The sequence below is a fragment of the Nomascus leucogenys genome, chromosome 14, assembly GCF_006542625.1.
Source record: "Nomascus leucogenys isolate Asia chromosome 14, Asia_NLE_v1, whole genome shotgun sequence".
NCBI classification, from domain to species: domain Eukaryota; kingdom Metazoa; phylum Chordata; class Mammalia; order Primates; family Hylobatidae; genus Nomascus; species Nomascus leucogenys.
This window is the reverse complement of record NC_044394.1, coordinates 56194042-56727603: the sequence shown is the minus strand read 5'-3', so window position 1 is coordinate 56727603 and position 533562 is coordinate 56194042. Positions and strand designations below refer to the sequence as shown.

The 533562-nt window shown below is 44.7% G+C and overlaps 6 protein-coding genes, 1 long non-coding RNA gene and 3 other non-coding genes across 13 annotated transcripts; 8 read left to right on the top strand and 2 right to left on the bottom strand.

Annotated features, from left to right (window-relative positions):
* The first annotated feature begins 5876 nt into the window (after window positions 1–5876).
* On the top strand, window positions 5877–6016 carry LOC115838459. The gene has a single exon (XR_004033485.1). It is a non-coding gene; the product is annotated as a small nucleolar RNA SNORA8 (small nucleolar RNA).
* A 61815-nt stretch (window positions 6017–67831) lies between these two features.
* Window positions 67832–72475, top strand: LOC115838255 (golgin subfamily A member 6-like protein 9). Its single transcript, XM_030827100.1, has 6 exons — window positions 67832–68204; window positions 69848–69965; window positions 70574–70620; window positions 70800–70883; window positions 71539–71617; window positions 72009–72475. Exons 1-6 carry the CDS (start codon window positions 68121–68123, stop codon window positions 72473–72475), a joined length of 879 nt encoding a protein of 292 aa, XP_030682960.1. The 5' UTR covers window positions 67832–68120.
* A 1228-nt stretch (window positions 72476–73703) lies between these two features.
* Window positions 73704–77432, top strand: LOC105738571. The gene is made up of 2 exons (XR_001114399.2): window positions 73704–75796; window positions 76260–77432. It is a non-coding gene; the product is annotated as an uncharacterized LOC105738571 (long non-coding RNA).
* Window positions 77433–83582: 6150 nt separating this feature from the next.
* Window positions 83583–114345, bottom strand: PSMD12 (proteasome 26S subunit, non-ATPase 12). 2 transcript variants are annotated; one of them, XM_004090421.3, is made up of 11 exons: window positions 114169–114345; window positions 105101–105160; window positions 104883–105011; window positions 97440–97547; window positions 95103–95207; window positions 93902–94051; window positions 93682–93816; window positions 92316–92428; window positions 90546–90720; window positions 88128–88205; window positions 83583–86708 (listed from the first exon to the last, which is right to left on the bottom strand). In XM_004090421.3, exons 1-11 carry the CDS (start codon window positions 114274–114276, stop codon window positions 86499–86501), a joined length of 1371 nt encoding a protein of 456 aa, XP_004090469.1. In that variant the 5' UTR covers window positions 114277–114345; the 3' UTR covers window positions 83583–86498. The 2 variants fall into 2 exon arrangements, with proteins under 2 accessions (XP_004090469.1, XP_030683495.1); XM_030827635.1 differs by lacking the exon at window positions 97440–97547 and having other exon boundaries at window positions 85337–86708.
* Window positions 114346–130095: 15750 nt separating this feature from the next.
* LOC115838395 (atherin-like) lies at window positions 130096–131037 on the top strand. The gene has a single exon (XM_030828302.1). The coding sequence runs from the start codon at window positions 130132–130134 to the stop codon at window positions 130726–130728; it is 597 nt and encodes a 198-aa protein (XP_030684162.1). The 5' UTR covers window positions 130096–130131; the 3' UTR covers window positions 130729–131037.
* PITPNC1 (phosphatidylinositol transfer protein cytoplasmic 1) lies at window positions 130197–449545 on the top strand. Of its 2 annotated transcripts, XM_030828301.1 has the most exons (11): window positions 130197–131109; window positions 282170–282318; window positions 302053–302141; window positions 303403–303410; window positions 327721–327792; window positions 382604–382699; window positions 420756–420911; window positions 427502–427565; window positions 439027–439145; window positions 444861–447517; window positions 447568–449542. In XM_030828301.1, the coding sequence occupies exons 1-10, from the start codon at window positions 131062–131064 to the stop codon at window positions 444864–444866; spliced, it is 807 nt and encodes a 268-aa protein (XP_030684161.1). In that variant the 5' UTR covers window positions 130197–131061; the 3' UTR covers window positions 444867–447517; window positions 447568–449542. The 2 variants fall into 2 exon arrangements, with proteins under 2 accessions (XP_030684161.1, XP_030684160.1); XM_030828300.1 differs by lacking the exon at window positions 439027–439145 and having other exon boundaries at window positions 447568–449545.
* LOC115838475 lies at window positions 159776–159879 on the bottom strand. The gene has a single exon (XR_004033500.1). It is a non-coding gene; the product is annotated as a small nucleolar RNA U13 (small nucleolar RNA).
* Window positions 449546–462276: 12731 nt separating the features above from the next.
* On the top strand, window positions 462277–462750 carry LOC100585672 (40S ribosomal protein S17). The gene has a single exon (XM_003276069.4). The coding sequence runs from the start codon at window positions 462296–462298 to the stop codon at window positions 462701–462703; it is 408 nt and encodes a 135-aa protein (XP_003276117.1). The 5' UTR covers window positions 462277–462295; the 3' UTR covers window positions 462704–462750.
* Window positions 462751–474222: 11472 nt separating this feature from the next.
* NOL11 (nucleolar protein 11) lies at window positions 474223–501215 on the top strand. Of its 2 annotated transcripts, XM_003276070.4 has the most exons (18): window positions 474223–474383; window positions 475969–476082; window positions 476200–476256; window positions 477663–477811; window positions 479158–479215; window positions 481213–481357; window positions 483634–483822; window positions 491414–491490; window positions 492940–493063; window positions 493709–493797; window positions 494114–494188; window positions 494543–494727; window positions 494882–495007; window positions 495157–495387; window positions 495958–496036; window positions 496525–496617; window positions 500483–500590; window positions 500753–501215. In XM_003276070.4, exons 1-18 carry the CDS (start codon window positions 474243–474245, stop codon window positions 500867–500869), a joined length of 2157 nt encoding a protein of 718 aa, XP_003276118.1. In that variant the 5' UTR covers window positions 474223–474242; the 3' UTR covers window positions 500870–501215. The 2 variants fall into 2 exon arrangements, with proteins under 2 accessions (XP_003276118.1, XP_030683688.1); XM_030827828.1 differs by lacking the exon at window positions 494114–494188.
* Window positions 497677–497807, top strand: LOC115838464. The gene has a single exon (XR_004033490.1). It is a non-coding gene; the product is annotated as a small nucleolar RNA SNORA38 (small nucleolar RNA).
* Window positions 501216–533562: the final 32347 nt, after the last annotated feature.

Here is a 533562-nt window from a genome sequence, read left to right as displayed (position 1 = left end):
GATGGGGTTTCACCATGTTGCCCAGGCTGTTCTCAAACTCCTTACCTCGTGATCCACCCACCTTGGCCTCCCAAAGCACTAGGATTACAGTCATGAGTCACTGCACCTAGCCTCCCCACTATTATTTTTTTAAATATATGTAGCCAGATGGACATTCTAACATATGGAATTTATAAAGTCATATTGCATATAAATCTAATTTACCTAGACCCATGCAAAAGTCATTAGGCCCAGGGTGGGCCTTGCAGAGTGAACAGATAAAGGGTAGGGAATTCTACTGACTGAAAACCCTTCTGACCGGCTTTCACGGGCTTACCAGATTCCCTTAGTGCCACAGAAAACATCTCATAACAGCTTTAGTGTCCAGAGGCAGCAGATAAATATAATATTTTGTAACTTTTTGCATAATTGTACTTGCAAGAATAGTAGAGGGAGTTCCCATACAACCTTCACCCACATTCCCCAAATGTTAACATTTTATCACATTTGCTTTATCATTCTCACTATATCTATATTTTTTTCTGAAACACTTGAGAGTAAGCTGCAGAAACACTGCCCGTTTACCTCCAAACACGTTTTTTTTCTTGAGATAGGGTCTTGCTCTGTTGCCCAGGCTTGAGTACAATGGTATGATCACGGCTCACTGCAGCCTCAACCTCGTGGGCTCCAACAATTTTCCCACCTCAGCCTCCCAAGAAGCTGGGAGTACAGGTGTGTGCAACCACACCCAGGTAAGTTTTGTTTTTTGTGTGTTTCTTTGCATAGAAGAAGTCTCACTATATTGACCTGGCTGGTCTCGAACTCCTGAGCTCTCAAACTCCTGCCTTGACCTCCCAAAGCACTGGGATTATAGGCATGAGCCACCACACCCAGCCTCTAAACACTTTGCATGTATCTCCTAAAAACAAGGAATTACATGGGAACATAACCACCGTAAGATGATTAAAATAAGAAAATTCACCTTCATACAATACTGTTAGCTAACCTAGCCCGGCCTAGCCTTGACATTTTTGAGGAGTCGGTTCTGCAGAATGTCCCTCAGTTTGGGAACATCTGTTGCTTTTCTCAGGACTAGATTCAGTTTGTGCATTTGTGGCAGGAATACCCCGAAGTAATGCTGTGCTATTCTTAGTGCATCATAGCAGGAGACCTATGATGCCAGTGTGTTATTGGGGATGTTAATTTTGATCATTGGTTGAGATGGAGTCCACCAGCTGTCTTCACGGCAAAGTTAATATTTTCTCTTTGTAAAATAAGTATTATGTAGCCAGGCACAGTGGCTCACGCCTGTAATTCCAGCACTTTGGGAGGCCAAGGCGGGCAGATCACCTGAGGTCGGGAGTTGGAGACCAGCTTGGCCAACATAGTGAAACCCCATCTCTACTAAAAAATACAAAAATTAGCCTGGTGTGGTGGCTGGTGCCTGTAATCCCAGTGACTCAGGAGGCCGAGGTGGGAAAATCACTTGAACCCAGGAGTCAGAGGTTGCAGTGAGCAGAGATCGTGCCATTGCACTCCAGCCGGGTGGCAAGAGCAAAACTCCTTCTCAAAAAATAAAATATAACAAGTATTATGTGTAAAGCACTTTGAGACTGTGTAAATAACTGTAATCCTCCAACTTTCATTCAAACCTTTTAGCATTTATTGATGATTCTCCTTTTTTTTTTTTTTGGTGGGGGTTACTGAGTCTTGCTCTGTCCCCCAGGCTGGAGTGCAATGGTGGGATCTCCGCTCACCGCAAGCTCCGCCTCCCGAGTTCACGCCATTCTCCTGCCTCAGCCTCCCGAGTAGCTGGGACCACAGGCGCCTGCCACCACGCCCAGCTAATTTTTTTGTATTTTTAGTAGAGACAGGGTTTCACCGTGTTAGCCAGGATGGTCTCTATCTCCTGACCTCATGATCCACCCACCTCAGCCTCTCAAAGTGCTGGGATTATAGGCGTGAGCCACCGTGCCCAGCCTAATTATTCTTGCATAAATCAATTATTACTACAATGATTGGCCAATAGTGATATTGTAACACTTTTCTTTTCCAAGGAGGATTGAAATTTAGAATGACATGAAAACAAAAACCCAAGGACATGGTGCTTATCTCCATGAATAGTATATAAATAAAAATAATTTACCAATTAAGAAATCTCTTTTTGGCCTTGTGCTGTGGCTCACGCCTGTAATCCCAGCACTTTGGGAGGCCAAGGCGGGCGGATCACGAGGTCAGGAGTTCGAGACCAGCCTGGCCAATATGGTGAAACCTCATCTCTACTAAAAATACAAAAAATTAGCTGGGAGTGGTGGCAGGCGCCTGTATTCCCAGTTACTCGGGAGGCTGAGGCAGGAGAATCGCTTGAACCCAGGAGGCGGAGCTTGCAGTGAGCTGAGATCACACCACTGCACTCCAGCCTGGGCAACAGAGCAAGACTCTGTCTCAAAAAAAAAAAAAAATTAATTAAAAAAAGGAAATCTCTTTTTGAACACAGAGCATGTGTCTGGAGTTGTGCCAGACCTTAGGATTCAAAAGCAAATGAGTCCATGGGCCTACCACTGTGAACACGCCTGATCTCATCTGATCTCAGAAGTTAACCTGGGTCAGGCCTGGTTAGTACTTGGATGAGAGGCCAACAGGGAATACCACATGCCGTAACCTTAAAAAAAAAAAAAAAAAAGATAGTAAATGAGATATCCCAGTTCTCAGGGAGCACAGTTGTTTAATAGGGGACACGTGAATAAATACAACACAGTAAGTGCTATTTCTAGAACCAGGCTCCTTGTATGGTAGGGTCTAGGGCTCCTCTATGGAGTGGTGTAAGATGACACACTTTCTTTGTCACCCAGCTATTTGCATACACTGAGAAAGATGTTGCTTTCTGGGAGGCAAAAACTTCAACACTATCTATTATTGATGTATCTGAGGAACTTGGGTGCCCAGGCAAGAGCAAGATTGCCAGAAAGGACTATAGAAGCCTTAAGAAAGATCTCACTTTAAAGAAAGGAAGAATTGGCTGGGTGAGGCAGCTATCCTGGCCTAAGACCTTCATAGTCCTGGCTTGTGGAAGTCTCACCTGATATCCTGTCAAACATGAAATATGCCCACATCTCATACTATATTAATCTATGTGTATATATATTAGTTTTATATGAGATGAGTTTGCTTGTTTTTTTGAGATGGAGTCTCACTCTGTTGCCCAGGCCTGGAGCAGTGGCTTGATCTTGGCTCACTGCAACCTCTGCCTCCTGGGTTCAAGCAATTCTCCTGCCTCAGCCTCCTAAGTAGCTGGGATTACAGTCGCCCGCCACCACGCCCAGCTAATTTTTGTATTTTTATTAGAGACAGGGTTTCACCATGTTGGCCAGGCTGGTCTCAAACTCCTGACCTCAGGTAATCCACCTGCCTTGGCCTCCCAAAGTACTGGGATTACAGGCATGAGCCACCACACCCAGCCAAATTTTATATGAGATGAGTTTTATCAGTTGGTTGACATACCGTTGTAATTTGTCAGCATTTTATTAATTTTAATTGTTAAGTTTTTATAGTTTGAAACAAATACATATTGGCCAGGTGCAGTGGCTCACGCCTATAAAACCAGCACTTTGGGAGGCCGAGGCAGGAGATCACCTGAGGTCAGGAGTTCAAGACCAGCCTGGCCAAAATGGTGAAACCTCATCTCTACTAAAAATACAAAAATTAGCCGGGCGTGGTGGCAGGTGCCTGTAATCCCAGCTACTCGGGAGGCTGAGGCAAGAGAATTGCTTGAACCCACGAGGCGGAGGTTGCAGTCAGCTGAGATCACCCCCTTGCACTCCAGCCTGGGTGACAAGAACGAGACTTCTTCTCAAAAACACAAACAAACAACAAAAAAATATATTTTCTTAGGTCTCCAACCAGAAACCTTTTTGTAGGCTTTTACGTAGCTCATAGGCATTAGCAAGCACTCCTGACATGGCTAATAAGTTTTGTTAAGTTGAAAGAAGTTTCATTTACTTTATCAAATGTCCTTGGGCTAGTAAAATTTTATTATTATTATTTTTTTTTTTTTTTTGAGACGGAGTCTCACTCTGTAGCCCAGGCTGGAGTGCAGTGGTGCGATCTCAGCTCACTGCAACCTTCTCCCTCCGGGTTCCAGAGATTCTCCTGCCTCAGCATCCTGAGTAGCTGGGACTACAGGCATACACCACCACACTCGGCTAATTTTTTTTGTATTTTTAGTAGAGACGGGGTTTCACCATGTTGGCCAGGATGGTCTCAATCTCCTGACCTCATGATCCACCCACCTCGGCCTCCCAAAGTGCCGGGATTACAGGTGAGCCACCCTGCCCGGCCAGATGTAGTTCTTTTTTTTTTTTTTAAATAAATAAATAAATAAATCCATCTTGTGTTTGTTTTTGTTTTTGAGACAGAGTCTCACTCTGTTGCCCAGGCTGGAGTAAAGTGGCATAATCATAGCTCACTGCAGCCTGAAGCTCCTGGGCTCAGAGGATCCTCCTACCTCAGCCTCCCTAGTAGCTAGGTCTACAGGTGTGTGCCACCATGCGCAGCTAATTTTTTGTATTTTTTGTAGAGAGGAGGTTTCACCATGTTACCTAGGCTGGAAGCCTTTTTTTTTTTTTTTTTTTTTTTTTTTTTTTGAGACGTAGTCTTGCTCTGTCGCCCAGACTGGAGTGCAGTAGCATGATCCTGGCTCACTGCAACTTCCACCTGCTGAGTTTAAGCAATTCTTCTGCCTCAGCCTCCCGAGTAGCTGGGACTACAGGCTTGTGCTACCACACCCGGCTAATTTTTGTATTTTTAGTAGAGACGGAGGTTTCGTCATTTTGGCCAGGCTGGTCTCGAACTCCTGACCTCGTGATCCGCCCACCTCAGCCTCCCAAAGTGATGGAATTACAGGCGTGAGGCACCGTGCCCAGCCAGAACTCACCTTTTTATTGAGATATAATTTATATACCATAAGATTCACCCATTTAAAGTGCACAACTGAATGGTCTTCAGTACAAAGAGTTGTGCAACCATCACCACTATCTAATTTTAGAACATTTCATCACTTCAGGAAGAAATTTTATGCCCATTTAAAGTCACTCCCCATCCTTCCTCCAGCCCCTGACACCCACTAGTCTACTTTTTGTCTCTATGGATTAGCCTTTTATCGACATTTTATCTAAATGGAATCATACAATATGTGGTCTTTTGAGATTTCTTTCAACTTAGCCTAATGTTTTAATGTTTTGAGGCTCATCCATGTTGTAGCATGTATCAATACTCCATTCTTTTTTTTTTTTTTTTTTTTTGAGTCAGAGTTCCAGTCTGTTATCCAGGCTTGAGTGCAGTGGCAAGATCAACTCACTGCAACCTCCACCTCCTGGGCTCAGACGATTCTCCTGCCTCAACCTCCGGAGTAGGCATGTGCCACCACACCCAGCTAATGTTGTATTTTTAGTAGAGATGGGGTTTTACCACGTTGGCCAGGCTGGTGTTGAACTCCTGGCCTCAAGTGATCCACCTGCCTCAGCCTCCCAAAGTGCTAGGATTACATGTGTGAGCCACTGCACCTGGCCAGAAGCTGAAATTTTAGATCAAAGATCATAGATAGGCCAGGTGCAGTGGCTCATGCCTATAATTCCAACACTTTGGGAGGCCGTGGCAGGAGGATCACTTGAGGCCAGGAGTTCAAGACCAGCCTGGGCAACACAGGGAGACCCTGTCTCTACAAATTAGCCAAACATGGTGGCATATGGCTGTGGTTCCAGCTGCTTGGGAGGCTGAGGGTGGGAGGATCGCTTGAGCCTGGGAGGTCAAGACTGCAGTGAGCCATTATCATGCCACTGCAGTCCAGCCTGGGCAACAGAGCAAGACCCTGTTTCAAAAAAAAAAAAAAAAAAAGATCTTGCACTGCATGGCATTTGCACCCAGCAGTTTACTCATTGCTAAGGTGTTCAAAGGTCAGTGCTATAGAAATTCAGTATCTGGCATCGTTGGTTTTCTTGACTTTGTGCTTGTTAAACCTGGTATTTCTATTGATACAGTATTTGTATAGGTTTCACAGAGTGCTTAGTTTGATATACTCTATAACAGTAAGCAATGCCTTTCTTCTTCCAGGGTGTTGAATGGAGAACCAGGCAGATCCACCACCTACAGTAAAGATGACCCTAAAGTAAACTGGTTGAAGAAATTAGATCCCAAAGATTCTTGGTGAATTTTCAAGTCTTCATCAGTATATCTATATTAAAAGGAGATGACAGAAGCCAAAATAAAAGAATTATGGGCTGACGGGACAACTGGATTAAAATAAGCATCAGTTTCATTAAAAAGGGCTAACTTGAAGATGAATCTTTAGACTCCAGCTCTTTAGAGGATCTAAAGTGACCCTGATGGACAGTGGAATAAATCACAACATGGAATCCCTTGGATAAAAATCTATTGACTTTGAATAATTTTGCCTAATGTTACATAATACACAATTTAAAAAAAAAAAAAAACCTCAACCAGGCATGGTGGCTCACGCCTGTAATCCCAGCACTATGGGAGGCCGTGGTGGATGAATCACCTGAGGTCTGGAGTTCAAGACCAGCCTGGCCGACATGGCAAAACCCTGTCTCTACTAAAAATAACTTACCTGGGCATGGTGGCACACGCCTGTAGTCCCAGCTACTCGGGAGGCTCAGGCAGGAGAATGGCGTGAACCCAGGAGGCAGAGGTTGCAGTGAGCTGAGATTGCGCCACTGCACTCCAGCCTGGGTGAAAAGAGTGAGACTCCGTCTAAAAAAAAAAAAGATTATAGACAGGCCAAAGCCAAAACCAGGGGTGCAAAAGGGAAATAAAAATAAATCAGGAGCCAAGTAGCCAAGTGTCAAGATCAGGATCCAGAAAGGCAGGATACAGCAGAGACACTAAAACCAGGACCATGGTAAAAGTGAGACACTGGAGAAAGAAACCAAAGAGAACACTGTAACCTGGTGGCTGGCTAATCTTGCAGTTGGATTTAAAGGCAAATTGGGTGATTTTTCCACTGGCTGACCTTTTAGAAGTTCCAGACATGTTCTCCCAAAGGCACTAAGTTCTGCGTCCCAGAGAGGTGGGCTCATGGCACGGCTGATCTCAGAGTTGGTGCTTGTGCAGCTCCTGACACAAGGCACTCCTCTAAATGAAGAGCCAAGGAGCACATGTTTATTGAAGGTCTACTTTGCGCCTCTTGTGGCAACACTCATACCTGGAGGCAGAGGCTACCATCAGAATATAAATTTTACCCTCAGGAAGATGAGAAGACAACTGGCTTAGAAACTAGCTTAGAACATTTCCAAGTTTGAGACAGGACCAGGGGCTGTCAAGCCCTGCCTGGCAAGGTGGAGGGTGGGAGGATGCTGAGTGGGGAGGAGGGGGTGCAGGGGGGCAGGGGGGTCTCTGAATGCAAATAGACATTGCCAGGCTAGGCGCAGTGGCTCATGCCTATAATCCCAACACTTTGGGAGGCTGAGGTGGGTGGATCATTTGAGGTCAGGAGTTCAAGACCAGCCTGGCCAATATGGTGAAACCCCATCTCTACTAAAAAATACAAAAATTAGCCAGGCGTGGTGGTGGGTGCCTGTAATCCCAGCTACTCAGGAGGCTAAGGCAGAAGAATCGCTTAAACCCGGGAGGCAGAGGTTGCAGTGAGCTGAGATCGTGCCATTGCACTCCAGCCTGGGTGACAGAGCAAGACTCCGTCTCAAAAAAAAAACAAAAACAAAAACAAAACAAAACAACAACATCAACTATATATATGTAGTAAATAGACATTGCCCTCCCCCTTTTCCCTGGAAAGTATCTCCAAAGACTCACCTATTCTGTTGGGCATTCATTACGGTTTTCCAAGGCCCACAGCAGGTCCTCCCTTCCGCAGTCCTATGATGATGAGGACTTCTCAACAGTCCTATCCATTCCACTCCATAAAAGTTCTTGCCTATGTAAATTTCCCTATGGGGATCATCAGGCCTCCCTCTTCTTGCCAATTCAGGACTGCCAACCCACCCTTTCAAATCCTGGCTTTGGACTTGATGTTTCAAAGCTTTCCTTCCTTCCTTGTTTGCCCTTTCCCGAGACTCAACACCAGTTAGCCTTTGCACCATGACCCAGAGCACAGGCCTAACCTACCCTCACTGGAGAATCAATTTCACTCTGTTCCATTGCCTTGTAACTGCTGACCAATCATGCCCTCTTTCAAGCCCAGACCTGACGCCCAAGCTCCTGGCCTGGGCTAGAATCCAAGGCCCTATTTGCCAAGAAGAAGAGGTTGGACAGTTTTTCCAGCTGCTGCCTTGCTGAAACCAGAGCCACATACCCGGTACCCTGACCTCATCAGTCCCACAGTTTGCATTACTCGTCTCTCAGAGGTGAGGAAGGGCTTTCACTACCAATATAACATTTTTTTTTCACATTTGGAAAAGAAATTAAGAGCATCCAGTGTCCAGTGTCTACCTCCAAGAGGAATAGCCCTGTTGGAAAACCTAAATTAGCCATTTGGGCAGTTCACCTATTTATTCTGCAAAGTCCTGTTCTTTAGGGCATTTCTTGGGTTTGTACTGACCCACTGAATTTAAATGCTAGCAATAGGATCCAAGGTTATATTCGAGATATCACTCCTTCCTTACACCTCAAACACAAACCAACAAAAACCCAGACATATGCTAGGTGTAAAATCTACTAAGTCCATTAGAATTCTGAATACAATTCGATTTTTTTTCTTTTGATAATTTAGAAAGTATCTAGAGTATTGTGTCATGCAGTGGATTTTCTGTCAAATAATAAGTCCATTCTGACTTGCCTTTAAGCCGCCTTCTACTTTGGATTCCTTTCCTCCTCTTTCTTCCCCATTGGTCACGTTTCCCTACAAAAATGATCAAGCTCCAATTCCCATCCTTCTCCCTCTCTGTGTCTTGCAAATTTCACAAGCCTCTGTGTCAAAAGCATGTTGATGGCCCAGTCACTGCTGCTCCTGCAAAGGGGCCAACTAGGTTCCTGGAGCTCCAGCCTGCCTGGCTTCCCCAGGGAGATGAGAGTAAGCTCTGGTTTCAGCGATGTGGAAGATGTGTTAGAGTAGGGAGAGGCTCAACTTCAAGTTGCAGCTGGTTCGTCCTAGTGTATTTAAAATCAAACATATGTGGCCAGGCAAGGTGGCTCACGCCTGTTATCCCAGTACTTTAGGAGGCCGAAGCAGGTGGATTACCTGAGGTTGGGAGTTCGAGACCAGCCTGACCAACACGGAGAAACCCCGTCTCTACTAAAAATACAAAATTAGCCGGGCGTGGTGGCACATGCCTGTAATCCCAGCTACTCGGGAAGCTGAGGCAAGAGAATCGCCTGAACCCGGGAGGCAGAGGTTGCGGTGAGCTGAGATCGCACCATTGCACTCCTGCCTGGGCAACAAGAGGGAAACTCCATCTCAAAAAAAAAAAAAAAATCAAACATACGTTGCCTTGATTAATTTTCTTCCAAAACCTTCACCTGTCTGGACTGCATAGGAGATTCGTATTCCTTCTATTAACACAGCTTTGACCCTGTTCCTTATAAACAAATCTGTTTTGCCCCGTGCTTAGCACGTGAGCCTGCCCCCGTTCCTTGCTCACGGTTGCATGACAAAGCATCCTGCCTCAACTGACAACCATTGCTGGCAGGCTCAAATTGCTGGGAGGTTTCTTGGCGCCTCGGGGGGCGGGAACAGGATGAAAATTCAGCTCACCCAGCCTCATTACAATTAGGATTATTACTCGTGTCTCCATGCCCAGCCTGTCAGGCTGGGAGTGCCCGAGGAAGTGAGATTTGCTAATTCTTTAAATATTGAGTCAGCAAGGTATGACCTAAATAGTAACTCTCTATTAAATAGAACTTTAATTACAAAACAACAGCAATAACAATAAGAGCAAATCTGTTTTTCCAGTCTAGATATTATTAGCTAGGTCAGGCCGGATAACCAAATTTACTGTACAGATTTCTTGGGGTCGCTTTTGGAATATGTACAGCACCATAACCACCCTGATGTTCCTGTTTCCAGGCCATCAAGTTCAAATCGAAATCTGAGAATTCCTGTCAGGAAAGCTCATGACCGCCCTTTGAGAGATTTTGTAAAATTGAGCAAAGCACATCCTGACAGATATTTAGATGTAGTGCTACAGGCCATTTTGACAAAAGGAAATCATGAAACTATATTTTAAAAATCAATTTTTTTTGAGATGGAGTCTCATTCTGTCATTCAGGCTGGAGTGCAGTGCCACAATCTCAGCTCACCGCAACATCGCCTCCCGGGTTCAGGCGATTCTGCCTCAGCCTCCCGAGTAGCTGGGACTATAGGCCTCTGCCACTACGCCTGGCTAATTTTGTATTTTCAGTAGAGATGGGGGTTTCACCATGTTGGCCAAGCTGGTCTGGAACTCCTGACCTCAAGTGATCTGCCTGCCTCAAAGTCAGGAGTTCAAGACCAGCCTGGCCAACATGATGAAACCCCATCTCTACTTAAAATACAAAAAATTAGCCGGGCATGGTGGCCTGCACCTGTAGTCCCAGTTAATTGGGAGGCTGAGGCAGGAATTGCCTGAACTCGGGAGGCAGAGGTTGCAATGAGCTGAGATTGCGCCACTGCGCTCCAGCCTGGGCGACAGAGCAAAACTCCATCTCAAACCCAAACAAACAAACAAACCAAAAGACCTCTGAAGGGAAAATGATAATATGATAATACGAAGGGTAAGATTGCGATCCATCTGGCTTGGTTTAATTATGTTTTTTTCCCCAGAATCCAGTCCCAATCAAAGTGTGTAAACAGCACATAGGACTGTGTTACGGCCGGGCACGGTGGCTCAAGCCTGTAATCCCAGCACTTTGGGAGGCCGAGGCGGGCGGATCACGAGGTCAGGAGATCGAGACCATCCTGGCTAACATGGTGAAACCCCGTCTCTACTAAAAATACAAAAAATTAGCCGGGCGAGGTGGCGGGCGCCTGTAGTCCCAGCTACGCGGGAGGCTGAGGCAGGAGAATGGCGTGAACCCCAGGGGGTGGAGCCTGCAGTGAGCCAAGATCACGCCACTGCACTCCAGCCTGGGTGAAAGAGCGAGACTCCTTCTCAAAAAAAAAAAAAAAAGACTGTTACTTGGGCCAGGCGCAGTGGCTCATGCCTGTAATCCTAGCACTTTGGGAGGCCGAGGTGGGCGGATCACCTGAGGTCAGGAGTTCGAGACCAGCCTGGCTAATATGGTGAAACCCTGTATCTACTAAAAATACAAAAATTAGCTGGTCGTGGTGGCAGGTGCCTGTAATCCCAGCTACTTGGGAAGCTGAGGCAGGAGAATCACTTGAACTCAGGAGGCGGAGGTTGCAGTGAGCTGAGATTGTACCACTGCACTCCAGCCTGGGCAACAGAGCAAGACTCCCTCTAAAAAAATAAATAAATAAAGACTGTGTTACCTGCACTTCTGCCATTCACCATTCCAAGGAACTGCCTGTTGGGCCCAGGCGTTTCTAGAAAAAAAGTGAAGCGCAGATGAATAGGTGAAGCTCAGGATTTTGGGGAGGGTGAAACTACTCTGTATGATATTACAATGCAGATACATGCACGTCATTTTACATTTGTCCAAGCCCATGACGTACGACACCAAGGGTGAACCTTAATGTAAACTATGGGCTTTGAGTGATGATGTTGTACAGGTCCATTGATGGTAATGTTACTGGAAAGGGGTCCCAATTCAGACCCCGACAGAGGGTTCTTGGATCTCACGCAAGAAAGAATTCAAAGCCAATCCATAGAGGAAAGTGAAAGCAAGTTTATTAGGAAAGTAAAGGAATAAAGAATGGCTATTCCATAGGCAGAACAGCCCCGAGGGCTGCTGGCTGGCAACTTTTATGGTCATTTCCTGATTATATGCTAAACCAGGGATGGATTATTCATGAGTTTTCCAGAAAGGGGTGGGCAATTCTTGGAACTGAGGGTTCCTTCCCTTTTTAGACCATATAGGGTAACTTCTGGACATTGCCATGGCATTTGTAAGCTGTCATGGTATTGGTGGGAGTGTCTTTTAGCAAGCTAATACATTATAATGAGCATGTAATGAGCAGTGGGGATAACCAGAGAACACTTTCATCCCCATCTCGGTTTTGGTGGGATTTGGCCGGCTTCTTTACCACATCATCTTATCAGCAAGGTCTTTGTGACCTGTATCTTGTGCCGACCTCCTATGTCATCCTGTGATTAAGAATGCCTTAACCTCCTGAAAATATAGCCAGTAGGTATCAGCCAGCAGGTCTCAGCCTTATTTTACCCAGCTCCTGTTCAAGATGGAGTAGCTCTGGTTCAAATGCCTCTGACAGTAACAAAGGTACCACTCTGGCGGGGGATATTGATAATGGGGGAGGCTGTCCTATATGGGGGCAACAGGTATATGAGAAGTCTCTGTATCTTCCTCAGTTTTGGTGCAAACTTAAAACCGTTCTAAATTATTAAAGTCTATTGGAATAAAGAAAAATGCAAAGTGCTGGTACTAGTGCCTTAATTATAAAATGCCTTACCTACACTTCTCATAGCCCCATAGTATTATCTCTCCATTGAGGACGATCACATAACCTTCTAATTAAAAGGATGGGCTGGGCACAGTGGCTCACGCCTGTTATCCCAGCACTTTAGGAGGCTGAGGCGGGAGGATCACCTTAGGTCAGGAGTTCAAGATCAGCCTGGCCAACACGGAGAAACCCCGTCTCTACTAAAATACAAAAATTAGCTGGGCATGGTGGTGGGTGCGTGTAATCCCAGCTACTCAGGAGGCAGAAGCTGAAGAATTGCCTGAACCCAGGAGGTGGAGCTTGCAGTGAGCCGAGATCATGCCACTGCACTGCACTCCAGCCTGGACAACAGAGTGGGACTCTGTTCAAAAAACAAACAAACAAAAAAAGTTACTGAAGAAACTAAAATACATCACAAAAAGCCCCCCCCCACTCCCCCTTTTTTTTTTTGAGATGAGGCCTTGCTGTGTCACCCAGGCTGGAGTGCAGTGGCATGACCTCAGCTCACCGTAGCCTCCACCTCCTGGGTTCAAACAATTCTCCTGCCTCAGCCTCCCAAGTAGCTGGGATTACAGGCATCTGCCACCATGCCCAGCTAGTTTTTGTATTTTTAGTAGAGACAGTGTTTCACCATGTTGGCCAGGCTGGTCCTGAACTCCTGACCTCAGGTGATCTGCCTGCCTTGGCCTTCCAAAGTGCTAGGATTATAGGCGTGAGCCACTGCGCCTGGCCTGCCCTGCTAATTTTGTATTTTTAGTAGAGACAAGATTTTGCCATGTTGGTCTGGGGCCAGGCTGGTCTTGAACTCCTGGCCTCAAGTGATTCCCACAAAGTGCCAGGAAAACAGGCATGAGCTACCGTGCCTGGCCCGTATCACTTATTTTTCATATAAATTAGAGTGTATTCTAGATTATCTTTATATCATCACTCACATTCATTGACTCATTCAACAAACATTTATGGAGTGCCCACACCCATGAACAAAGCAAAGCACCTGCCCTTGGAAAGCTTATGCTCTTAAACAACAGACTGGTAAACAAATATATAACCTAGTGCAGGGTAGCAGTAAGTGCAAGGTAAGGAGACAGTTACCCAGATGACCCAAGATAGTTTTACTAAGGAATGTAAATAGTACATTTTGGGTGGAGACTTTATGGAGTAAGAGGGAGTCATGCAAAAATCAGAAGGAAGGCCAGGTGTTGTGGCTCAAGCCTGTAATCCCAGAACTTTGGGAGGCCAAGGCAAGTGGACCACTTGAGGCCAGGAGCTCGAGACCAGCCTGGCCAACATGGTGAAACCCCGTCTGTACTAAAAATACAAAATTTAGCTGGGGACGGTGGTGGGCACCTCTAACCCCAACTACTTGGGAGGCTGAGGCATGAGAATTACTTGAACCCAGGAGGTGGAGGTTGCTGTGAGCTGAGATCACGCCACTGCACTCCAGCCATGGCGACAGAGTGAGATCATTTCTTAAAACAAAACAAACAAACAAAAAAATCTAAGGGAAGGGAACCATCACACCAACCCTGAGGTGGTGTATGAGTTAAGAGGATTTTTGCCCTTGGCAGTACAATATCCACTCAAGGATGGCTTAGGCCATACATCCACCTACTAGGTACCACAAAAATAATAAATAAAATAAAATAAAGAATGGTTAGGCCAGCAGTTCTCAAAGTGTCATCTGGGGACCCCCTGGGAATCTCCATGACCTCTTCTCAAAGCATCCACCAGGTTAAAGTTTTTTTTTTTTTTTTTTCGAGACGGAGTCTCGCTCTGTCGCCCAGGCTGGAGTGCAGTGGTGCAATCTCGGCTCACTGCAAGCTCCGCCTCCCGGGTTCACGCCATTCTCCTGCTTCAGCCTCTCCGAGTAGCTGGGACTACAGGCGCCCGCCACCACACCTGGCTAATTTTTTTGTATTTTTTAGTAGAGATGGGGTTTCACCGTGGTCTCGATCTCCTGACCTCGTGATCCACCTGCCTCAGCCTCCCAAAATGCTAGGATTACAAGCGTGAGCCACCGCGCCCAGCCAAGTTTTGTTTTTTTTTTTTTTTTTTTTTTTTGAGATGGAGTTTCGCTCTTTCACCCAGGCAGGAGTGAGGTGGCACAATCTTGGCTCACTGCAACCTCCACCCCCCCGGGTTCAAGTAATTTTCCTGCCTCAACCTCCCAAGTAGGTGGGATTATAGGCATGCACCACCACGCCTAGCTAATTTTTGTATTTTTAGTAGAGACAAGCCTTTACCATGTTGACCAGGCTGGTCTCGAACTCCTGACCTCAGGTGATCCACCAGCCTCGGCCACCCAAAGTGCTAGGATTACAGGTGTGAGCCACTGCATCCAGCCAGTTAAAGTATTTTTGTAATAATCCCAAGATCACAGTCATTCTTTTTTTTTTTTTTTTAGATGGAGTCTTGCTCTGTTGCCCAGGCTACAGTGCAGTGGCATGATCTTGGCTAACTGCAACCTCCGCCTCCTGGGTTCAAGCAACAACTCTCTGCCTCAACCTCCCAAGCAGCTGGGATTACAGGGGCCTCCCACCACTCCTGGCTAATTTTTTTGTATTTTTAGCAGAGATGGGGTTTCACCGTCTTGGCCAGGCTGGTCTTGAACAACTGACCTCGTGATCCACCCGCCTTGGCCTCCCAAAGTGCTAGGATTACAGGCATGAGCCACTGCACCAGACCCACACTCATTCTTTTATACATGCAAACTGGAGTAGCTGTATCATGTGTGATACACAATAGATTGAATACAGAAATACTATGAGGCCCTAGCTACCTAGAGTTATTTCAGACATTAAAGACATTTGCAGGCCCGGTGTGGTGACTCACTCCTGTAATACCAACACTGGGAGGCCAAGGTGGGCGGATCACGAGGTCAGGAGTTTGAGACCAGCCTGGCTATCATAGTGAAACCCCATCTCCACTAAAAATAGAAAAATTAGCCAGGCATGGTGGCACATGCCTGTAATCCCAACTACTCAGGTGGCTGAGGCAAGAGAATCACTTGAACCCGGGAGGCGGAGGTTGCAGTGAGCTGAGATTCACCACTGCACTCCAGCCTGGGCGACAAAGCGAAACTCCATCACGGAAAAAAAAAAAGAGATTTGCAAAAATGTAAAACGACTGCTCTTCTTACTAACCTCTTTTTCTTTTGGAAAATACGACAATTTTTTATAAAAACATGTTGTTTATATTAACAAAAAGCACTCATAAACAAAAGCTTCTTGGGGTCTTCAATAATTTTTAAGTGCTTAAAGAGGTCCTGAGACCGGAAGTTTGAGAGCCACTGGCTTAACCAGTAAGGATATGTATGACTTCACATAATCAGAGGTTCAAAGGCAGAGGCATGGGTTCTGGGTTAAACTCAGGGGCTCAACCATGACATTGAAGACCGAGGTACTTTCCAGCTTTCCAACTGTCCATTTGGCCACGCTCAGCATGTCAGTAGCATCCCTCGCTGTGGTCAAAAGATGGCTGAGCAGTTCCAGGCATCACAGATAAGCACGCAGCTAGCCAAGAAAGGCATTTCCTCCCATGAGTGTCCTTGCACTAGGGGAGCTAAAAATACAAAAATACAGGCTGGGCGCAGTGGCTCACGCCTGTAATCCCAGCACTTTGGGAGGCCCAGGTGGGTGGATCTCCTGACGTGAGGAGTTCGAGACCGGCCTGGCCAACATGGCGAAACCCTGTCTCTACTAAAAATACACACACACACACACACACACACACACACACAAATTAGTTGGGCATGGTGGCGTGTGCCTGTAATCCCAGCTACCCAGGAGGCTGAGGCAAGAGAATCACTGGAACCTGGGAGGCAAAGGCTGCAGTGAGCCGAGATCACGCCACTGCACTCTATCCCGGGTGACAGAGCAAGACTCCATCTCAAAAAAGACAAAAAAAACAAACAAACAAACAAAAAAACCCAAAAATGTCATCTCTACTAAAAATACAAAAACTTAGCCAGGCACGGTGACATGCGCCTGTAATCCCAGCTACTTGGGAGGCTGAGGCAGGAGAATCGCTTGAACCTGGCAGGCAGAAGTTGCAGTGAGCCGAGACCGTGCCACTGCACTCCGGCCTGGGCAACAGAGTGAGACTCCGTCTCAAAAAAGATAAAAATAAAAAAAAGATTTGCCAGAGAATAGAATGGAGGTTGACAGGAGCTGAAAGGTGGGAGGAATGGGGAATTGCTTGATGGGTACAGAGTTTCTGCTGGGGACGATAAAAAATGTTCTGGGGATGGATGGAGATGATGGTCGCACGGCAGTGTGAATGTATTTTGTGCTACAGACTGTACACTTGGTACACCAGATTGTACACTGTACAAGTGGTTGAAACAGTACATTTTCTGTTACGTATGTTTTATCACAATAAAAAATAAGTCATTTGCAAATGTGGATACTTGAATCATTACAAGTAACGGATTACCTCTGATATAGCTCAAACGAGAGAGGCTTTACATCTACTAAGACACTAAGTATTTTCGGGCCGGGCACAGTGGCTCACGCCTGTAATCCCAGCACTTTGGGAGGCTGCAGTGGGAAGATCACTTGAGCCCAGGAGTTTGAAGCCAGATGGGCAACGTAGTGAGGACTTATCTCTACAAAAAAATGTACAAAAGAATTAGCTGGGGGTCGTGGTCTGTGCGCAGAGGTGGGAGGATCCTGGGTAGAGCCTGGGTGGCAGAGGCTGCAGTGAGACAAGATCATGCCACTGCACTCCAAGGCAAGACCTTATCCAAAAAAAAAAAAAAAAAAAAAGGGTGGGAGCGGGCCTGTAATCCCAGCACTTTGGGAGGCCGAGGCAGGTGGATCACTTGAGGTTAGGAGTTCCAGACCAGCCTGGCCAACATGACAAAACCCCGTCTCTATTAAAAACACAAAAATTAGCTGGGCATGGTAGTGGGCGCCTATAATCCCAGCTACTCAGGAAGCTGAGACGGGAGAATCGCTTGAACCTGGGAGATGGAGGTTGCAGTGAGCCAAGACCACACCATTGCACTCCAGCCTGAGTGACAGAATGAAACTTTGTCTCAAACAACAACAAAAAAGACACTATTATTTTCATCATCAACAAAGCTCTGGTCCAGCCAATGGTCGAATTCATTTGCAAAAATTTTCATTCACAGTCACTTATTCTTTACAACTAAGTCAGCTAGGGAGGGACAGATCATCTATTTGCATGAAAGCAAGGGGGAAACCAGGGCAGTGCTATGTACTGAACCGTTTCACACTATCACAAATAAAATTGCAGGTTGAGCCTCACACACACACACGCATGCACACACACAGAGTATCAGGAAACAGCCAGTTTTGGCTGCAGACGCAGGGATTTTGGTTTCCTTGGCTTCTGAGCTGTTCTTGGAGCGGGGCCATCTAGGGAAACTGAGCAAGTACACGGGGCCATCAAACTTGGGCTGGATCCATCAGGGACACAAAAAACAGACTCTCCAGCTCTCTCCCCGAAGTGGAGCAGACAAAAGTGCTGTTGATGCTGAAGCTGCAAAAAGCTTCAGAAGGCCCCGTGGGAGGAAGCTTGGCATGCGAGGCGAGCAGCTCCAACTGACCCTGGAAGGGAGCAGCAGGCTGGGGTGAGATCCAGGCTCCGCTCAGATCGGAGTGCCTGCACCCTTTGCCTTCTCACTGTGAAGGAGAGAAGCGGTCTGCCTGATAGGTGTGCCCTCGTGTCTGAGAAATTTTCTCAAAAAAATACCTCCAACCACCTATGGAAAAAATGCTCATGATACAGTGTTGAATGAAAAAGTCAAGATTATATATATATACATCTATCTATCTATCTTTTTTTTGGAGACAGTCTTACTCTGTCACCCAGGCTGGAGTACAGGGACACCATCTCGGCTCACTGCAACCTCTGCCTCTCTGGGTTCAAGCGATTCTCTTGCCTCAGTCTCCTGAGTAGCTGGGATTACAGGTGCACATCACCACATCCAGCTAATTTTTGTATTTTTTGTAGGGATGGGGTTTCACCATGTTGCCCAGGCTGGTCTCGAACTCCTGAGCCCGGGTGATCCGCCCACCTTGGCCTCCCAAAGTGGTGGGATTGCAGGCGTGAGCCATCACGCCTGGCTCTATCTATCTAATGTCACCTATGTTAAAAAAAAAAAAATTAATTTTGCCAGGCATGATGGTATGTGCCTGTAGTCCCAGCTACTCTAGAGGCTAAGGATGGGGGATCCCTTGAGCCCAGGAGTTTGAGGCCAGCCTGGGCAACATAGCAAGACCCCGTTCCATTAAAAAAAATTTTTTTTAAGCATGCATTGAAAAACAAGGCCAGAAGGAAATACAATACAATATTATCAGTGACGTTCTCTGGGTGGTTGGATAACAGGTCATTTTGTATTTCTTCTTGACATTTTTCTACAGCTTTTAAATTTTCCTCCAGCTAGGATGTGTTTTTTGATTATCATAAATAGACCTTATAATAATGGACACCACCCCAAACTCCACCAACCCAGTGCCCCCTCAGCCTGGGGGAAGGTGTGGGCTATGGAAAAATGGGTGGGGAATGCTCTTCAGAAATATTTGGCAGTTGCAATATGCTTGCTGCTGAGGGAAAACGCCTGGAAGGCCAGAGCTAGAGTACACCCCCTGCCTCTTTGCCTTTGAGTTTCCCTCTGTGTTACTCTGGTTTCCCAGACTATTGGCTTATTTAGCAAGAAACACAGTAGCAGATATTTTTCCCAGGCAAATGCAGTCCAAACTTCTAGAGCAAAACCAGCTTCTTGCCCCTGCTCCCTGCCCCGTATTCCTCACCTGATCTTCTGAAAGACTTTTCTGTTTACTTTCCACAACTTTCTCAGCTGCCTCAACCTGTCTGGCACCTCTGAGAGTGTGGCCCACACTCCTGGGGTCTCGGCTGCTTTCTGGCTCATGGCTCATGGCTCCTGACACCCATAAGCCCTCCCTCCTGCCTCCCCTGCCATGCTGGGACCACGTGGCTAACACCAGCTGCACTGTGGATAATGACATAGCCAGAGTTTGTCCCTTGGAAACATTTAGCGTGTTCCATGGAGGAAAAACTTAGCTCATCTCAAGAAAGGGAAGAGAGTTAGGGACAGTGCAGTCATCTCTGGGTTCCACAGGACTCTATTTCTTGGCCTGTTTTTTTTTTTTTTTTGAGACCGAGTTTCACTCTTGTTGCCCAGGCGGGAGTGCAATGGCACCATCTTGGCTCACCGCAACCTCCGCCTCCTGGGTTCAAGCAATTCTCCTGCCTCAGCCTCCCAAGTAGCTGGGGCTACAGGTGCCCGCCACCACGCCCAGCTAATTTTTGTATTTTTTAGCAGAGATGGGGTTTCAATATGTTGGCCAGGCTGGTCTCAAGCTCCTGACCTCGGATGATCCACACACCTTGGCCTCCCAAAGTGCTAGGATTACAGATGTGAGCCACCATGTCCAGTCCTTTGTTATTTTAAATATCATTAGATTTTTGCAGCCCTTAATTTCCCAAAGAATGAATTTTCTTCACATGAATGGCGAGGCTGTCTCACAGCCATCTCACAGAAGCAGCATCATGCCTCTTCATAGCTTGGTATTAGTCACTTTCTCTGAATTCTCACTTTGTGGTTGGGGTGGGCTGGATGGAGCCTTAGAATGTGCCTAAGAGGGTGCCCCGGAGCTTTGGGAGAGGGACTCATATTTAAGAACACAGTGAGGGCCCGGTGCAGCAGCTCACGCCTGTAATCCCAGCACTCTGGGAGGCCAAGGCAGGCAGATCACCTGAGGTCAAGAGTTTGAGAAGAGCCCGACTAACATAGTGAAACCCCGACTCTACTAAAATTACAAAAATTTGCTAGGCATGGTGGCACGTGCCTGCAATCCCAGCTACTCGGGAGGCTGAGGCAGGAGGATCACTTGAACCTGGGAGGTGGAGGTTGCAGTGAGCAGAGATCGTGCCACTGCACTCCAACCTGGGCGACAGAGAGAGACTCTGTCTCAAAAACAAAAATGAGGCCAGGCCTGCTGGCTCACATCTGTAATCCCAGCACTTTGGGAGGCTGAGGCAGGTGGATCACCTGACGTCGGGAGTTCGAGACCAGCCTGGCCAACATGGTGGACCCTGTTTCTACTAAAAATACAAAAGTTAGCTGGGTGTGGTGGCAGGCGCCTGTAATCCCAGCTACTTAGGAGGCTGAGGCAGGAGAATCACTTGAACCTGGGAGGCGGAGGTTGCAGTGAGCCAAGATTGCGCCATTGTACTCCAGCCTGGGTGACAAGAGCAAGACTCTGCCTTAAAAAAAAAAAAAAAAAAAAGTTTAAAAAAAAGCACGAAAGAAAAGAATAGAGTGATGACATCTGGGAAGGCTAAGGCTGAGGGGCTGGAAACCTGGCTTGAGAGAAGGATGAGGTGATGAGAGCTAGAAAGTTTGCAGCTGTGGCTACCCCCCAGGCACCTCTCCCACTCACACAGAGCAGCCTGCGTCAATGTCTGCCTCCCTTTCAGGTGAGTGGGCTGGGGGCTGTCTGTGGCGGTGGAGGCAGAGCACTCTGCTGTCCATGAGAAGTTCAAGGCAATGAGGCTTGCCCACTCTGAGTCCCTGGCTGGGAGGACGGTCAGGAGAGGGCCACCCCCCAAGCCCTGTTCTTTGTCTTTTTTTTTTTAATTTTTTTTGTCACTCAGGCTGGAGTGCAGTGGCACCATCACAGCTCACTGCAGCCTCAACCTCCTGGGCTGAAGCAATCCTCCCACCTCAGCCTCCCGAGTAGCTGGTACCACAGGTGCACACCACCACACCTGGATAATTTTTGTATTTATTGCAGAGCCAGGGTTTTGCCATGTTGACCATGGCTGGTCTCGAACTCCTGGGCTCCAGCGATGTGCCCGCCTGGGCCTCCCACAGTGCTGGGATTACAGGCGTGAGCCATGTGTCCAGCCTCCGCTGCTCTTGTCTTGGAGATGACGTCAACCTTAGGGGAGGAACGTCTATCCTTGTACTTCTTCCCCTTCTCCAACTGGGCTCCTTCCATTGCCCTATCCTCCCGGGTCAGAAAGGAAAATTCCCTAGGGCTCGCCCCCTCCCTCTCCTGCAGGCCTGTGTCCCTTCCCGGGGCTGAAGCTTCTGGGTCTGCCCCAGGGTCCTGAACGGCTGGCAACACATGGATCAACTGGACCACTGGTGACCACACAAAGGAGGCTGCAGCTGTTTCCTGCTACCCTTTGAGAGATCAAAGCGCGTGCCGAGCACTGGCCCGCTTCGGAGAACAAGACCCAGGAGAGGAAGGGCCTCGCAAACCTCCTGACTCAAGGCGACCTCCTCCTGACTTAGGGCACCCTCCTGACTTAGGGCACCCTCCTGACTTATGGCACCCTCCTGACTTAGGGCACATTTAGGCTCCTGCAAAGGGAGCGCAGCCTGAGGCCGTGAACAGCGCCGCCCCCTAGTGGCTTAGAAGGGCCATGCTAGTCTCTCCAGGAAGCCAGGTATCATTCGTTTCTTTAGAAATAAAACCAACAGGCCGGGCGCGGTGGCTCACGCCTGTAATCCCAGCACCTTGGGAGGTCGAGGTGGGCGGATCACCTGGGGTCAGGAGTTCAAGACCAGCCTGGCCAACACGGTGAAACCCTGTCTCTACTAAAAGTACAAAAATTAGTCAGGCGTGGTGGCACGCACCTGTAATCCCAGGCTGAGGCAGGAGTAATCGCTTGAACCCAGGAGGTGGAGGTTGCAGTGAGCCAAAATCGCACCATTGCACTCCAGCCTGGGCGACAAGAGTGAAGCTCTGTCTCAACAACAACAACAAAAAATAAAGTATATATATAAAAAGTATATTTTAAAAATATATAAATATATATTTTAAATACATATAAATATATTTTATTTGAACTCCTGACCTCAAATGATCCACCCAGCTCAGCCTCCCAAAGTGCTAGGATTACAGGCGTGAGCCACAGCGCCTGGCCTTTTTGTTTGTTTGTTTTTTAAAACTTTTTTTTTTTTTTTTGAGACAGAGTCTTGCTCTGTTCCCCAGGCTGGGGTGCAGTGGCGCCACCCTTGACTCACTGCATCCTCGACTCCCTGGGCTCAAGTGATCCTCCTGAGAGGTGACAGCGTGCTGGCAGCCCTCGCAGCCCTCGCTCACTCTCGGCGCCTCCTCTGCCTGGGCTCCCACTTTGGCGGCACTTGAGGAGCCCTTCAACCCAGCCCCTGCACTGTGGGAGCCCCTTTCTGAGCTGGCCAAGGCCGGAGCTGGCTCCCTCAGCTTGCGGGGAGGTGTGGAGGGAGAGGCGTGGGCAGGAACCCGGGCTGCGCTTGCAGGCCAGTGCGAGTCCCGGGTGGGCGTGGGCTCGGCGGGCCCACACTCGGAGCCTGCCGGACCGCAAGCCCCTGGCAGTGAAGGGCTTAGCACCTGGGCCAGCATCTGTTGTGCTCGACTTCTCGCCCGGCCTTAGCTGGCTCCCCGTGGGGCAGGGCTCAGGACCTGCAGCCCGCCATGCCTGAGCCTCCCCCTCCCACCTCCGTGGGCTCCTACGTGGCCCGAGCCTCCCCGACGAGCGCCGCCCCTTGCTCCACAGCACCCAGTCCCATCAACCACCCAAGAAATGAGGAGTGCAGGTGCACGGCGCGGGACTGGCAGGCAGCTCCACCTGCAGCCCTAGCGTAGGTTCCACTGGGTGAAGCCAGCTGGGCTCCTGAGTCTGGTGGGGACTTGGAGAACCTTTATATTTAGCTAAGGGATTGTAAATACACCAATCGGCACTCTATCTAGCTCAAGGTTTGTAAACACACCAATTAGCACCCTGCGTCTAGCTCAGGGTTTGTGAATGCACCAATGGACACTCTGTATCTTGCTAGTCTGGTGGGGACTTGGAGAACCTTTATGTCTAGCTAAGGGATTGTAAATACACCAATCGGCACTCTGTATCTAGCTCAAGGTTTGTAAACACACCAATCAACACCCTATGTCTAGCTCAGGTTTTGTGAATGCACCAATTGACACTCTATCTAGCTATTGTGGTGGGGACTTGGAGAACTTTTGTGTCCACACTCTGTATCTAGCTAATCTAGTGGGGATGTGGAGAACTTTTGTGTCTAGCTTAGCGATTATAAACGCACCAATCAGCACCCTGTCAAAACGGACCAATCAGCTCTCTGTAAAACAGACCAATCAGCTCTCTGTAAAATGGACCAATCAGCAGGATGTGGGTGGGGCCAGATAACGGAATAAAAGCAGGCTGCCGGAAGCAACAGTGGCAACCCGCTCGGGATCCCTTCTGCGCTGTGGGTGTTTTGTTCTTTTACTCTTTGCACTAAGTCTTACTGTTGCTCACTCTTTGGGTCCACACTGCCTATGAGCTATAATACTCACTGCGAAGAGCTGCAGCTTCACTCCTGAAGCCAGCGGGACCACGAACCCACTGGGAGGAACGAACAACTCCAGACGCTCTGCCTTAAGAGCTGTAACACTCACAGTGAAGGTCTGCAGCTTCACTCCTGAGCCAGCGAGACCACGAACCCACCAGAGGGAAGAAACTCCAAACACATCCGAATATCAGCAGGAACAAACTCCGGACACGCTGCTTTTAAGAACGGTAACACTCACCACGAGGGTCCCCATCTTCATTGTTGAAGTCAGTGAGACCGAGAACACACCAATTCCGGACACACTCCCACCTCAGTTTCCTGAGTAGCTGCAACCACAGGTGTGTACCACCACGTCTGGATAATTGTTATATTTGTTTTGTAGAGACAAGGTTTCACCACATTGCCCAGGCTGGCTTCAAACTCCTGTGCTCAAGGACTCCACCCACCTCAGCCTCCCGAAGTTCTGAGATTACAGTTGTAATCCAGTGCCTGGCCCTAGAAAAGTTTTTTGTAGCTGGGCAACATTGCAAAACCTTGTCTCTATGAAATAAACATTTTAAAACTAGCCACCATGGTGGGACATACCTGTAATCACAGCTACTAAAGGGGCTTCAGGATCACTTGAGCGTAAGTGTTCGATGCTGCTGCAGCCTGGGTGACAGAGTGAGACCCTGTCTCCAAACCAAATATGTATTTATATACATGTATATGTTATATAAAATTACATGTTTCTATATGTTTTATATATGTATTTTTTGAGATGGAGTCTCACCCTGTCGTCTAGGTTGGAGTTAGATGGTGCAATCTCAGCTCACTGCAGCCTCTGCCTCCCAGGTTCAAGCAATTCTTTCGCCTCAGCCTCCCAAGTAACTGGGATTACATGCACCTGCCATCATGTCTGGCTAATTTTTTTTGTATTTTTGGTAGAGACGGGGTTTCACTTTATTGGCCAGGCTGGTCTCAAACTCCTGACCTCATGATCTGCCCGCCTCAGCCTTCCGAAGTGCTGGGATTACAGGTGTGAGCCACCGCACACGGCCACCCATTCCAATGAACTTACCACACATTTCAGTCCATGTCTCAGATCCCTCCTGAGACATCGCCGTGACCACCTCTAGTGGCTTTGTAGTGGTTTATCCGTGGGCCTTGGACAAATCGCTATACTTCTGGACCGTACGTCTATCTCATTTGTAAAAGGAGGAGATAGGACAAGGTGAGTTGTTCCTGAGGGCTCTGACACTCTCCAAGCCCATGAGAGGCAGAGGGGAGACACAGATGATTTTTGTTTCTCACTATCAATAAGCTCTGTAGTGGCCCTCACTCTCTGGGCAAAAGAATAAAAATTGTATTTGTAATTTAAAAAGGCCAGAGAAACATTGCCCTATCCTCCTGGGGTCACAAAGGAAAACTCCCCTAGGGCTCGCCCCCTCCCTCTCCTGCAGGCCTGCGTCCCTTCATGGGGCTGAAGCCTCTGGGCCTGCCCCAAGGTCCTGAACGGCTGACAACATATGGGTCAACTGGACCACTGGTGACCACAGAAAGGAGGCTGCAGCTGTTTCTTGCTACCCTTTGAGAGATCAAAGAGCTTGCCCAGCACTGGCCTGCTTCGGAGAACAAGACCCAGGAGAGGAAGGGCCTCGCAGACCTCCTGACTCAGGGCGCTTAATGAGCAGAAAAGCTGGTTATCTCCAGAGACTGAAAACCATCCTCTGCCCCAAGTCATTTAATACAGCCCACCCAAGGGAAATAACTTACCCAGAATTCCACCACACACCATTCATCAACTCAACAGACGTGTGCAGTCGCACACCCAGTACCGATGCTGCTGTTAATGACAGACCGCATGTATTATATGGTAGTCCCCTAAGATTATAACGGGGCTGAAAAATTCCTATCGCCTAGTGACAGCATAGACATGTCATAGCACAGACATTATTCACATGTTTGTGGTGATGCTGGTGTCATGTAAAAATCTGGCACATAGGCAGGGCGCAGTGGCTCACACTTGTAATCCCAGCACTTTGAGACGCCGAGGCGGGAGATCACCTGAGGTCAGGAGTTCAAGACCAGCCTGGCCAACATGGTGAAACCCTGTCTCTACTCAAAATACAAAAATGAGCCTGGCATGATGGCAGGTGCATGTAATCCCAGCTACTTGGGATGCTGAGGCGGGTGAATCGCCTGAAACCAGGAGGTGGAGGTTGCAGTGAGCTGAGATCGAGCCACTGCACTCCAGCCTGGCACATACAATTATGTACAATATATAATACTTGATAATAAATGACTGTGTTACTGGTTTATGACTATAGTATATTTTTTATTGTTATTTTAGAGTGTATTCTTTCTACTTTTTTTTTTTTTATTTGAGATGGAGTCTTGCTCTGTCGCCCAGGCTGAAGTGCAGTGGTGCTATCTCAGCTCACTGCAAGCTCTGCCTCCCGGGTTCATGTCATTCTCCTGTCTCAGCCTCCCAAGTAGCTGGGACTACAGGTGCCTGCCACTACACCTGGCTAATTTTTTTTTTGTATTTTTAGTAGAGACAGGGTTTCACTGTGTTAGCCAAGATGTTCTTGATCTCTTGACCTCATGATTCGCCCACCTCGGCCTCCCAAATTGCTGGGATTACAGGCTTGAGCCACTGCGCCCGGCCTATTCTTTCTACTTATTAAAAAAAAGTTGGCCGGGCGTGGTGGCTCACACCCATAATTCCAGCACTTTGGGAGGCCGAGGTAGGTGGATCACATTGAGGCCAGGAATTCGACACCAGCCTGGCCAACATGTTGAAACCCTCTCTCTACTAAAAATACAAAATCAGCCCGGCGTGGTGGCATGCGTCTGTAATCCCAGCTACTTGGTAGGCTGAAGCCGGAGGATGACTGGAACTCAGGAGTTCGAGGCTGCAGTGATCTATGATTACCACCGCACTCCAGCCTGGGTGACAGATTAAGACTCCATCTCAAAAAAAAAAAAAAAGTTAACTGTAAAACAGCCTCAGGCAGGTACTCAGGAGGCATTACAGAAGCAGTAACGGTTATCATAGGAGATGACAGCTCCATGCATGTTATTGCCTCTGAAGACGTTCCAGTGGGACAAGATATGGAGGTGGAAGAGAGTGATAATGATGATCCTGACCCTACGTAGGCTGAGGCTATTTATGTACAGGTTTTTTGTTTGTCTGTTTTGACACAGGGTTTTACCTCTGTTGCCAGGACTAAGTGCAGTGGTGTGATCTCTGCTCACTGTAGCCCCCACCTCCTAGGTTCAAGCGATTCTTCTGCCTCCGCCTCCGAAGCAGCTGAGACTACAGGCATGCGTCACCATACCTGGCTAATTTTTGTGTTTTTTGGAGACAGGGTTTTGCCATGTTGCCCAGGCTGGTCTCGAAATCCTGGCCTCAAGCGATCCTCTGGCCTTGGCCTCCCAAAGTTCTAGGTGTGAGCTGCTGTACCCGACCCGAATTATGTATGTTTTTAACAAAAAGTTTAAAAACTAAAAATAAAAAATTGTAAAAATAGAAAAAAGTGTATGGAATATGGATATAAAGGAAGATAACATTTTTGTAAGGTGTACAATGTGTTTATTTTATTTTATTTTATGTTTTTTGAGACAGAGTCTTGCTCTGTCGCCCAGGCTGGAGTGCAGTGGCACGATCTCGGCTCACTGCAAGCTCCGCCTCCTGGGTTCACGCCATTCTCCTACCTCAGCCTCCCGAGTAGCTGGGACTACAGGCGCACACTGCCACGCCCAGCTAATTTTTTTTGTATTTTTAGTAGAGTCGGGGTTTCACCATGTTAGCCAGGATGGTCTCGATCTCTTGACCTTGTGATCTGCCCTCCTCAGCCCTCCCAAAGTGCTGGGATTACAGACGTGAGCCACCGTGCCCGGTGGTGTTTATGTTTTAAATGTTATTACTAGGGTCTAAAGGTTTAAAAATTAAATCTTATTAAATGAAAAAAAGGTTATAGTAAGCTAAGTTTAATTTATTATTGAAGAAATAAAAACATTTAAAAATAAATTTAGTGTACTAGGCCGGGCGTGGTGTCTCATGCCTGTAATCCCAGCACTTTGGGAGGCCAAGGTGGGTGGATCGTGAGGTCAGGAGTTCAAGACCAGCCTGGCCAACATGGTGAAACCCTGTCTCTATTAAAAATACAAAAATTAGACAGGCATGGTGGCATGGGCCTGTAATCCCAGCTACTCAGGAGGCTGAGGCAGGAGAATCACTTGAATCCAGGAGACAGAGGTTACAGTGAGCCGAGATTGAGCCACTGCACTCCAGCCTGGGTAACAGAGTGAGACTCTGTCTCAAATAAATAAATAAATAAATAAATAAATGTAGTGTAGCCTAAGTGTCCAGTGTTGATAAAGTCTGCAGTAGAGTACAGTGATGCCCTAGGCCTTCACATTTATTCACCACCCACTCACTGGTTAACCCAGAGCAACTTCCAGTCCTGCAAGCTTTATTATTGTAAATGCTGTATATACCTATATCATTTTTAATCTTTTATTTTTACTGTACCTCTTCTCATCTCTTCTTTTCTTTTCTTTTTTGAGACAGAGTCTCACCCTGTCACCCAGGTTGGAGTACAGTGGTGCGAACCTGGCTCACTGCAACCTCTGCTTCCCAGGCTCAAGTGATCCCCTCACCTCGGCCTCCAGAGTAGCTGGTACTACAGGCGTACGCCACCATGCCTGGCTAATTTTTATATTTTTTTGGTAGAGACGGGGTTTCGCCATGTTGCCCGGGCTGGAAAGGGGGTGAGGGATAAAAGACTACAAATAGGGTGCAATGTATACTGCTTGGGTGATGGGTGCACCAAAATTTCACAAATCACCGCTAAAGAACTTACTCATGTAACCAAACACCACCTGCACCCCAATAACCTATGGGAAAAAAAAAAAAGACTGGGCAACCCAGTGAGAGCCGATCTCCACAAAAATAAAAATAAAAATAAATTAGCCAAGCATGGTGGCATGTGCCCATAGTTGCAGCTACTTGGGAGGCTAAGGTGAGAGGATTGCTTGAGCCAGGGAGGTTGAGGTTGCAGTGAGCCACGATTGTCCCGCTGTACTCCAGCCTGAGCAACAGAGCAAGATGCTGTCTCAAAATAAATAAATTAATTAAATAAAGCCAGGGGCCTGAATGAGAAGATCTGGGGAGAGGCTGTGGACAGGAAAGAGAAGAGGCCGAGGAGAGTCCCTGGCACCCTGCAACAGCTACAGGTCGGGCAGTGTTGGTGGTGGAGCAGCCATTGCATAGGGTGTGGTGGCAACTGTGGCACAGAAGCCTAGAGAGGAAAGTGTTTCAGGCGGGGTGCAGTGGCTCCTGTAATCCCAGCACTTTGGGAGGCCAAGGTGGGTGGATCAGCTGAAGTCAGGAGTTTGAGACCAGCCTGGACAACACAGCAAAACCCCCACCTCTACTGAAAATACAAAAATTAGCCGGGCATGGTAGCACGTGCCTGTAGTCCCAGCTACTCGGAAGGCTGAGGCAGGAGAATCCCTTGATCCCAGGAGGCAGAGGTTGCAGTGAGCTGAGATTGATCGTGCTATTGCACTGCAGCCTGGGCAACAAGAGCGGAACTCCGTCTCAAAAAAGAAAGAAAGAAAGTATTTCAGTAAGGCAGTAGTTAACCAAGACTAGTGCTGCTGAGAGATGGGAATAGGACACCCTGCCACTGGATGTGATCAGATGGAGGGTATCAGTCCCCTTGAAAGAGTCATTTCAGGCCGGGCTCAGTGGCTCACGCCTCTAATCCCAACACTTTGGGAGGCCGAGGCAGGCAGATCACGAGGTCAGGAGATTGAGACCACCCTGGCCAACGTGGTGAAATCCCGTCTCTACTAACAATACAAAAATTAGCTGGGGGTGGTGGTACACAACTGTCATCTCAGCTACTCGGGAGGTTAAGGCAGGAGAATCTCTTGAACCCAGGAGTCGGAGGTTGCGGCGAGCCAAGATCGAGCCACTGCACTCCAGCCTGGTGACAGAGCAAGACTCCATCTCGGGGAAAAAAAAAAAGAGTCATTTCTTATGAATGGTAGAGACCAAAGCTAGTTTGCTTTATGCAATCTGAAGAGAGAAGGGAGCAGCAGATGTAGACCCAGTGAATCCACCTGTAGAAAATGTTTGTAGCAAAGCCCCTGCTACTTTTTGGACTCCTTTATACTCTTATTTTATTTATTTATTTACTTATTTATTTATTTATTTATTTATTTTTGAGACAAAGTCTGGCTCTGTCGCCTAGGCTGGAGTGCAGTGGCATGATCTTGGCTCACTGCAACCTCCACCTCCCAGATTCAAGCGATTCTTGTGCCTCAGCCTCCCAAGTAGGCGGGACTACAGGCGCCTGCCACCACGCCCAGCTGATTTTTGTATTTTTAATGGAGATGCAGTTTTACCATGTTGGCTAGGCTGGTCTGGAACTCCTGGCCTCAAGTCACCTGCCCTCCTCAGTCTCCCAAAGTGCTGAGATTAGAGGCATGAGTCACTGTGCCTGACCCACCTTTATACTCTTGATACATCTCTCATCCAGAGGAGTGGGGAGCTGGTCTGCATTTGCTACAATCAGTGTTTGACAATCCCAAGATCTCAGTATTCTATCGATCCCTAGGAAGATGTACAGATGGTTTAATTTAAAGACAGTATAATCATGTGGAAAATAGCAACTGTCTTAGCCTGGATTCTCCAGGAAGCCCAGCCTGAGGCAAAAGCTTATGTGCTACTAATAGGGAGTGCAATTTCAGGGAGCAGGAGCAGGGGCCCAAGGGAGAGAGGCCACAAAGGAGGGAGAGTCGACACTAGAAGGAAGGCACATTATTATTATCATTATTATTATTATTATTTGAGATGGAGTCTCACTCTGTCACACAGGCTGGAGTGCAGTGGTACCATCTCCACTCACTGCAACCTCCACCTCCCGGGTTCAGGCAATTCTCCTGCCTCAGCCTCCTGAGTAGCTGGGACTACAGGTGCATGCCACCATGCCTGGCTAATTTTTGTGTTTTTAGTAGAGATGGGGTTTCACCAGGTTGGCCAGGCTGGACTCAAACTCTTGACCTCAAGTGATCCACCCACTTCACCCTCCCAAAGTTCTGGGATTACAGACATGAGCCACTGCAGCTGGAAGGTACGTTATTAAACTGGCTGCTGCTAAATGTGGCTGACTGCTCAATCCTGGGGGACTGTCCTCCAACAAATCACCTAATCTGCATCTTAGGATAGTCATTCTAGAGTGAGAAACAGGAAAGAAGCCATCCCCAGCTCCCTTCCCCGAATGGCCAAGGCTTTGCCTCATGGTATGCTAACTCACCCCCCTGCAGTAGCACAGGCTTACCCAAGTGCCAGGCTGGGGTCCTGCTCTGTCCTATGTCAGTGGGGAAGCCCTAGAGTGGGACGGAAGTGATAATGCAGACCCACGGCAAGACACAGTGTGGCCGTGCAAGCTTTAAGTTGTTTGAAGTCTACGCAGAAGAGGCAGTTGTAACAGATGGGGCTGAAAAGGCCTGAGGTGGTGCATGAAAGGTATTGATGTATCATCTGAACAATAATCGGAACTGTCATTCTAAAGAATACAACAGCCAGAAATGTCAGTAAGACCTCATGTCTTTCAGAGAACAACTGAACCATGATGTGTGTTCAAGGGTGTTTACAGCAGCACTGCTTGTAATAGGAAAAAAAAAAACATCACAATCAACAACAATGGGAAAAAGCATTCAAACAATGGGGACTGGTTAATAAGTGATGGTATTTAATACACTAAAGAATCTAGGCCTTCAGTGAAAAGAAGGATGATGGGGGGTGTGGAGCAATAAGGAGGGACGGAAAGGAGAGATTACAAAGGGACACCAGGAAAGTTCTGGGGGGTCACAGACATGTTCACTGTTGACATTGGTGAGAGTTTTATGGGTGTATACAGATGTAAAAACTCAACAAAGTGTACACTTTAAATAGTGAACTTTATTATATGTTTATCATTCCCCAAATAAAGCTATTAAAATAATAAAAATAAAAATTTGAAAACGATAAAACCTGGAAACCACCATTCAATCAATAGGGGACTGGTGAATAAATGGTGGTATTTAATACATGAAAAATGTAGGCCAGGCACAGTGGCTCATGCCTATAATCCCAGCACTTTGGGAGGCCGAGGTGGGCAGATCACTTGAGGTCAGGAGTTGGAGACCAGCCTGGCCAACAGGCAAAACCCTGTCTCTACTAAAAATGCAAAAATCAGCTGGGTGTGGTGGTGCACACCTGTAGTCCCAGCTACTCGGGAGGCTGAGGGAGGAGAATCATCTGAGGTTGCAGTGAGCAAAGACCATGCCACTGCACTCCAGCCTTAGCAACAGAGCAAGACTTTGTCTCAAAAAAAAAAAAAAAAAGTAAGCATCTATTAAGAAGGAGGAAGACCTGTACAAGGAGATTTGGAAACATCCCCCAAGACATATTAAATGAAAAAAGCAAAGTACAGAACGATGCATCTAAGATAGTCTCTTTTATGTTCAGTTTTGGAGATTTACACATGTGGGCATGCTAGAACATTTGGGGCCAGAAAACGGGCCAGGCATAGTGGCTCATGCCTGTAATCCCAGCACTTTGGGAGGCCGAGGAGGGCAGATCATGAGGTTGGGAGATCAAGACCAGCCCGGCTAACATGGTGAAACCCCATCTCTACTAAAAATACAAAACATTAGCTGGGTGTGGTGGCACGTGCCTGTAATCCCAGCTACTCGGGAGGCTGAGGCAGGAGAATCGCTTGAACCCAGGAGGTGGAGTTTGCAGTGAGCCGAGATCACTCCATTGCACTCCAGCCTGGGTGACAGAGAGAGACTCCATCTCAAAAACAAACAAAAACAGAAAACTAAGACTGCAAATGGCTTAAACAATAAAATTTTCTGATCTCTTAGATCTTAAAGGATCAAAAGTGAGGTGGGTTCCAGGCAAGGGGTTATCAGCGGCTCCAGAAAGCCATCAAGAGCCAAGGTCTTGGCTTTCTTTGCTTCACTGTTCTTGGCATGACTGCTCCTAAGACAGAGCTCCTCTGGTCATGGGATGGCTTCCAGCAGTGCCTGGAGTACATGCTTCCATATTTTTATGCAGCGAGAAGGAGAGAAAAGCTAGCTCCCCAATCATAGAACAGAAACCTTTCCTCTGGGTTTGATTGGACCAACATAGAGTCTAATCTAACTGAAGTCAAACCTGTAATTGAAGGTAGTGTAGCTGGACAAGCCGCAGACAAAACTCCTCAGACACTGGATTAAAGAAGGAAGAGGTTTATTCAGCCGGGAGCATTGGCAGACTTGCGTCTTAAGAGCTGAGCTCCCAGCTGGGCATGGTGGCTCACGCCTGTAATCCCAGCACTTTGGGAGGCTGAGGCGGGTGGATCACGAGGTTAGAAGATTGAGACCATCCTGGCTAACACAGTGAAACCCCGTCTCTACTAAGAATACAATAAATTAGCCGGGCATGGTGGCGGGTGCCTGTAGTCCCAGCCACTCCAGAGGCTGAGGCAGAAGAATGGTGTGAACCTGGGAGGCGGAGCTTGCAATGACCTGAGATCACACCACTGCACTCCAGCCTGGGCAACAGAGTGAGACTCTGTCTCAAAAAAAAAAAAAAAAGCTGAGCCTCTGAAAAAGAAATTCTTGGCCTTTTTAAAGGCTTATAACTCTAAGGAGTCCACATGAAAGGGTGGTGATAAATTGAGCAAGCGAGGGGAACGTGACTGAGGGCTACATGCATCAGCTAGCAGAGCAGAAAGTTTTGCAATGCTTTTTCATACAATGTCTGGAATTTACAGATAACACAAGTAGTTTAGGTTGGAGTTGATATTATCATTATTACTTATTTTAACTCCTAGGGCCGGGTGGTGGTGACAAGGTTGTCTGGCTATTTATCTTACTTCTGTTTCTTCCTAACTTTTTGCTTTCTGTCTTTCCTCCTGTCTTGTGAACTAGGCAAGGTCGGGGGAGGAGGGCAGCAGGAGTAGTAGTGGTCTCCTTCCTTAGTAGGATCCCACTACTTGTGAGAGGAAAAAGAATACCAGGTAGGCAATGAGCAGAATCTACTACTGGTACATTCCTAAAATTTTTTTGTAAAAGATATTTAAGAACTTGGCCAGGTGCAGTGGCTCATGTCTATAATCCCAGCACTTTGGGAGGCTGAGCCGGGTGGATCACTTGAGCTCAGGAGTTCAAGATCAGCCTGGGCAACATGGTGAAACCTCATCTCTACAAAACATACAAAAGTTAGTCAGGCACAGTGGTGCATGTCTGTGGTCCCAGCTACTTGGGAGGCTGAGGTGGGAGGATCACTTGAGCCTGGGAGGCAGACGTTGCAGTGAGTACAGATGGTGCCACTACACTCCAGCCTGGGTGACAGTGCCAGATCCTGTCTCAAAAAAAAAAAAAGATATTTAAGAATTTGGCGCTGTGTGCAGTGCCTCACACCTGTAATCCCAGCACTTTGGGAGGCTGAGGCGGATGGATCACTTGAGGTCAGGAGTTCAAGACCAGCCTGGCCAATATGGTGAAACCCCATCTCTACTAAAAATACAAAAATTAGCCAGGCGTGGTAATGGGCGCCTGTAGTCCCAGCTACTCAGGAGGCTGAGGCAAGAGAATTGCTTGAACCCGGGAGGCAGAGGTTGCAGTGAGCTGAGATCACACCACTGCACTTCAGCCTGGGCAACAGAGCAAGACTCCATCTCAAAAAAAAAAGAGAACTTGTTAAAGGTGTTTTCCTTTGGGGAGAGGGTTTCAGGTTGAGGATAATGGATGGAGACTTTATTTCATACACTCCTGTATAATTTGATTTGTTTTGCAGTGTTTTTTTAAATTCAGACTTAACCGTGTGGTAGAATTATAGGCTGTTTTAGTTTTCATTCTTTTATACCATCTGCATTAGAAAAAGAGAGAGAAAAAATTCCTACAAAAAGAAGAATTGTGAATGGGATTAAAGAAAACGTTTGCAGGTAAGAATTGATGTGCAGTTTTATGAAGATTAGAATTAGAGCTATGTAATAAATGAGTTTATTCAGTAAGTTTAATATTTTAGTTAGTCTCTGCTGATTAACAAACTATCCCAACAACTTATTGTTTCAACAACAATTTCTTATTTCCCATTTGACGTGTTGACTGAGAAGTTCTTTTGCTTGTCTGGCCTGGGCTCACTCATGGTTACATTCAACTGCAGGTCAGTTTGGGACCGAGGTCAGGTGGGATGGCTAGACAGTGGGCCTCTCTCTCTGGGTGGCCTTTCCAGCAGGATGGCCTGGACAGCGTTCCAGGAGGACCAGCCCCACACAGAGGCTCTTGTGAAGCCTCTGCTGGCATTCCACTTGCTGTTGTACCATGGGCCAAGCAAATCACATGGTCAAACCCAGAGTCACCATGAGAGGGGATTATACCAGGGCATGGGTATTAAGAGGCATGATGCACTGGGGACGTTATTATTATTATTACTATTACTATTATTACTATTTCTACAACTACAAACTACTTAAAGAACAATGTCTTTAAATAAAGGAGAAACTCAGTTTTGAAAGACATTTTCAAAACCCCAAATTATGCACGCTGTGTTATGGATAGACAAACGCTCTGTTCAGACAACATAATTAAACCTGTGTGATAAGCAAATCTGTGGCATAATGAGGAACTGAAAGCAAATTTGCACAATAAACATCAAAAGAAAAAAAATTAATGTAAATATTAAAACAGGCTAGGCCTAAGCGACAGAGCGAGACTCCGTCTCAAAACAAAACAAAACAAAACAAAACAAAAAGGCTGGGCATGGTGGCTCATGCCTGTAATCCCAGCACTTTGAGAGGCCGTGGTGGGAGGATCATTTGAGTTCAGGAGTTCAAGACCAGCCTGGCCAACATGGTGAAACCTCATTTCTACTAAAAATACAAAAATTAGCTGGGCGTGCTGGCATGTGCCTGTAATCCCAGCTATGCAAGAGGCTGAGGTTGGAGAATTGCTTGAACCTGGGAGGCGGAGGTTGCAGTGAGACAAGATCGTACCACTGCACTCGAGCTGGGCGACAAGAGCGTCTCAAATAAGTAAATAAATAAATAGTAAAACGACAGTAAATCCAGTGTCTCACAGATGAACAGCTATGACTTCATGATATTCTAGCCCCAAGTCCTACTTTCTCTTCTTTGTTGCTGCCAAGTTGATAGTTTCCTAGATGAACAGTGTGGGGAGTTGGGCTGAACAGCTCATCAGAATTCACTCGATGTGAAGAGCCAATCTGAATTAATCAGATCTAAACTCGTCACTCCCTGTGTTTGATTCCTCTCCAAGAGCAAAGTGAAGGAGAAAAAGTGAGAACTAAGTTATTCAGCTAATTCATTTTAAGAAGTGTGGGCAAACATATACATGATATATGTTGTCAGGAAACAAACGAGGCATATGACTGTCCTTTCCCTCAACAAGCAAACAGTCCAATGAGAGGAATTAGACTTAATGCTGGCCGGGCGTGGTGGCTCATGCCTGTAATCGCAACACTTTGGGAGGCCGAGGCAGGTGGATCACCTGAGGTCAGGAGTTCGAGAGCAGCCTGGCCAACGTAGTGAAATTCTGTCTCTACTAAAATACAAAAATTAGCCAGGCATGGTGGCACATGGCTGTAATCTCAGCTACTCGGGAGGCTGAGGCAAGAGACTTACTTGAGCCTGGGAGGCAGAGATTGCAGTGAGCTGAGATCACACCACTCCACTCCAGCCTTCCAGCCTGAGCAACAGAACTAGACTTAATGCCAACAGGCCAGGCACTGGTAGATGCTGACATGGGAGAAAAGGGAGGGAAGCAAGGAGGTGCTGTGGTTCACACCTGTAATCTTAGCACTTTGGGAGACCAAAGCAGGAAGATCACTTGAGGCTAGGAGTTCAAGACCAGACTGGACCCCATAGGGAGACCCCCATCTCTACAAAAAATTAAAAATAAAAAAATTAGCCAGGTGTGATGGCGTGCACCTGTAGTCCCAGCTACTTACAAAGCTGAGGCAGAAGGGTTGCTTGAGCCAAGGAGTTTGAAGTTGCAGTGAGCCATGATGGCACCACTGCACTCCAGCCTGGGCAAGAGTGAGACCCTATCTCTAAAAAAGAAGAGGTGAGGACGGACAGAGACTCCGAAGAGGCACAGGTAGGAAGGCCATGAGAAGACAGGCAGAGACTAGAGCAATGCAGCCACAAGCCAAGGAGTGTTGGGGCCACCAGAAACTGGAAGAGACAAGGAAGGATCCTCCTCTGGAGGCTTCAGAGAGAGCATGGCACTGCCGACACCTTGATTTTGGACTTTGACCTACAGAACTGTAAGAGGATAAATTTCTGTTGTTTTTATTTATTTTTTTTTTAATTTTTTTTGAGAAGGAGGCTAGCTCTGCCACCCAGGCTGGAGTGCAGTGGCACGGTCTCAGCTCACTGCAACTCCTGCCTCCCAGGTTCAAGCTATTCTCCTGCCTCGCCCTCCTGAGCAGCTGGGATTACAGGCACCCACCACCACACCTGGCTAGTTTTTTGTATATATATATATATATATATTTTTTTTTTTTTTTTTTTTTTTTTTTTTTTTGAGACAGAGTCTCGCTCTTTCACCCAGGCTGGAGTGCAGTGGCGGGATCTCGGCTCACTGCAGGCTTCGCCCCCTGGGGTTCATGCCATTCTCCTGCCTCAGCCTCCCGCGTAGCTGGGACTACAGGCACCCACCACTTCGCTCGGCTAATTTTTTGTATTTTTAGTAGAGACAGGGTTTCACCGTGTTAGCCAGGATGGTCTCGATCTCCTGACCTCGTGATCCGCCCACCTCGGCCTCCCAAAGTGCTGGGATTACAGGCGTGAGCCACCGCGCCTGGCCAGTTTTTTGTATTTTTAGTGGAGACGGGGTTTCACCGTGTTAGCCAGGATGGTCTTGAACTCCTGACCTCAAATGATCCACCCGCCACAGCCTCCCAAAGTGCTTAGGATTACAGGTGTGAGCCACTATGCCCAGCCTAATTTTTGTTGTTTTTAAGTCACCAAGTTTGTGGTAATTTTTTATGGCAGCCCTGGGAAATTAATTCAGTCTGCCTGTGCTGAAACCAGGATGCAGCCGTCTTTTCAGTTGAGCTCTCTGACCACAAGAACACAGTTTACTGGGGTTCGAAGGCCTGGTCAAAAGAGTCTAAATGTGAATTAAGGGGTCATATAGCAGGTTTTTAAGTTTGAAAAAAGCACTGCCCTGATGACCCAAAAACTCCAGTTTAAAAAAAAAAAATCAAAGCCAGGCGCGATGGCTCACTCCTGTAATCCCAGCACTTTGGGAGGCTGAGGCAGGCAGATCACCTGAGGTCAGGAGTTTGAGACCAGCCTGACCAACATGCAGAAACCCCGTCTCTACAAAATTAGCCAGGTGTGGTGCACATGCCTGTAATCCCAGCTACTCGGGAGGCTGAGGCAGGAGAATCGCTTGAAACCAGGAGTCAGAGGTTGTGGTGAGCCGAAATCTTGCCATTGCACTCCAGCCTGGGCAACAAGAGTGAAACTCCATCTCAAAAGAGAAAAAAAAAAAAAAAATCAAGGGTCCCCAGTAATTTGGTAAGCTATTCAGAGAATTCTGAGTCTCAGAGCTAGGAAGGCAGAGATGACCTAGCACAGCCCTTGCCTAATACAGTAAATATAAATTCATTCTCCCATGCTTAGGTCAGAAATCACCCTACAATTTGATTTTTGTTCCAAATCAAATGACATCCCATTAGGCCTCCACTACTTTACAAAGTAAATGAGAAATTCCAAAACTGATTACTCCTGGAGATGCTTTCCCTCTTGTCTGGTTACTGTAAGAATTTAAGCTTGCTCAATTCAAAAACCAGGAAGGGTCATGCCTGTAATTCCAGCACTTTGGGAAGCCGAGGCAGGTGGATCACCTGAAGTCTGGAGCTTGAGACCAGCCTGACCCATGTGGCGAAACTCCCGTCGCTGCTAAAAATGGGAAAATTAGCCTGGCATGGTGGCGCGTGCCTGTAATCCCAGTTACTTGGGAGGCTGAGGCAGGCGAATCGCCTGAACTCTGGCAGACAGAGGCTACAGTGAGCCGAGATCGCACCACTGCACTCCAGCCTGGGCAACAGAGCAAGACTCAAAAAAACAAAAACCAGGAAGGGGCCTGGCTTCAGGCTGCATGGGCACAGGCCAGCCCTTAGGGGTCTGTTAGAAGTGGGTGGCCCCAGCCCCTCGATGCCAAACCTAGTCTGCTGCTTTGGAGGAACACGTTCATCCCACCGTATCTGAAGCTCTCTCACCCCCTTTCTGAACCTAGGGGCTGTGTGGGAGGGCAGCACACATCCCTGATGATACAGAGTGTGCCGGCACTAACTCCTTCCCCAGGCTTGAGAGTAAGCAATTCCCTCCTTTGTAATGGAGCTCAGCCTCTTCCCTTTCCAGCCTCCCACAACATCTGCCTCCTTTAAAAAACTGCTGATTTCACACAAATTCAGGGGTAGAAGACAGAACATCCCTATAACTTCACCTCTCTGCCCATATCACGTACATAACTTCACCTCTCTGCCCATATCACGTACATAACTTCACCTCTCTGCCCATATCACGTACATAACTTCACCTGTCTGCCCATATCACGTACATAACTTCACCTGTCTGCCCATATCACGTACATAACTTCATCTCTCTGCCTATATCATGTAGCTCTTTAAGAAACGGCGATGGGGCACAGAAACAAAGACTTCTTGGAATGAAAGAGGGAAAAATATGTTTATTTTATTTATTTATTTTTTTTGAGATGGAGTCTCGTTCTGTTGCCCAGGCTAGACTGCAGTGGTGCAATCTTGGCTCACTGCAAGCTCCGCCTCCCGGGTTCAAGTGATTCTCCTGCCTCAGACTTTTGAGTAGCTGGGATTACAGGTGCGCACACCCGGCTAATTTTTGTATGTTTAGTAGAGACCGGGTTTCACTATGTTAGCCAGGCTGGTCTCAAACTCCTGATCTCGGGTGATCCGCCTGCCTCGGCCTCCCAAAGTGCTGGGATTACAGGCATGAGCCACCGCGCCGGCCTAAAAAAGTACCTGTTTTGTTCATTTGTTTTTGAGCCATGCATAATAGTAGGAACACCAAACAGCTCAATAAATCATGTTCCATGTTATTCAGTGGAAGAGTCCTGAGGTCCTGGTTCTCTCTAGAGGTTCTTTCTTGGAGGCATTGATACACAATGGCCTCATCTCGGTTCCGTTTGCCTGCGAGGGCTTTAGATATTTTCCTTCTCAAAATAACTGGAAATACTCTAGGACTTAACTTTTGAAAACGACAGAATGGCTGAGTGTTTTCAGGTGCATCTGGAAAAAGGAAGTGAAGACGGCTCCCAGCAGTTGTCTTCATTTAAATTCACTTTGAGTAGCAGAGCTGAATGATTCTGCTACAAACCCCAGGATTCCAAGGACAGCTTTGACAGTCAGTTCATCCGTTTACAGGCAAAACAGGTAGTTCATAAACATACACATTTCAGCATGATACCATCTCAGTATATGCAGCATCTAATGCACCTCCACCAAATGCTGGTGTAACTACTGTAACCGATAGAGGTTTTTGTGTTTTTATTTTGAGACAGCGTCTCACTCTGTCGCCCAGGTTGGAGTGCAGTGGCGCAATCTCGGCTCACTGAAACCTCTCTGCTTCCTGAGTTCAAGCAATTCTCGTGCCTCAGCCTCCCGAGTAACTGGGATTATAGGTGCATGCCACCACATCCAGCTAATTTTTGTATTTTTAGTAGAGACGGGGTTTCACCATTTTGGCCGGGCTGGTCTGGAACTCCTGAGCTCAGGTGATCCGTCCACCTCAGCCTCCCAAGGTGCGGAGATTACAGGAGTGAGCCACCACGCCCTGCCCCGTTACAGCGTTTTAATCCAGATTGGAAATGCTTTCACAGAAGGACCATTTGACTGTAATACTGGCCAGTGTTTTCCTCCATATGAAACACTTGCCATAAACATTCACAAATAGCAGGGGAATTTAAAAACCAGGAAGGAAATGAGTGATAATTATCTCATGGGAAGGAACAGAACTTCCCTACAAAGACATAAATGTTCAATATTCATTTGTATCCCATCCACCCTCTGCCTGGCAACTGAGTTTGCTTAGAATGGTGGCAAGTAATGAACAATTTGCCTGAATAGATCATCAAAGTTTCAATAGTAACTGGAGTTTAGCAAACTTCTTTCAACAATACAGCGTATCTCAAAAACCAGAGACGTACATACACAATTAAACATTTCAGGTTTAAATTCTGAAAAAAAAAAAAAAAAAAAAAAAAAAAATGGTCCAGGCCAAAAATGAAGTTAAATTTATTTATTTATTTTTTTTGAGATGGAGTCTTGCCCTGTTGCCCAGGCTGGAGTGCAATGGCGTGGTCTTGGCTCACTGCAACCTCCGCCTCCTGGGTTCAAGCGATTCTCCTGCCTCAGTAGGAGTATCTGGGTATCTCCTGAGTAGCTGGGATTATAGGCGCACGCCACCATGCTTGGCTAATTTTTTGTATTTTTGGTAGAGACAGGGTTTCACCGTGTTAGCCAGGATGGTCTTGATCTCCTGACCTCATGATCCGCCCCCCTCGGCCTCCCAAAGTGCTGGGATTACAGGCGTGAGCCACCGCGCCCGGCCATGAAGTTAAATTTAAAATAAGAAAAGGGGCCGGGTATGGTGGCTCACGCCTGTAATTCCAAGCTTTGGGAGGCCAAGGTGGGCAGATTACTTGAGACCAGGAGTTCAAAAACCAGCCTGGGTAACATGGTGAAACCCTGTCTCTACAAAAAGTACAAAAATTAGCCAAGTGTGGTGGCATGCACCTGTGGTCCAGCTACCTGAGAAGTTGAGGTGGGAGGATCACCTGAGCCCAGGAGGTCAAGGGTGCAGTGAGCCATGATCATGCCACTGCGATCCATCCTAGGTAACAGAGAGAGACGCTGTCTCAAAAAATGGCTGGGCACGATGGCTCATGCGTGTAATCCCAGAACTTGGGGAGATCCCTGTTGTGTCTTAAGGCTATCTGTTTTGCCACACAGGAATTATTTGCATCTCTAGTGGACAAATATCTACAAATGAATCTCTGATTCTACAGAATTTAAAAACAGCCCAGAGGCGGACAGATCACTTAAGGTCAGGAGTTCAAGACCAGCCTGGCCGACATGGCTGAAACCCCATCTCTACTAAAAATACAAAAATTAGCCGGGCGCAGTGGCATGTGCCTGTAGTCCCAGCTACTTGGAAGACTGAGGCAGGAGAATTGCTTGAACCCGGGAGGCAGAGGTTGCAGTGAGCCAAGATCGCACCACTGCACTCCAGCCTGGGTGACAAAGCGAGACTCTGTCTCAAAAAAAAAAAAAAAGAAAAAAGAAAAGGGCTCAAGGGCTCTCTTCTCTCTTGAAAACATTTATAATGCAGAGGTTACAATGCAGAAGGAAAGTCTTTGATTCAGGGGAGGCAAAATAGCTGTCCATCAGGAAAGATTTTACCAGATCACGCTTGTTACCTTGCTGAATTTTCTAGAGAACAAGTCCCACCTCTGGCCTTATAGGCACAGAAACCCAGTGTTTCCAACTCATTAAGAGCAGACCATCTTTCACAAATGGATATACGTTATCCATCCATTGCAAAACTGATGTATAAAACTGTAATGATGGCTGGGCGCGGTGGCTCGCCCCAGTAATCCCAGCACTTGGGGAGGCCGAAGCAGGTGAATCACCTGAGGTCAGGAGTTCGAGACCAGCCTGGCCAACACGTTGAAACCCCGTCTCTACTGAAAATGCAAAAAAAGTTAGCTGGGCGTGGTGGCATGCCCATGTAATCCCAGCTACTCGGGAGGCTGAGGTGGATGAACTGCTTGAACCCAGGAGGCAGAGGTTACAGTAAGCCAAGCCACTGCACTCCAGCATGGGCAACAGAGTGAGACCCAATCTCAAAAAAAAAAGAAAAAGAAACCAAAAAAAAAAAACACCTGTAATCCCAACATTTAGTGAGGCTGAGGCAGACAGATCACCTGAGGTCAGGAGTTCAAGACCAGCCTGGCCAACATGGAGAAACCCCATCTCTACTAAAAATACAAAAATTAGCCAGGCGTGGTGGTGGGCATTTGTAATCCCAGCTACTCCAGAGGCTGAGGCTAGAGAATTGCTTGAACCCAGGAGGCTCAGGTTGTGGTGAGCCGAGATTGTGCCACTGCAGTCCAGCCTTGGTGACAGAGCGAGACTCCATCTCAATAAATAAGTAAGTAGATAAATAAAACCAGAATGACCATTTACTGATCACTAATGAGAAATTTAACGGTCATCCAGGAAAACATATGACCAACCTATCCTCTCCTGACAGACATATAAGATGGCGAAAAAGTATCCAAAACTTGAAAATAGATAAAAGAGATTACTGGGCAGGGCACGGTGGCTCATACCGGTAATCCCAGCACTTTGGGAGGCCGAGGTGGGTGGATCACCAGAGGTCAGGAGTTCAAGACCAGCCTGACCAACATGGAGAAGCCCCATCTCTACTAAAAATACAAAATTAGCCAGGCGTGGTGGCGTGCGCCTGTACTCCCAGCTACATGGGAGGCTGAGGCAGGAGAATCACTTGAACCCAGGAGGCGGAGGTTGCCCTGAGCTGAGATGGCGCCATTGCATTCCAGCCTGGGCAACAAGAGTGAAACTCAGACTCAAAAAAAAAAAAAAAAAAAAAAAGGAGGTTACTGGAGTTATTTTCAGTGTAGTGCTGAGCTTGACTTTCTACTGTCTGGGCTATTTTAAAATTCTGTAGGATCGGCCAGGCGCCGTGGCTCACGCCTGTAATCCCAGCACTTTGGGAGGCCGAGGCAGGCAGATCACGAGGTCAGGAGATAGAGACCATCCCGGCTAACACGGTGAAACCCCATCTCTACTAAAAATACAAAAAAATTAGCTGGGTGTGGTGGCGGGCACCTGTAGTCCCAGCTACTCAGGAGGCTGAGGAAGGAGACTGGCGTGCACCCAGGAGGCAGAGCTTGCAGTGAGCTGAGATCACGCCACTACACTCCAGCCTGGGCGACAGAGCGAGACTCTGTCACAAAAAAAGAAAAAAAAATTCTGTAGGATCAGAGATTCTTTTATGGATTTTTGTCCTCTAGAGATGCAAATAATTCTTACGTGGCAAAACAGATAACCTTAAGACGTAACAGCATATGGCCCTGTTGGACTTTGATGTTTTTATCTAACTAGCAATCTATCCTCATAAATATCCTAGCTTCTCAAATATTCTTTTTTTTTGAGACGGAGCCTCGCTCTGTTGCCCAGGCTGGAGTGCAGTGGCGCAATCTCGGCTCACTGCAAGCTCCGCCTTCCAGGTTCACGCCATTCTCCTGCCTCAGCCTCTCCGAGTAGCTGGGACTACAGGCGCCGGCCACCACGCCCGGCTAATTTTTTTTTTTTTTTTTGTATTTTTAGTAGAGACGGGGTTTCACCGTGGTCTCGATCTCCTGACCTCGTGATCCGCCCGCCTCGGCCTCCCAAAGTGCTGGGATTACAAGCGTGAGCCACCGCGCCTGGCCTCAGATATTCTTTGAACTAATTTTAACATCTTACTGGTTAATTCATTAATTAATAAGTTGAATAAAATGTTTGATATGTATGTATTTTATGTTTGCATCAGTCATGACATTATCTTTTTAAAAAATGAAGGTGAAATTCATGTTACAGAAAATTAACCATTTTAAAGTGAACAACTCAGCAGAATTTAGCACATCTACAGCATTGTGCAACCACCATTTCTATCTAGTTCCAAAACACTTTCATTACCTCAAAAAAAAAATCCTTTATCCATTAAGCAGAAGGAATTTCATTCCCTCCTCCCCCTAGCCCCTGGCAACTCCCAATCTGCTTTTTGACTCAGTGAATTTATCTATTCTGGATATTTTATACAAATGGAATCATACCATATGAGACCTCTTGTGTCTAACTTCTTTCACTTGCCATAATGTAGAAACTTACTTTCCCCTTCCCCTTCCCCTTCCCCTTCCCCTTTCCCTTCCCTTCCTTTCCTTTCGTTTCCTTTCCTTTCCTTTTCTTTCCTTTTTCTTACAGGGTCTTGTCTGTTGTCCAGGCTGGAGTTCAGTGGCATGATCTTGGCTCATTGCAGCTTCCACCTCCCAGGCTTCAGTGGTGATCCTCTGGCCTCAGCCTCCTGAGTAACTGGGATTACACAGATGCATGCCACCATGCTCAGCTAGTTATTTCATATTTTTTGTAGAGACGGGGTTTCGTCATGTTGCCCAGGCTAGTTTTGAGCTCCTGGGCTCAAGCGATCCACCCACCTCAGCCTCCCAAAGTGTTGAGATTATGAGCATGAGCTACCGCGCCTGGCCCGGCATAATGTTTCAAGTTTCACCCTCCTTATAACATATATCAGTATTGCTGAGTAATATTCTATGACATGGATACACCAAATCTTTTTTTTTTTTTTGAGACAGAGTCTCCTCTGTCGCCGAGGTTGGAGTGCAGTGGCGCAATCTTGGCTCACTGCAACCTCCGCCTCCTGGGTTCAAGCGATTCTCCTGCCTCAGCCTCCCGAGTAGCTGGGACTACAGCCACGAGCCACCATGCCCAGCTAATTTTTGTATTTTTAGTAGAGATGGGGTTTCACCACGCTGGCCAGGCTGGTCTCAAACTCCTGACCTCAAGTGATCTGCTCACCTCCATCCCGCAAAGTGCTGGGATTGCAGGCGTGAGCCACCGCACCTAGCCCCATAATCTAAATTTTAGAGGAAGAATTTATTTCCATACTCTTACTGTAATCCCTAGGTACTGACAGCAGAAGAAAATCACATTATTCTTGTCTTTCAAGATTTGCATTCCAAAAGGTGAAGGAGATGTGGTCTTCTGTAGCAGGTCCATTAAACAGGAATATTGAATGAAGCAGCTGCACTGCACTCTATATACAATGGAAAGCAATGGGGCAGCACCAGGAAACCAGCTGTTTAGTATTCTGTAGTGAGGAGCTGTATTGTGCGTTCAGTAGTAGCCGACATGATGTGCATTTTAAGAAGAATTTTATTCCTTGCCCGCCTCGGCCTCCCAAAGCGCTGGGATTACAGGCGTGAGCCACCGTGCCCGGCGATAATAGATTTCTTTTTTTTTTTTTTTTTTTTTTTTTTTTTTTTGAGACGGAGTCTCACTCTGTCACCCAGGCTGGAGTGCAGTGGCGCAATCTCGGCTCACTGCAAGCCCCGCCTCCCGGGTTCACGCCATTCTCCTGCCTCAGCCTCTCCGAGTAGCTGGGACTACAGGCGGCGCCACCCCGCCCGGCTAATTTTTTTGTATTTTTAGTAGAGACGGGGTTTCACCGTGGTCTCGATCTCCTGACCTCGTGATCCACCCGCCTCGGCCTCCCAAAGTGCTGGGATTACAAGCGTGAGCCACCGTGCCCGGCGATAATAGATTTCTTAAAGACAAAGATGATTTTTACTATAGAGTTGGTACTTGCCACACATTAAATAAGGCTGTATATACGGCAATACAAACAAATTAAGAAAAGGTGCTTCTGTGACAACTTTCTTCCTCCTAGTAAATACAGCTGTCCTTATTGAGAACATTGTTTCTTTTTTGAAATGGAGTCTCACTCCGTCACCCAGGCTGGAGTGCAGTGGCACAATCTCGGCTCACCTCAACCTCTGCCTTCCGGGTTCAAGTGATTCTCCAGCCTCAGCCTCCTGAGTAGCTGGGATTACAGGTGCATGCCACCACGCCTGCTAATTCTTTGTATTTTTTAGCAGAGATGGGGTTTCACCATGTTGGTCAGGCTGGTCTCAAACTCCTGATCTCAGGTGATCCACCTGTGTCGGTCTCCCAAAGTGCTGGGATTACAGCGTGAGCCACCGTGCTGGGCCGAGAACATTATTTCTACACCCTAGTTGCCGAAGAAAACTTGGCCCAGATGTGCATTTCTGGATACATAAATAATGTATGTTTATTTAGCTATTTTTATTATTCATACCGAATAATCCCTTTTTATTTGTACCCAGTGATGCCAAATGAGCTTTCAATTTTTTGGTTTTAAAATCCTAAAACGTCCTTAATGGGTTTTGGACCGAAGACCATCTATTGAGAAAATAGGAGCGCCAACTTTAATCATAATTGCTCAACTGGGACTCATGCACACGATACATACCCAATGAGGCTGAAATGACCCAACAGCGTTGGTCACCAGTAATGCCTCCTCTTGGCTCTTGCTCTCCTTGGCAATCGGTACAAAAAGATAGGAGTTTTTGAGGAATTGTCTTTACGTTTAGTGGGGTAAGATTTAAAACAGTAAGGCTGGGCACAGTGGCTCATGCTTGTAACCCCAGCTCTTTGGGAAGCCAAAACGGGAGGATTGCTTAAACCCAGGAGTTCGAGATCAGCCTGGGCAACATGACGAGACCTTGTCTCTACAAAAAGTTAAACAAACAAACAAAAAACACAGCCAGGCATGATGGCACATGGCTGTAGTCATAGCTACTCAGGAGGCTGAGGCAGGAGCATCACGTGAGCCCAGGAGTTCGAGGCTTCAATGAGCAATGAGCTCTCCAGCCTGAGTGACAGAGCAAGAACCTGTCTCTAAAATAATAATAATTGGCTGGGCACGTTGGCTCACGCCTGTAATCCCAGCACTTTAGGAGGCCCAGAAGGGCAGGTTACTTGAGGTCAGGAGTTCGAGACCAGCCTGGCCAACATGGTGAAACCCAGTCTCTACTAAAAATACAAAAATTAGCCGGGCATGGTGGCGTGTGCCTGTAGTCCCAGCTACTCGGGAAGCTAAGGCAAGAGAATCGCTTGAACCCAGGAGGTGGAGGTTGCAGTGAGCCGAGATTGTGCCGCTGCACTCCAGCCTAGGCGACAAAGCAAGACTCCATCTCAAATAAAATAAAATAAAATAATAATTGTTATCATCATAATAAAATAGTGACAGCTTTACCAGGAATTGTCCCTGTCTGGTCTACCACATCACTTCTTTGCACATATATATCCTTTTGGTTTTAAAATATGCAAGCTGAATAAAAGGTACATGAAAGATCTCTGCACTATCTGTGCAATTTCCTCTAACTATAATTATTTCCAAAAAAAGAAGCCAAAATGCAGATATACCCAAAATAATTGAAAACAGGACCTTAAGCAGATACCTATATGCCCATATTCATAGCGTCACTAGTCACAATAGCCCAAAGAAAATGGCTGGGCATGGTGGCTCATGCCTGTAATCCCAGCACTTTGGGAGGCTGAGGTGGGCGGATCACCTGAGGTCAGGAGTTCGAGACCGGACTGGTCAACATGGTGAGACCCTGTCTCTACTAAAAATACAAAAATTACCCAGGTGTGGTGGCATGCATCTTAGTCCCAGCTACTCAGGAGGTTGAGGCAAGAGAATTGCTTGAACCCAGGAGGTGAAGGTTGCAGTGAGTCAACATTGCACCATTGCACTCCAGCCTGGGTGACAGAGCGAGACTCCCTCTCAAAAAACAAACAAACAAAAAACAAAAACCCAAAAAAGAAAACAACCCAAGTGACCATCAACAGATGAATGAACAGAAGTAGTATGTGAATATAATCGAATGCTCTTCAGCCTTTAGGAGGAAAGATGTCTGACACAGTTTACAAGGGATGAACCTTGAAAACACGATGCTAAGTGAAAGAAGCCAGACACAAATAGGCACCTATTGTCTGATCCCAATTACACAAAATATCTAGAACAGGCAAATCCATAGAGACTGAAAGTAGAATAAAGATTGCCAGAGGCTGGGGAAAGGGGGAAATGGGCACTTACTGCTTAATGGTTACAGAGTTCCTGTTTGGGGTGTTGAAAAAAGTTGAGAAAATAGGGCCAGCCGCGGTGGCTCACGCCTGTAATCCCAGCACTCTGGGAGGCCGAGGCGGGTGGATCACCTGAGTTCAGGAGTTCCAGACCAGCCTCAACATGGAGAAACCTCGTCTCTACTAAAAATACAAAATTAGCCGGGCGTGGTGGTGCATGCCTGTAATCCCAGCTACTCGGGAGGCTGAGGAAGAAATTGCTTGAACCTGGGAGGTGGAGGTTGCGGTGAGCCGAGATCGCGCCATTGCACTCCAGCCTGGGCAACAAGAGCAAAACTCCGTCTAAAAAAAAGAAAAAAGAAAAAGTTTAGAAAATAGATAGTGGTGATGGTTGCACAACATTGAATGCCATTAATGCCACTGAGTTGTGCACTTAGAAAGGGTTAAAGAAGGGTCTGGATGTGGCGACTCACACCAGTAATCCCAGCACTTTTGGAGGCCAAAGTGGGCAGATCACCTGAGGTTGGGAGTTTGAGAACAGCCTGACCAACATGGAGAAACCCCGTCTCTACTAAAAATACAAAAATTAGCTGAGCATGGTGGCAGGTGCCTGTAACCCCAGCTACTCGGGAGGCTGAGGCAGGAGAATCACTCGAACCTGGGAGGCAGAGGTTGCCGTGAGTTGAGATCACACCATTGCACTCCAGCCTGGGCAACAAGAGTGAAACTCCATCTCAAAAAAAAAGAAAAAAGAAAAGAAAAAAAGAGTTAAATTGGCAAATTTTATATTTATTTCACCGCAAGTTTGTATTTTGAGACAGGGTCTTGCTCTGTCCCCCAGGCTGGAGTGCAGTGGCGTGATCACAGCTCACCACAGCCTCAACTTCCTGACGATATAGGAGTTAAGAAGCCTGGTGCGGTGGCTCATGCCTGCAATCCTAGCACTTTGGGAGGCAGGCAGATCACTTGAGGTCAGGAGTTTGAGACCAGTCTGGCCAATGTGATGAAACCCCGTCTCTACTACAAATTCAAAAATCAGCCGGGCATGCTGGTGCACATCTATAATTCCGGCTACTTGGAAGGCTGAGGCAGGATAATCTCTTGAACCCAGGAGATGGAGGTTGCAGTGAGCCCAGATCGTGTCACTGCACTCCAGCCTGGCAGACAGAGCGAGACTCTGTCTCAAAAAAAAAAAGAAAAGAAAAGAAAAGAAATTACTTAGGCAGATAGTTAGGGTACAGGAGTCCTCAGAAGGTTTTCCTTTTAATAAAAAGCACCCCCCAAATCATTTTCTTTTCTAACAAAGAGCAGCCTGTAAAATCAAGCTGCAGACATAGACAAGCAAGCTGGAAGCTTGCACAGGTGAATGCTGGCAGTTGTGCCAATAGGAAAAGGCTACCTGGGACCAAGCAGGTTCAAAATGGTGGCTTCATCTTCCCTTCTCGTTGCCAAACCATGTGTACAGTAAGGAGAGGACAAAAGGGCTCTGGCCAGGCAAAGATCCTATTTGCATAATAAGATTAGGGTGGGGAAACCAGCCTTCCCGGCACACTATGTAAATGTCACACCTGATGGAACCAATCTGTGGGTCCTATGTAAATGAGACACCACCTCCTCAAGCCTGCCTATAAAATCTACTGCAGTCCCTGGAGGGCATGGTTTTCCTTTTGGAAGCCCCTTTCTCTGGCAAGGGAGAGAGCTGTTCTCTTTTCTCTTTTTTTTTTTTTTTTAAAGCTTCCCTCCTAAACTCATTTCTTATGTGTGTCCATGTCCTTAATCTTCTTGGTGTGGGATGACAACCCTGGGTATTTACCCCAGAAAATGACTCTGCTTCACTGGGCTCAGGTGATCCTCCCCTCCCTAGTAGCTGAGATTACAGGTACATACCACCATGCCTGGCTAATTTTAAATTTTTCTGTAGAGATGTAGTCTCACCATGTTGCCCAGGCTAGTCCCAAACTCCTGGGCTCAAGCCATCTGCCAGCCTCAGCCTCCCAGGATCCTAAGGTTATAGGCACGTGCCACTGCAACCCAGCCCGTGTTTAATTTTCAAAAGGTGAGCAGCTCATAGGTGAGTTTAAAACCTTAACTTAGTTGTTAACACAGGATGATGCTATCATCAAAGAAATGATGATGTGTCTTAAAAACATTTTATTGTAAAGTTTATTCATACATAATTAAAACAAAATTATCCACATAACTATCTTAACCCTTCTTTTACTATATTAATGCTGGACTGACCAAAATTATTTTTTCCATATAATGAAGACAACTTCTATTTCCAATTTAATGGGTGGGTGTATGAGGAAAAGAAGCAATTTGCTATAGCTCAGATTACAGTGCTTTTTAGTTCTTTATTATTATTATTGTTATTTGAAACAGAGTCTTGCTCTGTCACCCAGGCAGGAGTACAGTGGTGCAGTCTCAGCTCACTGCAACCTCAATCTCCTGGGCTCAAGCGACTCTCATGCCTCAGCCTCCGGAGTTGCTGGGATTATAGGCATGTGTCACCATACCCAGCTAATTTTTTCTATTTTTAGTAGAGATGGGGTTTTGCCATGCTGCCCAGGTTGGTCTCAAACTCCTGGCCTCAAGTGATCTGCCTACCTCAGCCTCCCAAAGTGCTGGGATTACAGGTGTTGGCCACCGCGTCCAGCCTAAATTCTTTAATTCCAACTTCTTAGTATCTCTGGTGTGTATCCTTGTTTCTCCAAACAGCCACTGCCTTTGTCCAGCCTAATACAGCTAATTTTGTAAAATCAAGTTTATTGACATATAAATCACATAGAATAACATTATTTTTAAGTGTACAGTTTCATGAGTTTTGACAAATGTAAAGAGTTGTAAAATCAAGGTTTAAAAAATCTGTATTTGGTATCAGGGTGACGTCACAGAGCCCTTTACTGGGGCAGCCTTCCATGGCTCTTGGTACATAGGTCAACACAGCATTCCCAGGTGTGAGATGTGCTATCACCAGAACTGAAGGGGCATTGTGTTTCCTTTCTCGTGGGGAAGTTGTGAGAAATAATATTTTGGGCCAGGTGCAGTGGCTCACACCTGTAACCCCAGCACTTTGGGAGACTGAGGAGGTCAGGAGTTCAAGACTAGCCTGGCCAATGTGGTGAAAGCCCGTCTCTACTAAAAATACAAAAATTAGCTGGACGTGGTCGTGGGCACCTGTAGTCCCAGCTACTCAGGGGGCTGAGGCAGGAGAATTGCTCGAACCTGGGAGGTGGAGGTTGCAGTCAGCTGAGATCGCACCATTACACTCCAGCTTGGGCCACAGAGTGAGACTCCATCTCAAAAAAAAAAAAAAAGAAAAAAAAGAAAGAAAGAAAAAGAAAATAAACAGTATTTTGATCTTTACTTTGTAAAGAATGTCCCAGCATGCTTCAGGCCAGGCCCTCTAAAACCTTCACTGATCTGCCAGGCCCTAGATCTTCACAGAGTTTCTCTCTGGCTCTTTGGAGCATGAGTCTTACCAAGTCCTTCTATATACTTGTCACCTCTTGTTCATTTTGTCTGATTCACATCCTGTCATCAATATTGTGGCCGAGTGGGATGCTCTGCAGGATGTCCAGATGGTCCAGCTGCTTTTGGGATGTCTTCTGACAGAAGAGGAAGAGTTAACAGAGTCTTGAGAAAAGCTGTAATACTATTGTCCATCCCAAGTGGATGTCAACTGATTCTGATAAGGAGAGTAAAGAATCCATTTGTTAGGCCAGTAGCACCTATCACAGGCGTGGGACCATGTCAGTCTCTTTTAGCAGGGACACCTTAAGTGGCATCAGAGCTGCAATTGAGGCTGCCACTTGGTGTGTGTTCAGCAGTTCACTGTCACTCTCTAGACCTTGTCTGGTTTTGGCAGGGGTTAGACTGGAAAACTGAAAGGACACAGAATGGGGATTGCCACCTGTGCATTCATTCGGCCTTTAAGGGTGCCACTTATCTCTGCCTTTCCTCGCAGGATGTGATATTGTTTTCAATTTCCTGTTTGGCTAGTAAAGAGTAAGAAGAGGGTTAAAGTCTTCTCGATAGGCTTTCCCACTATGATATGTCACAGGTTAAGAGACTAATGTGGGGGTTTGCCAACTCCAAGTAAGTCCATCGAATGATATATTTGGGGGTTGAGAAATGACCACGGACCCCTGACACGCTGTGAGCTGGTTGTGACTCAAGACTTCATTTTGTTCTTTCTTTTTTTTTGAGACCGTGTCTCACTCTGTCACCAGGCTGGAGTGCAGTGGCGCAATCTCAGCTCACTGCAAACTCCGTCTCCCAGGTTCAAGTGATTCTCCTGACTCAGCCTCCCGAGTAGCTGGGACTACAGGCACGCACCACCATGCCCAGCTAATTTTTGTATTTTTAGTAGAGACAGGGTTTCACCATGTTGGCCAGGATGGTCTCGATCTCTTGACCTTGTGATTCGCCCACCTCAGCCTCCCAAAGTTCTGGGATTACAGGCGTGAGCCACAGCACCCAGCCAACTTCATTTATTTCTTGGTCTCCATATATTAACATCCTGTAATGGGGAGTTGGGGGAGGGGTAGTGATGACAATTTGGGTCCTAGGATATATCAATGTCGACTGAGATGCTGTGTCCAACAGTCCTTGGAATGCTGGGGTGTAACCTTTTGCCTGGCGGATGCTCACCCAAGTGAATGGTCATAGTCCTTTAAGGAGAAGGAATGGAGGAATCGTTACTATGTACACTTGCTGAGGGCTGCAGTTTCCTTCCTCCTAGGACCCAGTTTCTCCTCCAGTCTGGGTATAAAAACTGGCTCCAGTTCAGAAACTGGCCAAGGCATCATGACAATCTATTGGGGTGCTTTAATTTTTTCTGACTGTATTGATTAACACCTTACTGATTGTCCATTTATCTTGGCTCTAGAGAAGCCATGTTTTGTTAACCATCTCCATAGTTCTGTGCACATCAGGCCCCCTTTGCCACCATTCTCACCTTGTCACTCATGATTTTTGTGCCCATCTTGTTTTTCTTTACTTTTTTTTTTTTTTTTTTAGATGGAGTCTCACTCTGTCACCCAGGCTGGAATGCAGTGGCACGATCTTGGCTCACTGCAACCTCGGCCTCCCAGGTTCAAGCAATTCTACTGCCTCAGCCTCCTGAGTAGCTGGGATTATAGTCACCTGCCACTACGCCTAGCTAATTTTTGTATTTTTAGTAGAGACCAGGTTTCACCATGTTGGTTAAGCTGGTCTTGAACTCCTGACCTCAGGCGATCAGCCCATCTCAGCCTCCCAAAGTGCTGGGATTACAAGCATGAGCCACCATGCCCGGCCTCATCTTGTTTCTGATGATTAAGTGTCCTGGCCTCTATTATACTAGAATCCTATCATTTCCATTGCTACCAGGGAGCTGAGTTCTGTGATTGCATCTCCTGCTGGAAGCCCTGACCTTTAGAGCAGCCATCAGTGACCGCTGAATGATACAAGTGTATTTGTCACCAGAGCTTTCCTCATTGCTTTGATCAATGGCATGTCTTCTGGGCCCTCTTGCAGAACAGTCATCTGATGGGTTTTCTGGCCTTATGTGGCACATCCACCTGAGTCTTTTAATCTTTCTTCCACCCTTTGCCATGGCAGCTGTAGCATTTCTTACTGAAGGGGTGGGTTGCCCCTCCACACTTGTGGGTGTTTCTCATTAGGTGGAATGAGAGACTTGGAAAAGAAAGAGATACAAAGTATAGAGAAAGAAAAAAGGGGGCCCAGGGGACCGGTGTTCAGCATACGGAGGATCCACATCAGCCTCTGAGTTCCCTTAGTATTTATTGATCATTATTGGGTGTTTCTTGGAGAGGGGGATGTGGCAGGATCATAAGATAATAGTGGAGAGAAGGTCAGCAGGTAAACACGTGAACAAAGATCTCTGCATCATAAACAAGGTAAAGAATTAGGTGCTGTGCTTTAGATATGTATACGCATAAACGTCTCAATGCCTTAAACAGCAGTTTTGCTGCCCACATGTCCCACCTCCAGCCCTAAGGCAGTTTTCCCCTATCTCGGTAGATGGAATATACAATAGGGTTTTACACGGAGACATTCCATTGCCCAGGGACGGGCAGGAGACAGATGCTGTCTGTCAGGCCCCTGAGCCCAAGCCAAGCAATCGCATCCCCTGTGACTTGCACGTATACATCCAGATGGCCTGAAGTAACTGAAGATCCACAAAAGAAGTCAAAATAGCCTTAAGTGATGACATTCCACCATTGTGATTTGTTCCTGCCCCACCCTAACTAATCAGTGTACTTTGTAATCTCCCCCACCCTTAAGAAGGTACTTTGTAATCTCCCCCACCCTTAAGAAGGTTCTTTGTAATTCTCCCTACCCTTGAGAATGTACTTTGAGAGATCCACCCCCTGCCCCCCAAGCATTGCTCCTAACTCCACTGCCTATCCCAAAACCTATAGGAACTAATGATAATCCACCACCCTTTGCTGACTCTCTTTTCGGACTCAGCCCACCTGCACCCAGGTGAAATAAACAGCCATGTCGCTCACACAAAGCCTGTTTGGTGGTCTCTTCACACAGACGCGCATGAAATTTGGTGCTGTGACTCGGATCAGGGGACCTCCCTTGGGAGATCAATCCCCTGTCCTCCTGCTCTTTGCTCCGTGAGAAAGATCCACCTATGACCTCAGGTCCTCAGACCAACCAGCCCAAGAAACATCTCACTAATTTCAAATCCGGGAAGTGGCCTCTTCTTACTCTCTTGTCCAACCTCTCTCGCTATCCCTCAACCACTTCCTCCTTTCCACTCTTCAATCTCTCCCTTCTCTTAATTTCAGTTCCTTTCATTTTCTGGTAGAGACAAAGGAGACACGTTTTATCCGTGGACCCAAAACTCCGGCGCTGGTCACAGACTAGGGAAAGCAGCCTTCCCTTGGTGTTTAATCATTGCAGGGACACCTCCCTGATTATTCATCCAGGTTTCAGAGGTGTCAGACCACGCAGGGACGCCTGCCTTGGTCCTTCACCCTTAGCGGCAAGTCCCACTTTCCTGGGGCAGGGGCAAGTACCCCTCAACCCCTTCTCCTTCACCCTTAGTGGCAAGTCCTGCTTTCCTGGGGCAGGGGCAAGTACCCCTCAACCCCTTCTCCTTCACCCTTAGCGGCAAGTCCCGCTTTCCTGGGGCAGGGGCAAGTACCCCTCAACCCCTTCTTCTTCGCCCTTAGCAGCAACCCCCGCTTTTCGGAGGGGCAAGTACCCCTCAACTCCTTCTCCTTCACCATTAGCAGCAACTCCTGCTTTTCTAGGGGAGGGGCAAGTACCCCTCAATCCCTTCTCTCCATGTCTCTACCCCTTCTCTGGGGAAGGGGCAAGTACCCCAACCTCGTATCTCTGCGCTCTCTTCTCTCTGGGTTTGCCTTCTTCACTAAGGGCAACGTTCCACCCTCCATTCCTTCTTCTTCTCCCTTAGCCTGTGTTCTCAAGAACTTAAAACCTCTTCAACTCACACCTGACCTAAAACCTAAATGCCTTATTTCTTCTGCAATGCTGCTTGACCCCAATATAAACTCGACAGTAGTTCCAAATAGCCGGAAAATGGCACTTTGAATTTTTCCATCCTACAAGATCTAAATAATTCTTGTCGTAAAATGGGGAAATGGTCTGAGGTGCCTGATGTCCAGTCATTCTTTTACACATCAGTCCCTTCCTAGTCTCTGTGTCCAATGCAACTCACCCCAAATCTTCCTTCTTTCCCTCCCACCTGTCCCCTCAGTCCCAACCCCAAGCATCACTGAGTCTTTCTAATCTTCCTTTTCTACAGACCCATCTGACCTCTCCCCTCCTCGCCAGGCCGAGCTAGGTCCCAATTCTTCCTCAGCCTCGCTCCTCCACCCTATAATCCTTTTATCACCTCCCCTCCTCACACCTGGTCCGGCTTACAGTTTCATTCCATGACTAGCCCTCCCCACCTGCCCAGCAATTTATTCTTTAAAAATGTCTGGAAATTTTTTTTTCTTTTTTTGTAGAGGCAGGATCTCACTATGTTGCCCAGGCTGGTCTTGAACTCCTGGGCTCAAGTAATCCTTCTGCCTCATCCTCCCAAAGTGCTCAGATCACAGATATGAGCCTCAGTGCCTGGGCCAATTATCTCTCCTCTTAATGATTCAGAAAACAATCATGTATTGCTATATGGAGACAGAATGCGCAAATGATAAAGCAAATGGGGTAAAATGAACACCAACAAAACTCCTCAGACACCGGACTAAAGAAGGAAGAGGTTTTTTATTCAGCTGAGAGCATCAGCAGACTCGCATCTTAAGAGCCGAGCTCCCCGAAGACAGAGCTCCTGGCCCTTTTAAGGGCTTGCAACTCTAAGGGGTTCCACGTGAAAGGGTCGTGATGGATTGGGAGCACATGTGGTTAGATTGGGGGGGTGTTAATCTTTTAATCTCAGGCCGGGTCATCAGTGGCACCAGCTGGTCTTGCCACTGACTTCATTCTTGTTGTTTTTCAACTTTTACTTCCTCCTCCTCTTCAGAGACAGGAGACAGTAAGAGAAATGGCTTCTCTCCTCATTGGCCATATAAAAATTCATTGTTGTAAGAAGTCCTGTTGAATTTACCAAGCATTTCCCAAATTTATTTATTAATTTGTTACCTCTATTACATATGTTTATTACATTTTTAACCTAGTAACTATTAATGACCCCAAACTTACAGAAACAATGCCCCAAGGATGTTCTGTGATGTTACTATTATTCTGTTGGAAATGTACGCAACAGTCATAACATATACTCCATTTATTTATTTATTTATCTAATTTTATTTATTTTTTTGAGATAGAGTCTTGTTCTGTCCCCCAGGCTGGAATGCAGTGGCACAATCTCGGCTCACTGCAACCTCTCCCTCCCAGGTTCAGGTGATTCTCCTGCCTCAGCCTCCTGAGTAGCTGGGACTACAGGTATGTGCCACCACGCCTGGCTAATTTTTTGTATTTTTAGTACAGACAAAGTTTTACCATGTAGGCTGGTCTCGAACTCATGACCTCAAATGATCCAGCCACCTCGGCCTCCCAAAGTGCTGGGATTACGGCCATGAGCCATCGCGCCTGGCCTTCCATAAGGCATTTAAAGTCACTTCCAAAGGCACAATCAACAGACTTGCCAAAAGTCAGTGGCAAGATCTCTAGACTCAGACCTGCCTTCAAATTCCAACTCCCCACAACCCAAAGCCAATCAACTGTCCTAACAGAATAACATCAAATAGCAATTAGCATGTGGTCCTCAACTTCTCCAGATCAGCTCCAAAAAGATATATACTATTAACAGTGGAAATATTGTGAACTGAAGTCTTTAAGAGATAACATTAATCAAAAGCATTCCCACGGGTAAATGATTATATATAAAATATGTTTCTCACCAACAAAAGCCTCTATAAATTTCAGACTGATCTGATGACAATTTAACTTATTTTTTAAATGCATAATTATGTCAAATAAATGCCACTACAAAGGCCTGAATACAGTCTCTGAGTCTAAGGTCCTCCCCATCTTCTCCTCCATTTCACACTTGATTATACATATATTTGAGAGAACATCACTCATTATTTGTGTTGGGAGTATTATCGGATATTATCTGATATTTCAGATATCATCAAAAGTAGTTGATTGGAAGTCAATGGCGTTACTTATACTAAAAGAGTAGGATCCGCATCAGTAGATAGAGGCATATAAGTATAGTCATATTACATCTACGAAGTGTCAATATCAGACGGCGGCTTCAAAGCCAAAGTCGTGGTGGGATGTAAAGTGGAATTTTAATTGGTGAAGGAGGCAGATAGAGAGATGTTGATTCCATAATAACGTGAAGTCCATGAAAGCCTGTGGTATAAAGAATGTTGAACCATAAAGTCCATTGGAGATAGTAAAGGAGGCCTGGCAACATTCAGAGACTTGTAGAAGGGTAAAGTGAATACCTAAGGTAGTTGTGATGGATAGTGCTTGAAGTATTTGCTTTTGACTACCTTCTATCAGGCTGTCTACAACCTTGAAAGTTTCTTGCGGGCAAGAATCAAGTCTTTTACATCTTCTAGAATGTTTCTGTGTACCCAACAGGTCCTCAGTAAATAATTTATTACCCTACTTTTTTAGAAAATATAGGACATACTTAGCTGTACAGCACGATGTGATTTGATCAAACCCAACCTATGAGTGGAGAGTAACAGCATTGACTCTGTTTAAAAACAACACTCCCTGTTCCCTTTTCACCTTCATAGTATATTCACTTGGTTTCTAGTAATGTTGGTTCTATCCATATGTTTTTAGATAATAGTACAAACTGTGTTGTGCCTAAGTAAAATTATACCAAGAATTTTATGGGGGAAAAGCTAATGCACTGCTCTTAGTTTTGATTAAGATTTTAGACGTTTGAAATATAAATTCAGATATTGGACAGTGAGGGTTTTGTTTTGGAGGTTGGAGGAGATTGAAGTGTTGGGGTAAGACTGATAGGCTCTTTTGGCTACTTGTGTGTGGGGGTGGGGAGAATATACAAGTTCACCAAATCTTGTAAATTCTCACAGTGCTTAGTTTTGTGAATGTACAAAAACTGGAATTGTTTTTCCTAGGTCTCAGTGGAGAAATGTAAGCTGTGAGTTTAGCATCCTGTTTATTGGTTTTGGCCAGGGTTTTGCAAGCTTTTGTGGAGAAAATTATATTGCTTTCCTCGTCCCCTTTGTAACACATATGTATATCAATATGCTTCCTTGTGTTTTACTATGGTAAAATTCTATCTTGCATATAGAGAAATAAGTCTATTAGAGTGAATTAAAAGAAATCTTTATTCTGAGGTGGCAGCCTTGTCTAATGGACGGTATGTTTAAGCCTTGTTAATACATCACACTAGAGCCCAGCACAGTGGCGTGCACCTGTAATTCCAGCCACTTGGGAGGCCGAGGCAGGAGGATTGCTTGAACCTAGGAGTTTCAGACCAGCCTGGGCTACATAATGAGACCCCAACTCAGTCAATCAACCAATCAATCATTTACACTAAAAAGACGAAGATCTTTCTTGCTGTTTCAGAATGTTTTTCCCAGACATTCTAACAAATGCCTGGGTGTCTAAAACAATAAAAAGGGTTTAAGACAGAGTTACAGCAGTCATCAGAGAAAAATCCTGGACAAGTTGCAAATCTATACCAGTTGTGAATTGCTATGACTGCAGTTGAAATCCGACGTTATTTTTGTACAGTCTTTTTGGGTGTATCTGTGTTTAATAATAACTTCTTTGCAAATTTAGAGGACTGTAGCTATGGTTTCTTCTTAGAGACCTTGACCTTGAGGGACTTACAGTTTAATGGAAGAGAGAACTAGAAACCAAGAATTCAATGCAGAGAGTGAGGTTCTGCAGTACAGGGTGTATACTGGGTGCAGAGAAGCGCTGTGGCACCGTGTTCTGGCCTCATCTTCTACGGCTCTAGACTTCCTAAGTGCCATTTCCTGAACCTACCTGTTTTCTTCCACCATCTGGACCTCTCTCTGTAGGCGCCGTTCTCTCTCCTTGCAAGCCTTTTCCACACCTTATGTGTCTGGTGAAATTCTGTTTCTTCAAAAGCTCTAGCTCATCCAAATAATTGTTTTGTCTACATCTCTGTTCCTTCTTTATAAATAATTACAGTCAATTCTTATTATTTGCAGTAGTAATATTCTATAAAGTTTCCTGGAACACTGAATTAATCAAATACTGAGCCCTTGTTTCCAGGGTAAATATGTACATATATACATATGTCACATAGGTTATAATCTTAATTCCTAAAAACAACTCACCCTGGTAGATTGAATTTTTTCTCTCCAAAAGAATAAGGGAAGTACAGAAGTGTCAAGTGATTTGCCTGAGGCCACTCCACTAACAGGTGCCAGAGTTAAGATTCAGACCCCGTCCAATTGGCCCCAGAGCCACAGCTTCTTGCACCACACTGCACTGCTCTCTACTGTCTCTGCCCTCGGGTCATCTTTGTATGAGAGCTGAAACAAGAAGACCGAGGGTCACCTTATTTGACCTTAGCTTGGGACGTGTTGCAAGGAGTGACAGAGTTTTCACTACTATGTGTATATCCATGAATCACCTTGAAAGCTCCACAAGTAGTAACTTGGGGATTACAGAGACATTTTAGCAAGTAAGCAAATTTGCAAATGTGGGATCCACAAATAATGAGGGTCAACTGTATTTGTAAGTGACTGCTACGGTCTGTTTCAAGGTAATTCCTTCCCCCAAGAGTGTGGAATGTTTCTTTAGCTTCTCTGATAGTTTATTTATTTATTAAGTACTTACTGTAAAGCAGACTCTGCATTAATTTGTGGTGAACAAGCTAGAGATTAAGTCCTGCCCTGTGGATTTTATATTAGAGAAAGACAGATAGCTAAGTCTGGAGCTCAGGGGCGAGGCCCAGGTTGGAATTATAGATTCACTTGACCAAGGTGAAATCTGGTGTGCCCCCTCCTACTTCACATCCCCAGACATACTTCCAGAACATTTCTGTTCTATTCTTGTGTATAAACTCTTCCTTTTGAGCCTCTCTCCATTGATGCATGTCAACCTCTACTTGTCTTTTGTTGATCTTGAGGCCACTTGCCCTTGTAACTGGCAGGATATTGAAGAAGAATCATACCAACCTGGTTCTGCTACCTAACAGCTGAGTTACTTTGGTCAAGCTCTTGGACTTCTGAGGCTGTTTCCTAATTTCAAAAGTGGGGATATGATGTGTTAGGCCCTGGTGGGTTGCAAGGAAGAGGTACACACATATCACCTTTGATGATGAGGGCCGAATGTTAACTTGGATGGAAAGTCATCCAAACAGCGATATTGTCTCTGGCCCTAGTACATTTAAAACCTCACAGAATATTAATTTAGCAGTTATTTAGGATAGGGTTTGAGCTCTGAAGACCTATAGTGTGGGTATTTGTTCATATGGCTGTTTTCCATACTAGACCATGAGCTCCATGGGGGCAGGGTCTACAGTTTCATCTTTCTATCCTAGGCACTCAGTTCAGTGCCTGATATATAGTAATAGAGGCACAAATGTTTCAAGAGTTGAGGAATTTTCAACTCTTACTGAAAGAATAGGAAGATATAAAGGCTTCTCAGAGAAGGTATTATTTAAGCTTTTTTTTTTTTTTTGAGGTGAAGTCTCACTCTGTCGCCCAAGATGGAGTGCAATGGCATGATCTCAGCTCACTGCAAACTCTGCCTCCCAGGTTCAAGCAATTCTTCTGCCTCAGTCTCCCAAGTAGCTGGGATTACAGGCATCCACCACCATGCTCAGGTATTTTTTGTATTTTTAGTAAAGACGAGGTTTCACCATGTTGGCCAGGCTAGTCTCAAACTACTGACCTCAGGTGATCCGCCCGCCTTGGTCTCCCAAAGTGCTGGGATTACAGGCATGAGCCACCATGCCCGGCCTATTTAAGCTGATTCTTTAAGGGTGAGTAGAAATTTTTTCCAGGTGAATAAAACCTTGAGATATTATTCCAAGCAGAGACCAGTAGGTGCAAAGACACAGGGATATGGAGATGTTGCAGTTTACCAAACACTGCTGGATTAAAAAAACAAAAAGGAAACCATCAAAATCAAAAATTAAAATTAAAAATCACCTAAAATAAAACCTATGAATGGGCTTGGCCAGAGGTCACATCGCAATTGAGTTAACTATGACCGTAGACACTCAGTAATGGATGGAAGTTTTAGGGAAAAAACATAACATTCTCAGGTTGTTGGCAGAGTATCTGGAACAATTTACAAATATGGGCATTGAATTCTGGGAATAATTACACTGTAGTGATATCATTTCCTTCTCTGCGTATGAAGCATGCATGTATTGCACACTTTTCAAGGTGCTGAAAATCAGACTCCTTGAGGAGCTCATGAGCAATCAACGGAGATAGATGGGTGAGCAACTGATTATCATGTGGCAAATGAGGTAATAGAGACATGACTAAGATGCTATCTAAACAAGAAGAGAGGAATTATTCATAATATATGGAGTGCTGGGGAAAGATTTCTCAAATGAAGCCGGCTGGGCGTGATGGCTCCCACTTGTAATACCGGCACTTTGGGAGGCGGACGTGGGACAGGAGGATGTAGGAGTTCAAGACCAGCCTGGTCAACAGAGCAAGACCCTGCCTGTCTCTGTATTTGAAAAAAAATAGATAAATTTTTTAAATGAAGTGATATTTGAGCACTCTGGAGCACCATACAAATATAGGACAGACTGAAGGAATGTGTCCAGCTTAATTTGAGTTAACATTTATTGAAATTTTATATTCCAAAAATAGTATATATTCACTGTTTTGAAACTAGAAAGAATTGATAGGCAAGGAGGGCTGTCTACAAAGCACTCCAGAGATCCACCATACTGAGACAATGCTTAATGCTTTGATGGATTTATTGTATACTTCCTATGCATATGCATGTATTATATACATACATGTGCATGGTTAAATAGAAATGGTTCTCTTTGGTGTTCTGTTTATCCATTTATTGTTATGAAGTAAATCCCCAAAGAGCACATTTGCTTTGCCCAAGGGAGTCTTTTGCTACATACTGCTGTACGTAATGAAAACTAAAAAAGGGGCTAACTATTCAGCCTAGTGACCTTGTGGTGATTCAAACAGAGGCTTCATCAAAGGCAGATTCGGAAATGAACTTGGTGTGTGTGGGTGGTTATGCTTGGCATTATTGTTTGTAATAGGATGACAGGGATGACTTCAGAGTCCACCAACAGGGAACTGGTTAAGGGAACGGTGGTACATCCAAACAATGAATACTGTGCAGTTGTAAAGAAGAATGAGAAAGACCTCTGTACTCATGTAGAAGAACTCACATATATTGTGTGTGTGTGTTTTAAAAGGAACAAGGAATGGTATCGTATGCATGGTATGCTACTTTTTGTGTTGAGAGAGAAGAGTAGAATAAGAATATACATGTGTATTTGCAAAGATAAATTCTGAAATGATATATAAGGAACCAATTAAAAGTGTTTGGCTGTGGAAGGAGAATAAGACTGTGAATGGGATTTGGCCACATAATTTTATAGGTAGTTATATTTAAAATTTTTCTGAACTATGTATTTGTACACATGACCCTTTTAAAAATAAGTGAATGAAGGAATGAAGTAGGATTATGAGAAAAAGATAAGAACAAATGATCTAAGGGGCTGCCCATCTTTTTAGTACCCAGTGAATATTAATACATAACAATAGCAGCAAAAATTGGAAGAGTAGCCCCAGAAGGGTAGGGAGTCAGCCTTTCCTTTGTCTTTTCCTCAATTTCATATATTAAACAAAATAATCTGAGAACAATAAAACAATTTGAAACAAAAATGTCTCCAGATCTCTTAAAAGGAAGCTGGGGCAGCTTTCTGTAGCGCACTTCCCAAAAATGGGCTGATTTACCTCAAGAGGCAGGGATTCTAGCCTACATGGGATACATACAGGAGAAAAAAAATCAGAAAAAGAAAAGAGATTTAAATATAAATAAATGAAAATAACAATTCTTCCTGATTATAAAGGAAATCATTCTTTTTGTAATAATTTCGATGACAAATATTAAGAAAAATCTTTAATTTGCCACTCAGAACATTCTGGTTTGTTGCTTTTTATATGTTTTTATGCATATAAACCTTTTAAAAAGTAGAATTGTAATATATAGTCTTTTGTCACTTACTATATTTTGGGCATATTTCTGTGGCAGTAAATATATCCTGGCATCATCATTTTTAATAGCTGGATGTATATTAAGTTAATCACTGCCACCCCAGAGGTGAATTTTCTTATACATACATTTTAATGGGCTCAAGCAAACATTTTTGGACTGAATTCATAGAAGTAGAATTTCTGGAGGAAAATAATTTTTAGGGTTTTTAATAGAAATTTTCAAATTATTCTCCAGGAAAAGTGACTCAGGTTATACTCCCACCAACAAGGAGAGAGCTCCAGGTTCCCTTTTCCATTTGTCATCTTTGCTGCCTTTATACAGAAAATCTCATTTTTTTCATGACCTTGCTGTGATTTCTTGTGCTTTTGAATCTTTTTTATGCCATTGGCCATTTTTATTCTTGTGAGAAGTGCCAGTTTCTCCATTGCCCATTTTCGGTTGAAAATCACTTGTTTCTTTTCTCAGTAATTTTAAAAATTTCTTTATAGACTAAGGATACAAACCTTTTATCTGTCATTGAGGTTAAAAAAACTTTCTCCCAGTAAGTAATTTGTCATTTCGTTTTTTCTTCCTTCTTTTCTTTCTTTTGCCTTTCCTTTCCCTTTCTTTCTTTCTCTTTTTTTTCCTTGTTTCTTTCTTTCTTCTTCTTCCTTCCTTGCTTTCCTTTTCTTTCTTGCTTTCTGTTCTTACTTTCTTTTCTTTTCCCTCCCTCCCTTTCTTTCTTTCCTCTTTCTTTTTCTCTTTTTCTTTCTTTCTCTCTCTTTTTCTTTCCCTCTCTTTCTTCCTTTCCTTTCTTTTTTTTTTTTTTTTTTGAGATGGAGTCTCTCTCTGTCGCCCAGGCTGGAGTGCAGTGGCGCAATCTCGGCTCACTGCAAGCTCCGCCTCCCGGGTTCACGCCATTCTCCTGCCTCAGCCTCTCTGAGTAGCTGGGAATACAGGCACCCGCCACCACCCGGCTAATTTTTTTGTATTTTTTTTTTTTAGTAGAGAAGGGGTTTCACTGTGTTAGCCAGGATGGCCTCGATCTCCTGACCTCGTGATCGCCGCCTCGGCCTCCCAAAGGGCTGGGATTACAAGCGTGAGCCACGGCGCCTGGCCTCCCTTTCCTTTCTTTCTCTTTCTTTGTTCCCTCCCTCCCTCCCTCCTTCCTTCCTTTTTTTTCTTTCTTTCCTTCACTAGCCAAGCTCCAAAGTCACATTTCACTTAATTTTTATTCTGCCGAATTTGAAAGACTTTTAACTTAGTGATTTTAGTGTAAACAGGAGCAGGAGAAAATGTAATTATCTAAGTCTCGTTCTGTCACCCAGGCTGGAGTGCAGTGCCATAATCATAGCTACTGCAGCCTTGAACTCCCGGCCTCAAGCAATTTTCCCACCTCAGCCCGCCAAGTAGCTAGGACTACAGCTGTGTGCCACCACACCCAGCTAATTTTTAAAAAATTTTGTGAAGATATGAATTCGCTATGCTGCCCAGGCTAGTCTTGAACTCTTGACTTCAAGTAATCCTCCCACCTTGGCTTGCCAAAGTGCTGGGATTACAGGCGTGAGCTACTGCTCCTGGCTGAGAGTTTAGTTTTGTTTGCTAGTGGTGTTCTTGGTATCTTTTCATATTTGAGGCTTTGGGCTAGTGCTGAAGTATTACACTCACCATCCGAGGTCTTACAGCACTTTTGGTTTAATATTGAACAGATGGAACTGTTTAGTTCTGCATCTTTGCAGGTATACAGAATGTGCCTACCAGGAATCTGCTTTATATCCATTGAAAGCAAGAAATAATACAGTAAAACTTTGCCTGGCTAGAGGCTTTGAAAGAATGGCATATTCTGGTTTAATTCTATTAACTTGGAAGTATGAAGGTGAAAAAAAAACTCAAAACTTAAATTTCCTGTTGAATGCAATTGAACATATAGCCAATAATTCCACTTTTCTTCTCTAGTAAGTTGGACATTCTGATTTACTTGGTGTTTTATTATAGAACTGCTAGTGTGCCTGAGTCTTACATTGTGAAGATACTTTTTTAAAACTTGAGATGTAAGAGGATGTAAATGGTTTTGTAGGAGATCACCTGGATGAGAATGGACACTTGTAAACATACTTTCTAGACTAAATCTCTGATGGCCACTTGTTTTCTTATTGAAATCATAAAAATAAAACCCATTGGATGGAGGGTGGGAGTAGAAAGGAGATTGATGTCTTTTAATTGCGTGTCATTGTTTCATAACAAGGCAGAACGTATGGTAACCCTGGCTTTGGACCTACAGAAGGAAACACATTTTACTACCTGCTGTATGCCAGAGGTTCTTGAACACCTGGAGGGATTACTGCAGCACAGATTGCTGAACCCTAATCCAGAGTTTCTGATTCACCAGGTCCAGGGCGGGGCCTGAGAATTTGCACTTATAAAAAGGCCTCGGGTGCTGCTGGTGCTGTTAGTCCATAGACTACATTTTGAGAACCACTCTTGTCTATTAACAGTAAATTGTAGAACTCTAGAAAAAAGCTTAGTTTGGTCTGGGATAAGAACCACACAGGTTGTGGAGAACATCATGAAGGATTCAACCCTTGATCCCAACCTAGTGTGGATTTCAGGTAACAAGCAATACACGGTGACATAACATAATTCTTGGTTTTCATGATTGCAAGTCATAGCCAGGTATCAAGTGAGAAATTCAGTTTCATTTGCAAGGCTTAGAGAGGCCAGGTGATTCTAGAAAAATGGGCCTTGTGTTTGTTTTAAACCAGTAAAGAGCTTTAAGTGCTTATTAAATTGAAAGCTTTGTGTTCTTACTGATTTTGTATTTTATTTTATTTTATTTCTTTTGAGATGGAGTCTTGCTCTGTCGCCCAGGCTGGAGTGCAGTGGCGTGAGCTTGGCTCACTGCAACCTCCGTCTCCTGGGTTCAAGTGATTCTCCTGCCTCAGCCTCCCAAATAGTTGGGATTACAGGCACCCACCACCACGCCTGGCTAGTTTTTTGTATTTTTAGTAGAGACAGGGTTTCTTCATGTTGGCCAGGCTGGTCTCGAACTCCTGACTTCAGGTGATCCACCCACCTCGGCCTCCCAAAGTGATGGCATTACAGGCATAAGCCACCGCACCCGGCCCATAAGCTTTGTGTTTTTAAAGATATTAGACGTATTTCTTGTTTTTTAAAAAAATCTTAACAATAATGGAGGGGAATAAGACAAACATTTTTCCAAAAAAGAGAAATCATTGTGATTATTTTGTCTTATTGGAATGTTGGATACTATAGTTGGCTTCATTAATCATCAAGCATGCTATGGATTTTCCATTTTTATAGGATCTATATCTCAGTTAAGGTAATACTGGTAATTCTTGTGCTCCATTTGAAGATGAAAAATATAGGCCAAATTCCTAGACTTTGCATAGAAGCTGGATAATGAAGACAGCTCTGGAGGAACACATAGATACACACACAGAGACACACATATATATAAAGTATACACACATATGTTTTTTAAAGTGTATTTTTTACAGTTTCAAAGCTTTTAAAGCAAAAGCCAGCCCCTCCCCTCTCCCAGAGTGGGCGGCCCCTCCCCTTTCTCTGAGTGGGCGGGGACAGCGGTTGCATGGGCCGCTTTCTTTATGATGTCACAGGTCCCTCTGGACATGCTGCTGCCTGGCCACACCTCCTTTCCCTTTCATCTTTCGCACTGACCAATGGGCTTGGAGTATTAAGGCCACGCCCCTATTCTGCGTTCTAGTGGGGCCCTGGTTACGCCTCCTGTGGCTCAGTCGCACAGCTGCCTGGTAGGTGACTGGAGGCATTCAGCAGTGCTCACTGGGATTTTGCTGATGTGGCCCAAACCCTGCCTCCTTCCGCACCCCACGATGTCAGAAAAAACACAACAGGGGAAATTGGCTGCAGCCAAGAAAAAGGTAAAAACGCACCAGGTTATGGCCCCCAACCCAGCCACAGATCCCCTCTGATGACAAGACCAGTGCCAGAGTCCATACCACTCCTGAGGCATACCAGACTGGGCCCCCCAAACCCAGCGCCTCTGGGCTCCCCCGACCAAAGTCTTGTCAGTCAGCCCCACCCCTTCAGCAAGGAGCCCAGTCCCTGCCCTTGCCAGTCACCCCAGGGTGACTTTGGGCAGGTGACTCCTGGGGCTCCCTGCTCCATACTCGGACCTCACCTCCTGCCACCCCAAGCCCAACCTCCCTGGGCTCTTTGGGCTTGTGTCTCCCAGGACCTGGGTCCCCCAGCCCCAGGCCCCGCCCTCACCAGTCATCCCTGGGTGACTTTGGGCTGGTGACTCCTGGGGCTCCCTACTGCAGACTCTGCCCTCCCCTCTTGCTGCCCCAAGCTCGACCTCCCTGGGCTTCTTTGGCTGGCGTCTCCGAGGACCTGGGTCAAAACCGTGTGTTTCCCTCCCCCATCGTGGAGCGGCTACTTGGGCATCGCGCTGATGTGGTCCCCTCCCCTGGGAGGAGTGGAATGTAGTGATGTCTCAGTCCCCCTAGGAACTGTCATTACTGCTGCAAGACCGGCCTTTGATCTTACAACCCAGTCCCCTAAGTTTTCTCACCCCATTTCTGGTTCCTCTGGTTGCAGCACAAATTTCCAGCTGGAAGGGGAGTGGAGACTATGGGACCTAGGAGCAGGAGGTTTCAGGCTGCCTTACTCCCTTAACAATGTCTAATTGACAGTGGGAAAAGCCTACACTTCGCCCGTGAGCTCAAAACTTTGACAGTATCTCTGGGTGGCAATGGGAGAATGGGTTTGGTTTGGTTTTCTCCCAGGCTTCTACTTTCCAGAGAGACTTTAACATTTTTTTCTGAGTTCTCCACGCTTCTGGGACCAGACTGCCCTTCAGTCCGTGGTCTCTGAAGTGAGATTTGCCCATCTTCTGTGGAATAGATCTTGGGAAACTGAACTTGACAGCTTGAATCTTCCTCATATCATCTCAACCTGGGGTACTTTGAGTGCCACAGGATAAATGTGGGACATCTTTCTGAAGCATCATTTTCCCTTGATTCTCTTGAGAAAAAACACTAATGTACTTAGAGATGACAGACACATAGGTTTCCAAGCATATACCAGACTTCTCTCTGAAATGAGGCTTGGGTTGTCATCTTCCTGATAAATTCCCAGATTTAACAGAAAAGCTGCCTTCTGCCATGAGGACACATTGATATGAAAGTATGAGAGGTACTGGTGCACTTCTTCACACCAATAGACGTGTGAGGATGTATGACTCTAAACCACATGGCCTACAGTTCCTGCCTGCTTCATGCTTACTTTTCTACCTCTGCCCCTGGTTTTGGTCCCTGGCAGCTGCTGATTCAAGGCAAAACCCCAGAGCTTGGAGTCAGAGGACTGAGTTTAAGTTCCAGTATTGTTTTTTCTTTCTTTATCAATCCCTGTCATTCACTAAATGATTGTGACGACACCTTGTACAGTGGTTGGTGGCATTAAATCAGATGGTGTATAAGAGTATTTTGTCAAAACTGTAAAGGAGGATGTGGCTATAGGGGCTGATAGTTCTCACAAGTGTTACTGCTCTTTTTTCCCACAGCTAAAAAAATTATGGCAGAGGAAGAGCCCTGGCATTCCAGGAGGAAAGCAAATCAATAGCAGTAGCCCTGAAGCATCCACTTCTCGTGGTTACCACTCACCTGGGGATGTGAGTCTTGGCTGGCCAGGCTCCTGGGGACAGGGGGCCCAAGGGGCAGTAGAGGGTAATTGTTAAGATTGTGGACGGACTGTTGGGTACTGGTTAAGAATCCTGGGTTTGAATCCTGCCTCTCCGTCTGCTAAGGATTGATTAGGATATGATTTAGGGCAAGTTGCTTGAGGTCTTTGGGCCTCTCTTTTCACATCTGTATAATAGAGATGGTATTTTTTGACTTCCATTTGTGAAGTTTAAATGAGATTCGTTATTGTTGCTTTTATGTGCATCCTTAGTACATGGCCTGCTGCAAACACCCAGGACATCCAGGAAATGGTCATTGCTGTTTGATTTTCCTCATCCCCAGTCTCAAGGGGAAGCCAGGCCAATGAGAAGAGCCACTTGCCATCAGGCCGTCCCTTTAGGAGTCACTGAAAGGGCCCCACGGTGGGAGGGTGGGGAGATAAGAACCATGAGAGAAGTTGGCACAAAGGAGTTATGGGACAAAGGGCCCAAGATAGGCAGAAAAGAAGCTTTTGCCAGTCAATGGGGAAGAAAGGAAGTCAGAGGGCTTAGACAGTGAGGGGGGACAGAACATCTCCATGTGCACTCTCATCTCTGGCAGTACAACAGGTGTGTACAGGGAGGGCCCTGCATCATCTACCCTGAAGGATCTAGAGGTAAGAGGCCCTGGGCCAAGGTGCAGTGACCCTGCAGGCCAGCCCTCCACCTCCTCCCACAGCAGGGGCTTGTTGCCCCTCTGCCAGCTGAGAGCCCACACCCCCCCAGCCCTAATGATTGTTCTCTCTACCCCTCCCCACAATCTTCCTCCAACTCCTCCTCTCTGCATGCACCTCAGAGCCAGTACCAACTAGAGGCAGCCCTGGATTCAAGCTCCACAATAATCGGCCAACTCAGCGAAAACATCAATTCACTGGGAAGAGTCCAGTGGGGTCCCCTGATTCCAGCCTGTCAATCCTGGACTCCAGTTTCCCTTTGGGGCCCTGAAGAAAGGGGCTAGGGGCCCCTGATGCCAAGGGCAAATGGGGAGCTGGGGTACCCTGGTCTCACCTGGAGGGACCCCAGAGCACAGAACATGCAGCATGGCTCTTCTGCACTGCCCTCTTTGCTGACTCTCTCTTCTCCAGACACCCCTGCTCTAGTCCTTGCCACACATGCCCTGGAATTGTCACTTCTTAGGGAAGCACTAGCCTGAATGGTTGTCAGGGGCCGGAATTTCTGCCCAGCCTCAGTCCCTAATTTGCTTTTGAGTCTGGACAAGCCATCTCTCCTCCTTAGGCTTATGTTTCTGGAGGAGGTAGAGAGTATCAAAGGTCTCGGTTAGCTCTGAAAGTCTGAGATTTAAAGGCCCCTAGAATGGAAACCTCAGGGCCAAGGGCTCCTGTCTGTCCTTTGCTGTCTTGTATCTCTGCTATGAAGAATGGTACCTGGCCTGTACGTGCTCGTAAATGTTTGTTGAATGAATGCACCTTTTTAATCACAAGCTGGCAGAAGGGGGGTGGGCCTTTCTCAAAGTCTGTCTCTAGAGGTTCACCAGCCCCTCTCTCCAGGGCCCTTTCCCCCCGTGCTTTGGGCAGGCTCCTCGCACGTCGAAGAAGGGGAAGCATCCATTACAGAAGCTCTCCAGGAGCTTGTTCAAGTTAAAACACCAGACGGGTAAGATGGGGCTGGCATGACCTGGGAGCAGGACTGGCATCAGAGGTCTGTGGGGGTGACTTAGAATGCCTCAGGGACGTGGGTGGATGGAAGGGCTTTGAGGCAGAGGGAAAGAGGTCTGTGCCAGGAGACGGCAAGTCTTGTCATCTCCATGAGCCTCAGTGTCCCCATCAGTAAAGAGGGAGGAGTGCCCGTTGTCAGCCACCCACAGTGCTCTCTATCTGAAAGTGACTTGGAAGATTGGCTACCATCCGGGTGTGAGGAATCATTAGCAGTGAGGCCAAGTTTCGGAAGCCTGAGAGGAGGAGCTGTGTATCAAAGGGAGGATTTTTTTTGGGGGGGGGAATCCAGAGGCCCTTATTTTCTGCTTCCTTTCTCGGCTGAACCCCAGCAGGGCCCTCTGAGGTGGAGCAGCTACAGGAGGAGGCCAGCCTCCTAAGGAAGGAGCTGGAGAGCATGGGAAGACAGCTACAGGCCGAGGTGGAAAACAAGATATTGACTCTCCTGAACACCAGACTGGAGAAGTGTCTCCGTAATCAGGAGAATAGGATACGTCAAACAGAGGAGGAGATATGTGAATTGGACAACAACTTATGTGAATGGGAGGAGAGGATATGGGAAAAGGAGGAGAGGATATGTGACTGGGAAGCGAGGCTACGTGAAAAGGAAGAGAGGCTACGTCAGTGGGAAGAGAGGCTGCGTCAGCAGGAGGAGCCGCCAGGGCAGGAGAGGCCGCGGGAGTTGGAGAGGATGCTGGAGCCGGAGTGGGAAGCCCTCGATGAGGAGTGCAACGAGCCATCCAGCGCCTCGGAGGACCTGGTGCGTTGCCCCACCTGGGGAGGCTGCCCTCTTCCCTAGCCCCCCTCAAGGCCTTTGTTTCCCCACCTGTAAAATGGGGCATTGTAGCCTTCACATGATATGGTACTTCTAAAGGCCAGAGCCCTGCTCTGATGGCTGTGGGAGAGAGGGGATGATTTTTCTAACCTGGCTCCACCCTTCCCGGTGCCATGGGAGGCAGGCACCAAGTTCTGGGGTCTCCAGTTTTAGTGGGTGGCCACTGATTGGTTCTCTCTGTCCAGAACAAGACCCTACAGCTGGTGGAGCAGAAAGTAAAGGAGAAGAAGCTGGGTGAGCTGAAAGAGATGTTAACCTCTGACCCATCCAAGAAGGGCTGGGAGGCGGGCACCAGCCTCTGGGGAGGGGAGGTGCCAGGCCAGAGGCAGCTGCAGCCTGGGGGCAGGTGACCCCAGCACACTCCATGGTGGTCCTATGACTGTTTCTTGCTTCCTGCCCTCTGACTTTTAGAGGCGGGTAGCCCTGGGCTCCTCCCAGGTCTGGACATCATCATCCCAGCTAGAGGCATGGAGCCCCCAATCACAAAGGAAGAGACAGTGGTATAAGAGGCTCCTTATGTTGGGTGTGGTGGCTCACACCTGTAATCCCAGCACTTTGGGAGGCTGAGGCAGGACAATCACTTGAGGTCAGGAGTTTGAGACCAGCATGGCCAACATGGCGAAAGCTCATCTCTACTAAAATTAACAAATAATAATAATTAGCTGGGCCCGGTGGTGCATTCCTGTAATCCCAGCTACTCTGGAGGCTGAGACACGAGAATCACTTGAGCCCGGGAGGTGAAGGTTGCAGTGAGCTGAGATCACACCACTGCACTCCAGCCTGGGACACAGAGTGACACTGTCTCAAAACAAAACAAAACACAAAAACAAAAAAGACTCCTTAGATTCAAACTGGATTCTGACCTCAGTTCCACTGGTCATAATTCAACTACTTTGCATCTAAGTCTCTGTTTCTTTAACTTCAAAAGGAAGGTAGCCTTTTCCTTGCAGAGGTGCTGATGATTAAATGAGATAATATGTGGAAACATTAGGCATGTAGCACATTCAGCAGATGGTGGTTGGCTCCCCCTGCTTTTCCACCAGTGCTGGGAAAAAGGACGTGAGATTTGAGGCTGGGGAAGGAGGCATGGGGTTCTAGGCAAGGGAGGCAGTCTCTTAGGCCTGGAGCAAGGGGCCAGGGGCCTGGGCAGGCCACAGAGCCCCACAGGCCTCGCTCCCTATTAATGGGCCAGGAATCTGGAAGCCAGCCACCACATGCCCTCATGCCCAGGGTCTTCCTGCAGGTGGAGCTGAAGAGCCAAGAGGCTCAGAGTCTGCAGCAGCAGCCAGACCACTACCTGTGTACCGCTCTGGGAGCCCCAATCCCACATGAGCTGGGGTGTTGCTGACAAGCAGGGTGGTGAGTAGAGCCCTCAGGTGGGGTGGGCAGTCAGGAGCAGGGGAGGCTTGCACTGTGCTCAGATTCCCACCCCCCTCCCTCTCCCTGAAGATCTTTGTGAGGTGAGCCTCACTGATAGCGTGGAGCCTGCACCAGGAGAGGAGAGGGAGGGTTCTCCCCATGACAACCCCACTGCACAGCAGATCCAGCAGCTGCTTTCTGTAATGCAGGACTCCCCAGGCTTGGGTGGAGAAGCTGTTGGTACAGGAGAGGCGGCAGGAGGAGCAGGAGAGGCTGCATGCCATTGTTTTCGGGCTGCCAAGAACGGGAAGAGACGTCTTCTTCAAGAGCTGGTCAAGAAATTTAAAAAAAACAAAAAACAAAAAAAAAACGGTTAAGGGGTTAATCTCCTATACAATTCATTTACTTCATTTGAAAGTTAGAGCCACTTATGTTTATTTGTGTTTCTAATTGATAGTTTAAATTTATTTGTGTTTCTAATTTATAGTTTAAATTTATTTGTGTTTCTAATTTATAGTTTAAATTTATTTGTGTTTCTAATTTATAATTTAAATTTATTTGTAAAAATTAAAGGAGAGTGGGTCTTTCCCTCCTGTTCACTCTGGCATCCTTTAGCATTTTTTTAATTTGATAATTATAGGATGTTAGCATGCATATCGAGTTTGCCCTTATGTGGTGGGAGTTCAAACACACAAAGACCCACTATATGCACACAACTGTTCTTGCTGGTTTGGGATAGGCTGCCATGCTTTTTTAATGTTAGTGCAGCATGTATATTCATTACGGAATTCAGATAAAATTTGCTTATGTTCTGCTGTTATGTTTGATCGAATCCTAATCACAGTGAGCTCTTCATTAGCTCAATATGTGGTTTGCCCTCAAGTGCACAGTTTATTACTTTGTAATATGCCACTGTGAGTACTGACATTTACAGCTGTTTAAAGGCAGAGCACTGGAAACAGCCTTTCCCCCTTTTTCTGTGTATTGGGGATGGGAGTAATAACATTTTGGGGAGCTTTTTAAATCTCCCAGAAGAGGAAAGTGGCCTGCTCTGGCAGGTGTGTGCAGGATAGAATGTTTCATTTGTTCCGGTGCCAAGAATGAGCACTGTACTATGGTAGTTCCCTTAGGATTTGTATGTGCTCTGGGCTCATGAAGATATTGCATCATGAGCTGTGGCAGTTGTACTCTTTTTTGACGACCTAAAAAGGGATTATTTCTGAGGAGTGAAAGGCTCCCATCATGACTGTGGATGTGGAAAACCTTTTCTAGCTGAGAGCATTTATATCTACATACATTTTAAAGTCAGAGTTCATGTTCCCTGTTTTAATCACATGACTACATGTCCCAGTACATAAAAGGGCACTGGCTGGCATTCTTCTTAATGTATTTAGTAAAGATCAGAAGAAATCCTTTAAGAGTTTAAATGTCCCTGGAACAGGCATACAGGCTCTAGTCAAGAATGAATTCGAGTGAAGGAAAGGTGTGTGACACCTGGCATTCCTCTATGTTCATGGAGCTTATTTGAGGCTGGAAGATGGATTTTACCATCTAGACCTCTCTGGCTAATACCTAGTCTTCAACCATCTGACATAGGAATTTACTTCTTTTCCTTGAATGGAAAACACTTTAAAAATAATAAGAAACATTATTATAAACTAATATATGTGAGAGTACTTAGTTGAAACAAAAAGGAGTTTTAGTAGACAGTAGTATACTACATTTGAAAATCAAGGAGACGTTTATGCAACTTAAAATGGTTACAAACTGCAGCGCAATCTACTGTTTGTGAATGTCAAAGTGTTATGAGGAAAAGTGTCTATACAATCACAGAGTTATAATTCCGCACAAAGTTCTTTACGAAGATTGAAATATGTTTTTATACCTCTCGGTTTCAGTTAGAGGCGTATTTTGTGTAACATTTATGTTAATGTGCATGATCAATGAATTATTTCAGTCATATGTTGCCTAAATCATTAACTGGATGATGCTTGGGAAAGAATCAACAGCTAAAGCTTCATGAAGTTCTAATGTCTGTATTCCAAAATACATCATATCATTAGGATGTAGGGAGAGATGTATCTGCGCTCCCTGGGGTGGGCATTTCTAGTTACTAGACCATCTCCATTTTTAGCATTTGGCATCCTCATGATACTTTTATAAATATGACATTAATAGGAGATCAGTAATATGATTTTACAGATTGAATAAGAAAATTGCCTGCATTCACTGAAAGAGTGCAAATATTGAGCCCTTGTGACTTCAACTGACTCTTCCAAATTGTATGAATTTATCAATGTATTAGATAAACTCAGTTTCAGAATGATAAAGAAAAACCGTTAGACCAAATAATGTGGCTAATTAATAGTGGTAGGATTTCCAGCCCAAGGGTTTAAAATGGACTTAAGGTCCTGTTCTTGCCTTTTATTTTCTGAACTTGCCACTTTTGCATTATTTGAGTTCAGTTTAAAGACAGTTAATTTAAGTCCATTTTAAACCCTCAGGCTAGAAATCCTATCACTGTTAATTAGCCACATTATTTGGTCTAACAGTTTTTCTTTATCATTCTGAAACTGGGTTTACCTAATACATTGATAAATTATTTCAAAGGTATTTTTATTGTTCAAATCACTTCGCTTTTACCCTGACACATATAAGTGACCAGGAATGACCTTCAGATAGCGTTTAGCATCTGTAACCAATCTGACAATAATGTATTCATTGGGTACCTATGGATTAAATCACATACGGGCATATTTAAGCTCAATGTCAGTCTGAAAAATAAATGTACTATATTAATTCAAATACCACTCTTTGTGTAGGTATTTTGTCATATGTTTAAGAAAAAGCTAAAAAGAATGGAAACCGTGTGACAATAACTTAAGTCTTTCTTCAAAGTGCATGCAGTCTTTTGCAATACCTCATTCAGCCAAGTATTTGTTTTCTTCCTCATTCAGTATAAGGCAGCTTTCAATTTGCTTAGAAGGCAACATTAGAAGGTTAGAGTTCATCAGAAACAGATTTTTAAAATGTGAGTTCAACTGAATAAATGTGAATTTCTGCAGGAAGTAAAGAATCAAAATACCTATCTAAAGACTGCAATATATGATGATTATTTTCAAAGTATTTGGTTAAACCTATAGGTTTTCTTGAAATGAAAAAAATCGGTTCTAAAACCAAAGCTAATTTTTTGAAAATGTGGAAATGTAAATCAGCCCTATCCATAATATAATTTCTCTAAAACTTTATCTTAGTCATCTTAAAATAACTATTCAAAAATGTAACTGCTATCTTAATGTTTTGAAATAAGTCAAAACATTTTAAATATGAATACTGTAGTTTAAAAGAAAGAAACCAAGGGAAGGAAAAGTAGAGAAAGAAATGCCAATTCCAGTCCAAAGCTTTTTTTGCCAAGTTTTCTTAGAATGACTTTTACCTATTTATGAATTCTTACAAACAGAATGTATAATGGAAATACTGACTTTTGCCTAAAGTGGCATTGTTGACTGCTGTGATGTTACTGTAATGTAATGTAATAAATTATTAAATTGTTGCAAAGTGCTGTTTTTGCCTTAAAATTTTGTGTGTCTTGAAAACTATAGTATTAAATACTATAGCCTGCAAATAATGGGCACGCTTGGCATGAGATAATCTGTTTTTATTTTTACAAAATTGCAACTATATAAGTCTGTTTATTAAAAGAACAAACAAAGTTATGGGATGAAAGAGTTATGGGATAAAAAATGTGGAAAAGTGTGTCAAAAAAAGTAGAAAAAACTTGTATGAAAAGTTATTTAAAAAGTCGTGTAAAAGAAGTTATGGGATTAAAAATAAAGTCACGGGATATAAATAAAAATAAATAAAAGCAGGCCCCTGTCAACATAAGCCTGGAGAAGTGGGTCTGGAGTCTCCGCCCCCACCATGTCCCTACCACCCCTTCCCAGTCACCCCTTTACCATTAGGGTAGCAAGACAAGACCCCTGTCTAATGGGGGGAGGCAGACCCTTTCCCACCTTGACCAGGGCTGAGTCCTTAACTTTCTGCATGATGATGTTTGTTATTTAAGAGCCAGAGGTTGGTGGAGTTGGTTTGTTTGGAGGAGGTCTGATGGCCTCCTTACTCTCACCAAAGCAACTTTTCCCTCAGGGGTCTCCCATCTTCTTATTCAGAGAGGCAGCTGAGGCAGGACAGTGGGGCTAACAGTAGACCAGGCAAGGGCACGGGCTGCTGGGGTGACCCCCCCTTCCCCAGTGTATATATTGTATCTGTGTAACATTTTGTATATTCTGGGGGGTGGGGCCACCCCTGTATTGTACCTAGTGGAGGTTAGAGCTGGCATATGGTGAGGAGGTTCTAATAATTATTTGCATCTGGGAAACGTATTTATTGCTAGCATAGGACAGAGGAAGGAGGCAGGGATGGGGTCGTGGCTCCCTTGGTGATGCGACTCCTGTTTATTTTGCTTTTCATTTTGGAATAAATGGATTTAGCCATACTGCTCAGCCTGGTGTGTTCCTGTTTCCTTCGCTGGGTCCTGGAGTTTGTCCCACTGAATGAGGAGCCCCAGAGTGTCTCAGCATGTCCAGCTGGGCTGTTGGGGATCTTCCAGGCCTGTTACTTGTATGCTGCCTGGTGACACCTGGTGGATTTCACGGGGACTGCCATGGCACCTATGGGGCACAGTCCGGCCCTGACAGCCAACAGGCTCAGAAGCCTGATCCAGCAGTGGCCGGGAAGACAGATACCAGCACCCAAGGGCACTGACTTCCATCCACCCCAGGCGTCTTCCCTTCCGTCCCCTCGCCTCCCTCTGCTGTCTGCACAGGGTGGCCTTTTCAACTTTTTTGTTTTTTTGGGAGACTCAGCCTCCCAAAGTGCTGGGATTACAAGTGTGAGCCACTGCACCCGGCCTCACCAGCAGTTTTAACAACTGCACCCCTACTGTATGCTGGGGGCTGTACATGCTCCACCTATTACCAGTGATGGGGTTCTCACTGCCAACTGGCCAACTGGTAAGCTGGCTATGAAATCCAATTTTTTGAGTCAGCTTTCTCAGATCACTTCCAGCACCAAATATCATAGGTCCTGTTCCCCCAGAAGCTGACTCTGAAATGGATATTTGCACAGAGAGCTTATTGAGGCTTGCTTGGGAGATCAACTCCCATAAGCAAGTGAAGGAAGGAGGATTGGGAAGAGGGAGGAGTTGAATCACAATATGGTTGTAACAAAGGCCTCAGTCAATCTTGGGGGAATTCTCCAAAGCTAAAATGGCCCTTCAGGGTTGTCCCAAATTGTAGCAAGAGGACCAGGACTTCATATTCTTGTATCAATTCGTCATTGGAAGGGAGGTAGCTCTCTTCAGCTGAAGGTGATCACGGGGAGTGGAGGAAGCGGGTGAGGACACACTCAGCTATGGGTCATTAACAGTCTCAGGACTAAGTTTTTCAGTCTTGAAGGAGACTAGCTGCGTGGTAGACCACAGTGTTCACTAAATAAAATGAAAGAAATATGGGAAAGTGGTAGAATATTTCCTTCCAGTGAAGTTAGAAGTATCTGAGGGGCGGAGAGTGGAAGAACTACAAAGGGAAGCTGAGTCCTATTTCTTAAATGGGCATTTCAGACTTGTTAAACTGTTCTTCATGTTGGAAAACTTGAAGAAACCAATGTAATCTTGGAAGCTACAATTTGGGACATGTTTTAGAGACTTTGAGTGTTTACTTTTATTTAATTAAATTAATTTATTTTAAGAGACAGTCTTGCCCTGTTCTCCAGGCTGGAGTGCAGTGGTGCGATTGTGGCAGGCCAGGTCTCACTAACGCAGGCGTCTGTAACAACTGTTTCAGCACTGACTGAGTGGTGAAGTTAAATATTAAAAGCTGAGAGAGCCAACGCCCCTCTACAAAGGCTGGAACGTAACAAAAGCCCATCAAGAGTTTTGCCCAGGCCCTTCCTAGGCCTTAAAGCATGACAAGATAACGCAGGAATTCTTAACAGTACCCGTTTAGGATTAAACAAGCTTTATTGGCGGGGGGCGGAGTGGGGGCTGAAGAAACTCCCCAGACCTCCACAAACAAGTTTACTGGGGGATCTGAAGAAATTCCCCAAACCTCCATGATTTAGCAGGAGACAAGATAAGGGTAATCACCCCAGCACGTGGACCCATTTAGATTAAGTAAATTTACTGAGGCTCCAGAAGATCTTCAGGACTCAGATCTTAGTTAATGATTAGAAGTTAATCACTTATGGCCAGGAGCAGTGGCTCACGCCTGTAATCCCAGCACTTTGGGAGGCCGAGGTGGGCGGATCATGAGGTCAGGAAATCAAGATCATCCTGGCTAACACCGTGAAACCCTGTCTGTAGCAAAAAAAAACAAAAAAAACAAAAAAAAAACAAGAAATTAGCAGGGCATGGTGGCAGGTGCCTGTAGTCCCAGGTACTCAGGAGGCTGAGGCAGGAGAATAGGAGAATGGCGTGAACCCGGAAGGTGGAGTTTGCAGTGAGCCAAGATCGCGCCACTGCACTCCAGCCTAGAGTGAGACTCCGTCTCAAAAAAAAAAAAAAAAAAAAAGTTAATCACTTATGTCTTTAGATGAATGCACACTTACACGTAGACATAGCTTAGAAGGTATATATAAGCTCTGGAAAACTGTAATTTTGAGTTGGTCTGGCGATATTTTCCAGGCCTTTACCCTGTACCCGGTCACAGAAATAAACTCCCTTCTTTCCCAATTCATTTACATCTCATTACTGGGCCGTGAGAATAAGCAGCCCCACCTGTGGTTTGGTCTGGGCACACAATCACAGCTCACTCTAGCCTCCATCTTCCGGGCTCAAGGGATTCCGCCACCTCGGCCTTTTGTGTAGCTAGGATCACAGGTACGTACCATTATGCTAGGCTAATCTGAGCTATAGCAAATCGTTTTTTCCCTCCCAGCCATTTTAAATTTTTTTGTAGAGATGGGGATTTCACTGTCTTGGCAAGGCTCGTCTTGAACTCGGCCTCAAGGGATCCTCCTGCTTTGGCCTCCCAAAGTGTTGAAATTACAGGTGTGAGCCACCATACCCAGTCTATTTTTTACGGTGGATATACTCTTGGGAAAAAACTTTTCAGAATAATGTAAGGTTGGACATGAAGATAGAAACAAAATTCCAGCAGGGTGTGATAATGAAGGGTTAAAAAAGATTAAGAAGCAATTCAACAAGCACTTAAGTTTCTACTATGTAGCAAATAATGGATTACAAAGATAAACATGGTCCCTAATTTAGTAAAAAGAAATAGCAAGATAATGAAACTTGGAACCTTCAAAGAAATGTCATTCAGTTCTTTCCATATACTAAATATTAAGCTCCAGGCTGTGTGCAGTGGTTCATGCCTGTAATCCCAGCGCTTTGGGAGCCTGAGGTGGGAGGATCCCTTGAGGCCAGGAGTTCGAGACCAGCCTAGGTAATATAGTGAGACCCTGTCTCTACACTCGCTCTGTCTCCCAGGCTGGAGTGCAGCGGCACAATCATGGCTCACTGCAGCCTCAACCTCCCAGGTTCAAGCAATCCTCCTGCCTCAGCTTCCCAAGTAGCTGGGATTACAGGTATGAACCACCACACTCAGCCTCTACAAAAAATTTAAAAAATTAGCCAGACATGGTGGCACACGCCTATACTCCCAGCTACTGGGGAGGCTGAGATGGGAGGATTACTTGAGCCCAGAAGTTCAAGGCTGCAGTAAGCACTCCAGCCTGGGTGAGAATGAGACCCTGTCTCAAAAAAAAAAAAAAAAAAAAGAAAAAAGAAAAAAAGCCAGGCGTGGTGGCTCACACCTGTAATCCCAGTACTTTGTGAGGCCGAGGTGGGTAAATCACTTGACGTCAGGAGTTCGAGACCGGCTTGACCAACCTGGTGAAACCCCGTCTCTACTAAAAATACAAAATTAGCCGAGCATGGTGGCTCACGCCTGTAATCCCAGCTACGCAGGAGGCTGAGGCAGGAGAATCATTTGAACCCAGGAGGCAGAGGTTGCAGTGACCTGAGATCATGCCATTGCACCCCAGCCTGGGTGACAAGAGGGGAACTCTGTCTCAAAAAAAAAAAACAGGGCCGGGTGCTGTGGCTCACGCCTGTAATCCCAGCACTTTGGGAGGCCGAGACAGGTGGATCACGAGGTCAGGAGATGGAGACCATTGTGACTAACACATGGTTAAACCCCGTCTCTACTAAAAATACAAAAAAATTAGTTGGGCATGGTGGTGGGCACCTGTGGTCCCAACTACTCGGAAGGCTGAGGCAGGAAAATGGCGTGAACCCGGGGAGGCAGAGCTTGCAGTGAGCCGAGATTGTGCCACTGCACTCCAGCCTGGGCAACAGAGCAAGACTCTGTCTCAAAAAATAATAAAAATAAAAATAAAGCTCTAAGGAAAATTGCTTAATATCCTCTCAAAAATGCCAACACCATTTCTCTGCATCACAGAAGGCAGTATGGAAGCAGACTTTCAAATCACTAAACTCCCAAAACAACGGGCTCCGGAGGAGCATCACACGCTGTAGCTTTACCGTCACATGTACCTTTACTGTCACATGTACCTTAACTGATATCCATGTTTTTTTCCCCTAAAAATCTAAAACACCAACACATTTCAGTTCTTTTCTAGTCCTTACTACCCATGTTGTCAAGAAGAGTGGTTCTCAAAGTGTGGTCCATGGACCAGTAGTTCTGGTACTGAGAACTTGTTAGAAATTAAAATTCGTGGGCCCCACTCCATCCCAACTGAGTGTGAATCTGGGGGTGGAGCCCAGCATCTGTGTGTAACAAGCCCCGCACATATTCTGATGGGCCTTGAGATGAAGAACCACTTGTCAAGCGCCCAATAAAGCATGGCCTAAGCCACCAACCCCAAATCAGGAGTTTAGGAGGGGCAAAGTCGGTCAGTTGACTGTTGAAACAAATGTGCAAGGTGTTTTGTCACTGCTTAAAAGACAGGTTCAGATTCATCCAAAGGATTTGAAAACTTAGTCTATACAAAAACCTGCACACAGATGTTTACAGTTTTATTTGTAATTGCCAAAATGTATAAGCAAGGTGTCCCTCAGGAGCTGAATGGATAAACTGTGCTACATCCAGACAACGGAATATCACTCAGCACTAAAGAGAAATAAGCTATCAAGCCATGAAAAGATGTGGAGGAAATGGAAATGCGTATTACTAAGTGAAAGAAGCCGATCTAAAAAAAAGGCTACCTACTGTGATTCCAACTATATGACATTCTGAAAAGGGGAAAAACTATGGAAACCGTAGACTCAATTGTCAGGGGATTTGCAGGAAGGTATGAACTGGCAGAGAACTGTGGGGCGGTGAAGTGTTATGGTGGTATAATGGTGGATACATGCCATTATACATTTGTCCAAACTCACAGAATGTACAAGAATGAACTGTAAACTACGGACTTTGGGTGATAATGATGTCAATACAGATTCATTAACTGTAAAAAATGTACTACTCTGGTGGGGGATGTTGACAATGAGGGAGGTGTGAGAGCAAGGAGAATATGGGAAATTTCTGTACCTTCCACTTAATTTTGCTGTGAATCTGAAATTGCTCTAAAAATATAATAAAGTCTTAAAAGACAAAACAAAAAAGTAGGTTTAGAGAGAGATGATTTGGGGTAAAAATGAAAATTATGGCCTTTTGTTTCAGACAATGAGAACTGAAAAGAGAAGTGATCTTTTAAAGTAAGAGTTTATTCTCCAGGTTTTCTTAAATACCCACAAATTAGTGTTTTTATTGCTGCTATATCCAAGAGCTGAAAACAATTTAAAATATGTACTTTTATCACATTTAACACTTACAAGAGAGAGAATGGAACTGTTTGAATTTTAAAGATGAGTTTTTCAGATTCAGTAACATATGGAAATTGAGGATAATTATAGAAACAGCTATTGAACTCTAAAATAAAAAAATTATATGGAAATAAAAGGTATTTCATTTGAAAAATGGCTCATCACCTCTCCTGCTGGTTAATACACTAATGACAATGAAATGGAATCAAGTGTTATCTTCTCCACATTTAAAACAAAGTGCTTCTTTGCCTGATTGCCAGCTTTAGCTCTGAAATGTAAAACAGGATGAATTGAGGTTCTGAACAACTCAAATATTTTACTATTGTACTTTATGCTAATGAATTATTTTGTAATAAGAAGTTGGTAAATACCTCATAAATTTGCTGGATTAATGTTTGACGGAAAAAACCAGAAATGGATCAACAGCTGATCGAGTCGAGTGCAATTTGGTCACTGGGACACAGTTACAAATAGCACTGAATCATAACACACAAAGAGCCTAGCGTGTGTTAAAGAAACACCGAAGAGGGGTTGGGCACAGTGGCTCATGCCTGTAATCCCAGCACTTTGGGCAGCCAAGGCGGGTGGATCACCTGAGGTCAGGAGTTTGAAACCAGCCCAGCCAACATGATGAAACCCTGTCTCTACTAAAAACACAAAAATTAGCTAGGTGTGGTGGCAGGCGCCTGTAATCCCAGCTACTTGGGAGGTTGAGGCAGGAGAACTGCTTGAATATGGGATGCAGAGGTTGCAGTGAGCCAAGATCGTGCCACTGCAATCCAGCCTGGGCAACAAGAGTGAAACTCCGTCTCAAAAAATAAAAAAAAAATAAAGAGGAGGAACACTTGCAATCTCTATAGCAACATATTTGGCCAAATAGTCCAGGTTTGACAAGCCCACAGGTAATGAGTCTCTAGAAAGATGAAGTTATTGAGAAGCTAGTTTCGAATTAGCTCCAATTTTATTTACAAGTTAACAATACACAATTTTATCTTCTATCTTCTTCATTCAAAGGAAAATTAAAACCATACTCTGCTAGTGTGAACTTCTGTTCCTGAACTTGCCAATTTTTTTTTTTTGAGACGGAGTCTCACTCTGTCACCCAGGCTGGAGTGCAATGGCGTGATCTCGGCTCACTGCAACCTCCGCCTCCCAGCTTCAAGGAATTCTCCCACCTCAGCCTCCCAAGTAACTGTGACTACAGGGACACGCTACCACGCCCGGCTAATTTTTGTATTTTTTTAGTAGAGACAGGGTTTTGCCATGTTGGCCAGGCTAGTCTCGAAATCCTGACCTTAGGTGATCCACCCGCCTTGGCCTCCCAAAATGCTGGAATTATAGGTGTCAACCACTGCGCCCAGCCTTTTTTGGTTAGTTTTAAAAGATAAGTGATAGCAGATGTTGATGTTATTAATGTGACCAATGCATTGAATTTCCAAAGAATAAAATTAGATTACTTCAGTACTGTATGTCATTATTCACAATGACTCACAGGATAAATATGACAGATATCCCACAACTGTCTTCAGTCCTGGGATTATAAAATAGGACAATTGATAATTTTCCATTTAGTGGAAAATTAATTAGGAGAAAATGCCATTTCTAGAATGCTGTTTTTCTTTTTCTCTTCATTTGAATTTTTTTAAAGTAGACCTCACACTTTCATTTAAACATCATTTTAAATAACCTTCTAACATTGTTTTTTCTATTTTCTCTGAAATAAATCAAATTAAAAAAACTTGCAAAATTCGTTCATACCAATTCACCTCAGATGTTTCTTTGACAGCAAGCTACTTTTAATTCCGTGAAAATATTTTAATACTACACCACTTACTAAGAGGGTGGCCTGACGTCTTTTTGCCATTTTTTTAAAGCATTAAAAAAAATTACATTATCCAGTGTTCATATAATGGAACTAAAAGTTCCTACAGAGATAATGAATTTGGAACAATAATGATGTAATTAGACTTACAAGTAAAAGCCACAAATAAGCCTTATAAAAACAACTTTATGTTAAATTTAAACCCATATAAAGAAAGGGGAGAGGAAGAAGAGCCAAAAAAAAAAAGAGGAGTCACTATCCCTACAGGGCAGACTTAACACCTGTGTCAATTATGTCAGCTGATTCTGTTGAACAACTGATCAAGTCAGAGGATGAGGGCTGAAAGCAATCAAGCTACTGTGACTGGAACCAGCCTGACTCAAAAAAAAAAAAAAAGTCTACAGTTTACCAGATTGTTGCATACACACTCAGTCTAGACTTTCTGCCACAATATCAAAGTACAAATTCTTCACAAATCACAACTCTATCCCAAATGTTCTTGTATGCTCTATGTTGCTTTTCTATTCTACTAAATGACTGATAGCTTTATAATGAAATTTGCTTTATTTAAAAAACACTTGGCAAATCACTACCCCACAAAATGTTTAGAATCAGAGGTAACTGTAGAAAGGAAATATGTATATACTGCTTTTATTATTGGAATATGTGTTAGTTGAATGAAAACAAACAGTAGCTAAAAAGGTTTCAAATGATAGAAAAACATATCTGGGCAAGTTATGACACAACTTTTTGTGTATTCAGATGACAGAAATGTGTGTTTTTGCACCAATTGCAAATGTAAAGTTAACAATGAACTTGGGGAACTGAAAGGTCAAAGGGAGTCTCAAACATATTCACTATTTTAAAATTTAAGACAAAGAAGCTTAGAAAAAAAACCCCAACATATACACCATTATAACAGTCTTTTTTTTTTAATGACTTCCAATTTTAACTTTTTTCTAAAAGCATTAAGACCCTTATTGTAGATTATGTATCATCTCCTCTTTGGCTATGAGATGTGTAGTTTTGTTAACCAGAGACATTAATGAGTTCAGTTTCTGAGACCAGTCATTTAATAAATTATTTGGATCCTTGGGTCTCTGGAAGTTGATAATTCCTGCTAATCTGTCTACTTTAGCAAAGATGGTCTTGTTAACTACTAGATTTGAGAGAAAGGCTTCAGACTCCTGCAAGAGAGAAAGATGAATTGGATTAAGACAGGATAAATTACAGACGATAAACAAAACTTCAGAAAAGCATTTTCTAAACTCTTCATCCAACAATATGCAGGGAAATTCTTTTTTTTTTTTTTTTGAGACGGAGTCTCGCTGTGTCGCCCAGGCTGGAGTGCAGTGGCGCAATCTCGGCTCACTGCAAGCTCCACCTCCCAGGTTCACGCCATTCTCCTGCCTCAGCCTCTCCGAGTAGCTGGGACTACAGGCGCCCGCCACCACGTCCGGCTATTTTTTTTTTTTTTTGTATTTTTTAGTAGAGACGGGGTTTCACCGTGGTCTCGATCTCCTGACCTCGTGATCCGCCCGCCTCGGCCTCCCAAAGTGCTGGGATTACAGGCGTGAGCCACCGTGCCCGGAAATTCATTTTTAAGAGTTAGTAACACTCAGCTGGGTGTGGTGGCTCACACCTGTAATCCCAGCCCTTTGGGAGGCCGAGGTGGGTGAATCACTTGAGGTCAGGAGTTCGAGACCAGCCTGAGAAACATGGTGAAACCCCATCTCTACTAAAAATACCAAAATTAGCTGGGCATGGTGGCACACGCCTGTAGTCCCAGCTACTCGGGAGGCTGAGGCAGGAGAATCGCCTGAACCCTGGGAGGTAGAGGTTGCAGTGAGTTGAGATCACACCAATGCATTCCCGCCTGGGCAAAATGGTGAGACTCTGCCTCAAAAGAAAAAAAAAAGTTAGCAACTGCTGACTTCCTATAATAAGTACTTATTTTACTGATAGTCTAGGGAATGAATAGAATCTGAGTAGATTCAGTCAGGGGTGAGTTTGAATCCGCCTTCTTGCAAGCTCAATACTGCTGGTATCCATGCCAAAGGCAAGCTGGTCTACTCCCTTTTCTACAAAGTTTCCCCTTAAAAGGCAGTATGGTACAGTTAATTTGTTTCCAGAAATGCTGGGTTAGAATATATGCTCTGCTACTTGGCAACTATGAACCACGGACAAGACACTTGACTTCTAAGGACTCTGGTACTCTCATTCATAAGTGACAAGAGCTGACAAGTTGATCAAGGAACAAACCTTCCAACTCTAATGTTCCATGAATCTTATCACCTAAACCGTCACAAGTCCTTCTGGGGACAGAAATGGCTTTCAGGCCATTACTACACACTTGGGTTAACTCCTCTTTGTGTGCTATGCCTTCTGTCAACACGAAACATGGACCTAAAGACAACACTGTTCCAACAAGACCTAGGATCACTTGATACTTAAGTTAGTTTTCAGTACTCAAGATTGCTTGGGAAACTATTACTCTATTACCCAAACGTAAAATTAAATCATAAAATTGATTTTCTTACTCAATTTTTACAAGTCAATATTCAAAAGGAATGCCTACAAATAACTCAAAGGTGATTACTACTTACATCAACAGATAGATCCAGAAGCTGTGCCATCCTTTTCATTGTTATCCGAGTATAATACTTGGCCATTATTCTAATATTCTGGGGAGAGGATAGAGAGCAGGGAGAATACATAACATTTGTCAGTAAGTCTAAAAGTCCATTTATTTTCATTTCCAAGTAAGTTGATTTAAAATGTTAGACTCAGAGCTTTTATTTTTCTACAGTCCATCACTGGAGCAAAGCTAGTTCTATTTTTCAATAACAAAACTAAATACTTAAGATATTTTGGTTTTTGTAGTTATTCTGAATTACTATGAATATTCTACACAGCTCTTTAAATATATAGTCAAAATATATGCCTGTCTTAACTAGTGGTTAAAAATTAAATTGTACTGAAATATTTTTGCTGAGTGCAAGAATCTAAAGTTAAGATTTTCTAATTATAACACAAATGTTTTAAAGGCTAAAATCTAAAAAATGATTGGAGATCGATCGGGTGCAGGGACTCACACCTGTAATCCCAGCACTTTGGGAGGCTGAGGCAGGAAGACTGCTTGAGGCTAGGAGACCAAGACCAGCCTGGGAACACAGCAAGACCCCATCCCCACAAAAAATTTAAAAATTAGCTGAATATGGTCCTATATAGCATGCCTAGCTACCTAGGAATTAGCTGAGGTGGGAGGATTCTTTGAACCCAAGAATTCAAGGTTACAGTGTGCTATGACTGTGCCACTGTACTCCAGTCCGGATGACAGAGCTACACTGAGTCTCTCTCAAAAAAAAAAAAAAAAAAAAAAAAAAAAAAGATTAGACATCATTTCAAATACTCATCACTTTACCATTATTCCAATGACTTAAAGATAGCTTCAAATTAAATTTCCTAATTTTCACTGGCGATGGTGCTGAAGACACAGAGACTCCCCTTTACTGTTCTTATTGGTAGTATTATTAACAATAGCACTCAAAAAAAGGTGGGGGAACAGTGGGGAGAAAAATGAACTCAATCTTTTAAGAAGCTACATCTTCTCCCGTCTCTATCAGGGCTGATGGCAACACCAACACACCAGAAAGCATGAGAAGCATTCTTCTCTGTGCTTTTATCCTTTAAACCTAACCTTTTCCTTCATGCTTTAAGTCTAATCAATGGCTTCATTCTATTGATTTCCTTCCTTAAAACAATCCCATTCCATGCAGTCTTTAATCCCTTGGCTACTTCCTTATTTCAAGTCCATGTATCTCTCACCTTACTAGTCTCCTATCTCTCCAAATGCATTCTCCACACTCACTCTCAGAGGGACTTGGTGTGCAGGCTGCCCTCCCTTGTTCCTGTCTGCCCGGTAACCTCACACTCCTCTTACAAACCTCACCTCAATCATCGATTCATCCAACCCGATCATTCTTCCATGCAGAACTACCAAGTTTCCCATAAGCCTCACTCTGCTCTCTAGATACTTGTACTACAATATCTCTGATACTCTTTTTATTTATAAGTACGTCTTTCCCTGTGATTTTTAATCTTCTTATTAAAGGTAGGGTAATGGGTAATGTCTTTTTTTTTGAGACGGAGTCTTGCTCTGTCGCCCAGGCTGGAGTGCATTGGTGTGATCTCCGCTCACTGAAACCTCTGCCTCCCGGGTTCAAACAATTCTCCTGCCTCAGCTTCCCGAGTAGCTGGGATTACAGGTGTGCACCACCATGCCCGGCTAATTTTTGTATTTTTAGTGGAGATGGGGTTTCACCATGTTGGCCAGGCTTGTCTCGAACTCCTGACCTCAGGTGATCTGCCCACCTCAGCCTCCCAAAGTGCTGGGATTACAGGCGTGAGCCACCACGCCCGGCCTAGGTAGGGTACTGTCTTATTCTCCTGTGTGCCCTGGTGCTTTGTAAAGTGTCTGGCACACAGAAGGCTCACAACAGTTTGTTATGTGAAGGAGTGAACGGCAACATAATACAACATAACGGCAGTGATACTAAAAAGATCAAAGTTCAGGTTTAAGACATGTTACCTGCTTCCAAGGCTAGTGAATATTAAGAGAGAAACACCCTCCTGCCCCCAATCTTAGGAAATTCTGTCTGGTTTATATGCTATCAGTTTTGGATTCTTGAGAGGTTCTCTCACAATGAAGCATGCTAAAATATAGCTATCTTTTCTGAAAAGCCAAAAATAGGGAAAAAACCCAAGATGAGTGAGATACATTCCAATATGCTTTGGGAAATGCAGAGTAAACATGTGAACACCAAATGTGCATCACTACTACAGTGGGCATAGAAAAAAAAATTCTAAGTGAAGAATTAAACACATAACATCCTAAATGAACATTTGGTTATCAAATGTGAAAAATAAAATAGTTTATGCTCAGAATTGCCAAAATTTAATTCTAAAAAGTAAATTCACTAAAGGTTAAAATAAAAATTGTCATCTCTATGACAGATTCTTACATGTTCAACAACTCTGTTCTTCAAGTCTTTCCACCTTTTTTCACCTTCCTCTGTAGAACCAAAAACATCCGTTGCAGGACTCTCAAGGGAACCTTTTCTTAATTCCATTCCATAGTCCTCAACAAGTGTGGACCAACGCATCAACTCCATTGTGGTAAAAAGCTTTAAAAGATCCCTGAAAATTGTATACATCTTAATATTCCAAATCTGTAAAAATTAAGTATTAACTAATATAATAGCAAAGTTCAAAAAATTCAACAAAGACTGTTCTCGTTAAATTTTATTTAGAATGATACACCATATGATTATTGTGTATTTTACCAACTTTATTACCATTTTTCCCACAGTAGTTCAGAATACAGCATTCTCCCACTTAACACTCTGCTCTCTTCTGCACTGTCAATTTCTGAAATAACTGACTGTAAATGTACTCATGAAACAAACAGAAATAAGAGCCTGTTGTGTTTATGATGAAGCAAGTCTATTTTATATAATAGATTTTCACAAGTATGTATTTCTGAAAATCACAAAGCTCTAAACTACTAAAGATGAAACTCTATCAAATAGTTAATCAAAAGCTACAAATGTAGACCTGATATGAAACTTCCACTTGATAAGTAATTTAGAATAAAGTATGTTATAATCTCATTTATTGCTAATACAATGCTAAAAAAAAATTCTACCACTTTATCATCTCTAGTTTTATTCTCTAGTGTAATCTGTCAGTAACCAATTAAGAAGTACACACTTAGGCCAGGCACAGTGGCTCAAGCCTATAATCCCAGCACTTTGGGTGGCCGAGGCGGGCGGATCACCTGAGGTCAGGAATTCGAGACCAGCCTGGCCAACATGGTGAAACCCCATCTCTACTAAAAATACAAAAATTAGCTCAGTAGGCCGGGCGCGGTGGCTCACGCTTGTAATCCCAGCACTTTGGGAGGCCGAGGCGGGCGGATCACGAGGTCAGGAGATCGAGACCATGGTGAAACCCCGTCTCCACTAAAAATACAAAAAAATTAGCCGGGCGTGGTGGCGGGCGCCTGTAGTCCCAGCTACTTGGAGAGAGGCTGAGGCAGGAGAATGGCGTGAACCCGGGAGGCGGAGCTTGCAGTGAGCCGAGATTGCGCCACTGCACTCCAGCCTGGGCGACAGCGTGAGACTCCGTCTCAAAAAAAAAAAAAAAAAAAAAAAAAAAAAAATTAGCTCAGCATGGTAGCGGGTGCCTGTAATCCCAGCTACTCGGCAGGTTGAGGCAGGAGAATCACTTGAACCCAGGAGGCAGAAGTTGCAATGAGCTGAGATTACACCATTACACTCTAGCGTGGGCAACAACAGTAAAACTCCATCTCAGAAAAAGAAGTATACAGCCAGGTGCAGTGGCTCACGCCTGTAATCCCAGCACTTTGGGAGGCCAAGGCAGGCGGATCACGAGGTCAGGAGATCAAGACCCTCCTGGCTAACACGGTGAAACCCCGTCTCTACTAAAAATACAAAAAATTAGCCGGGCGTGGCAGCGTGCGCCTGTAGTCCCAGCTACTCGGGAGGCTGAGGCAGCAGAATAGCGTGAACCCGGGAGGTGGAGCTTGCAGTGAGCCGAGATCGCACCACTGCACTCCAGCCTGGGCGACAGAGCGAGACTCTGTCTAAAAAAAATAAATAAATAAAATTAAAAAAAAAAGTATACACAGAAGTATACACTTAGGTTAGCCAATTTTCTTTCAAAATGGTGTTTCGACTGAGACATATCATGCTAATTTCAAAAGTACTTACTTGTATTTGGGAATTTCTTCTAACTTCTTGTCACCACTTATTCGGTGAACCAAATCTGACTGTTCGTTGTCAAAAGGAGCCAGGATAACATAGAGTACAACACTCTTCAGAGCCTAAAAGAGTTGTACAACAAAAGTTATATACATGACTGGACATAATGGAAACTTTGACAAAAACTGAACAATCATGGAATAACTATATATCCATTTTAAATTTTAAAGTCTTGGCCAGGCGTAGTGGCTCACATCTGTAAACCCAGCACTTTGGGAGGCCGAGGCAGGCGGATCACCTGAGGTCAGATCAAGACTATCCTGGCTAACACGGTGAAACCCCATCTCTACTAAAAATACAAAAATAAAAAAAATTAGGCTGGGCGCGGTGGCTCACGCCTATAATCCCAGCACTTTGGGAGGCCAAGGCGGGGGGATCACCTGGGGTCAGGAGATCGAGACCATCCTGGCTAATACAGTGAAACCCTGTCTCTACTAAAAAATACAAAAAATTAGCCGGGCATGGTGGGGGGTGCCTGTAGTCCCAGATCCTCGGGAGGCTGAGATAGGAGAATGGTGTGAACCTGGGAGGAGGAGCTTGCAGTGAGCCGAGATTGTGCCACTGCACTCCAGCATGGGCGAGAGTGAGACTCTGTCTTAAAAAAAAAAAAAAAAAAAAAATTAGCTGGGCATGGTGGCACATGCCTGTAGTCCCAGCTACTCAGGAGACTGAGGCAGGAGAGTCACTTGAATCCGGGAGGTGGAGGTTGCAGTGGGCCAAGACTGCGCCACTGCACTCCAGCCTGGGCGACAGAGCGAGACTCTGTCTCAAAAACAAACAAAAAACAAATAAACAAACAAAAAAAAGTCTTAAGGGGAAAAATATTGCCAGGCTGCCTTTTCATAGTGTCTTTCTATAGTATTTAGTTTTCACAAAACTATTATAATAAATCATTGCTAATCTGACTTACTCCCCTCAGCTGACATTTTTCTTGACATTCATTTTTGACAAATGTATAAAGAAAAAGTTCTTATAACAAGTTAGCAGTATAAATGTGGAATATATATATAAGCCCTTTAAACAGCTTTTGTAAAATAATTTTCCAAAGTAATGCCGGGTCTTTATCTGCAACCTTTATTAGGATATGACCCACTGTACATATTTTAAACAGGAAGTCTGTATTTCTCCAAAAGTGAGACATAATCTAAACTATGGCCGCAATTGGACTGAATCAGTAACATACTGAACAACACTGAATAGAAAGCAGCACCATACAATTGCATCTAATTATTGCAGTTAAAAAGATTTGAAAATAAAAAATGCAAATTACTCTTCTGAATAAGAAGCCATGTCAATTACACGAATATATTCTTACCTGCTGCCATTTTTCACTTTCTGCCTGTATACAGGGAGTATCATATATTGCTCTGTAGTGCTTACAAATAGACAAATAGGATCCCTCATGTTGATCCAGCTGAATCATTAAATTATAGTACTTCAACTTTAATTTCTGCAAAAAAGTTGACAAAACAAATTGGGGTTTATGGAGTTTATTCATACTTTTAAAGTAAACATGTGGTCAGAGATATGCTCACCTCTGTATTTTCTTCCTGGAAAAATTTGGTGTTAATTTTCTTGCTGATGATTTGTGTTCGAATGTAATCCTTCACAGCTAGGCAGAGCCTCATTTGCTCCAAAATAAATTCCACTCTCTCTTTCTTTTCCATTGACCCGTAGGTTTCCACCTAGCACAATAATTCCCCAAATAAGTTTATAATACTTTGCAATTTTGTGAACTGCAATAAAATGAAATGGGTATTAAAATATTCATCCTTGTTAAATAATAAGAACCTTCATGTATATAGGGAGAGTGTTGACAATTATATTAAAAGCTAGTTACCGCTAGAAAATTACAATTGATAATGGATTTTCCCTCTTTTGGTATAAAATTCTATGAATTTTAACTCACGTAGTGATTTGCGTAACCACCATCACAATGAAGACACAGAACCCCAAAAATCTTCCTCATATTGCCCCCTTATAATAACACACTTCCCCCACTCATAAGCTCTCCTAAGACATCCAATGATCTGTACTTCATCACTACAAATTTGTCTTTTCAAGAATGTCAAATATAGTGTGTAATTCTTTGAGGCTGTCTTTAATGGCCTAAATTGTAAGATTCACTCAAGTTATACATCCATAGTTCATTTATTTTTATTACTTAGTAGTATTCCATTGTACGGACATATCACAGTTTATTCACCTGTTGAAGGATATCTGAGCTGATTTTATCTTTTTACTATCACAAATAAAGCTATTCTGAACAAGTTTTGTAGACTGGGTTTATGTAAACGTAAGTTTTCATTTCCCGTGGGTAAATACTCAAGAGTGGGATTGCTGGGTCATATGGTAAGCACACGTGTAACTTTATAAGAAACTGCCAAACTGTTTTCCAGACTGGCTGCACCACCTTGCATTCTCACCAGTAAGGTACAGGAGTTCCAGCTGCTTTACATCCCCACCGGCAGTGAGTGTTTTATTGTTTAAACTGTAGGCATTTTAATAGGTATGTAGTGGTACCCCATTGTGGTTTTAATTTGCATCTTCTTAATGGCTAATGAGGAAATGACAATTTTCAGTATGAAAAAAGATGCCATTCACAGGCTTTCAATCAAAATCCAAAACAATTATTGGTCCCAAACATTTTGGATAAGGGATACTCAACCTATATTTCCATTAGAAAATGCTGCTGACTAAACAAAGTTTTACCAACTCTAAAATGCAGTACCTTACCTGTAACTCCTGTAAAATGGAGGCTGCCTCTTTCACATCACCATTTTGTTCTTTTATAGTTGCTAATGTTTTAGTCAGTCGTGCACGCTCAATTTCAACATAAATCTACAAATGAGAAATTTACACAATCAAAATTCCGTGGAAACGTTAAAATTTAAAAACTAGGCTGGGTGTGGTGGCTCACACCTGTAATCCCGACATTTTGGAAGGCTGAGGCAGGAGGATCGCTTGAGTCCAGGAGTTTGAGACCAGCCTGGGAAACATGTTGAGCCTGTCTCTACTAAAAATCAAAACATTAGCTGAGTGTGGTGGCATGCACCTTTAGTCTCAGCTACTTGGGAGGGTGCCACAGGAGGATCATTTGAGCCCCAGAGTTTAAGGCTGCAGTGAGCCATGATCAGGCCACTGCACTCTAGCCTCAGCAAGACTGAGACTGTCTCAAAAAAATAAAATAAAGGGTAGAACTGAACTACTTTTTTTTTTGTTTTTTGAGATGGAGTTTCGCTCTTGTTGCCCAGGCCAGAGTGCAGTGGCGTGATCTCGGCTCACCACAACCTCTACCTCCCGGGTTCAAGCGATTTTCCCGTCTCAGCCTCCAGAGTAGCTGGGATTACAGGCATGCGCCACCACGCCCAGCTAATTTTGTATTTTTAGTAGAGACGGTGTTTCTCCATGTTGGTCAGGCTGGTCTTGAACTCCCGACCTCAGGTGATCCGCCCACCTCGGCCTCCCAAAGTGCTGGGATTACAGGCGTGAGCCACTGTGCCTGGCCAGAACTGAACTATTCTTTAACCCAGCTATAAGAATATTTTACAGCTATTGTGCACTTTATCCACCATGTACAAATACAGCTGTGAGACATTTTATATTTCACAAATATAGCCATAATTCTTAAGAAAATGTCTCTATAAAACCTTATCCATATTTTGTAACTCTGCTTTAAGAACCTAAATATGAAATTACTATGTTTAACAAATAATAGGACCACAAGTTACATAAACGGCACAGAAGATGCAAAATGCCTTGTGATTATTTGAAAAGTGTGTTATATGTAGGCCAATGTCTACAATTAATACTCTAATTCTGATTTATCTTTAAATACAAGACTACCTTCTTTAAGAATATCTAATTTTGCTAGGTATTAAAGTTGTTAACATTTTTGTAGCTATAAGTAATGTTAGTAGATTTATAATTTCCAACAAATTAAACACCAAAAATATGACTACAGTATAACCTAAAGCACCTAGGGAATGAATTTTCATGCTTAGGCTTGCTTACCCTATTTTCAATAATATCAAACTAATTACAGCTTCCTACATCTATCATACATTTCTTTTTTTTTTTTTTTTTTTTTTTTTTTTGAGACCGAGTCTCACTCTGTCACCCAGGCTGGAAGTGCAGTGGCGCGATCTCGGCTCACTGCTAGCTCCGCCTCCCAGATTCACACCATTCTCCTGCCTCAGCCTCTCCAAGTAGCTGGGACTACAGGCGCCCGCCACCACGCCCGGCTTTTTTTTTTTTTTTTTTTTTTTTTTTGTATTTTTAGTAGAGACAGGGTTTCACCGTGGTCTCGATCTCCTGACCTCATGATCTGCCCGCCTCAGCCTCCCAAAGTGCTGGGATTACAAGCGTGAGCCACCGCGCCCGGCCTCTATCATACATTTCTTTTTTTTTTTTTTTTTTTTTTTTTGAGATGGGAGTCTAGCTCTGTCACCCAGGCTGGAGTACAGTGGCGCAATCTCGGCTCACTGCAAGCTCCGCCTCCTGGGGGTCACGCCATTTCCTGCCTCAGCCTCCCCAGTAGCTGGGACTACAGGCGCCCGCCACCACGCCTGGCTAATTTTTTGTATTTTTTTTTAGTAGAGACGGGGTTTCACCTTGTTAGCCACGATGGTCTCGATCTCCTGACCTCATGATCCGCCCACCTCGGCCTCCCAAAGTGCTGGGATTACAGGCGTGAGCCACCACACCCGGCCTCTATCATACATTTCTTACTTTGTTATCTTTGAATATTATTTCCTCTATGTCTAAAATGCTCTTCTCCCACACCCTGACCCTGCAGAATTTTTATTCATTTTTTTTAAAGTCACATATAAATCTGTGATAAGATACCCAATTCCCAGAAAAATCTAGATATACCATGGCTGTCAGTATTTAAATAGATTCATTTGCAGAAAGGGATGTACAAAGACATTGGTTGAATTACAGTGATGACATTTTGTTTATTTCTTTAAAAAATAAACATAAAAATATACAAAATATCTACATACGTTAAGTATCTCTGAATACAGAAAAAACAGTTCATATCATTGTGAGTTATGTCAATAGAAAATTTACCTTTCCTTCGGTAACCATTCGTAGAGTATCAATTAATCGAAGTTTGATAGGAAGGTCTGTGATTTCCTCAACATAAGTACAGCACTGTTGAACCATTTTGGCAACAGCCTAAAATATTAAAAACCATTTCATAAGTAAAATACATTCCTCACAGATGGAAAAAAACGTATTTTATTGATCAAAGAGCAATGATCGAACTTGGTCTTCCCAAGTAACTCTAGACACTGAAATGTCATAAAGAACATCACATCGAAATCTCACTGATACCTAAAAAGTACCGAGTACCTCGTAACAAGTTGGTAAAAGTCAGGAAAACCTCAGATGCAGAAATGCAGCCAAGCAGGAAAGCATGGAAGAAATGGCATCTGACTAGGGGAAGAGAAAGCAGAGGTCCACAGCAGCTTGAAGCCATGACCTGCAGAAACTGTGACTGAGGAGGAAAAAGGCAGTGGCAGAGGCAAAAGGTGAAACGGTTCTACCACCTGGGTGGGAGGAAGAGCCACAGTCACCCAAATTCACCTCAATACCATGTGACACTGAGAGCCAGAGACCCTCATGCCTTCAGTTTCCTCACAGGTTATATCAAGGGGCTAGAATACATTCCCTTCAGCACTAACATTCTATGATCCAGGTCACAAATCAGCAAACATTTTCTGTAAATTTTTGCAAATGTTCATAAAGTAGTTATTTTGGACTTTGTGGGCCACACAATCTCTGTAGCAACTATTCAACTCTGCCTCCTTAAAAACAAATGAGCGTGGCTGTGTTCCAATGACTTTATTTATAAAAATAGGAGGCGGGTGGGATTTGGTTTGTGTCCCATCATTTGCCAATGCTTGATCTAGATTTTAAGCAATATATGATAATCATTAACAATTAGGACCATGGGTCAGGCGCGGTGACTCACACCTGTAATCCCAGCACTCTGGGAGGCTGAGGCAGGCGGATCACGAGGTCAGGAGATCGAGACCAACCTGGCTAACATGGTGAAACCCTGTCTCTACTAAAAATACAAAAAAATTAACCAGGTGTGGTGGCGGGTGCCTATAGTCCCAGCTACTTGGCAGGCTGAGGCAGCAGAATGGTGTGAACCCAGGAGGCGGAGCTTGCAGTAAGCCAAGATCACGCCACTGCACTTGAGCCTGGGCGATAGAGACTTATCTCAAAATAATAATAATAATAATAATTAGGACCATAAGTCATCAAGAAAATGTTAAATTACATTAAGTATATTTTGGTTAAGGCAGCAGAAAAGTGAATAGAATATCTTAGAAAGATTTCCATGAAAAACATTTTATGTTTAAGCAGCTCAGGCTAAATGTTTTTGTTGTGGAGGTGGTTTTATTTTATTTTAGATTCAGGGGGTACATGTGGAGGCTTGTTTCATGAATATATTGTACAGTGGTGAGGTATGGGCCTCTAGAGAACCTATCATCCAAACAGTGAACATTGCATCCAATAGGTAATTCTGGATACACAGGTAACCCTCACCTCTTTTTTTTTTTTTTTTTTTTGAGACAGTCTTGCTCTGTCCCCCAGGCTGGAGTGCAGTGGCGCGATCTCGGCTCACTGCAAGCTCCGCCTCCCGGGGTTCACGCCATTCTCCTGCCTCAGCCTCCCGAGTAGCTGGGACTATAGGCGCCCGCCAACACGCCCGGCTAATTTTTTGTATTTTTAGTAGAGACGGGGTTTCACCGTGTTAACCAGGATGGTCTCGATCTCCTGACCTCGTGATCCGCCCGCCTCGGCCTCCCAAAGTGCTGGGATTACAGGCTTGAGCCACCGCGCCCGGCCCCCTCACCTCCTTTCATCCTCCCTGCTTTTGGAGTCCTCAGTGTCTGTTATTTCCACCTTTTTTTTTTTTTTAATTGAAAACATTTTTTTGGCTGGGTGCGGTGGCTCACGCCTGTAATCCCAGACTTTGGGAGGCTGAGGCCGGCAGATCACGAGGTCAAGTGATCGAGACCATTCTGGCCAACATGGCAAAACGCAGTCTCTACTAAAAATACAAAAATTAGCCAGGTCTGGTGGTGCATGCCTGTAGTCCCAGCTACTCAGGAGTCTGAGACAGGAGAATTGCTTGAACCCAGTGAGCCAAGATCGCGCCACTGCACTCCAGCCTGGCGACAGAGCGAGACTCTGTCTCAAAAAAAAAAAAAAAAAAAAAAAAAAAAAAAAAAAAAAAAAAAAAAAATTTTTTTTTTTAAAGAGATGGGGCCTCACTTTGTCACCCAGGCTGGAGTGCAGTGGCATGACCACAGCTCACTGCTACCTCAAATTCCTGGGCTCATGTGATCTTCCCACCTCAGCCTCTTGGGTAGCTGGGACTACAGGTATGTGCCACCACACTCAGCTAATTTTTTGAAAGTTTTTTTGTAAAGACAGGGGTCTTACCATCTTCATGCCCATGTGCACCTACTGTTTAACTTCCATTTATCGATGAGAACAAGCAGTATTAAACTTTTAACTATCTGAAACACTGGCTATTTAGAGACCTAGGCATTCTAGAAAGCTATGGTTTTATTGTAAACTATAACTCTTTCAATAAGTTCAAGGCCCTAGGACATGTAGTGTCTCACAAAACATAGGATGCCTGTAAAGTTAATTATAATAATAATTTCTAGAAGAGCACACAACTTGATAATTCTAAAAGCTGTGCAAAAAATACATTAACAGAAATCAGATGGGGTTAAAAACAACAACTACAGTAGTCCCTACTTACGAAGATTTTGCTTTCCAGTTTCAGTTAGCCATGGTCAACTGGTGTGAAAACATTAAATGGAAAACTCCATGTATAAACAATCTATAAGCTTTAAGCTGTACACCATTCTGAGTAGTGATGAAATCAAATGCAGTCCCTCAAATCACCCTTTGGTCCAGGTCTCCACACCACCCACCCTAGTCACTCAGTAGCCATCTCAGTCTCATGTGATCCACTGGACACCAGATCCACTGTATCCCGTGCAGCGCTTGTGCTCAAGCAACCCTTATTATACTTCATAATGGCTTCAAAGCCCAAGAGTGGTGATGCTGGCCATTTGTATACGCCAAAGCGAAGCCATAAAGTGCCTCCTTTAAATGAAAAGGTGAAAGTTCTCAACAAGGAAAAACCATAGTGGATATATGGTTTCATACTATCTGTGGTTTCTGGTCTCCAGAGAGGGTTTTTGGACATATTCCTTACGGACAAAGGGGGACTACTGTACATCAATATGCTAACAATGCAATGGGGAAGCTATTAAAAAAATTCTAATAATAAGTGAACGTCCTGCTCCTCTCTGCAAAAAATGCAAGACATTCAGGAAGTCAGAGTTGGAGTGACCCCTTGGGCTCAAGTGACAGACAATGAATAGAAACCACTCATATTAAGCAATCTAGAAAAGGTTATTTCCTTCCTTCCTTTCCTTCCCTTCCTCCTTTCCCCCCTCTCCCTCTCTCTCTTTTGAGACAGTCTCGCTCTGTCGCCCAGGCTAGAGTGCAGTGGGGCGATCTTGGCTTACTGCAACCTCCGCCTCCCGGGGCTCAAGCGATTCTCCTGCCTCACACTTCTGAGTAGCTGGGACTATGTGCGCCACCACGCCTGGCTAATTGTTTTTGTATTTTTAGCAGGGACAGGGTTTCGCCATGTTGCCCAGGTTGGTCTTAAACTCCTGAGCTCAGGAAATCCGCCTGCCTTGACCTCCCAAAGTGCTAGGATTACAGGTGTGAGCCACCATGCCCAGCCAAAAAGTTTATTTTCTTAAAGTTACTTTCTAAGTCTGCTTAAGCAAAAAATAAATTTTGTAAGTAAAAAATAATTATGAGAAAAGTGGACTTCGTGGGCCAAAGAGACATTTATGTTTCCTAAGAACTTTCCATAGCTACGAAGACATAATGTTATATGGAAAGGAGCATGCCTGGCTCCAGTTCTGGTTGTCACTAGCCAGCTGTGAGAGAGACTCAAATTCCTCTCTCTCCAAGAAGCCTTCCCCAATAAATCTAACTCAACATATTTTCTTCCTTCTTTCACATTTCTTTGTACATCCTATTACTCTTGTGTCACTTATACATTGCCTAATGTATGTGTAGCAATTTAAAAAAAATCGTAAGACTACTTGTTAAAGATGTGCTATGATTACTTGTGACTTACATACGTTACTAACCAATAGGGTGCCAAGGGCAAGAGCTATAGGCTGCATGTCTCTTCACATTCCAAGCACTTTATATAAAAATATGTTTCTCCATTTGGAAATTAACAGGGCCAGGGGCCAGGCACGGTGGCTCATGCCTGTAATCCCAGAACTTTGGCAGACAAGGCAAAGGCAGGAGGACTGCCTAAGCCCACGAATTAGAGGCCTGGTCAACATAGCAAGACTCCATCTCTACAAAAAGCACAAAAATTAGCTGGGTGTGATGGCTTGTGCCTGTAGCCCCAGCTACTCGGGAGGCTGAGGGGGAGGACGGCTTGAGCCCATGAGATTGAGGCTGTAGTGAGCTACGATTGCACCACTGTACTCTAGCCTGGGCGACAGAGTGAGACTGTTTCAAAAAAAAAAAAAAAAAAAAAGGGAAGAAAAAAGTAAGCGTTGGCCGGGCGCGGTGGCTCATGCTTGTAATCCCACCACTTTGGGAGGCCGAGGCGGGCGGATCACGAGGTCAGGAGATCGAGACCACGGTGAAACCCCGTCTCTACTAAAAATACAAAAAATTAGCCTGGCGTGGTGGCAGGCGCCTGTAGTCCCAGCTACTCGGAGAGGCTGAGGCAGGAGAATGGCATGAACCCGGGAGGCGGAGCTTGCAGTGGGCCGAGATTGCGCCACTGCACTCCAGCCTGGGCGACAGAGCAAGACTCCGTCTCAAAAAAAAAAAAAAAAAAAAAAGAAAAAAGTAAGCGTTAAGGAACACCCCCTACTAGCTCTGAGTTTTTATGGCATGAGAAATTAAAGTTTAAGATGTGTGCTTTGAATTGTCCTAATACTACATAAAACATAAATTTTTTATTTCAGCCTAGGTTGCCCCAAGACTTCTAATTAAGGAGCCCTTTCAAAATTGTCCCATAGAGAGTAAGTTTCTTAGAAAATAGAGTAAGATGATGGTTTGTCTAATAATTGTCTCTCAAACCAGTGAACTGGGCACCAAAAGGCACATTTAAATAAATTTCATGGCCGGGTGCGGTGGCTCATGCCTGTAATCCCAGCACTTTGAGAAGCTGAGGTGGGTGGATCACTTGAGGTCAGGAGTTCAAGACCAACCTGGGCAACATGGTGAAACCCTGGCTCTACCGAAAATACAAAAATTAGCTGGGTGTGGTGGCACATGCCTGTAATCTCAGCTACTTGGGAGGCTCAGGCAGAAGCAGTACATAAACCCGGGGGGCGGAGGTTGCAGTGAGCAGAGATGGTGCCACTGCACTCCAGCCTGGGCGACAGAGCAAGACTCTGTCTCAAATAAATAAATCCATAAATTTCACATTCACATATTTTAGGTTGTCTCAATTAAATCTATACTAATTCTTAACATTGGCTTGTATATTTTTGGTTTTTTTTTTTTTTTTTTTTTTTTGAGACAAGAGTCTCATCCTGTTGCCCAGGCTGCAATGCAATGGCACAATCTTGGCTCACTGCAACCTCTGCCTCCCCAGTCAAGTGATTCTCCTGCCACAGCCTCCCAAGTAGCTGGGATTACAGGCGCCTGCCACCACACTCAGCTAATTTTTGTATTTTTTGTAGAGACAGGGTTTCACAGGATTGCCCAGACTGGTCTCGAACTCCTGGGCTCAAGCAATCCGCCAACCTTGGCCTCCCAAAGTGCTGGTATTACAGGTTTGATTCACCGCACTGAGCCAACACTGTATTTTATATGCATGTAAACTTACCTAAAGAAAAATAAACCAAAATCAATTACAGTAACTCTGGCTTTTGCAAAAAAACTTTAACCCACTTTAATACTATCCTTACCCCAGAAGCAGTCTAATTAATAAAATCAGGAATTTGGCCAGTAACACTATATATATATCTATTTTTGGTTCCATTACATCCTCTTTCACAATGTCATTGTCTTTATTATTTAAAGCAAGAAATTAAAACCCAGAAACTACTCAGGAAACAGTATTTAAAAGATGAGATAAAAATGTAAAAAATGAGATCTACTTGTACAGGGGAACATTTAAATATATCTCAAGAAGAATAAGGAAACAGTAAAGAAAATCCAACTTCACCAAAACACTAAAAGAGAACTTACATAATCTCTAAACAAAATGAGCAAAATAGTCTCTCTAAAAACGGCCTCAAAAATAAGTTGGAAGCCGGGAGCAGTGGCTCATGCCTATAATCCCAGCAATTTGGGAGGCCGAGGTGGGAAAATCACTTAAGCCCAGGAGTTCAAGACCAGCCTGGGCAATGTAGCGAGACCCAAGACCCCATTTCTACACACACACACACACACACCACACACACACACACACACAAGATTAAATGTTTAACAGTACATTCTTTTGGCAGACTTCAGTTTTCTCAGGCAGGCACTCTAAGTGGGGGTTGGGTCATCCTGGAAATGCAGCCTTGAGCTGTTAGAAACAATCTTAGTATTTGTTTAAGTCTACACAGGACAAGGTTAAGGACTTGTCAAGAAGAGGGCTCAGAGAGTTTAGTCAAGGAGAGAAATCGTTGTTAACATGCATAGTTTTTGAATGTCAGTAATACCTCAAAAAGCTGTTTTGCAAAAAAATCATGTATTGGGATAATATAAGAAAATTTGAAATATTTAGTTACTACTAAAAAATATTTTAAAACAGCATAAAAAGATGTGTTTAATAAAAGAGATATGACTAAATAAAATCAGAATATCAGCTTGATAAATTATAACACGACCATTTAAAATAATAAAAGTGGGGCCAGGCACAGTGACTCATGCCTGTAATTCCAGCATTTTGGGAGGCCAAGACAGAGGGATCACTTGAGCCCAGGAGTTTGAGACCAGCCTGGGTAATATAGTGAGATCTCATCTCTACAAAAAATAAAAAAATTGGCCAGGTGTGGTGGCATGTGCTTACAGTCCCAGCTGCTTGGGGGTTGAGGTGGGAAGACTGCTTGAGCCCGGGAGGTTGAGGCTGCAGTCAGTTGTAATCACACCACTGCACTCCAGCCTGGATGACAGAGTGAGACCCTGTCTCAAAATAAGTAAATAAATAAGGAAAAAATAAAAGTAGCAATACCAAAATAGAACAAAGCTGTATGAACACTCTAAGTATAACACAATTTTTAAAAATATGCAAACATATAAAGACTAGAAGAAAAAACAGAAAACAGTCATATCACTGTGAGAACGTGGACCGAATTTTAAAACACCCTCTAGGATGTTACAATGTTGACTTAACACATTTTAAACAGACTTATAGAAGAGCTTGTGAAAAGTTCTGAAATACAAATGCTTTTGTGTTTGGAGCAGACATGATCATGAACTCACTTGTTTTAACTGACTCCGCCTTTTGGACAAAAGCATAATATTTTCATTAAGTAAATCCCATTCTTTAGCCTCATAGCACATCTTCACTACTGCAACTAAGATACGGGATGTAGATACCATATCGGAAGCCTGTAAGGGTAAAAATATATTGAAAGTTAATGGAACAATGTTCAATGAAATTAATGGTAACTGAGCTTTTTTCTCTGTAAACTACTCACAGTACGAGTCTGCTTTTCCAGAGAGAGAAGGGTTTCAATGACTTCTTGAAGTCTTCCTTCCTAAAACAAAAGATGAAAATGAACAATAAAAACACACACAAAATGCAAATAACTAGTCTAAAATGAAATGGTTTTGACACAGAAAAGGAAAAATCAACAGCCTCTTCTAGAGGAAAAGGACCACCCATAACTAGTTTTGTTTCTCTCCTTTTCATGATAGTGCTTCCTTCTCTAGTGGGTTCCATCAGTCAGTGGTTCCCTACTTGAAGCCCATAAGCTATTTTTAATATTTTTAAATGCCTAAGAGAAACGGAACATATAACAATCATGTAACCTGAGAAAACATCAAGTCTTTGTTCTGGATTCTAATTTATCAACTCAGGTAACACCTGTTTATCTTGTTCTTTTTTTTTTTTTTTTTTCTGAGACAGAGTCTCACTCTTTCACCCAGGCTGAAGTGCAGTGGCACCATCTCGGCTCACTGCAACCTCCACCTCCCAGGTTCTAGCGATTCTAGTACCTCAGCCTCTGGAGCAGGTGGGACTACAGGAGTGCACCACCACGTCCGGCTAATTTTTGTATTTTTTTGTAGAGACAGGGTTTCACCATGTTGGCCAGGCTGGTCTTGAACTCCTGACCTCAAGTGATCATCCCACCTCAGCCTCCCAAAGTGCTGGGATTACAGGCCTGAGCCACTGCATCTGGTGGATCCTGTTCTGATCACAGACTCTAAGTGGTAGTCACATGTGTCTTTAAAGAATAAAAACAGAGGCCAGGTGCAGTGGCTCATGCCTGTAATGACAGCATTTTAGGAGGCCGAAGGGGGCAGATATCTTGAGCTCAGGAGTTCGAGACCAGGCTGGGCTACATGGCGAAACCTGTCTCTACAAAAAAATACAAAAATTAGCTGGGCACTGTGGTGCACACCTGTAGTCCCAGCTACTCTGGAGGCTGAAGTGGGAGGCTGGCTTGAGCCATGGAGGTGAAGGCTGCAGTAAGCCAAACTCGCACCACCGCATTCTAGCATGGGTGACAGAGTGAGAACCTGTCTCAAAAAAAAAAAAAAAAAAGTAGGAAAATAAATGATTCCTTTATGAAGTTACCGTCACCCTAACAGATATTTTAAAATACAGAGTTCCAAGGAGAAATAAAAAGAGTGCTTGGTACTAAAAGATAGGAAACTATGGCTTAAATTTTCAATGACTTTAAAAATAAATTAGTAATCATGCTTACAGGAAATGAAGGCATCTGAGAACACCCACACATGCTATCCTTAAAGTCATGCTCTTGAGCAGATACTGACCCAACTGAAATAGTTTCTGACAACTTACACTAACCTCTCCACACCTCTATCTCAGATGTAAAAATAAAACATTCTCCCTGGGCTATATATTTAGAGATTGGAACAATAAAACTCAAATAATATAAACATAAATGATAATACACCAGGACTAAAACAAATTATCCTATTAGGAACCACACATTTTGGTAAAACCAAAACCAACATACAGCACAAAAACTGCACTCACTGGCCAGGCACGGTGTCTCACATACTGTAATCCCAGCACTTTGGGAGGCTGAGGTGGGAGGACACTTGAGCCCAGGAATTCGAGACCAGCACAGAAAACGGGGAGATCCTGTCTCTACAAAAACTTTAAAAATTAGCTGGGCACAGTAGCCTGTGCCTGTGGTCCTAGCTAACTGGGAGGCTGAGGCAGGAGAATCACCTGAGCGCAAGAGTTTGAGGCTGCAGTGAGCTAGGAACGTACCACTGCACTCCAGCCTGGGTGACAGAGTGAGACCTGGTCTCTAGATAAAAAATTTTAAAAATGCATTTATTTAACATGCTAATATCAATAACTATCATGCAAACACCTCTGACAATAAATTGAAATGAGAAGAGTGTTGTTTAAAAATTGTTTTTCTAACCAAAAGTGAATTTTTTTATCTTAATAACATTCATGGATGATACATGAGTACTATCCTTTTCTACTGATGAAAGAAACTTATTAAGTAGCTTCTGAATTATGGACATAAATAACGTTTCGACTTTTTAAAAATACTGCTGCCATATTTTTCCAAGATAACTTTTAAACATGCATGAATCTTCCATGCAGCACAGCATATATACTGCATGGCCCCTGTCTGAACTTATTTTAATTAAATCTGAAATATGTGATTTTTAACATATTTTAACAACGTTTCCTGTTTGGAGAGCCCTAGTTCTCCTTTCTCGGAAAGTTCTATAGATTTATGTATATAATAAATACTGGCTAAATGTTCATCAGAGGAAAAAAACAATGAACAAATCTATAAATTCTCCAAAGTTGAAGGCTAATAAATCCTAAAAGATGAAAGAATCTTAGAACTAGAAAGACTGCTAGGGATTATGTAATTCAATCACTTCATTTTAGAGATTAAAAAGACTGAGGACTAAACAGCTTAAAATGACTTGCTTAGCCACAAAAGGAATGAGCAGCACTAGATCCGGGGCTCCTGCCTCAAGCTCCAAAGCTCTCTCCACTGGAGTGCAGTGCTTCCCCTACCGTACTAGTTTAAATCTCACCTTTTGCTTTGATCAAAGTCATCTCTATGGTTACTATCTGGCAACAAAATGAAGGGCAAAAATAGTTAAAATGCAAAATACTGTTTAATGACAGTCACCCGTCACATTTGCAATTACTATTAGTCACGTGACTGTGATCAATAGAGTGTGGTTTAATATATGGTATTCTAATTCAGAAGCATGGGTATTAAATTGCATCATACACGTGAGAGAATCACATACTGGCCTAAAGCCACAGTCTGGAGTATCAACAAGACATTAAACGTCATTTTCTCACAAAGGCATTTTTGGATAACGCTCTCTAAAAATCAGTAGTCACTTAGTACCTCTTCCTTTCATACTCAACCATACTGACTCTACTCTGCAATCACCCCAAACCATATTCTATTTTGGTGTTTACTGTCTTTCCAATCTCAGTAGAATGCGAACTCTGCAAGAGCAGGGAGGCCATGTCTATACTGTTCATCACTGCAGTTCAGTGAGCTGCATCACACCAAGCACATGCCACTTCTTCTGCAGACACTATGGTCCATCCTTCCATCTTTGTATCAGTTACTGATGCACATAGCTTACCTCCTAAGTGTTCTACAAGTTCCTTTAGGGCTGAATCCTCGTTTACTTGTCACTTCTCTTTGCACCAACCTCCATCTAATACGTGTTGAATGGATTGGCACTCCCCTGATCTGTATTCAGTTGATCTTAATGGCTTATAATTCCTGATTCTTACTGTCACAATAAGCAGGATGTGACAAACTATATGGTTGACAATTTAGTGCTATTTGAAGGACACTACCATCATTTCACTTAATACAATTTCCAATTTTCAAATCATCCCCCTTTTTTCTCCCAATCTTCCACATTCTACCCTATGGCTAAACATCCTCCTCCTTTTCCTGTCTATTCACTCAGGTGCCGAAATTCCAACTCCTTGATGCTGCCTTTCAACTCAGAGGAACAAACGGTTAGAAAGCTATCCAAAACCAACCTGTTAGAACATGTGACTTCTGTGACTCATTTTTCTCATTAAAATAATCCTTGTAAATGATGTAAGCAACTAATGAGTTTGTTCAACATCAATGTTGAGTGTAAGTTCTGTTTGCACCTCCTTTAATTCCTGAATGAATCCAACCTTTTAATGATTTGTTACACAACCTAAATAAGAAAGAAAAAGGCTAATAAAAAGTCACCACAGCCAGGCATGGTGGCTCACGCCTGTAATCCCAACACTTTGGGAGGCCAAGATGGGTGGATCACTTGAGGTCAGGAGTTCGAGACCAGCCTGGTCAATATGGTGAAACCCCATCTCTACTAAAAATACAAAATTTAGCCGGGTGTGGTGGTGAGCACCTATAATCCCAACTACTTGGGAGGCTGAGGCACAAGAATCGCTTGAACCCAGGAGCGGGAGGTTGCAGTGAGCTGAGATCATGCCACTGCACTCCAGCCTGGGTGAAAGAGCGAAACTCAGTCTAAAAAAAAGGTCACCACAAATAGTTGAAATTTAAAGCCAGTCCAATACTCCCCCTACATAGTCCAACTTTTAAAGTGACCTATTCCTTAAAGGTGTCTCTCTTGTTTAAGCTGCTAACAATGTAAACTGTTTTACATTTCACTTGCTCTTTATTTTTGACATTAACCATAAGAGGCTGCAGGTGACCAAAAGAAATGAAAAGACGTTAAGCCAGGTACAGTGGTGGGCACTACTAGCTACTCAGGAAGCTGAAGCAGGAGGATCTCTTAAGCCCAATAGTTTGAGATCCCCGTATCAAAAAAAAAAAAAAGGGAGGGAGGGAGGGAGGAAAAGACATTAACATTTAGGCCTAGTGTTCCATTACCGGAACGCTAAGCTGTGGGAGTTATTTATATCCTGCTGCTCAAGGTCATGGCCAAGATCTGATTTTTCACAAAAAAGATTTTGCAACCTCCGGCACAAATGGGTTAAGAGGAAGGAGAATCAAAGGATACATTCAATTTAAGAATGTAAGTAGTCCCCAAATAACCATGTGCCAAATACAACATAATCAAAAAGAGAGGATGAGAAACCCTCAGTATATTAAGAACTGCTAAATACCCATATCTTTACAGTTCAGAAAAGGCCCTCCATTATTTTTAACTCCTGAATACAAGGCGAAGAGATAACCATCATCAAGAACTAGTAACACTTTTACTAACACCCCATCAACCCGACACAGGGTGCTTATACACCAATCACAGAGGCGGCAGAATGGTTAAAAATACAGGCTCTGGCTGGGTGCGGCGGCTCACGCCTGTAATCTCAGCACTCTGGGAGGCTGAGGCGGGTGGATCACAATGTCAGGAGTTTGAGACCGCCTAGCTAGTATGGTGAAACCCTGTCTGTACTAAAAATATAGGCATGGTGGTGCACGCCTGTAGTCCCAGCTACTGGGGACGCTGAGGCAGGAGAATTCCTTGAACCCGGGAGACGGAGGTTGCAGTGAGCCGAGATCACGCCACTGCACTCCAGCCTGGGTGACAGAGCAAGAGTCTGTCTCAAAAAAAACAAAAACAAAAACAAAAAAAAACCCACTACAGGCTCTGCAGCCAGACTGCTCAGGTCTAAATCCCAGCTGTACTACCATATCACCTTGGGTAAAACACAAGCTGTCTGACTCTCAATTTTCTCTTCAGTGAAGTGGGCACAAAAATTGTACCAATCCACAGGGTTGGTGTAAGAATTAAATCAATACCTCTAAAGGCATGCCTGGAACATAGTATGTGTACATATCATTATCATCATAGCAGCTGACACTTTAATAAAATGTATACAGCAATAAATATTAGCTATTATCATTTGCAACATTGGGTGTTAGGACAGACATAAAACTGTACTAGGTGACAACTACAAGTGATTTAAATGATCTACATTTGGCAATTTTACAACCCAACTCTAGAATTTGTCTGCCTTTCTAAGGCTTCTGCTACATACGGTTTCCCATCTAATACATTATTAAGTCTCTATACACAACTTTTTTAAGAGATAAGGTCTCACTCTGTCGCCCAGGGATCAGTGCAGTGATGCAATCATAGCTCACTGCAACCTCGAACTACTGGGCTCAAGTGATCCTCCTGCCTCAGCCTCCAGAGTAGCTGGGACAACAGGTGCGTACCACCACACCTGGCTAATTTTTAAAATTTTTTTGTAGAGACAGCATCTTGTTAGGCTGGCCTCAAACTCCTGGCCTCAAGTGATCTTTCCACCTTGGCCTCCCAAAGTGCTATATACACAATTTTCATCTTCAAATGTCTTTCACATTTAAAATAAAAAATTTCTTAAGGAAATTAAGGACAGAATTGATAATCTCTTAAAGAGGTAGTAGCAAAAAGAACACTATTCTTTTTACCAGGAGATGTGAGTTTGATCTGCCTTGAATAAACCACTTAAGCTGCCTGAAGCTTAAATTTTCTCACAAGTGAAAATAACAAGACATTCTTCGTAGTTTTATTGATGGGCTCAAAATAAAATCAAAAGAATGTACACTAAGTGTTCCATACATTCCAATGTAGAAATGCAACGTTAATTTTTTTTATGTTTGGCAGAATGGTTAGAAAATACTATGAAATGGAAAATAAAAAGCAGCCGGGCACGATGGCTCAAGCCTGTAATCCTAGCACTTTGGGAGGCAGAGGTAGGTGGATCACCTGAGGCCAGGAGTTTGAGACCATCCTGACCAACATGGTGAAACCCCGCCTCTACTAAAAATACAAAATAAGCCGGACATAGTGGTGCATGCCGGTAATCCCAGATACTCGGGAGGCTGAGGCACGAGAATCGCTTGAAACTGGGAGGCGGAGGTTGCAGTGAGCCAAGATCGCACCACTGCACTCTAGCCTGGGCAACAAGAGCGAGACTCTGTCTCGAAACAAAAAATTAAAAAAATAAAAATAAAAAGGAAAACAGAAAAATATGTTAAAATTAACCAGGAGTGTAGGGTAACCATCTAATTTAAAGTTGAAACTGGCTCGGTATCAAAAAACAACAACAACAAAAGTATACCCTCCCACAACATATACCTTGTTTTATTCAGCTGTCACACTAGCTTAAAAAAAAAATCAAAATTCAAATGTATCTATCCTAACAGGCCCCAACATTCTTTTTTTTTTTAAAACACTTCAGTTACCCACTGGACACCTAAAAAAGCATATGGTATTGGAGTTTGCAAGTTTTCCAACAGCCTGGAACATAACAACAATTATTTAGGAATAAATGCTACGTAAGATCACCAGAACAACTGTAGCAGCGAAGTCTTTTTTCTTACTGATCTGTAAGCTGTTTGAGGGCAAGAGCTTTGTCTAATAATCTCTGTACTTCTCATAGTGTCTAACACTGACTAGGTCTTGCACACAGTAGACTAGTATTAACAGAAATTCATAAAAGGAAGATGTGGTTGTGCTTCTCTAGAGCAAATTACTTGTTTCTTCCTTATGGACACTAGCATTCTATCGATTCCAAAGTGGAGGTTCAGGGGCTGACTTTCGCCTCTATGTTTTGTTCTAGCTACATTGTATTGGCTCAAATAGTATTTTAATATGACAGATTAGTATCCAACTTCTAAATATTAAGGTATTTCATGGAGAAATTCATCTTCCTGGTTTCTCCCTCAAATTAGCAGCATCGACAAGGCTAGGCCTTCATCCCCAATTGGCAAAGATTATCTGAAGGTGAAGATCTGTTGCCTCCTTTTCCTGGGCAGGTGCTCGGAAGTTCAGGTTTTTGGCCAGCCGCGGTGGCTCATGCCTGTAATCCCAGCACTTTGGAAGGCAGAGGTGGGTGGATCACTTTAGGTCAGGAGGTCGCAACCAGCCTGGCCAACATAGTGAAACCCTGTCTCTACTAAAAGTACAAAAATTGCTGGGCGCGGTGGCTCACGCTTGTAATCCCACCACTTTGGGAGGCCGAAGCGGGCGGATCACGAGGTCAGGAGATCGAGACCACGGTGAAACCCCGTCTCTACTAAAAAATACAAAAAAATTAGCCAGGCATGGTGGCGGGCGCCTGTAGTCCCAGCTACTCGGAGAGGCTGAGGCAGGAGAACGGCGTGAACCCGGGAGGCGGAGCTTGCAGTGAGCCAAGATCGCGCCACTACACTCCAGCCTGGGCAACAGAGCAAGACTCCGTCTCAAAAAAAAAAAAAAAAAAAGTAAAAAAATTAGCCAGGCGTGGTGGCACCTGTAGTCCTAGCTACTCGGGAGGCTGAGGCAGGAGAATCACTTGAACCCGGGAGGCGGGGGTTGCAGTCAGCTGAGATTGCGCCACTGCACTCCATCCTGGGCGTTCAGGTTTTCACTACAATAGGCTTCCAGGCAGGACAGCATGGTGTGTGAGGGCACCAGCTCCAGAATCTAGAATCGGTCTGCCTGGGTTTGCTTCTTGGCTTCACCACTTTACTAGCTCTATGATCTTGGGGCATGTGATTCAACTTTTTCTAGCCCAAGTTTTCTTACCTGTAAAATAAGGATAATAGTAATAGCCATCACATAGGGCTGAGGTAAGGATCAAATGGCTTAGTGCATGTAAGCACGGTGCCTGACACTGCAGAAACTACTCAACAAATATCAGTTACTGTCATCTGTCTGGCATTGGAGGCAGTTGAGTTTTCCCACCCTTATGTAACTGATGTCTGTTGATGCTAGCTCCTAGAAAGCTCTTAATGAATTTATGGCTCCCCCTCAGCAAGCATACTGAACCTAAGATATACATACGTACCAACTTTATCACCTTTCTCCATCCTTATTTTTTGGAAAGCCTGTTAAACTCCTATAGTGTCTACTTGTCTTCACTTTTGTAGTTCCGTCTCCAGGAATGACTCCACCCCATCCCAATCTTACTAATTCTTCAAGACCCAATACAAACGTCAGCCTTCCTGTAAAACCTTCCCTTATGGCACCATTAAGAATGCATAGCTTCCTTCTCCGTGTTCCAGTAACACTTTCCCCTTGTATGGCCCTCACCACCATGCATGACTTGACTAATTCATTACGTACATCAACTCCTAAAGGACAGGGTCCTGGTGTTAGTCATCTTCGTACTATCACTTTCCTGCCCCTTCTCCTGGCCAAAGACCAGGCACATAGCCATGATCCATAAACGATTTAACGACATAAATTTATTGAGCAACAGCAACAGAACGAAACTCTCTGATCTAGCCTGAATACTGAAGAGGCCTTAACCCCTGGGAAACTACTAAGGTAAACATCACTTAAACAGCATCCAAGAAACGGCAAAAAGTAAAACGGAGCCCTAAGTCCCATGGAGGGAAGTGACCATCTGTTCTGGGGAGGGTCTGGGAAGCTATAGGCGCTGGCTTACTCCGCAGCCCTGGCAGGGCCGACCTGGGGTCTCCCACTCGTGCAGGCCCAACTAGGGCCGGGCAGGCAATGGGGGGATGCACGCTACAGCCCGCAGGCCCCCTGAGGCCTAAGCAGGCTCCGCGCCGTGACTCAGCCCCTGGCGCCCGCCAACAGCCAGCCAGCCTCTCCTCACCTTGGCTAGCTTCGCACACTCGGGTAGGCGCTGATCCACCGTAGCGCTGTAGTCCACCTCCATCTTGACTATGCGCCCGTCAGCCCGCTCCGAGCCGCCGTCCGCCATGGTCCCCGCCTGAGCGTCCCTTGCTGTCCCCCTGCTTCGGCCACCACTCGTCACCCACACCGGAAGCCGCCCGCGCACCCGCTCAGGCAGTCCGTCGGGAGCCCACGCGAAGGACCCCTCGAGGTCCCCGACGCTGGTTGCCACTCAGGCACTGCCGCGGACAGCCCTGGGGGGGTGGGCCTTGAGGCACGCGGGGCGGGACTGGTCACTCCAGCCTGCAGCGTTAGGTTTTGTCTCTGGGAACATGAGACTTTTTATCTAAAATTTGCGATGAGAAAAGCGAGTGTAATAGAACAGACCATCTCATATATCCCTGCACCCCTGCTTCGAAATATAATTTCTCAGGACCGTGGCCAGTCGCTTAACTTTTCTTGGATCTCGGTTTTCTCATCTCTACATTAGGAGGCTAAAATAAACCTTAAAGTAGAAAATTCTAAGGTTTTATCTAGTTGAGAATCTTGGTGGCTTACTCTGTGGGATCTCTGAAAGCTCCTAAGAGAAGGTATGGCAGCAGCGCGGTCATTTAATAAGCAAAGTGGTTTTTTTCTTTGTTTGTTTTCGTTTTCACTAGAATCCACTAAGTTGGTGAAAAGAAAAGTTAGAAAGACTTGTTATCCCTATAGGACTTTCGTGAGCATCAAACTAGATGACATGTGAGACAATTTCAATTCTTAAGGGCCTTACACGTTTTATGTGTTATCATTCATGCCATACTGGTCCCTAGAAAATAGCTTAAGATCTTAAAAAAGCTTAGGATCCTTGAAAATGGGAATGAGGCCGGGCGCGGTGGCTCACGCCTGTAATACCAGCACTTTGGGAGGCTGAGGCGGGCGGATCACGAGGTCAGGAGATCGAGACCATCATGGCTAACACGGTGAAACCCCGTTTCTACTAAAAATACAAAAAATTAGCCGGGTGTGGTGGCGGGCGCCTGTAGTCCCAGCTACTTGGGAGGCTGAGGCAGGAGACTGGCTTGAACCCGGGAGGCGGAGCTTGCAGTGAGCCGAGATCGCGCCACTGCACTCCAGCCTGGGCGACAGAGCGAGACTCTGTCTCAAAAAAAAAAAAAAAAAAAAAAAGAAAATGGGAATGAGGTTGTGTTTGGTGTGGGCATATGGTCAACAACAGCCTGAGGCCGGGCGCGGTGGCTCACACTTGTAATCCCAGCACTTTGGGAGGCCGAGGCGGGCGGATCACGAGGTCAGGAGATCGAGACCACGGTGAAACCCCGTCTCTACTAAAAATACAAAAAAATTAGCCGGGCGTGGTGGCGGGCGCCTGTAGTCCCAGCTACTCGGAGAGGCTGAGGCAGGAGAATGGCTTGAACCCGAGAGGCGGAGCTTGCAGTGAGCCGAGATCGGGCCACTGCACTCCAGCCTGGGTGACAGAGCAAGACTCCGTCTCAAAAAAAAAAAAAAAAAAAAAAAAAACAGCCTGGAAAGCAAACAGGAAAACGGGAAATCTTGGAGTGGTTTATCTATTATGTTAGTGGTTCTCAATTTAATTAGTGCCAACATCGCTTTATAGATGCTGAATAGATCTCTTTGTTTGTTTTAACTGCAATGAAAATCAGGGAAAATATAAACCATCTACAGGCTAAATAAGACAACATCTCAGCTATAATCGGTAATGTAGAGGAGAAACAAATTTTACCTTTTTTTTTTTTTTTTTTTTGAGATGGAGTCTCGCTCTGTCACCCAGGCTGGAGTGCAGTGGTGCGATCTCGGCTCACTGCAAGCTCCGCCTCCTGGGTTCACGCCATTCTCCTGCCTCAGCCTCTCCGAGTAGCTGGGACTACAGGCGCCCGCCACCACGCCCGGCTAATTTTTTGTATTTTTTTTAGTAGAGCCGGGGTTTCACCGTGGTCTCGATCTCCTGACCTCGGGATCCGCCCGCCTCGGCCTCCCAAAGTGCTGGGATTACAAGCGTGAGCCACCGCGCCCGGCCTACCTTTTTTTGTTTTTGTAGAGATAGCGGCTATACTACGTAGCCCAGGCTAGTCTCAAACACCTGGCTTCAAGCAGTCCTCTCACCTTGGCCTCCTAAAGTGCTGAGATTACAGGTGTGAGCCACTGTGCCCAACCAAGAAACAAATTTTAAAATAGCAAAATAATATATATTTCAAAAGATAAAGGCTAAAACATGTCTACAGTGGAAAATACAAGGAAGTAGTTATTTGCTTGCACCCATACACAATAACTATAAATGTAAAAGCTGCAACTGCAACAGGTGTGTTCTCTTGGTTCCTGAAGCATGGTAAGGGCCTATTGTTGGTGACATTTTCCAAAATGGTGAGCAACAAGCCACTTCTTGGTAAAACTTTTTTTTTTTTTATTTTATGGTCCATCAGCTGGGTGTTATGGCTCATGCCTATAATCCCAGCACTTCGGGATGCTGAGGTGAGTGGATTACTTGAGGCCAGTAGTTCAAGACCAGCCTGACCAACATGGTGAAACCACGTCTGTAATAAAAATGCAAAAATTAGGCAGTCATCGTGGCACGCACCTGTAATCCCAGCTACTCAGGAGGCTGAGGCAAGAGAATCACTTGAACCTAGGAGGTGGAGGTTGCAATAAGCCAAGATTGCACCACTGCACTCCAGCCTGGGCGACAGACGAGACCCTGTCTCAAAATAAATAAATAAATAAATAAACAAACAAACTTTATAATCCATGACATGCTGAAATAAAGTTCTGACTATATCAACATATAATCTTCCATTGTTTTTCTCATGAAAGAATTCTTAGAAATTTTAGTTGATGTTAAAAGTGAAAGAAAAGTAGCTCGTCATATGTAAAACTGACTTAGAGTCTAGGCCTCAGATACAGAAGAAAGTGTCTGGTAGGACATTCAAAAGTCTGATGGAATGTGGCACAATATTTTATTATGTGGGCTTGTTGCCTGGCAGGCTGTTCAGCATCGCAATTACATGCTGGCATCTCCCTCTTCCCTCTGTGATTGTCACAACCCAAATTCCCCTACAGACTTCTGAAACACACTCTAGAGTCTGGTACTGTTGAGACACACTAGGCTAAGATGCCTTTTCACTACATATTCTGTGTGACATTGGTTTGATGAGAGTAGACAATAGGATCTGGAAGTGTAAATTTATTTTTTGTTAACAAAATCTTTTTTGAGACATAGTTTTGTTCTGTTGCCCAAGCTGGAGTGCAGTGGTGAGACCAGGGCTCACTGCAGCCCTGACCACCTAAGCTCAAGTGATTCTTCTGCCTCAGCCTCCCAAGTAGCTAAGACTACTCAGCTATTGGTTTTTGTTTGTTTGTTTTTTTGTTTGTTTTTTTCTGTTGTTGTTGTTGTTGTTTGAGATGGAGTCTTGCTCTGTCACCCAGGCTGGAGTGCAGTGGCGCGATCTCGGCTCACTGCAAGCTCCGCCTCCCGGGTTCACGCCATTCTCCTGCCTCAGCCTCTCCAAGTAGCTGGGACTACAGGCGCCCGCCACCACGCCCGGCTAATTTTTTTGTATTTTTAGTAGAGACGGGGTTTCACCGTGGTCTCGATCTCCTGACCTCGTGATCCAGCCGCCTCAGCCTCCCAAAGTGCTGGGATTACAAGAGTGAGCCACCGCGCCCGGCCTGTTTGTTTGTTTTTTGAGACGGAGTCACGCTCTGTCACCCAGGCTGGAGTACAGTGGTGCGATCTCGGCTCACTGCAACCTCTGCCTCCTGGTTTCAAGTGATTCCCCTGCCTCAGCCTCCTAAGTAGCTGGGACTACAGGCGTGCACCACCACACCTGATCAATTTTTGTATTTTTAGTAGAGACGGGTTTTCACCATGTTGGCCAGGCTGGTCTCAAATTCCTGACCTCAAGTGATCTGTCTGCCTTGGCCTTCCAAAGTGCTGGGATTACAGGCATGAGCCACTGCGCCCAGCCCTCACCTATTGTTTTATTATTTATTTATTTATTTATTTATTTTTGGCAGAGATGGGAGAGGTCTTACTGTGTTGCCCAGGCGAGTCTTGAACTCCTGGCCTCAAGCGAGCCTCCTGCCTCTTCGAAAGTGCTGGGATTACAGGCATGAACCACAGCGCCCAGCTGAAGGTCTAAATTTAGAGTGAAGAGTTTGAGAAGACAAAAAGTAACAAAGGTAGCCAGGCGTGGTGGCGCACGCCTGTAGTCCCAGCTACTCGGGAGGCTGAGGTAGGAAGATTGCTTAAGCCTGGGTAGAGGCTGCTGTGAGCTGAAATGGCGCCACTGCACTCCAGCCTGGGTAACAGAGCAAGACCCTGACTCAATAAATAAGTATGGATAAATTAAAAAAAAAAAAGGAACAAAGGTGTGATGGAGTAGACAGATTTATGATTTCCTGAACTCAAAAATTAAGGAAAGGGTCTAAGAAGGGGCAAATAGGAGGAGGAGAAAAGTAGTTGACTCCCACACCAAACTGAAGCCCTTCTTTGCTGAACTTAGAGGTAAAAGAAAATGAAAGCAAGTTGAGATCCTAAGAAAACAAGACATTAAAGTTAAATAAATAAAGAAGGAACTCAGAAGTCTGAGCAATAGTCGGAAAAAAATGGGTGAGAGTACTGTATTACAGACAGATACTTTATATGAATTCTTTATTTGGGTGAGTCTGAGATTAAATCTGTGGCTTTGCAAGAAAGAACTTGGTTTCAGAAGATAAAAATTGGCAGTGTAGGAATATCTAAAAGGCAAGGGAGAAAGGTTGATTGCGAAGAGGAGTTTATTCAGAAAGAACAGTAATATTATGATACTCATTATTAGAAATAATGTGCCCCTATATTAATTACTATGTTGGGTACTTTTTAAAATTTTTTTATTTTTTTGAGACGGAGTCTCGCTCTGTCGCCCAGGCTGGAGTTTAGTGGCTTACTCGGCTCACTGCAAGCTCCGCCTCCTGGGTTCACACCATTCTCCTGCCTCAGCCTCCCGAGTAGCTTGGACTACAGGTGCCTGCCACCACGCCCGGCTAATTTTTTTTTGTATTTTTAGTAAAGACGGGGTTTCACCGTGTTAGCCAGGATGGTCTCGATCTCCTGACCTCATGATCTGCCCGCCTCGGCCTCCCAAAGTGCTGGGATTACAGGCGTGAGCCACCGCGCCCTGCCTGGTTTTTTTTATAGTTGGCATTCCTGGTATATCCATCTTATTGGCTGTGCACATAACTGTCCCAAAGATCCTGCCTTTCAGAAGTGAACATTCTTTTTCTTTTTTGAAAGAGTCTTGCTCTGTCGCCCAGACTGGAGTGCAGTGGCATGACCTTGGCTCACCGCAGCCCCCGCCTCCCAGGTTCAAATGATTCTCCAGCCTCAGCCTCCCAAGTAGCTGGGACTATAGGTGTGCACCATCATGCTGGCTAATTTTTGTATTTTTTCAGTAGAGATGGGTTTCACCATATTGGCCAGGCTGGTCTCAAACTCTTGACCTTAGGTGATCTGCCCACCTCGGCCTCCCAAAGTGCTGGGATTACAGGCCTGTGCCACCACGCCCAGCTATGGAAAGTGAATGTTCTATAATGGGGAGAAGACAGAAAATAAATATGTAAATATGCGTGTGGGTGGGGCAGGGGATGTGATAAGCATTTGGGAAGTAGTCAAAGAAGGCATCACTAGTGAGCCAAGAACAGAAGTAAGGGAGCCAGGCTTGCAGGTATCTGGGGGATGAAGATTCAGGCGGAGGCTGCCGCAGGTGAGAGAACCCTGAGATAAGAGCAATCAGATCACGTCTGGCCTGTTTGAAGAACAAGGAGGTCAGAGTGACAAGAGCAAAATGAGTGAGGGCGAAAGTCCTAGGAGATGAGGTTTAGGGCAACTTGGCCATTACAGGGGTTGGTGTTTTCAGTTTCTACTTTTTTAGAGAAGGAGGCCTCGCTATGTTGCCCAGGCTGGTGTTGAACTCCTGGGCTCAAGCGATCCTTCTGCCTTCATCTCCCAAGTAGCTGGCCTCCTAAGTAGCTGAGATTACAGGCACGAGCTATAGGACTTGGGTTTTTGTTTTTCTTTTTTTTTTTTTTTTTTTTTTGAGACGGAGTCTTGCTCTGTCACCCAGGCTGGAGTGCAGTGGCGCAATCTCGGCTCACTGCAAGCTCCACCTCCGAGGTTCACGCCATTCTCCTGCCTCAGCTTCCCGAGTAGCTGGGACTACAGGCGTCTGCCACCACGCCTGGCTGATTTTTTGTATTTTTAGTAGAGACGGGGTTTCACCGTGTTAACCAGGATGGTCTTGATCTCCTGACCTCGTGATCTGCCCACCTTGGCCTCCCAAAGTGCTGGGATTACAGGTGTGAGCCACCGCGCCCAGCCAGGGTTTTTGTTTTTCTGTTTTTGTTTTGAGATGGGGTCTCGCTCTGTCACACAGGCTGGAGTGCAGTGGCATAATCACAGCTCATTGCAGCCTCGACCTCCCAGGCTCAAGCGATCCTCCCACCTCAGCCTCCAGAGTAGCTGGGACTATAGGCGCATCCACGACACCCGGCTATTTTTTTTGTTTTTTGTAGAGACAGGGTCTCGCTGTGTTGCCCAGGCTGGTCTTGAACTTCTGGACTCGTGATCCTCCCACCTAAGCCTCCCAAAGTGTTGGGATTACAAGCGTGAGCCACCTCACCTGGCCAGGACTTGGTTTTTAATCCTAGTGAGATGAGAAGCTATTGGGGGTATTGGGCAAGGGAGTGGCATGAGCCGACTTACATATTAAAAGAATCATTCTTGCTGCTGTGTGGTGACTAGATTGGGCAGAAGTTAGGAGACTAGTTGAGAGGTTTTTGCAATAATCCAGAAGGAAAATGATGGTGATTTGAACTAAGATCAAGGTGGTAGGCTGGGCGCGGTGGCTCACACCTGTAATCCTAGCACTTTGGGAGGCTAAGGCGGGTGGATCACCAGAGGCCAGGAGTTCGAGACCAGCCTGACCAACATGGTGAAACCTCATCTCTGCTAAAAATACAAAATTAGCCAACTGTGTTGGCACATGCCTCTAATCCCAGCTACTCAGGAGGCTGAGGCAGGAGAATCACTTGAACCTGGGAGGCAGAGTTTCAGGTGGTGGAAGTGGTAAGAAGTGACTGGATTCTGGATATCTACTGAAGATAGAGCCAAGATAGGATTTGCTGATGCATGTGAGAGGAGAGGGGTCAGACATGTCTGCAAGTTTTGTGGCCTGAGCATCTGGAAGGATGGAGTTGCCATTTGCCAAAATGGAACACATTAGGGAGAAGCAAGTCAAGGGGAAAAGAGGAGGAGCTCAGCTAGGTATGGTGGCTCACACCTGTAATCCCAGCACTGTGGGAGACTGAGATGGGTGGATCACTTCAGGTTAGGAGTTCGAGACCAGCCTGGCAACCATGGCAAAACCCCATCTCTATTAAAAATACAAAAATTAGCCGGGCGCAGTTGTGCGTGCTTGTAGTCCCAGCTACTCAGGAGGCTGAGGCAGGAGAATTGCTTGAATCTGAGAGGTGGAGGTTGCAGTGAGCCGAGACTGCGCCACTGCACTCCATCCTGGGCAACAGAGCGAGACTCCGTCTCAAAAATAAATAAATAAATAAATACATTAATTAATTTAGAAAGAGAGAGAGAGAAGGAGCTCAGTTTTGGATAAATTTGAGGTGACTGTTGGATATCCAAGTGACAAGAAGGCAAGTTGGTGTTCAAGTTTCAAGTTAAGAGATGTCATTTGGGCCTAAGATTTGAATTTGGGCCAGGTGCAGTGGCTCACGCCTGTAATCCCAGCTAAGGCAGGAGGATCTCTTGAGGCCAGGAGTTCAAGACCAGCCTGGACAACATGTCAAGACCCTGTTTCTACAAAATATGTTAAAAATTAGCTGGGTGTGGTATGTCTGTTATGCTAGCTACTCAGGAGGCTGAGGTGGGAGGCTCCTTTGAGCCCAGGAGTTTGAGGCTGCAGTGAGCTATGATCATGCCTGTCAGGCCTCTGAGCCCAAGCCAAGCCATCGCATCCCCTGTGACTTGCACGTATACATCCAGATGGCCTGAAGTAACTGAAGATCCACAAAAGAAGTAAAAATAGCCTCAACTGATGACATTCCACCATTGTGATTTGTTTCTGGCCCACCCTGACTGATCAATGTACTTTGTAATCTCTCCCACCCTTAAGAAGGTTCTTTGTAATTCTCCCCACCCTTGAGAATGTACTTTGTGAGATCCACCCCTGCCCGCAAAACATTGCTCTTAACTTCACCGCCTATCCCAAAACCTATAAGAACTAATGATAATCCACCACCCTTTGCTGACTCTCTTTTCGGACTCAGCCTGCCTGCACCCAGGTGATTAAAAGCTTTTATTGCTCACACAAAGCCTGTTTGGTGGTCTCTTCACACAGAGGCGCATGAAATTTGGTGCCGTGACTCAGATCAGGGGACCTCCCTTGGGAGATCAATCCCCTGTCCTCCTGCTCTTTGTTCCGTGAGAAAGATCCACCTACGACCTCAGGTCCTCAGACCAACCAGCCCAAGAAACATCTCACCAATTTCTTTTTTCTTTTTTTTTTTTTTTTGAGACAGCGTCTCACTCTGTTGCCCCGGCTAGAGTACAGTGGGGCGATCTCGGCTCACTGCAACCTCCGCCTCCCAGGTTCAAGCGATTCTCCTGCTTCAGCATCCTTAGTAGCTGGGACTACAGGCACGCGCCACCACGCCCAGCTAATTTTTGTATTTATAGTAGAGATGAGGTTTCACCATATTGGCCAGGCTGGTCTCGAACTCCTGACCTCATGATCCGCCCACCTCAGCCTCCCAAAGTGCTGGGATTACAAGCGTGAGCCACGGTGCCCGGCTCATCTCACCAATTTCAAATTGGTAAGCGGCCTCTTTTTACTCTCTTCTCCAACCTTGTTCCCGCCTTACAGACAGCCTGGGCAACATCTCCTGTCTCCTTACACCTCTGAACTTCCTTTAACAGCCCTCACATTTACTCTCCTGAAGAACTCATTTACTTTCTAGACAGGTCCAGCAAGACTTCCCCAGACATTTCACATCAGCAAGCTGCCGCCCTCCTCCGCACTTATTTAAAAAACCTTTCTCCTTATATTAACTCTACTCCCCCCATATTTGGACCTCTCACAGCACAAACTACCATTCCTGTGGCCGCTCCTTTATGTATCTCTCGGCAAAGACCCACTGGAATTCCCCTAGGTAATTTTTTTTTTTTTTTTGAGATGGAGTCTCGCTCTGTCGCCCAGGCTGGAGTGCAGTGGCGCAATCTCGGCTCACTGCAAGCTCCACCTCCCGGGTTCATGCCATTCTCCTGCCTCAGCCTCCCGAGTAGCTGGGACTACAGGCGCCCGCCACGACGCCCGGCTAATTTTTTGTATTTTTAGTAGAGACGGGGTTTCACCGTGTTAGGATGGTCTCGATCTCCTGACCTCGTGATCCACCCACCTCGGCCTCCCAAAGTGCTGGGATTACAAGCGTGAGCCACCGCGCCCGGCCTCCCCTAGGTAATCTTTCACCTTCTCGATGTTCCTTTACTCTTCATCTCCGAAACCCAACTACACACATCACTGAAACAATTGGAGCCTTCCAGCTCCATATTACAGACAAGCCCTCTATCAATACTGACAAACTTAAAAACGTTAGCAGTAATTATTGCTTAGGAAGACACTTCCCCTGTATTTCACTCCATCCTTGGCTACCCTCCCTTTGCTCATCAGACTCTCCTCCCAGGCCCTCTTCTTGTTTACTTATACCCAGCCCCGAAAATAACAGTGAAAGGTTGCTCGTAGATACTCAACGTTTTCTCATACACCATGAAAATCGAACCTCCACCTCTACCCAGTTACCCCATCAGTCCCCGTTACAACCTCTGACAGCTGCCGCCCTAGCTGGATCCCTAGGAGTCTGGGTACAAGACACCCCTTTCAGCACTCCTTCTCATCTTTTTACTTTGTATCTACAGTTTTGCCTCGCACAAGGTCTCTTCTTCCTCTGTGGATCCTCTATCTACATGTGCCTACCTGCTAACTGGACAGGCACATGCACACTAGTTTTCCTACCCCAAAAATTCAGTTTGCAAATGGGACCGAAGAGCTCGCTGTTCCCCTCAGACACCGACACGACAAAAAAGAGTTATTCCACTAATTCTCTTGACGGTCGGTTTAGGACTTTCTGCCTCCACTATTGCTCTTGGAATACTGGAATAGCAGGCATTTCAACCTCTGTCACGACCTTCCATAGCCTGTCTAATGACTTCTCTGCTAGCATCACAGACATATCACAAACTTTATCAGTCCTCCAGGCCCAAGTTGACTCTTTAGCTGCAGTTGTCCTCCAAAACCGCCGAGGCCTTGACTTACTCACTGCTGAAAAAGGAGGACTCTGTATATTCTTAAATGAAGAGTGTTGTTTTTACCTAAATCAATCTGGCCTGGTGTATGACAACATAAAACTCAAGGATAGAGCCCAAAAACTTGCCAACCAAGCAAGTAATTACGCTGAACCCCCTTGGGCACTCTCTAATTGCATGTCCTGGGTCCTCCCAATTCTTAGTCCTTTAATACCCATTTTTCTCCTTTTATTCGGACCTTGTATCTTCCATTGAGTTTCTCAATTCATCCAAAACCGTATCCAGGCCATCATCAATAATTCTATACGACAAATGTTTCCTCTAACATCCCCACAATATCACCCCTTACCACAAGATCTTCCTTCAGCTTAATCTCTCCCACTCTAGGTTCCCACGCCACCCCAATCCCTCTTGAAGCAGCCCTGAGAAACATCGCCCATTCTCTCTCCATACCACCCCCCAAAAATTTACGCCGCCCCAACACTTCAACACTATTTTATTTTTCTTATTGATATAAGAAGGCAGGAATGTCAGGCCTCTGAGCCCAAGCCAAGCCATCGCATCCCCTGTGACTTGCACGTATACATCCAGATGGCCTGAAGTAACTGAAGATCCACAAAAGAAGTAAAAATAGCCTTAACTGATGACATTCCACCATTGTGATTTGTTTCTGCCCCACCCTAACTGATCAATGTACTTTGTAATCTCCCCCACCCCTAAGAAGGTTCTTTGTAATTCTCCCCACCCTTGAGAATGTACTTTGTGAGATCCACCCCTGGCCGCAAAACATTGCTCTTAACTTCACCGCCTATCCCAAAACCTATAAGAACTAATGATAATCCACCACCCTTTGCTGACTCTCTTTTCGGACTCAGCCCGCCTGCACCCAGGTGATTAAAAGCTTTGCTCACACAAAGCCTGTTTGGTGGTCTCTTCACATGGACGCGCATGAAAATGCCACTATCCCGTGTGGCTAATTTTTGTATTTTTTTTAGTAGAGACAGGGTTTCACCGTGTTGACTAGGCTGGTCTCGAACTCCTGACCTCAAGTGATCTGCCTGCCTTGGCCTCCCAAAGTGCTGCGATTACAGGTGTGAGCCACCGCACCGGCTAATTTATTGCTATTTTACTTATTTAAAAAAGAAACTATACCTTTGGCCACAGAACTTCCAGTTTTTTTCCTATGTGAAGCAATTTGTAACACATCATTGTCAATTCACTTTTATTTTATGAGGATTTACTGCACAGCTACAAGCAATTCCACATCAAAGACATTCTCTGTATTTAACAGAGGCCTGATAGGTGGGTGGGTCTATAGGTAAGAATTGCCTTGGGACTTCCTATGTGTCATTAAGAAAGAATTTAACATTAGCTTAGTAACCAAACAAGATCAAATATACAGGTATTTAAACACAAACACACACACAAATACTTAGACTTTGTTGGAATTACGCAAGTAATATTTAATAAAACAAAAATTAATTGTAGGCTGGGCACAGTGGTTCACACCTATAAATCCAGCACTTTGGGAGGCCAAGGCGGTTGGATCGCTTGAGCTCAAAAGTTTCAGACCAGCCTGGATAACATGGCAGAACGCCATCTCTACAAAAGAAATACAAAAATCAGCCTGGCATGGTGGTGTGTGCCTGTGGTCCCGGCTACTTGGGAGGCTGAGGCCAGAAGATCACTTGAACCTGGGAGGTGGAGGTTGCAGTGAGCTGATATTGTGCTGCTCCACGGAAGCCTGGGTGACAGTGAGACCCTGTCTCAAAAAAGAAAAAGAAAAATGCAAGAATAACATTTGATTTTTAAAATGTTATAAAAAAGAGGCCATGTTTGCCAGGCACCGTGGCTCAGGCCTGTAATCCCAGCACTCTGGGAGGCCGAGGCGGGTGGATCACCTGACGTCAGGAGTTCGCGACCAGCCTGGCCAACACGGTGAAACCCCGTCTCTACTAAAAATACAAAAAATTAGCCGGGCGTCGTGGAGGACGCCTGTAATCCCAACTACTCGGGAGGCTGAGGCAGGAGAATCGCATGAACCTGGGAGGCGTAGGTTGCAGTGAGCTGAGATCAAGCCATTGCACTCCAGCCTGGGTGACAGAGTAAGACTCCGGCTCAAAAAAACCAAAAACAAAAAACAAAAAGAGGCCATGTCAAAAGCACATAGGAGCCAACCAGAAAGAGCTCCCAATGGCCAATGCCGGAACTGTCTGAGCAACAAAATAAATAACATAATGTTGATTATAACTTGAAGTATAGAATAAATAAGCACAAATCCACGCAGATATATATATATATTTATATTTGAATAAATAAATATATAGAGAAGCGACAAATCTTTTTTTTTTTTGAGACGGAGTCTTGTTCTGTCACCCAGGCTGGAGTGCAGTGGCATGATCTCGGCTCATTGCAACCTCCACCTCCCAGATTCAAGCAATTCTCCTGCCTCAGCCTCCCAAGTAGCTGGGACTACAGGCGTGAGCCACCACGCCTAGCTACTTTTTGTATTTTTAGTAGAGACGGGGTTTCACCATATTGGTGAGGGTGGTCTCGAACTTCTGATCTCAAGTGATTCGCCCACTTCGGCCTCCCAAAGTGTTGGGATTACAGGCGTGAGCCACCATGCCTGGCCTTCATTTTTTAATCGTCAGAAATTCCTGCTAGTACACTTCTCTTTCAGAGGCTGTTTTACAGAGGTGGGTCAAGACCTTATTAGTTTTTTCACACAAACAGGGAGGATTAAAGAGATCATCAGAATGCCTCGAAGAGAATAGGTTGAAAGTCTTAGATTATCTTAGTGTGCCATACCCCCTCCCTCGTTTTGAGAACCCCTGCTTTCAGAGACTGTCACTTATCTGAGAACAGATGCTGTCACAGACATGCACAGCCTCATATTCTTTTCCTCTTTATCTTATCATTCCTCTCTGGTAACTTTACTGTTTTGTTTCTTTTTGCCTTTTGTGTCCCACCCCCATTTAAAAAAATGTGATGATCAGCCATGGCAGATTGTACATTGTTAATAGAACATCAAGACTGTCCATAATGATGACTTCAAGGCTCTTTGTAAGTAGATATTGCGACTTCATTGGTTGAGAAGAAACAAAGATACAATTCTTGCCAGACACTTGCTGAGGACAGGACTTAAAACCACCGCGCTTGGCCAGTAGATGGCGCGCCCCGCCCTCAGTGTGCATGACTTATGAATGAATATGCCCTCCCTATGCCCTGTACCCCACCCCTCCCGCCTCTGCTAGCCTCTCCAGCTCACTGCTATCAGAACCACTGTCTGAAGCACAGATTGCCAAGGCCTAGCTTTAAAATGGTGTCATGGGGATTGAGCTGGGGAGAGGGATTTTCTGTGAAGGCAATGGGTTGAACAGCAGAAGGGTTGAGATAGAAAGGTGGTGGAGAGAAGGGGCTTTTGCAGCCAACAGACTGGTCACATTTGGCTGGAGTTAGGCTGGGAAGGGTAATGGACTAATGTGGGAAAGGTAGATCCAGAGCCTTGAACCTCCTACCAAGGCATTTTGACTTGCTCAGTAGGCCATAGGGAAGCCCTAAAAGGTTTTTATATATTTTTTAATTTTAGAGACAAGGTTTCAGCATGTTGCCCAGGCTGGTCTTGAACTCCTGGACTCATGCGATCGGCCCGCCTTGGCCTCCCACAGTGCTGGGATTACAGGGGTGAGCCACCGAGCCCAGCTAGGAATCACTAAAAGGTTTTGAAGGTGGCAGGATGAGAGCTGTACTTGCACAAGATTAATATGACCAGGTTTGCAGATGCAATGAATGAAAAGAAAACGAGAATCCAATGGAGAAGTCACCTTACAACAGGAGGGGTGGGTTGGGCACGGTGGCTCACACCTGTAATCCCAGCACTTTGGGAGGCCGAGGCCATCACCTAAGCTCAGAAGTTTGAGGCCAGCCCAACCAACATGGTGAAACTCCATCTCTACTAAAAATACAAAATTAGCCAGGGTTGGTGCCGGGTGCCTGTAATCCCAGCTACTCTGGAGGCTGAGGCAGGAGACTTGCTTGCACCCGGGAGGAGGAGGTTGCAGTGAGCTGAGATCATGCCATTGCACTCCAGCCTGGGCAACAAGAGCGAAACTGTCACAAACCAACAACAACAAGATGGGTGATGGAGGAATCATATACGTGACAATTTACAGTTCGGGAAATTCAGAGAAGTAGCTCCTCAACCATGTCACCCGTCAGTAGAATACTTCCTTCCAGAATCAGTGTTGGGAAATGTCCAGGAAACCAGGAATCGAGCCTACACATCCCCATGTCCTATGTGCATGCGCATGTGTGGCTAGCCAATCCCTTGCCTTCCTGCCTCTGGGAAGATTATTAGGTCTTCCATTTGTTTTCAAGTAAGAAGCAAAAAAAAAAAAAAAAAAAAAAAAAAAGGAAAAACAGCTTGAGTTTCTTTCCGTATCACAGCCTTCCAATGTGTTATTATTCAACACTGCAGTGTCAGATTTAGATTTTCCACCTCGAGGAATTTGGTTTAGCTTTAATTAGTTGCTGTGAATATTTCTGAGCCAACTCTGGAAAGCATTTATCTGGAAAATAGTTTCCACTAAAATATAAGCTGGATATAGGGTATCATTTTCCTAGGAGGGTTTGTATCAGTTAACACGGTTATAAATTCTCTCCAGCCCTCTGGATGACTTTTGCCACAAGCCCATCATCGTCATATTGGTTAATTACTTATTAATCACAATTCAAAATACCATATTGAGGCATCTGCATAGCCATCCAAGCTCTAGCCTCAGGACTTCAGAGCGTGAAGATTTTTCGGAGAAAAGATAACGCTTACAGGTTATTCTCATACAAGCAACTGATGCATTTATCATCCGGCAACTTTTCATAAAAAGAAGCTGAAAAATACCAGACAAATGAAAAACAGACTTCAGCAGTTCCATGCTGCTTCCTAACTGAAGAATGTGCTTCTTGTGGTTAAAATGAGAGATCTGTTTAATATGGATCAAATAGCAATACTCCAGGCATTTTCATTGACATTTCACTGTGACTTTTTGAACTTAGGAGTGCGGATACGAAAACCTACTCTTTCTTTCTGCTGTGCGGAGCCTGCATAATCTGCAGAAAGATTGAAGAGCCGGGCCAGGCGAGGTAACAGGCTACGTGGGGTTCATGTTCTCTCTGGTTGTTCCCTCCCCCTGTTTGTACTTCATTTCCATTCACACTGCTGCACTTCCCAGTTTTCCAGGATCTCTCCTCTGAAACCAGGCAAGGGTTTGTTCCCAAATCCCACCCATTGCCTCTCCAGCCCTGGACACGCTTACTGGACCACACATAGGTGGTGGGCATTGGTGACTTGTCCCTAGGGTCAGGGCACCAGAAACTGCCCAGAGGGACTGGATGGAGCACGGCGGCACTCGGCACAATGGAGAGCGGATTCAAAGGGCAAAGGAGCCGAGGGAAGCCCCTCCGCCCGAGCCTCCCCAGCGGCGGCCGGGCTCCGCTCCGGAGCAGCCCCGTCGTCTGGCAGAGACATGCTGTTTTGTTTAAATCCTCCACATTCTTTGCTATTTCCCCATTGGCCGGATGGGGCTACCCTCCCCGCCGCGGCCGCTGCTGATGTCAGCCTCGCTCGCGCTCGCTCCTCCCGCACCCACCTCCCGGCCCCAGGCACACTGCATCGGCGCGGACGCTCCGGCCCCGGCGAGGTGGCTGCAAACTCGCGGGCACGCACGGCGCCCGGGGAGCCGAGGGACTCGGGGGAGGGGACGCGCACGGAAGGCGCCAGCTTCCTCCCGCCCGCCCCTGGCAGCCGCGAGCCGAGGTTGGAGGCGCCCAGGGCCCCAGCCGGGCAGAGCCGAGCGGCGGCGTCGGCTTCCCTTTTCTAACCCCGAGCCGAGCCCCGGAGCGGCGCGGGGACCGGCCCTAAAAAGAGCAGGAAACCTTGTTTACCGCCCGCGGAGAGAAGCCGATCGAGCCTTTGTCTGGAAAGTCAGCATCTCCGGCTCCGGCTGCAATGTGTTCCTGGTGACATTAGCATCGGGCAGACCCGCCGGAGGAGGGGGGTCGCCAGGTTCCCGTCTGCTTTCGGAGGCGGATCGAGCGGGTGACTTTTGTGCATTCGTTTTAATTTTTGGAAATATCTCTTTTTTCCTTTCTCGCTCGCTGCCGGGCATGTCCTGATCTGGCGGCCGCTCCTACCACCCTGGGCTGCCGAGCAGAGCCGTCCCCAGCGGGTCTCCCTCCCTGCCTCCCTGACTTTGCAACACCGCGTTCCAGGAGGACCGGCCTCGGCGAGGTAGGAGGCGGGGGAGCTGCGAACACCCGGACCCAAACCCTGACATGCTCTGGGGCGGAGAAGAGGAAGCCAGGAGCTGAGCGCGCCGCGGGGGCTGCTTCGCCCGCCGGCTCCGAGCGCCGAGCTCCGGGCGCCCTGCCCTGCGCCTGGGCGGCAGCCTTGCTGGTCTGGGGGGCGCCCCCCGCTTCCCGCCCCGGGGGTCCGCGGCCGGCAGGACCATGCTGCTGAAAGAGTACCGGATCTGCATGCCGCTCACCGTAGACGAGGTAAGCGCCGCGCCCGGCCCGGCCTCGCCCGCTCCGGGACCCCAGCCGCCGCCGCCGCCTCCTGGCCGGCGAGCCCGGGGCGAGCGGCAGGAAACCAGGTGGACGTTACCCCGCAAGCCCGAAGGCTGGAGGAGAGGAGGGAGGGGATTTGCGGCTTCTACTTGTCACCCCTGCGGGAGAGGGCGGCTCTGGGTGGGGCGGCGGACTCCGGATGGGCTCTTCGGGGGCGCCCAGAATCCAGACTGTTGGGGATCACAATGAGCTAAAGGGAGTGGGTGCGCCCCCTCCCTCCAAATAAGAAAATGAATAAAGCAAACCCAAGAGCCCCCGGCGCGCGCTGTAGCTGGGGTTTGGGGGCATCCCGTCCTGGCCGTGGGCCTAGCCTCCCCTCCACGCCCTCTGCGGTCAGGTCGGGGTGCGAGGAGGAGCCCTGCACCCTCGGGATCTGCACGCCCCGAGCCCCGCAGAGGGAACCTCGGAGCCCTTGGGGGAGGTCCCTGCGGGGCCCGACTTCTCGCCGTCGCCGCGGACTTGGGCGCCGCTCGCGGCACGTCCGCCCTTCGAGGCTCGGGACCCGGCTGTGTCCTTTCGCAAACCGCCTGGCTCGGAAACTTTCTGCGTCTCTTATTTCTTCCGCCGCGGGGAGCGTGGTCGGCCCGCGAGCCGTGAGCGGCAGGGGCTGCGACGCGGCCACAGGAGGGCGCTCCAGCACGTGGTGCCTGGGCCGCGGCTGCCGGCGGGGGGCGCCGGGCGCGGGGCGGGGGCTAGTCCTCCAAGCGCGGCTCTGCTCCCCTTCTCCCGATCCTGCGAAGCCGCGAACTCCAGCATTCAGGAAGTGGTGACTCAGACAGGATTATTCTGGCCCCGGCTTCCCTTTCTTCCCCTTCTTCCTCCCCACCTTTGTGGTGATTTCACGACTGCTGAGCGTCTCTGTCCAGGGACAGCGAGGGAGCCCAAAGCCAAGCAAGGCAACGTGAAACTCACTAGTGTGGTTTGGTGTGGCAACACACATGAAATCAGCCACCTAGACCGTCTTTATATTTAAATCTAGTGCCTTGAAACTATCAGATATGTTATGGAGCCACTACTTGGTGAGAGGGGCGATGTGCTTTGGGAGAGAAAAAGATGCATAACTGAGAACGTGGCTGTGCCCACAGGGGCTGTCCGTATTTGCCATCTGGACCAAGGGTTAAGGTAAGACCCAAGTACAATCCAAGACAAGATCAAAGTAGCTGCAAGTTTACAAAACGCATCACGGGGACATAGGCTGCCAAGGAGGGAGAGATCAGCTTCTACCAGAATGAACAACCAAGTTTTGGAGTTCGTTGGCATTTGAGGAGGTAGCATTTAAGCAGGGTCTGGAAGGGTGGATGCCAGGTGGGTAGACAGAGATTCGAGTTGCATATGACCTTGTAAGTGGAGAAGCAGGACATAGCTTTGTGGAGAAAGAGAAAGGCAAATGAATGGGACTGGTTAATAGGAGTCTTTCCAGAAAAGGTGGAGACTGTCCCACTTTGTGGGCAGTTGAGCTAGAGTAATTCAGCTGGGAGGCATGGATCCCCCTACTCCATCTCCTAATGACCTTGTATTTTGATAAGAGTTTGGATTCTAGGAACAATGTTGGGACTGCATGAAAAACACAGAAAATTGCAGGTGATAATCAAGAAAAGAACCAGTTCTAGAACCTTCTCTACTAACTACAAAATCTCTTTATCCTAGTTGGTTCCCTTTTCAGGCTTTCTGAAACACTCAGGCAGATGCTTTTCCCACTTTTGTTTTTGTATCAAAATATCCACAGGTATACCATGGGGTAATTACATTTGAATGATATAGGTGGAGGCCCTTCCTTCCTTCCTTCCTTTCTTTCTTTTTTTTTTTTTTTTTTTTTTGAGATGGAGCCTTGCTATGTTGCCCAGGGTGGGGCGCAATGGTGAGATCTCGGCTCACTGCAACCTCCGCCACCCGGATTCAAGCAATTCTCCTGCCTCAGCCTCCTGAGTAGCTGAGATTACAGGTGCCTGCCACCATGCCTGGCTAATTTTTGTATTTTTAGTAGAGACGGGGTTTCACCATGTTGGCCAGGCTGGTCTTGAATGCCTGACCTCAGGCAATCCGCCTGCCTCAGCCTCCCAAAGTGCTGGGATTACAGGGATGAGCCACTGCGCCCGGCCAGCCCTTCCTTTCTTAATTGGCCAACAAAATCAGACTCATCAGACTCCACCTGTAATATAATTTTAAATTCTTTAATGTATAATTCATTTTGGCCAAAGTATGATTCAGTTTCTGTGAGGTTCATACTCTGAAGTCATTTTCGGCTTTGTCAGAGAAGCAGGAGGGCAGTTTAGATTAATAGATGTTTCCAATTAGAAGGATTCAGATTAGCTAAATCTGATGATGGATGAAGAAATGAGACCTAGTTTGCCAGACGTTAAACCCCTAGAGTCAGAACCGATAGTAAATTACACAGTCTCCACCATCCCCTTTTCCACTGACCCTTTTTCCACATTGAAAACGAGGAAGCAACTTGAGTTTCTTTAAATAAGATGTTTAGGTAAACTTTGGAAGCCTAACTTTTTTTTTTTTCTTTTTGAGACAGGGTCTTGCTCTGTCATCCAGGCTGGAGTGCAGTGGTGTGATCCTGGTTCACTGCAGCCTCCATCTCCTGGGCTCAAGTGATCCTCCCATCTCAGCCTCCTGAGTAGCTGGGACAATAGGTGTGTGCTGCCAACCCGGCTAATTTTTTTAGTTTTTTTAGAGACAGGGACTCGCTGTGTTGCCCAGGCTGGTCTTGAACTCCTGGGCTTGAGTGATCCTCCTGCCTCAGCCTTTTAAAGTGCTGGGATTGCCAGGCGCGGTGGCTCACGCCTGTAATCCCAGCACTTTGGGAGGCTGAGGTGGGCAGATCACGAGGTCAGGAGATCGAGACCATCCTGGCTAACATGGTGAAACCCCGTCTCTACTAAAAATACAAAAAAATTAAGCAGGCGGGCACCTGTAGTCCTAGCTACTTGGGAGGCTGAGGCAGGAGAATGGCATGAACCTGGGAGGCGGAGCTTGCAGTCAGCCGAGATCACGCCACTGCACTCCAGCCTGGGCCACACAGCAAGACTCCATCTCAAAAAAAAAAAAAAAAAAAAAAAGTGCTGGGATTACAGGCATGAGCCACTGCGCCCAGCCTGGGAGCCTAACTTTTGCTTCCACTCTTGGTTGGCTCTGGACCTGATTCAACCTACATGGAACTTCTGGAACTTGTTTCTCTTTAACCACCAGAGTTCATTGGTAGCAGTGTCCATACTTTTGAAAATGAAGCAAATGCTCATGCTTTGAAGAGTCAGTGAGAGAACCCACACTTTGCCTGCTTCTTGTGCCTGGCCTTATCCCTTCTCCCTCATTTAACCCTCTGGTGGTGGCGGGTGGTGGAGCATTAGTGGCACTGGTGTGTTATTATCTATATTTTGCAGATGAATACACTGAGATTCAGAAGGGTTAGGTAATGTGCTCCAGGCCACACAACTAGTTAATAGCCAAGCCAGAAGGAGAGCATGGTGAAACGCATTATTTGTTTTTCCTTACTCTGCTTTTTGCCTGTCACTAGTGTTTAATCCAGCAAAAGGAAAAACATTTCTTGAAAATAGATAAAGTCAGCACTATCAAGTAAATGAAAAATCAGAGGCCTTTAAACTTGCTATAGATGGTACTGGCCTCTACTATTTCTCTAGCTTTATTTTAACACGTAAAATGTTCTCTAGTTCCAGCAAAAAAAACAGCTCTAGGAGATCAAGAAAATAAAGCTGAACTACTGTCTGGATTAGAGTGTTGGTGGGGTTTTTTGGGGTGTGTGTGTGTGTGTGTGTGTGTTTTAGACATTAATTTCAGAGTAAAGAATTAATTAATAAAAGTAACATTCCATAGATTAATTTTAATTAAAACATTTCATTGGAATAGTCCCTCGTTTGTGTTAAATGTGGTGGTCTCTGAACTCAATATAAGCCTGTTGGAAAGGTATGAACAGGAAAAGTTCCTGAGAGCTGAGAGTTGCTATAGAGAGAAAGTTGTCATTATTTTCATTTGAAACATTTGTCAGAGGTAGATGTAGATTCTAGAGTTTTTGTTTGTTTGTTTCTTTTTTTGTGCCGGAATCTCTAGCTCTGTTGCCCAGGCTGGAGTGCAGTGGGATGATTTCGGCTCACTGCAACCTCCGCCTCCCGGTTTCAAGCAATTCTCCTGCCTCAGCCTCCCGAGTAGCTGGGATTACAGGCGCCCACCATCACGCCTGGCTAATTTTTTGTATTTTTAGTAGAGAAGGGGTTTCACCATATTGGTCAGGCTTGTCTTGAACTCCTGACCTTAGGCGGTCCGCCCACCTTGGGCTCCCAAAGTGCTGGGATTACAGGCATGAGCCACTGCCCCTGGCCGATTCTAGAGTTTTAGACTTGGAGTATTGGAGATGATTTATAATTGAGCCATTTATTTATTTATTTATTTATTTATTTATTTATTTTTGAGATGGAGTCTCGCTCTGTCACCCAGGCTGGAGTGCAGTGGCGCAATCTTGGCTCACTGAAACCTCTGCCTCCCGAGTTCAAGAGATTCTCCTGCCTCAGCCTCCAGAATAGCTGAGATTTACAGGCTTGTACCACCCCGGCTGGCTAATTTTTATGTTTTTAGTAGACACAGGGTTTCACCATGTTGGTCAGGCTGGTCTCGAACTCCTGAGAGTTCATGCCCGGTGAGCCATTTCATTTTATAATGAAGTCTAGACCTGTAGTAGGTGCAGATAAGTTGTCTACCTCATTGACAAACTCTAGGCTAGAACCAAGTCTGATTTAAGGCTCAAGGCTGTTCTACTGTATGGAATTCTCCCTCCTCTGAGATTCCTTGCTGGAAGAAAATATTGTCCTGAGGACCCATGTGTAAAGCAGGTACACTGGCTCTACTCTCTGGTTGAAGGTGGCTGGGGACTCCGACCTTGTGTCCGCTTAGCGGGACACATAGGGTAGCCCCACCGGAACCTATTGGAAGGGTGGCCCACCTCCTCCCGCAGCCACTCGTTGGTCCCAGTGAGCGACCTGCTCACCAAGGAGGCTCCTTGGAGCACAGTCTGAAGATCATCCTGCACCTGCCACCCTCGCCCCAGAGGTACTTGTTAGTAAAATGAGCGTCTCTCAAGAGACGCTAAGCACATCCTAATATTATCTAAGGCAGGAATCCTTTTGTTTTCATTGCTTTCTTGACTGTTTAACCGTTCTGGCCAGGCGCGGTGGCTCATGCCTGTAATCCCAGCACTTTGGGAGGCTGAGGCGGGTGGATCACCTGAGGTCGGGAGTTTGAGACCAGCCTGACTAACATGAGAAACCCCGTCTCTACCAAAAATACAAAATTAGCCAGGCGTGGTGGCGCATGCCTGTAATCCCAGCTGCTTGGAGGCTGAGGCAGGAGAATTACTTGAACCCGGGAGGTGGAGGTTGCAGTGAGCTGAGATCACACCATTGCACTCTAGCCTGGGCAACAAGAGCAAAACTCTGTCTCAAAAAAACCAAAACCAAACAAACAAACCAAAAACCAGTTCTTGTTTAATAGTTCCTGTTCTGACTGCATTCACATTAATGTGTATACTTTTAGGGATTGATTTCCAAAGCAAAGCGAGTAATATTCATTTCAGTAAGGCTGTCGTTTCAGGTGAATGGAGAATATTATTTACTGTAGGCATTAAAGGAAATTAATATACTTTATTTTGAGACGGAGTTTTGCTCTTGTCGCCCAGGCTGGAGTGCAGTGGCGCTATCTCGGCTCACTGCAACCTCCGCCTTCCAGGTTTCAAGCAATTCTCCTGCCTCAGCCTCCCGACTAGCTGGGATTACAGGCGCCTGCCAGCATGCCCAGCTAATTTTTGTGTTTTTAGTAGAGTCGGGGTTTCGCCATGTTGTCCAGGCTGGTCTCGAACTCCTGACCTCAGGTGATCCACCCGCCTTGGCCTCCCAGAGTGCTGGGATTACAGGTATGGGCCACTGGGCCCAGCCTAAAATAATTAATAGAGTTTAAACATTCAACCTCTTTTAAGAGCTTCCCCTCTCCTAGGGATGTGTAGGTATGGGATGGGGAGTGGGGAATCACAACGTTTTGGGTTTTCAAAAATGTGAAAGTGTATGCACAATGACAGGCAGTAAATGTGTTTTTCAGGAGCAGTAATTACTGGAAAAGTACATCTAGGTTCATTGCTTTAGCAGCCTGAGTGAGATCGCAGCACCCTGGCTGGCTTGTGTGGGCTTTGGCCTGTTTTCTGTGGCCTGGAGGTCTGTAGTGTTAGGCAAGTCTGAAAACTTTTTTTGAAAACTAGGTAACACTTTTGCCCCGGTTCAGAGAAACAGACTGAGTTCTAGAAATCAGCTAACTTGTACTGAGAAGGTTTTATGTATCTTTAACAAATTCAGCCCACCGCGAGAGGAAAAGGAGAATTTCAGACTAGAAATCAGGAATTTTGTATATTCCCAAGTGAAGATTTTTCTTGTAGGTTACAAGGAGGATGAGGCAAAAATATATTACAAATATTAAAACGGACAAACCAATCGCATCTGGAAAATGTAGAGTTGTCTGGAAAAATAATCTTGGAAGCTTTACTTTTTGTACTATGCAACCTCTAATTTACAAATAACATCCAAATCATTCAAATGAACAGCGTTGCAGGGCTGCGCACCGCCAGGGGGCGCCATTTACATGGGACCCAATGGGAGTAGAGCAGTGTGATGGCCTGTAACTGACCGACCTGCCTTTTACTGCCCTTTCATGCTCCCAGCCCCTGCTGCTCTCCTGGGTTAGAACTTGAAAGTTTATACCAAACTCATGGGTTTACAAGTGTTTATACCAAACCCATGGGTTTACATCACACCCTTAGCATCGTCTTTCCTGAACACCCCATCTACGATAGCTTTTTCCCCATGTAAATCTCTGGCCAGGCACAGTGGCTCACGCCTGTAATCCCAGCACTTTGGGGTGCTGAGGCAGACTGGTCACTTGAGGTTGGGAGTTCAAGATCAGCCTGGCCAACATGGTGAAATCCCATCTCTACTAAAAATACAAAAATTAGCTGGGCATGGTGGTGTATGCCTGTAATCCCAGCTACTCGGGAGGCTGAGGCAGGAGAATTGCTTGAACCCAGGAGGTGGAAGTTGCAGTGAGCTGAGATCAAGGCTGCACTCCAGCCTGGCTGACAGAGCGAGACTCTGTCTCAAAATAAAATATAAAATAAAATAATCTTTTCCTTAATATTTTCCCTAATTATATCCACTATTATCTGCCTCTCCACACCTGTTTATTCCTTCAGAGCATTTATCGCAATTTGTACTTATTTTGTTTACTTGTTTGTTATCTATCGCCATCATTATCTTTCCAACGTAATCCACATGAAAAAATACTGATACAATCTTTTCACTTATTTTTTTTTCACACTAAGTCTTTGAAATGGGGTGTGTGTTTTCCGTGGACACGCATCCCAGTTTGCACTGGCCACTCTGCAGTGCTCAAGGATCACGTGTGACTTGTGGCTGCCATACTGGACAGTGCAGCTCTGGTGCTTAAACTTAGGGTCCACACATAGTAAATACTTGCTGAATGAATGGATGGAAGAAGCTGAGGAAAACAGAAACCTTTTAAGGAACCCTGATCCTCTATGTCCTCCTGTAAAAGGTTTAAAATTTTTTCACTTGTATACTGCCTGAAATTTTACCAATTAGAGATTCTTTTGTATTTAATACATCCTCATTAAAAAATTTCTTAGTGATACCCCTGAGAAGTTTGAAATCAGTCACATATATTTAGGAGTTACTGCCATCAGACTGCTTTCCTCCCAACTCCCGGAGGAGTATGTGTATTAGTTTTCTTTTCTTTTTTTCGTTTTGTTTTTTTTTCCTTGGAGTCTTGCTCTTGTTGCCCAGGCTGGAGTGCAGTGGCATGATCTCGGCTGACTGCAACCTCTGCCTCCTGGTTTCAAGCAATTCTTCTGCCTTAGCCTCCCGAGTAGCTGGGATTACAGGTGCCCACCACCACGCCCGGCTAATTTTTGTATTTTTAGTAGAGACGGGGTTTCTCCATGTTGGCCAGGCTGGCCTCGAACTCCTGACCTAGTGATCCACCTGTCTTGGCCTCTCATCCCAAAGTGTTGGGATTACAGGCATGAGCCACTGCACCCGGCCTCTTTTCTTTTTTACTTTGAGACATAGTCTTGCTCTGTCACCCAGGCTGGAGTGTAGCGTGCGTTATCTCAACTCACTGCAACCTCCACCTCTCGGGTTCAAGCAATCCTCCCGCCTCAGCTTTCTTAGTAGCTGGGACTACAGACTAGCACCACCACACCTGGCTAGTCTTGTATTTTTAGTAGAGACAGGGTTTCACCATGTAGGCCAGGCTGGTCTCGAACTCCTGACCTCAGGTGATCCACCCGCCTCGGCCTCCCAAAGTGAGCCGCCGCGCCTAGCAGTATATTAGTTTTCTATTGCTGTGTTACAAATGATCACAAACTCAGTGGCTTACAACAACACCCATTTATTAGCGCACAAATTCCGTGGGTCAGAAGTCTGGGTGCAGCATGGCTGGATTCTCTGCTCAGGGTCTCATAAAGCTGGGCATCAAGGTGTCAGCCAGGCTACCTTTATTTCTGGAGCTTGGAGTTGTCTTCAGGGCTCACATGGTTGTTGGCAGAATGCAGTTCCTCACAGTCCATCAGTTAGAGGCTCACTCCTAGAGGCCACCTGCTGTGTCCTGCCATGTGGCCCTCTCCACAACATGGCAGTTTGCTCTTGCAAAGCCAGCAGGAGCTTCTACTGCAACTTCAGATCTCTCCGACTTGCTGTCTCTGACTTCTCGATTCTTTTCCAAAAGGGCTCACCAATCAGTGGGAATCTTGGGGGCCATTCTGCCTCTTCTAGGGAGCTTAGCTGAATTAGAGAAATAGTTATTTCTTGAATCTGGAAAACAGGCTATGGAAGTTCCAGGTTGGCATCATGAAAACATCCATTCACAGATACTTTATTGAACTCCTGCTCTGTGCTGGGTGCTAGGCCTGCAGCGGCTGAGAAGGCAGATAGATCCCTGCCCTCCTGAAGCTCCTAGGCCAGAGGACACTGAAGAGGTTTTATTGCCATTTAAAAATAGATGATGGGCCGGGCATGGTGGCTCACGCTTGTAATCCCAGCACTTTGGGAGGCCGAGGCAGGCGGATCACGAGGTCAGGAGATCGAGACCACGGTGAAACCCCGTCTCTACTAAAAATACAAAAAAAACTAGCCGGGCGTGGTGGCGGGCGCCTGTAGTCCCAGCTACTCGGAGAGGCTGAGGCAGGAGAATGGCGTGAACCCGGGAGGCGGAGCTTGCAGTGAGCCGAGATCGCGCCACTGCACTCCAGCCTGGGTGACAGAGCGAGACTCCGTCTCAAAAAAAAAAAAAAAAAAAAATAGATGATGGCCATGGTTGCACAAGTCTGTAAGTATATTAAGAACCATTGAATTGGTATGTAAAATACATCTCAGTAAAGCTAATTTTTTTTTTTTTGAGACAGAGTCTCACTGTGTTGCCCAGGCTGGAGTGCAATAGCACAACCTCGGCTCACTGCACCCTCTGCTTCCTGGGTTCAAGCAATTCTCCTGCCTCAGCCTCCCAAGTAGCTGGGACTACAGGTGCGTGCCACCACGCTCGACTAATTGTTTGTATTTTTAGTAGAGATGGGGTTTCACCGTGGTAGCCAGGATGGTCTCGAACTCCTGACCTTAGGTGATCCACCTGCCTCGGCCTCCCAAAGTGCTGGGATTACAGACGTGAGCCATCGTGCCCGGCCAAAGCTGTTTTTTTAGAAATAGAAGTGCTTACAGATTTGTTTGAGCAGAATAGATTCCCATGTTCAGAGAGAGACAGAGAGCGAGCCATTGAGAGGCAGAGAGTGCCGAATGTGAATTCTGCATAAATTGAAAAGTTACGGTCCCCGTCTTTAAGGAGATGGCTCTGGTTGTCTTGAATTTAGACAGCTTTCCAGAGGGGGAGGTTCTCTTCCACAGCAGTGTGGGAAAAAAATCTACCAGAATTGGACCAGAATGACTGCAATTTAGGTCAGAACATGATACTTAGAGGGAAAAAAGTAATCATGGCTTGAATAGCTGCCCTAAGGCCAGCTATAGGGCTGCAGGGGTCTGTGGAACCTTTCTTGTCAGAGCTCAGGATCCTTAGGAGACCCCACAAGGGCATGGAGGCTGTGGCCATCATGAGTGGAAGAACCAGCTTCCGAAGGAACCCAGGATTGTTCTGGCTCTGGCTCCAGGTGCATATCTCTGCTTTCCTTGAGCATTGAATGGGAAATCACGTGTTAGCAGAATAAATCCCAGAGTACACATTCAGGAGGAGATGGTTCCACATGGCACGTAAGTCCTTTGCCTTATTGATGTTTGTCTGGCAGATGTCCTTAAGCCTTCCCATCAAGGGCTTTATTCTAAGGGTGGCTAACTGGCCATTTAAACCTCATCTCAATAGTGTCTGTCTAGGATGGCAAAATCACAGCAGGTTCTGCTGGGCAAATCTCCCAGGTGGCATATTGCTAGAGGAGAGCCCCACTGCAGAGGACACACTGTCTTGGCCACCGGCTTTGCAAACCATAGTGGAGGAGGGAGGTTGGGGTCACCAACCACTTCCTGGCTGACTGCCTGAGCCACATTATACAAGACTGTTTGTTGACTTAGTAATACTGAAGCCAGAGCTCACCAAGATTTTGACATCAAGCATGAAAGTGACTAATTCTTTCGTTTCCCAGCACTTTGACAAAGGGGCCTCTCTTAAAACTCCTCATCAGACGTTAGTGGAAGTCGACTCATGTATCTAAACATGTAGCCAGCGTAAGTTCTTGGTCAGATTGATCTAATGACTTTTTTAGCGTGTGTGCTTTTTTTTTTTTAATCTTTTTAAGTTTGGGTGAAGTTTGACCTTCTAGAATTCCTGTTTATTCCTGAGCAAAGAAAAAAAAACATCATTCTTTAATTCCTTTAGCATCATATCTGACCATCTTTAGGGTGTTGTTTCTTTCCCAGACTGAATCACTCAGAGAAATAAGATTGGCCAACAAATGTAATTTGATGATACCCTATAATAATGTTGTTTAAGTACCTAATCTAAGCCGCTAATCTCCAAAGACTGTTCCCCCGCCCCCATGTCATCTTACACACACACACACACACAAACACATACACATTCAGTTCTGATTATATTTGTTGTATTAAGGCCAAATCCAGGTGTTTCTGAGCACTAGTTTGTGTGTTTTTATGTTGAAAATAACTAGTTTATGTATTTATTTATTTATTTTTGAGACGGAGTCTCACTTTGTCATCCAGGCTGGAGTGCAGTGGTGTGATCTTGGCTCACTGCAACCTCCGCCTCCTGCGTCCAAGCGATTCTCCTGCCTCAGCATCCCAAGTAGCTGGGATTGCAGGTACCCACCGCCATGGCCGGCTAATTTTTATATTTTTAGTAGAGATGGGGTTTCACCATGTTGGCCAGGCTGGTCTCGAACTCCTGACCTCAGGTGATCTGCTCACCTCGACCTCTCAAAGTGTTGGGATTACAGGAGTGAGCCACCACGCTGGGCCAAAAAATCTAATTTCTTAGAGATTAAATAACTCTTCAGGATTATCAAAGGAAATAATTAGGGAAAGGTAGATGTTCTGTCCCAGTAAGAGAAGAAAGTGGTTCAGAAATTTTATCTCCCATCGAATGATCAATTTTACCTAAGTATTAAACCAAGTGACATTCTTCAGTTTAACTCTGATAAATGAATCATATTCCTCTTTGAAAATAACTTTTGTAGTTCGTGCTCTAAAAAGAGAACCACCCCTACACTCTTGGAAATTATTCCTTTTAATGGCAGTAAAAACCTTTGGCTTTCATAGGCATCATCAGCAGAGATGTTAGTTCGTGAGCACCTGTGAGTTTCTCAAAATTAGTACCTGAAAATGATGGGAACACACAAGTGGCACCATGTCTTTGGCACATTTAGGTGAAAACTTAAAATTCTTCGGGTGGAGGTAAGCAAATTGGAAGGTATTAAAAATGATCAGAGTGTACTATTCAGAGTTATATATTTACCCTTCCATCCCAGATGCCTGCGCCTTGGAAACCCCCGGCTCACTTTTACTAGTGGTGCCTCCAGATCCAGTTTCTAAATCACACAGGGAGATTAACATTATTCTTTTATAGTCACACTGCATGTGGACTAAAATAATTTTTTTTTTTAAGAGACCAGGTTCTTGCCATGTTGCCCAGGCTGGTCTCAAACTCCCAAGCTCAAGTGATCTACCGGCCTTGGCCTCCCAAAGTGCTGGGATTATAGGTGTCAGCCACTGCACCCAGCTAAAATAAATATTTTTAAATTTAACCCTATTATTATTTTGAAATTGGAACTCTAAAAGACTTTTCAAAATTCAAAATGATCAAGAATGTTAAAAACAATGAAAAAAAGCACCCCTAAACCTGCTCTAGATTCCCCAGGGGAGATTCAAAGATGTTTTGCTTTGTATCAGCACTATTGAAATAAACATGTTGTCACCTAAAAGGAACTATCTGAAGGGGACTGCACTTCACTGGATGTGTATATCCTGGTGAGTTTTTTATTAATGTTTATTGTTTTTTAAAAAATGTGTTAAAATGGCTGGGCGTGGTGGCTTACACCTGTAATCCTAGCACTTTGGGAGGCCAAGGCAGGCGGATTACTTGAGGTCAGGAATTGTAAACTATGGTCAGGAGCTGGCCAACATGGTGAAACCCCGTCTCTACTAAAAATACAAAAAAGTTAGCCGGGCATGGTGGTGCACACCTGTGACCCCAGCTACTTGGGAGGCTGAGTTCGGAGAATCACTTGAACCCAGGAGGCGGAGGTTGCAGTGAGCCAAGATCGCACCACTGCACTCCAGCCTGGGCTACAGAGCAAGACTCCACCTCAAAAAAAAAAAAAAAAAAAAAAGAAGAAAAATGTGTTAAAATACACATAACGTGCCATCTTAAAACTTTCTGAGTGTATAGTTTTAGTAGCATTGGGTACATTTGCACTGTTGTCCAACCATCACCACCACCCATCTTCAGAACAGTTTTCATCTTGCAAAATTGAAACTTTGTATCCATTTAACCCTAAATCCCTATTTCTCCTCACCCCAAAGCCCCTGGGAACCACCATCCTACTTTCTGTCTCTGTGAATTTGACTACTCTAGGTATCTGATCAGGTTTTTTTTTAATTGGTTATATTACTTATCATTAAACTCATTCATCATTTCTTGAAATAAACCCAATAAACTTTGATGGAAGCTAATAAGAATTTTTTTCTGAATTCTGCCCTCTGTCAAAGGAAGAAAATGACAACATGGACCCATATCTGTATTTGGGCGGCATTAATGACTCAGTTAGTGACCTTCACTTTTGCAGCCAGCGAAATACTTGGCAATTTTAATTTAGAAATATTACTGTATCATCATTTAACAGAAATACTAAAGCAGAAAAATACTGATTTTAGAAGCATTTCAAACAAGCAGGGTTGGCACTGACCAGTGTTCTCTTAAGGTAGAAGACAGAATATTTGACTAAAGACAGTGCTGTAGCAGGTAGAAATAGACATAATTGAGACCCCTTTTCTGAGTAAGGAAGACCAGTTAAAATGTTGGCTTATTTTTTGGGATTTTAGAAATTTTTTTTTCTTTTTTTTTTTTGAGGAGTCTCGCTCTTTCGCCCAGGCTGGAGTGCAGTGGCGCGATCTCGGCTCACTGCAGGCTCCGCCCCCCGGGGTTCACGCCATTCTCCTGCCTCAGCCTCCCGCGTAGGTGGGACTACAGGCGCCTGCCAACTCGCCCGGCTAATTTTTTGTATTTTTAGTAGAGACGGGGTTTCACCGTGGTCTCGATCTCCTGACCTCGTGATCCGCCCGCCTCGGCCTCCCAAAGTGCTGGGATTACAGGCGTGAGCCACCGCGCCCGGCTTTAGAAATGTTTAACTCAAGAGAAAAATATAACTTACGTCAGTGTAATGGTGTATGAATAAGTTAACCGTGTTAACATTTTCTTTTTTTGAGATGGAGTCTCGCTGTGTTGCCCAGACTGGAGTGCAGTGGCACGATCTCGGCTCACTGCAAGCTCTGCCTCCCAGGTTAACGCCATTCTGCCTCAGCCTCCCGAGTAGCTGGGACTACAGGCGCCCGCCACCACGCCCAGCTAATTTTTTGTATTTTTAGTTGAGACGGAGTTTCACCGTGTTAGCCAAGATGGTCTCGATCTCCTGACCTCGTGATCTGCCCACCTCTACCTCCCAAAGTGCTGGGATTACAGGCGTGAGCCACCGCGCCCGGCCTTAACTGTGTAACATTTTCATTCTTGTCAGTTCTCTTAGTGATGTCTACAAATAGAGCTTTCAACTCCCTATAGCCAATGACCTGGGCTTTATTAGATTTTATAGTACAGTGGTCCTGCCACTTTCAAGTAGCAGTTTGTCATGAACACTATCCAAAAAAGTATCTAGAAAAATGTTGGTCTTCAGAGTTTCAATCCAGTCTGAGAAGCATTTTCCTACTAGAGACAAAAGGCGTTTATTTAACCCTTACTGTTACCAAAACATTACACATCTACAACACAAAGGTTAAAGGAGGCCAGGCTTGGTGGCTCATGCCTGTAACCCCAGCACTTTAGGAGGTCAAGGCGGGAGGATCACTTGAGCCTAGGAGTCTGAGACCAGTCTGGGCCACATAACGAGACCCCCATCTCTTCGTTGATACCAGGGATTTGGCTGCATTTGATCTAAGAAATCAGTACTAAACTCTCTCTTTAAAAAATAAGATGGGCCGGGCGCAGTGGCTCACGCCTATAATCCCAGCACTTTGGGAAGCTGAGATAGGCGGATCACGAGGTCAGGAGTTCGAGACCAGCCTGGTCAATATGGTGAAGCCCCATCTCTACGAAAAATACAAAAATTAGCCGGGCATGGTGTCGGGTGCCTGTAGTCTCAGCTACTCAGGAGGCTGAGGCAAGAGAATCGCTTGAACCCAGGAGGCAGAGGTTGCAGTGAGCTGAGATCGTGCCACTGCACTGTAGCCTGGGCCACAGAGTGAGACCCCATCTCAAGAAAAAAAAATGGTTGCCAGGAGCAGTGGCAATCTCAACAATCTCAACACTTTGGGAGGATGAGGTAGGAGGATCGCTTGAGCCTAGGAGTTCAAGAACAGCCTGGCCAACACAGTGAGACCCCATATCTATTTAAGTATATATTTTAAAAGTTATAGAAAACAACACTCTTATTAAACTGGTGATTAGAAATTAAAGTAGAAGAACTTCATTGGATAGATGGCTGAGAAAAGGGATCTGTAATCACCTACTTATCTGGACAGGTTTTTTTCTTTTTTTTTTTTAGAGATAGGGTCCCACTCTGTTGCCCAGGCACCATCATGACTCATTGTAGCCTCACACTCCTGGGCTCACGCTATCCTCCTGAGTAGCTAGGACAACAGACCTGCACCACCATGTCTGGCTAATTTTTTTCTTTTTGTAGAGATGGGCAGGGAGGTGTCTTGTTACATTGCCCAGGCTGGTCTCGAACTCCTAACCTCAAGCAATCCTCCTGCCTTGGCGTCCCAAAGTGCTGGGATTACAGGTGAGAGCCACTACACCTGGCCTGGACAGGTAGTTTTGAAAACAGGGGTTATCACTAGAGAAATTTGTGCTTGAGCCGAGGAGCATGTCTTCTGAAATGTGTAAATTTCCTATAGTTAGTGCCCTGGTGGCATGGCCCTCCATCAAGAACATTTTGCTGAGTTTTCCCTGACTTAAAATAATAACAGTGATGCTGGTGCTGATGAAAAGACTGATGTGGCCCTTACATCCCACATGAATCATCATTCTGGATTTTTTTTTTTTTTTTTTTTGAGACGGAGTCTCGCTCTGTCGCCCAGGCTGGAGTGCAGTGGCGCGATCTCGGCTCACTGCAAGCTCCGCCTCCTGGGTTCACGCCATTCTCCTGCCTCAGCCTCTCCGAGTAGCTGGGACTACAGGCGCCCGCCACCACGCCCGGCTAATTTTTTGTATTTTTAGTAAAGACGGGGTTTCACTGTGGTCTCGATCTCCTGACCTCGTGATCCGCCCGCCTCGGCCTCCCAAAGTGCTGGGATTACAAGCGTGAGCCACCGCGCCCGGCCCCATTCTGGATTATTGTAGCCTCCATAAAAGTGACGCAGTGGATGAAAGTGGTTTTTCTCAATACTTAAAAACACTGTGAAAATGAGATAGGTTTAAAGATATAAATGTGATTTTTAAAATCCTGCCCCCCCCCCCCCCAAGTGCCAGGAGTTTGGTAACTAGAATTGCATTTAGTCATCGGGGTACAGATTGTACCATGCGGGCTGGAGACTCAAACCCTGGGCTATTGAAGGCCATGACAAATGCTCATTTTTTAATATTATGTTTTTGCCGCTCATGAAGAAGCATCATGTTCAAAATGAAAAATCTTTACATTCAGGACTTAATAGTTCACCTCTTTTGGATTGCGTTTGACGGAAACTTGGACTCAGCTGAGTGTAATTATGTTTTTCAGCAGTATGACTTATAGTACTGCAGATATGGGCATACTTTGAGATTTTTCTTTTTGCCAAAATTTGTCTGAAAAGGAGCTTGGTGGTGGTTGTGTGTGCTTGTGTGTTTTTAAGGTAATTAGGCTATTAGGGGTCCAGATGGAATAATCCCCTTAAGCCTTTTCAAGAAAAACACTTTTGAAAGGTTAAGTATATTTAAAATTAGCCATTATTTACGTAGGTACTCAGCCTTTTGACCATGTTCTCTAGGAGTTGTTTCTTTTACATTTTGGTTATGTTTGTCAGAAACCATCTTATTTTTTATTTTATTTTTCTTTCTTTCTTTATTTTTGAGATGGAGTCTCACTCTGTTGCCCAGGCTGGAGTGCAGTGGTGTGATCTCAGCTCACTGCACCCTCTGCCCTCAGGTTCAAGCAGTTCTCCTGCCTTAGCCTCCCAAGTAGCTGGGATTACAGGCACCCGCCGCCATATCTGGCTAATTTTTGTATTTTAGTAGGGTCGGGGTTTCATCATGTTGGCCAGGCTGGTCTTGAACTCCTGACCTCAGGTGATCCACCAGCCTTGGCCTCCCAAAGTGCTGGGGTTACAGTGTGAGCCACCACACCTGGCCTTATTTTTATTTTTTGAGATGGGGTCTCTCTTTGTTGCCTAGACTGGAGTGCAGTGGTGCAATCACTGCTCACTGCAGGCTTCACCTCCCTGAGCTCAAGCCTCAGCCTCCTGAATAGCTGGGACCACAGGTGTGTGCCACCACACTGGGCTAATTTAAAAAAAAAAGTTTAGAGACAGGGTCTTGCTATGTTGCCCAGGCTGTTTTTCAACTCCTGGGCTCAGGCAATCCTCCTGCCTCATCCTCCCAAAGTGCAGGGATTACAGGTATAAGCCATTTCACCTGGCAACCTTATTTATTTATTTATTTTTTTGAGACGAAGTCTCACTCTTATTCCCTAGGCTGGAGTGCGATGGTGCGATCTCAGCTCACTGCAACCTCTGCCTCCCAGGTTCAAGCGATTCTCCTACCTCAGCCTCCCAAGTAGCTGGGATTACAGGCGCCTGCCATCACGCCTGGCTAATTTTTGTATGTTTAGTATAGACAGGGTTTCTCCATGTTGGCCAGGCTGGTCTCGAACTCCTGACCTCAGGTAATCCACCCACCTCAGCCTCCCAAAGTGCGGGGATTACAGGCGTCAGCCACCACGCCTGGCCGCGACCATCTTATTTTTTAAAGAGGGAGTTCAGTACTGGTTCTTAGATCAAAAGCAGCCAGATCCCTGGTATCACAGAAGCTTCATCACGGATTCATCTATTTTTCATCTCCAGAATGGCCACCTCAGTGCTGCCCTGGCCAAAAATCTGTTCTCTAGAACTGGAGAAGGAACTGCCCCAAGGGTCTTCCACGCCTCTCTTTTTGAGAAAAGAACAAAGTAAAAAGATGCAGTGGAAAAATGACGTCGGGGTTAATGGATTGGGATTTTAGGGCTGGAGTCCAGGCTTATGTTGCTCTCTGCTGAGCTCAGGATCTGCCCTGAACATCTCTCAAAATCATGGGCTGGGGTAAAACCTGCTCACCCTGGCTCAGACCAGAGGACTTTGCAGCCACCTCCGGACACACGTTTGGGTGTGTCTCATCTCCAACCAGGATGTTCAGTTTGCTTTCTACTTTTCTTGGATCTTTTTGAATTGCAAATTTGGCCACAGCTGACCACTTGCGTTTGCATCAATACTTGGAAGTGTTCAAGGCCGGGCGCAGTGGCTCACACCTGTAATCCCAGCATTTTGGGAGGCCGAGGTGGGCAGATCACGAGGTCAGGAGATCAAGACCATCCTGGCTAACACAGTGAAACCCTGTCTCGACTAAAAATACAAAAAATTGGCCGGGCGTGGTGGCGGGTGCCTGTAGTCCCAGCTACTCGAGAGGCTGAGGCTGGAGAATGGTGTGAACCCGGGAGGCGGAGCTTGCAGTGAGCCAAGATCGCGCCACTGCACTCCAGCCTGGGCCACAGAGCGAGACTCTGTCTCAAAAAAAAAAAAAAAAAAGTGTTCAAGTTTTACTGGTAATTGACCCCCTCCCACAGCAAGTATTGGTGCAAAAGTAATTGTGGTTTCAGACCATGAATTTTAAATCATTGTAACTAGGCCCAAATACATCTTTATTAATCAAAATAATCAACACATTTTTGCCAATGAGAAATAAGTTTGTTTTTTCCTGTAACGTAAAAATCCGTGCTTCGGGATTCAGCGAACTCTTGGAAAGCATTTTTTTCTTCATCCTGCTGGTTGTGGAAGCGTTTTTCTGTAAAAAAAGTTGTCGAGATGCTTGAAGAAGTGGTAATCGGTTGGCAAGAGGTCAGGTGAATATGGCGGAGGAGGCAAAACTCTGTAGCCCAATTGGTTCAACTTTCTAGGCATTGGTTGTGCGACGTGCAGTTGGGTGTTGTTGGGGCGAAGAATTGGGCCCTTCCTGTTGACCAGTGCCGGCTGCAGGAGTTGCAGTTTTCGGTGCATCTCATCGATTTGCTGAGCATGTTCCTCAGCTGTAATGGTTTCGCCGGGATTCGGAAAGCCTGTAGTGGATCAGACCAGCAGCAGAGACCACCAGTGACGGGGATCTTTTTTTGGTGCAAGTTTGGCTTTTGGGAAGTGCTTTGGATTTTCTTCTCAATCCAACCACTGAGCTGATCACCACCAGTTGTCCTATGAAATTTACTTTTCATTGCACGTCACAATCCGAGAAATGGTTCATTGTTGTGGCATAGAGTAAGGGAAGACAACACTTCAAAACGACAATTTTTTTTATTTTCGCTCAGCTTATGAGGCACGCACTTACCAAGCTTTCTCACTTTTCCAATTTGCTTCAAAGGCCGAGTAACCATAGAGTGGTTGGCGCTGAGTTCTTCGGCAACTTCTCATGTAGTTTTAAGAGGATCAGCTCTTTTTTTTTTTTTTTTTTTTTTTTTTTTTTTTTTGAGGCGGAGTCACGCTCTGTTGCCCAGGCTGGAGTGCAATGGTGTGATCTCGGCTCACTGCAACTTCAGCCTCCTGGGTTCAAGCGATTCTCCTGCCGCAGTCTCCCGAGTAGCTGGGATTACAGGCACATGCCACCACGCCCGGCTAATTTTTGTATTTTTAGTCGAGACGGGGTTTCACCGTGTTAGCCAGGCTGGTCTCGAACTCCTGACCTTGTGATCTGCTCACCTCGGCCTCCCAAAGTGCTGGGATTACAGGCGTGAGCCACTGCGCCCGTCAGAGGGTAAACTTTGATGCTTGTTCTCAGTTGGTCGTTGTCAACTTTCAATGGCTGGCCACTACGCCCCTCATCTTCAAGGCTCTCGTCTCCTTTGAAAAACTTCTTGAACCACCACTGCACTGTGCATTCTTTAGCCATTCCTGGGGGCAGATGCGTTGTTGATGTTGACAGTTGTCTCCGCTGCTTTACCACACATTTTGAACTTGAATAAGAAAATCGCGGCCGGGCGCGGTGGCTCACGCTTGTAATCCCAGCACTTTGGGAGGCGGAGGCGGGCGGATCACGAGGTCAGGAGATCGAGACCACGGTGAAACCCCGTCTCTACTAAAAATACAAAAAAATTAGCCGGGCGTGGTGGCGGGCGCCTGTAGTCCCAGCTACTCGGAGAGGCTGAGGCAGGAGAATGGCGTGAACCCGGGAGGCGGAGCTTACAGTGAGCCGAGATCGCGCCACTGCACTCCAGCCTGGGTGACAGAGCGAGACTCCGTCTCAAAAAAAAAAAAGAAAGAAAATTGCTCGAATTTGCTTTTTGTGTAACATCATTTCCATAGTTTAAAATAAATATAAAATAAACAGCAAGTAATAAGTCATTAGCAAAAAAAGTGAAAAAATGTGCATTAAAATGATGTATAACATAACCACATTTATTTAAGAATGTATTCCAATATCAAACAGAAAATTCCAACAATGCAAAAACTTACCCCTGAAAAGAGGTGTAGTCACTTTCAAACTTGATTTTTCTTTCATTTTACTCTACCTTTTCATTTGATGAAACACCTTTGCATTTTATCTCCCTGAGCCAAAGTACCTATAAGTTGCTCGGAGTTGGGGTTGGTGCAATACTGTGGAAGAGTGTGGACACGAAAGACCTAGTCAGTCCTTGCTGTGTGATATCAATGATTTGATTGAGAAAGACTCATTTTCCTGGGCCTCACCTGTCAATTTTCTCAACTGTCAAATGCCCTCTTTTGGCCTGTATTAGGGGCTAATCTCATGCAATACGGAGCCTACTCTGCAAATACAAGGGGCGATGGTATTGTCCATTTGTGGGGAGTGTGAAAACACCTGGTGATCATGATGGGCTAGATACTGTCTCACACTTTAAAATGCCTTTATTTTAGGGGGACCCTCTAGTGCAATAGGTATTTTGGAGTCTGCTTTCCAAATGGCCTATGGGAAATCCTGAGATGTCCGTGGGATCTAAGTTTGCCCAGTGGGAATGTTGTGTCATAGTCATAAAGGCTTAAGGATTAGTTTATTTCCAGCCCTGCAGGGGCTATAAATTGCTACTTTAAATTTCATTCCAGTACCCCGATGTTTATGTTGCTATGGTGGTGTGTCTCTTGCTCGGGTGACAAGATTGCCATTGGAAATAGGCCAAAATAACAGCCTAACAGGTGGCTGTGCTTTGGGAAGTCATTTGCAAAACTATTTTGCGAAGAAGTCTGGTGCAAGTAAGTCACACGACTGTGCCCTTAACTGTAGTTTATAGTTTAGCATTTTTTTAAACTCATTCCTCCCCCTTTCCGTTTTATATATAGACTTTTTTCCTCTTTCAAGTAGTGCCATGCTGATTTCCTGTAGTAACACAAGGAAAGATTTCAGCTCTTTTTATTTAGCAGTGGATGTCCTTTCCTTATTTTGTGTAACCGGAGCCCTCTTTCTAAAAATAACCCTTCTTTTCCTAATGTGATTCTTCTTATAGCTGATGTACTCTATTTAAATGAAAGTCCTCTTTTTAACATGCCCATTTTAATTGATATATATTTATTACACATAACTATATATAATAAAATACATATATAAATATATAATAAAAGTAGATTTCCCTGTAGGGTCTAATCCTTAGTGAATGTGGTAGCAGAAATTGTTCGTTACGCTTTCACCCGCCAATTATGATTGTTTTCTTTCTTCTTCTGTTTTTTTTTGGAGATGGTGTCTCACTCTGTCATATCACCCAGGCTGGGGTGCAGTGGCGCCAACTCGGCTCACTGCATCACTGCAACCTCCGCCTCCCGGGTTCAGGCAATTCTCCTGCCTCAGCCTCCCGAGTAGCTGGGATTACAAGCATGCGCCATCACACCCAGCTAATTTTTGTGTTGTTAGTAGAGATGGGGTTTCACCATGTTGACCAGGCTGGTCTCAAACTCCTGACCTCAAGTGATCTGCCTGCCTTGGTCTCCCAAAGTGCTGGGATTACAGGCGTGAGCCACTGTGTCTGGCCAATTTTCTTTCTTTTGAGATAAAATCATAGAAAGAACCTGAGTATTAAGCCAGTTCAACTTCCTACCCACTTAAGAGTCCTTTCTACGATAATCTTGGATGGCAATCATCTTGCCTTTGGGCTTAATACCAGCCAGTGCTTGGGTGTGGGCTCTTTTTGGTAATATAACCTCTACGATTTTCCACTTTGATTTGTTGGAAGATGCTTTCTCATGTTTAGTTGGTATCTGATTCCTTAGAGCTTTAAGGATCGTTTCTACCACTATAGTGACACAAACACAAGCCCTTTCCACATGTTGACTCTTTAAACATTTAAGGAAATCTATAATGTTGGCTGGGTGCGGTGGCTCATGCCTGTAATCCCAGCACTTTGGGAGGCTGAGGCAGGTGGATCACGAGATCAGGAGTTCAAGACCACCCTGGCCAAGATGGTGAAACCTCATCTCCACTAAAAATACAAAAATTAGCTGGGCGTGGTGGTGGGCGCCTGTAATCCCAGATACTCGGGAGGCTGAGGCAGAGAATTGCTTGAACCCGGGAGGCGGAGGTTGCAGTGAGCCGAGATCGCGCCACTGCACTCAAGCTTAGAGGGCAGAGTGAGACTCCATTTCAAAAAAAAAAAGAGAGAGAAATCTAGAATGTTGTCCTTTGATCTTCTCTTCCACTGGCTTACTACTCTCAATTCCTTCAGATTGAATTTATGAAATGCTTTTGTCTCCCTCACCCTTCCTGTGGTTCCTCTTTCTTATTGCCCTTTAGAAAATATCAAACGCAATGCGTTAGAGCAGAGGTCAACCAACTTTTTCTGCAAACCGCCAGATAGCAATATTTTAGACTTGCAAGCCGTAAAGGTCTCTGTTGCAACTACTCAACTCTGACCTCGTAACATGAAAGCAGGCATAGGGCAACACGTAAATGAATAGGCGTGTGGCTGCGTTCCAGTAACATTTTATTTATGGACACTAAAATTTGAATTTCGTAAAATTTTCACATGCCATGAAATATTATGTGCCTTTTGCTTTTTCTTTTCCAACCATTTAAAAATGCAAAACCCATTTGTAGTTGGAGAGGCGTACAAAGACAGGCTGTGGGCTGCATTTTGCCCATAGGCCATTATTTACTGATCTTATTAGATATTGGAGGACCAGTGCTGAAATCACTGGAACTTCAGCTTTAAGACTAGCACCGTCATTTTCAGAAGCCGCATCAAACTGCTGGTTGCTTCTGACAAGGTGGTCAGTTACACTTGGTCTTCTCCACCTCTCACCCCCCGCCCCTCCGCCATTTCCTGACAAAGCTGTCTCTCTAACCTGTGGGTATGTGTTCTGCCAAAAACAAGCAGCCATACCACAGCAACTGTAACCATAGGACTTTGAAACAAATGCAATGAATGGCATCCACTAGTTTCAAGTTTGACCACATGTTTTTATTGTTTGTTTTTTGGGATGGAGTCTTGCTTTGTCACCCAGGCTGGAGTGCAGTGACGCAATCGCTGTTCACTGCAACCTTCACCTCCCAGGCTCAAGTGATTCTCCTGCCTCAGCCTCCCAAGTAGCTGGGATTACAGGTGCCCACCACCATGCCTGGCTAATTTTTGTGTTTTTAGTAGAGACAGAGTTTCACCATGTGGAACGCCTGACCTCAAGTGATCTGCCCACCTTGGCCTCCCAAAGTGCTGGGATTACAGGCGTGAGCCACTGCACCTGGCCTGACCACGTTTTTGATTCTTGCTTCTGTTATATGTATATTAACCATTCCTCTTAGCTTCGTGGCAGATGTGGTAAGCATGCCTTTGTGTCTTTCTTTAAGTCACTGCCTTTTCAGTAACATCTAAATCATAAAACATAGGTCTGGCTGGGTGAAGTGCTTGTGCTTGTAATCCCAAGAGGCCGAGGCAGGAGGATTGCTTGAGTCCAGGAGTTGGAGACTAGCCTGGGCAACACAGCGGACCTCGTCTCTACAAAAAAAAAAAAAAAAAAAAAAAAAGTCATGACTGCTTTCCTTTGTTGCAGAAACCAGTAAGTATTTGGGTGTAGAAATGAAACCCTCAATTATATTCATAAGGCTAAAAATGAACTATTCCCTACTTCCTCATTTGTTTTAATTTTAAAAATAAGGTTCTCATTAGAGATTTTGAGAAACAGTTTAAGATTATAATTTTGTATGCAGAGGAGAAAATTTAGAAAATGGTGAAGCCAACTTTATTAGTGTATAAACATTTAATCATAATTATATATGTGTCCGTGTGGACATTTATTTAGCAAGGCTTTGCTTTAAGGGGAAGGGAAAACACAGAGGGCCAACATTTATGGAACATTCTAGTGGGCCAGGCCCAATGTGTTAATCATCTCATTTCAATTTTGCAGTTATCCTCCAAGGTGGATCCTATTATCTTCATTTAACAGACGTGGAAATTGAGGCTTAGAGGATTTGACAAAATTATCCTGATCATTAATGGCAGAGCTGGGTGTAAACCCTGGGCTTGGTTGGGTGCGATGGCTTATGGCTGTAATCCTGGCATTTTGGGAGGCTGACGTGGGTGGATCACCTGAGGTCAGGAGTTCAAGACCAGCCTGGCCAACATCCTGAAACCCTGTCTCCACTAAAAATACGAAAATTAGCCGCGTGTGGTGGTGGGTGTCTGTAATCCCAGCTACTTGGGAGGCTGAGGCATGACAATCCCTTGAACCTGGGAGGCGGAGGTTGTAGTGAGCGGAGATCGTGCCACTGCACTCCAGTCTAGGCGACAGAGCCAGGCTCCATCTCAAAACAAATAAACAAACAAAATCCCTGGGCTTTTTGGCTATAAATTCCATTCCAACAACACCTTTGTTTTGCATAACCAAAGAGAAGTTGATGTTAATTCATTGTCAAGTTATTTGTACTGATATACTAAATATCCTAAAATGGGGATATGTTCCTCAATTATTTACTGGAATGATAACATTTCTGGAGCATATATCTTCAACACTGTAATGTAAATTAAGAATATGAAAATTCTCAGTGGAAAATGACTGTTCAAGTTAACATTATTTGCATTTGCCATTCTTTGGTAAAACCAGAAACGTAGATACAATTTTAGATTACCTTCAAGCTATTATAAATCTTGAGGGAAACCTTGATTGTTTTTTAGAAAACTGTGTCTATCTAGACTGTGTCTTGCAAACAGGCACTTTATGATGTCATTGTATGAATATACAGAAACTAAGATGTAATAGAGCCTAGATGAGAATGTGTGATAATCTAAAGATATCATTTAAGTCAGGGCTTTAAAAATACATGACTTCAAGTGAAAAACTAAGGCTTGTAAACAAGTTCTTTACAATTCACCAAGCATGCTCTAAACCTGCATCCATCCTGAGTCCTTTAAAAGCAGACTTATAAAAGGGAGATGAAAGAGATTTTCAAAATATATTTTTAAAGCGCAAAGTAAAACATATTTAGTATTTTAATTGTATGAAATTAGTTGCGTAAACTAGTGGCTGCTGCTGGGAATGACAAAAGCTTGGCTAAGATTATTCTATGGGGAAGCTGGTTTATGGCTTTCTGGAGCTGGTGGCCAGGCATGGTGTAGATTATGGGTTCCTTGTAGGATTATGATTGATTGTTATTGCCTCTTTTTTAACTCCCTATAGGAGCTTTTATAGTGCTTTGCACATGGTGGTTGCTTAGTTGAGGTTGACTACTAGTTTATGGTCATTTAAATTCAGATTTAGGGCCAGGCACCATGACTCACGCCTATAATCCCAGCACTTTGGGAGGCCGAGGCAGTCAGATCACCTGAGGTCAGGAGTTCGAGACTAGCCTGGCCAACATGGTGAAACCCTGTCACTACTAAAAATACAAAAATTAGCCAGGCATGATGGCGCACACCTATAATCCCAGCTACTTGGGAGGCTGAGGCATGAGAATCACTTGAACCCAGGAGGTGGAGGTTGTAGTGAGCCAAGATTGTGCCACTGCATTCCAGCCTGGGCAACAGAGTGAGACTCCGTTTCAGAAAAAAAAAAAAAAAAATTCAGATTTAGGGACAGGCGCAGTGGCTCATGACTGTAATCTCAGCTACTGGGGAGGCTGAGGTGGGAGGATCACTTGAGCCTGGGAGTTCAGGGCTGCAGTGAGCTGTGATTGCGCCACTGTACTCCAGCCTGGGCGACGGAGCAAGACCCTGTCTCAAAAAAAAAAAAATCAGATTTAATTTTGTGTTGATCGTGGCTTAAAAAACAAGAAAATATATTTCTGTTTTAAAATTTCTATTTTTTATTGGATATTGCACAGGTATGAATCAATTTACCCATAAATCTATTGTCTGTTTAATAAGTAGAATGTTATGAGTTTATTTAACATTTTCTTTCTCTCTTTTTTTTTTTTTTTTTGAGACAGGGTCTCACTCTGTCGCCCAGGCTGGAGTGCAGTGTCGTGATCTCAGCTTACTGCAACCTCTGCCTCCTGGGTTCAAGCGATTTTCCTGCCTCAGCCTCCCGAGTAGCTGGGATTACGGGCATGCACCACCACGCTCAGCTAATTTTTTGTATTTTTGGTACAGACGGGGTTTCGCCATGTTGCCCAGGCTGGTCTTGAACTCCTGAGCTCAGGTGATCCTCCCGCCTCGGCCTCCCAAAGTGCTGGGATTACAAGTGTGAGCCGCCATGCCTGGACCCTATTCAACATTTTCTGTATGCCTCTTCCTGATCCTAGACCTTCTATACATATGGCATTATAGAGCATACAGTCTTCAATAACTTGCTATTTTTTCCTAGTACATTTTCAAAGAGATATCATACACATGGCACAAAATTCATTCTTTTAAACAAATATAGAAATCCCTGGTTTTTGGTGTATTCTTAAGGTTATGCATCCATCACCACTATTCAATTCTAGAATATTTTCTTTTCCCTTTTTGGAGATTGGGTCTTGCTATGTTGCTGGGCTGGAGTACAATGGCTTTTCACAGGTGCAATCATCATGCACTACAGCCTTGAACTCCTGGGCTCAAACAATTCTCCTGCCTCAGCCTCCTGAGTAGCTGGATTTCAGGTGTGTGTCACCTTGCTTGGCCAATTCTAGAATATTTTCACTACTCCCAAAAGAAACCTCATATCCATCGGCAGTCACTCCCCATTTCCCTGTTTCTCCAACCACTGGCAGCTACTAATCTATACTTTCTATCCGTATGGATTTGCCTATTCTGGACATTTCATGTAAATAGAATCACAGAATGTGTGGCCTTCATGTTTGGCTTCTTTTGCTTAGCATAATGTTTAATAAAAGGTGTGTGCTGCAGCATGAAGCAGTAAGTACTTCATTCCTTTTCCTGGCTTAATTATATATATATTATATGTAGTTTTGTTTTTTTTTTTGAGATAAAGTCTCGCTCTGTCTAGCAGGCTGGAGTGCATTGGTGTGATCTCAGCCCACTGCAACATCCACCTCCCAGGTTCAAGTGATCCTCCCACCTCAGCCTCCCGAGTAGCTGGGATTACAGATGTGTGCCACCATGCCTGGCTGATTTTTGTATTTTTAGTAGAGGCAGGGTTTCACCATGTTGGCAAGGTTGGTCTTGAACTCCTGGCCTCAAGTGATCCGTCCACCTCGTCCTCCTAAAGTGCTGGGGTTACAAGTGTGGGCCACCACGCCTGGCCTCATGGCTTAATATTTGATTGTATGGATATACATTTATATTATCGGACATTTGGGTTGTTTTCAGTTTTTAGCTATTATGAACAATGCTGCTATGAACATTCACTTACAAGCTTTTATTTAACCACTTGTTTTCAGTTCTTTGGGATATATACCTAGGGGTGGAATTGCTGGGTCATATATAATTCTATGTTTAGGTTTTTGAGGAACTGCCAAACTGGTTTCCACGGTGCCTGCACCGTTTTACGTTCCCACCTACAGTGTACAATGGTTCCAATTTCTCTACATCTTGGCCAGCACTGTACTTTCTATCTTTTTGGTCCTAGCCATTCTAGTAGGTGTGAAGTGATATCTCATTGTGATTTTGACTTGCATTTCCCTAATGACTAATCATGTTGGAAATCTTTTCATCTACTGGCAATTTGTATATCTTCTTTGAAGAAATTTCTGTTCAAATCCTTTGTCTAGTTTTCAGTTGGGTTACATGTCTTCTTTTGTTGAGTTGTAAAACTTCCTTATATGTTCTTGATGCTAGACCCTCATCAAATATTTGATTTACAAACATTTTCTTCCATTCTGTGGTTTGTCTTTTCACTTTTTCATAGTGACCTTTAAAACACAAAAGTTTTAAATTTAAAAAGGCCAACGTGGTGGCTCATGCCTGTAATCCCAGCACTTTGGGAGGCTGAGGTGGGCAGATCACCTGCGGTCAGGAGTTTGAGACCAGCCTGACCAACATGGAGAAACCCTATCTCTACTAAAAATACAAAATTAGCTGGGTGCGTGTAATCCCAGTTACTCGGGAGGCTGAGGCATCAGCCTGAATCACTTGAACCAGGGAGGCGGAGGTTGCGGTGAGCCAAGATCACGCCATTGCACTCCAGCCTGGGCAACAAGAGTGAAACTCCATCTCAAAAGAAAAGAAAAAAAAAAGAAAAACAACAAAAAAACTAAAATAAATTATTTTTTGCATCAGATAGGCAATGTGCTGATGTCATAATAAGGTTTGAGAGAGGCACATCTCACACATGAGTGTGAAAACCCAATCTTTATGCTTGTGAACCACAAAAGGATCAAAAGTTTTACTTTATTTTATTTTTTGAGACAGAGTCTTGCTCTGTTGCCCAGGCTGGAGTACAGTGGGGCAATCTCGATTCAGCACAATCTCCGCCTCCCCAGTTCAAGCTATTCTCCTGCCTCAGCCTCCCAGTAGCTGGGATTACAGGCATGCACCACCACCACGCCCAGCTAATTTTGTGTATTTTTAGTAGAGACATAGTTTCACCATGTTGCCCAGGCTGGCCTTGAACTCCTGAGCTCAGGCAGTCCACGCACCTCAGCCTCCCAAAGTGCTAGGATTACAAGTGTGAGCCACCCTGCCTGGCCTAGGATCAAAAGTTTTAAATTTTGATGAAGTTCAGGCCAGGCATGGTGACTCACCTGAGGTCAGGAGTTTGAGACCAACCAGCCTGGCCAACATGGTGAAACCCTGTCTCTACTAAAAATACAAAAATTAGCCAGGCGTGGTGGTGCATGCCTGTAATCCCAGCTACTCTGGAGGCTGAGGCATGAGAATGACTTGAACCTGGGAGGCAGAGGTTGCAGTGAGCCAAGATCGTGCCACTACACTCCAGCCTGGATGACAGAGTGAGACTCTGTCTCAAAAAAAAAAAAAAGTTTTTTAATGAAGTTCAGTGTTTTCCCTTCCCTTTCCCTTTCCCTTTCCTTTCCCTCCCCTCCCCTCCTCTCCCTTTCACTCTCATTTCCTTTCCTTTTCCTCCCTCCCTTCCTCCCTCCCTCCTTGCTTTCTCTCTCTCTCTCTTTCTTTTCTTTCTTTTTCTTTCTTTCTCTAGTCAAATGCAGTAGTAAGAAAGGGGGAAAGAATACAACAAGTTCGATCTGTAACTCAATGTGAACAATCAATTGAGATAACTCACTACAAACAATCAATTGAGATAACTCACTACCTTTGGACCAGCCTTCTTTTTTTCTTTTAGTTCCTTGTGCCTTGGTTTAACATCTAAGAAAACATTCCTGAATGCAAGGTCACAAAGATTTATGCCTGTGTTTTCTTCTAAGAGTTTTATAGTTTTAGCTCTTACATTTAGGTCTTTGGTCCATTTGGAGTTAATTTTTGCATATGGTGTGGGGTAGGGATCCAAATTCATTCTTTTTCTTATGGATATCCATTTGTCCCAGCACCTTAGTTGAAAATACATTTTTCCCCATTGTATTTTCTGAAGCTTGTTCTTTTTCACTCAACATTTTGATCCTGAAATTGCTGCATATAACTACAAATCATTTCTTTTTTTTTTTTTTTGGTGGTGGTGGGGGGGCAGAGTTTCACTCTTGTTGCCCAGGCTGGAGTGCAGTGGCATGATCCCAACTCACTGCAACCTCCACCTCTTGAGTTCAAGCGATTCTCCTGTGTCAGTCTCCCAAGTAGCTAGGATTACAAGCGCATGCCACCACGCCCGGCTAATTTTGCATTTTTAGTAGAGGTGGGGTTTCACCGTGTTGTCCAGGCTGGTCTCAAACTCCTGTCCTGAAATGATCCACTCACCTTGGCCTCCCAAAGTGCTGAGATTACAGGTGTGAGCCACTGTGCCCAGCCCAAATCATTCATTTCTTTATGGCTAAAAAATAGTATCCTTTGTATAAATCTGCCATGATGTATTTATTTATTCTTTGTTCCATACAGATTGAGTTGTTTCCAGAGGTTGCTATTATGAACACTGTTGCTCTGAACTCACTTGAACGTGCGTGCGTGAGTTTCTCTCCAGAGTATGTGCCTAGAAGTGTAGTGTGTGCATGTGTTCTCCAAAGCAATTGTGATACTTATGCTCCTATCAGCGATGTGTCAGAACTACATTTTGGAAAACAGTTTTAAGCATTCTGTTTGTTCTGTCTCTCATTGAAAAAAATCATTACCAAAAAGAAACAAGTGGTATTTGCAAGTGAAATTTGCCTTTTAGGCCTCTGATATTTTATTAGCAAGAATTAAACAAGCAAAAGGCCAATAGCTTGAGAACGCAGTATGCAATTAGTATCTCTTTGTTTAATTTATTTTATTTTTTCACAGTGAAGACTTAAGTATCTCTTTACATTTTAAAATAGTAATGTGGAGCTTAAACAGGTCTTTGGCTGGTTGAGGTAGTGGTTTGTTTGTTTTTGAGACAGGGTCTCACTCTGTCACCCAGGCTGGAGTGCAGTGCAGTGGCGCAGTCACAGCTCACTGCAGCCGCGACCTCCCAATCCCAAGTGATCCTCCCACCTCAGCCTCCTGAGTAGCTGGGACCACAGGTGTGCACTGCCATGCCCAGCTAATTTTTTTGATTTTTTTGTAGAGATGAAGTCTCGCTATATTGCCCAGGCTGGTCTTGAACTCCTGGGCTCAAGCAATCCTCCCACCTTGGCCTCCCAAAGCACTGGGATTACAGGGGTGAGCCACCAACCGCAGGGGCCTGGTGAAGGTTTTTGCTATTAGTAGGTGAGTCTGCGTGTTAATTAAAGCAACGTCACACCAGCCTACTAGTGCTCTCTTAACTAGGGTCTGGAGCAAGTATAATAGAGCAGTTGGGCTGGGCTGGGTGGCTCACACCTGTAATCCCAGCACTTTGGGAGGCTGAGGCAGGTGGATCACAAGGTCAGGAGTTCAAGACCAGCCTGGCCAAGTTGGTGAAACCCCGTCTCTACTAAAAATACACAAATTAGCCGGGTGTGGTGTTGGGTGCCTGTAATCCCAGCTACTCGGGAGGCTGAGGCAGAGAACTACTTGAACTTGGGAGGCGGAGGTTGCAGTGAGCCGAGACTGCACCACTGCACTCCAGCCTAGGTGACAGAGTGAGACTCCATCTCAAAAAAAAAAAAAAAAAAAATAGAGCAGTTTACAGAATCGGGTATGAAAGGGAGGTGGGAGTGCTTCCTTTTCTTGGTACCCACCTATTAGCATACAGTGGTTATGCTAAGACAGAATCCTGCCCATAATGATGAGACACCTGCCCTATTTCATGATCTCATTCAATAGTATCATGTGAAAGGGTTGAAGGATGCAGAATTGGGCCAGTAGTGCTCAGAACCTTGAAAGAATTGGAAATTCTCTCTGGAGTGGGGTAGATCTACAGCTTATAAAGAAAGCGAGTTGTCCTGGAAAGCACAGCACATAGGTCACCAGGGATGGCCAGCAGGAGGTAAAGAAAGGCTCCTGGAAGGTGGGTGGGCTGGGGAGGTGAGCAGCCTGCCTGGCAGAGAAGCGTGTTGGAAAGTGCTCCACCTGGGAGCTGCGGCCCAGGACAGAATGCCGCTTATGAGGCACGAGTGAGGGCAGGAGAAAGGAGGAACTGACAAGATGCCCCAGGCCCAGGGGAACCTGTGTCCTAGTAGGTCACCAGGCCCTATGTTAAAGAAACGGGAACCTGAAGACCAGAAGGCAACTTGGCATCAGGAACAAGGTAACGTTATGATTGGTTATCATAACTGGGGCACGAGATCAGAGCTAGATGGACTTGCTCCTTATTCCTCTTACAGAGAGTAATAATGACTATCATCCTGGGCGTACTTAATAAGGCTAAGCACTTACGTATATTAATTTGTTTAATCTACACAACAATCCTGTGAAATAGATTCTTTTACTGTTCCTGTGTTACAAATGGGAAACTGAGGCACAGAGAGGGGAGTGGCAGAGCCAGGATTTGAACCCAGATACTCTGGCTCCAGAGTCCAAGCTACCTTCCCATGGTACTGCACTTCTTCTGGAAAAACCATGGTTTGGGGAATCAAACAGGCTTGGTTTCTAATCTTCATTTCAACCTCATACTATCTTTCTTTTATGACCTTAGGCAAGTCAACGAAATTTTCTGTGACCCACAGTTTCGTTATTTATAAAATAAGAAGCCTGAGATTCAGATCACACATGGAAGTGCCTCACCCCTTCCCTGGCCCTCAGTAGGGACTTTGTAAATAGCCATTAATACTACTCCTACAAATAAACCTTTCCAAACTGAGCACAGGACTTGGCCTGGAGCCTGGGGCAGGGTTTAATGTGTGCCGAGGATCAGGTAATTTATCTAGGAGGGATGAGAAACATGGGGGTCAAAACTCTAAGTAGATACTGACAAAACTAGGTGCTGATGGCACAAGCTCCAGGAGCCTTGGAATTAGCCAAGTTCTCCAACTCGTCTAGAGACTAGGTTAAAATCTCAAAGACCTCACCCCTCATCCCTGTAATTAGCCTGTTGATTGCCTGTGACCTTACCTTAAATAAGCCCTGATTTAACCTAAAAGAGAAGAAATCAGAACATGACAAGGTCTGCTGTTTCATCTTCTTACATATTTCTCTTTTTTTTTTTTTTTTGAGACAGAGTTTCACTCTTGTTGTCCAGGCTGGAGTGCAGTGGCTCGGTCTCAGCTCACTGCAACCTCCACCTCCCGGGTTCAAGTGATTCTCCTGCCTCAGCCTCCGGAGTAGCTGGGATGACAGGCGCCCGCCACCACGCCTGGCTAATTTTGTATTTTTAGTAGAGGCGGGGTTTCTCCATGTTGTCTAGGCTGTTCTTGAGCTCCTGAGCTCAGGTGATCCGCCCTCCTCGGCCTCCCAAAGTGCTGGGATTACAGGCGTGAGCCACCGCGCCCGGCCTTCATATTTCTCTTTATACTTCCTTTTTCCTTATGTTTCCCATTTGCAAGTTACTTTCTAGTTCTTATCGATCATTTCCTTATTACTGTTTTTTCTGCCTTAATGAGTCGGCTGCTAGATAATACCTTTGGTGTTTTTGAGAGTCTGAGAATGATGGAGGAGAAAAGGAAAGATAGGAATAGAAAGAGATTACATTAGGAATTAAATTTCTTGTTTCTCTTTTTCTGATATGAAACCAAATTGGAGGTTAGATCATCCGGAAAGAGAATTCGGTGTTTTCCAGTTTTCCAACCTGCTTGCTCATAAGAATGACTTGAAGTGGTAGATTTTGATTCAGTAGTTCTGAGGATAGCACAAAGAATTTGTATTTTTAGCAAACGCTCTCCATGATTATAATATTATATGGGAATTAAACTTAAACCTTCTTTAAATAAAGCCCCCAAGTTTGACCGATTAGCTCAGCTATAGAATTACTGAATATTTTTAGTATGGCAATACTGTCAAGAAAAAGCACTTTATGATGTGCTTAATTTTCTCTTTCTTTCTTTCTTTTCTTCTTTCTTTTTTCTTTCTTTCTTTCTTTCTTTCTTTCTTTCTTTCTTTCTTTCTTTCTTTCTTTCTGTATGGAAAAGTTTAAGGCTATATAAAAAATAGAGAGAATGGGGCTTCTCTCTATGCTCAGCCTGTGTGTCATCGTTGCTGTCATGCTGGCGTGCCCGGGCCCTGAGGCGTCCTGCACCTCTGTCCCCACCACCACTATCCAGTCAGTTTGCTGCTGCTTCCATGGTTCACATGAAGCAGATGAGGAATTTGATGCATGCTGGGTGACATACTTCAGCAAGCCAGGGATAGATGCCTGGGAATTGCATAAAGAATTGAACACACTTGCTGGCTATGACCTGGTTCCAGAACCCCAAATCATTGATGTTGCTTTGCAGGCATGCAGACAGTTCAATGCTTTTCCTAGGGCAGTTTGCATCCTAGAGGTTGTTAAGGACAAAGCAGGACCTCATAAGAAAAATCTACCCCAATGTCATCCAGGAACTCAGACCAACTTTAAATGAATTGGGAATCCCCACTCCAGATTCCCAGCTTCTAAAAGTGCTGGGATTACAGGCATGAGCTATCATGCCTGACCTCTTTGCACATTCTCTTGATCTGTTATGCTGTTTGTTGCCATCTACTGTTGTCAAAATTCTACCTACCCTTCAGGGTCCAACTGAAATGCCACATTCCCAGGAAAGGTTTTTCTCATCATCCCCGCCATGAAATGAAGATTTCTCTTCTGCCCTTCTGTAGCTCAGGACCCTCTCTAGGCGTCAATCCCATTAGATTGTAAGTTTCCTAACAAGACGCACGTCATCATCTCCAAATCCTTTGGGTCAGCACAGCCTCTTTTATATTAGGAGTCTAAGCCCCTTTGTGTGACATTTAAAGTCCGCCTGGACTGACTGTTCAGCCTCATCCTCTGCCCTTCCCTTGTGTCCTGGGCTCTGGCCAAATCAAACCACCGTTCCCCAAATGTACTATGTAGTTAACTTTTCATATTGCTTCTTTTTATTGCCTTGGTTCTCTCAAAAATCAGAGTTAATGGAATGTTGGCTATTACAATTATGTGGACATGGTTAGATAATGGCCTTGGCGATGCCCTTAATAAATGAAATCTAAAATGTTACATTTTTTGGAACCCAGAAACTCATTCTAATTTTATTCTGCCTGAAGCTTTATAACATTTTCTGAAGATCATGTTGTACTCTTCTTTCATCTAGATGATTTGGTCAACAGTGATAAAGTTCCAACTTAGACTTGATAAATATGCAAGAGTCATGAAATATGAATGAAAACAATGACTTTTGAAAATCACGCTTACCTAAAAAAAAAAAATCCTGAGTATGGTTTATATTTACTACGTGTGTAAAAATGTACTGCCATTCTTCATTCTTCTTTGTTTGTTAGGTTGAAGAACAATTGTAAAAATTGAAGGAATGGCATCACCGCTGTTATGTATAGATTAATGTGGAAGATAGCATGTGGGGGGTGGCTAATGACTGGAGTCTTATGGACCTGGGTACTTACTGAAAAATTCACTTAATTTTGGACATAAGACTTGGTCTTTTTTTGTACATAAATTTAAATCTCCCGTTCGTGGTTTACATGTATTGCTTTTTTTTTTTTTTTTTTTTTTTTAGACAGAGTCTCCCTCTGTTGCCCATGCTGGAGTGCAGTGGTGCAATCTCGGCTCACGGCAGCCGCAACCTCCACCTCCTGGGTTCAAGCTATTCTCCTGCTTCAACCTCCTGAGTAGCTGGGATTATAGGTGCCAGCCACCATGCCCAGCTAATTTTTGTGTTTTTAGTAGAGATGGGATTTCACCATTTTGTCTAGGCTGGTCTTGAACTCCTGACCTCAAATGATCCTCCCACCTCGGCCCCCCAAAGTGCTGGGATTATAAGCGTGAGCCACCACGTCCAGCCCATGTATTGCTATTTTATTTACAATGGAGCATTGTATATTTCACCCACTGTCAGATGGCAGATGCAGCTTATTTCTGCCTGCATCCTTTGGCTCCCACCTCTTATCCTGGTTCCCAGGTGCAGGGATGCTGTTGCACTGGCACATTTGAGAAGTGCAATTTTTGCTGAACCACATTCCTCTTTTATGCAACTTGGCACCTATGTCACCATTCAAGAACAACTTATATCAATGATCAGTGCCCTTAAAAGGAAATGGTCACAACATTCAGCATTCTGTCTCTCTCTCTCTTTTTCTTTTTTTGAGATGGAATTTCACTCTTGTTGCCCAGACTGGAGTGCAATGGCGTAATCTCGGCTCACTGCAACCTCCGCCTCCCGGGTTCAAGCAGTTCTCCTGCCTCAGCCTCCCGAGTAGCTGGGATTACAGGCATGCGCCAACCACACCCGGCTAATTTTGTATTTTTAGTAGAGATGGGGTTTCTCCATATTGGTCAGGCTGGTCTCAAACTCCCGACCTCAGGTGATCTGCCCGCCTCGGCCTCCCAAAGTGCTGGAATTACAAGTGTGAGTCACTGCGCCCGGCCAACATTCAGCATTCTCTTTAAAAAAAATGGTTTTGCTCTGTCACCCAGGCTGGAGTGCAGTGGCATGATCATAGCTCACTGAAGACTTGAACTCCTGGGCTTGAGTGATCCTCCTGCCTCAGCCTAGTAGCTAGGACTACAGGCACATGCCCCCATGCTTGGCTAATTTTTTACATTGTTTTGTAGAGAAAGGTCTTGCTATGTTTGCCCAGGCTGGTCTCGAACTACTGGCCTCAAGCGATCCTCCTGCCTTGGCCTCCCAAAGTGCTGAGATTACAGGTGTGAGCAGCCACACTAGGTCCACATTCAGCACCCTCTTGATTATTGAGCCCACCATGGTGTCAGCAAGGAAAGAGAGGCAGAGGTAATTTAACCTACATGTAATTTCTTGGTTGCCAGCCTCCCTGAGTCTTCTCCGTTGTCCTTCAGATCTGTAGTGTTTAAAGGCCTGAATTGAATCTCTTGTATTTTCTGTAAAATTCTGATATTCTGTGCTGTGGGTCATATTTATATTTGCACAGCTCTTACGTTATTTCTCAATCAGCTGCCTCCCAGTAGCACACCTTTGCAGCTGGTACCATTGAAAAGGCTTCCCTCAAACATGGGAGCTCTGACTGCTTGAAGTCAGTGGAGGCTGGGTGCAGTGGCTCCTGTCTGTAATCCCAGCACTTTGGGAGGCTGAGGCAGGAGGATCGCTTGAGCCCAGGAGTTTGAGACCAGCATGGACAACATGGGGAGACCCTGTCTGTACAAAAAATAAAAAAAATTAGCTGGGCGTGGTGGCACGCATCTGTAGTCCCAGCTACTTGGGAGGCTGAGATGGGAGGATCACTTGAGCCCAGGAGGTCTAGGCTGCAGTGGACATCCAGCCACTGTACTCTAGCCTGGGTGACACAGCAAGACCCTGTCTGGAAGAAAAAAAGTCAATGGAACAAGGCAGCCTATTGGGATATTCTTTTTTGGGAAATGTATGTCATAAATCCTTTTACCAACAGATGATTTGGATCTTTAAGGCTCCCAGGCACATGACTTTATTCTCAGGAGATGGTTAGGCAGTAGATTAAGATCTGCTTATTGCCTTGAGACTATATAAAGCTCCCAATACCTATTTTTATTGGAGACCAAATTTCTAACTTGTTCAATTGGTCTGCTTATGACAGTGCTGCTCTGCCAGTCATGGGAGAAGACGGTTTTACATTTAAATGGAATATTCTAACTTTGCTTAGTAAGTAAATACTGACCCAAAAATAAACAGTGGGAGAAAATGGAATTTCGGTGTTTCATGCAAAAAGTTCCTATCACAAGAGAATCGTAGTTTTCATTCTTTGGGTAGGTAGGTCGATTTCTCCATGTTTTGTGAAACTGTGTTGCTGCAGGGAAGGAAGCAAAAGAACAAATCAACAGCTGAGGATGGGGGCATATTAGGATTTATTTTTTCTTTCTGAGATGGAGTTTCGCTCTGTCACCCAGGCTGGAGTGCAGTGGTGCGTCTCATCTCGGCTCACTGCAACCTCCGCCTCCGGGGTTCCAGCTATTCTCCTGCCTCAACCTCCCGAGTAGCTGGAATTACAGGCCTCCACCATCACGCCAGGCTAATTTTTATATTTTTAGTAGGGACGGGGTTTCACCATGTTGGCCAGGCTGGTCTCGAACTCCTGACCTTAGGTGATTCACCTGCCTCGGCCTCCCAAACTGCTGGGATTACAGGCGTGAGCCACTCTGCCTGGCTGTGAGCCACCCCTCCGGGCCTGAATTTTGCTTCATAAAATCATGATGAAAATGAATGCGCTTGACCAGAGAAAATGGACACTTGTGATGACTTGGGTAATGTTCAGAAATCACTCAGCCTGTGAGAACTTTGTGCTTCTTAGGTTTGGCTTGATATTACAAAGCTACCATTGGTTACTTTTATGAAAGCTCCCCAGGTAAGGGGCAGAGGACAGCAACGTCTTGGTCCAGATTAACATTCAGTGGTATTAAGCAGAGATTGTGGCTTTCAACTATAAGTAAAAGCTTGGGGGGGAAGGAGGAAGGGAGAGAAAAAAATGAGAAAGCAGAAAGATGCAACAGGGGTTGGCAAAGAGTCGGGAGCAGGGAGTGAGGGGGAAAGTAGGTACATGTGGTGGAGAAATGGAAGCTCTCCCAATGGTTCCATCAGTTCCACCACACTGGCACGGATTCTAGAAGTTTCCTATTTCTGGAGTAGGACGCAGACATGATGCATTTCCTACTAAGACAGATTTCTATCCAGGAAACATCATTTCAAGTTGCAGTGCCAGGCTCGAAGATCCTTCTCTATCATTGCTTCAAGTGTGGTGGGTTCAGTACTCCTTTAATGTAAGAGCTGGCCCGTCGTCCCTACCAACTTGGGACACTTTCTACTTTTGACCTTAAGTAGGGTATCAGGAAAATTCCAAGAAAGGGAAGACACTGTTTTTCCTGAATTACAGAATAGACCGACTCATTAGAAAAAATAAAGAGGCCAGGTGCGATGGCTCAAGCTTATAATCCCAGCACTTTGGGAGGCTGATGCAGGCAGATCGCTTGAGGTCAGGAGTTCAAGACCAGCGTGGCCAACATGGCGAAACCCCGTCTCTACTAAAAATACAAAATTAGCCGGGTATGGTGGCAAGCACCTGTAATCCCAGCTACTCGGGAGGCTGAGGCAGAAGAATTGCTTAAACCTGGGAGGTAGAAGTTGCAGTGAGCCGAGATTGTGCCACTGCACTCCAGCCTGAGTGAGACTGGAGACCCAGAGCAAGACCCTGTCTCAAAAAAAAAAAAAAAAAAAGGAGAGAGAGAGAGAAAAAAAAACAGAACCCCTTTGTTTCAAGACCATCCACATCTGTCTATCCATCCGTAAAGCACAAAGTTATCGGAGACAAATCATGGTCTCATTTTGCTTCGTGCATTTTGGGCCTGACATCAGTCCGTCTTTGATCCCTAAGGGGTGGTAGAAACAAGCAATGCTTTTCAGAGTGAGCTAAAAAGAGCACTCTGTGGAAGAGAATATATTTTATAGATCAGTGGTTAGTGAGTCTTTTTATGACATGTTTTGTATTAATTATGATTTGAAAACCTCCAGTGCAGGGTTCTCAGGAATTACTAAGTGCCCCTGGGTGCAGCAAGAAGCACTGGAATAAAGAATCTCAATGTGTGACCAAATTTCTAAATTCTTGGGGGTGTACAGAAATTAGCCACTTCTATTTTCTCTCTCTTTCTCTCTCTCTCTCCTTCCTTCCTTCCTTCTTTCTTTCCTTCTCTTCTCTTCTCTTCTCTTCTCTTCTCTTCTCTTCTCTTCTCTTCTTTCTTTTTTTCTTTCTTGAGTCTTTCTCTGTTGCCAGGCTGGAGCACAGTGGCGCTATCTCGACTCACTGCAACCTCCACCTCCTTGGGTCAAGCGATCCTCTCACTCACCCTCCTAAGCAGCTGGGATTACAGTCATCCACCACCACGCCTGGCTGATTTTTATATTTTTAGTAGAGACAGGGTTTTGCTATGTTGGCCAGGCTGGTCTTGAACTCCTGGCGGCCTCAAGTAAACTGCCCGCTTCGGCCTCCCAAAGTGCTGGGATTACAGGCATGAGCCAACGCACCCGGCCTCACTTCTATTTTCTACTTGTGTTTTTATTTCCGTTGCATTTCCTGACTTGTGTATATTTTCTCGTTGTAGAAGCACTTAGTGTTTTGGCACTCAGACTTACTTTCCAGTGTTTCTTCTGATCAATCAATAGCCCTTTACTTATAGCAACTATATGTGATGGAAGCAAAGTCAGGAATGTCTAATGTGGGGGCATAATTCATTATGAAGCTACTTAGAATTTCACAAGCCATGAATGATGCATTATCCATCATGTTAGCTAGAATATACTGGGCTCCAGTCTCTTTTGGGGGATCTTTAGGGTCCTTCTGGGTGCAGAAGGGAAGATGACATTTCAGGAGATCTCTGCGCATTCCACCCTGGCTTCCTTCCTTCCAGGTAGGCTGAGAGAAAGCTTTCTTCTTGATGGTGCTAGTGAGAACTTGGCAGGTGGACCAGGAACTGTTAGTTTTTCACTCCCTGTTGGAGTCATTCACACATACAGCTCATATAGAAGACGGATGTCTTTTGTCTTGGTGCCAAAGACTTGAAAACAGAGAACAGTAACTTTTATTTATTTATTTATTTTTGAGATGGAGTTTTGCTCTTGTCACCCAGGCTGGAGTGCAATGGTGTGATCTCAGCTCACTGCAACCTCTGCCTCCTGGGTTCAAGCGATTCTCCTGCCTCAGCCTCCCGAGTAGCTGGGATTACAGGCACTCATCACCACGCCTGGCTAATTTGTGTATTTTTACTAGAGACAGGGTTTTACCATGTTGCCCAGGCTGGTCTTGAACTCCTGACCTCAGGTGATCCACCCGCCCTGGCCTCCCAAAGTGCTGGGATTACAGGTGTGAGCCACTGCACCAGGCTAGAATGGTAACTTCTGAAACCCATTTTTGTTATTCCAAAATCTTCACAGTGTGGTGTTGGGAAAGCTGGGTTGCTGTGTCAGATGGGTACCCTCACCCCAGTTATGGCTGTTCTTACATCCAATTCCAGGAAGCCTCATTCTTGTGTGGTCATAGAAAAGCAACCTTAATTTTCCTGTGTCTTAGTTTCCTTACCTCCTAGAAACGTGGCAAAGATGCAGCATCTGTTTATTTAGTAAATATTTATCAAGTTCTGGGAACACAGCGGCGAATAAGCCACCAAATCCTTCCTTGAATGGGACTAACCCTCTAACACAGTCAAGGCAATGAGAGACCTTCCAGGAATAACATTGAGAGGCAAATTATGCATGTAGGTGACACATGAGGCCAACAGGAAGTGACCTCGAATTGAAGTTGAAATTTACAGTGTGAGATGAGCCAAGAATCTGTGAACCCTTAGAACTCAGGCAAGGTGAGCTGGTGTGACTTGCAGGAAGTATGACTCAATTGTGACTGTACCCAAGAAGGCTTAAACCACACCATCTGAAGGAAGGATGTGCCAACATACGCTTCCAACGACTAAAAGGAGGGGCAGAGGGAAAAACAAAACAGCATGTTCCCAGGCCCATCCTAGGAGGAAGGAAGGCTATTAATACATTCCTTTGACATTGTCTGATTACCACTGCGTAGAGTTGGAGGTGAGCGGCATATGGAGGGAGAGGGATTTGGAGATAGACTGAGTTTGAATCCCAATTTTGTCTTATTAGGCTGTGGACAAGTCATTTCAACTCTCTAAGCTTCAATTTCCTCATTATTTATTTTTTAAAATAGAGATGAGGTCTTGCTATGTTGCCTAGGCTGGTCTTGAGCTCCTGGGCTCAAGCCATCCTCTTGCCTTGGCCTCCTGAGTACATACAGGTGTGAGCCACCACGCCCACCCGCCCAGTCCTAGCTTGCTCACTGTCTTTCTTTTTTTCCTTTTTTTTTTTTTTGAGACAGAGTCTTGCTTTGTCACCCAGACTGGAGCACAGTGGCATGATCTCGGCTCACTGCAACCTCTACCTCCCAGGTTCAATCGATTCTCCTGCCTCAGCCACCCGAGTAGCTGGGACTAGACTACTATACCCGGCTAATTTTTGTATTTTTAGTAGAAATGGGTTTCACCATGTTGGCCAGGCTGGTCTCGAACTCCTGACCTCAGGTGATCTGCCCACCTCGGCCTCCCAAAGTGCTGGGATTAAAGGCGTGAGCTACCACGCCGGTCTAGCTTACTCAAACAATGTCTAGTTTGCAGGGTGGTGTATGTATATGCCTCAGTGTCTTCTGTGTGATATACACTTAGTAAATGTTAGTTTGGCTCTAACGGACTGATCTGAGATTTTGATTCTGTGACTCCCAAGAGTTCAGTATGCTAGCATTTTTTTTTTTTTTTTTAATATGAGGAAGAATTGGGTAAGGAAGAGCTGTGTTTTAATTGCATTACAGCTCAACTGCTAACTGTTTTGATATGTTGAACAAAGTCCATTGATTCTTTATGGAGGAGTGCTTGCTGGGGAGTATGAGTCAGCACATCTGCGTTATTAACTTGTTCAGAAGCTTTTTGTGGCAGATTGATTTTAAAAGCCCCCAAAGAAACAGAGGATTTTATTTAATAGAAATATTGTTAGAATGACATTGAGATTTGGGTTTAGCTTTCAAATCACTGGATACAAGTTGAATCAGGTCTTTTCTCTGACAGATATTAGAAACATGGTGTGTTGGAGAAATACTCTGCATTGCCTGGCAGGGGCCTTACCTTGGGAGAGGGGGATGATATTTGCCTGGAGCACCCCGGTGACCCACCTAGCAGGCCTGACTTTCTAAAGGCAAGGATGTGGCCTTGGTATAGAGAGGTGGTGAAACCTGAATGTTAGTATTTTCAAATCTGATTACTAGTATTTTCAACCGACATGACTGGGCGCAAATCCACCCTCATTTAAATGAAAGTCTACCTGAAATCATGCCTCACTGCAACCATGCACTCCTGGGCTTGAGCAGTCCTCCTGCCTCAGCCTCCCTGAAGGTCCACCTGCATTTGAATAAGGATGGATGTGCGCCCAGGTATGTCTTTGTGGGTTTCATCCTGTAGTTCTGGAGCAAAGGACAAATGGAAGAAAGTTGCTAAAGAAAAGAAGAGCGTTTCTGTGGCTCCTTCAAAAGCAGTTACAGATTTCTGTCCTGAAGCCAGGAGGGAATATGCGGGCCAGGTCCCACAGTAGAGAGTTGCAATGCTTCCTCTTGGGCATCTCTGTCTTCATTTGGATTCGGGGCTGAAACATCGGGATCAGTTTCACAGAAGAGGTTTCAAGTAGATTTCTTGCAGTCCTGAAAGTCGCACTTCTCTGAAGTTGGTTTAACACCAATCCAAAACCTATCGGTGTTCCTGTTACATTTTACAACTCTTCATATGCCCCTTAAGAAATGACCTCTCTAGAGAAAGAAGAATCACCAATTCATGGTGTGGGAGAATGAACCCCTCAGAAATGGTCACAGCTTATTCAAGTCCTAAACCCTTGCTATGGGTGAGGGTCGACAAACTTTTTTTTCTTTTCTTTTTTCTTTCTTTCTTCTTTCTTTTTCTCTCTCTCCCTTTCTGTCACTCTTTCTCTACCTTCCCCTCCCTCCCCCTCCTTCCTTCCTTCTCTCTCATTCGCTATTTCTTTTCTTTTCTTTTTTTTTTTTTTTTAAGAGACAGGGTCTTGCTCTGTCACCCAGGCTGGAGTGCAGTGGCGCAATCATGCCTCATTGCAACTTTGCACTCCTGGGCTCAAGCGATCTTCCTGCCTTCACCTCGCAAGTAGCTGGGACAACAGGCACACACCACTACACTTGGCTAATTAAAAAAAAAATTTTTTTTTAAAGAGATGGGGTCTCACTGTGTTGCCCAGGCTGGTCTCAAACTCCTAGCCTTACGTGATCCTCTCACCTCGGCCTCCCAGAGTGCTGGGATTACAGGTGCGAGCCACCATGCCAGGCAGCAAATTTTTTCTTAAAAGGCCAGAAAGTAAATATTTTTGCCTTTGCCGATCATAAGGTCTATGTCACAACCACTCGACTCTGCCATTGTAGCTCAAAAGCAACCATAGACAATAGGGTAAAGGAGTGAGTGTGACTGTATTTCAATAAAACTTTATTTAACACATAGGCCTCCCCCCTGCAATCCCTTTTGCTGATCGCTTCGTAGACCATCATACCCTTCCTATGCTCTGTGGAGCTTGAAAATCATACTTTGGAGTAAGGAATTCTTTTGGATATAAATTACCTATGTTTGGCTGTGGAGAAATAGGAATGCTTTTACACTGTTGGTGGGAATGTAAATTAGTTCCACCATTGTGGAAGACAGTATGGGGATTCCTCAAGAATCTAGAACCAGAAATACCATTTGACCCAGCAATCCCATTACTGGGTATATACCCTAAGAAATATAAATCATTCTACTATAAAGACACATGAACATGTATGTTTATTGTGGCACTGTTTCCAATAGCAAACACATGGAATCAACCCAAATGCTGATCAATGATAGACTGGATAAAGAAAATGTGGCACATATACACCATGGAATACTATACAGCCATGAAAAGGAATGAGGTCATGTCCTTTGCAGGGACATGGATGAAGCTGGAAGCCATCATCCTCAGAAAACCAAACACCACGTGTTCTCACTTATAAGTGGGAGTTGAACAGTGAGAACACATGGACACAGGGAAGGGAACAACACACACCAGGGCCTGTTGGAGGGTGGGGGGCGAGGGGAGGGAACTTAGAGGATGGATCAATAGGTGCAGCAAACCACCATGGCACACATATACTTATGTAACAAACCTGCACATTCTGCACATGTATCCCGGAACTTAAAAATAAAAAATAAAAAATAAATTACATATGTTTAGAGAAAGGAAGCTTCCATATTTATGTATCATCATGATTTTTTGAAAACTTATTTAATTTGCATACAAATTTGTTCCACATTTCTTTCCTGTAAAATGGATTCCTCATAAATGCTTGGTAAGAGTATCCATGTTTGATATGAAACAAACTAATTGATGATGCTCGAATTCCTGTTTACTCTTTTCACATGCTGGTGAGTTCTGAGCACCATGCTTACGTGCACCTCTCCTTTGCAGCAAACATAAGTTATGAGGTCCCTATGAGTCCTAATAGCACTGAGGTGCTGTCTCAGGTGACCTTCTCCTAATCCTGAAAAACTCTCCATGATTGGCCCTGGAGGAGTTCTCCCAGTTGTCTGGAATGAGTTCATACTAATAGTCAGGGCTCTGGGCATTGTGAGACCCTGGCTACTTTCTTTCTTTCCCACAACGTATACTTTCTCATTATTTTTGTTTTTATTTTTATTTTTTTGAGACAGAGTCTTGCTCTATCGCCCAGGCTGGAGTGCAGTGGTGTGATCTTGGCTCACTGCAACCTTCACCTCCCAGGTTCAAGCGATTCTCCTGCCTCAGCCTCCTGAGTAGCTGGGACTACAGGTGCGTGCCACCCTGCCCGGCTAAATTTTTTTGTATTTTTAGTAGAGATGGGGTTTCACTGTTTTAGCCAGGATGGTTTCGATCTCCTGACCTTGTGAGTCGCCCACCTTGGCCTCCCAAAATGTTGGTATTACAGGTGTGAGCCACTGCGCCCGGCCATACTTTCTCACTTTGAAAACCTCCTCGGACTCCTCACAAGACTGAGTGAGCTGGATTTGCTGTATTTTCAAAGTCATCCTTCATTACATTACATTACAAGCCCGAGCTTGGCTGTGAACTGATTATTCTCACCAGGGCCTGTAACACAAATTCCATCACTCCTACAGCTAAAAATAAACCATATTTAACATGTAGAAACAAAATTCCAGGCAAATATATAATCTGATTTGATTGAATCTTTGTTGAAAATGTTAATAGTGGAATCAGATGCTTACCTTTAAGATGGAAGATTGCATTCCTTCGTGAACAAGGTGCCTAGAAATCAATTCCAACTCTTGATGTAATCAGAGAGATTGACGGATACCTAAGTGTCTGAAATGATACTAGTTCATCTTGTCTAAGGGCATTCCCCCGTTTGTGGCACACTGTCCTTGAGGATCAGTCTTCTATTTATTTTATTTTATTTTTTACAGATGGGGGTCTCGATGTGTTGCCCAGGCTAGAGTGCAGTGACTGTTCACAGGCACCATCATTGCACACTGCAGGCTTGAACTCCTGGGCTCAAGCAATCCTCCTGCCGCAGCTTCCCGAGTGGCAGGCACTATAGGCATCCACCACTGTGCCAGGCTCAGTCTTCTATTTAAATAATGCTGCTGCTTTAGAGAGTTTAGGAATATTTAGTGTTTACAGCTAGTATCTGTGTAATATGAAAACATACTGTGCCTTGGCCGGGCGTGGTGGCTCATGCCTGTAATCCCAGGAATTTGGGAGGCCGAGGTGAGAGGATCACTTCAGCCCAGGAGTTCGAGACCACCCTAGGCAACATAATGCCCATCTCTACAAAAAATAAAAAACAAAAATTTGCAGGGCATCATGGTGCACACCTGTAGTCCTAGCTACTCGAGAGGCTAAGGTGGGAGGATTCCTTGAGCCCAGGAGGATGAGGCTGCAGAAATCGCACTACTGCACTTCAGCCTGGGCAACGGAGTGAGACCCTATCTCAAAAAGAAAAAAAAAAGAAAGAAAACATACTGTGCCTAGCAATACAAATATGAATAATAATGACCTGCGAGTAATGAGATTATAGATGCTTTTAAACATTCTTCTTGATAATTTTTCTGTGTTTTACAAATATTTAATAATGAATATGTATTACTCTAAGAAACAGTACAAAGGTTTTCAAAGTTTTTTGACAGTCATTTACCTGCAGTAAGTACGTTATACATCCCAACCCAGTATAAACTAGCATTTATGTATTTATAAACTTAAACATTAGTTAACCTTTTTTTTCCTACTTGTCTTGGTTTTTTTTGTTTGTTTGGTTTTTGTTTTTGAGATGGAGTCTCGCTCTGTCACCCAGGCTGAAGTGCAGTGGTGTGATCTCGGCTCACTGCAACCTCCGCCTCCCGGGTTCAAGCGATTCTCCTGCCTCAGTCTCCTGAGTAGCTGGGATTACAGGCATGCGCCACCACGCCTGGCTAATTTTGTATTTTTAGTAGAGATGGGGTTTCTCCATGTTGGTCAGGCTGGTCTCAAACTCCTGACCTCAGGTGATCTACCCACCTCAGCCTCCCAAAGTGCTGGGATTACAGGCATGCGCCACCGGGCCTGACTTTTTTACCTACTTGTCTTTACCTCCTGATGTTTTCTGTTTCTCTGTTCTATTTTATCGTAGAAGGAAGAAAGAAGAAAAGAAAGAATATTATTCATATATTGACCAGGTAAAATGATTTCATGAACCACTGATGGGTAAATTGAAAGCTAGTGATTATAGGACAGTGGTTGCCAGTCTTGTATTTCACGGGTCAGTAAAATTTAAAAGAAATTTTGGGGATTGATGTAAGATCATCTGTTTTTCATGTTGCAAAGTAAGGATATTTTAAAACTTACAAAGTAGCTGGGCGCAGTGGCTCATACCTGTAACCCCAGCACTTTGGGAGGCCAAGGCAGGTGGATCATCTGAGGTCAGGAATTGAGACCAACCTGGCCATCATGGTGAAACCCCACCTCTACTAAAAATACAAAATTAGCCGGGCGTGGTGGCGATTGCCTATAATCGTAGCTACTCGGGAGGCTGACGCAGGAGAATCACTTGAACCTGGGAGGCGGAGGTTGCAGTGAGCTGAGATCATGCCACTGCACTCCAGCCTGGATGAAAGAGCAAAACTCTGTGTCAAAAAAAAAAAAAAAAAAAAACTTACAAAGTAATTATTTCTACCACCATTATTCTTTTATTCATTTGTCATATTAAAATTTTGTTTTTATGAATTTTATGATTTGGGGGGATTTTCATGTCAAAATATCCTTTCTTTTCTGAAAGAATATTTTAGCATTAAATATTAGAAGGAATACAATTTCAGTAGTTACGTGATGAATAAATTTAGCTTTTTGAAAACAGACCACACTTACTTTGTTTTTTCCATTTGGCAATGAACCCGTGCACTAGCATTTAGGAATCATTTAGGCATTATCGGTGTAATAGAAAGAGACTTGCTTTGAAACAACACAATTTTGCTTCCAGTTCTGAATCATTTAATTTTTCTGAACTTCTTTTTACCCATCTGCAAAAGAGGAATCTCAGAGGTATAGCAATAAGGTTTATAAAGGGTTTAAGACAGTTCTGAATGTGCAGGAGTTTATAAATGGTAATGTCTTTTCTCTGGATCATTAATTCTTTTTACTACTTTGTGATTTTTAAAAACTTAGAATGTTGGCCAGTGTGGTGGCTCATGCCAGTAATCCCAGCACTTTGGTAGCCCGAGGCAGGAGGGTCACTTGAGGTCAGGAGTTCGAGACTGGCCTGGACAACATGGTGAATCCCGGTCTCTACTAAGACACAAAAAAATTAGTCTATAATCCCAGCTACTTGGGAGGCTGAGGCAGGATGATCAGTTGAACTCGGGAGGTGGAGGTTGCAGTGAGCTGAGATCATGCCGCTGCACTCCAGCCTGGGTGACAGAACAAGACTCTGTCTCAAAAACAAAAACAAAAACAAAAACAAACTTAAAATGTTGGCCAGTGTGGTGGCTCATGCCTATAATCCCAGTGCTCTAGGAGGCAGAATGCTCTAGAGGTTAGAAGCGGGAGGATCGCTTGAGGCCAGGAGTTCGAAACCAGCCTAGGCCAGGTAGTGAGACCTCTGTCTCTAAACAGCAACAACAAAACAGCTGGGCATGGTGGTGCACACCTGTCATCCCAGCTACTTGGGAGGCCAAGGTGGGAGGATCAATTGAGGCCAGGAGTTCGAGATCAGCCTGGGCAACATAGTGAGACCCTGTCTCTACAAAAAAAAAAAAAAAAAAATTAGACACATGCAGTGGCATGTGTCTGTAGTCCCAGCTGCCCAGGAGGCTGAGGTGGGAGGATCCCTTGGGCCCAGGAAGGCTGCAGTGAGAAATGATCACACCACTGCACTCCAGCCTAGGTGACAAAGCAAGACCTCATCTCTTAAAAACAAAACAAAACCACACAACAACTTGGAATGTTGAAAGAAGTTGATTATGTGTTTCTGTTTTCTGATGAACTATTTCTTTAATTTTTACTCTTTTTAGTTTCTTGTCTCTCTTTTTTTTTTTTTTTTGCGATGGAGTCTTGCTTTGTTGCCCAAGCTGGAGTGCAGTGGCATGATCTTGGCTCACTGCAAGCTCCACCTCTCGGGTTCAAGCGATTCTCATGCTTCAGCCTCCCGAGTAGCTGGGACTATAGGCGCCCACCACCACACCCAGCTAATTTTTGTATTTTTAGTAGAGATGGGATTTCACCATGTTGACCAGGTTGGTCTCAAACTCCTGACCTTAAGTGATCCACCCGCCTCAGCATCCCAAAGTGCTGGGATTACAGAGTGAGCCACCGCACCTGGCCTCATGTCTTGTTTTACCTACGGCTTTCCCCCTCTTTCTGTGTTTTCTCCATCCTTTACCCCCGAGTCAGCCTCTGTATACCATTATTCATGATGGAACTCAGCTTATCTGACAGTTGGTTTTAAGGCACAATTAGAAAATATTCCTTGATAGTACAATGAGTTTGCAGTTTTTAAGTTGTGGTTTTGGCCAGTGATATTAATAAGGGTTTGGACATTGAGTGGAATACTAAAAATAAGAAAGGGGATGTGCTTAAAATACATCTCATGTGCCTTCTGTTTAATTACGTGGTAATTTGTAAAACAGACTGGTTTTTGTGGCCTCGAATACTAATATAGACTCACCACAGCTTATCTTCGAGTCATAAACACAGAGGCATGCATAGTTCACACATCTCCATGTATTTTCTGTTCCCAAGGAAGATATGATCACTCTGAAGAACCAAAAGATGAGTCACTCTGAAAACTTTTCTTCCTTTGTCTTAATGTCATGACTGTCTTAACAATTGACTGTGTTTATTTCAGCAACATTTATCTTTAGAGTCTCTTCTCTTTGGCTCAGTCAGATGTTTTCAGTTTCACCCAGCACGGACCACAGCCACATTACCTCCTGTATCCCAGTGGATAACTTCAGCAGGAAAACTTCTGCTACTTGACACTCTTGGGAAACGAGCTGGGTGTTCCTGATAAGAAAGGTTTACCAGAGTCTTGTAAAGATGGTTTCTCTAATAATAGCTAACATATTTATAAGCGTGCTGTGTTTTAGAACACGGGTGTCCAAACTTTTGGCTTCCTTGGGCCACATTGGAAGAATTGTCTTGGACCACATATAAAATACACTAACACTGGCTGGGTGTGGTGGCTCACGCCTGTAATCCCAGCACTTTGGGAGGCCGAGGCGGGTGGATCACGAGGTCGGGAGATCAAGACCATCCTGGCTAACACGGTGAAACCCTGTCTCCACTAAAAATACAAAAATTAGCTGGGCGTGGTGGTGGGCACCTGTAGTCCCAGCTACTCAGGAGGCTGAGGCAGGAGAATGGCGTGAACCTGGGAGGCGGAGCTTGCAGTGAGCCGAGATCGCACCACTGCGCTCCAGCATGAGCGACAGAGTGAGATTCTGTCTCAAAAATAAAAAATAAATAAATAAAATAAATAAAAATAAAATAAAACCAAGGATAGCTGATGAGCTAAAATAAATAAATAAATAAAGGTCCGTGTATGATTTTTGTGATATCTGCCACCACAGATAAGCCAAAAAGTCCTCTTATTCAAAGGGTTAGTGGCTGTTTCAGTAACTTCATTACAGGTTTTGTGAACATTATCTCATTTAATCCTAAAACAAAACAAAACAGAACAAAATGACCTTCCCTGTCTCGATTTCCTGAGTGATCTTTGTAAACATCAGCTATTACAGTGTGCTCTTTTGTGTAGATTTCAGGTGTGTGTGACTCTTGTAAGCATTCAGCTTACCACTGTTTATTGAGTGATTATTATGTGCCAGATACAGCTCTGGACACAGGTGTGACTAAAACAAACTCCCTGCCCTCAAGGTGCTTATATTCTGGAGGTGGGAGGAGGACCTTGACAATAGCATGGAAATATACAAATATAACATAATGTCAGGTAGCCACAAATATAGCAGGATATAGGGACAGCGAGTGGGGGTGGGGAGAGTGATGGCAGAAGACCCTTGAGGAGGCGACAGTTGAGCAGAGACCTGGATGAATCGTGGCAGCAAGGCTTGTAGATATTTGGCAAAAGAGCCATATGATTGTGACTTACGTGGTTCTCCCTCTTCTGCTTTCTGTAGTTTTCCTGTCTCCTTGCAGTCAGTGCCAGGAAAGAATTTAGTTGGGCCAGACCAAGGGAAGGAGGCAAAGCTATAGGTGCGGAGCAGAGATTGCTAAGGTCTTAGCCGCGGGCTGCGGGAGCGAGCCTGGGCGGGCGGGTAAGGCTGTGGAACGGGAGCATGGAGAGTCTGCTGGCTGCGCGCAAACACGGCTGTGCCTCTGGGCAGATGAATCGAGGGCAAGCCAGCCTCGGGCAGAAGATACAGCACAGAGGAAGCTGGGGAGCCGGGTGCAGTAACTCGAAATCCCAGCACTTTAGGAGGCCGAGGCGGGCGGATCGCTTGAGGCTAGGAGCTCCAGAGCAGCCTGGGCAACCCAGGGAGAGTCTGGGTGTGGTGGCCTGCGCCTGCAGACCCAGCTACTCGGGAGGCTGAGGCAGGAGGATCGCTTGAGCATAGGAGTTTGAGGCTGCAGTGAGCTATGATTGTGCCACTGTGCTACAGCCTGGACAGTAGAGTGAGACTCCATCTCTAAAAAATAAAAATTAAAAAAAGAGGAAGCCAGGGGCAGGCTCAGGAGGCTGACGCAGGAGGATCACTTGAACCCAGGAGTCTGAGACTAGCGTGCGAGGATCACCCCTGTGAATAGCCATTGCACTCCAGCCTGGGTGACATAGCGAGACTCTGCCTCCTCCCCCCCCATAATAATAATATAATAATAAAGAGGAATCTGGTGCTGGCATAGAGGTACAGGCTGGATGGGAAGGTGGTCAGGATGGGGCAGGGGGCCGAGACCACAAATGGCCCTGCTCCTGGGGCTTAGAACAGGACCTGGTTCTCCAGGGAGATGAAGAGGAGCAAGGCCAGAGCTCAGCAGCAGAAGCTGTGGTTTAAGAGAGAGCCTTGATTACAGATGTTAGGAAGTCAAGAGCCCAGTGCCTAGAACCTGGGCTGCAGACGCGGAATGAGGCTTATGGCTCCGTGATGGTGACGTAATGCTGACACCTCAGCTGTGGCACCACAGAGTCCTGTGTTACCCCTCCCTGTGCCCACACAAGATTACCAGAAACTACTTTGCATCCCATTGAATGCAATCTGCTCTGTGCCTCTTTTGTAAAATCTGCTCATTTACACATGGTGTTGCCACCCCAGCCTGGGAACTGAGCAGCAAGAGGAAGCCTCCCACCCGCCCCACTCCCAAGTAGCGTTTCCTTTTCCGGCTCCCACAGGCCCATTACATAACCTTTCTTAGGGCCCTCTGCACAGAGCTGTAATCTTTGGTAGAGGGGCAGGCTGTGCTTTAGAAGCCCGGAGCTCAGGCAGGGCGCGGTGGCTCACACCTGTAATCCCGCCACTTTGGGAGGCCGAGGCAGGCGGATCCCTTGAGGCCAGTAGTTCAAGACCAGCCTGGCCAACACGGCAAAACCCTGTCTCTACTAAGAATACAAAAAAATTTGCCAGGCGTGTTGGCACATGCCTGTGATCCCAGCTACTCAGGAGGCTGAGGTGGGAGGATTGCTTGAGCCCAGGAGGTGGAGGTTGCAGTGAGCTGTTGCAACAGTGAACAACAGAGTGAGACTCTGTCTCCAAAAAAAAAAAAAGGCCAGGCTCAGTGGCTCACACCTGAATCCCAGCACTTTGGGAAGCCGAGGTGGGTGGATCGCCTGAGGTCAGGGGTTTGAGACCAGCCCGGCCAAGATGGAGAAACCCCGTCTATACTAAAAATACAAAAATTAGCTGGGCGTGGTGGCAGGCACCTGTAGTCCTAGCTACTCAGGAGGCTGAGGCAGGAGAATGGTGCGAACCCGGGAGGTGGAGCTTGCAGTGAGCCGAGATCACGCCACTGCACTCCAGCCTGGGCGACAGAGCAAGACTCCGTCTCAAAAAAAAAAAAAAAAGAAGCCCAGAGCTCAAGATCTGGTCAGACTCCCTGACTCCCTGGTTTAAACCTTGGCTCCTCTTGGGCAAATTACTCAACCTCAGTTACTTCATCTGTAAAACGGAAATTATAATAGTACCTACCTCTGCAGGATTCTTGTGAAGATAAAAGCCACAGAACAGTGGCTGGCCCCAGAAGTGTTAGTGCTTTTGACGTTTCTGTAACCCTCACTAAACTGTGACACCCTCCAGGGCCATTGTAGGCATTTTTGTGCCCTCAGTGCCTAACATATCACCCAGCAGGCACATGGATTCATTCAACAAGTATTTATTGAATGCCTTCTTCCAGGCCCTGGGATGCAGGGACATAGACACCAATGAGACAAACTCCTGCCCCCATGGGGCTGACGTTGTGCTTGTGGAGACAGACTGTAAGCAAGTGAACGTGGACATAAATAATACAGTTTCAGGCCGGGTGTGGTGGCCTACGCCTGTCATCTCAGCACTTTGGGAGGCCAAGGCGGGCAGATCATGAGGTCAGGAGTTTGAGACTAGCTTGACCAACATGGTGAAACCCCATCTCTACTAAAAATACAAAAATTAGCCAGGCGTGGTGGTGCACGTCTGTAATCCCAGCTACTCAGGAGGCTGAGGCAGGAGAATCACTTGAACCTGGGAGGCGGAGGTTGCAGTGGGCCGAGATCACGCACTGTACTCCAGCCTGGACAACAGAGCGAGACTCTTGTCTACTACCCCCCAACCAAAAAAAAAAAAAAAAAAACAATTTCAGCTAGCGATAAGTGGTATAGAAAAATAAGTTGGAGTCATGTAATTGAGTGACCTAAGATGTTTGAGATGCATGATTGGTGTTTTTTTTGTTGTTGTTTCTTTGTTTTACTTTTTATTTTTTTGAGATACAATCTTGCTGCTCTGTTGCCCAGGCTGGAGTGTTGTGGTGTGATCATAGCTCACTGCAGCCTCCAATTCCTGGGCTCAAGGGATCCTCCTGCGTCAGCTTCCCAAGTAGCTGGGACTACAGATGTGTGCCACCACACCCAGCCACCCAGCTAATTTTTAAATTTTTTGTAGAGACAGGGTCTCACTATCTTGTCCAGGCTGGTCTTAAATTCCTGGCCTCAAATGATCCTCCTGCCTCAGCCGCCTCCCAGATTGTTGGGATTACAGGCCTGAGCCACTGTGCCTGGCTGGGGGTGCTATTTTAAAAAGAATGGACAGAAAATTTCTGCAAGGATATGACATTTGAACAATGGTCTTATCTAAGTGACAATCTGAGAGACAGCTGTCCAGACACAGGGAGCAGCAAGTACTAGCACGGCCTCTTTGTGTTTGAGCCAGGAGAGGAATAAAGGTAAGGGTGAGGGAGGCAGGAGGTAGGGAGGCCAGGGAGGGGTAGGAGGCTGATGGAATGAACATACAGGACAGGGCATGCAAAGCGTTCAGGGCCTGGCTGGGAGTTTGGGATATGTCCTTTTTGCGACGGGAGCCACTGAGAGTTCCAAAACCAGGAGTGACATAATCTGATTCATGTTTCTTAGCTGTGTGCAGAGCTTTGCAAGAATGGCAACAGGGATAAAAGTCCTGAGACCAGGGAAAACCCAAGAGTCTTGGATTTGTGCGGATGGCTGAGGTAAAGGGGACTTATTCCATGGCCTTTTCTGGAAAGCTGGGTCATCTGTTACCAGTTTTAATGACTGCCTTTTGTAGCTGGTTGAATAGTGTCCCCTCAAAATCTATGTCTACCTGGAACCTCAGAATCTGATCATATTTGAAAATAGGGATTTTTTTTTTTTTTTTGAGACAGGGTCTCACTCTGCTTGCTCAGGCTGGGGTGCCGTGGTGCGATCACAGTTCACTGCAGCCTTGACTTCCCAGGCTCAGGTGATCCTTCCACCTCAGCCTCCCGAGTAACTAAGACTACAGGCTTGCACCACCATGCCCGGCTAATTTTTGCATTTTTGGTGAAGACAGGGTTTCACCATGTTGCCCAGACTGGTCTCAAACTCCTAGACTCAAGTAATCCACCTGCCTCGGCCTCCCAAAGTGCTGGGATTACAGGTGTGAGCCACTGCGCCTAGCCAGCAATAGGGTTTTTGCAGATATAATTAGTGAAGGGCCTCAAGATGAAATAATCCTGAAATTAGTGTGGGACCTATATCCAATGACTGATGTCCTTACAGGAAGAGGAGCAGACATAGAGAGACACAGGGAGAAGATAGCCCCTTGAACATGGAGGCAGAAGTTGGGGTGTTGCAGCCACAAGCCAGGGAATGCCTGGGGCCACCAGAAGCTGGAAGAGGCAAGGACAGATTTCCTCCAGAGCATGGCCCTGCTGGGACCATCTCTTGATTTTGGGCTTCTACCCTGCAGAACTGTGGGAGAACACATTTCTGTTGCTTTAGGCACTTGGTAGTACTTTGTTTCTGCAGCCCTGGGAAACTAATGCACCTCCTAAGTATCACTGGTTTCTTAGGAAGATTTGCATTGGGGCACAGGTGTGAGAGAGGCCTCATCAGGAAGACTGGCCATTCTATAGACCTTCCTTAAGCCCTGGAGAGGTGGGTGGTCTTACCAGGAACTGAAAGAAGCTCTAAGATCCCAGAGGAGGTCCCTGAGAACAAATGAACAAATGAATGAATGAATGAATGAAAGGGCCCAAGGCCAGGTGTGGAGGCTCAGGCCTGTAATCCCAGCACTTTGGGAGGCTGAGGCGGGTGGTTCACTTGAGGTCAGGAGTTGGAAACCAGCCTGGCCAGCATGGCGAAACCCTGTCTCTATTAAAAATTACAAAATTTAGCTGGGCGTGGTGGTGCACATCTATAATCCCAGCTACTGGGAAGGCTGAGGCAGAGAATTGCCTGAACCTGGGAGGCGGAGCTTGCAGTGAGCCGAGATCTCGACACTGCACTCCAGCCTGGGTAGCAGAGCGAGACTCTGTCTCAAAAAAAAAAAAAAAAAAAAAAAAAAAAAAGAAGAGAAAAGAAAAAAGAAAAAGAAATATCCTAAGACAGGGCTGTGTCTGACCTTCAGGTCACTCAATAGCTCTAGCCATGAACGTTGTAATTGACCCTCTGCAGCACATAGACCTGTAGTCAATGCAGCCACCATCATTCCGCTGTGTGCCTTCTAAGCCGTTCTGGGTTGTAAGATCTTTTGTTAGAATTTGGATAAAGAGGACAGAGTTCTAAGTGACTTTTTTTTTTTTTTTCTGAGACAGAGTCTCGCTCTATCGCCCAGGCTGGAGTGAAGTGGCGCGATCTCTGCTCACTGCAACCTCTGCCTCCTGGGTTCAAGAGATTCTCCTGCCTCAGCCTCCACAGTAGCTGGGATTACAGGCGCCTGTCACCATGCCTGGCTAATTTTTGTATTTTTAGTAGAGACAGGGTTTCACCATGTTGGCCAGGCTGGTCTCGAACTCCTGACCTCAAGTGATCTGCCTGCCTCGGCCTCCCAAAGTGTTGGGATTACAGGTGTGAGCCACCGTGCCCAGCTGGGCCTAAGTGACTTTCTAACGCATAGAATGTGTGAATTTTAGAATATGATCTTTTACCATCCAGTTTTCTGGACTCAGAAGTAACTTTTCCTTCCTCTCTTTTAAATGTTCATTAGGTCAAATTAGAACTGAAGAAGCAACCCTGAGGTATAATACTCTGCCCCAGCAACAAAAAGCAGTCCTGCTGCTGACTTACAGCTACTATTCTGAGTTGAAAGTGCTAAAAAGAAAACTCCAGGCCATGCGCATTTAATTTGATTGTAATCCTGCCAGAGATCCACCTGCTTTGCTCCCATCCGTTTCCCTTGGCCTGTCCTCTAGAAAGGGACTGCAATTGAGCACTTTTTAAAATAAAACAAATGACCTGCACTCTCCACAAAATACAAGTCCAAATGGCAGTAGCTTATTGGTCATCAGTTTCTCCTAGGAAACCTGGGCCACAAGTTTCTGGTTGATTTCGGACACACAGTAGTGCTGAATTAATTAAAGGTGTTTCTTTAATTCAGCCCAGAAGCATTTGATTTGCTTAGGAAATTGATTAGGCATATATTACCTGGATGATGTCAATTTCTATGTAACCATTTCTCTTCTGTGTAATTGATGAGCCTCCTAATGTTGATTTTATTTTATTTTACCAAGCACTGTATTTAGTTAATAAAAAATATAGAATAGGATTCAAAACAGCTGTGTTTGCTATTGGCATGGCCGTTACCCTCCTAATACCTGTGCATGTCATAATAGACTACATTTGCAGAAACAAAAGGTTAGGAATAAAAGGATGACTTTTGTCCCTCCAGCTACCAGTGACAACCCACAGCCTCAGCTTATAGTATTTATTTAATCTTGTATCTGTGATAGGGCTCTGAGACACTTCCGTGAAGCAGATGTTTGAAGATCTGACAATTATGGAAGAAAATTTCTCATAGAAAAAAATATGTTCTCCAGCCTTGGGCAGGGGCCTGACATTACTCTTCCACATTTCACTCATTCATTTATTGACAAGTGAAAAATTATATATATTTATAATATACCAGGTGATATTTTGATATGTGTATACATTGTTGAATTATTATGTTAAGCTAATTAACATATCTATCACCTTACATACTTATTTTTTGTTGTTGAGATGGACATTTCTTTTTTAAGTATGCTTGAATGTGTTCATGGATTGTGTGAAATTTTTGGCATCCCGTTTCTTGATATACCACCTTTTGCCACATTTCTTGTTTATATAGTATGTATCCCAGCCAGTGATGAATAAAGGAAAAGGATAAAGAAAAAAAAACAAAACAAACAAACAAAAAAGCAAACAAACAAGTTTAAAAAAACCCAAAACCTTCTTTCCCAGTAGGCAGTAATTTGGGATGTAAAATGTGTGAGGCAGGCAGGAGGAAGATGAAAAGTCTGTCTGAAATGAGAACTGTCTGTTGGCTTAATTCAGGTGATCACAGATTGTCTGTAGCCTTGAGCAGAGCCTAGAGAATAGTGAGGCTAGTAAAACACTAGCCCTTGGGCTCAAAATTTAAGATGGCACCAAAAAACTAAAAATCAGGATAAATAATATTTTGATACAATATTTTTTAAAAATCAGGATTAATGCACAATACTCTACAATGAACAAAATATCAAAATGTTAAAGACAGGATCTAACCCTGCACTGGCAAACTCAACCTCACTTGTCTCCTTCTAATCCTGGCCTTGACCTTGAATAACAAAAAGTAAGATCATCTAGACCTCAAAAGGAAAAATTACTAGTTCCTCTAAGCCTGGGCTTGCTCTGGGTTTGAATTCAAACTCTGTTATGACCAACTTAGTGAAAGCAGGCAAATTACTCAACCTCTCTAACTTCCTTTTGAAAAAATGGAGATGTTTTCCCTTGCAAGACTATTTATTTATTTATTTATTTATTTATTTATTTGAGACAGGGTCTCACTCCATTGCCCAGGCTGGAGTGCAGTGGTGCCATCATGGCTCACTGCAGTCTCTACCTCTCCAAGCTTGGGTAATCCTCCCACCTTAGTCTCCCAAGTAGCTGGGACTACAAGCATATGCCATCATGCTTGGCTAATTTTTTTTTGAAAAACAAATTTTTTTTTTTTATAGGGATAGGGGTCTTGCCATGTTACCCAGGCTGGTCTCTAACTCCTGGGTTCAAGAAATCTGCCCACCTCAGCCTCCCAAAGTGCTAGGATTACGGACGTGAGCCATCACGCCTAACCTCTTGCAAGACTTTTGGGGTGGTTTAAAAATTACACCTGTATAGCACTGGGAACATTATGACACCCGGTAAATACCAAATAAACAACAGCTTTAAATATTATAATTCATAATGATTCACAGAGTATTAAGATCCCCAGGCAATGCAACCAGGTAGTACCTAAGCGTATCAGTCTCGGATGCATCTGTCAGGGTTAACCTGGCTTTGTTTTTAACTTTACAGAACATATCAGAGTATAGCTATTGCGCCTGTGCTTTGAACACTCAAACATCCGCCTAACTGCTAAGTAACTGATTTCCTGTTTAGCCATAGCTCCTTGTCTGGGCCCAGCCACTGGCAGCAAGTTGTCATCTTCTGTATCTGCCTCTCAAAGCAACTCAGCCTTCTGAAGATGTGTAGAAGTTAGGTCTTAAGTAGGCTTTTATTTATTAAGCCCCCCCCGACCCATCACAGATGGAAGCAACACTTTTGTCAGCCTTTCTTCTAATCCGATCACAGGTGTAAAGACCATAAAGCTAAGCCCCGACTTCAATTATTCTTCTCCCTGGTCCTAAGAATGCGAAATTAGATGGGGAAAAGTGACAGAAGAGTGTCACTAAAATAACCACTTTGAGGGTCTTAGTCATCATTAATGGTTGTTACTTTTTGAATATTCATCAGTGCATCCTGCTGTTCGGCAAGAGAGGCTGTATGAAGTAGGAACTGCACACACCTGGCTTCAGTCATGTATGCCTTGGATTTAAGCCCTTCTTTTCCACTTAATTAGTTAACAGGAACTTACTGAGCTGGGCGCAAAATGATACAGAAGAATAGGAGAATGGGATTGTAACCCCTGAAGCGTTTGTGATTTAGTTGAGTAGAATAAACTCTGCTGAGCCCAAGCTGAGCCTCAGCCTTATGCACCTGCTGTATTTCCACATTCTTTCATTTCTGCCCTAGAAATGTTGCTTGAATCTGGTTTCTCCTCTTTAACCATCTAAACTTTTACTGTTGCTTTAGGACTGGCTCTCCTCATTTATTGCTATGTTGATTGCACTGCCCTGCCAAACCATATTGGAGCTTGATCGGGGGAAAATATGCATATATACATACATATATATATATATATATGCATCAAACTATCCTCCCATATTGTGGACCAAGTGGAAAAGTTAATAAAGCTCTACAATGAAAAAATAAGTTGACTATGAGTAAAGTCTCATGTTGTCCAATCCATAATCCTATTATTGTCAACCCTTGTAAGCCCACCCAGTGGATGAGGTGGTGGAAGATAAGGAGGGTGGGATGGGCATTCTGCAGCCAGTGGGGAAACAAACAACAACAAGCATATCTTTATTTACAATTTGGATGTATTTTCATCGTGAATTTCCTTTGCATTCATTTTGATTAAAAGAAAATGCATTATGGCTGGGCGTGGTGGCTTATGCCTGTAATCCCAGCACATTGGGAGGCTGAGGTAAGTGGATCACTTGAGCCCAGGAGTTCGAGACCAGCCTGGCCAACATGGCAAAACCCCGTCTCTACCAAAAATACAAAAAAAAAAAAAAAAAAAAAAAAAAAAATTAGCCAGGCACGGTGGCATGCACCTGTAGTCCCAGCTACTTTGGAGGCTGAGGCAGGAGAATTGCTTGAACCCGGAAGATGAAGGGTTGCAGTGAGCCAGGATTGCACCACTGCACTCCAGCCTGGGCAACAGAGCAAGACTCTGTCTCAAAAAAACTAAAAAATAAAAAAATGCATTAAAATAGTATTTACCTGTATTGCTGAGGTTTGAGGCACCCCCTTAAATTTTGCACCTAGACAATACCTCCAACTCTCACACGAATCCAGGCTCTGGTCTATTACAAAAGTCCACGCGGGCTCTGACCTACACAGCTGCCAGTTACCTTCCTAACAGACGACCAGTGATCATGTCACTTTCTTGTTAATCCAGATTGCTGGGAGCGAAAATTCAGCCCCCTCGGCTTGGCTTTGAAGCCCCTTCACAATCTGGCCCCCACTTAACCCACCAGGGCACCTGCCCTGTCTGGCCCTGTTCCCACCTCTCTTGCCTCATCAAACTTCTCCCAGACTGCACTTTTGTCCATGCTCTGCTGTCTGTCTGAATTGTGCCCCTGTCTCCTGAATTGTGTCTCCAAGCCCCTTCACCTAAAATATTCCTGTTAGCTCTCAAGTTTCACCTCAGATATCCCCAACTGGCTGGGCAGCCTTCTTGGACTCTCCCAAGCAGGCTTCCTTGTTCTGTTTTCCCATAGGAAACTGTTCGTTTCCACTCAATTCATATCTTGGTGGTTGCATTCATGGTTCAACTGTGATTTATCTGTTTACCGGTGTCCCTAGTTCCACTGCCAGCTCCTTGAGGCGAGCAACCAGGGCTTTTCATGTCAAATGAATAAATGAATACAATTTGACACAGTGAAAAAGGCAGGAACAGCAACCATAAAAAAATCCGTGAAAAACAAAAGCACAGAGGACAATAGGCAGAGAGGACACTGGTCTTTTTTTTTTTTTTTTTTTGAGGGGCAGTTGGCGCGATCTCGGCTCACTGCAACCTCTGCCCCCAGGGTTCAAGTGATTCTCCTGCCTCAGCCTCCCGAGTAGCTGGAATTACAGGTGTCTGCCACCACGCCCGGCTACTTTTTGTATTTTTAGTAGAGACGGGGTTTTGCCATGTTGGCCAGGCTGGTCTCGAACTCCTGACCTCAGGTGATCTGCCTGCCTCGGCCTCCCAAAGTGCTGGGATTACAGGCGTGAACCACTGTGCCCGGCTGACACTGGTCTTAAAATCAGGAGAACCTGGGTTTGGCTCTTGGTCTTGTCATTAGCCAGCTTTACAACTCTGTCATTATTTACAGATTTTTGACTGTGGAAACTTAAAAATTGTAGCAAAAATAGAACAGCCTGATGAACCCACATGTACCCATCACCCAGCTAGAACAGTGTGGGTTCATCAGGTTTCTTTCTTTCTTTTTTTTTTTTGAGACGGAGTCTCGCTCTGTCGCCCAGGCTGGAGTGCAGTGGCGCAATCTCGGCTCACTGCAAGCTCCGCCTCCCGGGTTCACGCCATTCTCCTGCCTCAGCCTCTCCGAGTAGCTGGGACTACAGGCGCCCGCTACCACGCCCGGCTAATTTTTTGTATTTTTAGTAGAGACGGGGTTTCACCGTGGTCTCGATCTCCTGACCTCGTGATCCGCCCGCCTCGGCCTCCCAAAGTGCTGGGATTACAAGCGTGAGCCACCGCGCCCGGCCTATCAGGTTTCTTGTCATACTGCCCCGCTCTGCTACCCCCATCCCTGGATTGTTTGGAAGCAAATCCTAGACCTTACTATCACTTCACATATAATTATTGAAGGAAGAACATGAACATTGTAATTGATTGCAAACTCACTATGAACCTGGTGTAAAGAAGAGATCACAATAGGCCGAGATCACGGGGAAGCTCTTGGAAGCAAGTTATGAAGGAGGAATACGGATTTTGGCAGAGAAGGTCTGTAAGTAGGAAGCTGTAAATCATGTGTGCAACATGTGGTGAGCAGATTGTTTTATCTGGAGTGGGAACTGGGTGGCGGAGGGGGGTGGGCAGAGGAAAATCTAGGCCTGGGACAGAGAGGCAGCCTTTGGGCGAGGGGACAGACTGGAGAATCTTTTAGTTTTATGTAATCTTTTAGTAAGGGCTAAGGAAAAAACTTTGCATTTGTCGCCTGAAGGTTTGCTGAAAAATCAACTGACAAAAAGCAGATTAATAGAAGAGAAGCCTGGCCAGGCAAAGAAGGAAAGGTATATAAGTGTATTAGTGTGCATGGTGGGAGGAGGGAGGAACACAGAGTGATTACCCATATCCCAGTGGGGTACAGATGTTTATATGTCTTGTTTTTTTTTTAGGGGAAAAGGAGATGGGGAAGTGTGGATGATTTTAGGGAGGTAACAGATGATTTTTAGGGGAATTCAATGAGCTTGAAGAACATACAATGGCTTGGGACAAAGTCTGTTTGGGCAGACAATGGTTTGTGACAAAAATCTTTCCAGGTGTGTTGACTGACTTCAGTGTTTTGCCCTGTGATATGGGTTCAGTTAATGAAAACTCAGGGAATGGATCAGAGGTGATTGTTTTCTTCTTTGCCAGGTCTAGACATTAGGCAGATAAGGGAACTCCAGAGAATAACTTCTATCCTGAGTTTTGGGAGGACAGAAATGATGGGAAAGGGAGGAAGATCAGAGACACCTTAAGGCTTCTTCCTCAATTCAGCATGCAAAGCGCCATATTTTGGGATATTGCTTTCTGAGCCGCAACAGTAACTAGGTATTATTTTGAAGGGTTGCATTCACACTTGTGACATGGAACAAAGGCCAGTGGTAATATTTCTGTAGTGCCCTTTAGCTCTGTCTCGCAATGTACTTTCTTTGTTAACTAATTTCTCCTTCAGTAGCAAAAGGAATTGTGACAGGTGGATTTAAAGAAACTGTTACCTGCACCAACTACCAGGCATTCGTTAGTTGGGGAGAAATGAGAACTCATGTTTTCCATACTCAGCCCTACCCCAAGATGACCTGGCAACTGTACATTTTATCCCACTGGGTTTATCCTTATTATGAATAACAGAGCGAAACTTTGTTTATTCATGGGAGTGGATTTCTGCTGCTGAGAGAATTAGCGGCAATCTCATTCAGGAAGCTGCCTTCTGATGCAGTGAGGTCTTTTGAACTGTGCGTAAATAGAGGCCGTTATTTAGGCATTTGGAGCATAGGGCTTAAATTGCTCCAGAAGTTCCAATCAGACTCTAGGTATCTTTGGCTGTTTTTTTTTTGTTGTTGTTGTTGTTGTTTTTTTTCTTTTGAGACAGAGTCTCACTGTGTTGCCCAGGCTGGAGTGCAGTGGCGCAATCTCAGCTCACTGCAACCTCTGCGTCCCGGGTTCAGGCAATTCTCCTGCCTCAGCCTCCCAAGTAGCTGGGATTACAGGCATGCACCACCATGCCCAGCTAATTTTTGTATTTTTGGTAGAGATGGAGTTTCACCATGTTGGCCAGGATGGTCTCGATCTTCTGACTTCATGATCCACCTACCTCAGCCTCCCAAAGTGCTGGGATTACAGGCGTGAGCCACCGCACCCAGCCTTCTTTGACTGATTCTTCTGTGTGTGTGCGTGTCCTGAGGTCACAAGTGGTAGTGTGCTCCGTATTGCTTTTTTGACCTGCTTCTTCAGCACTTCCTAAAATTAAGGTACAACCGATTCTTTTGCTGCAGTCCTTTCTGCCTAAAGAAGGAAGAAATTCTTCTGTTTAAAAAAAAAAAAAAAAAAGAATGGAAAATAAAAGAATATGCCAGCTTCACCAGGATAGCCCACAGACATTGAGCATTAGGAGTATGGTACAAAAATAATTTCTTTCCTGATTAAGGTTTTTTTTTTTAATTTGTGCTATGAGAAATAGAACAGAGTGAGCCTATTGATGTCTTGCCATCCCAGAATCTCTTAGGAGGACAAAGAGAGATACTTTAGTGTCTGTAAAAGGAGGGTTGACTATTTGTGCAGGTTTCAAAACTCCTGCACCCCAAGTCCCCAGCAGAATAAGCCTCTCTGGGTCCATTGAATGGTGGGTTTTTGAATGGTGGGTTTTTGAATGGTGGATCTGGGGCCTTGTATGGCAGATGCACCTGACAGCCATAACCGAAGCACACCCTAAGAATGACCCTAAGGTTGGCCAAGCGCGGTGGCTCATGCCTGTAATCCCAGCACTTTGGGAGGCCGAGGTGGGTGGATTACTTGAGGTCAAGACTTTGAGACCAGCTTGGGCAACATGGTGAAACCCCATCTCTACTAAAAATACAAAAATTAGCCTGGTATGGTGGCGGGCACCTGTAATCCCAGCTACTCGGGAGGCTGAGGCAGGAGAATCGCTTGAACCCAGGAGGTGGAGGTTGCAGTAAGCCAAGATCGTGCCACTGCACTTCAGCCTGGGCCATAGAGTGAGACTCTGTCTCAAAAAAAAAAAAAAAAAAAAAAAATGACCCTAGGATCTAAGAAGAATGTGTGTTTGGACTTCCAAGCTAAGGAATCTGAGAGTGGCCAACCCGGAGATTCACTCCTTATCTATGACGGACATCCAAACCCCTAGCTCGTTCCTTGGAATGCAGGCCATCTGGGGGATGGAGGCCCTTTGCTTTGGGTTAAATGGAGGTTGCTAGGTGGGAGGGCGATAAGTGTAAAATGCAATATAAACTGCATGCTTAGTACAAACAGCAGTGGTTCTCCTGTCCAGCCTGCTGCCCCTGGAATGCCCCGTATGTAAGTCCTCAATAAACCCTGTGTCTCCCTCACTAGCTCCGGGTCTCTCTCTCTCTTTTTTAATGGAGTCTCCCAGGCTGGAGTGCAGTGGTACAATTACAGCCGACTACAGGCATGTACCACCACGCCCGGATAATTTTTAAATTTTTTTGTGGAGGCAGGGGTCTCACCATCTTGCCCAGGCTGTTCTCAAACTCCTGGGCCCAAGTGATCTTCCCACCTCAGACTCCCAAAGTGCTGGGATTTCAGGCCTGAGCCACCACGCCCATCCTGGGTCTCTTCTTTGGTCCCTCGGACATGGTGCCATCCCTGCTTGGAGTCAGCAGGGGTCTTACGCGATAGTCCTTGGAATGGTGGAAGCCTGTTTTGTTGTCTTTGATACTATGGAGGGACAAACCCCTGCTTTGAAGGTGTTTATTTCCTGACATTTTTACCTGGGATCCCAGCTCTCTCTTTTTTCTTTTTTTCTTTTCTTTTCTTTTCCTTCTTTTCTTTTCTTTTTTCTTTCCTTTTCTTTTTTCTCTTTTCTTTTCCTTTTCTTTTCTCTTCTTTTCCTTCTTTTCTTTTCCGTTCTTTTCTTTTCCTTTCTTTTCTTTTCCTTTCTCTTCTTTTCTTTCAGATGGAGTCTTGCTCTGTCGCCCAGGTTGGAGTGTACTGGTGCGATCTCAGCTTACTGCAACCTCCACCTCCTAGGTTCAAGCGATTCTCCTGCTTCAGCCTCTGCAGTAGCTGGGATTAAAGGCGCACACCACCACACCCGGCTAATGTTGGTATTTTTAGTAGAGACGGGGGTTTCTCCATGTTGGTCAGGCTGGTGTCGAACTTCTGACCTCAGGTGATCTGCCCGCCTTGGCCTCCCAAAGTGCTGGGATTACAGGCGTAAGCCACTGTGCCCAGCTGCATTGCTTTTCTATAAAGCCCTATTTTAAATGATTTTGGGGGCTTAATTTAGGTGTTTTAATTTGCTTTTGGTCACAGTCTTTATGTGCCACTGAGTGTGTGGATGTAGGGATCTTCTACCCAGAGGAAAGTGATTTGATCACCTGGTGCTCTGAGAACTGGGGCAGCTTCCCTGACTTGCAGGAGAGGGTGCAGAGACTTCTCCGCTGGCATGCAGCTGCAGCCTGGAAAACCGCTTGGTGGTCCTCGTTCATGAACCTGCCCTTGGGGGTGCTTCATGCTTTATCTCGGTCTCTACCTTGATTAATCTCACCTCCCTTTCTCCCCTCCACTGGACCGTTCTCTAGAACTTCTCTAGAACCACTGGACCATTCTCTTCTCTGTCAGGGTCCTGTGCTTCTAGTCTTTCCTGTGGGCTCTTATCTTCTGGTGCAAAGTTCTTTGTCACCTTCCACAGTCAAAATCACCATTAGGCCATATTTACTAGGCTGGAGAGATAGGTACATCGATCCTTCTTGTGTATTTGTTTGTTTGAGATGGGGTCTTGCTCTGTCACCCAGGCTGGAGTGCAGTGGCACGATCTCCTCTGCCTCCTGGGTTCAAGTGATTCTCCTGCCTCAGCCTCCCCAGTAGCTGGGATAACAGTTGCACGCCACCATGCCTGGATAATTTTTGTATTTTTAATAGAGACGGGGTTTTGCCATGTTGGCCAAACTGCTCTCGAGCTCCTGACCTCAGGCAATCCTCCCGCCTCGGCCTCTCAAAGTGTTGGGATTATAGACATGAGCCAGCGTGCTCAGCCAGGTACATCGATCTTCTAAGTATTTATTGTTCTGCTCCTTATTCAGTGCTAACATTTTTATTTTCTTATTCTTCTTCCCTGTCACTTGAGCATTGTCACCCAAGCAATAAATCCATTTGGTTGTACTTATTTAATTTTCGCTGACTTTCTATGGGGTGACACAGCAAAGTGCCTTATCTTGCATTTTTTTCCTTTTCCATGTTCTAGTTGGAAAGGCTCAGAGTTTGGGAGAAGTTAAACGTGACTCAGAGAATTGCTTTTGATAGTGGTGCCGATACACATATCTTTTGAAGCTTAGATTGGGTATTGTCAATTTAATTTGGAGTCTATCAGCCTGTAGTGTTCTAATCACCCATTTTGAAGCCTTGCTGATGACCCAGGATTCCTTGTTAAACTGCCAGTGGAATAAGCATAACACTTTTCATTAAAAGAAAAAGAAAAGTTTTTTAAAGTAATAGGCACACCCTTTTATTTTCTTGACAGATAGCAAAGAAAAAAATCTTCTTGTCTTTACCTTGACAAGACATGTACCATTGCTGGGAGGTTTTGCTCATATGAGAACTTCAACATTATAATCTAGACATCTCAGAGAATTGAAACTCAACAACTTTCTCTGTTTTGGGGTGGAGAAAAGGGACAAAAAGTTGTCATATACAGCTAGCTGTCCAAACAGTCAAATACGAAAGCTAATTTATCTTTTAAAAGGTTAATCCTTTGATGCCTCTATCACAGTTAGTGTTAAAATGAAAGCATTGGAAACAAACTCTTTTTCTGTTGGCTCAGATTTAAAAAAAATTCTTTTTGCAGAGATGGGGGGGGTCTCACTACATTGCTTAGGCTGGTCTTGAACTCTTGGCCTCAAGCGATCCTTCTGCCTTGGCCTCCCAAAATGTTGGGATTACAGGGGTGAGCCACTGAGCCAGATTTTGAATATTTTAATTACTTCACTGCTTGTCTGTCTGGCAATGAGATTAGTGCAGTAGCCAGTGATTACCAACAGTTAAACAGAAGAACAAGTCACATAAACAACACTTATACTTCCCGTAAACCCAATTAAAACCACATTTCATGTTTGCTTTCATGATTTAGAAGTAAATTTAGAATCAGTTTCATGATTCTTGCAGTATTTTTCAAATTAATGTCTTTAGGCATTTGGACAATGGGCTGTGTGAATGGCAAACTGCGTTTTCTTCCCGCAGCTATCAATTAGAGACAGTTAAGAACTCGACTGATGAAGAAATAGCCACCTGAAAGTGAGCCCACAGGCAAGTCCCAGGCCCCTCTTCCTCCCGAAGGTGCACGGGAGACTTTGTAAAAAAAAAAAAAAAAAAAAAAAAGCTGTAGTAAAATACATATAAAATAAAAATTGACCATTTTAAGTTTTGTTTTTTTTTTTTGAAGACAAAGTCTTGCTCTGTCACCCAGGCTGGAGTGCAGTGGTGTGATCACAGCTCACTGCAGCCTCACCCTCTCCGGCTCAAGCGATCCTCCCACCTCAACCTCTCGAGTAGCTGGGACTACAGGCGCACACCACCGTGCCCACTAATTTGTTGTAGTTTTAGTAGAGACGAGATTTTTGCTGTGTTGCCCGGGCTGGTCTCAAATTCCTGGGCTCAAGTGATCCACTCGCATCAGACTCCCAGAGTGCTGGGAAGGTGTGAGCCACCATGCTTGGCCCATTTGAAGCATTGTAAATTGTACAATTTAGTGGCATTAAGTATATTCACAATGCTGGGCAACCATCATCACTGTTCACTTCCAGAACTTTTTCATCATCCCAAATAGAAATTCCACCCATTAAACGCTAACTCCCCAATGTCTCCTTCCCCCACCCTCTGGTAACCTCTATCCTACGTTCTGCCTCTATGAATTGGCCTATTCTAGGTACCTCATAAAAGTAGAATCAACATTAGGTGTTCTTCTGTATCTGGTGTCTTTTTCTTAGCATGTTTTCAAGGTTCAACTGTAGCCCATATCAGAATCTAATTTCTTTTCCTTTTTTTGAGACAGAGTTTCACTCTTGTCACTCAGGCTGGAATGCAGTGGCGCGATCTTGGCTCACTGCAACCTCTGTGTCCTGGCTTCAAGCGATTCTCCTGCCTCAGCCTCCTGAGTAGCTGGGAGTACAGGCGCATGCCATCACACCCAGCTAATTTTTGTATTTTTAGTAGAGATGGGATTTCGCCATGTTGACCAGGCTGGTCTCGAACTCCTGACCTCAGGTGATCCACCCACCTTGGCCTCCAGAGTGCTAAGATTACAGGTGTGAGCCACCATGCCTGGCTAAACATTCTTTTTTGCACGTGATAAACTCACCTATCTTAAGTGTAAAATGGATAAATTTTAGTAGAACAACAAAAGCTCTTAAGTTTTAGTAAATCCATACATCTGTGCAGCCATCACCACAGTCCAGTTTTAGAACTTCCCATCCCCCCTAAACATCCTCCTTGCCTGTTTGTGGTCAGTTCTTGCTCTTATCCCTATCTCCGGCAACTAGTGATCTGATTTATGTCTCTATAGTTCTGTCTTTTCTGGTAATTTCTTATAAAAATTATACAACATGTAGTCCTTTGAGACTGGCCTTTTTTTTTTTTTTTTTTTTTTTTTGAGACAGAGTCTTGCTCTGTCGCCCAGGCTGGAGTGCAGTGGCGCGATCTCGGCTCACCGCAAGCTCCGCCTCCCGGGTTCACGCCATTCTCCTGCCTCAGCCTCCCGAGTAGCTGGGACTACAGGCACCCGCCACCATGCCCAGCTAATTTTTGTATTTTTAGTAGAGACGGGGTTTCACTGTGTTAGCCAGGATGGTCTTGATCTCCTGACCTCTTAGTCCACATGCCTCGGCCTCCCCAAGTGCTGGGATTACAGGCTTGAGACACTGTGCCCGGCCACGACTGGCTTCTTTTACTCAACATAATGTTTTTGAGTTCATTCATGTTGTTGAATGCATCAGTGGTTGGGTTTTGTTGTTGTTGTTGTTGTCGTTGTTGTTGTTTGAGATAGAGTCTCACTCTTATCACCCAGGCTAGAGTGCAATCACAGTTCACTGCAGCCTCCACCTCCTGGGCTCAAGTGATCCTCCCACATCAGCCTCCTGGGTAGCTGGGACTATAGGCACATGCCACCATACCCAGCTAATTTTTGTATTTTTTTTTTTTTTTTTGTAGAGACAGGGGTCTCGCTATGTTTCCCAGGCTAGTCTCGAACTCCTGAGCTCAAGCAGTCTGCCCACCTCAGCCTCCCAAAGTGCTGGGACTACAGGCGTGAGCCACCATGCCTGGCCAATAGCTGGTTCTTGTTTTACTGCTAATAGCATTCTGTTGTATGGATGTACCACATTTTGTTTATTCATCACCAGTTGATAGAGATTTGTTTCTAATTTGGGGCTACTGTGAATACTGCTGCTGTGATCATTTGTATACAAGTCTTGGATGGACATGTGCTTTCATTCCTCTTGGGGAGGTACTTTAAGGAGTGGAATTGCTGGGTCTTTTATTTTTTATTTTTCTTTGAGATGTAGTCTCACTCTGTCGCCAGGCTGGAGTCACTGCAACCTCTGCCTCCTGGGTTCAAGTGATTCACCTGCCTCAGCCTCCCCAGTAGCTGGGACTACAGGCGTGCGCCACCACGCCCAGCTAATTTTTGTATTTTTAGTAGAGACAGGGTTTCACCATGTTGGCCAGGATGGTCATGATCTCCTCATGATCTACCCACTTCGGCCTCCCAAAGTGTTGGGATTACAGGTGTGAGCCACCGTGCCCGGCTGCTGGGTCTTATATTAAACGTATGTTTAACTTATAAAGAAATTGCCAGGCTGTTTTCCAAAGTAGTTCTTGCATTTTTTTACTCTCACTAGCAACACATGGGGGTTTTGGGTTTGCCACATCCTTGCCAGTACTTGGTATTATCCGTCTTTTGTTTGTAGCGATTCTAATGAGTGTGTGGTGGTATCTCACTGTGGTTTTACTTTGCATTTCCTGTACTCTTTTAAAACTGCTTTCCGTTATAGAACATGTTGTGCTGTTATATATATAAAGCTTCTGCTCACCTGTGAGCTGCTCTGTCTAGCTGATTGATACAGTATTGTGTCCGGGGGCAGGGTATATGGAAAATGCTTAGGGTTTGTTGAGTGAATGAGCAAACTGATACTTCGTAGGAGTGGCCAATTCTCAAATATTTTAGGTAACAGAAAACACTGGTGAATCAACTCAAAAGATGATGTACAAGTCAAATCTCTTCCCCTGAACAAATTTTTTGTCAGTTTCTAAGTAGTATTAAATTTGACTGAACTAAGTTTTACTTTTTCCTTTACTTTGCTTACCCCTTGGTGAGAGGTAATGGAGAAAATATAGACAGAGCAGGAGGAGGAAAGAAACTCAATCTCGAAATGACTAAGAGCTTGTGGAGCAGCTTGGGAGAGAACCAGCTGGGTTATTGGCTGCTCTGTAGTTCCAGGTGTGGGGAATTATTCTCATCAATACCGTGACCGCTTGCCACTCCCCTCTGCCCTCTTTCTTTGTGTTAATTAGAGCAGGGGTCTGCAAACATTTTCTGTAAAGAGAGTAAACAAATATGTCAGGCTTTGTGGGCCAAGAGAAAACATCAGCGACGTTGTGGAGGTGCTTGCATAACGAGAGACAAAACAAATTTCCATGAATTTTTATCGATGAAACTCCAAACATAGTAATGGGGTACGATTTTCTGTAACACAAGTCTGCTAATGAGAAGAATTGCATTATTTGAGGGAGGAAAACATTTTGCTTAATTGGAAGTTCAGAGTTAATGTTTCCTATCATCATGGTAGAAATGTGGCCTCATTCTTCTACAAAGCTTCTCTGATATGCAGTGGTCTTCCCTCCTGAGAATTCACCAGAACGTACTGGCTTGATTTGCCCTTGATTTGTTGGGGAACTTTTCACACGGGGGAAGCACATTAATACAGTCTCTGGCTGGGCGTGGTGGCTCACATTGGTAATCCCCAGCATTTTGGGAGGCCAAGGCGGGCGGATCGCCTGAGGTCAGGAGTTGGAGACCAGCCTGGCCAACATGATGAAACCCTGTTTCTACTAAAAATACAAAAATTACCTGGGCCTGTGGCGGGCACCTGTAATCCCAGCTACTTGGGAGGCTGAGGCAGGAGAATCACTTGAACACGGGAGGCAGAGGTTGCAGTGAGCCAAGATTGTGCCACTGCACTACAGCCTGGGACACAGAGCAAGACTCTGTTCTCAAAAAAAAAAACCCAAAAAGGAGGACAGGCTCTAGGGTAAGACTCTGGGGTCTGAATTCCAGCTCAAAAACTTATTAACTATGTGATCTTTCACTACTTACATAACCCATCTAAAAGCTTTGGTTTCCTGATCTATAAAATGAGTAATAGTACCTATTTCACAGAGTTGCTGTAAAGATTAAACGCAAAGATTTAGAATGACTTATTGTACATTTTATTCTTCTTTTGATTTTTTTTTCAACCATTTAAAAATGTAAAACCATTCTTAAGTCATGGGCAGTATGAAAACGGGTGGCATGCAGCATTTGGCCTGCAGGATATAGTTTGTGGACCCTGCATTAGAGTATGAACTTGAATTATTGCCGTTTACTTTAGAAACGATGATTGCTTTTTTCCTAATTGCAAAGCACCATATGTTCACTGCAGAAAACTTGGAAAACACAAAAAAGCACAATAAAACAAAAGTCATTCAGAATCTCCACCATCCAGAGACGTTTCACGAGTAGTATGTTGCCCCATAGCCTTCCAGACAATTGTGTACATAATACACATATTTTATTATTTTTTATTTTCCTTTTTTTTTTTGAGTCAAGGTCTCACTGTGTCACCCAGGCTGGAGTGCACTGGTGTGATCACAGCTCACTGCAGCCTCCACCTCCAGGGCTCAAGCAATCCTCCCACTTCAGTCCCCTGAGTAGCTGGGACTACAGCTGCATGCCACCAGGCCTGGCTAATTTTTATTATTTTTTGTAGAGATGGGGTCTTGCTATGTTGCCCAGGCTGGTCTTGAACTCCTGAGCTCGAATGATCCTCCTGCTTTGGCTTTCCAAAGTGCTGGGTTAACAGGTGTGAGCCTCTGTACCCAGCCTGCATGTATTTTAAAGTAAAACCCAAGCCCATACTATGCATACTGCTTTGTATCTTTTTCACCTATTAATATACCATGCTTGTCATTAATATTCTTCTATAACCTGCATACTATTCTGTTATACTAATGTGTTAAAATTTACTAAAGCAATTTTCAACAACTTTAATGCTGTTTTGAATTTTTCACCATTAGACTGAACTCAGCAATAAACTGGTACATACATGCTTATACACCTCTCTTGATTCATTCCTTGGGATAAGTTACAAAATTTAATCACTGGGTTACAAGGTATCTACATTTATTTATTTATTTATTTATTTATTTATTTTGAGACAGAGTCTCGCTCTGGAGTGCAGTGATGCAATCTCGGCTCACTGCAACTTCCGACTCTTGGGTTCAAGTGATTCTCCTGCCTCAGCTCCAGAGTAGCTGAGGTTACAGGTGCCCACCACGATGCCCAGCTAGTTTTTTTTGTTTGTTTGTTTGTTTTTTTGTATTTTTAGTAGAGATGGGGTTTCACCAGGTTGGCCAGACTGGTCTCGAACTGCTGACCTCAAGTGATCCACCCGCCTTGGCCTTCCAAAGTGCTGGGATTACAGACATGAGCCACCGCTCCCAGCTGGGTATCTACATTTTTAAAGCTTTGGTGTATCTTGCAAAGTTGTCTCCTAGGAAAGTTGTATAGTTAGCCACTCCCAGATGATGTATGGAGCATTGTTGTTTACAATGCTCCTCTTATATTTTTACTTGGTTACTGGGTTTGTGAACTTAAAAGATTAAAACATTTAGTTTAAAAACAATTCAAATATATAAAACATGCACAGATAATAATGAAACGTACACTTATGTACCCACCAGAAAGATTAAATCGGTGTTAACATTTTGCTGTATTTGCATTTGTTACTTTTAAAAAACACATTCCAGATTCAAAAACAAGTCTATTATTATCATCCCATTTTACAAGTGAGGAAACTGGCTCAAAAACTTTAAGTAACTTGTCTAATTCTTAAGAACCAGTAAGTGGGCTGTAAAGAACAGTCGATCCTAATGATGCTTTTACCTTAGGATTTTACTGATATTAATATAGCCCTTCCAGTCTTCTTCCCCTTTTTGGTCAGTTTCTGTCTGGTACATGTTTTCTAATGCCTTTACTTTTAACTTTTCTATGTTGTTGTATTTTAGATGGGCCTCTTATAAATAGCTTATAGCTAAATTAAGAAAAAAAACCTCGAGTCTGGGTTTTTAAACCAGTTATTAATAACCTGTTTTTTAACCAGCTATTTCAGTCTGTTTGCATTTATAGCAATTGTTGATGTTTTTTGAATTATTTGTCTTATTTCATGCCTTCTATTTCCCATACTTTTTCTGTTTTCTTTTTCTCCATTTCCTGTCTCCTACTGAATTGAGTTTTACCAACTCCTCTCTTTTTCTCTCTACTAGCTTTGTTATCCTAAAAATATTCAATGTGTATACTTAAATAGCAGTCAGAAATTACCCTATCACCTCCCCCACCCAGTTTTTTTTAATTTAGTGTCTTAATTTCTCCTCTTTTGGTATTTTATTGTATTTTGTATTTTATTCACTGTTATTTTTGTTGTTTTGTGCAGCCCAAACTGTATATATTTTTATTTACTAGTGTCTTTACTCGCCATTGTTTCTAAATACTCATCTATGTACACATTTTATTTTCTGAAAATATATACTTTAGTGCATTTTAGTAAGAGCCTGTGAATGCACTTAGTTCTTGTTTGAAAACATCTTCTTTGTCCTCATCTTTCAGTGACTCTCTTTTAGCTTAGTATAGAATCTCCCCTCAACCCTCTGAAGATAGTATTTGTCTTCTCAACTTTTTTTTCCCTCATTTGTTTTCTCAACTTCTCAACCCTCTTTTTTCTTATTTATTTGGAAATGGGGTCTCATTGTGTTGGCCAGGCTGGAGTGCAGTGGCCACTACTGATCAGCACGGGAGTTTTGACTTGGGCTATCATTTCACCCGTCCTTAGGCAGCCTGGTGGTCCCCTGATCCTGGGTGGTCACTATATTGATGCCATACTTAGTGTGGATACCTGTTTGGCACATTGCACTACAGCCCAGACCTCCTGAGCTGAAACGATCCTCCCTCCTCAGCCTCCGAAGTATCTGGGACTATAGTCTGGTGCCGCCAAACCCCGCTCAGCTCTCATTTGTTACTGAGAAGTCTTCTGTGTGATTGCTCTTCCTTTGTAGGTAATCTGCCATATCTCTCCGGCTGTTTTTTTTTTTTTTTTTTTTTTGGAGACAGAGTCTCGCTCAGTTGCCCAGGCTGGAGTGCAGTGGTGCAATATTGGCTCACTGCAAGCCCCACCTCCCGGGTTCACGCCATTCTTCTGCCTCAGCCTCCCGAATAGCTGGGACTACAGGCGCCTGCCACCATGCCTGGCTATTTTTTTTTTTTTTTTTGTATTTTTAGTAGAGACGGGGTTTCACTGTGTTAGCCAGGATGGTCTTGATCTCCTGACCTCGTGATCCGCCCGCCTTGGCCTCCCAAAGTGCTGGGATTACAGGCGTGAGCCACCGCGCCCGGCTATCTGGCTGTTCTTTAGGCTTCCTCTTTGTCTTTGATATTCTGGAGCCTCAGTCCTGTGCGTATGGATTTATTTTTATTTATTCTGCTTAGAACTTGGTATTCTTTACATGGAGGATTCATGACTTTTACAATTCTGGTAAGTCCTTAACTATTATCTTTTAAAATGTTGCTTCTCCTTCATTGTGGCAGCCATAAAATCATGCTGCTCAGTTGTCTTGCTGGGGGAAGCATAGTTGACTGAGCCCCAGAGGCCACGTCTCAGATTCACTCCCACTTCTCCTGGGCTGCTCCCAGCTGATGGCACAACATGATGGGTACCAGTGCTGGCCCAGTGCTGCAGGAGGCAGGATCCTTTCATGGATGACATTGGCTCCTGGACTCCCCATCAGTGTGACCAAACTTTCTTACATCTGCATCTCACTCTGAGTCTCACTCTGAGTCTCTTCCTACCTAGTACTCCTTTCTTCTCTCTCCATCATACCTACACCATGGTCTGAAGCTCTCCCTGCCTCCTCCTGCTTCCTCCTCTTTTTCCTTCACAGGTGTTTTTCCCAACATCTCGCCTTAGCATCTGCTTCTTGGAGGACCCATACTAACACCATATCTCTGTTTTCATCATCTGAATCTTGTATTAGATGCATATGGACCTTCTCATTGTGCTGTATATGCCCTGAGTTATTCTTTTATGTCTCATGGACCTCTCTAATGCTGTTTGGGTAATTTCCTCAGATCTGTCTTCCATTTTACTGAATTCTCTGTTCATTTCTGTCTAATCTACTATTTAATCTATTGCATTTTAAAATTATAATATTTATTTCCAAAAGTACCATTTGGCTTGTTTTCACATCTGACTCTTACTTTTTTCCTAGTATATTTTTCTCGGGGTTTTAGTTTCTCATTTTTTGTCTTTAATAGTCTAAAGCATACTTATATTGTACTCTGTCTTTCAAATTGTAGTTTTATCATTCCAAGTTCCCTGGAGCTCTAATAATCTTGTTTGTTGTATTTGCTGTTTTCTGCTTATGGTGTATCCTAATTTTTAATTTTCTTCTAAACTAACCTTTAGTGGGGATTATTTTTTTTCCTTGGGAATTTTACATGGTCTGATAGTGAGGCTCCTTCAGAACAATTAGCATTGCTCAGAACAATTTGCATTGCTTCTTCTAGAGATCTCAGGAGTGTCACTGCCTTGGGGCCAATATTTCTGCTAATTTCTTAGTTTAGAATGGCCTGGATCACGCTGCTTAAGGCTCGGGTCTGGGATACCCATTTTTCAGGAGAGAGGTTTTTTTCACTTAGAACCCAAGAACACAAAATTGTTCTCCTAGGCCCCTGTACCAGGGGGTGATTTTTTCCCCTAGTCTTTCTTTTCACTGGGGAAGTATTTCTTTGAAGACTCTAACTCTCTTTGGGGCTTTTTTTTTCTTTTTTCTTTTTTTTTTGAGACGGAGTTTTGCTCTTGTCACCCAGGCTGGAGTGCAATGGCTTGATCTTGGCTCACTGCATCCTCCGCCTGCCAGGTTCAAGTGATTCTCTTGCCTCAGCCTCCCAAGTAGCTGGGATTACAGGCATGTGCCACCACGTCCAGCTAATTTTGTATTTTTAGTAGAGAAGGGGTTTCACCATGTTGGCCAGGATGGTCTTGAACTCCTGACCTCAGGTGATCTGCCCCGCCTAGACCTCCCAAAGTGTTGGGATTACAGGCGTGAGCCACCACACCCAGCCTCTTTGGGGTTTTAGTTCCAACTCTCTGCTTCATGGTGGCTCATTTGTCCACTTGGGTTTTAAATTATAAGTCTGGAAGTTACTAGAACAGTCCCAGAATCAGCTCACACACTTTCACTCTGTTTTTCCCTTTCTTCCTGGGGTTATATTTTACCCAGTATTCCTAGGTGTTTGTGGTGGGAGATTCCGCCCCTACGTTATCTGAATTTGTTGCCATATTTCTGAACCAGGAATCCCATTTACCACTTTGAGTTCTGGACATCAAGGTTCTCGGGGCATCAGTTTCTAAGCCGTGTCATCAGTGAAGCCCATAAACTTACCCATTATCAGAAAAGCAAAGATTTTGAGATCTTGTTGAGATGGTAGGTATATAGTACGTCCTGAGGGGTTTGCAAAAAAAGCTACCTTTATTTTCCAACCCATGGTAACTTCATTGGTAAATCCAGACAGCTCTGTAAGATTTTTACAAATGGAACCGGCAGCTTAGAAAACAAAAAATAATAATTACTTTATCATCACAATTATTCCTTTTACTGCCTCAGCCCAGTAACAGAGCTCTTCTATCTCTCTCCTTTCTTTCTCCCAGCTTTCTCACCATCCTTCTCAATTTGTCCTTTGTCAACAGGGCAGAAAAGGGGTTGAAGTGATGTATGGGTATAATCCACTGTGCACTGCTAAAAAGATAAACTTAAATGAAGTGATTTATAACCTGTGGCAGGTATTCTGCACCCAGAATTGTCTGTCAAAGTGAGTGCTCATTTATTTTCCATGCCTTCCGTGTCAGCCCCTGGATTGCCATTGTTCCTTAGAGATGGCTAAGCAGTTTAAGGCATCAGGGTGTTCTCCAGCGTAGACACTCACTCAGCTGCAGGGTTTAGCCTTCAACTGTGTTCCAGGGCTCGGAACTCCCTAGTTGACCCCTTACTGCAGGAGGCAGGATTCTTTCGTGGACGGCATTAGCTCCCAGACTCCCCATCAGTGTGACCAAAATTTTCTTTTTTTTTTTTTTTTGAGAGAGAATCTCACTCTGTCAGCCAGGCTGTAGAGCAGTGGCCCGATCTCAGGTCACTGCAACCTCTGTCTCCCGGGCTCAAGCAATTCTCCTGCCTCAGCCTCCTGAGTAGCTGGGATGTGCCACCACGCCTGGCTAATTTTTGTATTTTTAGTAGAGACAGGGTTTCACCATGTTGGCCAAGCTGGTCTCAAACTCCTGACCTCAGGTGATCCACCCGCCCTGGCCTCCCGAAGTGCTGGGATTGTACAGGTATGAGCCACTACACCCGGCCAGTGTGACCAAAACTTTCTTACAGCTGCATCTCACTCTGAGTCTTTTCCTACCCAGTACTCCTTTCTTCTCTCTCCATCATACCTAGGCCATGGTCTGAAGGTTCTCCCTGCCTCTTCCTGCTTCTTCTGCTGCCATCTGCACTCACTGTGTCCATGAAAAGACCAGATTCCACTGGTCTTTTCAGATTTCTCAAATGAGAAATCTGAATGATACTTCAGATTTCTCAAATGAGAAGTAAAACATATTCTATAAGTTTTGAAAATGCTTCCATATAATGCTTCTGGAATCTTCCTACTGGAAGTCAAATAGATAATAGGTCCCCATAGAATAGCACGGGATAATAGTACAGCTTTGGGAGCGGTGCCCAGGGAAATCTGGGCTGTATTGGATGAAGGATACTAAGCATCGGTGGGAGCTCATGAAGCAGGGAGTCTCCTTCGCATAAGGGGACCACATACATATCACATAGGATGTGTCTTTCTTGTTTTTCTCCAAACCCATCCCGAAGAGATTGTCTTAAAGAATCTTAGAACTGTAGGCTGGGTGTGGTGGCTCACACCTATAATTCCAAAACTTTGGGAGGCCAGGGGGATCACTTGAGAGCAGAAGTTCAAGAGGATGGCTTGAGGGCAGAAGTCTGAGGCTGCAGTGAGCTGTGACTGCACCATTGCGCTCCAGCCTGGGTGACTGAGGGAGACCCTGTCTCTAAACAAAAACAAAAACAAAAAACTTAGATTTTTGGACCTTAGATCATTTAATCTAGAGTTCTAACTTGATAGGCAAGGAATCTGAAGCCTGGACTATTTGATGACTTGCTCAGGGTCACAGAACTATGGAGCTCCACAACCAGCATTACAACCTGGGTTTCTGGACTTCCTGCTCATCCCTGTTTCTGGAAGGGCTTCTGCTCCAGCTCTCTCTGGGTAATGTCCCATTTGCTTTCACAACATGCCTCTTGAATCTAAAGAAAGCAGCGCTGTTGGTGGTTGTCTTAGTTGCAGTTTATTTGCTTGGTCCTTTGAACAGGAAGAGAATTATGTTTATTATGGGTTGGGAGGAATGAACTTGCCTACACCTTTTTTTTTCTTTTCTTTTCTTTTTCTCTTTCTTTCTTTTTTTTTTTTTTTCTGAGACAGGGTCTCGCTCTATCGTCCAGGCTGGAGTGCAGTGGTGTGATTTCAGCTCACTACAACCTCTGCCTCCTGAGTTCAAGCAATTCTCCTGCCTCAGCCTCCTGAGTAGGATTACAGGCGCCCACCACCATGCCCAGCTAATTTTTGTATTTTCAGTAGAGACAGGGTTTCACTATGTTGGCCAGGCTGGTTTCAAACTCCTGACCTCAGGTGATCCACCCACCTCAGCCTCCCAAAGTGCTAGGAATACAGGCGTGAGCCACCGTGCCTGGCTGCACTTTTTCTTTTTTCTATTGTGTGCCTAAGACATGGTTATCTAGACAAAAATACCACTTAGTAGGCACTTTACCAATACATATCATGCTAGAAAACATTGCTTTCATGCAAATGAGGTGGAGCTAGGAAAATTATTTATGTAATGATTATTTCACAATTGGAAATTTTTTTTTTTTTTTTTTTTTTTTTGAGATGGAGTTTCACTCTTGTTGCCCAGGCTGGAGTGCAATGGCACGATATTGGCTCACCGCAATCTCCACCTCCTGGGTTCAAGTGATAATCCTGCCTCAGCCTCCCAAGTAGCTGGGATTACAGGCATGGGCCACTACGCCTGGCTAATTTTGTATTTTTAGTAGAGGCGGGGTTTCTCCATGTTGGTTAGGTTGGTCTCGAACTCCCGACCTCAGGTGATCCACCCGCTTCAGCCTCCCAAAGTGCTAGGATTACAGGCATGAGCCATCGCGCCCAGCAACAATTGGAAATTTTTAAAAAACAGACTATTTAGCTTGCGCTCAACTAAAGACTTCAGTTTGCATATTATAGACAAATATATAAATTGTGTTTATATAGACTGTGTACATATATAATTATATACTGATGAGATATAGCATTTGTATTTTTTAAAACCACAAACATCCTATAGTAATTCAGACTTATAAATACTTCTGCATAGCAAGTAACAATTTATAATAGCTAAACAGGAATGAATATGGATAGTGTTTCTCTCTTTGTACCTCTGATTGGTGGGTAGGGGGGATTGAAAGCTTGATTTTGATCAGTTTTTTTTTAAACTTATGTGCATTATTGATTAATCACTTAATTGAATTGGTGGGATATATTTTCATATATGCATTTGTAAAAATATTGATTCAGCTTTCTCTGAGCCCAAACTACCAATTCTTACAAGTGAAACAGGATGTCATCTCTGTGTTGTAATCATTTTATACTTCACATAGTACATTGGAAGTCTGAGGAAGTCATTGGAAGTCTGAGGCTTCCAGAAGTCCTTGACTTGGGGTCAAGGAGCATCGCTGATATCAGGAGAAGCTGCCTGAATGTGAATTCGGTAGTAAAAATGAAAAGATATTTTATGTGTTTGGCTAGACACAGTGCCTCATACCTGTAATCCCAGCACTTTGGGAGGCTGAGGTGGGCAGATAGCTTGAGCTCAGGAGTTTGAGACCGGCGCTGTGGGCAACATGGCAAAACCCTATCTCTACAAAAAAATACAAAAATTAGTTGGGCATGGTGGTGCACACCTGTGGTCTCGGCTACTTGGGAGGCTGAGGTGGGAGGATCATTTAAGCCTGAAAGGCGGAGGTTGCAGTGAGCTGTGATTGCACCACTGCTCTCCAGCATGGGTGACAGAGTGAGACCCCATCTCAAAAAAAAAAAAAAAGCCAGGTGTGGTGGCTCATGCCGGTAACCCCAGCACTTTGGGAGGCCAAGGTGGGCAGATCACTTGAGATCAAGAGTTCGAGACCAGTCTGGCCAGCACAGTGAAACCCCATCTCTACTAAAAATACAAAATTAGCCAGGTATGGTGGCTCGTGCCTGTAATCCCAGCTATTCTGGAGGCTGAGGCAGGAGAATCGCTTGAACCCAGGAGGCAGAGGTTGCAGTGAGCAGAGATCGTGCCACTGCACTCCAGCCTGGGCGACAGAGCGAGACTCCATCTCAATTTAAAAAAAAAAAAGATATTTTATGTGTTCATATAAGTAGAGAAATAAGTATAGACTGCGTTATGTTCATTTGCTTCCCAGTGTTCCTTGGTGGCTGGATTATTCATCTAACTGAGATGTAAGATCTTTTGAGCTTCTAACATAATAGTTATTCATAAAGACATTTAGGCTGATGGCTTTCTCAGAACGTCCTGCTGTTCATGATGGACTTCATCTATATTTCAACGAATTTCTAAATGGAGGAAACAGAACATTTTTCCTTTGATTAATTCATTGGTTTTCAGTCCTCAAGGACCCATAGGCTGGCGAACTCTTAGGAGGAAGTCACAAAAGGAAGAATGGTAAATTGGAATTGGAACCGTGGAACTCGCCCCGTAAAAATCTTTCAACACTGTCCTGAGTTCAACATCTGAAATACCGTAGACCGGGAGAAGATTGATGGAAGCTAATTTAAAAAGCTAATTTAAAATTGCACCAAAAAAAGCACAGCGTTATGAATTTAATAAAGTTCATAGGGTGTTTTGGACCACGATTTTACAACTCTCACTTTTTTTTTTTTTTGAGACGGAGTCTCACTGTGTCACCCAGGCTGGAGTGCAGTGGTGCAATCTCCTCTCACCGCAACCTCTGCCTCAGCCTCCTGAGTAGCTGGGACTACAGGCATGCGCCACCAGGCCCGGCTGATTTTTGAATTTTATTAGAGACGGGGTTTCACTCTGTTGGCCAGGCAGGTCTCAAACTCCTGACCTCAGGTGATCCACCCGCCTTGGTCTCCCAAAGTGCTGGGATTACAGGCGTGAGCCACCACACCCAGCCACAACTCTCACTTTTAATTGACTTTGCCCCAGAATCAAGCACTTTGACTAGCAAATGATGGCTAGTTAGATCACAGAAGTGTGTGTTGCATTCTGTCTGTTCACTTGAAATCGGGATTTTAAAAGTGTATGCTGTTGAACATACACCTGTCTTTGAGTGATCGGTCCCCAGAGGCCACCCCTAAGGTGAAGATTTGGGGAGGTGATCATGGGAGGCCCCAGGAGCAGAGGAAAATGAGAAAGGGGAGGAGGGGAAGGTAATAGAATGTGTATTGGGAGAGGGTTTCCTTATGAGCCAGTGCAGAGGAAAGTCTTGAAATGCACTAAGGAAGTACAGTCTGTGCCATGATGGTAGCACCAATGTGAAATCCCATAAGCAGCTGCTTGAAAAAGACTTGGTGGCAGACATAACTCTTTTTGCCTTGTAAGTGTTCCGGGAGATTTCACATGCCAATGTTGAATCGTTCCCAACTTGGGTTCAGGGTGCCCAGGAACTAGCAAAATCAGCTTTTTGTGGTAGGATCTTTATAGGAGCCAGGGGCTGTCACCCACGAATGACAGAGCCCCTGCACTGGATAGCCTTTCTCCAATCTGTATAAGGCAGAACAGGGAAACGAGGCTCCTCTCTGATGTTTGGGGCTTTAGCTGGGCTGGGTTCTGGGTCCTCTATGCCTAGTTCCCCTTGGGAAGCACTGGAGACCTTGAACTGGAAATGCTCTTCCTAGGATCAACCAAATACTCCCAAAACGTCGTGGAAGCTTAGCTCCTTGTGTCTTTTGTCAAGGTTCCCTAGAAGTCAAGGGATTCTCATGGAGATGATGTATGGGGTGGGGGCTAGAGGGCTGGGAGGATGGCAGGGCAAGGATAAATCTAAACTTCAGGTGTCTTGGGAGTCCATGACTTGCATCACAGAGTTCATTTCCCCCCCGTCAGGCAAGGTCGGCCTTTACTTATTTATTTATTTATTTATTTTAGAGACAGGGTCTCTCTCTGTCACCTAGGCTAGAGTGCAGTGGTGCCATCATAGTTCACTGCAGCCTTGAACTTCTGGGCTCCAGTGATCCCCCTATCTTAGCCTCCTGAGTAGCTGGGACTACAGGCACACGCCCAAATGCCTAACTAATTTTTGAAGTTTCCGTAGAGATGGTGGGGTAGGGGGTTGGGGGTGGGGAAGGGGGCATCTCACCATGTTGCCCAGTCTGGTCTTGAACTCCTGGCCTCAATTGATCCCCCTGTCTTCAATTGATCCTCCTGTCTTGACCTCCCAAAGCACTGGAATTTACAGGTGTGAGCCACTGGGCTGGCCAATGTCAGCCATTGATTGGTTGTGAGCCTCCCACAGGTGGAGAGGTTCCTATTTGTTCAAACGCAATTTACAAACAAGGGGGCAGATGGGACCCATTAGCAGCCGAAACTCACAGCAGCCAGTGCCTAGTAAAGGATTCATGCAGGGCCTTCCGGCACAACCCAAAACAGCAAAGAGAAAGGGCCAGGTGTTGGCCTTTTTCTAACTCATCCCTTTTAACACAGTAAGTTCAGCAGTCTTAAGAGTCCCACTTGAAAGTACCCCTCTTGCCTTCCGAATTCAGTGTTGTTAGCCCTTTCGCTTGAAAAACCCCCGCTCTTGGACACAGAGGAAATAGGAGTCAGATGTCTGCACCTTCTGCACCTGTGGCTTGAACAGGACCCTCTGGGGGTCACAGGAGGAGTGCTTGGCCCTGGTGCTTGGCAGGAGATTGGGCTGGGAGATGATGATTGCCTTGATCCTCTCTTTCAACTACTTCATTTCAACGGTTGGAATACCTCAGTAGTGAGTATTAATTTTCTTCCCCCACAAACCCAGCAAGTAATCTAGCTCCTTAAGAGAATATGTTCCTGCTATTAACAGGGCTTTGACTCTTTTTGCAAAATAATAACTGGGCATTCTTGTGTTAAGGACCATTTGTTTCCTTCACCTGCTTTTCCTCCCAATTTAGCTGAAAAGGGCCCTAAGCCAGTAGGAGATTTTTTTTTTTTTTTTTTTTTTGAGATGAATCTCACTCTGTCACCCAGGCTGGAGTGCAGTGACATGATCTCGGCTTACTGCAACCTCTGCCTCCCGGGTTCAAGTGATTCTCTTGCCTCAGCCTCCCGAGTAGTTGGGATTACAGGTGTGCACAACCATTCTTGGCTTTTTTTTTTTTTTTTTTTTTTTTTTGTATTTTTAGTAGAGATGGGGTTTCACTGTGTTGGCCAGGCTGGTCTTGAACTCCTGACCTCAGGTGATCCACCTGCCTCGGCCTCCCAATGTGCTGGGATTACAGGCGTGAGCCACTGCGCCCCGCTGGAGACTTTTTTTTTCTGAACTAACATTTCTTTTCAGATACGAGGTTCAGGGAGGGTGGTGTGGACCAGTGAGAGAAGTTTCATTTGTACCTTTTTCATTTTTATTCGGATCCAGAGTGATTGGAATATTAATGGATTTTTTCACAGGCTTTTGAAGTGGCCTTGCTTGGTGATTGAGTGGCTCTTGCAAAATTCTGAATTTTGGAACCAGGTATTGCTTTCTGGCTATACTAACATATCCCTTTAGGAGTCTAATGAGATCTGCTTTGCCTCTGCCCCAAACCGATTTGCTCTACAAGTTATTGTCACTCAGGGCAAGCTCCAAGCTCTGTATCTAAAAAGCAAAGCCACCTGCCATCCACAACCAGGTGCATGTTGCCTTTGGACCTTGTGTCAAAATATCTTCATCATCTAAGAATAAAGCCCCCAAAGAAGTCAGCCTGATCTTGTAGAAAGCTGTCCCTGGGAAAATGATTAAATGTCAGTAAACAAGAGCATTTCAGAAACTGACATGGTCCCTAATGTTTGTGTTTAGAGACTCCTAATGTGTCAGAATTGAGTTGGAGACTTACGGTGTAATTGCATGTCTTGTATTTCATGCCAGGCTCTCGGCTTGGTGCTGGGGCAGAGTGGGAAGCAGACCACAGGGCAGAGAGGGCCTCTGCTCTTTTATTGTCCTGTGAGAGAGATGGATATTCACAAATAATCCTGTCCCTGATTAATTGCAGCTGAGATAACCATTATAAAAGAAACTAGAGAGTGTGACAAGGGGTGACTGTCTCTTAGTCTTGGTTGTCAGGCAATGCTATGGAAGGGTTATTTAGAGTCATAGAAGTGTCTAGTATAACCACCAGCTGATGAAGATAGTACAGGAGGAAGCAGGCATGTTTGAGACATGGTGAGTTTCAGGCTCAATTAAGGAGCTGGAGATAGCTACCAGCTGTTAGCAACACTGGGGGCGTGCAGGAGCAGCATCAGGGACAGATTTGGGAGGCCCTTGGGGAAGCCGTGGTGAAGCCACAGGAATGCACAGGTGGCTTGCTTTCCTTTTTTTTTTTTTGAGACGGAGTCTCGCTCTGTCGCCCAGGCTGGAGTGCAGTGGCATGATCTCGGCTCACTGCAAGCTCTGCCTCCCAGGTTCTGGCCATTCTCCTGCCTCAGCCTCCCGAGTAGCTGGGACTACAGGTGCCCGCCACCATGCCCAGCTAAATTTTGTATTTTTAGTAGAGACGGGGTTTCACCGTGTTAGCCAGGAGGGTCTCAATCTCCTGACCTCATGATCCCCCCGCCTCAGCCTCCCAAAGTGCTGGGATTACAGGTGTGAGCCACCGTGCCTGGCCGCTTTTTTTTTTTTGAGATTGAGTCTTGCTGTGTCACCCAGGCAGGAGTGCAGTGGCACTATCTTGGCTCACTGCAACCTCTGCCTCCCAGGTTCAAGCGATTCTCCTTCTTCCACCTCCCAGGTTCAAGCAATTCTCCTGCCTCAGCCTCCCAAGTAGCTGGGATTACAGGCACCCACCACCACGCCTGGCTGATTGTTGTATTTTTAGTAGAGACAAGGTTTCACCATGTTGGCCAGGCTGGTCTCAAACTCCTGACCTCGGGTGATTTGCCTGCCTCGGCCTCCCAAAGTGTTGGGATTATAGGAGTCAGCCACTGCACCTGGCCCAGGTGACTTTCTTGAGAGAGTATGGAGAGGGATCTGGGAGAATGTCTGGACAAAACCTACTTTAAGGGCCTGTCACCTACATGCAATAAAGACCATACTAATTGTAATAAGACCATTGTTTACTTTTTGTTCCCCTACTGGTGCAATTTTCCAGTCCCTGTAGTAGCCCCAGGATGGCTCAGAAACTGTCTGGGTTCCTGCTGTAGTCACTGTGAGAACTTCCTTCCCAAGTGTAGCCAAGCACCCGCCCCACTGCCGCAGCCTGTGCCAGCCTCCTCCTTCTCTGCACACATTGCATATCCCTGTGGTCTCTGTTTTGAGCTCAGAGTGTGGGCCTCCAACCGTCAGCACCGTATCACTCCGTAGCTTATTAGAAATGCAGAATCTGCAGCCCCCGCCCAGCTTGCTGAATCAGCCCCTGTGTTTTAACAAGATCCCTGGGATCCGTCTTCCTGTTGACAAGTGAGAAGCACTGGTCTAGGTTACCTCCTCCTCAGCGTCCTGAGCCTGGCTGGATCCCCAGCACACTCAGACCAGCGGCCCCAGGCTCTGGTGACAGCAGCCGTCAGACCCATGGGAGTTCAGGTGCGGGTCATCAGGGCCCTGCTGGCTGCTCCACCTCTCTGGATTCCTCAGCTTAGAGATTCCACTTGAGTGTGGACCCGTGGAATTAGAGATCTGTTCCCCTCTGCTCCGGTGCCCTCTTTGCACTAATGTTTAGGGACCTAGAGAGGGCATCAGGAAATAAGACAGAAGAAAAGCCACCAAGAGGAAGGAGGCAATTCAAGTGCCATAGCTATAGAGAGGCTAAGGAGGATAACAACAAGGCAATAGCAGGGGCTGAGAGATTTTTTAAAAATCAGCTTTATTGTGATATATATGTGTGTGTGTGTGTGTGTGTGTGTGTGTGTATATATATATATAATTTTTTTTGAGACAGAGTCTTGTTTTGTCATCCAGGCTGGAGTGCAGTGGTGCAATCTCAGCTCACTGTAACCTCCAACTTCTGGGTTCAAGCAATTATCCTGCCTCAGCCTCCCAAGTAGCCAGGATTATAGGCACGCACCACCACACCTGGCTAATTTATGTATTTTTAGGAGAGATGGGGTTTCACTATGTCGGCCAGGCTGTTTTCAAACTCCTGACCTCAGGTGATCTGTCCACATTGGCCTCCCAAAGTGCTGGGATTACAGGCATGAGCCACCACGCCTGGCCATATTGTGATATAGCTAACATAGAATAGAACTCACTTACTTTAAGTGTACAGCTTGATGAGTTTTAACACACACACACACACACACATATATACACACTGTAGTCATGTAACCACCACCCCATCAAGATACAGAACATTTCATCACCCCTAGAACTTCCCTTGTGACTTTTTGCTGTCAATTTCTTCTCTCTACCCCCCACATTCTCCACTCCTGTTCCTAACAAGCACTGATCTGCTTTTGCACTAAAGTCTTGCCTTTCTTAAAGTTTCCTATAGATGCAGTCGTACAGATGTAGTCTATTGTGTCTCACTTCTTTTGCTCAATACAATGTTTTTGAAATTCATCCATATTATTGGATGTATCAATAGTTTGTTCCTTTTTATTGCATAGCATTCCCCCGAATGGATATACCACAGTCTGTTTATTCATTTACCAGTTGATGGACATTTGGGTTATTTCCAGTTTTGGATGATTTTGAGTAAAGTTGCAATGAACATTCACATACAAGTCCTCGTGTGGACCTACATCTTCATTTGAGAGGTTTTTTTCCTTTTAAACTTTTTATTTTATTAGGTTGGTGCAAAAGTAACTGCGGTTTTTGCCATTACTTTCAATGGCAAAAACCGCAATTACTTTTGCACCAACCTAGATCCTCTCTCTCTGGATTTTCAATTATTCTGTAAATCTAAAGTTAACTTTAGCTAAATCAGGTTGACATCATATACCCCCTAAAGTTAACTTTAGATTTACAGAAGAGTTGCACATCCAGAGAACACCCCCATAGTCTTCATCCACCTTCCCCCAATGTTAATATCGTACTAATTATGAAACATTTATCAAAACTCAGAAATTAACATGGGCACAGTTAATACAACTCCAGACTTTCTTCAGATTTCACCAGTTTTTCCACTAATGTCCTTTTTCTGTTCCAGGATTTAATCAGGATATAATGTTGCACTTAATTATTATATCATAATAGTCACTTTCAATCTATGTCAATTTCTCTGTCTTTCCTTGTTTTTTTATGACTTTGACATTTATGAAGTAGGCTGGTCAAGTATTTTGTAGGATGTCCCTCAATCTGGATTTGTCTGATGTTTTCTGATCATTAGACTGGAGTTTGGGATTTGGGGAAAGAATACCCCAGAGGTGAAATGGCCTTCTCATCACATAATATTAGGGGGTACATGATGTCAACCTGATTACTCACTGGTGAAGTTAACCTTGATCACTTGGTTAAGGTGTTGTCTACCAGAGTTACCCACTGTAAGCTGCTAATTTCCCTTTCCATACTCTATTCCAGGGGTGTCCAATCTTTTGGCTTCCCTCAGCTTTGGCAGGCTGAGAAGAAATTGACAGCAAAAAGTCACAAGGGAAGTTCTAGGGGTGATGAAATGTTCTGTATCTTGAAGAAGAAGAATTGTCTTGGGCAACACGTAAAATACATTAACACTATGATAGCTGATGAGATAAAAAAAAAAAAAAAAAAAAAAAAAAAAAAAAAAAAGGCCTGTTGCGGTGCAGTGGCTCATGCCTGTTATCCCAGCACTTTGGGAGGCCGAGGCGGGTGGATCACGAGGTCAGGAGATCGAGACCATCCTGGCTAACACAGTAAAACCCTGTCTCTACTAAATATACAAAAAATTAGCTGGGCGTGGTGGTGGGCACCTGTAGTCCCAGCTACTCGGGAGGCTGAGGCAGGAGAATGGTATGAACCCGGGAGGCGGAGTTTGCAGTGAGCCGAGATCGCACCACTGCACTCCAGCCTGGGTGACAGAGGGAGACTCTGTCTCAAAAGAAAAAAAAAAAAGGTCTGTGCGTAAATCTCATAATGTTTTAAGAAAATTTATGAATTTGTGTTGGGCCGCATTCAAAGCTGTCCTGGGCCACATGTGGCCTGTGGGCCATGGGTTGGACAAGCTTATAGTCTGTTCATTAGAAGTGAGTCACTCAGGGGAGGGAGATTAGGCCCCGCCTCCTAGAGGGAGGGGTATCAAAGAATTTGTGGACATATGCTAAAACCAGCACCATAATTAATGTTTGTTGTTTTTTTTTTTTTGAGACGGAGTCTCGCTCTGTAGCCCAGGCTGGAGTGCAGTGGCATGATCTCGGCTCACTGCAAGCTCTGCTTCTTGGGTTCACGCCATTCTCCTGCCTCAGCCTCCCGAGTAGCTGGGACTACAGGTGCGCGCGACCACGCCCAGCTAATTTTTTGTATTTTTAGTAGAGAAGGGGTTTCACCGTGTTAGCCAGGATGGTCTCGATCTCCTGACCTCGTGATCCACCCGCCTTGGCCTCCCAAAGTGCTGGGATTATAGGTGTGAGCCACCATGCCCAGCCAATTAATGTATTTTTATAATTTTAAAAATTATTCTTATTTTTAGAGATTGAGTCTCACTATGTTGCCCATGCTGGTCTTGAACTCCTGGGCTCAAGCTATCTACCCACCTCGGCCTCCTAAAGTGCTGGGATTATAGATTATAGGCGTGAGCCACTGTACCTGGCCTGTTTTTTTTGTTGTTTTTTGTTTTTTGTTTTTGTGACGGAGTCTTGCTCTGTCGCCCAGGTTGGAGTGCAGTGGCGCAGTCTCGGCTCACTGCAAGCTCCGCCTCCTAGGTTCACGCCATTCTCCTGCCTCAGCCTCCCCAGTAGCTGGGACTACAGGTGCCCACCACTACACCCGGCTAATTTTTTTGTATTTTTTTAGTAGAGACGGGGTTTCACCGACCTCGTGATCCACATGCCTCGGCCTCCCAAAGTGCTGGGATTACAGGTGTGAGCCACCGCCCCTGGCCCTGCTGTGCTTTTTAATATTTTTTAGAGATGGAGTCTTCTTATGTTTCCCAGGCTGGCCTTGAACTCCTGAGCTCAAGTGATGCTCATGCCTCCAGAGTAGCAGGCATTACAGGTGCATGCCACCTCACCTGGCTAATAAATGTTTTTGGAGGGATGCGTTGAGCCTATGCAGGTATCCTGTTTCCCCTTAAAGTTTGCCCATGAACTTAAGATTCCTCAGTGGACCCTGCCTGCAGTTATTATTACTGTAATGTTCTCCTGGTGATTTTCTATTCTCCCATGCCTTCTGCCTTTATTACATGAAATTCTTCTGTAAGGGAAATTTGTTTCTTCTCCAGGTATTTATTTATCTTTTTTTTTTTTTTTTTTTTGAGACAGAGTCTCACTGTCGCCCAGGCTGGAGTGCAGTGGCGCGATCTCGGCTCACTGCAGGCTCCGCCCCCCGGGGTTCATGCCATTCTCCTGCCTCAGCCTCCCGAGTAGCTGGGACTACAGGTGCCCACCACCAAGCCCGGCTAATTTTTTGTATTTTTAGTAGAGACGGGGTTTCACCGTGTTAGCCAGGATGGTCTCAATCTCCTGACCTCGTGATCCGCCCCCCTCGGCCTTCCAAAGTGCTGGGATTACAGGCGTGAGCCACCGCGCCCGGCCTTCTCCAGGTATTTATTTATCTATCCTGTCATTTATTTATATCAGTATGGACTCACAAGTACTTGTTTTATTCTCTGGGTGAGAGTTGTTTTTAAGATGGCAAAATGGTCTATTTTAAGTTAACCTAACTGTGAGCCAGGTAGCAGGAGGTGTGTGGGGAGGAGGTGCATAGATGCTGGGGGAGGAGTGGGCGGTGGATGGAGCGAAGTTCCTAGGAAGGTCAGTGAGAAGGAGATCCAGAGGTGGGGGTCTTGGCAAAAACAAAGGACACCCTGTTCTCACAAATGGGTAAGAGGGAAGTTTGGGAGGGTCGATTTCCATGTCAAGAAGGAGAACTTGAAGGAGTTCCCACCAATTAGCTTTTGTCTTATCCATCAAGATGTTTTCTGTGAGGACAATGGGAAGTTGACTTTTGGAATTTTAATTGTCTTGGCCAAAATTCCTGGCCTCTAGAGTAACGTTTCTCAGCCTTGGCCCTGCCGACATTTGGAGCAGATAATTCATTGTTGTGGGAGCCGTCTTGTGCATTGCAGGCTGTGTCGCAGCATCCCTGGCCTCTACCCTCTAGATGCTTTAGTGCCCTCTCCTGTTCCTCCAGCAGTGACCACCAAAATGCTTCCAGGCAGTGTCAAATATGCTCTGGGGAGCAAAATTGCCCCATGCTGAGAACCACAGATCTAAAATTAACACTCACAATTCTGGCAATCTGTAGGATTCTTCTTCTTTTTATTTTTATTTTTTTGTCTCCCTCTGTTGCCAAGGCTGGAGTGCAGTGGCATGATCCATAGCTCACTGCAGCCTTGACCTCCGGGGCTCAAACAATCCTCCCACCTCAGCCTCCTGAGAAGCTAGGACTGCCGGTGCACACCACCATGCCCAGCTGATTTTTTTTTTTTGGGAGAAAGAGACTCACTATGTTGCTGAGGCTGGTCTCAAACTCTTGAGATCAAGCAGTCCTCCTACCTCAGCCTCCCAAAGTGTTGGGATTATAGGCATGAGCCACTGAATCCAGCCCATGGGATTCTTGACCATTACTTTGAAAGACTAAGATGATGGCATTCAACTATTAATTTTCTGCAGAAAGAGCTAAGCTGCTGTAGTGTGAACACTCAGTGTTGACGCTATGGTTAAGGGAGGGCCCTGTTTTCTCGGGAATAGCGGATGGTCCTTTTAGCACACAACCCGGATGAATCAAGAGGAAATGAAATTCTGGTTCGCAGAGGGTCTTTGGTTCTGAAAAGTGTTGCTGTGGTTCTAGCCTTCCTCGCGGTGGAGGGTGTTTTGCTTTCTGTGCGGTTTCTGTGTGGGCCGTGGGAAGCAACTTGGTTGTTATGACAGTTGGGGACACAGCAGCTCTTCTCATAGGTTAATTTCTGAAAGCCCATTTGTTCTAAATCCAACGTGACACCTACCAAGCTGGGTACAACATTGGTTGTTGGTCAAGTTTCATAAAACAGCCTAGGGTGTTCGGGACTCTTACTGCTTTACAACTCTCATTTGACTGTCCAAAGACGCTTGCACTGGGGCCTAATTTTCTTTCACCTTCCCTACGTTTTTAACAAGGCACTGCCATTTCAAACATAGCGAATGCGACAGATTAAGGAGGAAGGCCAAGGCAGAGGCTGCGACGACCTTGTACAGCCACTGATGCCATCTGTTGGTGGCTGGCAGAACTGATGCCCTTTGCTGCGAGGGAGCTTTGTTTATTGCACAGAAAGTTGAAAGTTGGCAGCAGAGAACTTTGTTACCACCTGGGAGGATAGGATTGGCAGGATTGGGGAGGACTGGAAGGGGAGGGAATGCGTGTTTGCTTTGTAGATTGTTCATCAGTAAGCACAATCAGGATTCAGTGCCAGGAATCCATAGTTGAAATAATTTTAGGAGGATTTTTCAAGGTTCTGGCTGGGATGCCATTGGGACCTCCACTCCATTTCTCAGTCGACTGTCAGTTAAGATATTGGGCTGTGGGAAGTTAACAGAGCAACAGAGCTAAAAAAACCCAGTGTCTCCCATGGAGCTAGCATGCAGTCCTTATCTGTGGAATTTGATATGGAGGCCAGTATTAACTCCTCACTCTAATCAAACAAGCTAAGACAGTATGATGCAAAACAACTATTATATTCTATCCCCTTCCAAAGTGCTTTCAAAGACTAAATCTGTCTTGATACCAATCCATTTATACCAACACATCCCCACATTTCTGATGACGAAACAGATTCCTAGAGACTAAATTTCTTTCTTTTTTTTTTTTTTTTTTTGAGATGGAGTCTCACTCTGTCACCCAGGCTGGAGTGCAGTGGTGCGATCTCAGCTCACTGAAGCCTCCGCCCCCCCCGGGGTTCAAGTGATTGCCCTGCCTCAGTCTCCTGAGTAGCTGGGATTACAGGCATGCACCACCATGCCTGGCTAATTTTTGTATTTTTAGTGGAGACGGGGTTTTCTTATGTTGGTCAGGCTGGTCTTGAACTCCTGACCTCAGCTAATTCACCTGCCTTAGCCTCCCAAAGTGCTGGGATTAAAGGCATTAGCCACCACGCCCGGCCTAGAGACTTAATTTCCTAGGTCTGCTTGATAGCAAGAGCTGGAATTAGTTCAGCCAGTGGGTTCTCAGCTCTGGATGCACACAAGAATCACCTGGGAAACAAAAAAAACTTAGTGGTGGCTTCACTCTCAGATATACAGATTTATTTTTTTAATTTTTATTTATTTTTTTGTAGAGATGGGGTCTCACTATGTTGCCCAGGCTGGTCTTGAATTCCTGGGCTCAAGCAATACTCCCACCTCTGCCTCCCAAAGTTCTGGGATTACAGGCGTGAGCCACTGGGCCTGGCCAGATATATGGATTTAACTGGGCTGGGCCAGGGCTGGGTCCTGGGCTGTGATTCTAACCTGCTGCCTGGGGTTAAAGCACTTCTCCTCCGGGTGTGGTCCATGAACCAGTCGCATCAGCATCACCTGGGAGCTTGTTAGAAATGCAGAATCTCAGGCCCCACCCCAGACCCTCCAAATGAGAACCTGCATTGCAACAAGGTTCTCAGATGATTCCCGTGCATGATGAAGTTTGGAAACTCTGAGTGTTGCTTTTGAGATCAGAAATACAGTGCTATCCATTGGTGTCTGTGGAGGATGTCTTATTTATTTATTTATGAGACAGGGTCTCTGTCACCAGGGCTGGAGTGCAGTGGCATGATCACAGCTTGCTGCAGCCTCTACCTCCTGGGCTCAAGGGACCCTCCTGCCTCAGCCTCCCAAGTACCTGAGACTACAGGTGTGTGCCAACAAACCCAGCTCATTTTTTTTTTTTTTTTTGAGATGGAGTTTCACTCTTATTGCCCAGGCTGGAGTGCAATGGCACAATCTTCACTCACTGCAACTTCTGCCTCCCGGGTTCAAGCGATTCTCCTGTCTCAGCCTCCCAAGTAGCTGGGATTACAGGCATGTGCCACCACACCAGCTAATTTTGTATTTTTAGTAGAGATGGGGTTTCACTATGTTGGTTAAACTGGTCTCGAACTCCTGACCTCAGGTGATCCACCCATCTCGGCCTCCCAAAGTGCTGGGATTACAGGGTTGAGCCACCGTGCCCAGCCTGCCCAGCTCATTTTTAATTTTTTTTTTTTTTGGTGGAGACAGCGTCTTGCTATGTTGCCCTGGCTGGTCTTGAACTCTTGGCCTCAAATGATCCTCCCGCCTCAGCCCCCCAAAGTACTTGGATTACAGATTACAGGCATGAGCCACCGCATCAGGCCTGTTTGATTTTTACCATTCAGACAGCACTCAAGGCCTAGCGTGAGTGGCCTCCATCGAGGGCCCTGGGCTTCCCTCTACCCTGAGGGTTCCATGTGCCTCCCAGGTTGAAGCCATGAGAGAGTCCAGAACTGCCCCCACCCCAAAAAAGTCTTGCTCATGGCCAGCTGAGTGTTCCACAGCCCTTGATTTCTGGGTGTATCATAATGTAGTCACCAAATCAGGCCTGTGGGCTGCCTCTGGGTCCTTCCTGTTGAGAGTGATGGCATGTCTCTGCTGGCTTCCCCGAGGATGAGAGGTTCAACTTGTTTGCTTCAGCTCCTAAGATTCTCTCACACTACCTCTAGCTCAGAGACTCTGCTTGTATTGGAAAACTAGGAGGCAGTGCCTTTTCCTCTTTTTTCCTTTCCGAAATAGAAGGTACTCAGTAAATGTTGGATTTGGAATATTGGAATGAAATGAAGGCTGTGTGGGCCTCTGGGCAGCCTTTGGTGTTAGAAGCAGGCTTCATCCCTGCTGGACTTGAGTTTCAGTTGAGGAGCTCCTATCTGGGCAGCACTCTTCACCAGCAAAGGCTGTCCGTGGTCTTTTGAAAAGAGATCTTTTTTAGTTCATTTCTTAAAATCCAGTGCTATATGAGAGCCAGTCTGATCTTTTCTAAATCTGTACTTTCATTTTGGGTAGCGCCTAAAAGAGACACAGCAGTCCCTGTTCAACCTCTTTTCGGGAAACCAAGAGCCTTGGCTGCTCGTTCATCCCTTCTCTGCTGTTTTCAACAACAAACCCCCTTTGATGAAAGACCATTCTGAGACAGGCTAGAGCTGGTTCCCCTTTTATTTCTCCTCTTTTCCAAGCTCCCCTCTGCTACCTCCTGTATCTCTTCCAACCTTCCTCCCCCAAAGAAAAACAACAACAAACCAAACTTTGAAAAAACAAGGGAGGCTTGTCCCCATTGGTGAAATCCTTTGAAAGGATGTCACTGAGAAAGGGTCTCTGTGGCCCTCTTTTTCTGCATGCGTTAGGAGGTCTCTGAGGATCTGACCTGGGGAGACTGGAGCACTAATTATATGCACAGAAGCCATTCATTAGTTGCCACTAGCAAGAAGACTTGGCCAGTGCTCACTCCTCTGAATTCAGAGGTTTTGAAAGAACCCCAAACTGGGCCTGCGACTTTCTTCAATCTTGTTTTTTTTTAATATATATATATTTCTTCCTTCTCCGGCCTCTCTGTTCTCCTCTGTTGCCCACAGCAACCTCAGCAGTTGGTACCAGCACAGAGTGGAGAGGGCAGGCCAGGTTACCTCGGTGTCAAGCAATCGTTACTGAGCAATTCACCAGAGCCTCACAAAGAAACAGATTTCTCTGAAAATCTCCCGGTCCAAACCACCCCCAATATTTAAACAGCAGGTCCCCAACCCTACCTTTCCTCAGAGGTCCATGTTTTCTAGTACCTGAGCAGACGGTTATGAGCCACTGCCTCCCTGCCTTTTTGAGGCCTTTGTTTACCAACAATGCTTTGCTTTGTTAAGTCTTTAACACACTTTCCTGATGTTCACACTTTCCCCCTACCACACACACATCCAGTAGAGACAGACAAGGGGGGGAGTTAAATGATTAGCCAGCAGCTGCCCATGAGGAACAGGCAGTCAGGCCATAGGTTTTTCCCTTTTCCGCTTTACCACAAGACAGTGCTTTGTCAAAAGGAAGTGCCAAAGTTGTCATGGAAATAAATCATTAGCTAGATTGAGCTATCTTTAATTTGGGCGAGAGTCTGCCATTAATATGTCTAAATCTCAGTTTACAAATGAGCACTTGATGACTTGATTCCTGACACTTATTCTTGTGATTCTTTTGAATCTCAATTAGTAAGACTTTCTCATAGAATGCCATACGGCTTCTTGGAACAAAGGACAAATGGGTAGAATGCTTGAAACAGACCAAATCAAAGATTATGATTTTTTTTCCTGAAGGGAAGAAAAAAATAAAATTGGAAGCATAAAAATAAGGCTCATCATGATATCCTGCCATCTGATTTCTAAATGTACAGTTCCTTTAGGTTCTAAGGACTGGCGTGTTCTTTGAGATATTTGTCAATGACATGTGAAATGTGCTCTGAGTAAAGGCATTTTCTTCTGCAATGTTCATTTCTATTTCAATGGTCTGCCTCAGTACTTTTCTTTAATTAATACTGTTTATGCTCACTGATGAATAATTCAGAGTTGTACAAGCAACAGATGTCAGTGGATTCAAAATGACTTTCCCTGAATTATTTATTATTTCCAAAAAAGTAACAGGTTTGTTGAACAAGTAATTGGCAACACAGATGTAGATCAAGGTTTGTCAGCAGGCAACAAGTTTCACTACTGTTTCCCCTTTTGTGCATGTTAATAACCAGGATGGCATTGTCTAGGAGGGGGTCTGCCTGATACCACTGCTTAGGGAGTCATTGACCCATCCTGTTGCTGACTTGGAGAGCTGGAACCTTAGTTGGTTTCCAGGTTGTCTAACGATGAAACATGAATGGGAATTCATCCAAAAATATAATTAATGAATGTAGGCTTATAAATATCTCTCAGACAGAATGACTTAATACAGGTGCCCAGAAAGAGGGAACATCTTTGTTTGCAAGGATATGTTAAGAATAGAGACCTAGAAGAAAAATAATTTGACAGATATGTAAAGGTTTATGTATAAGAATGTTCTCTGCAGTGCCATTTATGACAGAATTTTTGCAAGGAGACAACTCAACGTCCAACAATGAAAGACTGGTTAGATAAATTCTGGTAGATCCAAGCAATGAAATATGATATCACCACTACAATGATATATGTGTATTTTTGATCTGGAAAAATGTCAACATATTAAATAAAAGATGATATTAAGTGAGAGAGTCTATAAGCCGATATGGCTTATTTCTGTAGGAAAATATATGTATGTGTTTTTTTTTTTGTAGGCATAGGGAAAAGTCTAGAAGGAACTACCCCAAAATATTAATAGTGGTTATTTAGGGGTAGTAGGATCCAGCATGACTTTTCTTCTGTCTCACATATTTTGCCATCATTTTCACTGTAAATATGCTTATGTTATGATTCTCAGTTAATACGACTTTCTCATAGAATGCCATACCTCTTCTTGGAACAAAGCACAAATGGGTAGAAGGCTAAGCTGCTGTAACAAGAGATCCAAAAATATTGTGACTTAAGTAAATCTCAGGCCGGGTACAGTGGCTCATGCCTGTAATCCCAGCAATTTGGGAGGCTGAGGTGGGTGGATCACCTGACATCAGGAGTTCGAGACCAGCCTGGCCAACATGGCAAAACCCCATCTCTACAAAAAATACAAAAATTAGCTGGGCGCAGTGGTGCATGTCTGTAATCCCAGCTACTCGGGAGGCTGAGGCAGGAGAATCGCTTTAACCCAGGAAGCGGAGGTTGCAGTGAGCCAAGATCATACCACTGCACCTCTAGCCTCGGGGACAGGGCGAGACCTGGCCTGCCTTGTTATCTTCTACAGAGCCAAGTCTGGGTGCTGTTATGAGAAGGAAACATGGGTATGGAAGAGGCACGACTCGCCGTCTCAAGGCCCTGGTCCATATCGCTCCTGCTCCCAGCCCTTAGCAGGGACATAGGCACATGGCCATACACCACTGCCAGCCGCAAAGCAGGCTGGGAACAAAATCCTTACAGACGTTTATGTGACCAGCAATAGCACTGTGCTATGGAGAAAAGAGAAAAGGAATTTTGCTGGGACGGTTTTCAGTCTCTGCTAAATTTACTGATTTATTTTTAAATTATTTTAGACATGAGGTCTTGGTTTGTTGCCCAGGTGGGTCTCGAACTCCTGGGCTCAAGCGATTCCCCAACCTTGGCCTCCCAAAGTGGGATTACAGGCATGAGCTACCATGCCCAGCTGCTGCTGAATTTATTACCCATAAAATAAAAGTAAAAATAAATTTAAAAAGGAAGTTGAGTTTTGATTTGATGTCTTCAGAGGGCATTTTCTTTTGGAATTAATCATACAGAAGATGTATACTCTGAAGCAATTTGAAGAATTAAAAAAAAAAAAAAGGAGAGGTATAAAATTTGGACACTGCCTTCCAGGGATTTACAGTCTGATTGAGAAACCAGACCAATAATAATTCGAAGTAGTATATGCAAAAGGCCAGAGAGTGTTCAGATAAGTGCAGAGGAGCAAATTGGCTGGGGTCATGGAATAAGGCTTAGATAAATTGAAAGGCTTGCAATTCTGCTTCGTTGAGCTACCAGGATTACTTGTACTTTTGGAAGAAGTAAAACTATTTGTGTTTTGTGACATTTTAGGGTAGCATGACCTCCCTTTACAACACAGAGGAACTGAATCATATTTTCCTACTGACTGACCTAACAGTAATGTAAGACTCTAATTGGTCTTCCGTTAGCTGTCATTTATTGTAATTCTTTGTGAAATGCACATGATCTTTAACATAAAATATCTTGGAAGAGCTACAACTTAAAGGAAACTCAACTTGATACTGTAAAAATTATCTTTTAAATAATTTTTTTTAAATATGGTTTTAAAGCTTTTTAATATGGTTATCTTGAGTAGGGTATTTCTAGGCTTATTTGGAAGGCAAACCAAAAAGCATAGCGGGTTTTTTTTTCCTCCCTTAGATAGAAATTTTTCTGTCTGTAATAGATTAATGGTAATCATATAATACATTACCTCCTTCACAATAAGATCGAATTTTGCAAATATTTTTCCTTAAATGAGGTTCTTCCACTCTGGAGTTTAGGTTAGTAGAACCCAAAAATATGTTGTTTTATGCACAAAGCCGTGCAAAGTCAAGTGGTAGATTTTGACCTCTTCTTTAACCTACCCTGAATGTAGTCCCTTAAAACATGATGGAATCCACATTTGGTGTTTCCCTGCTATTTCATGAGATGCAACAAAACGTTTCAAGGGAGACAGTAGGAACCATTTGGTGCTTTGGTGATCTTTTCAGGAAAATCTGGTTTCAGAAGCCCCATAAGGCAAGAATTATTGCAAATAAGGCCCAGATTTGAAAATTGCTGTTTTGCAAATTGTGCTTATTCTAGGAATAATGATTTCTACAGCTGGGAGGAACTTTAAAAATTGGGTGAACCAGTTGTCTGCTTTGACAGATGAGGAACTGCAATGCAAAGAGGTCAAGCTAGTTGCTGGGGTCACCTAGCTCATTTGTGACAAAACTAGGAACCATGGATCTGACTCAGTCCTCTGCCCTGCTGCCCTGCACCACAGTAGGCCTCTGTATTATGCTGCTGGTAGTCACCCGTCTTGCTTCCTACCATCAAAAGGAACTTCTGGTAGAAACTCCTTTCACAGCTCCTGATCTGCAGAAGTGATGAATTTTAGCCTGGGATGAACTGGGAGTGACAGAGCCATCTTTAGACCCCAGGTCCTTTCTGGATGCTTTGTTTGCAGAACAGCTGCAGAGATCATGAGGGACATTTCTTGATTCATATTAATAAGAAACTCATTTGGGGCAGAATTTGAACTTGCAGCCAATTTTATAAGGAAGTTTCACAGCCAAAACCTCTCTGTGTTGTAAAAGGAGGTCATGCTACCCTAAAATGTCACAAAACACAAATAGTTTTACTTCTTCCAAAAGCACAAGTAATCCCGGTATCCAGATAAAGAAGTTTTAACTTGTTTTTATTGGTTTACCTTGCCTCAGAGTTCTGAGTGTTGGATTTTCACCGTGACAACAAAAATAAAATATTTCCTGCTTATTGTAAAGTGGTCAAAGAGCTGACAAGCAATACCATCTTTTAGAATACATTTCTTCCCCTTCTTTGATCAACATTAAGATGCGTTGCCACTCTGGGGTATGATTCTGGTTTGATCGTTGCAGTGTTTTGGAAAATGTTTGATGGCCTATAGGTTTCTTGATTTCAAAGACTGTAAATCCATCTGCCCATCAATCCATCATTCACCCTTCTGTCTGAGAGCACTGTGGGAAGCTTCTACTGAAGTACCAAAAACTTGGATTGGTAGCCTTCAAGCCCTGGCGGGACTTGGTAACTCCACACTTAAGTTTTTCTACCTGAAAAACATATAGTTCTTCATTTTCAAAATACAGCTTTGTTTACGCCTGAAGAGGAGGAAGTTTCATAATGCAGCCACCACTGTTGGTTGTCGTGCAATAACCATTCTCCCTTCATCCTTGCTAACCTTTTCTTTTTTTTTTTGAGATGGAGTTTGGCTCTTGTTGCCCAGGCTGGAGTGCAGTGGCGCGATCTTGGCTCACCACAACCTCCGCCTCCCAGGTTCAAGCGATTCTCCTGCCTCAGCCTCCCAAGTACCTGGCATTACAGGCATGTACCACCATGCCTGGCTTATTTTGTAATTTTAGTACAGACGGGGTTTCTCCATGTTGGTTAGGCTGTTCTCAAACTCCCCACCTCAGGTGATCCGCCTGCCTTGGCCTCTCAAAGTACTGGGATTACAGGGGCGAGCCTCCACACCCAGCCTGTTAACCCTTTTCTTCATTCCATTTTCTTGCCTGTGAGATGTGCATAAGACCCAGCTCAGAGAGTTGTTGTTGGTTTCCTACTCTCTAACTTTGCCTAATTAGATTTCTGTTAAGCTTGAGATCATTTATAGCCAACTTTTTCCACATTAAAATCATAAGCCTCTGTTGAAAGGTTTTGTTATTCCAAATGGGAACCGTCTTGACTTCGCATCAAATCATTCATCTCTAGCTCAGTCACCACATAAGCTTGTATAATTCTCTCAGGGCTTCTGTCATTGTTAATTTACATCTGACCTTGTTCTGAAAACTATTTAAGGCAGTGGAGCCCTAACTTAGAACTTGCTGGCTTTTAACTTTGCCAGTTGGTCTGGACCTGTGAAAATATTTATCCAATCCCCTAAGAAATCAGAGTAAAGATTTTCGTGAAAACTTCCAGCCGGGCACAGTGGCTCATGCCTGTAATCTCAGCACTTTGGGAGGCTGAGGTGGGCGGATCACTTGAGGTCAGGAGTTCGAGACCAGCCTGGTCAACATGGTGAAACCCAGACTCTACTAAAAATACAAAAATTAGGCGTGATGGTGTGTGCCTGTAATATCAGCTATTTGGGAGGCTGAGGTAGGGGAATCGCTTGAACCTGGGACGTAGAGGTTGCAGTGAGCTGAGATCACGCCACTGCACTCCAGCCTGGGTGACAGAGCGAGACTCCATCTCAAAAAAAAAAAAAAAAAAAAAAAACTTCCAAAACCATTTTTAAACATTGGTTTATTTTGACTCTTGATCATTGTGCCAAGAAAGTTGATTATGATTAGCATTTCCATCTTACAAATAGGGAAATGGAAAACTCAGAAAGGTCAAGTGACTTCCCTGAGGTTGGTAAGGAGTGGTAGAGCCAGGATTTGAACCTGGGCAGTGTAGCCATAGGGTCCTCACTCTTAACCACTTGGCTGTACTGTCTTCATATACGTATGTATGCATGTGTCTGGTTCCTGGTGGTGATGCCATGGGGAGCATTTACCATGAGCGCAGTGGGAAAAGCGTGGAGCATGCTGGAAGGCATGCATGCTTACATTTTCATTCTAGATTTGTGGATTTTGCACTAGGGTATCTGCTAGGCCATGAGCTAGAATTGTGTACTGAGAGTCATCATTAGTTAGGTGATTTGTTTTTTTTTGTTTTTTTTTCTGACGTAGTCACTGCTCTGTCGCCCAGGCAGTGGTGTGATCTTGGCTCACAGCAACCTCCACCTCCTGGATTCAGGCGATTCTCCTACCTCAGCCTCCTGAGTAGCTGGGATTACAGGCACTCACCACCATCCCTGGCTAATTTTTGTATTTTTAGTAGAGACAAGGTCTCACCATGTTGGCCAAGCTGGTCTCTATCCACCCACCTCAGCCTCCCAAAGTGCTGGGATTACTGGTGTCAGCTGCTGCACCCAGCCAATTACTTAGATATTTCTATGGAAGAACAACTGACTTGCCAGTTTAGTAACATCAGGAGTTGAGGGACATTGGAACTAGAGAAAAACATTATTAAAGATGACTCTTAAGATGTCAAGAGGAAAGAAAAATGACTTCTTCGGTCAAAAAAGAGCAAAAGCTATCACACTGTATGAGCCACAAGCTGAAGGCTGTCTTCTGGGGGTGGCTTAAATGCATTAGATTAGTCTGCAATGTGGATTAAGGGACCGTGGGATTTAATAACTTGTGTATTAAAGAATGGCCCTGCAAACGTTACTCTAACATAAAAATGTAAGCATTCTAATTGAATTTAGAAGCAATAATATTAAAATTTCTTTTGGTGATGCTCCTTAGATGCATTACATAAAATATCAAAAGTCACAGTTGATTAAACTGAAACTTTAGCATGAGGTTATTAAGCATAAATTCTGCTGCTAGAGGTTTTTATTTTATTTTTTCCTGACATGTACTCAGAAAATTCTCCCTTTACATAATTTATGGTCATTCTGCTGTTTAAATGTGCCAAAAAATGTTCTCGGAGTTTTGGCAGTGTTTTGAAATAGAGTATATTATCTTAGTCTTGGGCTATATATATAATGAAAACTCAATATATATTGATGGTGGTGTTTTCATGAGTTGAAGTCTCGCTATGGGCAAAGGAAGGAATAGGCCATTATATTACATCTGATGCTTAGCCTGCCTTTAATGAGTAATGTAGAAAAATATACCTCTTCTTCCTCCTATGGCAAGTCTGTATGTAGTTTTGCTAAGCTTATGTCTGCCCACAAATCCTAATGAGAAGACGGCATTGATCGGAGATGGTAGCAAAGTACAGCTGGGATACTGCTGTCCATATGTTCCATGGTTCCAGAATTCCAAGGACTACAGACAGCCTTGTAGAAATCACAAAGCATGAGTGATAGTTAGAAGCAAAGAGGTCTTCTCCTTTTTATCCAAGGACAAGCAAATGGCAGGGAGGCAGAGAGGTGACGTTTTGAATCTGCAGGCACATAATGAGGAATGTGGTTGACCGAAAAGTGTCTATGCATTTAGAGCGGTGAGAGCAGACAGTTAGGAGCACCCAGGAAACCTCTTCCTCTCTTGTCTTTCAGGGTATCTCCTGGAGTCCCGAGAGTGGCATGTTCTGCATTCAAGAGTATTGTGGAGGCCAGACGTGGTGAAACCCCATCTCTACTAAAAATACAAAAATTAGCCGAGTGTGGTGGTGCTTGTCTGTAATCCCAGCTACTTGGGAGGCTGAGGCAGGAGAATCACTTGAACCTGGGAGGTGGAGGTGGCACTGAGCTGAAATTGCGCCACTACACTCCAGCCTGGGCAACAGAGCAAGACTCTGTCTAAAAAAAAAAAAAAAAAAAAAAGAGTACTGTGGAATTCATTCTTATGTAGCTACATGAAAAAGAAAACCAACAACATAAAATATGAGTACTAGTTAAAAGTCCATTACAAACAAATCACACCATTTTTATGTTAGACCACCCCAACCACTTCCCTTTTTTGTTTTTGTTTATTTTGACAGGTTCTTGCTTTGTCACCCAGGTGGAAGTGCAGTGGCACGATCTCAGCTCACTACAACCTCTGCCTCCCGGGTTCAAGCAATTCTCTTGCCACAGCCTCCTGAGTAGCTGGGATTATAGGCACTCACCACCACACCCGGGTAATTTTCATATTTTTAGTAGAGGTGGGGTTTCACCATGTTGGCCAGGCTGGTCTCGAACTCCTGGCCTCAAATGATCCACCCACCTCGGCCTCCCAAAGTGCTGGAATTACAGGCATGAGCCACCACACCCGGCCTCCTTTTTGTTATTGCTCAGATTTACAGAAATTTCTTTTGTAAAATTTTATCTCAAAGAAACAAGCGAGTGTTTCTCTGTATCCATCTGAGCTTAGTTGGATGCCCAAGTGAAAGGTGCTTAATCCAACTTCTGTTGAATGATTGACTTCTCAGGGACTGTTAATTTGTAAACTCTAAGAAAGGGGGAAAGTTTAAATTTTTCCAGCTGCCAAACTTTGGGCTTCACGGTGAATCATCAGCACAGGCTTTCTAGGCCAAGTGTAAGCACTGTTCTGGGGGCCACTGGTCTGAGGGTGGGGGGGAGCAGGATGTGTTTATTTAGATGCATGGCCAGAGTTCACACACTTGGGTTTTGGGACCAGCCTCCAGGGCCTAAGTAATTTCTCCCGGGAGATGTCTTCGCATCTTATCCCCTGTATAGGATCATCACAGACTGTTGATTGAAGAAAAGGGTTAGGACCACTGATAAGAGAGAAGCTACAGTTTTTTCTTCTCTGTCTGTCACAGAAGTGTCAGTAAAGGAGAAAGCTTACTTGAAAGGTTTGGATTACTGAGCAGCTCAAAAGAGCTGTTGCTGGCGGGATTTTCTCCTTGCTGAAGTTTTTCTTTGCCCCTAGAATACTAAGCAAAAAGGAAAGAAAAGATGAAAGGTAAGTCCCTCTTTAAAAATATGTTGAGTCAACCTATCACAGAAAAAACTAGATTTCTCAACTGACAAATAAGCGGCATCGCTGCATTTGGGAATTAGAAAAAGGCCCCATGATAAAGTTATTTGGGAATTAATCAACACTTGGCTCATCCTAGGCGTGGAGCACTTTGGAATTCACCTCGTGTTGCTTGGAAGCTGGCAGCCCGGTTGTTATATAATGTGAACCCAGAGGCCTGCCAGACGGCCCTCCCTGTGCCCCGGGGGAGTTACAAGGCTCTGTAATTCTTGGAGTCAGCCAATCCTGCAGAACAGAGTCCAGGGGCCTGGTGTGTGCTGTGTTTTACAGATGACACATTAACCTTTGAAATTCTGTCCTCAGTCACCTTCATCAATGCCTGAGCGAACGAAGGAAGGGCCACACGTGGGCTCTTTTTTTTGTTTACTTTTCCAAATGGAGATAAGACATATAACAAAATTTACCATCTTAACCATTTTTAAATGTACAGTTCTGTGTTATTAAGTGCATTCCTATCGTTGTACCAGTATCACCACTATCCATCTGCAGAACTCTGCATCTTCAAACTCTGTGCCTGTTCAGTGGTAACTCCCTGTTCCCCTCCTGGCAGCCCCTGGCAGCCACCCGTCTCTGAATTTCAGAGCCACTTTCTGTCTCTGAATTTGACTACTCTAGGTACTCACGTAAGTAGAATCACACTGTATTTGTCCTTGTGTATCTATCTGGCTTATTTCACTTAGCGTAATATCCTCAAGGTGCATCTATGTGGTAGTGTGTGTCAGAATTTCCTTCCTTTTCAGGAGTGAATAATATTCCATTGTATGGATATACCACGTTTCGTTCATCCATCCCTCCGTGGATGGACATTGGTTGTTTCCACCTTTTGACTATTGTGAATAGTACTGCCATGAACACGGTTATACAAATACCTGTTTGAGCCTCTGCTTTCTGTTCTTTGGGGTACATTCCCAGAATTGGAATTGCTGGGTCACAGACTCCTTTTTAAAAAAGAAAAGTATCTTGAGAACTTGGGAGAGCCACCCTAGGAGTACTGGGCTGGATTGTTTGCTCCGTCTCCTTTTGCCTCCAGTTACAGCCCACAGGCCTCTGTCCTCACAGGTGTGGTATGGAAGGGTGGCCCTGTTCCAGGGTGAGATCACCAGTGTAGACCTTCTCAGTTTGACCCTACATCTGATGAACCCCCAAAAGCACAGAAAGGATCTCAGAATGAACTAAAGATCATGGCCTATAAATGACTCCTTCCTTCTCCTTTTCTTCCTTGGATGACAAAGATTGTGGTCACTATACAGTTATGGTGGCCTAAAGTCTGGTAAATCAATGATGCTTCATGTTAGCTGCTCACGGGATTTACCTTGTGGCTTATTGATGTCCAGACCCCACCTCTGACCCCAGCTCTAGAGATTCTGATTTCATTGGTTTGAGTCCTGGCCTCAGCGTGGGAACTTTTGAAAGCTTCCAGGTGAGTCTAATATGCAGCCAGGGTTCCGTAGCACCCAAGCGAATTACTGAACCCGAACCTTTTCTCAATCCCTTTCAAGCTGTCTGTTGTCTTTTTGGTTATTTCTTTTTTCTTTTTCTTTTTTTATTTGAGATGGAGTCTCGCTCTGTCCCAGGCTAGAGTACAGTGATAGGATCTTGGCTCACTGAAACCTCTTCCTGCCAGGTTCTAGCAATCCTCCCACCTTAGCCTCCTGAGTAGCTGGTATTACAAGTGTGCACCACCATGCCTCGCTAATTTTTGTATTTTTAGTAGAGATGGGGTTTCACCATGTTGGCCAGGCTGGTCTCGAACCTCAAGTGATCCATCCCCCTCAGTCTCCCAAAATGCTGGGATTGCAGGCGTGAGCCAGCACACCCAGCCAGGTTATTTCTTTGGAGCATGTCTGCAGATTTGTACATCTCAGCCCAAGGTTTAAAGATTTGGAAACAGGCGTTTCTGTGTGTGTGTGTGTGTGTGTGTGTGTGTGTGTGTGTGTGTGTGTGTTTTAATTAACGAGGATGGATTATGTAATTTTGGAGCTAAGAATGAGGAACGAGGATGCATTATGTAATTTTGGAGCTAAGAACGAGGAGACCTGGGTCATACTCTTGTGTGTGTGTGTGTGTGTGTGTGTGTGTGTGTGTGTGTGTGTGTGTGTTATCTAACCAGGGATGATGAATTATTTAACTTGTCAGGATCTCAGTTTGTTGTTGGTGTTTTGTTTTGTTTTTTTTAAATCTTGGCTTTAAAATTAGGACATAGATTGGCAAACCAGATAAAAGAATGAAATTAATGATTTAAAAAAAAAATGTCCCCTCTAGCTCTGACATATGATGACTCTGAATGAACAGGTGGAATTGATGGGGAGTGAGGAGGCCTGGAGAGAGAGCCCCCGGGTGTGAACCCATCCTGTTCTAACAATAATGAGCATGGGGATGAAGAATCTCCCCGCAGGCAGGGGACTGCTGGGAGTTTCTGGTGTCCCAGAAGAAGCCTCCAGGGCAGCTCTGATCAGTAAATAAAAGGATACAAAATAAAAATATCTAAGGATCCGTAGTGAATAAGAAAGCAGGAATGTCGTGCCCAGGGAGACAAGAGTTGGGGGCTTTGTCAGTCACGAGAGAACATACCACAGGACTGTGGGTCCAGTGGAGCTGAACGTCAGAGCCTCTGTCCCCATGAAAATAGTAACTTCCCTGACACCATCCACCTGATGCCAAGAGCTGTTTATATCAACATTTCTTCTCAGGATTCTTTCAAACTTTATACTTACTTCTCTCCTCCTCTGATTCTATTCAAGGAATGTGAATGGCTTAGGTTTTGTTTTGTTTTCCTCTCTAGATTAACACAGCTAATACAGTGGAATTGTGATGCCAGGGGCTATTAGTGTAGAGAAACAAAGAATGCAGTCCTGCCCTGGGCACCAGGGTTTACATCCATGGTGACTTCTTCTTAAGCCCATGGGAAAGTGAGAGGGAGGTGACCTCCTCACAGTCGGCTCAGCCTCTGGAGCCCGGAGCTGGAGCCAGCCCCATAGCGTGTGGCCATCAGGATGACGCAGAGAGGCGTGTGAACGCAGCCGGCCACTGCAGCTGGTGCACTTGACTCTGGGCAGTGCGTTCCCAGGAACCCGCAGGACACTGAGGACCGTGCGTGATGTAACCCAGATCTGCCAGATGTGGGAGCCAGCATGAGTCACAACGCCGGGCTGTTCATTAAGAAATGCTTTCTGGGTCATCTGGGTGCAGAGTACTGCTGCTTCCCTGCTGTCCAGGGTTGGAGGCACCAAGTCTGCACACCAAGAATCCCCAAGTTCATGAACATCTGTCTAAAATTATAGCCTGGTTTTCTGAGCTGATGTGGCACAGAGCACACGCACGCTGATGGTCTCTGGCTTGTAATTTCTTAAAGGATCTCACCACTTTGGTTAGTGGTGGGAAATCAGATAATAAAAGCATACGCCCAGGTAGGAGGATCACTTGAGGCCAGGAGTCTAAGACCAGCTCCAGCAACATAGTAAGACTCCGTTTCTGCAAAAAGATAAAATTACCTGGGCATGGCATGCCTATAGTCCTAGCTACTTGGGAGGTTGAGGTGGGAAGATGGCCTAAGCCCAGGAATTCAAGGCTGCAGTGAGCTGTGATGACACTACTGCACTCCAGCCTGGGTGACAGAGTGAGACCCTGCCTCAAAACAACGACAAAACCAAAAACCAAAAAAAACCCAAAAGTATAAGTTGCTGTGAGGTTTCTACACATTTAGTAAGATCAGAAATGAGGTGGGGTGTTGGGAAAAGCCAAAAACTCTGCTGGCATTGTGCCAATGAAATGCCAGCAATCACGTGTGGTCTTCCTTTTTTTTTTTTTTTTTTAAAAAAAGATGATGTGCAAGATGCCTTATGGTGAATAACAAATATATTTCTGAGAAGTTGTAAACTGCTTAAAAAAAATCCTTATGGATATAAGACATACAGTCAGAAAAGTTCATGCATGCATCCCTGGGTAAAATCTTACACCCAAGTAACTGTAGTGAGTTGAAGGGTGGCCCCTTAAATATCCCCCAGAGCCTGTGAATATGATCTTATTTGGAAGGAGACCTTTGCAGACATAATTCAATCAAGGATCTTGAGATGAGATCATTCTGGATTACCTAAGTGGACCCTAAATCCAATGACAAGTGTCCTTACAAGAGACAGAGGAGGAGAAGACACAGACACACAGGAAGGAAACACATGAAGCAGGAGGCAGGGATTAGAGCACTGGAGCTGCAAGGAACAGCTGAGCCACCAGAAACCAAGAGGCAACAAAGGGATGGTCCCCTCGTGCCTTTGGAGGGAGCCTGGCCCTGCTGACACCTTGATTTCTTTTTTCTGGCTTCCAGAACTGTGAGAGAATAAACTCTGTTGTGTGAAGCCACCAAGTTTGTGGTGATTTGATAAGGAAACTAATAAAATCATCGCACCTAGGTGAAGAAGCAGAATGTTTCCAAAACCCTGGAAACTCCCCCTCAAGCCTCGTTCCTGTTTTCACACCACCCCAGGACAGCCACTGCCCTGATTTCTAACACCGGGGATAGGTTTTATGCCATTTGAACATAATAAATGGAATCTTACGGTGCATTGTCTTCTGTGTCAGATTTCTTCCTCTCCACACTTTGTGAGATGTGTTTATCCTGTTGTGTGTTTGATGATTCTCACTGCTGCATAGTTGTAGTGTTCCAGGGTGTGAATATGCCACGATTTATTTACTCTTCTCCTATCGGGGGCATTTGAGTTTGGGGCTACTACAGAGTGCTGTCACAAATTCTGTTTCGTGCCTTTCTGGTGAATATACGTGGGCACTTTTGTGAGTTACATTCTCAGGAGCTGAATTGTTGGGTCATAGGCTGTGTGTTCAGCTTCAGTAGCTATTGCCAGTTTTCCAATTAATTTTTTAAACACCCCATCCGATTTGGAACCTGTGTGTGAAATGGAGAATCCAATGGTAGATTCAGTAACCATTCTTTAATGTGGCTATTTTATAAGGTCCAAATGTTGAACTTAGGGTTTTTTCTTGGAGCAAGTTCCTTCCTTCGATCACAATCAGGAATATTGCATGTCTCAGAAGAGCCCATTATAGGGCTGGGCAGGCGTGAAAGCACACCAGTTTCTGGGAATCAGAGAGGCTGGGCTACTGACTGTGAATTTTAAATATTCTTAACCCATCGCTGGAATGATGAATGGCACAGCTGTCGTATCCTCCATCTCGAGACTCAGAAATAAATTTGCAGTCTTTTAGGAGCCCCAGTTTTAATTCTCCTTTCCAGCTTTTAAGCTCTATGCTCCATAACTTAGGATGCAACCAAATGATATGCAGCATTTCTAAATATTCTGCTTTGATAAGTGAGTGGAAATAGTGCTGGTACAGCGGATAAGACTAGATTAAAACCCAGGGTCGCCAGCTGTCTAAAGAAGATGTGCTGCTTTGGATTTGCTTGATGCCCCAAGATCTTTCTGGAAATGGGGGAGGGTGGCTTTGACCTTGGAAATGCTGGAAAGGGGAGGAAAGCGTGGTGATGGTACCTCAGAGGACTGTTTTCCCTTCAGACCTGAGATGGGTGGGATGGTAGCAACCTAGCTATCATTGTGACTGATAAGCCTTCTTTTTCCCAGTACAAAAGCAATTTGTCTTCCCTGCAGAATGAGAAAAATTCAGGTCCACCAGAAAATAATCACAAACCTGACACCCACAGTTAACCACTGTTGAATATATTTGCATATATACATTGCATATACAAACCTTTCTTCCCATACAAACATTTTAGTTCTGCAGTCAACGAGTGTGTATTGAATGCCTGCCATGTGCCAGTCCCCAAGGATAGAGCATGAATAAAACAGACAAACCATCCCCTGTCCTTGCAGAGCTGACCTTCCAGTGGGAGCTTATTATACGATACATATGGTACTAAAATGAGATCTTATGGTACACGTTTTTCATCGATTGCTTTTTTCCACTAACAATATGTGTAACCTCTTTCTTTTTTTTTTTTTTGAGATGTAGTCTCACTCTGTTACCCAGACTGGAGTGCAGTGGCGCAATCTTGACTCACTGCAACCTCCACCTCCTGGGTTCAAGCAATTCTCTGCCTCAGCCTCCTGAGTAGCTGTGATTCCAGGCACCCGCTACCATGCCTGGCTAATTTTTGTATTTTTAGTAGAGATGGGGTTTCACCATCTTGGCCAGGCTGGTCTTGAACTCCTGTCCTCGTGATCCACCCGCCTCAGCCTCCCAAAGTGCTGGGATTACAGGCATGAGTCACCACGCCCAGCCCTGTAACCTCTTTCAATGGCAACAGATATTCAGATATAACTTGTATAGATTTATCAATGAACTAAATCCCCAGTGGTTTTGCTTGCTGGTGGTGGCCAGCACATTCGGAAATGGTGACTGCTCTGATAGTACAGGTCCCGGAGTGCCAATAGGACCAGGGTGCTACCATTGACTTCCAGGAGCAAGAAGTAGGCCGGGTGCGGAGGCTCACACCTGTAATCCCAGGAATTTGGGAGGCTGAGGTGAGCAGATCGCTGGAGCCCAGGAGTTCAAGACCAGCCTGGGCAACATGGCAAAACACCATCTCTACAAAAAATACAAAAATTAGCCGGACGTGGTTGTGCATGCCAAACCAAAGATTAACCAAAGACGTTAATCGATTAATTGGCATTTAAAAGGTAGAGATGTCATTGGATGTAGGAAAGTCCGTCTGTATTTGACCATTTTTTATTTATTTTTGACTCTTTATGCTTATAATTTTGGCATAATTTTCCCAGCTACTCAGGGAAGCTGAGGCAGGAGCATCATTTGAGCCCAGCGGGGTCAAGGCTGCAGTGAGCTATGATTGCATCACTGAACTTCAGCCTGGGTGACGGGGAGACCTCGTCTCAAACTGGCGAAAAAAAACAGCAACAACAACAAAAAGAAGTAAACTTTGGCAATATTGAGCCGTGGAGATTTTTTTTTTCTTTTTTTTTTTTTTTTTTTTTGAGACGGAGTCTGGCTCTGTCCCCCAGGCTGGAGTGCAGTGGCGCGATCTCGGCTCACTGCAGGCTCTGCCTTCCAGGTTCATGCCATTCTCCTGCCTCAGCCTCCCGAGTAGCTGGGACTACAGGCACCCACTACCAGGACCGGCTAATTTTTTTGTATTTTTAGTAGAGATGGGGTTTTATCATGTTAGCCAGGATGGTCTGGATCTCCTGACCTCATGATCCGCCCACCTCGGCCTCCCAAAGTGTTGGGATTATAGGTGTGAGCCACTGCGCCCGGCCTCTGAGCCATGGAGATATTTTTTTTAAAAAACTTTTATTTTAGGTTCAGGGGTACATGTGCAGGTTTGTTATACAGGTAAACTCATGTCACGGGGGTTTGTTGTACAGATTATTTCATCACCCAAGTGCTAGGCCTAGTACCCAGTAGATATTTTTTCTGATCCTCTCCTGCCTCCCACTTTCCACCATCAAGTAGGCCCCCAATGTCTGTTGTTCCCCTCTTTGTGTCCGTGTGTTCTCCTCATTTAGCTCCCACTTATAAGTGAGAACATGCAGTACTTGGTTTTCTGTTCCTGCATTAGTTTGCTAAGGATAATGGCCTACAGCTCCATCCATGTTCTTGCCAAGGACATGATCTCAGTTCTTTTTTGTGGCTGTATAGTATTCCATGAGCTGTGGAGATGTTGAGGTTCTTTGTTACCAAGTATAACTGGCCGATCCTGACCAACACAGCTATGGTCATAACATATAAAGCACCTTAAGGGAAGAGGACATTTAACTAACTCTATGATGTTGTCAAGCTGACATGAATAGAGAGGGTTTTGTTTTTTAAACCAAAGACGTTAATCGATTAATTGGCATTTAAAAGGTAGAAATGTCATTGGATGTAGGAAAGTTCGTCTGTATTTGACCATTTTTTATTTATTTTTGACTCTTTATGCCTATAATTTTGGAAATTCCAAAATACAAATGAGTTTTTGGTGTTGCTGGGAATTGAATTCTGAGAAGAAAATGTTGTTGGAATTATAGAGAGTGCTTTTGGAATAAATACTACCAAGCATAGTACTTGTCCTTAGAGGAAAAAATGCTGGGGAGCACAGCTTAAGATGGGAAAAAAAGAACAAGTTTTTAAAATATCACCCCTCTAACGAATGCTTCCGTGATGGAGACATGCGCCTTTCCCTGTTATCATTCTTCTTCATTTCCTCCTGCTCTTTACTTTGACTACAAATTCTTGCAGGTGGTTATTCCCCCATGTAAATTACTTGAGAAATAGTTTTAGTCTTCTAACTGCATTATCCAATATGCAGCTTTTTAACTAGTTCCAAGAGGCATTTGAGGCCCATGCGTGGCTCCCTTTGAGTTGAGTCATCTAAAGGTTATTGCTTGTCTTAGTAAAACCTGTGCTGTGTTGAGTGCACTGGTGACGACAATGACCCCAGTCTTGAGTCCCAGCCTCCCCATGTTTACTATGGAATTATCACAGTTCCACTCTTGAGAAATATGGAAAGCACTCACTGTTCACTGTGGTTTAACCCTCCTGAGAGCAGGAGGTATGATTAATCCTGGAAAGAATGGGTTCACTCTGTGGGAGCGCTTCAGTGATTTTCAACCCCAGTCTCATACATGGTGACTGAAAAGAACTAGTGTTATCACAGAAGGTTGGCAGAATTATTTCTACTTAGAATAGAAATGAGAAGGTTGAGGGTCATAATTTCAAAAATGGAAAAGTAGGTTTTAAAAATTCAAATGTAATACATAAATATTCCAAATATATTTAGAGTAAGAAGCCTTCTTTCAGCCCTCCCAATTCTGCCCTTCTCTGCAGAGCTTACCACAGTTAAAAAAAAAAAAAATGCTGTTTTATCCTTTCGTACCCTATACTGTGCATTTATAAATGTGAGAAAACCAGGCATGGAGGCATGGTGGTGTGTGCCTGTGGTCCCAGCTACTCAGGAGGCTGAGGCGGGAGGATCGTTTGAACCCAGGAGTTCAAGGCTGTTTTTAGCTATGATTGCTCCTCTGAATAGCCACTCACTCCAGCCTGGGCAACACAGTAAGAGCCTGACTTTAAAAATAAATTAACATGAGAATAAAACTTGTCTATGTTTTTTGTTTTTACATAAGTAGTCACACAAGACATATTGTTATAAACCTCCTTTTTTTTGTGTGTGTGAGACGGAGTCTCATTCTGTCATCCAGGCTGGAGTGCAATGGCGCAATCATTGCTCACTGCAACCTCCGATTCCTCAGCCTCAGCCTCCCGAGTAGCTGGGATTAAAGCTTAATTTATAATGGAAGTCACCCTGTGCAGGCACACTTATAGGTACCATATTCTTTGGAGCAGTAGCTCATTAAATTGATAAATAAAACTTTATTCTCTTAATGATGGACATTTAGGAAGTCGTCTTTTTTTTTCTATTACAAGTAAGATAAACCTGTGTCTCCATAAACTTGTTTGTGTCTTTTTGTTTTGTTTTGTTTTGTTTTGAGATGGGGTCTCACTCTGTTGCCCAAGCTGGAGTGCAATGATGTCATCATGGCTCACTGCAGTCTTGACCTCCTAGGCTCAAGCGAACCTCCCATCTCATCCTCCTGAATAGGTGGGACCATAGGTGTGCGCCACCATGCCCAGCTAATTTTTGTATTTTTTGTAGAGACATGGTTTTGCTATGTTTTCCAGGCTGGTCTTGAACTCCTGCACTCCAGCAGTCTGCCTGCCTAAAGTACTGGGATTATAGGCGTGAGCCACCACACCCAGACTGTTTAGGTTTTTGTGCACTTGTGTATTTTTCTTTTCTTCTTTTTTTTTTCAAGATGGAGTCTCACTCTGTCGCCAAGGCTGGAGTGCAGTGGCGCGATCTCGGCTCAGCACAACCTCCACCTCCCAGGTTCAAGCAAGTCTCCTGCCTCAGCCTCCCGAGTAGGCTGGGACTACAGGCATGCACCACCACACCCAGCTAACTTTTGTATTTTAGTAGAGACGAGGTTTCACCATATTGTCCAGGCTGGTCTCGAACTCCTGACCTCGTGATCCTCCCGCCTCGGGCTCCCAAAATGCTGGGATTACAGGTGTGAGCGACCACGCCCAGCCTTCACTTGTGTATTTTTCTAAATTGGATTCCTAAGGTGGGATTGCTGTTCCAAAATAGCTACATTTTCAATTCTGATACACACTGCCATCTCACCTTTCTAGAAGCCTTACCACTCTACAGTCCTGCCAACAGTGAACAGGTACCTGTTTCTCCACACCTTCACCAATACTGCCATTTCATCTCCCTTTTTATTTATATTTTTATTTATTTTTAGAGACAGAGTCTTGCTATGTTGCCCAGCCTGGCCTCAAACTCCTGAGTTCAAGCGATCCTCCTGCGTTGGCCTCCTGAGTTGCTGGGATTACAGGCATGAGCCACCATGCCCGGCTTATCTCTCTTTTTAATTTTTGCTAATCCATTGGCTAAAAAATCTTATGGTTGATTTAATTTGCATTTCCCTGGTTCCTGGTGAGCTTGGGCATCCTATCTTATGTTTTTTTATTTTTATTTTTATTTTGAGGCAGGGTCTCACTCTGTCACCCAGGCTGGAGTGCAGCGGTGCAATCTTGGCTCACTACAACCTTCATTTTCCAGGCTCAAGTGATCCTCCCACCTCAGTCTCCTGAGTAGCTGGGACCACAGGCATGCGCCACCACACCTGGCTAGTTTTTTGTATTTTTGGAAGAGATGGGGTTTGGAGTTTTCACCATGTTGGCCAGGCTGGTCTTGAACTCCTAAGCTCAAGTGATCCACCCACCTCAGCCTCCCAAAGTGCTAGGATTACAGGCGTGGGCCACTGCACTTGGCCTCTGTCTTATGTTTATTATCCATGTGTATATCATCTTCAGAAACTGCCTCCCTCATATCTCTTGCTTATTATTTCCTTTTGGGTTATCTTTTTAATTAATTTAGGAACTCTTTATATATTAGCAATATTAATCTTTAATATTGGCCGGGCGCGGTGTCTCAGGCCTGTAATCCCAGCACTTTGGGAGGCCAAGGCAGGCAGATCATCTGAGGTCAGGAGTTCAAGACAATACTCCATTGTATGTATATACCATATTTTCTGTATGCATTCACCTATTCATAAACATTTAGGTTGTCTCCAACCTTTGGCTCTTGTGAATAATGCTGCAATGAACTTGAGTGTGCAAATATCTCTTTGAGGTCTTGTTTTCAACTCTTTTGGGTATATAACCAGTAGTGGTATTGCTGGATCATGTGGTAGTTCCAGTTTGAATTTTGTTAGGAACCTTCATATTGTTCTTCATAGCGGCTGTCCTACTTGACAAGCTCATCAATGGTGTGCAATGATTCCAGTTTCTCTATGTCCTTGCCAACACTTGTTATTTTCTGTTATTTTGATAGTGGCCTTCCTAATGAGTGTGAGGTGATATCCCATTGTGCTTTTGATTTGCATTTCCTTGATGATTAGTGGTGTTGAATATCATTCCATATACTCAGGTACTCACTAGCCACTTGTGTATCTTCTTTGTTTTTTGTTTGTTTGTTTGTTTGTTTGTTTTGAGATGGAGTCTTGCTCTGTCATCCAGGCTAAAGTGCAGTAGCAGGATCACGGCTCATTGCAACCTCTGCCTCCCAGGTTCAAGTGATTCTCTTGCCTCAGCCTCCCAAGTAGCTGAGCTTACAGGCACCCGCCACCACGCCTGGCTAATTTTTTTGTATTTTTAATAGAGGCAGAGTTTCACCATGTTAGCCAGGCTGGTCTCGAACTCCTGACCTCAAGTGATACACCCGCCTTGGCCTCTCAAAGTGCTGGGATTATGGGCGTGAGCCACATGCCCAGCCCGTGTATCTTCTTTGAAGAAATGTCTATTCAAGTCCTTTGCCCATTTTTATTTATTTTGAGAAGCAGAGTCTTGCTCTGTTGCCCATGTTGGAGTGCAATGGTGTGATCTCAACTCACTGCAACCTTCACCTCCTGGACTCAAGTGATCCTCCCACCTCAGCCTCCTGAGTAGCTGGGACTACAGGCAAGTGCCACCATGCCCGTGTAATTTTTTTATTTTTTTGTATAGACAGGGGTCTCACCATGTTGCCCAGGCTGGTCTTGAACTCCTGGGCTCAAGCAATCCACCCTCCTTGGCCTCCCAAAAGTGCTGGGATTATAGGCACGAGCCACTGTGCCCAGCCAGCCTGAAGAATCTTAGAAAACAAAGTAAAGACCTTGGCCTGAATAGCTGGTCTGCTACCTCCCTGCTTCCTACTGCCCAGAGGCAATTACAGTCATGCACCATATAACTATTTCAGTCAAGGAAAGATCACATATATGATGGTGGTCTTATGAGATTATAATGCAGTATTTTTACTGTACCTTTTCTATGTTTAGATACACACATACTTATGTTACAGTTGCCTACAGCATTCAGTACAGTAGCATGCTTTTCAGGTTTGTAGCGTAGAAGCAACATAGGTGCGTAGTAGGCTACACCATCTAGGTTTGTGTAAGAACATTCTATGATGTTTGCACGGCAGAATCATTTCACACATTTCTCAGAACATATCCCCGTCGTTAAGCAATGCATGACTGTACATCTGTTCTTAGTTCTTCCATTGGTGAGCCTCCATCGTTTTAAATAAATGCATATACTGTATGCTCTTTCTCAATGTATCAGTTTTAGAATTATCCATCTTCTCCCCATGAATATAAGAGGATTTAATTTGCTTGTACTGCTTCTCAACTCTGTAGCTTCTTCTGATGGTTAATCATTTAAACAATTAGTTTTAGTTCTCTTAACTACCTCTAGTTATTGCATTTCTGTCTCTGTTTCTTGTTTTGTCAATTTTAGGCAATATTCTCTTTCCTTTCTAAATAAAATATTAAGGCCTTACCCTTTCATTTTTCTCCCTTTTATGTTGTCCAAATTCTGGATAAATGAATATGGTATATCCATAAATGGGATATTATCTGGTAATAAAAAGATATGAAATTCTGAAACATGCTACAACATGGATGGACCTCGAAAGCATCATACACAAGTGAAAGAAGCCAGACACAAGCCACATATTACACAATTCCATTTATATGAAATATCCGGGATAGGCACAGAAAGTTGATGAGTGGTTGCCAGGGGCCTCGAGGAATGCCATTAACTGCTTATGGGCATCAGGTTTCTTTTTAGGGTAAGGAAAATGTTCAGAAATTAGATAGTGGTAATGGTTGTAACAACCTCATGAATATACTAAAACCCACTGTATTCTACACTTTAAAAGGACAAATTCTATGGTTTGAATTATATATCAATTTTTTTTTAAGATTTTTTTTTTTTTTTTTTTTTTTAATTGAGAGAAGGTCTCACTCTGTCAGCCAGCCTGGAGTACAGTGGCACAATCACGGATCATGGCTCATCGCTCACTGAAGCCTCAAACTCCTGGGCTCAAGTGATCCTCCCACCTCAGCCTCCCAAGTAGCTGGGACTGCAGGCGTGCACACCACCACACTTGACCAATTTTTTTTTTTTTTTTAAAGTAGACACTGGGGTCTCTCTGTATTGCCCAGGCTGGTCTCAAACTCCTGGGCTCAAGCAGTCCTCCCATCTCCACCTCCCAAAGTGCTGGGATTAAAGACGTGAGCCACTGTACCTGGCCAAAAGAAAGATTCTTAACTGTTACATTGCATTTATTCCATTTTCTAACCTTAATTAATGTCTTTAGCTTATTTCTGAATGTTGGGCACCAGTAAACAACATTTATTGTCGCTGTGTAAACATTGCTCACTGCAGGTCTAGGTGCTAGTGTCATATTATTACTTTCTCTGTAGGACCAACACCACAATCCACAGACCACCTAAAGGATGGCATTTCATGCATCAGGGTTCGAGTGAATTCTCTTTTCTTATTTACCATCGACTATTCCTTTTGTGTTTTCCTGGAATTCCTACTTACTTTCTTTTTCATATAGACCCCAAAAATACACTTTCATCACCTAGTGCTGTAGACACACTCCTGGTTATATGACACCTCCTTACTTCTCAGCCATCGTCATCTGGCTCCAATCTACCAGCCTGTCCTGTCTCCTTCGCTGCCTTGTCTCTACATTTTATTAAATTTCTTTCTTCCTCTTTTGTTCTATTCCCTTATTTTGCAACCTTTTGGATGTTACCCTTTGGAAGTTACCCTCTTGTAACTTCCACATTAAAAGTTTGAGGGCTGACCGGGTGCGGTGGCTCACGCCTACAATCCCAGCAATTTGGGAGGCCAAGGCGGGCATATTGCCTGAGGTCAGGAGTTCAAGACCAGCCTGGCCAACACAGTGAAACCCCCGTCTCTACTAAAAATACAAAAATGAGCCAGGACGTGGTGGTGGGAGCCTGTAATCCCAGCTACTCGGGAGGCTGAAGCAGGAGAATTGCTTGAATGTGGGAGGTGGAGGTTGCAGTGAGCCAAGACTGCCATTGCACTCCAGCCTGGGCAACAAGAGCAAAACTCTGTCTCAAAAAAAAAAAAAAAAAAAAAAAAAAACTTTGGGGGAAGTAAGCTTTCTGCATTCTAGCATGCCTGAAATTCTCGTCATTTTGGTCTTCTGCTCAGTTTCCTCATCTGTACAAGGGAGGTGATCATAATTACTCTGACCTATCAATGAGTATTAAATTAACAAGGATTAAATGAGTTATTGTGCAGAAAGTCTTAAGACAACTTTTGGTACATCATAAATTTGGGAGGCTTTAACCATTCACGTTGTAGTCGAAGCACATTAGATGTGTCGTCGCGTTGTGCTCTCTGAAGACATCGTGTGGACCAACAGCAAAGTAATAAGATGAAAGTTTGTGTGATGAAGTAAACAATCCTATTACCATAGTTGAACCATAAGCTTGTGAATTATTCCTTAGTGCTCTTCTCTGCTTTCATAAAATCATAATCAGTGTTTTAAGATTTTTTTTTTTTTTGAGACGGAGTCTCGCTCTGTCGCCCAGGCTGGAGTGCAGTGGCGCAGTCTCGGCTCACTGCAAGCTCCGCCTCCCGGGTTCACGCCATTCTCCTGCCTCAGCCTCTCCGAGTAGCTGGGACTACAGGCGCTCGCCACCACGCCCGGCTAATTTTCTTGTATTTGTAGTAGAGACGGGGTTTCACCATGGTCTCGATCTCCTGACCTCGTGATCCGCCCGCCTCGGCCTCCCAAAGTGCTGGGATTACAAGCGTGAGCCACCACGCCCGGCCCAGTGTTTTAAGATTTACTTGGACTTTTTTTTTTTTAGGCCACTAGGCTGTTCTCAGCTCTCTAGATACTCAGCAAAGCAGGGTCATTTCCAGGAAATGGATTTAAATTGTAATGCAGATTTGGTTTAGATGTATGCAAGTGGCATTGGAGAGTAACAATGCAATCTACTTAAGGAGATTGGAAAATTTAGGATATTGAAGATTTAAGGAAGAGGTTGGCCCAAGTAACAAAACCATTGCCCTAGTCAATCTATAGTGGCTACTTGGAACACTGGATGGAAGAGGATTGCGGGCAGCATTGGGGCTATTGTCAGTAAGTGGCATCTGCCATGGGGTAGAAGGGTTTGTCATTCCTGGCCTTACCTTGATCCTTTCTCATGAAGGAAGTACAAGATGTTATTGAGAGGATCTAACAGGCAGAATTGGTCTAGTTTTGGGTACTCGAGGAAGTTTGTGTGAAGTAAGATTATCGTATCGTATCGTATTTTAAAGATGGAGTCTCTCTCTGTCGCCCAGGCTGGAGTATAGTGGCGTGATCTTGGCTCCTCTGCAACCTCCGCCTCCTGGGTTTAAGCAATTCTCCTGCCTCAGCCTCCCGAGTAGCTGGGATTACAGGTGCATGCCACCACTATGCCCAGCTAATTTTTGTATTTTTAGTAGAGACGGGGTTTCACCATGTTGGCCAGGCTGGTCTCGAACTCATGACCTCAGGTGATCCGCCCACCTTGGCCTCCCAAATTGCTGGGATTACAGGGGTGAGCCACCTCGCCCAGCCTCTATTTCTTTTTAAAGGAAGTGGAGATGTCAAAGAAAACATTTGTTGTGTGGAGTTTTAGAAAATAAAGTTACCAAAAACTCAAAATAAAAGTAGATTTGTTGAGAAGTAAGTCTACAGGATGTACTGGGGTTGGGGTGAGAGTGCTCCAAGGATTATGGCTCCTGAATTTCCCATTGTAGGACTGGGTAAAAAGTGGTAGGAACTAGAAAAAAAATTATATCACTTAATGACCACTTTGTCTCATAAATGAGATGACTAAAGCTTAGCAAAGGTAAGGTGACTCACTCTGGGTCACAGAGCTGGCAATAGAATCCAGTGGCCTGGTTCCATCTTGACGAGGAGGGAGGGGTCATTGTTGCCCAGGTACCATGTCACACACTGAGTAACTTCTCTGTAGCCCTGGTATTTTCTCTGTAGGGGACAAGGGAAAACTTACCCTTTGCCTCTTGAAGGTTTGCCAAAAAATCAACTCACAAAAGGCAAATTAATAGGGGAAAAGCCATACAAATGATTAGCGTGCGTGGGAGGAAAATCACAAAGCGATTACCCAGTATCCTAATGGGGTACAGATGTTTATGTATCTTATTTTTTAGAGGAAAGGGAGAGGGGAAGTGTGGATGATTTTAGGGAGGTAGTGGATGATTTTTAGGGAATTTGATGGGCTTGAAGAACATACAATGGATTGGGAGAAAGTCTGTTGGGCAGACAATGGTTTGGACAAAATTCTGTCCAGGTGTGTTGACCGAATTCAGTCTTTCTTTATGCCATATGAGTTCAGTTAATGAAAACACAGGGAAGTGACCAGAAGTGATTGTTTCCTTCTTTGTCAGGTCCAGACGTTAGGCAGATAAAAGGAACTCCAGAGAACAACTTGATTCTGTGCTTTGGGAGAGACAGAAATGAGGGGTGTCAGGGAAGGTCAGAGAGACCCTGAGGCTTCTGCCTCACTTCAGCATGTCAAAGCGCCCTATTTTGGGGTATTGCTTTCTGAGCCCCAGCATCTCCAGCCTTCCAGGAGTCTGTGGCATATCTCTTCCCCAAAGGAGTAGGATCACTTGACCACTCTACTGAACGTAAAGTTGTTTTTCCATTTTATTTTGCATCTGCCTTGAAGTCTAGAGCAAATGAAAATACAACAACACTGTGTAAACAAAACACACAAAAAAGCTGCTCTGATCTTCCTGTTTTCTCAGGTGCAAAACAGGTCTTATCTAAAGCAACTGAAAAGGCATGGTAACAATTAACAATAGCAAAGGTAACAATTGCTTTGCTATTCCAGGAACTAGTAGCCACATGTGTAAAACTATTGAAGAACAAGTTTTCAACCTTCTGCTGTGAAAAGGTACACAGGAATGGCTAAAGTCTCTCTAGAACCCGTACCTTCCTGGAGCAAAGGGAAGACCTGGGAAACATTTTAACAAAGCAATGCTTATGTTATTTTTCAATATCAGGGGAATTCAATCAGTCTTTTTTTTTTTTTTTTTGGCCAGTTTGGCTAAAGTTTTGTCAATTTTGTTGATCTTTTCAAAGAGCCAACTTTTGGTTTTGTTCAGTTTCTCTGTTGTTTTTCTATTCTCTAGTTCATTAATTAGTTAATTAATTTAGGTCAATTAATTAATTTAAGTTTAACTTGCTCTTTTTGTTCCACTGTCTTCAGGTGGAAGGTTAGGTTATTGATGTGAAATCTTTTTCTTTTTTAATAGAGGCATTTACAGCTATATACACTTCCCTTTAGGTAGCACAGCCTTAGCTGTGTCCCTTAAGGTTTGGTATGTTGTATCTTCGTTTCTAGTCATCTTAAATTATTTTCTACTCTCCCTTGTGGTTTCTTAAACCCATTGGTTATTTGTGTGTGTTGTTTAATTTCCACATATTTATAAATTGCCTGAATTTCTAATTCTATTCCATTGTTGTCAGAGAACTTGCCTTTTATGAGTTCAGTCCTTTTAAATTTATTGAAGTTTGCTTTATGGTCTCGTATACGGTCTATCCTGAAGACTTCCACATGCACTGAAAAGAGTGTGTATTCTGCTGTGTTCAGTGATGTGTTCTGTTGATTTTTTAGGTCCAATTGGCTTATAATGTTCAAGTCTTCTGTTTCCATGTTGATCTTCTGCCTAGTTGTTCTATCCATTATTGAAAGTGGGGTACTAAGGTCTCCAACTATAGTTGTGATAGTTTAGTTTAATTGTGCATTTCTCTTATCAATTCTGTCAGTTTTTGCTTTATGTATTTCAGAGCTCTGTTAGGCACATACATGTTTATAATTGTATCTTCCTGAATATAATTATATCTTTGAGCATTATAAAATGTCCCACGTTATCTCTGGTACCATTTTTTGTTTGAAAGTCTACTTTGTCTGATATTAGTACAGCCACTCCAGCTTTCTTATGGTTACTGTTTACATGACATATTTTTCCTGTCCTTTAATTCCAGTCTATTTGTAACTTTGAATCTAAATTATCTCCTATAGACAGCATATAGTAGTGTTGGGATTACAGGCGTGAGCCACCGCGCCCGGCCCAAGTTGTTTTTGAGAACACCTGTAGGGAGTGTTTCCTAGCCTTTGCATGTGTTAACGCTTGCACACAAATGACAGATTGGCCATATGTAAAATTTTGGAGTAACTCTCTTTTCCCTCACAATTCTTTTGATGGTGTTGCTTCGTATTTTGGGGAGCAACCCTGGCCTCCCCCTCTTTACCTGGATTGCACTGGAGCCTGTTATCAAGCCTTGTTAGATGTGCCCTTTGTCCAGTTGTTGACCCTCCATTGTCACTCCACCCTGTCCTGCCCTCCTGGGTACTGGGCAAGCCTTAGTCCCACCTAGCGCCTTTCCCTTTTCTCTCCCTCCTCCCTCAAATCATCATGCTTGGGCTGGTGAGATATTACCTAGAGCTACTGAAAAGTCACTTTACTATGGCCAAGCATATAAATCATATTTGTAACTGGCTTTTACCTACTGAAAAAATTTTAATATATTTTAATGTGAAGAGAAACTGCTGAAGAAAAGGTGAAGTAAGATTTTACACACATTTTCAGATTAGATGATACTAATGTTCCTGAATATACAATCTCCCTTTAGATTTAAGATATTGTTTTTAGTTTAGTTTTGCTTTGTTTTTCAAATCACTGCCCTAATATGAATTTCAGTCTTTGGAAGAAGGAATGACCCTGAGGGGTGGGGAAAGCAGTAGTTTTTTCAGGTGTAACTGACTTTTAATTGACACAAATTTACAAATTTATATTACACAAGCTGAAAACAATTTTTTTCTGTTTAAATAATGTATTTGCTATCTGAATGATCATGTAATTCAGGACAGGATTTGCCTATTTTTATTTTATTATACTAATAATAAAACCCCAATTCAAACATCTTTTGAATACTTACTATACGTGATGTACTGGGGGTAAAAAAGAAAATGTCTTAAATTCTCATTCAGTAATTGGAAATCGATCAAATTACACCTATACTAGGAGAGATTTTATGCAACCATTGATAATTTTTGAAGAATATTTAAAGATGTGAGAAATGCTGATAATATATTCAGTTAGAAAAAGCACATTTCAAAGTAATATATTCAGTATAATTTTCATCGTATCTAAAAAAAATTCAAAACCAGAATTCCAAACCAGGAAGAATATGTACCCAAATGTTAACATTGTTTATTTCTGGATCAGTTTTGTTAAAAAAGTTTCCTTATTCTGATTTTTCTAGAATGAAAACAAACCGATGTTATAATCCGTTGATAGTATGGTGGTGTGGTGGTTTCTTGTAATGACATAGACCTACTCTTTTTTTTTTTTTTTTTTTTTTTTTTTTTTTTTTTTGAGACGGAGTCTCGCTCTGTCACCCAGGCTGGAGTGCAGTGGCGCAATCTCGGCTCACTGCAAGCCCCACCTCCCGGGTTCACGCCATTCTCCTGCCTCAGCCTCTCCGAGTAGCTGGGACTACAGGCGCCCGCCACCACGCCCGGCTAATTTTTTGTATTTTTATTAGAGACGGGGTTTCACCGTGGTCTCGATCTCCTGACCTCGTGATCTGCCCGCCTCGGCCTCCCAAAGTGCTGGGATTACAAGCGTGAGCCACCGCGCCCGGCTAGACCTACTCTTTAGGATTGCCAGGAATGGAAATGTTCATCCCACTTCAACGAGTCACTGTGACCTCTTAGAAAAGGTGGGATAGAAGCAGGGCCTTGATGGGAGAGTAAAATATCCATAGATGAATACACAGAAAGAATGACTGAGTCACTGAGCAGAGGAGCCACGCTGAGAATGTGTGCAGAACAGAGCAGGCGAGCAGTCATTACCCGGGGTAGATGGTGCCGAGACTAGGGTGGGTATAAGTCAAGTCCGAGCCAGAGAGCTGCAAAAACTTTGGAGAGTTGTTCAGATGTTGCTGTGTACATTGGAGAAAATCATTAAAGGTTTTGGATTTGCAGTGAGATTTAGATCTGTCTGGCCAGGCATGGTGGCTCACGCCTGTAATCCTAGCACTTTGGGAGGTAGAGGTGGGTGGATCACTTTAGGTCAGGAGATCGAGACCAGCCTGGTCAACATGGTGAAACCCCATCTCTACTAAAAATACAAAAATTAGCCGGGCATGGTGGCATGCACTTATAATCCCAGCTACTCAGGAGGCTGAGGCAGGAGAATCACTTGAACCAGGAGATGGAGGTTTCAGTGTGCTGGGATCGTACCGCTGCACTCCAGCCTGGGTGACAGGGCGAGACTTGGTCTCAAGGTAAAAAAAAAAAAAAAAAAAAAAGAGTAGAACTGTGTTATTGAAGGCTGGGAGACCAGGGGCAAGAGAGCATTTAGGAGGTGTGCTCCTGGTTTGTTCTTTCTCTTACTGGTCCTTCTCAGTGACCTTCCTGGGTTTTTCTTACCCCCACCCCCACCCCCCCACCCCCACCCCTTCACTGTTGTTGCTCCTGGGTACTGTTCAGTGCCCATCACTCCATGGCTTCACTGACCATCTGAGTGCTGTGGTCTTCTGACCCTGAGCTGCAACCTGGATCTCTTTCCTGGGCTCCAAACCAGGATGTGTTTAAACATGTCCAGGCCACTAGTTGTCCCCGGAATCCTCAACCTCACAGGAAGTTATTTTTTCCAAAGCCTGCTCCTCCTCCTTCTATATTTCATTCCCAGAAGTAATCTCCATTCTCCCATCCTACCAGTTACGCAGCCAGAAAATTGAATGTCCTCCTGAAATTTGCAAAGCTGTTACCAGAAAGGGACCCTGATCCAGACCCCAAGAGAGGGTTCTTGGATCTCACGCAAGAAAGAATTCAGGTCGAGTCTACAAAGTGAAAGCAATCTTATTAAGAAGTAGAGAATAAAAGAATGGCTACTCCATAGACAGAGCAGCCTGGAGGGCTGCTGGTTGCCCAGTTTTACGGTTATTTCTTAATGATGTGCTAAACAAGGGGTGGGTTATCCATGCCTACTCTTTTAGACCATATAGGCTATCTTCCTGGTGTTGCCATGGCATTTGTAAACTGTCATGGCTCTGGTGGGAGTGTCGCAGTGAGGACGACCAGAGGTCACTCCTGTCGCCATCTTGGCTTTGGTGGGTTTTATCTGGGTTCTTTACTGCAAACCTGTTTTTTCATGACCTGTATCTCACGCCGACCTTGTGTCTCATCCTGTGACTTAGAATGCCTTAACTGTCTGGGAATGCAGCCCAGTAGGTCTCAGCCTCATTCTACCCAGCCCCTATTCAAGATGGAGTTGCTCTAGTTCAAATGCCTCTGACAGAAAGACATACTGTGTGATTCCACTTAGCTGAGGTACCTTGAAGAGGCAAATTCATAGAGCCAGAAGGTAGAATGGTGGTTGCCAGGGGCAGGAGGGGAGGGAAACAGGAAGCTGTTGTTTAAAGAGTGTAGAGTTTCAGTTTGTGGTGATGGAATGTTCTAGTGAGCTGCACAACATTGTGGTTATACTTAATGCACCAAATTGAATACTTAAAAATGGTTAAAATGGTGAATTTCATGTTATGTATGTTTTACCATAATTTAAAAATAAAAATAGGCTGGGCTTGGTGGCTCACGTCTGTAATCCCAGCACTTTAGGAGGCCGAGGTGGGTGGATCACATGAGGTCAGGAGTTCGAGACCAGCCTGACCAACAGGGTGAGACCCCGTCTCTACTAAAAATACAAAAATTAACCGGGTGTGGTGGTGCATGCCTGTAATCCCAGCTACTCAGGAGGCTGAGGCAGGAGAATCACTTGAACTGGGGAGATGGAGGTTTCAGTGAGCCAAGATCATGCCACTGCACTCCAGCCTGGGAGACAGAGTGAGACTCCGTCTCAAAAATAAAATAAAATAAAATAATAAATAAAATAAAATAGTAAAATAAAATAAAACAGGCCGGGCACAGTGGCTGACGCCTGTAATCCCAGCACTTTGGGAGGCCGAGGCGGGCGGATCACGAGGTCAGGAGTTCAAGACCAGCCTGGCCAATATGGTGAAACCCCGTCTCTACTAAAAATAAAATAAAATAAATAGCTGGGCATGGTGGTGTGCGCCTGTAATCCCAGCTACTCGGGAGGCTGAGGCAGAAGAATCGCTTGAACTCAGGAGGTGCAGGTTGCAGTGAGCCGAGATTGCGCCACTGCACTCCAGCCTGGGCAACAGAGTGAGGCTCCATCTCAAAATAAAATAATAAATAAATAAATAAAACCTGTTCAACCGGGTTTGACTCAGTTTTTCCTCAGACTTATTTGACCGTGGTTCCCTCTGAGCAAAAGAAAAAAATGCTTTAAAGTATGATGTATATCACATCCTTTCCGTGTTAGAAAAACACACTTTGGGGAACATTCCCACATACTTTGGGGTGGGGAGGAAGAATCAACTTCCTGAGTGTATTAACTCAGAGAAATATTATTAGAAATGGTGGCTGAGTTTTTATTTGGGGGAATTTTGGGTCAATTCGTCTTCTCTGAGCAAGCCTAATGACGTCATTTCTATGAATGCATTTGGAGCTTTGAAACACTTTAGCCTGAAAAGAAACGTCTAGAACATAGCCCGCTCAAATCGGATACCAATTGACTTCAATGAGTCTTAAGTACACAATCTGCTGCGTTTATGCAGAGGTTTGGAAATTATTTTGGAAAGATAGGAGGTTCCTCCTATTGGGAGGCTTCCAGTCAGTATCTCAGATCTCTAAGTGCTGAAACACTTGAAGCTGAGCACAAGGAATTGGGTGAGTAAAGGGAAAATGAAATAGACAGCCTTGGGCAACACATTTGTCCTTCCTTCCTCTGCCCCAGGTCCTAGACTAATCTGGGTCTAAGGCAGGAGTTGCTTAAGAGACTCAGCCCACACAGTGGCTTCATTGTCTTTCACTCTGTCTGCAGATCTGGGAATCAGAGCCCCCTCTGGCTTCTTTGGCCACCATGTGGCCCACTTTCAGGGCACCCCGAACCTGCCTCGTCACTAATCCCTGCGTCCAGAGCTGATGTGCGCACGCCTTTCCTTCTCTCCAAGACCCTCATTCCTAACAGCATTCTTGCCCCTCTTTAGACCCCTGGGCTGGCTTTTGCTTTGGTTGCCTTTCTCAGTTCCTTCTTCAGAAACCTCTCTAATGCCTGAAGCCCCGCACTACTCAAGAGGGCGCCCTTGACCGCCTCGGCCTCCCAAAGTGCTGGGATTACAGGCGTGAGCCACCGCGCCTGGCCATTTTTTTTCTTTTTGAGACAGAGTCTTGCTCTATCACTCAGGCTGGAGTGCAGTGATGCAATCTCAGCTCACTGAAACCTCTGCCTCCCGGGTTCAAGTGATTCTCCTGCCTCAGCCTCCCGAGTAGCTGGGATTACAGGCACTCACCACCAGGCCCAGCTAATTTTTGTATTTTTAGTAGAGCAACCTCTGCTACCGCCCTTGTGGATAAAGACTCCCTGGTCCCATCCTCATTCTATCTTCCCCACTACTCAGGGATTGGAATGCTGCCTTGAAATTTCAGCATTAGGCCCCCTTTTCCATGCCAGCGTATTGTTTCTTCTACTTGAAAAGTACGTGTTCCTTATAAAAACTTCCAACCTCATAGAAGTATCTTTCCCACAATTATCTCTTAGGTAATTGCCATTAACAATGGACAATATATTTTTTTAGATTTTTCTTTTTCTATTCATATATGAGTACACGTGTTTGCATTTTAGCAAAACTCCTGCTATACCTACTGTTTTGCAGCTTACTTTTCTTCCCCCACGTAATTATGCAACTGGGGCATCTTTCCATCTTGGCAAGGAGAGCTCTATTTCATGATTTAATAGCTGTATTGTATTTCATTGTTTGGATGTACCATGATTTATCTAACGGATCCCATTGATGGACAATTGGAGTTTTTCCAGCTTTGTTATTGCATATAATGTAGACATGAATAATCTTAAGCATATAAATCTTTGCACAATTGCAAAAGGGTTTCTCTAGGATAAATTCCTAGGTGTAGAGTAGCTAGGTAAAATGGTAAGAACATCTTTAATTTTAATAGACGTTGCCAAATCATCTTCCTAAAGGACTTAACCATTTTGCTCCTCCACCACATTGTGGACCCAGGTCGGTTCCCTTCACCTCATCAATACTGGCTAGCTGTTTTTTTTCTTTTTGAGACAAAGTCTTGCTCTATCACTCAGGCTGGAGTGTGGTGGTGCGATCTCAGCTCACTGCAACCTCCGCCTCCTGAGTTCAAGTGATTCCCCTGCCTCAGCCTCCCAAGTAGCTGGGATTACAGGCACCCACCACCACGCCCAGCTAATTTTTGTATTTTTAGCAGAGACGAGGTTTCAGCATGTTGGCCAGGCTGGTCTCGAACTCCTGACCTCAGGTGATTCACCCACCTCGGCTTCCCAAAGTGCTGGGATTACAGGCATGAGCCATTGCACCCAGCCTGGCTAGCCTTTTAAATTTTTAATACTCTTGATAGATGGGAAATGTTTTAGTTTACATTTTAAAAATTTGTTTTGCAGGTCTTCCCATTGCAAAACTCTAAGGTCATACTGATTACTTGAGGTTGAACATTTTCATATGTTAATTGGCCATTTGTATTTCTTCTCTAAATTTCTGTCTGGGTTTCTGCTGATGATGCACTTCAATTTCGCATTGCTGTTCTCTGCCAGGATGGAAAATCTATTCCTTCTCTTCAGACCTGCCCCTCCCTGCCCCAAGGCTAGAGAGTGATGTCCAGCTCAGAACTTGGGGTGAGAAAGACCCACGTTGACTCCCAGCTACTCCACTAGTATGTGACCTTGGACCTCTCTAGGTCCTGGTTTCCTCATATGAAAACTGGACTTGGGGGCCAGGTGCGGTGGCTCACGCCTGTAATCCTAGCACTTTGGGAGGCCCAGGCGGGCGGATCATTTGAGGTCAGGAGTTTGAGACCAGCTTGATCAACTGGATGAAACCCCGTCTCTACTAAAATACAAAAAAATTAGGCGTGATGATGGGTGCCTATAATCCCAGCTGCTTGGGAGGCTGAGGCAGGAGAATCGCTTGAACCTGGGAGGCGGAGGTTGCAGTGAGCCGAGATCATGCCACTGCACTCTAGCCTGGGCGACAGAGTGAGACTCTGTCTCAAAAAAAAAAAAAAAGCTGGACTTGGAGCCGGAAGATCAGAACTGTTAGGCTCTATCCTGTGGTCTCAGGTACCCTGAACTTGCTTTTAGAGTATTTATATCTTATTATCATTTTTTGTTTATATATCGATTTCTCTTATTAGAATCTAAGCTCCTTGATCACAAGGACTGTATTATCCATACTCACATCTTTGGTGTCCAGGATATAATGGTGTTCAATAAATATTTTCCAATGCATTTAATTTTTAAGAATTTTATTGACTTTTTTTTACCATAAGAAAAGCTGCGTTGTAGGTGCTATGAGAATACAAAAAATATTTAAAATGTAGTTCATATCTTAGTTGGGGAGATAAGCTCGATCACTCATTCATTGAGTTATTCAATATATCCGGAGTTACCTAAGCTCCAGCCAGCTTGGCAGTGTCTGAAAAGATAAAGTCAAGTTGTGTACCCCACACTTAAGTGGCTTCCAATCTAGTAGGGGAGGCAGATATAAAATAAACACAACATAATGGGATACACACAATCATATAGAAATCATTTCTAATAATTATTAAAAATATATAGTAAGGCTGGGCACAGTGGCTCACGCCTATAATCCCAGCACTTAGGGAGGCCGAGGCAGATGGATCATCTGAGGTCAGGAGTTGGAGACCAGCCTGGTCAACAAGGCGAAACCCCATCTCTACTAAAAATAGAAAAATTAGCCAGGCATGGCGGCGGGCGACTGTCATCCCAGCTACTCGGGAGGCTAAGGCAGGAGAATAGCTTGAACCCAGGAGGCAAAAGTGAGCTGAGATCCCACCACTGCACTCCAGCCTGGGCGACACAGGAAGAGTCTGTATCTATATCTATATATCTATATCTATATCTGTATCTATATATGTATGTGTGTGTCTATATATGTATATACATATATGTATATATACATATACTATATTTTTACTATATATGTATGTGGGTGTATATATTTTTTTTTTTTTTTTTTTTTTTTTTTTTTTTTTTTTTTTTTTTTTTTTTTTTTTTTTTTTTTTTTTTTTTTTTTTTGTATATATATATATATATATATATATAGTAAAAAATAAATAACTAAAAACAGTCACAGAAGAATTATCCCAAAGCAGTGCTTGACTTGGTAGTTGCCAAGTGGGAGTAAAGCTCACCTTGCACTTAATGTGTTCTAGGAGTCACTAAGGGCACAGGAAGAAGAGAAGGTTGGAAGGGGGCTTCCCAATGAAATCAGTGAGTGGTCACGTGTGTATCAGTACAGCAAAGACCGAGAAGGCTTGCAGGAAAAACTCGTTGAATTCTGTTTGACCTAATGTCACCCACATTCGTTTGACTATGAAGCTCTTTTCCTCCCACTGCTTAGCATCCTATGGATCTATCATTCTTTAAAATCATTATGGGAAATTCTGGTGTAGATACCATTTGTAATTAGATAGTGTCTCTTAACCTCTTTGGAACATAGGCCTTTTGAGAAATGGATGGTCGGAGGGGATTGTGCACAATTCTGTGCTCTTCGAAGCCCACCCAAGACCCGCCTCCATGATCAGGGAAAGCAAAGAAGGGAAAACAAAAATCCCAGGTAGTGGGAGTATCTGTGTAGGTCGAGATAGAAGAGGGTAGAAGATACGGAGCTTTTTCACTGCCGGGCAGTTGACTGTGAGGGAGAGACTGTGTGGGGAGGGGGACAGCAACTGTGGAAGACCTTAAATACTTGGAATACTTGGTGTAGAATTCACGGGTTTTTTTGTTTTTGTTTTGAGATGGAGTCTCGCTCTGGCTTCCAGGCTGGAGTGCAGTGGTGTGATCTTGGTTCACTGCAACCTCTGCCTCCCGGGTTCAAGCAATTCTTCCAGCCTCAACCTCCCGAGTAGCTGGGATTACTGGTGCCCACCAGCAGGCCCAGCTAATTTTTGTGTTTTTTAGTAGAGATGGGGTTTCCCCATGTTGGCCAGGCTGGTCTTGAACTCCTGACCTCAGGTGATCCGCCTGCCTCGGCCTCCCAAAGTGCTGTTACAGGCATGAGCCATCGTGCCTGGCCAAATTCACGGTTCTTGATAACTGATCAACTATGAAAGTCAAGGGAAGCCGGGTGCGGTGGCTCATGCCTGTAATCCCAGCACTTTGGGAGGCTGAGGCAGACGGATCACCTGAGGTCAGTGCCAACAGACACTGAAGTCATAGGATTATTTACAGAAATAAAATCATGGAGCTAAAACTTCAACACATCAAAACCTATGTTATGATCATGTCGAAATGCCCCAGGTTGCCTTTATTAACTAGTGCTCAGTCTCCCAACTGAAAATTCATTTTAAGAATTGAATTTGCCATCTAACCGGGCATCCTACCTTGAATGGTTAAAAATCAGATTTGTCTGATTTCTAATTTTAGAAGGAACCAGGCTGACCTTCATTCCGCTGTTGCTAACTGGAGCCCTGTTACCTGGGTGACTAGATTTACAATATGTCAGTATGCAAATACCATCTGCCCAAGAGGAGAAAGGAAGCAAGGCCTTCTTCCTCTAGGGGTTGTCAGCAGTTCTGGAAACGTCTTCCTCTGGGAATGGGGAGGAAGGCATGCCCAATAGAAGAACAGGGAAGAAGATGTGCTGATTCGTTTCTAGAGCCTCTCCCTCATTCTCTTCCCACAGAGGAGTTTGTGGTCTGCCTTATGGACAGTCCTTAATGTATATCATTAGGATATAGACAGGAACTTAGATTGTACATTTCTCCTGGTAGAGTGAACAAAAGGAGTAGCATATATCACTTCAGTGGATCACAAAACACTTAGATTCAGATAACTGGAATGGCTTAATGAAGACTTTGAATATGTGATTCCTGCCTCCCTAAATGCCATTAGGAATCTAATTTCCAACTGATAAGAGAGTGTGGGCTGGGCGTGGAGCCGACTGCCTTTGTTGGACGAGCTCTGAAGAAGGGTGAAAAGAAGTGGATATTCCGGCTCATTTTCCTACACTTGAGGTTGACTGGGCAAGCGGAAGGGATTTTTCTCCCACAGAATATCTATATTCAGCACTTGTCCTGAGTATTGTTTCAGGCGAGGGCTTGGAATCACATTTGGAAACATTCAAATCCAAAGGCAGGGACGTTCTGCTTTCCTTTTCATGAAATAACTGTCACATCAGCTGTCAGCTGCAGGAATCTCTCCCACCCACGCATTTTGTGAGTCCAAATTAGGTGGACTAATTAATTGTAATTTTTACTTTCAAGTCTCAAGGACTTTGATGGGCGGCTGTGCTTCCTTTCATGCTTGTGTGCAGGAATTTATGTAGGAGGAAGACCTTCTAGGAGCAGGACTGAGGATCTCAGGCTCTTGGCTTCTGATTTTGTCCCCCCGGATTACTTCCCCTGTGACCTCTCCTCTCTTTGCTCTCCTTGGCTCTGCTGTCTCTCATCTCTTTGGTAAAAAAGAACTCTTCTTACCATCAACCTGAAACTGTCAGCAGCATGCAGGAATGAGCAGTCACTTTACTTACTGTGACATTTTCATCCACCTAGCCTTTTTATCTGCATGTCAAGCAAGTGGCCAAGGAGATTAATGCCTGAGTGCATGCTGGAGCTAGACGGGCTGGGTTCAAGTCCCAGCTCTACTACTTACTACCTGGGTGACGTTGAACTGTGCTGAACCTATAGAAGCCAGGGCTCTGTGTGGCAGCTTTTAAGATGACTCTGTCAAGCATCTGCAGGGTCCTAGTGAGGTAGTGAAGTGTTGCTGTGAGCAAGTAGATTTCCAGAGCTTGCTTGCAGGCAGTGACCTCCCCATTCCTTCTTGTCATGCTGGTTTCTTTTTTGAGATGGAGTCTAGCTCAGTCGCCTGGGCTGGAGTGCAGTAGCGCCATCTTCACTGCGATCACCTCCCAGGTTCAAGCGATTCTCCTGCCTCAGCCTCCCAGGTAGCTGAGATTACAGGCGCCCGCCACCACGCCTGGTTAATTTTTGTATTTTTAGTAGAGATGGGGTTTTTGCCATGTTGGCCAGGCTGGTCTCGAACTCCTGACCTCAGGTGATCCATCTGCCTCAGCCTCCCAAAGTGCTGAGATTACAGGCATGAGCCACCACACCCAGCCATGCTAGTTTCTATTCATGCACAGATCAAGCCTAATTTTCTATGTGGCACCCCCCACCAACAACAGTACCCCATGCTGCTCTGTTCCTAACCCCTTGCACCCTTTCTGTCAATGCTGTGTAATTAGCACATTTGGACATGATGTCTTAGCTTCTCATGCTGATTGTCTGTAATGTGAAGTTCAGCTCTTCGTTGTCCTTGAGGCATAATGAAAAGATGCCATGTGGCTGGAGAGCTGCCTGTGATCGTTGTTCAATGGATGATGTGCCCAAGTACATAAAACAGTGACTTGGAAAACCACACTTGTCCTTTAGCTTACTCTTGAAGTCACTTATTGCTTTCTTACTGCTTTATGCTTTCTTATTGCTTATGGCTTTCTTATTGCTTTCTTATTGCTTATGGCTTTCTTATTGCTGTACATAACTTAAAACTATCAAAAGAAAGTATGAGATGTTGCAGCTGCTATGGAGGAAAGTCTGACAGTTCCTCAAAAGGCCAAACATGTTGTTACCATGTGACCCAGTAATTCCACATCCAAGAGAAATGAAAACATACGTCCTCAAAAGACTCACACACAAATACTCATAGCAGCATTATTTATAATAGCCACAAGGTGGAAACCACCCAAATGTCCATCAACTGATGAATGGATAAACAAAATGTGGTATATCCATACAATGGAATATTATTCAGTAATAAAAAGGAAGTACTGATTCATGCTAAACATGAATGAATCTTAAAAACATGTTAAATGAAAGGAGTCCGTGACAAAAGGCCATGTATTGTATGATTCCATTCATATGAATATTCAGAATGGCCACATCCATAGAAACAGAAGGTAACTCAGTGGTTGCTGGGAATGGGAGGAGAAGAGAATCGGGGATGACTATTAGTGGGTATGGAGTTTCTTTTGGAGATGATGAAAATGTGAAATTGGATAGCGGTGATGATTTCACAACCTTGCGAATATACTAAAAGCCAGCGAATTGCATGTTTTTTTTAAAAAGTATGGGAAATATCTATATGCTCAACTACAGAGCTTAAAGTCATCTTTAAGATTACTTTTTCAAGAGTAGCTGTCACCTAAAATAGAATGAAAAGTGACCTGATCTGCAAGGAAAACATGAAAAATGCAAATGATCAAGAATGGCTTTTTCACCCCAAATTGTTGAATATAAATTATATACACGCAATTCGTAAGTAAACTCTGTAGGACTCGGCTGCCTTCTATGTTGTGATTCTGTAATTTGCTACATTCCCGGATGGGCCATCAAAATAATACTGAAAACAGCTTCTATAACAAATAGAAGTGCTGTTTCAGGTCATGCCTACCACCACTCCTGGGTTCCGTAAGGTAATAATTCATAGCTACCTCTTTGTGGTGCCCTTACAAAGAGTGATTTAACTGTTTGTAAAGGTGTGTGGACCTTTTTGACATTAAAGAGATTTGCTGAATTAAACTTATGTTTGCAAACAGAATATTTCCAGGGGACACCTTCCAGCCCCCTAAAAATTAACCATCTTAGCTTATCAGTGTTTAATCCGGACCCTACTGATTGACTCTTCTGGTTTAAATAAATAATGGGGTTGAAATCTCTACCAGGGCTGTCTCAGTACTTATTTGGAAGAAGGATGTGAAATACCCAAGCACCACCTAAAATAGGCTTTGCAAGAATAAGTGATCCAAGAGAGAACCTAGAGATGACTTTAAAACATCCTGTAATCATGTCACACCTGTTGGGATGGCGGTTATCAAAAAACAAAAAAAAAAACAACAAAAAAAAAGGAAAATGATGGGCCAGCCATGGTGGCTCACACCTGTAATCCCAATACTTTGGGAGGCTGAGGCAGGAGGATCAGTTGAGACTAGCCTGGGCAACATAGCAAGACCCATCTCTACAATTTTTTAAATTAGCCAGGCATAGTGCTGTGTGCCTGTAGTCCCGGCTACTCCAGATGCTGAAGTGGGAGGATCACTTGAGCTCAGAGTTTGAGGCGGCAGTGAGCCATTTCACACCACTGCACTGTAGCCTGGGTGACAGAGCAAGACCCTTTCCCTAAAAGTATTTTAAAATGTAAAACAAGTGTTGGTGGAGATGTGGAGAAATCAGAACCCTTCTGCATTGCTGGTAGGGATGTAAAACTGTGGAAAACAGTTTTGTGGTTACTCAAAAAGTTCAACATAGAATTACCAAATGATTGAGCAATTCCACTTCTAGGTCTGTACTCAAAATAATTAAAAGCAGAGACTCAGATTCTTGTATACTCATGTTCACAGCAGCATTCTGTTTTTTCTGTTTGTTTGGTTTTTTTTTTTTTTTTTTTTGAGATGATGTCTTGCTCTGTACCCCAGGCTGAAGTGCAGTGGTGCGATCTCAGCTCACTGAAACTTCTGCCTCCTGGGTTCAAGCAATTCTCCTCCTTCAGCCTCCCAAGTAGCTGGGACTACAGGCGTGCACCACCACACCTGGTTAATTTTTGTATTTTTAGTAGAGATGGGGTTTCACCATGTTGGCCAGGCTGTTCTCGAACTCCTGACCTCAAGTAATCCTCTTGCCTTGGCCTCCCAAAGTGCTGGGATCACAGATGTGAGCCACCATGCCCAGCCAGAAGATAGATTTTTTAAAATGTAGCAATTTCTGGAAATATACCAAACTTACTCTTTTCCCTGTCTTCACTGACTACCTCAGGAGAGCAGGAGTTGACACCCATTTGCTTTCCTCAATCTGTTATCTGCTTCTTTTTACCAAGGAAGAAACACTGTTAGGCCAACTATGGCCTAAGAATGAATGGTGCCTCCCTGCAACCAGCCATACACCCTCTCTGGCTACAAATGCCATCCATGCCTGTGGAACCTGGGGCTTCTCCTAAGGGGGGTAAGCAAAGATGCTGGAACTTTCCAAGTCTCAATCTACATATATAACCCTCTCCCAGCCTTGCTAGGTAGTTACCAGAACCCCAAAACCACTTGCCAAGCCAGCTAGCATTTAGGTAAGCAAAGGAGTCCAGTGACCCTCAAATATCACTGAGATCTTGTTTGTCTAGGCATGAAGTGCCTTGAATAACTTTCAAAACATTAAGAACTCCCGTTGTTCAATTGTACCTGAAGCAGCAAGTGCGTCTCTTTGCATTCCCTTTACCCTCTGTTCTCAGGTCTCAAAGACGCTGAAACTAATTGCTGTCATTCCTGAAAGATTTCTGCTTTTAAGTGTTACTGCGGCTTCCCTTGATGCTACCAGCCATTTTCATTAAGGATTTCATGAAGGGTTGATGGGTGCATTAGGCTTCACAAACAACGATTCTTTTCATTCTGGAAAGGCCTTGCTACCTTGGTAGTGGATGGACCTCTCTGCTGGGAACACCTCTGTTTATGGGGCCAAGGTTACAGAGATGACAAAGAGGTCACAAGCGGATGGCGCAGGGTATGTTTCCTAGGAATGCTCTATCTTGATTTTCCCCCTTTTTGGTCTTGTGATTGACTGTGGGTTTATGTTCTGTAGTAAACACAAGAGCCTTGATTGCTTACTAAAGGTCAGACTTGTCAGCAAACCTCTCCATTAACTTGAGTTGCGATCGGTTTCACATTTCCTGGCAAATCGTTTGAGAGCTCTGATGAATGCATCAGTTTCTTTCAGTCTTCTGTCTTCAAGGCAGAAATGCTCAAGAAATCCCCCCTCTTTGCCAGACACCAAGTCTATCTTGTTTGCAGCTCTGCCTCTAGCATCTACAGGGCTTGGCATACACGTGAAATGCATGTTGAGTGATGAACTGGAGTGCACAGGACTCTTAAGAACCGAGACCGTCCCCACAGCCAACGTATGAAGAAATCCCATGTTCTGCTTCTACAGCCAACTGCCCTTGTGGTTTCGAGTTGAGTTCTGGCAGTTCCTGTCTTTGCTCTCTTTTTTTTTTTTTTTTTTTTTTGAGACGGAGTCTCGCTCTGTCGCCCAGGCTGGAGTGCAGTGGCACAATCTCGGCTCACTGCAAGCTCCGCCTCCCGGGTTCACGCCATTCTCCTGCCTCAGCCTCTCCGAGTAGCTGGGACTACAGGCGCCCGCCACCACGCCCGGCTAATGTTTTGTATTTTTAGTAGAGACGGGGTTTCACCGTGGTCTCATCTCCTGACCTCGTGATCCGCCCGCCTCGGCCTCCCAAAGTGCTGGGATTACAAGCGTGAGCCACCGCGCCCGGCGTCTTTGCTCTCTTAATCGTTCTTCATGGGCTCCCACTAATGGCTAATTTGCGTAGCTTGTCATTTATAAATACAAGGACATGACACCCACTGCCTTAGCCAGTGCTTATAAAGTAGCCTATAAGTGCTGCATGTTATCATCTTGGCTTTTCAATGTATGAGTCAAGTGAATTCTCGGGGCTAGAACATCACCCCTAAAAGCTAGTCAGTGTTGGAAGCAGCAGCAAAAATATACATGCACTCTTACTTGCATAGACTATGAAGACTATTGTTACTCTCCTGTACTCAGTCAAGTAGACTATTCTCCTCCATGGTCAAGTACCCTTGAGGCGATTTGCATGGTCTTGCAGCAACCGCAGGGATAGAGATTGTGCTGGTACCAGCAGGAAGCATAGCCTGAGCCCTTCCCCTGGATTTCAGTTGCTCTATTTCTCTTCAGTTCAGTCCAGAACTTAGGACAGGTTAAGCATCAGTATCCAATACAGTTTATATTAGTTTGTCACAAAAGGGGGATTTTTTGAATTAAATGTTGATAACCCAGCTTCTTCCTAAATCTTTTTATCAGCTTTTTCATTCCCATACCCTGGCATAATGACACAGGTATTACGTAAACAAGACACCTCAGAGGGCTGCTTATAAAAACTCAAGAGAAAAGATAAATATGTGATGATACACTGATATCCTGAAATATGAGCTGCAGGTTTGTGTTTTCTTTGTGGGATCGGATATTGGTTTTCATGGTTTATTGACCCGGCTGAGAGACATCTGACAAAACACCCAAGAACTTTACACCTTTTTTTTTTTATTATTATTTTTTAACCTTCCTGTCTACATGGAGAAATCTACACATTGAATCACAGGGCCTGGAAGACTGAGGGCTTAGCCAGTCATGTTCTTAGCTTGGGCAGAACCCAAATCAGATCCAGCTGTTGGAGGTAAAAATACACGCTGCTTTCCCAAAGGAAAAAGGAATTGGAATTGGTCTCGCTGTAGAGTTACTCTCGGGCAGAACTTCAGGATAAGGAGCAACTGGAGAGGGTAGACCGTGAATGTGATGTTCATGTGACATTCATGTTCATTGAGGAATGTGTTCTTATTGAGACCGGATCAGAACTCATTTGGGTTCAGTTAATGACTCCTTTCTGCTGGGCCTTTGTCTGTAACATTGGGCCCACAGTCAGTACCTTTTTGTGTGGGAGCATCACCAACGGGAATCCTCCAGAATGGTCATATATTGAAGACCTCTCAGGCTGGGCATGGTGATTCATGCCTGTAATCCCAGTAGTTTGGAAGGCCAAGGCAGGTGCATCACCTGAGGTCAGGAGTTCAAGACCAGCCTGGCCAACATGGTGAAACCCTGTCTCTACTAAAAATACAAAAATTAGCCGGGCGTGGTGGCACACGCTTGTAATTCCAGCTACTCAGGAGGCTGAGGCAGAGGAATTGCTTGAACCCAGGAGGTGGAGATTGCAGTGAGCCGAGATCACACCACTGCATTCCAGCCTGGGCGACAGAGTGAAACTCCATCCCCCACCACCAAAAAAAAAAGACATCTAGGCTTAGGGCACAGCAAGCAAAGAACTCCCCTGGCATGGCAGGAATCAGGGAATCTCATGTAACATTCATTGTTTCTCCAGGAGTCTTTTTATATTTCTCCTGTCTTCTAGGCTCAATACCTTTCAGGAAGCTTCTAAACCGAAGGTTCATCAAATAGAAATAATTTTAAAAATTATTTCATAATAAACGTTAATAATTTTTTCATAATCATAAAGTAATTGTTAGATGGTTTCCTTGAGGCATGAGCCATACTCACTGAGAAATGACAAGTTCTGAGCCTTTATAATTGTGATCAAATATATATATCATAAAATTTACCATTTTAATCTTTTTTTTTTTTAAAATGGGGTCTCACTTGGTTGTCCAGGCCGGAGCACAGTGGCATGATCATAGCTCACTGCATTGCAGCCTGGACCTCCTGGACTCAAGCGATCATCCCGCCTCAGCCTCCCGAGTAGCTGAGACCACAGGCGTGTGCCACTGTGCCCAGCTGACTTTTTATTTTTTATTTTTTGTAGAGACAGCATCTCCCTATGTTGTCCAGGCTGGTCACCAACTCCTGGGCTCAAGCTATCCTCCCACCTCAGCCTCCCCAAAGCACTGTGATTACAGGCATAGACTACCATGCCTGGCCCACTGTAACTAATTTTAAGTGTATATTTCAGTGACATTGAGTACATTCACATTGTTGCGAAACCATCATCACCATCTACCTCCAGAAGCTTTTTTATCATCCTAAACTGAAACGCTGTACCCTAAACATTCCATTACCCACTCTTTCCATTCCCTGGCAGCTACCATTCAACTTTCTGTCTCTACGAACTTGACAGTTCTAGCTGCCTCGTCTAAGTGGAAATTCTCAAGCTTTTTATAATACTTATGGGAAGTAGTCAATCTGACTACCGTCTAATGAAATTTTTACATAAGGAAAAGATAGTTTTGAGCAGATGGTCAAGTTTCCTTTGGTTTTGGCATTGTACAAGTATATGGCAGATGCTTCATTCTCTTACACTTTCCGGAACCCGCAGCATAACAAGGATATGAATGAAACAGATCTGCAAGTCACAGTCAGACATGTGGCCAACTGGAAGGAGCAGTGGTGAGGGCAGTTGGTTTACAGTTTTATTATACAATTTATGGAGCATTTTAATTTTTAAGTTTTTTTTTTCTCACTTGATTCTCACCATGTCTTGTGAGGTATTCTATTAGTTCCATTTTAATGATAATAAACTGTGGCTCAGATAAGTTAATCGTCTAAGGTTACAAAGCTAGTCAAAGGTAGAATCAGGACGCTGGCTTCACGTTTTCATTTTTTAAAACCCCAGTGCTTTCCATCACAGCCCACTGTGAACAATTATCACCTCTCTGGAGGCCCAGGTAATAGCCAGTCCTCAGGAAGGGAGGGCCTCTCCAAATGCAACCCTAATTACTAGTGCTCCACCTCACCAGCTCGGAAATACATGGAAACTCTCTCTCTCTTTTTTTTTTTTTTTTTTTTTTTTTTATTGAGACGCAGTCTCTGTCACCAGGCTGGAGAACAGTGGCGCAATCTCTGCTCACTGCAACCTCCACCTCCTGGGTTCAAGTGATTCTCCTGCCACAGCCTCCCGAGTAGCTGGGATTACAGGCACCCGCCACCACGCCCAGCTAATTTTTGTATTTTTAGTAGAGATGGGGTTTCACCATCTTGGCCAGGCTGGTCTTGAACACCTGACCTCATGATCCACCCACCTCAGCCTCTCAAAGTGCTGGGATTACAGGCATGAGCCACCACGCCCAGCCTAAATTTTCTAATAGCCACATTTTTTAAAGTGTGTAGAAACACATAGGCTGGCTCATGGTAGCTTACACCTACAATCCCAAAACTTTGTGAGGCTGGGCGGGAGGATGGCTTCAGGCTAGGAATTTGAGGCCAGCCTGGGCAACATAGCAAGATACCATCTCTACAGAAAAAATACAAAACTTAGCTGGACGTGGTGGTGCCTGCCTGTTGTCCCAGTGACTCAAGAGTCTGAAGTGGAAGGATCGCTTGAGCACTGGGGGTCAAGGCTGCAAAGAGCTATGGTCATACCTCTGCACCCCAGCCTGGATGACAGAGCGAGACCCTGTCTCTAAAAAAATAAGAAAGAAAAGGAAAAAAAAAAAAGCAAGTGAAGTTAATTTTAAATATATATTTTAGTTAACCCAGTATATAAAAATATCATTTCAATCAACATAAAAATTATTAATGAACTATTTTGCTTTTTTTTGTAGTAAGTCTTCCAAATCTAGTGTGCATTTTAGACTTAAACAGCACTCCCAAGTCAGATGCTAAATTTTCATTGGCAGTACTTGATCTTTATTTAGCATAAAATTCCCAGTGGAAAAAGTAGGTTCAAATACCCAAAGTGTTTCAAACATATATGAAGGTTTTCTAATAACTGAATAAAGCACCAGTCTTAAATTTAAATTAATTAAAATGAAAGAAAATTTAAAATTCAGTCCCTCTATTCCATGGGCCACACTTCAAAGGCTCAGTAGCCACACATAGCAAATAGCTTTGATCCTGAGCAGAGCAGATCTAGATGAACAGCTGAGGTTGGCCCAGACTGGACCCAGCCGTGGAATAGAACAAGGGTCTGCAAACTTATTTCTGTAAAGAGCCAGATAATAAATATTTTCAGCCTTGAGGGTTACACAGTCTCTCAAAGTATTCAACTCTGCCATTGTAAGTGAAAGCAGCCATAGAATGAATGAGCATCGCTGTGTTCCAATAAAACTTTATTTACAAAGCAGGCACCAGCCTGTATGCTTTGCCAACCATTAGACTAGAATATTTGTCCTAGGGCCTTAGCTGTGCTGTGGGATTACCAGAAAAACAGACAGTTCTCACCTCTAGCTTTCTGAGATGAGGTTGTCAAAATCTGGACTCACTGGATCTCCTTTCCTGTGTGTAATTAGAATTTTGACACCACTTGGCATGAAGCAACGATGGGCCAGAGTCCTGCGTCACTTATCCTTCAGGTGCTCTCTGCAGTGGACAGTTTGTGCCTCCTGAAGCAATTGCTTCCCTGTGCTTTGAGGTCTAGCAGAGGTGGCAGCGGAGAAAGCTGGAAGAAAGGCTTCAACAAAAGCATTAATGGTGATGTGAAGAATGCTGGAAACTCCCAAGAAAGCCAAATGATATCACTCTCTGCTTTTCCAACATAGCCAGTGTGAGGCGGTAATCACACACATTTCACAGCTGGGTAAATATGTGATTTCACGTTAAATCAGAGGGACAGGTGTTTCTCTGTGCTTGTTAGGTGATGTGGCATCCGCCCATTTTGATGGTAAAGGCCAAAGTAAATATAAATTCTGTTTCCTGGCCTGGGGCCTTGAGGTCCCCAGGCAGGGAGTAACACCACCCAATTTGGGAATCTACATTGCAAAGCCATGGTTCCTGCTGTTCACCTTGTGATGTTTGGAAATGGTATTGGGACTAATGGAGGGAAAGGAAGAGGACAGGAAGGGAGGGCATAGAGATTGGTTGGCAGGAAGATGACACCCACTTGGTGCTTTAGGGTAGGGGGTTATGGGAGCCTGGCTTTGCAGAAACTCTGAGACGCAGCACTTGGGGAAGGGTGAAGTGAAAATCAGTGATAGCTTAGAGCTCTGCTGACCCTAGAACTTTGGATCCAGTATTTTTTCAGGCATGGATGATGTTGAAGGTATTGTTGGCACTCATTTGATAATCCCTTACTGTACTCAGAAGTTTTGGCTTGGGGTTGCCTTTTTTATTCAAGATTCAAGATTAAATGACTTGGCTGGGTGCGGTGGCTCATGCCCATAATCCCAGCACTTTGGGAGGCTGAGGCAGGAGGATCACCTGAGGTCAGGAGTTCAGGATCAGCCTGGCCAACCTGGTGAAACCCCGTTTCTACTAAAAAAATACAAAACTTAGCCAGGCATGGTGGTGTGTGCCTGTAATCCCAGCTACTTGGGAGGCTGAGGCAGGAGAATTGCTTTAACCTGGGAGGCAGAGGTTGCAGTAGCCAAGATTGCGCCATTGCACTCCACCTGGGCGACAGAGAGCGAGACTCCATCTCAAAAAAAAAAAAAAAGGTTAAATGACTTGATGGTGCCCCATGTAAGAGTTTGCAAAAGTTCAAACTAGTGAAACTGCTGAGCTTCTTCAGCACATTATGCAACTCTGCCTTGCCTCAAATTTTGCAGCTCTATCAAGTGTACAGCGCGGTGTGTGGGGAAAGATCTGCATCCTATGATGTTTTTGACTATGGAGGTAATTATTTGGAGTAGCTGTTCTGATGATAACTCACGGAGGTTCAGTCTGCAGCATGGAACTGTCTCTAGTCATGATTGCCTGTAATGATGATTACCCAAACTCTGGAATTAGAACAATAGATTTTACAAAGTTAGAGCATAATTGCTCCACCATTCCTTACATGTGCACAGATTAAACAACTTTGATCTTTCAGTCAGATTTTTGTTACTCATCTTCTGCAATAGCAAAGGTCAGAGGCAGTAGCTTTCTGCCCCCTCCCTCCCCACTTTTTAAATCATCCTGAGGCCTAGATTTTTAAAGCATTTAACTTGGTAAAGAAATAAGGGCTGAAGTTGTGTGGACTAGAATGAGTACAGGCCTGTGGGGGGTCAGAATCCCAATTCTGACATCTAGAAACTCCGTAACATGGAGTCTTTTTTTTTTTTTTTTTTTTTTTTGAGACGGAGTCTCGCTCTGTCGCCCAGGCTGGAGTGCAGTGGCGCGATCTCGGCTCACTGCAAGCTCCGCCTCCTGGGTTCACGCCATTCTCCTGCCTCAGCCTCTCCGAGTAGCTGGGACTACAGGCGCCCACCACCACGCCCGGCTAATTTTTTTTGTATTTTTAGTAGAGACGGGGTTTCACCGTGGTTTCGATCTCCTGACCTCGTGATCCGCCCGCCTCGGCCTCCCAAAGTGCTGGGATTACAAGTGTGAGCCACCGCGCCCGGCCAACATAGAGTCTTTAACCTGTCTGCAACTCAGCTTCCTCGTCTGTCAATACCCACTTGTCTGAATCATTGAGAGATTAGAATGAATATAGGTGGCCAGGTGTAGTGGCTGACACCTGTAATCCCAGCACTTTGGGAGGCCAAGGTGGATGGATCATGAGGTCAGGAGTTCGAGACCAGCCTGGCCAACATGGTGAAACCCCGTCTCTACTAAAAATACAAAAATTAGCTGGGTGTGGTGGCGGGCGCCTGTAACTTCAGCTACTTGGGAGGCTGAGCAGAGAATTTCTTAAACCCAGGAGGTGGAGGTTGCAGTGAGCTGATATCTCGCCACTGCACTCCAGCCTGGGAGACAGAGCGAGACTCCATCTCAAAAAAAAAAAAAAAAAAAAAAAACAAGGAATATAGGCTGGGTGCAGTGGCTCACGCCTGTAATCCCAGTACTTTAGGAGGCCAAAGTGGGAGAATTGCTTAAGGCCAGGAGTTGGAGACTAACATAATGAGACCATGTCTGTACAAAAGTAAAAAAATAAAAATTAACTGGGTGTGGTGGCACACTTCTGTAGTCCCAGCTACTCGAGGGGCTGAGGCAGGAGGATCGCTTGAGCCCAGGAAGTCGAGGCTGAGGTGAGCCATGATCATGCCACTGAACTCTAGCCTGGGTGACAGAGTAAGACCCTGCTGCTTTTAATTTTTTAAATTATTTATTATTTACTTACTTTGTTTTTGTTTTTGTTTTTTGAGACCAAGTCTCCCTCTGTTGCCCAGGCTGGAGTGCAGTGGCGTGATGTCGGCTCACTGCAACCTCCACCTCCTGGGTTCAAGTGATTCTCCTGTCTCTGCCTCCCAATTAGCTGGGATTACAGGCGTGCGCCACCACATCCGGCTAATTTTTGTATTTTTAGTAGAGACGGGGTTTTGCCATGTTGGCCAGGATGGTCTTGAACTCCTGACCTCAGGTGATCCGCCTGCCTCAGCCTCCCAAAGTGCTGGAATTACAGGCATGAGCCGCTGCACCCAGCCAGACCCTGTCTCTTTTAAAAGAAAGGCAAAAGAAATATAAAGCACTTAATCAGTGCCTTGCACTAATGGGTAATCAATAAAGTGATGCTGTATCATCATCATCATCATCATCAATTCTATGATCAATTCTCAGGCTTTGGAGGCTTTAGAATCTTTCTAGGTCTTTGGATGTTGTGGCCTTTATTCAACATACAAGTTTGTTTGGGGCTGGTGGTCAGGGATATGGTATTTTCACTGTTAGGGATGGAGGTTTGTAAGAAATCAGTATAAAGGAGGAAAAAAGAAACAAGCGTCCTAAAGACAGAACATTTACTGCTGAGCAAGTGCTGATGGCTGCCTTTGCCACGTTCTGCTGCAGCGGTTCTCAGCATTTATGTGCATTTCAGAAAGATTCCGACTCTTTTCTCCCCAGAGTCTGAATGGAGAATGTCTGGAACAACCTGAGATTCAGCATTTTTAGGAGTGCCTCTGGAGATTTTGAAACAGGTGGTTCAAGGACTCTCTGTCTCTTCTCCCTCCCCCAAATGAGAAACTGCTGCTTGTGTCTGCGAGTCAATATGAGATTTAAAAGCAGCAACAAAGCCACTGCTCCTGGAATGGCCCAGTTCCCATGGCCACGACCAGCAAAGTGGGCCTGATTTCCTTAGGAGGGGAAGAAGTGACGGCTGCAGAGCCCTTGACCATCTCGGTGTCTGGGCTCGAGTGTCCCGCCACCCCCAGCGTCTGCAGGTCACCCCCAGACTGACGCCGTCTCAGTGAGCTAATGCCAGTGTCTGCCCCGCGCCGGCTCATTCAGTAGCCACTGGAATGATCAATGAGGCTGGCCGCCCGGCCCTCCACCGGCTGTCGGTGAATCAGCTGCCTCGGCCATTCCCATCTCCACTGAGCAGGAAGCACTTGAGCTGAGCCCAGCCAGGGCTGACTGGCGTCTGGCTAATGGCTTTTCTGTGTCATGCACTGACCTTGATCCCATATGTTTTTCATACGTGAGTGGGTTGGAGTGCCTGAAGATGGTCCAGTGGTGGAAATAGCTCTTCTGCCAAGCCCCTCACCGAGGTCCTGGGCAGTACTTTGGTTTAGGGGTGTCTGCTTCTGAAGCAGGATCAGTGCATTTGTTTAAATTGAGGTGAAAGTCACATGACATAAAATCAACCAGGTTAAAGGGAACAATCAGTGGCATCTAGTGCATTCACAATGTTGTGCAAAACCATCTCTATCCAAAAACACTTTCATTGCCCCAGAAGGAACCCCTGCACCTGTTGCATGAGTTGACTAGGGCTGCTGTAACGAAGTGTCACAAACTGGGTGGCTTCAACAACAGAAATTTTGGGCCAGGAGAAGTGGCTCATGCCTGTAATCCCAGCACTTTGGGAGGCCAAGGCGGGTGGATCATTTGTGGTCAGGAGTTCAAGACCAGCCTGGCCAACATGGTGAAACCCCATCTCTCCTAAAAATATAAAAATTAGTCGGGTGGTAGTGGTGCGTGCCTGTAATCTCAGCTGCTTGGGAGGCTGAGGCAGGAGAATCACTTGAGCCCTGTAGGCGGAGGTTGCGGTGAGCCGAGATCGCACCACTGCACTCCAGTCTGGGAGACAGAGTGATACCCTGTCTCAAAACAAACAAACAAACAAACAGAAACTTACTGTCTCACAGTTCTGGAGGCTAGAAGTTTGAAATCAAGGTGTCAGCCGGTTTGGTTCCTTCTGGAGGCTGTGAGGTGAGGGAAGGATCCGGTTCGGACCTCAACCCTTGGCTTTTTTTTTTTTTTTTTTTTGAGACGGGGTCTTGCTCTGCTGCCCAGGCTAGAGTGCAGTGGCGCGATCTCTGCTCACTGCAAGCTCCGCCTCCCAGTTCTTGCCATTCTCCTGCCTCAGACTCCCGATTAGCTGGGACCACAGGCGCCCGCCACCACGCCTGGCTAATTTGTTTTGTATTTTCAGTAGAGATGGGGTTTCGCCGTGTTAGCCAGGATGGTCTCGATCTCCTGACCTCATGATCTGCCCACCTCAGCCTCCCAAAGTGCTTGGATTGCAGGCGTGAGCCACTGTGCCCGACCAACCCTTGGCTTTATAGATGGCCATTTTTCTCTCCACATCATCTTCCTCTATGCCTGCCTGTGTCCCTGTCTAAGTTTCCCTTTATTATAAGGACACCAGGCATTTTGGATAAGGGCCCACCCTAATGACTTCATTTTAACATGATTACCTCTGTAAAGACCCTATCTCCAAATAAGGTCACATTCTGGGTTACTAGGGTTCAGGACTTCACAGTATGTATTTTGGGGGGGGGGGCACAATTCAGCCTTTAACAACATTAGGCAGTATCACTACTTTGTTCCATTCTATGGCTGAATAATATCCCATTGTATATAAACATTTATTTTTTGAGCCCCAAGTACAAAGCAACTGTCAGTGAAATCTCCACCCCCTGGGTAGTGTGTGCCCATCTGTATAAGGTGGCATATTGATCTCACAGGTAGAGCTCACAAATCTGCAATCTGTAAACTTTTTCTTACTCTCTTCCTCCTTGGAAGAGTGTTAGCCTTTATGAGCAAAAGTCAAAGCAGTACTGGACTAAGGGAAGAGAAGTCAAGCTTCTGATCCTAAAATTAATTTTAAAAATTGATTTCAGGCTGGGCACAGTGGCTCACGCCTGTAATCCCAGCACTTTGGGAGGCTGAAACAGGCAAATTGCTTGAGCCCAGGAGTTCAAGACCAGCCTGGGCAACATGGTGAGACCCTGTCTCTACAAAAAATACAAAAATTAGCTGGGTGTGGTGGTGCGCACCTGTAGTCCCAGCTGCTCAAGAGGCTGAAGTGGGAGGATTGCTTGAGCCTGGGAGGCGGAGGTTGCAATGATCTGAGATCACACCACTGCAGTCCAGCCCGTGTGACAGAGTGAGACCCTGTCTCAAACACAAAAAAAGAGGATTTCATCTTTAAATTTTATTTTTCCTTTTCCTGGTCTTATCCCCAGTGCTCCCCACTTCCTGCAAGCACAGGTGCACACACATAGATATGTGCACACATACACTCACATCAAAAGCGTTTTCATGTGACCATTCTGGAGAGGGGCGTGACACAGATAGGAGACACAGTCCTTTGAGAAGACCCAGACGGCAGCTTGCTTCCATTGTCATGGTTACTGGGCTCAGTCCCTAGGGCTGGCTGCAGACCAGAGCCTTTCAGAGCTTCTTCACACTCCCGTCCCTGCTCCTGCCTTAGAATGAAAGAAACCTTCGGGCACATGTGTCTTCTCAGCTGTGAAACTAACTGCACTGTTGACTTGTGCCCCCTTAATTTAAAATCTATTTCTGTCTCTTATGCAGACAGACAGGGGACCAGCATCCCTGCAGATTCTTGGGGAATAACCCCGAGTCCTCATTAGTTTGTTGCAGACTCAGGCCCCACTCCCCCATCCCAGAGGCGTCGGTTGTAATGACCCAGTGTCTGTCTCTAGGAAGGATGGCAGCAGGGTCACATCGTCCTGTGTCCTGACTCTGAGCAGCGTTGTGCCTCATGCAAAAGTTGTTTAGTTTCCTCCTTCCTCTCTCCCCCTCCCCTCTCTCTTTTCCATCAAATTCGTTTTGCCACTTTGAAAGTCCACTGGGGGAAGAAATGCCTGCTGGCCCTAGGGTTTTCAGAGAGGCAGGAAGGCAGATGGAGCAGCTCATACATGAAAAAAGGACAGAAAATGTTCATATAGTATGTTGCTCCACATGGTTATTTTAGGGTAAGACAGGTGACTTTTGGGTCCTTGGACTGGAAGGCTCCACACTCTTGATGGAATCGGATGAAAAGGAGTTAAAAGTACCGTAGGTGGTCCTCGGTGAGGAGTGGCCTTCGGGGGCTCAGATTCTGAGCCTTGGCTCCGCTCATCGTGGGGCCTGGGCCTCTGAAGCTTTGAAAAGCTTCCAGGTGATTCTAATATCCCAGCCACCTTTGAGAACCATTGTTCTAGGGGACAGAGGTCTCCAGGAGAGTTGAGCATTTTCAGAGAGGGAGGATAGAAGAAACTGATATCTAATGCTCCATGTTCAGCAATTTTGCTAATTAGGCAGAAAGCAGGGGCAGAAATCACACACCCTCGGCTGTCTTGGGCCAAACCAAGGAGGACTTTAGCTCCATTTAACCCTGTAGAATGCAAAGGGAAACTCCAGTGTCCCCTTTCCCAAGGTTTGGTCGGTTGCCCAAGCTTACAGACTGCCAGCCACCCCGCCGAGCATTTGCCAAGGTGATGTAAAATATTCACAGGAACACGCCGTCTCGATGTTCTACTCACAACTGGTTCTCTCCCTAGCTCCCGAGGAAAAGTAACATGAGGCCTAGGTGGCTGCTTTCACTTCTCAGCAGAAGGTGCTGATGTTATTAGTGGCTTGCCAAGCTGTGGTTGGAGGGGGATGTCAGGGGCACGCTGTGGGGCTGACCTTTCTATCTCTGACTCTGTTTTGTAGTACAAAATTGGACAGCTGTACATGATCAGCAAACACAGCCATGAACAGAGTGACCGGGGAGAAGGGGTGGAGGTCGTCCAGAATGAGCCCTTTGAGGACCCTCACCATGGCAACGGGCAGTTCACCGAGAAGCGGGTGTATCTCAACAGGTGAGTCATGGCAGCCTGCGTTCTGCACAGAAGCCGCCTCCCACCTGACCCCATGGCGTGACAGTGGAGGCAGTGGGTGTCTGGGATGAAAGGGTCACTTGGAAAGTAACTACGTCCACCCTCTACGACCACCAGTCTCATTGCTTTTGAAAACAGAATCTGCCCGAGTGAGGTGGCTCATGCCAGTAATCCCAATGTTTTTAGGAGGCCAAAGTGGGAGGATGGCTTGAGGCCAGGAGTTTGAGGCTACAGTGAGCTATACTCACAGTACTGCACTCCAGCCTGGGGTGACAGAGCAAGACGCTGACTGTTTAAAAAATGACTACATAAAATAAAATAAACGAAATGAATCTGCCCCTCCCCACCTCGCATTCTGCAAAATAGTCCTTAACCGCGTTCCATTAGGAGGAGCTTTCGGCTCATCTTTCCCACCCTTTTGATGACATGTTACGGTGAAATGTGATCTTAAGAATTCAAGAGCCTGGAAGGTGGAGGCTGCAGTGAGCCATGATCATGCCACTGCTCTCCAGCCTGGCCAACAGAGTGAGGCCCTGTCTTGAAAAAAAGAGAATTAAAGGACTTTGTCTCATCCCTTGGTTCAGTGTTAGCTGCAGGAAAGAGACGGCGCTGCCTATATGCTGTAGACAAGTAAGTGCTGGAGGTGGCAATGCACCTTTTGGTCTCAGTAAGATTTTCATTTACTACTGGTGACCACTTGGGTGTCCGTAAAGGGAATGACAAAGCAAACAATCACCTGTGACCAAAGTGGTTAAGATGGCTTCCACTTCTCAAGTGGACCCATCCTTCCCAAGGTAGAGGTTGTCACTCTCCTTTTCGAAGAGAAACACATCAACGATGACAAAACAGCACTAATCAAGCGTGCCGTTTCTGCTTTGCAAAATATATTCTTTAATCTCTTGCTATTTTCTTTTGCTTTTCTTTTCTTTTCTTTCTTTCTTTTTTTTTTTAAAGACAGAGTCTCACTCTATCACCCAGACTGGAGTGCAGTGGCATGATCTCTGCTCACTGCAACCTCTGCCTCCAGGGTTCAAGTGATACTCCTGCCTCAGCCTCCTGAGTAGCTGGGATTACAGGTACCTACCACCACTCCCAGCTAATTTTTGTATTTTTAGTAGAGACAGGGTTCCACCATGTTGGCCAGGCTGATCTTGAACTCCTGGCCTCAAGTGATCTGCCTGTCTCAGCCTCTCAAAGTGCTGGGATTACAGGCATGAGCCACCGCACCCGGCCTTTCTTGCTATTTTCTTACCATGAATGGTGTAATGGATTATTAGGGCTAGTCTGATCTTCTCCCCATCCTATACTCCTATCCAGCCCATTTCTTCCTTTCAGTTCTTTTCTGAAACCTTTAGAATATTTGTGGTTAGATGCCATATGAAATATATCTTATTGGCCAAGTGTGGTGGCTCATGCCTATAATCCCAGCACTTTGGGAGGCTGAAGGTGGTAGATCACTTTAGGTCAGGAGTTCGAAACCAGCCTGGGTAATATGGCGAAACCCCATCTCTACTAAAAATGCAAAAATTAGCTGGGCATGGTGGTGCGCAGCTGTAGCGCCAGCTACTCGGAAGGCTGAGGTGGGAGGATCACTTGAGCCGGGGAGGTTGAGGGCTGCAGTGAGCCGAGATCATGCCACTGTACTCCAGCTTGGGTGACAGAGTGAGACCTTGTCTCAAAAAAAAAAAAAAAAAAAAAAAAAAGAAAAGAAAAGAAAAGAAAAGGAAAAGGAAAAAAAGAAATATATTTTATTGAAATTAGCTGTCTGTTCCAGCAAACAAATCTCACATCAGCCATTTCACGAATACTTTTACCCCTACCTGTGGCCTCTCCGATTGGCCCATATGTGATTATCCAGAAAGTATTTCCAACACCCTAGCTGGGCAGTGCCCCAGTTTATTCACTGACACCAGTGACTGTCCATTCTCAGGGCCTCGGACATGGTCAGACGTCTCTGAGAGGAACCATATTTAGATTCCCATTCTCACCTTGGCCCCACTCCCCAGCAGCTTGAATTGGACTCTTCCTTCTTGATGGGAGACTTTGGTTCCTGTCACTAGGGTGGATGGAAGTCTCCCAGACCCGTGTCCTGACAGTGAAGGACATGAGCTGATGAAACTGATGTTTTAATTTGCCCAGAGATGCAGTACCAGGGAATTCCTGAGTCACGATGAAATGCAAATGAGATTGATCCCATTCATCTGTTAGTAGCTGTGAATTCCCAGGCTTTGGAACGAGTTCAGTGTCCAGCCAGCTGTTGATTTGCAGGGGCAGCTGAGCGCTGGGTCTGGCCTGGGCATGGCTTTTTTTTACAGAGACATGTTTCTCAATATGCTGCTTTGGCATTCTTAGTGTGGGGGGTGTAAATCAAATACTGAGCGAGTTTCTCCTCGGGGATCACCTCTGCAGGGCAAAGAGAAGTGAGGAAGATGCAGGAAAATAGAAACCTATGGAAAGTTCCATTTCTTGACAAACAATTGCATTCTCTCAAGTTATTACCCGGAGAATGTTCCTTATATATGAAAATCAGGAAGAATTTTAGGAACTTTATAAGTTTTGCTGAAACACAATAAGAAGCATCCAGCTGTCCCTGTCATGTCTGTTTTGTCATTATCATATTTATATCGTATTTATTTAAAAGAAAGAGTAATAAACATTAGTAAGAGGGAAATTTGTTATAAATAGATGTGGACTTCCAGTAATAGTAAGGAAAAAGATTAATGGGGACCCTCCACCACTTCCCCTGACAAACACAGGATGAAATATAACTATGTAAAGAAGCTGAGCTCAAAACAAAGAAAGGGAAATCCTCCGAGGCTAGAAATAAACAGGCAAACTGAAACCAGAGTGGAAAGCAGACCCGTTAATGCTAAGGAAGGGCGTGGGGGAGGATATCAGAACAGAATGTGGGTTCTGACATCTAGGGACTGGGCATGTCGTGCCCATGGGGAACAGGAATTAGGGCCTCAGGCCCACGTAAATGGAAAGTTGGAACTGAGAATCGGGCATAAAAATAATTTTTGACAATCAAGGGCTGAGAGAGTTTACTAACTCTGAGACCCATATTGAAAGAACTACTAAAGGATGTGCTGTAAGAAAGAGGAAACTGAACCCAGGAAGAAGGAGAGGGAGTTCTAGAAGTAATAATAAAGAAGAAATTGATAAACAACTAGGTAAATCTTTGAATGGATGTAGGATGTTTTAAAAACAGTAATAATAAGACAACAATAACACAGAAGATGGGAGGGTAATAATTATAGTAAAAAGCACTTTAAGGTGCTAATATTGTTTAGGAATTAGAAAAAAATATTGATTAATTTTAGATTTTCTTTTTTTCTTTTTTTTTTTCTTTTTTTGAGACAGCCAGCTCCATCACCCAGGCTGGAGTGCAGTGGTGCAATCTCGTGCCTTAGCCTCCCGAGTAGCTGGGACTACAAGTGTGCACCACCACAATGCCCGACTAATTTTTGTATTTTTAGTAGAGACAGAGTTTCACCATGTTGGCCAGGCTGGTCCTGAACTCCTGACCTCAAATGATCCACCAGCCTCGGCCTCCCAAAGTGCTGGGATTACAGGCATGAGCCACCGAGCCCAGCCTAATTTTAGATTTTCTAAGACAAGTATGCATATTCAAAATATAAAGGTAATCTCTGAAGGGGTAGTGAAACAATCCATAACCTCCAAGAGAAAACTCGATCAATCCACAGAGGGCCTGGGAACAAAAAAGAGAAGCCTACAAAAAGCATGATAAATAGAAAACACAAATTTGAATGGTAAAATAAAATGAAATGTCAGACACTCACTTTTCTAGCCACCCTCTCAGCTAGAGATGGCCATGTGACCTAGTTCTGGCCAATGAGACATAAGATTTTTCCTCCTTGATAAAAAGAGGGATGTTCAAGGAGCTATCTATGCTATTCAAAGAGAATCTGTTCTGATATCTCCCCACTTCATGATTTGTGTGTAAGAAAGTGGGGAGGAAGGGGGCTGACTGCTGGAAAGAGCACTAATAGGCCAATCTCAGTTGAGAACATAGATATAAAAATACTATATAAAACATTAACGAATAAAATACCTCAGAGAAAAATAATAATAACAATGTATCATGACCTAATCAGATTTACCCATGAAATTAGCATTTAATAAATCTGTGTACTTATTCAGAGTAAAGTCAGGAACACATTAAGGATCCTTGTTATTACCATGTCTATCCAACATTATGTAAAGGTCCTAGCCAGTGCAATAAAACAAGAGAGAAATAAAGATGAAAGGAAGAAACAAAATGATCATTTGCAGATAATATGATTGTCCGATAGAAATTTCAGACATTTCTACAGCTGTTAACATCAATATGAGAATTCAGCAAGATTGTTGGGTACAATCCATATAGTAAAATCCACAGCATTATTAAATGGCAGGAAAAATAATACGGAAAATATAATTTAAAAATTTTTTTGTTTATAATAGAAAAAGAAACAAAGTTACCCAGTAATCAGTCTGTAAGATATGCAAAATCTTTTTGGAGAAAAACATAAAACATTGGTGGAAGATGTTTTAAAAGCCCTAGACAAATAGTGAAATATACCATATTCATGGACGAGAAATGTTACAAAATTGGCATCAAATCTCAAATCAATCTGTAAATTTAATAAAAATCTAACTTAAAATGCCAACATGTTGTTTTTTAAAAAATAGAACTGGTGCTGGCTGCGGTGGCTCACCTGTATAATCCTAGCTCTTTGGGAGGTCGAGGTGGGAGATCATGAGGTCAGGAGATTGAGACCATCCTGGCTAATATGGTGGAACCCTGTCTCTACTAAAAATACAAAAACTTAGCTCAGCATGGTGGCACACGCCTGTAGTCCCAGCTACTTGGGAGGCTGAGGGAGGAGAATCACTTGAACCCGCTAGGTGGTGGTTGCAGTGACCCGAGATCGCGCCACTGCACTCCAGCCTGGGCGACTGAGCGAGACTCCATCTCAAAAAGAAAAAAAAAAAATAGAACTGGAGGAGACATTTGTAAAATTCATATGAACAATTTGGAAAGTTGAAGGAGGGACTTGACCTACCAGATATCATTATAAAGCTAATTAAATAATTATATAAGTAATTAAGGCAGTGGGGTACTAGAGCAGAGTTAAACTCATGGAACAAAGTAGCTCCAAAACAGATCCAAGCCACTATTAGTGCTTTGTATTTAATTGAGCTGGCATAAGAAATTATTGAGGGGAAGATGAACTCTTCAGAATATGATGTTGAGATGACTGGGCTTCTAATTGGAAGAATGACTAGAGCCCTCCTTCACACTACACACACAAATAAACTCCATGGCTGGGCATGGTGGCTCATGCCTGTACAGAATCCCAACAATTTGAGAGGCCAAGGTGGGAGGATCGATTGAGCCTAGGAGTTCAAGACCAGACTGGGCAACATGACGAAACCCCATCTCCACAGAAAATACAAAAATTAGCCAGGTGTGGTAGCACACACCTGTGGTCCCAGCTATTCAGGAGGCTGAAGTGGGAGGATTGTTTGAGCCCTAGAGGTGGAGGTTGCAATGAGCCAAGATCGTACCACTGCACTCCAGCCTGGGCAACAGAGCAAGACCCTGTCTCAATAAATAAATAAATAAATAAATAAATAAATTCCAAATTGATTAAAACCCTAAATGTGAAAAAATCAGAAGAAAATATATGTAAATAGCTATATTACTTGGATAGTAGACTAGGACTAATTAAATAAAAAATAAATAAATGGAATCATTAATATTACAACACTAAAATTAAGAGCCTTTGCATAGCAAAAGACACACACATGAAAAGTTAAAAAACAACAAAAAACCTTTGCATAGTGGAAGATACCAAAATTAAAAGAACCATCCTTGCCTGGAAGTAAGTATTTCAAAATGCACATGTAGACCAAGGACTAGTATTTAATTAAAAAAAAAAAAAACTCTTATAGATCCTTTTTTTTAAAAATTTGAAATAAAGAAGACAATAATCCAATCAAAAGATGGGCAAAGGATTGAACGTGCAATTCAGAAAAGAGGAAATGTGAATGGCTAATATATTCATGAAAAAAATTCCCACCTTATTAGAAAACAGGAAAACACAAAATAAAACAGCAATAGCATCCTCTTTTACACACATCAGATAGACAAAAATTTAAAAAATCTGATAATTCCAGGTGTTCCCAAAGATATGCAAAAACAACTCACTTCCAATGCTAGTAAGAGATATAAACTGATACCACCTCTTTAGAGAGCAATGGACAGCAACTGGAAAAGTTGAAAACATATATACATTCCCCTTAACAATTATATTTCTAGGTAGAGCCCTAGAAAAATTCTTGCACTGTACACAAGGAGACATTTACCAGGAGATTAGTCCTAATGCTGTATGCAATAGAAAAGAAATGGAAGCAATTCAAATATCTGCGAATGGGAATACATTATGGCACATTCATGTGATGGAAAATTCCACAGCAGGTCAACTTAATGAACTAGACATACTTTGATAAATTTCAAATGCACAGCATAATGTGCAATATATCAGCTGCAAAAAACAAAAACAAGTCCGGGTGTGGTGGCTCACGCCTGTAATCCCAGCACTTTGGGAGGCCGAGGCGGGCGGATCACGAGGTCAGGAGATCGAGACCATCCTGGCTAACACGGTGAAACCCCGTCTGTACTAAAAATATAAAAAATTGGATGGGCGTAGTGGCGGGCACCTGTGGTCCTGGCTACTTGGGAGGCTGAGGCAGGAGAATGGCGTGAATCCGGGAGGTGGAGCTTGCAGTGAGCCGAGATCGTGCCACTGAACTCCAGCCTGGGTGACGGAACGAGACTCCGTCTCAAAAAAAAAAAACAAAACAACAATAAAAAACAAATGTATGTATACACATATAGTATGGTGCCATTTATATCTATTTTAAAGATATACATAATATTACTACATTTATATATATTGTTTACAGACAACCACATATGTAATAAAAGCACCAAAACATGGAGAAACCACCCTCAGGTTGTGGTTACCTTTGGGGAGGGAGAGGAATGAGTTGGCATGAGAGGAAACTTTACCTGTATCTACAACATTTTATTTTATTTTATTTTTTTGAGATGGAGTCTTGCTCTGTCACCCAGGCTGGAGTGCAGTGGAATGATCTTAGCTCATTGCAATCTCCACCTCCCGGGCTCCAGAGATACCCGTGCCTCAGCCTCCTGAGTAGCTGGGATTACAGGAGTGCGCTCCCACACTTGGCTAATTTTTGTATTTTTTAGTAGAGATGGCGTTTCACCATGTTGGCCAGGCTGGTTTCGAACTCCGTACCTCAAGTGATCCTCCCACCTTGGCCTCCCAAAGTGCTGGGATTACAGGTGTGAGCCATCGCACCCGGCCTATTCCTTTTTTTAAAAGAAGAAAGTTCATCACAAATATAGGGAAATGTTAGTTTGTTAAATCTGAATGGTAATGTTAAAATTCAGAAGTGTACACCAAAAATGGTCTATTTTACTGTAATTTAAAAATAAAATAAAAAATACAAATTCTGGGTGGCAGACGCATGTCTGTTACCTTTCTCTCAATTTTTTGTATTTTTTTTATGTATGTGAAATTCTCCACAATTAAACATAATATTTTAAAAGTAAATTAGGTGGAGAAATGGAACCTGGTTACTGTCAAAATTGGGTGGATTAGTGACTGATTGAATAACAAAGGGTATGGATGATGGATAGTGGCAACCAGGAGAGAAAATTCTATGTGTAACTTAGAAATAATGTGATTTAGTAATATGACTCAGAAGTCTGAACTTGGTCCTATTGGAGTTTTTAAGCCAACATCTGGATAAATATCTAGAAGATATCCTTTCCATACCCTTGAGAAACCCACAGCCAGGAAGGATGATAACTTTAAAAGACTGAGTGAGGGCTGGACGCAATGGCTCACACCTGTAATCCGAGCACTTTGGGAGGCCGAGGCAGATGGATCACTTGAGGTCAGGAATTTGAGACCAGCCTGGCCAACATGGTGAAACCCTGCCAGCTAAAAAATCCAAAAATTCGCCAGGAGTGGTGTCAGGCGCCTGTAATCCCAGCTACTCAGGAGGCTGAGCTGTGAAAATCGCTTGAGCCTGGGAGGCAGAGGTTGCAGAGAGCCAAGATTGCACCACTGCACTCCACCCTGGGTGACAGAGCCAGACTCCATCTCAAAAAATAATAATAAAAATAAAAATAAATAAAATAAAAGACTGAGTGAGGATCCAGAAAAACTTCAGTAGTTTGGAATTACAAGCCATTTTCTATCAAGATGAAATTAAATAGGGGCAAGTATATGGTCTTATCTTTGGATCCCAAAATACAAATTATATACGTATGGGATGAAACACTGATAACTTTGCAACGGCTTGTTTGAAAGAAATATGGTGGGTTTAGTTGACGATTCAATATGAAGCAATTATACATATGTGTATATATATATATACACACACACACACACACACACACAATAATTTAAGACTGTGTATGTAGTAGATACACAGCTGCAAACATTATTCTTCAACTGCTTCAATAAAAGTAAAGTAAAATATCTACAACCATGTACTTGATAATCTTGCCCAATTTTCCACTAGTCAGAACATACTTGGAATATTTTTATCTGTTCCTAAATGGCACACTTTAAAATGGATATAGACAAACTATATCTAGTAACTCAAGAACTAGAAACTCAAGTGATAGAAAGAACGACTGAAGTAACCAAGGATATTTAACCTGGAAAAGCTAGACTTGGGTGTATCATGGTGCCATTAGATGGAGAAGAGTCAGAACTGTGTATGCCATAAGACCTCGCTTAGCAGGACCAATGGGACCAAGACCAGTGGGTAGGAATGCCAGGAGAAAGACTTCATTCGGCTCAGGTTAAGGAAGAAACTTCCAAGCACACAAACCATCTCAGAATGCCTTATAGTGGATTTTGCTGTTGCTGGAGGTGTTTCAGCAGGAGCGAGACCTGTTCATCAGGGTGTCCTGAAGCAGATTCAAATATCTAATAGGCGGTTGAACATATTGGGTGGCTGGTTAAGCTGGACAGCCTGGAAGATCCTTTTCAACCCTTAACTTTCTACACTCAAAGTATCTATCAGACATTGATTGTCCTGATTCTCCTCCAGCATACATATGTAACCAATGAGGCACAAGAAAAGAAATATTTTTGGTTACGCTTGCACCATTCTAAACCAGGTCCACCATTTCATAATTTTAAAAAGTTCTTGGTGTATTTGGTAGAATATGGATGCATATTTTAGAACCAGGGAGATTATGATTTAGCAAGAGAGAAAGAAAAGAATTGACGGAATATGAATTAATTAGATAAATCCCCATAATCATAAAAGAAAACCAAATCCATTATTTAATCATCACAATCTAGAGCCATCTCAGGGTGAGTCAAGTCCTACATGCATAAGTCATGTGACTGCCTTGTGGGTTGGGCTGCTTCAGAGTCATAATTCATTAAACGAGTATTTGCTGAAATGTACAACGTACAACACATTGTGCAGGCATTGGAGAGAATCCCTTAAGAAATAAGCCATGGTCATGGTTCTTGTCCCCTGATCAAGGTAGCGTCCAAGGCATTTTCATAAGTCCACAGGGCAGTGGGTCCTGATTGTTGGACCGGCCGTAACTAAGATGTTCCCAGTGCCCATTTAATAATGTACACAGACAAATATCATTGACCTATGGACCCAAGTGCATGAGCCAGCATAGTGAGTGGATTCTCTTCCTTACATCAATCTGTATGGGAAGTCAAACCACATTCAGAAACTGCCTTATTGATCACCTAAAGTAATTATTAGAGGTACTGGAAATATTCAAAGCTTGTGTAATCAGAGCCTACTCTCCAGTTAATGTGGAAATGAGAAAGTTGCTCAAAGGGGAGTTAGAGTGCACAATAATTATTATCACTAAGCAAAGATAGTGTAAACATCCATCTATCGACCACTGGTGTGCTTTGGCTGGTGGTTATGTTGTCTGTGGGGGATGAGTGGCAGACAGGCCAAAAAGGAGACAGGAGGCTTTAGCAGTCAAAGTCTGCAGTTGCCAGCAAGAGAAACTGAGTCTCTTCAGCAGAAAGGACATTTCATGGAAAGATGTTAGGAGCCCTCAGGATCATCTGGAGGCTTAAGAGTGGGCAGAAATCAACAGCCCCATGATGACAGCCATCTTTCAGTAGAGCCAGATGGCGTCATTCTGCCCTCATCACCCCCCACCTCTGCTGCCTGCAGCCATCAGCACCACAGCTGCCCTGAGTAGATCTGAATTGTCCCTTTTTTCTTTCCATCACTTGTTCCAAAATCCCAAACACAAGTGTCCCACTGGGTTCCCAGACCAAGCCCTGGGCTATGAGTGAATGGGAGAAAGGAACTGCTAAACTGTTTTCCAAAGTGGCTGCACTGTTTTATATTCCCACCAGGAATGCATTAGGGCTCCAATTTCTCCACATAATCACTGACACTTGCTATTGTCTGTCTTTTTGATGATAGCCATCCTAGTGGGTGTGAAGTGGTATCTCGTTGTAGTTTTGATTTGCATTTCTCTAATGACTAATGATGTTGAGCATCTCTTCATGTGTTCATTGGCCATTTGTGTATCTTCTTTGAAGAAATGTCTATTCCTTTGCCAATTTTTTAATTGGATCTAATGTCCTTTGAAAATGCCATTCATCCTTTTAATACATGCCTTTCATTTCCCAGAGACTGTGGGGTTGCTTCATCTTCTGGCCCCCTCCTACAGCATCTGACATACTGTTGACATATAGTACATTATGATGGTTGCCTAATATATTTGGTATATGAGTACTAATGCATTAGTACATTTACATTAGTATTAATACAATAATACATTTGGTAGTTAAGAGGGAATCTCGCTCTGTCACCCAGGCAGGAGTGTGGTGGCGTAATCTTGGCTCACTGCAACCTCCGCCTCCCAGGTTCAAGTGATTCTCCCACCTCAGCCTCCCGAGTAGCTGGGATTACAGACACCTGCCACCACATCAGGCTAATTTTTATATTTTTAGTAGAGACGGGGTTTCACCATGTTGGCCAGGCTGGTCTCGAACTCCTGACCTCAGGTGATCTGCCCACCTTGGCCTCTCAAAGTGCTGGGATTACAGGTGTGAGCCACCGCGCCCGGCCTGTGCTTGGGCTTTTGATCCAGTTCAGTTAACCAAGTAAGTAGTATGCCTTGGCTCGTCTTCAAAAATCCTGGTTACAACTGGCATCCACGGAATGGGGGCATGATACTAATCAAATTCTAGAATAGTGATTCTAAATAAAACCTGTCACCCAGAAACAGATGAAGGTGGACTTTTCTTTTGTCACCTTTTCTTTTCACTTCATCGCTAGCGTCTCTCGGATCCCTTCCCACTGAAGCCCAGGAGGGGAGGGAATGGGGGTGGGGGTGGAGGGGCACTGGAGAAAAGATGGAGGCTATTTTTAGGCTTGTTTTTCAACCATGAAGTGTCATGTTCTTCACCACCCTGGCTGCTGGATTAATTAGGCTGTGCTGGCAGCTGCCAGTCAGGGAGTGTTGCCAGCTTCTAACGGTGATTCCGCCTAATGCCTGAATTGATTTTCAGGGAGAGAACATTTTCCCGCTACGTGGCCCTTGCCTTCCATGGCAATGTCTCCTGGCCTCTGGTGGCTTTGGGTAGGAGAGGATAAAGCTTTCATAAGTCATAAACTCTTTTTTAACTGATGGGCTTGCAAAGCTACCAGCTGGTCCTTTTACCTAACAGCTTGTTGGTAGAACCTTGTGGTCATGGCTTGGGTCTCTCTTTCCCATTTCTGCTTCCTATTCTCCCAGATCTTCCCCAAAATAAGCTCAGTGCCCAGAACTTGTGTGGCTTTGGGATATTCCACTGCCCGGGCAACAGGCAATAGAGAAAGCATCAGAGACATAGACTCTGACCAAATAGCTCATTTTCATGCTATTTTTCCAAGAATCTCTATGGTCATTGTTAACTTCTAGATATACAAAGACAATATTTAGTCATTAAAAAAATATTTATTGAGGCCGGGTATGGTGGTTCATGCCTGTAATCCCAGCACTTTGGGAGGCTGAGGCAGGAGGATCCCTTGAGGCCAGGAGTTCAAGACAAGCCTGGGCAACATAGTGGGACTCTGTCTCTACAAAACGTTTAAGATATAGGCGGGGGGGGGGGGGGGGGGGGGGGGGGGGGGGGGGGGGGGGGGGGGGGGGGGGGGGGGGGGGGGGGGGGGGGGGGGGGGAGCGTGCACTACAAAACGATTTAAAAAAAAAAAAAAAAAATAGGCAGGCGTGGTAGCACACTCCTGTAGCCCTAGCTACTCAGGAGACTGAGGCAGGAGGACTGCTTGAGCCCAAGGGTTCAGGGTTGCAGTGAGTTATGATGGCACCACTGCACTCCAGCCTGGGTGACAAAGTGAGACCCTGCTTCTAAAATATGGGTCTCCCAGCACTTTGGGAGGCTGAGCAGGCAGATCACTTGAAGTCAGGAGTTTGAGACCAGCCTGGCCAACATGGTGAAACCCTAGCTCTACTAAAAATACAAAAATTAACCAGGTGTGGTGGCATGCCTGTAGTCCCAGCTACTCTGGAGGCTGAGGCATGAGAATTGCTTGAACCCAGGAGGTGAAGGTTGCAGTGAGCTGAGATTGTATCACTGCATTCCAGCCTGGGTGACAGAGCAAGACTCTGTCTCAAAATAAATAACATAAAATATGGGTCTCTCTATCCATTTATTCATTTATTTTTACTTTTTTACCAAAATATATAAGCTGCTGCCCATGCTATGTTTGAAAGATGGCTCCTTATCTAGCAATAGCTGGTCAAGTTACTTGACTATGTGAATATATAGACTATATACATAGTCTATACATATATATACACACACACATACACAGAGAGACAGAAACACCTGCTGGGCATCACGCACTGTTCTAGGTGCTGGGGTTGCAATAGTGAACAGAACAAAGATCCCTGCCCTGGTGGGACTTGCATTCCACTTGAGAGTGACAATGCACAATAGCCATAATAAAAGACAGTAATATTGGCCAGGTGCAGTGGCTCACCCCTTTAATCCCAGCACTTTGGGAGCCCGAGGCGGGCAGATCAGGAGGTCAGGAGATCAAGACCATCCTGGCTAACATGGTGAAACACCGTCTCTATGAAAAATACAAAAAATTAACCGGGAGTGGTGTTGCGCACCTGTAGTCCCAACTACTCGGGAGGCTGAGGCAGCAGAATCACTTGAACCTGGGAGGTGGAGGTTGTGCCACTGCCTGGGTGACAAAGTGAGACTCCATCTCAAAAAACAAAACAAAACAAAACCAAAGCCAAAACAGTATATCGTCTGGAATATATAATTTTATATAGTCTGTATACTTATTTATATTACATATTATTTATATAGGGAGACCATATATATGTGTATATATATATTTAGAAGGTGATAAGTGTTATGGAAAATAATAGAGCACATGAGGTGCTTCCTTCCAACCTTTCAGTCCATGCTATCCTATTCTGTCCCCATCTCAGTACTTAAGAACATGCCAGGGACTCATGCTGCCGGGCCCCTCTCCCCTGTGCTCCCGTAGGAACTCATAGAAACAGAATGTTTAGGCCTGGTTGGGATCTCAGAGGTTTTCCAGGAGGCTTTCCACCTTGATTCTGCCTCACTGCTGATGGATGATAGTGTGTCCTGTGTCGCCTTGCCAGGGGCTTCTCAGCACACTGTCCACATGACCCTGATGCTGTCCAAACTGAGCCTTCCAGGAACCTGCAGGAGGCAGGCCCCTTTTCCCAGAATCCCGACACAAACTGTCTTGTTAAGCAGGGTGGGGCCCGTGAGTCCAAGTTTAAGGAACACGGTTTCTGGCCAGTCCCTGCCGGGGAGGCCCCGGCAGCCCTACCTCCCACAGGTGATGGCTCTGGTCCCAAAACTGCTCACTTCCCTACTGCCATATAAACAATTACATTAAGAGCACAACTAAAAGACCAGCTGGAACAATCACTTAGAAGAGTAACTAAATGAATCAGAGCAGCTGGAGAAGATATTTTAAGACCCCAGAAATCACTGCACATAGAACTGGATGGGGGCAATTGATTATGAATCAAACAGATGTCAATTGCTGGTTTCAGTGCAACGAGGAAACAAAAGGTCAGTATATTCCTCCTGGACTATCTAGTGAGAAATGAGGATATGAAGGTAGCAGAGTTCTATTTAAAATGAGCTGCAGTTATTTGAGCATAATCTCAGTGCAGAACGTGGCAGGTTTTAGGTATGCTGTTTAGAAGAAAATTCCAGGACTGTCTTTTCTGCTGGGAATGTTTAAGTTCTGGTAAAGGCCAGGTGCACTGGCTCATGCCTGTAATCCCAGCATTTCAGGAGGCTGAGTTGGGAGGATTGCTTGAGCCCAGGAGTTTGAGACCAGCTTGGGCAACATAGTGAGACCCCATCTCTACAAGGAAATTTAAAAATTAGCTGGGTGTGGTGGTGCATGCCTTTAGTCCCAACTACCAGGGAGGCCGAGGCAGGAGGATTACTTAAGCCCAGGAAGTCTAGGCTGCAGTGAGGCACAATCATGCCACTGTACTCCAGCCTGGGCAACAGAGCGAGACCCTGTCTCAAAAGAGAAAAAAGAACAAAACAAAATTTCTAGTTAAGACCACCATAATTCTGACCCCTGTTGAGAAAATGAAATTAGACTCTATTTAGACACGTTTGGCCTAATGATGTTCAAAACCTCCTGGAGCAAAGCCCAAGTGAGCATACATTGCAATGTGAGATTAGGTACCGGGGGAATTTTGTGATCATAGGGATCGTAAAGTACCAGAAGCTTCTAATGGAGGGATGCTTTAGGTTTCTGCTCCAGAAGCTTTTTGTGAAGTAGGTAAACACCCTTAACCGGAGACCAGTTCAGATTACACCTGCCCCAGGACCTTCTTATCAAGTCAGTTGTGATTTCGGGAACGTTAGGGAATTTATAACATGAGAGACGATCTGCCAGGGTTCAAAACCTTGTTGCTGCTGATACTTTGGGCTGGATCTTTATTTGCTGTGGTGGTGGGGGGCGGGGGGGGGCAGCTGTCCTGTGCATCGTGGGAGGTTGTGCCGCATCCTGGACCCCTCTGCTCAGTAGATGCCAGTAGCACTGCCCACTCCACCCCACCTCTGTTGAGACAACCGAAAATTTCCAGACATTGCCACGTGTCTCCTGTGGGAGGCAAAATCTCTCTCTAGTGAGAACCCCTGTTCTAGGGTGACCAACCATCCCAGTTTGCCTGGAACTGAGGGATTTTTTGGCAGGTGGGACTTTCGGTGTTAAAACCAGGGAAGTCCCAGGCAAACCAGATTGAGTTGTCCACTTGGCTGTGTATTGATATGTTTTATTTCATACCAACGTTTAATAGTAAGAACCCAGGCTGGGCACGGTAGCTCATGCCTGTAATCTCAACACTTTGGGAGGCCAAGGTGGGTGGATCACTTGAGGTCAGGAGTTCGAGACCAACCTGGCCAACATGGTGAAACTTCGTCTCTACTAAAAATACAAAAATAAGTATGGCGTGGTGGCACACACCTGTAATCCCACCTACATGGTAGGCTGAGGCGGGAGAATCGCTTGGACCTGGGAGGTGGAGGTTGCAGTGAGCCGAGATTGTGCCACTGCCTTCCAGCCTGGGCAACAGAGCAAGCCTCTGTCTCAAATAAATAAATAAAGTAAGTAAGTAAGTAAGAAACCAAAGCTTTTGAAAAGTCTGTCTTTGGGAGGCATTGACAAAGCATCTGGGGGAATACGACGCTGGTTGTGGTACCATTTTGCCCCTCTTTTTCCTCAGTGTCTCTAAAGCCTGAGCCCTGGTGAGATTGGCCATTGGAGGTTTGATCCTAGCCCACAAACCAAGGAGGCTTGATTCAAACTTGCTGCCTTTCTAACAGAGAGATTCTTGTTTGACACTTGAGAGTGAGCATGAGTGACAGACTTTTTCTTGGAATTGTAGGCTGTGTGACAGTGTACATCATGAAAGTGACAGCAACAGTGGGGACTAATTTAATTCCATTTTCCTTTGCAGGCCCTGATAAATCATTGCTGCAGGGAAAACTAAATTTTACTTTCTCAGACAAATGATTCGAATAATGATGTGCTCTGAGGAAATTGGGGGCTGAGAGATCTGTTGGTGGGCTTAAAAATATTTAAATAGCGCATCATGGAACTTGTTGCAGATACCTCTCATGCCTGGCCTGGAAAATACCAGAAGGAACCTCCTTTCCAGACTAATTAGAAGAGTTCAGGCCGGGCGCGGTGGCTCATGCCAGTAATCCCAGCACTTTAGGAGGCCGAGGCGGGCGGCTCACCTGAGGTCAGGAGTTCAAGACCAGCCTGGTCAACATGGTGAAACCCTGTCTCTATAGCTTGAACCCAGGAGACGGAGGTTGCAGTGAGCCAAGATTGCGCCACTGCACTCCAGCCTTGGGGATAGAGTGAGACGTTTCCCAAAAAAGGAAGAAGAGTTCCATAAAATATCAGCCATCTTGACTAAATGATGGTGGTTTTTTAGGCCATCTCAATGGAAAAGGTCATTGATTATCGTGCTGCATGTCCTATATAAGTTGGTGGCTGAAACAGCTAAAATAGATTCTAGAATCTGGGGTCCTGAGGGACCATTAACAAATAGAAAAAGTCTCAACTTGGATGGAAAATTGCCAATAATTTTCACCTCCCTTCTAGAAAATGACTGTGGCTCAGGAGTATGGTTCTGCTTGGAGGCTTTTAAATTGCTATAGGAAATGAATTATGGGGCGAGGAGGTACTTGGACCCCAGAGTACTACTATGCCATGAGGATTGGAGTGAATTTGAGGAGGGGTGCAGTGTAGATGGAACCCCTGCCCACAAGAGGACAGTGGAGAATGGGCTTTAATACTGCAGGGAGACATATGCATTTTGACTAAGCTAAAAATGCCTGGCTTACTTGAGGGAGATTCTCTAACCCTGTGTCAGTCCATTAAAAGCACAGGAAAATCACCTGCCTGCAGCTAGAATCCACATCTTCCCACACTACCATTGGCATATTGCGCTAGGGTGTGGGGGGGCAAACAGGAAGGAACCAGGGGAAGTTTTGCTCATGACCGTTTCCTGCACGCGAGCCAGTGCAATTTTCCCACTGTCAGCGTCACCTGAGTTGCACTCCAACTTCGGTGATGGATGGAATACATCATCAGCGAAAGCTATAAAAACCCCATCCTTTTGAGCAGTGTGAACGTAAGGGAAATGAGCAGTTACTGCAGAGAGGATTTTATAGGAGTGAAAAATTCTGCATCAGAGCAGCAAGAAGGATTGTTATGTGAATGATCAAACTGCTTCCGCTGACTCCTCAGAGCCCGCCTAAGAGCAGGGGCCTTCATCTGACACTCACTCCACTTCTGGGGAACTTTGCTTTCCTATTTGTTTTAACCCTGATTAACAGCCCGGAGCTATGGGTTAGGTCCAGCCAGCCACTGAGAGTCCATCTTTGTCTTTTCAAAAGCCAGGCCTGGTTACTGTCAGAAATAAGAGAAACAACTGGAAAAGACAGGCAAGGTACGCAGTATTTTACGGGCTCTGATTGTCATTTAGATTTCGCATCCAAGAGGGGTTTGAGACTTGGGGTTCTGTTAGCTCCATGTCCCTTCCAGCCTCCTGGTTCTGTCGGCTTGGAATTCAAAACCGCTTCTTGATGTTTCTTTTTTTCTTTTCTTTTCTTTTTTTTTTTTTTTTTGAGACGGAGTCTCGCTCTGTCGCCCATGCTGGAGTGCAGTGGCGCGATCTCGGCTCACTGCAAGCTCTGCCTCCCGGGTTCACGCCATTCTCCTGCCTCAGCCTCTCTGAGTAGCTGGGACTACAGGCGCCCGCCAACACGCCCGGCTAATTTTTTTGTATTTTTAGTAGAGACGGGGTTTCACCGTGGTCTCGATCTCCTGACCTCGTGATCCGCCCGCCTCGGCCTCCCAAAGTGCTGGGATTACAAGCGTGAGCCACCGCGCCCGGCCGATGTTTCTTATTTCCAACATGTAGCTAAGGAGCTGAGAGTATACGTCGTCTCCCTGGATGCGATCGACTGCTAGACATGAGCGGCGTAGATGCTTAGCTATAGGCCCCAGAGTAGAAAAGTAGCAAATGGTAGCCTCTGGAAGGGCAGAAACCCTTGGTTATCGGGCTGGGATAAAAATGAAATCATGGGCCGGGCGCAGTCGCTCACACCTGTAATCCCAGCACTTTTGGAGGCCGAGGCGGGTGGATCATCAGGTCGGGAGATCGAGACCATCCTGGCTAACACGGTGAAACCCCGTCTCTACTAAAAATACAAAAAGTTAGCCGGGCGTGGTGGCGGGTGCCTGTAGTCCCAGCTACTCAGGAGGCTGAGGCAGGAGAATGGCGTGAACCCGGGAGGTAGAGGTTGCAGTGAGCCGAGATCGCGCCACTGCACTCCAGCCTGGGTGACAGAGCGAGACTCCGTGTCAAAACAAAACAAACAACTGAAATCATGCAGATATATCTTAAGGAATAGCAATATTATGTATTTCAATATAATATTTAAGGAATTAGCTGGGGCTGCACTATTCTCTAAGGTTTGCCTCTGAAGAAAAACAAAACTTCATTGCTTTCTGGTTTGCAAAAGACCCTGGGACCTGTGCCTTTTGAGAATTTGTTTTCTGCAAATGACTTCTCCAGAGGAATGGCTGTGTCATATTATTGGCTTTCTAACAACTTTCCGAAACAAATTGCTGCAAATTATGTGGATTAAAACAACACAGATTTATCCTCTAGCAGTTCTGGGGGCCGGAAACCCAAAATCAAGGTGTTGTTTTCTTCTGGGGAAACTGAGAGAGAATCTGTCCCGTGCCTCTGTCCCAGCTTCTTGTGTTCTTTGGCTTGCAGCAACATCACTTCCATGTCTGCCTCTGTCCTCGCATGGCCATCCCCTCAGTGTGTCTCTGAGTCTCAAATCTCTTTCTCCTTTCTCTTATAAGGATACCAGTCATTGGAGTTAGGGCTTACCCTAAATCCGGGATGATTTCATCTTGTGATCTTTAACTTAATTACATCTGCAAAGAGCCTATTTTCAAATCAGGTCATATTCACAGTTACTGGAGGTTAAGATGTGGATCTATCTTTTGGGGCAGACACAATTCAACCCACTACAACTGTATTTTGTTCTTCTTCCTATCTCTTAAGTTGCTGCTCTCTGTTGCTTTTGTCCATTTTCAAAAGGTCACTTGTATGGGTTGCTTAGGCTGACGTCTATCTCTAAGATTAGCTTCCTCTTCCTGCCAGTGTTTAGGCTTAAACATTCCATGATACCACTCCTAGGAGACAAAGGTCAGGCTGGCCAACCCTCCAAACATGGAACCCTTCAGGCCCTGAATTCTCATGTCTTTGCAAATCCAAAGAGGACAGGATGACAGTCTGATGGAGTCCCCCACCAGGCTGTAGCCTTCTGTCTTTACACATTTTGAGAGTACTTGAATATACACAGGAAGCAATTAACTATGACAAAGACCAAAGAGATGGGGAAAGGGCAGCTGTGGAGAAAAGAGATGCCCCAGAATCCCCCTGATTTCTCCAGCATTTTATCCAGAAAGATGTGGTAGTGTGGTGAGACTCTGAACAGACTCCAATTGTCTTTTTTCTTTCTTTCCTCTTAGCAAACTGCCTAGTTGGGCTAGAGCCGTTGTGCCCAAAATATTTTATGTGACAGAGAAGGCTTGGAACTATTATCCCTACACAATTACAGGTAAGTCCTTAGTACAACCATATGCCACATGTAGTGTGTGCAAGGACATAGCGTAGTTGAATTTCACTGATTTACAGTTGATTATCCAAGCAGGGCCTTGTGGGAGCCCCGTAGTATCCGTCTCCTTTTTTGGTTTCTTACTTGTAGGTCATCAACACTTCTAACACAGACCCAGAGATGGCAGGTGACAGGGAGGTTAAGCTAAGCCATTCCATCTTCCTTCTTAGAGTTAAAATAAATAGCTTATGGAGGACCAGGAGCAGTGGCTCACTCCTGTAATCTCAGCGCTTTGGGAGGCCTAGGCCGGTGGATTACTTGAGGTCAGGAGTTCAAGATCAGCCTGGCCAACATGGTCAAACCCCGTCTCTCCTAAAAATACAAAACCAGGAGGTGGAAGTTGCAGTGAGCCAAGATTGCACCACTGCACACCAGCCTGGGTGACACAGCGAGACTCCATCAAAAAAAAAAAAAAAAAAGTTTATGGAGAAGGAAGGTGAAGATCTTTATAGAGACATTTCCAGAGGTTTTATGATTCTTATTTCCCTGTTTCCTCAATAATTCCCAAGTAATTTAGGGGTATAATTTGTCTATAAACAAGTTGCTTATTACGACTTGTTTGTTTTTACCACTCCCAATTTTGACTATAATTTGTATAAAAGATACTGTTGGATCTCTCTTTGCCCCCAGATGACTTCCTTTGCCATTAGATAATATGAAAATATTTAAGGTCAATTTCCCTCTCACTTGCAATGCGATGACAATAAACTCTTTGTACTGAATACTGTCCTAGAAACTTTGGCCAAAAAAACTCAGAAGGTTTGGTTCCTGCCCTCAAACACACCAAAATTTGAAATCCCACCTCAACATCATCGATAACAAGCTCTTCTTATTGGTTACAAAAGCTGCTTTTCCACTTAAAAGATTTCCTTTGTGGTTAATGAAATACTCTACTGGAATTATTAGTCTTTCATTTGCTTTTATAATGCCAACTCTTTGGTTTTTAATTAGCCACAAGCCTATAGGCTAATTGAATCGTGTCTTACCGTTCTTATCAGCCCAACCACGTAAGTATCATGAAAGAATTTCAGTGCAAACATGGAGACATTCAGTATTTATGAAAGTTTCATTAGTACATCTTTCGTAATTATAGTTCATCAGTATTTGTTAGTTCTGTGGTTTTATATTGCATATAAGCATGATCTAAATCATCTTTTGTCTCTTTTTTCTTTCCCCTCTTCTTCAAATGAACATGTGGAAACAGAATACACAGTAAGTTTCATTTAATTATTTTTAAACATTCTGTCTATGATCAGTGGAGTAATTGGAATGTCTCTTGTATTACTTGTCTTATCAATGTAATAATTTTTAAAAGGGAATAATTCAGAGTCAGAAATATTTAAATGTAGGCTATTGCATCGTTATATATAATGCAATAATTTGAATGTTCTCATTTGTTCAAGAATGTGAATCCTAATTTAAAGTGCCTTGATAGTCACTTTATGTAATCAGCCTTTGCTTGTAATTTTTAAATAGCTTGACTGCTTTGTTGGTGATAGTTCACTATAATAGAAGAACAGTTTCTAGCAACGTGATATTAAAGAGATGATGGTAGTTGTCGATGGAAGGTGGGGCTTTTACTCCTGGACTGTGTCCTGATTCCTTGTTGGAGAAGCTTGAAAGTGAAGAAGCACATGTGCAAACTATTTTGCACAACAGAGATCTGGGTTGGGCAGTCACTGTGGCTTGATAAAACTTCTTCTTTTCCTAAGAGCCTCTAGGGTTATTACTTAGACTGAAAGAAAAAAAGACAGAACCTATAATATCATTGAGTTGTGGTATTTTCATTTAGATCATTTTTCCGAGCAGCTAACAGGTCAACCTATCACAACAAGAAAATAGTTTATGATTTTTATTTTTTATTTTTTGAGATGGAGTCTTGCTCCATCACCCAGGCTGGAGTGCAGTGGCATGATCTTGGCTCCACAGAAACTTCCACCTACAGGGTTCAAGCGATTCTCCTGCCTCAGCCTCCCAAGTAGCTGGGATTACAGGTGTGCACCACCAAGCCCGACTAATTTTTTGATTTTTGGTAGAGATGGGGTTTCACCATGTTGGCCAGGCTGGTCTCGAACTCCTGACCTCAGGCGATCCGCCCACTTTGGCTTCCCAAAGTGCTGGGGTTACAGACGTGAGCCACCGCACCTGGCTAATAGTTATGATTTTCTGAGCTGTGTTAAAAGTTGAGTTTTTGGTTTCAATCCAAATAGCCAAAGGATAGAGAGGTGGTGAGAGAAATGGAAGAAAATGATTTGTCATGCCCTGGGCAGGAGCATAGTACCCAACACATCGTAGGTGCTCAATCAATAGTTATTGAATGACAGAATGAACACATGAATTCTAGATAGATAAATGGTCCCAGCACAGGCTTTGGCATCAGAAAGGCTTGGCTGTCCTCTGGTTTTGCCACTCACTGGCCAGAATTCCTAAGCGTGTGGCTCCCAACTGTCAGTTCTTGAATTCACGCTGGTCCTTGACTATGTTCTCACCAGTCCTCTGCAGAATGAAGAAAAAACAGGAATAGTATTCAGAGATTTTCATAACATTAAATTTATTTCATCCAAAGTACTGTTGGTAATTATATCCCATCATACTCAGATATTAAAATATCTTTTGTTTTTTGAAATCATAGGAATATATATAGTATTTCCCCCTGCAATGTCCCTAACTTTGAAAAAAGAGGCAATTTTATGGCAAAATGCAAACGTAAAATTTTAGAAGCAGGGGAACCTTTGCTCTAGAACGAGCATCTTAACTTTTCTGAACCTGTTTCCTCTTTTCTGAAATTAGAATAATCCCTCCTTCCTAGAGATAGTAGCAGAAGGATTCAATGGTCTACCCTTGGATTGGAAAACATTTTCTTTAGAGGGTTTTGTGAGTCATATAGTCTCTGTCACTGCAAAAGCAGCCTTAGATAGTATGTAAACAAATTAGCATGGTCATATTTGCCCAGGCAGCAGGTCAAATTTGTCCCCCAGGCAACTTTGCCAACCCTAAATATAATGCATAGAAAGCTGTTAGCACACTGCCTGTATACAGCAGGCAATTAAATGGTTCCCTACCACCAACACTACCCCCTAGTTTCATTGCTTCTAGCAACTGCATAATCATCAAGAGATAGACTTTGGGCTGGGTGCAGTGGCTCACACCTGTAATCCCAGCACTTTGGGAGGCCGAGGCAGGTGGATCACTTGAAGTCAAGAGCTCCAGACCAGCCTGGCCAACATGGTGAAACCCAGTATCTACTAAAAAAAAAAAAAAAAAAAAAAAAAAAAAAAGGTAGTGGGTGGTACGGTGCTAATCCAGCTACTGGAGCTGAGACAGGAGAATCATTTGAACCAGGAGCAGAGTTGCAGTGAGCTGAGATCACACCACTGCACTCCAGCCTGGGCAACAGAGTGAGAGTCCATCTCAAAAATAAAAAATTAAAAAATAAAGTCAATGGTTATTTATTAGGCATCAGTGAGGTACAAAACATCATGCTAGATGGCATAACTGAGCAATTATCTCTGCCATTTGGGGTCACAATCTGGTTGGAAATAGCTGGACATTCCAGTCAAAGCCTGGCAGTCATCAGCAAGTCCTGGGCTTTTCTGGAGACAAGAGGGGACTTAGCCAAGGAAACAGCTGGCCTCAGACCTGTCCACTGGGCTTGGTAAGCTCTGAGCTGAGCTGCCAGCAGAGATTCAGACCAGCGGGCAGAATCAATGGCTCTGGGGAATCCAACCAGATAAAGCAGTTGCAGTGTGAAAGGAAGGGTTCTGGCCTCTGCACTGGGGCCTTGAGTTTTGGGGACAGGGCTACAGTCCCCAAAGGGGGAGACAGGAAGAAAAGTACACAGCACTCAAGCAGGTTACTCAGTATCATGGTGCTGGGGAGATAAGGTTGTCAACCTTAGTAAGTGAAAATACAGAATGTCCAGGTAACTTTGAATTTTCAGATAAATAGTAAACAATATTTAGTATAAGAATGTCCCCCATGTTGCATGGGACATAATTATGCCAAAAGATTGTTGTCTCATATTTTGTCTGGCAACCTTATGGGAGAGAGATGGTGGTGTGGAAGAACTGGTCTCAGAGACTCAAGTACAAAAATCAGTCATGAGAACAGGGCACACTGATGGGCCAAGGGAAGGGAGGGGGCCGGAAGTGTATAATATGGGAACCCATCCTACAATTGACATGCCATAGGAACTCTAAGGCCAGACCAGAGATTCAGCCATCTGGTCTGAATCTCTGCTGGCAGCTCAGCTCAGAGCTTGTCCAGCTCAATGGACAGGTCTGAGACCAACAGTCAAATGCACTGATGGGACCACTCCAAGAGCCTTCCTGCCTCAGTTAGGACTGGCTCAGGAGGTGGAATGGAATGAGCTAGGCAGAGATGGGGAAAATTAGGTGGTAGCAGATGAATACATAACTGTCAGCATTTTAAGGAAGACCTGTGTTGCATGTAAGTGTTAGAGTTGAAGTGCAAACAGAGGATTGTAGGAAGGAGAGAGGGATTCTGCCAGGGAGAAATATGAGGAGGTTTCTCAGAGAAGGTCGCATTTGGGCTGGACCTGAAGGGACAGTACAACTCCCCCTGCAGAGGCCTGTTCTGTCTTAGCTCATATTGCTCTAATGAAACACCACAGACCGGGGGGCTTAAGCAACAGACATTTATTTCTCACAGTTGCAGAGGCTGAAAGTGCTGGCCAACTGGGTTCCTGGTGAGGGCTGTCTTCCTGGTAAGCACGTGGCCATCTTCTTGCTATGCCCTCACATGGCAGAGACAGGGCAAGTTCTCTGGTCTCGTCTTTGAAGGGCACTAATCCCATCATGAGGGCCCCACCCTTGTGACCTCATCCCTACCTGATTAGGTCCCAAAATCCCACCTCCAAACACCATTGCATTTGGGATTACGGCTTCAAAATAGGAATTTGGGGGAGACACAGTTCGGCCCATAGCATGCTCCTTCTGGGCCCAGTGGGCAAGTGATGGAGGTGGATCCTGGCCACCTGGACACATGGAGGGCAGGTCGTGGTGTTTTCAATGTCAGGTCAAGGTCTAGATTTAATTCTCTGTGAGGAGGTCACATTGTTCCTGGCTAGTTCACTTTTATTTTCCATCCCAAATATAGGACAGCTTTTCTTTCCATCTCCCTGGTAACAAGGGGATCCGGATTTTTCTCTCTGGCTCTAGTGCACTCCTCCGGGCCCGCAGTGTGCGCTTTGAAGCTGCCGCCTCTTGACTCAGATTCAGCCGTGTTCTCACGCTCTCTGCCCACGACAGCCCTGGTGGCAGAACCCACCCTTGACTCTGACTACAGAGTCTGCACCCAGGATTTATGACAGATGCTTTCAATTGCCTTAGTCTTTTTTCCTGTTTTAAATGCTTTTGAATTGTGCTCTTTATCCCCTGATCCTTTAATCCTAAATACCTCTTCTTGCTGTCTTTCCCAAGCTCCATAGTTCCTGTTCTGTGCCCCAAAGCAAAACTTCCCCAAGGTCAGAGCCCCAGTTAGGATCACGGTGCCTTTCCTTTCCTCAGAGAGGCAGCCCCGAGGGCTCAGAAACCTCCAAACCAATGTCTCGTCTTGGAAAGCATTAGTCCAGAGCACAAGGATGTCTATCCTAGGATCCCCTAGGTCTTATATCTGACTTTTTAGCCTATTACTCAGACCTCCTGCTGCCCTCATTCGTGACAAAGCCCAGGCAAAGAAGCCTATTTAGAGTAATCTAGGGTTTCAGCACTATCACATTTATCAAGACATAAGAGCTTTTTCATCACCGTGAGTGACTGCGTGTGTTTAGAATTATGTGGAAATGCCATTTGTCCAGGAAGTGGGAGAAACATCTTTAGCTTGCTTATGGAAAAAAAAAACTTAATTATACAGTAAACAAAGAACAACACAATGACAGTTTCAGAGGACAGACCATTCAACCAGTTCTTCCAAACTGGTGGCTTCTTCTGAAGTTGGTAAAGTCTGCAAAGAAAGGTGCCTGAGGAGACTGGCTGCCTTCCAAAGGAGTTGATTTTGTTTTTCTAGAGATTAAAAAAAAAAAAAAAAAAAGTGCGCTTTTAGATGAGCATAAATCAGCAGCATCAATTCAGCCTTGGTACTAATGAAGAACAAAGGATTTTCTTCTTGTTTGTAGGAATTTGAAAACTTAAGTTATAGGAAATTGATAGCAGGGACCTAGAGTATACAGTTGGTGTATATATTTTGCTGCCATGACCACCCCTCTCCACTGGCATCTCTCTTAATAAGAATCCACAAGAGAGGAGAAATGGGATGCACCTTTGTGTTAGTTAGAATGACAGAAGCAAAGGCAGATGGGTTGTCAATGTTACCCAACATTTTAAATTATTTAGATGAAAGAGGTGGAAAAATAAAATTGCAACAGACCAGGGAGGATGAAATGACTCTTTCATGAGAATCTCAAATCGTATTGAGCCACTATGAGAGAGAGATTACTCAGGGCTGGTTTAGAAGAGCCAAGAAAGAGAGGAAAGGCTGCTCACAGCTGAGAGTCTGTCATCAGTCACCCCAGGTGAACCCAGGTTATCTGCCCAGCAGTGGCCATGGGGAGATTGAGGTATTTTTCTGAAAGCCACTAAACTGTCTAGGATAGGAATTGCACTCACAGTCTGGGCCTTATCAAGCTCCCCCAGTAATCCAAAGAGCTGATGGGTGCTGTGTTTAGAGACCAGTGACCCCCATTCCTCACAAGCCCTATCTCCCTTCTTAAGCCTTTCTTCCCCGCACCTTCCTCTGAGTCCCGGCCAAGGGGCAGTACAAACCACTGTATTTCATAACTAGGAACACAGGGACAAGTCCAGGGAAGATTATGTTTATTATACCAGACCTCTAGGATTGGGCTTGTTAGGAAATTAAAGAAAAAAATCTGGCTATCTCATCTACGATGTAAGCTAAGAGGGTGAAAGTCCCTAAGAGTCCCTTCTTTGAGGCCATGGAGTCAGGGGTTAGCGGGTTAGGAAATAACTTCTATCTGTGTATCACAATTAACCCTGGCTATCTAGTGCAGTACATAATTTATTTTAGACAAAGGCAAGTATCCTTTTTTTAGGGACCAGGCCAAAGAAACAGTCCTCCAGTTGGGGGCACTGATGAGCAAGGCAGCAATTAGACACGGGCCTGAAAAGCACCCTACGGAGAAGAGGACAGTAAGGCCAGGTGTGGTGGCTGATGCCAGTAATCCCAGCATTTCAGGAGGCCGCGACAGTCGGATCACTTGAGGTCAGGAGTTCGAGACCAGCTTGGCCAACATGGCGAAACCTTGTCTCGACTAAAAATACAAAAATTAGCTGTGCATGGTGACGCATGCCAGTAATCCCAGCTCCTCAGGAGGCTGACCTTGAACCCAGGAAGTGGAGGTTGCAGTGAGCCGGGATCATGCCACTGCACTCCAGCCTGGGTGACAGCAAGACCCTGTCTCAAAAACAAAAAACAAACAAACAAAAAACCCCAAAAACAAAGAAGATTATGTGAGACCGGTGTCATCATAGAGCCAGAACGACCAAGCTCAAAAATCTTCACAGTTCTAGAGAATTTAGATGGAAGCAGTCTAGAACCATTTATAACTACCATTCAAGATGGTGCACAGCCCATTAAGTAAGGGATGGACTATACAGAGCTAAACAGATTTCATAATTACAGGACTTCTCAGAGCCTTTCCTATTCTAATGGACATTGTGAATCTCCAAAGGGGGCTGTGGCATGCAACATTTCCCAAGCTTATTTGTCCAAGAGATCTTGGATTTTGCAAGGCCAATCTTTTAAGACTTAAAGGTGTTCCAGAAACTTCTCTTCAGGTCAGAGCCATTATGTGCCCACTAACTATGCCAGTGGATCAATTCTATTTCAGTAAATGTTATTTTCTTCTAAATTTCAGTGAGCTAATGTGTTGCCTGAAGATGACTATTACTCAGATACCAAAGTTTTTTGAAGAATGCCCAACAGTAATGGAAGTGTTTTATTTTTAGAATCAGGTGACACGGAACCCATAAGTTCCTTTTCAAGCAAAGTCAGTTCTGTTCAACCACACAGCAAAGTCAGCAGTACGTTGGGATGGCAGTGGGTTTGTGCATTTGGATTTGTTTCCATTTAGAAAATGAACTGGTTGTACGGGTGGGCCAGTTGCAAACCAGCCTATTCACAGATGTACCGCTGCCCTTGTGTGGGACCAGAGCTTGTCTCTACGTCTCAGCAACCCAGTTAGTGCCTGGTGAAGCAGGAGCTTTGGAACAGCCAGTTTTGTTTGTTCAGATTATCCCATTTCCACTTGCTCTAGCTGTTCCCAAGCTCTTCTTTGGACTTCAGAGAAAGTTAATTCAGCTATTTTGAGGGGAGAGAGCAGGTGATAGAGCACATGGCTCTACTGTAACAAAACATAACATTTTAAAATTGTTTGCATTTTTTTAACACCACTCGAAATGACTTTACAGAGGACAATCAGCAGAGAAACCAGTTGTTTAAGGGAATGTTTGGTAGAAGATTTTACTAAGAAATTCTCCTTTTCTTCTTTGTTGTTTATTTTCCACTTGCAGTACTGAAAAATTTGATTTCCCTTCTACAGTTTACAAATGTCTGTGGAGTTGTGTTCAGTTCAGTTGTTGAGATCAGCAGAATACAACTGGAAAGATTTTGTGGGCAGATTTCTTCCTGTAAAAATAAAACAGTATGACTATGGGTATACCAACATAGTATATTTCAGGGATTAAAGTGAATGCAAAGGCCAGGCATGGTGGCTCATGCCTGTAATCTCAGCACTCTGGGAGGCCAAGGCAGGTGGATCACTTGAGGTCAGGAGTTCAAGACAAGCCTGGCCAACATGGCGAAACCCCGTCTCTACTAAAAATACAAAAATTAGCCGGGCGTGGTGGTGTGTGCCTGTAATCCCAGCTACTCGGGAGGCTAACGCAGGAGAATCACTTGAACCTGGGATGTGGAGGTTGCAATGAGCCGAGATCTCACCATTGCACTGTAGCCTGGGTGACAGTGTAAGACTCTATCTCAAAAAAAAAAAAAAAAAAAAAAGGGAATGCTAAATTGCCCTGAGGTCTTTGATCTTTTTGATCAGTAAGATACTATGAACTACACGATAGTGTGTATTTCTTTACTGTCTAGACAAGTGTTGATACATCTTTTCAGTTCAGAATTTTAAACATCGATACTATTTTCTTAAGTGAGAATTTGCTGGGTTGGTGAAGAGGGATGATTCTTAACCATTTTTAACTGAGAAGGCTTGCCGTCTGAAAGTTTCCTACCTGGCCATATGCTCACCTGTATTTGGGAAGTCACACTGATCCATTCCCATCTCTGTTGTTATTATTTTTAATTATAAAATAGAGACAGTGTTTCGCTATGTTGCCCAGGCTAATTTCGACCTCCTGGGCTCAAGCAGTCCTCCTGCCTCAGCCTCCCAAAGTGCTGGGATTACAGGCATGAGCCACCACACCTGGCCCTATCTCTGTTATTTACATGCAATTCTTTTCATTTGATGTGGTCTCCCTTTCTCTTTAAATTCTTGTCTTGCCATTATGGTATGTAGATATCAGTATTCATGAGCATCCTCTGCTTATTTCTGCCTTGACAAGTCCAGCCCTAGATCGTATGAGCCTGAATTTCGTTTCCCTGCATGATTATCCTAGAAGTGCAAGTGAGTAGCAAACCATCCCCCATTCAGAAAACATGCTTTCATTCATGTCTTCGGCTCTGTCTCCCTTCTGGCCTTGCTTTCCCAGGGAGTTGCTATTACTCAGCATGTCAGAGGACGGGAAGAGGATCCATGAGTGAATGAACTAATGAATGAACAGAAGCCTCTGTTTAGGGTGCGGGCTGGTGAGGAGCAGCGGGGAGGCCTGCGTGCATTTCCATGCTGTGCCTGGAATACAAGCAGCTGTTTTCCGGCTGTGTTTCGGAGCTCTGCCTTCCACACAGTCCCTTCTTCTCACCCTCCTCCACGTCTCTTTCAGGTCCCATCATTCCTCTTGGCCACATTTTTCTTCCTATGCAGCATATATTTAGGAAGTCACTCTGATTCATCCTCATCTCTATTATTTACATGCAATTCCTTTTCTTCCTTTCCTTTTTCCTTTAAAATCCTACTTTTTTTTTTCTCCACTTGAGTTCCTCTTCTCACTTTCGTGGAACTATCTTCTTTGCAGTTTTTTTCTCCAACTACCCTGTCACCATAACCACCCACCTTATCTGTTTCTAGAGTCATACGTAGCCCTCAGAAGCCAGAAGGGCAAAGGGAGCTCAAATATCTCCCCTTATTTCCTTTGCATCTTTGCCTGTATGATAACTAAGGTTCTGAGTAGAGGGTGACGGCCGGACATTTACCTTTTTGAAACTGATATGTGTATTAAAGATCTTCTGTGCACAATCAGAAATTTATATTTTGCCTTCCAAGCATGGGGTAAAATTTCTATCAAAATGGGGAGAGAAAAGTTTTTTAATGAATAAAGGAAGCTGAAAGGTATCTTAAGATCTAGGTTCTACCAACTGTCTGTATACACATTTATCATCCACTTTCTTCTACTTTTCAAGCAACACAGGCTTTTCTCATTTATTTTTCAGTAGCTCCAGCCCCAGAGTCCTGGAAGATAATAAGCCCTAAACTCTATGCCTGCCCCCATTAGCACTGTGGAACATTCTGGATGTGAGTCTCCTGTTGGTGAACAGAGGAAACACTTGCAAATCTAGTTTTATTAATGATCCCATCTCAAGTTGCAATTCCCAGTGTGCAGGAATTCCCAGTGTGGGAATTGCGTTGGAGCACAGTTAATGTGATAATATAGAATACACTACCAGAGAATCGATGTCATCTACAGGGGAACTCCATTAGAGAGAAAGTCAAGTCTGTATAGAGTTTCGTGCTTGTGGATAGCAGGGAACACGTTTTACATACTGTTGGAACAAGATGGCAAGAGAAGAATCCATTGAATTTCAGATAAAAGCTAAAAGGAAATTATCTTTTAAAAGCCTATAAATACTTCATCAACCCCAAGCCAGCTCCTCAACTCTTCCATTTAACTTTCTTAACGTTAGGCCCCTTGTAAAGTGCTGCTCTCAGACGTGGAAAAATTTGGACTGGTGAACAGCAATAAAGCGTTGAGTTACTGGGCTGAGGGTTCTTCTCAATGAGTGTTTTCAGACTGTCCTCCTGTAGGTCCAGGAGATCCCATGGACAGGTCTCACTGGCGATTCTGTCCCTAATATTTTATTTAAAGAAATAACTCTGATGCCAGTTAAAATGGTTTGAAAACTACTGAACTGTAACATCTCTCAGCTCCTGCCCTATTCTAAAGACCATGAATAAGTGTGATGTATGTGAGACAGGAACCACTTGAAGCAGCAGTTCCCAAACTTAACAGATTTGCAACTCCTCTGTCCACTTAGTGGTGCTTATATTAGTCAAGGTTCTCCAGAGAGACAGAATCAATGGTGGGGGAGATGTGGGGAGAGAGAGAGATGGGTGGGTGGATAGATAGATTAGATAGGTAGACAGATTAGATAGATAGATTAGATATGTAGACTAGATAGATGGATGAATAGATGATTGATATTAATAGGTAAGAGAGATCATTAGATGGCTAGATTAAGTAGATGGATAGATAGATGATAGATATTAATAGATAGATTGATTAGATAGGTAGATTGGATGGATGGATGGATGGATGGATGGATGGATTAGAGGGGATTTGCTAGGGAAACTGGCTCACGTGATTAGGGAAGCTGAGAAGTCCCACAACAGCCCACCTGCAAGTTGGAGACCCTGGGGTGCCAGTAGTGTGGCTGAGTCCAAGTCAGAAGGCTTAGAACCAAGGGAGCCATGAGTGTAGGTAGAGGGGAGTGGAGTCCAAAGGCTGAGGGGCCTGGAGTCGTTGTCCAAGGACAGGAGGGGAGGAGTGTATCCCCGCTCCAGCAGATAGATCCATACATTTGCCTTTCCTCTGTGGTGGTCCTCTCCAGACCCCTCAGCAGGTTGGATGGTGCCCACCCACATTGAGGATGGATCTTCCTCACCTAGTGCATGCCAACTCACATGACAGTCTCTGGAAACACCCTCACAGACACACCTAAAATAAGGCTTTACTAGGCTTCTAGGTATTCCTTAATCTAGTCAAGTTGACACCTAAAATTAACCATCATAGTGTTCTTTATAACATACTCCTCTTTAAGTTAAAGTAGATTAAATTATAAGAATTTTTGGAAAACCTTGTGACTTCCTGTAAGATAATATAGTTACTCTGGGATGCCATTGATGTATTCGCTCATTTTTAAATTGGATTTAAATTTTTTCTGCTTACTGAAATAGTAGATATTTATTATAACATCCAAGCATTATAAAAATCTATACCACAGAAAATAAAAGAACTTCATAATTTCCACTACTCTCCTCCATGAGAATATTTTCCCATGTTTTTTGGTGTGTATACTAGTTTTTCCATATTTTTCGCTGTGTATACTCGTTTGCCATGTTTTTCAGTGTATATACTAGTTTTTCCATGTTTTTCAGTGTGTATACTAGTTTTTCCAAATTTTTCAGTGGGTATACTCATTTGCCATGTTTTCCAGTGTGTATACTAGTTTTCCATGTTTTCCAGTGTGTATAGTAGTTTTCTATGTTTTTCGGTGTGTATACTAATTTTTCATGTTTTTTGGTGTGTATACTCATTTTCCATGGTTTTTGGTGTGTATATTAGTTTTCCATGTTTTTCCATGTGTATACTAGTTTTTCCATGTTTTTTTGGTGTGTATACTTGTTTTCCATGTTTTCCAGTGTGTATACTAGTTTTCCATGTTTTTCAGTGTGTATACTAGTTTTCTATGTTTTTCAGTGTGTATACTAATTTTCCATGTTTTTCCATGTGTATACTAGTTTTTCCATGTTTTTTTGGTGTGTATACTTGTTTTCCATGTTTTTCAGTGTGTATACTAGTTTTTCCATGTTTTTCAGTGTGTATACTAGTTTTTCTATGTATTTCAGTGTGGATACTAGTCTACTTTCTTTTTCTTTTTACAAAAATGGGGCTATCCTCTTTTACACTTTGCTTTTTTAATGGTTTTAGAGTCGATCACAATGTACTTACCCAGCCTTCTACTGGTGAACTTTGACTTGTTTCCAAGTTTTTTTATAGGACCAACAATACAGTTAATGAACATGTGTTTATCTGTAATATTTTTTCACATCTGAGAATTCATGCTGGAGTTCTTGGCAGGGTTTTTTGTTTGTTTGTTTGTTTGTTGTTTTTTGATACGGGGGCTCGCTCTGTCACCCAGGCTGGAGTGCAGTGGCGCTATCTTGGCTCACTGCAACCTCTGACTCCCAGGTTCAAGCGATTCTCCTGCCTCAGCTTCCCTGGTAGCTGGGATTACAGGTGTGCACCACTATGCCCAGCTAATTTTTGTATTTTTAGTAGAGACAGGGTTTCGTCATGTTGGCCAGGCTGGTCACAAACTTCTGGCCTCAAGTGATCCACCTGTGTCAGCCTCCCAAAGTGCTGGGATTACAGGCGTGAGCCACCGCACAGGGCCTGGACCTGTTTTTAAAAGCACTCTCATAATAAGAATTAACCTAAGCCATTATATTTCAATTTAATTTTTGAAAATTATTGTGTTTTCAGGGTACTAGGGTATTTTGGCATCTAAAGGAATACCAATGAATTTCTGAAATGAATAATTATTTCCCTAATATATCTTTTGAGTAACTCCTGGTTTTCTTGATTTGGGTTTGTTTGAAGCAAGGCACGTCTATCATATGACAGATTCACATGCACATATTTTCTCTGCTGTTAGTGGCCACAGCACATACTGAGAAGCAAAGCCTGTGCTTTCAACCTCTGCTCCCCTGGAAGCACTTCCATGATTTCCTGATATTCAAGAGTCAGCATGAGATCACAAGCATGCCATGTCAGAGCCAGACAGACTGGCTTGAATCCCATCTCCTCTATGCATTTGTTGTGTGACTTGGAGCACGCTGTTGGACCTTTCCATGCCTTTGTTTCTTCATCTGTAAAATGGGGATGTATGAGGGTTAATGAGTTAATAGATGAACTAATATGTATCAAATACTTTGACCAGTGCCTGTTGACAGCAAGGATGGTATAACACTATTGTCATTATAACCTCTGTATTGGGTTGTGTCTGTCCCTGACTGGACGTGTGGAATGTTGGCTAGGTCTCCTTTGGATTGTCATTTTGACCCAAAGGTATCCCAGAACCTCCCAGGGCTAAGAAATACCTGGGCAGGCCAGGCACAGTGGCTCACGCCTGTAATCCCAGCACTTTGAGAGGCCAAGGCGAGCGGATCATGAGGTCAGGAGATCAAGACCATCCTGGCTAACACGGTAAACCCCGTCTCTACTAAAAATACAAAAAATTAGCCGGGCATGGTGGCGGGTGCCTGTAGTCCCAGCTACTCAGGAGGCTGAGGCAGGAGAATGGCATGAACCTGGGAGGCAGAGCGAGCAGTGAGCCGAAATCGCGCCACTGCCCTCCAGCCTGGGTGACAGAGTGAGACTCTGTCTCAAAAAAAAAAAAAAAGAAAGAAATAAAAAGAAATACGTGGGCAACAAGAAGTGCTATCGAGGAGGCGGAGAAATTGGAACTCTCCTACACTGCTCATGGGAATGTACAAGGGTGCAGCCACTTTGGAATGGGGTAGCCATCTGGAAGTTCCTCAGAAGGTTAAACATAGAGTTACAGTATGATCAGCAATTCCACTCTAGGTATACACTTAAGAGAAATGAAAACATGGCCGGGCGCAGTGGCTCACGCCTGTAATCCCAGCACTTTGGGAGGCCGAGGTGGGTGGATCACGAGGTCAGGAGTTTGAGACCAGCCTGGCCAACATGGTGAAACCCCATCTCTACTAAAAATACAAAAATTAGCCGTGTTTGGTGGCAGGTGCCTGTAATCCCAGCTACTCTGGAGGCTGAGGCAGGAGAATCGCTTGAACCCAGGGGGCGGAAGTTACAATGAGCCAAGATCATGCCACTGCACTCCAGCCTGGGCAACAGAGTGAGACTCCATTTCAAAAAGAAAGAAAGAAAAGAGAGGAGAAGAGAAAAGAAGAAAGAAGAAAGGAAGAAATCCACACAAAAACTTGCACAAGATAGCTGTGGCAGTATTGTTCATAGTAGCCAAAAAATAGAAACAAATATTCATCAACTGATAAATGGAGAAATCAAATGTGGTATGTCCATACAATGGACTATTATTTGGCCAGAAAAAGGAATGGGGTACCCATACATGCTAGAACATGGATGAACCTTGAAAACATGCTAAGGGAAAGAAGCCAGGAACAAAAGACCACATATGATACACTTCCATTTATAGGAAATGTATAGAATAGACAAATCTTAGAGACAGAGTAGATTAGGGGTTGCGTACAATGTGGTGTTGCAGGTAGGCAGGAATGGGGAAGTGACTGCTGATGGATACAGGGCTTCTTTGGGAGGTAATGGAAATGTTCTACAATTAGGTTGTCATAATGGTTGTATAACTCTAAATATACTAAACACCATTAGCTTGTATACTTGAAATGGGTGAATTATATGGTATGTGAATAAAGCTATTTTGTATTTATTTTATTTTATTTTTTTAGAGATGGGATCTTGCTTGCTTTTTCACCCAGGCTGGAATGCAGTAGTGTGATCATAGCTCACTGCAGCCTCAAACTCCTGGGCTCAAGTGATCCTCCTGCCTCTGCCTCCTGAATAGTAAAGCTATATTTTTGGGGGAGAAGGGGGAGACAACTCCTGAGTTTGGGGGTGGGCTCCCAGACTCTACCAACTTACTGAAAGCAAGGCATCAGGAGTGAGGCCAGGAATCTGTTTTTAACAAGCTCAGCAAATGAGGCATCATTAAGTAGGTCTTAGAAATACACTGTCATAGAGAATATTTTTATTTTTATTTTATTTTTATTTTACATTGTAAAGTGGGATAGGGTAGGATTAATACCTTTTAGCTTACATTTTTGCCACAGGCTAGGTGCTGTGGAAATACAGTATCCTTTGATGACAATAATGACAATCTTCAAAGCGAGTGGTGCACATTCTTCCAGAAGTTTTGCACTTCCTGCTTCTGAAGTGCAGTGCCCTGGAGAGCCTCAGACCCATCCCCAAGGGCCCCCGTTCTCTGCAGCCACCATCGTCTCTCTCCCTATGCAGGTGCTGAGACAGCAGTAAGGGCTGCCAGCACCACCCAGAAACTGACTATGAAATCCTCAATGTGTCTGACCCTTTTTCTTTAAGACTTTGGTTTGCTTACATTTCATTTTGTTCCTGTAAGTGTTTCTTATTGCCATAGCAACCCTAATCAATCACTGGACCAAAAATAGCTCTTTCATGTTTTCCAAAGCATGTCTGTAGTGAATTGGAAATTCAGTTCTGCCGTGCATTTTGCATATGCTGCTTTCATTTCCCAACACTGAACCTGGGAGGGCTTGTGTCTGGAAATTATTCTTGCAGAGACCCAGAAACCTCACTTGTCTTTCCTGGCATTCTTCTTCCCCACTGCAGATCCCCCCATCACTTCCAAAAGCTACAAATAGATGAATTTAAATGTTCCGCCATCACTTTTCTGCACATTGAGTTTTGGGTGCTGGAGGTTTTACAGGTACCAGAATATCACTTTTCAATAAGAGGTTCATCCTGGTGGATTCCATTGGGTTTGGAAGGCCAATTATAGATGCTTAGACACCAGATACAAGGAAGACGGTCATGGCAGGGAGCAGATGGCAGCAACACCTATAAGATTCCTCTGGCTTACGTGGATCTAAGCTAGAAACTCAAAGATGAGATGATAGGAGAGCTCCTGCCTTGATTCCCTGACTTCTTCCTAGCACTGCTACTGTTTTTAGGGAGTTGGGGCAAAATAAACACTGGATGTAATTAAGTGAATATTTTCTGTGATTCTTTCTCTGCTTTATTCTCCCTGCCAAGCTGTGCCTTTAGTCAAGAGAAGGGAGAGAGAGATAAAAAAGAAAAGATTTTTCATGAGAAAGAGGATTCCAGACCTGGAGTGAGCCCAGAGGAGGAAGAAGAGGTGGAGAGGGACCAAAATGACTCATTGATTTCCTCCAAGCTCCAGGGACAGGAGTGCTTTTTTGCCTCCCCCTCTGCCTGTAAGCAGAGTCATTTCTGTGGCCTCAAGGGTTCCCAACTTCTGTTTTATGCTTTGTTTCTTAACTTCTTTGAGCCTTGGTTTTGGCCATTGGGCTGAGTGAACCAGCAGACATGCCCCCTTTAGATCTAGAAAAGAAAAGAGTTCACGGAGATCCTGGTAGAGTTTTTGTTCCCTACATGAAGTCAGCAGGGAGCCAAGGGAAAGCTCAGAGAAGAGGTCAGTGGTAGGGGCACCTGCCCAGAAGAAGGGGCTGCCAAGGATGGAGCCTGGGACATGTGGTGACATTTCCTCAGCAGCAGAGCAGGTCAGGGATTCAGAGTGAGTCTGGAAGAGCCCAGATCTGCTCTGTGGTTTGGCTGCCTTCCTTGCCATGGGAAGGAGCCATCAGGTGTTCCTATGGGTGCCTTTCTGGAAGCCTCTGCATCCTTGCATCTTCATAGTGGAGGATCTGCCTTTGACCCCAGCTCAGCTTTCTTGTCCATATTGCCTAGGAGGGTACAATGGAGTGGACCAATATCTCTCCAGCATCTGCCAGGCACTGCCTGGCCCTGGACATTCGTTATCTGTTTTCATTTATACCCCACAGCTTTGAGGTTGCGATTGTCTCCATTTGATAGATGAGGAAACTGAAGCTCAGAGGGATTCAGGAATTTGCCCCAAGTCACATAGTTTGTTGGAAAAGAAGCTGGGGTTTGAACTGAAGTCTGTTTTACTCCAAAAACCTGTATTTTTTTTTTTTTTTCCTACTAAATCACCATGCTCCCTCTCTGTAAGTTAAGTGCCTGCTGCTGCATCTGGACACCAGATAATGACAAGCTTGCTGACATCAGTTACTAGTAAATATCACTCTGGGCAATAAGCAGTGGCCATTGATTGACAAAGCAGGTGGCATCATAGGTAGAACTGCTAAGTCAGAAAAAGCACCAATTCCCCCTTCCCTTGCACATGCTTGAACCTCAAAGTCAGTGATGCTTTACTCAGATGAAAACCAGATGGGTGATTTGGAAGAAGGCAGCCAGCAGGCTGGGTGTTGTGTTGGTTTTCTCTTGCTGTGTAACAGATCTCCCACAAATTTAGCAACTTAAAAGAACACAAGTGGCTGGGTGCAATGGCTCATGCCTATAATACCAGCACTTTAGGAGGCTGAGGTTGGAGGATCGCTTGAGCTCAGGAGTTTGAGACCAATCTGGGCAACACAGCGAGAGCTCATCTCCACTAAAAATAAAAAAAATTAGCTGGGTGTGGTGGTGCATGCCTGTAGTCCCAGCTGTTCGGGAGGCTGAGGCGGGAGGATTGCTTAAGCCCAGGAGGTCAAGGCTGTGGCGAGCTGAGCTATGATCACACCACTGCATTCAAGCCTGGGCAACAGAATGAGGCTCTGTCTCAAAAAAAGAGAAGAGAAGAGAAGAGAAGAAAAATAACACAAGTTTGTCATCTTGCAGTTTCCATGGGTCAGGAGTTGGAACCCAGGCTAGCTGGGTCCTTGGCTCAGGGACTCACCAGGTAGAAATCAAGACATAAACCAAGGTTCTAGTTTCACCAGAAATGCAGGGTCCTCTTCCACGCTCACTGGTGGTTGGCAGGATTTATTCCTTGTGTTTGTAGGATGGAGGTCGCATTTTCTAGCTGGTTCTTCTCCGGCTGTCACTCTCAGTTCCCAGTAGACCTCTCTTGGGTCCTATCCACGTGGCTATCTCACAACTTCAGAGCCAACAAAAGAATCTCTGCTTTTTCTAAAGTGAAGTCTTGTATACTGAGACAGAGTCTCAGGAGTGACTGACTGTCTTGTCTTTTTGCTGTCAATCAAAAGCTGTGCTCCCTCTGAAGGTTCTGGGGGGGTAACCAGGGGAGTGACAGCCCATCATATCCCCGGGTCCTGCTCACACCTGAAGGGAAGAATTACACAGGATGTGTGCACCAGTGGCTGGGACTCTGGAGGCCATCTCAGAATTCTGTCTGCGGTGGGTTTTGCAGTCTTTCCTTCATATGCTGTGGGCCAAATGGGACTTTAGACATTCAAAATTTCCAAATGACTGTTCCTTAGAGAGCACTGGATGCTTCAGAAGCCCTTAGACATCTTTTTCTGTTTTAGCCAATGGCTGACAACCCTAGTGTCTCTCTTCTTGGAGCAAGTTCAGGTGTGGTTACTTCAGGGTTCCCAACATTTTTTCCACCCCCACACTCCTGACAGATCCCTCGGTGATATAGAATCCCTCCACCCAGGACATTTATCAGGATCTTTAGGGAACAGTGCATATTTTGAGAAAAAGTCCGGGGTTGGAAAGTGGGGTTCCCATCTCCCCATTGACATTGAGAATGACTAGGTTAGATGGTATATTCCTAGTGGAAGCAAAAGTCTTAGTTACAGAAAGTATTATTTGAGCAAACCTAAACTAAAGGAGATGCTTTAACACCTGAAGAAGCTGGGTAAAGCAGGGGGCTAAAGAAGAAGGGAGGTGACTTTGACAAGCACCATTCCTAGTGGTGCTGGTATTAGGGGGGCACCCTCCTGTTAGAGTGTGAGCTTACCACCTGGTTGGTGAGCCTGGGACACAGATAGCTAATGGTAATGGTGACAAAGGCGATATGTGCTATGATAAAGGGACAAGCAGAATACTGCCAGCATGCGTGGGATAATCATTCCGAAGTGGTACTTGAGATGGTCTTTGAGTAAGATTTAGGAAAGAAATTTCGGGCTGAGAGTACCATGGGCCAAAAAAAAAAAAAAAAAAAAAAGACCTGATAGCAGGAAGTTTTCCAGGGAAGGGGGAGTGGACCTAGATTTAGGGTGGGTCCAAATCCAATGACTTTTGTCCTTGTAAGAAGAGAAGAGAGCACAGAGACCCAGAGGGAAGAAGGGGATGTAAAGACGGAGGCAGAGACTGGAGTGATGCACCCACTCCCAGTGCCACCAACAGTTGGAAGAGACAAGGACAGATGCTCTCCCAGAGTCTTCATAGGGAGTATGGCTCTGCCAACACCTTGGTTTCAGGCTTCTGGCCTCTAGAACTGTGAGAGAATAAATTGCTGCTGTTTTAAGCCAGGCAGTTTGTGGAATTGGCTACGATAACTCTAGAGTACCAGTACAGTCAGGGAGAACATTTGCGTTCAGTCCGGACCTTTCAAGTTTGATGAACCTGTAGGGTCTTTGTTGGGGATGGCCAGTGGGCACCTGGAAACGTGAGAGGAGTTGGAATTTGAGATGTTAATTTGGGAGGCATCTGCCAAAAAAGAAAAAGATCATGAAGAGTCAGAAGCAGATGAGATCACCAGGGGAGAGGGTTTGGATCAAGAAAAGAGGCTGTAGGTAGGGTAGGTCCTGAGGGATCTCCTGCAGAGAAGGAGTGGAGGAGGGAAGAGAAGGCTGAACTGCTGCTCAGGATGGAGGAGTTGCTCAGTCATATTGCAGCGTGGAGAGGTCTCCAGGGTGCAAATGGAAGAGTGATGCTGCTTTGGAAATCCTTTGATGATCAGGTGGGAGGTGGAAAAAGTAGAGACAGGAAGCACTAAAACTGAATACTCTTTCTTTTTTTTTTTTTTTTTTTTTTTTTTTTTTTTTTTTTTTTTGAGATGGAGACTTGCTCTGTCGCCCAGGCTGGAGTGCAGCGGCACGACCTTAGCTCACTACAACCCCCGCCTCCCAGGTTCAAGTGATTCTCCCCACTCAGCCTCCCGAGTAGCTGGGATTACAGGCACCTGCCATCATGCCCAGCTACTTTTTGTATTTTTGTAGAGATGGGGGGGTCTCACCATTGGCCAGGCTGGTCTTGAACTCCTGACCTCAGGTGATCCAAACACCTTGGCCTCCCAAAGTGCTGGGATTACAGGCGTGAGCCACCACGCCCGGCCACTGACTACTCTTTTAATAAGTTTTTTTTTTTATGAAGACAGAGAGAGATACAGAATTGATTATAGACGGGGGAAGAAATAGAATCAAGGGAACTTTGTGCTTATTTATTTTTTAAGACTATGGCACTTTTCATTATATTTTTAGGCTGTGGGAAGGAAGCAGGGAGAAGATGCAAATAATCAATGAAACAAGGTTCCAGATAAGAGTTTAAAATAATTTGTACTGTGCACCTACTATATGCCAGTCACTGTGCTGGGGTTTAGCTGTGTGATCTCATTGATCTTCTGAACACTCCTACAGAGTGGAGAAGGATTGTTCCCATTCTCCACCTGGGGCAACTGGGGCTGCGAATAGTAAAATAACTTGCCCAGGTTAATACATCTTGGATTTGAGCCCAAGTCAGCTGGCTCTAATGTCTCAGTGCTTTTCATTATATTATTTCTCCACTGAAAAAAAGGAGGATATATCTTTCTCGGATTCACAAAGAATAAAAAACTTAAAGAAATAAGCAGATTTGTAATGGAGGAAAGGGATGTGTCAGTGTTTCTATCATGCGGTTCGTGTCCTCATTAAACTATGACTCAAAGTGATCAGCTGCGAGGGAGAGGGGAGAAAGAGTGAAGCCAGGCAAGGGACCTTGAGAGGGGAAGGGATTTAGGATAGATCAGTGGGTGAGATATAACAGGGAGCCAATCAGGAAGAAATAAAAGGCCTTGCTTTAAAGCTAAGCTTCCGCTAGGATTAGTGGGCTGGATTTTTGGAGAAACCAGCCTGCATGGGGGAGGCAGAAGGTTATCTTAACAGGGACATCACCCCAGAGAGATTTCAGTGACAGCACTGAAGAAGCCCAGAGCCACAGATAATTCTGATTTTAACTGGAGACACCCGCACACCCCAGGGCTCTGAGAATGAGTCATCAGACATCCCAAGGGGATTATCAGCCCCAACCACCTGCCGAAGGACAACGTGCTGAACCGCTTAGAGTTACCAGGAGCTGTTTTCTGGCCACCCTGCTGAAGGCAGGTGCACTACTCCCAGCCTCGTGGCAAGGTTGCCATTCTGATATGAAAATAACCAAAGTCCCCACTCAAAAATAACAACATCTGCTAATTTGCATGGGAGTTTTGCATTTCATAATTGGGTTTAATATGCAAATGCTAAAATTCATGTGTTGGGCTAGCTAAGTGGTTTAGAGGTTCAGTGGGTAAAAACTCCTCACAGTGTTCCACTCCGGTGCACCGAGACCCACACCCACACTCCACAACCCTGTTCTCTCCCCACTCCTTGGATTGACTCTCATGTGAATTATGGGATTAAAAAATACAAAATCGATTTACCTAAAGGCTTGTCATGTCTAAGAGGGTGTCAGCCAGGGCATCCATCCCCCCACGTTCCCGTGTCTGCTCTGGGGCTCCAAGTCCTCCAGCATCTTCATTTGAGATGAGCAGCTGCTCCTTGGTGCTACCTAGACCCGGGTGTAAGGGCAGCGGTTATGGAGTGAGAAGTTTGAGAGGAGACAGCAGAGAAGGTGTTAATGAATAATCGCAGGGCCTCGTTCTCCATAAAGGCAATTACTGGGATTGATTGTTGCCGTGTTTCCTTAGTCACAGTTCAGATCCCTTGTTTCACGCAGATTAAGACAGATGCGTACTGAACGCGCCCTGGCACGTGATGTCAGGAGAATTATTGATGGCACGTCCCAGGCCTCTGCCTTCTCGTGCAGGTGCCACCAGGGGTCTCAGCTAGGCTGAAAGGAGAGCATGGTCGTTGTGCAGCTGAAGCATGTGTGTGCTATAGCCAGGTGGTTTTCCAGTTTGGGCATGCCTTAGCATACATGGGAGGGCTTGGTAAACAGATTGCTGAACCTCGCCTCCAGAGTTTCTGATTTAGTTGGTCTGCTGAAGAATTTGCATGCATTTATTTATTTATTTATTTATTTATTTATTTATTTATTTTTTGAGACTGAGTCTCGCTCTGTTGCCCAGGCTGGAGTGCAATGGTGCGATCCCAGCTCACTACAACCTCCACCTCCCAGGTTCAAGCGATTCTCGTACCTTAGCCTCCCAAGTAGCTGGAATTACAGGGGTACACCACCACACCTGGCTAATTCTTGTATTTTTAGTAAAGACGGGATTTTACCCTGTTGGCCAGGCTGGTCTCAAACCCCTGACCTCAGGTGATATGCCTGCCTTGGTCTCCCAAAGTGCTGGGATTACAGGCATGAGCCACCATGCCTGGCCAAGTATTTGCATTTCTAACAATTCTGGGCTGCTGGAGCTGGTCCAGAAACTCCTCTTTGAGAACCACTCAGTATGGTGAAGAGTATGGACACTGGGACCAGGCCACCTGGCTGCATGAGGCTGTAGGCCATTTACTTACCCCTCTCTGCACCTCCATCTCCTCATCTTTAAAGCAGGGGGGGATGGTAATAGTACCTCCTTCATGGGGTTGTTGCCAGGAATAAATGAGTGAGAGCGTCAGAGCATTTGTAGCAGTGTCTGGTATAGACAGTATACGAGTACTGGAAACATGTATAAGGGATCCAGCCTCTTGGGACTGTGACGCTATCAGGCCAAGTCTGGTTTCCCCAACACCCGCAGATCCCAGTGGAGTTGCTGGGTCATTTTGCCCATTAGCCATCAATCCCATCTCTGGTGGCCAAGAAAGTTAATGCCCAGCTTAGTGCTGGCCAGAGCGTGGTTACACCAACATCCATCAAAATTCTCTTCTCAAGCCACCTTAACCCTTCACACTTGCTGAATGCATAGGACTTGACTCAGCGAGACTGGGACTGTACGGCTGGGTTGCATTTGGGGTTTCTCTCCCTCGTGTGGACAAAGACAGGGGCTGCCTTTTCTGGTTCCGTTTCTACCCATGGATGCTGTCTGCTCAATGCATTCTTGCTGCCCACTACTATACATTTTTAAAACATCATTTTATTAATATTTAACCCTCACAGTGTTGCTCTTAGGTAATAATTATTACTCCTGTTTTAACTCTGTTGGGGTTCAGAGAAGTTAAATGACTTATCCAAATTACATATTAAAAGCCAGGTCTCGGCCGGATGCAGGGGCTCATGCCTGTAATCTCAGCACTTTGGGAGGCTGAGGCGGGAGAATCGCATAAGGCCAGGAATTTGAGACCAGCCTGGGCAACATAGAGAGACCCTTGCCTCTACAAAAAAAATTTTAAAAATCAGCCAGGCATGGTGTCACACACCTGTAGCTGTAGTCCCAGCTACCTGGGAGGCTGAGGCGGGAGGATCTCTTGAGCCCATAGGTCAAGGTTACAGTGAGCTGTGATCACACCACCGCACTCCAGCCTGGGTGACAAAGTAAGACTCTGTCTCAAAAATAAAAAGAAAAAGAAGGCTGGGTGCCTGTAATCTGTAATCCCAGCACTATGGGAGGCCAAGGCAGGCAGATCTTTTGAGCTCAGGAGTTTGAGACCAGCCTGGCTAACATGGAGAAACCCTATCTCTACTAAAAATACAAAAATTAGCCGGGCTACACGGGAGGCTAAGGCATGAGAATCACTTGAACCCGGGAGGTGGAGGGTGCAGTGAGCTGAGATTGTGCCACTGCACTCCAGCCTGGGCAACAGAGCAAGACCCTGTCTCAAAACAATAAAAAAAAATAAAATTTAAAAATTAAAAACTTAAATTTAAAATTTAAAATAAATTTTTTTTAAAAAATATTTTACTTTAAAAATGAATTTATGTCTTAAAAATTAAAGATAAATTTATGTTTTAAAAATTAAAACTAAAAGCCACGTCTGTCTGACTTCAATAATCTATGATTTTAAAGTTCTACCCTTGCTAATGTTATATGAGCATTTATACAAAGATTCAGGCTGGGTCCCCAGGAATCCAGCAATGGTAGCTGCTCCCCAAAAGTAAGCTCCCCAGAACTGGAACTGGCGTGATTTAGGGGCTTGCTTTTCTAAGGCTTATGCTAGGAGTCACAGAACATATTCCTTTTGGAAATGTCCTCTTCAGGGACTTGTCCCCTATTGCGGGTTAATTCTCTGTGGCCTGACCTCTGTCTGGATGAAACTGTGTTCATGGTCCTAAAGGCGGCTTTCCTTTGTCTGAATTTGGATATTGACTTAGTATCTTAACATTTCTGCGGCCGGGCGCGGTGGCTCACGCCTGTAATCCCAGCACTTTGGGAGGCCGAGGCGGGTGGATCACGAGGTCAGGAGATTGAGACCACGGTGAAACCCCGTCTCTACTAAAAATACAAAAAAAATTAGCCGGGCGTGTTGGCGGGCGCCTGTAGTCCCAGCTACTCGGGAGGCTGAGGCAGGAGAATGGCGTGAACCCGGGAGGCGGAGCTTGCAGTGAGCCGAGATCGCGCCACTGCACTCCAGCCTGGGCGACAGAGCGAGACTCCGTCTCAAAAAAAAAAACAAACATTTCTGCTCCGGGACGGTGCTCGCAACCAAATGGCCAGGAAAGTATTCAGAAGCTCTACTGAATATAGGAAGAGTGAAAAAATGTTATGCTAATGAAAGTTTGCTTTTCTCCCACAGTGTTCCTTTCTGCCGAAATTCTCCATTCATATAGAAACCAAGTATGAGGACAACAAAGGAAGCAATGACACCGTGAGTAGCCCCTCCTTCCGTGCTGCACTCGCCTCTTGGGCTCTGAATATCACTGCACTTCTCGCAGCCCCTCTGTGACCAGGGCCAGCAGTGGGACCTGTGCCTGGGACCTCAGAGATGTTCTGGCCTTTGGCTTCTGAGGGTTATTTCCCTGGGACTTTTCCCTGGAATTCTTTTGTTGTCTAGCTTTTCTTTCTTCTCATTTTTATGTACTTTCCATGGTCCCCTGAGCAGAAGCCTCTGACCTGGGGTGATTGTCATGGAGGTGGAGAGGATGACAGGGCACTTGGAACTCCAAGATTTGGTTTCTCATCATTGGACGGAGTACACATCTTCTCAATGCCTATTAATATCTACTTCGGAAAGGGAATACGATCAAAGATATGTGTACACAGAAAAGGAAATACAGTCAGATGTATATGTGAACAGAAAAGGAAATACAGGCCTGGTGCAGTGGCTCACGCCTGTAATCCCAGCACTCTGGGAGGCTGAGGCAGGCAGATCACCTGAGATCAGGAGTTCAAGACCAGCCTGGCCAACATGGCGAAACCCTGTCTCGACTAAAAATACAAAAATTAGCTGGGTGTGGTGCTGCACGCCAGTAATCCCAGCTACTTGGGAGGCTGAGGCAGGAGGATTGCTTGAACCTGGGAGGCAGAGGTTGCACCACTGCACTTCAGCCTGGGCCACAGAGCGAGACTCCATCTCAAAACAATAAAAAAAAGAGAAAAGGAAATAGAATCAGATGTGTGTGTGCATACTGCATGCATGCTTACTTACACACATGCGGTATATGTATACACCCACACATCCTACCTTAAAATCAGGGGGTACCCCCACAAAATATTTACCTCCTGAGGCATTCTGACTTTTACTAAATTTCAGCCAAGTATTTTGCTTATTAGTGTTGGGTAAAACCCATCTTCTGACCTGGCTTTTACCCCCAGGCTCTTTCTGTTGGGGCAGTGCATTTCTAACTTCTCTTTTCTTTGGGGGTGACTGTTTTGACCTACCAAAAGCATCACCTGGGAATAGGCTGTGGGTTCCCTCAGGACCCACTGAAAGGAAGAACCTGGATCTAGAAGCTTCAGGGCTTCCCCAGAGTTCATGGAACTTCCCAGAGGAGAGAAAAATACAGCTGGCAGAAGTACTATCCTACCACTATGTTCAGGAACCCCATCATTCATGTCTCCTTGAAGTGGCGGCCCAATGGGAAATGTTTAGGGTCATTTTCCTGTCACAGCCCGAAATCACAGGCGCGTTGCTGGCCAACTTCATCAAAACCACCATGTCTAAAACAGTGTCACACTGTGTTTAAACTTGAATCCTTGTAAAATAGTGATTTTTTTTTTTTTTTTTTTTTTTTTTCTGATTAGAAAGCAGGCCGGGCACGGTGGCTCACACCTGTAATCCTAGCATGTTGGGAGGCCAAGGCGGGCGGATTGTCCGAGCTCAGGGGTTTAAGACCAGCCTGGGTAACATGGCAAAACCCCATCTCTACTAAAAATACAAAAAATTAGCCGGGCGTGGTGGCGTATGCCTGTAATCCCAGCTACTCAGGAGGCTGAGGCAGGAGAATTACTTGAGCCTGGGAGGCAGAGGTTGCAGTGAGCCCAGATCGTGCCACTGCACTCCAGCTTGGCAACAGAGCGAGACTCTGTCTCAAAAAAAAAATAAAAAAGTTAATACATAGCTATTCAAACTTGGAGAATACAAAAAGAAAGTATTGAAAAAAGAAAGGAAAAACCAATAGCAATCCCACAATTTAGAGATGACTTCTGTTAGCAATTTGGTTCATGTTGCAGATTATGGATACATTTATTTTTTAACCAATTCCTCCTGAATTGAATCATATAGTATGTTATTTTTAACATGCCATGAAGTATGCTTCCCCATAATGATTTTTCCTGGCTGTACCACCTTCCATATTTCAGTGTACTTCTTTATACAATTGCTGGTCACTGGATATTGAAGTAAGCTTGACTCTTTTCACGTAGCTGTGGACTCTCATGAAAAGGATAATAAAGTTCAGTTGCCTGAATTGCTTTTCCTGGCATAATGTGAAAATATGGGGGAATTTTTTTTTTCTTTATAAGACAGGGTCTCACTCTGTCACCCAGGCTGAAGTGCAGTAGCACGATCTCAGGTCACTGTAGCCTCCACCTCCTGGGCTCAAGCGATCCTCCCACCTCAGCCCCCCTGAGTAGCTGGGACTACAGGCACACACCACCGTGCCCAGCTAATTTTTGTGGGTTTTTTAGAGACGCGGTTGCACTATGTTGCCTAGGCTGGTCTCGAACTCCTGGACTCAAGCAATCTGCCTGTCTTCGCCTCCCAAAGTGCTGGGATTACAAGCGTGAGCCACCATGCCTAGCTGGAAAAAAATTTTTTAAATATCTTTCAGTCTTTCCAAACAAATTTCCTTGCTTTCTCTCTTTTTCTCTATGCCTCTATCTCCATGAGTTCATTCAAAACAGCTCTCCATTTGAAGAGGTGTAGAGAGGCCAGGTGCTATGGCTCACACCTGTAATTCCAGCACTCTGGTAGGCTGTGGTGGACGGATCACCTGAGGTCAGGAGTTTGAGACCAGCCTGGGCAGCATGGTGAAACCCCATCTCTGCAAAATTAAAAAATTAGCCAGGCATGGTGGCACACACACCTGTGGTTCCAGCTACTTGGGAGGCTGCAGTGGGAGAATCGCTTGAGCCCAAGAGGTCAAGCCTGCAGTGAACCATGTTTGCACCTGTGCACTCCAGCTTGGGTGACAGAGTGACACCTAAAAATAAAAAAGAGGTGCAGAGGGGACACGTGGCCTCACTGTGATCCCTATAGATTGGTGGGACCACTGTAATCTGGTTTATCCTCTGCCCAGTTCAAATAGTCCCCAAAATTCATATGGTTATTATGTATTATTATATAGCCTTTTTTGGCAGGTGCTAAGGTTTTTTGACTACTCTCCTAGGAATTTAAAATAACAGGTTATCCACCTTACAATCAGGATCCAGGCCCACGCCAAGGGCCAGGCCCCTTTGAGACTTAGGCTGGCCTGCAAGAGAAGCACCAATCACCTATTCACTCTGTGCAGTCCTTGGACACAGTTTGCTTCCTCTAGGAGAAATCTCAGCTGTTGTAACCTCGCTTGCCTCCCTCTCCCCAGCATGTGGACTCTGGAACTGCCCAGGGGACCTGCTCCTTGTCTCCCTGTCATGGCACCCAACTTGCCCAAGCCCCAGTCCTGCCATCTTGTTACACTAAAGAGGCCCTAAATGTGTTTTTGGCCCAGTTCCCACCCCCTGCCCCCCAGGCTCTGCTTGACTCTGCTCCACGGACCCCAGGTCTTGCTCCTGAGGCCATTGGACCACATGGTCCAGCCCCACTTCATTAGACTTCTTTGCCAATTTGCCCTCCTCTGATTTACATATTCAGCGGCTGTTGGTTGTCCACAGGTTCAAAGTTGGTCCCAGAGAGGCAGAAAAGGAGCGTTGCGGCAAGGCACGGTGGCTCACGCCTGTAATCCCAGCACTTTGGGAGGCTGAGGTGGGTGGATACCTGAGGTCAGGAGTTCGAGACCAGCCTGGCCAACATGGCGAAACCCCATCTCTACTAAAAATAGAAAAATTAGCTGGGCATGGTGGCGTGCACCTGTAATCCCAGCTACTCAGGAGGCTGAGGTTGGAGAATTGCTTGAACCCAGGAGGCAGAGGTTGCCGTGAGCAGAGATCGTGCCACTGCACTCCAGCCTGGGTGACAACAGTGAAACTCTGTATTAAAAAAAAAAAAAAAAAAAAAAAAGAAAAGAAACAGAGGGCTGCATCTGTTTCCATTCATGCTTATTAATACTTCAAAATCTGAACATAAGACGTATATATTTATCTAACAATTCTTTAATTACTAAACGCTAGCTTTATCTAGCCAGGGATTCAAAACTGGTGTTTTAAGCCAAGGCATGTGCTGGTGTGCTCTTTTTCTGTCCTGGGTTGAGTGTGGAGTTTTTGGTGGGAGGCAGAGTTGCTAAGGAAAGCAGTGCAGTAGTGGACAATTCTCTTGTCTCACCGCGTTTCCAAGCTATTTAATAAACTCAGTTCATTTCTTTGCACTTTCTGGGTGTACACTCTTATCATTCAGCTACCATCCTTCATACTGCTATCTGCACTGTTTCCTCCCCTACCTGCCAAAAATTTAATGAAATTGATGACGATAAGAAGCAATAATTAAATTGAAAGAGGCTACTGATAGTCATATGGATGATAGTGGTTGAATTGAGTACATGTTGTTATCCTATTATCAATTACCATATAAGTAATTTTTTGACGTGACCCAATATCTAGTAAGAAAAAAATAGTGGCAGTATGAGTAAATATCTTCCTTGTTAAAAATAAAACCAGTATACGTATGATTGTGAAAACCTGCAAACTATGATTACATTAACCAGGATGCAATGGGGAAGTTGTCTGAAATTGAGGCCCATTTATTTTATGCACATACTTATGAGAATTATTTGGGCCTTCATTAGTGCTAGGGGGGACGGCACCATGCCAAGGTAAGGTTCCGTTGTTTATCCAAGGCCATAAATCTAGGCCTGCGAGAGTCCGTGCTTAGCACTGCCTGGTTCAGCTGAATGAGAGGCTGCTCATGTGGTGACGGCTGCCAGGTGACTGGTGTTCAATGGGGTTAATGGGGGCAGCCTTGCTACTTTACTTCCTCTTCCAAACAAAGCAGGCACCATTTAAAGCAGTGGTTCCCAGCCTTGGCTGCACATTGGACTCACCTGAGAAGTTTTAACAACTTATGCCTGGGTCCCAGCCCCTGGGATTTTTATTTAATGGGTCCTGGGAACAGGCTGGTCTAAACCAGCCAATGAGCATGAAGGACAGAACACTCCCTTCCAGAACACCGAATTCTCCAGCTGGGAGTGTGTGCAGTTTTAGAGTCTACCCTGAGGCTGAACCTGATATGTTCCCTTAGGAGACATTGGCTATGCTGTCCCCACCCCTGCAGTTCTCAATCACAACTGCCTATTAAAATCACCTGGGCCAGGTGGGGTGGCTCACACCTGTAATCCCAGCACTTTGGGAGGCCGAGGCGGGAGGATGGCTTGAGCTCAGGAGTTTGAGACCAGCCTGTCCAACATAGTGAAACCTCATCTCTACTAAAAATACAAAAATTAGGTGGGTGTGGTGGTGCATGTCTATAATCCCAGCTACTAGGGAGGCTGAGGCAGGAGAATTGTTTGAACCCGGGAGGTGGAGGTTGCAGTGAGCCAAGATCATGCCACTGCACTCCAGCATGGGCAACAGAGCGAGACTCCTTCTCAAAAAAAAAAAAAAAAAAAAAAAAAAAAAATCACCTGGAAATCTTTAGCCATCACTGATGCTGCTGTCCCACCCCTGGACATTCTGATTTCATTAGTCTGAGGTGGGGTTGAGGCATTGGGATTATTTTTTTTTTTGAGATGGAGTCTCGCTCTGTCTCCCAGGCTGGAGTGCAGTGGCGCGATCTTAGCTCACTGCAAGCTCCGCCTCCCGGGTTCACGCTATTCTCCTGCCTCATCCTCCAGAGTAGCTGGGACTACAGGCGCCCGCCACCACGCCCGGCTAATTGTGTGTGTGTGTGTGTGTGTGTGTGTGTGTGTGTGTGTGTGTGTGTGTGTGTTTAGTAGAGATGGAGTTTCACTGTGTTAGCCAGGATGGTCTCGATCTCCTGACCTCATGATCCGCCTGCCTCGGCTTCCCAAAGTGCTGGGATTACAGGTGTGAGCCACCATGCCCGGCTGGCATTGGGATTTTTTTTTTTTTTTTTTGAGACGGAGTCTCGCTCTGTCACCCAGGCTGGAGTGCAGTGGCACAATCTCGGCTCACTGCAAGCTGCACCTCCCGGGTTCACGCCATTCTCCTGCCTCAGCCTCTCCGAGTAGCTGGGACTACAGGCGCCCGCCACCACGCCTGGCTAATTTTTTGTATTTTTAGTAGAGACGGGGTTTCACCATGGTCTCGATCTCCTGACCTCGTGATCCGCCCGCCTCGGCCTCCCAAAGTGCTGGGATTGGGATTTTTACAGCTCCCCCAGGTGAATCTGAGGGGCAACAAGACTGAGAACTATAGATTTAAGGAAATAGTCCTATTTAAAACCAACACTTAGGAAAACAGGTTCTCCAAATGTCTTCACTTCTTTATACTCCTGGATATAGAACAGTTTACAAAAGGCATGTATAAACCCCACTCCATTCCACTCCCACTCACACAACAAAAAGACCTGGGTAACATATGTATTCTCATTAGCCACATATCACCAAGGACATTATTTCTTGGCAAAGAGACTCTTCTGATAAAATGAAGAGAATGTCCAGTTTAGTTCCTGGAAACATGAAGCTCTGTCTTTCACAGAGGTCTCCTTGGAGGCTGCCTAAAAGAAGTGTCTGGAATGTATTTCATTTCTAGTTCCTCTGTGCGGTAATGAAAGAACACAAAGTTGTTCTTTGTGAAACAGAAAGATCAGTATTGAAGTTCCAGTTATCACCGTAAGCCTAAGGCTTGGTTTCTTTATTTAAAAAAAAAAAATAGGATAAATAATGCTTCCATCAGGGTGTAGAGGATGCATAGAGGTTCGTTTACATGGAAGCACTTCATAAACTGTAACGTGCCATGCAAATATGAGACATGATTACTGTGATGGCCATACCTCGGGATTAACCGCACTCATGCTGATTTCCCAATGAGACTCTGATTTTGTCTCAAGTGTCAATAAACCATTTGCTGTTCAACAAGTTTTGAGCACCTACTATGTCCCAGGCATTAGGAGAAGGATCAGGGATACGGCATTAAGACAAACCAGCCCTCCAGGCCAGGCGCAGTGGCTCACACCTGTAATCCCAGCACTTTGGGAGGCCGAGGCAGCCAGATCACCTGAGGTCGGGAGTTCGAGATCAGCCTGACCAACATGGAGAAACCCCGTCTCTACTAAAAATACAAAAAATTAGCTGGGCATGGTGGCGCATGCCTGTAATTCCAGGTACTCGGCAGGCTGAGGCAGGAGAATCACTTGAACCTGGGAGGCAGAGATTGCCGTGAGCTGAGATCGTGCCATTGCACTCCAGACTGAGCAACAAGAGCGAAACTCCATCTCAGAAAAAAAAAAAAAAAAAACAGACAAACCAGCCCTCCATTAATCATGGAGTGGGGGAAGCGGATAATAGGCAAGTAAACAAACAAAAGAATTACAGCTGTGCTAAGTGCTAGGAAAGCTATAAACAGGCTAGAGGGAGCTCAGCCTGAGGCCATGTGGTCAGAAAGGCCCCTCGGAAGACACAAGTCCACTTGAGGCTTGAGTATGGGAAGGAGCCAGCCCTATGAGATATATGTTCCCCCACCCCAAATTCGTATGTGGAAGCTTTAGAATGTGACTGTGCATGGAGACAGGACCTTTAAAGAGGGGATTAAGTTAAAATTAGGCCATTAGAGTGGGTCCTAATCCAGTCTGACTGGTGTTCATATAAGAAGAGAACACTTGGGCACATAAAGAGACTCTAGGCTGGGTGTGGTGGCTCACACCTGGAATCCCAGCACTTTGGGAGGCTGAGGCGGGTGGATCGCTTAAGCTCAAGAGTTCAAGACCAGCCTGAGCAATGTGGCAAAACCCCATCTGTACATAAGAAATGCAAAAACTAGCCAGGTGTGGTGGCGCACACCTGTAGTCCCAGCTACTTAGGAGGCTGAGATGGAGGATCACTTGAACCCAGGAAGTGGAGGTTTTGGTAAGTGAAGATGGTGCCACTGCACTCCAGCCTGGGTGACAGAGAGAGATGCTGTCTCAAAAACAAACAAACAGACTCTTTGGGTGCAACACGTGAAGACATAGGGAGAAAGCAGCCATCTGCAAACCAAGGAGGAGGTCTCTGAAGAAATCAACCCTGCAGGCGTGTTGATCTTGGACTTTCAGCCTCCAGAGCTGTGAGACAATTAATTAGATTCTGTTGTTTACGCCACCCAATCTGTGGTGTTCTGTTATGGCTGACCCCACAAACTAATGCAGGGAGCAAAGGCCCTGGCCCCTGACACAGCCTCACATATTCCAGGAACTGTTGGAAAACCACTGGCTAGAGCATTAGGAGTGAGAGTAAGTAGACTGGCAGGAGCTGAGGTTGAATATGTAGTAGAAGCTAGATCACGCAAGAGCTATGGGGCCACGGCAGAGTGTAGAATTCAGTGCAGTGGGAACTTGTTCAAGGATTTTAAACAAAGGGGTGACAAGATACTTTTCGTGGAGTTTTTCTAAATGTTTTATTTTGGGATAATTTTAAATTTATACTAAAGTTGACTGGGTACAGTGGCTCATTTTCCAGCACTTTGGGAGGCTGAAGCAGGCGGATTACCTGAGGTCAGGAGTTTGAGAAGACCATCCTGGCCAACATGGCGAAACCCTGTTTCTACTTAAAAAAAAAAAAAAAAAAAAAAAAAAAAAAAAAAAAAAATTGCTGGGCATGGTGGTGCATGCCTGTAATCCCTGCTACTCGGGAGGCTGAGGCAGAAGAATCACTTGAACCCGGGAGGTTGCAGTGAGCCTTAATTGTGCCACCGCACTCCAGCCTGGGCAACAAGAGCAAAACTCCGTCTCAGAAAAAAAAAAAAAAAATTTATACTAAACTTGCAAAGATTGTGCACAGGGTTCTCAAATACCCTCTACCCAGTTTCCCCTTACCTACCCATGATTCCACTGCCGAAACTACAGATTTTATTCAGATTTCACCAGTTTTCCCAATAATGTACTTTTGCTTCTGTTCCAGAATCCAGATTAGGACACCCCATTACATTGGGTGATTTATGTTTTAAAATGTTTGCTCTGGCTGTTCTGTGGAGAATTAGTGAAAGGAAAGACTGGAAGCAGGGAGTCCAGTTGGTAGGCTATTGGAATGATCCACACCAAGATGGTGGTTTGAGCTGGAAAGATGGCAGAGGATAAAGAGGGGAGGAAGGGATCTATTTTGAAAACAGAGTGACTTTCTGTTAGAATTGATGTGGGGCATGAGAGGGGAACAAAATAGGGATGATCTCAGGCTTTCTAGCTCTGCCTAGTGGCCCTGGGTAAGTGGTGGTGCCATTGCCATCATGGGAAACAGTGGAGGAGAAGCAGGTTCTGAGAAGAAAAGCAAGAGCGCCATTTAGACATGACGACTTTAGATACCAATGAGACTTCCAAGTGGAAATCAGGGGTAAGAAGTTGGATATTGGCCAGGTGTGGTGGCTCTCGCCTGTAATCCCAGTGCTCTGGGAGATCAAAGCAGGAGGATCGCTTGCACCCAAGAATTCAAGGCCAGCCTGGGCAACATGGTGAGACCCCGTCTCCACAAAAAAAAAAAAAAAAAAAAAAAAATTAATTAGCTGGACATGGTGGCGCACACCTGTCATCCCAGCTACTCAGGAGGCTGAGGTGGGAGGATCATTTGAGCCCAGGAGGTCAAGGCTGCAGTGAACCATGATCAAGCCACCGTACTCCAGCCTGGGCAACAGAGCGAGACTCTGTCTCAAAAGAAGAAGAAGAAGAGTTGGATATATATATGAATCTGGCATTCAGAGAGGGATGTGGGTCATGATTTTTATCTAGGGAGAGGAGTGACAGAAAAGAGAAGTTTCTAGATGCTCCAAGATAGAGATTGCCCAGGTCCTAAGAAGGACCTTCTGATGGCTTCCAGGTCCAGCTTCTCATTGTTTTCTTTATTCCTTGGTTAAGACTAATTTTCAATCACTGGGCTGTGCTTGGTTTTAGGAAATAAATGATCTCAATTTAACCACAAAGATTTACTTAGAGAGATCTAATTTCTCCCCCTGGGTGCCTCCTTCGGGTAAATTGCATAAACATCTCAATGCCTTGACTGGGCTCAACTTGCGTGGCTTTGGAGAGAAACGTTCTCTTCCTGACTACAAGTAGCTTCCCCTGGAAGTTACCAGCTGACAAACAGGGAATTTTTTCATTTCAGGAGAGCTGTATTTATTGAGGCTTGCTATGACAATAGTCATCATGAAGTTTTTTTTCTTTTTTATTTTTTGAAATGGAGTCTCACTCTGACACCCAGGCTGGAGTGCAGTGGCGTGATCTCGCCTCACTGCAATCTCTACCTCCCAGGTTCAAACGATTCTCTTGACTCAGCCTCCCGTGTAGCTGGGACTACAGGTGTGCACCACCACACCCAGCTAATGTTTATATTTTTAGTAGAGACGGGATTTCACCATGTTGGCCACGCTGATCTCGAACTCCTGACCTCAATTGATCTTCCTGCCTCGGCCTCCCAAAGTGCTGGGATTACAGGCGTGAGCCACCGTGCCCAGCCGTGAAGTTTGTTTTCTAATTAGCATAGTAGTCCCTGCTTCTCCAAGGTTTCACTTTCTGCAGTTTTAGCTCCCTGAAGTCAAATGCGGTCCAAAAATATTAAATGGAAAATTCCAGAAAAGAACAATGCATAAGTTTTAAATTGCATGCTGTTTTGAGGAGCAACATGAAATCTCGTACCGTCCTGCCCCACCCCACCCAGGGCACGAAGCCTCCCTTCGTCCGTCAACTCCGCTCTGTATGTGCTACACGTCTGTTACTTAGTAGCTGTCTTGGTTATCACATCAAAAAAAAAAACAAAACAATAGAGCATATATAGAGTTTGGTACTATTTGAGGTCTCAGGCATCCAGTGGGAGTCTCAGAATATATCCCCCTCGGCCAAGGTCGGGGACAACTGCATTTGTATTTGTAACTCCAAGAGGACAACATAGATGGATGGATGTTAACAATTTCAAAAGGTACTAAAATTAATTTGTAAAGCAGGAGTGCCAGTGGGAACTGCAGAATCCATATTTACAGGTCTCTGGAGCTGATTATCTCTTCCTTAAATGGCTTCTAATTGAGGATTACAGAAAGAAAAAAAGCACTTGCTTTATTTTTAGACGTGATCTCTGATGTCTTCAACTTTTATCGTTCTGTTTTTAACCTTAGATTATTATAACCAGCCACCTACAAAATCTGCAATGTTCTCTAATAAGTCAGCACCTGTTAAAAAGGAGGTTGCACAAAACACTCCCATTTGCAGTTTGGAAGGATTATTATCTACTTTGGTCTGTGAAGTGGAAAGTCAATGTTCTTATTCAATCTGTGTCTAATGGTATCATTTTGAGGACAATGGAAAACAGATCATGTTTGATTCCTTAAGATGTGGCCACTGCTATTTGTGGTACCATTTGTGATCTGAGAGCTGCATGTAAAAAAACACATGAGCAAAAAGAATATCCAGCACACGAGGGCTCGCTTTCTGATTCTCAGAGGTATAGTGACAACACAGCTTACCTCTGTATTCAAAGAAGCCAGAACTTACCCCTGATAATCATTAGTAGAAGACAGCTTAAAGTAGTGTCTGCTTTCTGGCTAGGCCTGGTTCACGGGCCAGCTGACAAACGGAATTTTATCATTTCAGGAGAGCTGTATTTATTGAGGCTTGCTATGACAATAGTCATCATGAAGTTTGTTTTCTTTCTTTTTTAGTTTTTGAAATGGAGTCTCACTCTGACACCCAGGCTGGAGTGCAGTGGCGTGATCTCCAGAGTAGACAGCCTACTCTGATGTGCTAGTATCAAGGGTGAGGGAGACAGTTAACCAAACTGGTCAAAAGCATTGTCAGCAAAGACCTGGTGCTGAATCATGTTGGAAAATTGGAATTTGGAGCTAGAGAGGCAATACCAAGTATCAAGGTCTGAATGTCTACTTTGTAACCACTGTAGTAATAATTGACTCAAAAAAAAAAAAGCCATCAATGGATGCTAAGACCATTGAGCAAAACAAGTATTGGCTACAGGATATATCACCACCAATGCTGGGCGTGGTAGCTCACACCTGTAATCTCAGTACTTTGGGAAGCCAAAGTAGGTGGATCATCTGAGGTCAGAGTTCGAGACCAGCCTGGCCAACATGGTGAAACCCCATCTCTACTAAAAATACAAAAAATAGCCAGACATCATGGCACATGCCTGTAATCCCAGCTACTCGGGAGGCTGAAGCAGGAGAATCTCTTGAACCCAGGAGGTGGAGGTTGCAGTGAGCTGAGATCATGCCACTGCACTCTAGCCTGGGTGACAGAGTAAGACTCTGTCTCAAAAGGAAAGGAAAGGAAAGGAAGAAGGAAACGAAGAAAAGAAAGGAAAAAAAGACATGCAGAGAGGACAAACCAGAAAATAATGAGATTGGCTACCTACGCGGGGCGGAGGGGGGGTGTGTGGAAACAGGGTGGAGATGGACACAGAAGCACTACCTCTGGGAGTATACCTTTTTGAATCATTCAACTTTTGAAATCATGTTAATGTTTTCCCCACTCAAAAATAATGAAACCAAATCAACAGGGATTAGGCAGAGGGGGTTGGTGGGGTGGAAGATACTAAAATAGAATTAAAACAGAAATAAATGAACCTAACTGTATTTTAAAAGAAATAAAATAGCCACACTGAAAAGGAGAGAAAAAGACCTTTCCCAAGGAATTCTCAATTACACAGCACTTTGACTATATATCCTCAGTCGGAAGACCATAAGAATTGTAAACAAATATTGAATTCTAAGTAATAAGTTTGTTTCTTACTGTAGTATGGGCTAATAGTACTGAAACTATTTTTTGTGTAATGTAAGTTTGAGCAAATACACAACCCTAGGGCCTACCTGTAGAAGAAAATCACCATTTGCAACTATCATAATAGTAATTGATTTAATAGTAAACATCATTGAATGCTAAAACTAGTGTGTGAAAAGTTTGATAAGGAACAGGATATTTACATAGACTAAGAGTATTTCTCTGCAAATGACTTATTAATGGAAAATAGAAATAGAAATAATTTTACAATAGACAGCCGGGCACAGTGGCTCACACCTGTAATCCCAGCACTTTAGCAAGCCGAGGTGGGTGGATCACCTGAAGTCAAGAGTTGGAGACCACGGTGAAACCCCATCTCTACTAAAAATACAAAAAGATTAGCTGGGTGTGGTGGCGGGCACCTGTAATCCCAGCTACTGGGGAGGCTGAGGCAGGAGAATCCCTTGAACATGGGAGGTGGAGGTTGCACTGAGCCAAGACTGCGCCATTGCACTCCAGCCTGGGCAACAAGAGCAAAACTCTGTCTCAAAAAAAAAAAAAAAAAAAAAGAAAGAATTTTACAATAGACAAACCTGGTGTATACCACCTTAACCAAATGTCTGTAACGTTATCAATCCTGGAACAAACTAGCATCAGAAATGATATGATGTCCTGAAAAAGACACATCACCTCTGTGGTGTTCTTGTCAAAAACAAACAAACAAAAAAACCCCATAAGCTAAATCTAATCATAAGGAAACTTTACACAAACTCAGATTGATGGGATTCTATAAAATAGCTGGCCTGTACTCTCCAAAATTGTTGAGGTCATGAAAGACAAAGAAAGGCTGATGAATTATTTTAGATTAAAGAAGACTAAAGAGACGAGACAACTAAATGCAGTGTGATCCTGTACTGGAACCTAAACTGAAGAAAAAGAGCCCAAAGGATATTACTGGGTAATCGGCAAAATTTAAATAGGGACTGAGGATTAGATAATAGTATTATATCAATGTTAAACTTCCTGATTTTGATCGTTGTTTTGTAATTAGGTGAGAGACTGTCTTTGTTCTTAGGAAATACACCCTGAAATATCTAGAGGTCAAGGGACATATCTGCAACGTTTTCTCAAATGTGAAAGACAAAGCAAAAGAAGCAAATGTTAACGGTTGGAGAATCTGGGTAAAGGGTGTTCAGGGATTTTCTGATATTTCTTGATTTTTTTGATATTCTTGCAATGTTTTGACATGTTTGACATTATATTAAGATTTAAAGTCACAATTATTTATTGATTTAAAAATTTTTTTGGGAGACAGGGTCTTGCTGTGTCACCCAGGCTGGAGTGCAGTGGCACCATCACGGCGTACTGCAGCCTCAACCTCCCAGGCTGAAGCAATCCTCCCACCTCAGTTTTCTTAGTAGCTGGGACTACAGGAGCGCATCACCATGCCCAGCTAATTTTTTTTTTTTTTGTAGAGATGGGCATCTCGCTGTGTTGCCCATGCTGGTCTTGAACTCCTGGGCTCAAATGATCCTCCCACCCCAGCCTCCCAAAGTGCTGGCATTATAGGAGTGAGTCACCACACCCAGCACAATGATTTTTTTAAATTAAAATTGAAACAGCAAAAAATGGTATAAGGAATGTAACTAAAGATAAAAGAATTTTGTTATAGGCAGACAGTGTGTCTAAATTGAAAACCTAAGAGAATTTACAAATTATCTTAAATAGAATACTAAATAGTTAAAATGATATTAAAATGATTATGTTCCGAAGAGTTATTGGCTATTAGATCAACTTACAAATATCAATGATATTCCATATATAAGTAATAATTAGAAAATATTAATCCCATTATCGGTAGCAACGCAACTTTAAGGTACCCAAGAACAAATCTAACTTTTCTAGACAAAATTATTATTAAAGGACCTAACGAAGACCTGAACCAATTATAAATACTCCATGTGCATGGATCAAAGACTAAATACTGTAAAGAAATAAGTGATTTCCTAAATCAGTCTCCAAATTAAATGTAATTCCAATCAACATCTCAACAGGAATGTCATAAATTGTAAAATCGGATGGAAAAATAAAAGTCAAAAGACAGCTGAGACAAATTTTGAACAAAGAACAAGGAGGTGAAGTTCATCATATCTGATAACAAAATCATATGAAAGAATGTGGTATTTGCACAAAGACAGAAATAAACATAAGCTGATCATGTGAATTTGATACATAATAGGTAATGTGTCTCCAATCAGTGGGAAGGAAAGATAACTTTCTCAGTAAATGACATTAAGTGAGTTGACATTTCATAGGGCAAACTAAAATAATAGGCTGGGCACAGTGGCTCACGCCTGTAATCCCAGCACTTTGGGAGGCCAAGGCAAGAGGATCACTTGAGTCCAGGAGTTCAAGGCCAGCCTGGGCAACATAGCTAGACCCCATCTCTACAAACAATAAAAATAATTAGCCAGGCATGGTGATGCAGGCCTGTAGCTCCAGCTACTTGTGAGACTGAGGCAGGAGGATCACTTGAGCCTGGGAGGTCAAAACTGCAGTGAGTCATGATGGCGCTGCTACACTCACATCTGGGCAACAGAGAAAGACCCTGTCTCAAGAAAAAAAGAAAGAAAAGAATAGATCCCTACCTCACTCCATATTCAAAAATAAACTCCAAAAGCGTTTACCAACCTGACCACGGAAACCATTAAAATCATTTAAGAATATCTTATTTATGGATGCAGATGCATTTATATGTTACATAAAATACAAAGTTTATTTTAAAATGTGGACTAAGTTCACAATAAATTTATGATAGCTGTCAACCAGGTGTGGAAGAGGAAGGGATTTCAACTATAAGTGTGACATTTTCTCTCTTTTTTTTTAAGTAGGGACAGAATCAGAATCAAACATGACAAAATAATTACATATGTTTGAGTGGTGGATAGTGGCTGTTTTTTGGCTTTTTGGTTTTTTTGGTTTTTTTTTAGATGGAGTCACCCTTTGTCACCCAGGCTGGAGTGCAGTGGTGTGATCTTGGCTCACTGCAACCTCTGCCTCCAGGTTTCAAGCGACTCTCCTGCCTCAGCCTCCCAAGTATCTGGGATTATAGGTGCATGCCACCACACTATGCTAATTTTTAAATTTTTAGTAGAGACGGGGTTTCACCATGTTGGCCAGGCTGGTCTCGAACTCCTGGGCTCAAGCAATCTGCCCTCCTCGACCTCCTAAAGTGCTGAGATTACAGGTGTGAGCCATGTTTTTTATATGATTTTGTATATTCTTCTTGATATTGGTCTTTTGAGTTTTGAAAAAGAAAATATTCATCTGAGTCTTCTGTTCCATGAAACTCAAACGTCTTTAATTCTTTGTGATCCATTGTTAGCCTCAGTCACTGGCTCTGCAGTTGTTTCCCAAATGTTTGGCTCCTTTCCCCCCTCATAATTACTGTGGGAATACAGTGTACGTCACTTAAAAAAAATAAGGCACAGCTTTGCTGTTTATTTACCTAGAGCTTTGTGTTTATGTTTGTTGAGTCCAGTGGTTGGTGCCTTGGTGGGTGGATTGCTCATGACAGAGGATGGACAGCAATCTTGTATCGTGGAGCATTTTGGTGGAGAACACTTGAGGAATCTGCCAAAAGCTAGTAGCTGGTCAGGCCCAGTTAGTAGGATTCTGTACTAGAATCAGAGAAATACCAGCCTTCGACCAAATAGGGTTCAAAGCAGGGCTCTGCAGCCGAGTGATAACAGGACTTCGCTGTTCTGAACTTCCCCAGCTGTGTAAAGGGGAAAATGGCACCCACTTCAGAGAGAATTGGGAGGATGCAGTGAGATGCTGCATGTCAAATGCTTCATAAACTATAGTTCTCTTTTCTCTTTCACTTCAGTTATACCTCATGGGAACCACTTCAGAGTGGACTCTTGGAGATCCACAAATGGGGAACTCAGTGTAACTTGGGGAGTCCTTTTGGAGGGAAAGTACCAAGTTCTCACGTTTCTGAAGTCTGCAGTCCCTATTCCTTTTTCACCACCCAGAGGCATCCTCAGACATGAGTTGATAAGTCACATCTCCAGGGGCTTTTGAGTTCACTTTTTCAAAGTGGAGAAAGGAGTGGTTACTGGTGCGAGCAGCAGACCCTCTGCCTCGTGGCCTCCCGCCTGGAGGTTGGGGATTCTGGTTTCGGACACAGTCCTTCCTTGGGTTTTACTCACCTGTAAGGGATCCTGCTTGGCACAGCTCTGTTCCAGGAGGTGAGAGCCATCTATGCTGTTGTTCCAAGTTAATCATCAACAGAACCATGGCAGAATGGAGAAAGGATAAAGACTGTAGGCACTAGAGTCAAACCAGGTGTCTTTGAATCCCAAGTCAACTCCTTAGCAGCTAGTTAAGGCATGTTACTTCACTTCCATGTGCCCCTGGCAAATGAGTAGCATGATAGCTCCCACTCATAGGGTACTTGTGAGGATTAAGTGTTTTAAGCCTGAAAAGTGCACAGAATAGAGCTTGGTACACATTTTAGACATTCAGCGTGTTTTAACACGGCCATTGTTTTTCGTGTTTTAACAACTTTACAAATGAAACACATATTAGAGTTGATGGCATGTTACAATTACAAGTGGCAGCATTTTTTCTTTTTCGGTGTTATAGTTGGTGGCATCTTAGAATCAATGAATTAATTCAGCATGATATCGCCTTTTGCATAGGATATTGAGATGTACATCCTAAGTGCATTTCAGTACTGAATAGTGTTTGCATATCAAATGTGAACACTGAACTGAATTCTGCCAAAGTCAAGTCATTGAATAATAAGCTATTCAGTTGTTCAGGCCTGGAAGGTTGTTTGTTAACTTTTTCCAGGGCACTGGCTGGCTTCCTAGTAATGCAAATGACTTGATAGAACTCTGAAAAGGGAACCATTGAATCTTCTTCCCCTTGAACGTTCAGAGTCATCATCTTTATAAAATGGATTTCTTACTAAAAATCCCTGGATGCCATCTATCTGATATACCTTCAAGGACAAAGTCTCAGCTAGTATTTTAGTTTTTTTTTTTTTTTTTTTTTAATGTGGGGCAAGGGGATAATAGGAGCTGCGCTTACAGAAAAGAAGTTAATGATTTCCAATGGACATGATTTCAAAGCAATTTCTGCCTTTCGATGCACTGAAATCATTGCTTCCATCTGCTGCCCTACTTGTACACAGGCTCTGCTTTTTAACCATGCAGTGTGTCAGCTGTTGCCCACCAAATTCTGCACTTGATCTTCTGAGACTGATGGCGATTCTCGCTGAATAATATTAAGCTATTAAATCACATTTAAATCCTATTTCTCCACTAATACCTATTGAAGGCCTGTTTATATTCCATCAGATTTTTATGGCCATTTGGTACATAAATTTGTTAAATATAAACTTTATGGAGCTTCATCTGAAAATGTTTCCTCTTGTTCCCAGTCCTGTAAAGAGATGGTCATAAATACCTTTGGACTATGCAAACCATTATCTAGAGTAATTTTAATTATCTTTAGCTATGCCAATCAGATGATTAATAAATAGATGTTGAAAAGCATCAGCAAAATGCCATCATGGAAGAGATACTCAGGGGTAAAACCAAATAATTGACCATTTGGTGCTGAAACGTTTTATTATCATTCCTGCTAAGGTTCAGAAATCTATCATGAGATTGGGTTTGTTATGAACTCAACATCACCTTGGTTGGGATGTCAAAACTAGAGTGAAATATTGAAATGAAATATGAAACATATTAAGGAACGTCCTCGGGAATGAAGGACACTGGAAAGACTGAATTTTCTAGTAACTTAACTTTGATCTATGGGTGAAGCTTTGTTTTCAGCACCCAGCTATATTTGCTTAGAACCATCTGGGTCTCTTGGAATACATAATGTTAAACCAGATACACTAGTTGTACATGTGGTATGCCTTTATCGGGGGCTTTTGGTAACAGTTTAAAATAGAAAAAAAAGTATTGCTTTAAAAAAAAAGTGATCCTGTGGTACTCACGGGTGACAACATTCTGCTTTAGCTAAGAGTTTGCATAACTGCATACTGTTCCCTTCCCTATTTCTTTTTTGTTGTTGTTGCTGTTGTTGTTTGTTTTGTTTTTTTTTTTCTTTTGAGATAGAGTCTTGCTCTGTCGTCCAGGCTGGAGTGCAGTGGCGCCATCTTGGCTCACTGCAACCTCTGCCTCCTAGGTTCAATTGATTCTCCTGCCTCAGCCTCCTGAGTAGCTGGGATTACAGGTGTGAGCCACCATGCCTGGCTTGAGAGATGGAAGATCAGACTTGATTTACTCATGTTGTTCCTAACCTTTATTCTAAACTGATAAAAATGTAAAGTCATCTGGTTTCAAGACCAACTGTTCCCTTGGGTGTTCCTTAATTCCCTAGAGGCTGAGTAAATTCTTATGGTTTAAAGTCTCTTCCCCCTTGATTTTCTATACTCCCTTGGGTTTGTTTTTAAAATGATAGTGTTCTGAACCAATTTTTTTTTTTTTCTTTTTGAGACAGGGTCTTCCTCTATCTCCCAGGCCGTAGTGCAGTGGCACAATTTCAGCTCACTGCAACCTCCACCTCCTGGGCTCAAGTGATCTTCTCACCTCAGCCTCCCAAGTAACTGGGACTATAGGCACTTGCCACCATGCTCGCCTCACTTTTTAATTTTTGAAGTCTTCCTATATTGCCCAGGCTGATCTTGAACCCCTGGGCTCAAGTGATGCCTCCACCTGGGCCTCCCCAACTGCTGGGATTATAGGCATGAGCCACCATGCCTGGCCCCAAATAATTTATATAAGCCATTTATCGTAGTTCCTGACATATCATAGATGTTTAGTAAATATCAATTATCTTTCTCAGGCCGAGCATGGTGGCTCACGCCTGTAATCCCCGCACTTTGGGAGACCAAAGTGGGTATCTTGAAGTCAGGAATTCAAGACCAACCTGGCCAACATGATGAAACCCCGTCTCCACTAAAAATAGAAAAATTAGCCAGGCACGGGGGCACACACCTGTAATCACAGCTACTCAGGAGGCTGAGGCAGGAAAATCACTTGAATACAGGAGGTGGAGGTTGCAGTGAGCTGAGATCGTGCCACTGTACTCCAGCCTAGGTGACAGAGTGAGTGAGACTCTATCTCAACAAAAAAAGAAAAAGAAAAAACCGGTTATCTTCCTCAATCCCTTTGTGTTAACTTCCTAGTAGAAATTTGAGAAGTCCTTTATTTTACATTTAAAAGATAGGATGCTTTTAATGGTGCCTTAATTCATTGTACAAGAAACATTTGTTAAACATCTATTCGGCACCAGGGGTTGTCAGCTGGTGGAGCGGACGGGTACTCTCATTGCAAGACAATGGGGTAGGCTCTATGGAGAACACGTGCTAGAGGGTGAGAATGGGTAGACAGGCAAGATCGTGATGCAGGGAGAGACTGGTAGAGAACACAGGAGATTTTTGCAGTAGATCACATGATAGAGAATGCAGCCCAAGATGTAAAGCAGTGACAGTAGAAATAGAGAGGAGAGGCTGGGTGCGGTGGCCCATGCCTGTAATCCCAGCACTTTGGGAGGCCAAGGCGGGCGGATCACGAGGTCAGGAGATCAAGACTATCCTGGCCAACATGGTGAAACCCCGTCTCTACTAAAAATACAAAAATTAGCTGGGAGTGGTGGCGCGTGCCTGTAATTCCAGGTACTTGGGAGGCTGAGGCAGGAGAATCGCTTGAACCAGGGAGTCAGAGGTTGCAGTGAGCCAAGATCATGCCACTGCACTCCAGCCTGGTGACAGAGTGAGACTCCGTCTCAAAAAAAAAAAAAAAAAAAAAAAAAAAAAAAAAAAAAGAAAAGAAATATAGAGGAGAGAATTAGGAAGAGAGAGAGAGAGATTGGTGCCTAGTTAGGATGGAGCAATTGGCTCAGCGGTCTGGGATAATTCAGGTTTTTGTAACGAATGGGTGTTAGTGCTACCAACTAAGACAAGGAACTTTTTTTTTTTTTTTTTTTTTTATTAATTTTTTTTTGCACACAAAACAATAAACATTTTCTAAAAATACATACAAACAAAAAGATGCGTATCAAACATATTAGGAAGGTTGCACATGGGAAGTCGGGGAATAGAAATGGGGGGTGGGAATTAAAATAAATGAGAGAGGGACTTTATATGGATCAGTGATAATAACTCAATCCTCTATCTGACAAAGAAGAAGGAGAAGGAAGAGGAAGAAAAAGAAAGTGGGATAAAGGATCAGAAAGGGAGGAAAATAAAAAAAATCAGAGTATGACTCCAGGGTAGACCTGCTTTGTTGTCACCGAGTTGGTTGGTTGGTTTGTCTGTTGTATTTTTCATGTTTCGCCATGTTGGCCAGACTGGTCTCGAACTCCTAGCCTGAAGTGATCAACCCGCCTCGGCCCCCCAGAGTGCCGGGACCACAGGCATGAGCCACCACGTCCAGCCCCCACATTGCTTCTGGCCTCCGTGGTAGACCTCCCAGACGGGGCGGTCGGGCAGAGGCGCTTCCCACATCCCAGACGGGGCGGCCGGGCAGAGGCACTCCTCACTTCCCAGACGGGGCGGCCGGGCAGAGACGCTCCTCACTTCTTCCCAGATGGGGCGGCCGGGCAGAGGCGCTCCTCACTTCTTCCCAGACGGGGCGGCCGGGCAGAGGCGCTCCTCACTTCCCAGACAATGGGTGGCCGGGCAGTGGCGCTCCTCACTTCCCAGACGATGGGTGGCCGGGCAGAGGCGCTCCTCACTTCCCAGACGATGGGTGGCCGGGCAGAGGCGCTCCTCACTTCCCAGACGATGGGTGACAGGGCAGAGGCGCTCCTCACTTCCCAGACGTGGCGGCCGGGCAGAGGCGCTCCTCACTTCCCAGACGATGGGTGGCCGGGCAGAGGCGCTCCTCACTTCCCAGACGATGGGTGGCCGGGCAGAGGCGCTCCTCACTTCCCAGACAGGGCGGCCGGGTGACAAGGAACTTTTTTTAAGTGGTTTAGGAGATGCCATGGTGCCCCTCACCCCAAATTCCTATGTTAAAATCCTAATCCCCACAAGGTGATGGCATTAGGAGGTGAAGCTTTTGAAGGTGCTTAGGTCTTAAGGGCCCCAGAGAGACCCCTTAGGTCTTAAGGGCCCCAGATAGACCCCTTGTCCCTTCTACCATGTGAGGACACAACTAGAAGTTGCTATCTGCCCAGGCACGGTGGCTCATACCTGTAATCCTAGCACTTTGGGAGGCCAAGGCAGGCATATCATCTGAGGTCAGGAGTTCAAGATCAGCCTGGCCAACATGGTGAAACCCCGTCTCTACAAAAAAATACAAAAAAATTAGCTGGGCATGGTGGCAGGCACGTGTAATCCCAGCTACTTGGGGAGCTGAGGCAGGAGAATTGCTTGAACCTGAGAGGTGGAGGTTGCAGTGAGCCGAGATCACGCCATTCCACTCCAGCCTGGGCGACAAGAGTGAAACTCTATCTCAAAGAGCAAAAAGAAGGTGCTATCTATGATCCAGGAAGTGGGCCCTCACTTGATGCCAAATCTGCCTCGATCTTGGACTTCTCAGCCCCCAAAACTATAAGAAATAATTTTTTTTTTTTTTTTTTTTTTTTTACCATGTTGGCCAGGCTGGTCTTGAACTCCTGACCTCAGGTGATCCACCCACCTCGGCCTCACAGAGTGCTGGGATTACAGGCATGAGCCACTGTGCCTAGCTAAGAAATAAATTTCTTTTGTTCACACACTACCCAGTTTATGGCATTTTTTAATAGCAGCCCAAACAAACTGAGACAGGTGAGGTTGATGAATTCAGTTTTTGTCCAGTTGAGTTTGAAGTACTCATGGAAAACTTAGTGAAATAACCGGTAGGGAATTTGGTATATAAATCCAAAGCCGAGACCTAGAGATACAGATTTGGAAGTCATAAAGGTAGTTTTGAAAGCATGAGAACAGAGGATATTACCCAAAGGATACATGAGGGATAAAATGAAAAGAAGGGCAAGGATGGAACCTGGGGGAATATTGACATTTAACGGGAGGGAAATGGAAGAGCATCTCATAAAGATGGATGAGAAAGGAGCACTCTGAGAGTTAGAAGGAGAATCGGGATGCTTGGGAGTCACAAAGGCCCAGGAAAGTGAGAACACCAAGGAAGAAATTGTCACCAATAACAGCAACAGAGTTCCGCGAACACAGCATTTAAAAGGTCCTGTGAGAATGAGCAGTAAGGTCACTGGTGACCTTTATGAAAACGAGAGACATGGTGGAGTTAGAAGCCAGCTTGCAGTATCCTTTGATGCTTGGCTGTAGAAGGAAGGAAAAGAATTGGATCAGAAGGGGACTTAGAGTGGAAGGGAGAAGCCTTTGCAAGATTTCCCATCTCTGTGGAAAAGAAGTTCATGTTCGGATGTATCTCCTCTGTTCCAAACGCATAGCAGTGACAGATAAAATACAAAGAGAGAAAGCCAAAGTGATATAGCTGGACTCGTGGATCAAAAACTCAGAAGGATGAGGGTAGCCTGGATTGACTGGAATCCGGGTCTTACGGGGCAGGCAGGTATTGATGTAGGTCTTTTATGGCAATAGGACTAAAAGTACTCAGTGCAAGCTGGGGGACCAGAGCCAGGCTCACTGTTTGAAAAAAGAGGCTGGAGTAGGCCTCCCCACCCTCTTTTCATTCTTTCAGGTGAAAGGAACCTGAAAAGAATCCGCTGTATTTAATGCCTGGGCCATGGCTTACAGCAGTAGTTCTGCTCTTAGAAGGCAACTGTAAAACCTAGAGATGGGCGTGAGGAGTTAGGAAGTGAGGTGGAGAAAAATAGAGCAGCAACAGTGACAACGACAACAAAGCCTCCCACTCAAAAACAACCCCACAAATCTAACATTAATAAAGACAGCCAAGGTGTCAACAGTCAGAATGTAAATTTACTGCCAAAGAAAATAACTTTGTAGATAGACCTGATTAAAATAGTATATTCGGGCTGCTCAGAGGGAAAAGTAAAGGAATAATGTTCATTTTAAAAGAATAAGAAATTAGGAACCAAAAAAGAAACAAGAACACAGGATTTGAAAAAGAACCAGTTTGAAATTCAGGGACTGAATCATTGAAATGAAATCTAAGTGGATAAGATAAACTAGGCTAGATACAACTGAAGAGATAATTAGTGAATTGGAAGGTATTAATAGGATTGAGAAATACAACCCATTTCATAGTACAGAAATACAAAGAATTTTTTAAATACATAGTTAAATTAGGGAGAAAGAATGAGAGTTGCCATATAGTTAACTTATAGGAGCAGAAAAATATCATGTTGGTGCAAAAGTAATTGCGATTTTTGCCATTTTAATGCAATTACTTTTGCACCAACCATACAATGGAGGAAATAACAGAAAAGCAGTATTTGAAACAATAAAAGCTGAGAATTTTCTGAATTGAAGAGAGACATAAATCCTTACATCAACGTATATTTGAGTAATAACAATAATGGTAAACACTTATTTAGCCCTTATGTTCCAGATACTCTTCTATATGCTTTCTATGTATTAACTCATTAATCCTCTAATATCGCTTGGATAAGAGTAATTTACATGTGAGTAAACTGGAAAAGAGAGAATGTGTGTAATTTGCCCAAGGTCCCACAACTGGGTGGTGGGATGGGATTTGACCCCATGCAGCCTGGATACCCTCTAATACTTCTCTAAATCCTAAAGGGATTAAAAATAAATCTATACCTGGACACATTGTCGTGAAGCTGCAGATTATCAAAGATTTTTTTTTAAGAGCTCCTCTAGAGGAAAGACAGATCACGTACAAAGGGACAACCCTCATCCTAATAGTGGACTTCTCATTAGCAACAACAGTTCAATGAAGTCAATGAAAGGATAGATTCTAAAACCCAGGGCAAGGCATAGAACACAAGAAACAAATGTGGGCCTATCAAATGATACAGTGTTATACATTAACTCAACTGTGAAATACTGAGGAAGGAGCCGGTAGGCCAGTGAGTTTGGAGTTACAAGAGGAAGAGCAGCTGGGCACCCCGTGGCTCATCCCTGTAATCTCAGCACCATGGGAGGCGGGGGAAGGAGGATCACTTTAGCCCAGGAGCTCAAGACCAGCCTGGACAACATAGTGAGACCCCATCTCTATAAAAAAAATTTAAAAATTAGGCAAGCATGGTAGTGCGCGCCTATAGTCCCAGCTACTTGGGAGGCTGAGGTGGGAGGATCACTTGAGCCCAAGAGGTTGAGGCTGCAGTGAGTCATGACTGCACCACTGCACTCTAGTCTGGGTGACAGAGCAAGACCCTGTGTCAAAAAAAAAAAAGAAGGAGGGAAAGAAAATAAGAGGAAGAGCCTGCCCCTGGAAGTCAGAAAGTGAATGGTCTTCATGAACCTCTGAAATAGAAGGAAAAGCAGGGCAGGTAACAAGGGGGAGAAGGGGCAGAGAGTGACGAGCACATGCAGAAGGTCTCTAGTTTCCAGTAATATGGGAAGAACGGTCATCTCCTGTAAAGGAAGGGGTCAGGAAAGAGGGGGCTGAAGGAGGGTAATAAAGGTCAAAGATAACCTCTATGGGAAATGGATGAGAAGCGTCAAAGGATTGCTTGAAAGTCTTGGCAGTGTGGTGATTTGGGAAATGTTGAATGAGTAGTACCATCAGCCTACATAATTGTGGCGTTTTCCCAGCTGTGCTTTGCAGCCTGCGTGTAGGAGCACAGGAAATGGTTGAATTGATTCAGGATTTGTCTTCAGGGTAGGTTCAGCAGAGTATGGAAAAATTGAGTAAGTGAAGGTCAAAATGAGCTTTGGAGTCCAACGGAGACTCTTGGGAATTGGAGAGCTCAGTGGGGTCAAGGAGAAAGTGTCCTGGGAGTGAGAGTCAGAGAATACAGGTTGGGGTTGGAGCAAAAGTAACTAGAGCTTTCACATTTCAGAAGTGGAATAATTCCAGGAAATTCAAGACCCCGGTGCAGCTTGAAGGGAAGTGGTTAGAGGTGGAATGGAGGTGAAGGTCATTAGAGCAGAAGGAAAGGAAAAGGAATTAGGAGGCTGGGCCGATAGTGTTGATGGGCTGCCCATGTGGACACTGAAATCATAAAGATGTGGATATAAGTTAGGGTAAAGTGGAATCCTGGGCATGGTCCAGAGCGTTCATGAAGCCAGGGGTCAGGTGGTCTATAAATAACAGCAGTCATCATCAATCATCAATGAGGCGTGTGGCTAGAACGCACCGGCCTGGAGGAGGAGGGCCCTGGAAAAGTGCCAGTCATTCTACAAGTGACCACTAACCTCGGGAATTTATTTTTTGGTGGTGGTGCAGAAGGATCTTGCTCTGTCGCCCAGGTTAGAGTGCAGTGGTACGACCTTGGTTCACTACAACCTCGACCTCCTGGGCTCAGGTGATCCTCCCACCTCAGTCTCCCAAGTAGCTGGAACTACAGGTGCACACCACCATGCCCAGCTAATTTTGGTATTTTCTTTTTATAGAGATGGGGTTTTGCCATGTTCCCCAGGCTGGTCTCCAACTCCTGAGCTCAAGTGATCCTCTTGCCTCACCCTCCCAAAGTGCTGGGATTACAAGCATGAGCTACCACACCAGGCCCCTGGGTCATCTCTTACACCAGAGCCAGTGGGTTCATTTGATCAATCTGAGCAGTACTCATGGGATTCAATTGTCTTCTCACACCTTTTCCCCAGGTTTCAAAGTCAGAGCCACTCGCTGACTTGAGTGATTATGGCAGGGCCCCATCTAATGGTCTTTTTGCAAAGTACAGCTGGAGCAAGCAGGCTCGCCTGTGCCCCTTTTCTCATCAAAAGGAAGGCAAAGAGGGTACAGATTAGACCAGCAGGCCCCGGCTAGGAACTAACATCTTCAAGAGTAAAGAAGTAATCATGATGGCAGCCATGTGGATATTGACTCGTAATAATGGTGATGGTCAGACGGATATTGGCAGGAATATTTACAGGAGCCCAGCATCCTGCCAACCTGTCTTTAGATAGCCACAGTCTCATGAAATCCTCACAGATATTAATAACCCCATTTTACAACTGACACGGAGGCTTAGTGAGAGCCAGTGGTCTGCACAATCTCAGAACTAGCAAGTGTCAGATCTAGGACTGAATTCTAGGTTAGTTTAGCCTTGGAGCACGTGCTGTCGTGCAACTAATCTGCTGTCTTTGGCTCTAAAAATGAAATAAGACTGTAGCTAGAGCCAGGCGTGGTGGCTCACACCTGTAATCCCAACACTTTGGGAGGCCGAGGCGGATGAATCACTTGAGGTCAGGAGTTTGAGACCAGCCTGGACAACAAGGTGAAACACTGTCTCTACTAAAAATACAAAAATTAGCTGGGCTTGCCGGTGGTGCATGCTTGTAATCCCAGCTGCTTGGGAGGCTGAGGCAGGAGAATCACTTGAACCAGGGAGGAAGAGGCTGCAGTAAGCCAAGATCCAAGATCGTGCCACTGCTCCAGCCTGGGCAACAGAATGAGACTGTCTCACAAAAAAAAAAAAAAGACAGACTGTGCATGGAGTCAGCTACTCTAGTTTTAAAGTCTGGTTGAAGGTTTAAATTTTCACAGGAAAGGGAAATAAGTCACTCCCATCTTAAAGAAGCATTGTCAAAGGAATTTTTTTTCTCCTTCCAAGTTTTGCAGGGAGGCAAATATTCTGAAAAGAATTATTGTGGTAATAACATCTCTTACCTTATTTTTTTCAAAAACTTTTATTACTAGGAATTTTCTCAGATTTAGTGCTGCATAATGGGTGTTTATCAACTGGAATAGTGAGGGAAAATGGCTTTCCAGCCGTGTGTCCAGTTTTTACACATCTTCACACATGGATGAAAGGCAGAGCTGGGTTGCCTCGAGTCTGGGTCAAGTCAGCTTCTCCTGGATTAGAAGGGGAGGCTGGTAGGCTAATAGCGGGATGCTGGTGACATATGAAGGAGGGGATGTTTCTTGTGAAAACAGATTCTCAGAGAAAGAGGATCTGGGTAGGAACACCAGAGAGATTGGCCTCAGAGACCCAAAAGCAAAAGAAATAAGTTAAAAATAAAACAGTCCTAGGCCAGGCACGGTGATTCACGCCTGTAATCCCAACACTTTGGGAGGCCCAGGTGGACAGATCGCTTGAGGTCAGGAGTTCGAGACCAGCCTTGCCAACATGGTGAAACCCCATTTTTACTAAAAATACAAAAATTAGCCAGGTGTGAAAGCACACACCTGTAGTCCCAGCTACTTGGGAAGCTGAGGCACAAGAATCACTTGAACGCAGGAGGCGGAGGTTGCAGTGTGCTGAGAACGCACCACTGCATTCCAGCCTGGACAACAGAATGAGACTCCCTCTCAAAAAAAAATAAAAATATGACTGGCCATGGTGGCTCACATCTGTAATCCCAGCATTTTGGGAGGCTGAGGTGGACAGATCACCTGAGGTCAGGAGTTTGAGACCAGCCTGGCCAACATGATGAAGCCCCATCTCTACTAAAAATAAAAAATTAGCCAGGTGCATTGGGACGCGCCTGTAGTCCCAGTTACTCAGGAGGCTGAGGCAGGAGAATCGCTTGAAACTGGGAGGCAGAGGTTGCAGCGAGCCGAGATCGCGCCACTGCACTCCAGCCTGGGCAACAGGGTGAGACTCTGTCTCAAAATAAAATAAAATAAAATAAAACAAGGCTAATGATAAACCTAGGGGCTCCTTGGCAGGAGCAAAGCTGAACCGAGAGCTCTATTCCTAGAGCCCTATGTCTGAATAATTTATTTTTCCTATTTCATAGTCCCCATGTGCCTTCCTCAGCTGAGATCAAGTGCCAAAGGACATCTCAAAATACCCACAGCCAAAACTTCTCAGCATAGCTCCCTGCGTGGAGAAGGAGACAGCTCTGCAAGTCTTTGTCCTGAACTGTTTATGGATTTTCCATGGTCTGCAAGACCTTGGACTCACACCGCCTGCCAACTGGCAGCCGCTGTCCAGCCTGGGAACGGAGCTTGCTCTGGCCTGTGGCGAGTCCTCCTGAGGCTTATTGTGAATTTCCCCGGTTTTGCGTCTTCATCCTGAAAACCTCCCGACCTTTCCTTAATGAAGATTTTAGCTGGGGGAAATTGCATTAGTGGCTCGTGTATTTCTGTCAACCTTTTAAATTATGTTAGTTGTAAGTAAAAAGAGCACAGTAAGTCCTTTTATCCATTGTGGGCTGTTCCTGGGAATCATAATGGACAATAAAATAATAAGTAATGGACAGGAAGACGCTCTTAGAACCAGGTCAGAAAACTCTTCCAGTGCCAGACAGAAACCAGCCCCCTGCGCCGTTACCAGGAAATCAAGTGAAGCCAGTAAACACTCGTGGAGTTCCTTTTAAGTCCCAGCACCAAAGAATAATACCTAACACTTCTAGTTAAGAGAGCATCGTACTGAGTATTGTCTCAGTTTATATTCATAACAGCACATAAGCTCAATGCTCAGTTTGCAGATGAGGGAGCTGTGGTTGAGAGATGTTTTTAATACACTGCCCAAGGCCACACAATGAATAGCTGACAAACTGAGATCTGGGGTCTTTTGATTGTGTGTCTTTCTCTTTCCACACTCCACCTCAGCTGCTCAGAAGCAGATCCTGGGGCCAGAATGGACCTCTGTAGGAAGCCTCAGAGATGGAAGCTTTCTGCCCGCAACTGGCTGACTGAATTAATGGAACAATGGGTGATAAGCGAGGGAATTATTTCGTAGTTTGGTGAAAAAAGTCTTCAGCATGTAAATATGTCTCACATAAGTCTTAAAAAATGGGATTGAAAGAAATGAGAGAGAAGAGAGAAAAGACAGAAGTATTTTCTTTATCAAACCTTGGGGAAAAGCATCTTTTCCTCAAATACCCAATGCAGTATGTATCGTTTTTGTTGTTATTATTAAGACAAGGGAGCCTTTGTTTACCAGACCCACATTCAACTGCCTTGAAAGAGAAGGGACGATGTTCTTAGAGAGTGACGTTTCGCACTGAAAACCAGCTTTTCCAAAGAGTTCCAAAGGAGCATGTTTAAATTTGGCTAAGTCGGAGACATTTGCAAATGCAGGCCGGAGACCCCTGGCCCACACTTGGATGATGAGGCATAAAGTGAGGACCCTTTGCCTGGAAGGCTGTGTCTCCGTCTCAGAAACCTATTTAAAGCCGAACTTTATAATGGAAACACGGCCACAACCTGCTATCAGCAACCACGATATTAAACAGGCATGGAGCCAATAGCAGTGGCGTGGAGCCAGCGAGGAAAGATTAGCATCACAAGTAAGAGATTTTAGGCTTAGGGCCAGAAGAGGGTTTTTTTTTCCTTCTTCCCTTTTTATTAAAAAATCATAATAAAAAGGGAGAGAGAAAGAAATAAAAAGAGGTGGAAAGGTGCAAAAGAATTCCTGTTTAGCCACCCTCCCTGAGATTGTTCTCCTTGGTTATCCAGATAAGTACAGAAACAAACCACTGCCTGTCTGAAAACCTGGCAGTCACTTGACCTTAAAATGGTCTCTGCAATAACCCTTCCAACCTGCTCCGCTCTCCTGTCCTTGGCTGGCCCATGTGCAGAATGGAGCGTGTGACCTCCAGCATGAGGAAAGTAATAATCAGCAAGGTTCATATTTTCCACTTGGAGTTAGAGGAAAGACCATGTGAGCACAACTCTGGGTTGCTACCTTTTTGCCCTGCACTGCTGTAGGAAGAGACGTGCAGTGGTTGGAAGTCTCCCTACTGGCAGAGCGTCATTCTAGCACCCAGTTTGACTTTGTGCAAGATGGCGCTTTTCTGACTACCTCCTCCCTTTAAGGTGCAGCCTTCTGAAATCTCAGATTTCAGGAAAGGACGCCAGCCCCAGGAGTTGTATGATGCAGCAGAGCAAAGGTGGCATTTTCCAGGTGAGCTTGGGGACTGCCCCCCTTGGGCTCTCCCATCCAGGCCATGCAGCGCTGACTGCCCATAGCTTGACCGCTGCAGATGGGCAGGGGGTGCTGTTTGTAAGCAACTCTCAGAGGCTAAGTGACGTGCTCAATCTTGCTGCTTGCCCCAAACCAGCACAAGATTTTTTGTAGCCTTCTTTTATACTTTTTATTTGGAAAATTTCAAACCTACAGAGAAGTTTGCAAGAAGAGTGCAGTGATTCTGCATTCACCAATTGTTAACATTTTTCTCCATCTGCTTTGTCTCTTCCTCTCCATACATATTTACATCATTTCCCCCAACCCCCTAGAACCCTTTGAGAGTTATATGCAGACATCATGACTCCTTACCTTTTTTCTTTCTTTCTTTCTTTTTTTTTGAGATGGAGTTTCGCTCTTGTTGCTCAGGCTGAAGTGCAATGGCCGTGACCTCGGCTCACTGCAAACTCCGCCTTCCGGGTTCAAGCGATTCTCCTGCCTCAGCTTCCCGAGTAGCTGGGATTATAGGTGCCCGCCACCATGCCCAGCTAAATTTTTGTATTTTTAGTAGAGATGGGGTTTCACCCTGTTGGCCAGGCTAGTCTCAAACTCTTGACCTCAGGTGATTCACCCACCTCTGCCTCCCAAATTGCTGGGATTACAGGCATGAGCCACCGTGCCTGGCCTGACCCTTTACCCTTGAATACTTCATTGCGCCCTAAGAACAAGGGCTTTCCCTTACGTAACCATCATGCAGTGCTTAGGTTCTGGAAGCTTAACATTGATACAATACTATTATCTGATATAGAGGCATATTTACATCTTGCTGATTATCGCAAAATGTTTTTCAATAGCAAACAAAAACTTTTAAGAAATTACTAAATGTAAATTAAAAAAAAAAAAAAAAAACAGAAAAAACTTCCTGACTTGCCTAGCTACTCGGGAGGCTGAGGCAGGAGAATGGCCTGAACCCATGTGTTCAAGTCCAACCTGAGCAACATAGTGAGATCCCATCTCTTAAAAGATAAATCAGTAAATAAATAAACATTCATGATTCATGTTCCAGTAGAGGCTCACACATTGCATTTAATTGTCATTTTCTTTAGTCTCCTCTTTAATCTGAGCCGTTTCTCAGCTTTTTTTTTTTTTTTTTTTTTGAGACAGAGTTTTATTCCTGTTGCCCAGTCTGGAGTGCAATGATGCGATCTGAGCTCACTGCAACCTCCACCTCTTGAGCTTCAGCAATCCTCCCACCTCAGCCTCCCGAGCAGCTGGGACTACAGGCATGCACCGTCACACCTGGCTACTTTTTCTAGTTTTTTTTTTTTTTTTTTTTTTTTTTTTGTTTTTTTTTTTTGTACAAATGAAGACTCGCTATGTTGCCCAGGCTGGTCTCAGACTCCTGGGTTCAAGTGATCTGCCCTTCTCGGCCTCCCAAAGTGTTGGGAGGCATGAACCATCACGCCCGGCCTGTTTCTCAGCTTTTCTTTGTCTCTTGTGACACTGACATTTTGCAGAACACTGGCTGGTTTTGTGCATGTCCTTGTCGCTGGGTTTTCCCCATTGTGTTCTCATGATTAGATTCAGACTGTGCATCTTTGGCAGGAATTCTATATTAGCAATACTGAGTCCTTGTGGACTTTCAAAATATCCTTTCCCCAACATGCATGGCTTCCCTGTGATTTTATTTATTTATTTATTTTTATTTTTTTATAGAGACAGGGTCTCCCTGTGTTGCCTAGGTTGGTCTCGAACTCTTGGGCTCAAACTATCCTCCTGCCTCAGCCTCCCAAAGTGCTGGGAACACAGGCACGAGCCACTGTGCACAGCCTTCCCTGTATTTTATTTTCTGGCCTTTGAGAAGACTTTAGCCTCCCTTGGTTTCCCAAGCTGTGTTCATCACAGAGCTGATGTCGGAGGCCTGGTGGGAGAGTTGGTCGTGTTCTTCTTCTTTTTCTTTTTTTTTTTTTTTTTTTTTTTTTTGAGACAGAGTCTCACTCTTGTTGCCCAGGCTAGAGTGCAATGGCGCAATCTCGGCTCCTGCAACCTCTGCCTCCCGAGTTCAAGTGATTCTCCTGCCTCAGCCTCCCAAGTAGCTGGGATTACAGGCATGCGCCACCATGCCCAGCTAACTTTTTAATTCTTAATAGAGACAGAGTTTCACCATGTTGGCCAGGCTGGTCTCGAACTCATGACCTCAGGTAATCCGCCCGCCTCAGAATCCCAAAATCCTGGGTTTATAGACGTGAACCATCGCACCCGGCCAGTCATGTTCTTCTAAGCACTGGAGAAAACAGGACAGCTGCCTGTGCTGAAAAGTCACCCTGAGAGAGAGCAGGAAGAATCCCAAAGCAGAGGCCACAGTGGACTCTGTCTATCCTGTGCTCTGACTCTGGCAAACTGTTGATGAAGCCCTCACGGGGTCATTCACAGCAGAATTCGATCTGGTTTTGGATCTGGTTAAATCCAATTCAAAAAAAAAAAAAAAAAAAAAGCCACATCCCTTGGCTCCAGGTTTGCTTTTTGTACCCAAGCTTGGGCATTCCATTTGGATGGTTTTACCTCTCAAATATTACATTCATCCTACTTCTCCATTCCAGCTACCATGGCCCTAGTTAAGGTGCTTATTTCTTTTCTAGAGCAATCTCACACTAAACCCATATCTCCCACAGAGCTGTCTGCCTGGGGAATCCACGTAGACTTCAAATCTGATCATTTTCACAGTAGCTGGCACCCAAGACTTTCTGTCGCCTGGCCACTACTTTCCTCTGTCGTTCCGCTATTCCATGCTCCCTGCCTCAAACATAATATGCCCAAAATATCAGGTCAGGATATGAGAGTCTTAAGTGCCAGCATTACCTGGGAGCTTGTTAGGATCTCAGGCCCCACCCCAGACCCACTGAATCAGAACCTGCATCTAAGCAAGCAAGATTTCCCAGGTGATGTGTGCACATGAAAGCACCGGAGGCACTATCTAGAACCTGCTGGAAGGGCCTCTTCTGTGCAAGGAATTTAAGCTGCCCCTCAGGCTCTGTGGTCCTTGGCACTAAGGCAAGATTCTCAAAATAATCTCTGATTCAAGGGATTCCGCTCCGAAAATTACATTTGAAATTGTTTTTCCTAATTTGCATAAATAGTAAATGGGCTTCATCTGATTTTTACTTTTTTCTCTTACAAATTATTTTCTAAACTTTGGGCCAGGCATGGTGCCGGCACACATCAGCACTTTGGGAGGCTGAGGCCAGCAGATCACCTTGAGGTCAGAAGTTAAAGACCAGCCTGGTTAACATGGCAAGACCCCGTCTCTCCTAAAAATACAAACATTAGCCGGGTGTGGTGGCTCACGCCTTTAATCACAGCACTTTGAGAGGCCAAGGTGGGCGGATCACAAGGTTAAGAAATCAAGACCATTCTGGCCATTTTTGTACCAAAAATACAAAAATTAGCTGGGCCACTGGGGCACGCACCAGTAGTCCCAACTACTCAGGAGGCTGAGGGAAGAGAATCGTTTGAACCCGAGGGGCAGAGGTTGCAGTGAGCCAAGATCACGCCACTGCACTCCAGCCTGGCGACAGGGTGAGCCTCTGTCTCAAAAAAAAAAAAAAAAAAAAAAGAAAAATTATTTTCTAAACTTTGACATCTGCTGCTACTTGTTGGCTAACAAGATGTCATCTGCTGGCAAACAAAATGAGTAAACTACTAGCAAATAAATGTTAAAATTCAACATACCTGGTGTTCAGTCTAACAGTTCAGTTCAACAACAGCAAAAAATAAAAATTAAAACATTGAGTGTTAAGCTTCTATTAATGTATGAGATACTAGAAGAAGGTCTGAGGGATGCATAGAGGAATGAGATACATTGCATAGCTTGTTCCCCATGACTGTAAGGCCACATGTACCTGTAGTACTGGGGCACTGAATGGTTCTTCAGTAATGACCATCCTTTTATTAGAATCTTTGGGATGCTACTAGTCCAGATTTGCAGAATTCACCAAAATGAATGACTTTTGCTATCACCTGTCAAGTTGATTTCGTCTTCTGTGTCCAGACAGCTATCCAGACCAATATAACCAGGAAATTTACTCTGGACTCCTCAGATCGATAGATGAATGGTGGTGGTGTTGGTGGTGTTGTTGTTTGAGACGGAATTTTGCCCTTGTTGCTCAGGTTGCCCAGGCTGGAGTGCAATGGCGCGACCTCGGCTCACCACAACCTCTACCTCCCGGGTTCAAGCAATTCTCCTGCCTCAGCCTCCTGAGTAGCTGGGATTACAGGCATGCCCCACTGCCACACCCAGCTAATTTTGTATTTTTAGTAGAGATGGGGGTTTCTCCACGTTGGTCGGGCTGGTCTCGAACTCGCAACCTCAGGTGATCCACCTGCCTCAGCCTTCCAAAGTGCTGGGATTACAGGCGTGAGCTGCCCGGCCAATGAATGGTTTTTAAAACAAAAATCACAATGAGCCTGTTGCCTTTTATTGGCTTTGGTTTTAGGAGGAGAAACTTTAAAAGCTTGGAGTTGAAGGATAATGGTTCAACCTTTCCTGGAGTGTAAGTGATTTATGACCTCCTAACTTAACAAAAGTAACAACAGCTAAGACAAGCCACTTATTAGTGTTTCCTGGCAATTCCATCAGGGAGATAGGGGTTGGGGCCTTGAGAGCCCAAGAATTAAACAACAGCTGAATGTTATTCAAAATCTAAATTCATTATACACATTGTTGCTCTACTAAAATCTTTACTAAAATGTGATCAAGAAAGCCTTGGCGATCTTGAAAGATGAGTTGGTGTGTGCCAGGCAGATAGAGTAGGGAGAGCCTTCAGGGCAAGGGAGGAGCAAGGGCGAGAGTCTTGAAGGCTGAAGGGTGAGCAGGGTGTGGAGAGGAAGCTTCAGGCTCCACAGGGTCATGGGGGCAGGCCCGGAGCAAAGAAGAGAGCAAGGAGGATGATCCAGGGAGGTGAGTTGATGAGAGGAGGCAGGTGTACTAAGTCCATACATGAGTGCAGTATTTGAGGTTTGCAAAGCACCTTCACACCCACTATCTCACCAGGTCCTGCTAGCTCAGTGATGAGGTGGGACAGCTAATGTCCTCACTTCCAGATGATGAAATGGAGGCCTGGAGGAGTTTCTAAAGTCGCACTACTCCTAAGTGGTGGAGCCAGGATTAGAACCAGATATTTTAACCTCTGGACTCTGCTCTTTCCACCATAAACTGATATGTTCCAGGAGCATTGAAGAAAGCTTCCTAGCATATTGGGAAGAAAACTCATGGTTGGGGATGGATGGATGGATGGATGGATGGATGGATGTGGAGATCAGAGTCTCAAGAGAAGAAGAGTTAAGAGTCCAGCAGTTGTGCAAGTGAGAGGAGGGATTCAAACGTCTATCAGGAAGGTGAATTTGTGAGATACAGAGGCAGTGGAGTGAATAGAACTTCATGCCTGACCACGTGTGAGAATGAGAAAGAAATAGGAGTGTAATGGCCGGACGCGGTGGTTCACTCCTATAATCCCAGCACTTTGGGAGGCTGAGGTGGGCAGATCACCTGAGGTCGGGAGTTTGAGACCAGCCTGACCAACGTGGAGAAACCTCGTCTCTACTAAAAATACAAAAAATAAGCTGGGCATGGTGGCACATGCCTGTAATCCCAGCTACTCAGGATGCTGAGGCAGGAGAATTGCTTGAACTCGTGAGGCAGAGGTTGCGGTGAGCCGAGATCACGCCATTGCACTCCAGCCTGAGCAGCAAGAGCGATCAAAGAAAGAAATAAGAATGTAGGATAACACCCAAGTTTTTTTGTTTGTTTGTTTGTTTGTTTTTGAGACAGAGTCTCGCTCTGTCTCCCAGGCTGGAGTGCAGTGGCGCGATCTCGGCGCACTGCAAGCTCCGCCTCCCGGGTTCATGCCATTCTCCTGCCTCAGCCTTCCGAGTAGCTGGGACTACAGGCGCCCACCACCATGCCCGGCTAATTTTTTGTATTTTTAGTAGAGACGGGGTTTCACCGTGTTAGCCAGGATGGTCTCGATCTCCTGACCTCGTGATCCGCCCGCCTCGGCCTCCCAAAGTGCTGGGATTACAGGCGTGAGCCACCACACCCGGCCAACACCCAAGTTTTGACCTTGATGATTAAAGGACCACAAAGAAAAACAAACTTAAACGTTAGAGCCAAAGTGGTAAAGGTAGAGATGATGAATGTAACTTCGAATATGTCTAATAGTCAGTTGATATCAATGGATCTGAAATTCAGGAAAAGTGTCTGAGATATCCAGGAGATTCATTAGGTCATCAGCGATCAAAGGTTAACATTTTATTATAAATGTTCACTGTGTTATTATAAATAACGTTAAAAAAGGAGAAAAATAAAAAGGAAAGGTCTTAAACATGTACCAGTTGCAGATTGGCTCATTTATGTTACAGCCATATATTGAAATGCAATTCAGACCTTAAAAATGAGTGCTGGCTTTGGGAGGCCGAAGCGGGCAGATTACTTGAGGTCAAGAGTTTGAGGCCAGCCTGGTCAACATGGTGAAACCTCATCTCTACCAAAATACAAAAATTAACCGGGTGTAGTGGCATGTGTCTGTAATCCCAGCTGCTTAGGAGGCTGAGTGAGGCAGGAGAATTGCTTGAACCCAAGAGGCGGAGGTTGCAGTGAGCTGAGATGGTACTACTGCACTCCAGCCTGGGCAACAATGAGACTCCGTCTCAATAAAAAAAAAAAAAAAAAAAAAAAAGATTGCTGGTTTAGGACGTCAATGCGGGAGGATCACTTGAGCCCAGGAGTTTGAAACCAGTCTGGGCAACATGGCAAAACCCTATCTCTACCAAAAAAAAAAAAAAGTAGCCTATATTCCCAGCAACTCAGGAGACCGAGGTGGGAGGATCACCTGAGCCTAGGGAGGTAGAGGCTACAATGAGCCATGATCGTGCCACTGAGCAACAGAGCAAGACTGTCTCAAAAAAAAAAAAGAAAAGAAAAGAAAAAGAAAAAAGAGCGCTAGGCTTGTGGGTGCTTTCCCTTCCTTGGTGATACTAACATCTGTCGCTGGCAGGGCACTTCCCAGCCCAGATCAAAATGAAGTGGGCTTTCCCTACTTTATGTCCTAAAATCTTCTCTACCACCCAGTGAGGGACGAACTGACACTTTATTATAGAATCACAGATGAGATTCCAGAATAAAGATTCTTTATTCTTTCCAAAATAAAGAACTAGTATGATTGTGATAAGAAAAAAGGAGAAAAGAAAATGTTATTAAAAAAATTGGCCAGGCACGGTGGTTCACGCATATAATCCCAGCACTTTGGGAAGCCAAGGTGGGGAGACTGCTTGAGTGCATGAGTTCGAGACTACCTGTGCAACATAGTGAAACCCTGTCTCTACTAAGAATACAAAAATTAGCCAGGTGTGATGGCGCACAGCTGTAGTCCCAGCTACTCGGGAGGCTGAGGGAGGAGAATCACTTGAACCTGGGAAGCGGAGGCTGGAGTGAGCTGAGATTGCACCACTGCACTCCAGCCTGGGCGACAGAGTGAGACTCCATCTCAAAAAATAAATAAATATGTAAAATACATAAAAATAAATTAAAAATGACATCACAGCCCAGGCACAATGGCTCATACCTGTAATCCCAGGACTTTGGGAGGTTGAGGCAGGAGCACAGCTTGAGCCCAGGAGTTTGACAGCAGCCTGGGGAATATAGTGGAACCCCGTCTCTACTAAAAAAAAAAAAAAATGTTTTTAATGACATCACAGACAGCCAGAATTGATTCACGAGAGTGTATATGAGAGCTAGTCTTGAAGGCAAGGGTGGCAGGTTTCTCCCCATTGGGGAAAAATAGAAACAACAGGCCCACCCAGGGGCCTCAGACCTAATTCTACCACAACCCTGGGAAGGGCTCTGGAAGCCAAACCCTCCCCACCTGCTAGCCCCAGCCTGTCTTACCCGTGCCTGGAGGATTCCTTCTGGAGTCTTCTGGGCAGCTGCCCTGGGGAGCGGGGGCCCGTGGAGCTCAGCCAGGAGGCCTTGCGTAGTTCGCCTTGGGAGGTTATTACAGCCAATCCACATAGACGCGAAAACCAAACCAAACACAGCCTACCAGGAACATGTAACAATTTGTTCCTTTCTTTTGCTTTTTCTGACAGTAGATGCAATCTATCATGATTCTGAAGTGTTTTTGGGCTAGGGCCCATTCCATTGTTTTTGCCCAGAGAGGCTCACCAGGAATGAGCTGGAAGGAGACACAAGCCCCTAAGTATCTCGGGATGCTTGCTTGGTGAACAAGAGAAGGAAACTCTGAGAGCAGGGCTGCCGGCCTCCTCGTCTTTCGTTGCCCCGTGTGGTCACCCCACCGCCCAAGCCATAGCCAGCCATCTGTCTCAGTATTTCATTCTCTTCTCTTGAGGCTGAGCTAGTGTAGTGGCTGTGTCAGGAACCCTGCCTGTTTGTGCAAAGAATTCATTGTTCCGAGAAGGATGAGGATCAAATTCACCTCCACATGGCACACACCAAACACCGAGGCTGTGAAAGGCTGGCCCGTTGAGTGTCTCCAGGTTCAATATCGATTTGTCAGTTGGAGAGAAAACCAGCAGTTCTAGTTCCCAGAGACCACCCTGTGAATTGAAATAAGAAGGAACGGGGAGAAATTGGAGCTATTTTTAAGCTCAGCTTCTGAGGCTTATTTTAGGAGGCATTATTGATCATACTTCAGGGAAACCGTTCTGCATCGCTGGTGCCAGTGTCTACACGTGCACATGTGAAGTGTTGGCCTAGACTCATGAGACCATCTGTGTGTCCAAGGGAGGCTGCAGCCCACAGGAGAATTCGGACTGAGGCTACTTTGCACCAAGATTAGACCAAGCTCATGAAAGGGCCATTGTTGCAGCTGCCCTGGGAACTGTAACTTAGAAGTGATTTTGTGCCCTTACAGCCTTTTTAGTAAATGAATTGAGTCATAGCATTTGTGATCCTTCTGCATGTACTTTGGTACTTTTCTGTCCTCATTTTCGTTTGTTTGTTTGTTTTTTGAGACGGAGTTTCACTCTTGTTGCCCAGGCTGGAGTGCAATGGCACGATGTCAACTCACTGCAGCCTCAGCCTCCCAGGTTCAAGTGATTCTCCTGCCTCAGCCTCCCGGGTACCTGGGATTACAGGCGTGCACTACCACGCCCAGCAAATTTTTGTATTTTTAGTACAAAATAGGTTTTACCATGTTGGCTAGGCTGGTCTCGAACTCCTGACCTGAGGTGATCCACCAGGCTTGGCCTCCCAAAGTGCTGGGGTTATAGGTGTGAGCCACAGCGCCTGGCCTCTGTCCTCTTAATGAGTTACCATGACCTAGGGCACCTGATTAGAACGTTGTTTTTCCAAACAGCATCTTTTTCTCATCGGTCACTGTATCACTCTGATCACTGCCCCTTCAATCTTCTTCCTCACCCTTTATTTCACCCAGATGAGCCAGGGTTTACCATATGTGGGACTTCAGGTCATGGCACAAAATGGTTCTCAACCCTCCACCGGTTTGCTGGTACTCTTTTTAGACACAAGCCCTGGAATAAACGTGCCCTTTCCCTCAAAGGGACCCCACTGTGGATTCCTATCCACTTTGTTATCCTTTTTACCCTTAGATCTCTGCCTCACCACTTTCCCAGGCACCGTCTGCTTTTTCATCTTACTGTTCTCATTTTCCCCTGGTGTGTTCGTCAGCGGCTTTTTATGTTAAACTTCGCAGATGAGCCATGCCTGAAGTTATTCCTGTCCTTCTTTCTCTCCGGTGTATTGTTGTTGACAGGTTTTTATCTGTTGTTTTGAGTTTTCTGTGACCTTTGGGGCAAGCAGAGAAAAAAAAAAAGGACAAATGTCCACCATCGGCCAGTCTGAACGCCACATTTAACGTGTTCTTTTTGAGTGTTCTAACCCTTCCCTCTGCCTGCACACATTTAATAACAGAGAACCAAAAAAAGCCTAGTTGCCTTCATTCATGAATATTTGGGACAGTGAGGCCTCAGGGAAGGCCAGCTTTTCTGGCTACAGGGAGAGTCTTAATCTAGAGAATGGAAGAAAGAGGTCCTTTAAAAACCAGAGAGTTGGCTGGGTGCAGTGGCTCACGCCTGTAATCCCAGCACTTTGGGGGGCCAAGGTGGGTGGATCACTTGAGGTCAGGAGTTTGAGACCAGCCTGGCCAACATAGTGAGACCCTGCCTCTAATAAAAATATAAAAATTAGCCAGGCATAGTGGTGCACGCCTGTAACCCAGCTACTTGGGAGGCTGAGGCAGGAGAATCACTTGAACCCGGGAGCAGAGTTTGCAGTAAGCTGACATTGCACCACTGCCCTCCAGCCTGGGTGACAGAGCAAGACTCTGTCTCAAAACAAACAAAATTAAACCCAGAGAGTTGTAATAGTTTCCCAGGGCTGCCAAAACAAATCACCACAAATTGCGTGGCTTGAGACAACAGAAATTGATTCTCTTGCAGTTCTGGAGGCCAGAAGTCCGAGATCAAGGTCAGGCTCTCGTGGATGATCCCTCCTTGCCTCTTCCAGCCTCTGGTGGCTCCAGGCATTTCTTGGCTCGTGGCTGCAACACTCCAATCTCTGCCTCTGTCTTTACATGACTTTCTTCCCCCTGTGTGAACTGCCCTGTGCCTTAATTGTATCTGTGTCCTCTCCTCTTCACATAAGGATACCAGTCGTCAGATTTAGGAGCCACCCTAAATCCAGGATGACTTCATCTCAAGATCCTTAACTAATTACATCTGCAAAGACCCTATTTCCAAACAAGGTCACATTCTGAGGTTCCTGGGAGACATGAGATTCGGGGGGACACCCTTCAACATACTATAGGAGTATTGATGCCTCTGCCTATAGAGGAGAACCAATATATACCATACAACCCAGCAGTTCTACTCCTGAGTATTGACCCTATGAAAATGAAAACTGGGCCCGGTGCAGTGGCTCATGCTTGTAATCCCAGCACTTTGGGAGACCAAGGCGGGTGGATCACTTAAGGTCAGGAGTTCGAGACCAGCCTGGCCAACATGGTGAAACCCTGTCTCCACTAAAAATACAAAAATTAGCTGGGTGTGATGGTGTACACCTGTAAACCCAGCTACTAGGGAGGCTGAGGCACGACAATCGCTTGAGCCTGGGGGGCAGAGGTTGCAGTGAGCTGAGATCGCGCCACTGCACTCCAGCCTGGGCGACAGAGCAAGACTCCGTCTCAAAAAAAAAAAAAGATATGTATAACTTTTATTGGTGGTTGCCAGTTTCTTCCTTGTATTTGACTGCATTTTTCGAATTAAAAACATCTTGTTCCTGGCTGGGCATAGTGGCTCATGCCTGTAATCCCAACACTTTGGGAGGCTGAGGCAGGTGAATCACCTGAGGTCAGGAGTTCGAGACCAGCCTGGCCAACATGGTGAAACCACGGCTCTATTAAAAATACAAAACTTAGCTGGGTGTGTTGGCCCCCCCGCGCCATAATCCCAGCTACTCAAGAGACTGAGGCAGGAGAATCACTTGAACCCAGGAGGTGGGGGTTGCAGTGAGCCAAGATCGTGCCACTACACTCCAGCCTGGGTGACAGAACAAAACTCCGTCTCAGAAAAAAATAAAAATAAAAACATTGGCCGGGCGCGGTGGCTCATGCCTATAATCCCAGCACTTTGGGAGGCCGAGACGGGCAGATCACAAGGTCAGGAGGTCGAGACCATCCTGGCTAACATGGTGAAACCCTATCTCTACTAAAAATACAAAAAAGTAGCTGGGCGTGGTGGCGGGCGCTTGTAGTCCCAGCTACTCGGGAGGCCGAGGCAGGAGAATGGCATGAACCCGGGAGGCGGAGCTTGCAGTGAGCCGAGATTGCGCCACTGCACTCCAGCCTGGGCAACAGAGCGAGACCCTGTCTCCAAAAAATAAAAAATAAAAACATCTAGTTCCTGAGAAACTTTTTTAAAAAGAAAAGAAACCAACCCTAGAGGATATGCTTTATGCCTTCTAACAGGCATGTTCATGAAGGGGCCAGATTAAACAGGTTAGGAGTCCACCACTTATTTCTGTGTGCTCAAACTGGGAAAGACCATGATGCTGAATTTCCCTAAACTCCTATCTTGCCAGCCTTCTTGGCAAAGAATTCTATCTGGAAGTTTAAGTAGTTTAATTTAATAGAGAGAAACATTATTCAGTGACTAGGAAAAGAATCAGGCAAGCCTCCTTTCCCGACACCATGAATACCCACGTTTTTTAATCGGCTCCCTCAAGGTGGCCCAAGATCCAGGGGCTCTTTTCTACTTGTGCTTCTTGGCCCCCCAAGGATCCCCACAGGCATGCTCACTCTACTGCCAATCACTCCACTAGAGGCTCAACATCCCTCTCTGGAGCCCTGGCCAACCCCGTGTGTGCCAGTATCCTCGCTTACTGCCGGGGATCCAAGGACAACATGCACAGTGCCCACAGACGATGCTGAGGGCAGCCGCCTTACTCCACCCCACCTTCATCTCTGATCAAAGCTTTTCCACCATCAGGTGCTCCTCTGAGAGCTTTCTCCTCCCCTCCCGCTCCCAGCTCACCCCCACCCCCACCCAGTGCCATCTGCAGTACCATCTGCCCCCAGTGTCCTGCAGGCTTGTGGGTGCGTGTCAATATTTCACCCAGCTTGTCTGCAGCGGTGTGCCACTCGTAGCCTCAGAGGAGTCCTCACATCGCCAGCTCACACCCCTGAGAGCTTGACCATGTCCTCATGAACTCACCATCCTTCCCAAAATCCCATAACTAAAACAGCCTGGAAGTGTCACCAAGGCCCAAAGACAGCCTTCTGAAGATTACTTCTCAGTCTCTTAGCCTCCCTTTTCCTCTCCTCTGCTTCAAGCCCTTTATTTATTTGTTTTTGTTGTTTTTTGAGACAGGGTTTCACTCAGTCTTCCAGACTGGAGTGCAGTGGCTCTGTCACAGCTCACTGCAACCTTAACCTCCCAGACTCAAAAGGTCCTCCTGCCTCAGCCTCCCAAGTAGCTGGGATCATCGATGCTTGCCACCACACCTGGCTAATTTTTAAAATTTTTGTAGAGACAGGGTCTCACTATGTTGCCCCGGCCGGTCTCAAACTGCTGCACGTAAGCAGTCCTCCTGCCTCTGCCTCCCAAAGTCCTGGGATTACAGGCGTGAGCCACTGCACCTAGCCTTAGAGCTCTTTAAACTCACACCCAGTACACTGGAGGGTAACTGAGCTGTCACTGAAAGGACACGGGACAGCATGAGGAAAACAGAAGGGCACAGCAAGCCAGTCTTGCGGAGATCCGCAGAGGTGTTCCCTGGAGCTGCCCTTCCAACCCCTCACCCTTCTCTATCCCTGCTGCATAGGCTCGTCACCACCTCACTGGGGACAGGATTTTCTCAGACACCCTCAGGCCTGAAACCTTTGCCTTCAGTTTGCTTTTCAACTCCCTGCTGGCTCTGGAAAAACAATTTTCCCCTCTGCACCAAAGGCCTAATGATATTGTCCACCAGAAAGGGTTCTCCAGAGAAGCACTGAAGTTTACCCAGCAGCTAAGACGATCGGCCTAACCCTGATAGATGAGTTTCCTTTGCTCAGCCATAATACCCCTGAAATCCTGTGGCAAGTGGAGCGTTTGATGGGGATTGAATAAAAGCAGTTTACCTCCCACTGTATTACCAGATGGGGTTTCAATTCCATTCTAAGACCAAGGTCAGTACAGGAGTGGATCTGGGGTCATCACTGCCCTAGAGCCCCCGCAGCAGTAGGCAGTTCTCTGGGGCCCCCAGATGGAAACCTCAGCAGCCCTGAGCTATATTCCTGGCCTGGTGTCTCTGGACCACACTGCAGGCACGATGTGGGGTTGGATTCTTTCTTCACGACACCAATCAGCCAGTCTCTTGTATCGCCCCTGCTGGCCAAATAATCATCTTGGACCCCGACCACTATGGACCTATATTGAGTTCCCTCCTTGCTGAATTTGGACTACTAGAGTACTCTTGTCTGAAGCATATTTTTTATTTTATTTTATTTTATTTATGTTATGTATGTTATGTTATGTTATGTTATGTTATGTTATGTTATGTTAGTTTAGTTTCACTCTGTCACCCAGGCTGGAATGCAATGGCGCGATCTCAGGTCACTGTAACCTCTGCCTCCCAGGTTCAAGTGATTCTCCTGCCTCAGCCTCCTGAGTAGCTGGGACTATAGGTGTGTGCTGCCACACCTGGCTAATTTTTGTATTTTTTGTAGAGACGGGGTTTCACCATGTTGGCCAGGCTGGTCTCAAACTCCTGACCTCAAGTGATCCGCCTGCCTTGGCCTCCCAAAGTGTTTGGATTACAGGTGTGAGCCACCACAGCTGGCCTGAAACATGTCTTTTAGTACTTTAGTAATATTTAGATTATATGTTATATAATGTTGATCAAATTGTGTATTAAATGTAGTCTCCACAAAATCATAGCCCCCTTTGAGAGTGGACCTTCTCTTACACATTTTTCCAAGCCACAGTGTTGAACACACAGTAGGTGCTTAACCAATATTTGCTGATTCATTGAATGGTGGGCATTCAGCCTCTTCCTCTCTAGAGTGCTGTCCTTAAATACAGTAATTCTATCTTAAGAACAAATAACAGTTACCCAACTCTGTATTCTGCAAAACAGAAAAAAGAATAGAGACCAAAAATGGTTCTGAGGCCAGGTGCAGTGGCTCACACCTGTAATCCTAACACTTTGGGAGGCCATGACAGGAGGATCACTTTAGCCCAGGAGTTTGAGATGCACCTGGGCAATGTAGCAAGACCCTGTATCTATTTGCAAAAACCATGATTACTTTTGCACCAACCTAATATTTAAAAAAAGAAAAGAAAATGGTTTTGAAGAGACCCATGAAGAGGATCCTTTTTATTCCTATCTTAATGACCATGTAGAAGACAAGTTGAAATACTCTTGGGTTGGATTGTATATTTATATATATATATATTCATCAATAGTCCTGTATATATTTATAAAGCAGTCACCACTGAATTGTGTAGGTGGGATAATGTTCTCAGTGAGATGACCCGTAGAGATGGTTTTCATCATTGGTAGCCTGGACTTTTTTTTTTTTTTAAACAGCCATTAGTGCTTTTCAGGCTCTCTCCAACTGAATATGCTGCAATTAGATAATAATCAATAAACCATGAACTGGCCAGGTGTGGTTAATTCCAGCACTTTGAGAGGCCGAGGAAGTTGGATCACTTGAGGTCAGAAGTTCGAGACCAGGCCAACATGGTGAAACACCATCTCTACTAAAGATACAAAAATTAGCCAGTTGTGGTGGCTCATGCCTGTAGTCCCAGCTACTTGGGAGGCTCAGGCAGGAGAATCACTTGAACCCAAGAGGCAGACGTTGCAGTCACACCAATGCATTCCAGCCTGGGTGACAGAGCAAGACTCCGTCTTTAAAAAAAAATAGTGATAATAATAATAAACCATGAACCAACGCTAGACTCATATGCTTAAAGTATTAACTAGCAACCAGTATACCCTCCCTCCACCAAACCAGTAGCCACTTTCCTGATGCAGAGCATGAGTAGGACAACATTGTTAAAACATGAATTCTGCTTCCAGTGTTCCTGCTGGCTGAACCTGTACTTTGTTGGCATGTCTTCCTCAATTGCTTCCTCCAGCGAGCTCCCAAAAGCCAAAAAAAAAAGTTAGAGTTGAGAGGATCAGTGGTTTGGCTAGGCTTCTCTGTCTCTTTAATCGTATCAGAAGCATAAAACAAGATGACTGGTAGACTTTTCTCAAAATCTCTCCTAATCAGCCACCTCTACCTTGTATCCTCAGTAGCTTGTACAGATGACAGGAAGATAAAAATCTACACAGCTACTAGGCTTGCACCTTTCCCCACACCTGCCCAGCCCTTCAATTTTTAGAGGATAATAGATTTTCTTTTCTTTTTTTCTTCTGAGATGGAGTCTTGCTCCGTCCCCCTGGCTGTAGTACAATGGCGTGATCTTGGTTCACTGCAACCTCCACCTCCCGGGTTCAAACGATTCTCCTGCCTCACTCAGCCTCCTGAGCAGCTGGGACTACAGGCATGTGCCACCACGCCCAGCTAATTTTTGTATTTTTGTAGAGACGGGGTTTTGTCGTGTTGACCAGGCTGGTCTTGAACTCCTGACCTCAGGTGATCCACCTGCCTTGGCCTCCAAAAGTGCTGGGATTACAGGCATGAGCCACCTTGCCCACCCTAGATTTTATTTCCTAGAGCAGTTTAGGTTTACAGAAAAATTGTGCAGAAAGTACAGACATTTTTCATCTAAGCTTGGATCTTAAACCATCAAAGTTTCTGTTGTAGAGAAAAGAGCTGCAGAATTGATGATTCCCAAAATTGTGGATTTATGAAGAGCCACCTACATAGTAATCTTGGTGGATTGTATCAAGAGAAATCACAAAATCTAGAAACAAATCTAGAAATGAAGCAAGAGCAATTGCAAAATTTAGAAAAACACCTCTATTCAAAGAGAAATCTAGGCTGATAAGACACATTCTATGCTTATCAGTGTACCTGTCCCTTCTCAATTATGACCACACAGCACGTAATAGTTCATGAAATGGATTTACCTTAATTTATTTGGCAATTCTCCCATAGTAGCATATTTAAGCTGTTTTCTTCCTTTTTCAATCTTATTTTTCTTGACATTATAATAATGTTGCAATAAAAATATTTGTGCATAAGTCTTTTCCTTTAAGATTATTTTCTTTTTCTTTCTTTCTTTTTTTTTTTTTTTTCCAGGGTTTCACTCTGTCACCCAGGCTGGAATGCAGTGGCACAATCACGGCTCGTTGCAGCCTCCACTGCCTAGGCTCAAGCAATCCTCCCACCTCAGCCTCCTGAGTAGCTGAGACCACAGATCCATGCCACGACACCCAGCTAATTTTTAAATTATTTGTAGAGACAAGGTATCACTATGTTGTCCAGGCTAGTCTCAAACTCCTGGGCTCAAGCCATCCTCCCACCTTGGCCTCACAAAGTGCTGGGATTACGGGTGTGAGCCACTGTGCCTTGCCAAGATTCTTTTCTTTCTTTCTGTTTTGTTTGTTTGTTTTGTTTTGTTTTTTATTTATACAGAGTCTCGCTCTGTCGTGCAATCTTGGCTTCTGGGTTTAAGTGATTCTCCTTCCTTAGCTCTTGAGTAGCTGGACTGCAGGCACCCGCCAATATGCCCAGCTGATTTTTGTATTTTTTAGTAGAGACTGGGTTTTGCCATGTTGCCCAGGCTGGTCTCAAAACTCCTGACCTCAATTGATCCACCTGTCTTGGCCTCCCAAAAGTGCTGGGATTACAGGCGTGAGCCACCATGCCTGGCCACCAATATTCTTTTCTTAAGATAAATTCTCAAAATGTAAGCTTACTAGGTCAAAGTGTATCAAGATTTGTAAGACACTTGATACTTATTATTCTTAATAACTTTACAAAAAAGATAAAATTACCCCCTTTTAATTTTGGAATCTATAAGATGGTAATTATTCAGATTTGCCTTCCCCACGTAGCATTTCTAGGTTCATATTTAAAGGAATTTTTCCTACTGAGCATTCACTCTAGTGTGTGTATGGCGGGGGCGGCCAGGGCAGTCAACCAGATTGACACCAAAATCCACTGCAGATGATTTGTGGGTAGACAGTAGAAGGGAAAGGGAATAAACACTTTTCCTTCTCCCTGTCTCTGATAAGTAGCCAAAGACGGGAACATTATTACAGGTGATATAGGAAAAGTGCCTCTGTGACCTCCCACACCCAAGTCCCATCTCAGGAGACAAATTCAGCCCAAGGAGCAAATGAGACCATGAAGTTCACAGCACTCCGTTGTCAGGTGCACCCCTGTAAAGCTTTGGCTTGGTGCAACAACAAAAGGCATTAGCATCCTAACGCGACCTCAGCAGATCTCTTCCTCCACCTCCAAGAGCCGGGAGTTGTACCAGAGCTCTGGCAGCTACACCTGCCACCACCGGGGAGCCCAATGATACCGGGGAGCCCAGATGAATCATTGCTGTGGCTGAGTGTTTTCCTTTGGGGCCCGGTGAAGCCTCTGCTTGTTTTTAACGGTGTTGGCTTAATTCTGGCTCCTGCCCTGAACTGAGTGTGAAGATGAGACCGTTTCACCTTGTCCCTGCTCTCCAATTACACCACATCAGGACCGCTGCCACTTCCCACTGCTCCGTGGCAGCCCCTCTGTGTACCACCCAAGTTGGCTGACTATGGGATGATGGGAGAGAGAAGGAACAAGCCAAGGAGCAAGACGGAGGAGACTAACAGGGTGCAGAGGCCACTCTTAACACCACAGGCTTTCTCACTGAAAGGAATGTTAATGGTCACCTGGGTCACTTGATCTCAGTCTCCTTAGGGCCACAGATCTCTTTGATGATCAGATGAAAGTGGTCAAACTCTCTTTCCAGAAAAATACACCTTCTCAAATTCCAGGATGTCTCCCAGAATCCCTGAAACCCATTCATCTAGACTAAGCTGTGTGTTTTTTTGTGTTTTGTTTTGTTTTGTTTTTTTGAGACAGGATCTCACTCTGTTGCCCAGGATGAAGCGTAGTGGTGCGATCTTGGCTCACTGCAACTTCCGCCTCCCAGCTCAAGAGATTCTCATGCCTCAGCCTCCTGAGTAGCTGGGACAACAGGTGCACATCACCACACCCAACTAATTTTTGTAATTTTTATAGAGACAGGATATTGCTACGTTGCCCAGGCTGGTCTCAAACTCCTGGACTCAAGTCATCCTTGCACTTCGACCTCCCAAAGTGCTGGGATTACAGGGATGAGCCACTGTGCCCAGTTAGACTGATTTTAATTTACAAACAAGGACACGGAGGCCCAAAGAAGATGCAGGAATTAGCCCAGGGTTACACAGAAAATTTACTGAATTTATTCATTTATTTATTTGAGACAAAGTCTTGCCCTGTCGCACAGGCTGGAGTGCAGTGGTGCTATCTCAGCTCACTGCAGCCTCCACCTCCTGGGTTCAAGCAATTCTCCTGCCTCAGCCTCCCAAGTAGCTGGGATTACAGGCACCCACCATGATGCCCAGCTAATTTTTTGTATTTTTTATAGAGATGGGGTTTCACCATGTTGGCCAGGCTAGTCTTGAACTCCTGACCTCAGGTGATCTGCCCACCTGGCCTCTCAAAGTACTGGGATTACAGGTGTGAGCCACCATGCCCGGCCAGATAACTGAATTTAAACTCAGCTCTCCTGATTGCCAGTGTAGGACCTATCAGCCCATAGTAGCAGGTTGTCACCCTGCACTGAGCCCTATGGCAGCAACTGTGGGAAATTAGGGTGCTTACAACCAAGGAAATAGGATCTCAGACTCATGAAAAAAAAACAAAAAACTAAGGTCAATGAGTAAGCAGCATTCCTGCCATAGAGTCCTCTTTGGAAGGTAGAAGCTAATGTCTTCCATTAGTTCACCAGGCACTTATTGAGCGCCTATGAGCATCTCTTAATCTCTAATCACTGGGAGATTCATTATTTATTAGAAATTAAAACTCGCCTGTAATCCCAGCCCTTTGGGAGGCCGAAGTGGGTGGATCACCTGAGGTCAAGAGTTCTAGACCAGCCTGGCCAATATGGTAAAACCCCATCTCTACTAAAAATACAAAAATTAACCAGGCGTGGTGACAGGTGCCTGTAATCCCAGCTACTCAGGGGCCTGAGGCAGGAGAATCGCTTAAACCCAGGTGGCAGAGGTTGCAGTGACCCGAGATTGCGCCATCGCACTCTAGCCTGGGGGACAAGAGCGAGACTTCATCTCAAAAAAAAGGAAAAGAAATTAAAACTCATCATCTCAAGCCTGAAGAGGATGTTGGTTCCTCAATGTGATTTTTTGTGATTTGTTCAGATGGTGGGTACCCCACCCTGAAATATTTACTACAAAGTTCAAGTAAAGGAACTTCCTCATGCTTGCTATTCCATGGACTTTGGCATGAGAATTAGGCACGCTGTTAATGAAGGAGACCAGTGGTTGGACTAAAGCACACCTACATGGCTTCTACTGCAGCCTTAGCTATTCAACAGAGGAACAGAAGATTCCCATGTCGCTGGGAGGTTCTCAGTGACAGTTTCTCAGGACACACACTTTTTAAGTAGCAGGAGACTCAGATTCTGAATTTTTCTTTCTAGAAATATGCAGGTAGCAGTTTTGATTGATGTTTATCTTGGCGGTTGGATGCTAAGAGGCAGTTTTGTTTTTGTTTGTTTGTTTGTTTTAATCATGGAAGGACCTGGTGAAGCCTACAGACTTGCCCTGAAATCTGAGCTTCTCTGCTGACTGGCCACGTGACTTTGAGCAAGGCTGTTTACTTCTTTCAGCCTTGGTTTTCTCATCTGAAAAGCGGGAATAATATTACGATGGTCATAATGTTGTTAAAGCAACATTAATTGTTCCCTTCCCTAGCTTTACAGCCTATTCTTTTCTTTTTCTTTTTTGAGATGGAGTCTCACTGGGTCGCCCAGGCTGGAGCGCAGTGGCACAATCTCGGCTCACTGCAACCTCTGCCTCCCGAGTTCAAGCGATTCTCATGCCTCAGCCTCCCGAGTAATGGGGTTCACAGGCATGTGCCACCACACCCGGCTGGAGTTTCACCATGTTGACCAAGCTGGTCTTGAACTCCTGACCTCAAGCCATCCACCCGCCTTGGCCTCCCTAAGTGCTGGGATTACAGATGTGAGCCACTGGGCCCAGCTGACAGCCTATTCTTTTCTTTCTTTTGCAGCACATACTCCATTCTGCCTTGTATTTTTGGTCATAGCTACCCAGTCTGTATCTCCTACTAGATGGTAACCTCTCAAGGGCTATCTTTGTAGTCCCTCAAGCCCAGGGCAGCACTTTGTATGCAATGGGTGTATCAGTCAGGGCCCAATCAGGAGATAGAAACCACGCAGTAATTTGAATAGGAGAAATGTAATAGAAGGAATTACTGATCTCTGATAGGAGCAACTATAAGGATGTAAAGGGAACTCCAAAGGGTACCCTAAGGCTGAGAGAGAATACCCAGGAAGGACAAACTTGGCAGGGGCCCCTCTGCATGGCTGGGGTTCAGACTTCATTGGAGAAGCAGGATGGTGGGGAAGTTCACGAGGTTGACCTGAGCCAGGGCTGGTTCACAGTGGTTGAGCAGCACAGCGCCCTCTGGGGTGCAGGCCAGAGGAGGTTGGTGGACAGGTGTGTGTGTGGAGAGAGAGTCAGGGCACGCTGCCAACGCAAGGCCTGCAGCACACAGTGCCTGCAGCAGGAGGGCCACCGTGAAGTGGTTACTGGGCCCAGGCTAGGGCTGCAAGGTCACTGAGCAACTGTGTACTCTAGGCTTGCAGCTGGGGCAGAGCATGACCGAAAGTCCCCACAGACAGACTCTGCAGCCCAGCAACATGCAAATCTGAAGGAGAAATCCCCTTCCTCTTGCAATGGCCCTCCAGGGCCCCCTACTGATGAGACTCACTGTAAAGGAGAAATGCTTACAGGGTCCAGTCCATGATCTCAGAGCAGAGGTGTAAGGGCGACTTTGGAGCTAAGGCAATACTGTGTAAACTGCAGTGGGTGCAATGGGAGATCAATAAAATGTTTGAATTAAATCGGAGAAAGCTATACAACCTGTCATGCCCCCACTTCATCCCTGCTTAGTTCCCTTTCTTTGAGTCCTGTAGATTTTACCACCAATAAATGTCAAACCTTTTTAACTACTTTTGTAATTTACTCTCTGGAAGCTCATTTCCCTCTGGGGTATTCTGTGTGTGTGTGTGGTGGTGGTGGTTGTTGTTGTTGTTGTTGTTTTTGAGACAGAGTCTCACTCTGTCGACCAGGCTGGAGTGCAGTGGCACGATCTCGGCTCACTGCAGTGTCCACCTCCCAGGTTCAAGTGATTCTCCTGCCTCAGGCTCCCAAGTAGCTGAGATTACAGGTGCATGCCAACACACCCGGCTAATTTTGTTTATTTTTAGTAGGGACGGGGTTTCACCAGCTCATCATGTTGGCCAGGCTGGTCTTGAACTCCCAGCCTCAAGTTATCCACCCCCCTCCACCCCATCGCCGTCGGCCTCCCGAAGTGCTGGGCTTACAGGTGTGAGCCACTGTGCCCGGCCTCTGTGTGTCTTCTTAATGAGGCATGTGTCTCTCTTCTCTTAGCTCACACTTAAAAGAGATTTGCAGAAAGAAAGAAGGAGCAGGGGGACTGGCTCTTGCAGCGTGAGACCCAGTATTTTATTTCACAACTTATTTCTCCACTTGAACTTGAACTTGTTTCTCCACTGTCTGTTTCATTTCGAGGCAGTTCACTTGTCCCTCCCAAATGCTTTAGGAGTGTCCTGAAGCACTTGACTTCAAGTAGCAGTGGAAAGAATCAGAGCCGATCCAAGAACCAATCTTTCTCTGACTTGGAGAAGTCAGTGGCCACCTCAGGTCAGACTGGGAAGTTAATCTCCTCGGACAAATCTGAAGAGTCCAGTCTCCAAATATTTAGAAGAGAATAGGCAAGAAGAGAAGAACCACCAGCCGACTTGGAGGATAATTACAACACAAATATTATTCAGAAAGCATTTAGAAAGGACAAATCGTTTCAAGTAACTTGAGAATCCAACCAAGATGAGTTGAGCCTATAAAGAGCCCTTCAGATGCCCTCTTGTGGGAGACTGTGTTATTAATAGGCACCAAGTTTGGGTTAGGACAGTGTTCTTGGGTATCAACCACCCTGTTCTTCCAAAATATTGCATTCTCTCCTGAAGAGTCAGATGTAATTAGTGTTAACTGTTGATTCCCTCCAGGAATGAGCTAAACAGTGGGATGCGGCTACAGTTAAGACTTCCTCTAAGAATGAAGTGGTTGTCCAAACTTAAATCTGTTGGCTGGACATGGTGGCTTACGCCTGTAACCCCAGCACTTTGGGAGGCTGAGGCGGATGGATCACTTGAGGTCAGGAGTTCAAGACCAGCCTAGCCACCATGGTGAAACCCCATCTCTACTAAAAATACAAAAATTGGCTGGGCTTGGTGGTGGGCACCCGTAGTCCCAGCTACTCAGGAGGCTGGGGCAGAAGAATGGCTTGAACCCAGGAGGCGGAGATTGCAGTGAGCTCAGATCCTACCACTGCACTCCAGCCTTGAGACTCCATCTCAAAAGAAGAAAGCTGTTTATCATCCTGCAGAAGGATGATTATCCCTTTAGACCAGAAAAATGACAATGAGAAGAACTAGAAGAACTTAATTTTTCCACCGAAATTTAGACTTTTTTTTTTTTTTTTTGAGACAGTCTCACTCTGTCACCCAGGCTGGAGTGCAATGGCACAATCTCGGCTCACTGCAACCTCTGCCTCCTGGGTTCAAGTGATTCTCCTGCCTCAGCCTCCCAGGTAGCTGAGATTACAGGTGTGCACCACCACGCCTGGCTAATTTTTGTATTTTTGGTAGAGTCAGGGTTTCACCATGTTGGCCAAGCTGGTCTCAAACTCCTGACTTCAAGTGATCCGCCCACCTCAGCCCCCCAAAGCGCTGGGATTACAGGCGTGAACCACTGCACCCAGGCCAACATTTATATCTATATATTGCGGCTGTGTTATTATTATTATTATTATTATTTTGCAAATGATGTGCATTCTGGGCCGGCCAGTGAAACCTAGAGCAGATTGGCAGGAAACCATCTCACTGTCTTACCAAGCTTTACCTTGTTACCTTTATGTGTACAAAGGAAATTGTGCTCTTAAATGATCAAGAAAAACAGGTGTGTTTCCCCTGGGTAATGAGATTGTGGTTTATTTTCTTATTTTTGCTTACCTATATTTTCTGCAATGAGCATGTATTATTCGTGAAACTAAATATATATAAAAATATATATTTTTAACATATATATAATTTTAATTTTAAAAAACACACACTTTTCTTTTTAACTCTTGGCCTATGTCCCTGCTTTTTGACTCAAGTTTAGCCAGACCCTTTCCAACCTCTTTACTCCTCCTGTTCAGGTGAACTGCCAAAAATCAACATACTTCAGTTTGGGAAGAGATTTTTTTTTTTTTTGGAAGAGATTAATTTCCTCACTCTTGAACTTCTAAAAAAAGCCCAGTTTTTCTTCTACCTCTCACCAAGCAGTGATTGATGCTACACCTGCCTCTGATGTGACAAAACCGAAGCCATGAATCAAAGCTTTCTATGATTCTTGCACATTCTGAGGCTGGTGAAAGCACTAGCCGGGGTCCCTGAGACATGTGAAGATGCTCTGTGTGGGGTCATTCTGCCCCAGGCACTCTGGAGGGTAACACCTGCTATCACTAACCTTTGATATGTTGCTCTTCTTTTTCAGATTTTCGACAATGAAGCCAAAGACCTGGAGAGAGAAGTTTGCTTTATTGATATTGCCTGCGATGAAATTCCAGAGCGCTACTACAAAGAATCTGAGGTAAGCGACAGTTGGGATGAGATGTGGAAGATTCATTCATTCATTCATTTCGCAACTATTCCTTAAGTGCCTCCTAACTTGGGAGGATGCCATCTCTCGTTGTGTGGATTCAATTTGCTTTCATGTCTTGCTGGTTCTTTTTGCAAGTCTCAAAATTAAGTCCCTAACTCTTCAGGGACCATCACTGGCCCTGGCCGTTACTCAATCTCCACTTAGTTTTCCTGTCTCCCAACTCTGTCATCATTTTTGGCAACATCAGTATCCATAGGGCTGGACCATCCAACACACTGGCCTCCCTGAAAAACAATAGTCAGTCTCCCCAATCACATGCGCTTTTTTTTTTTTTTTTTGAGATGGAGTCTTGCCCAGGATGGAGTGCAGTGGTGTAATCTCACTGTGGCGTCTGCCTCCCAGGTTCAAGCCATTCTCCTGCCTCAGCCTCCTGAGTATCTGGGATTACAGGCGCCCACCACCATACCTGGCTAATTTTTGTATTTTTAGTAGAGATGGGGTTTCACCCTGTTGGCCAGGCTGGTCTCCAACTTCTGACCTCAAATGATCAGCCCACCTCGGCCTCCCAAAGTGCTGGGATTACAGGCGTGAGCCACCCGTGTTTTATTTGTATCTGAATCAATCCTTGAAAACTTTGATAGCTCATTCCAGCACAGCTCCTTTCTCTCAAAACAGCAAGCACCTTAATGAGGGCATCTCCTTTGTTCTTGGCTGAGAATAAATTTCAGAGAGCTTCTTTCTCTCTGGTTTTCAACCTACCAGGATCCATCCTTTGCCTTAGTTCTACCTGCTTGTTATACAGTTTGTGCAAGTCACCATTTATATCCCATTAGTATTTTATTAATGGCTGCTGACGGAGCTTGGGTGACCCACTTGTAAATAACATCCCAGCCCTGCAATGACAGCAGATGCAGGGCTATTTTTGTTGGTTAGCGACATGCCACCAATCCCAATATGTTTGGAATCAGGGCCCCAGACTCGTCCTTGAGCCGTAACATGTGGACCTTGAAACTCTTCTCCCAGAGTCATTAAGGCTGATGGGAGACACAATAAATAAACTTACTCAAAATCAATTATGTCATTACGCAAATAAACCGGGCTCCCGACATGGTTCAGATTTCTTTTGCCTCCACATTTTGGGATTCATTTCGGTATAAAAGTCTTACCTGATCGTAGCAAATGCTTGACTGCTTAATTGCAGGCGCATGTCTTCAGCTGCTGTCCCTGAAAGGGCTGGGGAGAGGCTGATGTGGATCACTCTGTGTTGCTCATCTCCACCCAAAGGGTGAGCGTTTTAACATCATCAGCTTTCATTATGCTCTGCGGCCAACCACACCTATGCATTTTAAGATAAACAAAGTTAAATGCTCCTTATGTAACTGTGGACCCGCCGAAGAGGGAAATAAACAGGGCCACTGACCTTCCCCTTGTCTCGCTCCACGGAAATCCTGTAGTTTCACGTCAAGTGCACCAGTGCTTAATGGGGCTCTGACGATGTGCAGAGCATTGTGCAAAGCACTCCTGTGACACCTCGGGCCCCCCGGGGCTGCTGTCCTACCTGGACCTCCCGGCCTCTTTGGGAGTTCTGGGCCTTCCAGGAAAGCAGGGTTGCCAGAAAACTCTGAACTAATGTCAGCTTTTCCTCCCAGTGTGCTTTGGCATGGCTCTGCCTGGACTTCAGGGAGTTCCCTCCTGATTCAGTAGGAAGTCTTGATACAAATATAGAATATTAATGAAGAAATCAAGTTTTATTTCTAGTCAACGTGACTGACTCATTTCCCTGTGCTCTGTGCCCCCAAAGAACCTCCACTAGAAAGCTTCCTTTCATTCACATAGACATTCGAGGAGCTTTTCCTTCATGCTTCACAGGGTCGCTCATGGGCACGTCCGTACCTCTTTCCCTGGGTCCTAAAGTATTCTTCCCTGGATGCAGCTTGGCCAAGGAGATGAGTGGTAAAGAGTCCAGTAATTATTCATCCAATAAATATTTATGGAGTCCTCACTGAGTGTCACATACAATGTTAAGATGGGGATGTCTGGGCATGGTGCCTCACGCCTGTAATCCCAGCACTTTGGGAGGCCGAGGCAGGCGGATCACCTGAGGTCAGGAGTTTGAGACCAGCCTGGCCAACAGAATGAAACCCCAACTCTACTAAAAATACAAAAATTGCCCGGGCGTGGTGGCATGCACCTGTAGTCCCAGCTACTCAGAAGACTGAGGCAGGAGAATCGCTTGAAGTCCCAGCGACTCAGGAGGCTGAGGTTGAACCCAGGAGGTGGAGGTTACAGTGAGCCGAGATCGCACCACTGCAATCCAGCCTGGGCAACAGAGAGAGACTCGGTCTCAAAAAATAATAATAATAAAAAATAAATGAAGCTGAGGTGTCATAGGATCTAAATTATGCTTTTAAAAGATTGTTCGGGATGGAGAATGGACTGGAGAAGAACAGAGTCAGGAGACCACCAAGGTCACTATTGTTATTTATATTATCGGTTACTTAGGTTCTATAGTGGCTTGCGCTAGAGGGCTGGCGGCAGAGATGGAGAGAAGCAGATGGTTTTGAGGTATATTTTGAAGATGAGTTGACAGGGATTGCTCATGGATTGGATGTGGGGATGAGGTTGAAGGAGGAGTTGGGATGGCCTTAAGGATTCTGGCTTGGGCGACTGATAGATGGGTGTGCTGCTTACTGAAATGGGAAGATGAGAAGAGAGGTATACGTTGGAGAAAGATGAGTGGATTTTGTGATGTCAGTGAGGCATCTAACACAAACAGAAATGAGTCTGGAGCTTAGGTGAGAGATCTGGGCTGGAGACCAATTTGAGAGTATTTGGCGAATAGGAGATTTAAAAATCCTGGGGATGGATGAGAGGAAGAAAGCATGAAATATAAATGGGAAAGGGGTTCAAGTCTGAGCCTTCAAGGATGGCAGCATATGGAGATCAGATTGAATCTAAAAGAATCAGGAATCTAAAAGAATTGGTCAGAAAGTTAGGAGGAAAATACGGAAATGCACCAAGGAATGCAAGTTTCAAGATGGGGAGAGTGACCAGAGGTGCTGAATGCTGCCGAGAGATCGAGTAGGAAGAGAATGGAAAACTGTCTGCTGGAACAGTTCTGAACTGGGGGCGACTGTTGCCTCACGAGGATGCTTGGCAATGACTATAGATATTCTTGGTTGTCAAAACATAGGAGGTGCTACTGGTATCTAGAGTATAGAGGCCAGGGATGCTGCTAAAATCCTCTACAGCACAGACAGCCCCTCACAACAAAGAATTATCTGGCTCCAGCCGGGCACGGTGGCTCACGCCTGTAATCCCAGCACTTTGGGAGGCCAAGGCAGGTGAATCACAAGATCAGGAGTTCAAGACCAGCCCGGCCAACATGGTGAAACCTCGTTTCTACTAAAAATTCAAAAAGTTAGCTGGGCATGGTGGTAGATGCCTGTAATTCCAGCTACTCGGGAGGCTGAGGCAGGAGAATCACTTGAACCCGGGAGGCCGAGATTGCGCCACTGCACTCCAGCCCAGGCGACAGTGCGAGACCCCGTCTCAAAAAAAAAAAAAAAAAAAAAAAAAAGAATTATCTGGCTCCAAATGTCCATAGTGCCAAGGCTGGGAAGCCTTGTTCTACAGGAAGAGGTGATTAAAGATGGATGGAACTCTGGATTCAGCTTTGACACTCACGGCCACCCCTGGCCTGTCCTGGAGTCTTAGGGTTACTAAATGGATGCAGGAGAAGGGGCCCCGTAGGGCTGAGCCCTACACACTCATCATCCATTGTGTGACCTCCCAGGGGATCTGCTGGCCTCTGTAACAGGTGGAATTCCTCCTCCGTGGACCTGGCAGCCGGTCCACAAAGGGCTACAGGTACCATTGGGAGCCTGCAGTAAAATCTTAGAAAAAGCATTCCCCTAGGGGCCACTCCCTTGTGACCCCAGCCCCACCATCTTCAACAGGCCAGAATACAGACTGCAGTCTGAACCCACCCAAAGGAAGAGGCGTGAGTTTCCTGGGCTGTTTTGGTGGTTGTGTCTACTGTAAACGTGCCAGGGACTGGGAATAAGAGGAACAACCGATTCAGAAGGCAAACCATTTCCAAACAAATGTCTAACTGGCACACTGTAAATAATTAACACCCTCCACCCCACCACAGGAGTTTCCTTCTAAAATGAAATCTGACCTTGTTCTTTGCTTAAAACCCCTCACTGGCCCTCCTTTAGAGTTCAGCTCACACAGGACTCCCCCTTTCTCAGTTTTCCTGGGCATGCCCCCACCACTGCTGGTCTGGAGGCAGCAAAGTTCTGGTCCATGGCTTCTAGATCATGCTAGATTATGCTAGCTCATCACTATGGCATGAGCTCTGCGAAGACAAGAGCTGGCTCTTTCCCAGCCGCTGCTACAGCACCAGTGCTTAGCAGGCGCTCACTCAATGGTTGCTGAAAGAATGAGTGAAGGCGAGGGACTTTGCTTTTTTTCTTCCAGCAGTGACAATTTCAGAGCAAGTGCTATCAAAGAAAATGAATTCGTTACCATTAAGCAAGCAGTTGTGAATCAGAGTTCCTTTTTTTTTTTTTAAATTGGAGGCATCCAGCTTCATGGGCCTTTTCTTCCCATCCATCTTTGTAAGTTGACGATGTCAGCGTCCTGAATAAAAACGCTCTTTATGTGAGGAAGCCGGATGCTGATGGGCTGAATCTGTTCCTGGATTTTTTTGATGCTGATGAATCCAGACTAGGGTTATCTGGGTTGCTTCTCTCCACCCAGCTACTGTCACACACACACGGCCATCCAGGCCAAAGGAGGGGATGAAACCACTTTCCTTGCTTTTTCCATTTCTCCCTGGAAACCTTCGAGCCACACAATCAAGACTGCCTCTCTCATGAAGATGACCAGAGCTTGGAAGTCTCCACTGGGTGCCCTCTGCCCGATGGCCCTCATGCCATCGCCACTAACCAGGGATTCAGAAGCACTCTTTGGGGATTCAGGACCAGCTGATAGCCCAGCTCAGTGCTTTCCTTATTCTCATTTTTGCTGTGTTGCTGTTTCCTGTGAGGGCCTGAACTTTAGTTCTCAAAAACCTCTTAGCTTCAAGTTTGTTCTCATAGTCATTAACGGACTCTGCAGGGCAGTGCTGTATTGTGGGGGGGGTGGGGGGGTGGGAGGGGAAATTAGTGTGATTTTTTTCATACGGAGAGAGCCCCTCCATTAGTCACACAGACCACTGAGACCCTGGCCGCCCATAAGAGTCATAAAGCTGTTTGCACCATGTCACATGTAAAATGACCATCATCAACACCAAAGCAGGAAAAGGGGTGAAGCCAAAAGCTGAGCAGGTTGGACTGGTTATGTGGCTGATACATAGCGTCTTGCTACTGCCAAGATTTTCATCCCAGCTCCTTGATGCTCTGCCAAGATTTCAAGGTGAAGATCCCAGCGGAGGAATGAGGAACTCTGCACGGTAAGTCGGAGCATACCTGCAGAGGCCACAGGCAGTGCAGCCATACCCGCAAGGCTGAGTTGGCGGTTTTGGGGTGCAAGAACAAACCTCAACTTCTAGCCTGCAGGACTAGCCCAGGCTGGAGAATCTGAAAGCCGTGCTGGGAGAGATCTAACCCAGAGGCCTTTGATGTTGGCTCCTAGTCAAGGTCAAGTCCAGTACTTTCTCCTCCATTCACTGCAGTAGTTCATGAGGTCTGGCTTCCATCATGAGATGGGGAGTGACCAAAGAAAATGGCATCTATATTGGCCTCCTGGGGGCTGCCACCTGCAGCCATCTCCCCTAGACACAAATGCATAGGGCGTGTGCAGCTTCTCAATCTTCAGACGTACCTCCAGGGCAAAGGAAGAGAAAGAAAAAGGAATGTCTTTCCTAGTCAAGGAAGTAGAAGTAGAGGGTTTTGTGTGTGTGTGCTTCCTTTTTTAAATCTTCATTGATTTATGTAATGAAAAGCAAAGGAGTCTCTAGCCCAGAGGTTCTCAACTACGGGCAAATTTGTCCCCCAGGGCCATCTGGCAATATCTGGAGACATTTTTGATTGTTGAAACTGGATAGGGCATGTCATGAATCTAGTCGGTAGAGGTCAGGGAGGCTGCTGAACATCCAAAATGGGCCAGGTGCAGTGACTCACACCTGTAATCCCAGCACTTTGGGGGAGGCTGAGGCGGGAGGATCACTTGAGGCCAGGATTTCAAGACCAGCCTGGGCCACACAGCAAGACCCTATTTCTACAAAAAAAAATAAAAATAAAAATAAATTCTCTGGGCATGGTAGCATGTGCCTATAGTCCTAGCTATTAAGGAAGCTGAGATGAGAGGATCACTTGAGCCCAGACGTTTGAGGCTGCAGTGAGCCATAATCATGCCACTGTACTCCAGCCTGGGAAACAGAGCGAGACCCTGTCTCTAAACAAGAAAAGCAAAGAATCCAAAATGCACCACAACAGAGAATTAACCAGCTCCAAAATGTCAAGTATGCCAAGATCAATAAACCCTGACATAGACCAATCCAAGGAAAGGAAACTTAGTAAAATCTATTGGTATCAAGACTCATTAATGAATTCTTTTAGTTAGCATTTACTAAACACCTGCTGAGTGCCAGCTCCATGCTAAGCATTGAGGGTACAAAAACAAGATTATGTCAGCCCTCAAAGGTCCTATCTTCCACTGCCTTTTGAATTGATCTTCTTGTTACAGATGAAGCAATTTCTCATCCCCTTTATTTTGGAGGATATAAAGGCCATCTTACTAGTGATAAATACAGCATAGTAACTTGAATGGGGGAAATTTGCAATTTTTTGTACTCAGGTAGCAACAAAGGAGAAAGAATAACACGAGGCTGTCCTAGAAGCATGGGCCCCTGATGTGGCATAATTGAATGTTTTTCAGACAGAATTTGGTTTTGAACTTTCCCCTTAAGTTGGGTGACTAAGTCTCCAGGTCCCTGGGTCATAGCCTTCCTGGACCAGGAACTCCTTGGCAGCCGGTTCATTGGTCCCCACAGATCTAAATATCTGTTGAATTCTCTCTTAAGGGAGAGAGAACAGAACAAAAAGAGATACATCTAGCTTTTCCAATAACTGTCAAGGGTGAGAGATTAAATGCTGTTTGCTAAGGACCGGCCCTCAGAAAGGGAACAGAGAGATCAACTAAGTAAATATTGTCATATTTAGCTGGACCCTTCGGTACAAAGAGCTTCATCCAAATCACTCGGCTCCCTCAAATGAAAAATATTTTCATTCTGGTCTACATCTTGGCCTTTGAGGGTGGTAAAGATTTTCCAGTACCTCTAATGGCCAGATTTAACACAGCTGCCTCATGCCGGCGTACGTCGTTAAGTTCACTTCGTTGTGCTGTTATTATCATTTTTTTCCCCTTTCCCTCAAGTCCATCTGTTTCTTTCTGAGAGTAACGCAGCTGTTTTGCAGTGGGTTCCAACTTACTGGGGCCTGCATGCTTCTTGGAAAATAAGAGGACTTGATGACATCACTGGGATGGGGAGAAGTCCCTGCTGCCAAAGGGGTCCCTGGTGGGAGCCTCTAAAACTGGAGGGTGAGGGAGGAAGCCTGCAAAGGAGATGCAAGAGAAGGGTCGCCAGCAGCTGCTGCATCACGGGCCCTGAGCCCTCTCCTCTTCCAGGGTCTGGATGATGCCAGTGCTGTTAAGAAATTGAGAGAGAAGGCCAGGCACAGTGGTTCACACCTGTAATCCCAGCACTTTGGAAGGCCGAGGTAGATCACTTGAGGTCAGGAGTTCAAGACCAGCCTGGCCAACATGGTGAAACTCCATCTCTACTAAAAACACAAAAACAGCAGGATAAACATACAAAAATTAGCCAAGTATGGTGGCGGGCACCTGTAATCCAGCTACGCAGGAGGCTGAGGCAGGAGAATCACTTGAACCCAGGAGGCGAAGCTTGCAGTGAGCCAAAGATGGTGCCGCTGTACTCCAGCCTGGGTGACAGAGCGAGACTCTGTTATAAAAAAAAAAAAAAAAAAAAAGAGGCTGGGCACAGTGGCTCATACCTGTAATCCTAGCACTTTGGGAGGCCGAGGCAGGCAGATTGCCTGAGCTCAGGAGTTCAAGACCAGCCAGGACAACATGGTGAAAACCCATCTCTACTAAAATACAAAAAATTAGCCGGGTGTGGTGGCACATGCCTGTAGTCCCAGCTACTCGGGGGGCTGAGGCAGGAGAATCGTTTGAACCCGGGAGGCAAAGGTTGCAGTGAGCTGAGATCACATTCATTGCAGTCCAGCCTGGGTGACGGGGCCAGACCTTATCTCAAAAAAAAAAGAAACTCATGATCTGGTTGGGAGGATATGATATAATGACACAAATGCTAAGCGACAGTACAGAGCGAGGCAGCAAGAGAAATACATTCACACAGCCATGTGTAATCTACTTTCCTCAAACTCGTACACACAGTCATCCCCAGAGGATTCCCAGGACTGGTCAGGGAAGACTTTAGAGGAGAGATGGAATCTGAGCTGGGCCTTAAAAACAAAATAGGTTTATGTTTATTTTTTGCTCATAAATTAATACATGATCCTTGTAAAAAAAAATTCCGACATGATACAAACACAAAACAGAGCAAATCTATGATCCCTCATCACAGACATCGCTGTTGTTAAAGTTGGTGTTTATACTTAAACATAATGCATAAATAGTATTATTTTATAAAACTAAACTCACACTATGCACACCATCTTGCAACATGCATTATTTCACTAACCACATAAGCTTGCCATTTTTCTGTGCAGCACACGCCTGTCTAGTGAGTTTTAGGTGGCCAGATAATATGCCAATGAAGGCCAGGTTCAGTGGCTCACGCCTGTAATCCCAGCATTTTGGGAGGCCGAGGTGGGCAGATCGCTTAAGCTCAGGAGTTCCAGACCCGCCTAGGCAACATGGCAAAACCGCATCTCTACAAAAAATACAAAAATTAGCTGGGTATGATGGCACATGCCTGGAGTCCCAGCTACTCTGGAGGCTGAGGGAAGGGGATCACTTGAGCCCAGGAGTCGGAGGCTGCTGCAGTGAGCCGAGATCCTGGGCAGCAGAGCAAGACCCTACCTCAAAATAATCATAATAGTAATAATAATAATAATAAGCCAGTGTATGGTGGTGCCATGTGTACATCATTCTCCATTTGATGGACATTTAGGGTGTTTCCATTCTTATTACGGTACTGCAAGAAACATCCATAGATATATTTTGGGAGTTGTTCTAACGTCTCTGTAGAATATATATAAAAGTGAAACTGTTGAGTCAATGGATATATGGGTTGAAATTTTCCTAGATATAACAAAATTGCCCACACCCTGCGGCTACATTAAATTGCCCCTGACTCACACTTAGATGGGAGCAAACTCAAGTCTGAAGATGTGTGAGATGGAATGGACAGTGTAGTGAATGGCTGAAAATGAGGAGTCTCAGTGCATAGTCAAGGGTCAGTGAGGCACAAGGGAAAAACATTGAGTGCCAAGCCAATGAATTTGGACTTCATTCTGCAGGTCGCAGAGAGTTTTCAAAGCAGGGGTCACCAAAAATAAAAAATTCTGTTGGCCAAGAAAAAAGAAAAAGCAGGGGTCATCAGCAACCACGCAAGAGGACTCTACTTGTGACCTCACCAGAGGGGCTGACTCTCTTGGCATGGTGAGGGCAGGCTTCTGGGTGCCCAGAGGTTTAAGACCCTTCCAGTCCATCAACCTACATCTTTCCCTCTTCTGCTACCCTCTTTCATGAACAAATTGCCCTCACCATCTTGACAACAATATTTTATTAATGAATAGGAACATTTGGAAATAAAAAGGTGTTAAACAGTAGTCCAGTCCTCAGCAACCCTGGCTGCACCATTTTCAGACCAATAATTGGCAACTCACTTCCCAAGGAACAATAAAGTATTCTTTTTCAGACCTCATTCCTTCCCAACCCAGGAAAGATGAGATGCCAAGTCTCTCTGAAGCACCATGCCTAGTACTGATCTTAAAAGCCACTGCTGTTCTCTTGGCCTAATAATGCGAAGCTACCTCAGCATTTGGATCAAACCCCATTTTTACTGGGATTACTACAAAAAATGGTAGTGCCCAACTTTGTCCTAGAGAAAGAGTTTTCATTTTTTTTTAGTTTTTCAAGGGGGAAAAAAAAAAACATTTAAACTGCTTCAGTAATTGGCATGAATGATGTTCCCCAGAACTCAGTGTTCAGAGCAGCAGTTGCAAATCCTACCAATTGAATTTGGTAGTGAAATGCCAGACCAAGTAGGTCAAACAAAATCAAGGCATATGAATTCCTAAATGCCAGATCAAAACCAGAGATTCTAAGTCTCTGCCAGTAGTGGAGTTGCTGATTGTGGCATTGTGGGTCATTGAATCAATAGAAAGAGCCCTTGGGGGCCAGGTGCAGTGGCTCACGCCTGTAATCCCAGCACTTTGGGACGCCAAGGCAGGCGGATCACTTGAGGTCAGGAGTTCGAGACCAGGGCAAAACCCTGTCTCTACTACTAAAAATACAAAAATTAGCTGGACATGGCAGCACGCACCTGTAGTCCTAGGTACTAGGGAGGCTGAGGAATGAGTCCGTGAGGAATGAGAATTGCTTGAATCCGGGAGGCGGAGGTTGCAGTGAGCTGAGATCGCGCCACTGCACTCCAGCCTGGACAACAGAGTGAGACTTTGTCTCAAAAAAGGAAGAAAGAAAGAACCCTTGGGGAAATCACCCTATCACCCTATATCCCAAAAGGAACAGACCAGGGAGGGAAGAATTCATTCAAGCAAAACATTCACGGAAGGGAGAAACAGTTGGGTTTTTCGTAGAGGGATCTGTGCAAAAGATAACCCCTAGAAACTATGAATTGGGATTCCCAACTTGTGTGCTGTGTGTCTAGATGATTCGGCCCTAATGTGGTGAGGGCCCTGGCTGTGGGAGCCTCCCGGGCGGTCACAGCCACTGCATTTGATCATCATCAATTCTGTGTCTGAGTCCCTCCCTCCCTTCAAAAGAATGGACAGATGGACAGATGGGATGGAGAAGTGAGATGACGTCAAAGGCAAGGCATGGAAAGTGACCAGCACCGTAAGCATTTCATAAGTGTTCCCTTCTCTCTTCTTTGACCCTGGCTTCGAGCTCTGCAGATGGGTTGCAGGAATGGTGGCTCCGTGGAAACCATGTGTCTTTGGAAAGTGGCCACCATGAATGGCATCACAGGAGTTTGTTTGCGTGTCGCTTTTCCCTTGTCACTGTGAGTGGAGAACAGGAGCAGAGGTGTGATACCAATAGCTCCAGCTCTCAGGATCATGGGATCCTCTGCCGGCTCGGCAAGATCCTGCAGAAGTTACAGCCATTTGTGCTGCTGAGACTTTTCAAAAAAGAATGTGTTATTGCCACTGTTATGGTTTAACCTCAATTCCGGATGGCACGTGTCTCTGCTACTTCACCTCCAAGAAACCTTAGAAGTTACATTTTCTGTTTGTTTTGTGCCAAGTCTGGGCCATCTGTGGCACTGCAGTGCCGGGATGGTACCCAAGGCAGTATTGCCATGCTATCTCTGTCTGCCACGAGCCTTCTTACAGCTGTACTATAGAAAACTAACATTTAAGACTTTCAAAGAAGGAAGCAAGAGCTGAAGGGCCCAAGGCTCTCAGCCAGGAGTGAACAGATACAACAAGCTCTTCTTCAGTTCCATCTCATGGAGAACTTCCCTCTGTAATTTTTTTTTTCTGTCACTCAAGCTGGAGTGCAGTGGCACGATTTCAGCTCACTGCAACCTCTGCCTCCTGGGTTCAAGCGATTCTCCTGCCTCAGCCTCCTGAGTAGCTGGGACTACAGGTGCCCACCACCACACCCAACTAATTTTTGCATTTTTAGTAGAGACAGGGTTTCACCATTTTGGTCAGGCTGCTCTCGGACTCCTGACCTCAGGTGATCCACTCGCCTTGGCCTCCCAAAGTGCTGGGATTACAGGCGTGAGCCAATGCACCTGGCCCTCCTCTGTTCTTTCAAGAAAATAGGCAACGAGTCCAAACAAGTTGCTCAGAACTGGGGCGAGCCACATCAGCCCCTGCTGTTTTTAGTCTTATTAAAGTAAAACACCAGAACTTCTTGGCCCTTAGAACAGAGTTCCCAAATCAGGTCAGCATCACCCAGGGAGGTTTTGAAAACTGGAGATACCCGGGTCCCACCTCAGACCAACCCAACCAGACTCAACTGGTCTGGGACCCAAGAATCAGTGTGTGAATGCACCAGGTTTGGGAAAATGGCCTCAGAGCAGAGCTTCCCATCTTTTTTCATGCCTTGACAGCTAGAAAGTGTTTCGTTTTGGCCAGGCATGGTGGCTCACGCCTGTAATCCCAGCACTTTGGGAGGCCGAGGCAGGCGTATCACTTGAGGTCGGGAGTTCGAGACCAGCCTGACCAACATGGAGAAACCCCATCTCTACTAAAAATACAGAAATTAGCCAGGCATGGTGGTGGGCGCCTATAATCCCAGCTACTCAGGAGCCTGAGGCAGGAGAATCGCTTGAACCCTGGAGGCGGAGGTTGCCATGAATCAAGATCGCGCCATTGCACTCCAGCCTGGGCAACAAGAGCGAAACTCCATCTCAAAAAAAAAAAAAAGAGAAAGTGATTCGTTTTGATTGACACATCGAGGAGGAGCTCCTGGTTAAGATGACCAACCCCCAAGGTCAGAAGGCCCAGTCTGTTACTCAAGGGCTGTGGGAGCAATATGCCTTATCACATCTACTATCCATTCACCATGGATAGTAGAAAGCTCAACTTACTGAGGTCAAGGTTTTAAACCACTTTATTGTTACTTAATTTGGGGGAGGGGGGATGCAGGGGGGTTAGCAATGTAAGCCTGTAAGCCTGCCCATTCCCCGATTGTGAGAGAGGTCAGTGCCTTTGCATTTTATTCTGTCTGTCGGGAATCTGATACCATCTGTAGAATCAGGTCCAAAGTCTTCCTTGACAGCTACTAGCATTAATTATAACATACGTTTGTGCAGTTTTTTTCCTAAGTTACTTCTGATTTGGGGGTGGCTTCAGATTGACACTCATTGAAGTTTATTTCCTCCAACCAAAGACTCTAGGCCGGCTGTGGTTGTTCACGCCTATAATCCCAGCACTTTGGGAGGCCAAGGCGGGTGGATCACTTGAGGCCAGGAGTTCGAGACCAGCCTGGCCAACCTGGCAAAAGCCTGTCTCTACTAAAAATACAAAAATTAGACAGGCGTGGTGGCGGGCACCTGTAGTGCCAGCTACTCGGGAAGCTGAGGCAGGAGAATCACTTGAACCCGGGAGGTGGATGTTGCAGTGAGCCGAGATCGTACCATTGTACTCCAGCCTGGGCAACAAGTGAGACTCTGTCTGAAAACAAAAACAAAACAAAAAAAGACTCTGATAGTTGTCCATCAGGTCCTCTGGCTAAATCTTCTCCAAGCCCTTTCTTCGTTTAGCACTCTAAGAATCTGCAACAATGACTATGATGTTTGAAGTGGCATTTTTCTCCTTGAGAAATAAGACCTGACGGAGTGATTCTCTCCTCCACATCTAGTTATTCAGACTCCAAGTACAACTGTTCAGCTTCTGTTCCAAAAATACCCAAGAAAGAATAAGTGTTATTAAGGTGCTTGTCTTCATCTTTTATTATTAAGAGGCCCACAGAAAGACATATAATTACTAGCTCATTAGCTTGGGCCTTAGAATTTTCAATGAAAATTTCTCACAAAATTGCTAAACCTGGTTTTACAGGGTATGGAACTAACTTTTGAGAAAAATAAATGCCACCGTTTAGAGTCTCACTCTGTCGCCCAAGCTGGAGTGCAGTGATGCAACCACAGCTTACCGCAACCTCCACCCCTCCAGGCTCAAGCGATCCTCCTACCTCAGCCTCCTGACCACCGGCACATGCCACCACACCAGCTATTTGTGTGTGGGGGTGTGTGGGTGTGTGCGTGGGTGTGTCATGATGGGGATCTTCCAGTGTTGCCTAGGCTGGTCTCAAACTCATGGGCTCAAGTGATCCACCTGCCTCAGCCTCCCAAAGTGCTGGGATTACAGGTGTGAGCCACCACTGCACCCGGAGAACATTGTCTCCATTTTATAGATAAGGAAACTGAGGCTTAGAGAGTCTAAGTAACTGGCTGGAAGTTTCAAGAAGCCTGGATTCAAACCCCAAAGTGTCCTACCCCAAAGATTATGCTTCCCCTACACCAAATAAGACCCCTTCAGGTAAAGCTAGACGTACAAACAACTGTTGTCTTCGGAAATCACTCTAAGAAATAGTTCCCTCCTTAAATATATCTTCCCAACCCCGAGTCTCAGTGACTAAATCATCTTAGGGAAAAATTGGTATGTAGAAAAAGAAGGGCCTTTGAGTCGGTTGGTTACCTGATCTGATAGAACTCCACTCCTCATCTCTGGGGAGAAATTTCCTCTTTACAAACATTCCAGAACATAGTGGATTGGCCAAAAGCAGCTTGGGTCTGTAAAAAAAAAAAAACCCAAAAACTAAAAACTAGCCATCCTCCATTATAGAATAGAAACTTTTTTTTTTTTTTTTTTTTTTTTTTGACAGGGTCTCACTTTGTTGCCGAGGCTGGAGTGCAGTGGCACCATCACGACCCACTGCAGTCTCGACCTCCTATGCTAGGTTTAAGCCATTCTCCTGCCTCGGCCCCCTAAGTAGCTGGGACTACAGGTGCACACCATCACACCCAGCTAATTTTGGGTTTTTTGTTTTTTGGTTTTTTTTTTTTTTGTAGAGACAGGGTTTCACCATATTAGGCTTCCCAGGCTGGTCTCAAGCTTTTGAGCTCTAACCATCTGCCCACCTCAGCCTCCCAAAGATTATAGGTGTGAGCCACCACACCCAGCCCAGGAAGCTATTTTAAAAAAGGGGAAAAAAAAAAGCCATTAGTCACCGAAGAACACATCTACAGACCCTAATTCAGAAATATTCCTTTTCTCACTTTAGCATCCACACGATAGTCTTAAATAACTTGCCCAGGTTCACACAGTAGTTACTGGAGCTGAAATTCAAACCTGGGGGCAGGGCATGGGTTCTCTCACTTCAAAGCCTCCTCAGTTCATCTCTCAGTTCTGCTCCACAGAACTGAGGACCCCACAAGGTGCTCCTGGGCATGGTAAACAGTGAAATATATTGTATCAAATAGTGAAGGGAAAAACAGCCTGAAGAATCCACTCATCACTTTTACCTGCTTTATATACTGGGATTCCAAAAGTGCATTTGGAGAAACAAAACGAGTTCTGAAGCTCAAATAAGTTTGAAGTCTAAAAGTGGAAATATTTTATTGTCTTCAAACTACAGACTGATTGGCTTATTGAACATCTCTACCCTGGTTTCTGTTCGACAAGTCGGAGGCCTAAATTTCCCAAAATAATACAGTACACAAGGAGCAAGCTAGACTTAGGGACAGTTAATCTGGTGCTGATCACTGTTGGCATGTTGCAACTCATCAAGATATTTGTCAGCCTATTATCAGCTTTTGCTTTAATAAACTTAAGCTATCTCTAGGCCAAATTGTACATCCTCGGTAGGAATGCGGGCTGTTAATGCCTCTCCATAGCCTTCGTCTAAAGAGCACTGCTAAAATCAGGGTGGAGAACAGCCTCAAGTTCAAAGGCTGCAAACCAAGCCAGGTTCTAATAAGATCCCTTTATGGGAGGAGCTGGGTTCCTGGCCTCTCACTGTCTCATGTATTAAGGTGGGGTCCTCCCCAGTGTGCCCTTGAATGACCTTATTGCTTTTGATTAGAGATTACCTTGAACTATACTCGTATTGCCAAAAGGAACAGGTTAGTGTTCTGCAACAGGATGCTAGGGAGACATCTCTTGTTGCTCTGGAACTGGGAACCAGGCCCAAAGCTGGGGACAAAGAGGAACTGGGACTCCACATTCACCAGGCAGCTGCTAATCACCAGTGGCCCAGATGACCCTCTTCCCACAGCTCTGGTTGCCCCTGTCTTCCCCTTCCCTAGGCTCTATGTGGAGATGGAGGAGGGGAGTTTGTAGTCATTGGGAGTATACTTCTTGCCTAACCCCAATCCCTTGTGACAGGAGTAGTATTCTGAGGGAATCAACTACAGTAGCTGGGGCATCTGCAAAAAAAAAGTTGGCTATAGGCCCAGCGCAGTGGTTTATGCCTGTAATCCCAGCACTTTGGGAGGCCAAGGCGGGAGGATCACTTGAGGCCAGGAGTTCGAGACCAGCGCAGACAACATAGCAACAGCCCATCTACAAAATATTTTTAAAAATTAGCTGGGCCCGGTGGCACATGCCTGTGGTCTTAGCTACTCAGGAAGCTGAGGTGGGAGGATTGCTTGAGCCTAAGAGTTCGAGGCTGCAGTGAGCCATGATTGCACCACTGCACTCCAGCCTGGGTGACAGAGCGAGACCCTGACACACACAAAAAAAATAGTTGACTATTTGCTGAGCCAGGAACTTGCAGGCCCACCCTCAATGTTGCCATCCTGCAAGACTTGGGTGAGACTAATAAGTATCCCCAGAAGCTTGCAGAGGAACGTAGAGATTGCACCTGCTGCCCATCTGGAAATTTCTAAAGGAGGAGTTTTGGAAGGAGCCCGTGGCTAGGGCTGAGATGGAACCATGGGAGTGTGAGCTTGGGAATAGCACGGGGGCATCCCCTTGGGCATTATTGAAAAATGCAGATAATAGTGGGCTACTTTTAGTAGCTTGCTTATGAGAATTCTGGGGTGTTTTCTGTGTCTCCAACCAGTTCAATTCTCCAGCACCAGCTATGTGTCCAACAATTCAATTCAATTAGACACTGTCTATCTGGAGTTAGCATCAGACCCCAGTCCCACAAAGCTGCCCCACTTCTCATTGACAGGCTATAGGCCGGGCACAGTGGCTTATGCCTATTAATCCCAGCACTTTGGGAGGCCAAGGCAGGCGGATCACTTGAGGCCAGGAGTTCAAGACTAGCATGGCCAACAGAGTGAGACTCTGTCTCTATTTTTTTTACTAAAAAAAACTTTTTTTTTTTTTAAATCTCGGGTCTCCACGACTCCTTCCTCAGGCTCAATAATTTGCTAGAAAGGCTCACAGAACTCAGGAAAATATTTATTTAGATTTACCAGTTTATTATCAAGGATATGACTCAGCAGCAGGTAAATGGGAGAGAGGCATCAGGTGAGGTATTGGGGGGTGGGGACTTGGGGCTTCCGTGCCCCCTCTGGGTGTGCCATCCTCCCAGCAGGTCAGTGTGTTTAAGCGTTTATGGAGCTCAATCCCAGCACCCCCTCCCTCCCCAGAGGTCAGTGGATGGGGCTGAAAGTTCTAACCCCCTAATCACTTGGTGTTTCTGGTGACCAGAGCCATCTTGAGGCCATCTAGGGCCCCTCACCTGTGTATGTGATCTGAAGGAGCTTGTTATGCATCCCAAAAGTCACCCCCATCACTCAGGAAATTCCAAGAGTTTTCGGAGCATTGTCTTAGGAAGCAGTGACAAAAACCAAATCTATTTTGTATTACATCACAAGGATGAAATGAGAAAGCGAATCTAAAGTGCCTGACACAGACTCTAGTACGGAGCAAGCACTTGAAAACGTTAGCTCCTGGGGTGATTTTTCCCACCTTCCTTCCTTGACTTTCCTCTGGCCACCTCTCTTGCAAGTTTTCATTTGCTTTCATCTTCTCCCCAGTTCCTAAAAGGCATCCTGGGGGCTAGAAACCATGGGCTTTTTTTTTTTTTTTTTTTTTTTTTTTCCTGAGATGGAACCTTGCTCTGTCTCCCAGGCTGGAGCGCACTGGTGCGATCTCAGCTCACTGCAACCTCTGCCTCTCGGGTTTAAGCGATTCTCCTGCCTCAGCCTCCTGAATAGCTGGGACTACAGGCATGCACCACCATGCCTGGCTAAATTTTTTGGATTTTTAGTAAAGACGGGGTTTCACCATGTTGGTCAGGCTGATCTCCAGCTCCTGATCTCAAAAGATCCGCCCTCCTTGGCCTCCCAAAGTGTTGGGATTACAGGTGTGAGCCACGGCGCCTGGCCAAAACCATTATTGTTTCGTGTGATGTGCTCAAATTTCTCATTTGCCTCGTCCCCCTTCTTAAAGCAATGAGTTTCAAGTGTTTCTGGCACTAAACTATAACCGAGAATGGTACAAAACACGCAGAGAAACACTCCCCTTGCCACAGCTGCCTTTCAGTGCCTTTCTACACATCAGATGCATCTTATGAGTCAAGCTCCTTTAAGAGAGTCACTTTGCAGAGAAAAAGCACAAACCGCTCAGGGTTTGCGGTGCATTCCAGTGCCAAGAGCAAATGCTTTAAAAATAGCACTTTAGGTATTAACTGCTAACAAAGCAAGAATTGACTGCTTCTGGCAAGATTTGCATTTAGGGTTTTGGGTTTGTTTTTTTTTAAGCTGATGCATAGCAGTTGACCTTTTAAGTCAAGTTTTAGGTCAGTTCTCCAGCACATTCTGAAAGCTCCTTAGTTTTGTCTCTTTTTAAAAAAACAGCTTTATTGGCTGGGCGCAGTAGCTCACCACTGTAATCCCAGCACTTTTGGAGGCCAAGGCTGGTGGATCACCTGAGGTCAGGAGCTTGAGACCAGCCTGGCCAACATGGTGAAACCCCATCTCTACTAAAAATACAAAAATCAGCTGGGTGTGCTGGCACGTGCTTGTAATCCCAGCTACTCGGGAGGCTGAGACAGGAGAATTGCTGGAACCTGGGATGTGGGGGTTGCAGTGAGCCGAGATCGCACCATTGCACTCCAGCCCGGGTGACAGAGTGAGACTCCGTCTAAAAGAGAAAAAAAAACAGCTTTATTGAGATATAGATCACATACCATACAATTCAGCCATTTTGAATGTATAGTTCAATGGATTTTACTATAATCACATGTTTATCTCGCCACAATCAAATGTAAAGCATTTTCATCACCCCACAAAGAAACCTCTTAAGTTTTAGCTATCATCTCCCTACCCTCTCCCCTCACCCATCTCCCAACCCTCAGCAACCACACTGATGTACTTTCTGTCTCCATAGATTTCCCTGTTCTGGGCATTTCATATGACTAGGGTCACTTAATAAGTGGTCTTTGGGGATTAGCTTCGTTGAAAGCTCCTTGGTTTTATGTGTATCCCTCTTAAGATTCAAGTTCAAGAAATCCTACATTAATTCAGGGCTAAACTTTACTTTCATTGGAGGGGAACGAGAATGAAATCTGCAACACCTTGGAGTCTTCAGGAGAAGTTCCAGAATGGAGAGAAAAAAATCTGACATGTGATAGGTGTTGTTCATCCATCCCTATTTTAGGGCCGAGGGTTATAGTTACATAATGTAGCAATTCCTGGCTGGAGTTCCTGCTTAGCCTTTTTTCATTCGACATTTATCAAAAACTTCTCATTTCAATTAACAGGGCAAGCCCCTGTTGGCTATTGCCCTTGGTGGTTCAAATTGAAAGCGTAATTAATCATGGAGACTTCATATCTCAGTGAATGTCAGCTAATAAGATTTTGCCTCCGAGATGCAAGCTCAGCCCCAGCTGGACCAAGCTCTCCTGTGGGCTTCTCCTTGCACCTTCCAGGTGGGAGACTGGTTCTATCCAAAATGAGGACGCAGTTTTACACGGGCTGCTCAAACAAGCCCTTTGCTCTGCCTTGTCCCAGTGTGAGATGGATGAGGCCTGCAGGTGTGGCTGATCCTATAGAGTGGACGCCTTCTAAAGATGTGCCGAAGTCCATCTGGCCCCAGGGAAACAGCCCTGGCACCAGCTCAACCCCCTCGATACAGATGGGCTTTAACTACAAGGGTCCAATTTGCCATCTGCCAAGCCTGGAGAGAATCGGTAGCATCCGGAGCCAGAGATCTCATTGTGGATGAATTTATAAAACCCTGGCTAGAAGAACTTGCAGCCCCACGCGTTTCCCACCAGCCAGCTGCCGGGTGAGAGGAGCTGGGCAGGGCCCTTGAGGCAAAAGCATCGCTTGCAGAGAAGTTCCTCATCCCCAGCGGAGCCAGATGCCACTACTGGGGTTCGGTGCTCTGTGACCACATGAGTGAGCTGGAAGAGTGACAGCGGAATCTAGAAGACTTGCCTTGTAAAAACCTCTCTGACTTGTGTTATGGGTTTTTGTCCCCCAAAAAGCTACGTTGAAGTCCTGACCCCCAGTGCGTGAACTTATTTGGGATAGGGTCTCTACAAAGGTAATCAAGTTGAAGTGAGATCATTAGGGGGACCCTAATCCAGTATGATGAGTGTCCTTATAAAAAGGGGAAATTTGGAGCTGAGTGCAGTGGCTCACGCCTATGATCCCAGCACTTTGGGAGGTCAAGGCATGCGGATCTCTTGAGGTCAGAAGTTCAAGACCAGCCTGGGCAACATGGTGAAACCCCATCTCTATTAAAAATACAAAAATTAGCTGGGAGTGGTGGTGGGCACCTGTAGTCCCAGCTACTTGGGAAGCTGAGACAGGAGCATCACTTGAACCCAGGAGGCAGAGGTTGGATGGCACCACTGCACTCCAGCCTGGGCAACACAGCAAGACTCTGTCAAAAAAAAAGGTGGGGGGGAATTTGGACAGAGAGACAGACACACACAGAGGGAAGACGATATGAAGACGCAGTGAGAATGTGATGATTTCACTCCAGAGTGATGCTTCTACAAGCCAAGGAATGCCCAGGGGAGAGGCATGAAACAGATTCCTCCTCACAGCCCTCGGAAGGACCAGCCCTGATGACACCTCGATTTGGGGCTTCTGGCCTCCAGTACTGTGAGACAATAAATTTCTGATGTTTAAGCCACCAGTCTGTGATATCTTTTTGTTGTTGTTGTTGTCTGTGATACTTGATACTGCAGGAAACGAATACACTAGGGGAACTAACCCTCCCCTAAATAGGTATGAAAGAAAAACACATATCACATGTTAGATTTCTTTCTCTGCATTCTGGAACTTTTCCTGAAGCCCCCAGGGTGTTGCAGATCTCATTTTCATTCCCCTCCAATGAATGACCATTTCAACCAGGTAAAGTTTAGCCCTGAGTTAATGTAGGATTTCTTGAACTTGAACCAGGGAGGAAGAGAGCCCTGCCCTGGCTTGGAAGATTACTGGAAGGAAAGGATAGCATATGCCTCTGTATGCCTTTCAGCCCTTCACAAGGAGAGCTTGTAAGTCACCTTTAAGATGCGTGAAGCCTGCCGGACTTTGAGGCTCACCCATCCTGCCATTGGGAGGTAGTTGCCCAGTACATGCACCATTCAAGGAGAGCTCCCTGCTTGGCTGGGACCACGAGGTTCCAGAGGCCCCTAGGTGAAATCGCCGAAGGGAGCGGCCCATGGCAGGGATAATCTGCTCTGCTCTCTGCTTTCGTCCACTTGGAACAGTGTTCCTGCCCCTGAAACATAAGAGAAAGAGGGAAAGACATTGGTTCTGAGCACCGAAGACTGTCGCTTCCCCTGGACCCAGAACCCAGTCATAATATCCCACAAAACAAGAACCCTTCTCTCGCAATTCCTCCAACCACCATACTTACGGACACTGGCATGTGACAGCTTCCAGAAAATGGAAATGCCCGCCCAGGCTTTCACTTACACAAGGAAACCTGCATGATGCTGTTGGGCAGTCATATTTTTTGAGATGATCAGCATTTTTCTGTACATTTGACTACAGGATAACAATAAACTCATAGTAATCCTACAGCCCCTGGGATATTCCCACTGCCTTTCTTTGGAGGAGCTTAATAAGATTAGAACAAAGTGTACTACAGCATCTCTCAGGGCATTCTTGTATCATGTGCTTATCACTTTGGGATGTCTCCTGTGCATCAGGCACCTTCTATGTGCCAGGCTGGGCTGGGGACTTTGCCTACCTTATCCAATTTAAGTCTTGCAACAACCCACGAGGAAGTTATTTGTTTTTTTTTTGAGATGGAGTCTCCCTCTATTGTCCAGGCTGGAGTGCAGTGGCACAATCTTGGCTCACTGCAACCTCCACCTCCTGGGTTCAAGTGATTCTCCTGCCTCAGTCTCCTGAGTAGCTGGGACAACAGGCATGCGCCACCACGCCCGACTAGTTTTTTTGTATTTTTAGTAGAGATGGGGTTTCACCATATTGGCCAGGCTGGTCTCGAACTCCTGACCTCGTGATCTGCCCGCCTCGTCCTCCCAAAGTGCTGGGATTACAGGCGTGAGCCACCACGCCTGGCCGGGAGTTCTTAACACCACTCTGCAGATGGGGAGATGGAAGCTCTCCTCTTACCAGCTGTGCCAGAATTTCAGACAGAATGTGGTGTAGGGGTGATGTGTTAAAACATTTGGGCTGCAGTAACAGAATACCATAGACTGGGTAGCTTATAAACAACAAACATTGATTTTTTACAATTCCAGAGGCTGGCAAATCCAAGATCAAAGCGTTGACAGATTCAGTGCCTGGAGATGGCTCATTTCTTGGTTCATAGATGGCGCCCCTCTCACTGTGTCCTCACATGGCAGAAAGGGTGAAGGAGCTATCCAGAGTTTCTTTTATAAGAGCACTAATTGGGCTGGGCGCGGTGGCTCATGCCTGTAATTCCAGCACTTTGGGAGGCCAAGATGAGCGGATCACGAGGTCAGGAGATCGAGACAATCCTGGCTAACACGGTGAAACCCCATCTCTACTAAAAATACAAAAAAAATTAGCCGGCCGGGCACGGTGGCTCATGCCTGTAATCCCAGCACTTTGGGAGGCCGAGGCGGGCGGATCACGAGGTCAGGAGATCGAGACCATCCTGGCTAACACGGTGAAACCCCGTCTCTACTAAAAATACAAAAAATTAGCTGGGCGAGATGGCGGGCGCCTGTAGTCCCAGCTACTCGGGAGGCTGAGGCAGGAGAATGGCGTGAACCCCGGGGGGCGGAGCCTGCAGTGAGCCGAGATCGCGCCACTGCACTCCAGCCTGGGCGACAGCGAGACTCTGTCTCAAAAAAAGAAAAAAAAAAAAAAAAAAAAAAAAAAATTAGCCAGGCGTGGTGGCAGGCACCTGTGGTCCCAGCTACTCGGGAGGCTGAGGCAGAAGAATGGCATGAACCTGGGAGGCGAGGCTTGTAGTGAGCTGAGGTCGTGCCACTGCACTCCAGCCTGGGCAACAGAGAGAGACTCATCTCAAAAAAAAAAAAAAAAAAAAAAAAAAAGCACTAATTGCCTCCCAAAGGTTCCCACCCCCTAATACCATCACAATGGTGATTAAGTTTCAACATATGGGTTGGGTTCGGTGGTTCACACCTATAATCCCAGCCCTTTGAGAGGCCAAGGCAGGAGGTGTGCTTGAGGCCAGAAATTTGTGACCAACATGGGCAACATAATGAGACCTCATCTCCACAAAACACTAAAAGAACTTTTTAATTAGCTGGGCGTGGTGGTGCATGCCTGTAATCCCAGCTAGGTGAGAGGATCACTTGAGCCCAGGAGCTCAAGGCTGCAGTGAGCTGTGATGGCACCACTGCACTCCAGCCTGGGAAATAAGAGCAAGACCCTGTTGCAAAAAAATCCAAAAAGTTTCAACATGTGAATTGCGGGAGGGGAAACAATCATTCAGACCAAATGTTCGTGGGAGCCCGGGTCTGGGAGGACTGTGGCTGAGTTGCTGATCATTTCTGAGCTTCAGGTTCCTCATCAAGAGCATGGAGATAATATGTGTACTTCATAGCAGTGGCTGGATCTTGGCTGTACATTCAGATCACCACCTGTTCAGACCTCACCCAGGACCAGTTAGATCAGAGCACGGGGGTCTAACCTTGCTCTTCTGTCTGGGCCTCATCCCCAGAGGTTTCAGTCACAGTTCTGGAGGCCGGAAGTCTGAAATCAAAGTGAGAGATTTCGAGGCTCTAGGGGACCATCCTTCCTTTCATCTTCCAGCTTCCAGTGGCTCCAAAAGTTCCTTGGTTTGTGTCTCCTTAACTCCCATCTCTGCCTCTGTCCTCACACAACCTTCTCTTCTGTGTCTTCTCTCTTCTGTCTCTTAAAAGGACACTTGTCATTGGATTTAGGGCCCTCCCACTTAATCCAGGATGATCTCATCTCAAGATCCTTAATTAATCTGCAAGGACCTTTCCCAAATAAGATCATGTTCATAGATAGATACTAGGGGTGAAGACCTGGACATATCTTTGGGGAGGATTTATTTAACCCACGGCAGACATCTTGCACTCTGTCTTCTGATTGCACTGAGTTGGGACCCAGCAGGGGTTTCAAGACACATAATCTCGGTCACACTAAAGTCCAGCCTTATGACGTCTTATAATTGGCCAGACCTTGAAATTTGCCTGTGGAAAGGCCCAGGGGATTTTTAACATCGGGGATGAAGGTTGAGGTTTATAAACCTCCTTTTAAAATAAGGAAACCTGGAAATGGGGGATTAAAATGTAAAATAATTCTGTTCTTTTATAAAGAATAAGTGCTATAACAAGAGTTTGAATCAGGACCAAAATACTACAGACACTGTAGAAATACAAAACAGAAATATATATATATATATATATATATATATATTTTTTTTAGGAAAATGTTGTAAGAGAGGTCAACTGATGTGTGAAGGGGGCAGTTTAGATACTGAATGTTCATAAACCCAAATGAGAAAATGGGAAAGAAAATGACTTCATAAAGAATGGGTCTTGGAAGGTGTTAAGGAGGACAGTGAGGAGGAGGGGGTAGAATGTGAAAAGAGAAGTTTGCAGTGACTGGACTATTTCAGATAAGACCAGATAATTTGATTCCTTTCCCCTCCCCACCCCCGTTTTTTTGTTTTGTTTTGTTTTGTTTTTGGCTCATCTTCATTCAAAAGCATTTACCTGGATGTTCATTTCTAATCTTTAGTTTTGATTAAAGGAGTCCTTTCCCTTACCTCCCTCCAGCTCTTTGAAAGTGAATCCTTAATTATAGGCCATGTTTGAGATTGACTAGATGAAATCAACAGCTGTAGATATGACACCAGACTGCAAAATATCGACACAATGTTGCCATAAAAAGCCCAATTGTTAATTGCTTATTTGGCACTGGGCTATAACAAAAACACCCTTTTTCTGTTTAATATTAAAAGTAAATGTAGTGGAAAGAACATCGAGCTAGAAGTAGGGTAGGCTGGGATTCTAGTCCCAGCTCTATTGCCGAGTGCCTGTGATTTGTGGGCAAAGCATTTTATTTTTCTCAGCCCTTGGTGTCCTTATCTATAAAACTGAGGGCATGAAACCAAATTACCACTTTCAGCTTAAAAATTATATTCTTAATCATGAAAATACAGCATACTTCTCATTTCTATCTATCCTTTTTCCAAAACTTTATTTCACAATACCCTAATATAATTCTATACTTTTGTCATGCAATCAGGAACCACACATTGATTTAAGCATCTACATCGTTTTTGCTGTGCAAGCAATACTTTTCCAGTCTTATTCTGAACTGAAGAGAGCTGTCAGTCCTGACAATTCTCAACTGCTTTGGAATTGCAATCCACTGGTGTTCCATTTTTAATACTGCGAAGTCTTGTTTTATTCTTGAAGAATATGAACCTGAAATGTACCTGAAGATGCTGGAATAGATACCATCTCAAACTCAGCTGTCATTGACTGAAGAAACAAGCCAAGGGCAGTCCATGAATCAGGGAGGGAGGGCAAGGTCGGGCACAGCCAACTGGTCCAGGTTCCTCTTGCTCACTCAGATCCACTGTGCAGGACCTGAAGGGCATGAAGGCAGCTCAGACTATGGCCCTGGTGACGGTGACAGGAGGGCAGCCAAATGCCTAGGCAGATAGGGGTGGGACCCCAGTGAAACCCCACTTCCAAGCCAAAGACAGTTTAAAGCCTGAAAGCCAAGCTACAGGTTAAATCCTCAGACCGGATTGAGAACTGGTCTTTCCTCTGTTTGATCCCCACCCTTCACCTATTTTAAATATGCCTACTCTTTCCTAATTGGTTATCTACACTGTTGTGCCCACTTGTGAGTGGTATCTTCACTTTAACCTTTTTTGCATACTCACTCCGTTGTTAGCCCATAAAAGCCCCAGGCCCAGCCATATTAGGGGTCACGCACTCCCTGTTGTTAGCCCATAACAGGGAGTGTCAGCACACACTCCCCGTTGTTAGCCCATAGAAGCCCCAGGCCCAGCCATATTAGGGGCCTTTCCCACTTTAGGGTAGGTAACCACCCCCAGTATCCTCTCTTTCCTGAGAGCTTACCTTTCGCGTAATAAATTATACTCCACTCACTCTCTGGTGGCTGCATGCCTAATTCTTCCTGGTTGTGAGACAAGAACTTGGACCTAGCTGAGCTAAGGAGCAGAAAAAATCCTGCATCACTGGTTTTTATTTTATTTCTCTGCCCCTGGTGCCTGCCCACCTTGCTTTGTTTGCTGGGTTTTTTGTCTCTTACATCTTTGGGTTACCAGGAGCTTGGACTCCTGCTTTCTTCTACTTGCTGTCTTTGTCCTATTTTTTACTTATTCAGTTGCTTACCCAAGCAGGAAGTCCTCCACTTAGGTTCTTGAGGGTTTGCCTGTCCATATTCTGGTCAACTGCAGGGTGGAAGCCATGTCTTCTAAGCCTCAAGATAGTTGTTTACATGCAACCATCAGAGGTAAATACCCACACCTCTGTTGGGAGGAAGTCAAAAGCCAGATGGGGAAAGAAACCAAATTTCCCTGTTTAACTCCACCTCCTGTATTTTAACTCATGAGAGCTTCTTTTTTTTTTTTTTTTTTTTTTTGAGAAGGAGTCTCGCTCTTTCACCCAGGCTGGAGTGCAGTGGTGCGATCTTGGCTCACTGCAGGCTCTGTCCCCCGGGGTTCACGCCATTCTCCTGCCTCAGCCTCTCCGAGTAGCTGGGACCACAGGCGCCCGCCACCACGCCCGGCTAATTTTTTTTGTATTTTTTTTTAGTAGAGATGGGGTTTCACCGTGGTCTCGATCTCCTGACCTCGTGATCCGCCCCCCTCGGCCTCCCACAGTGCTGGGATTACAAGCGTGAGCCACCGCGCCCGGCCGAGAGCTTCTTGAGAGGTATAAATTTCCTCGTTTTCAGCTTTCAGGCTTGTGGCTGATTGTGTGAACTTTTGGTGTGCTCTGGGAAAGAACAAAGCAGCATTCATTCTCTTCATCTTTGGTAATCCAGTTAATGCACCTGTTTTATAATATGCTTGATGGATGTGTTTTGTTACCTGTTGCTGAGCAACAGCCCCAAAATTTAGTGGCTTAAAACAATGAGGGTGCATTGTTTCTCACAATTCTGCACTCTTGATTGGGTTTAGCTGGCCAGATCTGCTCTTCATGGTGTGAGCTTGGATTGAAATATCTCAGATGGCCCTTTCACTCAACGTGGTCTCAGCTGAGATGGCTGGAGCATCTAAGACCTGGTTGAGCATCTTGCCACATGGTCTCACCACATGGCTAGCTTGGGCCTCCTGACAGCATGGTGCTCTAAGGTAATCAGCCTAGTCTTCTTACATTGTGGAGGGTTCTGGTTTCTGGCTTCCAGCTTCTCTTGAAAGGCTAAACTGACACAATGTCTCTTCTGGTACATTCTGTTGGTCAAAACAAATAACAGACCAGTCTAGATTCAAGGGGCAGGGAAATGGTGAGAGGAACAGCATGTCAGCACAATAGGGGAAGGAATTGACGGTGGCCATCTTTGGAGATGTATGGTAGATAATCTCTCAATTTATTGGTCTTCTCTTTTTATTCTTTTTTTTCCAAATTCAACATTTATTTTATTTTTTAAACATACAAAAAGCTGTACATAGCTTTTTAATTAACACATACAACTTGATGATTTTGGACATAAGTATACACCTGTGAAACCATCACCACAATCTATGCCATAAATCTTCTTTTGTTTTTTTTTAGAGACAGAGTCTTGCTCTGTCACCCAAGATGGAGTGCAGTGGTGCAATCTCAGGTCACTGCAACCTCTGCCCCCAGGGTTCAAGCGATTCTTGTGCCTCAGCCTCCCAAGTAGCTGGGACTACAGGCACACACCACCACGCCCAACTAATTTTTTGTATTTATAGTAGAGACAGGGTTTTGCCATGTTGCCCAGGCTGGTCTTAAACTCCTGAGCTCAGGCAGTCCACTTGCCTCGACCTCCCAAAGTGCTAGGATTACAGGCATGAGGCACTGCACCTGGCTGCTATGCCATAAATCTATCCATCACCTCCAGAAGTTTCCTCCTGCCCTGTTTTATTATTTTATTATTATCTTTTTACTCTCAATGGCATTATATGGTATAGGAACACAGAGCAGGCAGGAACTAGTTCCATGGCCTCAAGCAGCAAATTTCCCAGCAATTCCAGGGTGCCATGGAAAAGCATGTTGTCTCTGCCCTGGACTATAGGATTGGATAAATTACTTAAAGGCTCCTTTGACTGCCTTGGGAAATGCAATAATGGCTAACATCAATTGAGCACTTGCTACGGGCCAGGCCCTATGTTAGCCTTTTTCATGTATCATATATATTTTATTTTATTTATTTTTATTTATTTATTTATTTTTGAGATGGAGTCTCACTCACTTTGTCATCCAGGCTGGAGTGCAGTGGCATGATCTTGGCTCACTGCAGCCTCTGCCTCTCGGGTTCAAGCGATTCTCCTGCCTCAGCCTCCCAAGTAGCTGGGATTACAGCCTCCCAAGTAGCTGGGATTACACACCTGGCTAATTTTTGTAGTTTTAGTAGAGATGGAGTTTCACCATGTCTCGAACTCCTGGCCTCAAGCAATCCACTCACCTTGGCCTTCCAAAGTGCTAGGATTACAGGCATGAGCCACCATGCCCAGCCTCATGAATCACATTCTCTTTTTTTTTGAGACGGAGTCTCACTGTCGCCCAGGCTGGAGTGTAGTGGCGCGATCTCGGCTCACCGCAAGCTCCTCCTCCCGGGTTCACGCCATTCTCCTGCCTCAGCCTCCCGAGTAGCTGGGACTACAGGCGCCCACCACCTTGCCCGGCTAATTTTTTGTATTTTTAGTAGAGATGGGGTTTCACCGTGTTAGCCAGGATGGTCTTGATCTCCTGACCTCGTGATCCGCCCACCTCGGCCTCCCAAAGTGCTGGGATTACAGTCGTGAGCCACCACGCCCGGCCTATTTTTTTTTTTTTTTTTTTTTTTTTTTTTGAGATGGAGTCTCGCTGGGTCACCCAGGCTGTAGTGCAGTGGCATGATCTTGGCTCACTGCAACATCCACCTCCCAGGTTCAAGCAATTCTCCTCCCTCAGCCTACCAAGTAGCTGGGACTACAGGCGCCCACCACCACGCCCAGCTAATGTTTTTTTGTATTTTTAGTCAAGACAGGGTTTTACTGTGTTGGCCAGGCTGGTCTCCCAAAGTGCTGGGATTACAGGCGTGAGCCACCACGCCCAGCCGAATCACATTCTTAAATAAGCATCGTCTTTCCAGGTCTATGCATATGATTTCGGTGGTGGTTTCCGGGTTGGTTTAGGCAATGGAAACACAACATGGCAAAATTAATAGAGAAGATTCAGAAATGTCACCCACAGTCAAGGTCACAAGCCCCTCCCTTCACAGACTCACTTACTCCCTTCGGATACTTATTATTCATTCTCTTTTCTTTCCCCCTTCCCAGAATCTCTTTTGTCAATATTGTTCTACTCCATTAGCAAAACAGGCTTTATATCCTATTAATCAAATATTTGTCCCACTTGAGTCCCTTTCTCTCCTTACCCCCAGGCCCACTGTCTTCCTGCAACAGACACAAAGAAGGAAGGACCCTGAAGGAAGCTCAGGGAACCCTGATCGTCAGTGTAGGGTTGCGTCTGTTCTGAATGGAGTGAAGTGCTCTGTGACCACATACGCCCCTCCTACACCCCCAGGGCGAAGAAATGTGGTCAAGGTGGAAGGCAATGCAGTACCTGGTTCTCATGGAGCACACTCAGGAAACGTGCTCAGGATCATGACTCTGATAATATGACTTTAGGCCGGGTGTGGTGGCTCACGCCTGTAATCCCAGCACTTTGGGAGGTCGAGGCGAGCGGATCACGAGGTCAGGAGTTCGAGACCAGCCTGGCCAACATGGTGAAACCCCATCTCTACTAAAAGTACAAAAATTAGCCGGCATGGTAGCGCACACCTGTAGTCCAGTTATTTGGGAGGCTGAGGCAGAAGAATCGCTTGAACCTGGGAGGCGGAGGTTGCAGTGAGCCCAGATCATGCCACTGCACTCCAGCCTAGGCCATCTCAAAATAATAATAATAATAATAATAATAATAATAGTAATATGACTTTAGGTAGGACCATCAGCAAACCCAGAGCCAGTGCATGCCCTGAAAAACCCACTGAGGTAGCAACATAGCATTTTTCAGATTGTATTTTTGTATTTTTTAAATGTTTATAATATGTCATTTACATACCATAAAGTTCACCCATTGAAAGCATATGATTTGGCCAGGTGCGGTAGCATATGCCTGTAATCACAGCACTCTGGGAAGCCGAGGCAGGTGGATCACCTGAGGTCGGGAGTTCAAGACCAGCCTGGCCAACATGGTGAAATCTCATCTCTACTAAAAATACAAAAATTAGCCAGGTGTGGTGGTGCGTGCCTGTAATCCCAGCTACTTGGGAAGCTGAGGCAGGAGAATTGCTTGAACCCAGGAGGCGGAGGTTGCGGTGAGCTGAGATTGTGCCACTGCACTCTAGACAGAGTGAAACTCCATCTCAAAAAAAAAAAAAAAGTGGTGTATAATTCAACGTTTTTTTCATATACTTATCTAGCTGTGAGCCATTATTTTAACCTAATTTTAGAACATTTTAGTCACCCCAAAAGGAAATTTTGTTTCTGTTTGCAGTCATTCTACATACCACTCCCTTCCCCCAGCTTTAGGCAACCACTAATCTGCTTACTTTCTCCATATATTTGCCTCCTCTGGACATTTCATATCCATGGAATTATACAGTGTGGCCTTTGGTGGTTGGCTTCTTTTACTTAGTAGCATGTTTTCTGAAGTTCATCTGTGTTGGTGCATGTATCAGTACTTCATTTCTTCTTTTTTTTTAATTTCAACTTTTAGATACAGGGGGTACATGTGCAGATTAGTTACATGGGAATATTGCATAATGCTGAGTTTTGGAGTATGGATCCTGTCACCCTGTAGTGAGCATAGTACCCCATGGACACGATTTCATTCTTTTTTATGGCTGTGTAGTATTCCATGGACACCTAGATTGATTTCGTGTCTTTGCTTTTGTGAATAGCCCAGTGATGGACATATGAGTGCGTGTGTCTTTTTGGTAGAATGATTTATTTTCTTTGGGGATATACCCAATAATGTGGTTGCTGGGTTGAATGGTAGCTCTGTTTCATATGTTTGTTGGCCACCTGTATGTCTTTGAGAAGACTTCATTTCTTCTTATGGCATGGTAATATTTCATTGTATGGATATAACACATGTTGTGTATGTGATGCAGGCAAGCCCCTAAATGGGTGCTTAGCCCAGGAGGTTCTTGGCTTCACCCAGAAAAGAATTCAAGGGTCAGCCAGTGGTGTTAAAAGTTGAAGCAGTAGGCAGGGCACGGTGGCTCACGCCTGTAATCCCAGCACTTTGGGAAGCCGAGGCGGGCGGATCACGAGGTGAGGAGATCAAGACCATCTTGGCTAACACGGTGAAACCCCGTCTCTACTAAAGATACAAAAAATTAGCCGGGCATGGTGGCGGCTGCCTGTAATCTCAGCTACTCGGGAGGCTGAGGCAGGAGAATGGCCGGAACCCGGGAGGCAGAGCTTGCAGTGAGACGAGATCACGCCACTGCACTCCAGCCTGGGCAACAGAGCGAGACTCCGTCTCAAAAAAAAAGGACAAGAAAAAAAAAAGTTGAAGCAGTAGCAGCAGAGGTGCTGCTCCTTGCAGAGCTGGCCTGCCCCCTAAGCAGCGTGCCCAGAATAACAGCACAGAGGCAGTGCTGCACTCATTTTATACCCACTTTTAATTATATGCAAATTAAGGGGTGGTTTATGCAGAGATTTCTAGGATGTGGGTGGTAACTTCCAAGTTGTCAGGTCATTGCCATGGAAAGGGGCAGTAACTTCCCAGTATTGCCATGGTGATGGTAAATGACATGGCCGTTTCTTATGGAAAGCTGCTTCCACCCTAGACCTGTTTTAGCTAGCCCTCAATTTGGTCCAGTGACCGAGCAAGCTTCTAGAATCAAGTCTTCATTTCTCGGTTTTTTTTGTTTGTTTGTTTTTGGTTTTTTTGTTTTGTTTTGTTTTGAGTTGGAGTCTCGCCCTGTCGCCCAGGCTGGAGTGCAGTGGCGTGATCTTGGCTCACTGCAACCTCCACCTCCTGGGTTCAAGCAATTCTCCTGTCTCAGCCTTCCCGAGTACCTGGGACTACAGGCACATGCCACCACTCCCAGCTAATGTTTTGTATTTTTAGTACAGACAGGGTTTTACCATATTTGTCAGGCTGGTCTCGAACTCCTGACCTCAGGTGATCCACCCGCCTCAGCCTCCCAAAGTGCTGGGATTACAGGTGTGAGCCACTATGCCTGGCCTCATTTCTTCCTATGGCATAATAATATTTCACTATATGGATATGCCATCTATTCTGTATCCATTCATCAGTAATGCAGTTGCTGAGTAGCTTTGTTTTAAGTTCTTTGAGAAGTCTCCAGACTGCTTTCCACAGTGTGGACTAATTTAGCCCCCCACCTACAGTGTATAAGCATTCCGTTTTCTCCACAGCCTCACCAGCATCTATTGTTTTTTGACTTTTTAATAGCCATTCTGGCTGGTGTGAGATGGTATCTAATTGTGGTTTTGATTTGCATTTCTCTGATGATTAGTAATGCTAAGCATTTTTTCATGTTTGTTGGCGACCTGTATATCTTAAGAAGGCTTCATGGTCAGGCATGGTGGCTTACACCTGTAATGCCAGCACTTTGGGAGGTCAAGGCGAGCAGATCACTTGAGGTCAGGAGTTCGAGACCAGCCTAGCCAACATGGTGAAACCCCATCTCTACTAAAAATACAAAAAATTAGCCGGGCGTGGTGGCGCATGCCTGTAGTCCCAGCTACTCGGGAGTCTGAGGCAAGATAATTGCTTAAACCCAGAAGGCGGAGGTTGCAGTGGGCCGAGATCATGCCACTGTACTCCAGCCTGGGCGACAGAGTGAGACTCCATCTCAAAAAAAAAAAAAAAGAAAAGAAGACTTTTTTTCTTTTTATGCCAAAATAATATTTCATTGTATGGATATACCACATGTTATGTATCCATCGGTTCAAGAAAATTTGTATTGTTTCCATTTTTTTGGCTACTATGAATTAGAACATCCATGTACATGTTTTGTTTTTTGGGTTTTGTTTGTTTGTTGAGAAAGGGTCTCACTCTGTCACCGAAGCTAGAGTGCAGTGGCATGTTCACAGTTTGATGCAGCCTCAATTTCCTGGGCTTGAGTGATCCTCCCACCTTAGCCTCTCAAGTAGCTGGGACTATAAGCACATGCCACCACACCTGGCTAATTTTTGTAATTTTGTAGAGAAGGGGTTTTGCCATGTTGCCCAGGCTGGTCTTAAACTCCTGGACTCAAGTGATCCACCTGCCTCAGCTTCCCAAAGTGCTCGGGTTACAGGCGTGAGCCACTGCACCCGGCCCATATACATGTTTTTGTGTGAATATGTGTTTTCAAGTCTCTCGGGCAGCTATCTAGGAGGGAAATTGCTAGGTTAAATGGTAACCCTATGTTTAATCTTTTGATGAGCTACTGAAATGTTTTTCAAAGTGGCCACACTATTTATATTTCTGTCATAATGTATGAGAGTTCCAGTTTCTCCCTATCTTTGCCAATGCTTGTTATTGTGAACATAGAATTTTAACTAGTCTTTCACTTAGGTATTTACCAAATTTTGGCTAAGATTCTGATGTCCCAGCCACATGTGTGTGATACGTCAAATAGGGTTCAAGCATTCACTAAACAAGCATGTATTCAACATCTGTGATGTGCCCACCTGCCAGACCCATGACAGGGGAAGCTTCAGAAGCATAAAGGAGGAGCCGTCATTCTGACCCACCCAGGAAAGGGTCCTTGGAGGGGATGACACTGAAATACTTTTTTTTTTTTTTTTTTTTGAGACAGAATCTCTGTCACCCAGGCTGGAGTGCAGTGGCACAATCTCAGCTCACTGCAACCTCCATTTCCTGGATTCAAGGGCTTCTCTTGCCTCAGCCTTCCTAGTAGCTGGGATTACAGGTGTGCATCACCATGCCCAGCTCATTTTTTAATATTTTTAGTAGAGACAGGCTTTCACCATGTTGCCCAGGCTGGTCTCAAACTCTTGACCTCAAATGATCCACCCACCTTGGCCTCCCAACGTGCTGGGATTACAGACCTGAGCCACTGTGCCTGGACAAGTGTTTTTGTTTTGTTTTTTTGTTTTAATACAGCTGGGATCTTGCTATGTTGGCCAGGCTGGCCTTGAACTTCTGGCCTCAAGCAATCCTCCTGCCTTGGCCTCACAAAGTGTTGGGATTAAAGGCATGAGCCACTGCGCCGGGACCCTAAGTTAAGTCTTGAAGCAAGGAAAGGAGAATCAGGCAGAGTGCAGGAGTTGGTGGGGGAGAAGGAACTTCAGGAAGGGGGACCAGTGCCTACCTAGGAGGTTCCAGACTGCTGGGGCTTTGGAGAATGAGGCCAGCAAGAGCTTCTTAAGGCTCACGAGAGAGGTGTGGCTTTGGGAGGCTGGTCTGGAAAAGATGCCAGAAAAATAAGTAATAACATAAAAGGCCTTGTACTTCCTTCCTGCCAGGGCATATTACTTTTATGCTACACTCATGGTGCCATGGACAGATTTTGAGGAGGGGAGTTTACATCTGGGAGGCCACCGTGGCAGCAGAGTGGGGAATGGTGGATGGAGAGATTGAAAAGAGGCAGGAGGACAAGCATTCACCTGCTACTTTGATGAAGGCCTGGCGTCAGCTGGCATGGAAGTTGGCCCTGGGAGTGCACTGTGATTTTAGGGGAGCTACAGTTGTGGAAGTGGTCACCATAGCAAAAAGGTCCTAACGGAGGAGGCGGATCTGTAAGGGAAGTCAAGGGCAACCTGAAAGCCTTCTTTAGAGGCCAGTGCCAGATGGCCTTGGCGGAGTCACAGCCAGACCTGAGAGAATAAACCTGTCTTTATTTGTAAGCAGCCTGCTTTTACCTCCCAAGCCCACCCCTGAGACACAGTCTGGTCTGCATTAAAAGGGCTGGGGCTGTCCCAGCCAATCTGGTTTTGTGTCTCATCCTATCTACTTCTCAACACATGACCCCTTGACTGCCAGGTTTCTCCTGGGAGGGGAGATGCCAATTTTCTGCTTCACCCTGTAGACTCTGCTGTGTGTTGTGAGGTTCTTTCCCTTCCTGGGGTCCAACATCCCCATGAACAGGACCAGGACTAGCCCCAGACCCACAACTGGACAGCAGACCCCGAAGCAGCTGCACATCTTCTTTATGATAATGAAAACTGGCTGGGCCCAGTGACTCACGCCTTTAATACCAGCACTCTGGGAGGCTGAGGTGGGCAGATCACTTAAGCCTAGGAGCTTGAGACTAGCCTGGGCAACATGGCAAGACCCCATCTCTACAAAAAATACAAAAATTAGCCAGGCATGGTAGTGTGCACCTGTAGTCCCAGCTACTTGGGAGGCTGAGGCAGGAGGATTACTTCAGCCTGGGAGGTCAAGGCTGCAGTGAGCCATGATCCTTTCTCAAAAAAAAAAAAAAAAAAAAAAAGGAATGAAAATTAGCTCATACATACATATTTAAGCATAATTACTGGGTTTTATATAGTTTACATGTTCTAAGGTATCTCTGAAAAAAATAATCTTCTAATGAAATAATCAGCAAATGATTGGCTAATGGCAATCATTAGACAAATATTAGATGATTAAACTTTAAAAAAAAAAACCTTTGCTGGGCACAGTGGCTCATGCTTGTACTTTGGGAGGCCTAGCACTTTGGGAGGCCAAGGCGGGTGGATCGCTCGCGTTCAGGAGTTCGAGACCAGCCTGGCCAACAGGTCAAAACCTGGTCTCTATTAAAAATACAAAAATTAGCTGGGTGTGGTGGTGGGTGCCTGTAATCCCAGCTACTTAGGAGGTTGAGGCAGGAGAATTGCTTGAACTCAGGAGGCAGAGGTTGGGGTGAGCCAACATCAAACCACTGCACTCCAGCCTGGGTGACAGAGCAAGACTCCATCTCAAAAACAACAACAACAACAACAAAAAAAACCCTTTTACCTGTTTTTTTCATTCTTGTAATTGAAGTATAATACAAATCTTATGTGTAATTGGCCGGGCGCGGTGGCTCACGCCTGTAATCCCAGCACTTTGGGAGGCCGAGGCGGGCGGATCACGAGGTCAGGAGATCGAGACCATCCTGGCTAACACAGTGAAACCCCGTCTCTACTAAAAATACAAAAAATTAGCCGGGCGAGGTGGCAGGCGCCTGTAGTCCCAGCTACTCGGGAGGCTGAGGCAGGAGAATGGCGTGAACCCCGGGGGCAGAGCCTGCAGTGAGCCGAGATTGCGCCACTGCACTCCAGCCTGGGCGACAGCAAGACTCTGGCTCAAAAAAAAAAAAAAAAAAATCTTATGTGTAAAATTCAGTGAATGTGTACACGTTACATCCAGGTCAACATATAATCATCCCAGAAGTTTCTTTCATGTCCCTTTGCACCAAACCCCCACCCCCAAAGAGATTACTGCTCATCTAACTTTTATCACCATATATAAAGTTTTGCTTGTTCTTGAACTTCAATTTGAATCATACAATGTATATGCTATTGCATTTGGCTACTTTTGCTTAATATAGCATCAGTGAGAGTTTTACATGTTTTTGCATGTATCAGCCATTTGTTCTTTTTCATTGCTGTGTAGTATTCCATTGTGCACCTAGACCACAATTTATCTGTCTAGTTTCTTACTGATGAACATTTGGACTGTTTCCAGTTTTTGCCTCCTGTATTTAAAGCTGTTATGAGGCCAGGTATAGTGGCTTACACCTGTAATCCCAGTACTTTGGGAGGCCAAGAAGGGAGGATCACTTGAGGTGAGAAGTTGGAGACCAGCCTGGGCAACATAGTGAGACCCATCTCTACAAAAGAAGAAAAGAAAAAATTGAGGCCTGGCGCAGTGGCTCACACCTGTAATCCCAGCACTTTGGGAGGCCAAGGCAGGCAGATCATGAGGTCAGGAGATCCAGACCATACTGGCTAACACAGTGAAACCCTGTCTCTACTAAAAACAAAAAAATTAGCCAGGCGTGGTGGTGAGCACCTGAAGTCCCAGCTACTTGAGAGGCTAAGACAGGAGAATGGCGTGAACCCGGGAGGTGGAGCTTGCAGTGAGCTGAGATCGCACCACTGCACTCCAGCCTGGGCAACAGAGCGAGACTCCATCTCAAAAAAAAAAGAAAGAAAAAAAGAAAAAATTGAGACACAATATAATTCACCCTTTTAAATAAATGTGCAATTCAGTGGTTTTTAGCATATGCACAAGGTTGTGCAAATATCACCACTGTCTAATACCAGAATATTTTCTTCACTCCAAGAGGAAATGTTATATTCATTCATAATCACTCTACATCCCTTCCTTTCCTCAATCCTTGTCAACTACTAATCTACTTTCTGTCTCTATGTTTGTTTGTTTGTTTCTGAGATGCAGTTTTGCTCTTGTTACCTAGGCTAGAGTGCAATGGCGCGATCTTGGCTCACCGCAACCTCCGCCTCTCGGGTTCAAGCAATTCTCCTGCCTTAGCCTCCCAAGTAGCTGGGATTACAGGCAGTAGGTGGGATTACCACCACACCCAGCTAATTTTGTATTTTTAGTAGAGATGGGGTTTCTCCATGTTGGTCAGGCTGGTCTCGAACTCCCGACCTCAGGTTATCCGCCCGCCTCGGCCTCCCAAAGTGCTGGGATTACAGGCGTGAGCCACCGCACCCAGCCCTGTTTCTATGTTATTTAATACTTATTCCTGACATTTAATATCGATGGTCAAACTTTTAATATATCAATTTCTTTGATTTTTTTTTTCTAGGATCCTAAGCACTTCAAGTCAGAGAAGACAGGACGGGGACAGTTGAGAGAAGGCTGGAGAGATAGTCATCAGCCTATCATGTGCTCCTACAAGCTGGTGACTGTGAAGTTTGAGGTCTGGGGGCTTCAGACCAGAGTGGAACAATTTGTACACAAGGTAAGTGGGGGACCAGCAGCAGTTCCTGGGCTATGGACAAGGTAACTGTCTATATTGCCAAGTTGCAGTCCATGATACACAACAGGTGCACAAATACATCGGGTCACTGCATCTCAAAAACACTTTTTGGGCCGGTCGGGGTGGCCCACACCTGTAATCCTAGCACTTTGGGAGGCCGAGGCGGGTGGATCGCTTGAGGCCAAGAGTTCAAGACCAGCCTGGCCAACATGGTGAAACCCTGTCTCTACTAAAAATACAAAAACATTAGCTGGGCATGGTGGTGGGTGCCTGTAACCCAGCTACTCAGGAGGCTGAGGCAGGAGAATTGCTTGAACCCGGGAGGCAGAGATTGCAGTGAACTGAGATCGTACTATTGCACTCCAGCCTGGGCGATAAGAGAGAAACTCTGTCTCAAAAAATAAGAGATAAAAATAAAAAATAAAAAATAAACACTTTTTGCATGAAAATGCATTTTATGCATGGGTTCAATTTTCTTCCACTAATAGATGTTTTACGCCTCATCTCTCATTCTGTGACCTCCATGTCTATTAGGCAAATATATTTGGGAAATACACTTCTCAGTTTTGTATTGGACTCATCTACTCCCAGATAGAGGCACTTGGGAAACAGCCAAAGGGCTTATCTGTGAGCACAGCCCCTGAGGTTAATTGCCACCCAAAAGATCTGCAAATGTAGGCACCTAAAGCAGAAGATGCCCAGAGATAGAACAAGAAATCCCAATAGTCCCATTAGACAGTATACCCCAGCATTTCTGCTTCTTTAATAATTCTGTTACCAAAGTGGCCAGGTGTGGTGGCTCATGTCTGGAATACCAGCCCTTTGGGAGGCTAAGGCAGGTGGATCATTTGAGGTCAGGAGTTCGAGACCAGCCTGGCCAACCTGGTGAAACCCTGTCTCTACTAAAAATACAAAAAAATTAGCTGGGTGTGGTGGCACGTGCCTGTAATCCCAGCTACTCAGGAGGCTGAGGCAGGAGAATTGCTTGAACCCAGAAGGCAGAGGTTGCAGTGAGCCAAGATTGTGCTACTGCACTCCAGCCTAGGCGACAGAGCAAGTCTCCATCTCAAAAAAAAAAAAAAAAGGAAATAATAATAATTCTGCTACCAAAGAATTATTAACAGCCTTGGGATGCAGATTTCAATTGTATACCTACTTTGGCTAAACATGTTCATTTTGGTTTTTTGTTTTTGTTGTTGCTGTTGTTGTTTTGGGACGGAGTCTCACTCTGTCGCCAGGCTGGAGTACAGTGGCACGATCTCAGCTCACTGCAACCTCTGCCTCCTGGGTTCAAGTGATTTTCCTGCCTCAGCCTCCCGAGTAGCTGGGACTACAGGTGCACATTCCACCATGCCCAGCTAATTTTTGTATTTTTAGTAGAGACAGCATTTCACCATGTTGGCCAGGATGGTCTCGATCACTTGACCTTGTGATCTACCCTCCTTGGCCTCCCAAAGTGCTGGGATTACAAGCATGAGCCACCGCGCCCAGCCAGCATGTTCATTTTGTAGCAGAATCCCACTTGGTGAAGACTCATATTTTCTCAGGGTTTCTAACATGACTCTGTCCCTCATGGGAGAAAAAAATGGGAAATGCAATGTTGAGCATTGCCCTTTGTAGCTGCTCTCATTTTCATAAGAATAAATACTACCCAAATTGTCTCTACATTCCAGATAGGCTGGTTATCTGTTTATTTTTCCACTTAAAAACTGATAAAGAGTAGCTTGCCAAAATTATTTTGGAGTCACTGGAATTTAACCTTAATGCACTTAGCTTTTTGTTACTTAGATGGATTCGTCTATTGAGATTGGGGGCCAATTAACAATAAAAAGTTTAATTCTGGAATTTAGGTCCAAGAACTAGACTGCCAGTCTCTTGAACCCTCATAACTCAGGCTCACGGTAATGGTGGACTCTGGCACAAACATGAGAGCCCTGGGTGTTTTCTTTTTTTTCTTTTTTTTTTTTTTTAGACGGAGTCTGGCTATGTTGCCCAGGCTGGAGTACAGTGGCGCAATCTCTGCTTACTGCAAGTTCTGCCTCCCGGGTTCACGCCATTCTCCTGCCTCTGCCTCCCGAGTAGCTGAGACTACAGGCGCACCACCACAACGCCCAGCCAATTTTTTGTTATTTTTTTTAGTAGAGACGGGGTTACACCGTGTTAGCCAGGATGGTCTCGATCTCCTGATCTCGTGATCCGCCCGCCTCGGCCTCCCAAAGTGCTGGGATTACAGGCGTGAGCCACCGCGCCCGGCCCTGGGTGTTTTCTTTTTTTTTTTTTTTTTTTTTTTGAGACGAGTCTCGCTCTGTCACCCAGGCTGGAGTGCAGTGGCGCGATCTCGGCTCACTGCAAGCTCCGCCTCCTGGGTTCACGCCATTCTCCTGCCTCAGCCTCTCCGAGTAGCTGGGACTACAGGCGCCCACCACCACGCCCGGCTAATTTGTTTTGTATTTTTAGTAGAGACGGGGTTTCACCGTGGTCTCGATCTCCTGACCTCGTGATCCGCCTGCCTCGGCCTCCCAAAGTGCTGGGATTACAAGCGTGAGCCGCCACGCCCGGCTGGGTGTTTTCTTTAACAGAGAAGCATGCCGCTCCTCTCCCGCGCTCCAGAACCCAGCCAGACAGCCAGGAGCCAGAATGAAATGTGATACGTAGAAATCAAGCTCCAGGATCTCCTGTTTTCCTCCTGTGTCCTGATTATCGCACAGGAAAGCAATTGCAGTTCCCAAAGTAAATGTTTTCCCGCCTCAGCTCTGTGTCTATCTAAGGCAGTGTCTTCCTTGGTTTCCCACAGCATCCCTTTTTGTGTGTGGCTTTTTAAGGTAAAAAGACCTCCTCTTACTAGAGCCACTATCATAGTATTTTTTTGTTTTGTTTTGTTTTTTTGAGATGGAGTCTCAATCTGTCGCCCAGGCTGGAGTGCAGTGACATGATCTTGGCTCACTGCAACCTCCACCTCCCAGGTTCAAGCAATTCTTGTGCCTGAGCCTCCTGAGCAGCTGAGGCACAGGTGTGTGCCACCACACCAGGCTAACTTTTGTATTATTAGTAGAGATGAGGTTTCACCATGTTAGCCCAGCCGGTCTCAAACTCCTAACCTCAAGTGATGTGCCCACCTCGGCCTCCCAAAGTACCGGGTTTACAGTTGTGAGCCACCACGCCCAGCTTCATAGTGTGTTTTCCACTCACAAAGCATATTTATCAAAGCCAGAGTTGTCAGTTAAAAAGAGGATAATACAAAGTAAAAATAAGGCTCGGTGAGGTTCACACCTGCAATCCCAGCACTTTGAGAGGCCGAGGCAGGCAGATCACTTGAGGTCAGGAGTTCGAGACCAGCCTGGCCAACATGGTGAAATCCCATCTCTACTAAAAATACAAAAATTAGCTGGGCGTGGTGATGGGTGCCTGTAGTCCCAGCTACTCGGGAGGCCGAGGCAGGAGAATCACTTGAACCCAGGAAGCAGAGGTTGCAGTGAGCCTAGGTCGCGCCGCTGTACTACAGCCTGGGTGACAGAGCAAGACTCCGTCTCCAAAATAATAATAATAATTTAAAAGGCCATATTTATATTGCCCCAGGGTCCACTGTGTTTCTTATCTCACAGATGGCTCAGGCTAGTTTTGAGAATCTGTTTCTTGAAAATACCTGTAAGATTTATGCCTTGCCCTTTCCAAATATAATGAAATGTTATTGACACTCCAGAAACGCACCTGCTCTCGCACGTGAGTCGCTAATGTGTATCTGAGGCTAGCATTTGCATGGGTTGAAGGTGCCAGGGATGCCTTTCTCTGAACACCTTTGTTTTTTTTTAAGAATCTATTCACAGTTAAGGGGAAAAAAATGTTCGAAAGCGAGCCATTAGCACATTATTGAATTCTTGTTTCCAGCCGACAGCTGTGTTGTGCTTCGTGTAATAGGGTACATTTACTGATGCCTCGATGCTGTTCTTTTGATTTCCATGAATTTGAGACACTCAGCACTCAAGTGTGTATAGCTGTGTGTTGTTTCTTGTATTCATTATGTGTTTCCTACTTTCAAGTCATAAAAGCCTCACTAGATATCTAGAGGCCTGGAGTCATAAACACTTCATTATAAATGCTTTCGTTGTTTCTGCAAATTCACCGAATTAAAATCCTTCATTTATTGAAACATGCTTGAATCTTCCACGAGAGGTTTTTGACAATCACTGGATTTGTTTCGCAGGAAGAAAGGAATGTTACAGGGAGACTGTGAGTATCCAAGAAATGTAAAAAAAGACATTTACCCAGGATGGAAAAGAATACCATGAAATAAAAACACATGAACAGTATCTCACACACACACACACACACCCACAAATGGTATATACTATTTTCCGTAGCCTTCTATTGCCATTATGTGTCACCATAAGAAACAATTTCATCCCTTTTGTGTCCAGTCAAGCTTATCATTCCCATTATGTTCTATTCTAGTTCAGGTCTCTTTTTTCATCCTTTCAATGGTAGTTAAACTGCCTTTTTCCCCCTCTGCTATTACATGAAAGTCAAACCTAAAAGGATATTTACTTATCTTGTATCTCACACGTTCATTTATGTTTGTTTAAAAATTGAGGCCAGGCGTGGTGGCTCATGCCTTGTAATCCCAGCACTTTGGGAGGCCGAGGCAGGCAGATCACGAGATCAGGAGTTCAAGACCAGCCTGACCAACATGGTGAAATCCCGTCTCTACTAAAAAAAATACAAAAATTAGCCAGGCATGGTGGCAGGCACCTGTAATCCCAGCTACTCAGGAGGCTGAGGCAGGAGAATCACTTGAACCAGGGAGGCGAAGGTTGCAGAGAGCTGAGATCGCAGTGAGCCGAGATCGTGCCACTGCACTCCAGCCTGGGGGACGGAGCGAGACTCCATCTCAAAAAAAAAAAAAAAAAAAAAAAAAAAAGATAAAAAGAAAAATTGAATCAATATTTTTTAAATAATTTTTTGTGGGTACATAGTAGGTGTAAAGATTTAGGGGGTACATGAGATGTTTTCATAAGGCCTGCAATGTGAAATAAGCACAATGTGAGGAATGGGGTATCCATCCCCTCCAGCATTTATCCTTTGTGTTACAAACAATCCAATTACACTCTAAGTTATTTTTAAATGTACAATTAAAAAATTGAATCAGGCTGGGTGAGGTGGCTCACACCCGTAATCCCAGCACTTTGGGAGGCCAAGGCAGGTGAATTGCTTGAGGCCGGGAGTTTGAGACCAGCCTGGACAACATGGCGAAACCCTGTCTGTACTAAAAATACAAAAATTAGCCAAGCATGGTGGTACGCACCTGTAGTCCCAGCTACTCAGGAGGGTAAGGCAAAAGAATCACTTAAACACACAAGGCAGAGGTTACAGTGAATTGAGATTGCACCACTGTACTTCAGCCTGGGGGACAGAGCAAGACTCTGTCCCAAAAAAAAAAAAAAAAAAATCAATATTTAGGATATGTCATCAGAAAAGAGGGAATGTTAAGTGCTGTTTGCTTAGAAGTGACTTGCTATCGGCCAGGTGCGGTGGCTCACGCCTGTGATCCCGGCACTTTGGGAGGTCAAGGCGGGTGGATCACGAGGTCAAGGGATCGAGACCATCCTGGCAAACATGGTGAAATGCCATCTCTATTAAAAATACAAAAATTAAGGCCGGGCGCGGTGGCTCACGCCTGTAATCCCAGCACTTTGGGAGGCCGAGGCGGGTGGATCACGAGGTCAGGAGATCGAGACCATCCTGGCTAACACGGTGAAACCCCGTCTCTACTAAAAATACAAAAAATTAGCCGGGCGAGGTGGCAGGCGCCTGTAGTCCTAGCTACGCGGGAGGCTGAGGCAGGAGAATGGCGTGAACCCCGGGGGGCGGAGCCTGCAGTGAGCCGAGATCGCGCCACTGCACTCCAGCCTGGGTGAAAGAGTGAGACTCCGTCTCAAAAAAAAAAAATACAAAAATTAGCCGAGCATGGTGGCACGCGCCTGTAGTCCCAGCTACTCGTGAGGGTGAGGCAGGAGAATTGCTTGAACCCTGGAGGCAGAGGTTGCTGTGAGCCAAGATTGTGCCACTGCACTCCAGCTTGGTGACAGAGTAAGACTCTGTCTCAAAAAAAAAAAAAGTGACTTGCTGCCTTGAAAAGTGTTCTAGATTTCCAACATTTATGACCTCCTGGCACTAGTGAGACACACACCCTCCCACAGATGAAAAGTAGATGCTGTTTTAGTTAAAGATAAATGGAGAGAAAAACTTCAAGGTAATTAACCTAGATATTTATTTGTATCACTGCTGTATGACTGTCAAGTCATATTTGTCAAGTATTTGTCATTAGTTTGTACACACACCCAGCCCTACTCTCAAATAAGACAAGATGAATATACTGCAAGTGTGTGTACACCACGGGGAAGGGCTGGAGGTGTGTGTGCACTATAGGACCTATAGGCAGCCTGTAATTGTCATCACCTATGGACAGAGGGATTAAGAACTCTGTAATCGCCAAGATTCCCAGAATTGTTAACCTGTCTTCCAGATAGTTTTCATCAAAGACGCTATTATTTCAATCTCCTTCTTTTACTTTTTAGGTGGTCCGAGACATTCTGCTGATTGGACATAGACAGGCTTTTGCATGGGTTGATGAGTGGTATGGTAAGTCAATTTCTCCAAAATAACTTGTAGAACAACTTCATGTTGTCTTGGGCTTTCTGTCCATTTGGCTTCAACTGCTACCTAGAAGGACAACAACAAAGGCAAGGCCGCTGCTTCCTGTGTTGGAAATAGCACTGTCTGCCAAGCATAATGAAGATGTAATTATAGAAGCTTGGTCTAAAATAACCACAGAATTATTGACTAAGTAGGAACCTCAGGATGTTTGATGCTTACATAGTTGATACGCATGGCTCCATCATTCTCTGTTAGATGGGTTTCAAACCCATCCTAATTTACCCCAAACATCAAGATCAAAGCTGTCTGAAGCATCCTGTCAAGTAAAAGCAGTCCTTTGATTCAGAGAACATTTGAAACCACCCCTTGCCGGGCGCAGTTGCTCACGCCTGTAATCCCAGCACTTTGGGAGGCCGAGGCGGGCGGATCACGAGGTCAGGAGATCAAGACCATCCTGGCTAACACGGTGAAACCCCGTCTCTACTAAGTAATACAAAAAATTAGCCAGGCATGGTGGCCGGGCGCCTGTAGTCCCAGCTACTCGGGAGGCTGAGGCAGGAGAATGGCGTGAACCTGGGAGGCGGAGTTTGCAGTGAGCCGAGATCGCACTACTGCACTCCAGCCTGGGTGACAGAGTGAGACTCTATCTCGGAAAAAAAAAAAAAAAGAAAGAAACCGCCCCTCACCAAATATATACAGGTTCTGCAAGAATTTAAGGGCAGACAGAGTTATAGGTGCCCTGTTAATCCTAATTGAAACTATTGTTCTGGCTTTTTTGTTCATGATCTGGGAAGAGTTAAACAATTTCTACACATTTCCAGCAAATGAAAACAAGGTTAGCTTTATCCCATGATGGATGGACCATCCTTCCCAGGTCCTCAGCAGTCTTGTTTTGTCCACATGAATTTTCTGCACTCCCAGAATCAGTCATCAGATGGCTACCGTCCTTGGCTATAAATAGAAAGGAACACGCCCCACCAGTGACTTAGGTTAGATCTGATTTTCAGGTCGATTGTCTAATGAAATGCCCTCCTCTTTGGCCTTTTCCTAAGTCACATTAAATTTGTTCTGAGTATAACCTAGATTGCATTTTGGTCCTTTTCTGTCATTGTTTCACCAACTCCCTCCCTTTTCTGAGCAGAAGGTACCAAAGTACAAGGACACATTAGACGGAAGGGGCAAAGACAGTCATTATTATTAATATTGTTAGCTATTTCTGAGCCACATTTAAAAGGCATGGTTCTATAAGCTATGGGCTTTTTTTTTTTTTTTCTTACTGCCTTTTCCAGTTTTCCCAGATCTGCACCTTCTGAAGAGCAAATGCACCTTCCTGGGTTTGTCCAAATGCGGATCATTTATGCTCTCTTATCACACACCCACAGAATGCCGCTCTCATGCCGCAAAAGCAATGGCTTGCCACATTGTCATGAAGTCTCCCAGAGACCTGTCTATTTCTAGTTGTGTTTTGTGAGGCAGGCAGGAGAGTCTCCTGTGATTACTTCCTCTGATCCTTAAATAAATCTTTCTGGTTGTTTTTTTCTGGGGAGCTTTTCTCCAATTCTCAGAGGGAGCACAGACCCCAAGAAAGGGTAAGAACTTCTGGTCTCTCCCAGCTTGTGCTCCTCAGAGCTCACGGTTTCCTTGCTACCAACACCAAGGAAATATCAAAAGGATATTTAAAGAATCATAGGTGCAAACTAATTAGAAGTTTGGCAAAAAGAGAGGTACCTGAAGGGCCAAAAATCTGCCACTTTGAAAACCAACAGACAGGGCACTTGGATAGGTTTCTCTCTGTTGCCAGAGTGCCAAAGAAGATTTTTCAGCTAAAAGAATAGCCGGGCTCTGATCAAGAGGACAGAATAATAAAGAGGGTTTGATTAGAGGCAGGATATAGGAAGAAAACCCAGTGTGGGTGGGTATCTAGTAAATCAAAGGCCAGGAAGGGGATGGGGCCTGACTTTCCCATCTCAGCTGAGCCTAGGGCAAGGAAGAGACTTAGGGACTTTTTTTTTTTTTTTTTTTGAGACAGAGTCTCGCACTGTCGTATGGACTGGAGTGCAATGGCGCGATCTTGGCTCACTGCAACCTCCGCCTCCCTGGTTCAAGCGATTCTCCTTACCTCAGCCTCCCAAGTAGCTGGGATTACAGGCTCCCACCACCATGCCCTGTTAATTTTTTTTGTCTTCTTAGTAGAGATGGGGTTTCACTATGTTGGCCAGGCTGGTCTCGAACTCCTGACCTCGTGATCCGCCCACCTCAGCCTCCCAAAGTGCTGGGATTACAGGCGTGAGCCACTGCACCCGGCCAAGACCTAGGAACTTCTAATAAAAATTGAAAAAAAAAAAAAAAAAATTTCTGCCAGGCACAGTAGCTCACACCTGTAGTCCCAGCACTTTGGGAGGCCTAGGATGGAGGATCACTTGAGCCCAGGAATTCAAGACCAGCATGGGCAACATAGCAAGACATCATCTCTACAAAATAAATAAATAAAATTAGCCAGGCACAGTGGTGCATGTCCGTAGTCTTAGCTATTCAGGAGACCGAGGTGAAAGGATCACTTGACCCCAGGGGCTGGAGGCTGCAGTGAGCTATGATGGCACCACTGCACTCTAGCCTGGGTGACCGAGCAAGACCTCATCTCTTAAAAAGAAAAAAAAAAAAAAAAGAATTCTGGGATTACAACAGGAGCCCAAGGCTTGAATAATGGAAGCAGGAGATCTCCCCGAATCTGGAGACCTTCAAAAGAGAGCACTTATTTACTTAGGATGAGTGAAGTGGAGGCCTTTAACAACTAAGGAGTCTATTGTGCAAAAAACCTTTTCTTTATCTGAGCACAAAACAACAGTGTGGGCTTTAGTGAATGTGGATCATTAGGACACCTTGCACTCTCCAGAGTGGGTCTCCCCTGCATACATTAACATAGCCCCAACCAAAACAAACAGCCTTTTCACTCAGCAATGGTCTGGGAACTACACCGTTAATTTCTTTTAAGTTTCTGCAACCATCAGTACCCACAGCTGAGCCCGCTGACCAGGAAAACAGTTGCTCCTTCATCACACAGATGCAGACACTCGGTGAATCAAATGAATGGAAATGCCTCCTGTCCACAGAGTGCCTTCTCAGTCCCATATTCAAAGTAATTCTGGGAACTGTGGGCCATGTGCGCCACTGGTACCCAGGCTAAGCGCCCACCAGCATTACCCTTCCACTCCATTTTGGGGTACCTGAATGACTTATTTTTATTTTATCTGGACAGGCTCAATGAGGCTCTCATTAGTAAACAGAAAAGGTCCAAAATAAATCCTTGCCTATAGCTATAGCTTCTATCACTGGTTCTCAAAGTAAGGTCCCTGGACCTGCAACGTCAGCATCCCTTGGGTACTTGTTAGAAATGCATATTCTCAGGCCCCACCCCAAACCTACTGATTCAGAAACTCTGAGGGTCTAGCCCAGCAATTGTTTTAACAAGCCCTCCAGATGGTTCTGTTGCTGGCTAAAGTTTAAGAACTACTGGCTTATAGCATGGGCTATAAACCAGACTGGGACATTGGGTTGTAAGGACCATTTAATTAATTCAATCCAAATAGGTTAACTAGAGAATCATAGCTGTCTGCAGGGCCAACCATGCTCCAGCCTGGGCGACAGAGGGAGCCTTTGTCTCTAAAAAACAAAAAATAAAATAAATTTAAAAATGATTGCAGGAACCCAAATTCTTACAACTCTGATTTCTTGTGAGAATTAGAAAAAAAGCTTCCCTTTAGATAGATGAATTAGAAAAAGGTGCCCCTTCTGGGCAGACTCAGCAGGTGCTCTGGGCTTAGGGCTGAATTTTAGCCCCATTCGCCTCCTCTGCTGTGTGTTCATACAGTGCACAAACTGTACACACTGATGCATGGGCAGCTCTAGATGTCTTTCTCTCTAATTAGACTCACCACCTCCAGTGCTTAATTAAGAGTCAAGAAAAAAGGACATTGTTGAGAGTAGTGATCATTTGTCAGCCAAGGATTAATTTTGTATCTCTTCTGAGATTCAGCATTTGGCTGTCATGAAACTGTTTCCCTAAAGAGATTTTATTCTGCTCATGTTCATTGTAAAGTGTAACCATTTCCATACTGGAGGAGTTGAGTGTGTCTTTCAAAGCCGTGATTGTTCTTTATCTATGAGCCTTGGGTCTCTCTGCATGACTAGAACACTAATCAGAGAAATAACAACATATTTCAGGAGATGGGGTGAGAGGGAAGGTAGATAAAAATAGGCAGCCCAATTTCACAAAGGCATGGTTTTGCTTTACAAATCTGACAGTGTTTTGAGAAAGGAACACAGAACATTGCCAGAAGGAGCCTATGATTGAGGTGAACCTCACGAATGTCTTTGAAAACCTGACTCTAACCAAAAAGTATGAGGGAGGGAGAGTTCTGGCTGGTGTAGACGACACTACCTCATGAAAGTGACTTAGAAATCAGCCTGGAGTCCCTAGAGCAGGTCTAACAATGAGGGAGGCAAGATTAAAATGGAAAAAGAAGCCTGCTAGGGGTTGCATTAGCTGGTTGAGTTCACCAAGCCAGCATTTTCCAATGCAACATTTTATGTGTGTGTGCTTGTATTCGTTTATCTGGGGAGAGAATGAATAATTTTCCATCAGATTTTCAGAGGAACCTGTGAACCCTTCCCCTGCCTACTCCCTGCTCACAATTTAAAACTACAGAAAAAAATCACAACTATAAGGCTGGCACAGTGGCTCACACCTGTAACCCAGCACTTTGGGAGGCCAAGGCGGGCAGATCACCTGAGGTCAGGAGTTCGAGACCAGCCTGGCCAACATGGTGAAACTCTGTCTATACTGAAAATACAAAAGTTAGCTAGGCATGGTTGCGGACACCTGTAATCCCAGCTACTCAGGAGGCTGAGGCAGGAGAATCGCTTGAACCCAGGAGGCAGAGGTTGCAGTGAGCTGAGATCGCACCATTGCACTCCCGCCTGGGCAACAAGAGCGAAACTCTGTCTCAAAAAAAAAAAAAAAAAAAAAAAAAAAAATCACAACTATAGATTACAGTTCTAGATCTTAGTGGTCTGAATTATGTGGAAAAGGTATATACACCACACTTTGAGGATTGGCTACTTTCACTACAAAAAAATGGAGTCACCCTAAGCTTTTTGTAAGAAGCATGTATTGAATTTATAATCATTGTAAAGGGTTTAAAAAATGGCATTTCTCAAAGGATGGCTACCATTTTGCTGGAGCCAAAGAAGTATCCATTCTTACTTATGATTTCTGGAGCCTCCCTGACCCAACTACTTGTTCAAGACTTTTATTTTGACTTAGAATGATGTAAAAATGACTTCTGTTTTGTTGAAGGAGGCTGAAAGTGAATGGAAGTGTTTGTAGAGGGAAATAAAGTATAATGTGCCATTTCACAGATCATTGAATTAGAACAGAAGACTCCCCTTTTTAAAATGTTTGCCGCTGCAACTGTGTGGTACAATGAAGGAAAATTCACGTTTGCAGATGCTTCGTTCAAGGGCATTTGTAGTTTCCATGTGTGTTCAACTGACTTCTAAAGGCCTTTCAAACATATGATCTTGCCTCCACTTCCTGTGAAATTAACCTCCTTTCTTTAAAAATACAATGATTTAAAGAAAATTGCCACCATAAACAAAGCTAAAAGACTAGGGGAAAATATTTGCCACATATGTAGTCAACAGGATTACCATCTATAATATATAAAGAGGTCCTATAAATTGAAAATTTGGCCGAGTGTGGTTGCTCACACCGGTAATCCCAGCACTTTGGGAGGCCAAGGCAGGAAAATCACTCGAGCTGAGGAGTTTGAGACCAGCCCTGGCAACATAGGGAGACCCCATCTCTACAAAAATTAAAAATTAGCTGGACATGATGGTGTGCCTGTAGTCCCAGCTGCTTGGGAGGCTGAGGTGGAAGGACCACTTGAGTCTGAGAGGTCAAGGCTGCAGTGAACCATGGTCACACCACTGCACTCCAGCCTAGGTGACAGAGAAAACCCTATCTCAAAAAAAAAAAAAAAAAAAATCACTCAAGAAAATGGTAAAGGATGTGAATAAGTAAATCATAGAAGAAGAAATACAAATGGCCAACAAACTTACTACTAATCACAAGAACTGTAATGAGAAAAACAAGAAAATAGGACATTTGCCCATCTGATAGCAAAAATTTAAGTGATTATATCCAGTTTTCAATATAAAATGATAATCCAATTTAATAAAATATACCATAGAAATGATAAGCACAAACAACTTATGACCCAGCCAATCCACTTCCAGACTTTTATTCTGGAATACACATGAGGCCGGGTGCAGTGGTTCATGCCTGTAATTCTAACACTTTGGGAGACCGAGGCAGGTAGATCACCTGAGGTCAGGAGTTCAAGACCAGCCTGGACAACATGGTGAAACCCCTGTCTCTACTAAAAATACAAAAAAAATTAGCCGGGTATGGTGACACGTGTCTGTAATCCCAGCTACTCAGGAGGCTGAGGCTGGAGAATCGCTTGAACCTGGGAGGCAGAGGTTACAGTGAGCCAAGATGGCGCCACTGCACCCCAGCCTGGGGACAGAGTGAGACTCTGTCTCAAAAAAGAAAAAAAGAAAAAGAAATACAAATTGCCCATGAAAACATGTACAACATGTACAAAGCTATTCTGTGTGGTGGTGTTCACATAAGCTAAAAGTTAGTCTCAGTGTAAATGTTTACTAACAGGATTCGCAATTAACAAATCCCCTGAGACCAGAGCCTCTTTGCCAAAGTGGAGCTGATGGTTGAGGAGGAGATTTTGGCTTCAGCCTAGTCACTGGTAGAGGAGAACGTTCTACTCAGGCCCCATGCAGTATGACCTCACGCCCTGAGATAAGAGTCTGGGATCTGATCTCTTCTCACCTGAAGGAGAGCAAGAAAGAGAAGAAAAGAAATGGCCTCTCCAGAGGGCAAGGAAAGGAAGTATTGTCCCACTGAAAGTACAGTGAGCAGGGCATGTGCGTCCCCAAAATACTTCCCAGGGCTGTTTAACCTCTGATAGCAGAGTGTCAAAGATATTAGGATGCACTTTCTTTATCAGAAGAAATACCGTACCAGTTGCAATATTCTCTTAAATCAGGCAATTATCCCCAGTATTGCTGGCTTAAGGAGTCTTTATGTAGGAAACCTTATTTAGGAAGAGTAAATTATGACCTTTCACAATCTATAAGTGAAGGGCTGACTGTTTACCAATGTATTTGCAAAGTAATTGACGTGGGCTTCCTTTAATTAAGAGTTTGGGCCGGGTGCGGTGGCTCACACCTGTAATCCCAGCACTTTGGGAGGCCGAGGCAGGGGAATCACAAGGTCAGGAGTTCGAGACCAACCTGGCCAACATGGTGAAACCCCGTCTCTACTAAAAATACAAAATTTAGCTGGGTGTGGTGGCAGGTGCCTGTTATCCCAGCTACTTGGGAGGCTGAGGCAGGAGAATCGCTTGAACCCGGACGGCCAAGTTTGTGGTGAGCCAAGATCGCACCATTGCACTCCAGCCTGGGTGACGAGAGCAAAACTCACTCTCAAAAAAAAAAAAAGAGTTGATACCCAGAAGCATTTGTTTGCTGGAAGCAAAGAAGTCTGAACCTAAATTGTTTCAAGTCACTCTGATCATTGAAAATCAATCAGTAATAAAGATGAATCATCATTACTGTATAATCTGTCATTGGGCACATGTAATTGAATTTACTAAAATATTGATTTCTATAGAGATTTTGAGGTCATATATGTTGCAAAAGCTAGACAGTGCATTTTACCAGCTAACCTGAACAGGAGCATTTTCACTTGATTAGGATTTCCATAAATTACTGAGAAATACTGAAAATATTTACATCATGTTCATACACATTTATAGTCTGTGAGGATATTTCAGGATTTAGACAAACATATTTCCTTCAGCACAGCAGGGACCAAATTATCACCATCTTTTAGAGAACTACTCTAGTAGGAATGTTCATTCCTATGTGGCAAAATTGGGAGATTTTCTTTTATAGAATTTTCTAAAATTTAGTTTCTTAACTCTTTGTTTAAAAAAAATAATAAGGGATGGCTGGGCGTGGTGGCTCACGCCTGTAATCCCAGCACTTTGGGAGGCCGAGGTGGGCGGATCACTTGAGGTCAGAAGTTCGAGACCAGCCTGACCAACATGGTGACACCCTATCTCTAGTAAAAATACAAAAATTAGCCAGACATGGTGGCACACACCAGTAATCCCAGCTACTCGGGAGGCTGAGGTGGGAGAATCACTTGAACCCGGGAGGTGGAGGTTGCAGTGAGCTGAAATTGCACCAGTGCACTCCAGCCTGGGTGACAGAGTTAGATTCTGTCTCAAAAAAAAAAACAAAAAACAAAAAAAAAAACCAGGGGATTATGCTTCTAGAGTGAACAGAAATTCTGGAAAAGTGTATCTTCTCCTTACCAATTCCAAATTGATGGTATCCATCTCATAATGATCCAAAATAACAAAAAAAAATTTTTTTTTTTTGAGACAGAGCCTTGCTCTGTCGCCCAGGCTGGAGTGCAGTGGCATGATCTTGACTCACTGCAGCCTCCATCTCCCGGGTTCAAGCGATTCTCGTACCTCAGCCTCCCGAGTAGCTGGGGTTACAGGTGTGTGCCACCACACCTGGCTAATTTTTCTATTTTTAGTAGAGACAGGGTTTCACCATGTTGGCCGGGCTGGTCTCCAACTCCTAGCCTCAAATGATCCGCCCACCTCGGCCTCCCAAAGTGCTGGGATTACAGGCATAAGCCACCCTGCCCAGCCCAAAAGAAGATTCTTAAATAATGATGTTTTTTCTTTTCCACAAGCAATGCATATTTGATGTAGAAATTTTTGAAAATGTAGATAAGCAAAAAGAAGGAAATTAAAATTGCCTGTAATTCTAACTCTTCAAAATAATCACTGTTAACATTTTGAAATATATCCTTTCACTGTTTTTTTAAATGTAAATAATGGTTTTCTGACTAAATTAATTTCATATGCTATGTACAGTTCTTTTTACCTATTTTTTATTTAACAATAGATCAAGGATATTTCTCTAGGATTAACTATTCTTCTACCTAATTTTTAATGATTGCATATCAGTCCCCTGGGTTGTTTTCAGTTTTTCATTATTATGAACAAGGCAGCAATGAATATCTTTGTTGTTAAACCCTTTTTCACATCCATAAAATGGATGCATCTTTGAAAGCCCATAGTCACAAAGTTTAAGCCCCTATCTTGACGTTGAGCTAATTCAAGATGAAGTATGATTTCTGTGGGGATTCAATAGAACAAAAAAAACCTATAACTCCTTGGCTTTTGTTTTCCAAATTACTGTCATGCCTGTTGGGGTGGTGGAGGGCACCCCCTAATGACATACGTGTAGAGAAACTTCTTTAAATTTTCAACTCCTAGCTAAAAATGATCGTCTAGTATTATTTCAGATATATTTGTGTTTAAGAAATGTTGATAAGCAGCCATTGAAAGTAAAGTGATTGTACTGAAAGAATGTGTTGTTATTATTAACTAAGATGCATTTGTTTTCATCATAAAGCAGCATCTCTTTATTGCTTTTTGGTTACCTCAATTTTCTAAAAGAAGAGCATGCTCCTTGCTTGGCCAGGCTGCTGCTTAGCATTCTTGATACTTACATTGCTTGTGGACCGCATTTTTGACTGAGGATTTCCAGGTATACCTGGGAATCATCTTCTGCATAAAATAGACCAGGTCTGGATTTAGAGGCACACAGCATCTTGGTCCCAGACCACAGTGAATTAAATCGTAAACTCCTGGCTAGTCTGCCCTTTGGAAATGAAGAGGATCTCACATGACACATGGATTGATATAAAAAGACACCAAACCACATGATGCAGAAAATACTTAAGGAAAAATTCCAGCTGCGAATGCCCACTCTAAATCCCCACTAAGCCAATTAGTGGTCAGGGTGGCAGAGTATGCACTTTGTTCGGCATACCATCATTGGTAAAGAGCATGAAGTTCAGTTCTGCCAAGAGAGTAACAGAGGAATGCCTACCTGGGAATATTGCTGATAAAATGTAAAATAACCAAGGAGCCGGGTAGGGGTGGGGGATAAAATGACAGAAGTATTTGAAGTGAGGCTAATTGTCATTTTTATGCATTTCACATACTGAAGGTGGATGAGTTCCTTATTTAAGTTTTTTTTGTTTGGTTGGTTGGTTTTTTTTGAGACAGGGTCTCGCTCTGTCGCCCAGGCTGGAGTGCAGTGGTACCATCTGGCTCACTGCAACCTCTGCCTCCCGGGTTCAAGTGCTTCTCCTGCCTTAGCCTTCCATGTAGCTGGGATTACAGGCGCCCTCCACCACACCCAGCTAATTTTTGTATTTTTAGTAGAGACAGGGTTTCACCATGTTGTCCAGGCTGGTCTCGAACTCCTGACCTCAAGTGATCCACCCGCCTTGGCCTCCCAAAGTGCTGGGATTACAGGCATGAGCCACCATACCTGGCCTTAAAATTTTTATCAGTTGGATTAAGACAGGGTTTCTCAACTTTGGTACTATTGACATTTTGGACCAGATAATTTTTTGTTGGGGGCTGGGGGTCCTGTGCATTGTAGGATGCTCCATAGTGTCCCTGGCCTCTGCACACTAGATGCCAGTACCACCCCTTCCCTAGTTCTAACAACCAAAAATGTCACAAAATTGTCCCCCGTTGAGAACCACTAGATTAAGAGATCATTATCCTGAAATACTGAAAAACTGCAGACTTGGGCCAAAAATCATGTCATGTGCCATTTTATTTTTAGATCAGTGTGGGTGGAAGTAGTGCCAGCCATCTTCAAGCTGTTAGGCAGGACTTGAAGTTCAGTATAGACCTGCACTCTGACGCCAGGCATTCTGTGCAAATTTACATCTGTGTGCAAGTTGCACCAAATCTCAATCGTACCAGTGAATATCATTGCTCTGCCTTCTACATCCTGCCTCCTATAACAGCAATGAAAGTGTCCTTTCTGTTGTTGAATGCATTGATTTAAACAACCTCTAAATCTATTTCAAAAGCTATGTGGAAGGTAAGTATTAAACCAAGCAAAACTGACCCTCTGTCCCCAATGGGATCTTCTAATGATGCTTTAGGAGATCTCAGGCTATGGCACTGCCCACATGCTAATACTTTCTACCCACCTAGCTCACTTTACAAGAATCACCCCTAAACAAGTTCCACTCTTCTGTGTTCTAAGACTATTTTGACTTAACTTCCTTGCCCTCGCTCCCCCTTTGGTTGGTTTAGCTAACTTTATGACTTACTCATCACAAAGTTAGACAAGTCTCTGCTTTTTTAAACCTCCTTGGCTACTGCTCAGCTACCATCTTTCCCTAAAGTGTCCCCGTTGAAAGTTTGCATCTAATAACAGAAGTTGCCAACGTCTTGACCTCTTTCAGATATGACAATGGATGATGTTCGGGAATACGAGAAAAACATGCATGAACAAACCAACATAAAAGTTTGCAATCAGCATTCCTCCCCTGTGGATGACATAGAGAGTCATGCCCAAACAAGTGTACGTAGAATTTTTAAAACATGTTGCCCACCCTTTCGCAAATGCACATGTAAACTGATCTTGGAAATACTGCAGATGCCCGGTTCCCAACTTTCCATAGAAACATGTCGTCACCCAGACCCTGTTGCTGCAGAACCTGAGCTGGATCTAAATTGGGCAGTGTCACCTCTCTCTTCCAGACGTTTCGATCCCTTAAAGTTGCTTGACGTGGAGGTTATTTCGGTCATAAAACCAAGAACATGGAGAGTGGAAACACTTTTGTGGGACTAGTAAAACGGCCTGCACCATAAAAGAGCAGAGGAGTGAAAATGGATGTCATATGTAAACTAGAATAACATGTCAGTAACTTTTAAAAACATAGCTAACACTCACTTATTCATTCAAGGGAGGGCTTCTGGCTCATCAGCTATTTTAGGTTTCTTTACATTTGCTTTGAAAAGCTTTCTGTGCCTCTTTATAGCTGTTTTACCCAATCAGTTCCTTTTTACTTAGGATAATCTCAAGATGGGCTGCAGTCTGTGCAGACACACAGGCTGAGCAGTGAAGGGGTGTGAGCTGGGGATGTGCTGAGCTGCCTAGCAGATCCCTGGGACTTAGGATAAGGCTTAGAGAGCCTCAGTTATTTCGTTGCACACTGGAAATTGAGAGCTGACTGTATATTGTATACCAGCATTTTAAGTATCGTAATCTCTCAATCATTCATGCTAATGAAGGGGAGCTAGAGATAACAAAGAAAAGTGTAATCACCAAATCATTTCTTTGCATCTTCAGCCAGAGCTGTGATCTCTTTGGGTTCCGCCTTGAGTCCTCATGTCCATTAGCCCAGTCTCCAGAATAATACATAGTAGGTATTTAAAAAAAAAATCAGCCAGGCGCAGTGGCTCACACCTGTAAGCCCAGCACTTTGGGAGGCCAAGGCAGGTGGATCACCTAAGGTCAGGGGTTTGAGACCAGCCTGACCAACATGGAGAAACCTCGTCTCTACTAAAAATACAAAATTAGCTGGGTGTGGTGGCGCATGCCTGTAATCCTAGCTACTCAGGAGGCCGAGGCAGGAGAATTGCTTGAACATGGGAGGTGGAGGTTGCAGTGAGCCGAGATCGCGCCATTGCACTCCAGCCTGGGCAACAAGAGCAAACTCTTGTTTTCAATGCTGAAACTCAAGTTTTCAATGCTGTAGTTCTAGGAAATTTAGATGTGGCTCTTGTCATAAATGGATCCTTTAGAATTGTGAAGCCCTTCTGATTGCACTTTGGAAATTTTTAGTTAAATTTTTGGAGCATGTCTTTGGAATGTGCCCTGCAAGGTTCATGTGCTGCAACTGGTTGCATGTGACTGCCCTTGAGGTTGCAAGGGCCCTAACTCTTCTCCCATTTTGCATGCAGTGATCCGATTTGCAGGAAACTGTTGGAGCAAGAGGGGTTTCCTCTCTATGCACAGACCAATTCCAGTAGGACTTCCCCCTAGAAGTGCCCTTTAAGGAAACTCTCCTTGAATTTCTATCACTTTCAATTACCTTTTCTTTTAGAAATGTTGGGCCCCAGTTCCCGCTCGACTACTCTGAAAGCCATTCACTATAAATATGACCAGGCAAACAAAGGAAGCCACAGGAAAAGAGGAGACACCAGATGGCTAAAAGATGCTAAGCTCAGTGATTTTCTCACAGCTTATAAGGCCCTTGGCTTGGCTTTCTTTCAGTTTTACTGTGATTATTACTTTATAATTAAAGTCCATGGCCAGGCGTGTTGGCACACGCCTGTAATCCCAGCACTTTGGGAAGCCAAGGCGGGCAGATCACCTGAGGTCGGGAGTTTAAGGCCAGCCTGACTAACATGGAGAAACCCCGTCTCTACTAAAAATACAAAATTAGCCGGGCATGGTGGCGCATGCCTGTAATCCCAGCTACTCGGGAGGCTGAGGCAGGAGAATCGTTTGAACCCAGGAGACGGAGGTTGCAGTGAGCAGAGATCGCGCCACTGCACTCCAGCCTGGGCAATAAGAGTGCAACTTCATCTCAAAAAAATAAATAAATAAAGTAAAATAAAAAATAAAGTCCACTTACTATGTAGAAGGTGATAATGTGGAGTGGTTCTTCCCATGGAAAAGCCCACGTAATCTCTGGCTGCCCCTCAGCGTTGTTCCCATGACTTCAGGGTGAAAGATGCCTGCCACCGGAGAAGTTACACAAAGTGGTTATTTTGAATGTTTATGACATTTCCATTATCCTTTGGAATTCTATGAAATTGGAGCACATTTATTTTTCCTTAGTCTTTCTCCTGTATCATAATGAAAAACAGTGAAAATCAGGAGGTGGCTCTTTGTCACAAATAAAAACTGCATGGGTGCTAAATGAATTTTAGATCATCAACCCAAGCAGGGACAAATTAGATTGAAATTAGGCAAAATTAACATCCATGAACACAGCAGTGAGGAAATAAGTCTTCTTTTCAATTGAGCAGGTTCAAAGCCTTCAAGGAAGGGAACTTCTAAGAGCCTCAGGGAGTGGAAAATCAAAATTCTGTGCTTTAGATTATTTCTGCCCCCTGCTGACTATGTGGAGTAGAGCAATCTATTCAGCCACTTGATTAAGAAAGTCTGCTTTTTCAAAGATAATATCCATTTATCATAGCAAAAACGTAACATACCCTGATTCACTAAAATTTTTCTCAGTCTCAACTTTATTGTGAAATGAATGCCTCTTTTTATATAACCTTAATCTCATTTCTTGGCTCATTTAATAGTCTTCATGTTTTTAAAAATTGGTAAGTTTATAGGTACAATTTTTCTTGATATATTCTGAATTTTATATCTTATCCACACAGTCATAATGATTTATTTCCTTTGTAAAAACTTTCCCTTTCAGAAAATTTTAATAATTGTTCCCAGGAAATCCTCTTAAGGATTTCATTTTGTGAAAAATACTTCTGGTTTGCTCAGATGTTATAAAAACCTAAGGATTAAGCCAGGTGCGGTGGCTCACGCCTGTAATCCCAGCACTTTGGGAGGCTGAGGCGGGTGGATTACCTGAGGTCAGGAGTTCGAGACCAGCCTGGCCAACATGATGAAACCCCGTCTCTACTAATAACACAAAAATTAGCCGGGCGTGGTGGCAGACGCCTGTAATCCCAGCTACTCGGGAGGCTGAGGCAGGAGAATCGCTTGAACCCCGGAGGTGGAAGTTGCAGTGAGCCAAGATCGCGCCACAGCACTCCAGCCTGGGAGACAAGAGCGAAACTCTGAGGCCGGGCGCAGTGGCTCACGCCTGTACTCCCAACACTTTGGGAGGCCGAGGCGGGCGGATCACGAGGTCAGGAGATCGAGACCATCCTGGCTAACACGGTGAAACCCCGTCTCTACTAAAAATACAAAAAATTAGCCGGGCGTGGTGGCGGGTGCCTGTAGTCCCAGCTACTTTTTACTCGGGAGGCTGAGGCAGGAGAATGGCATGAACCTGGGAGGTGGAGCTTGCAGTGAGCCGAGATCGCGCCACTGCCCTCCAGCCTGGGTGACAGAGTGAGACTCCGTCTCAAAAAAAAAAAAAAAAAAAAAAAAAAAAGTGAAACTCTGTCTCAAAAAAAAAAAAAAAGAAAAGAAAAGCCCTAAGGATTAATACTGTTATGAATATTCATTACATACTCAGTATTTCCAAAGTGGCTATATTGTTTCATGCTGGTTATTCTCTCCAATATTATCTAATGAAGTTTCAACTGCTAAGTACATGGCAGTGGACAAGAAAGAATGAAAAATGGGTCTCTGGAGGGCCAAAACAGACACAGAAAATTCACAGGCACTAAATTTTGCATTTTGCTCCAGGATAAGCCTTGGGCCTTGACTCAGTCTTTAATAAGCCCGGGTGCCTCTTTTCCCTGTTCACAGCAAATAAAAATGGCAAAGGATACCAGGGATAGCCAGGGTAACAATAATTAATAATAACAGAATAAGGCCGGGCACAGTGGCTCACGCCTGTAATCCCAGCACTTTGGGAGGCCAAAGCACGTGGATCACAAGGTCAGGAGTTCGAGACCAGCCTGGCCAACATGGTGAAACCCTGTCTCTGCTAAAAATACAAAAATTAGCTGGGCATGGTGGCACGTGCCTATAGTCCGAGCTATTCAGGAGGCTGAAGCAGGAGAATTACTTGAACCCAGGAGGTGGAGGTTGCAGTGAGCCAAGATCACGCCATTGCACTCCAGCCTGTGCAACAGAGCAAGACTCCATCTCAAAAAAATAATTAATTAATAATAATAATAACAGTAATAATAGAGTTTCTGAGCATGAGAGAAGAGATATCAAGCCATAAAGAGCAAATAGACCCTGAGAAGGAACTAAGGAACTGTATTTTTGCACAGTGATATATCTTCAACATATTATGTCTCAAATGTAGTAAGTATATATAATACATTAAACACATTATGGAAAGATTTACATTTTTTAAATACTGTTTTTACTTTCTCACTTAAATAAGAACATTTCAGGTATTTGGAAAACCTACATTATCCAACAATGATTATTAACAGAGGTATCACTGTCTTATTTGTTGAATTCCAAGTCATGCTTTTTTTTCTTTTAAATAGAATCCTCACTATTAAATGATCCTCTCCTTTCATTCTCTATTCTTTTTAAGTTTCCTCAAGAAATGGTTTTATTTTCTTGGCTTTGGAATGATTAGCAGGGTGTGGTGATATTGTTGATTTATGTGTTTTTGAAACTGAATTTATTAAAACACAATCTCTGAACCTTCTTAGGATCAACACACAGTCAGGAAACCAGAAACAACAGCATCTTTGTGGCCCCTCCGAATAAAAAAGTATATGTATTGATTAAGAAGATAGCATGTTGGCCTGAGTACAGTGGCTCACGCCTGTAATCCCAACACTTTGGGAGGCTTAGGCAGGCGGATCACTTGAGCTGAGGAATTCAAGACCAGCCTAGGCAACATAGCGAGACCCCGTCTCTACAGAAAACACAAAAAATTAAACCAGGCATTATGGCATGCACCTGTGGTTTCAGCCTCATTGGGCCCTGAGGCAGGAGGATCACTTGAGCCCAGGAGGTCAAGGCTGCCGTGAATCATGATCGCACCACTGCACTCCAGCCTGGGTGATGAAGTAGCAGTAAGAGCCTGTCTCAGAAAAAAAAAAAAAAAAAAAAAAAAAAAAAAAAAAAAAAAAAAAAAAAGAAGATAGTATGTTGAAAAATCCTGATGATTAACCTGTTTACCCTATAAAGGTATACTTTCATGATCTAAAGTTGACAATAATGACAATAATATGTGTCATTTCAGGGCCATTGATTGTTTTAATTACCTTCTCTTTATGAAAAAGATGACCAGTTAATTATAGCTCCAAATACCCCACACCAGACCCACAACAACACAGATGCACACGGGTGCACACATATACACACACACAGGCACACGTTTCCCCCATCTAGTTCTGTATTCTACTGTTAAGTCCTTATTGAGAATACTTAAAATACTCACTGTGAAGAGTGCTTTGGAAAATCTTAAATGGATATTCATAAAGGGATATTGTTTTCAGGGTGAAAAGAAAAAATTGGGGGTTCGGTATTTCAATGATACTTTGGGTATATAATCGGGAGAGTCCCCTTTATGATAGGATTCCCATAGTTCCTGTAAAAACAAGGGTAGTGATTAATCTATTTGCCTCTCTTATAAATAACTGCTTGTTTTTCTTTCTGTTTTTCTCCTTGAAGACATGACAATGGATGAAGTCCGAGAATTTGAACGAGCCACTCAGGAAGCCACCAACAAGAAAATCGGCATTTTCCCACCTGCAATTTCTATCTCCAGCATCCCCCTGCTGCCTTCTTCTGTCCGCAGTGCACCTTCTAGTGCTCCATCCACACCTCTCTCCACAGACGCACCCGAATTTCTGTCCGTTCCCAAAGATCGGCCCCGGAAAAAGTCTGCCCCAGAAACTCTCACACTTCCAGACCCTGAGAAAAAAGCCACCCTGAATTTACCCGGCATGCACTCTTCAGATAAGCCATGTCGGCCCAAATCTGAGTAACTTTATATAAATATCTCATGGGGTTTTATATTGTTATTTGTTTTTGTTTTCTTTTTTTAAGAATCTTCTGATAGAGAAAAAGACTGCTTTGTCACTCAAACATGTTCCTTCGACCTTTCAGTGTGCATGTGACTCAGTAACTTCACATAGAACATGATTCCGTAAGTATGCTACACAGCATCATATTAGATGTAAGATGTAAGACTTGCAAAGGACAGAAGGAATCTTCTGTAACCACATAGCTGTAAGCCAGAGAGGAAGCCTTGTTATTGGGCATTTGATGAGGTTTGGCATGGACTTCAAGGATAAATGAATGAAAACTTTGCACCACTTTTGTTACAAGGTATGGTAGAAAATAGTGAAGTCAGTTTCCTCTCATCAAATCTAAAATTCTCCAAAATACTCTCAGGCATAACATACTTAGTTGTTAAATTTTGAACTGCTGATTACTAATACTTGAATACCAATAGTTACTGAGATTCCTATTTTGTGGTTAGTCTGACTCAGGATTTGGAGCCTAATTAACTCTAAACTTTTGAAAATTTTAATCATCAAGCTATAGAGGCTCCAAGTGCAATTAATAGTAACTCATTTATACCTTCCACAGAATTTAATAAAGATTCTACTTGTTTCTGTCTTTTAATAACTTTCCCCTTTTGTGCCCTTGTGGCCTCAGAAATCCTTAAGAATTGCATGGATGAATGTGACCATAACTGATTTTGGAATGGTTCAGTTTAGGAACCAAGAGGCCCAGGTGAGGCAACATCTTTTTTCTCTACAGGTACCAACAAACCTTGACTTGTCAGCTTCCATCATCAATTAAGATTCTCAGAACTTGTAAAATTAATTGAATAGAATTCATTTACTATCTGCCCACTCGAAGTACAAGGGTAGAGTAAGCTAACTGGGCTTTAACATGGTCAGAATGTCTGGTGCATGAACCATAAAAAAGAGAACTGTCTCCCATCCCCTTCCTTGTTTTACTCTTAGTAACATCCAGAATTCCCTGGAACAGATTGCCTACCACCAGACCTTAGAAAAGACTGTCATTCTCTTGCTCCTTACTTGAAATACAAATATTAGGAATGTCACGGACATTGAGTAACTACTGTCAAGTGGGAGGAGAGAATGAGCAGAATTGCTGACTCCTATTTGTAGAGTGAAAAGGAGGAGTGATAATAGATGCCCTTCTGTCTAGCTTTCCTTTCTTCAACTAGTGGTAATGCAAGATTAGAATCAAGGTTGACAGGAGGCAAGATCACTCACTGAAGTGACAGAAAGACAATTCTCCTTTGCTCCAAAGAGAGAAATCTGTCACCTTTGCACCTCACTGCCTTTAAACACAGATGGGAGGGCAGGCCGAATCTCAGCATTGACTTTTGTCCTCCAAGAGAGGAAGAGAAGAAGTAATTGGGCAACTCGGAGGCCCGTGCCCCAGCTAGCCTTCCTGATCATAACCTCCAACCTCAGGAAAGGGACCTTCCCAAAACACAGATCCCAAAGGAAACAAAATAGACCAAGGAGCATAATCTGCTTCTCTCACACAGCCTCTCTGCCAGTGGACCCTGCCTGCTTCCCTCGTCGTGCTCAGCACTCTGTGTAGTGTCTTTCAGGTTGATACACCCTCCCAAGGTGCAGGCGCTGGCCCCATGAGCCCAGCACCAAAGTTTTCTAAGTCATAGTTCAGACTGTCAAGATCATTTCTTTATCTATAGGTTGATGTTTAGCTTAAAAAAAAAAGAATAAACCTAGAACTCAAAGGAAACCCGTTGCAAATAGCTTAGATCAACAGTGTATCTCTTCCCTAAGAATGATAGTATCTTAGTAAGACACCTTCTATGCATGGTATGGAAGCATGATTTTTGCTTGTGGGAAAACCTAATATTTTATCAGACCCCTTGGACTTCTCAATCCCTCCTTCTCCACACAGTAGTACTTAATGAAAATGTTTTGCTTTAGAGAGCAAAGTGCTACTTTCAGAAGACACTGAAATAGTATATGTATTTACTTACCATTTGCAAGCTAAAATCAAGGCGGGGTGGGGTCATTATTTTCACATAGAATGTATTTATTTTGTGCAGGCTGTTAACACATCTGGCACCTAGTTTTTCCATTAATAGCATTGCTATTTTCCCTTTTTATAAAGTAGCTTCTGCTGTCAAGGTTAACAGTTCTATATGCTTTAGGAAGCTAAGTTCTAATTTCCTTTTATGAGTTTCATTTCTTTTATAACCAGTATGTTACCACAGACATCAGTTGCAAAGCTACGATGATAGTGTGAGTCTTGGCCAAAAAAAAAAGTGTGTGCTCTTAAAATATGTTCAGTTTTTCTGTCTACATGTGCTTTGTGTGCGTTAAAAAGGGGGTGGGTGGTGTAGATATTCCTTTAGCTGCTTTGCATATTTAACCCAGTCATCAAAAGGTATAAATGACTTCAATATTTTATATATCTTGGTTTTCAAGTATCATTTCACATTCTCTATACATGACTTTGTTATTGTGGAATACAAGCCTGCAATGGATGTATATATACAGAACATTAATAATTCTTATAAGGATGGAAGCCAAATGGCTGCATGATGGAAATTAGAAGAAAAAAAAAGCAGAAACTTGAATTTGCTAAGCATGTTTGGGGGGAAATAGAATCCTTAACTCAGTGCCTCTGTCTGCGATATGGAAACCTTCAACTTTGTTCACCAAAATTGTATTATAACTGTGTGTATATATATATATATATATATATATAAAAATATAGTATAGTGAATCAGACACCATCGGTTTTAAGTCTCTGGTAGCCAAATTTAAATAAATAATCCATAGAATATCACATATGTTCACTCCCATCTTCATCTCTGAAGTTAGTGGAGACCATCAAAATGACTGTACATTTCATGACTCTGGGAAGATTTCAAATGTGAAGTGCCCGTGTGCATTTTGTTGGCTGTAGCACAGCATGCTTGCTTTAGCTGTGCTTTCCTGGGATGAAAAGATCTTGGTGTTTTTAACACATAAGCTTTGTTAGAAATCACCTCTGAAGATCATTTCATTTTCTCACTTTGGGTTGTTGCAAGACAAAGCAAAGGAAAAGGAAAACAACGAAGGAGGCCGTGACATTTTTAGTTGCCACCGTTGTAACTCAAACAATATGGGTTTGTTGGTGAACTGATTTATCAAGCCTTCTGTTACGGTTTTGCATCTGTGTGTGGGGAAAATTTTAATTTATTTGGAAGTATTTATTAGCCATGTTGTTGGTCCTGAAAATAAATCTCTAAGTAGCATAGTTGTGGGTATATTATGCAGACACTTACCACAATACCTGCAAAAGTAACTGTGGTTTTCTTTCAAGACACTGTAATAAACAGTGAACTAAGAGAATAGATTCTGATACGCCCCGATAAATCATTCTCTGCAAAAGTTTCAGGGCTAATGTATTTATGTGTATTTTTAAATTCTACTTTCTTTGGCATCTCTTCATGGTTCAGCTACAACAAGGTAATAGGTCATTGGCTGGCTTAGGTCAACAGGAATTTTACTCTTAAGAAGGGCCAGTGTATAGCTGACTCTACATATAATGTGTAATCGGATAATCCAATAGAGAGGAATTGTCCAAATAGTTTTAGTACCTTCTGATCATCTGACTCAGTAGGCTAGGAGACAATCTGTCATCTGAGCCATAGTTCTTGAGATTTAAAAAGTCTGTCCAGTGACTGCAATCTGATTATAAATAAACTATTTTAAACTATTCATTCTTGCTGAAACTGAAGTGTACACAATAGCACAGCGTTGGCATGCTGAGGCAAAACATTGGGTTCTTTTGTGTTCTACCTTCGAAACAATCTGTTTGCATTTGAAATATAAGTGTTTAAGCTTTTTAGAAGTTAGTGTAATAAGAGAATGTGAATATGTTGGGAAATTTTCAGATGCCATTAATAATTGTAATTTTGTTGTTAAATTAACAAGTACTTTAGGATAAGCCTCTCGATGTTTTTGCTTTAAATTGAAAGCATGTCTGTCAAATTGCAAGTCTCCCTTCAGTTTCTATATATCACCCAGAAGAGGGTCTTTGAGTTGGTGTTGTACCTGTACCACTCACATGTAGCGTCGAGTGTAATTTGTAGTGTTTACATTCAAGCTGGGATCTTGATTGGTTAAATTAATCCACATACCACTGCCACTGCTGAAGGACCAGGTGTTGGAAATCACAGCATTACAGACTATAAGCAAAGCAAACAAAAGTTGATCCTTACATATGCCATCCTTCTGTGTCATTTTGTGGCCGTTCTGTGTTTTTCTCCCTAGTTATTTATTATTGTTAATAACTTACTTTTTCTTATTCTGTTGTAAATAAAATACAAAGCAATCTTCTTTCCAAGTGTAGTTTCCTCTCTCTCTCTCCTTCAGCTATTCTTGAGGGAATGTTAGTAATTGTTCACTTGTGGGTTGATGGGCTTGTTTCTTTCCCTCTACGGATTTTTTTCCCATCCACATACCACTGCGACTGCTGAAGGACCAGGTGTTGGAATACATAGCATTACAGACTATAAGCAAAGCAAACAAAAGCTGATCCTCACAGATGCCATCTTTCTGTGTCATTGTGTGGCCTTTCCTGCTAGTAGGCATATGGCACCTTCAGGACCGTTGGTAGGAAATAGTCTGAATGTCTGCACTAATTATCCAGCCAAAAAATGCACAAGGTGGCCAGCCAGGCCAACATGGCAAAACACCATCTCTACTAATAATACAAAAAGTAGCCAGCCATGGTGACACACGCCTGTAATCCCAGCTGCTCAGGAGGCTGAGGAATGGGAATCACTTGAACCCTGGAGGTGGAGGCTGCAGTGAGCTAAAATTGCGCCACTGCTGTCCAGTCTGGGTGTGAAAGAGCAAGATCCTGTCTCAAAAAAACAAAACAAAACAAAACAAAAAAACCTGGCTGAGGCCGGGCATGGTGGCTCACGCCTGTAATCTCAGCACTTTGGGAGGCCGAGGCGGGTGGATCATGAGGTCAGGAGATCAAGACCATCCTGGCTAACATGGTGAAACCCCGTCTTTACTAAATTACAAAAAATTAGCCAGGCACGGTGGCAGTCACCTGTAGTCCCAGCTACTCGGGAGGCTGAGGCAGGAGAATGGCGTGAACCCGGGAGGCGGAGCTTGCAGTGAGCCAAGGTCACGTCACTGCACTCCAGCCTGGGCGACAGGGCGAGACTCCGTCTCAAAAAAAAAAAAAAAAAAACGTGGCCGGATGCGGTGGCTCACGCCTGTAATCCCAACACTTTGGGAGGCCGAGGTGGGCGGATCACCTGAGGTCAAGAGTTCAAGACCAGCCTGACCAACATGGTGAAGCCGGTCTATACTAAAAATACAAAAATTAGCCAGGCGTGGTGGTGCATGCCTGTAATCCCAACGACTAGGGAGGCTGAAGCAGGAGAATCACTTGAAACCAGGAGGTGAGAGTTGCAGTGAACCGAGATCGCGCCACTGCACTCCAGCCTGGGCAACAAGAATAAAACTCAGTCTCAAAAAAAAAAAAACAAAACAAAAACCCGAGGTGAATCTGTAACCCAGTGGAATACTCATGCATCCCTCCACCAGGTGTTTAGTTCCCACTCCTCAAATGTGAAGCTATCCACCCTGGGGGAATCTGTAGGAACACCATCCCAGTGGGACACTAGATTCTCTCCACTGAAGGTTGGGCCAGTTTTTAAGGTGAGCTGAAGTCACTCTGATGTGGTTTCTCCATCTCAAGTAGCTCCTACGCACAAAAGGGTTCTCTGCAGATGGGCAGTCTGAGGACAGAAACTTTTATTTCTTTGGCTTTTTTTTTCGAGTCTCACTCTGTCACCCAGGCTGGAGTGCAGTGGTGTGATCATAGCTCACTGCAGCCTCGACCTCCTGGACTCAAGTGATCCTCCTGCCTCAGCCTCCAGAGTAGCTGGGACACACCACCACACCAAGCTAATTTTTATATTGTCTAGAGACTGGTTAAAGTATGTTACTCAGGCTGGTCTTGAACTCCCGGACTCAAGTGATCCTCCTGCCTCAGCCTCCAGAGTAGCTGGGACTACAGGTACACACCACCACACCAAGCTAATTTTTATACTTTCTAGAGACTGGTTAAAGTATGTTACTCAGGCTGGTCTTGAACTCCCGGACTCAAGTGATCATCTCGCCTTAGCCTCCCAAAGTGCTGGATAATTACAGGTGTGAGCCACCGCACCCAGCCAGAATTACTTTCTAGCCCCCTGCTCATTAGTCTCCTGCTAAAACAGCACATACCTCTCACTCTGTTCTCTCCAATTGAATCATCCACCTCCTATGTTCTAATCTGTGACTGGATCAGGCACACAGATTCATAGAACGGCACACCATCAGTTGGCTTTCTACACTGAAAATTTTCCCAAAATCATATTGTATCTTTCCAATGAACAAAAACATGCTTGCTTTTGTAGCTCCAACTTCACCATTACCACCCCCACCCTGCCTTTTACTTCTTTTTTCAAAACATACAAACTTTCCACCCATTGTTGCTGGCTGACTTTCAGCCAGTGAACTTGGGTACAGCCAGGCTGAGTATTTATTCCCGGGGCCAAACTATATGGGTGGTTAAACATTTGGATGCCTAATGTTAAATATATATATATGTTTGTATCACCCCGTCAGGCCTCTGAGCCCAAGCCAAGCCATCGCATCCCCTGTGACTTGCAATGTATACATCCAGATGGCCTGAAGTAACTGAAGATCCACAAAAGAAGTAAAAATAGCCTTAACTGATGACATTCCACCATTGTGATTTGTTTCTGCCCCACCCTAACTGATCAATGTACTTTGTAATCTCCCCCACCCTTAAGAAGGTTCTTTGTAATTCTCCCCACCCTTGAGAATGTACTTTGTGAGATCCACTCCTGCCCGCAAAACATTGCTCTTAACTTCACTGCCTATCCCAAAACCTATAAGAACTAATGATAATCCACCACCCTTTGCTGACTCTCTTTTCGGACTCAGCCCACCTGCACCCAGGTGAAATAAACAGCCATGTTGCTCACACGAAGCCTGTTTGGTGGTCTCTTCACACGGACGCGCATGAAACCCCCAATTTCCTACTACAGCTTTTCGTCAAGGCATTATCTCATTTGAGCATTACTCTTTAGATTTCCAAACACCCACATTCTTTTCTAAAATGTCCTTGTTTCAGCCGGGCGCGGTGGCTCACGCCCTGTAATCCCAGCACTTTGGGAGGCCAAGGCAGGCAGATCACGAGGTCAGGAGATCAAGATCATCCTGGCCAACATGGTGAAACCCTGTCTCTACTAAAATACAAAAAATTAGCCAGGCATGGTGACGCGCACTTGTAATCCCAGCTACCTGGGGGGCTGAGGCAGGAGAATCACTTGAACCTGGGAGGCAGAGGTTGTCGTGAGCAGAGATCGCACCACTGCATCCCAGCCTGGGTGACAAAGCAAGATTCTGCCTCAAAAAAAAAAAGTCCTTGTTTCCTTCATTACATTCTACTTGGGGTTTCTTGCCTCTGACCTCCAGCTGCATCTTGGCCTCTCAAGTTCAGGATAATCATGCGACCATTCTTCAACTCTGTCGTGAAATATCCCTCTATGAAAATGTCACCCTCAGCTGGGTTCAGTGGCTCACACCTGTAATACCAATGCTTTGGGAAGCTGAGACAGGTTCTCTTGAGTCCAGAAGTTTGAGACCAGCCTGGGCAACATGGTGAAATCCCATGTCTTAAAAAAAAAAAAAGAGAGAGAAGAAGAACAACAAAAATGTCACCCTCAGTCCTGAAGCTTTGACGTCTTTGGAACAACAATCTTTGTGCATGTTCACATACAGTTGTGTGTGTGTTTAATTCAGTGTGGTTGATCCAGGCAAACCCTGTTTTCCAGCTGGCAGACTGACTTTCTCTGCCTAATGTACCTGCCCCCTAACATTTCATCCTCCCATAAATCCTCCTTTTTCCATAGTATGCAACCTAGTAGGATATCCCACTCAAATTCAAATCTTCAAGTGCTTCCCTGCTCCTGGGAAAGTTGGAAGCAGGCTGGGACTTTGCCTTAATGCTTTTGCTCTGTTCCCAGAATGGAGGAATGGAGCTAGCCTGTGGCCAAAGAAACGACACAGCCTCAGAACCTACTGAATCAGCCATTCAGTGCAGCAACATTAACAGGCTGAATTAAGCACCTGGGATTTAAGGGCTAATTATGTTTAACTGTAAGTACCAACTTTCCGCACTGTAAGCAGACACAAAAGACGGGGTCATCACTTCCTCTCCTTTAGCTTTTGTAGAAGGGAGTTTTGACCGCTTTGTCCCTGGAGGGTATTTGAGGGTGGCCAAATCTGGACTTCTGTGATTTTAAGAAAAAAAAATTATTCCAAAATAACTTTCTTGCTCCCAAGAGATTCCACATGCAAGATGCTGGCAGTTTACCGCTCATTAGCAACCCTTAAGAATCATTCTGTGCTCTTAAGCATACCAGTGATTATATTCAGAGTGTTCAAAGACAGCTTGCTGCTTTCTCTGTGCAGTCAGTCAACAGTACTGAATGCATATTTTGTCTTTTCTCAGAATACAACTTGAAAATTTACAAAGATTCTACAAGTTTAAATTTTCCCACTGTCATCTTACAGTTAACTGTATTTCTTTGCATTTTGCTAAAAATCTTATTATATAAATCCAAGAATGTGGCTTTTCACCTTAAGTACTTTAGAATTTGTTTTCTGTAGAGCATAATCCATACATGCCTGTCTTTCTACAAAATGCTTTGAAGATATTGGACTGTTTTATAAACATCTTTATATTTGGTACATAGCATGTTTATCATTTTTCATAGCTATATAATATTCCATTGGGTTGAAAATTGGTAACTTAAACATTCCTTTATTATTTAGCATTTAGGTTATGTTCCAGATTTTGTTATTATATACAGTGCCATTAGGAACATCTTTGCAACATAGCTTATGTCTTCTTTTTAATTATTTGTTCTGGATAAATTCCCAGAAATTGAATTACTGGGTCAAAGGATGTAAGTATTTTCCTGACTTTGGGTCCTTACTGCCAACATCCCCTCCAAAGAAAATTATACCAATTTACGGCCGGGCGCGGTGGCTCACGCCTGTAATCCCAGCACTTTGGGAGGGCGAGGCGGGCGGATCACGAGGTCAGGAGATCGAGACCATCCTGGCTAACATGGTGAAACCCCGTCTCTACTAAAAATACAAAAAATTAGCCGGGCGAGGTGGCGGGCACCTGTAGTCCCAGCTAGGCGGGAGGCTGAGGCAGGAGAATGGCGTGAACCCCGGGGGGCGGAGCCTACAGTGAGCCCAGATCGCGCCACTGCACTCCAGCCTGGGCAACAGCGAGACTCCGTCACAAAAAAAAAAAAAAAAAAAAAGAAAATTATACCAATTTACAATTCCACTGACAATATATGAGTGAGAACGTGTGTCTCTTTAAATAAGTATTTGCCATTGTAAAAGTTCACCAGTCTTAACTTATTAAGCAATTGCCAGCATCCAATTCCCACATAAGTCTTTTGTTAGTTTAAAGTATTGGCCGGGCGCGGTGGCTCAAGTTTGTAATCCCAGCACTTTCGGAGGCCGAGGGGGGCGAATCACGAGGTCAGGAGATCGAGACCACGGTGAAACCCCGTCTCTACTAAAAATACAAAAAATTAGTCAGGCGTCGTGGTGGGCGCCTGTAGTCCCAGCTACTCGGAGAGGCAGGCAGGAGAATGGCGTGAACCCGGGGGGCGGAGCTTGCAGTGAGCCGAGATTGCGCCACTGCACTCCAGCCTGGGTGACAGAGCAAGACTCCGTCTCAAAAAAAAAAAAAAAAGTATTAATAGGTCAAATATCCTTATTTTTGGTAGTCATGTGATGAAGGAGAGCCCAGACACAAAGAAGCTCTCCGAATTATTTAAATGTTCAGTGCCTTCTCCAGCCTAGCTAGCAAACTGTAGAAACATTTGACTGGCTACTACAGAAACAAAAGCCTAACTTGAGCATAAGGAACTGCATTTAATTGAATAAACAAACATCAATTCTAAGTCATTTTGTTTTCACACTTTCAGGGATAACAAACATTGAATGCATCTTTTTGCTTGAGGGTTTCCTGAAAACCACCATATAAGTGCCAACAAGTTTTTGGGTTTTGTGTTTTTGTTTTTGTTTTTGTTTTTTTACCAAGAAGGAATCAGTTAAAAAAAAAAGAAAAGGAAAAAAAAAAAAAAACTCCAGCTCTCTTACTGTTATTTGAGAATCAGTGATTCCCAGATTCCAGCAGAACCTTGGCAAGGACAAAGCAGAGTCCTTCCTAAGTCTTTGATTTAACTTCTTGGGAAGCAACACGATGATCGATCACACATGTGCTCCAAAAAAGGGAAGAAACAGTTGGTACATAGCACTCTTTTCAGTCATGTGCAAGCCATTCCTGAGGAATAGAGAATTCTCCACCAGGAGAGTACTATGCTCATTTCTCATACATAACAAGGACAAGGTATAAAATTTATGCTCAAGTTAGTTTGGAATCTGACTGCAGTGTTTATTTTTTTTCTTTTCTTTTTTTTTTGGAGATGGATTCTTGCTCTGTATCCCTGGCTGGAGTGCAGTGACATGATCTCAGCACATAGTAACCTCCACCTCCCGAGTTCAAGTGATTCTCCTGCCTCAGCCTCTAAGTAGCTGAAATTACAGGTGCCCGCCACCATGCCCAGCTAATTTTTTGTTGTTGTTGTTGTTGTTTGTTTTTGTTTTTGTTTTTGTTTTGTTTTGTTTTGTTTTTGAGACGGAGTCTCGCTCTGTCACCCAGGCTGGAGTGCAGTGGCGCGATCTCGGCTCACTGCAAGCTCCGCCTCCCAGGTTCACACCATTCTCCTGCCTCAGCCTCTCCGAGTAGCTGGGACTACAGGCGCCCGCCACCACCCCGGCTAATTTTTTGTATTTTTAGTAGAGACGGGGTTTCACCGTGGTCTCGATCTCCTGACCTCGTGATCCGCCCACCTCGGCCTCCCAAAGTGCTGGGATTACAAGCGTGAGCCACCGTGCCCGGCCTATGCCCAGCTAATTTTTGTATTTTTTATTAGAGACAGGGTTTCATCGTGTTAGCCAGGCTGGTCTCGAACGCCTGGCCTCAAGTGATCCACCTGCCTCAGCCCCCCAAAATGCTGGGATTACAGGCATGAGCCACCTAGCCCAGCCCAGTGTTTACCGTTTTATTGTCAGTGTTGGGTATTTATTTTAATTATTTTGAAATAATTATAGATTCACAGGAAGTTACAAAGAAGTATACAGGATGGCCTGTACACCCTTCACCCAGCCTCCCCTAATGATAACATCTTGTATAACTAGTAGTACACCAGCCGGGGCTGGTGGCTCACACCTGTAATCCCAGCACTTTGGGAGGCCAAGGTGGGCGGATCACTTGAGGTCAGGAGTTTGAGACCAGACTGGCCAACATGGTGAAACCCTGTCTTTGCCAAAAATACAAAAAAATTAGCCAGGCATGGTGGCAGGTGCCTGTAATCCCAGCTACTCGGGAGGCTGAGGCAGGAGAATCGCTTGAATCCAGGAGGTGAAGGTTGCAGTGAGCCGAGATTGCACCACTGCACTCCAGCCTGGGCGAAAGAGTGAGATTCTGTCTCAAAAAAAAACCAATAGTATGCCAGGCGCGGTGGCTCAAGCCTGTAATCCCAGCACTTTGGGAGGCCGAGGCAGGCGGATCACGAGGTCAGGAGATCGAGACCATCCTGGCTAACACGGTGAAACCCCGTCTCTACTAAAAATACAAAAAAAAAAGTAGCCGGGCGTGTTGGCGGCGCCTGTAGTCCCAGCTACTCGGGAGGCTGAGGCAGGAGAATGGCGTGAACCCGGGAGGCGGAGCTTGCAGTGAGCCGAGATCGCGCCACTGCACTCCAGCCTGGGCGACAGTGAGACTCCGTCTCAAAAAAAACAAAAACAAAAAAAAAACCAATAGTACATCACAACCAGGAAGTTGACATTGGTACAATTCATAGAGCTTATGAAGATTTCACCATGGGCAGGCGCAGTGGCTCACTGCTGGAATCCTAGCACTTTGGGAGGCCGAGGTAGGCGGATCATGAGCCCAGGATTTCAAGACCAGTCTGGGCAACATGGTGAAACCCCATCTCTACAAAAGGTACAAAAATATTGGCTAGGCATGGTAGTGTGTGCCTGTAGTCACAGCTACCTGGGAGGCTGAGGTGGGAAGATCACTTGAGCCTGGGAGTCAGAGGTTGCAGTAAGCTGAGATTACACCACTGCACTCTAGCCTGGGCAACAGAGCAAGACCCTGTCTCAAAAAAAGAATTTCACTAATTTACATGCACTCATTTGTGTGTGTGTGTGCACGCATGTGTATGCATGTAGTTCTATGCAATTTCCTCATCAATATAGCCTGATGCAGCTATCACTACATTTAAGATACAGAACGGTTCCATCACTACATGACTCTTTCATGCTGCCATCCCTTACCCCAATCTCCCAAAATCTTTATTTTCAAAAATGAAAAAATTTTCACAGTGGCAAACAGCCACCTCAATTTTTTTTCTGCTACTTTCTAACATATTCATCACAACTCTCAAACATTTTTTGGCGCATTTAAATTTAATTTTAAAATTAAATTTCAATTAAATATTTTTATTGTAAAATATACATAACAAAATTTATGTATATTTAAGTATACACAATTTGTGTATATTATGTATTATAAGTCTCTCATGAGACTTATTCACTATCATATTAGCGTTTTAAGACAGAGTCTCCCTCTGTTGCCCAGGCTGGCGTGCAATGGCGTGATCTTGGCTCACTGCAACCTCTGCCTCCAGGATGCATGCAATTCTCCCATCTCAGCCTCCCAAGTGGCTAGGATTACAGGCACACACCACCACGCTCGGCTAATTTTTGTATTGTGGTAGAGATGGGGTTTCACCATGTTGGCCAGGCTGGTCTCGAACTCCTGACCTCAGGTGATCAACCTACCTCGGCCTCCCAAAGTGCTGGGATTACAGGCGTGAGCCACCACACCCGGCCGCATCGTAGCCATTTTTAAGTATACAATTCAGTGGCATTAACTGTATTCACAATGTTGTGCAGCCATCACCACTATCTTTTTTTTTTTTTTTCAGACAGAGTCTCACTCTGTCACCCAGGCTGGGGTGCAGTGGCACAATCTCAGCTCACTGCAACCTCCACCTCCAGGGTTCAAGCAATTCTCCTGCCTCAGCCTCCCAAGTAGCTGGGATTACAGATGTGCACCACCATACCCAACTAATTTTTGTATTTTTTATAGAGACAGCGTTTCGCCATGTTGGCCAGGCTGGTCTCAAACTCCTGACCTCAAGTGATCCTCCCACCCTGGCCTCCCAAAGTGCTGGGATTACAGGTGTGTGCCATCATACCCAGCCACCACTATTCATTTTCAGAACTTCTTCATCATCTTAAACAGAAACTCTGTGCCCATTAAGTAATAAGTCCCCATCCTGCCCTCCTCCCAGCCCCAAAAGCCTCTATTCTACTTTCTGTCTCTGCAATTTTGCCTATTCTATACCTCATTGTATTAGTCTGTTCTCATGCTGCTAATAAAGACATACCTGAAACTGGGTAATTTATAAAGGAAAGAGGTTTAACTGACTCACAGTTACACATGGCTGGGGAGGCCTCACAATCATGGTGGAAGGCAAAGAGACAGGCACATCTTACATGTGGCAGGCAAGAGAGCGGTGCAGGGGAACTCCCCTTTATGAAACCATTAGCTCTCGTGAGACTTATTCACTACCATGAGCACAGCACGGGAAAAACCCACCCCCATGATTCAATTACCTCCCACCAGGTCCTTCCCACAACACGTGGGAATTATGGAAGCTACAATTCAAGATGAGATTTGGGTGGGGACACAGCCAAACCATATCACTCATGTAAGTGGAATCCTATAATATGTGTCCTTTTGTGTCTGTCTAATTTCACTTAGCATAATGTTTTCAAGGTTCATCCATGTTATAGCATGCATCAAACACTTTAAAGTCTTATTTTATGGAAAGAGGGAAATCTTATAAACCAGTAAACATACTCTACAGTTTGCTTATCTTAATCTATTTAGTGTTGCTATAAAGGACTACTGGAGACTGCATAATTTATAAAGAACTGCTCACGGTTCTGCAGGCTGTACAAAAAGCATGGCATCAGCATCTGCTTCTGGTGAGGCCTCAGGCTGCTTCCACTCATGGCGGAAGGTGAAGAGGAGCCAGCATGTGCAGGTCACATGGTGAGAGATGAAGCAAAAGAAGTGGGAGACCATGGACTCTTCAACAACCAGCTCTGGAAGGAAGTAATGGAAGGAGAACTCACTTCTGATCACAAGGATAGCGCCAAGCCAGAATTCATGTGGGATCCACCCCCATGACCCAAATACCTCCCACTAGGCCCCATTGCTAACACTGGGGATCAAATTTCAACATGAAGGCCTGGCGTGGTGGCTCACCCCTGTAATCCCAGCACTTTGGGAGGGCATGGCAGGCAGATCACTTGAGGTCAGGAGTTCAAGACCAGCCTGGCCAACATGGTGAAACCCTGTCTCTACTAAAAATACAAAAATTAACCAGGTGCAGCAGCATGTGCCTATAATCCCAGCTACTCGGGAGGCTGAGGCAGGAGAATCGATTGAACCTGGGAGGCAGAGGTTGCAGTGAGCTGAGATTGTGCCATTGCACTCCAGCCTGGGCAACAGAGCAAGACTCCATCTCAAAAAAAAAAAAAATTCAACATAAGATTTGGAAGGAACAAACAAACCAAACTATAGGAGTGGAGCACTAGGAAGCAGAAGTTCTCTAATTATTAGAAAACAGGTATTTCCTTGTTTTTATTTTTTTTCTTTTGAGACAGGGTCTCGCTGTTTTACCCAGGCTGGAGTGCAGTGGCACAAACATAGCTCACTGTGACCTCAACCTCCCGGACTCAAGCTATTCTACCACCTCAGCCTCCTGAGGAGCTGGGACCACAAGCACGGGCCACCACACCTGGCTAATTTTTTTAATTTTTGTAGGGACTGGATATTACCATATTGCCTAGGCTGGTCTCGAATTCCTAGGCTCAAGTGATCCTCCCACCTTGGCCTCTCAAAGTGCTGATATTACAGGCATGAGCCACCACACCCAACCAGACCTTTTCTGGTTATTAGACAACAGACATTTTTCTAATGCTGTGTGATGCTGAATAAGTGACTTCATCCCTCTGAGCCTTTGTTTCTTCAAATGTAGCAACACTACCATTAATAACAGGTGGCATATATTAAATTTGAATGGCAAATATGTAAAAATAAGATTGTCAGTAGATAATGGAAGCTGTGGCTGAAAAATCCTGAGAAAAATGGAATGCACAGGCAAATTTCAACAGTAGCTCTAGGCCGAGTGCAGTGGCTCATGCCTGTAATCCCAGCCCTTTGGGAAGCCAAGGCAGGAGGATTACTTGAGCTCAGGAGTTTGAGAGCAGCCTGGGAAACATAGTGAGACCTCATCTCTAAAAAAGTTTAAAAATTAGCCGAACATGGTGGCATGTGCCTGTAGTCGCAGCTACTCAGGAGGCTGAGGTGAGAAGATCACTTGAGCCCAGGAGTGCAAAGCTGCAGTGAGCTATGATCGCACCACTGCACTCTAGCCTGGGAGACACGGCAAGACCTTGTCTCTAAAAAATAAATAAATAAACAGAAGCTCTATGAGAAAAAGCAGGTGACCTTTCCTAGTGCTCTGTCAGTACCTGAAGCTCCTTTTAAAAATAAGAATAGGCTGGGTGCGGTGGCTCACGCTTGTAAGGCTCACACTTTGGGAGGCCAAGATGTGCAGATTACGAGGTCAGGAGTTCGAGACCAGCCTGGCCGTCATGGTGAAACCCCATCTCTACTAAAAATACAAAAATTAGCAGGGTGTGGTGGCAGGCACCTGTAATCCCAGCTACTTGGGAAGCTGAGTCAGGAGAATCACTTGAACCTGGGAGGCAGAGGTTGCAGTGAGCCAAGATCATGCCACTGCACTCCAGCATAGGCAACAGAGCAAGATTCCGTCTCAAAAATATATAAATAAATAAATAATTTAAAAAAACAAAAATAGTCCAGGCACGATGGCTCACGTCTGTAGTTCTAGCACTTTGGGATGCTGAGGCAGGCAGATCACCTGAGTCCAGGAGTTCGAGACCAGGCCAACATGGTGAAACCCATCTCTACCAAAAAATACAAAAATTAGCTGGGTGCGGTGTGGCGCATGCCTAATCCCAGCTACTTGAGAGGCTGAGGCACAAGAATCACTTAACCCGGAAGGCAGAGGTTGCAGTGAGCTGAGATGGCGCCACTGCACTCCAGCCCGGGAGATAGAGCAAGACCCTGCTCAAAAATAAAAATAAAAAATAAAAAAATAAGAATAAGGTAAAATATGTTTCTGTTTGAAAAGAACTGTACAAATGAAGTCAGACCTGCAAAACCTGCTTTGTTTTCATGCATGCAAGTTGTAAAAATAATTATGTTTTACTCCTCTAAAGACAACTAAATGAGGGTGCTTAGATCATTAAACACACACACACACACACACACAAAACTGGCTAATTTCAGATCATCTGGTGGGTCAATAGTGTTTTATATTCAGATTCTTTTAAGTGACATGATCTGTTATTGTCAGAATATAAAAATGTTAAAAGCTTCTCTTTTTTCTGATATACTAGATCTAATTTGCATCTAAATGCAAAAGCTTTTTAGCATGACAAAACACCCTTGCCAAGCTGATGGACGACTTTTGAGACACATCTGGTTAATATACAGAAGCCAACATTTTGTTAATTGGATTTGCTAAACAATACCTACCACAGCCTGATTGAAACTCTTTGGTAATTCCTTTTATATAAAATTAAACCAAACATACCCCGAGAAGCATACTTATCTTTGAAAACAAGCATCTTCAATTCTGGATCCAAATACAAATCAATTATTTTCAGTGTTTTGGGTAGGCTCTTTTTCCCCTCCCCAAGCACCTTTCTTGATGCTTTAAATGAAAACCAAGGAAAGATGGTCTAAAAAGTAAAATATCGCTCTTTTACCAAGGACCCGCTAACATGGGCCGCGTTCGCACCAAAACCGTGAAGAAGGCGGCCCGGGTCATCATAGAAAAGTACTACACGCACCTGGGCAACGACTTCCACACGAACAAGCGCATGTGCAAGGAGATCGCCATTATCCCCAGCAAAAAGCTCCGCAACAAGATAGCAGGCTATGTCACGCATCTGATGAAGTGGATTCAGAGAGGCCCAGTAAGAGGTATCTCCATCAAGCTGCAGGAGGAGGAGAGAGAAAGGAGAGACAATTATGTTCCTGAGGTCTCAGCCTTGGATCAGGAGATAATTGAAGTAGATCCTGACACTAAGGAAATGCTGAAGCTTTTGGACTTCGGCAGTCTGTCCAACCTTCAGGTCACTCAGCCTACAGTTGGGATGAATTTCAAAACGCCTCGGGGACCTGTTTGAATTTTTTCTGTAGTGCTGTATTATTTTCAATAAATCTGGGACAACAGAAAAAAAAAAAAAAAAAGTAAAATACCAGGCCTGGCGCAGTAGCTCACACCTGTAATCCCAGCACTTGGAGTCTGAGGCAGGAGGATCACTTGAGCTCAGGACTTTTGAGATCAGCCTGGGCAATATAGGGAGACATAGTCTCTACCAAAAAAAAAAAAAAAAAAATTTTTTTTTTTTTTTTTTTTTTGAGACGGGAATCTTGCTCTGTCCCCCAGGCTGGAGTGCAGTGGCGCGATCTCGGCTCACTGCAAGCTCCACCTCCCGGGTTCACGCCATTCTCCTGCCTCAGCTTCCCGAGTAGCTGGGACTACAGGCGCCCGCCAACTCACCCAGCTACTTTTTTTTTTTGTATTTTTAGTAGAGACGGGGTTTCACCGTGTTAGCCAGGATGGTCTCGATCTCCTGACCTCGTGATCCGCCCGCCTCGGCCTCCCAAAGTGCTGGGATTACAGGCTTGAGCCACCGCGCCCGGCCCTAAAAAAAATTTTTTTTAATTAGCTGGGCATGGTGGAGCACACCAGTAGTCCCAGCTACTCAGGAGGCTGAGATGGGAGGATTGTTTGAGCCAGGGAGGTTGAGGCTGCTGTGAGCTCTGTCTGGGTCACTGCACTCCAGCCTGGGTGACAGAGCAACACCCTGTGTCAAAAAAAAAAAACAAAAAAACGTAGAATACCTCCAAGTTTCCTTAAGGGACAATCTGAGAGCCTTTCTTCCCAGAAGGAGCACTAAGAGCCATCAAAGGGACCTCTAAGATTTCACATAGTATTCTTCTCTTCCCTCCTAATTTTAGGCCTTTGCTTTCTTACTTTCCTCTAAATAATAGGTGGTCTCCAACTCACTCATCTGAGTTATTAATGACCCATCCACACAATGGCTCCTTAACCATGATCTCAGCTGCCATAATGCCTGGCATTGGATCTCCAACAATTACCCTCAAACTCAACTCTCCACTCCTGGCCTTTCTGCGGTTTCCTCGCCTCCAGCGGGACAGGCAGAGCCACCTCTCCTTATCTAGTTTCCAGCAGATAAAGATGTTTTCCTGATAACCCAAGTGGAAACTCTAAAAATGTCTTCCTGTTGAACCATGGCCACTGGGGTTTCCGATGCAAATGTGAAGGCGATATTGATCCGCCTTAAGCTGCACTAGGCAGGTTTACTGGCCAAGCTGAGACCCTAGTTTCCCTGCTCAGCACTGCCACTGAGAAAATACCATCTGAGTTCAAAACAACTAGCCTTCAAACCACCTTCAGAAACACAGCTCTTTTGGCCGGGCGCGGTGGCTCACGCTTGTAATCCCAGCACTTTGGGAGGCCGAGGCGGGCGGATCACGAGGTCAGGAGATCGAGACCACGGTGAAACCCCGTCTCTACTAAAAATACAAAAAATTAGCTGGGCGTGGTGGCGGGCGCCTGTAGTCCCAGCTACTCGGAGAGGCTGAGGCAGGAGAATGGCGTGAACCCGGGAGGCGGAGCTTGCAGTGAGCCGAGATCGCGCCACCACACTCCAGCCTGGGTGACAGAGCGAGACTCCGTCTCAAAAAAAAAAAAAAAAAAAAAGAAACACAGCTCTTTTATGAGTGTATCATTTTGTTTTGCTGAGACAGGTTCTCGCTCTGTCGCCAATGACGCTAGAGTGCAGTGGTGCCTTCATAGCTCACTGTAACCTTGGACTCCTGGGCTCCAGCAATCCTCCTGCCTCAGCCTCCTGAGTATAGGACTATAGGCACACAGCACCTCACCCAGCTAATTTAAATTTAAAAATTTTTTGTAGAGATGTGGTCTTGATAACAAAGCCCAGGCTGATTTTGAACTCCTGGCTTCAAGCAATCCTCCCACTTCAGCCTCCCAAAGTGCTGGGATTATAGGCCTGAGCCACCAGTTTTTTTTTTTTTTTTTTTTTTTTTGAGACGGAGTCTTGCTCTTTCACCCAGGCTGGAGTGCAGTGGCGCGATCTCGGCTCACTGCAAGCTCCACCTCCCGGGTTCACGCCATTCTCCTGCCTCAGCCTCTCCGAGTAGCTGGGACTACAGGCGCCCGCCACCACGCCCGGCTAATTGAGCCACCAGTTTTTTGTTGTTATTGTTTTGTTTTGTTTTGAGACGGAGTCTCGCTCTGTCGTCCAGGCCGGAGTGCAGTGGGCGATCTCCGCTCACTGCAACCTCCGCCTCTGGGGTTCAAGCAATTCTCCTGCCTCAGCCTCCTGAGTAGCTGAGATTAAAGGTGCGTGCCAGCACACCCGGCTACTTTTTTGTATTTTTAGTAGAGACGGGGTTTCACCATACTAGCGAGGATGGTCTCAATCTCCTGACCTCGTGACCCACCTGCCTTGGCCTCCCAAAGTACTGGGATTACAGGCGTGAGCCACGGCGCCCAGCCGAGCCACCAGTTTTTAACAGCAGGTTTTTAATAGCATTGATAGCTACTAATTGGATATACTTCAGGAAAGAAGTCACCATTTTTTTTTTTGGAGACAATAAACTTAATTTTACTGGAATTGAATTAAATTTAATTCCAGAAAAAAAATTTCTTGACATGAAAACACTACATAAACTACAAAGCTTTATAAACATATGTAGCCATTCTTATTTCTAAATATTAAAATTGACATTAAAAAAATCTAGATATAGCTAACATTTGCCATGAAGACAGCACCACCTCCAAAAAAATTTTAGCAGAGAATTGGAGATGTGTGTGTCAATGGCACCAAATGTCTCGCTACTTTTCTACTCCCTTGATTGCTAAGACAAAACTTAAGCAATTTACAAAAATACATTTATACAAAAAAAAAAAAAAAGGTAGTCAACTAGACATTTAGGTGAAGAATAGGACCAATTTATTTGCAGGGCTGGTTGAGAAGGAGGGCTTTAGGTGCATCTGTTGTCTTTCATCCACATGCACCCTCCTGCTGGCTCCCGCTGGGGACATGAAGGTGAAGGATTCCCACAGAGTTGAACGGGAGCCGAGCCCAGACCCACTTGAGCTTCTGTCAGGCAGCAGTTCTATAAACACACTCACCAGTGCGCACCCCCGTTTGCCACACCCAATAGAGTTTAGGGTAGAATGTATTTAAGCAAGGCCGGGCACGATGGCCCATGTCTGTAATCCCAGCACTTTGGGAGGCCAAGGCAGGTGGGTCACTTGAGGTCAGGTGTTCGAGACCAACCTGGCCAACACGGCGAAACCCCATCTCTACTAAAAGTACAAAAAATAGCCAGGCGTGATGGCCGGCACCCATAATCCCAGCTTCCAGGGAGGCTGATGCTTGAATCCAGGAGGCGGAGGTTGCAGTGAGCTGAGATCGCACCACTTCACTCCAGCCTGGGTAACAGGGCGAGACTCCATCTCAGAAAAAAAAAAGAAGGTGTTTAGACAGCCTCAAACTTCTTCAGCCCCACCCCCAACATATCAGGACAAAATATGAAGTTACTCTCCTCCTAGGCTGAACTGGGGGCTTTACCTTCAGCCTGCATTCCCTCTGCGCCCTCCCTATGAATTAGCTCTCAGGGCCAATTTCTGCTTTAACCCTCATTCCTCATTCTGGTCCTGGTAGGACTTATTCTATAATCGGGTATTTTCATCTTTTACTTTTTTTTCTTTTTTCCCTTCTCTCTCTTCCTCCCTCCCTCGCTTCCTTCCTTCCACAGTGCCTATCATGTACCAGACACTAGGAGAATGGTACAAAAGTGATCAAAAATAAATCTAGGGCCTGGCACAGTGGCTCACACCTGTAATCCCAGCACTTTGGGAGGCCAAGGCGGGTAGATCACTTGAGGTCAGTGATCTCTGTGTTTGAGACCAGCCTGACCAATATGGTGAAACCCCATCTCTACTAAAAATACAAAAATTAGCCAGACGTGCACCTGTAATCCCAGCTACTTGGGAGGCTGAGGCAGGAGAATTGCTTAAACCCAGGAGGTGGAGGTTGCACTGAGACGAGATCCTGCCATTGTACTCCAGCCTGGGCAACAAGAGTGAAACTCCGTCTCAAAAAATAAAAAAATTCAAAATTAAAAAAAGACTGACCTCAGAGTTTAGTAGAAATGATATATAATGATTATATAGTCACACAAATAAACGTGTAATTGCAACTTCATACAGGGTCAATGAAGGAATGTTACATCACACTAGGACAGCATATACCACAAGAAAAGAGGGCTGGCTGTTCAGCAGAAGCTGTGATCTGAAAGATGAGTGGCAGCTAGATGAAGTAGGAAAGAAATAGCATGGGCACTGAGGTGAGGGGGGTGGGCATAGCCTGTTCCAGGTTCTGAAGAATATGACTTGAGTCAGAGGACAAGAGATGTCTGATGAGGGATGAGCCAGGAAAGAATGGTAGGGGCTAGATCTTACAAAGCCCTTGTGGTTTAGCAAATAAAAATACAAGATGCCAGGTCAAATTTAATTTCAAATAAACAATGAATAATTGCATAGGACATACTAAAAATAAAAAAGTACTCATTATTGGCTGAGTGTGGTGGCTCACGCCTGTAATCCCAGCACTTTGGGAGGCTGAGGTGGGTGGATCACTTGAAGTCAGGAGTTCGACACCAGCCTGGCCAACATGGTGAAATCCTGTCTCTAGTAAAAATACAAAAATTAGCCAGGCTGTGGTGGTGCACACCCATAATCCCAGCTACTTGAGAGGCTGAGGTGAGAGAATTGCTTTAGCCTGGGAGGCAGAGGTTGCAGTGAGCCAAGATTACACCACTGTACTCTGGCCTGGGTGACAAAGCAAGACTCTGTCTCAAAAAAATAAATAAATAGAGAGATAAAATTTATTATGTGAAATTCAGATTAACTGGGCATCCTGTGATGAATAATTGCATGGGACATACCTAAAAATAAAAAATGATTCATTATCTGAAATTCAGATTAACTGGGCATCCCATATTCTACTTGGCAACCCTATTTGTAGGTCAAGGTAAGGATTTGATTTTACTCATATCCTGAGAATAAGGTATTAAAGGGTTTTAAGCAGGGAGTGGAATAACCGGATTTGAATTTTAATAGATCATACTGGCTACAGATTGGAAGAAGGCAACAAAGAAGCAGGAAGACCAGGGAGCAATTATTGCAGTCCAAGAAAGAGATGGGACTGCGAATGGGGGGCGGGGCGTGCAGTGGAGAAGGAGAGAGGTAGACAGGTTGAGCTATGTTTAGAAGATAAAATCCACAGTACTTGGCGACCTACTCCAGTCCCACTGCTTTAGATTCCTATCATGTGCCAATGATACCTCAATCTATATCACCCGCCTGGGCTCTGCCAGGAACTCCAGCATCATATGGGATACAGCTTATTTGGCATCTCACTTAACACAGCCAAAATAGAAATTTGGGTGTGGCTTCTCCAAACAACCCTTTGCAAATCTCCCACTCCCCTGCCTAGACTTCCCCATTTCGGTAGGGAACACCCCAGTCTACCTTGTCACTCAAGGTAAATGTGCAGAACATGCCTTTGATTCCTCCCTCCCTCTCACCATCACACTCAACCCATCTGCCACCCTGTCGACTCTCCCTCCAAATCGCATCCTGAATTGATCCACTTTTCCCTATCTCCGCTATCACCACCTACCACAAGCCACCATCTCTTGTATCCTCAAAACTGGTATTTCTGCTTCTGCTTTTTATCCCCTATGAGCTATTCTCTGCTTGAGAGCCAGCGTGATCTTTTCAAAACAGAAATCAGACCTTAGCTTAAAACTTTTTTTTTTTTTTTTTTAGGCCGGGCGCAGTGGCTCACGCCTGTAATCCCAGCACTTTGGGAGGCTGAGGCAGGGAGATCACGAGGTCAGGAGATCAAAACCATCCTGGCCGACATGGTGAAACCCCGTCTCTACTAAAAACACAAAAATTAGCTGGGCATGGTGGTGCATGCCTGTAATCCTAGCTCCTTGGGAGTCTGAGGCAGAAGAATTGCTTGAACCCGGGAGGCGGAGGTTGCAGTGAGCCGAGATCGCGCCACTGCACTCCAGCCTGGGTGACAGAGCAAGACTCCATCTCAAAAAACCAACCAACCAACCAAACAGAAAATAACAATTGTTAGTGAGGATATGGAGAAACTGGAACCCTTGTGTACTTCTGACGGAAATGTAAAATTGTGCAGCTGCTGTGCAAAACAGCATGGTGTTTCCTCAAAAAATTAAAAACAGAATTACTGTGTGATCCAGCTATTCTACTTCTGGTTATACAGCAAAAAGAACTGAAAGCACAATCTCAAGGGGATATTTGTATACCCGTGTTCATAGCAGCATTATTCACAATAGCCAACAGGAAGCAACCCAACTGTCCATGAATGGAAGAATGGAGGAGCAAAATGTGGTATATCCATTCAATGGAATATTAGTGTTTAAAAGGAAGGAAATTCTGACACATGCTACAACAGGATGAACCTTGAAGATGTCGTGCTAAGTGAAATAAGCCAGACAAATAAATAAAAGGACAAATATTTAATGATTCCATTTACCTGAGCTATGGTATTTAAAGAGTCAAATTCAGAGAGACAGAAAGTAGAATAGTGGTTACCAGGGGTTGCAGAAGGGGGAATGGGGAGTTACTGTTTAATGGGTTCAGTTTGGGAAGATGAAAATGTTCTGGAGATGAATGGTGGTTGTGGTTGCAACACAGTGTGAATGTACTTCATGCCATAGAACTGTACACTTAAAAATGGTTGAAAGGCCGGGCCCAGTGACTCATGCCTGTAATCCCAGCACTTGGAGAGACCCAGGTGGGTGGATCACTTGAGGTCAGGGGTTCAAGACCATCCTGGCCAATATGGCAAAACCTTGTCTCTAGTAAAAATACAAAAATTAGCTGGGCGTGGTGGCGGGCGCCTGTAATCCCAGCTACTCGGGAGGCTGAGGCACAAGAATTGCGTGAACCCGGGAGGAGAAGGTTGCAGTGAGCCGAGATAGCGCCATTGCACTGCAGCCTGGGCGATAGAGTGAGACTCAGTCTCAAAAAAAAAAAGAGAAGGTTAAGAGCCTGGTGCTGTGGCTCACACTTGTAATCCCAGCTACTGGGTAGGCCAAGGCAGGAGGATCACTTGAGCCCAGGAGTTCAAGACCAGCCTGGACAACATAGCAAGACCCTGTCTCTTAAAAAAAAACAAAACAAAAAAAAACAGGCCTGGTGCGACGGCTCACGTCTGTAATCCCAGTGTGGAGGTCTTTGGGAGGCCAAGGCAGGCGGATCATGAGGTCAGGAGATTGAGACCATCCTGGCCAACATGGTGAAACCTGTGTCTTTACTAAAAATACAAAAAACAAAACAAAACAAGAGTTGCTAAAAAGGCTAATATGGCAATTTTATGTTATGTACCTTTTAGCACGATAAAAAAATTTAAAATACACTCACTGGGTTTTGGCACCACTGGGAGGGCGCTAACATTAGGTTGAAATGTATGCCCCAAAGGATGACAAAAGATCTTAGATTCTTCCTCTCTCTCTCTCTGATTTTTGCTGGGCAGAAAACTGCTTCAGGGGCATACGCCTAAATTCTGATAATATTGTTCAATTATAGGCCGGGCGCGGTGGCTCACGCTTGTAGTCCCAGCACTTTGGGAGGCTGAGGCGGGCGGATCACAAGGTCAGGAGATCGAGACCACGGTGAAACCCCGTCTCTACTAAAAATACAAAAAATTAGCCGGGCGTGGTGGCGGACGCCTGTAGTCCCAGCTACTCGGAGAGGCTGAGGCAGGAGAATGGCGTGAACCCGGGAGGTGGAGCTTGCAGCGAGCCGAGATCGCATCATTGCACTCCAGCCTGGGTGACAGAGCAAGACTCCGTCTCAAAAAAAAAAAAAAAAAAAAAAAATTGTTCAATTATTTGCTATGGTCTGAACATTTACCACAAAGGTTTTTTGAGTTTCTGAAACCGAAAAACATATCTTAGAGTATCTCAGATCTTATTTAAGAATCACTACAACTTTCAAATAATATAGAGATTTGGTGGCATACAAATATCTACCATCCACTTTCTTTGCTGAATTGGTCCTTCTACAACTATTTCTTTGATGAAGCACTTACTGTACCCCATTCATGCAATGTACACGTCACCAGCTGTCAACCTTCCATGACAAATTTCTAATGGGCAACATCCTCCCTTTTGAATATGAGCAGGCTTCCCTTCCTACCCATTATATATTTAGACTCATTCATTGTATATTTATCATCTGATTCTATTCTAGGAATTGAATGTGAGAGGCAATATCTTCCCCCAGTCTTCACAGCTAGGCAGCCAAGCAGCATAAACATGACAAACAATCCAGAGAGAACGTCCACAGCACACAGTAAAACGTACAGGGTCACAGCTGCCTTTGAAGACCAGCCTTAAATGTCTCTAACCAGTGAGGGATAGCCAGACCCTCTTCTTGCTCATTGACCTTGATGGATGCACATTGGAAGTGGAACGCCTCCTGACCCGCTCCTAGCTTAGGCTTGGTTGCAGAAGACTCCTAGTTCCCTTATTATAGCTGGTGTCCTTTCCAGAAAGGATTGCGATCTCCTTTAATAGTTTACCAAACTTAGACTCAAATTTACAGATGAATATGCAAGCGCAGTTCCAGCCTTCTCAACCAGGAAGTCTTACTTTTCCTTAATGGATCAAGTCCACGTTCTATTTATTACCCTAGCTTGCAACGTTAAGTGTGACTTATTCAACAAACATGTATTAAACTCTTTGTATGGATCACGGACAATTGCTGGTGCCGTGAATACGAAAATGTGAAGTGGCCAGGCGCAGTGGCTCACACCTGTAATCCCAGCACTTTGGGAGGCTGAGGCAGGTGGATCACCTGAGGTCAGGAGTTCGAGACCAACCTGGCCAACACGGTGGAGCTCTGTCTCTACTAAAAATACAAAAATTAGCCAGGCATGGGGTGGGTGCCTGTAATCCCAGCTACTCAGGAGGCTGAGACAGGAGAATTGCTTGAACCCCGGAGGCGGAGGTTGCAGGTTGCAGAGAGCCGAGATTGTGCCATTGCACTCCAGCCTGGGTGACAAGAGTGAACCTCTGTCTCAAAAAAGAAAAAAAGGCCGCAGTGGCTCACGCCTGTAATCCCAGCATTTTGGGAGGCCGAGACGGGCGGATCACGAGGTCAGGGGATCGAGACCATCCTGGCTAACAAAGTGAACCCTGTCTCTACTAAAAATACAAAAAAATCAGCTGGGCATGGTGGCAGGCGCCTGTAGTTCCAGCTACTCGGGAGGCTGAGGCAGGGGAATGGCGTGAACCCAGGGCGTGGAACTTGCAGTGAGCCGAGATTGCGCCACTGCACTCCAGCCTGGGAGACAGAGCAAGACACCACCTAAAAAAAAAAAAAAAGAAAGAAAGAAAGAAAGAAAGAAAGAAAAGTCTTGCTACTGATGGTGCCCTCATCACCTCTCACCTGTTAACTACAATAACTATGATAGACTTCTAGGGAATCTCCCTGTTGGTGCCCCAGGGGCACTTGCTACTGAGAATGCTCTTATCTTAGTTAACTGAATGATTGCTCCCTCCCCTCCTTCATGCCATCCTCAAAAGATACCCTTGGGCCAGGCACAGTGGCTCTGTAATCCCAGCACTCTAGGAGGCCAAGGTGGGAGGATAATTTCAGCCCAGGAGTTCAAGGTCAGCTTGGGCAATATGGTGAAACCCCATCGCTACAAAAAATACAAAAATTAGCCGGGCATGGTGGTGTGTGTCTGTAGTACCAGCTACTCGGGAGGCTGAGGTGGGAGGATAGCTTAAGTCCAGGAAGCAGAGATTGCAGTGACTTGAGACTGCATCCCTACACTCCAGCCTGGGCGACAGAGCGAGACCCTGTCTCAAAAAAAAAAAAGACATCCTCTCAAGGAGGCCCGTGGTCATCCTAGTTAAAATTTCACATACACAGACCACTCCTTCCTCCCCCACACACCCATGCTTTATCTCTCCCTTCTGAGCTTAATGTTTTTCTTCTTACCACCCATCACAAAGTTATGAAGCATAATAATAAACTACATCCTATTGATCTCACAACCCAGCCTAAAAATTAAAAGATTATCAGAGTTCAAGATCACCCTGGGAAACAAAGCAAGACTCCATGTCTGCAAAAAGTACAAAAATTAGCCAGGCGTGGTGATAGATGCCTGTAGTCCCAGTTATTTGGGAGACTGAAGCAGGAGGATTGCTTTATTTAGCCCAAGAGTTAGAGGCTGCAGTGAGCCATGATAATGCCACTACTTTTGAACAACAAAAGACCTATTAGCTTTATAAAAGTTGACTGTATTTGATTCCTTCACAGTAGCTGGATATTCTCCTTTTGCCCATGTTGTCATGTTGGGGCAATGAGAAACAACACACATGGCGATCTGGTGGATGCTTAAATCTAAACTGAGGCACTTTATCACACTGGGTACATTTGTTTAGTAACTGCCTATTAAATGGTTTCTCCCTAAGAACATCACAATTTATTTATTTAACATTATTGATTGAATCTGCCATGCTTATCTTAGAAACATACCTTTTTTTTTTTTTTTTTTTTTTTTTTGAGACGGAGTCTTGCTCTGTCGCCCAGGCTGGAGTGCAGTGGCGCAATCTCGGCTCACTGCAAGCTCCGCCTCCCGGGTTCACGCCATTCTCCTGCCTCAGCCTCTCCGAGTAGCTGGGACTACAGGCGCCCGCCACCACGCCCGGCTAATTTTTTGTATTTTTAGTAGAGACAGGGTTTCACTGTGGTCTCGATCTCCTGACCTCGTGATCCGCCCGCCTCGGCCTCCCAAAGTGCTGGGATTACAAGCGTGAGCCACCGCGCCCGGCAGAAACATACATTTCTCCCGGAAATAAAAACCTTGCCAAAAATCACACAGGGGACCTTCAACTTCACCTTCATCAAACTAGTTTGAATTTCCTGTAAGCTGAGGAGAGATTTTCCCCACTGGGGCTCAGAGAAGGGGAGTCAGAGAACTCAGAAGGCCTGAAAGACTGAAGAGACTGGAGATCTCTAGAGGGTTCCAAGAAACTTGGGCGGAATTAAGCATTTCACGTAGGAACAGCACGTTATTGGGAGTTTACCTACAGAGATAAATATTTTTTCTTTGGCAGATCGTTCCACAAGGCCACGGGAGGAATTCGTCGGGAGTTCCCTTGGAATTAAAAAAAAAAAAAATCTAGCTTATTTATATTCGACCACTCCCTAGACCCATTTACAGTCTCTCAAGTCCCCACCTAGAACAGCACGCAGCCGATTCAGGACCCAGTAAGCAACGCTTCCGCGCCTACCCTACCCCTTCCTGGAGCACATCCGGGACTCGGGGAGGCGTGGTCTCGGAAGGCGGAGTCTGACGCAAGCCGGCCCAGCCCACCTGGCTGAATTCATAGTCGCGCTCGCTCCTTCCGCCCGCCAGAGGTCGCAGGCTGCGAGAGCAGGTTCCTGGTTTGGCGAGCACTCGCCCCCTCAGGCCCGTTCATTCTCGCGAGAGAAAGCGCGAGGCCTGCCGGGAGTGCGCGCGGCCGTACTTAGGTTTGCTCAAAATGGCAGCGCTGGAGGAAGAATTCACGTTGTCTTCGGTAGTCCTGAGCGCCGGGCCTGAAGGACTCCTAGGCGTGGAGCAGAGCGACAAAACAGACCAGTTTCTAGTGACAGACAGCGGCAGGACAGTCATCCTCTATAAGGTGAAGGCAATAGGTTTGGGAGCGCCTCGACTGCCCTCTCGCCCCTTTCTGAGCGCGGAGCTCGAGCTCAGGTTTCTCACAGCTTCAGAAAGAGATCGTGGAGAAGGCTTAGCAGAGAGCCGGCTGGGCCTGTTGGGGACGCAGAGTGAGGTCTAGAATCTGGCTTGCTTGCCTTCCTGTAAAGGCATATTTCCGACTTGCAGGGGCAGAGCGTCTGAGTGCACGTGGGTTAGACTCGGAAAAGAAAGAGAACCTGTGCTTTTGCTTCGGAACTCACGGAGTTGGCCTTGCTAAGATTCCCTCCTAGGGTCTTTATCATCTTAGCCGCCCGCGGGAGGATGGAACGAAGATTGGTTGGGCGGGAGAGGATGACACTGACAGAGTAGGAATAGTGGTTTAGCCCTATGTCTACACTTCACACCCCTCTCTTTGTAGGGGCGGGGAGAATTTTAGAGAGTGAGGGACTTCTTGATAGCTCGGTAAGAATCTTGACTCCAAGTGAGTTGTCTGTTGGCATCTCTGGTTCACGCTGGGAATCCTGGAGTTGAGTCCTGGGAAAATCTGCAAGGCCTGCCCCCATTTCAGCCTAAAGCCTGATAGAGAACACTTTCTAACCTTGCTTTTGGTGGTCGCATAGAAAGCAGTTACTTTTCTCTGGGCTGCTGAACATAGTTTTCCATGTTTTAAAGAAGTTAGCTATCTGCTTTGACGTTTTGAGAACAGGTTGCTAACAGCTCCCTGTACCGTTTTGACTCTGCTGACTCTATTGGGTTTCACTTTGGATGTCAAATAGATTTGCACTTTTGCAGCTCCTGCATATGAATACAGTGGCAGATTGGAATTGGACAGACCTGATCCCAGATGTCCCTACTTAATTTCCCATGCTGCTGTTCAGAGGCATAACTTCCCATGCAGAGGCATAATATAATCAATTTTTAAATGTACTATTGTTTCTTAACAAAGGGTTGCTTATTTACTTATTTAGGAACTTAGTTATATTTTCATTTTAACTACCGTTTTAGAGGTTTGGCCGGGCGCGGTGGTTCACGTCTGTAATCCCAGAACTTCGGGAGGCCCAGATGGGTGGATCACTTGAGGTCAGGAGATCGAGACCAGCCTGGCCAACATGGTGAAATCCTGTCTCTGCTAAAAATACAAAAATTAGCCGCACGTGGTGGCGTGTGCTTGTAATTCCAGAGCTTTGGGAGGCTGAGGTGGGTGGAGCGCAGTGGCGCGATCTCCGCTCACTGCAACCTCCACTTCCCGAGTTCAAGGGATTCTACTGCCTCAGCCTCCTGAGTAACTGGGGTTACAGGCGCGCGCCACCACACCTGGCTAATTTTTGTATTTTTAGTAGAGACAGGGTTTCACTATGTTGGTCAAGCTGGTCTCGAACCCCTGACCTCGTGATTTGCCCACCTTGACCTCTTAAAATGCTGGGATTACAGGCGTGAGCCACTGCCCTCGGCCAGTAAATTTTTAAAATGCTGTCATTTTAATGGTTTCTTTTATTGATTATAAATTTAATTGCTTTTAATGTTTGAAGTTGACTTCTTGAATATTGTATTTATCTTAATTTCATTAGGTTTCTGATCAGAAACCCTTGGGGAGCTGGTCAGTGAAACAAGGTCAAATTATAACATGTCCAGCTGTGTGCAACTTTCAAACTGGAGAGTATATTGTTGTACACGATAATAAGGTGAGTTTTAAAACTTTTGTATAATATATACAACATAAATGTTGATTATTAACTGTTTGATTTATTATATGTAAATGGAGAATAGGATAGTTTTTAACTAGTATGTTTTGATTTAAGGTTTTAAGAATATGGAATAATGAAGATGTAAACCTGGATAAAGTATTTAAAGCTACAGTAAGTCTTTGAATTTTCCAACATATTTATTTAGCTTATTGGTGAATTAGAATCATTCATAATGAAGTATGTGTTATTTGTTTTAATACTTCTGGGAAAATAAGCATAAGGTCCTAATCAGGTTTTCATTCTAATTATCTTACAGTGTATCTTGGTAACATGTCTCCGTGAGTTAAGGAGATGAGGATTTATATAATTCATGAATGAGAAATTTATACTTATTTCCATGAGTTTGGATGTTTGGAGGGTGTCTTTTGTGAGAGCAAAATGAACTTCCTGTGCCCTTTCTTAGAATAGGTAGAATAGAGCCTGCAAGTTTCATGTATTGTACTTTTTTTTTTTTTTTTGAGACGGAGTTTTGCTCTTGTCCCCCAGGCTGGAGTGCAATGGCTCGATCTCAACTCATTGCAACCTCTGCCTCCTGGGATTCAAGCAATTCTCCTGCCTCAGCCTCCCGAGTAGCTGGGATTACAGGCATGCACCACCATGCCCAGCTAATTTTGTATTTTTAGTAGAGACAGGGTTTCACCATGTTGGCCAGGCTGGTCTTGAACTTCTGACCTCAGATGATCCGCCCACCTCGGCCTCCCAAAGTGCTGGGATTACAGGCGTGACCCACTGCGCCTGGCCCATGTATTGTACATTTTTAAGAGTGGCACGTAATACAGTAAAAAATAAAAACATGACTAGCTGTGCATGTTCTACTAATGACCTAGGGTGTGTTCATTTTTTCTTACTTATAAAATGAGGATCTTAAACTAGGTTAATCTTGAAAGTTCTTTCCAGTTCTAAATGTCTAAATATAATTGGCACATTTTAGAAGTGGCTCACAATAGGGCTGATTCAGATATAATGCAGTTGTTGCCTGGATCCTTGAAACTCCTAGCTAGCTAGCTGTGCTGTTCCCTGGCTCCAGTCTTTTCATTTACCTTGAAATTCATAACACAATCCTGAATTTTAAACAGTGGGGGTTTTTTTTGTTGTTGTTTTCCTCACACCCGGTGTTAACTTCTTTTTCTGGAACTGTAGACTGTAGTTATAATTGTGGCCTCATTTCTTATCTAACACCAGAATTGCATGTACCTCTGCATGAATGGCTTATCTGTATCTTTCCCAGTTTTAAGAAACCCAGGTTTTAGCCTAACCTCTAGTAGTCACAACAGGTAAACCAAAAATGAACTTATGGATTAAAGCAGGGACTAGGTAGAGAGGATAAGAGAAAAAGTTAAGACTTCTAAATGTGTTTTGTGTTGTAGGTTAGATTTTGGAACCATACATAATTATAAAGCAAAATTAATTCAAAATGAAAATAAAGCAGTCACTTAAAAAGAAGCCTTCTCTAAATATCCTTATATTAGGTATAAATTGTTTTAGAATAAAAATTAAAATTTTTTATGTTCTTCCAGTTGTCAGCAGAAGTATATAGGATACTTTCAGTGCAAGGGACAGAACCCTTGGTGCTCTTCAAGGAAGGTGCTGTTCGTGGTTTAGAGGCCTTGCTTGCAGACCCCCAGCAGAAAATTGAAACTATTATCTCTGATGAAGAAGTGATTAAGTAAGTTCCAGTACTTGTAAGTAAATTTATCAAAATAAAAATGCACTGAACATTTTTTTGCCTTGTTCAAAAGTATTTTGGTTATCAACATAATGAAAGTAACCTAATTAAAAATCACTTATAACACATTGACTAAAACAACATCCTAAGAAGCCTCTGGGCATGAAGATTGAAGAAACCATAGAGTCATATGAAGTCTTGACAGAACTGGATACCCAGTTATTTGAGGATGAAATGGGTTATCCCAAAAGACCAAAATCTTTTTTTTTTTTGAGACGGAGTCTCGCTCTGTCACCCAGGCTGGAGTGCAGTGGCGCAATCTCAGCTCACCGCAAGCTCCGGCTCCCGGGTTCACGCCATTCTCCTGCCTCAGCCTCTCCGAGTAGCTGGGACTACAGGCGCCCGCCACCACGCCCAGCTAATTTTTTGTATTTTTAGTAGAGACAGGGTTTCACCGTGGTCTCGAGCTCCTGACCTCGTGATCCGCCCGCCTCGGCCTCCCAAAGTGCTGGGATTACAAGTGTGAGCCACCGCGCCCGGCCAAGACCAAAATCTTTTTGTTCCTCTCATATTTCCCTGACTACCAAGCTCCCATCCTTGTTCGCTGGCTAGAAGTGCATCGTGTTAGTGAAATCATGATGCATTAAGACCTCTGCATTCCCAGATTCTGAAATAAAACTGGAAAAATGACATCAAGGGATAGCAGGACACTTCATGATTTCACGTCTTTCCGATCCTCTTTATTTCATCACATTTCCTGTTCATTTTACTTGTTTTCTCCAGGTCCACCTGGTAGAAACTAATTTTCTAAAAGTCAGAGTGAAGACTGGTACTTACAACGTGGACAATAACCAGTTATATATTAGACTGACCTGATGAATCCCTCTAAGGTGTGAGCAACTGTTTTGAGGGAAATCCTTGGAGGATTTGAGTTCTAGTTGCCGCTTTGCCACAAACTGTGCAGCCAGTAACTTCTCTATGCCTCAGCTTCCTCTATATTGAGACCTTAATGTTTTCCTCAGAACACGAGTCCCAAAAGTAACTCTGAAAAAAATGAGGTAGGGGAGTCAATTTAAGTTTGGGAAGCACTGCATCTCTCCTCTTAGAACTTTAAAATTCACATTATCATCTGGGGAGTTCAACAACCTGCATTTAATCCAGAGCTGCATTTGACAAATGCGTATTCCTTGTGGTATGTGTTTCAAAACACCCAATTAAGTGTTCTCTGATGTCTCTCTGGTTCTAAAACATATTTAATGAAAACTTTGATTAAATTTTGATTGATATGTGTCTCCCAGCTGGTGATTTTTGCATCCAATAATTTTTCTTTTTTTCTTTTTTTGTAGATGGACAAAGTTTTTCCTAGTATTCAGGCATCCTGTTTTAATTTTTATTACTGAAAAAGTAAGTGATATCTTCAATTCCTGGCCCATTTTGTGAAATTTCTTTAAAAAAAAAAAATTTATTTAGAGACAGGGTCTTGCCCTGTCACCCAGGCTTGAGAGCAGTGGTGCTACGATGGTTCACTGCAGCCTCAACCTTCTGGCTCAAGCAGTCCTCCCACTTCAGCCTGCCGAGTTGCCCAGTAGCTGGGACTACAGGCATGCACTACCATCCTGGCTTATGTTTTATTTTTTGTAGAGACAGAGTCTCACTGTATTGCTCAGGCTGATCTTGAACTCCTTGGGCTGAAGGGGTCCTCCTGCCTTGGCCTTTCAAAGTCCTGGAATTACAGGTGTGAACCACTGTGCCCAGCTGTGAAATTTCAAAACCTTTTTTTTTTTTTTTGAGACAGAGTTTCGCTCTCATTGCCCAGCCTGGAGAGCAATGGTGCGATCTCAGCTCACTGCAACCTCCTCCATCGGGGTTCAAGTGATTCTTCTGCCTCAGCCTCCCGAGTAGCTGGGATTACAGGCATGCATCACCATGCCCGGCTAATTTTGTATTTTTAGTAGAGACGGGGTTTCTCCATGTTGGTCAGGCTGGTCTTGAACTCCCAACCTCAGGTAATCCGCCCACCTCAGCCTCCCAAAGTGCTGGGATTACAGGCGTGAGCCACTGCGCCCAGCGCAACACCATTATTATTATTTTTTTTTTTGATGGAGTCTCGCTCTGACGCCCAGGCTGGAGTGCAGTGGCGCGATCTCCACTCACTGCAAGCTCCGCCTCCCGGGTTCACGCCATTCTCCTGCCTCAGCCTCTCCGAGTAGCTGGGACTACAGGCGCCCGCCAGCACGCCCGGCTAATTTTTTTTTGTATTTTTAGTAGAGACAGGGTTTCACTGTGGTCTCGATCTCCTGACCTCGTGATTCACCCGCCTCGGCCTCCCAAAGTGCTGGGATTACAGGCGTGAGCCACCGCGCCCGGCCTAACACCATTATTTATTTATTTTTTTTTGAGACGGAGTCTCGCTCTGTTGCCCAGGCTGGAGTGCAGTAGCAGGATCTCGGCTCACTGCAAGCTCCACCTTTCGGGTTCACGCCATTCTCCTGCCTCAGCCTCCCAAGTAGCTGGGACTATAGGCACCTGCAACCATGCCTGGCTAATTTTTTTTGTATTTTTAGTAGAGACGGGGTTTCATCGTGTTAGCCAGGGTGGTCTCGATTTCCTGACCTTGTGATCCGCCCATCTCGGTCTCCCAAAGTGCTGGGATTACAGGCGTGAGCCACCGCGCCCGGCCACACCATTATTTTTTAAACTAAAATGGGACTTCATTATTCTCTCAGAAGATCTCTAATTTTTTTTTTTTTTTTTGAGACGGAGTCTTACTCTGTCGCCCTGGCTGGAGTGCGGTGTCATGATCTTGGCTCACTGCAACCTCCGCCTCCCGGGTTCAAGCGATTCTCCTGCCTCAGCCTCCCCAAGTAGCTGGGACTAGAGGTGCCCACCACTACGCCTGGCTAATTTTTGTATTTTTAATAGAGACAGGGTTTTGCCATATTAGTCAGGCTGGTCTGGAACTCCTGACCTTGTGATCCACCCACCTCGGCCTCCCAAAGTGCTGGTATTACAGGCGTGAACCACCACACCCAGCCTCTAACTTTTTTTATAACCTTTTAAATTTAAGGCTGGGTGTGGTGACCTCGTCTCTATTAAAAAAAAAAAAAATAGTGGAGCATGGTAACGCACACCTGTATTCCCGGATATTCGGGAGGCTGAGGTGGGAGGATTGCTTGAGCCTGGGAAGTGGAGCTTGCAACGAGCTGAGATCACACCACGGTAGTCCAGCCTGGGCCACAGAGCAAGACCCTGTCTCAAAACAAACAAGCAAATTTAATTGGATAAGATGTTTTTAAGTACTCATTGATGTAATTAGAATGGGGTGACAACTTCTGGTTTTAACATATGTTAAAATACTTGGTTGAAATGGGAATATTTATAAAATAACCTTTTTTTTGCAGCATGAAAATTACTTTGCTTATGTGCAAATGTTTAACTCATGTATATTAACCAAATATACGCTCTTACTTGGACAAGACGAAAACTCTGTTATAGAGAGTTTTACTGCATCTGTAGATCGGAAATTCATCTCTTTGATGTCATTAAGTAAGTTTTCTTTCTTTGAACTTTCAGAGATTATAAATAGAGGAATGTTATAGGATAGTGTATGTTTTTGAATCGTAGACTTTGTGAAGCATTCAGTTACAGCCATTTCTGTGCTTCTTTACAGCATTCATGCCTTCACTTTTTTTTTTTTTTTTTTTTTTTTTTTGAGACAGAGTCTCGCTCTATCTCCCAGGCTGGAATGCAGTAGCACAACCTCTGCTCACTGCAACCTTTGCCTCCTGGATTCAAACAATTCTCCTGCCTCAGCCTCCTGAGTAGCTGGGATTACAGGCGCCTACCCCCACATCTGGCTCATTTTTGTATTTTTAGTAGAGACAGGGTTTCGCCATGTTGGTCAGGCTGGTCTCGAACTCCTGACCTCAGGTAATCCGCCCGCCTTGGCCTCCCAAAGTGCTGGGATTACAGGCGTGAGCCACCTCGTCCGGCCCATGCCTTTGCTTTTTGTACTTTGCATGTCTGGCCATGCATTAGATCAGTGATCCTGTGTTTTGAGGGCCTATTGAAGTACTTTAGGTACAGCATCCTTTTCTAACGTTGCTTCTTTGTATTTTAGGTCTTAAAATTTACCATAAGGTGGCCGGGCGCAGTGGCTCGTGCCTGTAATCCCAGCACTTTGGGAGGCCGAGGCGGGCAGATCACAAGGTCAGGAGATCGAGACCATGCTGGCTAACACGGTGAAAACCCGTCTCTACTAAAAATACAAAAAATTAGCCGGGCGTGGTGGCAGGTGCCCGTAGTCCCAGCTACTCAGGAGGCTGAGGCAGGAGAATGGTGTGAACCCGGGAGGCGGAGCTTGCAGTGAGCTGAGATCGTGCCAGTGCACTGTAGCCTGGGGGACAGAGTGAGACTCGTCTCAACAAAACAAAAAAGCAAAATTTACCATAAGCAATAAGTAACAATGTTAATACCAGTGAAAAAGAGAAATCACCTTTTAGCTGATAAAGCCCAGGTTCTTTGAGTGTAATTAGTGAACCATAAACTGTCTATGCTTGGCATGGCCCCTCTGCTCCTTTTTTCCAACCATTAGATTTAGTGTGCCCTTCTTTGAATACTGACTGAGACAGATGGGCAAAACAAAACTAACAGCAGCTTTGGCCCATGCCAGTTGCTTTTTGTTATAGATTGTAATGCCTTAGAGTCTACATTTATGAAGTGGTCTAAAGTATAACCCCAGTCTTTGGCCTCTAGGGCGGGGAAGAAAAAAAAGTCTCTGTAGTACACTCTCCCCTCCACCCTTCATGGCTGCTTTTGAAGTTGTTCTGAGAAGGTGAAGGAAAAATAAACAAGAGCAATACATAGGAAACATTTCCATATTGTCACAATTAAAAATCTTTGTGAAGTTTTTCAGTGTGCAAATGTTTGCAGTGGCTATTTTTTAAAAGGCGCCTATCATTTTCATATCTTGGGGGCTATTGGAATGTACTTAATGTTTAACTTAATGAACTTTGAATTGAGGAAGTGTGAACCAAAGGGTTATATAAATCTTTATGTAACAATAGCTAGAACCACATGAAACTGCTGAAATTCAGTTGGCCCACAAGAAAGCAATTTCATAAGGTTTTCAGGGTGATAAGGTAGGAAGAATTATAATAGACTAAGCACGCTGGCTCACACCTGTAATCCCAGTACTTTGGGAGACCATGGCAGGAGGATTGCTTGAGCCCAGGAGTCGGAGACCAGCCTGGGCAACATAGCAAGACCCTATCTCTAAAAGAAAATTTTTTTAAATTAGCTGGGTGAAGTGTGTGCACCTGTAGTCCCAGCTATTTGGTAGGCTGAGGTGGAAAGATAGATCACTTGAGCCCAGTAGGTTGAGGCTACAGTAAGCTGTGATCACACCACTGCACTGTAGTCTTGGGCCACAGAGTGAGACCCTGTCTCAAGAAAACAAACAAGAAAGAAATGTAATGTATAGAGTAGATGCTAATTACTTTCTAATAAGGGATATATCATTTTAGAGACTAGATAATCTATATTCTGGGCAGTCCCCCTCAATATTTTAAGTTATTGCAGGTATTTACAGTTTGTATTTCTTGACTATTACATTTCTTACTGAGATTTTTATTAATAATGCTCCTTTTCCCAGTTTAAATTTGTGATACTCTTTAAGAAAAAGCATGGTGATGGGATTGTTTATTTTTCTGGTTGGCTCTTTTATCAAATTGGTAAAATCTTATAAACAACCTAGTACATTTAACTATAAAAGATATAGAAGTATCCTTCAATAACCAACAACAAATGCTCGTTTCCAACAGGCTCTGATGGTTGTATATATGAAACCTTGATACCAATACGTCCAACTGACCCAGAAAAAAATCAGAGCTTAGTTAGATCACTGCTGCTCAAGGCTGTTGTGTCTGGTAACGCTCGAAATGGAGTTGCACTCACTGCCCTGGATCAGGATCACGTCGCAGTCCTAGGAAGTCCACTAGAATCTTCTAAGGGTAACTGACATCCAATTCATTTATGTTTCCTTCACGGTGTACCTTTTAGTCTTCCTTTTCTTTTTCATTTCGTTATTACCCAGACTAATTCATTCTCTTTATCAGCATACTCAATTTTTTTTGTACCTTCCTAATTCTTGAATTGGTTTTTATTTTTATTTTGCATTGATCTTTCAAAAACACTTCTTGGTATCACCACCATGCTCATAACTATAATGTCATAAAGAAATAAAAATGGTGAATATACTAGTCACCATCATACTAGCCTGCAGATATTTGAAACATTAGTAAGCCTTGCCTTTGAGGATTGGATTCTTGGCAACATTTCACATCATGGAAATCCACTGGACATGGACAGCTTGAAATGTGGGAACTAATAGTGTACCTTTGGACTCTGTGACTTCTGAACAGGATTCTCAGCACCACCTTGCCTCCTTACCCACCGACTCCCCACCAGACTTCCTAGTCAGTCATGAAGAACACAATTGCTCCTTGCCAGTGCATGATAGCAGACCACAGCCTTCACTAGAAAACTCAGACTCTGTCGTTTAGCATAAGTCCCTTCATAGCCTAGACCTTGTCCACCTTTTCCAACCTTTTCTCCCAAATTCTGAGCAAGAGCCCTCTGCCTTACTCAGGCGAGGCTCTCTATTGACCACACATGATACGCCCGTCCTCACCTGTGTACTTTGTTTTGTGTTTCTCCTGTTTATTATTAACATAGGAGCAAGTCTCAACACCTGTAATCCCAGCAATTTGGGAGGCCTAGGCGGGCAGATCACCTGAGGTTGGGAGCTTGAGACCAGCCTGACCAACATGGAGAAACCCGTCTCTACTAAAAATACAAAATTAGCTGGGTGTGGTGGTGCATGCCTGTAATCCCAGCTACTCAGGAGGCTGAGGCAGGAGGATCACTTGAACCCGGGAGGTGGAGGTCGCAGTGAGCCAAGATCACACCATTGCACTCCAGCCTGGGCAACAAGAGCGAAACTCCGTTTCAAAGGAAAAAAAAAAAAAAAGGAGCTCCTGCCAGGCACGGTGGCTCACGCCTGTAATCCCAGCACTTGGGGAGGCTGAGACGGGCAGATTGCTTGAGGCCAGGAGTTCGAGACCAGCTTGGCCAACACGTGAAACTCCATGCCTCTACCAAAAATACAAAAAATTAGATGGGCTTGTTGGCACACAAACCCGGGAGGTGGAGGTTGCAGTGAGCCGAGATTGCACCATACATTCAACCTGGTCAACAGAGTGAGACTCTGTCTCAAAAAAAAAGAAAAAAAGGAGCTCCTGGTTATAGTATAACTATACCATGTGCCAGCCGGGCGCGGTGGCTCATGCCTGTAATCCCAGCACTTTGGGAGGCTGAGACGGGCGGATCACAAGGTCAGGAGATGGAGACCATCCTGGGCTAACACGGTGAAACCCCGTCTCTACTGAAAATACAAAAAATTAGCCAGGCATGGTGGCAGGCGCCTGTAGTCCCAGCTACTTGGGAGGCTGAGGCAGGAGAATGGCATGAACCCAGGAGGCAGAGCTTGCAGTGAGCAGAGATCACACCACTGCACTCCAGCCTGGGCGACAGAGCGAGACTCCATCTCAAAAAATAAATAATAAAATAACTATACCATGTGCCTGGCACTTTACTGAGATTATCTCATTATTTGTATCATTTACTCCTCTAACAACCACATAGGAGGAAATAAAGTTGGTACTATCCCCCTTTACAAAACAGGAAACAGGTATGAGGTAACTAAGTAGTGGAACTAGGATTCAACCCGAACAGGTGAACTCTGTTAAGCCATGTACCCTGCAGCTCTTAAGTCCTGGCTCTTGACCACTTCACTAAGCTGTGGTTCTCCTCTCTCTTCTCCCATCTTCTTCTCTTTCTTATTTCTGCTCTACCTCCCTGCCAGAAAAACCCAGTGGCTACTATAGAGTTTCCTGTGTCTCTTTCTATGGTTTTTTTTGGTCCAAGCAAATACTACTACTTAAAGGTTTTTTCCCCTCCTTGTTTAACACAAATGGTAGCACAGCATACATACTGTTGTGTTCCTTGTTTGTTCACCTACCCAAGATCTCTCAGAGATCATTCTAGATCATATTATTTGTTAATCTTCCTTGCTTTTTGAATAGCTGCATAATATTTCACTGAAGGGCGGCCCCACAGTGTGCTTCATCACTCTCCCATTGCCAGACATGAACCATCTATTCTGTTTTCTTAAATTAAGATGAAATTCATATAACATAAAATTAATCGTTTTTTAAATTTTTTAATGCCCTTTTTTACTTTCATTTCTTTTTTAATTTTTTACTCATTTATCTTTAATTTTTGGTAGGCACTTGTAGAAGAAAAATTAAAGTGAAGGAGTCACTGGTGTTTGTTGTGCATCTACTTCTGTCTAGTTTTTTTTTTTTTTTTTTTTAGACAGAGTTTTAGTCTTTGTTGTCCAGGCTGGAGTGCAGTGGTGGGATCTCGGCTCACTGCAACCTCTGCCTCCCAGGTTCAAGGTTCAAGCGATTCTTCTGCCTCAGGCTCCCAAGTAACTGGGATTACAGGCATGTGCCACCACACTTGGCTAATTTTTTTCTTTTTTTTTTTTTTTTTTTTTGTATTTTTAGTAGAAACAGGGTTTCACCATGTTGGTCAGGCTGGTCTCGAACTCCTGAGCTCAAGTGAACCACCCACCTCGGCCTCCCAAAGTGCTGGGATTACAGGCGTGAGCCACTGCACCTGGCCAACATCTGTCTAGTTTTAAAACATTTTCATCATGTCAAAAGGAACCTCTGGACCCATTAGGCAGTTGCTCCTCATTCTCCTCTGCCCCCTACCCCTGGCAACCACCAATCTGCATTCTTTATGGATTTACCTTTTTGGGATACTTTGTGTAAATGAAATCATACAATACTTTTTGTGTCTGGCTTAGACTTAGCCTAATTTTTGTTTTTATTTAGTTTTTAGTAGCACTGAGGTCTTGCTATGAGCTCCTCCTGCCTCAGCCTCTCAAAGTGTTGGGATTACAGGCAAGAGCCACCACACCTGGCTAGCCAAATGTTTTTGAGGTTCATCCACATTGTTGCATGTATCAGTGTTTCATTCCTTTTCATGGTAGAGTAATATTCCATTGTATATGTACAACACAGTTTGTTATTTGTTCATTCATTCATGGATATTTCAGCTATTTCCACCTTTGGTTATTGTGAATATCGCTATGAACATTGGTGTGCATGCATTTGTGTACCAGTTTTTTTGTTGTTTTTTGTTGTTGTTGTTTGTTTGTTTTTTTGAGACGGAGTCTCGCTCTGTCGCCCAGAGGCTGGAGTGCAGTGGCGCGATCTGGGCTCACTGCAAGCTCCGCCTCCCTGGTTCACGCCATTCTTCTGTCTCAGCCTCCCGAGTAGCTGGGACTATAGGTGTGTGCCACCACGCCTGGTTAATTTTTTGTATTTTTAGTAGAGACGGGGTTTCACCGTCTTAGCCAGGATGGTCTTGATCTCCTGACCTCATGATCTGCCCGCCTTGGCCTCCCAAAGTGCTGGGATTACAGGCGTGAGCCACCGCGCCCTGCTGTGTACCAGTTTTTAATTCTTTGGGATATACACCTAGCAGGGGAATTACTGGGTCATACGTTAATTCCATATTTAGCTTTTCATTTTTCAATTTTTATGGGTATATAATAAGTGTATGTATTTAAGGGGCACGTGAGATATTTTGATACAGGCATGCAATGCATCATAATCACATCAGGGTAAATGGGGTACCCATCACCTCAAGCATTTGTCATTCCTTTGCGTTCCAAACATTTTAGTTATACTCTTCGTTATTGATTGTGTTTAACTTTTTGAAGAACTGCCGAACTCCACAGTGGCCAAACCATTTTACATTCCCACCGGCATTGTACAGTGGTTCCAGTTTCCCTATGTTCTTGCTCACACGTGGCTATTTTCCATAATTTGGATTCTGGCCATTCTAGTGGGTGTGAAGTAGTACTTCACTTTGGCTTTTATTTGCATTTCCCTAATGACTAAGGGTGTTGAACATTTTTTCATATGCTCATTGTCTATGCAAGTCCTTTGCCTGTTTTTAAATTAGGTTGTCTTTGTTGTTGAATTGTAAGTGTTCTTTATATATTCTAGATGCTACACCTTTATCAGACATATGATTTCCAAATATTTTCTCCCATTTTATAGGTTGTCTTCACTTTCTTGATAATGTCCCTTTGTGCACAAAAGTTTTAATTTTCATGAAGTCCAATTTTTATTTTTCTTTCATTGCTTGTGCTCTTGGTTCCACATCCAAGAATCCATGGCCAAATCCAAGGTCTTTTTATAAAGACTTATCCCCATGTTTTCTTCAAAGAATGTTATGGTTTTAGCTCTTATATTTAGGTTGTTGATTCATTTTGAGTTATTTTTGTGTATGGTGTAAAATAAGGGATTAACTTTGTTCCTTTGCATGTGGCTCTCCAGTTGTCCCAGCACCACAATGGTCCTGGCACCTTTGTTGAAAAATCAGTTGGCCCTAGATGACTCTCAGTCTATTACACTGGGCCAGTACCACACTGTTTTGATTACTGTAACTTTATAATCAGTTTGGAAATCAGAAAGTATGAGCTCTCCAACTTTGTTCTTCTTTTTCAAGTTTGTTTTTGCTGTTTAGGCCCCTTATAATTATTCCATGTGATTCTGAAGATTGGCTTTTCCATTTCTGCAAAAAAGACTGTTGGAATTTTGATTGATATTTAACTGAGCCTGTAGGTTGCTTTGTGTGGTATTGCCATCTTAATATTAAGTCTTCCAATTGCTGAACTCAGGATATCTATTTATTTATGTCTTCCTTAATTCCATTCAGCAATGTTTTATAACTTTTAGTGTACAATGCTTTCACTTCCTTGGTTAAATTTATTCCTAGGGGCCGGGCGCAGTGATCACACCTATAATCCCAGCACTTTGGGAGGTCAAGGTGGCCGGATCACCCAAGGTCAGGAGTTTGAGACCAGCCTGACAAACATGGAGAAACCCCGTCTCTACTGAAAGAAAATACAGAATTAGCCGGGCGTGGCGGCACATGCCTATAATCCCAGCTACCTGGGGGAGTGGGGGTGAGGAAGGAGAATCACTTGAACCTGAGAGGTGGAGGTTGCAGTGAGCCAAGATCATGCCACTGCACTCCAGCCTGGGCAATAAGAGCGAGACTCCGTCTCAAAAAAAAAAAAAAATTATTCCTAAGTATTTTGTTCTTTTGGATGCTAATATACATGGAATTATTTTTCTCTTTTTTTTTTAATTTTTTTATTTTTGGAGATGGAGTCTTACTCTGTTGCAGGGCTGGAGTGCAGTGGCATGATCTTGGCTCACTGCAACCTCTGCCTCCCGGGTTCAAGCAATTCTCCTGCCTCAGCCTCCCGAGCAGCTGGGACTACAGGTGCATGCCATCACGCCCGGCTAATTTTTTATATTTTAGTAAAGACGGGGTTTCACTGTGTTGCCCAGGCTGGTCTCCAACTCCTGAGCTCAGGCAATACACTTGTCTCGGCCTCCCAAAGTGCTAGGATTACAGGCATGAGCCACCACACCGTGCCGGAATTTTTTTTTCTTAATTTGCTTTTTGTTTTTAGTATATAGGAGCATCTGATTTTTGTATGTTGATCTTGTACCCTGCAACCTTGCTGATTTTTTTTTTTTTTTTTTTTTTTTTTTTAGGATCTTCTTCCCCTGGGCATGGCCTCCTCACCACTCCCCTCCCTCACCCATTCTCCTCCCTCTCCGTGCTGGACTCGCCCCCCCCCGCTATTTTTTATTTTGTAGACGGTTTCCTGTTGATCTCTGCTCGGGATCCCCCCTCCTCCAAGTCTGGATACAAGCTGGACAGGCCTGATTTTTTTTTTTTTTTTTTTCTTTCTTACAGGATCATGTCATCTGTGAGTAGAGTTAGTTTTACCTCCATTTAAATTTGGAGTTTTGGCTGGGCGTGGTGGCTCATACCTGTAATCTCAGCACTTTGGGAGGCCAAGGTGAGTGGATCACCTGAGGTCAGGAGTTCAAGACCAGCCTGGCCATCATGGTGAAACCCCTGTCTCTACTAAAAATACAAAAATTAGCCGAGCGTGGTGGCGTGCAACTGTAATCCCAGCTACTCGGGAGGCTGAGGCAGAAGAATCACTTGAACCCAGGAGGCAGAGGTTGCAGTGAGCCGAGATCGTGCCACTGCACTCCAGCCTGGTGGACAGAGTAAGACTCTGTCTCAAAACAAATAAAACAAAAATTGGATTTTTGTTTTTCTTCTTGCCTGGCTAGAACTTGAATAGTAGTGGTGAAAATAAGCCTCCTTTTCTTGTTCCTCATTTTAGGGGGTCAGTTTTCAGTCTTTTTTTTTTTTTTTTTTTTTTTTTGGAGACGGAGTCTCGCTCTGTCGCCCAGGCTGGAGTGCAGTGGCGCAATCTCGGCTCACTGCAAGCTCCGCCTCCGGGTTCACGCCATTCTCCTGCCTCAGCCTCTCCGAGTAGCTGGGACTACAGGCGCCCGCCACCACGCCCGGCTAATTTTTGTTTTGTATTTTTAGTAGAGACGGGGTTTCACCGTGGTCTCGGGGTTTCACCGTGGTCTCGATCTCCTGACCTCGTGATCCGCCCGCCTCGGCCTCCCAAAGTGCTGGGATTACAAGCGTGAGCCACCGCGCCCGGCCAGTTTTCAGTCTTTAACCTCTCAGTGTGGTGATAGTTGTGTAGAATAGCAGTGGTGAAGAAGGCAGGGCAAGCACCCTTGTCTTTTTCCTTATCTTAGGGGGAAAGCTTTTAGTCTTTCACTGTTGAGTGATGGTAATTGTGGGTTTTTCATAGATGCCCTTTATCATGTTAAGGAAGCGCCTTCCTCTTTCCTAGCTTTCTGAGTTTTTTGTTTTTTTTTGTTTTTTTTAGTCATGAAAGACTTGGAGTTTGCACAATGCGTTGTGTCAACCGAGGTGATCAAATGGTTATTCCCTCTGTTCTGTTGATGTATGTGCTGCACTGATTGGTTTTCTTCTGTTAACTACCCTTTCCTCCCTGGAATCAATCCCTCTTGGTCATGGATCTTAATATTTCCCGTTGGATTTGGTTTGTTGGTATTTTGATGAGGTTTTTGTTTTTGTTTTTTTCTTTTGCATCTCTACTCATGGAGTTATTTATTGCTCTGTAGTTTTTTTGTGTGGTGTCTTTGTCTGGCTTTGGTATCAGAGCAACCTAAAGCCTGAGTGAATTTAGGAAGTATTTCCTGCTCTTTTATATTTTGAAAGAGTTTGGGAAGATTTGTGTTGAATTTTAAATTTGTAGAATTTGCCAGTGAAGCCATCTGGTCTTGGGCTTTTCTTTGTTGGGTGTTTTTAATTGTTATTCCTGATTCATAAAGCCCTCCCTTCCTCAGGGCTCACCATTCCAGACTGCTTCTTACCATGAGCTCTCATTTCTTCCAGCTCCTGTGGCAATCACTGTCTTCATAATTCATTTCTATACTAAATAAAGCAAAACGTATATATTTAACTATAACTTCCCCCTTCCCCAAAATATCATATATTTATACTTGAGACTTTTTTCTGAATTTATGTCTTATTTTATAGAATGCCTCTCTGTATGGAACATAAAATTTCAAACACTACAGACTTCAAAAGAGTTACCACAAGGGACCAGTGGTCAAGTAAGTTTTTTCACTTGAGTACTTTCTCTGATTTAGTTATTTTGTTGTGTTTTGTTTTGCGTTGTTTTGAGATGGGGCCTCACTCTGTTGCCCAGGCTGATCTTTTACTCTTGGGCTCAAGTGATCCTCCTGCTTCAGAAATTTAGTTATTTTTGTGCCTAATAAATATGCTATAAGGGAAGAGATCTCTTTGGACCTAAATATTTTGGCAGCTTTTCAAACCAGGTGTGGTCGTGTGTGTCTGTAGTCCTTGCTACTGTGGAGGTTGAGGCAGGAGTATCTTTTGAGCCCAGGAGTTCAAGGCTGCAGTGCTGTATGATTGTGCCTGTGAAGAGCTGCTGCAGTCCAGCCTGCACAACATAGTGTGATCTCATCTCTGTAAATAAATAAGTAAATAGCTTGGCAGTTATTGATCAAATTAAGAATTATTTTTTACTTGAGGGATTATGTTTAGTTTGGTTATTGTTGAAATCACTTCCAAAATTCTAAATTATTGCCAGAACTATTAGCTATTTAATAAAACAGCTTTTGTTTTTAGCTGCTCTTTGGTTTTGTCTTTTTACTTATGTATTTTGAACTATACCCTCAAGCTGTTACTTTTCCTAATAAGTCTTTTAGATTATGTGTTAAATGTTAAATGTTACCATGAAATTACATAAAAGTACTTAAAAGAATTAAAATTGAAGCTGAGCAGACTGTGCACTTCCTGAGGCAGGGTTCCTTGTGAGTTTTTTTTCTCCAGTGTATTTTCAGTGCTTAGCAAGGTGCACAGTAAGTTTTAGTTACTTAGTGAATGAATATTCATATACAAATCAAGGCAATAGGATGTTTTGGTAATTTTAATTTGAGGATAAAGGGACAAGGTTTCTCAGCATACAATTTAATTATAATTTATATATAAACAAGTAATTTTAACAAAATTATTCACAATTTTTTATTATGAATAAACTCACTTTTTTATTACAACTTATTATTTGTTTTACCATTTTTTTTATTTATTATTACAAACTTTTTTTAATTTCCTCGTTCCCTCCGGCTTTTTTTTCACATACCTGTCTTATTTTTACAATCATAAGATGTAAAGTGTTAAATTCCGGTTTGTAGATTTAGTGCATTAGAAGTTTGCCCATGCTATAGTAGCCTTGGTAATTATTATGTTAGTAGATGTATAATAGTGACCGCATTAATTTTAAGCAATTGAGTTTTTTAAAATGTATATGTTGATTAGATTCTTCTGAGTTGAAAATATTCTTTAAATATGCTTCATTCAGACTTGGGCAAAAATAAGAGCCTATTTAATAAGCTCTGCATATAAAATTCTTCTTGAAAGTTGCTTACTTTGCCTTGTTTTTAATACTGAGCACTTATACCGTAAGTGATAAGGCTTTATTGAGTCAGACCTTAGAAGAGAAAAAAATTTGCTTATGTTTTTGGTAACTTTTTTTGTAGCTCTGGTATTATGGAGAACATTTGTTTATGCTACATGGAAAATCTCTAACTGTGATTCCATACAAGTGTGAAGTGTCATCATTAGCAGGTGCTCTTGGAAAACTCAAGCATAGTCAAGATCCAGGTAGAAACTTACTTGTGTTTGTTTTATTAATACAAACCGTTTTATTAACTTGTAGTTTCATATAGATTTCCACAGCCTTCTATTTGTAAAGCTTTTTCTTAATTTTGAAATTTACCACTGTTTATTGAAACTTGTGAACAGGCCAGGCACGGTGTCTCACCCCTGTAATCCCGGCACTTAAGGAGGCAGAGGTGGGAGGATAGCTTGAGCCCGGGAGTTCAAGACCAGCCTGGGCAACATAGTAAGACCCCATACTCCACAGAAAATGGAAAAAAAAAAAGTTTGAAACTTGTGAACAGTCCAAATTGCAGGTTCTGCTGCAAGCTGAAGAGCTACACTGTGTTTTGAATGCCAGTGTTCTTCTGATTTTAGGGACAATGGGAGAACCCCTAAACAAAATCCGTAATACCTCTGCCCTCCCTTGTTTACTCATGGCCTTATCTGTTAGCTTAATGTTGTTGGACATACAGCCTTTTCACTATATTATGATTTACTTATCTGAGGTTATCAGAATTACATGTATTTCAAAGCCTCTCTTAAATTGTATGAGTGGTTTTTTTTTTTAATTGTTCTTTGTGTGATTGTTTAGTTGGGCAAAAAGTAAGTCAAAACATTCCAGAAATTGTGCGTTTTGCATTTTCTTAGGAACTCATGTCATGCCCCATTTTGTAAACTGGGAAACACCTCAAGGATGTGGACTTGGGTTCCAGAACTCAGAGCAGTCAAGAAGAATTGTAAGTTTCATAGTTGAAATTGAAACGTTAGTGCAAATGTTGAAAAACAGAAAAAGACTGAATTATTTTAATGAATCATATCCTTACAACTCTTAAAGCTTTAGCTTTAATGACAGGACAGTTTGCGGCTTGAACCCAGTAACCTCACATTCTTTATCCAGAAATGCCCCATGTTGTCTATTAGTTACATATACTTTTAAAAGTTTTTGATGAGAGCAAAAGTGTGCTAATCTCTTTGGAGTGTTTCATATCCCTCTAAATGTATATTAGATCTCTTATATTGTTTTGTGATCCTAATCAATTTACTTAATTCCAGTTAAGGAGACGAAAAATTGAAGTGAGTTTACAGCCAGAGGTTCCACCATCCAAACAACTTTTGTCAACCATAATGGTAAATAATATTGAAATATGAAAAATCAAACTCAAGTGTTTCAAAGAAATCCCATCTACTCTTCATTCTGTCTTATTTTTATGATCATCTTTACAGCTATAGCTAACATCTGTGTAGTATCTTAAGGGTGTCAGAGTTGATCCGATGTTTTGGCTTCTTTGATGCTCGCTATCACCTCATGAGATTGATACGGTGTTAGTCTTATCTTTCTCATTTAACTTTGCAGTATCAGCTTCAGCTTTGCAGGAATGCATAACTGTTAGTCATTTGAGAAAATGTTGTGCTAGGAAACTTTAAGTTCGGAGTGACATTCGTTAATGTGCCAAACTGAATTCTTTAATTCTGCCCTTTCAGAAAGATTCAGAAAAACACATAGAAGTAGAAGTACGGAAATTTTTGGCTCTGAAGCAGACACCTGACTTTCATACTGTCATTGGGGACACAGTAACAGGACTTCTGGAAAGGTGTAAAGCAGAACCATCATTTTATCCCCGGAACTGTCTGATGCAGCTTATCCAAACACATGTGCTTTCTTACAGGTAGCTGTTTGTGCGTACCACACTTTATGTGCATAATTCTTCTGACGTTGTTTTTTATAGTTCTAATCTTCTGAAACTCTCAAAAGGCTTATAAATGTTCTGCAGTTGAGAATTTTCTTAATATGTAATAATGATTCAGATTTTTTTGTCTTAGTTTGTGCCCCGACTTAATGGAGATTGCCTTAAAAAAGAAAGATGTACAGTTGTTACAACTCTGTCTACAGCAGTTCCCTGACATTCCTGAATCAGTCACCTGTGCTTGCTTAAAAATTTTCTTGAGGTAAGTTAGACTCCAGTGGTCCTTTTTCTTCACTACATTTATAATCTGTTACATTATTTGATTTCCAAAACTTTGATGCTTAGGAAATGAAATTTTTCCCAAAAGCTTGGTGATAAGGATTAACCTCTTGCTTTCAACTACCATCATAGCATTGGTGATGACAGTCTTCAAGAAACAGATGTCAGTATGGAGTCAGTTTTTGACTATAGTAATTCTGTACATGATGAGAAAATGGAAGAGCAAACTGAAATTCTTCAAAATGGCTTCAATCCTGAAGAAGATAAATGCAATAACTGTGATCAAGAGTTAAATAAAAAGCCCCAGGACAAAACAAAGGAGAGCACTTCATGCCCTGTGGTACAAAAAAGAGCAGCTCTACTGTATCCTTTGACATAGAGCATCCCTCTGTTTCTCTTTATAGGGTATAGTTATATGCCAAGCAGTAACCAAGGAGTAACTCAATAATTTAAGGGTTTTCTTTCCTTTTCCAATTGTTTTTTGTTTCTGTTTGAAAATAGATTATGTTCAATGCTACATTAAGTAAGGTTTACTTAAACCTATTTAATTTAACTAGGCCGGGCATGGTGGCTCATGCCTGTAGTCCCAGCACTTTGGGAGGCCGAGGTGGGAGGATTGTCTGAGCCCGGGAGTCCGAGACCAGCCTGGGCAACATGGCGAGACCCCCATCTCTCCATCATATTAAAAAAAAAAAAAAAAGCTATACTAACACAGAAGTTCTATCGATTCTGAAGATCAGTATTCTGAATAAATACCAATTAAAGTATTCCACATGATCTCCAATGATTAGGAGAGTGTTTGGCGATAGAGCTCTTTTAGAGACGTAAAACTTTTGTATAAATTTAGAAAACTAACATTGACAAAGGAAGTTACTCATAAATTCAATAGAATAGCTTCTATTTATTGAAGTAAGATTTTTCTTTAGTCCTAAGTAATGCAATTCTTCATTCAGCGTATAGCGAAACATTTCTTCTGCCTCATTTGAAAGACATCCCAGCACAGCATATCACGGTAAGTGTTCACCCAAGTTGTATAGAATTTTACTTCTGGTTTAAATATTGCTATTTAACTCTAACCAGCTGTTAGGGCATTCTAAAGGTTATCAAATTCTTTCATGTGAATAAGAGGTTGCCCAGCTCTAATGGCAAAAAATTCTGCTGAGAAAACTAGAGCGATACTAGGGTGATAGACCATGGCGTATTCCTTGTGCCAAACTTGAAGGCCAAGTTAAGCTTCCTAAGTTATAAATGAATAAACACTAAAAAGAATTGCAGACAGAAGGGTTCTCTCTACCTATTATTTACAAACAATGAGCTTATCACCACCACTACCCCCAAACCATGGGAGGGACTGCATTTTATTCATTTTTGTGTCTCCTGATGTCTGGCATATTTGTTTGATGTATAAATTGAACATTTTTTTCAATCTTCGTGATGGGTTTATATAATAGAAATTTTTTCTATCAAAGTGATAAACTGTCCATTTTTTTTCCCATCCAGCTGTTTCTTAAGTATTTGTATTTCCTGTACCTGAAGTGTAGCGAAAATGCTACTATGACTCTTCCTGGAATACACCCACCTACCTTGAACCAGGTGAGATTAGTTTTTTACTTTGATTTGGTGCTAGGAAAAATCTGTGAAAAAAGTTGTATTCAAGGTCAGCACCTGCATTCAAGAGCTGATGTCTTGTTTCCTAGGCCATACGAATCTCTTCGCTCATAAAACCAAACCACTGCAATTAGAAATGGGGAGTCTCTCATTTAGTAGATTTCTAGATCCATAAATCTACACGACAGAATTTTAATTTATCTTAAATTCCTGATTCTTCATTATGACCCTTCCCTTTTCCAAGAATTTCCTTAGCCTTGATGGGAGACAACAGGAAGGGGCTGATAATATAGGTTGCCCCCTTAATCATCTCTTAAGAATAAGAGAACAGGCCAGACATGGTGACTCACGCCTGTAATCCCAGCACTTTGGGAGGCCAAGGCGGGAGGATCACTTGAGGTCAGGAGTTTGAGACCAGCCCAGCCAACATGGTGAAACCCTGTCTCTACTAAAAACACAAAATCAGCCAGGCATGGTAGTGCATGCCTGTAATCCCAGATACTTGGGAGGCTGAGGCAGGAGAACTGTTTGAACTCAGGAGGCGGAGGTTGCAGTGAGCTGAGATCGCACCACTGCACTCCAGTCTGGGCAACGAGCAAAACTCTGTCCCAAAAAAAAGGGGGCGGGGGAGGGAATAAGAGAATAAAGATTAGTGAAAAAATATTCCCAGAGAATCCCATGGTAGTCCCTCTTTAAAAGTAATACTTATGCTGGGTGCGGTGGCTGATGCCTGTAATCCCAACACTTTGAGAGGTTGAGGTGGGTGGATCATCTGAGGTCAGGAGTTCGAGACCAGCCTGACTAACATGGAGAAACCCCGTCTCTACTAAAAATACAAAATTAGCCAGGTGTGGTGGCACATGCCTGTAATCCCAGCTACTTGGGAGGCTGAGGCAGGAGAATCACTTGAACCTGGGAGGCAGAGGTTGCGGTGAGCCAAGATGGTACCATTGCACTCCAGCCTGGGCGACAAGAGTGAAACTCCGTCTCAAAAAAAAAAAAAATTTAAAAAACAGTAAGAAACATTAAAAAATAACGTATTTACCCTCCTACAAAGGCATGTCTATAGTTCCTTGTCTTTGGACATGTAAGAATTGGAGGCAAAGAAATGTGGACTTGGAGAAATCTGGGGCCGGCTTGCTCCCCGCAGGCTCAAGATCAACCATCCCACATAGAAGCAGTAAAAACAATAAATTGTTTTGGTTTGGTAATATGTCATTCTAACGAAGGATTTTAAACACTTAAGTTGGCTATTCTTCATATAAAAAATAACTTTTTTTTTTCCTTTTCAAGAAGGTAAGGTCTCGCTCAGTCAACCACACTGGAGTGCGGTGGGAATCATAGTTTGGGGCACACATGAATCCTGCCCTGAAGCAGTCCTCCCCATTTAGCCTCCCAAGTAGCTGGGACTGCAGGTACATGCCACCACACCACATGAAAATACAATTTTTTTTCCTTTTTTGAGATGGAGTCTCGCTCTGTCTTTCAGGCTAGAATGCAGTGGCACGATCTCGGCTCACTGCAACCTCCGCCTCCCGGGTTCAAGTGATTCTCCTGCCTCAGCCTCATGAGTAGCTGGGACTACAGGCACGAACCACCATGCCTGACTAATTTTTGTGTTTTTAGTAGAGATGGGGTTTTACCATATTGACCAGGCTCATCTCAAACTCCTGACCTCAGGTGATCCACCTGTCTCAGCCTCCCAAAGTGCTAGGATTACAGGTGTAAGCCACCGCGCCCGGGCAAAATACAATTTTTTTATTTTAATTTTTCTTGTAGAGACAGGGACTCCCTGTGTTGCCCAGGATGGTCTCAAACTGCTGGGCTTAAGTGATCTTCCTGCCTTGGCCTCCCAAAGCATGTGGATTACAGGCATGAGACATTTACCTGGCCTAAAAATAAGTTAAATTTTTAAGTAGTTATTTTTTATGTATGTATGTATGTATTTATTTATTTATTTGTTTGTTTGTTTATTTATTTATTTATTTATTTTCTCTTTGAGACAGAGCCTTGCTCTGTCACCCAGGCTGGAGTGCAGTGGTGCAATCTCGGCTCACTGCAAGCGCCGCCTCCCAGGTTCAAGTGCTTCTCCTGCCTCAGCCTCCTGAGTAGCTGGGATTATAGGCCCCCACCACCACCATGCCCCTGTGCTTTTAGTAGAGACAAGATTTCACCATGTTGTCCAGGCTGGTCTCGATCTCTTGACCTCAAGATGATCCACCCACCTCAGCCTCCCAAAGTGCTGGGATTACAGGCATGAGCCACCGCACCTGGCCCTGCCTCATTCCTTTTAACCAATGCATACTATTTCATTTTACAAATATAAATTAATGTATCTATCAATCCTCTATTGATGGACATTTAAGTTGTTTACCATTTTTTGCTGTTGTAAATCTTCAGTGAGGATCTTTATACAGATATTCTTGTATATTTATGAGAATGCCTGTTGAATACATTCCCACAAGAAAAATTACTGGATGAAATGGTACATGCATTTTTAGTTTTCAAAATGCCAGACTTTTGAAGAGTTGTGACAGCTACCACCAGCGAGGTCTGAGGCATTCTTTTTTCACATTTTTACTGACATCCAGTTTTGTCAAACTTAGTCTGCCAATCAGATGGGTAACAGGTGTTACCTCATTTTAATTTGCATTTCTTTGATAATGAGAGAAGGAAACCATCTCTTCTTGTCCATTTATATTTGATTTTGTGAATCTTCCTAGTCGGGTTCTTTGGCCATATATGTATTGCATTTCCTATCTTTTGGTTTATAAAAAGTTCCTTTTATATTAAGGAAATTAGCCTTTTTCTATCAAATGCATTGTAAGTTATTTGTCTTTTTACTCTCTTTAGTATAATTTTTGACACTTTTTCATGCTATTAAAATTAAAGTTTTCCTCTATAACTTCTTTATGGCTTATGTTTAAGGCTCTTCCCACTCTAAGATTATGAAAATAGTCACCAGCTTTCCCTGCTACATGGTTTTATTTCTTGTGTTTAACTCTTTGATACATATAGAATTTAATCTGATATAAGGAGTTCCATAGGGATCAGCTCCCCCTCCCAGATGGATAACCAGTTTCCTGGTTGCTTTGATATTTGCATGTTAACTACACCATTGGAAGATGTAGGACTATGTAAGAAACTTTTATAAATGCTTAGTAATAATTCTGGTTTATGGTAACTCATCTATAATACACAACACCTTGTCCTTGGGGAAAATGTATCTTGCAGAACAGAAGATGAGTGGTTATTTTTTGTGTATGTGTGACTGAAAATTATTGAAACTAAAAACTAAAATTTTTAAAAATAAAAAGACAACTACTGGCCGGGCACGGTGTCTCAAGCCTGTAATCTTAGCACTTTGGGAGGCTGAGGTTGGAGGACTGCTTGAGGCCAGGAGTTCAAGACCAGCCTGGCAATAAGGCGAAACCCCATCTCTACAAAAATTGTTAAAAAGTAGCCAGGTATGGTGGTGCATCTGTAATCCCAGCAACTCTGGATGATGGCAGCTACTCTGGGAGGTTGAGGCAGGAGGATCACTTCAGCCCAGGTGTTTGGAGGCTCCAGTGAGCTATGAATTATGCCATTGCATTCCTACTCTAGCCTGGGTGACATAGCAAGATCCCATCTCTAAAATTTTTTTTAATTAGAATAAATTTTTTAAAAGCCAGAAATGAGACTTTTTATATTTTGTAGAAATTGCTCCCTCTCTAAACAAAAATGTTCAGATTTTATTTATAAAGACTTGTTTTTCTTATAAATGTTTGATATATTTATGGACTTTGTAAAGTGAATTAACCTGAAGTTAAATTTAAAATCTTAACTTCCTTTTCCTATTCATCTTCAGATTATGGATTGGATATGTCTACTTCTGGATGCAAATTTTACTGTTGTAGTAATGATGCCAGAAGCAAAGAGGCTACTGATAAATCTTTACAAGCTTGTAAAATCTCAGGTTTGTGATTATTTGATCTATACTGATTTTATTTGTACCCAAGTATTACCTGAATTACAATTATTCTTAAAATTTGTCCTTAAATAACTTACTAATACTCATGGAAGATTTGTTTCTATGTAGACATTATGGTAAAAGTTACTCTGAAACTTTTTTCTTTAGGTATCTGTTTATTCCGAGCTCAACAAGATTGAAGTAAGTTTTCGGGAGCTACAGAAATTAAATCAAGAAAAGAATAATAGAGGATTATATTCAATTGAAGTGCTGGAGCTCTTCTGATATTATCAATTCTCCTTCATAGACATTTTATAAAGCTCTTTTATGTGAACTCTTGCTTCACCCAGGCAAGAACGGTGTTTTGTTTGTGACCATCTCGGTGTCAAGAGAAATGTGTCAGTGAGTACCTGGACCGTCACTTAACTGATGCTCTGGGGTGGGACTATAGGTTTCACGTGGACCTATTCTAGGTTGTGGACATGGGTGCGGAGAGGTTCTGCAATTTTTTAAAAATATGTAACTGGGTTGATTTTAAGTAAAATTATTTGTGTATTGATAAAAGTCTAATTTCTTATCATGTGTTTTGAATTGTCTTTCTTTTAATAAAAAATGACCATTGAAGCAGTGATTCTAGGAAGAACGTAATTTTATCAGAGCCAGAAGCTGCCCCTGTTCATTTGTTCCACAGCTCATCTTTCTTTCACACATTTGCAGTGTGTCTTCTGCATGGACCTCTTCTGCCACAAGCAGGGCAGAGAGGGGCCCTCACACAGGCACGTGCTTGCCTCCTGCTGTCTCCCCTGTCCTTTAGGACAAATGAAAAGTTCAAGTGTGATTCAACAGCCCAGCTTTACAGAAAGAATCCTGACGGCTGAATTTACCTTGCAGTAGTGAAAAGCTGCGTTTTAGGTCAGGCACTGTATGTAAACTTTAGTCACACATGTGGCCATTAATAAACAGGTTCTCCTCCATTGTGTTTAATCTCTCAGTAGGCCTTAACGAAAAGAAATCCCAAAGGAACAGGGTAAAGTCTCTATTAATGATGACATTCTCAGCTGGGCACGGTGGCCCACGCCTATAATCCAAGCACTTTGGGAGGCCGAAGCGGGCAGATTACTTCAGGTTAGGAGTTCGAGACCAGCTTGGACAACATGGTGAAACCCCATCTCTACCAAAAAATACAAAATTAGCTGGGCATGGTGGTGCATGCCTATAGTCTCACGTATTCAGGAGGTTGAGATGGGAGAATCACTTGAACCCGGGAGGCCGAGGTTGCAGTGAGCCAAGATTGCACCACTGCACTTCAGTCTGGATGACAGAGTAAGATCTTGTCTGAAAAAAAAAAGAAAAATCGGCTGGGTGCAATGGCTCACGCCTGTAATCCAGTACTTTGGGAGGCTGAGGCTGGCGGATCACCTGAGGTCAGAAGTTCGAGACCAGCCTGACCAACATAGAGAAACCCCGTCTCTACTAAAATACAAAAAAATTAGCCGGGCATGGTGGCACATCCCTATAATCCCAGCTACTCGGGAGGCTGAGGCAGGAGAATCGCTTGAACCTGGGGGGCGGAGGTTGCTGTGAGCCGGGATCACGTCATTACACTCCAGCCTGGGCAACAAGAGTGAAACTCCCTCTTTAAAAAAAAAAAAATCATGTTCTCTTTTATGTAATGGGACCTTTTGCTCAGCGGTAATACAGTACTTAGCAGAAATGAAAAATATGGTCTCCATGGTGCATATCCCCTTTTTATTTATTTCATTTATTTATTTATTTATTTGAGACGGAGTCTGCAAGCTCCGCCTCCTGGGTTCACGCCATTCTCCTGCCTCAGCCTCCTGAGTAGCTGGGACTAGAGGCACCTGCCACCACGCCTGGCTAATTTGTTTTATATTTTTAGTAGAGATGGGGTTTCACCGTGTTAGCCAGGATGGTCTTAATCTCCTGACCTCGTGATCCGCCCACCTGGGTCTCCCAAAGTGCTGGGATTACAGGCATGAGCCACCGCGCCCGGCCTATTTATCATTTTTTTCAGATGGAGTCTTGCTGTGTCTCCCAGTTGGGAGTGCAGTGGCGTGATCTTGGCTCACTGCAACCTCTGCCTCCTAGGTTCAAGGAATTTTCCTGCCTCAGCCTCCCAAGTAGCTGGAATTACAGACATGCCTCACCACACCTGGCTGATTTTTGTATTTTTAGTACAGACAGGGTTTCACCATGTTGGCCATGCCGGCCTGCAACTCCTGACCTCAGGTAATCTGCCCTCCTTGGCCTTCCAAAGTGCTGGGATTACAGGCGTGAGCCACCACGCCCAGCCCCGCCTTTCTTTTTTTGCTGAACCGTTTAAGAATTATTTGCGGCCGGGCGTGGTGGCTCACGCTTGTAATCCCAGCACTTTGGGAGGCCGAGGCGGGCGGATCACGAGGTCAGGAGATCGAGACCACGGTGAAACCCCATCTCTACTAAAAATACAAAAAATTAGCCGGGCGTGGTAGCGGGCGCCTGTAGTCCCAGCTACTCGGAGAGGCTGAGGCAGGAGAATGGCGTGAACTCGGGAGGCGGAGCTTGCAGCGAGCCGACATCACGCCACTGCACTCCAGCCTGGGTGAGAGAGCGAGACTCCGTCTCAAAAAAAAAAAAAAAAAGAATTATTTGCAGACATCCAGATATTACAAAATTATGAGTTCCTAAGCTTTTCTTTATAAGAATTTTGAGCTTTAGCATAGTGGATTATTTTATATCTAAGAACCCATAATTAAAGAGACAAGTCTCATTGATCTGTGAACTCTTAGCCAGTAAAAAGAAAATAAACAACTGAAATGCAGAGGCAGTTCATAGATTGACATTTTACTCTATATGACTTTTGATTTAATTTTGTACTTAAAGACTTGCTTCTGCGTTGAAAAATAACTTACGTGGTAAGGAATCAGATACTTGACGAAATGTAACTACCACAAACAAGACTATAAACTATATTATGGTTTACAGAAATATATGCCATTTTAATTGGAGTAGAAAATTGTAACTGCCTTTATTTCATTTTATTTTTGAGACAGAGCCTCACTCTCTCGCCCAGGCTGGAGTGCAGTGGTGCGATCTCAACTCACTGCAACCTCTGCTTCCCACATTTAAGTGATTCTCATGCCTCAGCCTCCCGAGTAACTGAGATTACAGGCATATGCCACCGTGCCTGGCTAATTTTTGTATTTTTAGTAGAGACAGTGTTTCACCATGTTGGCCAAGCTGGTCTCGAACTCCTGGCGTAGTGATCCACCTGCCTCGGCCTCCCAAAATGCTGGGATTACAGGCGTGAGCCGCTGCACCCGGGCATAATTGCCTTTAAATAGTAATTGTAAATTATTTCTAGGTTACCTGCAATCTAAATTACTAAAATTAAACTAGGATTTTAAAAAGATACGCAGAGACTCTGATAGGCTGTTCTTCAAGGCAAGGACTAAGCCTAGGACCACTGGGACATAACAGGTGTTATGGTTAGTGAATAAAGTCTTTCAATAATAGATTTTATCTAACTACAGAGTAAAATTCTGACGGTTTGCTATAGTTCCTTTTCTTGGAAAGTAAATCATCCATGTTCATCATATATAGGCAGTGTGTCTTCTTCCTCTAGGCCATATAACACTATATATCTCAGATTTGTTTCTGATTATATAATATATGCTACATCTATGTAACAATAAAAGAATTGTTCTTTAAACTGAAGTTCCATCTAGAAAATGACTTTTGACTGGGCGCAGTGGCTCACGGCTGTAATCTCAGCACTTTGGGAGCCTGAGGTGGGCAGATCACTTGAGATCAGGAGTTCAAGACCAGCTTGGCCAACATAGTGAAACCCTGTCTGTACTAAAAAATGCAAAAATTAGCCAGGCCTGGTGGTGTGTGCCTGTAATCCCAGCTACTTGGGAGGCTGAGGCAGGAGAATCATTTAACCCAGGAGGTGGAAGTTGCAGTGAGCCAAGATTGTGCTATTGTACTCCAGCCTGGGTGACAAGAGTGAAACTCTGTCTCAAAGAAAAAAAAAAATGACTTCCTGTTATGAACCTTATCTGTTTTCCGAAGGAAATGTGGGCTAACGGGTTATTACTACTTAACATGCAGCATTTATTTGCTTTTTGCTTCCTTAGCCTTCTTTGTAAATGTTGGTGACATCATTATGGTTGAGTTCATTCTGGATCATATATCCAGTTCTTTTTTGAACAGTTTAATCTTAAAAAAAAGTTGCAAGAGAGAACAATACCCATATACCCTTCATCTAAATTTACCAATTGGTAACATTTTATCATGTTTGCTTTGCTAATCTCTATATTTTTTCTTTCGTTCCTAAACCACTGGAGAGTTATTTGCAGACATCCAGACACTTCAGCTTAATCCCATAAATACTTCAGCTTAATCCTCTAAAACAAGGGCATCTTCTGCATGACCACAATACAACGATCAAATTCAGAAAATTTATATTAATGGAGTACTGTTCTCTAGAGTGATTACAGTCTATATTCTGATTTCCACAATTGTCCCAGTAATGTCTTTCATAGCCGAAGGAAGGAGGAAGGGATCTTTCTGGTAGTCGCACATTGTTGCCAAAATGAAATTCTTTTTTCTTGGAAGTGTCTTTCCTCTAATTCCATACTTGCCAAGCAACTGACACTGATTTACTCTCCCAGAAACACAAATACCAGGATGGGGAGGCTCTATATGAGAGGTAATTACTGTTTCCTAAATTGGCATAATCCCTGTAAATTGACAAATTGAAATTCTTGTCTAAATTTAATTTCATGTGAACCTAATTATCCTTGGCTACTTTTCATCTCTAGATGAATTCATATGCTTTGGGTTGTCAGTGCCAAATTTGTTAGGCTTTGTTTAATACATTCAGACCACAGAGCTGACAGCATCTATTTCTTCTGGTTTGTTTGGTTATACGCCAGGTAAGGTATAGTTAATATACAGATGTTTTATAGTACTTCAAAATGAATTTGGACCAACAGGGCACAGTGGCTCATGCCTGTAATCCAAGCACTTCGGGAGGCTGAGGCAGGCAGATCACTTAAGCTCAGGAAATGTAACTACTACAGCAGTCGGGTAACATGGGGAGACCTTGTCTCTACAAAAATTAAAAAATTAGCTGGTTGTGTTGGTGCGTGCCTGTAGTCCCAGCTACTTGGGCTGACATGAGACGATCATTTGAGCCCAGGAGGTTGAGGCTATAGTGAGCCATGTTTGTGCCACTGTACTCCAGCCTGGGTAACAAAGCAAGACCCTGTCTCAAAAAAAAAAAAAAAAAAAAAGGAAAGAAGTAAAATAAAGTTGGGCTTGCGCAGTGGCTTACACCTGTAATCCCAGCCCTTGGGAAGGCCGAGGCAGGCGGATCACTTGAGGCCAGATATTCGAGACCAGCCTGGCCAACATGCCGAAACTCCATCTCTACAAAAAATACAAAAATTAGCTGGGCGTGGTGGCACATGCCTGTAATCCCAGCTACTCAGGAGGCTGAGCCACAAGAATTACTTGAGCCTGGGAAGCAAAGTCTGCAGGCACCACTACATTCCAGCCTGGGCAACAAAGTGAGACTCTATCTTAATAAAATAAGATTCACTTACAGTACAGTAAACTTGATGAAAATATTCTTGGATTTGCACAGACCACATGCACCATTTCTTTACTTTGCATTACTGGGTTGGACAATAGCACATAATATGCAACAGCATACTCTACAGAATTCAATTTGCACCATTTTCAAGTTTAGTGCATGATTCCCTTAGGAAAATCAGGAAGTTTAAGTCTTGTATTAGCTTTGGTATAGGCTTTTTATTTATGCATTGCCTCTTTCACAAAGAGACATGTACAATAAAATAGTATAATAAACCTAGGAAAGGTGGACACAAACACAAAACTGCAAAAGTCAACAAAATTTCAGCTCACAGAGACTCTTGATTATATATTTTAAACTTGTGTAGGTTCCTTTTTTTTTCTTTTTATTATAGACAACTCCGAACATAAAAAAAAGAGTTTAACAAATACCATACACATCGCCCAGCTTCAACAGTTACCTTTTTTTTTTTTTTTTTTGAGATCAGGTCTTGTTTGTAACCCAGGCTAAGGATACACTGGCGTGATCTCGGCTTATTGCAACCTGCACCTCCTGGGTTCAAGCGATTCTCATTCCTCAGCCTCTCAAGTAGTGGGGATTTCAGGCGTGCACCACCATGTCCAGCTCATTTTTGTATTTTTAGTAGCAATGGGGTTTCATCATATTGGCCAGGCTGGTCTCGAACTCCTGACGAGGTAATCTGCCTGCCTGGGACTCTGAAAGTGCTGGGATTACAGGTGTGAGCCACCAAGCCTGGCCTTAGACTTACCAATATTTTCCCAATTCTGTTTCATCTACCCCTACTTCTCCCATATTTTATATGTCAAATCATTTCATCATTGAATATTTCAGTTATTTATTTTCACGAATTATTTGAATCAGTACAGGCAAAATTTACACATTGTAGTGATTGGTTGATAGCTCTCAAGGCTTTACAGATTTCCTCACCATCTCTTGTTTTTCTTTTTTTCTTGCTTGGATTCACTTGTAGAAGAAATAAGGTAATTTGTCCGGTAGAATTTTTACTCTCTGGATTATGCTGATTATTTTTCCAGAGTATCATTTTTTATGTTCTGAATGTATATTTCCTCTAAATTGGTATTTGGACCTAGAGGCTTTACAAAATCCTGGTTTCTTTGGAATGCAGTGTAAAATTTTTAAATAAGCTATTTAAACCTTTCAGGATATCATAAATGAAAATTAACAACAATTTATTTATATTAGGGGTAAGTGTATGCTGAAATTGGTTGTGCTTCAAGAATTGCAGGTTAATTCCCTAGGATTTCAAAAGTTCTGTCAATGCCTACACCTTTAATAGGTAGTGTTGTTTTCTGAGGTGTTTGTTTTTGTGTGTTTTTTGTTTGGTTTTTTTTGTTTTTGTTTTTGTTTTTGTTTTTTTGAGATGGAGTCTTGCCCTTTCTCCCAGGCTGGAGTGCAGTGGCGCTATCTCGGCTCACTGCAAGCTCTGCCTCCCAGGTTCACGTCATTCTCCTGCCTCAGCCTCCCCAGTAGCTGGGACTACAGGCGCCCGCCACCACACCCGGTTAATTTTTTGTATTTTTAGTAGAGACGGGGTTTCACCGTGTTAGCCAGGATGGTCTCGATCTCCTGACCTCATGATCCACCCGCCTCGGCCTCCCAAAGTGCTGGGATTACAGGTGTGAGCCACCGCTCCCAGCCGGTTTTTTTTTTTTTTTTTTTAAGATGGGGTCTTGCTCTATCTCCCAGGCCGAGTGTAGTGGCAGAATCTCAGCTCACTGCAACCTCTGCCTCCCAAGTTCAAGCCATTCTCCTGCCTCAGCCTCCTGAGTAGCTGGGATTACAGGCATGTGCCACCACGCCTGGCTAATTTTTGTATTTTTAGTAAAGATGGGGTTTCACCATATTGGCCAGGCTGGGTGTTTTCTGAGGTTTCTTTGTTTTGTTTTGTTTTGTTTTGAGACAGGGTCTCACTCTGTCACCCAGGCTGAAGTGCAGTGGTGCAAGTACAGCTCACTGCAGCCTCAACCTCCTAGGCTCAGGTGATCCTCCCACCTCAGCCTCCCAAGTAGCTGGGACTACAGGTGCGTGCCACCATGCCTGGCTAATTTTTGTATTTTTTTGTAGAAATGGGGTTTCACCGGGTTACCCAGTTTGTCTAGAACTCCTGTACTCAAGTGATCCGCCCACCTTGGCCTCCCAAAGTGCTGGGATTACCGGCGTGAGCCACTGCACCTGACTTCTGTCGTATTCTTGATGCTATATATTTCTCTGACATACTTGTATTGCTCATGCTTGGTTGCATTTGCTATACGATGGTATGGTTCTGAAAATGTTTAAGGGGTCAGTTTTCTTACCTGGTTTCTTGTACAGATTTTGTGGTCATTTTTGCCTCAAATCTCTGGTTTGTTTTTGTTTGTTTTTTTGTTTTTTGTTTTTGTCTTCCTTAATTCTGCTATAATTTTCCTTTATATAGAATGGCAGAAGAGGTTACAGGCAACTTTTGAGATCATTACTGCTCGAGCTCTTTCTGACCAAAGAGATATTTTAATGAAACCATGGCCAGTGTTTGTAATCCCAGCACTTTGGGAGGCTGAGGGGGGCGGATCACTTGAGCCCAGGAGTTCGAGACCAGCCTGGGCAACATGGTGAAAACCCGTCTCTTCAAAAAATACAAAAATTAGCTGGAAGTGGTGGTGCGCACCTCTAGTCCCAGCTACTCGGGAGGCTGAGATTGGAGGATCACCTGAGCCTGAGGAGGTCAAGGCTGCAGTGAGCTGTGCACTGGACTCCAGCCTGGGCAACAAAATGAGACCCTGTCAAGCCGGGCATGGTGGGTCACGCCTGTAATCCCAGCACTTTGGGAGGCTGAGGTGGGCGGATCACATGAGGTCAGGAGTTCGAGACTAGCCTGGCCAACATGGGGAAACCCCATCTCTACTAAAAATACAAAAATTAGCCAAGTGTGGTGGTGGGTGCCTGTAATCCCAGCTACTCAGGAGGCCGAGGCAGGAGAATTGCTTGAACCCAGGAGGCGGAGGTTGCAGTGAGCCGAGATCGTGCCATTGCACTCCAGCCTGGATGGTAAGAGCAAGGCTCCAACTCAAAAAAAAAAAAAAAAAAAAAAAAAGAGACCCTGTCTCAAAAAAAAGAAAAAAGAAAAACTGTAACTGTAAAAGTAGCCTGTCTCTTTGTAGGAAAGCTGAAAATACTTGCATAGCATTTGTACATAGTGCTAGAAGTGCCTTACTGTTGGAGTTTATAGAGAGAAGCTGAGAGGTTTGTTCAGGATTGTTTGCTACTCAGTGGCAATGGTGTTTGGGCTGAAACTCAAATTTTGGGGCAAATACCCTACACTGAGGAAAGCATCAATGAGGACAGTTGTGTTTGGTTTAAGGGCTAAGCCTCTTCCTGCTAAGCCCTCGTTTCAGGGATTATGGCTCAGGAAGAGGCTAGGGATCGAGAAGATGAGGCTGAAGGAGCTGTTAGGAGATGAATATAAAGATGGCACAGAGGACATGCTCCTTAAATAATTATTTAGTGATTGGAGAAGACGACAGCTGGGGTGGGAAACAAATATGAGATGGAGGAAAAGTTTTCACGAAGTAGCAGCTAAGTGAGTAACCAAGTGATGTTTAGACACAAGCAGAAAGCCTGGAGGGGATCCTTTAGTGATCCTTTAGACACAAGCCTGGAGGGGAAGAGCAGGAGCTTGACTTAGCAGAGGACATTCCTCTGTGCCTGACCCTGCCTGTGGAAACGTGAACTTCCAAGAACTTCTACTTGCTCAACCCATGTACTCTCCCCACAGGCATCAGCAGCAGCAGGCTGTGTTGTAAACCTGGAAGACTTTCGGAGGACTGTAAGATATAAAAAATAAAAGGATTTTAAAAGGCAGGCTAGGTATGGCGGCTCACACCTGTAATCCCAGCACTTTGGGAGGCTGAGGCAGGTGAATCACTTGAAGCCAGGAGTTCGAGACCAGCCTGGCCAATGTGATGAAACCCCATCTCTACCAAAAGTACAAAAATTAGCCAGACATGGTGGTGGGCGCCTGTAATTCCAGCACTCGGGAGGCTGAGGTAGGAGAATTGCTTTAACCCGGGAGGCGGAGGTTGCAGTGAGCCGAGATCGTGCCACTGCACATCAGCCTAGGTACAGGCTGTCTCCAAAAAAACAAAAAGGCAGTAGAAAAAGTGGGAGGAAACTTTCCTGCCTTTATGTGCTTACACTCTAGAAGAGGAGACTGCAAACCAAATCAAATCTCAATACAAATTCATCTTTGTATGTCAAATGAGTGTTACTGACATTCAATGTTTCTAGAGTTCTATGGAAAGAGAAATCTATGACAGTGTTTCCCAAAACGATTTCATGAATCAGTAAAATTTCCAAAAGATTTTGGGATCTAGCCGGGCGCGGTGGCTCACGCTTGTAATCCCAGCACTTTGGGAGGCTGAGGCGGGCGGATCACGAGGTCAGGAGATCGAGACCACGGTGAAACCCCATCTCTACTAAAAAATACAAAAAAATTAGCCGGGCGTGGTGGCGGGCGCCTGTAGTCCCAGCTACTCAGAGAGGCTGAGGCAGGAGAATGGCGTGAACCCGGGAGGCGGAGCTTGCAGTGAGTCGAGATTGCGCCACTGCACTCCAGCCTGGGCGACAGAGCGAGACTCCGTCTCAAAAAAAAAAAAAAAAAAAAAAAAAAAAAAAGATTTTGGGATCTGACATGTGCGTTGCCAAGGTTTTATTTTGCTTATTAATATTTAAGAAGAGCCCTTTATATTGCCCTAATTTTTCTCAATTCACCTCAAACCCTGGCTAACAGTCACAGCACATCAGCCAGTAGATTTCCATTCGGAGACACAGAACTAGAGTGGTGTTAGAGAGAACAAGAAGAAATCAAGCTAGGCTTTGAATGGATAAGATTTGTGTGGGCAAAAAAAAGTATTTAAAAGGCCGGGCGCGGTGGCTCACGCCTGTAATCCCGGCACTTTGGGAGGCCAATGCGGGCAGATAACAAGGTCAGGAGTTTGATACCAGCCTGACCAACATAGTGAAACCCCATCTCTACTAAAAAAATACAAAAATTAGCTGGGCATGGTGGCGTGCACCTGTAATCCCAGCTACTCGGGAGGCTGAGGCAGGAGAATTGCTTAAACCCAGGAGGCGGAGGTTGCAGTGAGCCGAGATTGTGCCACTGCACTCCAGCCTGGGTGACAGAACAAGACTCCATCTCAAAAAAAAAAAAAAAAAGAAAGAAAGAAAAGTATTAAAAAATACTCAAAACTGGCCAGGTGCAGTGGGTGGCTTATTCCTGTCATCTCAACATTTTGAGAGGCCAAGGCAGGAGGATCATTTGAGGCCAGGGGTTTGAGACTAGCCTAGCCAACATATGTAGACCCTATCTCTATTTAAAAAAATAATAATAATAAATAAATAAATAAATAAATAAAATTGGCTGGGCAGAGTGGCTCATGTCTGTAATCCCAACACTTTGGGAGGCCAAGGTGGGCACATCACCTGAGGTCGGGAGTTCGAGACCAGCCTCACCAATCTGGTGAAACACCTCTTTGCTAAAAATATAAAAATTAGCTGGGTGTGATGGCAAGCACCTGTAATTCTAGCTACTCAGGAGGCTGAGGCACGAGAATCACTTGAAACCAGGAGGCGGAGGTTGCAGTGACCAAAATCATGCCACTGCACTCCAGACTGGGCAACAGAGTGAAACTACATCTCAAAAAAAAATTAGCCAGGCATGGTGGCATGTGCCTATAGTCCCAGCTACTCAGGAGGCTGAGGCAAGAGGATTGTTTCAGCCCAAGAGGTACAGGCTGCAGTGAGCCATGTTTGTACCACTGCAGTCCAGCCTGGGTGACAGAGCAAGATGCTGTCTCTAAAAAAAGAACACACACATACACACAAATCTATCATGTGTTTTGTTTTGTTTTGTTTTGACATGGAGTTTCACTCTTGTTGCCCAGGCTGGAGTGCAGTGGCACAATCTCGGCTCACTGCAACCTTGGTCTCCCAGGTTCAAGCGATTCTCCTGTCTCAGCCTCCCGAGTAGCTGGGATTACAGGCATGCGCCACCATGCCTGGCTAATTTTTATATTTTAAGTAGAGACAGGGTTTCATCTTATTGGTCAGGCTGGTCTTGGACTCCTGACCTTAGGTGATCCGCCTGCCTCAGCCTCCCAAAGTATCATGTGTTATTAAACCAGCACAGTCAATGGTGAATTTCATTCACTCTTACAGACTTCACTGTTGTGAGCTCCATGAATTTTTGTCAGAATATCCTGACTTCCCACACAACATACCAGTCCAGTGAGAAAGTGGGACATACACTGGAGCCTCAGCTCATGCCCAGTTCCCACCACCACCTCCTCACCCACCTGGGATGGGTTTTGGGCTGCCTGATTCTCAACCTTCTGGTGCCCCAGGCTCCACCCACCTGTAGCATCCCCGCCCCATAACTGCACCACTGTCTGCTATGCTTTCGGTCTCTACCTCCACAGGGACCTGGGTGCAGGGAAGGTTGGGGTTGGGTACATGTACCCCATGGGCATCTTGGGCAGGGCACGGCAACCAGGCTGGCAGAGCCAAAGCGTATTGGGCAGGCCCCTTGGCAAGGGTGAGCATGTTGTCTACCTTTATCCAGTTACAAAGCACTTCTGGGCACAGAGGCTGCAATGCCTCCGGGGTCATCCATCTATCATGGATTGAGTGTCAGGTCTATGGGACGGGGAGATTGACTTCCCTGCACCCAGCCAGGGCATGTCAAATCGGGTCCAGCAGTTGATGACCTTGGCAGCTGGTGGACCCCCCTCATTGAGGGTCTGGTTTCTAGGTAGATAAGGGAACTTCAGAGAAAAGCTTCATTCTGTGCCTTGGAAGAGACAAAAGATTGAGAGATAGGAGGGAGGTGGGAAGACCAGGGAGAACTTGAGGCTGCTTCTTTAGTTTACCCATGTTTTGAGGTGAAATATTCTGGTTTCCTTCATCCTAAAGGTTCATCTAGGCTTGGTACGGTGGCTCACTCCTGTGATCCCAGGACTTTGGGAGGCCGAAGTGGGTGGATTGCTTGAGGTCAGGAGTTCAAGAACAGACTAGTCAACATGGGGAAACTCTGTCTCTACTAAAAAAACACAAAAAAGTTAGCAGGGTGTGGTGGCCTGTGCCTGTAGTCCCAGCTACTCAGGAGGCTGAGACAAGAGAATTGCTTGAACCCAGGAGACAGAGGTTGCAGTGAGCCAAGATTGTGCCACTGCACTCCAGCCCGGGCAACAGAAGGAAATTCTGGCAAAAAAAAAAAAAGGTTTATCTGTGTTGTAGTGAAGGAACCCAGAGAATTTCACCCCAAAATATGTCACCCTGGTATGCTGATTATTTTAAATTAAGAGCCCTTGAAAGACAGCAGGTGCTGGAAGAGATTCTACTCTAAGCTTCCCTTGTCTACATTAAGACTAGACCCACCAAGGAAAATGCAATTGCCTTCATTTCCTCCCTGAAATTTCATTATCTATCCCAGGAAAAGACTGATGGACTTTTTCACAAAATGGTGTCTGCCTCTCATGCTCATTCAAATTCCAAAGAGAATCATTTACAAGTTAATTTCTATTTCCTGGCACCATTCATTCTCTCAAATAATCTTTTTTTTTCTTTTGAAGACAGAGTCTTACTCTGTCGCCTAGGCTGGAGTGCAGTGGTGTAATCATAGCTCCCTGCAGCCTTGACCCTCTGGGCTCAAATGATCCTCCTGCCTTAGCCTCCCATGTAGCTAGGGCCACAGGTGCATGCCACTACACCCAGCTAATGTTTCTATTGTTTTTAGAGACAAGGTCTCACTTTGTTGCCTGGGCTGGTCTTGAAATCCTAAGCTCAAGCAGTCCTCTTGCCTCAGCCTCCCAAAGTGCTGGGATTACACTGCACCCCACCTCTCTAATAAACATTTACTACCTTTTAAAAATATTGCCTACTGGCCGGGAGCAGTGGCTCACACCTGTAATCCCATCACTTTGGGAGACCAAGGCAGGCGGATCAAGAGGTCAGGAGACCGAGACCATCCTGGCAAACACAGTGAAACCCCGTCTCTACTAAAAATACAAAAAATTAGCTGGGCATGGTGGCACCCACCTGTAGTCCTAGCTACTCAGGAGGCTGACAGAGGAGAATCACTTGAACCAGAGAGGCGAAGGTTGCAGTCAGCTGAAATTGCGCCATTGCACTCCAGGCTAGGCGACAGGGCGAGACTTCATCTCAAAAAAAAAAAAAAAAAAAATTGCCTACATTCCCCACATCCCCACTACCGTACAGAAAGACGACAGATAGGCTGGGCGCGGTGGCTCACGCCTGTAATCCCAGCACTTTGGAAGGCAGGTGGATCACCTGAGGTCAGGAGTTCAAGACCAGTCTGACCAATATGGAGAAACCCCGTCTCTACTAAAAATACAAAATTAGCCAGGATGGTGGCGCATGCCTGTAAAATACTCAAAACTGGCCAGGTGTTGGGGGGAAGTTATAAATCTTGCAACCCTTAGTTATGTGACTCTGGGGTACTAAGCAACTTGTAGAAAAGCAAGTTAAGCCATGGTAGGTCATTGTTTATGCCTATACTTTTTTTTTTTTTTTTTTTTTTTTGAGACAGTCTTGCTCCAACACCCAGGCTGGAGTGCACTGGCACGATTTTGGCCCACTGCAACCTCCGCCTCCTGGGTTCAAGTGATTCTCCTGCCTCAGTCTCCCGAGTAGCTGGGATTACAGGTGTCCACCACCATGCCCGGCTAATTTTTGTTTTGTTTTGTTTTGTTTTGTTGAGACAGAGTTTCACTCTTGTTACCTAGGCTGGAGTGCAATGGCGCAATCTCAGCTCACTGCAACCTCCACCTCCCGGGTTCAAGCGATTCTCCTGCCTCAGCTTCCCGAGTAGCTGGGATTACCGGCATATGCCACCATGCCCGGCTAATTTTTTGTATTTTTAGTAGAGATGGGGCTTCATCATGTTGGCCAGGCTGGTTTTGAACTCCTGACCTCAGGTGATCCACATGCCTCCGCCTCTCAAAGTGCTGAGATTACAGGTGTGAGCCACTGTGCCTGGTAACTATGCCTATTCTTTAGCGAAGTCCAAGCCCCTACTGTGAGAGGCGTTTGAACCAAAGCAACTCCATCTTGAATAGGGTAAAATAAGGCTGAGACCTACTGGGCTGCATTCCCAGGAGGTTAGGCATTCTAAGTCACAGGATGAGATAGGAGGCCGGCACAAGATATAGGTCACAAAGACCTTGCAAAACAGGTTGTGGTGGCCAGGTGCAGTGGCTCACACCTGTAATCCCAACTGTGGGAGGCCAAGGTGGGTGAATCACTTGAGGCCAGGAATTCGAGACCATCCTGGTCAACAGAGTGAAACCCCGTCTCTACTAAAAATACAAAAATTAGCCGGGCATGGAGGCACACACCTGTAGTCCCAGCTACTCGGGAGGCTGAGGCAGGAGATTTGCTTAAATCCAGGAGACAGAGGTTGCAGTGAGCTGAGATCGCACTGCTGCACTCCAGCCTGGGCAACTGAGTGAGACTCTGTCTCAAAAACAACAACAACAAAAAAATAGGCTGTGGTAAAGAAGCCAGCTAAAGCCGGGCGCGGTGGCTCACGCTTGTAATCCCAGCACTTTGGGAGGCCGAGGCGGGCGGATCACGAGGTCAGGAGATGGAGACCACGGTGAAACCCCGTCTCTACTAAAAATACAAAAAATTAGCTGGGCGTGGTGACGGGCACCTGTAGTCCCAGCTACTCGGAGAGGCTGAGGCAGGAGAATGGCGTGAACCCGGGAGGTGGAGCTTGCAGTGAGCCGAGATCGCGCCACTGCACTCCAGCCTGGGAGACAGAGCAAGACTCCGTCTCAAAAAAAAAAAAAAAAAAAAAAAAAAGAAGCAGGCTAAAACCAAGATGGCCACAAGAGTGACCTCTGGCATCCTCAGTGCTCATACGCTAATTACAATGCATTAGCATGCTAAAAGATACTCCCACCAGTGCCATGACAGTTTACAAATGCTATGGCAACATCAGGAAGTTACCCTATATGGTCTGGAAAAGGGAGGAACCCTCAGTTCCGGGAATTGCGCACCCGTTTCCCAGAAAACTCATGAATAATCCACCCCTTGTTTAGCATATAATCAAGAAGTAACAATTAGTGTAAGCAGCTGAGCCGCCCAAGCTGCTCTGCCTATGGAGTAACCATTCTTTATTCCTTTACTTTCCTAATACGCCTGCTTTCACCTTATGGATTCACCCTGAATTCTTTCTTGGGAGAGATCCAAGAACCCTCTCTTGGGGTCTGGATCAGGACCCTTTTCTGGTCACACTACCATAATTCTTTTTTTTTTTTTTTGAGATGGAGTCTCGCTATCGCCAGGCTGGAGTGCAGTGGCGCGATCTTGGCTCACTGCAGGCTCCGCCCCCTAGGGTTCACGCCACTATCCTGCCTCAGCCTCCCGAGTAGCTGGGACTACAGGCGCCCGCCACCTCACCCAGCTAATTTTTGGTATTTTTAGTAGAGACGGGGTGAGCCACCGCGCCCGGCCCCACACTACCATAATTCTAAACTTGTGACCTTATGTTAGTCTTTACAAATAGTTTCAATTTTTTTTTTTTTTAGATGGAGTCTCGCTCTGTAGCCCAGGCTGGAGTGCAGTGGTGCGATCTTGGCTCACTGCAACTTCTGCCTCCCAGGTCCCAGTTCAAGCAATTCTCCTGTCTCAGCCTCCCGAGTAGCTGGGATTACAGGTGTGCGCCACCATGCCCAGCTAATTTTTGTATTTTTAGTAGAGTTGGAGTTTCACCATATTGGCCAGGCTGGTCTTGAACTCCTGACCTCGTGATCTGCCCACCTCGGCCTCCCATAGTGCTGGGATTACAGGTGTGAATGACCGTGCCCTGACTCAGTTTCAATTTTTTTTTTTTCTGAGACAGAGTCTCACTCTGTTGCCCGAGCTGGAGTGCAGTGGCGCGATCTTGGCTCACCACAACCTCCACCTCCCAGGTTCAAGTGATTCTCCCACCTCAGCCTCCCGAGTAGCTGGGACTACAGGTGTGTGCCACCATGCCTGGCTAATTTTTATATTTTTAGTAGAGATGGAGTTTCACTATGTTGGCCAGGCTGGTCTCGAACTCCTGACCTCATGATCCACCCGCTTCGGCCTCCCAAATTGCTGGGATTACAGGCGTGAGCCACGGTGCCCAGCTGGTTTCAATTTTTGAACAAAGGAGATTAGTTCAAGGGAAGGACTATTATGGCCTCTGCATAAAAATAAGCAAAAGCACCAGCCTGGCCAACTTGGTGAAACCTCATCTCTACTAAAAATACAAAAATGAGCCAGGTGTGGTGGTGGGCACCTGTAATCTCAGCTACTCAGGAGGCTGAGGCAAGAGAATCGCTTGAACATGGGAGGCAGCGGTTGGAGTGAGCTGAGATTCCGCCACTGCACTCCAGACTGGGTGACAGAGCAAGACTCTGTCTCAAAAAAAAAAAAAAAAAGGAATGACCAAAAGCAAGTTAGTCTGGTAGAAGCAAGTTGGAGTCAGTTATGTCAGACTTCCCTTACTACTATAATTTCTGCAAAGGCAATTTCAAGATCTATGGTGATTATGGTTAATAACAATACATTATATACACGAAAATTGCTAAGAGAATAAATGTTGAGTATTCTACCATAGGCAAAAATAAGTATGTGAGGTAATATTTATGTCAATTAGCTTGCTTTAGCCATTCCACAAGGTATATATATATCAAAACATTATGTTGTACACCAAAAACAAAAAGGAAAAATAAAACTATTTTACTGGAAAAGACATTGTGAATATTTTTTTCCTTCCATTAAAGCAAAAGTTGGCCAGGCATGGTGGCTCAGGCCTGTAATCACAATACTTTGGGATGCCAAGGTGATAGTGGCAGGAGGCAGCCAAATCCTAGGCAGACAGGGACAGATCCCCAGTGAAACCCAAACTTCAAGCCAAAGACAGTTTAAAGCCTAGTTACAAGTCCTGGGTAAGTCCACAGACTGGATTGGGAACCTGTCTTCCTGTTTGGCGCACTTTCCTCTGATTGATCCCCACCCTTCACCTGTTTTACATGTACATACCCTTCCCTAATTGGTTTATTACACTGTCGTGCCCACCTTTGAGTGGTGCCTTTGTTTTAGCCTTTTTTGCTTACCCACAAACCAATCAGCGTGTATTCCCTATTCTGAGCACATAAAAGCTCCAGACCCAGCCACACAGAGTGAGAGACCACCTGACTTTGGGTAGGGGACCACCCTCGCATCCTGTCTCCACTGAGAGCCATTTCGTCGCTCACTAAAATTCTTCTCCACTCTCCTCACCCTTTGATTGTCAGTATAACCTCATTCTTCTTGGACAGGGGATAAGAACTCGGCACCCACCAAGCACGGGTACAAAGAAGGCTGTACACCCTCCACCAGTGGAGGGCAGCTGCCTCATGTGATGGGAAGCAGCAGCAGGGCCAAGCCAGCCCTGGAGCCGTGGGCCAGAGCAGGGCAACAGGACTGATGGTGTTGTTAACATGGTGTCGTCCATCAGGCTGCGGACAAAGGGACTAAAAGAGCTAATTTGCATGCCATAACACCCCTCTGGGGCTTCAGGGTCATGGGCACCCCTGCCTGGGTGCCACTGTGTTCCCCTCATCTGGATGCCAGAGTCCACCATGGGAGTCACTTGTGACATGCCTGGTCCAGCCACAAGCCCCACATGGAGCCCACTCCTCTGCCAGCACTTGGAACGGCCAGCCAGACCCCACACTCCCTCACTCACACACCCCCTCCTGCCAGGCGCTAAGCACGCAGTAGTGGCAGCCATGGGACCTGCACTAGAGTGCAAGCCAGGTGCAGCCCAGCAGGCTGAGTAGACACGGTGTCTCCTACAGCAAGCCCAGCCCTGAGCAAGGCCTGAGCAGGGGAGTTCCCAGCTGGAAATTTCCAGCTGGCAAAGTGACTAAGAAAAATCCTGCATCAAAAGTGGGAGGATCTCTTGAGCCTAGAAGTTTGAGACCAGCCTGGGTAACCCAATCTCTACAAAAAATAAAAAATTGGCCAGGCGCGGTGGCTCATGCCTGTAATCCCAGCACTTTGGGAGGCTGAGGCGGGCGGATCACAAGGTCAAGAGATCAAGACCATCCTGGCCGACATGGTGAAACCCCGTCTCTATTAAAAGCACAAAAATTAGCTGGGCGTAGTGGCGCACGCCTGTAATCCCAGCTACTCGGGAGGCTGAGGCAGGAGAATCGCTTGAACCCGGGAGGCAGAGGTTGCAGTGAGCCGGGATTGTGCCACTGCACTCCAGCCTGGCGACAGAGCAAGACTCCATCTCAGAAAAAAATTAAAAATTAAAAAATAAATAAATAAATAAATAAATAATTGGCTGGTCCCAGTGGTGCCTGCCTGTAGTCCCAGCCACTTGGGAGGCTGAGGTGGGAAGATGGCATGAGCCCAGGAGTTCCAGGCTGCAGAGAGTAGCACGCCACTGCACTCCAGCCTGGGGGACAGAGTGAGACCCTGCCTCAAAAAAAATAAGTTTGATTTCTTTGATGTTAAGTGACTTCAATGAACAGGAGCCTGACCCACTTTGTTGGTTTTCTTTTCTTTTCTTTTTTCTTTCTTTTTTTTTTTTTTTGAGACAGAGTCTCTCTCTGTCACCAGGCCAGAGTGTAGTGGCACAATCTTGGCTCACTGCAGCCTCTGCCTCCCAGGTTCAAGCGATTCTCCTGCCTCAGCCTCCCAAGTAGCCAGGACTACAGGTGCGTGCCACCACGCCCAGCTAATTTTTGTATTTTTTAGTAGAGACAGGGTTTCACCATGTTGGCCAGGATGGTCTCAATCTCTTGACCTCGTGATCCACCCGCCTCAGCCTTCCAAAGTGCTGGGATTACAGGCGTGAGCCACTGTGCCCAGCCCTGGTTTTCTTATTGAAAGGCAAAATTTCTTTTACTTACACAATGGGTGAGTGTTACCTGGTTGTTGGGCTGATTGACTGCAGCAGCAATACAAATGCAAAGAGGTGTGTGGAATGGGGCTATGGGCTCTGAATATAGTCCTCTGTGGATGTCTTTGTGAATGCTGATTACTCATTCAAATGCAGAATATTCTGCTTTTTGCTAGGAGCTGAGAAGTAATAGACTTATACACCTCTTATTCTTGGTCACCCTTGAGGGTGGAAATTGCTTTATTATAATGCATATAATTCAATACATATTCTCCTGGATTTAAACTCAGTCTTCTGGCTAGCGATCCTTAAATTTCTATCTCTAGCTCTGACTTCCCCACTAATTCCTAAATTTGAATCTCCACTGCCTGATTAACATTTTTGATTAGATATCTCAAGCTTAATGTACTCAAAATGGAATTCTGGATTTTCTCCCCACTTTTTTTTTTTTTTTTTTGAGATGGAGTTTTGCTCCTGTTGCCCAGGCTGGAGTGCAATGGCATGATCTTGGCTCCCCACAACCTCCGCCTCCCGGGTTCAAGAGATTCTCCTGCCTCATTCTCCTGGGTAGCTGGGATCACAGGCGTGCACCACCACACCCAGCTAATTTTTGTATTTTTGGTAGAGACAGGGTTTCAGTATGTTGGCCAGGCTGGTCTCGAACTTCCGACCTCAGGTGATCCGCCCACCTTAGCCTCCCAAAGTGCTGGGATTACAGGCGTGTGCCCCCGCGTCCAGCCAATTTTCCCCCACTTCTGTTCCCCTCCTCAATCCCACCTCGGACTTCCTGGGTACTTGGCACCTCATTTCTCGAATCCCTCATCCATCAGCAAGTCCTGTGCACCTTCCCTATGAGATATTTCCAAGGTGCAGCATGTCTGGTCCAGCTACAAGCCCCACATGGAGCCTGCTCCCGTGCTGGTGCTTGGAACGGCTGGTGCCCCATTCCCCGCTCCATTTCCACTGCAGCCACCAACCCGTTCTCCAGCATCTCTGGCCCTCCCCACTGCAGCAGCCCCCAACTGACTGCCTGCTTTCCCTCTGGCTTCTCTCCTATTAGAATATTCTTTTCACAGCAGATGATCCTAAAACATAAATCATATCAGTTCACATGCCCTTTAAAAAGTTTCCTCATGCTACTTTTAGCGGTGTATAAAGAAAGAAAAACAAACAAAAATTAAAAAACAAAAAAGTTCTGGCTAGGCATGGTGGGTCATGTCTGTAATCACAGCGCTTTGGGAGGCTAAAGCAGGAGGATCCCTTGAGGCCAGAAGTTTATGACCAGCAAGGGCGACATAGGGAGACCCCATCTCTACAAAAAATAAAGAAATAAAAACTAAGGCTTGGCACACTGGCTCACGCCTGTAATCCCAGCACTTTGGGAGGCCAGGGTGGACAGATCACCTGAGGCCAGGAGTTTGAGACCAGCCTGGCCAACATGGTGAAAACCCATCTCTACTAAAAATACAAAAAATTAGCTGGGCATAGGGGCGCACACCTGTAGTCCCAGCTGCTTGAGAGGATTAGGCGTGAGACTCACTTGAACCCTGGAGGCGGAGGTTGCAGTGAACCGAGATTGCACCACTGCACTCCAGCCTGGGTGACAGAGTGAGACTCTGTCTCAAAATAAATAAATAAATAAATAAAAATTAATTAATTAAATAAATAAAAAGTTTCCATGTACTGATCCATGCTATAACATGGATGAATCTAGAAAACATGATGCTGAATGAAAGAAGCCAGTTTAAAAAGGCTGTGTGTTGTATGACTCTAGTTGTATGAAATGTTCAGAAGAGGCAAATTCTTAGAGACAGGAAGCAGGTTAGGGGTTGCCAGGGGCTAGGGCTGCAGGGGCCAGGCAGTGGGTCGGGGAGGGATAGGGAGTGACTGCTGAAAGGGTTTGGGGTTTTCCTTCTGGGGTGAGGAAAATGTTCTGGAACTGGATAATGATGCTAGTTGCACAACATTGAGTTGTACACTGAATTGTACACATTAAAATGGCAACTTTTGTGAATTTTACCATATTTTTTTCTAAAAAAGGTTTAATGACTTCTTGTTGTGGTCTTAAAATAGAAGCCAGGGTGCATAAGCATGGTGGCTTATGCCTACAAGCTGTGTTTGGGAGGCGGAGGTGGGTGGATTGTTTGAGGTCAGGAGTTCGAGACCAGCCAGGGCAACATGGCAAAACCCTGTTTCTACAAAAAATTAGCCAAGTGTCGTGGCATGCGCCCATGGTCCCAGCTACTGGGGAGGCTGAGGTGGGAGGATCACTTGTACCCCGGAGGTGGAGGATTCAGTGAGCTGTGATCGCACCACTGCACTCCAGCCTGGGCAATAGAGCTAGACCTTGTCTAAAAAAAAAAACAAAAAAGTACAATCCAAATTCCTAAGGCCCACAGAGCACTGCATGATCTCGCCACCCCACCTCCTCTCCTTCTTGTGCTCTGAGCCTTGCTCTACCTGCTCTAAGCTATGGGCTCAGAAAGTGATGCACTAAAGTATGGCACTTTGGGCTGGGCATGTAATCCCCGCACTTTGGGAGGCCGAGGTGGGCTGATCACGAGGTCAGGAGTTCGAGACCAGCCTGGCTAACATGGTGAAACCCCATCTCTACAAAAGACACTAAAAATTAGCCAGGCGTGATGGTGTGCACCTGTAATCTCAGCTACTTGGCAGGCTGAGGCAGCAGAATCACTTGAACCCAGGAGGCGGAGGTTGCAGTGAGCCGAGATTGTGCCATCGCACTCCAGTCTCCAGCCTGGGTGAAAGGGCCAGACTCCATCTCAAAAAAAAAAGTATGGCACTTTGGCATGCTGAGTATTTTGAACTAACGGAGATTGGAGGCAACCTCAGAACCAAGGTCTCTCTGATCTCCTGCTCACCCCTCTTTCTTCCCTAAAACACAAGAAGGGATCTCTCTGAATTTCCCTTGTCTGCCTAAAGACATGAAACTGCCTTTGCAAAAATTATGACAGTGAGATAAATCTCACATAGTGCCTTCATCTTGCTTCTAACCTCACAAGCTAACTGTCTTTGCTCATTCATGGGCCTAGGCCAAGCTAACTATGGAAGTTTAGTTCACAGTTTAACTTTAAAAGATGATTAACAGTTCCTTCCCAAAACTAATTCCCTCTTTGCTCTGGGAAACAAACCACCTTTGTAAATCTAACAAATTGGCCACAAGGTTGGAATTACAGTTCAGGAGTCATGTTGCCAGAGGTGACCAGATTTGAAACCCACTCCCCAATTGCTCATATAGATAACATCATTATGATAAAACCTAAGAGTGGTATTTGAGGTAGTTTTCCTTTTTTTTTGTTTTTTTGGGATGGAGTCTCGCTCTGTTGCCCAGGCTGGAGTGCAGTGGCGCAATCTCAGCTCACTGCAAGCTCCGCCTCCCAGGTTCACGCCATTCTCCTGCCTCAGCCTCCTGAGTAGTTGGGACTACAGGCACCTGCCACCACGCCCGGCTAATTTTTTGTTTTTTTAGTAGAGACGGGGTTTCACCACGTTAGCCAGGATGGTCTCCATCTCCTGACCTCCTGATCCACCCGCCTCAGCCTCCCAAAGTGCTGGGATTACAGGCATGAGCCACCGTGCCCAGCCTGAGGTATTTTTCAGAACTTGCATTCTGATGGACCAGCTGGCACCACCTGGACCAGTAACCTATACCAAGAAACTGACTCAACCAGTCCTGCCACCCCACCCTGGAACTGACTCAGGGCAAGAAGACACCTTCAACTGCCTGTGATTTCATTGCAGACTCAACCAGTCAGCATTACCTGTTCCCTAGCCCCCTGCTTGCCAAACAATTCTTGAAAAATCCCAGCCTCTGAATTCTCAGGGAGGTGGATTGAGAATTATCTCCTGGCCTTCCACTCGGCTGCCTTGCAATCATTAAATTCTTTCTCTGCTGTAACACTCCTGCTGTTCTCATTGTATTGGCTTTTCCAGGCAGCAGGCAAAAAGAACCCATTGGGCGATTACAGATAGACTTTCTAGAAGGAATAGAGTTGTCATGAATCCCCTCCCTAGGAGTCTCATCAACAAGAGAAGATTAACTGTATCACAGGAGAGACTGAAGGTTGACCCCACACCTAGAGTTCCTCACAGTTCTTCTGGAGGGCTGCTGCAAGAGAACTTCTTTTTTTTTTTTTTTTTTTTTTTTGAGACAGAGTCTTGCTCTGTCGCCCAGGCTGGAGTGCAGTGGCACAATCTCGGCTCACTGCAAGCTCCGCCTCCCGGGTTCACGCCATTCTCCTGCCTCAGCCTCTCCGAGTAACTGGGACTACAGGCGCCCGCCACCACGCCCGGCTAATTTTTTGTATTTTTAGTAGAGACGGGGTTTCACCGTGGTCTCGATCTCCTGACCTCGTGATCCTCCTGCCTCGGCCTCCCAAAGTGCTGGGATTACAAGCGTGAGCCACCACACCCGGCTCAAGAGAACTTCTATTACCTGCGAGATCTTTTATCTGCATAACAAGACAACCTCCGCTCACCATGCATTTCCTCTCCTCACCCTCTCATAACTTGTCACCACTACTCCTGCAAAAGCCACAGGCCCCTCTATTGCTTTCAGTAGCTCCAGTCTTATACTTTGGGACTCACCTGCACAAGAAGGTAATTAAAATGATTTTTCTCCTATTAATATATCCACTGTCAGTTTTTATTTCAGAGACTGAATTTTTTTTTCTTTTTTTTTGAGATGGGATCTCCCTCTGTTACCCAGGCTGGAGTGAAGTGGTGCAATCTTGGCTCACTGCAACCTCCACCCCACTGGGTTCAAGCGATTCTTGTGCCTCAGCCTCCCAAGTAGCTGGGATTACAGGCGCATGTGACAACACCTGGCTAATATTTGTATTTCTAGTAGAGATGGGGGGTTTCGCCACCTTGGGAGGCCAAGGCAGGCGGATCACTTGAGGTCAGGAGTTTGAGACCAGCCTGGCCAACATAGTGAAACTCTGTCACTACTAAAAATACAAAAATTAGCCAGGTGTGGTGGTACATGCCTGTAATCCCAGCACTTTGGGAGGCCGAGGCGGGCAGATTACTTGAGGCCAGGAGTTTGAGACCAGGCTGGCCAACATGGCGAAACCCTGTGTCTACTAAAGATACAAAAATTAGCCAAGTGTGGTGGCACGTCCCTGTAATCCCAGCTACTCAGAAGCCTGAGGCAGGAGAATCACCTGAACCCAGGAGGCGAAGGTTTCAGTGAGACGAGATCATGCCTCTGCAGTCCAGCCTGGGTGGCAGAGGGAGACTTCATCTCAAAATAAAATAAATAAATAAATATATTTGTGTGTGTAGAATAAATGAAGTTTTAAAAATAAAGAATACAAGACACTTCCTTTCTATCTTTTTTTTTTTTTTTTTTGAGAGAGAGTCTCACTCTGTCATCCAGGCTAGAGTGCCTTGGTGCGATCTCAGCTCACTGCAATCTCTGCCTCCCAGGTTCAAGCAATTCTGCCTCAGCCACCTTAGTAGCTGGGATTACAGGCATGCCCCACCATACCTGGCTAATTTTTTATTTTCAGTAGAGATGGGGTTCATCATGTTGGCCAGGCTGGTCTTGACCTCCTGACTTCAAGTGATCCTCCCGCCTTGGCCTCCCACAGTGCTGGGATTACCGGTGTGAGCCACCTTGCCTGGCTCCTTTGTAATTTTTAATGGAGAAAAATACATATACTACCTATGTAAGAGATCTTACATAGGCATTTTCTCTATTTGGTCAGGAACTGGAGAAAGTGTGTTTGTCAACCAGACATTGGGCAAGAGACTAACCAGTGCTCAAGACCTGGCTTGAAGCCGCTGGTAATATACGTAACTTAAAACTTGGCCTGCTTCTTCAGGAGCAAAAGCCTTTTAGCCCAAGGGCTAATTCAGGAAAAGTACAAATATTTACAGGCCTCATTTTTTTTTTTTTGAGACAGAGTTTCACTCTTGTCACCCAGGCTGGAGTACAGTGGTGCAATCTCGGCGCACTTCAACTTCCGCCTCCCGGGTTCAAGCAATTCTCCTACCTCAGCCTCCCGAGTAGCTGGGATTGCAAGTGCCCGCCACCACTCCTGGCTAATTTTTATATTTTTAGTAGAGATGGGGTTTTGCCATGTTGGCCAGGCTTGTCTCAAACTCCTGACCTCAGGTGATCCACCTGCCTTGGCCTCCCAAAGTGCTGCGATTACAGGTGTGAGCCACCGCGCCCGGCCTACAGGCTTCATTTTTTATTCCTCAGTCAAAATGACATGAGCTTTATTGCATCTTATGAAAAGAGAAAGATATAGTGAGATGACCTACTTTCTTAACTAGAAGATTTCAGCAAAGAAATCATTACCCCTTGATACCAAGAAAACATCTGGGTCTGTCCTGAGCAAGCAGCATTCTAACCTTCTTACCTTGTTTTTTGATAGCGCTTTAGTTCATCAAGTGACCTTCCATTTATTAGTTTATCTTTTCTTTCAAATCATTTATGTGGGTATTACTTTTTTTTTTCTTTGAGACAGAGCCTTGCTCTGTCGCCCAGGCTAGAGTGCAACAGCACGATCTCCACTGCCTCCTGGGTCAAGTAATTCTCCTGCCTCAGCCTCCCAAGTAGCTAGGATTACAGGAGCCCGCCATCATGCTCAGCTAATTTTTTGCCTTTTTAGTAGAGATGGGGTTTCACCATGTTGGCCAGGCTGGTCTTGAACTCCTGACCTCAGGTGATCCACCTGCTTCGGCTTCCCAAAGTGCTGGGATTACAGGTGTGAGCCACCACACCTGGCCGGTATTACTATTTTTTAAAAAGTGCTTAGAGGCAGTTTCTTGCTCTATTGCCCCAACTGAATCGCAATGATGTGATCATAGCTAACTACAGCCTCAAAATCCTAGGCTCCAGTGATCCTCCCACCTCAGCCTCCCAAGTAGCTAGGACCACAGGTGCAAACCGCTATGCTCAGATATATATATATATATATAAAATATTATATATATATTTTTTTAGAGATAGGGTCTCACTATGTTGTCCAGGATGGTCTTGAACTTTTGGCCTCAAGTCATCCTCCCACCTCAGCCTCCCAAGTTGCTAGGACCACAGGTGCACACCACCACATCCAGGTTTTTGTTTTTTTTTTTAAACAGGGTCTCACTATGTTGCCCAGGCTGGTGTTGAACTTCTGTCCTCAAGTGATCTTCCTACCTTGGCCTCCCAAAGTGCTGGGATTACAGGTATCACTGTTATTCTCACTTTGCAGATGGGGAAACCAAGGCTCAGAGAGACCATATGATTTGCCTAGAATCACAGAGCAAATTAGCTATAGCACAAGGGCCGAACGCGTTCAAACTCAACTTTGAGCAAGTTGCTTGGCTTCACCAAGCCTCCCTTTCTTTGTTTCCCTCCAATCCTTTCCACGTACCTCAGAGATTACAAAGCAAAATGAAATGAAATAATGCAAGCAAAGTGCCTGGCTCTGGTCATATACCTTGAATCTAGATTTGCTATTGTGATGTTTCCATTTAGTAAAACTGACACAGACCTTCCAAGGTGGCCCATAATAGACTAAGAGAGGACTGACAGCTCCTTCTCTCTTGCTCTGCATCTAAGTTTCCTGAAAGGCTAGAGAGCTGAGGGCTGGGATCTCAGGGCCAGAAAATCTGTAAATATGGGTCTTTCCAGCTTTTTCCTGTGTGTTTTTCATACCACACATGTGCTCACACACACACAGATGCTTGTGCAATGGAATTTCCAACTTGGACAGAGGGAAAGGAATGTATATTGAGGCCCACGACAGCCAGAAAAATAATCTGGCCTGGCCCTATTCTCAGGTCCAGGCATCCCCAGTGTCATCCGCATGAGTCCACACCCAGTCACCCCGTGACCTACTGCCTGCCCAGCAGCTCTACGGCTCTCCCGGAGCCACCCTCTTTGGGGACAGGGTGTACATTGGCTAGACTCAAAGGGCAGGAGGTGACAGGCCCCAGAGAGGAGAGGAAGGAAGGGAGGCCCTCTCCCAAATACACTGCAGGCTAATCCCCTGGACCACAGCACTTCAGCCAAGAAGCGCTGCTCACCACACCCTTGCAAAGGGTAGTGGGAAATTAAAGCTGTTCCAGAGATAAAGCAGCTCCCAAACCCTTGTTTACCTTGTAGGCAAATGAGGATTATCTCTGTTCTCTACTTTGCCTATATGACCATAGCAACCAGGTGTCTTTCAACTTTTCAGTTTCTCAAAGCCTCGATCCTCTTAATAAGGAGCAGCTAATCTGGAGGCGCTTTCATGTTCTTATGCACACCGAACACTCTCTGCCCTGTGCCCTGGCTGTTTCCCTCGACAGTAACTGTAGACCCCACTCTTTCACATAAAATGAGCCCAGTGATTTCATTTTACCTTTTAGAAACCATCACTGAATGGCCAGGCATGGTGGCTCACGCCTGTAATCCCAGCACTTTGGGAGGCCGAGGCAGGCAGATGACAAGGTCAAGAGTTCGAGACCAGCCTGGCCAACATGGTGAAACACTGTCTCTACTAAAAATACAAAAACTAGGCCAGGCGCGGTGGCTCACGCCTGTAATCCCAGCACTTTGGGAGACCGAGGCGGGTGGATCACGAGGTCAGGAGATTGAGACCATCCTGGCTAACGTGGTGAAACCCCATCCTCTACTAAAAAAAAATACAAAAAATTAGCTGGGCGTGGTGGCGGGCGCCTGTAGTCCCAGCTACTCGGGAAGCTGAGGCAGGAGAATGGCATGAACCCGGGAGGCCCGGGAGGCAGAGCTTGTAGTGAGCCAAGTTCAGGCCACTGCACCTCCAGCCTGGGCAGCAGAGCGAGACTCTGTCTCAAAATAAATAAATAAAAATAAATAAAAATAAAAATACAAAAATTAGCTGGGCATGGTGGTGGGTGCCTGTAATCCCAGTTACTCAGGAGCCTGAGGCAGGAGAATTGCTTAAACCTGGGAAGCAGAGGTTGCAGTGAGCCGAGATCGTGCCCCTGCACTCCAGCCTGGGCGACAGAGCAAGACTCCATCTCAGGGAAAAAAAAAAAAAGAAAAAGAGACCATCACTGAGAGAACTCTACAGAGTTTAGGCCCCTTAAACACTGGTTTATAAAATGAAAAAACTATTGTAAATAAGTATACCTGTGCATATGAATATTACAATGCAATATTCTCTTTCTATGGATTACTGCCTTGTGTAGTGTTTCACTACAAAAGGGGGCTGGACAATATGCATGCCTGAACTTTCCTAACTGATATCATTTTGCTTTAAGGCTAACATATCATCTCAAAATAATTTTAATTAATGTTTAAAAAAAGAATTTAGCACAAGATTATAGAGAGGGAGAACAAAAGAAAAAATAATTTAGGTTTTCTACTACAAAGAAATCACAAGGGTATAATAGAGAGAAGGAAGGATAACCTATGCATTAAAAGAAACTTAAAAGCCATATCAGCCAGGCACTGTGGCTCATGTAACCCCAGAAAGCGGTGCTAAGGTGGGAGGATCGATTGAGACCAGGAGTTCAAGATCAGCTTGAACAACATATCAAGACTCCATCTCGAAAAAAAATTAAAAATGCTTTTTAATTAAAAAAAGGACATAACCAATTGCAATATGGAAACGTTATTTGTATCTTAAACAACAAATCTTTAAAAATGTCTGACTTATGAAACAAACAGAAAGTTGATTTCCTTTTTTTTCTTTTCTTTGCTTTTTTTTTTCCTCCAACAGAGTCTCACTTCATGGTCCAGGCTGGAGTGCAGTGGCATGATCTTGGCTCACTGCAACCTCCGCCTCCCGGGTTCAAGTGATTCTCCTGCCTCAGCCTCCTGAGTAGCGGGGATAACAGGTGCGTGCCATGATGCCTGGCTAATTTTTGTATTTTTAGTAGAAATGGGGTTTTGCCATGTTGGCCAGGTTGGTCTCCAACTTCTGACCTCAGGTGATCCACCTGCCTCCGCCTCCCAAAGTGCTACGATTACAGGTCTGAGCCACCGCACCCAGCCATCTTTTTTTTTTTTTTTTTGAGACGGAGTCTTGCTCTCTCGCCCAGGCTGGAATGCAGTGGCGCAATCTCGGCTCACTGCAAGCTCCACCTCCTGGGTTCACCCCATTCTCCTGCCTCAGCCTCCTGAGTAGCTGGGACTACAGGCGCCCGCCACCATGCCCGGCTAATTTTTTGTTTTTTTAGTAGAGACGGGGTTTCACCATGTTAGCCAGGATGGTCTCGATTTCCTGACCTCCTGATCCACCCACCTCGGCCTCCCAAAGTGCTGGGATTACAGGCGTGAGCCACTGCGCCCGGCCTTATGGTTGATTTTCTTTGTGTTTTCTGTTCCCTAAATGTTAGACACAATAGTTATTTCCTATTGTAATTAAGAGAACAACTATTCTCTGTGTTTTGCTTTTTTTTTAAAAAGGTGTAAGGAAGCAGTGCAATTTACAACAAAAACTATTCTCTTAACACGGGAAACAAAAGAAAATGAAGAAACGTTCCCTTTGGATAATGTATCATTTCCCTTCCTTTATTTATTTATTTATTTAATTTTTTTGAAATGGAGTCTCACTCTGTTGCCCAGGCTGGAGCGCAGTTGTGCAATCTCAGCTCACTGCAACTTCTGCCTCCCAGGTTCAAGCAATTCTCTTTCCTCAGCCTCCTGAGCAGCTGGAATTACAGAATGTGTGCCACCACACCCGGCTAAATTTTTGTATTTTTAGTAGAGACAGGATTTCGCCATATTGGCCAGGCTGGTCTTGATCTTAGCCTCAAGTGATCCACCTGCCTCAGCCTCTCAGCGTGCTGGGATTACAGGTGTGAGGCAACGTGCCTGGCCAGGAAATCACTTGTTCTATGAAGCAGAAGAAAATCTCCTGAATCTGTGTCTTTATTTTATTGATAACTCAGCCAGAGCGTTTTAACCTGATCTTCACAAAGACTGACTGGAAGACGAGGCCCAGGGTCCAGTTGGGCCTGATGGGCTTAATAAACTCTGGGCTTTGGAAGGACAAGTGGATACATCTGAGGAAACTTGCAGAAATCAGGGCCTCGGGAATGTCATTATTTCCAAGATAGTTTGCTGAGAAGCCCCTGTCTCCACACATTTGGACAGTGTTTAGCTAATGCTGGAGGATGGGCTGGCCACACTGACATCTCAGCTTTCCTAAACCCACGGCAGCTCCCAATGGCAACCCAAGGTTAGGGAAGCCCAAGAGGAATGAGGCAGGCATTGGAGAAAAGACCTGAGCCCTGCGAGGGTCACCATCAGTAGCAAACATTTATGGGATGCCTGGTGTACAAGTAAGGCATGCAGAGCCAAGTTGGAGTTTCATCTTTGCCATTAGCTAGCAGCATGATCTGAATGAATGGCTCGAACATTCCTTTGGTCCTGTTGTCCTCATCACCAGCAAGGCCAGGTGGCCGTCCTCCACAACCTCCAATCCATCTGCTCTTCTCCATCCATCCCCTTTGATATGGTTTGGCTGTGTCTCCACCCAACTCTCATCTTGAATTGTAGCTCCTATAATTTTCACGTGTTATGGGAGGGACCCAATGGGAGACAGCTGAATCATGGCGGCAGTTTCCCCTATACTGTTCTCGTGGCAGTGAGTAAGTCTCACGAGATCTGATGGTTTTATAAGAGGAAACCCCTTTCGCTTGGTTTTCATTCTCTCTTCGTCTGGTGCCATGTAAGATGCACCTTTGTTCTTCCTTCGCCCTGATGATTGTGAGGCCTCCCCAGCTACGTGGAACTGTGAGTCCATTAAACCTCTTTTTCTTTATAAATTACCCAGTCTTGGGTATGGCTTTACCAGCAGCATGAAAATGGACTAATAGGCCAGGTGTGGTGGCTCACGCCTGTAATCCCAGCACTTTGGGAGGCCGAGGAGGGCGGATCACTTGAGGTCGGGAGTTCGAGACCAGCCTGACCAACATGGAGAAACCCCGTGTCTACTAAAACTACAAAATTAGCCGGGCATGGTGGCACATGCCTGTAATCCCAGCTACTCAGGAGGCTGAGGCAGGAGAATCACTTGAACCCAGGAGGCAGAGGTGCCACCACGCCTGGCTAATTTCTGTATTTTTAGTAGAGACAAGGTTTTCCTGGGTTGGCCAGGCTGGTCTTGAACTTCTGACCTCAAGTGATCCGCCCACCTCGGCCTCCCAAAGTACTGGGATTATAGGCGTGAGCCACCGTGCCTGGCCTTCTTCTTTCTTTCTTTATTTTTTTTGAGACAGAGTCTTGCTCTGTTGCCCAGGCTGGAGTGCAGTGGCGTGATCTTGGCTCTCTGCAACCTCCGTCCCCTGGGTTCAAGTGATTCTCCTGCCTCAGCCTCCTGAGTACCTGGGATTACAGGCGCCTGACACCACACCCGGCTAATTTTTGTATTTTTTTTTTTTTTTTAGTAGAGACAGAGTTTCACCTATTGGCCAAGCTGGTCTCAAACTCCTGACCTCAGATGATCTGCCCTTCTTGGCCTCCAAAAGTGCTGGCATTACAGGTGTGAGCTACCATGCCCAGCCCTGACCTACTCTATCTTACCAGAGTAGGTTTACCCTCTCCTCTCCATGCCTTATCGCTTTTTTTTTTTTAGACGGAGTCTCGCTCTGTTGCCCAGGCTGGAGTTCAGTGGCGTGATTTCAGCTCACTGCAACCTCCGTCTCCCGGTTCAAGCGATTCTCCTGCCTCAGCCTCCTGAATAGCTGGGATTACAGGCGTGCACTACCACAGCCGGCTAATTTTTGTATTTTTAGTAGAGATGGGATTTCACCATGTTGGCCAGGCTGGTCTCAAACTCCTGACCTCGTGATCCCACCGCTTCAGACTCCCAAAGTGCTGGGATTACAGGCATAAGCCACCACGCGCGTCCCATACCTTATCTTATCACTTCAACCTCTTCAATTCTTTTTTACCATGAATTTCTATTTGTCATAATTTACTTGCTTCATCAGGCAGGGACAGTCAGTACAAAAAAAAGCATTTCCAGTACCTAGCACAATGCTAAGTGCTCAATAAATATTAGTCAATTTTTTTTTGAGATGGAGTTTCGCTCTTTTTGCCCAGGTTAGAGTGCAGTGTTGTGATCTCGGCTTACCGCAACCTCCACCTCCCGTGTTCAAGCAATTCTACTGTTTCAGCCTCCTGAGTAGCTGGGATTACAGGCACGTGCCACCACGCCTGGCTACTTTTGTATTTTTTAGTAGAGACAGCATTTCTCCATGTTGGCCAGGCTGGTCTCCAACTCCTGACCTCAGGTGATCCGCCCACCTTGGCATCCCAAAGTGCTGGGATTATAGGCGTGAGCCACCGCGCCTGGCCTTTTTGTTTTTTGAGACAGTCTCGTTCTATTGCTCAGGCTGGAGTGCAGTGGTGCGACCTCAGCTCACTGCAACCTGTGCCTCCCAGGTTCAAGCAATTCTTGTGCCTCAGTCTTC

Excerpts from the sequence above, each read along its gene's own strand:
- LOC115838255 (XM_030827100.1), top strand. The coding sequence starts at position 68,121 with ATGTGGCCCAAACCCTGCCTCCTTCCGCACCCCACGATGTCAGAAAAA. Across the intron at positions 68,205-69,847 it reads TGGCTGCAGCCAAGAAAAAG|CTAAAAAAATTATGGCAGAG; the intron begins GTAAAAACGCAC and ends TTTTTCCCACAG. Across the intron at positions 70,621-70,799 it reads CTACCCTGAAGGATCTAGAG|AGCCAGTACCAACTAGAGGC; the intron begins GTAAGAGGCCCT and ends CATGCACCTCAG.
- PSMD12 (XM_004090421.3), bottom strand. The coding sequence starts at position 114,276 with ATGGCGGACGGCGGCTCGGAGCGGGCTGACGGGCGCATAGTCAAGATG. Across the intron at positions 97,548-104,882 it reads GGCGGAGTCAGTTAAAACAA|GCTGTTGCCAAAATGGTTCA; the intron begins GTGAGTTCATGA and ends TTAATATTTTAG. Across the intron at positions 88,206-90,545 it reads AGAACAGAGTTGTTGAACAT|AATATTAGAATAATGGCCAA; the intron begins GTAAGAATCTGT and ends TCCTCTCCCCAG.
- LOC115838395 (XM_030828302.1), top strand. The coding sequence starts at position 130,132 with ATGGGGCTACCCTCCCCGCCGCGGCCGCTGCTGATGTCAGCCTCGCTC.
- PITPNC1 (XM_030828300.1), top strand. The coding sequence starts at position 131,062 with ATGCTGCTGAAAGAGTACCGGATCTGCATGCCGCTCACCGTAGACGAG. Across the intron at positions 420,912-427,501 it reads TGGAACAATTTGTACACAAG|GTGGTCCGAGACATTCTGCT; the intron begins GTAAGTGGGGGA and ends TTTACTTTTTAG. Across the intron at positions 427,566-444,860 it reads ATGGGTTGATGAGTGGTATG|ACATGACAATGGATGAAGTC; the intron begins GTAAGTCAATTT and ends TTCTCCTTGAAG.
- LOC100585672 (XM_003276069.4), top strand. The coding sequence starts at position 462,296 with ATGGGCCGCGTTCGCACCAAAACCGTGAAGAAGGCGGCCCGGGTCATC.
- NOL11 (XM_003276070.4), top strand. The coding sequence starts at position 474,243 with ATGGCAGCGCTGGAGGAAGAATTCACGTTGTCTTCGGTAGTCCTGAGC. Across the intron at positions 474,384-475,968 it reads GGACAGTCATCCTCTATAAG|GTTTCTGATCAGAAACCCTT; the intron begins GTGAAGGCAATA and ends TAATTTCATTAG. Across the intron at positions 500,591-500,752 it reads ACAAGCTTGTAAAATCTCAG|GTATCTGTTTATTCCGAGCT; the intron begins GTTTGTGATTAT and ends TTTTTTCTTTAG.